We start from the raw sequence: 567,606 nt of genomic DNA on the forward strand, positions 1-567,606 counted from the left end.
TTGATGTTTGAGGCAGTGACGGTGCCTCTGACCATGTGCAGAGTAGCTGCACAACCTGGGGGAGGGGGGAACCTGTGGCCCGTCAGATGCTGTTGAATCCTTACCCTCGGCATAAACCTTGGCCCTCCAGATGTTTTGGGACTACAACTCCCATCATCCCTGACTACTGGTCCTGTTAGCTAGGGATCATGGGAGTTGTAGTCCCAAAACATCTGGAGGGCCGAGGTTGTCTATGCCTGGCATAAACCATCCCACCCACTCCCCCCAAAAAAACTATGGATCAAGGCAGAGGACTGTCAGTAGTGGTACCATTGGAACAGGAATTTGGGGGCAGCAGGAGTCCCTCCCCATTGCAGCCTGGTAACATTTTGAAATAAACTAAGCAACACACATTGCCATAAAGTGGGGAATAAGACAATCACATCTAGAGTCTCAAACATACCTACCAGGTTCCTTTAATATTCTGAGCCATGCACAGTTTGAAATCGTAGCAAAAGGAGAGGGCATCCCTGCCAGTCTGCTGAATGTTTCTCAATTTTTTTAGCTAAGTGGTCATCCATTTGGGATTTTTTTATACCTAGTTTTAAAATAACAATAACAATGAGTCACTCTTCCGGCTTCAGCAAGAGGAAAAAACCCAAGGATCCTCCAGCTTCCTACTGTGGCCAGGCTCCCAGCAGATGTGTCTGGCTTCCAGGCAAGCAGCTGTCTCTTAATGACATCAGTGGTGCTGCTGCAGGAAGTGATGTGGGGCGATGCCCATCTCAGTGTGACACCGACACCTTTGCTAGCCTGCCTGCCTGCCAGGCTCTGCCTCCACGCCAGGGCTAGAGGAACCTTTTCTCAGCCTAAGGGCCACATTCCCTTCCGGGGGCCACACGCCAGGGTCCGAGGCAGACGTGGGCAGAGCAGTGGATGTATATGTGGACGGACCTTTGCACAGTAGACTATCAGGGTTTCCCAAACTTGGGTCCCCAGCTGTTTTCGGACAACTCCCATCATCCCTTGCTAGCAAGGGGCCTTCTCGGTAGTGGCACCCACCTTGTGGAATGCCCTCTCATCAGATGCCAAGGAAATAAACAACTATCTGACTTTTAGCAGACATCTGAAGGCAGCCCTGTTTAGGGAAGTTTTTAATGTTTGAAGCTTTAGTGTATTATTAATATTTTTTGGGAGCCACCCAGAGTGGCTGGGGAAACCCAACCAGATGGGATGGGTATAAATTTTGTGTGTGTGTATACCGTATTTTTCACCCTATAGGACACACTTTTTCCCCTCCAAAAATGAAGGGGAAATGTGTGTGCATCCTATGAGGCGAATGCAGGCTTTCGCTGAAGCCTGGAGAGCGAGGGGGGGGTCAGTGCACACCGACCCCTCTCGCTCTTCAGGCTTCAGGAAGCTATCCGCAAGCCGTGGGAGACCTGCGCGACTTAGTGCAGCTCTCCCATGGCTAGTGGAGAGCTTGCCTGCACCGAGAAGCTTGGGGCGCGCTGAGCTCAGCACGCCCCAGGCTTCCGGCTTCGTGCAGCTCTCCGCTAGCCGTGGGAGAGCTGCGCAAAGTCGCACAGCTCTCCCACGGCTTGCGGATAGCAGCCTGTTCTGGGGGCTGGGGAAGCTCGGGCTTCCCTTGCCCCAGCCCCGCACCTGGGGGGGAAATAATTTTTTTTCTTTATTTCCCCCCCAAAAAACTAGGTGCATCCTATGGGCCGGTGCGTCCTATGGGGCGAAAAATACGGTGTATAGAGCTGGTTGTTGTTGTTAGACCAGTGGTCAGGGATGATGGTAAATGTAGTCCCAAAAACAGCTGCAGACCCAAGTCTGGTAAACCCTGGACTAGTACTCTCACACAGCCCTCTCTCCTCCATCAAGGCAAGGAAGAAGCAGAATCTGAGTTGAAGGCCTCATCCCCAAACCAGGGAAAAACCCTAGAAGTGAGGGGTGTGGCTTGGGGAGATAGGTATGGCCTAGGGCCTACTGCTCCCCACTGCAGCAGGACCATCCAGATCATGAGGTAAAAGAAAAGCTGAAGTGAATATGCCCCGGAGGAGCTGTGGTAAGCTGGAGCTGGGTCTGTGTGTGTCCACCTGTGTCCACATTTTATTCTTAGTGGCTCCAGTGGATTCCACAACAAGCAGCAGGCCTGGCCCATCATCAAACGCAAGAGATCTCTTTAGAGGTTGTTCAAAACCAGGATTCTCGCTCCCGCCCCAGCTTGGAATGAAACGCAGACAAGACCTGGTTCTGCGAGTCCATTTTATGCCCTGGATTCACGCCATGGTTGCAATGGGCTCAGTTGCAAAAATGCCCCATTAAAAATAAACAAAACAATATATTAACTTAGCCGTCCAAAGTTTGTACCCAGTTATATAGTGTGGGATGGGAGAGAAGCAGAGGTCTGCCCCAACCCTTGTATTTCAAGGCCTTAAAATTAAAACCAAAAACCCAGAACAATCATATATAATTAAATATTTTAAAGAGGCCGCTTTTTAGGTAACGCGGCCGAGGCACTAATAATTAATCCAGCAAACGCAACTCTGCCTAGAAAAATCTAGCAAGTAAGCTTCTTCGTGCACAGCAAGTTCCTATCCAGCTACGCCATTTTGGGATGCTTCCAAAGGACTGGGGATGGGGTGGAGGCTGGGACAGAGCTCAGCCTCTAGAGCAGCGTTTCCCAAACCCGGGTCTGCAGCTGTTTTTGGACTACAATTCCCACCATCCCTGACCACTGGTCCTGCTAGCTAGGGATGATGGGAGCTGTAGTCTGAAAACAGCTGCAGAACCAGGTTTGGGAAACCCTGCTCTAGAGAGACACAGGAAGCTGCCTTATATTCAGAGTCACACCCTTGGTCCCTCTCTAGCTCAGTACTGTCTACACTGACTGGCAGCTGTTCTCCGTGGTCTCAGGAAGGGGCTGTTGCCTACCTGGGGATGCGCTGCTAGGGACTGATCCTGGGACCTCCTGCATTCAAGGGATGTGGGTCTTCATCTCCCAAAGAGAGAAAGAGAAGAGAGCAGGTTTGTAGTGGCAGCCATGGGGATTAAGCGAGGGAGGTGGCTGAGGGAAATCCTGCTACCCCAGCCCAAGAAGTCTCTTTCAGCTGGAAAATACAGTGCCTAGTTGAGGTGTGACGCATTCCCCAGAAACAAACAGTGAGGTAGCCACGGGCAGGGCCTCAGTTATGCCTCAAGCACCATGTAGATGGAACAGAGCTGCAGCTTTTCTTTGAAATGGAAGGGGCTTCCTTGTCTCCTCTCGAGGAGACTCTGAAGAGACTTCCCTTCTGGCACAGCTGCAGGGTCAGATCAAGCGCTGCTGGGCAGCAACGCTGGGAGGTTTCTTCTAGGTTGGGGTGGGGAAACTTGGGGAGACCCCCCCAACGCTGCTCCCAGAGGCCACAGGGCTAGTGGCCAGGGATGACAGCGGCTGGAGGGCTCCCTCATCCCTTCTCCAGGAACCTGGTTGGCCACAATGGGAAGCCAGATGCTTAAATCCTAATGACTGCAGTGGCTCATCTGTCCCATAAGCCCCTTTTTCTGAGTGAGAAGAGGATGGCCTTTGGACTGGAGGCTGGCACTCCAGCCCATGGTTTTCTCCTGCTCCGGAAGATAGGACCCGAACCCCTGGCTTCAAGTTACAAGAAAGGAGATTATGACTAAACACCAGGAAGGACTTCTTGACAGTTAAGAGCTGTTTGGCAGCAGAACGTACTCCCTCGGGAGGTTGTGGACTCTCCTTCCTTGGAGGTTTTTAAGCAGAGGTTGGAGGGTCATGGATGCTTTAGCTGAGATCCCTGTATTGCAGGGGGTTGGACTGGATGACCCTCACGGTTCCCTCTTTACGATTCTGTGGTTCTATGCCCTGGACCAGAGGTGCATTTAGGGAATCACGACCAGTTCACCCGCAACAGGTGCCAAGCTGAGGAGATGCTGCAACAAGGACTTAGAACGGAAGGCAAGAGGCAGATTTCAGCGTCGCACGGGGCGCCGCTGAAATTTGAAAGCCCGATGTCCCCCACTGCCCAGAGGACTAAAAGGAATTGCACTCTGTTCCTGAACTGTCCACACACACAAACCTCTTTTTCTCTCTCTGGAAAGATTGCTCTGTGACATCCTGGCGGTGATTGAATGCTAAACCCCCCCAAAAGGTTAATTGTGAAGCGTAACGTGGTAGTGATCCTCAGGGGTCGTTTGATTATGACGGAGCCAGCTGTAAACTGCCGGATGCGAATGGCCCTCCTCTCGCTCCTGCCAGCCACAGACCCCCTCCATCGCCCCCCTGAACGTCTTTTGTGAAAGATGCAGGAGTCGGGTTCGGCAGCCGACACACGGAGGGGGGGAAGGCAAGTGCGGAGCAGAGGCAGAGGCTTCAGATGGTGATGTGGAAGGAGTCCTGGAGCCACTGATCCCGGGAGTTCTGGGGCTGGAGCAGGCGGAGCCGCTGGCCCAGCGGGTTCTCCTTGTGCCCATCGGGGCTCATCTGATCCACCTCGAAGTCCTCGTCCTCATCTGAGAAGCCGTTTTCAGCAGCCAGGCTGCCTTCCGAGTGCAGCGAGGAAGACATGTCCTGGAAGAGGCCCTTGTATTCCTGAATGGACTCGTACAGGGACCAGAGCTGGCAGAGCAGAGACATGTCCAGTTGCCGGAGCCCCACCTGAAACAAAGGAAGAGCAGAGAGGCTCAGCTGGAGAAGCGGCAACACTTCCCCGTAGTCCCAGCCGTTCAACGCTTGCTACTTATTCCATGAGACACGGGTGGCGCTGTGGGTTAAACCACAGAGCCTAGGATTTGCCGATCAGAAGGCCGGCGGTTCGAATCCCCGTGACGGGGTGAGCTCCTGTTGCTTGGTCCCTGCTCCTGCCAACCTAGCAGTTCAAAAGCACATCAAAATGCAAGTAGATAAATAGGTACCTCTCCGGGGGAAGGTAAACGGCGTTTCTGTGCGCTGCTCTGGTTTGCCAGAAGCAGCTTAGTCATGCTGGCCACATGACCCGGAAGCTGTACGCCAGCTCCCTTGGCCAGTAAAGTGAGATGAGCGCTGCAACCCCAGAGTCGGTCACGACTGGACCTAATGGTCAGGGGTCCCTTTACCTTTACTTTACTTATTCCACACCATAGAAAGAGGCTGTGCCCATGTCTCACTGCCCCTGGCAAGGTGGGTCCCACAAGCTGGCTCCCACAAGCTGGCTGTGCCTACCTCTGCTGGATCAGACCAAAACTCCATCTAGTCCTGTTCTCCCAGTGGCCAACTAAGTGGCCATATAGAGTCCTTAGGTAGGTTCTTTATTGGTAGGAGAAACTAACAGAGGCCAACCAGAGAATATTGAGAAGCAAAGCAGCTAGTAAGCATGATCTTTATTAAACAAAGTCCCCCACTCCCCCACGCAGGGATGGAGGAGAGGAACCCAGAACATTGGTGTGCAAGCTCTTATATAGACTTTTGAAATTGCCTCCCCTGTAGCTCAAGACCCCCCCCAAAAAAACATCATACATACATCACAGAAAGAGGTGGTCCCCAGCAGAAATTTGAGTGTGTTGCTTCTGTCCTGTTGCCAGGATACCTGATAATGCCTTATCTGATTGCCTTTTCTGGATAGCCTGGCCATTCCTTTGAAATGGTAAATACTTTGTTCCTGAATCTCTTATGCATTTTGATAGTTTGCCCAGCTTAACAGACACTTGCCAGACTGTATTTGCAGGGAGGTGTAAGCCCCTACAGTCCAAAGACAAATGGAAAGCTTTTCCCATTTCCTTCCTCCTTGCAGAGAAATATCTGAGGTCAATTTGGGAGAGTCAAAATGGCTTCAGGATTGCTCTCCTGTACTATTTCAGACATGTGGTTTATATACTTATGTATGTGTTTGCCTTGTACATTTATGAACGTTTATTTTATATATATAAGACCTTAGAATTCGTATAACAGTACGTAATAAAGTGAGACGGTGGAGAAAGACAGTGCGACCAAAGCTCTGTGGCAGAGCTCATAATTTGGCACCTCCAGGTACATCTGGGAAAGAGTCCTGCCCCAAATCTTGGGACCCTACCCAGACCCTGAGATAATCCTCGGAGCCCTTCTCTGTGTGCCCCCAATGCGAGGGGTCCAGACCGGGGTGGCAAGACGAGAACAGGTCTTTTCTGCAGTGGTTTCCTAAAGAGGATTTTTGACTCCGTGGGTCTTTGCCTGATGCAGCTGTTGCTACAGGGGTCTCCTCATGCTCTTGTTTTGTTTAAGCGCAGAGGAGGAGGAGGAGGAGGAGAACAAAAAGCCCTCAAGGTCACAATTTGACATCAAAGGCCAGGAAGCTTAGACTTCTTTATCAGGCCGGCTTCCGTACAAAGAAAAAGAGAGTAAGCTATAAAAAAAGGTGCCAGAAGACAATTGCTACAAACTGAAAATGGGTTTCTAGTATGGGTTTCCCTTGGTGCATTTTGAAAAGTCTGCTGTGTGTTTCTGCTGCTCCCTGCTGGAGGAGGAATGCATAGCACATGCTTTGAAGCCATGCCAAGTCGCACTTCTCCTTGACTCCCATTCGTTACATTTAGCGGTTACAGGCAACCAACCCAATTTATGTGGGGGCTGCGTTTAAGTGAAGCCGTGCATATTTGAAACACCACTGGAAAAGCCTGTGAAGAACCTCTCAACCTCTGGAAAACCTTGAAAAACCCTTTTAAACAAACCAGACTCCCTCCTAACTTCCTTGCTCAAACTCCAGCTCTCAGCAGGCCTCAAAGGCTCCTGGGATTGCACCTGCAGAGGCTTGTGGGATTGCTAGGTGCTGTTTCCATGCCTTTTTTGCCCTCCCCAGGCTCTTCTAGGGACATTTTTGCAATTTTTATATTAACTTCTGGGTTTGGCGCAATGCCCACATGCACAATTGCTCATGCGTGGGGAGTTGCCTGTGCTATTAAGTGGACTGCAGTTCCAAGGGTGGTTTGCCGTCTTTGTTGGGTTTGTTTTCACAACCACCTAATGGGGGCGGGGGGAAGGCCACTGTTTAGTCTCATTAGCAGCAGACCAGTGTTAGAAATTAGTCAGGCGCCAGGCGCGTTTTGTGACAGTCCAATTGCGACCATGTGGAGATTTGTGGATGCCAGGTTGGCGACTGGGGAAAGTAAGAGAAGGATCTGAAACATTTTCCTTGAAGCTTGGATGTGTTTTATTCTGGATAGTTTTATTTCATGTTTTAATGTTGTAAACCACTTCGATATTTCTTCTTTAAAATATAAAGCAGTATAGAAATGATGATGATGATGATATCATTGGGGGGAAAGACATTCCATTGTGGCAACCGTAACCTAGGTGCCATTTAGCAATTAGCTTCAATATCTGGGTTTCTAACACTGCAGAGGACATATCCTTATCCTGCACAAATTCCACTTTCCCAGACTTCATAGATGGAAGCTCTAGGCAGAGATGGGAGTACCTGATGTCCTCCATTGCCCAGGAGCCCCTTCAGCCAGCATGACCAATGGTCAGGAATGATGAGAGTTGTAGGCCACAGGGTCCTCACGCCCGCTCTAGCCACTGTACCATACTCTCTCTTGAATTACCATCCTTTCAGTTTTGATTCACTTACTTTTAAAACTGTCGGTCATTACAAAATGGGTCTCAAGGCAATACACTAACAACAGCTGTAGGAAAAAAAAACCCTTATGTTTTACTCTAGCCTATTTAGAATTCATTAACACGGAATGCCATCGGACACCGCTGAGCATTGCATTAATGTAGACTTTGGCTTATATCAAATGATCTTCACAGCCTGACATTTGATTGAGTGCACGTAACTACTTCTAATTTCCTGGGCACTGACTGCAAACAAAGATGTCTTGTAAGTAGCAAGTTTGTCCTGATCTGACAGCAGATAACAAACACTCTAAAGATGCATAAATCCAGGGTGACTGTTTCAAGGAGGCAAAATACTCTGATCCTAGTTGTATTTTACAGGTGATTATGTACTATGCATGGTGCTGTTTTATTGAGCCCAGTCGATGTATGCAGGTTGATCCAAAAGCATTTTAGCATATTTACCATGCGGCTAAACTGATAATTCGGGGTGGGGGGTAATGATAATACTTTTCTCCAGGAGGAAATCCAATGTGACATGCAAAAAGGTTTTTAAAGACAAACAGACCATTGGCATACAGAAAATACTTAGGTCTCTGCAATAAGGTCCAAATGGTTATCAATAAAAAAGTAAGTGTGGTGTCGTAGTTAGAGAGTAGGAACAGGGGAAAGTAAAGTTAAAACAATAGAATCGCAGAATTGGAGGGAGGCCTTGTGCAACCTCCAGGAGGCTGATGCAGGAAAATGAGAAGCAGAGCACCCCAAATCTGTGCCTGTGCATGTCAGGCTGACTGGGTGACCTTGGGCCAGCCACTCTCTCTCAACCTACCCTACCCTACAGGGTTGTTGTGAGAATAAAAGGGAGCAGAAACCATGGCTGGATCTAGACACATCAAATAAGTGTTTCAGTTAAACCACATTGCAAACTTTGTATGAGAAATCAGGTCGGCAAAAAACAGAACTCCACAGTGCCACCTGGTGTCACAGTGTTAGAATGCCTAAGCAACACATATAAAGCGCCTTTTCTTTGTCAATGTAGCTGAGTCCCACTTGTATTTAGAGGGGAGATGGGATGGAAAGCACATGCACAGCGGATCAGGGCTGCGCACACACAACACAGAGCACTAAGAAAAGCCGAATCTGGCCTCCTCAAGTCCAGAAAGTGGCAACACAGCTTTACAATAATGTACTTTAGGGTTGAGCTACCTAGCAAGGAAGGTTCAATGCCTTTCCTTGAGAGAGGGGGTGGTCCCCCCCCTTGTCTAAAGTGGCGGCGAAGACCACCCCCTTCAGAAACCCTCCCTGGGTTTGGAAAACGTAAGCAAGGAACTCCATGTCAGGCTAAGGTGATTGTTCTGTTAGGACAAGCGTTTTGGCTTGCCAGACCAAACAATTCTCCTCTCCTGCCTTTTGGCGTTGCAGGGGTTCTCTCAACCCCCCACCTCCCTGAGCCAATTCCGGGGGCTGTGGGGGGGAGGGGGAAGCCCCATTGTGCAAAAGAAGTCCTTGGGGAAGTTGACTCCCACCCTAAATAATTACTAGCTGGTCCCCAATGCCCCCTTCTTGGGCAAGATTATTGCATGAAACCAATTTTCTAGAGCCATTTCAATCGGGGTTTAGGCTTGGAGAGTTTTGATCAGCCCCATAGAGCCTTCAGTGGGGAGTGCTGCAGGGCTTGATCTTATCCCCCATGCCGCTTAACATCTACATGAAACGGCCAGCGTTTTGGAGTGCATTGTCAGCAATATGCTGATGAAATACAGCTCCATTTCTCCTTTAGACGTGGAGGCATGGCAGCAGATGTGCTAGCTAGACAGATGTCTGACCTCTGTAATGGACTGGATGAAAGCTTAATCCAGAGGGGCTGTTAGTTGATGGTTTCCTAGACCGGATGGGTGAGGTTTGGCCTGATGGGGTCACACACCCCTAAAGGAGCAGGCGTGTTGAATGGGGGTACTTCTGGGTCCACCAGCGTCACTTGAGCTGATGTCTTTCATCAGCTTCAGCCGATGGCCCAGCTTATATTTTTCTCTCTATCTGGACAGGGATAGCCTAACTTCTGTTGTCGGGTAAACCTCTAGGTTAGATCACATTACGCCTACATGGGAATGCCTTCAAAGAGAGTTCCAAAATGGTAGCTGGTTCAGCATTCAGCAACCAGATTGCGGACAGACGGCTTTCTTGGTACAACTGCATTGACTGGCAATTAGCTTCTCAGCTCAATTCTGAGTATTGGTATGACCTATAAAGTTCAGGACCCCAGTGCCTCAAGGGCTGCCTCTCCACACATGAACCATCCTAGGCCCTGCATTCATCATCTATGAGCTCCCCTCCAAGGCATAGTATTACAAAAACAGGCCTTCTCAGTGGTGGCTCCCCACTTGTGGAATGCTCTCCCAGGTGAGGCATGCCTGGCACCATCACTATGCATTTTTAGGCACCAGGCAATACCATCCTTATTTCACACAGGCCCTTAATTTTGGAAGTATGTTTGGGACCTGCGTGGGGTTTTTTTTTACTCATCATTTTAGTGGAGTGGGCTCTTGCATTTTAGCTTTGCTTTACTCTTGATCTTACATGTTTATTTTGGTACATCGCTTTGAGTCACTTTTGTGAAAAAGAATATGCGTAACTGCGCACTCATAACTGCCCTGTGTTATTTATTCAGGTTCTGCTGGGGAACAAAATTAAGCTGTGCCCTGCCTTGCGACCAGCTAGAAACCTTATTCAGTGCCTTTCTGGATTCCTGCAGACACAGTCATATCCTTGCAGTCAATTGAGGACTAAAAACCTGCAGAATTTCGTAGCCCAATGCCACTATCTATGCAGGTGGCTTGAAAGGACCTGAGAAATGCACATTCTGGTGGAACCCAAAACTTGAGTGGCCCAAGACAATTTGTTGCCCAAGGCAGAATAGTAAATTACCCCCTCCAGTGACAAGCACCCAAGGCTGGCCCAGCTATGTTGGCACCTGAGCTTGAAAATCCCACAGGTGCATCTCCCTGCTGGCACATACACAAAAGTAATACTACATCAGATAACATAACAACTTCCTCCTCTTTCATGCCACCCCAAATCGGCCTGCTCCCTCTGCCCCGTAGCAGGTCCGCCTGAGGGTCCCGACTTACCATCTCCTTGCGCAGCACCGCCAGGGCCGAGTCCAGGTTGGCGGGCTTGCTCCGGAGCAGCAGCTTCTCCGAGGTGGCCTGGGACTTGCTCAGGTCGTCCTGGATGCGCGTCTTCTTGCTGTAAACTTTCTCAATCTCGCGCCACGAGCCTCCGCTGGAGTTGAGGATCCCGCTGAGCCCCTTGGGCAGCGGGGGGAGACCCTCGATGGCGCACACGTTCCCCGCCAGGCTGTCCTGGGAGGACTGCAGGCAAGTCATGGCGAAGGAGAGGAATATGTTTGGGGGGTGAGGGAGGAGAGGAGAGAGAGGAAGCGGGGGTGGGGAGTCGAAATCAGCCCCCGCCCGCGCCCGGGGATGGAGAGAAGAGGCCGGAGGCCGAGAGGGAGCGCCCACCGGACGGCAGAGCTAGCCAGCCCCCAGCCATATACGGAGGTGAACAGAGATGGCGGGTGGGGGCGACGCTTCAAAAAGGAGAGGTTCGGGGGCTCAGGCCTACCGGTCTCCACGCCCAGTTGGCTGCAGAGAAAAAGGCACTCTGGCTATGCTCAGGGGCCCCCTCGAGACTGCTGGCTTAGGGACCTATGCAGGCTGGGAAACAGGCCCGCGCGGTCCTGCTCTCTCTCTCTCGGGCCAGCTAGCTTACCGAGGCCGGCTCGGAGGCGACCCAGCTGGCTCCCCGCATCCCGCGGCCCTGCTCCGGCTGCTCCGGACACTAGACGGCAGTGCCCTCCCGGCCGACCCGCTTGGCGCAGGAGAAGTGCCCCGGCCGCGAAGAGCGCAGCTCCGCCCGGCGCCCGTCTCCGCCTTTGTTCACGCTCTGCCCGTGGCGGCGGCGGCGGCGGCCACACCCGCAGCGCCCCTGCCTGCCTCCCCGCTCGCTTGCCTGCCGGGGCGGCGCGGCGCGCACAAGGACGCCGCTTAAAGGGGCGGCCGCCGCAGCGGGAGGCAAAAGGACGCCAGGCCTCCTTTGCCGCTTGAGCCCGTTTTCAGGGCCGGGAATGAGCTCTCGGACGTGGAGCACGTGCAGAAGTCGACGCCCTTCCCACTGACGGGGAGAGCGCAGGTGCCGCGTCTCCAGGTTGGCAAAGGGGCTTGTTGAGCGTGGGAAGGGACTGCAGGGGTGCCTGAGCTGACGCAGGGCTCCGTTTCCTTGGAATGAAGGTCAGCGGAGACTGTGGTTTCTTTGAGTTATATATCTAGAGTGCCAGCTTGAATAAAATATGGGGGGGGGGGAGGTAAGCCCCGCATAATCGATCACAAGAAGCGGCACACGCACACCATTTGAAATACTTTCTGGGATGGGGGGCGAAGGGGCCTCTGCCCCTAGGAGTTGGTTCCTATGCTATTTCAGACCCTCCAAATCCCAGATTTACAGGAATTGTCCCAGTTTCTGATTGGATCCCGGAATGTCCTGCTTTTCCTTAAGACGTCCCTATTTTCATCGGAGAAATGTTGGAGGGTATGGAGTCATGCGACTCCGGAACCAAGGAGATAAGTAATTATACAACCTTTAGAAGACAAGCTATATAGGGAAGTCTGACCTGGTATAAGCAGCTTCTTATATTCCTAAGAAGTCACTGAGGATGCACAGAGTATCCCAAACCCTCAGGCTACTTCCAGCATCGCTAAACTCTCTGCCTCTGTGTGAGGCGAGAGCTCCGATCTTCAAACGCCATCCCTGCAGGTATATCACCCTTGCCTTTCATGGAGGAAATATCAACCCATCTCCCCTGAGCAAATAATTTGCTTTATCAAGAATGGTCAGTTCAGAATTCCCCACCTGTTAACCATATTCACTATGTGCCATCTGTGACAGGCTACTTTGCCTAGCCAATGGTAGAGCCCACCCTGCTTTTGGCAATGGCTAATGAGCTAAAAACCAAGCCATGTTCCTTTTCTCCAGCACTGCTTTACTGGAGTCTGAGACCTAGTGAGAAATCCGCCAGAGGTTACCATATCCCAGTCCTTGTTGTGTCCTTCCAAATGACAAGCTAATATTTTTACCATTGTGCTTCACATATGCTGACCCTATGTAGAACGCTAAGCCTGCTGATTTTGATCTGCTTAGGTCTGCCTAACTCTGATTAGGAAAAATGCAGTTTGTGTTTATTGGTGGGGAGAGAAGCTTGGCACCTTTCCGCTATCAGACTGCAGCTCTGGAAGACTGCCACTGACTGATCGTTTCTCAGTGTATCCTTTCTCTTTCAAATGACACCCAACTTCCCAACAGGAATCATGATAGGGCAGGCTACAGTTGCCTGCTTGTGGTAACATTCTCTACTGGATTTGTTTACTTCCAGTGCAGAACACCAAGGTATTAGGCCAGACTGGGGCTTAGTGTTGCATAACTGGGGAGGACCATACCTTGGTAGCAGGACATGTTTGCATGGAGGTCACAGGCTCCATCTCTGGCATCTCAAGAGAGAAAGGATCAGGACAGTCACAGGAAATGCTGCTAGGAAGTAGCTCATAGTCAACATAGGCCAGCCTGGTGCCCTCTGTTTCTGGCCACAGACCGGGGCAGCTTTAAAACAGGATTGGCCAACTTCAAGGACAAGGCCATCAGTGGCTACTAGCCACAACAGGTATGTTCTACCTCCACTGTCAGAGGCCATACACCTTGAATGCCAGTTTCTGGGAATCACGTATGGGGAAAGTGCTGTTGCACGAGGGTTCTGCTTGCAGGTTTTTCATAGGCATCCAGTTGGGACACCATCAGAACAGAAGGCTGAATTAGATGGGCCTCTAGCCTGCTCCATCAGGGCTCTTGGGTACACAAGGCAGCTTCTCCTGTTCCTATTGCATTTGTCTGTTGTCATGAAGCATAAAAACAGATACATTCCAAATTCAGCCCCAGACTCATAATGCAAATGCAGAGAAACCTTGGTTGAATACTGTTGCACATTAGGAAACCCGTATCACTTTCCCAAGGGCTACATTATGCCAGCAACTATCTTTGGAGCAGGCAAGAACCCAGAATTCTCACAGCAAGATGTATGTTCATGTTTCTCTGCTGTGTATAAGGACCCAACTCTGTCGGTAGAAGAGGACTAGAACATGCTATCTTCAACCCCCTCATAAAACTACCTAGGCAGGGAAGATGCCAGATTTCTCCTGACTTTCTGCAGCTTCCATAAGCATAGATGAAGCTATTGGTTTAATTGATCATTCATGAAGGAGAAAGCAAGGCCTATCATAATCCACATGGATTTAGGGATGAGGAACCAGCAGCATATGAAGTCATACGTCTCATCATCCTGACCACATTGTCTTGCCTAATAGCAGTTGCTGAACAACACCTGAGAGGCCATGGGTGTCCTATCTCTGTTCTACATGAATGTTTCTATAGCTTGTGACTGCCCCCCTCTCCTAAGCTAAACCCTTGACAACCCTAATTTTAGAGTATCATGCAGGCAACAAGACCAGGACGTTTACTGAGTGGGCCCAAAGTTCTGCATGATGGTTCTATGCACCCTTGTCAGAGGGGAAGTCTAACTCATTTCCCTTCCTCATTTTGTCCCAAATGAGACCCACCAGATCAACAAACATCTCCAGGAACCTTTCCCAAACTTCAAGACAACCAGAATGAGACAAAAAGCAACACCTTTTAATTGGAAGAAAGAGCACAGTCTTGTTTGAACTGCTCAGACTCTAATCTAGCCTCTAGGGACACATTGCTTGGTGCCATAGGCATGGCTGTGCTCCTATGGCTTGCCAATGATCTTATACATCAGGGCCACCTCCCTGCAACAGTTCCTTAATTGCTTTGAGGGATTCTGTGCAGGACCGGATAAGTGAGCAGAGCTGTATGCTTGTTTCAACGCAAGTGCTCTGCTGGAGCTCATGGACAGCCCAGTTGATCTTCTGCAGTATGGCCTCCTCCGCTGCAGCCAGGGCACCAGTGGAAGGTGGGCAGGCAGGCACTGCAACAGGGGCTGGGAGTGCTGGAGCAATGGCAGAAGCTCTGAGTCCTGCTGCTGCCCCTTCACAGTGTTCTGGGCGTGGCACATGGCGAGGAGTTGGCAGAGAGGAGAGGTACTCAGGTGAAGTGGCATCATCCGAGTTAGCAGCTAGCTGTCGTTCACGCACTTGGGATAGAGCAGCTTGAGCATTCAGGGCTGCAGAGAAGAAGCACATAGGCATCACCACGGGGCCTTGTTTCTCCTGGGCCTCCTTGAGCCCCTGCCCCAGTCCTGCACACACACAAGCCTCTTGCAAGCATCCCAATGAAAAATAACAGGCAAGCACCACTGGAAGATCTAAGCAGCAACTTAACACTAACTCACTCTTGTTAAGTGAAGCAGAAAAGATTCTTTCCTGGCACACCCAGAGGCCCACTATAATAACTTTACAATAATAATATTTTATGATTTATATGCCGTCCATCTGACTGGATTGCCCCAGACACTCTGGGCAGCTCCCATAAAACATCAAACATTTAAAACTTCCCTGTACAGGGCTGCCTTCAGATGTCTTCTAAAGAATTAACAATACAAACATGAATATAGGGTTCATCCAAGTTGCCAGAGCATCAATGTGTAAGCATTAAACAAGTGCTGCAGCACCAGTTGTGGTTTATAGCAACTGCAGCATTTAAACTCCCAGAAATGGAGTCAGGTTCATTAATTATTTCCAGCTAATTAAGAAATACCTCTCCCCACCAACATAAACGGGAGGAAAGCCTTAGTTCCTAATTCCCACCCTCTGGTCCAAGACTCCTGCCCTTCCCAATCCATCCCAGTGAGGCAACCTCCCCACACTACCCCAAACATACCCGGATTGTCCTTGTCAACATCAGAATTAAGTTCTTGGCAGGCAACACAGTACAATTTCTTCTGCTTGTCTTGCAGCAAAATAGTCTGAAAGGGCAAGGTTATAGCAAGGAGAGAAAAGTGTCAGAGCCTGCAAAAGGAATGTGATGTGTGTGTGAGAGAAAGAATGGTATATGGGGGTGGGGAGGTGAGAGAAATGACACCAGCGAAATAAATAAAAACCTGGATTCTAGGCACCAAAATTCTAACTGTGAGCTAATGTTTGATAGAGAAAAGATTGTCACAAGATGTCAGGTGCTGAGGAGAGAAGCAGGAGCTTCCTCCACTTTAAAGACACAGATGCAAAATATTGGCTGCCAACCTGGGCACAATTTACCTCATTGTTTTTGCAATTACATTCAGGGACATATAAAAAAGCATTCTGCACTTGCTTAAGACCAACAGATATCCCTTCTTCAGAAAGATTCCAGCTCTCTTCAAGGAAAAGATTAGGGCAAAACTATTGTGTGCATGTGTGTGCAGTGGTGGGGATCACAAATGATATGAAGGGGCTGCTTTCTGGATCCCTCCTATCTTCTACTGACCATATGATTGCATATTGAAACCAGTGCTCTGATTACTGGAGAGAGAGGAGCTCTCTTGGCTCCTGTTTTTAGAAAACTACAGGAGAAAAAGTTTGGCTAAAATCTGGGTGAGAACTCAAAGGCTTGTTGATCTCATTATTCCCACCCCAACTTTCCCCTCAAAACAACCTCAGGCATCAGATTTTCTTCCATGGTTTGAAACTTGCCGTTTCTCATGGTTGCTGCAGACTTGCTGAGCCTATGTGTGGCCCTCTCCCACAACCTCGTAAATAAGACCCAAAAGTCTTAGTTGCCTTCTAAAAAATGGCTGGCAGAGGCTAGCTATGGAAGGGCTGAGAGCTCTGTTTCTCCGACAACAGCCTACTGCCTTTCTTTGAATGAGTGGCCTTTCCTCTCCCAATAGCCTACTTGCCTTTTATGCTAGGATCAGAGGAAGGATGGAACCTTCTGTTTCTCTTACACCAGCCTGCTCGCTAGCCTATGGCACCAGGTGAATGCTGAAATATGCTTTGCAGGCCAGTGACTGCCACAAAAACAGCATATACAAGCCATAATAATACTCAACACTGCCACAAACTATTTCAATCATTCAGAATGCTTCTCATATGTTATATCGCTGTATTCAACAGCCCTAAAAAATGGAGACTGTATTGTAGATGGGGAATGAAGTGCAGCTAGGAGACTGACTTACCAGAGGCCACTGAGGGAACTCATGGCAGTGCTAAGATTCAGACCAGTGACTCCGCAATTCAGAGCTCAACCTCAGCTCAGCCTTCAGCAACCTGCTACCCTGATGCCTTTGTGTAGGCATCAGGTTGGCAAAGGCTGTCTTTGCCAGTCACTACACCAACTCTTCATTATTATATAAAAGCACTGCACTTCAGGGAATTCTCCTGCCTTTAAGGCGCTTGAGTTTAAGAATCGTTTTTTTTAATTTATTTATTAAAAGCCCTTAAACTCCTCTCAGATGTGCTGCAGCTCCGACCTGCCCAGAAATTCTTCCTTGGCGGAGCAGGGAGAAAGGGATGGCAGAATATAGGGCACTCTGAGCGTGCTCAGAGGTCCCCTCGTTCTCCCCCTCGGGCCTCGCGCTCTGCAAAAATGACCAAGGCGCCTTTGCCTCCTCTCACCCCGCACTCCTCGCAGCAGTCGCCCAGCATGCGGTAGCCCTTGAGGAGATAGTCGCTCATCAGCTTGCTGATCTTGTCCTGCCGTTCGCGCCGGGCCTGGATCACCTTCAGCTCCGCCTCCGACGGCGGCTGCCACTCCGGTTCGTCGCCTGGGCGAGGGAGGGAGAATGGGAACAGCGGCGGTGGGGAAACAAGCCTTCTCGGTCCCCGTCCCGCTAGCCGATTACTGGGCCAGGCTCGCCTCTCGCCAGGGCCTGCAAGCCCGGTTGCCATGGTTACCCCTCCTCCCTCACTTACCTGCCGCGTTCAGCGCCATGATGTTCCCCGGACGCCACAGCTTCCGGCTTTGACCACGCCTCCTCCCTGGTCGTCCCTCGCAGAAACTCCGCCTACAAACCTCTGTCCTCCTCTCTTTCCCTCCCCCCACGAAACTGAGGCGCTAAAACGAAGGTTCCGGCGGGACATTTGCTTCCACTTTAGGTACACGCATGGAAATTGACTGGCGGACAGCGTAGTCTAATTTCAAGATTGTCGGCAATCCGTAGATTCTGGCACGCATAGGCTTCCATAAACCCACGATGTGTCTGCGGGAGAAGCAGTTTGCAGCCGTTTCAAGGGAGAGAAGGCACTCTGCACATGCTCAGTGGGAGGAAAGGTTGAGTGGTAGAGCACATGCTTTTTATGCAGAGTGCCCCAGGATTTGGCAAGGCATTTGAATGAGAAAATGGAAAGCTGCTGCCCAGTGTAATACAGAGTGCTGATCTAGGTGAATTAAGTATGGGTGAGGTCATAGTTCACATCTTTGCATGCAAAATGTTCTAGGTTCAATTCATGGCATCCTCGGTGAAATCAGTATCAGGTGGCAGTTTGAGGGGGCAATAATGGGCTAAATTGTTGCTTCTTTTCTTTCTGACTGGGGTTTCCCAGAGATATATGGCCATCTAACCAAAACACAGATATCCTGCAGTATAATTCTATGCATGTGTACTCAAATTCCACTGAATTTAATGGGACATACTTCCAGGTGTGTATAATATTACAGCTCAACACTAATAATTCATTTACCTGCAGGACTTACAAGTTTCTCTGGGATGCCCTTATGTTCTAATTAAAGTGAAAACTACTTCTGGAGATGGTGGAGAAACCCAGCAGTTTATTGTTGCAGTCAGTTGGCAGCAGGCTGGGTATGCTGATCTCTTGCCCTCAAGTAAAGGCAAAAAAGAAAGGAGTTTGTGCTATTCAAAATCATCTTATTTGGGATAAATGTGCCTGAGGGTTTTTTAAAAATTGAAATGCAAATATAGGGAACAGATTTTTATCTCCATACAGATAGACTCTGTGCACACCATACATTTAAATCACATTGCTTTCCCCAAAGAACCTCAGAAACTGTAGTTTGATGGGAGTTGTAGTTCTGTAAGGTGGAAGTTTCAGTTCCCATAACTCTTGGGGGGGGAACCATATGCTTTAAATGTAGGGCGTGTATGCAGTCCAAGTGGTGGGATAGGAGGGTGTGATGTCTATGACAACCCAACAGTGTAATCCCCCGCTATGATCCCCAATCTGCAGTTTGGGGATGAGGTCATAACCATCTTGTTTCATGATGCTGATACCAACCCAGTAGTTGGGAGAGTGAGCTTGATACTCTCTAATAAAAGACTTCATATTATTGCCTTTTTGCTCTTTATTGATGAAATGCAACAGAACAGATCAGGGTCTGCAGTGAAATATTACAGAGATCACTCACTATTAATTTCCAAATAGACAGAAACAGGATATTAAAAACATTTCAAGTGTACTCTTTTGGCTAGCTTTGTTCACATGGTTGTATCTTCGGACAGACCCAGTTCCCGGGGTTCTTTTCTTTGCGGGGGGGTGGGTGTCCTGTTAAAATGAGACAGAGAAGCAAAAACCAACCAATACCATGTCAGATGCAGCAAAAATAAAACTGCTTGGTGTTTTTCTTTCTATACCTTTCCCCCTCCGGTCACAGCAACGCCGAAACTCTTTCTTCGTAGTTTCTGATGTTCTTGCAATAGGAAACCCTCGTATCCCGCGGGCGACTAAATATGGTTTACAAACCTAAGTTTAAGCTAACGACAATTCAAGAGCGCCCACTAAAGGCGGGCTGACCCCAGAAAGGAAAATACAGGCTGGCCCAAAGCAGGAATTCTCTTTCTCGGTGCACTTTTCCCGCCCCCACTATACAGAAGCGAATGTTGGGCATAGAAATCATTGGGAAAATCCAGACTTAAGTTGTGGTTGGTCAAAGATTGCTGCAAATACGAGTAATTTTTGTCAATTCTTAATTTTTTTTATCATTTCAGAAAAATGTGAAAGCGCAACTATTCTGTGCGCGAGCGTGAGACTCCTGTATGCAACTGATTGCTGAATTAGGGCTGTCAGAGACTCAGACTGAAGCAAAGCTTCAAGCAACGTAACCACCATGCTGGCATTTGCATTGGCAGGATGTTCAAAAGCAAGCAAAGAAAACAGTATTTTTTTCACACGAAGACTCAAGTTGGAAAGAAGACGAACGAAGAGGGCTAGAGTCGCACTTACAGTAAAACCCCGGATTTTGCAACACAGTTCCAGCTCGGAATGTGGTAGCTGTTTAAAATTCGTGTGCGAGGTGCGCTTCTCCGTTTTGTCGTTCTGTGGTTACGACCAATCGCGACCAGGGAGCGCTGAATGTTAATACCTCCCCCCCCCCGCGCGCCTGTGGAAAGGACCGGAAAGAAGCTAAAGGCGATTGGCTTAGGTCTCGGAGAAAACTGGCTTCTACCAATCGACGTAAAGTATGTTAATAAGAGGGCGGAACTTCCTGCCACCGTTAAAAAGTATCGTCCGGTTCCGGCTCTGTGGCGGTTTCTGTGGCAACGGGTGACACGCGCTGCTCTTGCAGCGGCTGCGGGATACGGTGGGGATGGCCTAGCGGCGGCGCCTACCTGTGCCGCCGCCAACCTGTCTGCACGCCGGCCTCGGGCTCCCTCCAAACGAGCACACACTGGCCCGCCACGTCCAAATGCATAGCCCTAGTGCAAGAGGCTTTGCAGCGCCGCCTGCTGCAGCGCCTTCCCGGCTGCCTCTCCTCTGTTCGCCGGCCGGTGTGTTGTGGGCGCCCAGCGCAACTGCCCCCTCCTTGAAAACGCATTTGGTGTGCGACCCGCGAAAGCAACCTCATCATCATCCGCCGCCGCCACCCTCAAGAACTCCGTGTTGGCTCGCCTCTCCGACGGGGCCGAGCTCCACCAGCTGGGGGCGCAGGGCGAGGCGGGATTCTTAAAAAGGCCTACTAAACTCTGCCAAAGGGCTCGAACCTAGTTTTATGCTGGAAGAATTTCTCGCAGAGACCTATCAGACGGGGTACAAGTCTGACGCCGCAAACGGGTTGACACCTGGAGCCGCAGATACCTGTACTCCCTTTGTCCCGCAGTCGCAAAGCTTCGGGGGGGGGGGATCGGTAACGGGTCCTAACCTCTTAGGCTTCCCAAGGGAGTAGGCGTAGGAAGGGCAGGTTACAAAGGGATATGTAGTGACACCTGGGAAACTAGGCTTGATGATGTGTCTGCTTAAGTGACCTGTGATACACAATATTGACACCTGATCTGAGGTTTGCTGAAGGGTAAGTTTAAGGCGTGTGACTAATCCGTCTTTTCAATAAAGTTTGGCTAGCACAGCAGGTCAATTCATGCTAGAGGAAGCAATAGAATTCTCTTCAACACAGAAAGTACAGCAGGCCCCTCTCAAAGCTACGATTTCAGTGTTGTTTAAAAGGAAGCCGATTCAACCTAAATGAGATTAAACCTGAGGTTGGGACACAACCCAGGGATGGACACACTGCACTGAGTGAAATGGGGAACTTATAAGGTACATACTATTTTAATACTTAATTAAGGACGTCGGAGTGCTTAAGGCTACAAACCCCAGAAGGAAACAGCGATTGCATTCGTGTTCAGGAAGCTGAACTGAAAATCCTTGGTTCAGCAAGGCTTGACCACTTCGATATAGGTCTTCTGCAATACCTCTAATGCACTTTTTACACACTTAACACAGCTCACATTTTCCCTTCTGTCTGCAGAGGAATGCAGCAGACTTGTAGTGACTTGAACTACTTCCCTGAGGCAGTAGGGAAGTGTTAGATTGTTTACTAGACTTGTTTTTAAAAATGCCCCACCACACCATTTTTAATAAATGGGGGAGAAGACACAGTGCAGATGGGCAGTAAGCTCTTGAAGGATAGAAACTGAACATATACCAGGAGAAACGCACGCTGTCTTACTTCTACCACAGTAAAATCAGAGATCTCTTCCCTTTGCATCGATGCAAATCTTGACCAACCCATCAACTCTCAAGGCCCATAATTACCTTTTCCCCAAGGGGCACAGAAGGCAGATGATTGTGTAACTACAGGCAGCATAAAAACAAAGAGCGCTGCTCCTTTTAAAATTTCCATTTGTGGTCTCATTGGGAAAGTTCAATGTAGGCCTCACTAATTGAAGGGGAAAGTAATTATATGTAAGACTGTGCCCTTTGGTTTTAAGGAGCAATCCACTCTAGACTGGAATTGCAGCTCATCTGACACAAAGGGACCAAGCGAAACACTATTTAGAGCTTGTTGATGTGTTCTTGGGTGATTCTGTCTGTGTCATAGGGAAACTAAGAGGGCAGATCATGCAAGTCACAAGAAGTATTTGCCCCAAAACTCAAGAGCCTTAAAAACATGGAACAGATTCAGGCCAGGAATACAGCAAGTTTGCACATTTTAATCAGTTGCCCAGAAAGCATAATCCTATAAAAAGCAGTACAATTATTAATTAACTACCTACTTGGAAAAACACAGATAAGATTGGCTTCACTCCAAGCATTTTTGTCAAATTATTACTAGAAACTGAGCAAGTGTTCAGCCAACATTGTCAGTTGACAATGCTGCTTTTTGCTTTGTGTAGCCACGCTTACTTAAAACTCTGATTAGATTCTAATTGCTACTGCTGTTCATAAACAGTTGTAATGAAATGGAAAAATATAAAGAGGGGGGAAATGTCTCTTTGCAGTTGCACTGTGAGTTAACAGTGGCAGAAAAAGGCATTCAATAAAAAAAACAAAAAAAGTTATGCTGCAAGAGATGAAAACAGGTTTCCTGCTACAAAAGCAGCAGCACTTGGGGAGAGTACAACTACCTGCCAATAATGTTCTGGAAGATATCCAGCTGTCCTCACCCTTCAGCATTCTGGCACTATATTTTGTGCAGAGATAGCAGTAGTAGGACATGGCACAATCTAACAAATATAGTAGGCAACATCAAGCTGAACTCCACACTTGCTCCTGACAGAACCATCACTTCAGCCCTTCACAGCTTCATGAACATCTCTCTCAATTTCTCCTACATCTTGGGGTGTGGAGCCCTCACCTATCTATGGTATTCCTCTACTTGAACCCCTGTGAGAAACCTGACTTCTCCCACTATCTGAAAAACTTAACACCATGAAAGACAAATAGGACAGATATATTGGTTGAAGTGGGGAGAGAGAAGGGAGAGGTTCCCAAAAAGATTGTAAGGGAGCAGTCTTAAATATTGCAGGAATAACAAAACACTGGAGACAGAGACCTCCCAGTTCTAGGCCTGAAGGGCGTTCCAGGCCAGTAAATATCCCGTGCACCTAAAAAGGGGAGTATTTTGATAGCATTGATCACTTATCATCATCACTGTGAGATGATCACCCACCAGCAGGGATGGTCCTGAGTTCTGCTGTTTACATACACACTTGTATGTAACATGAAAGAAATAATAGCAACACACACACCCCACCAAAACCACCAGGCAGCTGGATTTCCTAAACTATCAGCCTACTTTTTATTTACAGTTAATACAAAAAATAAAATCTAAACTCACTTCTAACTTCATGTTGACTTGTGCACTCTATATTAGCAAAAATCAATGGATGCTGTTACATAAAAGCAACTGAGCTCACTTGAAAAGGATACAAACAAGCATGTTGCTTTTTTCAACAAGCACATTAAATGAGGATTTCAATGCTAGAACAGTTTCCTTTCTAACAGGTGGGACATGGCAAGAGGCAGGACCAAGGAACCAGAAGCAAACGTTCACCATGTTGCCATCTTCACCTTTGGTTTCAAAATGACTGAATATACAGCAATTTACAGCAGTCCTGAGGCCGAGCACAGAGCCCTAACATTGAAATTAAGATAGCAACCACAAGTCTCTCCTAGAAAACTGTTTATCTTGGATGGCCCCATATGGCTAGCTGAAGTAAATAACATCCTTTACTTGGTATAGGAAAGGACAACAACAAAAGAAGATACAAGAGCTACAATGACAAGCTGCTAAGGGCACTGTGACAAAGGGTGAGAAGAAATGTAGTGACTAAAAGGATATTCTGAAATCAAATGGCAAAGACTTCTCATCAAGGATGCAGCAGCCGGGGTTTATGTTAGACGTGTTACAACGGCGGGCGCCAGAACAATGACGCAGTCCCACCCCAGGAAAGACGGGGGAAATCCTTTACAGGCGGCGCTGGTAACTAGCATGCAGCTGCAGTTGTGCGTTACGCATGTAATCGCCATAGGCACCCGCATATCGGGCATAATCAGACTGTGTTTCTGGGAGACGGCGATAATCCAGTTGAGCTTTTGTTGGCGAATGGCGGTACGCGTGGGGGGAGTCTGTTAAATGGCGGAAATCTGAGAGGTCAGATAAACGGCGGTCATCTGAGAGGTCAGAACCGTACCTGGTTAAGAAAAGAGACATTAGATATTTGATAAATAATAAAAAACCCTCATGGCCGATGCCTTACATTATATGCACACTATGATTGAGATGGCCCCCCTCTACCCGCACAGAAGATGACTGCTGAGCTGTAAGCACAGAAAAGAGCCTACTAAAGGAATCCAAACAATAAGCTTTCCTCCATTGTCTGGCTGCAACTGGGGCCGTTTTACTTCTCTCAGACATGGGGAATAATCACTCAATGGTTCAGCTATTCTGTAATACTAATTATACTTCACCATTTAAGCAGAATTTTGAGCCTCCCATCAGAACAGTGATAAAGCACAGTACCATGCAGGAGGCCCAGACCTCACAAAACTACAATCAATAGTTTCTAAGATGGATACAAGAGCTAAGGCGTATCAAGGCTCAAAAAGACTTGGAGGTGTTGGAGGTGACCAAAAACGATGGATTATGCTCATCATTGCCAGGAATTAAAGCTGGTGCAACTCTTATTTGCAATCTCAGTCAAGTCTCAAAGGTCTAGTTTCCCATCTCTGTGGTGGGATCTGGTCAGGTAGCAGAGCCTTCTTGCAAACACGTACTCACAATTATCCAGAGATATGTGCAGGCGGGGGGAAATGGTAAGAGCGCAGCCCATATTTGCTCCCTTCCCCACAAACAGTAAAGCACAGAAAAGATTTGAAAGATCTGATAGAGAGAAACTAATGGCACAGCCAGTGTAGCAAAGGTTAAGCAAGCCCCACTCCCGACCCATCCTTGCTTTCGAATAAATGCCAATTTAAAGTCATAGCGGGAACTCTGCTCCCTCCCATGGGACCACAGAATGAAGTTCTCCTTTGAACCCCTCTGAAAAGTGCAGAAAAATCCTTGGGCAGAAGGTGCGATTGGCGTGAAAAGCATTACAACTGGTCTAGCTGCATACCTCTTATTCATTGCAGCTGCTTTTCTGTAGAGATCCTCACGGTTGCCACGCGGTGGAGAGAGGCGAGTCCGTTCATACGGCGGATGGAGAGCTGCAGCTTCTGACTGGGACAATGCTGTATATGAGGCTGCCTGTTGTGCAGATTGAGTCAGCCCATTGTATGATGGCTGAGCTCTGTAACCTGCAGCTAAGGGAACAGAAGTGGATTGCTGTGCAGCATAAGCTGTCTCCGCTGGGTTTGAGACTTGTGCTCTGTAGGCTGTTGACAGTGAAGCAGAGAGCTGCGTTTTATAGGAAGCAGCAGCAGCAGCTGCTGCTGCATCCTGCATACCATAAGCGGCCGCCAAGTTTGCTGCAGCCTGTGCCCCATATGCAGCTGGCAGGGCAGATGCAGCCTGGGCCCCATAAGAAGCTGCATGGCCAACAGCTGACTGGACTCCATATGAAGCTGTCTGTGTTGAGAGAGGGTGGGTACCGTACAAGGCTGCTTGGTTGGCTGCAGGTTGGGCCCCGTAAGATGCTGAGAGGGCAGCAGCAGCAGCTGCTGCCTGGGCACCGTAGGAAGCTGCTGCATATGTTGCAGCAGCCTGGGCCCCATAAGTGGCAGCGTATGTTGTTGTGGGCTGGGCCTCATAAGAAGGGACTTGAGAAGCAGCCACTTGTGCTGCTCCATAAGCAGCTGCTTGGGCACTGTAGGATGTTAGTGCTGAGGCTGCTGGCTGGGTCCCAGAAGTTGCCAGGGGAACAGAGGACTGGGCTCTATATTGATTTCCAAGCACGGCTGAGGACTGGGCTCTGTACATTGCAGCCTGCCCAGTTGTAGGCTGGGGTCTGTAAGCCATCCCAAGTGATGCTGCAGGCTGGTCTCTGTAGGCTGTCCCGAGGGAGGCAGAAGCCTGGTCTCTGTAGGATGCTTGCTGGGCTGCCATAGGAATTATGTAACCTGCTCTTGTTGGTGAGCGTCTAATAGGGCTTCTGTCCCTTCCAAAATAGGAAGGAGATACCTGCCTAGCCTGACTGTCTTGGGAATCAATTTTGGTTAAATTGTTGTTCCCCAGGCGCTGCTGATAGTCATACTCCAGTGAAGAATAAGTTGATCCTCCCGCTGGGAAAGCAAGATTACTGGATCTCAAAGCGTCATTCCTGGGCTGGAGTTTATCCAGGGTTGGTATTTTGTTCTTTTCAGCTCTGTTGCCCAGCTGGCCGGTGTGCCCAGCTGGCCCCCTTTTATGAGCCTTATTAGAAAGTTCCACATTAATTCTCTTGCCCTTGACTTCCCTTCCATTAAGATGTTCAATGGCGGCTCTGGCATCCTCATCCTTCTCCATGTGAACGAACGCATAGTCTGATAAAGCAGCAGATAGAAGGTTATCAATAAGGAACATATGACATTTAATTACTGGAACCCACTCATACTTCGATGCGCCCTAAAAAGGCTTCAGCCTGAAACACATCTGTTTGATACCAGAAGAATGCAGAATGAATCAGCTGATGTGGCTTGCTGGGCAACTCTTTAAGAGCCACAAGGAAGGAACAGGCCACTGGCACCTATTAAGGTACAAGGAACCGGCCCGTCTTAAAAGTTTGAAGGCTAAGCATCGAACTACCCATCCTATCCCACAGCTCACTCCGCCTCCTGCATGATTTGCACATAATTCACAGTGTGCCAAAGCATATCAAACTCTCTCTGTGCTGCTTGATTTCTCATCTTCAACGTATTAATCCTCAGCAGGACTTTCCCCAACTGCCCCCAGTCAAAATGCTGAGAACGCTCCTGTTGCGCATTAAAATGTTAGTTTCATTTATACCTGAACATCTTGCATATGGATATTACCCTACACAACTGTAAATATTTTCCCCACCCTCAACAGTTCTGGCATTCTGCTTCTAGAAGCAATATGAAAAACTGTATTTAGGATGGTGGCTTGAAGCTGAGCTATCAAAATTTAAGGAAAAGATTAACTCTGATAAAACCAGAGGCTGAACTTGTAAAGCCAGTGAACCATGACATTTTATATGGTTTTAAACACCAGAATTATACACTACTTTAGCAAAGGTGGATTTCAAACGACAGCACAAAATATACAAGGACAAAGGCCACAATTTTATTCTGTATGGTTTCCCTCCACCCACTGAATTCTAACAGAATGGAGAACATACTAACAGCTTTCTCAAGGTGTGTTCCCTATTGCATCTTTCCCAGCCTTACATGCCATAGCAGGCAAAGGACAAGCACCTCTGTTGCAAAGGTTGTTGCCTACTGGACTCCGATAAGAAGCCTAAAGGACTCGTGGTTACAAGAACTGCTGGAACAAACTGTCAAGACTGCTGAATACATTTAAGACTTTCTGATGTTTCAACCTAGTACTTATTATAACTCAACATGGCTGGATTCTGCTGATGCAAAAAAGCAATTTAAATCTAGGGAGCTTAAAAAAAGCACCCAGTGGAATGAATCTGAGGTTCTATTCTCTAAAGTTGCTCCTTAGCTTCAATAAGCAAGTCTGTGCCAGTTTCACAAACCACACACTTTTCTTTCACTGCAAATCCAGACAATGGAAGCAGGCTGCTATGCGCACATCCCCTCATAGATCTGAAAAAGAAAATATGAATCTGCTGGTAGATCTCTGGGTGATTTGCAAGGATTTCTGGTTCTGTGCTTAACTACAGAAGCAACAAAATTCCTCTCCCCCTAATTATGGCTGCTGAAGTGAAGAAAACCTGGGGTAACCAGGAGAGGATTTTTGTGTGGAAGGACTGAGCTGTGTTCACATACAATCAGAATTCTTTGATTCTAAGTTTGTCTTTTGCACCAGGTTCCTGGATCTCAGGAGTCTAGTAAAAAACAAACAATCTCAAAATCAAAACAGATCCTGCAAGTCTGCTCATCCCTGCCCATTCAAATAGCTAGAACAAATAAAGCTGAAATATTAGACTACTATTTCTTTAACTGTATGCTCTATGATGAGATCAGCAAAGCACTATCTAAAAGGTTTTCAGTTTGGGAAGAAAACGGGAGCGCTCATTGTTGATGAAGACTGTGATGTACTCACTGTTATAAGAATTTAAGGTCTCAAATATATAAATTAAATGTACAAGGCAAACATGTACATAAATATATAAACCACATGTCTGAAACAGTACAGGAAGACAGCCCTGAAAACCATTTTGACTCTCCCAAACTGACCAAATATTTCTCTGCAAGGAGGGAGGAAATGAAGAAACTTTCCCATTGTCTCTGTGCTCACAAATCCTGCCTTAAGGGCACATTTAAGGAGTGAACAGGGTGAGCCTGTGACCTGGATTCAGGAATTAAGTAATTATAATAACAAAAGAGTGGCCAAAACCCAGATAATGCAATCAGGTAATCTGGCAGACAGAAGATAAACAACACACACGATTCTGTTTTAGACTGCCCTGTGATGTATTTCTGCTGATGTATTTCCACCTCTTTCTGTGATGTATGAATGATGTATTGGGAGGTGGCCCTGGGCTACACCCCTTCTGTGATGTATGTATGATGTTTCTGGGGGTGGTCTTGAGTTTGAGGGTGGGCAATTTCAAAAGTCTATATAAGGGCTGGCACACCTTTGTTCTGGGTCCTCCTCCTTTCTCCTGCGTGTGTGGGAAGCACCCTGTTGCAAAAGATCAGGCTTACAAGCTATGGTACTTTGCTTCTCAATATTCTCTGGTTGACCTCTGTTATTTCCTCCTACCGATGGAGAACCTACAAAGAACTCTATATGGGCTCTTGTGTACCCAAAAGGGGAAAGGAGCAGATTTTGTTTGCAACATTACAAATAACTAGCAACAACTAGCACAAATTTCTTGACAATGCTTGTCAGTTCTATGAGTGGCATTTCAGTGTTTAAGCAGCTGCATTTTGAAAAAAATATAATAAAATGGAAGACTGCTAAACCAGCAAGCCATTCATTCTGCAGCACACAACAGATTCTGTTCTGACCCTCCCTATCAATTGGGATGGGGATGCACACAAACATAGAGGAGTATGTATCTGTTTTCCCCTGGTGAGATACATTGCTGACCTAGACCAAACACAAACTGAATTTTCATAAGTCTTCGCGTTCTCAGCCAAAGTACTTTTAAAAAAAACGGATCCAGAAGAAGAAACAGAAGGGAGGAAATGATTAACAGAGCTTACAGAGACAGAGTCAAGGAGATAGCATTAGACCAAACAAAAGAATCCATCCAACAACAGTTTAGAGAAAGAGAGAGAGGCAACCACTCCTGGGGATGTGAAACCCAAACCTCTGACCAGTCTCTGAGGAAACCCTATATATACTACCCTCCAGAGCACTCAGTTGAGTCTCCTGAGGTGCAGTCTGCTTCTATACACCCCAGCCTACACAGGAGGCTAATGGGAAAACTTCAGGATGGGTTTAGCCGTCCTGGAACAAATGAGATGTTGTATTTGATTACATGCTGCAAACAAGACCTGAAAGTGGCATTCAGAAGGATGTGTACACGTAAACTCACTGTCATATGACTTACTGGAAATACAGGAGAGGAACAAAACATGAACCTTCCTCCTGACCCACTTAAATGATAAAGTTGGGGCTGAAGCGATAGTTGCCTCTGACTGACAGCTCTGTACAGCATGATGCACCGCCGGGTCCTTTAAAATTATGGAAGATTCAGGAAAGCTCTAAGAGGAATGCTTGACACATCATAGCTCAAGTGACAGAGAAGAGGAATATGCAAACTCTTTGAAGCAAATGCCTACCCAAAAAGCACAGGACGACGCAAGTGCATTTGGGAGTAATAGTTGGGGCTATAAAGGAGAGAAAGATGGAGCCTGCAGCTTGGGGTGACAGCTTCAGATTTAAAGAAGTTACTTACCAACCTTAGGACTAAACTACTTGGTGGGGAAAACCTCTCCAACCATACCATTAAAATTTTTAAAAGCTCTGTATAGCACTTGTTACTATTAAAAATTACAAATTAATGTCGACTAAGAAATGAAGCGAGGGCTTTTAGTTGCAAACAAAGTGGCTGAAAAATGTGTTTAAGAAACAGACATTAAAGCTACACAAGCTGTGAGGAACAGTTCAAGACTCACCAGCTACAATTGTGGCAACACCTCATACCTTGGTTCAGTTATCAGTTGATACATTTGCCCATGACTGAAACGCTGGTTGGCACTCAAAGAATTTATTAGGTCGTTTTTCTTAAATATCTGTTTACTGTATCTATTTGGATTTGGAGATACAAGTAGTATCCACAGGGGACCCATCAGATTGAATTTTATCCCCAGATTTTTGTCTGGTATCACTGGAAAAATTCTCCTTATTTACAGATACTTGCATATACAGTGGTACCTCGGGTTATATACGCTTCAGGTTACATATGCTTCAGGTTACAGACTCCACTAACCCAGAAATAGTGCTTCAGGATGAGAACAAAAATCGTGTTCTGGCAGCGTGGCGGCAGGAGGCCCCATTAGCTAAAGTGGTGCTTCAGGTTAAGAACAGGTTCAGGTTAAGAACGGACCTCCGGAATGAATTAAGTACTTAACCCGAGGTACCACTGTAAATCTTAAGAAGAGAGTGGGAGGGGAAAAGACAATAGAAACCTAAACACTAGACCAGAAGAACCCTGGCTTATTAGAGGCTGCACATATGGGCATGGAGCCTCAGACCTGAGGAGTGAGGTGCGACTGCCTTAGGCACATCAGCAATAAGCATGACAGGGATGTTGACCAAAAGTCTAAGGAAAATGAAGTGAGATCTTTTCCTGCCTAGGCAGAGAATATAAATGTCACTCCTTTCTAACACAGCAACAGGAACTTTTTTTTTTTTTTAGCACTATAAAATCCTGCCAATGGATACTTGGGCAAAAGGATACCCATGACCACACCACACACAGTCCTAGCAGTATCCACCACGCAAAATTCTACCTTTGACTCTGCTCTAAGAACAGCACTTCTGGTATCCTTATAGTACAGAAGGAGTGTGTATTGTACTTATTAGGCAGTACTTCTCACAGCACGGGTGTACGGGGGGGGGGGGAGAAAATTTAGTACTAGCAACAATAACTTAGAAGCAAGTCTCAGAGAACACAGTGAGACTTACTTTTGAGTAAAGTGGCATATGCGGTGGCTGCTTATGTCAAATATAAATCTATGGTGCACCTGCATTTAGAACAATGTAAATAATTCTGGTCATCTGCTGTCTAAATGTATTCAAAATGTACAGAAAAGTATCCATTGAGAAATAAACCTCTCAATTAGTCATAACAAATGGAACTTGAAAGAAAATGTTCAGTGTCGAGTGCTGCTGTTCAGGATTCCAGTCACACCATCTCATTCCCATATACCCCCATTTTCAACCCCTCACAACAGTAAGTCAACACTGTGTGCCTACCAAACATTGAGTTGTTTGGAGGGGATTTTTTTCAGGGTGTGTGTGTGTGTGTGTAAGAACTTTCTGATGGAAAGAGCTGTTTTGACAGTGGAACGGGCTGCCTGGGAAAGTGGTGGACTCTCCTTCATTGGAAGTTTTTAAGCAGAAGTTGGATGGCCTTCTGTCACTGATGCTTTAGTAGAGGTCCCTGCATTGCAGGGAGTTGGACAGATGACCAGCAGGGTCCCTTCCAACTCCACAATTCTATGATTCTACTGGTGCCCAATCCCTGCTTCATTAAAATATTGGATTTCTCCATTGATGTTTATGGGCAGCTTTACAAAGTTTCTCAGCATGAACCAAAAGACGCCAATTCAAACAAAGAGATAGTTCTCTCTACACTTGTTATGTCTATGTCTCTTCCTTCATGCTCCTTTTTCATTAACTCCCATTAAATCTTCCCTCCCACCCAGTTTCTCCCATCAAATACACCAAGTTCTTCACAGACACAAGGCACGCTCAGTTCTTATTGGACTGTTTTGGGACTTCTCCCACTTAGGCCTTTTTCCCTTGGAAGTTTTTTTATTTGGTACTTTTGCAAGGCTTATCCAGAGTCTGCCAATACCCCCTCTTGTGCGTGTCTGTTGCCATTTTGTCTATATAAGTGGTAGCTGTCGATGAACTAAATATAAATTAGAATACAGGATATTTAAGAAGGAAACGTTCATGTTTAGAGATTTTTGGGATGCTGAATCCTAATGATAAACAGGGGGTGGCCACTTCCATGGTACTTTGCTTGTGAAGTTCCCAGGGGCCAGCTGGAGCTGGAAGAATGTTTTAAAGTAGATGGACCAATGGTCTGATCCATCACGGTAAACTATATAGTGGTTAGGAAACTTAATGGACTTGCTGACAGGCTACATGAGGGTCAATGAACTGAAGCTCAGTCCTGACAAGATTGTAGTCTAGCTACAATGATCCATGCTCTGGCAACTTCCCATTTACACTACTGCTGGATATTGTGCATGGGGCTGCCTTTAAAAGACAATCTGAAAATTGCAAGTGGTAAAATATGCAGCTGCTAGTTGAGCTACTGGATGCATTACTGGCCACATTTCTGAGTCTGTTCGACATACCAGCTTGGCTCTTTAAAATACTGCACAGCAGCTTGGGATAAACATACATTATGGAAAGCCCATGCCTCCACCATCCTGCTGTGAGAGTACTACCCTTCTTCACATTAGTCCCACCGTCAGGAATAAGGCTTCTGTCAGCGGTGTGCGCCAGTTACAGAATTGCCTTCCCAAAGCATGACGCTTTTCATTTAGGTGTCAGGAAAAGAACCCCAAGTCTACTGTCCCGGGCTTTTCAGCTACCGTTAAGCGCAGCAAGTTAGTCCTTGCAATCACTCAACAGGAAAAGGCGCACTCCGCACACGTTTACAGGCGCTCTTTACCTTCTCACTCAAACCAACTTTTTTACGCTCTCACGAGAAGAACTAGGCGATTTCTCGCGGAACAAGCCTACCGAGAAGCATTAGCAAGGAACAGAACCTCCCCAGCTGGAGGCAGTCTACCTCCAAGTACCTCCAGCTACTGAGGAGGCGGGGGCGGGGAGAGAGATACAACGGCAGCAGACGGGGGACGTTGTCGGTTTCAACACCTGGCGAGCGAGGCGGATCCGGAGCGGCGGGGGCGACTTAGGAGGGGGAGAAGCGGCCTCCTTCGCAGCCGAGAGGGGGAAAGGCACACGCCGCGGTTCGGGCGGACGGTGGGGTTTTGAGGCCGAGGCCGAGGTCGCCTCCGCCTGCCGTACCTTTGACGACGTCGCACTCGACGACGGGCCCGTACTCCTGGAAGAGGAGGCGGAGCTCGCCGCTGGTGCAGGCGGCCGGGACGTTGCCCACGAAGATCTTGACGGTGTGCGTGGGCCTGGGGCGGGAGGGCTCCACGACGACGCGGTGCCCGTGCAGGAACTGCCCGTTGAGCTTGAGGATCGCGCGCTCGGCCGACGCGTCGTCGCGCATGTGCACGAAGGCGAACTGCTTCATGAGGGCCACCCGCAGGACCTCGCCCGGCTCGGCCGCCTCGAACAGTTCGCGCAACTCCACCTGCGAGGTCTCCTCGGGCAGGTTGCCCACGAACACCTTCACGCCCGGGTGCATCGGCTCGCCCTTCTCACCGAGCGGAGCCAGGCAGGGACAGAGAGAAAGAGGGAGTGAGAGAAAAAGAGAGGAGGGGAAAAGGAGGGAGGAAGGAAGAAGACACGCAAAATGGCGGCCGCGGCGGTGACTGTGGCGGCGGCGCTGACCCACAGGAAAGGAGGGGCCCAAGTCGCCGCGCGTGCGCAGTGTGCCCCGCGCATTGGCGCTCCCCTCCCCCTCACAAACCGTAAGGTCCTGAACTCTGAGGAAAGGATGCGAGGCGCGTGCGCAGTGTTCCGCCGACGTCGCGAGGCGCGTGCGTACGAACACCTCCCTGGCGAGATACAGCAGCGTCTTTGAACGTGAGAGCGTCGAGGCTGCATCTTTACATGAAATGCGTACGCGTGTCTAAGGGCGACATGTTATATTGATGGGTCCCTGTAAAGCATGGGATTAGCCAAGGGGTGTGGGCAGCTGCCCCCCAGATCAAGTAGAACACTTAACTAACTTGACCAATCACGTCGTTTCTGTCCGTCCGTCCCCCAACAAAAATCCTGGCTATGCCTATGCTGTAAAGCACAGATTTAGGTAAAAATATAAACTACACTGTAGGTTGCACGTTTGAGTCAAATGGTGCATTTCCTATCCCCCTTACCTAAATTCCCCTTAGCTGGAAGTTAGAGCTCTAAATCGATGGTTATTTATCACATTTATATGCCACCTTTTCCTTCAAAGAGCACATAGTCCCCATGAACCCAGTCAGGTAAGTTAGGCTGATAGGCTGGCCCAAAGTCACCCAGTGCGCTTCACAGGCCAAGGCAGCATTTGAACCTTGGTTTCCCCAGGCCTAACCATTACAGCACACTGGCTTGTGATTGGCCTGCTCAAGTTTGTAGCAAAGATGGGAGATTCTGTTGTTTATAAAATGGGTTAAACTTAAAAGTGCAACGTGTCCATTTTCAAGTTAATGTCAAACTAGGAGACTGGGTAGGCTGTATGCCTGAGTCCTCTCCAATTCCTGCACCCAGCAGTAGTGGCCCCCTAAGTATGGGTCCTTAAGGTAACAGAAGGAAGTGGCTCTGAGGCAGACTTGCTGGTAGTTAGAAAGACAACAGCCAGGGTAGAAATGTGCATGTGAGCTAGAATCATAGAATTGTATACTGTACTACTTTTTCCTCTCCAGAGGAGTAGCTGTGATAACATATTGTAGTAGTGTGAGACCTTAAAGACCAACAAAGTTATTATGGCATAAGTTTTTTTGAGTCAGAGCAGAGTGGAAGCAGCTTTACCCCCCAAAATGAGAAATCCAAGAATGTAGCATACCTTTAACTGGGCAACTGCATGTCCCCCCCCCCCACTGTAAGACCATTCTTTGATGCACTGTATAATTTGCATCTTACTAGTGGGACTTGCAACAAAATGTTGCAATGCTCCCTTACCGCCTAACAGGAGTTCTGCTCAAGGTTCTAGCCATTCCTTACCACAGGATATTCCAGTCAAATTCCCAACCTCCCCTTTCCCCCAAATCAGCATGATATTCTTCAGCTACAGCGGGCACTGCCCTCAATGACATTTTGGGGTGCGGGATTCTTCTGCAAACAGGGTTCCTTAGGGCATACCAGTACCTCCATCTTGTTTGTTTCTGAGTTATTAAATGGTCTCAAACTCCTTCCCTTCCTAGCTCAAATTCAGTGTTCAGCTGAAAATCCCGCAAACTTGAGTGACTTCTATGCAAGGAAATTCCTGATAGGTAGAGTTGAAAGGGTCCCAGACCCTGCTTAGCTTTGCACATAAGGCGGACATGTTATGCTTCTGTCCCAGGCAAAGCATGAAAGAAAAAATGCAAACTTCAGGAATTCTCTGAATACACCACAAAACATTGCTCCCATGCCAGATATACACACCAATGAACATGTCAAGCCAAATAAGACTGGATAGCTACTAAAAAGAATTTTAAGTTTTAATGGTTCTATTAAGAGCATAATGGCACGGGTCTAGAGTATGCACACCTCAGAAGTCATGGATTCCCCTTCCCATCTCCCCAAAACATGCACTGTAGTACATAAGGCAGCCACAAACCCAACATGACAACTACCGTGCATTTATTTATTAATTCACAATAACGCCCCCTCCTGTGTTTCCATACTCACAATTATTAAGCTGGATTAGTTTCCCTATTCTGCTCATTAAACATGCACTGAAAGAGGGGGGGATAGACACCCATTACCTTCCCCAACTCTATGTCCCAAGGGCAAGGATGGGAAACCTGTGTGTCCCTTCAGGTGTTCTGGGACTTCAACTCTCTACAGCCCCAGCCAGCACTGGCCAATGGCCAAGGCTGATGGGAGTTGGGAGTCCAACAAGACCTGGAGTACCAATGGTTAAGTGTTGTGTTCATTTACCTTGGATTATATACAGAATCATAGTGAAGGTTTATTGCAGAAAACACCACCTCCAAAGTTCAACCAAGATCCTTAATTGGCAACAGAGAAGGTCAAGAAAGTGAGAAGCAGCCAGCGAAGTCCTACCAGAGTAGACCCATTGAAACCAAGGGCCATGATTAACTTAAGTCCACTGATTTCCATTGGATATACTTGAGAGTAGGACTCATTGGCTACAATCAAAGTGAGTGTGTCTGAAAATAAGGCACTTGAAACACCCAAAGATAAAGCTAGCAGACTTGTTTATGGGTGGCCCAAAGACACTGGAAGAGCAACAACACTTTCCAACAAACTCTTTGCTCATAAATGACTATTTTAGAATTCAGACAAGGGATAATATTCATATGACACATACCTCACAAGGACTGATGCTTTACCATGTCACTGCTGAATAGGCTACATTTCCTCCTCCAGTGCCTTTTAAGAACTTCACAATTAAGACACTCAAGGGGCTAAGCGCTTGCCATTACTACGCCACTACAAAGCAGCACCTGTTGAACTCCTGCCTAACACATTGCACTTAGGACACACAGGAAAATGAAAGCAGCTGGAACCCTTGGGATGTCCTAGCCCAAAGAGAGCCTGGGCAGAACTTCAAAGCCTAGAGATGAGGGGTGGGTTGGCCAGCAGCTTTCCGGTCTGGCCTGGCTGCAGGCCACTCCCGTTCTTCCCACAGCGTCACTCCATCGCAGGTGCATATTTTCTTGGGGTTCTGGAAGAGGCCGGCAGAGCGTGCAATGATTCCACAGGCCACTCTAGGAAGGAAAAGGAAGGCGGCTTAAGTCCTTAGCTGCAGAGAGGACCACTAGACCAGGTCTCTGCATCCCATTATTGCAGGCTTTCTCAACCTGTGGGTCTCCAGATGTTGTTGAACTACAACTCCCATCACCCCTAGCTAGCAAGGCCAGAGCTCAGGGATGGAGTTGTAGTCCAACAACATCTGGGGACCCACAGGTTGAGAACCGCTGCATTATTGACTTAAAATAGTTTTGCAGCTGCCTTCCCACAGCTCAAGCTCTGGAAAGACTTGGGTATGTTTAAAAAATGATATTAAAAAACCATCCACACACACAGAAGAAGACCCAGCAGACTAGACACAGTCAAATCCAACTCCAGAGATGCACTGCATATCGTGGTGGGTGGGGAAACGATCTGGCTGGCAAGAACAGGATCCTTATCTCCCCTATACCTCCCACCCCCGCAACAAAATTTTACAAGTGGTTGGGGACACCTACTGGATGTCAGAATGTTATCAGGTGCCCTGTTTTTGCAAAGCAGAAGTTTGAACCGGTGGGAGGCTGTGGGTGTGAAGGAGCAGTCTTATGTGTGCACCTTGCTTGACCAAAGAACAACTGGGAGCTTTAAGCTCCCGATTGCTCCTCTGAAGTCTTGCCCTTTGCCCATACCATATGGGTGGCGTGGCCTACTGAAAATGGCCTCATGGACCGAATGGGGAGGCCTGGAGGTCTACGTGCTGACGGTTCCTCACCCTGCTGTACCTGTTTAAATGGAAAACCAGTTGTGCGATCAATCACTGGCTAACCTTTTCCTCAAGGCTCTCAGGAGTCCAGGCAAGCAACACCTCCAGGTAGCAGGAAAGACTTGGGTCTGCCAAAGACCCTGTTGGTTTTCAGTGAGCCAGAGTAGGCAATGCTATGTCTGATGGACAAAGAATCTGCCCCGGTTTTAGACAGCTTCCTAGGTCAGGTGCCCCACCTTGCAGCAGACAAAGAGAACTCAATAAACTCTAATCCTTCTTACCTCTCACCCGAATTTCCAGTGACTTTTGAGAGCGGGTGGCTTCCGCGGCCCAAGTCGTCCTGCCCTGCGTCTACCACCAGTGAACGGCCAATGATGTCATGAACCTAAAATGGAGCATAGCAATGCATGTGCAACCAATCCTTGTAATGGTGGCAGCTCCCAGCAATGCTGGCCTTGCAAGGGGCACTACTGTACTTGATCCTAAACTGAAAACAGCTCTGCTCAAACTATTGGGTCATAACAAAACTGTTTGGCCACTGGATGAAGTGCTGCAACATGGTGTGTTCCTGACCACTGTCAATGCTCTGAGAGAAGCTGCCAACAACAGAAGAAAACTGACAAGCAAAGCAGGTTTCATGAGCAACACCACAGAAAGGTCATTTTGACTGGGAAGTGCGTCACACAAAGCCTTGAGGCAGGGTGGGTGTGATGTGCATTGATAGGAGGGAGCTCAGGAAAGTCTGTTTAATACAGCACAAGGTTTGGTCCTTCCATCAATCTCTAGATTTGTTATCGTGTTTAGCTTTTGTCTTTTTTTCAGCTGCCAAGCTAGCAGCTTTCCACATTTATTTGCTGATTCAAAAGATCTTTGCTTCATCTGTTTTATTTTCCATTCAATCTCCTGATTGATCAGTTTTGAGTATTCTGCTTGGTGGAATTTAATTTCTCTCAGCACCTCCTTGGACTTTGGTTTGGTTCTCAGTTTTTTTTCTCCTTGGTGTATTTTCTCCAATATTTTGTCCTTCTTTCCGTTCCAGAGTTTTTTCTTGATTGAATTCTGTTGTATCAGAAACCCTCTCATAACAGCTTTACTTGCGTCCCAGATCGTTCTTTTTTCAACTGTAGTATTCAGATTTATCTCAAAATAGTCCTTTAATGTTTTTTGGGCCTTTTTCACAATCTCTTGATCTCTTAGTAGTGTGTCATTCATTCTCCATCTGAAGGAACCGGGTTGAGTTAATCTAAGTTCTATTTTCAAGGCGTTGTGGTCGGAGCATGTTTTTGGGCAGATTTCCACCTTTTTAGTCTTGGGTGCCAGCCCCCTGGAGGTCCAGATTTGGTCGATCCTTGACCAAGACAGGTGGGCCTCAGAGAAAAAAGTTCCTTCTTTACCTAGGGGGTTCTTTGTCCTCCATATGTCGATCAAATCCAGATTGTCAGTCAGTTCGAAAAAAGTTTTGGGCAGTCTGCCATCAGATGTTAAGTTTTGGTTGTAAGACTTATCCATATGTGTAGACACCACTCCATTCATATCTCCCATCATTATGATGTTAGCATAGTCCAAATAGTCCAGCAACGTCTCATGCAGCTTCTTGAAAAATTCTGATTTCCCGTCATTTGGGGCATAAATTCCTAATATCAATATTTTTTCTCCTTGGGTTTGAATTTCAATTGCCAAAATTCTTCCTTGTTCATCCTTAAATAGAAATTTGGGTATCAGGCTCTCCTTAGCATAGATCACCACTCCTCTTTTCTTTACTTTGTCAGACGAAATAAATTCTTGACCTAATCTTTTATTTACCAAAACCTTCCTGTGGAGCCTGGTCACATGGGTTTCTTGTAGGCAAATAATGTCCAATTGTTCTTTCTTCAATATGTGAAATAACCTCCTTCTTTTCTCCGGGGAATTTCCGCCATTTATATTCCAACTGAGTAGCCGCAGAGACATCCTGAACTATTCTGCTACACCTAGAGCGGTGTATCTTCTTTCTCCTCTGGTTCCGAAGGTGCAGGTATTGCTCCACCTGGGTTGGGTATAGGCCAATTAGCTGCTGCTTCTTTTTGGAGGTCTTCTCCGTGGTCGTGCTGGAACTTTTGTAAGTCCTCTGGTGATCTTATTTTAACCTTCTTCTGTTTGTAAGTGAATGATAGCCCTTGTGGGAACTCCCACCTATAAGGAATTGTGTTGAGTCTCAGTAACTTAGCCAAATCTGAGTAGGTGGCTCTCAAGTCCAGTAACTGTTTAGGAATATCTCGATAAATTTCCACCCTTTTCTCTTGTATCACAATTGAGTTTTTGAAGTGTAGGCCTAGTATTTTGTCTCTCTCCTCCCTTGATCTCAAAGCTATTAAGCAGTCTCTGGATCTATCTTTTCTTACTAATCTTCCCAACCGAAAAGCCGATACAATTTTAAAATCAATTTCTTCTTTTAAGTCCCAGAACTTTGTAAACTCTATTGTCAAAAGTCCTTTCAAATCTTCTTGTTCAATTTCTGGGACTGCCCTTAGTCTAAGGTTGGTCTCGCGATTTTTCAATTCCACCAACGAGAGATAGGTTTGTTGGTCCCCTATCTGTTTATGAAGAGGCTTGACTTCCGCTTTAACTTCCTCGACTTCTTTTTTAGCTGATGTTGCAATTTGAACGGCTTCCCCTGCCAGTTTACGATTCTCTTCTGTTGCTCCTTGCAATTTTTCAATTGCTTGAGTATGTTGGGAAACCTGATCTGTCAATTTCTGAATCGAGGATGTTGCTTGGTCAATTTTTGTTGATTGGTTATCAATTTTTTGATTTATTGCTGACAGTTGTTCCAAAACTTGTTTCAGTACTGCCTCAGCTCCTCCTGCTGCCATATCTTCCTCTTCAGATTTTTCAGGCTTTTCGGTTTCTACTTTTTGTGTCGCAAGCACAGCTGGAACTGATAATCTACGTCCCTGAGTTAAAGTTGTTTGCAAAAGCTGTGCTTGCTTTTTTGCTTTCTCTTTCTCCTTAGCTTCCTTAGCTTTGGCTGCTCTTGTCTTTCCTGTGCCACTCATCAGTCAACGTTCAAGGTCAAGTGTTGTAATCCCATGGGAAAGGCAAGTCCAGAATTAAAAACAGTCTATTGAGAGAAGGTAAACAAAAAAAACTTTCCCAGGCCTCTGTATTCCCAATGTCCTCTAGGGGGAGTGCCACCAAAGTTTTAGTAAGAAGAAGGTAACTTTCCACAATTAAAGTCTCTTTGTTCCAACTTTAAAAACAATTTTAAAAGCAAATTAGTTCCAGCACGCTAAAAAAAAAAAAAAAGTCCTGCAGAGCCCTTTTCAACATATAACAAAGTTCCAGCAAGGTGCCTGCAATTGTATCCACTTCAGCTAGATGAGCTCAAAAGTTACAAAAGTATCTGGAAGCTTGCAACAGTTCCGCAGTTTAAACAACTTTACCCGGCCACCCGGGAATTTGGGGTTAGAGTCTTCCCTTGCCCTTGGGGTGTCCGCTCCAGGTCAATTTTATGCTGTATTTATTCTTTAAAAATAAAATTCAAATGTGCACGAAAGTCCCGATTTAAAGCTTCAAAGCTTCCCTGTTCACAGCGCTTTCCGCTCTTTAGACCGTCTGCTTTGATCTTGAAAGCAGTGTCGGAAGACGGACTTCCTCTTTCTCGTCTCCCGTTTTTAGCCAAATTTTCCGATTTAGTTTGTAAAGTCTTAGGTCCTTACTCACGGGTTTGATGTTTCAGCCCGATGTTTCTTGGAAGAAAGGTCAGCGCTCATCCGTGACAGCCGCGCGGCTTCGCCTCCGCAGAAAGAGCGATGAACCCACAGCACCGCTCCCCCTCCTTCACTCCGGAGCCCCTTACGGGGTTCCTTTTGTGATTTCGGGGTCGCTCCAGGTGCCCGCCGGGTCCCACGGCCACGGACTCACTCTGCCCGTGGTTTATCTTGATGGGTTGCCGCTGCGCCGTCGCGAGCAACCCTTTTCTGCGGTGCCCCTCTTCAGAGCTCGAAGAGGTCCGCCATCACGGTTTTGCGCCGCCTCCGGAAGAAACCAGAAGAAATTAGGAGGTGCTTCCACAGATACTTCAAAGAACTGTATGCACAGGGGCCCCAGAAAGAATCAGAGATAGATCAATTTTTAAAGATAAATGGACTATCAAAAATAACTCAAGATAAAAGATCAATCTTGAACTCTATAATAACCACACAGGAAATTGAAGGTGCCATTCAGAATATGCAACTAGGCAAATCTCCAGGCCCAGATCGACTTACCTCCAAATATTACAAGGTTCTGAAGGACTATTTGATACAACCTTTGTTGGAGGTATGTAACCAGATTATGGATGGGAAGAGGGCACCAGAAACGTGGAAAGAAGCCTTCATCACATTGATACCTAAGTCAGAATCTGAAAAGACTCAGCTTAAAAACTACCGTCCCATCTCACTCCTAAATGTGGATTACAAAATATTTGCAGACATTTTGGCAAATAGACTTAAAAAAGTCTTAAATGAAGTAATTCATAAAGACCAAGCTGGCTTTCTCCCTGGTAGACATTTATATGAGAACACTAGAAACATCATTGACATTTTAGAACTTTTGCAGACTAACAGGAACACAAGGGCGGTGTTAATCTTTATTGATGCGGAGAAAGCATTTGACAATATATCTTGGATGTTTATGAAGAAGAACTTGGAGGGGATGGGAGTGGGACGGGGGTTTGAGAATGGATTATATGCAATCTATTCAGAACAAAAAGCTAAATTAATAGTGAACAATGTGGTGACGGAGGAATTTAAAATTGAAAAAGGGACACGACAAGGGTGCCCTCTATCCCCTCTGTTATTTATTTCAGTCCTGGAGGTGCTATTGAATATGATCAGAGAGGACCGGTTGGTACAAGGGATAGAGGTCGGAGTGAAACAATATAAACTGAAAGCTTTTGCAGATGACCTAGTTTTGACACTGCAGGAGCCAGAATCCAGTACAAAAAGAGTTCTCGAACTTATATCTGAATTTGGTCGGGTGGCGGGATTTAGGTTGAATAAACAAAAAACTAAGGTTCTGACCAAAAATTTAACAATTACAGAAACAGAGGGGTTTCAGAGAGAAACAGAACTGAATGTGGTTAAAAAAGTGAAATACCTTGGGATCTATTTGTCCTCCAAGAATTTGAATTTATTTAAGGATAATTATGAGAAATGTTGGTTGGAAGTTAAAAAGGATTTAGAAATTTGGTCAAGATTGAAACTTTCCTTGTTGGGAAGAATTGCAGCTATAAAAATGAATGTGTTGCCGAAAATGTTATTTTTGTTTCAAACCTTACAGATCGTGGACAGAGTGGATTGCTTTGGAAAATGGCAGAAGGATATATCTAGATTTATCTGGCAGGGCAAAAAGCCCCGAATAAAGTTTAAAATATTAACAGATTCGAAAGAAAGAGGGGGGTTTGCCCTGCCGGACTTGAGGTTGTATTATGAAGCTGCAGCCTTCTGCTGGTTGAAAGATTGGTTTTTGTTGGAAAACACCGATGTCCTAGATCTGGAAGGTTTTAATAATGCTTTTGGATGGCACGCATACCTATGGTACGACAAGGTTAAAGCACATAAATTGTTTAAAAGCCACATTGTCAGAAAAGCAATTTTTGCAGTCTGGATGAAATATAAAGACTTACTAGAGAGTAAAACTCCGAGGTGGCTATCACCAGTGGAGGCCAAGGCCCGAAAAAGACCCAATATGGAGGCCTATTGGCCGAAATATTGGGAATTGACTGAAAAAATTGGAGACAATTGGAAGTTGCAGAGCCAGGACAAACTAAAAAATAAGGTGCGAGACTGGCTACATTATGCTCAAATTCAAGAGGTTTTCAAAATGGACAAAAAAGTTGGTTTCCAGGTGGAAAAGTCGAAACTAGAGACAGAATTGTTAGAACCAAAGACAAAGCTGTTATCTAGAATGTATAACTTGCTGCTTATGTGGAATTTACAGGATGAGACAGTTAAATCTGCTATGATTAAATGGGCACAGGATGTTGGACACAACATTATGTTTGAAGACTGGGAAAGGTTATGGAACACCGGAATGAAATTTACGGCCAGTACGGCCTTGAAGGAAAACATTATGAAAATGATATACCGGTGGTACATGACCCCAGTCAAGTTAGCTAAGATACATCACCTGTCTGACAATAAATGTTGGAAGTGTAAGGAAGCAGAGGGGACTTTCTTTCACCTCTGGTGGACATGCCCAAAGGTTAAGGCTTTCTGGGAAATGATTTACAATGAGTTGAAAAAGGTATTTAGGTATACCTTTCCCAAGAAACCAGAGGCCTTCCTGTTGGGCATGGTAGACCAGAAAGTGTTAAAGAAGGACAGAACTTTGTTTATGTATGCTAGTACAGCAGCAAGAATACTCATTGCAAAGAACTGGAAGACACAAGATTTACCCACGCTGGAGGAATGGCAGACGCAGTTGATGGACTATATGGAGATAGCTGAACTGACCGGCAGAATCCGAGATTTGGATGTAGAAACAATTGAGGTGGACTGGAAAAAGTTTAAAGACTACTTGCAAAAGTATTACAAACTGTATGAATCTTAAGACGGTGCATGATTTGAAAATGATACGCTTTAGCAATTATGATTAAGTAAATAGTAAACTAAGTGATAAAAGAGAAAAGGAGATAATATGAAATTGAACATGTTACGTTTATTTTAAAGGTATAAAAATTCTGACATAATACATTGAATATAGATACATAACATGTAAAAGTTACAATAAGGTATGACATAAGGTAACAAATTGCTGACATTGTTAATATAAAGAACGCAGAATCGGAAGGGGTGGGGAAGTCCAATTTGGGATTTTTGTTAAAAAAAAAAAAAAAAAAATGGTTTCTTGTAAACTCCTTGTTTGTAATGTATAAAATTTGGAAAGAAACGTAATAAAAAATATTATAAAAAAAAAAAAAAAATACAGCACAAGGTTTGCTCTGTGGAAAAGATACTGGAGTTTGTAGACATAACAGAGCCGACACGGGAGTTGGGATGCAAGTGAGCTGTGCAGGACCAAGCTGATTGCTAGCTTAGCAAAGGCTCTTTTTATCAGCAAGATACATTCAGGGCTTTGCCCTTTATACTTCTCCAATACCGAGCCCCCTGGGTGTTGCCTAGTTATCTATGCAACTTGCTCCACCACGCCATGTTCCCATTCCAGGGGAAAATGAGCGATACCTTTGCAAAGGAGGTAAAGGTCAGGACATGGAACACTGCTGAGGAGACAAAAGGTCAAGGAGTGGGCATGGCGGCTAGACAGCTGTGGCTTGTCTTATGCTGCGGAGGAGGGTGTGCCCTCACCCTGCGACGCCATCCCTACAGGAGTTAATGAACAATCAAACTATAAAATTTTCCTACACTGGAAGAAGGGATCTATTGATTCTGAAGAAAGGGGAAGGGAAAAGGAATCAGCTGCCCTTGTGTCCTGTCGTTTCCATCAGTTTTTTGATCACAAGCCCACTCACTGTGCTCCTCACATCCTCTAGGAAGCCTCACCTTCAGCTGGTTGTCTTCCATCCGGAAGGAAGCCCTTCCATCATCAGCTGCCAAGATATTTCCAAGATCCCCAGCATGCTGCAAACAGAGCCCCAGGAAGCACAGTTAGATTCTGGGCAGCTCAGCCCAAAACCACTATGTTCGTTCCCTTTCTCTCTCCCTCCCTCTCATACACGCAGCACAAACACATGTTCATCCCTTGCCTTCCTGCACGCCTTTCTCCCCATCACAACCATGCTCCCAGCCAGCCCATCAATTAACAGTTGGAGGAGTGCAGTTTACATGGCGAGGGACCATGTATGGGCTTAGGCAGGGATCTCCCCATGAGCTTGGCAGGGAAGCAGAAAAAGTTGTTGGTGGCAGTCAATTTGGCAGCCCGAGGGAACCTGCGAGTGCTACACCAAATTCGTCTTATTCTAAAGAGCTTTCACCAAATGTTGCCTTTCCCTGAAGAAGGCAAAAGGTGCTTGCCTCTCCTTCAACGCTCACCCTCTCCCCACTTCTTGGGTTTTTTAAAGAAATTAAAGTTCACACCACTGGATCATACCCACAAATGGATGCTTAGCCTGCCCTTAACTCCCAAAACTGGAAGTGGGTCCCAAATCAGGGCTGCAAACATTTCATTTCATTCAGTTACTTTATTATTAATTGGTGGGGAGTAAATTTAAAATCACTATGGGCAGGTTTTAATTGGAGACGAGAGTTCAGGACACGGTTCTTTATTTTTGAGGTTATTTTGGATCTGAAAAGTTATTGCAATAGGGAATGAAAGAAGGATGCCCCTTCTAACAAATGAGCAATAGCTTGTACATTATCAATATTCAATCAGTTACACGCTTGGTTACCGTAATTAATCAACTGAAAGTTCTTTAAACTGGCTCATGGTCCTGGTTAACAATTAATTTCATTTATCAGTCAGCTGGTGACTTACGAGCAGAACAAAAAGCGCAGAATTAAAGCACAGCACTCATCAATATGAAAACAAGACAACCACCTCAACACCAGGAGGAACCTGGAGGGTTCCCACCCCTGCCTGAAGGAATTTAATACCTGGCGATGCCACAAACTCACCCTATGAACATCCTGGGGGCCCCCGTGACATTCCCCATGAGGATTGAAGTGGTCTCCACAGCTGTTTGAGACACAAGAAAAGTTTTGATACCGAGAGTCAGTGAAAGAAAGGGCTCCCTAAAGCCGAGGAGACGCCTCAGAAGGTGCCCATTAATGCCTCTCACCTGTCGCAGGAATTGGTGACATCCCCAAACTCATGCACATGCAGGCCGTGCAGCCCCGGCTCCAGACCATCAATGGCGCCATCAATGAGGCAGCTTTGTGGGGACAGCTGCAAGAACCTCACCACACCCTGGACCAACCCTGGGCCAGACACCATTGCCACAGCGGCAGCACCGAGACTCCCTATAAAGGGAAGAGGTCGCACAAGTTTGCTGCTTGCTTCGAGGAGTTCCCTTGCACATGTCACTCTCAGGACCAAGAGACTTCCAGGGGAGGAAATGGTGGACTGCCTCCCTCTCTGTCTACTCTCTGCTGACAGAGGTTAATTTTGTGGTGATTGATGGTAATCAGACGAAATCACAGTGGGATAAAGAGTGATCAAGGGAGTAACCTCAAGTGCTGTGATCAAAACTGTTTTCTGCTGTCTGAACTGACACTGCATCCAAACTCCTCATAAGAACCCTTCATAGGTTCTGCATCCTCCCTTAAACGTTTTTGGGACAGGATAGCCTGTAACTTAGCGAGATTTATCAGCCGGCAGATGAAAACTCACTGTCGGAAAACTTGCAAGAGCCACTTTCTGTCTTTAATAAGAGAGAGAAAACTGGTCGTTAAAGTGTCTAAGGCACAGCAAAAAGCCCGATTTATGATTGACGATAAAGATTAAGCAACTAAGGGGAAATCTTTCTTTTTCTTCTTCTTGTGGCTGGGAAACTGAAAGTAAATTGGCCGTCACTTCCTCTGTGGGGAAAGAATATCGTGGGAAAACAATGTTGCTGTGACTGTGATCTTAGGGTGGAACCTTAAGGCAGAAATCTTAAGTTAAAGTTGGAACTTATAAAGAAACTGTGTTGTTAATAATGATGCTTTTACACATAAGCAGGGAGGGCGAGAGAATCTGCAACTCCTGCAATCACGACGAACGCTCTAGAACAGGGGTAGGCAGCCTGTGGCCCTAGGACAGGGGTGAGAAACTTCTGACCCATGGGACACCTTTAGCTTGCTAGGGGTTCCTATTTTTGCCTGCAAGGCTGTTGTGGTTAAAATACGGCTACCTGTCAATCAGATGACATCATCACAATGTTTGATGGGTACTGTCAACTCCTGTGAAAAGCCTATGGGTACTGAGCAGGGAGTTTTCCCTTGCTTGACTTTCCAGGACTTAAAGTGGCACACAGAGCTGATCCCTGCATCTCGCAGGGATGAACCTGCAGATGGGCAGAGGATTCAGTCCTGCTAAGTTCAGCTGCATATGCCAGTTCTGGTGGGGAACTGACACATGCAGCCCATCTGTGTAGAAAGCAGAATTGCAACCCTCCACCCATCAGATGGTGCACAGGGAATTCAACCCCGCTTGGTCACTATCTTCCCCATCCCCACTTATCAGTTTTGGTGGTGGTGGGCAATCATGGGTGGTATCCAACTAAGTTCTACTTAGAGTGGATTGTTAAAATTAATGGCCTTAAATTAGTCATGTTAATTAATTTCCATGAGTCTACTCTGATCCAGTGATCTAGCCTCTGCAAGTTACCCATTTAGGCCTTTGGCAAGGATGGCTTGTCGATCCCCCACACAGACTGATGGGTGGAGAAACAGAGATGGCAGACAGCCACTGACAAGTTGCCCATGAGCAAATGTCACTCTCGATGGCAGGAGGGGAGGTTGACAACTCCTGCTCTAGCCACTGTTCTTCTCTGTACCAGCACATTTTCTGATAAAAATCCTTAGCCCGCCCCTCCCCCAACCCCCTGGTTAGCTAAAATTGCCAATATTCATTTGGGAGGAGATGAAGAAGCCATGATGCTTGGCACCTATTGAAAACCAGTTTTGAAGTTTGTTGTGGAGATAATCTAGGTGGGAAGCTGGAAGGAGGTGAGGCAGAATCAGCTTACCAGGCACTGCAGCCCCCATCCCTTTCAGCACAGCACTGCGTCCGGTGCTCTCCAATAGGCTTTGGGCCTTCTCAGCACCAAGGCTAGTCTCCACCAGCACACTCTGTGATTCTAGCTGGATGTTAAGCACCTGGAGGCCTGGGGAAGAGGTAGGAGGTGGAAAGAGATAGGGAAGGAGAAGGTGAAGTGCAAAGACAGAAGTCACTGCCATGATGCAACTGTTGTATTCCACACTAGTCCATTAAACTGCCCTGTTCCCCAGGGGTTCTTCCTGTGACAAGCCACCACTTCTACTCATAACAAGAGTCTCCTCCTTTATCCTTAACACAAAATATTCAGAAGACCTTCCTGATGACATAGGTGTTACGGCTGTGGAACCAACTGCCTTGGAAGGTGGTGGACTCCCAACTTTGCTGGAGGTTTCGAAACACAATCCGGATGGCCAGTGATCAGGGATGCTGTGGTAATAAATTTCCTACACTGGCAGGGGGTTGGACTAGATAACCCCTGAGGACCATTCCAACAGTATGAGTCCTCCCACACAAACCTGCCTGTTGAGTACCACCAATCTGCTATATATTTTAGAAAGTGATTTGTCTGTCTTTCTATCTGTTCTCCATAGGTCTGGCTACCTCTTTTGCCAAATTTGGCACTAGGGTTCCCACGCTGGGGGTAGCTGTTGTTGTCAATGTTTGGGCATTGGCTGCTATTCTGAAGCAAGACAGCAGACCAAAATGTCACTTTGGCGTGACTTTGTCTGGATTTTTTGACATAGGTTCAGTGGCCTTACCCCTGCTTCTTATTCTCCTGGTGGCATCTGTATAGTCACCATTTCTTTTTTAAATGGCTAGCCATATGTTTTAGCAATGTCACAAGGTAGCTAACAATTAAAATAAAAAACAGCACAAATCAAGAAAATGATACAAACACCTGGCGGGGAGAGTGGGGAATAGTTTATCAGAGAAAAGAAGAACAAGCCCAAAAACTCAGGAATTAACCTGGCACCTGAAGCCAGGGAGTATCTAGGTTTGATGGACCTCCCTGAGTATATTGTTCCATTAAAAAGGCCCTTCTGCCAGAGGTGGTGTGGGAAGCCTTTGGCATTCCAGATGTTGCTGATTGACAGCTCCTATCAGCTCCAGCAAGCACAGCCAGAGATGATGGGAGCTGTAAGTTCAGCGATATATGGATGGCCAAAGATTCCCCACACCTATTTTGGCAGATTTAGACAGAAGCACACAGAAGGCTTTTGATGTTGTATGGTAGCTGTAGACAAGATGAAGACCTAGGTGGACAATTGTGCTGATATTGTAACACATTTTTAAAGTACTGCTGTGCTTTCTGAGGAGCGTCAATGTGAGCAGTGGGGAAAAATAAAATTGCAGTGCGCCCAAGGAACAGGAAAAATGCCCACTCCCTGGACAGGGTTTAGAATTGTCACTTCAGATGTTGTTCCAACTTCAACTACCGTCATCCTTGCTGGCTAGGGCTGATGGTAGTTGGAGTTCAACAGCATCTGGAGGGCCATAGGATCCTGACAAATGCTACAGGCCTTCATCATCTGATCACCTGGTATTCCCTGCAGAGATGACTGAATGGCCTCAACACAATTCTGACACACCATCTGGACAGCAAACTCCAGCTGTAAAAAAGCGAGAGAAGCTCGTATGAGTCCAAAGCTGCTTATTTAAAAAAGGAAAGAAAGAAAAATGTTGTTTTATGTAGAATGCAGAATATCTCTTACTGATCTGCAGCTGGAACATGATTTCAAATTACCAGACACTATTCAAGGAAAGCAGGGGGAACAGTGCTGAACCTGGTGGGCAGGTGGTCCTCCTTAGCACATTATGTTCACAGGATAAGGTTAGTACTATGTTAGGGGCAGTAGTTTGAATCCTTCACCCATTCAACAGTCTTTCTCCTTCATACCCTATCCATGGACACCCTAAACCTGCACGTTTATCATCATCATCTTTATATCCCGCCTTTCCCCCAAACCGGTAATCAAGGCAACTTAAAAGATAAAAGCATGGAAAGATATTCATTAAAAAGCAAATAAACACTAAAGCTATATCTTTATTGTGTATATGTAAGCTGTATTTCACCATGGCAGATTATGTGTCCATCTCGTTGAGTATTGTCTCTTCTGACTGGAAATGGCTTTCCAGGGCCTCAGGCAGAGGAGGGCCTTTCCATTCCTCGCTGCGCGATCCTTCCTAACTGGAGCTACCATTGGAGGAGGACTTTGCACGTCTGTTCTGCCGCTGAACGATCCCCCGCCCGTTTCTCCAACCATCCGATAAAAGGTAGCAATTCCACCCACCCTCACGGAAGGCTTCCTGCATGTTTGCCATAGCAGGCAGAAACACAACAGGGGCAGACGCGGCGAGAAAAAAAACTTCCCCTGCTGGATTTCTGCATGTCATGCCTCTGCTTTTTAAGGCGAGATAATGGCTGGGCGAAGAAATCAGTGGCCCACCCCCGGCGGGGGATTCTATCCCACCTTGCAGCTGCTGCTGCCTCCACCGCTTCCTGGAGGTGCTTCCATCGCCGCCGCCGCCGCCTCCTTCTTCCTTTTCCTTCACGGGGAAATGTTGCCCGCCGGACCCGCTTGTACAAACACAAAACAGGAACCCGGAAGACGCTGACCTGCCACTCTAGCTCATCTCTATGATCGGCGACCGACTCGTCCTGTAAAAAGAGCAGTAAACTGAGTTGACAACGTCACTTCCTGCCCCCTCCTCTTCGGAGTCCGCGCACCCTTTTCCCAGGCCCGGAACCAAACTCTCGCGCTCAGCGTCCCCCGGGGAAGCCGATTGGCGCCGAGTAGTCCGTTGTGGAGTAACCATGACGACCGCTCCATAAGCCACCCTGGGGTTGCTGTCGCTACTGCAGGTGCAGCTTCCGCCGAGCTCCCCGCCATGAATTCGTTTGTCGCGCTTCCCCGGCGCGAGGTGTACGCCCTAGACAACACGGAAAAGGCCAACCAGCAGCTGCATGACCACTACCAGCGGATCCTCGCCCCCCTGTCCCTCTTCCCGGCCACCGTCTCCAGGTTGAGGAGCTCGATCGACAAAGGGTCCTCTGCCATCTCGTCCCTGCAGAAGCCTGTGCCTGTGCCCATCTCCCTGGCCAACCTCATGCAGCTGCTAAAAGGCCGGATGGAGGTGGGGACCCAGTGGCAGCAAATACCCAGCCCACACCAGCGGGCCTTCCAGCAGGTCATCCTAACTGAGGTCAAGCACATCTTTAAGGATGTACAACGTTCCCTGTATGACCCAGCCTTCAGTCCCCAGGAAAATAGGGAACTCTACCAGCACCTGGTGACTTACATTGGCTTGGTATGCCAGCACCTTTTCCGTCGCTATCTGTCTGTCATGGAGCGCCATCGTGCACTGTCTGTCTTCACGGACTGTGCTAACCTAACTCGCTTCTCTGCTCAACTCTCTCTGGACTGTTCCAGGCTCCTCAATGTAGCAGCCGTCCGCCACCGCCTAATAATGGACACGAAGACCCTGCAACTCCGCCAGACCGAAACGTCCAGGAAACGAGTTAGTATGGCCGGTTGGAGGTCAACGCAGATGGACACATGCAATCTGCATTTCAGCATTGACTACTTCGTCAGGCTTATGAAACCTCACATACCAACGATGAGACAGAAGATAGCGAAGGATATCAAGGAATTGGAGGACTTACCTTTGTTAGACATGAACAAAATAAAGCAGTTAAATCTACCAAGACCGAGCTCTAGTAGCCACTTTAGACAAATGCAGTCTGATGTGATGACAATGGCATGCTCACGCACCAGTACTTTAGGAGATCGGCCTAAACTCCAGCGGGTTAAGCATGCCATTTCCAGCAGTCTCAAGAGGAGCCAGTCGTTGCCCAATATGAGAGTTGGACAGCTCCTAGCAGATGAACTTGGAATTCGTTTATCTGTGCGCCCTATCAGTCCTGATCTGCCTTGTCATTATGGTGAGACCACTGAAGATGATGGGCTCAAGGGAATGGCCGGGCTGGCTGAGGACCTCCGAAGACTAGCACAGAGAACAGTCCTGAAAAGCAGCCAGCAGAAAGGAGAGCAGGACGAGGATTTAGAGCTCCCTCCCCTCATTAAAGCCTTGACACGGCGCAAGACTAATGAGGTTCGCCTTGAGCAGCTTCAGAGAATACTTTGCTCTCTGCAACGAGAGGAGTCCTTTGAGGTGTCACGGAAGAACACCATGATTGCTGCCCCAGCCACACATCCTCAGGCTGCAACAGTGAACTTTAAAGTCAATGAAAGGATGGTTGTGAAGGCAGCTGATATGCAAGTGTCAGAAAGAACCTACATAGAAGCTGTGTCTATGGAGATATGTCCAGTAATTTACAACCACCTCCTTGGAGAGATAGATAATGCTACAGTGAAGTCTCTAGATGCAAATCTTTCGACTGGTGAAGAGGTCAGGGAGATGTACAAGGAACTAATGAATACTATCCCAAAAGACCACCTGAAATTCGACCTAGGGCCCATGATAGAATCCCCTGCAACCAACATTCAACTGGCTGGGTGCTTTGCTTCCTCAACATTGACTAGGGGGAAAAGTGAACAGGTCATTAATAAAGAGCTGAGTAACATCCTGCCACCTGGACCATTTGTCCCTGAGGAAGTGTCAGAGAGCCCAAATGTACCCTTCAAAAAAAATACTGGTAAAAAAACCTCTTGGCTTAAATGGTGGAAAGCAACATTCAACACTGACGATTACTTGAAATACATTGGCACCAAGGAGTCTGACTATTTGCCAGTGATATTTCATTTATACAGCGTTAAGGAAGATGAGGAGCAACAGCCTGTATTAGATGAGGTGCAAGTAAAGAAACAAGTGAAAGTGAAGAGAGATGTGATAAAGAAAGCTGCTGAACTTCAAACCAAGAAGGAAGAATTTGAGCATGGGAAGTGGAATTCCAAATGCGCCATGCTGCGGGGGTTGGAAAATGTTTTTTGCTCTGACCACACATCTGAGAATCTCAAGGTCTTTCAGAGAAGGCTGGAAAGACTGTGGACAGTTCTTCATTTCTCTGAACAGGAAAGGCTGGATATGGCAATTAAGTACAGCTCCAACCCATATTACTGGCTGCTCCCAGACATGCTCCAAGCTTGGGAGACAGCAGCACGGTCTATCCAGGACCGAGAACTCCTGCTGGCTGATTTGGAACAGTTTGAAGAAACTGCTTCCAATCCAAACCGCTTGTTCGACCTGGCCCCCCGCTCCTTCATAGCACGAATGAAGGAATCCAGAACCAGGAACCGCTTGCGCTCTGAGTTGGCCCAGTATGACTCAGAGCTCTATATCATCCTGAACAATATCAAAGAGTCTTACAATGACACAGTGACCTACAAGGGACGTCCATACCTGCAGAAGATGGCATGGGACACAGTGGAGATGCTCTATTGGCTACAGCAGGAGCGACGTGCCAATACATTGAGGAGAGTCATCCAGAAAAGGGGCCTAATTAGAAGACTTCCTCCTATCACTTAAAGACTGGTACCACTGTTTAGCTCAATGGCCAACACACCAAGATGGCAGTGGAGAAGACATCTTTTCTGCACATGCACCAAATTCATCCACATACTTTTCCAGCAGACCTCTCCTTCAGCCAAGCCAAAGGTTGAGAAACATGGAGGCAGACCCCAACAACCTAGATTCAGTTTGTAGTGCCATGGTCTATTGGTGGAATAAGGAAAAGAGCAGAGAGTGGTGGTGGGGAAAATATGGGCATGCACCAAACATCCAGAATATGTTTAGCTCATTCCAAATTTCAGAAGGGTTGTCAGTTTGTGAGATGTGCCTTATCCACAAATGAATTGGATCCTATGAAGAATTTAAGGTTCCCCGATATCCTCAAATTAAAAATGTTTCTTGTCCTCATGATTTGAAGTGCTGCCATTATCTTTGAAGTAATTGCTTACAGACCACATTACGCCTGCTATGAATTTCTTCCCTATGGCTTATCTTGCCATCTTATCCGGAATTCTATTAGACCATGATTTTGCAAAGAATCATGATGTGCCTGCCATGCACATTCTCTTCAATCCCCCAGGGCCTCTGGCACAGGTTGTGTTCAGCCTATGTCAGTGCCCCTGAGGGATGGAGGAAGTGGGATGTGGCAATTTAGTGTGTCTTCAGAGTTTTGGCTACTGTACTAAAGGTTCTACTAAACTGCAAGCATACAGTACAGGTTGCCCTTGATGGAGCTGGGGTGGTGGGGTTCTGTTCCACAGTTGAGTAATGGGGGACCTGGCTTACCCATCAATCTTACATGGCAACTGGAGGGTAGATGTAGAGCAACGATTGTTGTTGTGGAGGGTAGATGTAGAGCAACAGTGGTGGTTGTCAGCAACTAGTTTTCCTACAGTAGAAACCAAGACCACAATCCTCATTCCAGAGTGGTTTTCAAGTAGTTACGTTATCATATGAAACTATTCACACCTGTTAGTAACAAAGAGGCAGCTAAAATCCTTTGGGGGGCTGGATTGGCAGAGCTGCCAGTTGCGTATCTCTATAGTAGACACCCAACTTTCTCCCCACTCAGTCCTCTTCAGTCTTCTCTGGCTATTGCAAATGGATTCCAGGAGAGGTCTGCAGGTTGGTAACATGAGAGTGGACCTTTTCTGCAGTGGCTCCCCATTTGTGGCATGCTCTCCCCAGGGAGGCTTGCCTGGCACCTTCATTATACACCTTTAGGCACCAGGCAAAAACATCTCTTCAATCAAGCCTTTGGCCAATTAACTTTCTATGTACTTTTAAATGTGTGTGTGGGGGGTGTTGTTGTTTTGTTTTGCTTTCATTCTTGTTTGTGTCTTTATGCTGTGAACTGCCCCGAGATCTTTGGATGAAGGGTGGTATACCGATTTAAGAACAGATAAATAGCTTTGTGAGGTCTGCCTGAAAAGCAGTACAACAACTTACTGCACCCTATTGCCCTGTAGAAATTTTGGATTACAACTTCCATCAGCCTCAGCCCCCACCAGGTGATGATGGGTGTGGTGTATAAATGCCTTAAGGCTTAAATATTCAGTATTGGTGGCCAGTTTGGTGGTTGAATAAATGCCTGCTGATCCTTCTATCAACTACTGTATCAATTGTTGCAAATGAAGCAGGATGACAAAACCACAGGCCAAAGTTGCTGGTTAGAAGAAGAAAGGGTATGCCATGAGCATTTTACACTACTGCACAGATAAATTTGTGTACCAGATAGAAGTTTATCATTGACACCCAAAAGATAGCTCCGTTGGTTACAGCATAGTGCTGATAACACCAAGGTTGCGGGTTTGATCCCCATAAGGGACAGATGCATATTCCTGCATTGCAGGAGGTTGGACTAGATTATCCTTAGGGTCCCTTCCAACTCTACAGTTCTAAGATTCTATGAGAAAACAGTTGAGATGCCAGCAGAATAAAACCTCTGGTAGGTGACTCAGAACAAGCAGCTGGGGAAGCACAATAGGAAAAGGTCCAGTTTGACTTCCAGGAAAGTTGCTTTCTGGGTCCAAATGTGGCTTGTAGTATAAGCAGGACCAGCACTCCACCCTTTTTGCTTTGCTGTCCCTTGTTGCTTGGAGGTGCCTCTCAGAACACCTACATGATGTAAGCTCTCTTCTAATCCATCATCAAAAGCAAGCTACATAAAGCCTTTGGCCCCCAACTTGTGCTGTATCTCAGCAAAGACTACAAACCTAGTCCTGCTTACCTGGGAGTGAGCCCCACTGTGTTTTGAGTAGACGTGGTTAGGATTGCACTGTAACCAACCCTTAGCATGAGGCAACTGGAAAATGGGATAGTGGCGGAACATGCATGTTGTTGTTGTTGTTGTTGAGTCGTTTAGTCGTGTCCGACTCTTCGTGACCCCATGGACCAGAGCACGCCAGGCACCTCTGTCCTCCACTACCTCCCGCAGTTTGGTCAAACTCATGCTGGTGGAACATGCATGTAGAGATCACTAAATCTCACACCTTGCAGCACCTTGCGGTTGCTATTTGACATCACGGAAGGGTTTCTCTCAAGTGAACAAGTGGCAGCTAGAAAGTGAGAAGGGTGGTCCCCACGAGGGATAGGCATATCCTCCCACACACATTTGCAATTTTAGGCTAAAACAGGGGTAAGCAACTCAACACTAAGGACTGCTCTGTATTAACTCAAGAGGCTGTACCTCTATGTTAACCATCACAAAGCAACTTTTTGGCCATATGGTTAACTCAGCCTTTGTTTTATGGGCTGCAGTAATATGCACGTATGGGCTTGTGGGTGCGGGGGAGAGGGAGATGTATGGAATTACGAAATGATGCTCACTTCAGACCAACCAATTCCTGCCGGGAAGAAACAGCAGATGGGATCGATTTCCCTAGGCCTCAGATGATAGTTCTTGTGCAACTGACAAATGAAGCAATAAATAAGACATTTAGACATCCTGCTGTACAATGAAGTGAAATAGCCTAACTCAGGAGAGCAAAAAGAAATCAACCTTCAGTTTTGCAGGGGGCTGAACTTTGCAGCTGGCCTGTAGCAGAGAGAATGTTCGCTCATCAGGCGCCTAAATAGCTACACTGTCCCATTTCACTTTAACACATATCATAGGGCTTCACAACTGCTTTAAGTTATCGTTTTTTTCTTTTAGTCTATAGTACAGCAGACAAAAACTCTCAGGCATCTGTTACAAATGTTTTATTTTACTGGAGAAAAAGTTTTGTCAAACTTCAGAGAACAAAAGTCACAGGTTAATTATCAGTATAAGAAGGACTCCACAGGAGGGAATAAACTGAGGAAAATACCAAATATGACAAAACAAACAAAAAGAAAAAAAAAGGGGGGGGAGTACTGATTATTCACTTCCAAAATTAAGCCACAAATAGGGAGACAGAAACTGAGCTGGGAGGGAAGGCTGTGGCTTAAAGTAGGCTCCAGAAGGAGAAGAGCTTGCCTCCTGTTCCACCCAGGACCACCCTAAACTTAAAATCCAGGTCTAGGTGGGGGGGGGGGGTGCAATGTCAGTTATTGCCGAACTCCCCACAACTCCTCCCTCCCCCAGCCCCGCAAAAATCCTTGGGCAAGGTGTTGTATTTTTGTTTTTGTTTTTAAAGGGAAGTTAGTTGTCACTAAACTTTGAAGAGACACAAGATGTCCATTAGTGAGACCATGCTAAACACAAATTGACACATCGTGAAGCCTGGCACAGTTTTGTCGCGGATGTACCACAGGAACCCGACGTCCAGCCCTCAAATAGCCTACCTGAAAAATAAAAGACACAATTCATTTGAAGGCTCAAAGGTGGATCTCTGCCTAGAGTGCCTAGAGGGAACCCAGGACCACGTCGCACAGGATTCCAACACAAAGATCTTCACTTCTAAGGATGGTGCGTGAGTACCTACCCAAACTTCTGAATGTCAAGAAAGCTGTATGTGAGGCTGGTGGAAGGAACAGGCATCAGGGATAGAAAGAGAAAGAGAACTCAGAATTGTAACTATTTCACAAATAGCTCTGGAAAGATAATTATCAGCATATTCCTCAGCGGTTTACAAAGCATCCCACTTTGGTTGGGAGCCATAATACAGGATGAGCAGTTTAATGGGAACATTGGTCCCCGCAACCCCAATTAATGTGAAATATTTATTTTGAAAAGCAAAAGTACCTCCCTATTTATAGGAAATTCTCAGTTTGTTCATTTTAGTTACAGATTTCCTGAAATGTAAGCAACTAGTTAAAATGCACATTGGGGCAACCACTTTTGGGGCAATGCTTCATTTGTTGGCATTTGCAATCCACCCTGAAGCAGGACTAAGACTGCCTTCTCTCAGCTCAGACCAGTGACTGACACTGCCTCCTAAGCTCCCAGGCAGAGGTCCTTTTTTCACAACCAGGGATCCTTTTAACACGAGATGAAGGGTACTGAACCTGAGACCTTCTGTATGCAGAGCTCTACCAGTGAGCTACGGTCTCTTCACTGAGCAAGCTGCCTTACTCCAATTCAGATTACTTCTCAATCTAGTCTTATGTTGTCTACTCTGACTGGCAGCAGCTTTCCAGAGCTTCACTGAGAAAATGGGTTTCTCCAACACCTGTTACTTAATCCTTTGGGGGGAGACTGCGCCTGGGACCTTCTGCATTCAAAGCACAAGTTCTACCAGTGATACAGCCTATGTCAACCGTAGTTAAACCCTGGCTTGCATGTGAATTGCCCATCCATTCTGACACTGCCGAGGAGCCTCAGGCTACCCTACTGTGCACTGGGGACATAGATACCCTACAAACAGCAAATGGTGGCTTTTGCTATTATTGCAGTTGGTTGCAAGTAAAACACACCTATGGGACTCCTAGTTCCCCTGTCAACTGCACACAATTCAACCTAACTTCCAGATGAATGCATGCTGACTACCCGAATAGGGAGCTGTTGTGTATTTGTGTGTGTGTGTGTGTGTGTGTGTGCGTGTGTGTGTGCGCGCTCAATAAAAATGTTGCAGTTAGAAAAAGGGGAGGAAGAAAAATCCCTCAATATGGGGAATTATTAGGGTGAGATTGCAAACAGAATTACAAGTGTAATAATATGCATCTGTGGTATGGTAACATTTTATAATGCTGCATATTGTCCTATCCCTCAAAGGGCACCACACAGCTGGAAGAAATACAGAAAGGAAGCAATTAAGATATCAAGGGTGTGGAGTGCTTTCATTATAATATAAGGCTTTTAGTTTTTGTTTTAGAAAGAAGACAAATGGGATGAATGGAGAGAGGTTTATAAAATAATGAACCACATGGGGGAAAAGTGGAAAGAAAATTATTCACCCTCTCTCATACTACTAGGACTCAGTGTTACCTGCCAATGGGTTTAGGATAGAGAAAATCAGAGTATTCCTTCATATAATGCATGATTAACTGAAGAAATTTACTATCAGAAGATGGGGTGATGGCTACTGAATTGTGGCTTTTAAAAAGAATCAGACAAATTCATAAAGGAGGATATCTTCTCAATGGCCACCTCCATGAATTGAGCAGGACAACTCTGAATGAATGCTGGAGTAGACAAGGGAAGCTCAACTTTATGCCCAGCTTGGGACGTACCTAATTAGCCACTGCTGTAAGGAGAAGGCTGGTCTAGGCAGATCTTGGTCTGATTCAGCATGGCTAATCTTGTGTAAGGAGATGTTGAAACTGCACCTTTGACAAGCTGTCATGTATGAAAATTCACAGGCCCTCTGAGAATGACCCTCCCAGCACACAGCTCAGAGTTGAAGCTCGGGAATCTTCTGGATGCTTAAAGACTTGCTGCTTATTTCAGAGCAGTGTTGTCCAAAGGCCACTGCATCTCCTGCAAGCCAGAGTGACTGCTACACCTCAGCCCCAGCCTCTATAGTGCATACCAAGCTACATATGCAAGGGGGATGCTGGAAGCCTTGTGAGCAGATGGCAAAGGTGCAAGGTCAATGGCAACAGCGGGGAAAACAACCGAAGCACTTGGGCTGGAGAGCAAGAAATTGACAGACTGGGCCAGATTTTAAGAGCAGGAGAGTGGAGCCTATTCTTCCCACGGGAAAATACTCTCAGTCCAGCTATGGAGCAAAACCCTCAAGGAGCTCGCTTCTCCTCCCTCTATTGCCGGGCTGGTGACAGTGGTCCAAACTACACCTCCCACACCCAGCTGCATCGCTTGCTCCAGGTTGCTTCAGATATCCTAAGTGCTAGGCCTATGCTGCTGCCAGCAGCTTTGCAATCCAGAGCACAGCAGATACCAGAAGGTATCCCTCAAGACACAGCAGACCATTTTCCCAAGTCTCACCAGCCACGCTAATGTGCCATCCCCCTCCTCCAAGTGACTCAGGAAAAAAACGCTCTCACCTCCAGACTCAATACGCGGAGTATCGCAACCTGTCCGCGCCTGCATCCCGCCCGAACCGCTGGACATCGTAGAGGGATGATCGCGGAACGGGAGAAAGCTGAACACGCTCGTATCCGTACACGTCTCCGACGGTGGAAGCCGCAGCTGCCGAGCGACGCAGGGGGCTTCTATCCCGGGTGTAAAATGAGGAAGTCGCGGCCGCCGCCGCAGCAGCTACTGCTGCTGCAGTTCCCGAGGCAGGCAGCAAGGCCCTCTCGTAGGGCTCTAAGGCAGTGGAGAGGCGATTGGCCATGGCCGTGGCTTGTGAGTACTGGGCGTACTGGGAATACTGGGCCATGGTCTGCTCCGCATAAGCGTCGTATGCAGAAGCCCCATACGCCGCGGCGGACCTCGCGCGATACCGTTTATAGTAGTCCACCATTCCGTAAGGGTCATCATAATACACGGGGTCCCCATAGCCCGTAGGGTAGGGGGTGCGCACCATTCCGTATTGCTCGCTATAAGTTTCGGTCAACTCGGGCACTTGCCCCGTGCGATCTACCGGGCACTCTTTAGACCAGTGACCCTCCTTCCCACACCGGTAGCAGCCACTCTTGTCTCCCATCCCGGGTGCGGTCCTGAGACGGCTGGTGGACAACTGCACGCGCATTCGTTTGCCTTGAAGAAACAGACGCAAGAAGGGCAGCTATAAAGATTTGTTAAAAACAGTTCAAAGCAAAAGCACAGCAGGTCAGGTTTGTTTGCTTGTTTATGTCACGACAACCAGCTGGCCCAGCTAACAGTACAAGAGGCAAAATAAAAAGTGTTTCTGGGACCACTGTTTTCTGGGGAAAGTGGAATCCTGCACCTTCTGACTTGGAATAGCCCACCAATTTACCTGAGGAGCAGAGCATACAGCAGCAGAAGAGTTGTTCCAGCCTGCTTAGGAATGTGAACTATTTCATTCAATCCCCAAACATGGTTCTGGCTGCAGTAACACAAAAATATTTTGGCAGGCCTGCAGAATGTTATGGTAAAGCCCGAATGAGCCAGCAGACCCAGGAGGCTTGGGTTCAAAAACTTTGCTAGCTTACTTAGCTAGCTCACTGTATGGCTGCATTGGGAAACATACAATATCCCAATACGTGGTCCTGAACACTCCAGAAAAAACTGTTGCTGTTATTTTGTTTTAAAATAACATTTGTGACCCTTATGAGGGGATGAAATGCTTATAGGGGCATAGCAATGTATGCTAAAGGTTCTAAAAGGATATGAAGAAAGTTCCAACTCTGGTTTCACACTGAATTAATCCTTACATTCTTGATCCACTCTTCCTTGTCTCTCCATTTTCCAAAGGCAACAGCACTTCTCTCACCCTGGCACCACTAAAGCTTGCATATAATGAATCAAATGTAATCTATTCATTCTGCTCAGAGGGATCCTGCAGGATAAGACTTCCTGAGCTTTCAAGACATGCAGTTAATTGAGATCCCTGACTATGGCCCTGTCTCTATTCCTGGCCTATCACAGACAGACAGACCTTTTCATGTCCAGAGAAACCACTAGCACAGCAACTAAATGGAAGCCGGAGGTTGCAGGGCATCGGGGAGGAGGACAGTGACCCCCTACGGAAGTCATAAACTAAGACTACCCATTTCCTCAATCCAGACCAGAACCAGACATGCACCACAAATGAAAGATTTACACTTGGCACACAGCCAAACAGAGCACGGCTTAATTCTTACAAGCCAGCCAAGTCTTTTTCTTTCTGCTGCCACCTGCCTTAGACTCATAGAACTGGAAGGGGCCACGAGGGTGACCGAGTTCAATCCCCCGCAATACAGGAATCCTTCAGCCTTGTGGTCTTACCATGCACAGTGGCTGATAGCATCCAATGCAATGCAGGGCAGGTGTTGCTCACCAAACTAGCCTAGTCCACCTTTTAATTGAGGGCAACTGTTTACAGTCCATGCCCTCATATTTCAGCAGTGAAAAGGTTTAATGTTCAACCCAGCTGATTTCTGCCCCATGCATCCAAAAGGCTACTAACAATGGCTATCTGATACCTGTAGTGGCAGCCTGAATACCAGTCACGAGGAAGCACGAGTGGGAAAGGGCTCAGGTTCTACCTGAGGGCTTCCGAGAGGCATCTGGATGGTCACTATGGGAAACGGGGTGTTGGTCTGACACAGCAGGGCAATTCTTACGCATGAAGCCCCCTACAAACTTGCCCCAAGACCACTGCTCCTTTTCAGCTCTCCTTTATTCAAACACACACACACACCCCGGGAACAGGGGAATCTCAATCCCCCCCCCACGCATCTTGTTAAGATAGTGGAGACGAAAGGAACCTTCTTGCCCCTGGGGTTTTCATGCACAGTTCAGCAGCTGCTTTTGCTCCTAGACAACAACCCCTGGATAAAACCTACCTCCTGATGGAAAGAGGCCAGGTCATCCTGAGAGTAGTGTTTGAAATTTCCCAGGTGCCTTTTGCAACTGGCGTGGGTCCACCTGCGACCACGTGGAGATTTCTGGATGCCAGGTTGGCAACTGACCTCTCCATCTGGCTGGCCCCTCCAGCTATCTTTAGCAGGTAAGCAGAAGAGCTTATTTGTTGCATTTATATCCCACCTTTTTCTCCAAGGTGCACATGGTTCACCCCCATCCTCAGTTAATCCCTACAACAACCCTGTGAGGTAGGCTAAGAGGCTGTGACAGGCCCAAGGTTACCCAGTGAGCTTCACAACTAAGTGGGGGTTTGAACCCTGATCTCCCAGGTCCTAGGCCGACACTCTAGCCAGTACACCACACTGACTTCTTAGAGTGGGACAGCTATATAAATTAAGTAGGTAAATAAATATGGGAAAAGCAAAATGTCACTCAGAAAAGGATCTGAAATATTTTCCTTGAAGCCTGAATTTGTTCTATTCTGGATTGTTTTATCTGATGTTGTAATGTGTTGTAAACTGCTTTGAATGTTTTTCTTTAAAATATAAAGTGGGGTAGAAATGAAATGAGTAACCAATAAAAAATCCACTGGGGGTGGGGGTGGGGAAATGGCACCTAGACATTCTGTTGTGGCGACCGTTACCTAGGTTTAAGGTGCCATTTGGTGATTAGCTTATATATCTTAGTTTCTAACTCTGCCTGGGAGTACATGTGGCTCAGCTTCCAAAGTTATCCTTCTTGCCCACTTTTGTCCAATGGATCAGGTTGCACAGCTTGGTTACTGGGAAACAGCTTCTGTGTTCTTGATCTCACCTTTTGGGGTTTATGCTCCACTGCATGTCAACCCACAACTCCAAATAAGCAGCAGATGGGATCCTGTGCCTTAAAAGCTGCATGAACAGGGCAGGCACTGCTCACCAGACCCCACTTTTAACTGAGTAACACCACTGAAGAAGGAACTTCAGCAAAGCTTCTCTCATCTTTTCATGATCATCTGTGTTTGCAAAAATCCCTTCTGGTTCAGGCAATTTGTACCTTTTTTGCTGCTACTTAGTTATCTTCCTGGAATTCATAAACAATCACTGTTACTAGCCTCGCAGTCTTCAGGGAGTATGAGTGAAGCACCTTGGCACAGAGAAACACACTTCGCTGCCAAGTTAGCTACAGTGGCTGAATTTAATTGTATAAAGTCTTCAACACCAAATCCAAGACTATATACAACTACTGTATGGGTACTCTTTGGAGCCAAAAGGACTGCAAGTAGGAATTTCTCACCTCAAAGTGTGGCTTAATACTGCCAGATTGGGAGATGAAACAAGCAAACAAATAATGGGCATTGGTCTGCAACTCCTAAGATGCTGAAGCAACAGAGAGACTGAAAAGGTGGAGGCTTGCCTTAATAGGTAATAAATATTATGGCTTATTTCAGCATATGTTTATCCCTGTCTTAACTCTATACAGGCTTCTCCCCGCCATGAACACAGCTCAGCCAAACAATTTCAAATGAACCAGGCCTTTGCTCACATGACTTACAACCCTACCAATTCCTTGCCTTGACCACTCCCTAGAGACATCTAACTTTATACACAGAGTTACATCTTACCTATCAGCATGATATAGCTAGATTCTAACCACTTTCCAGACAAGCTAAAAGAAAAATGAAAAAAACTGTGCATTTTAATTGTACATTTTGATTGTTGTTGTTTTGTTGGAAGAAAGAGTACTTTAACATATTATCATGCAATTCTCACCTGGAAGGTATCAACCTCAGCAAAAATTGACATGGATGGTTATTTTGGATTTCTTCCCCCACCCAAAAAAAGCTCCAGATTGGAGAAATTTGTTTTGTTAACACATTTTTGCAAACACTGTACTGAAGAGTTTTAGTAACCAACTAAAGTACAACTCAGATGTTCAACATTCTCAAAATTAGGTATATATCCCCGAAAAGTGGAAGTAAAATAAAATAAAATAAAATAAAATAAAATAAAATAAATAAATTACTAGAATAGAAATAGTAGAGTACTAGAACAAGCTAAAAAAAATCAATCTTTGCTGCCTGTCCCTAGCCATCAGATTTGCTATGTTGTCTTGGATCTAACAATGACAATCTAACTGCTCGGCAGGAAGCTGTTAGCAACAGAATGTTGATAAATATTGCAGCTTCTAAGAGAGAAGTAAAAGGTCATGCAGGCCTTGGGAAGGAGAAGCCATGTGTTGTCAGCAATAAAAGGAAAGGGCGGGGGGGGGGAATCAGTTAAGAAGGCCTGGAAGTAGAAAACACAGGAAGTGCAAAAGTAAACTGGCTGAAGGAATGGGAACAGAGCAGGCAGTGGGCTGGGAAGCATGGATTTAAGTGATTGATAGCTATAGAGGCGGGAAGCGGGAAGGAGAGAGGCAGTTCTTGTTTTTAAAAAGGATCTACTTGCTGAAAGGAAAGTGACAGGTAGGTAAGGAAGCTGGGTGAGGAGGAAGGGTAGGATTGCACAAGGTCAAAAGGCTGATTAGGTGGTGGGCGGGCTCCATATCGCATGGATTTGAGCCGATCTTCAATCATCAGTGCTGAATGCTTATAGCAATTCAATCAATAACCAACTAACTAAAACTTTAAATACACACTGAACATCCACAAACACCACATAACTAGTAAGGCTAACAAGAAGCAGAGACCTGGGAACTCTGAAAGACCTGGGGGCTTTTTCATTGCTGTTCTGTACTGGATGTAAGAGAAATTTAAAGTCATTTTAAAATTTAAAGTTAGAAAACTTCTTTTGGGGTGGGAGGATACACTGAAAGTTTTTCTTCTAATACGTTGGCTGTTCAGCTAAAATCAATTTTCTTTCTGGGATTCCATTAAATTTACTTGTTTTTGAAATTGTTCTGGCTCTACAAGTGGTATATACAAATTTGGATGCAAATGTATTGAGGAGGCCTTCCTTTTCAGAAAGCAGTGAGCTTTGGTTCATTAAATTTCTCACACAGAAAATAAAGTACCCACTTTCAAATCCTCAAACAAGGCCTTTTGCCAAGAATGTACATGTATTTAAATTGAATCTATTTAAGAAAATCATTGGTTAGAAGCCAGACTAATCAAATATTAAAATCTAGCCAGCGGACAGCCCTCCTAGCTGCTGAACGTGGCTGGAATAGTTTGAAACTCTTGTCAGCCCCCATGGGAGAGGCGAACCCGTACATGGGTCTTTTTCCTTCCTGTTCCTAGCCCACCTGGCTCCCCCTTTCCCACCTTGGAATTCTGTGTTGTCAAGGCCCCTGATGGCCTCCACGGCATCCTCTGCTCTCTCCATGTGCACAAACGCGTAATCCTTAACAATGTCGCATTCAAGCACCGGCCCATACTCCTCAAACTTGGTTCGCAGCTCCAGATTGGTGCAGCCGGGGCTGATGTTGCCTACGTGCAGTTTGGTGGAAGCCTTGCTCTTGTTCTTACTGGCCTCCACGTTGATGCACACCCCGTGCAGCTTGTAATGGTGCAGGTTGCGGATGGCATCCTCGGCTGCCGTCTTGTCCTCAATGTGCACAAAGCCGTAGTTCTTGATGATGTCGCACTCCAGAACCCGTCCGTACTGCTCAAAAAGGGAGCGGATCTCCTGCTCCGTGGCCTCCCGAGGAAGATTGCCAATAAAAAGTTTCACCATGGTGGCTAATGCTGAGCGTGGGGGACAAGAAAGAGGCTGCATTTCAATGAAGGAAGACAAACAGTATTAAGACACTTACGCAAAGAAAGAAAACCAAACCGGGATTCACTAGTCAAAGAACAATTCCTCACATCAAGATCAAGAGCATCTAATGAATTTCACAAGCCCCCTTCAAGTGCTATCTTCCAAGAGATCATAATCTTGGGGGTATGGCTCTACCCCCATACAGTGGGGGGGGGGGATATCTGTGCAGAGAAGCAGACTCTAGGTAAGTAGCCTTCCCATGGTTTGCAAACCGGTGTGATCAGAGCTCTAAGTCACAGGTACTTCAAGCAGACTCTCCTCTTCAGAAGTTCTTCTCTTATGTGTGTGGATAGGAGTGCACAGGCACAACCCCCCTCTTTCTCCATGCAGCAGATGGAAGCAGAGTTTCCTGCAGCCAATCAGAAGCCACAAGTTTCTTTTCAAACATTTTGGAAGTTGAACGGACTTCCGGAACGGATTCTGTTCAACTTCCAAGGTATTACTGTATACTGCTTGATTGTAACAAAACCTATCTAACCTATCATAAGCATTGTCATTCCCACTCTCTTTTTTCAGGCCCTTTATCTGTGCCTTTAACAGCGGCTTGGCATAGAAAAATTTAGAAAGTGACTATTTTACATTCACTTCATGCAAGAAAAGCTTCCCCTACAGAATTTCTGGGCAACAGACTGCTGCTATAGCAGAAGATCAGAACATCTTTTGTGAGGTACATCCCTCTGGAATTACCTTCCACAAAGCAGCATCTCTCCTAACCTTTGGGGATTAAGGCTGGGTTGGTTTATTCAATTTCTGCTATTGAATTGGAGCTCCTTGTGTTGGTGCTGCTTTGTGGATTTGTGCCACACCCTCTTGAAGTGCTCAGCTCTCTACCGTCAAATAAATCCCTTTTCAAAAAACCAGTCTCTCCTCAGGGCCTTTGGATTACATCCCCCCACTCTCAACACTGCAATTATAACCAAGATTGACACTGTATCTCTTTTCATGCTCTTTTAAGGTGTGTGGGTTTTTTTTTAATGTATTGCTAGGACTCTTATTTCTTATATATTGCAAGCCACCAAGCACTCTATTGAGGGAGTGGAAAGATAGCATATAAACTTCTGAAATAAATAAAAAATTCAAGTACATGCATTTAATTGCTTTTGCTACCTGCTTACCTCACCGTCCTCTCATTTTCTAATTTAGATAGTAAGTTAACAATGCAGTCCTTTGCATGGCTCTATAGAAACAAGCTTTTGAGTTCAATAAGACTGAAGCCTAAATATGGCTGCATATGCACTGTGCTTTTAAAGCACATGAGCTCTCCTAAGGAATCTTGGGAACTGTAGATTGTTGGGGTACAGAGAATTGTTCAATGAGGGGTAAATTATAGTCCCCAGGATTCTTTGGGAGACCCCAATTGCTTTAAATATATGGTGTGCATGCAGCACGAGTTTAGTTTAGGGCAAAACTAGATGTGACATTGGTTTAGTATTGCATAGTTGTTTTTAATGAAATAGTCGGTGTGTGGGGTGGAAACTGAATTGTGACAGTAGTGTGGGCTGAGGGGAAGTTTTATTATTGAGATTTATACCCTGCCCTTCACCCAAAGGTTGTAGGGTATGGGTCACATCAATAGAAATAAAAAATAAAATTAAAAAATTATACAACTAAAACTAACACAAACATTTCTGATATGATAAAAATACATTTATTCTTCTGCCACTACACAAAAGAAACAAAAATGGTTTCAACCATCACTGAAACCCCTATGGCATGGTAGCCCCATGTAGAGTGCATTGCAGTACTGTAGTTGGTTTGGAAGTTACCAAATCGTGGGTTACTGTAGCCACTCTATCCCAGTCCAAGAAAGGCCATAGCTGGTGAACCAAAAGTAGCTAGTAACAGACACTCTGTGACAATGTGGCTACTAGAGTTTACATACCTGATCTTTAAATGGGAGTGCAACCTCTCCAGAATAAGGTGTGAACCCACTTCCTGAATATAGGACCAAAAAGCCACAGAATCTCCATCCTTTCAGCTCAGTGCTCGCCCCCAGCCCTCCATAACTTCCAGGCAATCAATTCACACCCAAAAACCTTCTGATTCCAATGCAAAGAAGGTATCATCAGCATATCGATGCCAACTCATCCCACATCCCCTGATGATGGTACCCAACAGCTTCACATAGATGTTAAACAGCATAGCAGACAGGATGGACCCCCTACAAAGCTGAACAGCGCAATTACTGTGGGGTCAAGCAGGAATCTCAAAAGGCTATTCTCTGAATCTGGTACCCCGAGTAGATGAACTACCATTGCACAACACTGCCTCAATTCCCAATTTACAAAAGCGGCCCAGTAGGACAACAGAGCTAAGTATATTAAAAGCTGTTAAGTCACAATCAACAGAGTCATACACACTCCCATTGCTCTCCCAATTCAAATAATCAATAAGGGCAACCAAAGCTGTCTTTGTGCCCAAACTAGGCAGTTGACTGAAATAGGCCATGATAACATGCTTCTTCCAAGCACACCTGAAGTTGAACAGCTATTACCTTCTCAATTGCCTTGCTCCCAAAAGTGGGTAGCACATTTCTCGGTCTAAGGAAGGCTTCTCCAGGAGGGATTGCACTCTCCTTCAAGGCAGCCAACACAGCACAATCCTCCCTAAATGAAGTATTCAACCAGTCAGTCCCTTTCAACTAGATTTTATAAGCCAGGATGAGCAAAGGGTCAAGACTGCAGATGGTAGGCCAAACCTCTTCAACTATCTTCTCCAGGTCATTGGGGCACAACAGCTGAAATTGATCCCATTTATCCAACCTTGACACTGCCAGAGACTTCCCCTTGACTTGCAGAAATATGCTGTCCATGTCAGACCAAATGCAAATGATTTTGTATTAAAAGTGCCTTGCAAATCGCTCACAGCAAGTGATAACCATAGTTCCCCGTCATGAGGGGTGGGAAACCTTGAACTATGTAGAACAGCTCTGCTAAACGGCTATTTGAGGATACCATGGTGGCAAAGTAATAAGCCATCACCACCACATGGTAGGTATGAACATACACTCTTACCTTTGCTTGGCCATATTCCATGAGAGACTTGTGCCACTTATGTTCAAACCAGTGGCCAGTCCATTTCACTGATCAAAGGTCCTCCCAAGAACCAGTGGGCCCCATCACATCCATGGACTGAGAGAGGATGCTCAGCAGCAAATTGGCCTAGTGTCCCCTCCATCAGAGCATTTGACAGGGAGACCAGGGCCTCAGCCTTTAACCCATTGCTCCTGTCACAGTCCCAATCAGAAGCAGACCCCCTCTACCCCATTTATTACCATGAGAGGAATGTAATACATAACATTTAATCCCAAGAATAAAAGTAGCACACATCCATTGTACTCTGCCACAAAAACCCATTGAAATTAAATTGGATTTCACTCAGAAGATGGTGCAAAAGCACAATACTTCAGTTTAGCAAGCACCTTTACGTAGCTCACTTTCAAATGAGGTAAGCTAAACAGGATAGTAGAAAGCAAATAAAGTATTTTTGTCACACAATGACTTAATTGCTTTTCTCCCCCCCCCCAACTTCACCACACTAGCTGAAATGTCATAAGTAAAATGAGAAGGGGTGATTTCAGCCCCCAAATCTATTTATTGTTTGCAAAGATCCATACCCGGCCTTGTTAATTTAATTGAAAGATAGGGTATACATTTTAATAATAAACTTCTTGGGACATGGTCCATCTGCCCTCTCTCTTTACACTTAAGACTTTGTAAATTTGCGTGTACACAGTAACACTGATGCAAAGATAATAATAAACTGCAACAACAATAATACTAACAAAACCATTATTTTGTAAGCAACCTGAAGAACTTTTTGCAGCTCAGGAGAGTGCCCTCTCAGCGATGCCCCCAAGAACTGATAACTCCTTCTCCACAGAGGTACAACAGGCACCATGTCTTTACAGCTTCCATCCGTTGCTGAAGACACACCTCTAGATCCTGGTCCTTTGAGTAATGCGCTGTGTGGAATTATTTTGGCGGGGTTATGGATGATAGAGCTGTTTTACTGTCTCATGTTTTTTAAATGCTGCAATTCTACCTGGAACTGTGGCAAGGGGTAGGCAAGAAACACAACAGCCAACAACAATAGCGCACGTAACTTAATACTTTCTTCATTATTTGCTAGAAATGAACGCTAACATTGGAATATGCTTATTGTTAAGAGTATAAACACAATGTGCTAACAATATATAGCACGTTATGGGTACTATTAAGATCTTATTAAGTTTACATTACAGTATTGAATCTAACGACGTGTCAACATCAATTAAGATAAAACTGAAAGGGTTCATACTGACCACATAATGCTTTTTAAAAAGTAACTGCTAGTATTGTATGTTATCGTATTCGCTGTTTTCGTATACGCAACCCGGAGAAGTTGGTTATCGGGTGGCATATAATTAAAAAATGCTAGATATTAAAGTATCGCTATATAACAGAAGAATAAGGCGAGGAAGAATTAATTAATGTCAATAACATAACAATTATTACCAATAATATTATCAGTATTATTTAATTCCACAAAACCCACCCAACCCCGCTTTACACTTCAGCCAACCGCCCAGAATTGCACCTCGTTACCTTGCCTTAGCAGCAGCAGCAGCGGCGGCGGCAGCCCACGGCACAAAATGGCGGCAGAGACAACGGAAAAGCTACTCACCCGCCCTCCGAACCCCCTAACCCGCGCTCCGCTGTACCCTAATTGGTCCCACGGGGAACCGCCGCGCGTGGTGAGTGGGCACGGGCGAGAGTCTATCAAGGAAGTCTAGCCAATAAGAGCCCTCTTTGAAAAGGCAGCCATGTGGGTTGGTTCCTAGCATCTGACGTCGACGACGAAGAGGAACAGGGGGGAAATTCTCGCCCCTTGGCGCGCCCACGCCCAGCTTTCTCCTCTTCCCCCCGCCTACGTCGGCTGATCCTTCGTTCTCAATGACGACTCGCGTAGTCCAAGAGCGAAGGGTCGTACCATTTTTAGGAGCGTGGGGGTGCTCAGTTGGGAGGTGGGGCCACCGAGTGTATGTTGCTAAATGGTAGGCTCGTGGATTTGGGAAGTCCCCCCCCCTCTGGGTGATACCACGAAAAGGCGGGGGTGGTGTCGGAGTGAATATGGTTTGCTCCAAGGGAAGGTGGCGGGGACTATTCCATAGGGGCTTGCAGCGAGGTGGTGGTGGATGAGAGGTACTTTTTGGGAAGGAGTCCCTGAAAATAGGGTGGGGAGAGGAGCCTCGGAGTACCTTTATTAATGTTTTTCCCATCTATCCATGATTAACGCTGTTACCCCACTTACTTTATTCTGTTCCAGGCCCCCCTCTCCGTGTTATTCTCACAACAACCCTGTGAGGTAGGTGAGGCCAAGCAAGGAGGACTGGCCCAAATTCACCCAGTGGGAGCTTCATACCGAATGGTAGAGTACATGCTATGCAATGCAAAATGTCCCAGGTTCAATTCCTAGCATTGCCTGGTAGGACTCGGTAAGACTCCTGAAAATTATCTTGAGAGCTAGTGTGGCATAATGGTTAGTGTTGGACAATAACCAGGCTTTGGGTCTCCATTCAGTCATGAAGTTCACTGTGTCACCATCTCTCAACCTAACCTACCTTCCAGGGTCACTGTGAGGATGAAATGAGAACACTGAGTAGTATCACCAAACATACCCCAGATTGTGGGGATTCTCCGTAGGGTGTCTGAAGTAGAATATAAACTTTTTTCTTTTCAGTTGTTCCCCCCACCCACCCATTCACAGCTCACAGTATGGGCAGAAATCCAGTAGGGAAAGCTTTTTTCCAGTGGGCAGATGCAGTGTGTCAAAAGGGAAGTATGCCAGATAAGGACTGTCCAAGGGGGAAATGGGGCTGTACTTTTCTTCTAATTAAGCATCACAGAGGAGATGCCTACTGAAGGCTATGGACAGTGATAGTTAAGTGGAACCTCCATGGACAGGTGCAAGCTGAATATCAGTTAGCAGACAAGACATAATTCATGCTTGTGAGTCTCCCTGGCTGTTAAGATCTTAAGAAGAGCCTGGCTGCTGGATCAGGCCAAAGGCCCACCTAGTCCAACATCCTGTTCTCTCATTGGACAACAAGATGCCTATGGGAAGCCTGCAAGGAGGACCTGAGTGCAACACTCTCCTTCCCCCACTTTTGATTCCTAGCAATTGGCATTTAGGCATGCTATCTCTTGGCAGTGGAGGTAGAGCACAACCATAATGGCTGGTGGCTATTGACAGGGATGGGCTCTGGTTTATTAGGGCTCCTTTTATGCTAAACTTTTGCCTGTGCTGTGTCTGTTAAAAAAGCACTGTCAGCCTTTTTTTAAAGGAAGCTGATGGCAGTAGCTGGAGACTATAGAAGGCTGCAGTGGGGGTGGGGGCGTCTTTGGGTTAACAATACTTATCCAATCATGTTTCCGCTTCAAATGACGGGTCTCCTCTTGGGGTGCACCAGTTAAAGTGTTGCATGCTGCAGACTCAGGGTTTTTAACAGGAGGAGCTGCCTTGCCCCAAGTCAGGCTTTTCTAGCTCAACACTGACATTGACTCTCCAGGGAAACCATTGGGCAAGATGCAGTGCATGCGTCTCCTCATCCCTGCAGCCACTCATTCTGAGCCCAATCTTCACTGTTCCCCAGAGAGAAAGGGCAGGTGAGTGAAAAGAGGTTTCCCGGTGACAAGGGTGAGAATTGCAGCAATAGGCTCTGGTGATCAGCAAAGGGGACCCTGTCAAGGTGCCTGAAAACGCCAACTCCATACACGTCCCTGCATTATCACTTTTTGCAGAGTGACTAGCAAGACAAGGCAAAGCTTTTCTCCGTGTTGGAAAGCTTCACCTGCCTATATTTTGGCTCATCAGGCAGCTCTCTCCATCTTAAAAAAGCAACTGACCAAGCAGACTTGTTTTAAAACCTTTTGCTTTTAAAATTGTTTTAACTTTGGGACACTTTTATTATATGGTGTCAGGGGCCCAGGAGCAGAAGCACAGGGGAGAGAGGAAATGGAGAGCGAAGGGGAGGAATCCGAGGAGAGCGTAGGGGAGTATGACAGTGACCTGAGAGATTCCATGAGCTTCTCCAGCGAATCAGAAGATTCCCAGAAGGGGGCGCCGATGGTGAGGGCAAGGGGGGTCCCAGGGGGGACGCACCAGAAGCAAGGGGCCAGCGGGGACTCCCAAAGCAGCAGCGGGGGATCAGGACCAGCTTCCCCACCAGAGCGTAGTGGGGGGGAAGAGTCATGTGTCAGGACCAGCGTCTCCTCCAGCGGGGAGAGAAGATGAGTCAGGGCTGACCACGCCCCCATCGGAAAGTGGGGAAACGGAGGGGAGGTCAGTTCCAGCTAGCCTCCCCGAATGGGGGAGCAGTGACAGCAGCAGTGTAACGGTCAGAAGGAAGGTGGGAGGCTGGGCGCGCGCGCCAAGTTCAAATGTACAGGCGCGCGGGACAGCAGGAAACCCGGATTGGGAACCAGGTCCTAAAGCCCGCCGGAGGGAGGGGGAAGATTCAGGGGACTCAGCGTCAGAAGAGTCTAGGAAGGGCGAGACCCCGACGGACAGGCGGACCCAGAGGAGGAAAGAACAAAGGAAGAGGTGGAGCAAGGCTAGAGTCTTAAACTGGTGTCAGGGGGGAGGAGATTCAGACGGAGCTTCGGCGGTCTAGAGTTTGAGACGTAGGGCTGCGCGCTGCGGCTGTGGAAGTGAAACTGAACTTCAATAAAGACTTTTATACTTAACAACGAAGCGGCGTTGGTCCTCTGTGAGCTGGGACCTAGGGCAGCTCTGACATATGGTTTTTATATTTTTAATGTTGTGAACCATTGCGGTATATTTTTTATCATTTGGTGGTATATAAGTATTTTAATAAATAAGTAAATAAGATCCTGCTCAGCCTACAGTATTTGCCTTTTAACACAGAGACAGCAACACGGGGAGGGGATTTCAGATTTTGCTGCCGTCGCAACAGTTGGGCAGGAATGAAACAGGCTGGCTACTCTCTACACAGATTCTTTTTATTTGTCCAAAAAGATCGGAACAGATGCCACTGCAAACACGTGAATAACGGTCTCCCACAAGCACGGATACACCACCGGGACCCTGCTTGGGAGCAGGGACCCCTGACAGGTGTGCTGGGAAGGCACAGAGTGCCTTGCTTTTAAAAGCCAGGCCCCCTCCCTCAGAAACAGAACCTTCTTCCCAAGTCACCTCCTGTAATCCAGATTGTCGGGAGGCAGGCGATGGCTGCTCTCTGGGTTTTGCGCACCCTGCTGTGGGCCCTGTGCTGAGGCAGCCTCTGCATCCTTTGTGGCAAGGGTGATGGCGCAGTGTTATCTTCACATGGCAAGGGGGTGGGGGGGTGGAAGTGTAGCAGGCAGGGCAGCATATGATTATGAAAAGGAAGGCACACACAGGTCAAAAACCAGAGCTAGAAAAACGGGAATGGAGCAAACACACAGCTGTGCGGGATGTGAAGATCAGCAGTGGAATTCCATGCCTGCGGAGATCAGGCAAGCTGGTGAGGTTTCGATGGACATCGAATCCAGGTAGACTCAACAGAGCAACCTCAGTTCCTACAACCGGGCAAAGTAATGTGATTCTTGTAATACCCAACCACCACCACCCGAATACACATGTTCCAGCCATGTAAACTGGCTCCCTTCAATATAGCCTTCAAGAACAACCTTTCCTGCTTCTTCAAACACCCTCTCCTTGCTTAGGTAGCATAACCCTAATCCAGGCCTGGGCAGAGTGTAGGCCTGAGGGATCTACTTTGTTTTCCCCCTACAACCCTGAGATCTACCACCTGGAGCCAGGTGCAACAACAGGAGCTCAACTGAGCAAATGTACTGAGGACTTAATAAGAATTAAGGATGAAAGTGTGCCCTCTGAGCACGTGCCGAGTCCAGGAAGTAGTGATAAGTATCCAGTATCAAGATCACAAATCCTTTCATACAAAAATCCACTCCTGCTTACTCCCTCCCAAAGCAGTATGATTTGAGGGAGGAGGCAGTTGCTATTGTCAGACCATTAGGAGTCAAAACCTCTTGCCGATCTACCACAAAACAGCCAGAGATCTACTAACAAGATTCCAATCTAACTTCTACCCATCCCTGATGAAAGCCAAGGACCGGGGTCCTTAATTAAAGGGGAACTCAATTCCTTGCCCATTGAGAAGGTCGCTTAGCTACTGTTTTTAGACAGCTGCTGGGGACATGATTTAGCTAAAAAAAAAAAAATTGGAGGGGAAAGACAGAGAGCAAGGTTGGGTCCAGCAGTGCACTGGAAAAGAGGCTTTTCTTCAAAACCAACCATATCTTGTTCCTTCCTGTTAGCCTTCAGGACAGGGCCCATTTCAGGAGGCTGCAAAAACGTGAAGGAGCATACCAGGTATCGCAGGGAGGAAAATGGGGTGAGGTGGTGGGACTCCTCAGGCAGTGGAAGCATTTCCTGGCTAGGGATGAGATCATAGGAGAAGATTCTCAACGACAAAACCCTGAACAGTCCATTTCGCCTCCGACAAAGTTTTGATGGCACCTGGAAACGGAAAACTTTCGCACAGAGCCCATGCCGTTGCAATCCCAGAAAGGTTGGGATCCCTCTGCTCCTATTGAATGGAAGTAGCGGGCCATCCTCCTCCCTCTCCCCATGACCTGCGCAGCACCCATCACTTGATGACCCAGATGTGCACCCCTCCCATCACACCCAGAGTTCACCAACCCCCTCCCCTCCCATCTCAAGGCAGCCTGCCCCCCACCCTCCAATGCAGCATCTCTGCCAGGGGCTTCTGCAAACGTGATTCGATAGAGGCAGCATGGCTTGTTTAGTTTTTTTTCTTTTGTTGGAGGGCGGGGAGGCAGGAGGAGAGGCATTCCTCATAAAGTTTGAAGATGCTTCATGCAATCTGCAGTACTAAAAAAAGAAAAACAACTGTGGTCTCCATCAGCTGTGTCATGCCCCGGCCCCTCCCTCCCTCCCCCCCCCAGTCCAAAGCCCCTGCCATGCCCGCTCTGATGATCAGTTCTGTACAGATTCGGCAGCTGCAGCCCCCACCCTGCCCCACTTCTCCAGGTGTGGCCCCTTATTTGTTCTTCTTGAAAAAGCTAAAGCGTTTCTCGCGATCTTTTTCCTTGGACTCTTTGCTACGCAGAGTGACAGTCCCTTCCGGGGCGCTGTTAGGCGAGACAGGAGGCATGGTCAAGGCCCGGGTCATTCCTTTGCTGATGAGCTGTGGCTGGTCCTCTGCAGGGCCTTGTGGTGTTGGGGCGCAGGCAGCTGCAGCGTTGATGACTCTCATCCAGCTGCTCATCTCAGCCTGGGATGGGGGAAGAAGTGGGAGAGGGGGCAAAGCATGAGCCGATAGTCCTTCTGAGCATGTGCAGAGTGTTTTCCCCCCAGCATGCCCCTGAGAAATGGCACCATTCCCCCTCTAAGGGGTATATAAGGGAGGGTGGGTGTTAAGGGCTTTGGAGTCAGAGGCTGGGCTGGCATGGATAGGCGGCTCCTTTCATTTTATAGACTCCAACTCCCATCAGCCTCACCCAGCACAGCCAATGGCCTGAGTTGATGGGAATCCCCCCCTCCACCCCAATCCAATCCTATTATGACCACCTTTCTTGTACATGGCTACTTAATCTTTCTTCTGGCTACTTAATCTGTGGCACTCGACTCTTAGCACTGGAGGCGTGGGTAAAAAAGAGCACAGGGTGAGGGCAAGAAACATCTAGAGCCTGTCCCAATCCTGAGATCGGGGGGGGGGGGGGGGACACACGACCCAGGTCAAAGGGTGTGGCTTTTGAGCAGCACATCCGCACTGTACATTTAAAGCACATTCGGCACACATTCAAAGCACCTGTCTCCCCGCAAAGAATCCTAGGAACAGCAGTTCATGCCCCACAGAGTTACAATTCCCAGCACCCTTATAAACTACAGTTCCTAGGATTCCTTTGGGAGAAGCCACACACCTTAAACGTATCCTTTTTCCCCATACAGACTTTCAGAAAAATTCTAGCCATTCAGATGAAAGTGGGTAGGTGCCCCATAGCCAAGTGCTGCAGAACATCCCAGGTTCAATCCCCACCATCTCAAGGTTGGGCTGGGGAAAAGGCCCATTGGATACCCCAGAGAGCCACTGCCACTTGATGTGCTAGATGGACCATCAGTCTGATTCAGCAGCTCCCAAACCAGGCTGTTCCCGATGCTATTGTAGGAGGAAAAGTTGGAGCTGAAATGAGGGTCGCAATTTGGCTTCATGGTGGTAGTGGTGGGGGTCAGAGGCCTTGGAGCCACCTGTTCTCTAGAAGCAGGATTTGCAGAATTAGACCTCTACTCACCTCATCCTTGGCCTGGAATAAAAATTCTTTGCCGTCCGCTAACCTGCAAGGAGAGAAAGAGAGAAAAGGAAGGTAAGAATCGCCCTGGTGCCTGTCTGTGGATCAAACTCCAACCCCTCCGCTAACAGGAGCTAGGAATCACAGCAGTGTGGCTAAAAAACAGTCACATTACTTTGTGCAAAACACAAAGTCCTACACATGCTTGCCTTTTCTTTTTTAAAAACATATATATTGAGAAAAAGCCAGTACACAATCGTAAGATATTACTACAAATAAACTACCAAAAACACCACCCACCCGCCTTCTTTACAGGAAACAGGACCCCCGCCCACTGCAATTCAAGGTGCAATATAAGACAATACAATACAATACAAACTTAATAAGCTGTCAAAAGCAGAGTTTGAATATTTAGATGTCATCTTCCCCCTCTGTTACCTTTTTACACATTATTAAATTTCTCACTGGAAAATACAATTGAATGAATGGCTAAAAAATAAAGATATCCCTGTATATTTCTGTATATACTGTATATACTGTTGGGACCATCCTGCAATGCTCCTCTATGTTCATTTATTCAATAAAGGGAAACCAAATGGCCCAAAATGGATCTCTTTTCTGTTGCCTCCTCATCACCTGTAGACAAGCTTACCTGACATTAACACCTTCTGAATGCATGCATGGGACTGTGCTGTTAGGACAGTACTTTTGCACTGTGGTGGGTGCTGAAAATTCTGTGAACTGATCTGCAACTGCTTTCGCTACAGTTCTGAAGATTCCTAGGGCTGAGAGCTACAACAGATTCCCCCACAGCTCACATGACCCCCAGGGCTGTGAGAGACATTCCGTTCAGTTCAAATTTAATGTTGAATTTTTCAAATTTGCACTTTCTGAAACAATATGAAAACCAAAGCACAGCCATCCTTCAAAATCTGCACTCATCCAAAATTTGCTATACAGTTCTCCCACCAAATAATGTTTACACAAGAATGCATGTATTAGAGGAAGCGTGCATAAAAGCAAATAACATACAAAGCATGCATTATATTAGGAGAAACTGCTTGCATATATGCGTGATTTGGTCAAAGCTGTGTACAGAAGAAATGCTGTACAGAAGAAATGCTCACAAAAATGCTGAAGAATCTTCACAAAGATTTTAAATAAGAATCTCTGTGGAAATGTGGATAAGCGAGTCTGAGATTGGAAAAATGAGAAATGGAGGGAACCAAAATGGACAGATCCTCTCATCCACAGCTGTGAGTCACGGCAGTTAAACTGCATGGGCAGAGAGCATCCAGTGGTACATTCAGAAACAAGGAGAACATAAAAGTAAGTGTTGTCAATGCCACTTGGCTGAAAGAACCTTGCTGACCTACCCAAGCTTAAAAACGTGCTTGCGCTTCTTGTAGTCCAGAGCGACATTGCACTGCACCCCTTGCAAGCTGATGGGCACTTCGCCATGGTAAGGGATGCCATGACTGGCACTCTTGCTGTCCTTGTAGAAGCCCAGGCTGCCTTTCCGGACAATGCAGTAGATGTTCTGCCAGGACCTGGCAAGGTGGGGAAAGAAAGGAGCTGTGAGCATCTCTCAATGACCCCCTTCACTCCCAAGCCACCCAGAGTTGCTCTTCCCCCTCCCCACAATGGCCTAGAAGCAGCAGAAGTTGTGTCTGTTTAAGTCCGGAATGATTTGCAAACTTTATTCCTGTGTATGAGTTTTTATTTTAGGGACTTAAACCACTGTGGCAACTTCTTTGAATTCAAGTCTTTTTATTTTACTTCAGCAAGTGTTTTAAGAAAGTTTTCGGACTTTATGGTTGGTTGTAACTGATTTTATGTTTATTGTATCTTTTTAACATTACTGTACACTGACTTAGAGGTTAACGTTGAAATGAATAAACAAAATGATGATATGGTGCTGTTTCACATAGGAAATCATTAGATGGGGCATAGGAAGCTGCCATCCAAGCTCTGTATTGTCTACACTGACTGGTAGCAACTCTCCAAGGTCCTTCCTAGCGTAACCTGGAGATGTCGGGGACTGAACTTGGGACCTTCTGCATGCAAGGCAGATGCTCTGCCGCTGAAATAGGCAGATAGATTGATTTTACTCAAGGTTTCAATGGCCTTATGCCCACAAACAGAATCATTCTCGAACACTAGGGTTTACTTTCAAAAAGTAAAATTCCGGACACCCGCAAAGTTGTTGAGCTTTATTTTAGAAAGACCCCAAAATTGTTGAGCTTCTCCCATCACATTGCCATACGTTTCCCTGACATATTGCCAAATCAACAAAAATGCCCCAACGCCATTTTGACACCCGAAAACCAAGACATGTACAGAATTTTCCTGACGTATGACTAGCCTATCCAGCACCCCAGGTTCACACACACAAACATGCAGAGCTCACCTGTTGGCTGCCTTTTTGCCGTGTGACTCCATTTCCTGCTTCCGACACAACATCCCTTCCATCTGCTCTGAGGCCGAGGGGTCTGGTGTGCGCGGGACCAGTGTGGCCAACTGAGTGGGATCGCTGTGGGCAGGCGGTTTGGAATGGAGCTGAGGTGATGGGGTTGGGCTGGGCTCCTTCCCCTTGGACAAGGAATCCATTCGTGACCCGTTTACCGTACCAGAGGTCTCTGAAATCTGCAAGAGACAGGAGGCGCTGAGTTATGGGGTTCTAAAAACACACACACCCTTTTTAGTTGTTGTATCCTTGCTACTGACCACTTTCCCACTAAGATACGAACAAGCTTTGTGCAGCTGCTTCAATTCTTCCTTCATGCAAGCGAAGAAACTAGAAAGCCACAGTTAACCATAGTTTCCTGTTGCATTTGAACTGGGAAACAATAGTCCAGTAAGAATATGAACCCAGAGTTTTAAGCTGGCTTCCAGATCCTGGCGAGTTAGCCACTAACCTTAGTTAGTAAACAATGCCAAGATTTCATTTTCTGAACATGCCCATTGGCCTACAAAGCAATACAGGGCTTCAGCTGTGGCTCACAAGAAGAGAGGAGTGGGAGTAAGTAAGGATATCTTTCTCCTCATCTATTTCTGCAGAGCTGTTATAGCTTTATTTGGTGCTTTGCAGAGTAATGTAAGCTTAGATATATAAATGGCAAGTCTCAGTCCCAAGGAGCTTACACTATAAATGCTGTCAGTGGGAGGAAACAATTGAGGAAGAGGAGTAAGTGGCATGGTGTCAGGGAACTGCCATCGCAGCCAGGAGTGGAGGAAGGGCTCCCAAGCGATGCCGGAGAAGGTCCCAGCAGGAAAGGAGGGGACTCAGCGACCGGGGAAGGGAATCAGCGTTACACCAGGGAGAAAGGCGGGCAGAGGCGGGCTTCGGAGAGTTGGCTCCAGGACTCTTCACCAGAGACTAGCGAGGAGAGTACGGGTCCTCCACTGCCCACACCCACCCTGCGCAGAAGACTTCCGCGCAGGGAGGCTAGGCGGAGACTATCCGTCAAGGAACTTTTATGTTGGAAGAAGTTCAGGAAACGCCCACTGACGGATTCTGCCAGTGACTGAGACAGACGCGAAATCAGGACTGTCCACCCAGGGGAAGGTTTATCCAAGCAACCTCGCCGAGAGTGGCGGCAACTTACGCACGAGCAACCCCCAATTCCCATTACACATGGGGAAAATGCAAATACCGCACAAGTTCCTTAATGGGAGAAAGGTGGGGCATGAATAGAATACATCATCATTATTATTTGCAACATTTATATTGTATGCTGACAAAAAGTTGTTTGGAAAAATCATGTAAAATTAAGAAAATTAGCCTTGTACTGGACTACCTCCCTGATCAGGAGAGGGGACCAGGAATTCCACACCAGTGAAGACAGGAAATTCCATCCATCCCTCTTCTGCCAGCCTATTGTACTTCTATAGCAGATGTGCAGGAATTGAAGCTACTTCCTGCACATCCAGCATAGAAATGGCATCAAGAGCCACAGATCGCAACATCCCACCACCACAGCTCTCCCGTGCTTCTCTGCTGAACAAACTAGGACACGAAGCCATTTAAGTTTGGTTATAGCTGGGAAAGAGTGAAGCCAGAAACTTTTCCAAAAGCTGGATTTTGAAAGGAAACACATCTGCATTGGCATAGGTGTTTGGCGGGAAGGGGGGATAGTAGTAGGTCTAAGGGGCAGCTTGGGACTTGGACAATTTATTGGTATTTATTTATCCAATTTATATCCCACCAAGCTTTATACTTTTCTCCACCTTCTCCAGTTTTATCTTCAGAACAACCCTATGAAGTAGTTTACATTGATGACTGGCCCAATTCACCCATTAAACTTCCTGACTTTGCCCCGGCATCTCTCAAGTCCTAGTCTGACTTTCTAAGCAAAGTGCCACACCACTAAGAGATCCTGTGTCCTCTTTCTCCTTCCTCTGAGCCACTGGGGGCTTCCATAACTACACAATGGCTAATGAATGGTTTAGAACCCAATGCAATTTTTTCTCTTGGGAAAAATAAGTGGAATTTTCTTTTTTAACTCAGGGTTGACTATCCATCCCTTGCCACTCTATGGTTCTAAGATTCCACCTCCGGCCTAACTCGCCAACCAGTCACCTCTGTGTCTCCCAATCCCTCCCCCAGTCGTCACTCCTTAGTATCCATGCCTCACCTGTGGAGACTCGGAATCTGGGTCAATCCCGTTCAGAGATGGTAACTCCAGCGACAAGCCTCGCTCTCCAGGGCTCCTGGGGAAGACAGGTGTGTGAGTCTGTGCTGAAGTTCAAGCACACCAGGTCACAGTACATCTGTGGAGAGACTCTCACCTCTTTATCTCTCATGTTGCATTTTGCTGCTACAACGCTATGGCTTGCTGCCAGCATTTTGCAAATGCTTATCTTTTGGGGGGCTCAGAGGGAGTGCGTGCCTCTACAGAGAAGGCACAATAGTTTGACGGTTTCATTTCTGATTCCTGCTGTATAATACTGTTATTGTCCTTTCATACTGTGTGCAATTTTATTCAAACCTATACACGCTGACCTGAATCTCTCATCACAGAATTGCAGGGGAATTGGAAGGGACCCCAAGGGTCATCAAGTCCAAGCCCCTAACGACACAGGAATCACAGCTGAAGAATTCCCAGGAAGATGGCTATCCAACCTCTGCTTAAAATCCTCCAAGGGAGGAGAGTCCACCAGATTCCAAGGCAGTCCGTTCCACTGTCAAATAGCTCTTACCAGCAGAAAGTTCTCAAGGGAGGCTGGTTAAATAAAATAAAATAAATCTTCCCCACCCACCCAATTTATCTTTCCATTAAATATACATGTGGGTAATCAACCATTTCCTTTAACAGCCTTTTCTTCTCTCTGCTATCCCCAGTTCCTGCAAATGTAATTTTCACGATAATCACATACAAATACACTTTCCTCCTAATTCTTAAAAATAGTGTTAGAACAATGGTTGTGGAGTGGATTTAATTTTGCATTCTACTTTTCTTCTGTACTGAATCAGTCACATTCTGCCTGCTTTGCCACTCCAAATGTCCTTCTTCTTCCCCTGAAACAACTCTCACCGGGCGTCACTGGGAGCATGTGGCATTTCCAGATGTTGGTTCTGTGGCATCGTGGCTGTGGGTTCTGGCACAGGTGGAGTCAGGGGCCTCTTTTTCCTCGCTTCCTCCTGCTCACGTCGGCGACGTTCATTCTCTTCCAGCTAGTGGAAAAGAAGAAAAAACTGATGGAACCTGGTTGTAAAAAATAAGCTAATGTTGGGTCTTCCCTCCCCTTTCTTTTCAGTTTAGGTAAGGAGACAGTTTTATTGATGTACTCATATTTCTTGCCCACCTTTCATCATTAAGGTCCCACGAAGGGTTACAATATAGAAAGGCAACATTAAACTCCTTTAAAACAAATTACAATCAGAAGGATAGGGCGCGTTTGAAAAATATCTCTAGTATCGAAGGCCAGGGTAAAGGCATGGAGCTACATGAGTCATGTGGGAGGTGATAAGAGCCAAAGTTAGACGGCATGCCAGTTTAAACAAGGGGGTGTGGACATGTTTTCTAATGACTTATTTAGTGAGATTTCTGCATTGCAGGGGGTTGGACTGGATGACCCTTGGGGTCCCTTCCAACTCTACAGTTCCACGATTCTCTGATTCTGTTCTATGAGATGTCTAGTTTGGCCATGACAGAAGTTTTAAGAAAACATGAAGAGAAATCATGGGCTCCATGTCAGGATCAGGCTTGGGCTGGCAGGCCCCAACACAGATGGAGGAGAAAGGAAGTGGGGGATTGTGATTTGTGAGAACACAGGCCAAAGGGGAAGTGCTCTGCCTGGTGTGCTTCAACTTCAGCCACTTTGGAAGGGGGGCTAGGATGCCAGCTCAGAGAGTTCTGGCTGAAAAAAAAGTCCTGCTTGCCATGGGGGTGCACTTTTAATACACGAAGTCAGCCGCTTGAGGCAACCACATCTCTCTGCGTAAGGGGAGGCCTGGCACAAGTCCTGGCTAGAGGCACTTTCCTTGAAGAGGAAGAGGGCCAAAGCAGAGGTTGCCTTTGGATCATGGTGTCTGTCCATAGCAGCAGACCCTACTGCAGGTCCACACATCAGGGGTGAGGAACCTTCTCTTATGGGCAACTTTTTGAGGGCTGTACACAAGGGGTCAGCAGGGACAGAGGCAAAGGTTGGGTGGAGCAATGAATGTAAATGTTACCTCTGTACAACAGTCTAGTTTCTACAAGAGGTGTTCAAGGATGTGTTCCAGCCAGGCAGAAACATTCAGGGCGTGCAGTAGGGCTGGAGAGGGAATGTGGCCTGAGAAAAGTTGTGAGAGCCAGAAAGAGGCCTGGAAGGCTGCATTTGACCCCTGGGTCTGGAGCTGAGGAATTCAGGAAGCAATTGCCTTCGCCTTATTGCCCTCATTGTGAGATGGGCCTTTGGGAGAACAAAAAGGACCGGACAAATTAATGGAGGATTGGCCTAGAAAGAGATGTTTGCTGGAAGCAGAATCTTCATGCTGAGGAAACGTACGTCTGAGAACCAGGCTGCTGTAATGTGGTGCCAAGGGGCAGTGGCTAACAGCTGATGCGGGCACTTCCCACAAGCCTCCCAAGGATTCGCCTGACCCCCCCCCCCGCCCTCCCTGATCTCACCCACTGACCATCGTGAGCTTCTCCAGTGCCAGGAAGCGCTCCTCCCAGGCAGCAACTGATTTCTGGAAGCCCTCGTGGCGCTTGATGAGGTTCTCCACTTCGTCCACGTTGCCACCCAGCTCTGCAGAACGCACAATTGGCTCTTGGCTGGAGAGCCAGGCCTCCGCCATGCTAGCATCCCGCCCAAACATCAGCACCTCCATGACTGTGGGCAGAGGGAGGGATGAAGGGAAAGAGAGAGAGAGTAGTCAGTGGTGAGGACCCCAAATCTTGAGCCTCAAGTTCTTGCTTTTAGTTCAGGGATGGTGAACCTTCTTCAGTCTGAGGGCCACGTTCCCTCGTGAGCAGTGCTATTTTTCTAGGAAAAGAGGTGCCAGAACTGACCAAGGACATCTCCCTGGTTCTCTTAGAATGGCAATGGTGCCTGAAGCAGAACCTCTCTCTTGGGACCACAGAGGCCTGAGCTTAGCCATGAAGTTCTGCTGGTGCCCTTGGTTTAAAGTAACCACCTACTCAGAAAAAGTTGTTGTGGGGATAATGTGTGCTGCATCCACACATGCCACACCTGCCCCAAAATGAACTCTAGCCCTCTGAAGCCCCACTCCCCGAGTCCTCAGGCCCCCACACCCTCACCCACTTACCAATTTGTAACCAGTCCATTTTCTCCCGCCATTTGTCATTGATCTCCTTGCGTCGGTCCTGCAGCTGGGTCAACTTCTCTGCAATCTGAGCAAAACAAAAGCAGAGAGATGCAGAGGGAGCTTAGCTGGGGGAAAATAGTAATCCAGAGTCGTCCCAATTAATCTGAAGGTTGGGGCATGTACAAGCTGTACATAGGTTTACCTGTGCAACTCTCTACCATGAGGACTAGTATCCTACTTTATTTCTAGGGGAAGGGTTAGAGCTTATTGGTTGAGCACCTGTTTTGCATGCAAAGGTTTGTTAATTTGCGGCATCTCCAGGTAGACCAGGCATAGGCAAACTTGGCCCTCCATATGTTTTGGGACTACAACTCCTATCATCCCTAGCTAACAGGACCAGTGGTCAGGGATGATGGGAGTTGTAGTCCCAAAACATCTGGAAAGCTGAGTTTGCCTATGCCTGAGGTAGACAGTGGTGGGATAGATGGACAAATAGCTTGACCTAGGCAGCTGCCAATAGAGGAAAAACATCCCTGATCTTTAATGATTGTGAGGCTGCAGAATATCTCAGGAAGAGAAAGCTTATCATCCAGCTGTGATGTAAGGCTCAGAGAATGCCAAAACTGAACCCTGGTCTCTTGCTGCACCTTCATAAGGCTCTTTTTGTTTAATTTAAAGGCAAGAGGGACTTACCTTGCCTATCTTAAACTGAAAAAACCCAACAACCATACCTGAGCTTTAAAAAGTGCATAATTCCAAAATCAGTACAGTGGTACCTCGGGATGCGTACGAGATCTGTTCCGGAGTCCCGTTCACATCCCAAACAGAACACAAGACGCGATGGCGCATCTGTGCGTGCCGCGTTTTGCCGCTTCCGCGCATGAGTGTGACGTCATTTTGAGCATCTGCGCATGCGCGAGCAGCGAAACCCAGAAGTAACGCGCTCCATTACTTCCGGGTTGCCGCGGAGCTCAACTCGGACACATTCAACTCAAGGTATGACTGTACATCTTTCCTGCAAAACAAGCAATAGCTGCATCAGTTCAGGGGAGGCCTTCTCACCTTGTCAGAGGCATAGTGTCCTTTGGCCAACAACTCGTTGCCAATGGCGATGCAGGCGTTGAAGCTGTCTGTCCGGGCCTCAACTTCGGCCTTGATCCCTTGGTGGTTCTTGATGACCAAGTCTGCTGCAGAGACGTCCCTGTGGGGGAATGTAGGAAAGGATGGCTACTAGGCTTTCCCCCTAGAAATCATGTTTAAGCAGAGCAAGAAGTGGGGAGCTGGAGAGCGGGCAGGACGAGACACCCAAAGGATCAGTCTGGTCCCAGCACATCATTCCACAAGGACACATCCAAGGATGGCCACATTCACACTACTTTAAACACTTACAGTTTCCCCCAAAGAATTCTGGGAGCTGTTCGGAGTGCTGAGAGTTGTTAGGAAGCCCCTATTCCCCTCACAGAACTACAATTCCTAGAGAAACCACTCTAACAAAGAATCTGTCTTCACAGGGATCTCTGGGACCTCTTAAAAGGAAATGGGGGTATCCTAATACCTCTCAGCACCCTTAATGGACTACACTTCCCAGAATTCTTTGGGCGGAAGCCATAACTGCTTAAAGTGGCACCATAGTGTTTTAAATGTATGATGTGAATGTGGCCTGGGTGAGTTAGGGACTAGACCTGCCACCTATGGAGACCTGCTCCTATTGACCCTTACCTGGGCTTCTCCTGGGCATCTATCTGGAGGTTGACATCATCCATCCACAGCAGGAGGTCACGCACCATGCGGAAGAAGCGGAACTTGTCAACAGTGTCAAGGAGGAGGTGCCGGCGGCCGCTGCTGCTGCTGAGCAGGTCAGACCAAGCTTCACTAACAGACTGCTCATGCCTCCGGATATCGTCTGCCTTCTCGCCGGCATAAGCCTTCTGCAGCCGCGCCGCATCGTCCTGCACCTGCTTCACCTGCCAAGCCAAGCAAGCCACAGGTGATTCAGGGTCCCTCACCATCAAGAGTGTCCCAGGTGCTCCCAACGAGGCCCTTGATCAAGGCAGGGCAAATGATGTTTGCATTTTGACCACTGGAGTTAGGAGAGACTTTTTTTTGCAGAAACAAGGTTTCTTTGTACAAATTGCTTTTTACAAATTTATCTCCAGATTTTTGGTTAAAATGTGTAATTTCCTAATTAGCAATTACTCAATAAACAATTTTGTTGTTGTTGTTCAAAAAATTTTTTTTGAGTGATATGTGATTTTTTTGTTAAATAATTTAAAGAAATAGTGGTTTACAAGTATATAGAAACAAGTTACACAAGCATTAAAACGTAAAAGCTCATTGGAGACTGCTCCACTGTTCTCCCGATGCTCCTCCGCTTGGCTTCTGCCCCCTCAGTAGGCAGAGTCTGGACCTTGCACTGATTTCATTCCCTTTCCCAGTCCCCCAAGTGCACCTGGGTACTGAGTGCCTGGATGTCGTGCTCGTATGCGCTGTGCATCCGCTGCATGGCCTCTGCCGTGTTGAGGTCCCGGCCCACTTCATCGGGCAGCTGCTTCTGCTTGTTCTGGACCTGGCTGAGGGTCTCACGGGCGTCGTGGTAGAAACGGTGCAGCTCATAGGACGCCGCCAGCATCTGGCTCCGGGTGTCAATGAGTTCCAGGAGGTCGGCCCAGGCCTCGTTCAGGCTGTCCTTCCACTCGGCGATGGTAGCGTTTTCCGAGTGACCAGCAGAGATCATCTCGTCCGCCAGCCGGTTGACGGCATCCACCCGCTCCTGACCAATAGTGCTGGTGTCACGTGAGAATTCCCGGAACTTGTCCCGCAGCATCTGTAGGGAAGAAGAGAGCACTGTGTCAGGTGTGCATGCAGGAGCCAGGCCCAGTGGCCAATAGGACTCTGCAGGACTGAGGCCTTCCTAAGTTTGTTCTGAAGAGGCAAAGTGAGGCCGATTGGTAACTCACAGCACCTGGTGGCAAGAGCCGGGAAAGGGATCCAAGGTCAGCATTTCCCCTTCGGCTCTTTGTCACAGCAACACATTCCCTGCCTTGCTGCGTTTGGTTCTTTGACTCCTTGCTTCCTGACCCTCGACCATTGGCTTCTTGACTCCCGGCTCTCTGACCCTCAGACCCTTGGCTTCCTGACTCCTGGCTTCTAGACTCCCGTTCCTGCTCCCACCCCGCCATCTTGCCGCCCGGTCCCGACGTCCCCAGCCAGGACTTTGATCGCCTGTGAACCCCAGGGGAAGAAGGCTCAGAGCCAAGGGATTGGTGGTCGGACAGTGATGAGTGGTCAGAGGGAAAAGTGGGAGACTGGGAGGAGCAGGTGTCAGAAACTGAAGAGGTAGCTGGGTTTGGTGAGCAGGAAGAGTCTGTGGCCAAGAGCAGTCCAGAATCAGAGGCAGAAGTGGAGGCTGGAGAGCAGGGGGGCCAAGAGGCAGAGATGATGCAGGCTGCCAGGGAATCTCCCCCTCTTGCTGCAACCAGCTCCACTCCCGCCTGGTCTCCCAGAACATAGAGGAGAAATGAAGAGGATGGAGCAAAGAGAGACAAGACAAGGGAACCTCAGATTGCCGGGGAAGGACCCAGGGGAGGAGCAGCCTTAGAAAGCAGTATGAAGGCAATTGCCTCACTGGGGCAAGACCTACTAGATAGAAAGAGTTGCTGCGATCACTAGGCCTGCACTGTTTTGGTTTCTTTGAATAAAGAGCTGAATTCTCTGACACAGGGTGTTTTATTGCTGACCTGCTCCTGACTCCAGCTCCTGGCACAATGGTGGGAAACAAACAAGAGTGTGAAGGGCAAAGGGGCAAAAAAGGCAGAGGGATAATAGCACAGAGGTAGAGCACCCATTTTGCACACAGAAGGTTCCTGGTTCAGTTCTAGATATGTCCAGTTAAAACAATCACAAGAAGTAGGGGCTCAGAGAGACTTTTCTCTGTCTGAGACCTTGGAGAGTTGCTATCAGAAGACATAACAGTAGATAGTTGGACAAATAATCTGACTCCACAGCAGGCAGTTCCCTATGTTCCTATTTAAATCAGCCCTTTATTCAAAACCATGATGACTGGAATCTTACTGGGAAGGGATGTATCTCAGTGGAAGAGAACCTGCTATGCATGCAAAAGGGCAAATAATGCACCATTGATATGGGCTTTCCTGGTGCAGAACTAGGATCACTTGGGTGCCCTGTTCACCCTCCAGCTACCTCAGTGAAGGAGGTATAGAGATCTGGAGGGGTACTTCCTGCCTCTGGGTATGTTAGGGATCCCTTGGGAGGGGGAGACCCACCGTGACATGTTCGTAGTCCTGTCCAAGCTCATGAGAAGCAGCCACCACCTCGCGCTCCGAGATCCACTGCTCAAGGTCGTCCACTTCCCTCTTCAGCTGGCAGAGGCGGAGCTGTTCCTGCAGCTTGGCCCGGCGCTCCTCAGCCAAGTCCTTCAGGCTGGCATAGAGCTTGTCCACTTGGCCCTGCCGGAGATTGATCCGTTCACTGCAGGAAAAGGAAAGCGAGAGGGACAGACATCATCCACGGATGCCAAGGAATTCAGGTCTCCAAAGCCCTGACCAGTGCTGGCTGGCCCACCAGGTGTCATCATTTGCATGGAACCCCAGGCTCCCTGATTGGCTTCCACCCCTACAAAAGAGTGGTGCAATAAGCTGGTAAACTGGTTCACACTATAGGTGCATGCCCTGAGACCTCTAAGAGGAATGACATCCCAACAGGACTGGGGCCAAGGAGATCAGGCCTCAAAAGCCCTGGCAAGTGCTGGCTGGCCCAACAGCTGTCATCGTTTTGCATGGAATCCCGGGATCCCTGATTAGCTTCTCCCCCCACAAAAGAGTGGTGTAATAAGCTGGTGAACTGATTCACACAACAGGTGCGTGCCCTGAGATCTCCAGGAGAAAGAGGGGTATAGTGACATCCAAAACAGGACTTGGGCCACAGCAGGGAACTTGATGGGGCATGTGGGGAGAGGCTCCCCAACTGTGGGCTTCCTTACCTCTCGGGATGCCCGTTGTTTACCATATCACGGCTCTGGATGGAGAGCTGGTGGATGGTCTGGGCATAGTCTTCCAGAGCCTGCTCCATCACCAGATGTTTTTTCACCATGGCCTGAGCAATCAGTTCATCCTGGTGAAAAGAAAGAAGTGTGTTTCTGTTTGTTTGCTCCCCCCCCACCCCTTCAGAAACAGAAGCAGGGGTAAAGAGGATGGGGTAGGCGACATTAAAATTTGAACTAGGATTGAGACCTGTTATTCCACATCAGGATTCAGTCCCAAAATGTTTATGTGAAAGAAGGGTTCATGTGGGACTGTGCAGAGTGCCTTTCTCCCCACTGCTGAACAACTGCAACCAGCCTGTGTATATCTGGGGTTGAAAGGGAACAGAACTTTCAATCACAGAGAAATGTGACTTCTGGCAAGTCCTAGAACTATTCTTACTAATCATAAAGGACAACCCCAGAGCAGATTTGTCTCTAGTGGGAGAGGAGTTAAGCACAGTTCTCAGGCTTTCCCCTCCCCCGCTCACTCGTTTTCAGCATGCAACCTTGGAAAGTGTGATGTGATAAGGAAGAGATTTGCAGAGTGCATTTTTGAATGCTACCAAATGAATTCTCACACATCTAGGATTAGCGAGAAGGGCACTGCTCTTCTGAAATGCAAGGCCCAGGAAAGAATGCTAGAGAAATTAAGTATGTTGCGAATTCCAGTATGAACCAGCATGATCTGCACTTTCCCCAGCTAATATGTGTATATTAGAATTTTGCAATGTTGTTTTTGGCTCCAAAAAAATTTTTTTTAAAGTTTCTTAGTTAAAATACATCTAGAAATGCTCCTTTAAATGAATGAGTATTTTTGGATGTTTTGGTTTGGTTTGTTTTTTTTTAATGCAGAAATAGGACAGAATGGGTTTATGAATTAACGCAGGCAAACAAATAACACAGACCTTGGCCTTCTCCTCTAATATCATGTGCAGCTCTTGTTCGCCCATCCAGGCCTCGGCCTCTGCAACATCAAAGTAGAACTGTTGGGCCATCTGCGCTTGCTCCAGGCGCCCGTGTCGCTGCTCCACCTGGCTCTGCAGCTCCTGCCACATCTCCTGCAAAGCCTCCACACGCCCCTGCAGCTCCGCTTCCAGGCCGCTACATGCCAGCCCCTGCCACCTCCCCAGGATGTCATTGATTCGTGGCTGGTGGCCCTGGATCTCCTTCTGCAGGGTCTGGAAGTGTCAGGAAGAGGGAAGAAGAAGAGTGCACGGTTAAAACTCTGGAATTCGCTCCCCCAAAGAGGTAGTGATGGCCACCGACTCGGATAGCTTTAGGAAAGGATGAGTCAATTTCCTGGAGCAGAGAAAGTCTATCAGTGGCCACTGGCCTCGATGGCTATGTTCTCCCTCTGCCGCTGGATGCAGTGTGCCCTGAATGCCAGTTATTGGGCTTGCAAGCTTCTCATGATGGGTATCTGGTTGACCACTGTGAGAACAGGAAGCTGGGCTAGATGGGTGTTCGGCGCAGGGCTCATCTTGGTGTTCTTTTGAGCAAGGGTGTGTGTGACATGACAAAGGCAGGTAAAAATAAGTATGGTGATGTGCAGAGAAAGTGGAAAGAGATGTTTGTCTCCCTTTCTTATTTTATTTATTTTATTAGATTTACATACCACGCTTTATCGTAAAATCTCGGGGAGTGGGGGGGTTTCGCAGAATAAAACACAAGATGAAAACAAGGAAATGAGTTAAACAAAACAGCAAAACAATAACCCCCACTTCCCACAGGCAGATTTAAAAGGCTGTAGAATATTCATCAGCCAAAGGCCTGGTGGAAGAGGAACATTTCTGCCTCTGGTGCCTAAAAATATACAGTGAAGGCGCCAGGCCCTGGGGAGAGCATTCCACAAAGGGGGAACCTCTACAGAGAAACCACCACACCCAACTAAGCCTTACCTGATTTTTCTTGATCAGTAGTTGGACAGTGGGAAGATCTTTGCCATGGTCAGTGGAGACTGCCATGGGCATCCGCTCCTTCACCCACAACTGCAGGACACAAGGCGAGAAAAAGGTTAAGAAATGCCAAGAGGCTCCATAGCAGAAAAACTCAGCGGGGCAAGAGTCATCTTACTGTTCATTTGAGGAAGGGCGGGGCAAGGGTTGTTATTTAAAATAAATAAATCACACACACAATATCCCACCAGTTAAATTAAAAATATATATATTCCAGGGTGGTATACAATATATGAAGATAAAGGACACAACAACATAAAATATACATATAGAACCAGAAAATTTGTTAAGCAATTCAAAGGCTATGGAGAAGTGAAAACTATTGACTGCACATGAAGATCGCACAGGTGTAAATAAATTCACCACCCTGCATTTGTGAGGAAATGCTTATAAGCAGGTTTTAAAAAAATAATTTAAAAAATGGCAATGTTTTCTGCATGTACTTATGTTGATGATTATTTTTGCTCTGTGAAATGCATATTACAGGCAACTCCCCATTTGCACTGGGGTTGCATTCCAGGTCATCATGAGAATAAACCTGCCCCATCCCTTTCCAGGACAGAAAAGGGCACATGCGCCAACCATCCTGGACAATTGAACACGCACAAAATGGTCACTGTCTGTAGGTTGAGTGTGTTTATGCATTATGCCTGGTTGGCCAAAGAGCATTAAACTATTCAGATATCCTGAAAATATACATAAAAGCAGCATAAAGTCTCTGGCGTCCTAAGACATTCCGGTGCCTGCAATGGAGCCCAAATGGGCGCCCCTCTCCCACTAGGTCCAACCCTTTAAAAAGTCTGGCTCTGCCATTCAGGTGCAGTCATCTATCAGATAGCGTTGCCTGAAACAGGTTGCTTCTCCCTACTCAGTAGTGCTCATTTCCCTGAAACCCTGGCTCCCTGCACAGCGGCTCTCCCTCTCCTCTGATCCCTCCCCTGACTCACAATTTCATCCTCCAGGTCGCGGTTGAACTGGTGCTCCTCCTTGGAGGCCAGCAGCTTCTCGCAACGCTCCCTGAGTGGTGCCCGCAGCTCTGCAAACCTGTCTTCCACTGCCTGCAGTTTGCCATCCACCTCCACGGTGTTGGAGTCCTCCGGGCTGAGGGCCAGTGCTTGTGCTTTGAGGCCCTCCACCTCCTTCTCCCGCACATCCATCTGGTTTTCCAGCATCTGGGAGTGGAGAAAGAAGGTGTCGGGAATGCAAAAGGATCGCGAGGTGTTGCAGCTCTGCAAATGCCTGCGACATCATTACCGCTTCATCCCAGCAGCCTCCCTCTGCTTCTGCTTCTGCAGATTTTGGCCCTTTCCTCCGAAGAGGCATTTGGTGCAGGTGGAAATTCATCAGAGCCACAGCCAAGCCCTTCACCCCTGCCGCACAGCACGCACTCACCTGCTGTTTCTTGAGCAAAATGTTGACGCTGGTTAAGTCCTTCCCGTAGTCGTCAGAGTGCAGCTGGGCCTGAAGGCCGCTCAGCCAGGCCTCCATGGCGGAACAGCTCTGAGTGAAGAGCTCGGCGCGGTTGGCGTCAAAGAGGCACTGAGCTTTGCTCTGGGTGCTGGATTCCAGCTCCTCCCAGAGCTTCTGCAGGCTGTCCAGCTTGGCTCTCACCACGGGCTCCAGCTCTGGCTTCTCGGCCACCAGCTGCTCTCCCTCCTGCCGAAAGGAGGACACAGATGCTGACGGAAATGTTGCAGGGGGCGGAATGGAAAAGCGTGAGTGGAGGTGGAATGGAGTATCCTGGAACAGGTCATAGTTGATTAACCGGACCCCTGAGCAGCAGGAAAACTCCACCCTGCAACATTTTGTTACACGTCCGCCATCATCATCATCTGCTATGATTCAGCCTGCTTACGTGAAGAAGGGAGTGCTCCTTTAACTTACCACCGAAGAAACCACAGCCACCCATGGGAGTAATAGAGATTGCTTCCAAGCTTTAAGGCAGGCTCAAGGCCCCAGCACCTCTCCGATAAAGAAGCCGGGGCATGAAAACAAAGGGCTCCCCTGAGCATGTGCAAAACATGCATTTCTACACAGCCACGTCTGTTATTAATTAGTGGGCTTCCAGGGCTGATAACGTCACTGCAAGGAGGTTTCAGCACCAGCTCAGGGCTTTGTAAGAAGACCCACCTTCTGGATCTTCTCCAGCCAGCCCTTGTTGGAGGCCAGCTCGGCCATGAAGGCCTGGTGCTTCTGCCACTTGGTGTGGAGGTTCCGGGCTTCATCATATGACATGTCCTGAGCTGACAGCATCTTCTCATTGATCCACAGGGTGAGCTGGAGGAAAGACAGGAAGAGAGCATCATCGGGTGAGGGTCACCTAAGGAGAACCAGCAACCCTAAGAACACCTAATGCTGAAGAACTTTCCCCTAAATAGATCTCAGTTCTCAATGTAGGTGGGCAGGAGAGCCAGCCATAAGATGATAATTGAAGACTTGCCTAGCATGGCATCCTGTTTCCCACCACTGGCCCAGTAGGTGTCCCTGGGAGGTCAACAAGAAGGAAATGAAGGCCACTAGCCCCCTCCCACTCATGTTCCCCAGCAACTGGCATTCAGGGACTTGCTGCCTCTGATCCCAGAGAAAGGATATGGCTATCCTGAGCTCTGCCTTTTTAAAATGGTGGTGGGGGAATATGACTCTCTGGCTGGGGGGACCCATGCTGACCCCAAGCTCACTATGACCACAATCACACACCATACATTTGGAGCACGATGATACCATTTTAAACTGCCGTGGCTGACATATATTATGTTTATAAATCAACGCAGAAATAAATGTAACTTGTATCAAATTCACATTGGCTGGGCATCCATAATCTGTCAAAGGCGATCCTGCTCACCTCTTGACAGTCTTGCAGAAAATGCTGCAGTTCCCGATTGTCACGGAGGCGGGCCAGAAGGTCCTGAGCTGCCTGCTGGTTTTTCCTATGCCTGGAAGAGAGAGGGAAGACAAGGTGTAAAGTAACCAGAAGGAGCTGCTTGGCAATACTGCCCACAGCTGTTTTCCTGGGAGAGGAAGCAAGGAGAGTGCCACATTTATTTTACGGATTTATATAGCCTACCCTTCAACACTAGTGTTACTAGAAAGGCCCACAAAACAGCTATAACCAAATGGAACAATGCAGAATAAAATGGAGGATTACAGAATTTAAAAAATTGAGCAGAAAGTAAATGATCAACAGGGGGACAGGGACAGAAAGGGTGATGAGCAAATGGAAGGGGGAATCCTGGAAAATGGGGTGGCTGGCAGGCTGGAACCCTGAACACTGCAATATTTTGCTGTAGGTCTCTCTCACATGCTGTTTTACTTGCAACTTTGAGGAACAGAAAGCGGTGCCAGCACTCTTCCAAGTCCCATTTTACAGCTGGTGATCACTGAGGCTCAAGCCTTAGCTTATGGATAGGACAGCAGTCTGCCAGGAATCGGAAACTCAAAGATCTTCCTCGTCGACCTTCTGCCCATTAACTGCTCCAAGTTGCTAGATCGTGCTCCCTTTTCCAAACCAGATTACCGCCACCAGCATTTCTGCACAGAGTAATCCCCCTCACCTGCTGTCAATGGAATTGACCTTCTCCTGGATCTTGTCAGAGTGGAGCCCGTCCTCCATGATAAGCTTCCGGCCAGAGTCCACCAGCCCCTTGATCTTCTCCCCGTTGGCCTCCATGGTGGTCATGAAATCCTCATGTTTTTTAATGGCAGCCTCAGCAGCTTGGAGGGAGCTGGGCATGCTTGTGTGAGTCAGCACATATTCCTGTCCAAAAAAGAAAAAAAGGGGGGTGTTGATCATCCCATAAAGCATCATCAGAGAACACCCTGGACAAGGAGAGGCGAAAAATGGAGACTGCATAAGCCCTGGAGCCGAAGTGGGGAACTTCTAGGCTGTGAGCCTAATTGTTTATTTCATTATTTCATAAAATCTATATACTGCTTGACTATAGGAAAGGGGAAACCTCAAAGTGGTTTACAAGAAGAATTTTAAAAATATCAGTAAAAAACAGTTGTTTAAAACGTTCAAAAATAATGAAAATCAACAATCAGAGATCATTTAAACATGTGTCAATATTCTACATGTCTAAATAAAAAAGGTCTTCAACAGAAATAAAAAAACTGAAGGAGCCTGCCTGATGTCAATAGGCAGGGAGTTGCAAAGTGTGGCTGCTGCCACACTAAAAGATCAATTTCTTACAAATGCAGAGCAAGTATTACACGGCACCTGGAATAGCACTGGTTCTGCCAATCAAAGTGGTTTCCAGTCAACCAAAAAAAGCCACAAAGGGTACAAAACTGGCCACTGAGGGGTGTGACCTGGGGAGAGATGAGGTGGCTTAGATAGATTCTGGAGGGCAGCATCTGGCCCCCGAGGCTGTGGGCCCCAACTGTGCCTTACCTGGTTGCTGAGCACCCCTTCCACCTGCTTGGTGTCCCTCAGGAAGATCTGGAAGCTGTAGGCTTGGGAGAGCAGCTGGTGCCGGTTCTCCCACATCTGGTCCAGCTCATTCCAGCCGGTGTCGAGGGCCTGGAGGCGCTGCTGCAGGAACATGTGCTGGGCATCGGTGTGGCCTTGCGTCACCTCCTCCCCCATGGCCCGCAAGCGCCGGTAGTCGCCCCTGTAGTGCTCCACCTCGTTCCGGATGGTCTCATGCTGGTTCAGCAAGCGCTCTGCCTCCGGCAGGGTGGCCGGCACGTCTTCCGAAGCGATGGCCGTCTGGGTGCGCAGAAGCCACGCCTGGAAGTCGTCCAAGTCCCGCAAGAAGCCCTGAAGCTTGCTGGCTTCTCCCAGGGACTCCTCGCGTCGGCGCATGGTCCCCCGTAGCTCATCCCAGGTCCCGTCGACTTCGGACAAGCGGTCCAAAATGGCAGGAGCCTGCTCCGGGTGCTGGTCCGCCAGGCGGGTGGCCTCCTCCCGCAAGTCCCGCACTTTGCCCTGGATGGCCTCCAGGTCCCGCTCCATGCCCGCCAGCTTGCGCTGCAGGGCCATGACCCCTGCCAGGTCGTTGCCCAAGCCTTGGGTGGACTCAATCACTTTGGTTTTCTCCCGCATCCAAGCCTTGGTCTCATTGCACTCCAAGTAGTAATTCTGGATGCTGAGCGCTGAGGTCAACGCGTCCTTCTTGCGGCTGGCCAAGGCTTGGAACTGCTGCCACCTGAGAGAAGGGGGAAGGAGGGGAGATCCAGTTCAACGCTGCCGTGGCTGCCACCTCCATTTTTAATGTGAAACTCATATATTGAAAGATAACATTTTCGTCTTCATTTCCCACTCAGGTCCAGGGCCTAGTGGTGGGGAACCTCTGGCTCATGTGAGGAATCCAGCCTCCTCTTTTGTCAGGTGGGCAGGTCAAAGTAAGGATCTGGCCCACAGATCTAGTCCTCATCCCCAGCCTTAGTCAAAGTGAGAGAGCAGTGGCCTTAGGGAGCTAAATACGATGTCATGAAAAGGCAGAAAATGGATAGCTACTGGTTTGGACCCTAAGTTAGCTTACAGAAGTCAATGGGAGGAAAGCTTCTCGTTCTCTCTTACCCCCTGCAGCCACTTCAACCCCAAAAAGCCTTTCGGGAGGGGGGTTGGTCAGGGACCCTCCAGAACAATGTGAGATGATAGGGCGCAGGTGGAGGAGGATAAGCTTTCCTTCGTCAAACTTCCTTAAACTTTAGGATCTAAGGCTGAGGTTGGGTGATTCCCCTTTCCCGCCAGCAGCCGCCCCAACCACATTGTTCAGGTGTCCACCCAACCCAGCAGAAAGTACAAGATACGTAATGCAAAACCACATGTCATTAGGTATATTTCATAGTCACTGTTATTTCTTTCTTATAATATTATTATTATTATTATTATTATTATTATTATTATTATTATTTTATTATCCAATTTTCTCATGCATGATAAATTGTTAATTTATATTCCCAATAGGAACTTTATGCATCTAATACTTAAAATTATAGATATATTGACAATTACTTATTGTTTTAAAAAAATAAAATGAAATAATCGAATGTCAGCTACTTTCTACACAACAATGTTGTTCTTCAGATCTCTTACCCACCTTTCAATAGGCAGGTTACAACTTTTTACAAATGAAAGAATAAGGTGGTCCTAAAAACATATCTCAGATTTTTTAAAAAAGGGGGGGGATAAAAAGGTGCAGTCAAAGGCGACTATGGGGTGGGGCACTCATCTCTCTTCAGGCTGAGGGAGCCAGCGTTTGTCCACAGCTTTCCGGGTCATGTGGCCATCATGACTAAACCGCTTCTGGCGCAACAGAACACAATGACAGAAGCGAGAGCACAAGGAAATGTCATTTACCTTCCTGCCACACTGGTACCTATTTAACTACTTGCACTGGCGTGCCTTCCAACTGCTAGGTTGGCAGAAGCTGGGACAGAGCAACAGGATCTCACCTCGTCAGGTGGATTTGAACTGCCAACCTTCCAATCAGCAAGTGCAGGAGGCTCAGTGGTTTAGACCACAGTGCAACCCACGTCCCTATAAAATCTCAGGTAAGGAGCATATGACAAGAACTATACAATGAAGGTGCCAGATACAGCTCTGCAGTAAAGGAATTCTAGTTTGGGAGCCGTCACATACACAAACCACACTTCTGAGGGCCCTCTCTGCCAATCTTAACACCTGAGAAGGTCTGTATGGAAGGAGGTGATCTTTCAGATTTCTTGGGTCAGGCTTGTCAATCACTCAAACCATTGCACCATCTTCCTGTACACGCGTGCGCGCGCACACACACACACACACACACACACACTTGTAGATTCCCCACCTGGCATTGAGCTGTTCCTGAGTGGCCTGGATGCTGTCCTTGTTCCTGTGGTCAGTTCCCAGAAGCCGGCTCGCAATCTCATTCACTGCTGCAATGCGGGAGGCCAGGTTATTCATCTCTGGCTCCAGAGTCTCAAACCTGAGACAACAAGGACCGAACGAGAAGTGGGCGAGAGATTGAATTAATTAATTTATTAATTAACTGCATTTATATTTCATCTTCTCCCCCCTCCCAGCTCCACCTAAGGAAGGTCAAGGCAGAGTACATGGCGACCACACCCATTTTATCCTGACAACAACCCTTCGAGGTGGGTTAGCCCAGGAGACACGAGCAACCTGGCGCAAGGTCACCCAATAAGATTCAGGGACAAGGAGGGCTCTGAACATGGGTCTCCACTCTCTCACGACCACACAATACGTTTAAAGCACTACTTTTAGCATTTTAACCATCATGGGGGAATCCTGGGAAACATAGTCAGTTAAGGATGCTGGGAACTCTGTGAGGTTGGCACCCTTAACAAACTACGGTCCTCAGGATTCTCAGTGTCTGCTAAAATGGTGTAACAGTGCTTAAAACGAATGGAGTCACATATGACATAATACGTAATGCTGTGGTGTCATATAGTACTGTGATGTCATGTATGATGTCAGGTGTCACACAGATGGCTGTGATTTGTGGAATGGGCCTCATGGGCCAAACGAGGACTCGTGCTGGGTCTACTTAAATCCACGGACTGGATGTTCCCTAGGCCTGCCAGAGTTTAACTGCAAACAGTATGAAGTATTTACTTTGAAGAACCCACCGACCCTCCACTCCTGGGCTAGAAGGGGGAACAAGGTAGCTGCTGGTTGAACCTACTCACCTTTGCTGAACCACTTCAAGGTCTTCCAACTTCTCAGGGACATCCATCGTTTCGATCCAGTACTCCCTCTCCCCAATCCAGAGCCCACACGCATCTGCCTCGCTGAACATCTTGTAAAGGTTGAGAGCGTCCTGCAGGGCTTGCTTGCGATGCTCGGCGAGCGCAACCAGTTCCTCGTAGCGCTGCTCCAGTGCAGGGAGCCGCCCGTCCACCTCAGGGGCATGGGCAAAGGCAGGGGGCAGGCTCCGGGCCTGCTCGTGGAGGGCGTCGAGGGCAGGGCGGTGGTTGTGGATCTCCTCCTCCACATCCTTGTGCTTCTTCACCAGGCTCTGGGTGGAGTACTCATCATGGCCCACCTCAGAGCTGGACACCAAGCGCAGCGCATCCAGCAACCAGGCCTCCATGTCGTTGGCGTCCGCCTGGAACTGGTAGAGATTGGAGGCCTGGAGAAGGCGCTGCTCCCGCTCTCGGGACAGCGCCTCCAGCTGATCCCACTGCTCCTCGATTTCCCGGATCCGTTCGGCCACCTCGGCAGCCCCAAAGTGGCCCTCGGCAACCAGCTGGCGGCCTTCGGCTATGCTCTGCTGCAGCGGGCCAGCACGGCCGCTCATCTCATCGCGGAAGGCGTTATGCTTGCTGGTCAGGCGCAACACACTCGTCAGGTCCTTGCCGAAGTCGCCCGATGACAGGATCTGGCTCTGCTCCCGGATCCAGGCCTCCTCCTCGCCCATGTCCCAGAAGAACTTCCAAAGGCGGCGCGACTCTTCCAGTTTGGCACGCCTTTGCGCTGCCAATGCCACCAGCTCCCGATAGCACCGGTCCAGTGTTGCCACGCGCTCTTGGACAAGGTGGGGGTCACAGGGCTTGTAAGCTGCAGGCAGGAAAACCGAAGTGAGGAGCCGCATTCCTGTCAACTTTCGCAAAATCAGCAGCAGAGATTGACGCTCCCTCCTTGGACTTCAACCTGCTCCCTACACCTACCATTTTACCCACAAGAAAGGAATGATAATTTGCAGTGGAGTCACACTGATCATTTTAGCAAATCCCATGTTGCACAGAGAATCCTACAACTACTGTGGAATAGCAAGACAGATAGGAAAGAGGAGAAAGTTGGGAGATAAGGTTTTGAAATGGGGAGCCAAGGGCACTCCCACTCTCTTCCCCCTCCCTCCATCCATACTTCCTTTTCAAGCTCCTGAGGCTCTCACCTTCCCCAGGGGTGGCAAAGCGCTGGGCAGCAGCACTGATGGCTTTCACCCGTTCGGCCTGGACGGAGATGTCGGCCTCCACCAGAGAGTGGATCTGCAGCAGGTCCTCCACGCCATGCAGGTGTTTCCCGAAGTCCTGAGACTGAAGGCGGCCCTGTGAGGAAAGGCAGCACAGGATGAGGGAGACCTGACGCCTGGCCTCATCTCAACCACCCTGCCTGGGGACACAATAGAAAAGACGAAGGGGGTTCCTAGGCAAAGCTGCCCTTCCCTCTCCCCACCAGGGTCTTCCAGGGCAGGTGAGTCTCTAAACATGAAGCTCCCTCACTTCTCTTTCTCGGCCAATTGAAATAAATAATAACCTGAGAATTCATACTATCAGAATTGGAAAGGACCTCAGCAGTCATTGACTCCAGGACAATTTACTACACTGCCCTGGACAGGGCCCAAATGCAACACTCCTGTTGGCTTCAGGGGTTTCTGCATCTGGTAGCAATAGGAACCCTGGAAGCTGCTTCACACCAAATCAGACCCATTGGTCCATCTAGCTATGTGTTGTATACACTGACTGGCAGCAACTCTCCAGGGTTTCAGGCAGACTTCTCTCCTAGCCCTACCTGGAGATGCTGGGGGTTGAAGCTGGGATCCTCTGTGTACAGGGCAGGTGGTCTCCCATGAAGCTATGGCCTCTTCCCCTATTCTGATGCAATCCATAGCACTGGACATGACCTTAAAGGTGGCATAGTCCAACACATACACCCCTCCAATGCAGGAAATGCACTCTCAAGCATCACCCCTCTTGCACACCACAGCCTCGCCAGCTACCTTCATCTCTTCCAGCCAATCCATGAGGTAGGCCAAGTCCTGGAACATCTTCTGCAGCTCGAAATGGAGCATCAGGCGCTCCCGGCGGGCAGCCACCAGCTCGCGCAAGTAGTCCCAGAGCCTCGCCACGTTGTTCTTGCGCGCCAACACCCGCTTGATGTCATGGTACCCCTCCGCCTCCAGCTCAGCTGCCACCGCATTCACGGCTGCCACACGCTCACTATATGCCACGATGTCCGTCTCGATGGCTTCATGTTTCCGCACTGCGGCCTCTACCGCCGAAATGTCCAAGCCAAAGTTATCCTGCAGGTTGCAGAGCAGGAGAGAAAGAATCTCATTCTTCAGGATGCTGGGGTAAAGTTGTCCGTCCCTCCCGCTCTCCCAGATCAGACAGAGAGAAAGATACACCAGGTTCAGAAAAGTGCCACCAAAATGATCAAAGGAATGGAGCGATTCTCCTCAATGCATGGCATGGAGAAAGTGAATAGAGTAAGTTTTCCCTCTGATTATTATTATTAGTAGTAAACTATAATAATATAATATAATATAATATAATATAATATAATATAATATAATATAATATAATATAATATATAATATAATATAATAAATAATATAATATAATATAATATAATATAATATAATATAATATAATATAATATAATATAATATATAATATCACACTAAAACATCAGACATTTTAAACTTCCCTATACAGGGCTGCCTTCAGATGTCTTCCAAAAGTCAGAAGATAGTTGTTTATCTCCTTAACATCTGATGGGAGGGCATTCTACAGGGCAGGTGCCTCTGCCTGGTTCCCTGTAGCTTCACTTCTCACAGTGAGGGAACTGCCAGTAGGCCCTCGGAGGCCGGGCTGAACAATGGGGGTGGAGACGCTCCTTCAGGTATGCAGAACCAAAGGGCTTTAAAGGTCAACACCAACACTTTGAATTGTGCTCAGAATCTACTGGGAGCCAATGTAAAATCCTTTAGCTGGGTCTGGGAAGCTGCTCCCAGTCACCAGTCTGGCAGCCGTATTCCGGATTAACTGTAGTTTCCAAGTCACCTTCAAAGGTCCCAATGAAGCTGAATGCAGTTCCCAAGATTCTTTGGGGGACATCATATGCTTTAAATGTGCATTGGATGTGCTTTAAATGTATGGTGTGGATCTGCCCCTAGACACAACCTAAATGCTCCTCCTCCTCCTCCTTTCACTGACCTGGGAGACGAGGCGCTGGTTCTCACTCAGCCAGGTCTCGCGCATGGCTGCCTTGCGGTCGAAGCGTGCTGCCAGCTGCTCCAGCTTCTCCTGCCGAATCAGCTCATTGCGCAGCGCCAGCTCTCTCTCATGCTCTGCTTTCTCTAGCCGCTCCCAGCCCTGTGGAGGAGGAAGGAAATCATGGAGACAAACATTTCCAAAACAAGTGTTTTAATTTCTTTAAAAGGAGAAGGGTTTCAGTTTGCTTTGAAGCTTTGGCTGCAGAATTTTCAAGGCATTCTGCACATGCTCAGAGGCAATGCCCCCCATTATTATTCTAATTATTATTGCAGTGCTCAACTGGAAATGAGTTCATGAGCTGATCCTTGATTAAAATTAAATCCAGATTCCAGGAAATTGCCCAAATGAATGGGCTTGCCTATTAATCATTAATCATTGTTAGCTGACAGCTTCTATTTGGAATCGACAAATACCAGCTGAACCTGGACATAACTATTTGTTTGCTTCATCGTATAATGTGTTTCCAGCCTGTATTTCTTTAAAATCAAGGTGGTTCTAGTAGATTCAGACACAGATGCACCAAATACAACACACATATTTAACATCTGCAGATTGGTATGCACTAGGCCTCAGCTACCCAGGAACACCAACAAAATATACTCTCAAGTGTGCTTCCTTGGGCAAACGGACAGGTCCTAAGTACACCACCCTTCCACCCCACAGTTCTGCAGAGGAAGTTCAGCGGTGGAGCCCAGTGTCAATAATTCTGGCAATATGAACAAGTTGCCGGACTCAGTCTAAGGCAGTGTGCTAAGTTCCAGTGGTGGGAGCACAACTTAGAGCACATACTATGCATGCAGAATGTCCCAGGCCCAACCCCCGACCAGTCAGCACAGGGACCCAGAAAGTTGCCTTGTACCCTAACAGCCCAGCTGGGCCATCAAGTTCAGTAGTATCAGTGGCTCTCTGACCCCCAGTGTTCCACCACCAATCCCTTGGCTCTGAGCCTTCCTCCTCTAGGGTTTCCCTTGGGGGTTCCCTGGCTGGAGCCTCCCACCTCTTCGTCCAGCCAGTCCATGGCACTCACCTTGTTGATGTCAGAGATGAGCCTCCCCTCTCGTGGCGTGTAAACCTTTTGGTTATTGGCTCTCATCTTGCTCTGGATGGTGAAAAGCAGAACTTCAAGATTCCCTTTCTCAGTGAACCTGGGAGTAGGATAATGCATGCAGAGGAGGTGGGCAGAGGGAGAAAGGAGAACAGCAAGCCAGGTTTAGGAGCAAGAATGCACATTTCAAAACTACTTTGCATGAGGCCCCTTTTTCACTGTTAAGAGCATGCAGGAAATTTCAGGAGACTTTGTAAGTCAGAGAATTCCACGGGAAATTGGAGCAGAAATTTCAACAATTTATATGGAAAACACACACAAATGGCATTTGCTATGATTGTTTTCTTAGTCTGCAAATGTTACATTACACTATTTTCTGCATTGTTTTTGACGTTTCCCTTCCCCCGAAATTAATCATGCAATCAATTATGTTAGCTTCGGCCTTAGCAAATAGTGAGATGAACAGTGTAGGTTTTAACAGAAGCCGAACTGCAACAGAACAGCAACAGCACTGATTGCGGTGAACACGTGATGGAAATCACTGCCTCCCAACATCCCTACAGAAGACGGACACACATTCTTCCAGCGCCGACAACAATAGTGCATGTTTTCCAGCACTGTGGTGGAGGGCCTATGCAGGGCAGGGCAGCTCTGGGACTTTATTTAGAGCTGAAGTGATGCCACCATCTGCTGGAGCACCACAGTAATTGATGGAACTTCCTTCTTCAGGCAAGTGCCTGGGTCTTTCAAGTTTGTTTGTGATAGTACAGAGCAACAACAGGGAACCTCCAACCCATGGTCCAATTTAGGCCCACCAGATCACCCCATCTGGCCCATGAGACAGTTCTTGGCCAGCCACACACCACCTGTCACTCACCTGATGCCATTGGGCACTTGATGAGAGACAGGTAAAGCTGGGGTTGCCCAGGAGCAACTGGGAGTTCATGGTTTAAGAGTGTGCCCTGTTCCTTTGCATTTTATTTAAATTTGGCACCAAATGTAAGGCCCGCAGCTTTAGGGTGAGATCAATTATCTCCTGTGAAATGCAAAGGATTGGCTGGCTTCTGATCTGGCCCACTGGTCCCCCACCCCTGGCATAGATAAAGGTAGAGAATGAGGAAATATAATCAAGCAGAGGCAGGATATTGTACCCCCCTTCCTTTGATGGCATTGCTATTTCAGGCTAGCAGTTGAAAAGGCGGCAACGCTTTTTTGAAAGATTGTTTGCTTTCCTAATTAGAAGCTAAAGGTAGTATTTCACCTGGCTAAAAATCTTTTGTTAATGTTCAATGATTTTTACTTATTCTGTTCTATGACTGCCAGCTAATCCTAACAAATTGGGCACTGTGCTGTAAATTGCAGCCCTTGCGGGATGGAAGCTTGTGCTTGTGTGTGTGTGTGTGTGTGTGTGTGTGTCTGCCTGCACTTTGGGCTCTTCTTGTGGGTGTGGCTAGTGTGGCTGCCATGATGAGCTCTTGCACTTCAATCATTAGCCACAGGAGCCTTTTGCAGCCCCAAGGGCCACCTTCCCTCCTTGGCAGGCTTCCAGGGCCCACATGCCAGTGGAAGGTGGGGCCATGGGTGGAGCAGCAGGTGCGACTCCTGCCTTTGTAGAGTTTGCAAAGCCACAGACGAGTCACAGGTTTCTACACACACACACACTCCTCCTTCCTCCATTAAGACAAGCAAGTAATATTACCCCAACTCAAGGACATATTGCACCCAGGCAAAATGCACTTGAGAAGGATGCAGGTCAGCAACCAAGAAGCAGTTTGTCAGAGAAGTTAACTCTTTATCCAAAGAAACAGCATTCAACTCAGCAACACTACCCAGCAAATCTTGCCCCTATACAGCAGTTGCCAGGACTGACAGCCCCCGCCTTCAACCCCCTCTAAGAATCCTCCTCTGCTGGATGTTTCCCAAGCAGTCTCAAACTGCATCTGGGAACCTGTAATCTCTGTTCTGCTGTATGCATCATCCTGCGTGTCCTTGGAGATGGGGGGAGGGAGGGGAGCTTGTTGCAGTCGGAGAGACAGACTCCTGGGATTATTCTGCAGCCCCTTGTTTCCTGCCCCTCCTCTACTTCAGCCTCTGAGTCTGAACTACACCTTGTCACAGGCTCTCCTTGCTCACTAAATCCCGTTGCCTCTTCAGCATCCAACAACTCCCCCTACTGGGGTTCTAGATTCAGGTAGGTAGACGTGTTGGTCTGACACAGTCAAAATATATTTAAAAATTGTCCAATGGCACCTTAGAGACCAACTAAGTTTGTTCTTGGTATAAGCTGTTGTGTGAGTGCACGCTTATACCAAGAACAAACTTAGTTGGTCTCTAAGGTGCTACTGGACAATTTTTTTATATTTTTATATATTCCCCCCACTAGGGTGTGACCTGGGAAGAGTTCTGAGAGCCTGGAGGACTACATCTGTCCCCCTGTGCCTGAGGCTCCCTACCTCTGATTTACCATGACCCCACTGAACATCTTCCTCCTTCCTCACCGCCAGGTCCACAAAGGCCAGAACTTACTTGGGGGGTTTCTCCACAGTGCGGTAGGTGTTGAAGGCCTGCAGCTGGTTCTGCACTCCACTCAGACAGTTGGCCAGCTTCCGGTCATTCAGTGTCAAGATGGTCTGCTCAATCCATTGCAGAAGGTCAGAGGCCAGCGTCTCGTACTTCTCTATCAGCTTGTCGGCCTCGATGGCATGGTCCAGGACCTGTTGCGGGAACCTGCATCACTCAGACACCCTGGGAAGGGGCTGATGGCCAAAAGACCCGCACCCCTTCCTCGAAGCATGTTGGTCTACACTTGCCTCACCTGCAATGGCTGCCTAATTTGCATCCTGGCCCAATCTGAAGTGCCGGCAGTTTTTGGTTACGTCACCTCTGGGTGCTACAAGCACCTTTAGGAAACAGTGACTAATGCTGCCTTCTCTTACCCAGCCTTTCTTGAGGGAGAATATGGGCAAGGGTGAACGTTCGAGCATGCCCAGACCTGGTGCTGTTTGGCTTTCCGATTTGTTTCATTCTTTTTAAATTTTATAATCCACTTTGGGAGTCTTTGGGCCAGAAAAGTGAGATTACATAATCCAATCTGATCTAAACCAGGCTCTCTTGCAGACCAGCTGCTCCAAACAGTCCCAAAATGGATAAAACAATCTAATCTTGCTATAACTCGGCTCGTTATAGCTCAGCTGTGGTCCAGTCCTGCCCTGGATAGATGGCAGAGCTGACTTTTGAGACAGAGCAAACCACATGGCAGGGTAGGGAAGGAGACCAGAGATGTGGGACTGTGTGTCCTTCTAGATATTGCTAGACTACACTTCCACCATCCCTGACCATTGGCTGCAGGTCCAACAACATCTGGAGGGACACAGAATAGACATTCCTGGTGTAAGATCTGGAGTTGTGCTTTTAAAAGCACCTAAAACATCCTTTTAATATTCTGCATTGTTTCCCACCCACTCACCCCACCCTGAGAACGAGTTTGGTGAAGACTGAGCTTTTTCTGCACTTAAGAATAATAGAATTTTAGAGTTGGAAGGGAACCTGAGGAGCATCTAGTTCCACCCCTTGCAAAGCAGGAATATGAAGCTGTACCGTATAGGTGTCAAACCTGCAACCTTGGGGTTATCAGCACCACACCCTAACCAACTGAGGTTGTCCCAGGCACACAGGTTGTCCCAGCAAAATATATCACCCATCTCCTCAAATGCCTGCCCTTCTTCCTGCAATCTCGGTGGCATTGGAATCCAAGTTCATTTCGGCTCCCAGCGCTCCCCAGCTCCCACCACAGCCCTCTTCATGGTACCTTCCCAATCCGTTTCCCTTCCACAGCTAAGGCTTTCATCTTGGAGAAGTAGTGGTAGTAAGTGGCCACATAGGTGATGATGGACTTCTCATCAGGCTGGTCCACGTTCACATCTAGGGAGAAGTGGAAGAATAAAGAGGAGCAAGAGAAACAGGACAAAGAACGGCTATTTTTCCTGATGATCACCGCCATCATTTTAGTTTGTTCAGTGTCACTGGAGGCCCAGGGAGCCTCGGAGGCTAGAGGTGCCTTTTACAATGGTTGGCTGGCATGGCAGCTGAGACTAATTCCTGGACCAGGAAAGCTTGATCGCAGTAGTGCAGCCACTGATAACTTCGATACTGGATTACTGCAATGTTCTCTCTGTGGGGCTTCCTCTGCGCTCTGCCTGAAAACTGCAGTTAGCGAAGAATGCTAGTGTGGACAGGCATGATATCCAGTCAGCATACAGTGGTGCCCCGCAAGACGAACGCCTTGCAAGACAAAAAACCCACTAGATGAAAGGGTTTTCCGTTTTGGAGGCGCTTCGCAAAACGAATTTCCCTATGGGCTTCCTTCGCAAGACGAAAGCCCATAGGGAAATCTCCGGGACAGCGGGGAAGCGCAGCGCGTCTTCCCCACTGTCCTCGGACCTCCTCCGAAGGCTGGCGGTGGGGCGGAGAGACCTCCTCCCGCCGCCAGGCTTCGGAAGGCTCCTCCGAAGGCTGGCGGTGGGGCGGAGAGACCTCCTCCCGCCGCCAGGCTTCGGAAGGCTCCTCCGAAGGCTGGCGGTGGGGCGGAGAGACCTTCTCCCCGTGCCAGCCTTCAGATGGCTGTCCTGAAGACTTGCGGTGGGAGGAGGGTTTTCCTTCCCACCGCCAACATTCAGAATGCTGTTCTGAATGTTGGCGATGGGGAGGAAAAACCCTCCTCCCACCGCAAGCCCCGGAAACAGAGGAGAAGCGCTGCGCGCCTTCCCCTCTGTTCCCGTACCTGTCCTGAAGGTTTGCGGTGGGGAGAAAAGCCCTTCTCCGCACCGCCAGCCTGGCGAGCGGTCTCCATAGGAACGCATTAATTGATTTTCAATGCATTCCTATGGGAAACCGTGCTTCGCAAGACGAAAAACTCGCAAGAAGAAAAAACTTGCGGAACGAATTAATTTCGTCTTGCGAGGCACCACTGTATAACACTCCAGCTCAGAAATCTGTACTCACTGCTGATTTTTTGCTGGTCCAAGCTCAAGGTGCAACTGTTAGTATATAAAGCCCTTCAGACCAGTTTACCTTGTATGCACCCACTCATTCACTTTCCTCTGCAAAACTAGCACTTCTACAAGTTCATTTTGCACTAGTAAGGAACCAATTTTAGACTGTGGCAGTTTCTACACTCTGGAACTCCCTGCCCATTGACATGTACAAGCTGACATGTGTTGTAAGCTATTTAAACTGCTGGTTTAAATTCCATTTTGACTGTTTTAAAATCTGCTTTTAATTTTCACTTTTACTGATAACTTTAAGGTAAATTCTTTTTTATTATTATTATTGAAAACCACTTAGGAGGTTTGATTTTTTCGTGTGATTTTTTAAAACAAACAAACATGTGGCCAAGCCAACAGAGACAAACAGGAACAGAGATCCAGGTGCCCTCCCTGCTGAGCTCACCTTCAGGGTCTAAAAGCTTGGTGAGGCCCAGTTCCTTTTCGGCAATGTTGAAGGCATTCTGGAGGTTGTAGTGTGCGTTGCATTTCTTCAGGGTGTCGATGTCTATCAGGTCTGGCCTGATGAGGACACCAAAGCAAGCATAAGAACATAAGAACAGCCTGCTACATCAGCGATATTTGCTCGCAGAATCACTACTTCATGACAAGGCCAGTGGCCCATCTAGTGCAGGACCCTGTTCTCACAGGGGCCCACAAGCAGGACCTGAGTGCAGCAGCACTCTCCTCACTTGTGATTCCCAGGGACTAGTATTCAGAGGCGTATTGCCTCCAACAACGGAGCTGGAACATACCCATTGTGGTTGGTAGCCACTGATAGCCTTACCCTCCCCCGAAGCATACAAGATGGAGCAAGCTGCTACAAAGCCATGACAGGCCCCAACCAACCTTCACTGACCTGTGTTTGTGGACAATTGCGTTGAAAGCCAGGCCATCCCTCCAGCTGGTGGTGAAGTTGTGGACATTCACATTTGGGTACCTGTAAACACACAGCGGGGGGCAGGGAATAGGCTTATTTATTTTGCTTTGTTTTGTATTCTTGAACCTAGCCCTCCCTTGAACATTCGAGACAGGTCACTACAACTGAAATGCATATTTCCGCTTCTGGCTTCTTGAAACATCCAAGTGTAGTAATATTAAACCTTGCTTGTGTCACATCTAGCTGAGCTGGATTTAGCCTCAGAGGCAGCCAGCTCCTAACCTCAAGCCCAAACAGGGAAGGGGAAACCCCTGGCTCACAGTCCCCCACTTATTCCCTTACCCAGCTGTTTTCATCTGACACCAAAGCAGCAAGGCATCCTTGGCGGATTTCTTCTCCTTGTTATCTTCTGTCTCCACACTGATATCCTGGATCTGCAAAAGAAGACAGAATAACAATATCTCAGTTCTCCTTTCACTATTGGAGACAGAATGCGTATACAGTGTTATCTCGGGTTACAAACACCTCAGGTTACAAACACTTCGGGTTACAGACTCCGCTAACCCGGAAGTAGTACCTCAGGTTAAGAACTTTACCTCAGGATGAGAACAGAAATTGCACACCGGCGGCGCAGCGAGAGGCCCCATTAGCTAAAGTGGTACCTCAGGTTAAGAATAGTTTCAGGTTAAGAACGGACCTCCGGAATGAATTAAGTTTGTAACCAGAGCTACCACTCTAAATATCAGATGCAGGGAATGGACAGCAGGAGAGAGGGGTCCTTCTTGAGGCTGACATTTCGGGGAGCCAGTCAAGGGGAAATCAAGGCAAGTTCCTTAAGGGGGAGGGAAAGGGGAAAAGGCATGGCTCAGGTTGTACCTGGAAGCGGAGAATGATGGTCCATATGAGGCCCAGGGTCAATCGGTGGTTGCCGTCAACAATATCGTGTGAGCCCATGTTCTCCAGGTGGACGCGCTGCTCCTTTAAGAACTGGAGGGCCTTGTCCACGTTCTCCAGGCAGTGTATGCGCATCCGGCCCTTAGTCGGCTTCGGCTAACAAAAGCAGGGTGAGAGGAGAAAGAGAGAAATAGGCCTTAATTTTAGCCAGTAACTCTGCCAGGGGATGAGTGTAGTACCCATGAGCTGGTGCAGAGTGCTTTTCCTCTGCCACCAAGCACACCTGCCGTTTCTAATCCCAAGGATGCAAGACCACACTCACACCAAACATTTAAAGCAGCACACCATCACTTTAAATAGTTGTGGCTTCCCCCACAGAATTCTGGTAGCTGTAGTTTGTTAAAGGTACAGAGAGTTGCCAGGAGGCCCCTATTCCCAGCACGGAGCTACAATTCCCTAAGTTCCCTGGAACGAGGGATTGATTGTTAAACCACTCTGGCAATTGTAGGTCTGTGAGGATGGGCTGCCAGAGAACTCAGGAGAGCTGCTGCCAGTCAGTGTGGACAATGCTGCGCTATAAAGATCACCAGTCAGACTCAGTATAAGGCAGCTTCCTATGTTCCTAAGGTCTTTCCCAGTGCTACCTAGAGATGCCAGGGATGGAGCCAAGGAGCTTTTGCATGCAGAGCAGGTGCTCAGCCAGTGGTGGTGTCGGAGGTTAGAGTGTTGGGCTATGGTTTAGGAGAGTAGGGAACAAATCCATGCTCAGCCACAGAACTCATTTGGTGACCTTGTGACAATCATTGCCTCTCATCCTCAACTAACTTTCAGGGTTGGTGTGGGGATGAAATGAGGAGAACCACACACATTGCCTTGAGCTCCCTGGAGCAAAAGGCGGAATATAAATGCAACGGATAAAATAAATAAGGCCAAGGCCACCCAGTCAGTCACAGAGACCTGTCTTTCTTTCATATTCATTAGCTCATGCCAGCTGGGATAGCTTGTGTCAAGGTTGCAGGTTTGATCCCTGTTTAGGACAGCTTTATATTCCTGCATTGCAGGGGGTTGGACTAAATCAGGGGGAGGCAAAGTAAGGCCCAAGGGCCGGATGTGGCCCAATTGCCTTCTCAATCCGGCCCGCGGACGATCTGGGAATCAGCATGTTTTTACATGAGTAGAATGTGTCCTTTTATTTAAAATGCATCTCTGGGTTACTTGTGGGGCATAGGAATTCGTTCATATTTTTTTCCAAAATATAGTCCGGCTCACCACATGGTCTGAGTGACGGTGGATCGGCCCACAGCTGAAAAAGGTTGCTGACCGCTGGACTAGATGATCCGCAGGGTCCCTTCCAACTCTACAGTTCTATGAGTCATTAGGCATCACATGTGAGATGTTTTAGATGCCAGTTTGTTTGTTTTTTTAACCTACTGCTTTATTAAAAAACAAGAAAAAACCAACCAGCTTTTAGTAGCTCACTTATTATTTGATCTGCCACTTTTATCTATTTGACTGTTTTCATTCTACTTTACTCTTTACCACATATTTTGCAATCCTGTAATGGAAGGTGGGGCAAAAAGGATACTTTAAAATACTTAGCTAGCGACTGTGTGTGCAAGAGAAGGTGCACCTCCCTTAGCCAGGATGCTGCTGGCATGTACCAACCCACTGCAGCCGCCTCCTCTTGGAAAGTCCTAATTGTTCCTTGCAACCCAGTCAGGTGCTTCCACCACCACCCCTCCCAGCATGCTCTGCCGCCTGCTTCTGAGTATACCTGGCGCGAAGACACCAGGGTTGCACCTGCCAGGGAGCCGGTTGGACTGGCACCGGAGCTGCCTTCCTACACGACATTCCCAGACAAGAGTTGCCCGAGGAGTCGCTGAGGTTCAAAACCCCTGAAGGAGGGGCAGAGAAAGTGCCCTACCTATGAGAAGAATGTCCTCTCCTTTAAAAAAAAAAACCTCCTGCCCTTAAACAGGCTGTTGCTTGGGCGGGTGGAGTTTGAGGGGAGAAAATGACAGCGCAGGCCTTGAGGATGGGAAGAGGAGCGGAGGTTGGGACATGAAAGGGAGGTTCTTAAGTCACCCACTGATGCCATTTAAGAACTTTGCTTTTTATCTCGCGCCCCTTCTATTTCTCCCTTCCCCAAGGGTCATTTGTGGATGTAATGCACTGCTGATTTCTTTCTGATTAGATCAGGATTATGCCTTTCATGGACTAAAATGCATTCATTGGTCTTCTACTGATGTTGAAATCTTTCCAAACACGATTGGTGCCAAGGGATGGGGAACCCACTGGGCCCTACGGAGGTTACTTACTGGACTACAACTCCCTGACCACTGGCCAAAGTGCTGACAGCTGGGGCTGATGGGAATTGGGAGTCCCAACACCTTCTCATCTCTCCTGTAGCCTCTCAGGTACCGTTAGGTCACCGTCCTCTCGCCCGCTGCAGCAAACTAAGCATTTCACTTTCAGGATACTCAGTGCCACCACTATCCATTCAGAGTGGTGTAGTGGTTAGAGCACCGGACTAGGACCTGGGAGAGACCAAGGTTCAAATTCCTACTCAGCCATGAAGCTCATTGGCTGACCTTGGGCCAGTCACAGTCTCTTAGCCTAAGCCAGCTCACAGGGTTGTTGTGAGGATAAAATGGGAAGGAAGAGAACCATGTACACCACCATGAGCTCCTTGGAGGGTCCAGTGCTGGCAGCAGACTCCCCAAGTCCTTTCTAGCCATACCTGGAGATTCACGGAACTGAACCAGGGCCTATTTGCTTAGAAAGCAGTTGCTCTACCACTGAGCTGTGGCCCTTCAAAACCTTGGTTAAACCTGCTCAGTTCCCATAATCCCTCAGATCTCCAGCATCTTCTAGCATGCTTCAGTGTCTCTCTGCTAATACTACCCAGGGAATTCAGCAGCCATAACAGAAGCACCTGCCAAGCTGCCAAGCAGAGACAGTCTAGCTGCCAGGCTGCTTGGAAACCGGAAAAACTGCCTCGCTTAGGCTGCGAACAGGCTGTTTTCCTTTTGGCTGCAAGGGAGGCAAAGCGTGGAATTCTGGGAACAGGTGCTTGGCTCTCTATTCAGGGGTGGGTGGGGGCTGAGGTTGGCCTAGCCTGGAGAGGTTTAAGGAGACGTGGCAGAAACATGGGAACCAGTCATCACTAGGCTTTGTCCCAACAGTTTGGCAAGATTTGTTCCCATACAGCAAGCCATTCAAAGGATCCCCTATTAATTCAACAAAATAATACATTTCTCTGAGACGGTGCAGCACAAATAATTTGCCACACCTGTGGGCATGCACAGTCACAACCACTGGGTGATGTCATTGTAGTTCACCACTTTGTGTGTGCGCATTGTAGACACATGGTTTAAGGTCTTCGTCAGTAATGGGTGTCTTGAGCAAAGCATTTCCATGAGTCGGCATTTAGGAAATGAAAGTTTTTGGGGGCTATGAATCTGTATAATACACCTGAACTGAGTTTTCCAATAATTAACTGTATTTGAGGAAACGCCAAGGCATTCTGCAAAATTATTTATCCAGTTGACCACAAACTTGACATAAGCCAACAGTGTGACGCGGCAGCTAAAGAAGCCAATGCAATTCTGGGCTGCATCAATAGGAGTATAGCATCTAGATCAAGGGAAGTAATAGTGCCACTGTATTCTGCTCTGGTCAGACCTCACCTGGAGTACTGTGTCCAGTTCTGGGCACCACAGTTCAAGAAGGACACTGACAAACTGGAACGTGTCCAGAGGAGGGCAACCAAAATGGTCAAAGGCCTGGAAACGATGCCTTATGAGGAACGGCTAAGGGAGCTGGGCATGTTTAGCCTGGAGAAGAGGAGGTTAAGGGGTGATATGATAGCCATGTTCAAATATATAAAAGGATGTCACATAGAGGAGGGAGAAAGGTTGTTTTCTGCTGCTCCAGAGAAGCGGACACGGAGCAATGGATCCAAACTACAAGAAAGAAGATTCCACCTAAACATTAGGAAGAACTTCCTGACAGTAAGAGCTGTTCGACAGTGGAAATTGCTGCCAAGGAGTGTGGTGGAGTCTCCTTCTTTGGAGGTCTTTAAGCAGAGGCTTGACAACCATATGTCAGGAGTGCTCTGATGGTGTTTCCTGCTTGGCAGGGGGTTGGACTCGATGGCCCTTGTGGTCTCTTCCAACTCTATGATTCTATGATTCAGTTTGTTTGATGCATACCAGCACAGCTGGAGGCTGCTATATTCATTTCTATTAAAGCATAAATCTTCTCTCAGCTAGATTTGTACACACAAACACAAAATTACAGTTGAGGCCTCAGAATAGGAGGAGCCTCTAAGTACAGTGGTACCTCGCAAGACGAAATTAATTCGTTTCGCGAGTTTTTTCTTCTTGCGAGTTTTTTGTCTTGCGAAGCACGGTTTCCCATAGGAATGCATTGAAAATCAATCAATGCGTTCCTATGGAAACCGCCTTCAGACCAGGTCCGGGGACAGTCTGTCCCCCAACCTCTTCTGAAGGCTGGGGGGGGGGGACAAGGGCTTTTCTTCCCACCGCCAGCCTTCAGAAGGCTGTTCTGAAGGCTGGCGGTGGGAAGAAAAGCCCTTCTCCCCACCTCCCGCCCCGCAAGCTCCGGGGACAGGAGGGCTTTGCTGCTGCCCGCCAGCATTTTAAGATCGCCCCGGGACAGCGGAGAAGTCTCCTCTGTCCCGGGGCGCTGTTAAAATGCTGGCGGTCAGGAGCAAAGCCGTTCGCCCCCCGCCGGCCATCAGAAGAGGTCCTGGACTCTTTGCTCCCCCCGCCTGCCTTCAAAAGCAGTCCGGGATAGCGGAGAAACGTGCTGCGCTTCTCCGCTATCCTGGGAAGGCAGGCGGGGGAGAGCAAAGACTTTTGCCCCCCGCCGGCCTTCAGAAGAGGTCCAGGACCTCTTCTTGCGAAGCAAGCCCATAGGGAAATTCGTCTGGCGAAGCACCTCGAAAAACGGAAAACTCTTTCTTCTTGCGAGTTTTCCGTCTTGCGAGGCATTCGTCTTGCGAGGTACCACTGTACAAAATGATGACCCCATGTCAAGTTTTACACAATTAAAAAAATAATGGGGAAAACAGACTCAAAAACAGACGTTCTCATACTGGTAGGAATAATAATGGTGACAATGATTTTTCATATTGTGTTGATGAATCGGTGCAGAAATAACTAATTTATATCAAAATTCCATTAGGCTGGGTGCCCATAAGATGTCAGACAGCATCAGTAGCAAGTGAGGTGTATTTTAGGAAAAGTACAGACCACACTAGCCTTCTTGCAAGATAAACATTTTAGTTAGGCCACATTCACACTATACCTTTAAAGCATTGCGATACCACTTTAAACAGCCATGGCTTCTGGGAGTTAGTTTGTTAAGGGTGCTGAGAGTTGTTAAGAAAAACCCTATTCCATCCCCTCCCATCCTTCCACAGTGGGGACATAAGTTTCCGGACAGGATTTGCTCAAGGTGAGAGTTTGCCAAACGTGCCTTCTTCTTAGCATGTTTCTCCCTTTTGTCTTGAGCATCTTCAAAGCCCATGAAACCTTTGGTAAAGGCTATTCTCCAACTGGAGCGCTCGCAGGCCTGTGTTTCCCAATTGTCAGTGTTTATACTACATTTTTTTCAGATTTGCCTTGAGGGAGTCTTTAAACCTCTTTTGTTGACCACCAAGCATTACTTTCCATTTTTAAGTTCGGAATAGAGTTGTTGCTTTGGAAGATGAAAATCAGGCATCCAAACAACATGATAATACCAGCAAAATGGCTGCTGTGAGAATGAGGAGCATCAACACTTTGCATTCTTACTGCCAACTGACACAAAAAATCACTGTCAGTAAAAGACAGGCAATCCCCTGGGGAGATGACACATTTTCGAGCCTATTGTTCTAACTTAAAACGTGCTTGAAAAAGTGTTGATATTCTCCTGGTTAAGTCATTAAATTTCATGAATGTTTCATGAAGAAGCCTTTCCTTAAAATAAAATAAAAGACCAACCCTAATTCTATTTTTTAACCAATACTGAATTTATTGCCTATCACCTTTCCTAGGAGGAAGCCAGCAAATAGATGAGTGGATAGAAAGTTTAGGAAACGAAGGGGAGGAACAGATGTAAAGTATTGGATTTGGCATGTTACTACTTTGTACTACTGCTTAATTTTTGTTCTTTGAAAATATATCAATAAGCCCTTGAGAAGCACAATCTTTAAAAAGAACCCTGCCAAATAATTTTTTTTTAATGAATACATTGACACTTAATTTTTCTTACTGCAAATTTGAGGTTTTGGTGCACTGTGTTGCTCCAGTTCTAGGAAGCTGGCCCCCAGCCCCCAGCCCCATGATGCTACTGCTCTGACCACTCACCAATTGCTCCCCTGAGAGCACCTCCAGCAGGCGCAGCAACATCCGCCCATCTCGCAAGTCGCTGTACAAATCACTGATCCGGCACGTGACCCGAGCCAGGTGAGAGTTGACCCATTTGGTGAAGGTTTTCTTCTGCACGGCCTCTCGCTCATCTGCAAGATAAAGCATGTGATGCTCAGAGTAGGAGAGACTTCACTGCAGCCTTCATGAGAACCAGCTGTCTCAGGGCTCCACACAACAGGCTGCTTCCAGAGTCTTCCTTCTCTACAATACAAACCCCTTCCCAGTAAGGAAGCTCATTACTTCTGTGGCCCGCTCAAAATCTGCCTTTTGCCTGCAAGCCCCTAGCAGCCATTGGCTGAGCTGCTTCTGATGTCACAGAACGTCTGCAAAACATTCCATCGGCCCAAGAGGAAACTCACAGCAGCAGAATATTGAAAAATGGAACCAAGAGAGCATCTTGAATGGAAGAACCAACAACCTGGGATACATGGTGGAGGATCAGTGGAATGCATGCTGCTATTTTAAATGACAATGTTGGGCTGAAACTCCCCACAGATGTACCTAATTCTATTTGCAGGAGGGGACTGTAGACTTTACATGCTGAAGGTCCCCGTTTCAATCCCTGACACCTCCAGTTAAAACAGTTGGGTTGGAGGTTTCTCAGCCTGAGACCTTGGACAGATACTGCCGGTCAGAGTAGACAATACTGGTAAAAAAAGTCAGATCTAGCAAGTGGCAGTTTCCTGTGTGCTCTGTTGGCTAATATCAGGGATGCAGACCTTGTGGCCCTTCAGATGAAGTAAACCATGGAATTCAATGCAGCTTGACTCAGATAATGTGTAATCAGAAAGACCAATAAATCCCTTAATCCCCAAGCTCTGTAAGTGGTGCACGTAACTATTGATCAAAACAAAGCTGAAATGTGCAAAACAGTTTTTTTAAAAAACAAGCATACATGAAATGAGTATCAATAAAAACACGAATAAAATCAGTAAAGCTTTTAAGAACAAATATACATAATGAAACTATATGTCTGGGTAGGCCTGCTAGAATTAAAAAAAAAAAAGTATGACAGCAATGGGGAACCTGTAGCCCTCCAGATGTTGAACTACAACTCCAATCAGCCCCTACCGACACAGGGTAATGGGAGCTATAGTACAGCAACATTTGGAGGACTGCAGGTTCCCTACCCTTGGGTTAAGTTTACCTGATTGAAGCTTTTGACATCATTTTGCACTATGCAAGGAAGAAGATCAATCCATCAACTTGTATTTATTTCTGTTTGTGTATAGGCTGCCTTTGATGGTCAAATCCTAGTAGCATGCACATCAAGCTGTGTCCTCCATTTTTAAAAAGGAGATTCCCTGCTCACTGTTGACCTCCCTTGGGCCCTGTTTGCATTGAACTGCTTGTGGTGTCATAGCAGTTTCTCTAGAGCAAGCTCCCAGGCCATGTGTGGTTCACATTTAAATAAAAGTGGGCAGGGGCCAATCAAATGTTCCCTTTCCTCCCACTTATTGACATCCCTGGGGATATGGGCATTTCAGAAAGAACCACACACTTGAGTCCACTCATTTGGTCCCTGTATTTGGATACTTACAGCAGTGACAGAATATCTGCTTTGCATCCAACCTGTGGCTAAGGATTGGGCCCCGGGGGGGTATACAAATGGAAAGCAGTGGTGGCGGGAAGGAGGAGAGGGCCCACTAAAGGAGCCCTTCAAGCCACCCCACCCCCCAATAAACCTGGAGCTGGCACTGGCAATTTCCATACTGTTTGCAGACTATCTGAACAAGGACTTATGTGATCCAGAACAAGAGATAAAAGTCCTGCAAGGATTTATTCTGCTGAACCAACCACATGTGACCATCGCTGTGTATATTTTAAAAATGCCCTGTATCTGCATGATAGCACAGAATGAACCTACATTATGGAAAGTTTTCTGTAGATAGAAAATGGGGTGTGGTGGGGGTGGGGTGGCCTGTCTCGTCAAGGAGAGAACCTGCCTTCTCCAGAGCAGGGATGGGGAACCTGGTACTTCTCGACCATTGTTGGGCTATAATTCCCATCAGCCTCATCCAGCATGGTCAACAGACAGGGATGATGGGAGCTGTAGTCCAGCAACAACTTGGGGGACACGAGGTTATCCATCCCAGCTCTGGAGGAAAGCCCCAACGTTGTAGAAAGCAGGTGATAAAAATACAAGAGCCAAGCTATCAATAACGCACAACTCGTAAGAACAAGCTCTTACATGGATTTAAAAGCTTAATTTCATTCTCTGAATTAAAAATAATCACTTTTTTGGGGGGGGAAACATGGCATTGAGGACATATTTTTTAAAGAAAAGGAATGACACACAAACATGCACACAATGAGAATTTAAGAAAAGGTTTTGAACTGCAATTCTATGCACATTATCTGGATGCAAGTTGTGATGGAAATAGAGCTTACATCTGAGTAGGCATTTATAAGATTGCACTATGAAAAACAAAGTAGAACCGCAGGCTTTTCGATTGGTTAAACCAGCAGGTTAGCTATAAAAGCTTTTCTTGATTAATGGAGGGGGCAGTTTAATTGCTACATGAATTTTAATCTGTGTGTCTGGAGAAGGGTACACTTTTTGAAGCTATTTTGGTTCTGGTACATCACAAGCCAAAGGAAAAAAGGGGGGGTTAATTGCGGTTATTTCCTTCTAGCAAAAGCCATGTACAGTGCTGCCTCGCAAGACGAAATCTGAGTCTTTTCGTCTTACGATGTTTCTCGTCTTGCGAAGCACGGTCCATCGCAACTGCACCTCTTCAAGCGGCTTTAAGAAAAAAGCGAACAAACTTGCAAGACGTTTTCGTCTTGCGAAGCAAGCCCATAGGGAAAATCGTCTTGCGAAGCAACGCAAAAACCGAAAACCCCTTTCGTCTTGCGCGTTTTTCGTCTTGCGAGGCATTCATCTTGCGAGGCACCACTGTACACATTTCTGTTGATTGTGAACTCACAGCATTTCCAGTGCTGGGTTTTTAATCTGGGTTCACATGATGTTATCCAAAATGCATATGTATCTTGTACAGAACTATAAGATATTACTGTTTGAGGAGATGTTTCTAAAACCAGCTTCACACACAGTCTGTAAACTGTTCTGTCTCTAGCCAATGTGTGAACACCTTTGCAGAAGGTAAATACATCCTCACTCCCTGATGTGTACACAAACAGAAAAGGAATTGAGGCCAGTCTGAGCTGATGTGAACAGCTGGGGAAGGAAGAAGTATGAAGTGGGGGGGGGGAATGTGTGTCTCTCACACACAACTTCTTCACTGTGCTTTATGGCAGTAATGTGAACATATTCATAGTGTGGCCATTTAGTTTGATAAACCAAGTAACTTCTTGCACAGTTCCTTCAATATCTCCATAAGGAATCTGTTGATGATTTTGTAATACACAGGTTTACTTTATCTGCCTTTTAAGCAATTCATTGATTATCAGATCAACTAGAAAAACAAGTTAATTGGTTGGCAGCCCACGTTGCTAACATCTCTTGGCCTGCAATCTTAGCATTCCCAGTAATCGTTAACTAACTTATCTGGAAGGGCTTTGGTGCTAACTTTTAGGAGCCACTAAAGGATATATTCTGCAAGTCTTTATACACCAGACAACCCCCTCCCCAATCCTCTTACTCCCCACCCCCTACTTCTTTTGAGCAAGCTAGGCCTCGTTCTGCTGTTCTACTTTGTTTTGCTGTTCAGAACTGGTTCAAATCTTGCTCCTTGCCTTAAGCTAAGAAGGGAACCTTAGGTAATATACTCTTTCTCAGCCTCTTCTCTCCCCAACCCTCAATAATATCAATTTACTTTGCTGAAGCCCTACAGATATTTTGGGCTAAACCTCCCATCATGTTTGCCCTGCTACCAAAAAACACAAGCAGCTCCTGCCTGTTTCTACTCCACCCAGTGTGTGTGCGCGCACACACACACACACACAAAAGATTAGTAGAAGTTCACAAGCAATTATACTAGTACACAGGAGAGAGATAGTTAGGAAGAGAAATTAAGTGGTAGCCCGGACACCTGGGTCCTCTATAGTATTCTGATTTTTCACAATAATAATACCAACTAAATGTACTGCCAGTGTTTTGTCAGAAGGTCCCATGGCAGGTTACAGTGATTTAAAGTTTAAGAATAAAAACAGTTAAAGCAAATAGCATTCACGTGAATGGGAGAAGAAGGGCCTCTGAAAAACACACATCTTGGGTGTCAAACGGCAGGGTAAAGAGATGTCTTCTGCATTTGTTGAAAGCTGCATAGGGGATAAGCCAGAGATACCTCTGCAGGGAGAGTTCCAAAACTTAGGGGCTACCACAGAGAAGGCCCTGTCCCGGGCCATGCCCTAATCCAGGCACCCCCAAACTCGGCCCGCCAGCTGTTTTGGGACTACAGTTCCCATCATCCCTGACTGCTGATCCCGTTAGCTAGGGATGCTGGGAGTTGTAGTCCCAAAACAGCTGGTGGGTCGAGTTTGGGGATGCCTGGCCTAAACTTATGTGGGAAAAGGAACTACCAAGAGGGTCCCCTCTGTTGATCTTGACACCTGGGAGGGTGTGTAAGGAGAGGTGCTCTTTCAGGTATTTGGGGCCTAAGTCATTTAGGGCTTTAAACACTAATGTGAGCACCTTGAAGTAGCAGCTGATGCAGACCTGTAAAGCTCAAGTCCAAGAGGGCTGTAGCAACTAGAAAAGGAGGTGCATTTTTAACCCTATAAAAGGGAGAAAGAGCTTTTGCTTCTGCCTGCACATCACCTTTCTGGACCCTAACCTTGGGCTGAGAGACGCCACCTGTCCTGCCTCCAGCTCCTCTTGCCCGTCCACCTTGTTTGCATGCAATGCAAAGCAACCCCAGCAAGTGTTTGGCTCCAGGGTAAGAAAAGTGAAGCCGAAAGGAAAGGACACAGGCAGGCCTCAGTCACTCCACCCCTCCTTGGCTTATCCTTTATTTTAGAGGGTAATTTATTTATTACATTTACATCTCTCCTTTGGCTAAAGAGCACAGGGTGGCACACACAGCTCTCCTTCTCCCCACTGTATACTCACAACAACTCTGTGAGGTCGGTTAGACTGAGTGATAGTGAGTTTCATGGCTGAGGATCTCAGTCCTACACTCTAACCACTGTACCAAACTGCTACTGGTACATTCTCTCCAGCGCTCTTCTCTCACATCCTGCAGGGCCAAAACCTCCTGGCCACTGCAGAAGGAAGTACCCTGAGTCCTGGCTCAAATTAGGGCCACACTAGCCTTTGCCAACCAGGTGCACTTTTGGCCAAGATGCATCTAGGCCAAAAAGTCCTATCAATCCCATTCAGCACAGGATGATGGGAGTTGTAGTCCCATGGCCTGCACAGTCGTCCTGCGTTTGGGGTTTGTTGCTGTTGTGGGCATGTGTGGTTGGGTTGTTTTTAACGATCTTCTCTGCAGCTGGCATTTGCCCTGCAGCCCAGGCAGGTGCTGCTCCAGTGCTTCGACCCAACAGACATTATGCATGCATGCACGGTGCATGCAGAGGCAATGGAGGGCTCAGCCTGCCCTTCTGCCTGAGTCACCGGGACGTGTCAGAGCAGGGCTTGTTTGCTAACCCTGAGCCGAACAGCATTTCAAGAAGCCTCAGCTGTCTGCAAGCTGCTGCATACTCCCCCAATCACCCCCTCACCCTAGAGACTGATAAAGTACCCCCTCCAGCTGTTAAGACAGAAGTATATTCTGTGATCTAAGCATCCTGGACAACAATCCTTGTCTCTCCCCAGTGCAAAAGGTGGGGAGCGGATGTAGGAACATTCCTTACAGAAGTCAGATCACTGGTCCATCTGGCTCTGTGATTTCTACACTGACTAGGAGTAGCAGTCAAGAATGAGAGCCAGTGAGATGTGTGGGTTAGAGCACTGGGAGACCAGGGTCACATTCCCACTCGGCCAGGAAGCTCACTGGGTGACCTTGGGGCAGTCACTTGCTCCCAGCCTACTGCACAGGATTGTTGTGGGGATTGACTGAGGAGGGGAGAAAACCACACATGCCACCTTGAGCTCCTTGGACAAAAAGGAGGGGATATAAGTGCAACAAATAAATAAATTCCAGGCTGTGATCTCCCTCCGCCTAACCTGCAGGCAAAGCTATGACCTTTCCCCAAAACGAAACAAATGCAAGACTCCAGTCATCAAAGTTCAGGAAAATGGCCAATTTAAACAGGAACATTAGAAGCTGCCTTTTAATGAGTCAGACCAGTAGTTCATCTAGTTTTGTATTTGACAGCAACTCCCCAGGATCGCAGGCAGGGAGCCTCTCCCAGCCCTACTTGAAGATGCTGGGGACTGAACCAGAGACCTTCGGCAGCCCCTTAATCTAAAACATCTTCCCACCAGCAATTCAGTTACTAGATGCTACAGCAATCCTTGACACCAGTTCTGTCCCCCATTTCCAATCAGGCAACACTATTTCAGGCTCTAATAAAACTAGCCATATACCGTCAGGGACTTGTACACCAGGTCATCCTCCAGCATGATATAAGCCACCACTTCAATATGGCCCATATTAGACACTGAAAACGGCAACATTCAGAAACCAGTGGGAGACAACTTCCCTCTCCCAGGATACTCTGCTGATGACCTCAGTCAGCCACCAGGCTTCAGCATAAAAGACTTCCAAAGGGAGGCTGCCAGGGGAAAGTGCTGAATGAGAATTGATCAGCAAATCTGATTCTATTCAATTTGGGCTTAATCAGAACTCCGGTTTTCTTTCCTACCGCAGGTGTTGAATTAGCACAGTATATAGCTGGTAACGTGGTATTACTGTCAGTAACCGCTGCTGCAAAAAGGACCCTTAAGTTTGTCTAATTTTGCGACAAAGTTCACAAGAGCACATCTTTGTACTCTGCGATAACGAAGCAGTGAGTGAAAATAACACTGACCTGTTTTGCTCACATAGAATGAAGGAGGGTGGATAACATTTCAGGGGAATCCAACACCAAAAAGAGTTTGGGCCCAGATCATGCGGTGGTAGTGGATGCTGCCTCAGAAATTTGGGGGTGAAATCTTGGCAAGGTAAATAGGCTGGGGGTGACGGGGGGGGGACTGCACAATGTGGGACAACAGCCCTACCCAGTGGGCAATAACTTTTTCAGTTATGTGGACTACTCTCCCCAGAGACACACAGCTGGCACTTACTTTGCCTACTTTTTTGGTATCGAAAGGAGGTCATTTTATGGCTCCCCCAAGGAGGATTTGTTTTACTTTTTTATTGCTGTTTTTACTGCAGTTTCACTATTTGGAGATTTTTTAAAATTACAGTTTAATGTAATGTAAGTTTTTGAATTATTCTGTTTTTTTATTATGGGTAGTCGACTTAGAACTTTTGACTGAAAGTCAGGGTGCAAACCTTTTAAAAATAAGTAAATGAAAGAAATTGTGACTCTGTGTGTTGAGGGGGAGGGAGAGTTGGGGTCAAGGTGAGCATTCCTAGAACAGTACTTCCCACCAAAGAGGGGCAGGGTGTAAAACAGAACAGTCCTTGGAGTCACAGAGGCTGTGTCTGTCGGTGTGTATTGTGGACGACTGCCTGTCAAGGCTCCTCTCCCTCTTGACAAGGTCTCCTGCCCTCAGCTTCCAGGAAAATGGGGAAGAAGGGTAGTTTTGGCAGGGGGCAGCTGGGCACAGCCCCAAAGAATCTCAACCACGTCGCTGTGTTTGCCCCAAGCAAATCCAGCGTGCGTTCAGCTAATTCCTGGCATCACTGTGCGGATTAGGGTCCCTGCCGCCACCGCTTAAGTCAGGCCAGAGAGATCTTGCAGGTTGGGGTGGTGGGGGGAAGACTCCTGGCTGAGAGCTTGCCCCCCCAAATCTCTACTGATCACCCCCCTCCCCGCAATTCTCCAGAGTGCCTACCTTGAAGCTGCTTGAACCTGCCCTCCAACACGTTGGCATACTGGACTGCGTTGATAAATGCGGCCGGGGAGAGCTCAGGAGGGGGAGAAGGACCCTGGATCACCTCCAGCAGTTCTGGATCAGGTTCATACATCCTTGTGGCTGGGGTACCTCCACTTGGACCACCACGGCAGCCCCCTGCCCACCCACCCACCCCGGAAAAAAACCAACCGCAGTTGGGCCCAGGTAGCAGGAAGGGAAGCTCCAGCACCTTGGTGTGAGTTGAGCGTTTCAAGAGAGTTTTGCTGCCCCCTTCCAGGCGAGGGCGGCAACCCTGGGAAATTTACATAAAAACAGGTTGGGTTGCTCTGAATGGTGTGTGTGTGTGTGTGTGTGTGTGTGTGTGTGTGTGTGTAGAGTACACTCACTGAGCCCAGGCAGACATGGAAAGGGGAGGGGAACGGGTTGGGCAGTCTGCCCACACACACACAATTCGATAGTCTGAAAAACTAGCAAATCTCAGCATTGGGGGTTAGCCAAAGCTCTTATTGAATAGGGCTCAGGGCTCTACCCTCAGCTCCAGACCAGGATGGGTGAAAGGGGACTGGGGCTCAGGACTACTGGATCCTTTCTCTCTTCCCCCTCCTCACCCTTCTAAGAGGGGACTAATGATTCTGGAGCTTGCCGAGGTAAGTTTATAAAAACTAAAGCTGACTCCGAACCATGCCCATTCATGTCAATGGGTCTACTAAGAGTGTGAATAACATTGGGAACAATGTTGGGGGGCTGAGGTCTCTTCTTCTCTTATTTGACTTATCCTTGACCTCCAGCCTCAGGTGTGCAGTTTCTTTTTCTTTTTAAGATATCACTACGACATATACATCCCTCTTTTCCTCCAAGGACCTCACCCTACCCCAAACATTTTATCCTCGCAACAATCCTGTGAGGTAGGTTAGGCTGAGGGACAGGAAGTAGTGACGCAAAGTTACCCTGTGAGTATGTTGGCTGAGTGGGGGGGGGATTTGAACCCTAGGCCCCCCAGGTCCTAGTCTGACATCTCTAACCACTACATCACACCGGCTCTCACGCAGTACTTTGTAAAAGAGCATAATCTCTAGTCCTGTCTTTGTCTCCTGTATTCTCCTGTTCTTGGGAGAGCTGGGTTTAAAGACGCCTAGAGCTATCCCATGGCCTTAGAGAAGCCCCTCTCCCCCTCTTTGCCTGTTCCTCTTCCCAATCTGTAAAATGGGGAGGGTTAGCTGGCCACCATAGTTTAGTCCCTAAAACTGTTTTATCTGCAGAACCCACAGGTGAAACAACAACAATGCAAAACCTTTTGAACATGTGCAAAGTACCTTCTTCTAAGACGTGAGGTAGGATTTGTGGATCTGGGACTGTGGGTTTCTGGCCTTAATAGCAAGTAGCAGGTGATCTTGTGGGCACACAAGCGGGGGAAGATAGCAAGAAGGGTAGGGAAGGAACAGGACAGCTGGTTTCCTAGCTATTCCAAAAGGGGGGGCGGGGTGCTGGACAGGGACAGATGAGCTCAGCCAGCCGCCAGGGTCAAACAATGAAGGATTTGCATCCCATTGTCTGTTTTGTGTGGCTGTCAGGCTGGGCCATGAATCCTCCAGGCCTGCCAGTACCCTTGTGGGGCCAGCAAAGTGACTCTTTGGCCCTATACCTGCCTCCCTGTTTCCCCCTCAGAAAGCTGTTTCTCCCAGTCATCCAAACAGGAACAAGCTGAAAAGGTCTAGTGTGGATTCACAGTTTTGTTGTGTAAGCTTCTGGAGTTACACAGGACTCTTCTTCAGGTCAGATGTGGAATTTCGACAGTTAGAAGGCATGGCCATCCGCTGAGCTTCACCTGTCATTAGTTGGGGCCTTATTCATCTGAACCAACCCTGCACTCCAGAATGGGCTTTTCAAATGCAAGACCCAGCTTTTGGGCCCTTCACATAATCACCAAGAAGAGAACATCTCTGAACAAATGCAGACTGTCTACTCTCCACACCCAGCAAGCACAGGAAGCTTTTACAGGGACTTAGGAGGACAGACACTCCAGGCCAGGCTACTGAGAGCAATGGGTGGTTGAAGCCTGCCAGTCCCATCCCCCCACCCCCTTGATTAGGTTCTCCACAACAACCCTGGTTCATCTGTTTTATGTTTTCTTGCATGATAGTTCCCCACCACTACTTTGAGCATCTCTGCTTGCAAAAGAGCTCTGTGGAACTCAAAGCAGTTAGAACGGCAGGCCACATTCACACTGTACATTTTAAGTGCTATGAGCCACAATTCCCAGAATCCCCTGTGAAGAGCCATTGTTGGTGAAACCACTCAGAACTTTGTAGCTCTGTGAGGGGAATAGAGATCACCTCACAACTCTCAGCACCCTTAACCCCAGAATCCTTTGTGGGGGCCCCGAAAGCCATAACAGTTTATGAAAGGGAATCATAGTGCTTTAAGTGTACAGTGTGCATGTAGTCCAGGGTTTCAATCTCTGCTCAGCCACCAGGTGACCTTGAGCCGGTCACTGCCTCTCAGCCTAACCTACCTCACCGGGTGGTTCTGAGGGAAAATGGGGGAGGGGCGGCAGCCATGTAAACCACCTTGAGCTCTTTGGAGGGGAAAGTGAGATACGGATGTAGTTAAACGATTAAGAACAAAAACAACAATAAATTCCTCCTCCGGCAACCCAAAGCAATTTGACAGAGAAACAGCTGCCTTGCCCTTGATCTTCAGCAATGACTGGAACTCCCCACACACATAAAACACACACCCAGGGTGCCCCCCACCCGCCGCTGCCACCACTGGCTTCCAGTATTTCCTGCCTGCCTGGCCGCCCCACCCTGCTTGGTATCATCCCAGACTGTCATTAAGTGACTGTTTACTGACTCTCCCAGGCCGCCTTTCCCTCGCAATCCTCCCCCAGCCGTTAACAGGGCTGGAGACGCTGAGGTAGCGGCAGAGTTTAGCAACTGCAGGAAGCTGCTGGATACGAAATCAGGCTCTTGGTCCATCACCCAGCAGCTCAAGATGTGGGCTGGCAGAGGGTCTCGGGTTGGGGGGGCGTTTCAGATGGGGAGACAGCCCCACCTGGAGATGCCATGCCGTTGGGGATTGAACCTAGGATCTTCTGCAGATGCTCCGTTACTGAACTATGGCCCTTCCCCCCGATGCTCATTTTGGGATTACTCAAGGCCACACTTGCTCGCGCTATCGGAGCCCAGGCCCAAGGCCGGCTTGCTGTGTCCTTGGCTTCTGCCTCCGTTTGGCTATCTCGTGTTTGCTGGCACTTTCCCCTTGCGGGTTGTGATAAATAATGATCCCAGTCCCTCATAAAGCCAATCTACCCTTCGCAAAAAAGGGTGGCGGGGTGGGGGAATCCCAGAGTCTAAATACAAATACACAAGGCAGCATCACGGGCAAAAGACTACAAGTTGGAGGTCTGAGAAAGGGGCAGCACCAAAGGGTGGGGGTGGGGCAAGTACCCCTACCCCAGCAAAGTATTCGGGTTGCTTTTAAAAGCTAAGGCAGAAATACGATTTTCATCAAAATCAGGCTGTAATGCTAAGCATGCTTACTTGACAGCGAATTAGGTTGAGATTTAATCCAGAGAAAATCAATTTAGGATGGGAGCATTCATTTTAAATCTTCCATTACTTCCCATTCAGAAATTTGGGGACACCTCTGCCCCAAAATGCCCTGTTTCCTCTCCACAGTCCCCCCCCCAATAGGGAACATTTTACATATTGCATCTTTGCTGTTATTATTTTGGGTGCACATAATGATTATAAACAATTTATTGTATGCGTTGGGAGCAGTTTTGTTCCATTGTTTTCCTATGTTTTGCTAGTTGAACTTCTCTTGTAATATTGGATAAAAATGCATTGTTATATTTTATGGTAATTGATTTTAACTGTTCTGCAATTGTACTTTTCATCATGAATTTTCCCCACTGAATCCAACTGTTATACCACAGGGTCACAAATGTGGCTCCCATAGAGGCCTTCTCTGGTACCCACGGGGCACAACCCCCCCCAAAAAAAAAACCTGGCTTGAAACAAGTATTCCATTGCAACCAACAGAACAGGATACACTGTGTGAATGGCAACAATTAATAGTTTGCAAATGTCCCCGTGGGCCCAAGATTTGGTAACCCCTATTTTATGTGATTTTCCATTGTATAATGTTGTTGTTTATGTGCCCTAGAAAAGTAGTATACAAATGAAAAGGCAGGCAGGCCTGTCTTACATAGTTTCTGTTCACTTCAGTAAGGCTTGTGCAAGGAGGTAGAGGACCACCCTGGGGCATACTGCCCTTAGGGAAGGGCTTTAGCTCAGTGGTAGAGCATATAGCAGAACCTTTACTCACGTACGGAATCCGTTCCGGAGGTCCGTTCATGAGTCGATCCAGGTTACTGGGAGAAGCACCGTTTTGCACATGCGCATTCAGCGGCAGCCCCGTTCTGTGCATGTGCAGATGGCAGCAGCCGCTTCTGTGCATGTTCAGTCGGCAGAAGCCGCTTCTGTGCGTGCACGAATCACAGCCACTTCTGTGCATGTTCAGTCGGCAGAAGCCGCTTCTGTGCGTGCACGAATCACAGCAAACCCAATATTTACTTCCGGGTTTGCCGCGGTCGCGAGTCGGATTGTTCATGAGTAGGGGCGGTGGTAAGTCAAGGTTGTACTGTACACCAATTCATAGAAAGGACAAAACAATATACAGTCATGCCTTGGGTTGAATATGCTTCATGTTGAGCGAATTCGAGTTGTGCTCCATGGCAAGCCGGAAGTAACGGAGCACGTTACTACCGGGTTTCGCCGCACGCGCATGCGCTCAAAATGACGTCACACGCATGTGCAGAAGCGGCGAAAAGTGATGCGCGCATGCATAGACATGCCGTTGCTAGTTACGTTTGCTTCTGGATGTGAACGGGGCTCCGGAACGGATCCCGTTCACATCCCGAGGTACCACTGTATGCAGATCAGCAAGCAAAGTATCAGAATTAATTAGACAAAACTACTACCAACAATTACAATCAATCATTTAAATCAGGGGTTTCCAAACTGTGGTCCACGGGCCATTCAGGAGGTCCACGATGTGTCTGTGGATTCGTGATTAAAGAGTCGGCACATCCATCACATTAAATGTTCATATTGCTTTTTAACTGTATTCTTATGGCTTTTGAATATTGTATACAATTTGAATATTGTACTACAATTTGCATTATATGGAATTCAAACTGTAATCCAAGATATAATAAATAATACAATTAAAAATCATCCAGCACCTAGCACAGCACATTATAATCACTACAACAGGCAGAAAAATCATTAAGTGTCCTCCAAGACCCTCAGCAAGTGGTCCATGGGGGGCGGAGTTTGGGAACCACTGATTAATAACTGGGAACCACAGATAAATAATTATAAGCAGCTAGTGCAATAATGGCAAAAACGTGATATATGAAATGGTTCCACCCCAAGTTAGTGGTTGAACACCCACACACCCACACCCAAATAGCAAAAGCAGGTGAAGAACTGGGGTAAACACACTGCAATTAGGAGTTAACAAAGGTAAGCTGTAACAAAATGCTACAGTGGGGAATGCTCCTGTTTAGCATTTCTGCCAGTGTGGGTGGTGTGGTTTTGGCCATGTAGTGGCACTCATCCCTGAACATCACCAATAATTGGAATGCCCTGCTGATATTCCTGTGGGCCAATGTCCCTGTCTTCCTTGAGGAAAGTACCCCCAAGCTGAGACTTAGACTGGATTCATGCATGTAGGAGGTGTCTCATTCTTTGGAGCTGGTCTAAGCACAGCAGCCACCCACCCACCCAGCCAGGTAAACAGAAAAGCAAGGCCGTTTGCACTGGGAGCAAAGTGCAACAGGCAACCAACAGTGACAGACAAGAGAAGGGAGAGAAGGAATACCGCTTTGGGCTCTTGGAGCCAGAAACCATCTGGATTCAACTGCTGCGTGTTTCAGTTTCCCCCAAGACAGAACAGTACAATCCTGCAGACAGAGTTCTGGGATTGGATCTGGAGAACCTCCCTTCCACGTCTCCAAAGTCTCTGCCACAGACTCTTGGTATAAAATTTGGGCAAGCCAGCCTCACTCTCCCTATCGGACAAATGGGAGGAAGAGAGACCTGACTTTCTAGTGCTAGGTGAAAGAACAGAGCCAAGTGTGCTAGAAAACTTTTTCAATTAAAAGGAAGGGAAAGCACCACTGATATAAGTGATCAAAAACATTTTTGCAGTGCCAAAGAAGCTGTGTGAAATATGAGAGCCACGATCCATTGAATGGTGCACTGGAGCATGAGCTGAGTGCCTCTCCACAATACAGTGGTACCTCGGGTTACAAATGCTTCGGGTTACAAACTCTGCTAACCCGAAAGTACCGTATTTTTCGCACGATTGGACGCACCGGACCATAGGGCGCACCTAGTTTTTTTGGGGGGAAATTAAGGAAAAAAATTTTCCCTTTATTTCCCCCCCAAAAGCAGGTCAGGGAAACCGAACCAGGTCGGGGAACAGCGGGATAGTGGCGCTGCGCCTCCCTGCTGTCCCCCGAGCTTGTGGGGCTGGCCGATGTCTGCCCGCGCGAGAGGCGCCCTCCTTCAGGGCGCCCCGCCCGCCGGGCTGCAGGCTGCTATCCGCAGCGTGGGAAACCCTGCGGGGAACTCCTGCAGGGCTCCCCACGCTGCGGATGTGTTCCCGAAGCGCCGGGCGCTCTGCTTTCAGGGCGCCCGACGCTCCGGGAAGCAGGCTGCTATCCGCAGCCTAGACATCCCTGCGGGACCTCCCGCAGGGTTGCCTAGGCTGCGGATGTGTTCCCGAAGCGCCGGGCGCTCTGCTTTCAGGGCGCCCGACGCTCCGGGAAGCAGGCTGCTATCCGCAGCCTAGACATCCCTGCGGGACCTCCCGCAGGGTTGCCTAGGCTGCGGATGTGTTCCCGAAGCGCCGGGCGCTCTGCTTTCAGGGCGCCCGACGCTCCGGGAAGCAGGCTGCTATCCGCAGCCTAGACACGGCTAGCGGAGCGCTAATCCCGAAGCTTGGGGCTGCGGAGCTCAGCGCGCCCCAAGCTTCTGGGTGCCGGCAAGGTCTAGACGGCTAGCGGAGACCTTGCCGGCACCCAGAAGCTTGGGGCGTGCTGAGCTCCGCACGCCCCAAGCTTCGGGATTAATGCAGCGCTCCGCTAGCCGTGGGAGAGCTGGGTCTCCCACGGCTAGCGGATAGCTTCCTGAAGCCTGGAGAGCGAGAGGGGTCGGTGCGCACCGACCCCTCTCACTTTCCAGGCTTCAGCGAAAGCCTGCATTCGCTCCATAGGACGCACACACATTTTCCCTTGCTTTTTAGGAGGGAAAAAGTGCGTCCTATGGTGCGAAAAATACGGTAGTTGCTCCGGGTTGCGAACTTTGCCCCAGGATGAGAATGGAAATTGCGCGGTGGTGGCGCGACGGCAGTGGGAGGCCCCATTAGCGAAAGCGCTCCTCAGGATAAGAACAGTTTTGGGTTAAGAACGGACCTCCGGAACGAATTAAGTTCGTAACCCAAAGTACCACTGTATAAGCCTAGGAAGACTCTCTACCTAAACATCAGTTTGCAAGCCCCTGCAAAGGTGGAGAATATACCCATAGCTCTGTCTAAGGCATTCCTTCCTAGGAACACGTGGCAGACTTAACATTCAAATCACCCTGTACAATGGTGTGACTCTGCCGTTCCAAAGGCTGCCTACAACTCCCATCATACTTTGGGGCACTGTGTGCTTGTTACAAGGCTTCCCCTTGCAGCTGCTGTCAAGACTATTCTGTTCCTGTGCTGCAACCACTATGACTCAATAACTTTATTTGTGTGTTTTGGAGAGAAGAGGACAGAATGGCATGAAAGTTCAAGAGCACATGGGTCGAAATTTATTTTACTCCTTGGATAATTTCCAGTAAAAGCTAGACAGAAATATCTCCCCCTCCTCTCCCCTTTTCAGTGTCCCTGACTATCAGAGATGCTAGGATTTTTCGACCTACTTTTCTAAAGTTGTCCTGCAAGTATGAAGTCTCAACTCAGTTGAAGGATTTTATATTGTGTATCTGTTTGCTACCCTGGGCAACCTGAGGAGGAAGGCTGGATATCAAATCAGTAAATAAAATCATCCTCATCCATTCTTACCCTGCTCCTACCCCAATCTACATTTCAGCCTTCAAATGAGTGAACACAGTTGAGTTGTTAGCCTGGCTTGCACTTGCAAAGTATTGAGGGGGGACTCTCAAGCAACTTTAAAAAATGGTTTCTGACTTTGCTTGATTTCCCCTCCATAAGAACCTAACAGGACCCCTGAAGCTGGATCAGACCAAAAGGGGTTCATCTAGTCCAGCATCCTGTTTCTCACAGTGGCCAAATAGGTGCCTGCAGGAAGCCTGCAAGCGGGACATAAGGGCAAGAGCACTCTCATTTTTATATATAAGTTTATTTTTCATTTTCAGCTTTTACAAATATTTTGTAAAAATTTTGTAAAAGGTCTACTTGACCTTCCCCTCAACTTCCCTCCTTTCCTTTCTGCCATTATTTATTTTATGCATTTTTCTTACTGCATCTCCAATTCAAACGTATTTACAAAAATTTCCCTTATTATCCCTTAATTGCTGCAAGAGCGCTCTCCTGATAGGGTACATCAGTGACTGGTATTAGGAGTCATGGCACCTCCGATCCTAGAAGTAATACACAGCCAGTATGACTAGCAGACTTTGACAGCCCCATCCCCCATGTATTTTGGGGAAGTACCATGTACAAATTTAATACATAAAATAAATAAGCCCACCCACTTGCCTCCATTTTATCTTCACAGCCACCCTGTGATGTAGATTACGGAAGAAAAAGTTACACTCTGCACATGCTCACATTGCTTCCCTTGTCACAAGGCCAAACTGTCGCAATGCAAACAGTGCCAGGGAAGCTCAGCCTTGGCAAAACGACAAGCTCCCTGGCACCCCTTTACCTGCCAGCGCCTTGATGCGAGAGCGCTCAAAAAGCCGGGCCGAGCTGTTCTCATTGTCCCAGTCTTCGTCAGCCACTTCCCAGCGGTTGTTGATGTCATTGTACTGCTGCTGGATCTCCAGGCTGTCATAGTCGGTAGGGGAGAGGGTGCTGCTCATGGCGATTTCGGCAACAGGGCCAACGTCTGCCTTGAAGTGAAAGAGGGAACAGTGAGAGCCTTCAGGCACAAGGCCAACTCATACCTAACCAAGTATTCTTTTACGTCCATTCTAAAAAATGTATATACAGTGGTACCTCAGGTTACATACGCTTCAGGTTACATACGCTTCAGGTTTCAGACTCCGCTAACCCAGAAATAGTGCTTCAGGTTAAGAACTTTGCTTCAGGATGAGAACAGAAATCATGCTCCAGCGGCGTGGCGGCAGCAGGAGGCCCCATTAGCTAAAGTGGTGCTTCAGGTTAAGAACAGTTTCAGGTTAAGAACGGATCTCCGGAACGAATTAAGTACTTAACCCGAGGTACCACTGTACAATGGTACCTCGGTTGTCGAACGTAATCCGTTCTTGGAAGATCATTCAGCTTCCAAAACGTTCAACAACCGAGGCGCAGCTTCCAATTGGTTGCAAGAGCTTTTTGCACTCAGAGGAAGCCATGTCAGATGTTCAAGTTCTGAGGAACCTTCGAAAACGGAAGCATTTACTTCTGGGTTTTCACTGTTCGAGAACTGAAACGTTCAACAAGGAGGCGTTTGGAAACCAAGGTACCACTGTACGTTGTTCTCTAACCGTTTAGGAGCCACAGATCCTCAGCTTTCTTAGGTGACGTACACGCTATCCTGTTAAAGTACATTCAAACCACGTTCCTTTTCTCTAAAAAAATTCTGGGCATTTTAGTTTACCCCTCACATACTTAAAATTCCCAGCAACCCTGAACAAACTAAGTGCCCAATAAGATACCTATCCACAGGTCACTGACACAAAAGCTCTGCTCACATACTATGTAAAAGAATGAAAGTTCACTGTTCCCCTTCCCTTCTTTCCATTTCCTCCCCTCTTTCTCCTCACTTCTCTTCCCCCCTCAACAAACTGAATGCCACTGACCTGTAAGGAGGACTCTGCGATTTGAAAACAGAGACACTGAATGTACTTTGGTTACTCATGAAAAATAAAATATACTAAATCACAAAGCTCAGAACTCTTGCTGGGAGTGAGGAGTACTTTGAATGTGCTTTAAAAGTGTAGAGTGTACGCAGCCTTATAGGGAGTCACCTTATACCTGGTTCCTGTAGCGCAATTACACCCACACTAATAGCAGCAGCAGCTCTGGGGAGGGGGGAGAGGGGCTTCTGACTGCAACACAGATGCTCTACCACCGAGCCAGAGCCCTTCCTTCCCTGGCATAGTATTTTCTATGCTGACTCTATCCTGAGGACAGCTCGGTTGGTAGAGACTGTTTAATCTCAGTGTTGTGGGTTTGAGCCCCACATTGGGCAAAGGATTCCTGCACTGTGTGGGGTTGGACTAGATGGCCCCCAAGGTCCCTTCCAACTCTACAATCCTATGATTCTTCAGGAGAGAAAAAGGAAAGGGAGCCTGAAAAGCTGCCTGCTAAGATTTAGGGGGGAGGCGGGGCAGGAGAGTAAAAGTCATAGCTTCACCCAAAGAATCCTGGGAAGTGTGGTTCATTAAGGGTGCTGAGAATTGTTAGGAGACCCCCATTCCCCCCAGAGAACTAGAATTCCTAGAGTGCAGGGTGCGAACTTGAATAAAATATTGGGTGGGGTTCCAGTAAGCCCCGCTCCACATAATCAGTTACATGATGTGGTGCACACACACCATTTGAATGGCAATGGCCATTATTGGTGGAGGGGGGCATTACTTCTATGGGCCAGATCCTTGAAAGGGTCCCTAAAGGCATCACATCACATAGATGTTAAGATCCATAGGAATCTTATCTGTGACCAACTGTAGGGAGAAAAAGGGCAGAGGAAGCCTGCCTTACACCACGTCAAGACTATTCGTCTGCCTTGCTCAATTCTGGCATCAGCTCTCCAGGGTCCCAGCAGAGATCCTTCCCACCACCAGATTCACTAACGGAACGGAGAACCTTCAACATGCAAAACAGGTGCTCTGCTAATGAGCTGCAGTTGCTCTCTCCAAAGGCCCTTTGTGCAGTTTTATTATTAATAGTAATTGGATTTGTTAATTGCTTGTTGCTCAAAGGTCTCCAAGCAACTTACATTTGAAAACATAAGCATAAATATGTTCGGTGGTTCTACCTGGGATAGTGTCAGTGAAGGTGCCAGGTGGATCTTACTGTTTCCAATCTCTCTCTCTCTCTCTCTCTCTCTCTCTCTCTCTCTCTCTCTGCCCCCCGCCCCGCAGTTAGGAAAAATGACTAAGGTTTCCTGAAACACCTTCCAGATGAACAGATTCATCACGTCATGCACCGCCATTCATCAGAAGCATCAGATGAAATGAACTCTATCCCACAAAAGCTTATTGTGCCATATAAAATGTTTGCTCATCTTCAAGGTACTAAGGGATTCTCAGTTGCTTTTGCTGCAGCAGAGAAACACAGCTAGTCTTCTGGAAGCCTTTTAGAATGTGCGCAGTTTTTATTAAAAAAGTTGTAAAATCAGCTTTTGGCGAAGAGAGTGAGTGAGTGAGAAAGAGAAAATAGAGCTTGCAGTGATGCGGAAAATGTTTAAATCCTGCTCACAGCAGCCACAGCCGGCACGCAAAGGGATTTTTGTGGCGCTGCCACAAGCCCCCAAAGTTAGAATATTCTCAGACGGACACAAACACAGAATACTCAGTGAAACTTTTAAAGGAAAATTCTCAAAATGCAACATAATCTCTGTGTGTGTGTTCACAAATCCAAACATGCTTCAATTTTATCTGCACTTATTACTTTACAAAATGCTTTCCATAGGCCTCAGTGCATTCCCAGTAATTCTTTAAGCCAGGGTGGAGAATCTCTGGTCCGGGGGCCAAATGTGTCCCTCCAGACCACTCTACTTAGCCCACGGTGGCCCTTCCCAGGCCACATCCCCTCCTCAACCACATCCCTCGGTCTCCAGGCTGCTCCCTTAATCAGCTATTAACCACCCCCTGGACCAATCCAACCAGTCTGCTCCTACTAATTTCATCAGCCAATATGTGCAGGAATCAAGAGGGCACGATGTTAGCCTCACTGCCAAAAACATTCTGCTCACATCCTCCAGCTGCAGCAACTGAAACTGATCCCGTAATAAATTCTTTGATGGTGCACCAGCGACCTCCAATGGACCGGGGCCAATTGTTGCATCCAATTCAGAATGAGTAAAAGTTATGTTGCCTTCAAAATGGCAAGCAAATCTGACACACAAGACTGCTTTCCTTGTCCGAACCAGCTAGTTCACTACTCTAAACAGCTCCGCTGGGCAATTCCCCAAGAATGTAGTTGACACCATGTAGCAGGACCGGCTGTGTGTTCATACCTGTTCAGTCAGACTGACTGCGCTCTAGCCAACACCAAGTCCAATTCACTGCCTGGAGTTCCTCAGAAAACCAAGCAGCATCCTGGACTCCATGTGGCTGGAGCGAGTGCTTCTGTGCAGTCCTGTCTGTCTGTCCCCAGGCCACACACCCAACCAGTCTTGCTCTGCACCATCTTCAAGTGTTTTTGCCTGGCTGGAATATGTCCTTGAATAGCCCTGGGCTACATTGCCTGAAACCAGATTAGAGTTAAAATCATGGAACTAATTTCAGAAATTTTCCATCAGGCAATGTATTGTGAATCCCCGGCCCCACTTGCTGCCAGCATCGCACAGTTCAATAAGGCTGCCCAATGCTTGCCCACTTCCTCTGTGGCCCAGCTGCAGGCCTTGGGAGTGGGGCTGGCCTGCCTGCCTGCCTGCCAGAGCCTTAGTTTCCTTCTTTGGCCGCACAAGCGTTAGCAGGCTGCTTCCTTCCTCTGTTCCTCCTCACACCGAGCAGAACAATGACTCCTGGTAGCCACCGCTTGCACAGCAACAGAACATGGGGGCAAGCTGCGGTTGGCGGGTCTGGGGAGGATGGCAGCTCTGCGGTGTAGCGCCATGTGGCACATCGGCTGATGCGCTCTGCCTGGGGCAGCGCAACCCACCCAGTCTCAACAGGAGGAGGCAGAAGCTGCACACGGCGACACTAATTGTCTCCGTGGCCAGCAACTGCCTTCTTCCTTCCCGACATCGTAATATACCACCATATCGCGAAGTTTCGCTGGCAATGCATTACGATGCTGAAAAGCAGGTATTGCCCAACCCTGCCCTTGAACTCTATTAACACCCCTTGCTCGTTTGGAGCTAGCCTGCTGTACAGATGTAAAAATCTACATTTGCCACTCTGCCCCCACTCACCATGGGCTCACGGACTCCGGAAGGTTGCCCAGCCTTAAGGGAATGCAGAGCTCAGGCTGAAAATGGCTCCTCAATCCTGCCTTGGAGGAACCTCTCCTAAACCTCACCACCTTCCCCAGCTCTGCTTTGCATCTGTGGCTCTCATCCGCTCCCTTCAGACAGGCCTCGTTTGTCACGGCTCCTCTGCTGAAACAGACAGCTTTTCTATTTACACTTTCACAGGGTGGCGGGGGGTGGGGGGACAGGACACCGTGGCCATCTGGCCTCCTGTCTGTCTGGTCTTCTTCAAAATGATGGATTGTGACGCTGCATCCCAAGTCCACCCAGAAATTCTCCAGCAGAAGGACTTTTGCTTTGCTTCTATTCAAGCTCACTAACCTGCTCGGATTTTGGCAGGGAATTTAAGATTTATCTGGGGGGCCATTTCAGCGCTCTTTGTTAAATGGATATTATCAGTTCACAGAAGTTGAATTCGGTCACTCTCGTCTTGCAAATTGTTACCATGAAATGGAAGGGCTTCATTACAAATCTTGTACAGGCAACCCCCACCGCACACCGGTTTACACATGTTCAATATGTGCGCAATTGTGAACACACGCATTGCGCCAAACCAGGAAGTGACCCAAAAATGTCACAAGAAGGAGTGGAAGGGGGTGGGGTAGGGGGCAGAACAGAGTGTTTGCAAAGCTCTTCTAAGGGGTTTTCAAATATACACCTTTTCCTTTAGTGGAACAAATCCCAAGAAAGGTTCTCTTATGATAACCTCTGGCTCGGATATCTCAGTATCTGATGGTTTGATTACATCAACCTAACGTACAATCAAAGTCATTTGTTCAATGTTGCTATCAGTGCAGAATAATTTTATACCAATCTGTATAAAACTGTTCCCCTCTGAGGTCTGCACCCTAGGTGGTTGCCTAGCTCAATATTTCCCAACCTTGGGTCTCCAGCTATTTCTGGACTACAACTCCCATCATCCCTAGCTAACAAAATCAGTGGTTAGGGATGATGGGGATTGTAGTCCGAAAACAGCTGAAGACCCAAGGTTGGGAAACACTGGCCTAGCTGGCCTAAGGATAGCACGGGCCCTGGCTGAAGTTGAATCCTGCACTGAGCAGGGTATTGGGCTTGGTGACCTCCCAGGTCCCTTTCAACTCGTAGGATTCTTCTGCCATGTTTTTTACAGATAGATGGCCCTTCTATGGAGGTGTAGTGGCTGTGGGGAGGGTGGGGAAGAGAAGCTTCAACAGCCGAATTTCTCTGCATTGCAACTCTTAAAAATTATCTGAATAGCTCAGTCAGGACAGCATGAGACTTGTAATCTCAGGGTTGTGGGTTCGAGCCCCACATTGGGCAAAAGATCCCTGCATTGCAGGGGATTGGACTATATGACCTTTGTGGTCCCTTCTACGATCCTCTGTCATAGTAACTCAAGCAAAGTGGAGGAACAGCAACGGCAGAGGCCAGCACCATGTGCACAGCAGATGGGGGAGCCTTTGGTCTTCCTGATGTGGCTGAACTACAACTCCCATGATCCCTGGCCATTGGGGATGCTTGCTGGGGCTGTTGGGAACTGTAATATGGCAACGTCTGGAGAGTCAAATGTGCCCCACTCTTAAGGTAAAATGGTCAGGAGCCACTTATGTACCTGGGCAGCTGACATAATTTGTTCCCAGGGACCGTTCCCACTAAATCAGAGGTGGGGAATCTTTTATTTACTGGGGGTTGCATTCCCCAGTAAATAAAAGAAATCACAAACTGGGGGGGAGTGCATACCAGCAGAGGGCGTGGCCAGATGCCAAAGTGGGTGGAGCCACAGGTGGAACTCTTACCTTTGAATAGTAGGCTACATTCCAACCATGGAACGTCAGAGGTATCTACACACACTTAGACAAACACAAACCATCTTCCTTCCAGAGAAGCAAGAGACATTGTCACAAAAGCACTAGCGGAAGATGTGGCCTGGGAGAGTCTTGAGAGACCTGTAGGGTGGCATTAGGCCACCTGGGCTTGAAATTCCCCACTCCTGCCTTATAGTTACCAGTTTGTTTGTTTTTTCATTTATGGAAAGACAAGGTGTGAATTTAACAAAATATACCCGGCATCAAGTCTTTGGGCTATTGTTCTGCTTGCCAAGACGCAGCCGTGGGATGGTGCTCACAAGTCTGCAACCCTGCACTAAGGAGATGTATCCATCAACGGCAGCTGTTTCCCCTAGGACAGGTAGAACCCATTAAGGCTGGCACCAGGAGCAAGTGAGCGGATCTCAGGTTGTGGTGTGTGAGTTGGCAGGTGGCCTTCAGCACCAAACACCGCTCACCCTGGGAGAAAATTACTTCTCTTCTCTGTGCTAAGTGGTTTTCCAAGGAGAGAAAAATCTAAAAGCAGTCCATCAGTTTCCCAAAGGACCAACAAGAAAGCATCGCACAAGTTTATGCAGACTGCATTCCTTACCTCCCAAAAAAGAATGAACCAAACAACTGAAGTTTTGCTTTCTTTAACAGCACCTCTGAATCTGTGGCATTTGCTCTCCAGCTCAGAGACAGGCAACCAGTCCCCCCCCCCCCCCACAAAGCAGATATTAAAGGGACTACTGTATTTTTTAATCCAAGGTGTGGCCACAATCTTGCAGTTTTATTTGCAAGCAAAGGACCAAGTTTTCCAGTACAGTACAACCTTTTAGTTCCTGAAATTCATTCCGATTGTGCAGATAAAATATCACGGATAGAATTCCAAAGGGTGTGTTGTTAGTGTGTGAAAATAGGCAAGACCCAAAGACCCCAGGCATGCACCTCCAGAGGGTGATGTTAGACGCCATCCTGCTGCCTGGGCATCTTCACTTGGTTGCAAGTGGCTGATAGCCAGGTGCAAAATGCACCTGGCGAATTTTGAAAGCTGCTGCAGAACACTGTGGTGGTTAGATACTCACCACATTTTCCGACACCTTAGGAATAAGAGAAGCTGCCTTGCCCAGAGCCACCATGGGGAGGGAGGGAAACCTTGGGGCTGGGAGGCAAATGCGGACCTCAAAGCCTTTCTCTCTGGCCCTCGGGATGCTCCCTCCTCAGCCATACTTCTTTCACTCAGAGAATATCTACAAGCATTCCAAGGCTCTACAGGTTAAACTCTCAAGTGGTCCTGTTTTGCACCTTCCTTGAGTGTTTTGACGTGGCTGGGATGCGCCCTTGGACTCTGATAAGGCTTCTTGCTTGTCTGAATGGAGGACTGAGGGGCGTACAATTCAAAGTGCTGGTTTTGACCTATAAAGCCTTAAACGGCTCAGGACCGCAATACCTCAAGGACCGCCACTTTCCATATGAACCTACCCGGACCCTGGGATCATCTTCTGAGGCCCTCCTTCGTGTGCCCCCTCCTTGAGAGGTTCAGAGGGTGTCAACACGAGAACGGGCCTTCTCTGCAGTGGCTCCTCCTCAGGGAAGTTCACCTGGCGCCTCCCTTATACACCTTTAGGCGCCAGGCAAAAAGTTCCTTTGTCATCAGGCCTTTGGTTGATCCGAATTACCTCCTATGCCCTTTTAAAATGTGTTTTTTTGAGGGGCAGGGGCTATTGGGTTGTTGTTTTTATTTTTATTAGGTATTTTGTGGTTTTATATCTTGATTTTGTGGTTTTATATCTTGATTTATAGGGCAGTATATAAATTCAAAGAAGAAGAAGAAGGAGGAGGAGGAGGAGGAGGAGGAGGAGGAGGAGAAGTGTGTGTAGAAACTAGCCAATGGAACCAAGGAAAAAATAACATTGCCTCTATCCCCTCCCACCACTGGCATGTGAGCCCCAGAAAGTTGTCCAGAAGGGAATGTAGTCTATTAAGGAATGTTGAATGATGTTGGATTGAAATTGAGTGGTTTCTAGCTGTAATGGTATAAAGGAATATGGAAAAATGATTGGATAAGAAAACAAGGTGTTATTATAAGCTGTAATGCTTTAAGTTAAGGATTTGCTGAACAAATAATTTGAAATGGAATACAAGAAGGGGAGGTATGAGGAGGTCAGAGAAATATGTTATTGAAAACTATGTATTATGAACTATATGTCTTTTTAATTTTTTTGTTTGTTTTTTGTTTGCATAAAAAATTGAAAACTTTAATAAATATCTTTTTTATAAAAAAAACAGAAGGGAATGTAGTCTACACTGCCTGGCAATGCAGATTTAGAATGGACTACTTCCCACTCCTGCCAAGAGATGGAAGGAATTGAACCAGGGAACTTCTGCATGCCAAGCAAGGCGTCTACCACCATGCTATGGCCCTTCCACTTCTTGCAAAAACCCTCTCCCCCACCAACAAAAAAACCCCACCTGGAGCCAGCACTGTTCATTTGACTCTATACTGACTGGTAGGGATTGAACCCCTCTGAATGCAAAGCAGCTCCTCCCATGAGTTTTAGGACAGAAGGGGGGAAATCTTCAACTAACCGGACAAATCCATGCATAACATGTACAGTGGTACCTCGGGTTACAAACACTTCAGGTTAAAAACTCTGCTAACCCAGAAGTAGTTGCTCCGGGTTGCGAACTTTGCCCCAGGATGAGAACGGAAATTGAGCAGCGGTGGCGGGAGGCCCCATTAGTGAAAGCGCGCCACAGGATAAGAACGGTTCCAGGTTAAGAACGGATCTCTGGAGCGAATTAAGTTCGTAACCTGAGGTACCACTGTACTCTAGCATTGTGCTATGACCCTGCCCAGCCACACACACAGCAATGATGAGTGAGCCATTCTCGCTCCTGGTCTGCCCCACCCTGCAGGGCTGTTGTAATAATTCTTTAATAAAAGGAAAGCATTGTTTCGTATCCACCTCATCCAAGTTTAAGGCACAGCTGCCAGACCCCACTTACACAGAAAGTCAGCCTGGTTCTGCCAATCTGAATGCCACGCTGTCAGAGTATTCAGCTCCCCACGGCTGCTTGTCTGTTCGAGAGCTTGTTCTTTATACAAGGACCTGTAACACACAAACACAGAGAAGAGAAATGTTTAGCCTCTATACTTGATTATTAACCCGCACCATTCTCAAGGCCCGGAGGTAGGCAACAACGCACTTTAAACACAATGTGTACAATGCCCAAATTTGTTTGCTTCACAACAGTTGTTGTCTGAAAGCCCCTTCCTTCACTCGCTGAACGGTGGATGTCACAGAACATCCACAAACATTGTAAGTCTTCATGGGGAAGATGTCAGCAAAAGAATGTTAACAAACAGTATTGCTTCTGTGTGGCCAAGTGAAAGGTCAGCTGCCCACAAAAGGATTTGTTTTGGGGCAGGAAAAGAGAAGTCAAGCCTGTCTACTCAGAAGTAAGTCCTACTGAGTTCAATAGAACTTACTCCCATGTAAGTGTGTATAGCACTGCAACCTTAGAGCTTAAGAGAATGGAGGTCAGGAAACCAAGGAGATAATGTTGCTGTGTAAGAAAGTAAATTTCATATTGGAGTACTGTGTCCAGTTCTGGTTAGCAAATCTGAAGGAGGACCACCACAAACTAGATTGTGTCCAGAGGATGATGACATGGATGGCAAGGAGTCTGAAAATATGGCCCTAATAGTTAAAATGTATTGGTACGTTTAGCCTGGGGAAGAGAAGATTAGGCCTAGGGGTAGGCGATAGCTGTCATCAAATATCTGAAGGGCTGTCACACAAATGGTAGGGCAAACAGGGCCCTTCCTGCTCTAAAATTCACCCGTCCTGAACTGATCCAACCAAATATTTAGCTGCAGATTTGCAGAATATATTGATTATAAACAGAGACAAATAGGCTGTGTAGACACTGTGAGCTTAAACGCAGCTAGGTTCCTTTTCTCAGTTTGGATCTAATCTCATTTGGGGTGGAAATGCATCAAACTGCAAGTATTCCATTAAAAAACAGCAGGATAAATATGGATTGTCGCTAACACCCTGGGTCCGCTGCTTCCCAAACCAGCAGTGGAAGCACACTGGGAGCAGAGAAAACAAAGAGTCTGTGCACACATACCAGGAAGGCAGCCGTTATATACCGGTACACAAGAGCCATGGAAGAGGAAGAGAGCCATTAAAATATTACAAGTGGATTAAGCAGCATCATATCTTGCATTGTATGAGGAGTAGCTTCCTCCCTGCAGCTGGGCAGGGCCCACAGGCGATGGTAAGCAAGGCTACAAGACTCAACAGGGCAGGGTGCCTTTTTACATAAATGATGGGAGGAGGGCTCAGCTACACTTACAGTTGCCCCATGCCTAGAAAGCGCAGTCAGAACGATTTTCTGCTTTCTAGCCAAGGGTCTGAGCAGTTTTTCCCTTTGACCTGCTGTTTCCCCCCCAGAAAACCCGCTCTTTCGTGATAAATTGGAACAAACAGCAGTCCATGGAAAACCCAGCATTAAACTGCAGGTTTCCCGGGAGAAAGTGGCTGGGCAAATGGAAGTGCAGGTGAGCCCAGAGTGTGATCTGGGTTCAGCTGTTCTGGGAAGCTGCTTCTGGGAAGCATTCACAAGACAAATAGATTCCCCTGATTCTGCTTTCGCTGTTTTAAGCATCACAGATAATCCGGCAGTTCTAATAACTGATGCTGTTGTTGCTGCTGCTTGGAGGGAGAGAGCATCCCAATAGGAAATTGCAGATGGTCTCTCCACAGAGAGGTGGCAGGACATGGCTTGATATCAGAGAAACCAACACGGCACAGTACGGTTGTACACAGCTGGCTCTGCCACGACAAATTTGATTCTGTTTGGTATCTTCTGCATTTAAAATGCCACAAAGTGCTTGTGGTCCCTTCCAGGTCTACAATTCTTTGATTCTATAAGGCAAATTGACATAAAAGTCAGTCCCAGTATGTTTCCGAGCACAATTCAAAGTGCTGGTGCTAACCTTTAAAGCCCTAAACCGGGGTAGGCAACCTAAGGCCCATAGGCCGGATGCGGCCCAATTGCCTTCTCAAACCGGCCTGCGAACAGTCTGGGGATCAGCGTGTTTTTACATGAGTAGAATGTGTGCTTTTATTTAAAATGCATCTCTTTGTTATTTGTGGGGCATAGGAATTCATTCATTTCCCCCCACCCAAAATATAGTTTGGCCCACCACATGGTCTGAGGGACGGTGGACCGGCCCACAGCTGAAAACGGTTGCTGACCCCTGCCCTAAACGGCCTCAGCCCAGTATACCTGAAGGAGTGTCTCCACCCACATCATTCAGCCCGGACACTGAGGTCCAGTGCCGAGGGTCTTCTGGCGGTTCCCTCACTGCGAGAAGTGAGGTTACAGGGAACCAGGCAGAGGGCCTTCTCAGTTATCAAGGAAATAAACAACTATCTGACTTTTAGAAGACATCTGAAGGCATCCCTGTTTAGGGAAGGTTTTAATGCTTGATATTTTATCACATTTTTAATGTTCTGTTGGGAGCCACCCAGAGTGGCTTGGGGGACCCAGTCAGATGGGCAGGGTATACCGCAAATAAATAATAATAATAATAATTATTATTATTATTATTATTATTATTATTATTATTATTATTATCAGTATTCATTTATCATTCTATTTTACAACACATATGTTCAAGACAAGATTTTTGCTGCTTCTATCCTTATTATTTCTTTTACTACAGGTTTGTATGTATGATTTTTTTAAAAAAAAATCCCAAAAAACAATAAAATGTAGTGAGGAATAAAATACCCAGAGGGCAGGGCAGGGCAGAGGGCATGGATTTATCAGATCTTTTTATTTGAGTCCCAAGATCTACCAACCACTCTTCCTTCCTTCTTATAGCTACTACAAACTGCAGACCAAGGTTTCCATCAGCCCCATAATTTTTTCCATTCTCCTGGCTGCCTCTTCCAGGTTTGGTTTCATTGCTCAACCAACCAACCAACTTGAAGATGAGTTCCAATTAATCAAAACCTTGCATACATCCTTTGCAACTGCCTAATGAAATAACCATGTTGCCTAAAAAACAAAACACCCATTGCCATCCCAACAGAGCCAGCGCCTTCCTTCCCCAGAAATATCTGACAATCGGAAGGTTTGGCTGCAAAGGGTACACTGGGGCTGCCAGTCAGCAAACCAACAAGCAGTGTCCACCCCTCCGGAAAATGGAGATCTGGGTCACAGCCCTGATGACTCAGACTCCCTGTCGCAGTTGTGGTGCCAAATCCGGGTCAAGCAGCCAAACCAGGTCACTTGGCTTGCCCTGCCTTCTTATCTTCTGGGGGCTCATGTGCCCGCCAACTCTGCTCCAGGCAAGGAAGAAATCAACACAGAACAGACGGCAGATGCAGCCTTTTGGAAAAGTGACAGGCGGCAAATGTACAGCTGAGGCCCAAAACCGCCACTGGGGAGTCCGGAGGTAAGTTTTAAGCTGCGGTGAAAATGCAGCCTTTGCACAAAGAAAATGCAGGCATGCCCACAAGTATTTACAAAACCATTTGCTATCTTCCCGTGTTGCATGTAAACAGAACACTGCCTTGTTGCAGAGAACATTTACTGAATTCATCGCAATACTAGAATTTGGGGACATCCCATGAAGCTAAATAGCGAAAGATTCGGAACAGACAACAGAAGGTAGTTCTTCACACACAGAGTTTAAACTACAGCATTCCTGCCCCTAAGACGCAGTGATGGTCAAAACTATCCTGCAGAAAGAGGATGCTAGGCCCAATGGGCCTTTGGCCTGGTCTAGCAGGGGCGCGGATGGCGCTGTGGGTTAAAGCCTCAGCGCCTAGGACTTGCTGATCGTCAGGTCGGTGGTTCGAATCCCCGCGGCGGGGTGCGCTCCCGTCGCTCGGTCCCAGCACCTGCCAACCTAGCAGTTCGAAAGCACCCTTGGGTGCAAGTAGATAAATAGGGACCGCTTACTAGCGGGAAGGTAAACGGCGTTCCGTGTGCTGCGCTGGCTCGCCAGATGCAGCTTGTCATGCTGGCCACGTGACCTGGAAGTGTCTGCAGACAGCGCTGGCTCCCGGCCTCTAGAGTGAGATGAGCGCACAACCCTAGAGTCTGTCAAGACTGGCCCGTACGGGCAGGGGTACCTTTACCTTTACCTTTAGCAGGGCTTTCACATGCTCTTGTTTAGGGTTCAAGGGTGCCTAAAAGTGAATTCTTTGTCTGCAAAATGACCCCCAGGTTCTATCCCTGTATCTCCAGGTAGGGAAGAGGAAGAAACTACCTGGGGTTGTGGCCAACTAAGTTCTACTCAGAGTAGACCCACTGAAATCAATAGGCCTAAATTAGTCAAATAGAACTATCATTGGCTACAGCCCCTTGCCTCAAGCTGTAGGGAGATGCTGGGCTAGAAAGACCCATGAGCTGACTTATTAGAAATCTTAAAACAGTGCAGCCGATGACCCAGACTCAAATACGCCACATTTTTAAAATCCATTTGTTCCAATGCCTCACCCAGGGTCCAAGTCCCTGGAGTCTTGTTATCAGTAGCTAGGCTAAATCCTGGAGTATGAATAACATATTGGGAACTATAGTGACAAAGGGCAGCTTAAATTTTTTTTAAAAAATGAATAAATAAGAAAGCTACCTCTGAGCATGTGCAGAATTCCTTTCCTCCACCCCCCTCAACCCCAAGCAGTCCCCTGCCTCAGCACACATTTTTGAGTTCAGGGCAGCCTGCTTCTGACAACACGCTTAGGCAGGCTTTTCAGTTTAAGGATTAAGTCCACGATCCATTACCTAAACACACATGCACAAATCTGATTTCCTCCTTCCCACTTCACATGTTCCAGCTAATTCACAAAGTAGATTTTTTAAAAAATAAATAAATAAATGCTTTTTTATTTTTTTATTTTTAAAAAGCGCACCGGCACATTTTTAGCATGTTTACCTTGAGATTTTATCGCTAAGGGCTTTAAAAAAGGAGGCAAGGACTTCCCTTTTCCAAACTGTTCCCACCCTCTAGACTTCGCCTCTGCAGACTTCTGACTGCAGGTCCAGTTTGGCTGCTCGCTCCCCACCCACCCCGCAAAAAAAAGAAACCTTCAGAGGGCAAGAGAGAAAGCTAGCCAATAGTCAAAGCATCCAATTTTGCATTTTACACTGAGGATTTGGAGAGGGAAATTCAGAGTGGGAGAAGAAGAGACAGGAAATCAGCAAACGTGTTCAAAAGTTTAAATACCAATTTCTTTGCTTATGTTGCCTGATCAACAATTACTCTTTCCGGAATCACCACAAAGCAAGTGGCTTGTGATGCCTTCCCTGGATTTCAGGTTTAGCTAGCTGCCTTATTGGGAGGGGGGAGGAAAACATTAATGTAACCTTCCACACCTCTGGCAATAAGAAATGAGATTTCCCGATACCAGCCGCTATTGTGCCCTGGCTATCAGAAGCATCCCAACACCAAACCTAGGAGCATCAGAGTGGCTAATCCGCAGATTACGTGGGCCAATTGACTAGTTTATTCTTAGCTTTGGACTGCCAAAGGGAGCTTATACTCTTAAGGACTCCAGCTATGGACCATAGTCCAGCTATGGACTGCCTGTGTTTTTTCAACAACAATAAAAGGGACTCCTCCCCACACACCCCGCTCCCAACAACAATGAGGACTAGAATCCTTTTGTTTGTTAAAACAAATAATAAAAAATAGGGAATTTGATTTCACAGACAGCCAGATTCTATACAGAATGGAAAACCTGTACTTAACTTAGGGCTCACAATGCACACCTGGCTTTTAAAATGTGGGGGGGGGGGGGTTTCCTCTCACAGCAACACCTGCTCCCCTCCAAAGTAGGCTTTTAAAAAAAAATCTGGGGGCAGGCTCCTGAGTGCCAGCCCAGAGCTTCTTTTTCAAGGTCTGGAACACAGCAGGGGAGAGAGTCTCCTGAACATGTGCAGAGTGTCCACCATCAACACTTAGTGAGCATTTTAGGGGGAGCAAAGTTACCAGGCCAAAGAGTATGGCTTTCAAAGGAAGGCTTAAGTTCCAGCACTCCTTTTTGCAGAAAATGTGCAAAAAGCCTCATTTGATATTTTGCATAAAAGCTACAAGCAGCACATATGTCGCCACCCCAGCAGAGCGGGATTTATTAGCTATGTCCAAACAAATACAGGGATTTCTGCCAATATTCTTCATTGCTGCCCCCCCCATCACCCTGAAAAACCCTTCTCCTTGCACTGCTAATACCATGAAGACTTAATCCAGACACTGATTGGATTGAGAGCCAACAGCAGAAGGGGCCTAAACGAGCACATGAGCCAAGAAAGCAGGACATGTTCGCACCGCAAGTGTGAACTCTGCAACCGTTTGCGCTCCCCACTCCAGCAACCTCCAAAAACAAACCCAATTTGAACGGTGCTTCTGGCGTATATAAAATGAAATCCTTCCCCACAACGTCATATATACAACTTTTAATGCAAAAGAGAACACTAAATCAAAGTGTAAACCCTTGTCAGGAGTGTCCAGCTCTCCGTTGCCAAAAATTCCCTGAATTTTTGTTGTTGTTTAGTCGTTTAGTCGTGTCCAACTCTTCGTGACCCCATGGACCAGAGCACGCCAGGCACTTCTGTCCTCCACTGCCTCCCACAGTTTGATCAAACTCATGCTGGTAGCTTCAAGAACAGCATCCAACTATCTCATCCTCTGTCGTCCCCTTCTCCTTGTGCCCTCCATCTTCCCCAACATCAGGGTCTTTTCCAGGGAGTCTTCTCTTCTCATGAGGTGGCCAAAGTATTGGAGCCTCAGCTTCACGATCTGTCCTTCCAGTGAGCACTCAGGGCTGATTTCCTTAAGAATGGATACGTTTGATCTTCTTGCAGTCCATGGGACTCTCAAGAGTCTCCTCCAGCACCATAATTCAAAAGCATCAATTCTTCGGCGATCAGCCTTCTTTATGGTCCAGTTCTCACTTCCATACATCACTACTGGGAAAACCATAGCTTTAACTATATGGACCTTTGTTGGCAAGGTGATGTCTCTGCTTTTTAAGATGCTGTCTAGGTTTGCCATTGCTTTTCTCCCAAGAAGCAGGCGTCTTTTAATTTCGTGACTGCTGTCACCATCTGCAGTGATCATGGAGCCCAAGAAAGTAAAATCTCTTACTGCCTCCATTTCTTCCCCTTCTATTTGCCAGGAGGTGATGGGACCAGTGGTCATGATCTTCGTTTTTTTGATGTTGAGCTTCAGACCATATTTTGCGCTCTCCTCTTGCACCCTCAATAAAAGGTTCTTTAATTCCTCCTCGCTTTCTGCCATCAAGGTTGTGTCATCTGCATATCTGAGGTTGTTGATATTTCTTCCGGCAATCTTAATTCCGGCTTCGAATTCATCCAGCCCAGCCTTTCGCATGATGGATTCTGCATATAAGTTAAATAAGCAGGGAGACATTATACAGCCTTGCCGTACTCCTTTCCCAATTTTGAACCAATCAGTTGTTCCATATGCAGTTCTAACTGTAGCTTCTTGTCCCACATAGAGATTTCTCAGGAGACAGATGAGGTGATCAGGCACTCCCATTTCTTTAAGAACTTGCCATAGTTTGCTGTGGTCGACACAGTCAAAGGCTTTTGCATAGTCAATGAAGCAAAGTAGAATATCACCCCCAAAAGAGGGGAAATAGCACTCAGCCTCAGAACACATGGAAAGGCAAAGATTCAAAACCTCACTTGAGGTAAGGGGAAATGGTTAACAGCCTATTTTGTGCCACGAGGACACAACACTACAAATCTAGGCCTGAAGGAATACTAAGATGGGCTCGTCGTGGCACGTGTCAGCCCATATTCCCAAAGACGACATGGCGCAAATGTCTGAACGACTGTGGCAGTTCAGAAAAGATTTTAGGGAAGAATGGCTGGCTATAGATACAAGGGGCGTTCATTAAAGATTCCCCCTGACGTACTTCCCCATGGACTGAGACAAATGAAACTGGGCACACTTATTAGTCCATCTCTACATAGCTACCAGCAAGAGTCAAACCCTTCTCCCATCGCTTTATGCAGCTGTGGAGACTTCGTCTGCAGAAGTCGGCAGGTTGCCTCAGAAGCCACAACTTGACCTCAGAAATCAGCATTTCATTGCCTGGAAAAAGCTTGCCCTTCAAAAATAACTTCATGGTTGGAAAGAGGTGGAAGTCCAATGGTGTGAGGTCAAGAGAATAAGGAAGGTGAGGAAGGATTTCATAGTCACAGGACCGTGCTTCCATCAGCGCAATGTGCGAGTTGTGAATCAAGGCATTATCCTGCAGGAGGCAGACACCTTTGGTCAGCATACCACGCCTCTTGATTTTGATGGCCTTCCACAATTTCTACAGCAGTGAAGCGTAGTATAGCCCAGTAATTGTGGTACCCTTTGCCAGGAAATCCATCACCACTACTCCACACTGGTCCCAAAAGACCGTGAGTATGACCTTGCCCGCTGACGGTTGGACACGTGCCTTCTTCGGAGGTGGCGAGGCAGAGTGCTTCCATTGTTTGGACTGGGATTTAGTCTCTGGGTCATAAAGATGGATCCATGTTTCGTCCTGAGTAATTAGTCTGGCGAAGAAGTCATCATGGTTTTCGTGACACATGCCCAAAAGAGCCTGTGAGCATGTGACTTGTTCCTGCTTCTGGAAAGGCGTCAGCAGCGAGGAACCCACCGTGCAGACACCTTTCCCATGTGCAAATGGTCATGGGTGATTTTTTCTACAGAGCCCACTCTGATCTTGACATCTGCAGCTAGTTGGCGAACGGTTACATGGCGATCCTCCAAAATGGTGGCCTCCACTTGCCAGATGGTGTCATTCATCAATGACCAACTGTGGTTGCCCAGGAATGGGAGCCATTCCACCGAAGTCTGACCACACTTGAACTGACGATGCCAGTGCTTGACTATGATGGGGCATCTTCCCCATAAGTCCCTTTCATCTCACTGAACGAATCCCGTGGTGTGCGCCCTTTCAAGTACAGGAACCTGATGACCGCTCTGCTTCAACTGGTTCCATTATCAGACGCTACTCCACATTAGCACCAGTAACAGAGAAACTGTTCAGAGTTCAGAGCTACAAATTACCATTTTACCTATGGAGAGATGTATCATTATACATGTGCAATTTCATTGTCCTACAATAACCGGAAGTGGGTCAGGAGAAATCTTTAATGAGCGACCCTCCTGAAGGTCAATATTAAGGACCTTTCTTAAAAGATCAGTTGGGGGGGGTATTTAAACTGCAGGAGTGACCCTTAATCTTGGCCTAAAGCAAAAACTGCCATTGCAGGACTGGAAAAAGCAAGCCCAGAAATCCAAAACCAGCAATGGGAGAATCGCAGCTGGTGAAATAATCCGAGGGCGAGAGAGTTGCCCAAATCTGCAGGAAGCCAGGACCTCCTCCCCATTTTTATAACCTGGGCTAATGAGACTTTCACTGAGCTTCAGCTGGAAAGCAAGGATATTGATCGCATTCCTCAGGCAAAAGGCCATTATAATTCCATTTCATTACTTCCAAGTAAAAGAAGATTTAACACAGTTCTTCACCTTACATGGGAAAACCAAATGAAATATTAAAAAAAAGTCTCTTTCAGGACTTGAGTAATGAAACCCTACAAAAAAGGCTCAAGTTCAAAAAATATATACTGTAGTGAAAAACTATGAAACGTGGATATTCAATATCATTTGTTTTTCCTTTTTAAAGCGGCAGTAATCAAAGAAGGAAGCATGCCAACTGCTCCTACTGATGATGAAAACGCTTACAGCCCTAAATCTGGGCCAGGATGAAGAGGCAGAACTGGAAATAATGACCAGAATGATCCAGAGAAAGCACAGAACCATCTATACAGCTGGCAGAAGAAACCAAAGAAAAACAAGAAAGGAAAACAGAGAAACAGCAAAAACAATGGCAACCTGAGGAAGCCATTCTGTCTGAAACCCAAGCTGAAAGGAAGCGTTTTTATGTCTTCCTCTGAACAGGAGAGTTTAAGTACTTTCTCTTGGTCAGTAAGATGTAATGCAAAAATTATGAATTAATGGTAAAGCGTCCCTGTATGTTTACAAGGGACGGAAGAATTGTGGGTACTTCTGTCATTGCTGCTGCCGCTGCCCGTATGTTCTTCATTGCAGTAGCGTGCACGCAGCAGAACCTTGCTAAATTTTGGTTAAATGTACATCTGTGTCATACTTGCTTTTATGAGGTTCTCGTCAACCTAAGAAGGCAGCCCATCCAGGAGAAGGAAAACTCTGATCCAACCTCCACTGCCTTGTGAGAAAAGCTTTGGGAGTAAACCCTGAGGAAAAATCCATACCCTCATCCAGCAATGGTACATTGCAATTGCTGCAAAAGGCAGGAAAAAATATTTAGGGGTCCCACAAGACTCTCAGTGATTTTGAAGCAGTCCATGGGGGGAAAACATTTGGGAACCACTAATCAAGATTACTATTCCCCCCCCCCACACACACACATTATCATAACATCATAACTCATACAGTCTAGCTGATCCAAAAGTCTAGCTGATGCAACTGTTATAAACCAGTAAACTCTCCAGGTCCTTTGGACCATGCTTCTGTTTTCACTACCGTACATATAATGGACTCTCCTCTAAAAACCAGAACACGGAAACTAAACCTGAATCCACTGCTTAACACATAGTCAATAAATTGAAGGAAGATTTTATTCTTTCTTAATCAATGACGCTGGAGGCCTTTCTGAATGAAGTCTTAGTGGAGGATTCAGTGAATGTAGTAAGAGAGGCCATATTATAATTTAATTTCTGAATGAAGTCTTAATGGAGGACTAAGTGAATGTGGTAAGAGAGGCAATATTAGAATTAAATATGCACATCTTAAAAGGTCAAGAGAGGCATCAAAATTTAGTCTCCAAACAGAAATAAAGAAACCTGAAGACACCCACAAACAATCAGGCAACAACAATAAAAAATATGCAGGACATTATTACAAAAGAACAGAATTGACAGGTTTAGAAATTAGGAAGATAGCATATGCAAGGCAATATAAAGGTAAAGGTAAAGGTACCCCTGCCCTTTCGGGCCAGTCTTGTCAGACTCTAGGGTTGTGCGCCCATCTCACTCAAGAGGCCGGGGGCCAGCGCTGTCCGCAGACACTTCCGGGTCACGTGGCCAGCGTGACATCGCTGCTCTGGCGAGCCAGAGCCGCACACGGAAACGCCATTTACCTTCCCGCTAGTAAGCGGTCCCTATTTATCTACTTGCACCCGGGAGTGCTTTCGAACTGCTAGGTTGGCAAGGCAATATACTAACCAAAAATTCTATGAGCACACTGATAAAAATTCTTGCTTTTCAACAAGTTCACAAGGACACGATGGAGAGCAACAATACTGAACAGAGACAGTGGGAGAAAAATTGCAAGCATTCCTTTCAGATTAGATGTTCAATCAGATATTCAGATCAGAACAGCAGATATTATGCAAACGAACAAGTATTTAAATGAAGCGAAACTAAATGCTCCAGAAAGGAATCAACGAAAGAAATGAAATAGAACCAATATTGGATGGAGATACTATGAAAGCCTTAACAAAATTAAAGCTTTATAATCCAGTTCTACAAATCCAGGTTTTATAATCCGGTTCTATAAAACATTTAAAGAGCAACTGAGGCCTAGACTAAAAATATTATTCAGTTCTATACTGCAAGGAGACCCAATCCTTACTGCATGGAAGAAACCTGGGAAATTTCCTATCCAAGAAGACTAATGCAGGCTCATAGCTCTCATAAACCAAGATGCTAAAATCTTTAGCAATATTTTAGCAGGTAGATTAGCATTATTAACACCTTTGATAATAGATAAAGACCGAATATGCCTTGTTAGACACAAATACATAGCTGACCCAATTATATGGCTGATATAGTTCATAATACCAAAAGAATGAAGAACCAATCTCTATTGCTTCATCGGATTCCACCAAGGTGTTTGACAAGTTGAGCTGGGATTTCTTGTACACCTTGCTGGGGAAAATGCATTAATGGTCTGAAAACACGTCTAGGCCAAGCTAAGGTTAGGTTAAATGGATGGGACACACCTTGGTTCCGGGGGGGGGGGGCATGAAACAGGGCTGCCCCCTTTTCACCACTGCTTTTCTTTCTCGCCATGGTAAAAAGGTAAAGGTAAAGGACCCCTGACAGTTAAGTCCAGTCGCAGAAGACTCTGGGGTTGTGGCACTCATCTCGCTTTAGTGGCCGAGGGAGCCAGCGTTTGTCCACAAACAGTTTTTCTGGGTCATGTGGTCAGCATGACTAAGTTGCTTCTGGCAAAACCAGAGCAGCGCATGGAAACGCCTTTTACCTTCCTGCCGGAGTGGTACCTATTTATCTACTTTGACATGCTTTCGAACTGCTAGGTTGGCAGGAGCTGGGACCGAGCAACACGAGCTCACCCTGTTGCGGGGATTTGAACCACCGACCTTCTGATCGGCAAGCCCTAGGCTCTGTGGTTTAGACCACAGCGCCATGGTGCCAATAGCTAATACAAAAAGATAAAATGGCTCAGTACAGGAAGTAAAGTCTGCTGCACCAGCACATAAAACAAACCTCTTTGTGGACAATGTAGCCTTGCTGGTCAATCCCAGGACCTATTTTCCAGGGACAGTCCCAGATTTACAGAAGCCGTCCTGGTTTCTCATTTGATCCTGGAACATCCTGCTTTTCCCTAGGACGTCCCTATTTTCATCAGATAAACGCTGAAGGGTATGGAATTCTAAAACCTCTTTACCAACTGCTCTTGAGGAAATTACAGAGTGTCGGGAATGGAAATCAATGATTTTTTTTTTTAAAAGGAAAATGATGTACATCAACCTCTCCCCCTCATAACAATTACATTTTATAGCATCAATCTAAAGTCAAGCTTTGTCCTAAATAAATAGGGTACCTCAGGAACACTTGAGAGTATCGAATTTAACATGGTGTCACGATGCAGCACAATAACTTCGGCCCACTATAAATAATGTTAACACTTGTTACAACCCACTTGGATTTCCTTGGAACGAGACGCTTTTAATTAAAAAAATGTGCAGCAGCACTTCTATTCCTGACACACCATCCAATTGTTCCTCCAAATATACTGAACACTTGCTAATTTATAAATCTGAACCAAAAATCTTGCACCAGCCATTTCACCAATTCTTATTCCCTTTTGTCACTGTCCCATTTGTTTTAGAACAAAATATTTGTAACTTAAACTAGGGAATAACCGTTTAAAGGTTGGAAACAGAAAGGACTAGGAACAGTCAGGAATTTATATAAAGATATGGCACCTCTCTCACAAGTATGCAACTAAAAGGAAAGCTGGGAAATGCAGACTGTACAATTTTATGCCCAAGTCTACAATTTTATCTGAAGCCACCAGGGTGAACCAGAGCGAATCCTAAATACTGTTCTCAGGAACTGCTATCAAACATACATAAGCTCCTGTGTGATTCAATGACAAGTGGCCTTAGCTCCTTAAAATCAATATGGCAAAGAGACCTGGATTGCAACACAGAAATGTAGGATTGGCAAAAAAAAAAAAAAAATCAGAGGAAATGGCTATTCAAGTCAGTGTCAGCAAACACAGGAGAACATAGCATTAATTTTTTAACAAAGATAGCATTATGGGCTGTTTGAGAGGCTGCCTACAGATGGGGTCCTACAATCCTAGCTAATGGAGTCACAAGAAAGGTTTGATTTTTTAGGAAGCTACCGTAATTATGAGCAAGTCTCATTACAGGCCAGGAAGTACCTTGTGATCCCCAAACTGCATTGTTAAACTTGTTTCTTGATTATTTAAAAGAACTCATGTTTAAAGACTTATTACTCCTCTTCGTGACAGCTAGCCAGGCAAATTCTAGCTCAGCTTTAGGAAACAGCAAATTTAACACTGGAGGCTTGGCTGGAAAAAGGTATGAACATTGCTCTCGTGGAAAAACTGTCAAAGCAGCTTAACACCCTTAAAAAAAATGCAAATGTCGAAAGATTGTTTTGAGGAAACATGGTATATGTTTATTTCATACATTAGGAAAGTTGACACAATGACAAAACCACCTGCAACTCACGGTACTCTCTGGAGCAAGATGCTAAAATGAGAACAACAATATTCAACGATCACAACCGGTCATGCTCCAATACACACTTATATAGATCTTGTATAACATGGAATCACTTGGAGGGAAAGGGGGAATTGGAGAAATGACCTTGTGTTCATTTATACTTTTGTAATTATTATGAAAACGGCAAAAATGCTGACTATGAAAAAGTGTCCCCATGCTCAAATACTGCTAGTGCAGTGTAGAGAGAGTGGTTGTGGATACAGACATGGTCTTGCTTATTCTCAAGCTCAACAGCTGTGCATCTCCCAACCATTTTCTTCCTTCTAAGATGATGCCAGGAGCAACTCTAGGATTTTTTAGGAGTTGTGGGGGGGGGAGGGGAGAGGGAGAGAGAGACAGGACGCTTGTGTTAGACCCCCTGCCACAAAGGTGTCCCCCTGTTCCTGAGGTTTGCAGGGACTCTGGGACTTACTCTGTTTCCTTTTTTCTCTCTACCCACAATGCCATGGAACACTTCAACTCTAGATCATAAGAGGGTGAGGATGAAGATGGCTTTCTAAAGCCACTCAGTGCCAGAGTGTTTTCTAGGCCCAGAACGGGCATCAGAGATGGGACACCGGGGGGGGGGGCTTTTCTTCTGCCCAAAATGCTATATGGGCAGCCTTTGCCAACAGCTGTGCTGGCTGCGACTGATGGCAGCTGTAGTCGAATACATCAGGAGGGTACCAGTAGCGAAGGCTGTTATATGGAACGCCCCACAGACAGAGATACCCCCTAACCATGGGGCTAGCTGAAGTGGCCACCTCAGATGGTGTGCTTCAGGGTGGTGGCCGCAAAGAGTGTCGCAATGGGAGACAAGCAGATCTGCTTTTTTTTTAAAATATAATTTTTACTGAGTTTCAGCACATGCACGGAATATATACAGAATAAAACCGTACCGCATTCAGAACTCAAAAACATCTGTCCCCCTTCCTTCCCAGCATCCTCTCTCTCTCCCTCCTCTCACTTCCCCAGAGAGTTTAATGCCATCAGCACATTCTAAGCAGATTCACAATACTTGGTTGCAGCACAGACTCAGGAAAGAAATCTAATGCATATACAGTGGTACCTCGGGTTACATACGCTTCAGGTTACATACGCTTCAGGTTACAGACTCCGCTAACCCAGAAATACTACCTCGGGTTCAGAACTGTGCTTCAGGATGAGAACAGAAATTGTGCTCCGGCGGCGTAGCAGCAGGAGGCCCCATTAGCTAAAGTGGTGCTTCAGGTTAAGAACAGTTTCAGGTTAAGAACGGACCTCCAGAACGAATTAAGTACTTAACCCGAGGTACCACTGTAACTAAAAGAGCCAAGTAGATTTGTATTGGGTTGGAGGAATTGGTCTATTGCTGCCTTGAGTATTCACATATTAAATCAAGCAATGAAGTTCTGACGTTGGGTGCACTTTGTGGGGAAGAGGTTCTCTCAAGCAATTCTCTTTTTTTTTTATAATATTTTTATTAAACAATTTTTATATTAATACAAACAAAACATACATAAATAAACAACAAACAATAACAGAACAAAAAACAAGTACCATTTCATATCCTAATTTCTTTAACCTTTCTTCCTCGACTTCCCCTTGCCTCCCGTTTCTGTATTCCAAATTCTTATAATTATTCAGCGAATCTTTCCCTTATTTTACTATAAATTTATGTTAATCATCCTTATTCTCTTTGTCTTAACCAATACTAATAGTAACCATTTATTTTAATCCAACATCATTTTAACTGTCATTAATTTTGTAATATTTCTTTAAATAGTCCTTGAACTTTTTCCATTCTTCTTCTGCCGCTTCTCTTCCCTGGTTTCGGATTCTGCTCGTCATTTCTGCCAAGCCCATGTAGTCCATCACCTTCATCTGCCATTCTTCCAGTGTGGGTAGATCCTGTGTCTTCCAGTACTTTGCAATAAGTATTCTAGCTGCTGTTGTAGCATACATAAAAAAAGTTGTATCTGTCTTTAACACCCCCTGGCCGACAATACCCAAGAGAAAGGCCTCTGGTTTCTTGGGGAAAGTATATTTAAATACCTTTTTCAGTTCATTGTAAATCATTTCCCAGAATGCCTTAATCTTCGGGCACGTCCACCAGAGGTGAAAGAATGTACCTTCCTTTTCTTTACATTTCCAACATTTATTGTCAGGCAAGTGGTAGATCTTTGCAAGCTTGACTGGGGTTATGTACCACCTATAAATCATTTTCATTATATTTTCTCTTAAGGCATTACACGCCGTAAACTTCAACCCGGTGGTCCACAACTTTTCCCAATCAGCAAACATGATGTTATGACCAATGTCCTGAGCCCATTTAATCATACTTGATTTTACCATTTCATCTTGTGTATTCCATTTCAGCAGCAGATCATACATTTTTGACAAATTCTTAGTACTGGATTCTAACAGTTCAGTCTCTAATTTTGATTTTTCCACCTGGAAGCCTATTTTACTGTCTAATTTAAACACTTCATTTATTTGATGATAATGTAACCAATCTCTCACCTTCCCTTTTAGTTTTTCAAAACTCTGCAATCTCAATTTGTCCCCTTCCTTTTCCAAAATTTCCCAATATCTTGGCCATTTCGACTCCATATTTAGCTTTTTAACTGCCTTAGCTTCCATTGGTGATAGCCATCTTGGAGTCTTATTTTCCAGCAAGTCCTTATATCTAACCCAGACATTTAATAGTGCTTTCCTGACAATATGATTTTTGAAACTTTTATGCGCTTTAACCTTGTCATACCACAAATATGCATGCCACCCAAAAATATTGTTAAATCCTTCCAAATCCAAAATGTCTGTGTTTTCAAGAAGCAGCCATTCTTTTAGCCAGCAGAAAGTACATAGTACAATTTAAAGTCTGGCAGGGCAAACCCCCCTCTTTCCTTTGAATCCGTTAATATCTTAAATTTTATTCTGGGCTTCTTGCCCTGCCAGACAAATTTAGATATATCTTTCTGCCACTTCTTGAAACAGTCCATTTTATCCATTATTTGTAATGCTTGAAACAAAAACAACATTCTTGGCAATACATTCATTTTTATAACTGCAATTCGACCTAACAAGGAAAGCTTCAGATTTGACCAGATCTCCAGATCTTTTTTCACTTCTGTCCAAGTTTTTTCATAATTGTCTTTAAATAGGTTCACATTCTTAGCTGTCATATTCACACCCAGATATTTCACTTTTTTGACCACAGTCAACCCCGTCTCATTCTGAAACCTTTCTTTTTCAATCTGTGTTAAATTTTTCTCCAATACCTTAGTCTTTGACTTATTCAGTTTAAATCCTGCCAATTGGCCAAACTCTTGAATTATCTCTAAAACTCTTTTCGTACTAGCTTCTGGCTCCTGTAAAGTAAGTACTAGATCATCTGCAAATGCTCTCAGTTTGTATTGTTTAACTCCGACCTGAACCCCTTTCACCGACTGGTCCTTCCTAATCATATTAAGCAAAACCTCCAGGACCGAAATAAAAAGTAATGGGGAGATAGGGCACCCCTGACGTGTCCCTTTTTCAATCTTAAACTCTTCTGTTACCACATTATTTACAATTAATTTTGCTTTCTGTTCAGAATATATTGCACCTATACCATTTTCAAACCCTTGGCCTACCCCCATCCCCCGGAGGTTCTTCAACATGAAGCTCCAAGAAATATTGTCAAAGGCTTTCTCGGCGTCCACAAATATCAAAACAGCCTTAGTGTTTATATTCACTTCCAACTTCTCCAAAATGTCAATTATATTCCTTACATTATCCGACAAATGCCTTTTCGGGAGAAAGCCCGCCTGGTCCCCATGAATCTCCTCCATCAAAACTCTTTTCAGTCTCTTTGCTAAAACATCAGCAAAGATTTTGTAATCCACATTTAGTAAGGAGATGGGTCGGTAGTTCTTAAGTTGGGTCTTTTCAGTCTCTGTCTTTGGTATAAGTGTAATATAGGCCTCTCTCCACGTATCGGGTGCCCTTCTCCCCTCCATGATCTCGTTGCAGACTTCCTTCAAAGGTTGTATAAGCCCTTCCTTCAAAACTTTGTAGTATTTGGAAGTCAATCCATCCGGTCCAGGTGATTTGCCCAACGTCATGTTTTGAATGGCATCTTCTATTTCCTGTGCTGATATCTCCTGGTTCAAAATTGTCTTACTTTCCTGAGAAATCTTTTTCAGCCCATTTTTCTCGAGGAATTGTTGTATGTCTTCTCTCAAGCAATTCTCATTCACATGACCCACAATGCACAGAGCAAGTCCATGCACTGAGGAAGGGTGACGCGTGCAGCTGCACATACTAAGATCTGCATGCACATAACAAGTGCTTCTTTCTCCATCACTCTGTCTATCTGTCTGTCTGTCTGTCTATCTGTCTCTCTCTCTCTCTCTCTCTCTCTCTCTCTCTCTCTCTCTCTCACACACACACACACACACACACACTTGAGATCCTGGAAATGCAAAGTCACCAAGAGATCAGTAGATTCACATTAGGGTCACCAATCAGCTCAGCATCACTGGGTACCTGCGGAGGTCCACAGCCCAGCAAGGGTCTCGATGTTGACTTTTGCTGCTGCTGCTGCTCCTCCTCACAGCACCCTGGAGAACCACTGCCAATCAATGGGAACAATGCTGAACTAGAAGGATCAAGTTGTCTAAGGCATCTTCCTATGTCCCAGTTTAAATCAGCCCTTTATTTAGAATCATGAGGACTAGAAACTCTCCTTTCGGCAGCTGAGCACTTGCTCTGCATACAAACTGTCCCAGACCCAATCCTTGGCATATCCTGCGTGAAACCCTGGAGAGATGCTGCCAGTGTTATAAGAAAACAGGAAGCTGCTTTATACCGATTCAGACTGTTGACCCATCTATATTGTCTAAACAAGCTGGTTTCGATCTTCTTCAAGGTTTTAGGCAGGAAGGCTTTCCCTGTCCTCCTTGCAGATACCAAGGATTGAACCAGGGACCACTGATTTTTTTTTTCCAGCTGGAGCACACGAGAGCCCAGTTACGGCACCTCTCAGGTGGGTGCCATTGCCAGCCAGCACTCCCTTTACACGCTTGCCTTTACCTACTTCTGAGAAGCCCAAAACAAACATTCCAAGCCAAAACAGAAGTTGGCCAGCATGTGCAAATCTATACTTGTTATTAGATCTGCATTGGCTCCCGATATGTTTCTGACCACAATTCAAAGTGTTGGTGCTGACTGTTAAAGCCCTAAATGGCCTCGGTCCTGTATACCTGAAGGAGCGTCTCCACCCCCATCGTTCTGCTCGGACACTGAGGTCCAGCTCTGAGGGCCTTCTGGCGGTTCCCTCACTGTGAGAAGTGAGGTTACAGGGAACCAGACAGAGGGCCTTCTCGGTAGTGGCACCCGCCCTGTGGAACGCCCTCCCATCAGATGTGAAGGAAATAAGCAGCTATGTTCTCTTTAAAACACATCTGAAGGCAGCCCTGTTTAGGAAAGTTTTTTATATTTAATGCTGTATTGTTTTTAACACTCGATTGGAAACTGCCAAGAGTGACTGGGGAAACTCAGCCAGATGGGTGGGGTATAAATAAATTATCATCATCATCATCATCTATGGCTCCACCCAGCTCCTAGCTGCTCCTAGGTACAACTGCTCAAGCTACAGGGCAGGGCCAATTTGTATTTCCTTTTCTTCAATCGGTCTCCCATGTAGCAGTGGCGGGCTTCAAACTTTCCAGCCAGGCCTTTCCTGTTGCACGTGTGCGTGTTTGTGCAAGGGCTCTTCCTAGCTACCGTAGCTGTCCGCTTGAATCTAAGAGAATGAGGGAGGCGGGGGCACATTTATTTTACCTGCACCAGAACCAGGGATGACCACCACCCCCAACCAGCTAGTGAAGCAGCTTGCTGTAGATTTTAGCACCTCTGCGGGTGCGACATCTGTTTGGGGCTGCTCTGAATCACCCAGCAACTCACTGTAAGAATTTAATGGTGGAACCCAGCATCTATTTTTCTTGGGAAAAAGCACTGCTAGGGAACTTCTGCATCCAATGCATGTGCTCAACCCCTGAGGAACGACTCTCCTAAGCTAGATGGACCAATGATTGGACTCAAGTAAGGCATCTTCCTGTTCCCCAAGAAACCCCTAAGATCTAGAGCAGGCACAGATTTGAAAGGTAAAGGACCCCTGGACAGTTAAGTCCAGTCAAAGGCGAGTATGGGGTTGCAGCACTCATCTCGCTTTCAAGCCGAGGGAGCCGGCGTTTTTCCACAGACAGCTTTCCGAGTTATGTGGCCAGCAGGACTAAACTGCTTCTGGCACAACGGAACACCGTGACGGAAACCAGAGTGCACAGAAACGCAATTACCTTCCCACCACAGCGGTACCTATTTATAATAATAATAATAATAATAATAATAATTTATTATTTATACCCCGCCCATCTGGCTGGGCCTCCCCAGCCACTCTGGGCGGCTTCCATAAAAACCAAAAATACAGTAAAATATCACACGTTAAAAACTTCCCTGAACAGGGCTGCCTTAAGATGTCTTCTGAATGTCAGGTAGTTGTTTATCTCTTTGACATCTGCTGGAAGGGCGTTCCACAGGGCGGGCGCCACTACCGAGAAGGCCCTCTGCCTGGTTCCCTGTAGCTTTGCTTCTCGCAATGAGGGAACCGCCAGAAGGCCCTCGGCACTGGACCTCAGTGTCCGGGCAGAATGATGGGGGTGGAGACGCTCCTTCAGGTATACTGGACCGAGGCCGTTTAGGGCTTTAAAGGTCAGCACCAACACTTTGAATTGTGCTCGGAAACGTACTGGGAGCCAATGTAGGTCTTTCAAGACCGGTGTTATATGGTCTCGGCGGCCGCGTGCTTTTGAACTGCTAGGTTGTCAGGAGCTGGGACCAGGTGCGGGATAGCCACTCAGGTGCCCGGAGCAGCGCGTGCACCCTGCAGCCGGGGGCGGAGCAAGCGAACATTCGATGTGCTGCCTGCCCGCAACTCCCAACCCTCCCCCAAGCTGTCAAAACGAAGGGAAGAAGGGGGAATGCTGCCGGCAAAGCAGTGCAGCTCCCCCCATACCCTGACGGCTCGGGGTAGGGTTGGGAGTCACAGGCGGGCAGCATGCCAAATGTCACCCCCCCCAGTGAGGGCACCCAGGGTCTGCCCCCCTTCCTTCACCCCTGGCTGGGACAGAGTAACGGGAGCTCGCTCCGTTATAGGGATTCGAACCACTGACCTTCCAATCGGCAAGCCCCAAAGGCTCAGTGGTTTCGACCACAGCGCCACCCGCGTTTGTATACTCTAACACACAGAGGACGGCATTCCACGCCAGTCCTCCTCAGAGTAGACCCACGGCAGTTATTGGACAGGACTCATTTCAAAGGGCAGGGCTCTGCTGAACACAACCCATAGCATCCTGGAAGGAGGGTATATAAGGGTGCATGTCTGCAGACTTACATGTGGGGCACCAATCCACATCTACACACAGAGAGACCAGTAACTGTACAGGCACAGATCTAAAGGAGCCACAGGTAAAAATCCAGATGCCCAAGAAGACACATAAACATCCTCACCCTCTCAGAGAGGAGGAGAAAGAGTTAAAAGCCCTATTCACAGAGACATCAGCTCCTACAGGTGGCTAAGTGGTTTCGCCACTGCAACCCTGATCCATTTGCCAATGGGATCCAATCCTTTCCCTTCCCCTACATTCAAGTGGGGTGGGGGTGGGGGGAGAGGAGAAAGCTTCCTTATGCCTGTATTACAAGCCACCCTTTCTCCCCTCCCCCTGCCAGGCCAGCTGGCTACAAGCGGTGGGGAAGGGGGGCAGGTGCCGAGTGGGTTGATTTTAAACAGAGCAGGCAAGCGGAGAGTTGGGCGTTTTGCAAAGGGCAAGGGACTAAGACAATAGCAAGCGTCCCAAGGTACCCCCAAGGGGTGTCCATCACAGAGAGCCAGCTGGAGCGAGACAAAGCTGGGATGGCAGAAAGCCCTCCGAAGACACACAAAGAGGAAAGGAGCCAGCAGGACAGGATTTCTCTCCTCTCAGCCCCCTCACCCCAATTGCATTGCTGGGGGGCATCCAGTCATGGATAGGGCTTTTGGAGATGCACTGTAATAACACAAGCCAAGCTGGCGGCGACTACCAAGATCCCTGCCACAGCCACAATGGAAGGCTCAGGACAAGGCATGTCTACATTAACGATCTCACTCAGTGACACATATACAAACCCTCCTACCTCCAAAGCTTCACCCAGCAAGCAGGATAGTAAAGGGACCCCTGACCATTAGGTCCAGTCCCAGACGACTCTGGGGTTGCGGCACTCATCTTGCTTTATTGGCCAAGGGAGTTAGTGTACAGCTTCCGGGTCATGTGGCCAGCATCTACTTGCACTAGTGTACTTTCGAACTGCTAGGTGGGCAGGAGCTGGGACCGAGCAACAGGAGCTCACCCCATCACGGGGATTCAAACCGCCGATCTTCTGATCAGCAAGCCCTAGGCTCTGTGGTTTAACACAAATAAATGTGAACAAGCAACTTTGTGAACGGATAAGGTGGACCTCATAGTGGAACCCCGATGCCCGTGGCTGGCCCAATTTGTTTGTTTACCTAATGCAATGGATCTCCTAATCTGTGCTAGCATATGCCATGCAATTGGACCCATATGAAAAGGTCACATTTATCAAATGGCTGCAAACTGTCACCGTGCTGGCTGGGGCTCATGGGAAGCTGTAAGCCAAAAGGAACTTGGTTGGCAAAGGCTGATCTATGGGCTGCTGATGTCACCGATGCCGACTCATTCCTTTGGCTTGGCAGTGGGTTTAGTTTTTTTAGCCAGGACGTACCGGAGCTGAGCTCCAAGGCATATGAGAAAGAAAAGTGCTTTGGAACATGTGCAAAATGCATTTTGTGGAATCTTCTCGTTTTCTCAGTTATGTACATAAGACGAGCCCTGCTGAATCAGGCCACAGGGGGCCCACCTAGTCCAACATCCTGTTCTCACATTGGCCAATCAGATGCTCCGATGAGAAGCCCCTGAGCAAAACCTGAAGAAAGCAGTAGCAGCTCTCCCTGGGATTCGCCCACCACTGTGGCATTAGCCCCTCCTCGCTTGTTTACGCACCCATTTCTCAAACAAATGCTGAAGAATTCTCATTTTGCAGTGGAATAACCCAATCCAAGCATTTAGAGTCTGCCACCACCAGAATAAAAATGTTGAGCCCCATTGTCTCTCTTGCTGCTTTTGCCACCCTTCAGCCTTTTACAAGATCCTGGAATGCCTTCCCTTCTCACTCCCCCCTTCAGAGCAAGTTCACACACAGCGATTGTAACGCCAAGTGCCATCTGCGTGTCTCAAAGAGCCATCGCAGGTCAAACACTGCAGAGTAAGCTTCTGTATCACCTCAACACACAAGGCTAGTTCTCGGCGGCCAGTCACCAAGGGAGGAGACACTCAACCGTCTATGCACAACTGTGAATCAGCTTTAAAATCCATTACAAGAATGCTGGGGCGATGAGGGAGAAGAACATGTTCTAAAGAGGTTCCCAATCACTACTACTTTCAGAAGAAGAAAGCAAAAATGAGGAAATCATTTTATTAAAAAATGAGAAAATTGTTCCGTGTTGGAGTCAATTAATTGGGGAGGGGAGAAAGCATCTTATGTACCATGTACAGTGGTAAGGTAAAGGTAAAGGTACCCCTGCCTGTACGGGCCAGTCTTGCCAGACTCTAGGGTTGTGCACCCATCTCACTCAAGAGGCCGGGAGCCAGCGCTGTCCGCAGACACTTCCGGGTCACGTGGGCAGCGTGACACAGCTGCATCTGGCAAGCCAGCGCAGCACACGGAACGCCGTTTACCTTCCCGCTAGAAAGCGGTCCCTATTTATCTACTTGCACCCAGTGGTGCTTTCGAACTACTAGGTTGGCAGGCGCTGGGACCGAACGACGGGAGCGCACCCCGCCGTGGGGATTCGAACCGCCGACCATGCGATCGGCAAGTCCTAGGCGCTGAGGTTTTACCCACAGCGCCACCCGCGTCCCTGTTATGTACAGTGGTACCTCAGGTTAAGTACTTAATTTGTTCCGGAGGTCCGTACTTAACCTGAAGCACCACTTTAGCTAATGGGGCCTCCTGCTGCTGCGCCACTGGAGCACGATTTTTGTTCTCATTCTGAAGCAAAGTTCTTAACCTGAAGCACCATTTCTGGGTTAGCGGAGTTTTTATCCTGAAGCATATGTAATCTGAAGCGTATGTAACCTGAGATACCACTGTATATGTTTACACGCCACAGAAGATTATGTATGAATGTGCATATATAATATACACACAGACTATATTTGTGCATCTCAGTAAGCCACGTTCCTGGTTTATTGTGGTTAGCCATAAGTGAACAGCATTCTCTTGCTTGCTGCCCAATTGCTCCTTCCCTGGCGCAAGCAGGAGAACCAACCAGGAAGGATTGGTTTCCTCTTACATTCAAACTGGGGGTCGTGGTTGGTTGCTCCCTAACAAGCCATGATCAGCCAACAAACCGTGAGTTCAGGTTGGGCAGCAACAACAAACCACGATTGTTGGATCAGGTGCAAGAGGAAATGGAGGCTTCCTGGTTTATTTACCATGTCTGAGCCAGCAAAGCAGCAGCAATCAGGTGGCATGCCTCACAAGCAAGTTACCATTCCACAGCAAACCAGAATAAGCTAGAAACTCATGGCTCGTGATGTGCTAAAACAGCCGTGCAGAGAGGGGAGGGGAGCAAACAGACTGACAGACACAAGATCCTTTCTTCAGATTTTTACTAGTTTAACTGACACAGAGAATCCTGGAAATGAGAGTTTGGGGAGTGGGCCAACCAGGTGGAAAAGACCGTGGGCTCCAGTTTTAATAGCTGTGCTATACCCTGCTGAAATGTCCTCTTCCACATCATCATCATCATCATCATCATTATTAATAGTCCTACACCCATAGATCTCAGGGTGGTTCACAACATAAGATTACAATTTACTATTGTACTACTAACCTATTAAATATCCAGGAGCCCCATTCCCCTTTAATTTTATTTGTATATAAATATATTTGTATATTGCTATATCATATAAAAAAAATCATAGCCGTTTACAGCAATAAAGGCATAAAACCACAATTCAAAATGCAGGCCCCGTGACCCCAACACAAGGAGCACCCTCAATCTTGCTCCTCATTGACCCATGTGGTGGGGGGGGGGCACAGACCCCTCCTCGGCTGGTGCACCAACAGCACATAAGAACAGCCCCTCGCTCAATTCCGACCCCCCACTCCTCTTGCAGTCAGCACTGAGCATGCACCCCCGACACACTGAACCAGGGTGCTACAGTTTACGCACGTTCCCATGCATTCTCCTTTGCTTGCCAGGCCATAATTCAACAGATGCTGCACTCTGCACCCACCATGGAGGCGCCTCGTGTGGACCTGCAGCCTTGTGACCATCACCCGCACCCCTTTAGTGGGAGAGGAGCCCCATTTCAAAGTGCTCTCAATCTCGGGTCTCATCTGCGCATGGGTCACGGCAGCAAGGGAGATCACATTGCCACCACTGGGACCTGCTGTGAAGCATCCTCGAACTCTGCCTCCGGACCACAACTCCCAGAAGCCCAGCAGGTTGGAGAATCAGTAGCAGCAGGGGCGAGGGAGCAGCCATCCAGGACATGTAGTTTTAGGGCTGTTTTCATTCTCTGGGCTGCTGCTTCTTGTTCCCCCAGGAACATGGATGGTTGTTTGCCCTAGGAGTGGAAGCAGGAAGCACGCAGCACACCTTGATGGAGCCCCAATGTTATAATACACCCCAGAGACTAGGGGAAGGAGACGTAATTGACCCGTAGGGACAGGGAGGCAAAGACCAGGCAAATGGCTGCATTGCAACTGGAGGCAACAAAGGGAAGATCAGGGTTCAAATCCCCACTTGGCCATGAAGCTCACAAGGTGATCTTGGGCCACTCACAGCCTCTTAACCTACCTCACAGAACTGTTGTAGGGATTAACTGAGGGCGGCAGCGGCAGCAGCAAACCATGGACTCCTTGGAGGAAAATGTGGAATATAAATGCAATGCATAAGCTCTTCTGCTTACCTGCTTTAGAAAGCTGGAGGCGCCAGTCAGATGGAGATGTCAGTCGCCAGCCTGACATTCAGAGATCTCCATATGGCTTCAACTGGCCCAAAACACACCTGGGGGATTTCTAGCACTGGCCGTCTGGCTGTTGCCAGGGACGCTGTGTGCACTACGTCACCCATTGGCATTCTGGGCCTGGTGACTGCGAGGTCCATGTGGCATCGCGGTTTGTACACATCCGACTAGTTGGCTCAGGAACACTCCCCTGTGTGTCCACAGGTGGCCCCGGTCCCCATGGGGACACCAGCCAAGGCGGCTCTGTGTTTTGGTGCAATGTCTCCCCATTCTGCTGGGCAGCTAGCATTTCCCTCCCCCCACGGCCTCCTGAGCAGCTTCTCCATGTACCATATTTATGCCAGCTTGATTTATGCCGGCATAACTTGCACCAGGTACCTGTGCTCAGGATTGTTCCCTCAAGTGCTGGTGGCATCCTATGGGAAACGGGGGCTCTGCTAAGGCCATGCCAGCAGGCCTCATGTGATTCAACTCGGTGGGACAGCGGCTACTCGTACAATTGGCTCAGGTCCCCATCCCTCCCTGACACTTTCTGGACGGCTCTGAACAAGCTATCATATCTTACCCCAATCCATTTCCAGCCTAAACTTAAACACCGACATCCCACTACGGGGGACATTTAAGCAGAGGCTAAATAATCGAGGGAACATGTACACAACAATCCTAATTGTGTTCCAAATAAAATGTTATTTACTAGCAATTTACTATACTTTTCCATGTATAAGACTATATTGTTTTATTGAAAAATCACGTGAAAAAATTGGGTCGTCTTATACATGGGTAGTGAATAGGCTGGACATTTGATTGGTTGCTGCTGCAGCTGTTAGCGGATATTGTGTGTGTTATTGGTTGCTGCGTCAATGGCTGGTGTTGATTGGCTGACGCTGCGGCAATTGGGTGGGCGATCAGCAGCAATTGCAATTTTTGGCAATCCCCCCTAAAGAAAGCTCAGCAACCGTGGGTCACCCCTCCATAAAAGCTCAACAACTCTGTGCCATCTCCCCCCATTTTCTGAAATTTGAGTTCCCCAAAATAGGGGGTGTCTTATCTGTGGGGGCATCTTATAGACGGAAAAGTACGGTAAGTGTGTTTAGCAGGGCAGCGCTGGATTCCACTATGAATTCACTATGAAAGTAAGGTCCAATGCAGCAGCTAAGCAGGTGGCAATCTAATCACCCCCTTCAAAGAGTGAAAGCATAGTTGCTCCCCATTTCTGACGTTCAGAAGCAAACGTTGCTGCTTACGCAACCAAGAGCAATATTCACACACAAGAGGGGAATATGAAGAGGCCAGAAGAGGGGACTCCAAGGTTTGCATTAAGTACCAAAAGAAATCATTATAGACACAGAATATTGATAGTTTTTGAAGGGGAATTGAATATCCTGGAAAGGGGCATGGGTGACTGGCATAAAGCACTCAACACTGCAATGTTTCGTTGCAGCCTGCATGCTAATAGCTTTTTAAAGGATTCCAGCCCGATCCTATTTATGTTGACTAAAAGTAAGCCACGTGGTTCAATGGGATTTACTCTTAAGCACATATGCATAGGCATGCAAGCACCCTTTAAAGTCTTTAATATTAGGGCCGGATCGTGCCCTAAATAAAAATTCTAAAGGGCTCAGTACCGAAAGGTTATATAGAGAATATGATTATTAATAGAATACTGATGGAAGGAACTAATTATATGTTCATTCCCTCTAAGAGCAAAATCAAGTGGTAGAGGACCTCAGTATGGAAGTGAAATGGGACCACTCAAAAACAGGGCAGTGGTCTCTGCATACTTGGGGGGCCTTCCTAGTATTTCAAACTATTTACTGTACTGGCCTGAATATAAGCCGCACCCGCAAATAAGCCACACCTTTAAAATTGATGGCGGCGGCGGGGGGGGGGGGGGAGAGAGTAAAGAAAAACAATACCCTGGCTGCTTCCTGAAGGGCAGGGGGGCTTTGCCGGTGGCGTAAGGTCTCAAGTATAAGTCGCACTTTAACTTCTCAAGGTCGGAATTTGGGAGGAAAGTGTGGCTTATATTCAGGCCAATATGGTAAGTGCAAAAATTGCAAGAATTTTTTTTAAAAACTTCCAAATACCAGCCTGACAAGGAACTTCCAGGCCAAAAAAGAAAAAACTAATAGAAAGTGTCTGGTGTTGCTTGGGAAATGAAAAATATGCTGATATTTATATTTATAGATAATAATGTAATGTGTTAGTTTCTAGGGCTGTGCACTACCACCTTGACCTGCCCCAGTGGACACCCAACCGGAATCCTGCCCCGAATCAATCTGGGAGCAAGGCTCATGTTTACTTGAAGAGTTTTTAAAACCGTGTGGTCGGAAGGGGGAAGATGATGCTGTTTCTTCCTACCATCGCCTTGATGATGTTGCTGAGAGAGGGACAGTTGTTCAGTCCTGCTAGGAGCATGCAGGGGACCAACAGGCCCGCATCCTTGCTGGGTACATGCTACAGCTCTGTGCCACTCATGCCCCAGCAGTTGTTGCTGGCGCTGCCACCACCTCCCAGCTCATGGCTGCCACTTACGGAGCTGCCACAGCACCGTAGGAAGTACCCACCTGTACCAGACCCACCTCACTCATCATCGCCCCCCCAAAAAAATCATATTCTGCTCCAGCCATCACCACGGGGGCTATAACCAACAGACCCCAGGCACTGAGCCAACACAGGGGTGGTAGACGGTTCTCCTCTTCCCCCAGCCCCCTGGTCCTGGGGTTAGGTCTCCTCCGCCCACTGTTTGACCTCTGCGGTCTCAACCTTCCTTTTTTTCAGTTCCGATGGGATCTGCTTCGATGGCACATTCCCTGAGGCTAACGTACTAGCAAAGCTTAACCCTGCTACCAGAGGGATTGCACCCTCTAATCACCAGTGGCTGAGCAAAGAGCTCGGCCCTGCTCAGTTTGACAGCACGTGTGTGTTCCCCTGCTGGGGACAAGTATGTCCCATCCTGCTCTTTGTAGAAACTGCCTCCCCTTCTTCCCACCCTGCTGAGAGCCCTTGACTGCTCCCAACCTAGATCTGCTCAAATTGGCCTGATCTGGTTCAACTTTGCCATACTAGCGTCCTGCCAAATGTGGTTAAAATCAGCTTAGAACGGTTCAGTCCTCCATCTTGATTCAAAATGGCATCCAACAGTATCCAAACATAAGAGATTATGCATCCTTAATCTCAGAAACCATCACACCAAATTTGGTGATACCTTCCTAGGTATCCAAAGCAGTGGAGTTTGGATCAGTTTGGTTGGGCTTCTGATTCAAAATGGCGTCTAACAGTACCCAACTGGATGATATCTTCCTAGGTGTCCGAATCAGTGTAGTTTGGAAGGTTCTGGTGTGCCATTCTTGATTCAAAACATGGTGTCTGGGGGTTCTAAACATAGGACAAAGCCTGCTCCTCCATCTCAGGAACCTTCATGTCAAAGGGGAGAATGATGTATTCAGAGGTTTCCAAATTGGCACAGTTTGGAACATTTCAATTCAAAATGGCGTCCCATGGTATCCAAAAATAAGACCAAAAAATGGCTGCTCCACCTCAGGAAACATCATGCCAAGTTTGGCAACAATATCTCAAGAGGCATCCAAATGCATAGAGAGCAGGCAGACAGGCAACTCAAAATGTATTTCAAAATATATAGTAGAAGAAGATGCTGAGATAGCACTTAAGGGAGGGAGGGAATAATCACCACCACTGACTGGTCTGCAAGGCCAGAAAAGGCCTACAAGGCTCATGTTTCTGGCTGGTTGAAGCTCTCAACATGAACAAGATTCTTAGGGACTGTTAAATTTTGCTGAAAGTCCCACTTGTTATCTAATAGTGCTAAATAAACAGCTGATTCTTTCTTATATGCAACAACAGAGTCCAAAATCCTCATCCTTTTTTTAAAAAAAACCAAAACAAGCCAAGAAGGACTATGAAAGACTGCCATGAAGGGATAAACACGAAAGCCCCAGGTTTAAAATTCTGATTCAGGTATATTAAGCCCCCCCTCCAACACATATTTGGCATTCCCCCATCTCTCAATGAATTTTCACTGATTGTTCCATGTTTCCAGGTGTAATCCTAAACATATTTACCAAGACATAAACCTCAATGAACACAATTAGCCTTACTTCCAAGTAAACATACATAAAGATTGGTTTTGCAAGAGAAAGGGGTTTGGGGGGGGAGAAGGGTGAATTACATAAATTGCAGCATCAAATTTTGAATAGTGATTGCATTTTAAGTTATATCACCCAAAAGCTGACTTCTTGTTATTGCTGGCATCAGTCTGTCTGGTACTGGGGGGAAACCCACCCTCCCTTCCAATAATGTTTTTATTTTTTGCAGTGGCATGAATTTATCCTTCCAAAGAATGTAAGGCATCTTGGGGGAGGGGGTGGAACTTCAAAGAGAAGGAAATAAGCCTTACAGTAAGAACACTGTTGATATCATTGCAGTGTAGCCTTCTTATGAGTTGGGGCTAGATCAGATCAGCTTAAGCAACAAATTTGGGGTACCAGCAAATGGCATCATAACGGGAAGGCACCAAACCTGAACAATGGCAAGGGTGGTGGAGATAATTTGGATTTTCTGCCTCAGGCACCAAACCCAAATTCTGTACAGTGGTACCTCGGGTTAAGCACTTAATTTGTTCTGGAGGTCCATTCTTAACCTGAAACTGTTCTTAACCTGAAGCACCACTTTAGCTAATGGGGCCTCCTGCTGCTGCCGTGCCGCCAAAGCACGATTTCTGCTCTCATCCTGAAGTAAAGTTCTTAACCTGAAGCACTATTTCTGGGTTAGCGGAGTCTGTAACCTGAAGCGTCTGTAAACTGAAGCGTATGTAACCCGAGGTACCACTGTATTTCTACAGCCTCTCCCTACTGTAACTGACAGAACAATTGCCTCCGTTCTAAAACAAACACCTACCTGGCCTCTAAGGTCAAAGCTTTGCCTTATATCTAACCCCACAATAATCCCCTGCCCACGTGGCCCCGGGGTGGGGTGAGGGAAAGAGGTTTTTTTAAACAGCTTTGTGGGCCAAAGTGGCTTCTTCTCTTTGATCCTCCTGAAAACGCAGCAGCAGCTTGGAGCAGCCCCAGCACGTTGTGAAGAGGGCATTTCTTGGCAAAACAAAAACCAAAAATTACTACATACGGGGAACACACAGGTAGGCTCAGGAATCAGCCCAGAGGTTGGAATCGAGAAATGGCAGGCACAGGGCCGAGCATATGGATGAAGAGATCCCCCCGCAACTCCTGCCAATGGGAGCAAGGGAGCCACTAAGCGGTTGCCCACCGAGCCTCGACGTCAGCCAGGCCTCCGCGCCCTCCATACACACACAAAACCACTCTTTCGAACGCCATGCCTTGGGGTGGTTTAATCTGCCACGCGACAGAAGCAGCTAGTTCTCTAAGCAAGTGCAGAGTGTCCCCACCACTGACTTTCAACTGCAGCGCATTAGGTGGTGCAGTTATATGCCAGGGATGGGAGGCTTCCAGAAGCAGAAGCCTCCATTCCCAGGGAGATCCCTTTTTTCGTTTGAAACGGCGAATCAGAGCCCAGGATCTGCTCCATGCTGCTGCTGCTGCTGCTGCTGCGGGGCGCGGGAGAGACCAAGCTACGAGAGGAGCGGTCTCGCTGCCGCCCGCTTCCCTTTCTCTGCCTAAAACAAGGGCCATCTGGCCAGGCGAGCGGGGGATGGGGCTGAGCCAGGCCGGCTGTCCGTCCATCCCGGAGCGCGCACGCCCTCAGCCCCAGGGCTTGGACGGCGGCGCCCGCACGCTGCGCTCCCTCCAGCATCGCCTTCCCTCCCCGGGCTCAGCGGCTCCAAAGCGGCCGCCGGCCTCGCCACAGGTCTCCGAGGAGAGCGGCCGCGCGCCCCGGGCGGGCCTTGGGCTCTCCAAGCGCGGCGCTTCTCGCCAGCCAGGTGCCGCACTGGAGAGCTGCGCCCCCGGATCGCGCCTCCTTTGCCGCCAGGGCCCCGCTTGGTTGCCCGGCAGGATCCCACTTGCCCTCGATGCGGAGACAATAAACAGCCCCTCCTCCTCCTCCTCCTCCTCCTCGCGATCGCGGCTCACCGACCTCCTCCACCTCCTCCGGCAGGCGCCCGGCGTCTCCGTCGGCTCAAGGCGCGCCCGGTGCGCGCATCGCCGTCTCCCGTCCGCTTCTCCAGCGTCAGCATCACAGGTGGCGCCGGGGCGAACCCAGGCGGGCGAGCAGTGGGCAGCCTCTTCCTCCTCGCCGCCACCGCCGCCTCCACCCGTCGATGGAGGAGCAGCAGCAGCACCAGCGGCCCCGGCTGCGGAATCGGCTGCCCAGCCCCGGCTTGGCTTGCCGAAAAGCCCCCGCCTTCAGCCCCGACGCTGGATCAGTCATTGGGCGCCTTCCCCGCCATTCACGCGCAGCCGCTGGGGGAGCCCGATGCGCACGAGGTCCCTGCTGTCGGGGGTGGGTGGTGAGGAAGGGGACGCGACGCTTCCAGGGAGCGGGGCCGGCTCTGAGCTCAGCCAGGGAAGGGGTGGGTCTTGTCCCAAAGGAAGACGCATTTTCCTTGTCGGGGGCAGTCCTGAAGTCGCGCAAGACCGACCAGGGCCTTCTCAAGGCGCGCGCTTTGCGCCTAACTGGGAGGGTCGTCTAGTGGATGAAGATGTGAAAGATTCTGCGCATGTGACATCGGAGATGCCAAAGTATGGTCAAAAGAGAGGTCTCCCCACCCTTGGGTAGGGGGCTGCAGTGCGAATTATACTTTGCTTCCAGCGTTGGAGGCAGGAATGCTTCATAGACTCATAGAACTGTAGAGTTGGAAGGAACCCCAAGGTTCATCTAGTCCAACCCCCTGCAAGGCAGGAATCTCAGCTAAAGCATCCATGACAGGTGGCCATCCAGCCTCTGCTTAAAAACCTCCAAGGAGAGTCCACCACCTTCTGCTAGAGACTGTTCCACTGTCAAACAGCTCTTACTGTAAGAAAGTTCTTCTTGATGTTTAGTTGGAATGTCCAGCTAAACCTCCAGAACAGGAGAAAGCAAGCTTGCTCCATCTTACATGTGACAGCCCTTGAGATACTTCAAGATGGCGATCATATCTCCTCTCACTCTCTTTTCCAGGCTAAACATACCCACTTCCTTCAACCGTTCCTCATAAGGCTTGGCTTCTGAAGACTTGCTGGAAATCACATTCCTATTTATAGGACAACATCTGGAATGCAGCAGGTTCCCCATCCCTGCTGTGGAGCCACTGCCAATCACCCCCAGAGTAGCCAATACTGAGCTAGATTTGCCAGTGACCTGACTCTATAAGACATTGGCAGTGGTGGACCTTGCTGTCTGATATTTCAGCAGTGCCCTGTGAAGCATTAAAATTCCCCCCCCCGTGCCTCTTGTGCTCTATTCCACAAAATAGTTGCAGCGTCTATGGTGGCTCCCAAGGTTCCACGTACGATCAAACTAGTCTTGCTCCCCTAAATCCTCTTCTGACACTGACCAGCTTTTTATGCTCTTATGAAGAGAAACCAAAGTGGATTAAGACCCAAAGGAAGTGGTCTTTCTATTTCAGCCTCTAACTGTTCTGCAGAACATCACATGTGACTCTTGTTTCTGCAAACATGTAAAGCATGTAGCTTCCCCACCCCCCAAATAATCATGGGAATTGTAGTTTACCCCCAGGGCTACAATTCCCATACCCTGTACAGACTACACTTCCCAGGAGTCTTGGGGGGGGGAGTCATGTGCTTTAAATGGATCGTATGTACACAGCCGCAAGTGCACATTTATGTTCTCAATGCTTCTAAGTTAAATATTGATCCTGCAACCCACCACCTCTCTTTGCCTGTACCCCACAACATCCAAAGTGCCAGGGCAACATCCTGTCCTTGCTCTAGATAGCTGGCTCCACATCAAACCACATTAGATATGCTGACCCTACATCAAACCATGATGGATGTGGAAGTATGGAAGGTTTTACTTCCTCACCAGCATCAAACAAAATCTTTTAAAAGGTGGCACTTTTCATATTGTAAAAACTCAGGGCACATCCACACTTCCATTTGCCCTGCCACTTTGCCTGTGAAAACCTGCAGTTTAGTGCTGAATAAGAACAAACAGCAACTGGGTTTTCCGTGAATTGATGTTTGTGCCAATTTAGCACTAAAGAGCAGTTTTTCCAAGGGAAAGCAGTGGAGCAAAAGCAAAACCACTCGGACTTGTCTAGGCATGGGACAAGTGGAAGTGTTGACAATCTCTCCGTGTAATTCCCTGGAATAAATAGAAAGGCAGCAGTTTACAGAAAGCAACACATAACGGATCTTTGGAACTTCTGTCCAGTGATGCTGAGAAGGCAGGTAGCAGAAACAACTTTACAAAGAATGAAAGTGGAATTTACGTTTATGTACATTTCAGTCACCCTCTGCTGCCAGAATGCTCTCCACTGCTTCAAATGTGATAAAATCCACAGACGCTTCCACTATTATAAATGGTTCTTAAGGTGCTGCAGGACTCTGTTGGTTTTGGCTTTAAACTTTCTCTTCTTCATCTGCAACATTCACACTTGGGGCAAAAGGAGGAGAAACGCACAAGCCTGCTTTTTAGTGTGAGGTGTGAAAAAACTGTCTTTGCTGAATTGATGGATGAGTGCTAGCCACAATAGTGCAATATCCATGTTCCTAGACACAGGATTACTGATTTCTAGACACTGGGGACTAACAGCAAGGGATGTCTATTGCCTTAAGTTGGTGTCTTGTTAATGAGCATCCCTGGAGCTAGCTGCTCTGGAAGACAAGATGCTGAGCCGGGTGGGGGGTGGGGCTGACCCATTCATTTTACCCAGCGGGAGGATTATACTTCCTTTCTTGGTTTTGTTTGGAATCTATCTTTCAAGGTTTCATGATATGTTAAGCTTCTATCTTAACATGTTACTTTAAATGCATGTCTTAATCCCATGCTAGTTGTTGTTACCCATCCATACTGGGACGAGTTTAACCCTCCCTCCCCTTTAAAGCTTCAGAAAGGGACTAGATTATCAGTTTTTGTCCCTTTCCTATACTGTATTGCAATTTTGTACCATGTTTTTGTTTTATTTATGGCTGGGCAAATTTACTACTTCAAAAAGCCAAAAGCAAACCCTAATAAAATGAAGTGCTCAAACTGTATACAAAATCAGGCTTTCCCCCCATTCTATAACTATCTATTCCACAAATAAGCAATTTCAGCAAAAATCTGATTAAGACGTATTTCAACATAAACAATCCTATAGAGCAAGTAAGGTCCTACTCCCCATTGGACATCTTTGCTAGGCTGTCACCCTGTGACGAAAGTGTGGATCTTTAATGAAACATGTTATGCCAATTAAAAACCCTCCATGCCCCTATATGTAATTGAGAGTTAATTCAAAAGCATCAACCTCTACCTGCTCAACTAGCCTAAGCAATCACTACACCCACAGCCCATGTCAAGAGATTCCAAAGAATGTTTGGCATTCATTTTACCTTTACCGCCTTGGCAACTTCCCAAGCAGCAAGTTTAATATACTCAATTTGTTATTTCAGGCTTAATGAAGAAAGACCCTAAAAGCACAAGACTTTAAAAAGAGAGCATCTGCAATCATTGCGGCAAAAATTGTCCTGCTGTTGCAGGGAGTTCATACATAACTTCTGTGATGGGTGTGCCCATTTTGCAAATCTTCATAATGATATCTATGGCTAGTATAAGAGAAAACGGAATATAAGCAGCTGTCAAGAATGGGAAACAGTTTGCTAGTTGGGCTTTTCTGTTACTACATCCACTTGTTGTGGGCAGAATTTCTTGCCCTAGGCTCATCACCAGGGATAGCCCACCAAGAAGACAAAGTGAGGCGATCACCTCAAGCAGCAGGATTCACAGATCCCAATGTAGATCTTTATTATTCCCTTGTTCCTTCTTCTTCCCAGCAGGAAGGGGCACCATTTGGTGGCATGCTTGGGCCACCACTGCTCACCACCATCACTTACCAGTTGGCACAGGTGCACTGCGGCATTTTGATATTTCTTTCCTTTTCACATTGTAGTGAAATCGTTTTAAGTTCTCCATAATTCAAAAGCACCAGCAATCCAGTAGTTGCAGAAAACTATGCACAATTACCAAAGTATGTTTTACTGGTGCAAGCAGGGATGCGCAAAGACGCTTGTGTCCTAGCATACAGATATTCCAAGGAAAAACCTCTTTTATATCACTGAGACATGGATAGGATTATCAGAATGGGGATAACTCACAAAAGCATGCAGGTTCTGCATTTTAGCTGCAGCACAGAAGAAAGGGGAAAGTAAATTACTTATTCAGAAAAATATATAACACAGCTGAGCCTTAATGTGTCGAAAAGTAGGCCACGCCTTGACGGGGGAAGGCCTGCATGTTGCCAACACTAGACCATTGCATTCCTCTAGTCACCTTCTGCCTAACTCTATCTTCAGGTCTTTCAAAAGGATTTTCCAGAAACATAAATTGTCTTCCTTATCCAAGAATGTCCTGCACACATCTGACCTTACCCAACTCCCAAAAAGAAGAGGCCATTCGTTTTCTTTCTTAAGATAATATTTAATGAGCCAATATTCTTCTGAGTGGGGCACTGATGTGAAGGGGAGAACAGCCTGGCTCTAGTGAGCAAGTGTGTAACTGAGGAGCTACCTGTTATTCAAAAGCCTTTTATCCTGATGGTTGTCCAAAAGAGGGTTTGAAGACCAGCCAATAGTGCTCGTGAACACATTGTGAAGGAACATTGTGGAAGGTCTCCTGGAGAGACGGATGTAGGCAAGGCCCCTCCAATTGATTTTTCTCTTTTCTGCCTCTGCCACCTTCACAAGTGATGGAAAGCAACAAAAAGAGCTTACAACCTCTTTATAGACACCAGTGGGCAACTGGTACTTTTCAGATAACTAGCAGCTGGAAGGATCCAAAAGGGTACTTGAAGTGCCATGGGCCTAGAACACAGTCAAATCCGGTCATCAGCAGCACAGCCTGTCCCAGAAAGGGAGAGTGGTGCTTCCTTCTGAGCGGAGTATCCCTCCTTGTTCTTGGAGGTGGACATCCAATCCTGACCAGCCAGCAGGCTCTAGTATTTGGTGGTGAAGGACTGGAACTCAAGGGTGCCGATCTCCCTCTCATTGGAGAACACAGCCTGGTCAATACGAGACATGGGACTTCCTACGCTGCGTAGCCAGTTCTTCCTACGGAGGAAAGGAACACAAGTTAGCAACCCACCCATGCTACCCTCCTCTCTCTTTTAGTCCCACCTGTGCTCTCTGCATGGTCATAAAAGGAACATGGCTGTTGACGGAACCAAAGGGTAATCAAATCTAGTGTGTACACACACACACACACACACACACACACACACACACACACAGAGTCTCTCTTTCTTTCTCTCGCTCGCTCTCTGCTAGAAAGAATGGGACTTTCCCATAGGCATCTAGTTGACTGCTATGAGAATTGAAGGCCTTTGGTTTGATCCTGCAGTACTTTTCTTATGTTCTTGTATTAGGTACACTAAATAAAGATTCAGGCAGAGCAAATGGCTCCAGTTGACACAAGAAACTAAGCCATGCCAGGGCAGATGAGGGATAGATTCATGACACGGTGACTAGCCAATCTGGGCAGAATATATTCATTTCCCACTCCAAATTTAGGGCTCAACCAGGCTCATATCCTGAACAGTTAGAGCAGGGACTTTTCGATAGTTGCCCCAAAACAGTGGAATTCTTTCCTCCTTGAGATTAGGCTAGTATGTTCTCTCTCTTTCCAAGGGGAATAAAGACCTTTCCAGTTTGGAGCATATTCCATAACTGTTTCCTCTTCTGTTTGCTCTTTTGCTTCCTTTAGCTGATGATAGTTCTAAATTACATTAATTAGTATTTTACATTATTTTTATTACTGTTGCACTGTTAGTTTGAAATACTTCTAAAACCATTATGGTCGAAAAGCATAATATATACCAATGTCGTAGATAAATAATAATATGCTGGACAATGTCTATGAGGTATGTGGTGCTTTGCTAAAAAGATAGGCCCCTGACCCAGTGAGCATTCAGTTTAAAGTAACTGCTTCCAGAGAGGTAGCTGCCTTAGTCTGTTGCAGTATGAAGAACACACAAATGCTTGCAGACTAAGGACTAATTCAGACTATTATTGCAAGTAGGTTGTTTGGATATCACAAACAGGTGACTGGCAACATCTTTTTTTTTTTTAAGCATCAGTTTTTTCCAGGAAAGGGTAAATCCATATTAATGGGGGTGGGGGCATTTTCATGCCAACAACATCATGTGGACTCTACAAACAAAGAAAAAACACCCCATCATTGCATGCCTTTGAAATATCTATTCCACAATAAACACCTTTCTAGAAACACTCAAAAAATCTGCTGGGAATTTTAACAGTTTTATTATGGGATAAGCTTTCCAGGCCTATGGTCATCTGACAAAGCAGACGCTAATCCACGAAGATTTATGCCAAAATAAAACTGCTAGTCTTTAAGGCACAACAAGAATCTATTTGTTTCGGTTGAAAATGTAAGCTGCCAATTGCCAATTTACCCAGCCACTAATGGGAAATAGTTGCCCACATTTAGCAAAAAAATAATAAACATGTTTGTTTGTTTGTTTGTTTGTTTGTTTAGTCAGGAAGGAAGCATCTGAAGAACCTGGAGGAAAGCTTTTTCATCTTCAAAAAGTCCAAAGAACCCATGAATGAAGCTCTCCAGTTAACGAAAAAAGAAAGCTGTTCAAACACTGCCCACGCACGATAAACTTACTCAGCTGTTCTTCCATTTCAAAAATTGAAGTGAGTGCATATGGGGGGGTACACGTGTGTGTGGGCGCTACAGATTCCCACCTGAACCCTAATTGAAAAGGGGTGGGGGCTCAATAGATGGCTGTACACTTTTGCTTTGTTATTCCCTGCCAGGATCTGAAAAAGAGAGAGCAGGAGGAGGAGAGAGTAAATGTGGGGTGGGGTGGAGTGGTGGAATACATGTTGCTATGGATTATCTCACTCCTGCTTATCTCCTGCAAGGGATGGAGTAGTATGGTTGCTATGGAAGCGGCCCCAATTTCCCCCTCCCCCCTCAAAGACATGAAGGTGGAAGAAATGGAGAAGCTGGTTGCTATGGAAACTGTCCCAGTTTCCTTGCATGTTCCCTCTCTCTATGTAACTTCAAGGTGATGGGGGGAAGACTTGTCGCTATAGAAACTGCCTCTGGTTGTCATCTCTCTGAAGGTGACAGAGCCCATTGTTAGAGAAGCTGTCTCACCATCACCACAAACCCCCAGGGTCGCCCTGGGAGCGCACCATCCCTCTCCCCACCCCCTTCTCCACTCCCTTGCTCCACCCCCACCTCCACCCGCTGCTGCTGCTCACAAATTCATAAAGCAATTTTCTCCATCTCCTCCTGGACCAACTTCCTAATTGCAAGCTGACCCGTCCCAAATTTACAGGGTGTCAATTCACTGTTGAGGGAGAGTCTGGGGAGGTGCCCTATTTAGACACTTCAGATGGAGAGGGGAGGGAGGGGTGGAGTGGGATTGAAGGCTGTACAGATTGCCAATGCCAGGCTCTCTTCAGATAAAGATAATGGAAACCATTATTACAGGCCATTTATCCCTCTTCATCCCACCAGTTTTCCTCCAGATAAGAACCAGGGGTCCCATTTTGGAAGGACAAGGGGGCAGTCACCCCCTCCCATATTTCAGATCAAAGCAGCACCAACATCCCTGGATATTAGAAAGAATATACAAGCAACCATGACAATCACTTTTAAGATGAAATGCTCCCCCCTCGTTTCATCCTTTGCAATTTAATTTTGAACATAACAAAGACCAGGCTTTTGAACTTTGCTATAAATCTTGCCCTGTCTCTTTCAGTGGGGAGGGTTAGTCACCTGAAGTGGTACATTACTTCTGTATTCAGGCAGGGCACTAGATATTTAACAACAACAAAAGAGACGGCTAAGGAGAGACTCTGGTTAAGGGAGGAGTTTGCCTGACATCTATATACTACATGCCCAATGCCTTGTGCCTCACTCTGCTGAGTAACATTAAGTGTCAGTGTTGAAACATAGATGTATGGGGCCAGTTGTGGTGGATTCAGGGTACTGTGTCTATGATCAAGTCCAACAACAGCCATGTTGGACTTCTTGGATATTATGGGGAGCTCGTGTTCCAAGGTTTGTCTCCAATTTCAATCTTGTTAATGCCATGAACAAAGCAGATTCCGCATGATGCATGAAGTTGTGCCCCTCTCCCCCTCTCCTTCACCCTGACCTTTTCTAGTCAGTTAAGCAAATTAAGTGGTTCCCCTTTAACCCTTTATACTCTGCTTAGCTGGCACCACCCCTCACTCAATCCCCAAAATACAGGCCCTGAAGCTGCAAGTCAAAGTGCATAGTATCCAAGGCTGGCCAAGTTATTTTAGCACCCAATACAGAAAATCCCACAGGCACCTCTCCCAGGCAGTAAAAAAATATATAGCAACAATATATTAAATAACTAATAATTGGCAGCCCTTTCATAACAAACCGAATTAGCTGCCTAATTGTAAGGTCAGCCCTTCCCTCAGCCACTGCTGAAGGAGCCCAGTTCACATACTTACATGATCTCCACTTTCTCCTTGGGCCCTTGCACTTGCCCGGTCACTGTCCCGTGGGCAGTGTTCTTCACCCAGCCAACCACTCCCAACTTCCTCCCCTGCTCTTCTGTGTACTGGTGAAAAAAGCCAGAAAAATAGTGGTCAGGGAAGCTTTCAAGGCTGATTCTCAATGGCACATACATTGCTCAGTCTCTTCATTTGATGACTGGTGGCTAAATCAGTGAGCAGCCTTCACTGAGTTTTGTGATTATGCCAGGTGACATGGAAGCTCAGTCAGTGGTATATGCTCTGTGAGGTCTCTTTTCAGATGGACAAATGTTTTCATTCCTGGAAATGTTGATAGCGCAAAGTGAACAAAGAAGTATAATTAGGGTTCTGCTTCATTTCCCCATAGCATATGTGCATAGTACCTGTGGAATTATTATTGTTCTTTTGTGCACTGTGACTTGCCGTTGTTTTATTGATTATAGTTTAGAAATTAATTATAATTGTTAAGAGTGGATTTCTGTTTAATTTTTATATGTTGATAGTTAATATTATTCTATACTATTCCAATGGATTGTTGAATATTACTTTATTTGATATAAGTTGCTTATTTTAAAGTTATGTTTTATTATCACATTTTCGTATTGGATTAGATTGTTATAAGGTGTACATTCTTTGTTTCTTCAGCTTGTAAACCACCTTGGGTATTGTAAAATAGAAAGACGGTATACAAATTAAAAGTGAAATAAAAAAAATGAAAAGAAATAATATCTCTGCCTGTTTGTACCCTGGTGGGAACAAAACCAACAGTACTACTATGGCAAAACCAAGCAGCCCACAACATCAACAGCAATGAAATATTTCTCTTTTCCTACAGAGATTTCTAAGGCCCTAATTGCCTCCCAGTCTTGACATCTCATTGGCTGGAAGAGGTATATAAACCTCCTAGGTTCACACTGACATGGATGCTTGCTACTAGCAAGTCAGGAGTCAGACTGCTTTGTTCTTTACAGTTTAGTTTGCTTGAGTTTGCTTCCAAATGCCATACTCTCCTCTCTGTTCCTACGGGCAGCTTCTCTGGGTATCCATTACCCTACACTAGACTTGGACCTGTATAAGTAGGAGTACAAGCTTGGGAAGCTGGCTTGAGAAGTGCTCTCTCCAGCTATTCCAGTAAAGTACCGTCCAAGTAGAAAGATCAGCCTTTGCAGTCTTAGTTTGCTAAGTGCTACAATTTGGCTATCTACTGTAGAATGCCTCACCACATCTCACATGCAGATATATCCTACCTTTCTAAAGAAGACACCTAGAAGATGAAAGAAAGAGAAGTCAGTCAGCGATCACATTCATAACAAGTATCAACAATCAAAGTCCTATAGCTACATATTTAGTGTTTCTATAGTCCAGTCTTCTGTTTCCTCCAGTAGTGATTGTGTCCCATCTAGTCCAGCATCCTGTTCTCACAGTGGGCAGCCAGATATCTAGCAGGACAGCAGCACTCCTCATGGCACACCTCCTTAATGAACAGGCTGTGTTACATTGTCTTTTTTTTTATAATGATATTTATTAAAAGTTTAAAGATTACAGAAAAAAGGGGGGAAAAGAACAACAATAAAGAAGTTAACAAAACATACATTACAATACATAAAAAGAAAAACATAAAAACCAATACAACAATACTGCAAAAAGAAACCTCCCTTTTTTGTATTCTAATTCAATTTAGCTATTTCAGCAAATCCTTTCCATCTTACTCAATTTTTGTTCTATAATTTACTTTAACCCAATCTGACCTTAAATTTTACACTTTGACCCATTAACACTCCGTTTTTACTTAATCCTTTATAACATTTCTGCTAACGCCATGTGACTTCATTCCAGCATCCTTCTAACATTCATTAATTTTGCTATATTTTTGTAAATATGCTTTAAATTTTTTCCAATCTTCTTCCATCGACTCTTCTCCCTGGTCTCGGCTGTGTTACATTGTCTCTCTCTTCCCAATCAAGCCATGTGGCTTCAACTACCAACAATGTGTTGAAAGTTTAGGGATTTTGGAAAGGGAACTCCTAGGGCACACACAAGTATTTATCACACCTGCAAGTATACAATTGCTAACTGGCCTATGCTTCCATATGATCTAGTGACACACCTGTGAGGGACTGGTCCCTCACTCTGAAGGAAAGCAGATTTTGTAATTAGCATAATCTTAATATATATTGCCTTAATATAGATTTTGGAATTCTTCTCTTCTTCTTTAACCCCCCCACCATTCTAATAAATTGGTGTTTGTTTGTTTGTTTGTTTGTTTGTTTGTTTTAAATGCTTGATTATTTGATAACATTTGAATGGTCGGTTGCCCACAATTTTTTTGACCGGTCAAATACTGACTTTCATTCTGGACTTAATACTTTCTCATTAGTGGTGATTATGCTTTTGCCTTCAGCAAGCTGTGTTCCAATCTTTATGCCTGATTTCCCCAGCTTTCCTCCTGATATTTATGTATTAGTTTATTCCCTATTACACTTCTATCCCACTTTTCTTCCAGGATGCTCAAGGCAGCACACGTCCTTCGCCACCTATTTGCCCTCACAGCCCTCGAAAGGTTAAGAGAGTGCCTAGCCCGAGGTCATTCAATGAGCTTCATGACTGAGTAGGGTTTGAACATGGGCCTCCCTGATTCTTCCCCAACATGCTAACTCTAGCTCTCAAAACGTATATGTTTTATTTGTTTTAGTGGTAAGTTGTCATTTTTTATTACTGAAAAGGATATCTTGTTGTGTCAATCCAGCACATACTAATCTGCACCTTCTTGTCCCTAACTGTTGTATCTGCCACCTGAATCTCCCTGTCCTATCATTTACTCATGAAATGACCCACTTGGCAGTTAATGGAGTGCCTTCAATCTGAAACTTTGCTCATATCACCTCTGTAGCCTTAGTTCCTCCTTAGTTCCCTGACCCACCCCCAGCACCTTTGTTTGCCTACGTCCTTTCTCTCAACAGCACACATCTCTTTTTGGTGTGTCCCACGTGAAGTTAATTCCATTCAAAATCATCTTCCCTTATTGAAGCTGCATTCTTTTTTAGCATACTGTACATGTTCAATTTGAGCAGTTAGATCCTGCAAGGATATTGTTGAACATTCCATTAAATCACAGTAACTCAGCTGATAGCTAGGGCCTAGAGGTAACATGATTTTTTTGCCCATTGTATGACCGATAATGTGAAAGTAGCTCTAGCCTGCACTTCAAAGGGCTGACAGTCTAAAAGGCAAACCTACCACATCCTGTCACTAAGACCTAAGTGACAAAGGATGCAACACAAGAACCCAAATTTCTTCCTTTTTGCCACAGAAACAGCTATTTCGAGTTCTCAATTCTGTACTATGGTGGCTTAGGCTATGCTGCATCCTGAATGTTACAGATCACGTTACAAAATTGCTATTTTTTAAATAGAGTGGGGTGGGGGAGTGGATTAAATCAAGTAAATGAGGTTGAATCAAGGATGCTCAGCCTCCCTCCCTGTAATGGCCCAGATCTCCACACCGCAAAGATACAGCACCTTCCTACTGTGCTCTAGGATATGCAGATCCAACACCCAGTTGCATTAATGTTCCCAATTAGTCTCCTCCATATACACCCCGTGTGTATTAGCTTCAATTAAGTTCCTCTGGAGTCCTTGCGGACTGTCATTCTAGCTGCACAGCAGCTCCAGCCAACCTAGCTGCAGTTAGAGCTGAATAAAGATTCTGCAGTTGGAGGAGAGGGCTCTGCTGCTAGCATCTTATTTCAAGGGCTATACTATTTGCAGCAAGAGCTGCAGGGGAACTGAGCAACCATCTCCATAGCCCATGCACAAAAATCCCACAGAGCAGCACAATAGCAGTACAAGGGGTGGGGGAAACTAAACGGACTCACCCTGGACTTCCCCATAAACCTCATAGTCGATTGCCCAGAGAACAGAAGCAGCCATGGTTCAGTGCAGGCCACGGGCAGTTGTTAGGAGCTTCCACAGAGACGGAGAGGGGTGTGCTATTCGATCTGCTTCACACTGCAGTCAGTTTGGCCAGCCTGTGTTACTAAATTCAGCCGCAGAGAACCAGGGGATGTGGCCTACCTGGAAAAAAGAAACAGGGAAGAGAGTCTCTCTCATCTTTCAGCCAGACAGGTACATAGAATCCTCAAGTCCATAGCAAAAGGGTTGTGGGGGGAGAGAGAGGGTTAAAATCTGAAGCATAAATCAGGTCCTCAACTCTCCTCTCCTAGGTGTGATCTAATGTGAAGGAACCTGATCTCGTGTTACAATTGGATGCTGTACCTACAAGTGACATTTTTTTTTTTTTTTATAATATTTTTATTGAACAGTTTTTTATATAACAGAAACAAAACATACATAAACAAACATCAAACAATTGTAAAACATAAAACAAGTACCATTTCATAACCCAATTTCTAAACCTTACTTCCACGACCTCCTCTTACTTCCCGTTTCTGTATTCCAGATTCTTACAGTTATTCAGCGAAATCTTGCCTTATTTTGTTATAAATTTATACTAATCACCCTTATTCTCTTTGTCATGACCATTACTAATAGTAACCATTTATTTTAATCCAGCATCATTCTAACTGTCATTAATTTTATAATATTTCTTTAAATAGTCCTTGAACTTTTTCCATTCTTCTTCCGCCGCTTCTCTTCCCTGGTCTCGGATTCTGCTCGTCATCTCTGCCAAGCTCATATAGTCCATCACCTTCATCTGCCATTCTTCCAGTGTGGGTAGATCCTGTGTCTTCCAGTACTTTGCAATGAGTATTCTAGCTGCTGTTGTGGCGTACATAAAAAAGGTTGTATCTTTCTTTAACACCCCCTGGCCGACAATACCCAAGAGAAAGGCCTCTGGTTTCTTGGTGAAAGTATATTTAAATACCTTTTTCAGTTCATTATAGATCATTTCCCAGAATGCCTTAATCTTCGGGCACGTCCACCAGAGGTGAAAAAATGTACCTTCCTTTTCTTTACATTTCCAACATTTATTATCAGGCAAATGGTAGATTTTTGCAAGCTTGACTGGGGTTATGTACCACCTATAAATCATTTTCATTATATTTTCTCTTAAGGCGTTACACGCCGTAAACTTCAACCCGGTGGTCCACAACTTTTCCCAGTCAGCAAACATGATGTTATGACCAATGTCCTGAGCCCATTTAATCATAGTTGATTTAACCGTTTCATCTTGTGTGACACACACAAGTGACATTTACTGTGCAAGCAGAGTTAGGAATACCTCCGGTGCCTAACGTTTTATTCAAACACCTAGGATTTTGACATTTTTTTCAACCCTGCCTGCAAGGTTGCCTTGCTCCAGTGCATACCGGTAATCCATAGGACAAAAATAAAAACATTAGGGAGGTAGAAGGACAACAATTTAGCCTGCTTCCGACTAGTAGTGTAGTATTCTGCAGTAGATGCATTTTTTAAAAATGCTAATGAAAATTAATAAGCAAATTTCTCTTTACATATTTTTATATGCGATTTTGTCTGATTTACACATGTTTCAAGCAATTTTCCCTAACACAATGCATTTTATATACTATTTTCACTACTATATGCATTTTTGTACACATTTTCCCCTGATGTATGCATTTGACGCGTATTATTTTATTGTAGAACTGCATCACAAGATTTGGAGAAGTGTGGATTTTGAAGGATAGCTGTGTTTTGGTTTGCATGTTGTTTTGGAAAGTGCAAATTAGGTAGGTTTGCAATAAAATAAAACTGAACCAGATTAGTACCCATCCATAACTGTAGCCCATGGTACGTTAACAAAAAAAACAGAACACACAGAAAAACAGAACATGCCATGCCAAACTGAACCCCCATGGAAATGTATGACTCTTTCACGAAAGGTTGCCACATCAAAATGCAACCCTTTCTTATGAAAGAAGCAGTGTCCTTTCTGCTTTATGAAGTAGTGACAGTCTGCAAGAAAGGACATAGTTTTAAAAGGGGGGGGAATGCCAGGCTTCTTTAGGCCACATTTGCACCGTCTTCTTTTCCTGCTGCTTTGACATAGCAGGAAGGGTAAATAACCCATTTGAGGTGCTTTATAGTTTACTGTATACCATAAGATGTAATGATGAGACACAGCAAAACCCCAGGGGGCAACACTGCTTCTGAAACTCAGAGACCTTGGAGGGCTGCTGTCAAAGTAAACATTACTGCTCTCAACAGACAATTAACCTGACCTGGTATAAGGCATTTTATTATATTCCTATTTAGGATTCACATAGCACATATTACCGGTATGTGTTCAGGGCTTATTTTCTGTAATGTTTTGGCATTATGTATGATCCAGCCCATTGTTTATTCCTTTTTATTCCTGTTTCTAGCCCTCTGGAAGAATGCTGCAATTAACAGGGTCAACCCAATACATTTTAATCTTCTATCTCAGGCACCTGCACCTGCACAACCCAAACGCCTTCTTCCCAGATTCCTTGCATTGTTACAGGGAACAATGGGTGCAGCACCTGGTTGGCATGTGTGATCATGTGGTACAGATGACACTAACAGCTTCACAGGTGATTTGTGTGCCCTTGGAAGTCAGATATTACCCTTTTTTCTTGTTCCTTTTAAAATTAGGAATCCCAAATGCCATAGTTACAGACAGAAGCCATCTGCCTGCCCTAAACTAATGCATTTGAGATTCCCTCTCCATGATGCAGTGGTTAATCTTGAAGTGTAGGAGCTCATCATGACAGCCCCCATACCAAACCTCCAAGGAGTGCTCCAAAATGCAGACAGCTGTGTTGATCCCAAATGCATGCATACACAGACATCAAGGAGCAGAAGTACATGCTCAATGAATATCTAATGCATGAAGATCAGCATGACTGCAATCCTATCCATAGTTTATTGGAAGTAAATATCACTGACCTCAGTGGTGCTTACTTCAGACTGCATAGGCTCAGCTTGTAAAGCACACAGAGATCTTCAGCCAGCTGAATTGCAGCCTTTAGCTTTTACTTAGAAATGCAAATAACCTTGCAAAGAATTGTTGCCATTTAAACTACTAGTATGAATTAGGAACCCCATCTAAGAAAAGGAAAGACGTATCCAACCTCTGCTTGATCATTTCCCTCATTCTCTGACTTCCTTAGTTTCAAACAAACTTGAAAGATGCATTCACTTTCCAGGTGCTTCAGCATACAACTCCATTACTTTTGACCTGAAAAAAAAAAGTCCTGGAGTTCTGCCACCCTTCCTTCCAGCACACCACTATCAATGACCCTCACTGCCCCATTTTGTTTCCTCCACAAGGCTTGGGAAAAAATACCCACTTTCCCCTTCAATGCCAGGAACCCTATGTTTCAACCAAAACAAGTTTGACCTCAAACTCCTTACCTTGCCATTTGAAGGGGCGTGAGTGGGCACCATAATGTGCTAGCTTTGGGGGTGGAAAAAAGGAGATCAAAGAAGGTTGGCAAGGAAACCAATGTCTGTACACCCAGTAATTTGAATAATGGGAATGTGGTAGGAGTGGGTAGGTGTGTTTAGCTGGGGTGCCCAAACTTTTTTCAAAGAGGGCCAGATTTGATGAAGTGAACATGCATGAGGGCCGACCAAAGTTGTTGAGCTTTTTTTATGATTTTACCCCAAATTAGGCCCCCAAAACGGACTTTGGGGGAAACTGAAATGTGAGTTTGGAGATGAGGTTAAAAGTGGCTGTGTAGTAAGAGAGACAGAGGACTGCTTTGATGAGCACAGACCCAGCAATCTGGAAATTGTATATAGGAAGACAGCCCGCTGGTGCAGAGGTTAAAATGTTGGGCTAGGTTAGAATGCTGGACTTGGACCCAAGAAAGACTGCAGTTCAAATCCCCACTTGGCCATGAAGCTCACAGGGTGACCTTGGTCCAGTCGCTCAGTCTCAGCCTAACCTACCTCAAAGGGCTGTTGTGGGAATTAATTGAGGGGAACCTTGGAGAGAAAGGTGGGATATAAATGCAATCAATCAATCAATCAATCAATCTGGAGTGGGTGTTACTGAGATTGCTGGATCTGATGAGCTCCTGGGTGGGGGTGTCAGTCAATTCTTTTGAGGACAAAGCGTCTTTAAAGATATGGGGGAGGGGGGATATCTGTTGAAGTCCCTTTTAACCAGGGTTTTGATTGATTGGATTGACATCCTACGTCCTTTTAAAATGTGGGGTGTTTTTTTGGTGGTGGTGGTGGTGCGTTATTGGGTTGTTGTTTTTATTTTGATTATATATTTTATGGTTTTTACCAGCATGAGTTTGACCAAACTGCGGGAGGCAGTGGAAGACAGAAGTGCCTAGCGTGCTCTGGTCCATGGGGTCACGAAGAGTCAGACACGAGTAAATGACTAAACAACAACAACATTTTGATTTTGTTCTGTGAACCGCCCTGAGACCTCTGGGTATAGGGCAGTATATAAATTCAATAAATAATAATATAAGGCTAGAGGTGGAACTCAAAGTGTGTTGCTGGAGTGGGGGGCGGGGGGAAATGTTCCTGAGAGAGACATAAAATGGAGATACTGTAATTATAACCGGGGAGCGTCACCTAAACTTAGCAATATCGAAGGACTGATCGATATAGTTACAGAAATAGTGAGGGTTGAAAGCGAGTGGACGTGAAGGGTCAGTAAAGACTAATCATCATTACTATCATCATCGTTATTGTACCTGGAGGAGGAGGATGGGGGGTGTGAGGGAGAAAGGGGGTTTGAAGAGGGAGAAGGAACGGGTCTGGCTCTTGACTGAAAGAGGGAGGAGCCGGGGACGCGCTTGGCGAGGGCGCGCTTTCCTGTGCCCGAGTGGGGGGGGGAGGGATTGTGTCCAATTTTGCGCGGGAAAACAGACGGCCGCGCGCCTAGCCATGGGGGACGTGGCGCTGGCAACTCGCACGGTGAGCGCGCCCCCCCCTGGGATGGGGCGGGAAGGCGTTTCATGTGGTTGAAATGTGTGATGGATTCAAGTGAAAAAGGAAGGGGGGGTTGACAGTAGTGAGCTATGAGGGGACTAATTTTAACACACACATACTCTCCCTGCCTTGCTAATTAACCCCCTCGTAGCTCACAACTATAAAAAGTATCACAAACACAGCCTCAAGATGTGTGAGGATGAGGATGGGGAGGTTGTTGAGGGTGCTGGGAACCAAGGAGGAGCAGGTGGGCTTGTAGCTGTGAGGGGGGTGTTGGGATGGCGGGTGGGGAATGGGAGGCCTGGCCTGAGGTACAACGAAAAGGTGGCAAGCTGATAACATTGGGAGCAACAAGTTGACCTAAAATTTTGAGGTCAACTTGTGGCAGCTTGTGTGAGGGAAGGCAGAGGAAAGAACTGTGGAAGAAGGGGGCAGAAGTTTGGGGTCAGGGGTTTTCCTTGTTTGTTGAAATGTACATAACAGGCTTTCCCCACAGATCTGTGAGGTAGAAAAAGAAAAGCAAACATCACATCGTTTCAGGGATATACTGCATGGATAGGCACCAGGACTAAATAACAATGGAAACTATCCAGTTCCCTAAATTTCTGGCTGAAATCCACACCATACATTTAAAGCTTATCTGGTGCACATTTAAAGCACGTGACTTTTTCCAAAGAAGGGCTTGGATTTAACTTTAACTTCATTTAATTTCTCAATTTCCCTTTCTGTAAAGTCTGGGTAGTATAATCTACATGGCCAAAGTGTTCTAGTGCTGAAGACCAAAACAGATAATCTGAACAGCATCTTTTAGTGGGGGAGACTACAATAATTGCATCTGAATACAATTTCTTTTTATCTGACCTGTGAAGCAACATGCCCCAGAGTCAGCATTACTGTATATTATAGCCTCTATGCTTAATTGATGTACATGCTCTTATTCTACCCTCTAGTGGCCACTGAGAACACATGTATATTGCTCAGGGCCTTGTGGCTTTCAGGTTGAGGGAACCTTCTGTTGAGCAAAATCTTCAATGGTCAAAATAAAGCTAGGGTTTTTGTATATCATGTAGAGAAACATTAGGGGCTAAAACAAAGGCATTCAGTTGATGCGAGGCATTTTGGAAACCTCCCACCTGAGGGAAAAACTCTGTGAAGATATAATGATGCTGGCAGTGGTGCTGCCTGATACATTCTAATCCACTTTTTACCTTGCTGCCAGGGATTACAGAATCTAGGGCTGCTGGAGGAGAAAGGCTTTGCTATTCAGTATACTTTGCCAGTGTTTTTCCCAAACATTTTCTTCGCCTAGGACAGACAACATTTGTTGTTGCAAGCTGTTTTCTTCCAAAGGACTTTCTCCCTCCAGGTTTGCTGTGATTCCCCAGCCAAGATTTCAGAATTTACTCCTGGATTAAGAGCGCCTGATCCATTCAGCAGTTTCAGGAAGCAAAAGTGGAAAAAAACCCAGTAGCAGATATTTATTTCCAAGACAGATAACCTTTATATAGAACTGGTCTGGATGAGACCTCTATCCTAAAATAAAACCTCCTTATATTGATTTCTGATTTTCAAACCTTTTAGAGAAAGAACCCTGCTTGGAAATTCAAAATAGACACAGTAAAAAAATCATACCACAATCCTTGGGACAAAATAAAAGCTTTGAGTAACATTGGCATTCTAGAATTGTGTGGTAGCAGTAAGAGAAACTGAATGCCGCCTTGGACCCAGAATTGCCTGTAATCCCATTGAAGCTTTTAGGGCATGACACCAGACTATCCCATTTCCAAGGCCAGGTGGTGGTTTCAATCCTGCCAGTGCTCAAATTAGTAGAACAGGATAGTGTGTGTCCACACTCCTCTTTCAGGACAGAATTTGTGTATATTATTACATACTTTATTGCATGTTTCACAAGGCTCTTTACAATTTCAGATTCTAGAATATCTATTTGTTCGCCTTCAGTATGCAAAGGAAGATCAGTCAGAAGGATTTTCTACATTAGAACGGATACTTGTAGTTTCGGTGGACATTGAAGATTCTTTCCAGCGTGTGCATCATTTCCATTGTACTACTACTAGTGAGTATACGGTACTTTAAATTGTGCCTTCAGAAGGACTCTTACAATGTCTATATTTTAAAAAGGTAAAGGTACCCCTGCCCGAAGGCCAGTTGTGTCCGACTCTAGGGTTGTGCGCTCATCTCACTCTAGAGGCCAGGAGCCGGCGCCGTCCGAGGACACTTCCGGGTCACGTGGCCAGCATGACGAAGCTGCTTTGGCAAGCCTGCACCAGCGCAGCACACGGAAACGCCGTTTACCTTCCCGCTATAAAGCGGTACCTATTTATCTACTTGCACTTAAGGGTGCTTTCGAACTGCAAGGTGGGCAGGAGCTGGGACCGAACAACGGGAGCTCATACCGCCGCGGGGATTCGAACCGCCGACCATACGATCGGCAAGTCCTAGGCACTGCGGTTTTACCCACAGCGCCACCCGTGTCCCCTATATTTTACAGAGGGGTAAAAAAAGAAAGCAGGTGGAATTTGATAATGCCCTCATATTTACCAACTAGGAATAACGCCCCCCCTGGGCAACCATTTTCAGGCCCACTTGCCCTCTGCATGACTACCAATAGTTTGGATGTCTGTTTGCAGCTTTCCCATTGTACTATCATTTTACTCAGCAAGGTTAAACTGATTTGTGTTTTCATCACAGTGCCAGCCCAATACATTTTGCTGCTTGGAGCAAAGGACAAAATGTCACTCCCTCTTATTTCATACAAAAAAGCTTACTTGACTGGTTGTTAAATCTTACTAGAACACTGGCTACAGGTCTGCATTGTTCACTGTACTACATGTAGGCAGGAAGCTAGCTTAAGAGGTGCAAGGCAGGCCACTTGGCACACATAGTCCTGTCCTCCCACCACTTGCCACTTGCGGTACTCACTCTCCCTCATGCTACAAGAGTCTTGAATCTCCTATTACTGCTGTCGTGAAGCAGATTTTACATACATTTCTGCTGTAATTGAGTTGTCACAGACCTTACTTTTTGCATTCCGCTGCCATTTAACTCTGACTTTTGCCTTTTCCTCGACACCTGATCACACTCCATGCATCAGATGAAGAGAGCTCTCATCCACAAAAGGTTATATGGCATAATAAAAACAAGTTAGCCACAAGACTATTTGGTGGTTTTGGTGCAATAGACTGCATGTCTGGAAGCTGTATTTTGATGTGTCATTATTCATAGAACTTAACAGAAATCTGAAATAAAATACAGTAAATAAAAGTTGTCCCTTGTTTGTTCCTTGCAGTTTCAGCAAAAGGTGACTTCTGCTACAAACTTCTCAGTGATCAGATGTGTAGAGGTAAATAGATTTTCAGTTACCAATGTCTGAAGGTTCCAGATTGTGGCTATAGATTTCCAGATCTTGGAGACAGCTCAGGCTTAAGGCTTGCATCCCATAATAATGTCCTAAGTTACAGGTAGCTTTAGAAGGCCCAGGCAGTGCTTGAATTTATGGCAGGGGGAGGCATGGGGCAATCTCTTACTTTTTTTGACACATCTACTGTTTTTAGAAGACTACAGTGGGGCATGATTTGTCTGAAACGGGGTGACGGGAATCACGAGTTGAGCCTTGTGGAATCAGTTCAGGCCTGTCCTAACTTACTCCACATAATATAACCACGGCCTTAGGTAGGAAATTGTTCACATGCTATGCTAACATCAGTGTGGGAGAGTTTTAATGCCTAGTTGCTTTTCTTCCCATAATGAAGTTAGTTGGTGCCAGGTAATTTTACAGTTTCTGCGCAGCAAGAACAGCAGTGTTCCCCTGAGATTTATCTGTGTCTCCTCCTTCAGACTAATAAAACATGGTAAAGCTGTCCTAAATATAAACCTTGCTAGTTTCATTTTAGAGCCAGAGTTGGAAGAGACTAAAAAAGGCCACTTCGTTCAGTCCTCATATGCCCAAAGACAGGACCACCCACCTCCCCTCCCTTGACCCATACAATCCTGACCACCACCCACAGAACAGTAACTTGGGATGCTACAGGCAAGTGAGCAAAGCCACAGATTGCTATAAGCGATCAGTCAGACATAGGGATACCCTCCTGAGTCCTAATATTGCAAATTCACTCAGCGCTTACTGGTCCAGACATAATACTGGCTTCCTTTTAAGCATAATTAAGAAGCCAACTGTGTGAATGTGTGCTCCATCCTCCCACCCATTCCCTTCACAAGACTGAATTTCCCCAGCCTATCTTTTTTGGGTGGCTATGTGTTCTACTTTGTAAGCCAGATAGTCTTCTGTAAAGGGCAGACCTTGGTTTGAAAGATTACCTAGTCAAAGTCTTGTTTAAAGATAAAGAGCGATAAGAAGGGAGAGGGGCTTTGAAATTACCCATCACCAGTTAGCTCCTGGACAGCAGATTGACCACTGGTCACTAAATCTTCCCAAATATACTGTAGTGGTCATCTCCCTATGCCTTAAGCACCATTAAGGGAAAAGCCAGTACCAGTCTTATTCACTGTTAATGCTGGGTTCCTGTTAGCCAGCACCTGGAACCAACATTAAAAAGGTCTGCACCATCCCCGAGTCATTGTAAGGAAGATGTATTGTGGACAGCTACATACAAACCTCCGTTCCATGTCTTCTAACCATAGTTTCATCCAGAGAACAGGATTTATTTGCTGGTCTTACAATGTTTGTCTTACATTAGTAATTTTCCCTCCTGCAGAAATGAAAGATTTGCTGCCTTTATGCCAGAGCAAAGCCTTGAGTGGAAGGGGGTGTCCCCATGAATGTATAGACATCATGCCTTTTCAACTCTCCTTTGAGGTTAGACTCTTGTGTGGACTTGGCCCTTAATTCTCAAACCTGGTGCAAATTATCCTGCAGAGCCTGGATGATACCTTAGGTTGTGCACATATTACCACTTTAAAACACAGCTAGGTTGTTCTTTTTCTCAATTTGGATCAAAACAGGATTTATTTAATGCAGTATTTCTTTAGAAACTGCAGGAAAGATATGGATTGTGGCTAATGACTTGTGTTCACTTCTTCCCAAATTAGCAGTTGGAACACACTAGATGCAGTGTAAATGGGAATGTGTACACAATGTGGACAACCCATGCAATGGCATTGGACATATCGATGCCAGCCTTGTGAACAATTATGAGGACATATTGGCCTGTCTGCAGTTTTGCTAGCTATAAATCTCTCTAAAATCCCTGCTGCTGCTTTTCCTCAAACACTGATGCCCTATAAGATCTGGCCTGCAATATTTCAATTAGATTTCCTGTGAGGCTTCTGGTTAGAAATGTACTGCAACTGCATCTAACAGCAAGGTATTATATCTTTCCATGTAACAATGGAAGCTTCATAGCTCTTTGCTGTAAGATCAAGCCCCCGGAGGGTTTGCTAGTTCTTTTTGGGGGGGGGGTTCCTTTTTTTCGCAACTGCCTGAACTTAAAAGTTGTCTCCAGTTTTATTACTAATAGTTGCTTGCAAATAAATATGTTACCTCTGTTCCTGCAGAGGACTGAGGGCCAAACTAGAGGTGATGTTAACTGTTTTGTTTTGTTTTTTTAACAACCATAGTCTAAGTCCATGTTTTCATTTCTAAGAGTGTTGGGCCTCTGAACTCATATCTCCAAAAGCCTCTGGCTTTTATGGTGCCAGTCTTCACAACTGTGAGAGGGTGGCAATCTGCAGCTGTCCCTTTTTCATGTACTGTATCTTGGCCTCTTGCCTTCTCTTCAGAGAGATGTTTAGGTGGGACAGCTTTGTAGACCAGCCCTACTTATCTACCCTACAAAACTGAAACCTGCTCCAAAACTGCCGTTGCTGTCACAGTGTTTTCTAGAGCATATGTACAGTAACATATAGATGCCTAAAATCCACAGAAAACTGCTGGGAGGCAGGGAGTTATTCCTGCACCCCCACCATAAATGAAAAGCACATTAGTTCTTCTGGTACAACTATCCCTAAAGTTAAAGTCAGTGGCCTGATTCTTCTTTACAGCATAATGACAGGTTCAAGGGCCTAGATTCCAATTTGAACTAGTGAGTGAAGAAAATCCCCTTGCACGGTCTCTCTTATGTAAGGGAGTGGGTTGTGCCATGTGCAAACAGATGTATTAAAAATTTATTGGTTCCCACATTTCACAAAACAGACAGTAAGAGGAAACAGGAGTCTTGTTTGTTTGAAATATAAAGTGCTGCACTTCACAGGTCCTGGTTGGCTTAAAGTGCTTTACAGTAACAAAGAAAGAATTGCATGCCCTCTCCTTTCCCTCACCAGTGTTTTCAGTCTCTAAATTGAAACTGAGGATTTGATGGCCGCGCAAAGCGGTGACGTGAAATAAATTGAGATCTTTGGTAGCTTACGGAATAAAATACTGCTTTAAGGCAAAGTTTTTGGAAAGGGGCTCTTAACATGGTGCATCTTGTGGCTTTTCAGCTTGATGAGAAATCTGGAGCTATTGAGGAGGACTGTTTGGCATTGAAGCAATTCATCCACCGGATCAGCCTTACACACACAACAGTAAGATTCCACTTCTGCGTTTGGTTTTGTAGAATATCATTCCATCTGAAGCCTCCTCAGGACTAGTTTGTTGAAAACAGGGGTGCTAAGTTGGGGGGTTAGGAAGATGTTCAAGGAGCTGAATAAGAGGATAGTTCTCATTCTGGACCTTTGAAGCAGTCCAGGTGCTAGACCAGGGGTCAGCAAACTTTTTTAGCAGGGAGCCGGTCCACTGTCCCTCAGACCTTGTGGGGGGCCAGACTATATTTTTGGGGGGAAATGAACGAATTCCTATGCCCCACATATAACCCAGAGATGCATTTTAAATAAAAGAGCACATTCTATTCATGTGAAAACACACATTGATTTCCAGACTGTCCGCAGGCCGGATTTAGAAGGCAATTGGGCCGGATCTGGCCCCCAGGCCTTAGTTTGCCTACCCGTGTGCTAGGACCCCCCCCCGATGTTGTTTGACTTGATTTTATTCATTTTATTTTCATACAAGGGAGGAAATGCATATTTTGCAGTTCTTATACAATATGAAGAATGCCGACATGGGGCTTGGTGTGTACACACATTGTGTCTAAAGGTATTTAAAAGGGAATGAGATTAAATGGGTTTAGTGCCTGCCATATCTGCCATGCTTCATTGGTTGCTGGCAGAGCTAGTGCGTGAAGTGGACAGAACTAGGCATGCACACAGCCATTGTCTGCATGTAAACCTATTGTTTACTCTGGGTTTCATGCAAAGTTTACTCTGCATTTCTTGAGGAGTGATTGCTTAATGATAGCATGACAATAAGCACAGGTGCAAAGTTAATTGGAATATATGAGGGCTGTAGGTTGATTGACAAAAGAACAGGCAGGAAGGGGAGAGACATAGCTAGTACTTCAGTATTACTCCCAGCCCCCAGTCAACACACCACCTAGACACTGAAAACAAATGTGCACTAGCCAAAGTGTGTTTTGTAAAAGTAGAGATTGTTGGGGATGAGAACCTCATGGAAGCCATATCTCCAACTCAGAAGCCATGCCTCCCAATGTCAGGACTGAGGACTAACATAGCACTTTCTGAGAGGTATTTTCCCTTCAGCCCACCCACTATGCAGGAAAGGCGGGGGGGGGGGATTAAACTCTTGGACGTAGGTCATACTGCAGGATGTAAAATTGCTTTGTGTTTCGTATGGCTCACCTGTACTTAGTTATAGCTATAAATATATTGATTACTGTGGGGATCCCATCTCTTCTTACCCAGTCTTACAGGCAAAGGCTGTAGCTCAGTATACTATGCATGCAAAAGTTCCCAGGTTCAGTCCCTGCCATCTTCTGGTGGGGCTGGGAAAGGCTCCTGTCTGAGACCTTGGAGAGCTACTGACAGTGTAGATGAGGGATGGTTAACATTTTCCAGGGATTGACAGGTGGCAAACCCTCTGAGGCCACATGTCGAAGTGTCCGTGGCTGAAGTGCAAAAGTGGGTGGGTGAAGTGCAAAGGTTGGGCATGGTAGAAGCCAGTATTTCTTGCCGTTACAAATAATTTTTATTATTTTTCACTACTTATTCATTTCCCCTTGTTTCTTATGAACTTCCATCACAGCCCCCATATTCCTTATTAATTTTCACTCCTTTACTAAAACATTGTGCTTTTTGCCTGGCTTACCATGGGCCCTGCAGTCTCTCAGCACTTCTCCATCCTAGCACAGATCAGGATGCAGATCTTCCCTGCCCATCTCGCACCCCCCAGATGACACAAGAGGCAAAACTGAGCTTAGATGGACCTATTGTCTGTCTTGATAGAAAGCCACTTCCTATGTTTCTTTGCTGTTTTGAGTCTAACTTGAATTCTCTACTGCTCTGCTCTGTAGGTAAAATTTCATTATTGTGTAAAAGTGAATGGCTCAATCTCTGCTGAGACTTATAAGTGAGTAAATGTTTCCACCACGAAGTAATATTGATAGCTGTAAAAGGATTATAAGGTTCAGTTGTTCTGCCAGTTGACATGAAACAGTAGTTATCACGCCTGCTGAAAAGGGGGGGAAAGAACCCAGCCCTTGGCCTGGCAACAAGAGAGCTGAGGCATGCCTTTTCTCGATAGGTGTGGCAGATGCCTGAAACACCTGCTATCCATGACTGAGTTAACCATGACCCAGTATAGCATAATCATTGTATGATACTACAAGGGACCTGAACTTCCACCTCCCCCAAAATAAAAACAATATTGCCGTGCATCCTTAACCTGCTAGCAGGGCAGATCCTGCTCAGGGTTGCAACCCAAACATGTATCCTGAGGTACTTGGGGCTTTCTTTCATCTGCATAAATCCAAACTGCTAAACCTAGATGTCTTTATTGTCTTTTGTTGTCACTTCAAAAGCCAACAGGCACACTTCAATCTCAAATGTATATATGGTTTCTAAACTAAACATTTTAGGGCCAACGTACTTACAGGTTTTCCTTGAGAACAGGAGAGATTGTGAGAGTCTCTATCAATCTCATTTGGTCTGCAGAATTGCCTGTGTTGAATTCTGCAGGCAGGTCTGTCCTGGTGGCTTTGCTGTCAGTTCCTACTCAGTGTGTGCCAAGAACAAAGGATGTCCTGTTCTCCTTTCAATGGCTTCAGAAGAGTCTGAAATTTAACTGCCCTGAATAAGTTGCCAATGATTTGGCACTTGGCAGTGTGGCCTGTGTTAGGCTGAACAGGCTCTTATTTAACATTAAGGCTGTGTGCGCACTCCTGTTTACTCTGCATCCAATGTGCACCTGCTGCTGGTTTGTGAAGTGTGCACACAGTGTTAGCCACAATCCGTAACTATCCTGTCATTTCTTAAGAATACTGCATTTTTATGTGTTCTCCTCCACACCAGCTTTGATCTGAATTGAGAAAAAGAATGACCTAGCAACATTTTAAGGCAACAATATGTACATAGCCAGTCTTGCAGCTCTAAAGCCCAATCTCATTTTTCGGGTAAAAAGTGGGGCAGGGGGGGAAGATGGATAGTACTGCCCAGACTTCCTTTATCTTAAATTGTTTGTGTTAGCATTTTTGTTCCTAATCTCAAAACATAATCTTCATCTCCCTTTTATCAATACCTTTAAAATCTCATACACCATTTTGTTGAATATAAAGGACAAAGGAAGAGTTGTTTTGATTCTCTAAAAGGTAAAGGTACCCCTGCCCGTATGGCTCGCTGTCCGGAGACACTTCCGGGTCACGTGGCCAGCGTGACAAAGCTGCATCTGGCGAGCCAGCGCACAACACGGAAACGCCGTTTACCTTCCCGCCAGTAAGAGGTCCCTATTTATCTACTTGCATCCGAGGGTGCTTTCGAACTGCTAGGTTGGCAGGCGCTGGGACCGAGCAACGGAAGCGCACCCCGCCGCGGGGATTCGAACCGCCGACCTTTCGATCGGCAAGCCCTAGGCGTTGAGGCTTTTACCAACAGCACCACCCGCGTCCCCACTTTTGATTCTCTATTTTAGCTTAAAAAGAAAAGGTCCATAAGAAAAAACTGCAGAATCCGCATTTTACAGATACTTCTGGATTTTTCTATGTCTTGCCTGCAGGTCAGAGTGTTTTCAGTAGTACATGTAGTTAGCTCCTTTTCAGGGAGTTGTTGTTATTCACTTTTGGCAAGTGGCTATCAGCAGTGAAGTTGTATGCATTTACACCCCAGTGTAATTTGTATGTTAAAGGTCCTGAAACTGTCAGAGGAGTCTGAACAGCGTTAGTAAATTATCTTGCGCTCTCTATAACTGAAAGCTAATGAACTTCCCAATCCTGGGAGAATCTGAAAAGCAAAGCAAAATCCAAAGCAAACCCGCTGCTGCTGTTTCACTTCTCTTCAGTGCCCTAAATAAAAAGGTAAAGGTACCCTTGCCCGTACGGGCCAGTCTTGACAGACTCTAGGGTTGTGCGCCCATCTCACTCAAGAGGCCGGGGGCCAGCGCTGTCCGGAGACACTTCCGGGTCACGTGGCTAGCGTGACATCGCTGCTCTGGCGAGCCAGAGCCGCACACAGAAACGCCGTTTACCTTCCCGCTAGTAAGCGGTCCCTATTTATCTACTTGTACCCAGAGGGGCTTTCGAACTGCTAGGTTGGCAGGCGCTGGGACCGAGCAACGGGAGCGCACCCCGCCGTGGGGATTCGAACCGCCGACCTTTCGATCGGCAAGCTCTAGGCACTGAGGCTTTTACCCACAGCGCCACCCGCGTCCCAGTGCCCTAAATGGTAGCACTCTATTCTGTGACATGTTGTTGTAGGTCCCACTTATTTATATTATTTATCTCCATTTGTCTCTCTCTTTCTCCTTCAAAAGATGGATATGGTGTCCAGGTCCAAGCTATTATCCCTAAAGTTCAAGTGCCTTAAAGTTCTTGAAAATTGACTGGCCCAGTCATATAACTTGGTCATGCTGCAGCATATTCTGTGTTGCTCCTTTTAGAATGGTGTGCAGTGCTAATTGAAAATTGTGAGCATTGGTTGCTAAGGAAAGGGTGTAGAAGGGGGTCTTGTTTATTTTTTTTTATTGGTGTTCTGTTTCATGATAAAACAAAACAAAACAAATGCAGTAATTGTTCAAAATATATATTCCTTCTGCTGTCTAGCACAGAGAGGGGAGCTGCCACATGTTTGTCAAGTGGGATAAGACTACTGAGTGAAGGGAGTCATTTTGTGAGGTGAGGAGTTGGAGGAAGGGGTCTGTACTGCAGGCACTAAGTTAGCAGTTACTGTTGAGCACTAATAATGGAGATGGGATTCAGGGACACTAGTGGAATGTTTGGGATTGTACGAGGCATGATGAAAAGATTAAAAGGGGACAGATTTGTTATTCTTCCTGTTTTACAAAACTGGAGCCAAAAGAGTTTGGGCACAATGGACTGGAAGTTCTTTTGTACAAGCCGTGTGTCAGTTTACGGGAACTCTGCTAGAGCACTGTTGTAGGTGACCTTAGTAAGTTTCCATTGCTGGCCGAATTTGAATTTAGGATGAATGCCAGACATTGAGAGGGTTAAGCAATGCTGCTGCAGGGTGAAGGAGTCTGGGCGCCAGAATATTTCCTTCATCTCCTTAATCTTCTGGTCACAAAGCCCTGCTTTAGGCACCTCAGTTATTTGCTTGCAAAAATACTGGCTGATATTTTTTTTAAAAAAAGAAGTAGAAGAGAACACCTTATCTCATAAGCAGTCTGTGTTGCCATCTGGTGGACATGGGAGCGGAGAGCTTTTCTAACAAGCACCTTAGAAAAACCAAAGCTAGCCGCCAAGTGGGACCTGTCATAGGCACCTACGAGACAGTGCCACATACCCACAACTCCCTAAATAAGTATGAAGATGGAATGTCTTCAGATGCCCTCCAGGTGGCCATGGAAAATTAAGGGACTTTGAGTGGATAATTGTGGGGGAGGGCACCATGGCAGGCTGGATGGCTTGAAACCCTAAACAGAAGGATTCCCATTAGAAAACAAGGATACACTGCAACATTTTGTTGCAGGCTACACTTCTCTTACTGACTGTAAGAGATTTTCACCATGCTATGCTACACAAAGTGGTGTGTGTATACAACTTAGCCTGTGGCAAAAAGAAGGTGCTATGCAATCCCATGTATGTTTGCTCAAAAACACATTAGTATTCTAATGAAATTTATGTGAGTCTGTGTAACTCGAGCAAATTATAACCAGTCACAAAATGTGGGTTTTTTCCCCCTGATTGCATAATTTGAATTTGTTTAGCTCACAGATGTGACAAACCTAATAGAGTGCTGATTGATACAAAAGTATCTGAACTGTCAACGCAGTACAGGTCTGTTAGCTGCAGGTGGATGTCTGATGTGGCCTGAAAACACTATGGTTTAGCCCTGCCTTCTTCAAGCTGGTGCCCTCCATGCTGGCTGGGGCTGATGGGAGTTGCAGTCCAAAACACCTGAGGGACACTAGGTTGGAGAAAGCTGGTTTAGCCCATGGCCAGTCTTGCCTTCCTCCTGCTATTTCCTTGTTTTCTTCCTAAACCCCTTTATCCCTTTCTTTTGTGTGTATGACCAGGTCAGCAGCCAGGGATGTGCCTTCATCTTGTGACAAAATCCACCCCATGACTGGTGAGCCAATTTGCCTCTTAATTCCAGACGAGGTAGCTGAAAGAGGCTTCAGTGGAGAGCTAAGGCTCATGCCTGTTGTCTCCCTGTGTCCCTGCCAGAAACCATACCCTAACAAGCCAGCACAAATAGCTGCTGTCTCTGTATCCTTTGCTGTGATCAGCGAGTGGAAGGTCAAAGTGAATCTATATGGAGTAAGGTTCACTGTTTGCAGGTCTACTGTAACATAGGTGTAGCTGCCCCCCCCATCAAGTAAAACAATAGAAATACTTAACTAACTGACCAATCATGTTGGTTCTGCCCTCCCCGCCCCCCTGCAACAAAAGTCCTGCCCGCCCTAACCAAGTCCTGCCTCCCCCAACAAAAATCCTGGCTACGCCCATGTACTGGGATATCAATACACCATTCATTTGCTGATTTTTTTCCTTAACTAGTAATATATCTTTCTTTATGACCCAGCAGGTCTGCCTGTATTGTTCTCCACAAAGGAAGCATCATGTTCTTTTTTTAAAGATCCTTCATGTCTAATAGCATGGGAGAAATATGGCTATCAGGCAACACTGAATTCAGATCCCCATGGGGAAGAAGGTAAAGGTGATATATTTGTCACTTGCACAACTACTTGTGCCCAGTGTGAACATGAAAAATATATGCTATCCATGTAAATTCTTGGGGGAGTTTCATGAACCCCTGGGACTGAAAGCAGAAATATTTTGTATATTGTATTTTCAGTGCAAATAACAACTTTCCTAATTATCCTCTCAAGAACTCCATAACTTAGGGTTGCCAGCAACGCATGCATAGAAGTAACAAGTAAGAAAAGAAAAATGTTTTGGTGGTATCTGGTGAACAGAAATAGCCAATGCAAGTTGTTGTTTTTAATGAAATGCAAGAGAGAAGGAAAGATTATTTGGCTAGAATGAAAGAAATTAAGCAGAAGGTTGATGGGATATCATCACTGGTTTAGGAAGAACATATGGATATTTGCACGGAAAAGCGTGATTGGACAGTATTTGGGAATAATAGAATTGTAGAGCTGGAATGGACCCTGAGGGATAATCACACATGACTGAACAAGCATTCATGCTTGGTGAAAACTCATGCAACAACACATTTGGTGGTGGGGAAACCAGGGACCATGCAAGGAAGCATGCGACCAATATAACATGTAGTTAGGTCTCTAGGTATAGGTGAGAGAAATGAGTGGCTCACCTAAGGCCATCCACTGAGCTTCACAGCTTGAGGTTGGAATCTGTGTCTTCTGCATTCAAACTTAACACACTGCTTCTTGGTCAGTGGAGGAGTGGAACACAGAGGCAAGGGTTAAGTCCTCCTGGAGGCAGAGTAAAAAAAATTCAGTGGCCAGCTGGAGCAGGAAGTAACTTTCCACTGACTTTTGGTTTGTGATACAGCTTGACCATAAGAGGCTACCAACTTTCTTTAAACTGCAAACAACTTGAAACATATAACAGAACAGGTTAGAGAAATAGAGGGAGAGGAGGGTGGTCTCCCTCCTGCAGATAGCATTAAAAAAACCTGCCTTGATGATTCACTTGGGCTTTGGCTATACAGTATGACATCCCTTCTCACTGACTATTCCAGGATGAGGCGGGACTTGAGGGCTTGTCAAATGGCCCTGAGCTCCAGCCTCCTTTTAAAAAGAGATGCTGGCCCTACTTGATTTTTTTTATAGCTTTGCAATACAAATCTAAATAATTTTTTTAAAAATCCTTGCACAATCATTATATGCAGGTGGACATAAGTACAAAGATGGAATGTCTTCATTTGCCCTCAAAGTGCCTTCAAATCTGCCATCTTGCACAGCAGGGGTGTTAAACTAAAGAGTTTCAAAACAAAAAGATAGGTATTTTAAAAACTGGGGGTGAAGCACATACTGGGGAATTAGTTTACCTGACACCATCCAATTTCTTTGATACAGTCATTCATCCTTGGTGCTATCTGTAAATGCCATGTGATGTGTTCTGTCTCTTAGATACTGCAAAACCTGATATCAGATACAAGCTTCATGCCAGCCACCAACAGGACTCAGATGCTCAGGAACAAACGCTCCTGCTCTTCCTCTTTCTCAGCTACTCAGATCAGTTTAATGACAAGACAGTCTATAATTTCTGTACATGCTGCTATTTATTTATATTTCTACCTTATTCTGGGGAGTGTAATAGAATAATGTACCATATGAGTTTTGGAATGATCTGCCATCTGAAGACTGGCCAGAGATGATGAATTATTTAAACTGAGATTTAGGGTCATGTTTACCCCACACTAAAAATACAAATTCTGTGTGGATGTGGTTTTTAGAACATTTAGTGGGGCCTCACAGCTATTGTCTTTAGAAACAAAGCAAATAATAATAATTACTATTATTATTTATATACTGCCCTTCTTTCTGAAAAGCCCAGGGCGGCAGACAAAATGCAAATTGCCAGGGCGGGGGAAAGTGGTTTAGAGACCATTTCCCTCAAATAACTGCCCAGTTAAAGAACAATTTGCAACATTGGCTGTGAGCAGAAGGGCATGCACACAGATTCAGAATCCAGGGCATTGGAGAAGCAGACCCAAAACAAGTGTATGCACTCTTTTAGCTTTTCACTGCTTTTGGCCCTTTACGTGCTCGGATCCTAGAACAGATACTCGTCAATTGTTCTGGATTCCTTACTATGCATCATTATACAATTCTCAACATGTAATCCCCTACTTGTTTTTTCATGGTTTAAAAAAGCAGTCTTTCATATTTGAAGAGGAGGATATTGTCTTTGCCATGAGAGTTTCTGCTTTGGGGGATTTGCTGAGAGGAACAGCTCCAGCTAGGTAAAGCTGCCTAGTACAGCTTCTTCTGACTTATTTTTATCAAGCACAGCACTTAACAGTTATATTTTTAATAAACACAAGGAACCTGCATGTTTCCCCTGAGGATGGAGGCAGATCTGAGCAGTGCTTTTTTCCCCCTAAAAAAGTTTTAGGGGTACTCTCATTTTCCTACTCATATTGAAATACTGCCCCTCAATGAGGCCAAACTTAGATTCACAAAATGCTTAGGTGTATGCATACCCCTGTGTCCCCCCAGAAAAATAGCACTGGATCCGAGTAATAGCTGCCCACCCAGAGATGGGGAATCACGTTTTTGTTTCTCCTCAGAGGTGCCTTGGTGCAACCTGAAACCTGCAGAACTTTGTTTGCTGCCTCCTCCTCCATTACAACCTAAGGCTCTTAAAAGATGCAGACTCATGGCCAACCCCTCTCCCCCAACACTCTGATGAAGAGTTCTGGCGAACTCAGAAGCTTGCACACTATTTTGTGACATTTTAGTTGGCCTAACAAAGACATTGCCCTTATAGGTATTTTGGAAGTCCAACCTTTTCATTTGCTAAGTATTCCTACATTCAAACAGTATAAAGCTCATGAGTAAAAGGTTGGTCCCTATCTGACATCCTGTTTCCTGGTTCTTCTCTAGAGGGCCAGTCAGGTCAATTTGTCTCTATAATATCAAAAAGTGTATTTGTTTCTTTAAAACATACCTTACTGTGATCTCTGAGGTTTTGGTACATTCCTCTTTTACTAATTTTTGCATATAATATTTGCAGCTTGACCACTTGGCATCCACTGCCCTTTACCTAGATTTAATCCTTAATTTAATCCTTTGTCATTTTCACTCTTTGTGTGATGCAGGGGACCGGCAAGTGATCCTATCACATCTCTCTCCTATCCTGTTGTGCAGCAAACAAGCTGTGAAAGGCTGCATCCAAGGAGTGGTCAGTAGGATCCTGGAGCAGCATTACAAAGTGTCCCGGGTGAGAGTTCACTGCAGAAGACAAGGACCATTGAGGCTAAGAGTTGTGGTGAGGGGCATGGGGCAGAGAGTAGGGGATCTTCAAACTCTTGTCACAGATCTGTCTCTGGAGAAGTGGTATGATTTCCAGTGCTGGCAGTGAGTCGGGACTGAGGACAGGGAAATCTTGCTCTGATTTTTATAGGCTGTAAGACACCCAAATGCCATGCAATGCTCTTGGGTCTTCACAGGAACAGCAGAAACTGGCACAGTCTTTGCCCTTCATGGCAGATGCCATTTCAAGTATAGTTTCAAGCAGCACTGACAGTGAGTTCAGAAGGAAATGCCTCCAGTCTTTGCAGGTATGGCCAGAGTTACAGGTACTGTTACAACGCACCTCTTCCACCAAGCTTTTTTTTGGGGGGGGGGAGTGGTCTGGTTGAATTTTATGAGCTTCCCCTTGTGGAACTGTTGTTTTATTATGTTTTTGTATCATCTGTAATGTTAGTTTGGTATATAGCTTATTAAGTTTTGTTTCCACACACTGTCCTGTAACTCAGGTGAAGGCCAGTATATTCATATAAAATAAATGTCACTGAGCTGTTGGAATTGGTGGTGTAACAACTGTGCAAATAAGCATAGAATAAGGAAGTGAGATTTTCAAGGTTTATGCCTTGAACTTACTTTAGAAAGGCATATGTGGAAGAAGAGGGAAGTGAACTGATGAATTGAACAAACACATGTTCACGCTATACTGCTCAGAGTTAAAATACAAACTTGAGAGGAGAGGAAGAAGTGGTTAGCATGTCAAAGGCAATGAGAAGCTGGTTGGTGTAGTGGTTACAGTGTTGTTCATTGACTGGGGAGACCTGGATACAAATCCCCATTGTGCCTAGTCACTCTCTCTATCAGCCTCACCTCCTTCCCAGGGTTGTTAATATAAGATGGTTCGGTGGGGGAGGGGCGTGCTGTAGAGGAAATCATGTATACTGTACTGCCTTGAGCTCCTGGGAGAAAAGGTAGGAAATAAATGTAATGAATAAATGAATAAAGTTAAGTTAAGCATGCTTCCAGATCACTCCATTTAAGTGAGTCCATTTTACCTTGTGAACCGCCCTGAGATCTTTTGATAAAGGGCAGTATATACGGTAAATCTAATGAATAATAATAAAGTGACATGCTCACTTCCTCCCTCGTGGAGAGTAAAAGCTACAACTGTTTCTCTCTTTCCCTGTGTTTATATTTATTTATCTGTAGGTTGCAGATACCCAGAAGTTCCAAGTGACCATCAAAGATACCTTCAACAAAGTCATTCTTAACCAGTGGAAACATAGCAGTGCATGTGACGCCAGAAGGGCAAGTTTCTCTGCTTAAGTGTGTTTGCTGGCCATCCTTAGATCCTTGTGCTATCTCCATCCATCTTCTGTTCAGAACAGTTGCACCTATTAGCAACAAAGAGTTAATCTTCCACCGAAATATCTATTCTAGAATCCAGCTCAGATCTCTGTCTAGCCCATTTTGTGGAGAAATATCTTTTAACAATGACTGCTGGCAGGTGCACCACGTTGCCCCCAACGACAGAGGGTGCCTGGGGTGTGCTTATTGAAAATTTGTGAGTGCCTGGGCCCCCATGGCCCTGCATAGATGGCGCCTACGTCTGCTGATGGGCTTGGGCTCTCAGTTCATCCCTGGACTCACAGTGGGCTTGGCAAATCAATAATCTGAGCCTCATTTGTTCTTCCTATAAAAGGGGTATAATAATAGTGACTTATTTCATAAAGATATGTGTGACTAGATGAAATGTCTTATCAGGTCAGGCCTGCAGAGTGAATTTGCTGAGAGAGTTCTAGTACTGTTGATCTAACACCTCCCTTACATTATTGACTCTCCTTCCTTGGAGGTTTTTAAGCAGAGGTTGAATGGCCACCTGTCATGTATGCTTTAGCTGAGATTCCTGCATTGCAGGGGGTTGGACTAGATGACCCTTGGGTCCCTTCCAACTCTTAAGACTCTATGATCTATTGTGTGTCCCTTTCTTCTTTTGCAGCCATTGCCTAAAAACGATGAGGCAGGAGTAGGGCTGCTTAGTGCAGACCTTCCTTTACCCACCATTCACCAGAAGTTATTGGGCTCGAACTTCAGTTCTGCACAGCTGGAGCAAGGAGAAAAAGGTACATCAGAAAAGTGTGTGCATGAAGTCAAGACAGAGATCCAGTTTGTTGTACATTGTTGGAACACTTGTTTTATCAGATGTACTTAATGTAATTAAGAGAGAGAAAGAAAGGCAGGGCAGAGATCCTGGAGTTTAGATGATGAGAGACACTGCCCCTCCCAATGCTGCTGCAGGTTTCCCTATAGGCCTTGGACACACACAAAAAATCAGTAGTGGCTCCTTAACAATCTGCAGCTCATTTAGTGAGTTATTTTCAGCAGTAATTACATTATATAATGCTCAAAACACAGTCCTAGCACCAGCTGGTTCTTGTGATGTTGAGAATGAAATGTCTTCAGGTCCTTTTGAAGTAGGATTTTGAAGGGATCAAAGGTCTGGAATATTAACCTTTAGTCTCCTTGTCTGTCTGAACTATATGGAGCTCTGTTATACGTGGTATCTGGACTCCTGATTAAACTTATGAGAAACATCCCATCACCTAGTCACCTGCCTTACTTTGGCTCCCAAGGCATCCAGATGAGACAACTGCAAGCCAGGGTTGAAGCTGATTATCTTAGGAGCAGACTTGGTGGAGACCAGGGTGTATTTATAATTTGGGTGTACTTGGGGTGGCTGAGGTGGATTGTACAGTCATTTCTTCACCTTTCAGTAGATGAAGCTATTGGGTTACAATGTAAATAAGAAATTATCCAGTTGAAGAAAGGGCATTGGTGGGTGGCCCCCGTTTATTAATAAAATTTTAAGTCAACTTTTGACTTGCCAGGAACCTTCGAAGCAGCGATACAGCCATCACAAGATAATTCAAAAGCAGCATAGAAATAGTAAGAATATTTAAAGTAACACTAGCAAGTCTGTAGAAAAATCAACAGAGAACAATTCCATCTAAGGCAAAGGGAATGTGAAGGCTGCAAAGGCAAATCTGGGTTTAGAAGGCAAAGAAATCAGAACAGACCCTCACCAGATCCTCTAAGTGAATTTTGCATGTGTGTCACATGAGATTAATTAAAGAATGAGAGAAGCATAATGGTAGTTCTGTTTGGTTGATCTGAGCTTTTGTGTTGTTTCAGCATTGTTAATTGCACCTGTACATATTTGTGGTTCACAAATTGTACTTGAGTGTGTGGCTTCATGAACACCAAGGGTATCCTGCCCTGGTTTTATGTTCTGCAGGATTTCTGTTTGTCAATTCAGACTGTGGTGGAATGAGCCAAAAAGGAAGCAGGAAGATCCATGTGGAGGATTCAGGAGACCCACATATCACTGGGGTGGCTAAAAGCAAGGAAAAGAACCTGTTAGCAGAATCAGGCACCTCTTCAAGCTCTTTCTTCTCATATCCAACTAAAATTGGGTGTGGTGCTCTCCAAGATAAAAGCCAGGTGGTGTCTGCAGGTCCTTCAGTGAAGAAAATCCGAAGCCATGAAAATCTATGGCAGGTTTGTCAAGAAATATTGCACCATGAAACCAAAGCAGAATGAAAAGGCCCATCCCAGTTCCAGTTAATAACCAAAAGAAACCAGTGTAGGGAGTAGGTACCACTAGTCATATGGTTAATTGCCAAAGATCCCCAATACGTTGTCAGAGGAGCACAAGTGAGTTCTATCAACCCATCTGCAAAACAAGGCCAAGAGTGGAGAAGCAGTATTCACAGCTGGTTTGCAAGGCATTTTGAGAGGCCCTTTCCACTTTTCAAAACTGGGTAAACACAGATCTTCAATGGAATCAGTTTCAACAACTCTTAGTTGTCAAAACCTGTTTTTAACATGTAATATAAGAAATGTACAAAATATTCTGGAAAGGCTGGGAAAATAAGAACGATTTCAATGGGGAATCAAAGGGCGTGCTATCTAGCACCAAGCAAGACTCTCTGGTCCTGCAAAATAGCTCCCTGGCCACCACCCACCTAACTTCAGAGTGTGGGAACTCAGAGGGACTCCAAATATGAACATAACATTAGGACAGGCTTCTGTGTAAATCTGAAAATAGTCTTCTCTCTGATGTCCTTATTTGATTTCACTTTTGTATTACAGGATGATCACTTTTGGAAACAAGAGGTCTCAAACTTGGCCAAGTGGACATCCTGAAGTGGTTGCAGCCTGAGGACCTTGTATTTCTGCATTCTGGAATTTCTGTGCAGGCCAATAAAAGGGGGGAAATCATTGATGGTCTCACTTCCCTTCTATTACAAAGATGAATTGGAGAGCAAATATGTAACCTTGGCAAATAAATATCCAACACTACTGCTGGACCCAAGAAAAGTGAAATCTCCCACCTGCCTAATTTTGGAGAGACACCAATTCACTGGAGTGCAGAATCCTGAAAAAATATTGGCAGGCATGTCCTGAGGAAAAGCATTGTCAAAGAGCATGCACACAAGAGCATACAACCACCAGAAGTGCAGGGCAGGAATGTAGTTTGTAAAGGCAGGTTCCATATTTGCCAAAGGAAAAGGGGTGGGTTGGAGAAATTTGCAATGATATCCTGGGCAGGAAAGCTCTGAGAGAGGGGGAGACACAGAGCAAAACAGCTTGGGGACTTTTGCCCTTACCAAAGAGGCATGAGTTTAGGAGGAAAGTTTCAAAAGAAATACACAGAAAATTATGGGGAGATTTTTTGTTCTTCTTCAAAAAGTGAGGAGAGCTCCTGCTTTTCGTAGCTGGATGACAGACAGAAATTCAGTAGGTGAAGCTCTCCTCACAACTGTGCATCTGCTGATTGTCTTGCAATTAGTAAAAAGAAATGATGGCTCCCCTCTTCCTAGGAAGAGAAGTTGGGCGAATGAATACAGTACTGGAAAACGAAACCATTCCGCTTATCGACTTGGGGCATGAAGTGTGTGTGTGGGGGGGGGGAAGGGGTACCAGTCTGTTCGCAGCGGGGAACTGGGGGGTGGGGAGGGAGAGAGCGAGCGGTGCAAGCGCTGCAATGTGGGGAGGGGGTGGAGCTTGCCGTGGGAAACGCTTGCAAGCCGCGAAGTGGGCGGTGGGTGGAGCCCCCTCCCCGGCTCCCCCGCCTTGCCCCGGCTGGGGGTCTTACCGTCGCACTTGCTTGGCGGGCTGGGCCCGCTCCCCTGCCCTTGGCTGCGCCGCCCGCTCAGCTGGCTTCCTCTTCCGCGGCCTGGAGGCGGAGGCTCCTCCACGCGGCCCAGCCTGCCTTGCCTGGGCAGCCGGGCTGTTCTGATCTCCTATGTCGGAGGAGACGACAGCGGGCGCGGAGCCGGGGGGCTCCGGCTCGGGGCTCTGCTGGGCCTCGCTCTTCTCCTGCCTCAGCCTGGCCTGCTGCTATGTGGGCAGCCTCTACGTGTGGAAGAGCCACTTGCCCAGGTGAGTGGAGGAGAGCCGAGATGCGCCCCCGTGGGGGAAAAAAAAGCCCCGCTCGGCTCCCCGCCGGGCCAGGCGCGCTGCGTCTTTCGCTCGCTCCGACCCCATCACCCACCCGCGAAGTCTTTGCTCGCAGGCTCCCTTGAAGCGTCTCGGCTCCCTCGAGGAGGGGGGAACCTTTCCCGCTCTTTGGGGGCTGGACGGGGAGGGGGTTGCACGAAAACGCCACGGCCCGAACAGACGGGAGGCGAGTGCTCCAGGTGAGGCAGAAGTTGCTCTGAGAGTCAGTTGCAACATTTAATGCACCGGGCAAGATTGTAAAATGAGTGCCCCCCCCCCCGCCCCCAGATCCGACGCTGCACTCCAAACGTGGGCGCTTAAGGTGGCCGAGCTTCTTTGAAGTCCGCGCTCAGCTATGAACGCCCGTCTGCAATGGATAGCAAGAACTTCTGGGAGTCAGTAGTATCCAGGAGCCTTTGCTGGCGTAGCCGGGCCCCCCTACCGCACTATATAACTTTGCTTATATAATTGCTTTCTTCCTGGATTGAGACATGGGTCAGGCAAGAGTCTGTGGGTTTCTTTGCAAACTCTTCAAACGGGCAGGAAGCTCTGCGTTGAATGGGGAAGCTGTTTGGGTTCCTATCCCAGGTTAAAAAAATTATGGAAGAAATAAACCCTGTGAATACTGTAGCTGTTCTCCTGCTGCAGTCTTGCCTTGGGGGGATTTGCATCTTTGCGGGTGGGCAGCCTCAGCCAGGGCCTCTAGAGGTCCAGCTCCTGCAGCTTCTCCTGCTGGGCCTTTCTCCTTCCAGGGACCACCCAGCTGTCATCAAACGGAGGTTCACCAGCGTCCTCATTGTCTCCAGCCTCTCGCCCATCTTCATCTGGGCCTGGAAAGAGGTGACAGGCATTAAGGTGAGATCATGGCCGGGTCTGGAAAATGCCTGGCCAAAATAAGCAGGAGATTTCTGTCACTTCAAGCTTCTTTAATTAATAAGGTCATTTATATGCCACCTTTTAAAATCCTAAAATCAAAACAATAAAACATACGAAACAGTCAGCATTTAAAAGCCAGAGAATTTAAGACGCTGAAGGCACTAAAAGGTTTTTAAATATCTGGGTATTTTTTGAAAAACCAAAACTTACCTGGTGCCTAAACGACTTGGGCGTGGGTTGCAGCACAGTAGATGCAAAGTAGAGCATCTACTTTGCATGCAGAAGGTTTTAGCTTCAATCCCTGGTATCTCCTGTTACTGAGCTAGATGTGGGCTGGTACTCTTTATGTGCAGTCAGGTTGGTACAGGAGGAGGCTGTTGGGTCCTACTTGGGTCCTAAGCTGTTTAGGACTTCAGTGGGTGAGCACCAGCCTTTGAAATGGGCCTGGAAACAAATAGGCAGCCAGTGACATTCTTTCGAAACTGTTTTGGTGATCGGCATGATCAGTGCCATCCAAAACTCTGGCTGCTGCCTTCTCCCCTCGTTCCTGTTCCGATGCCTCTGCTGTGCCCCTGTACATTTTAGAACGATCATTTGTATAGTATTATGGGGTGCCTCCATCACCACCACTTCTCAGGCATCTGAGCCTGTGAAGACTACGTAGGATGTTATTGGAATGGTGTGACATTGTTTACAGTAAGGCTTTTTATACCGCTTGTGTGATGGAAACCATCTACTGTTGCCCTAATGGAAAAGAAAATTGTCCTGGGGGACAGATTGTCAGTTATGTAAGAGTGTCTGGATGTGTATGGTGTCTGCTTTTAGCACAATGTTTGAACTTTGCATTCAGGAAGGCACCATGCTATTTAGATCAGCCCTTTATTCAGAACCATGAGGGCTGGAACCTTAATTTATTTTTAAGGGAAGAACCATAGCTCTCTGGTAGATCACCTGCTTTGCATGCAGAAAGCCACGAGTTCAGTCCCCTGATATTTCCATGCAGAAAGACCCGTTCTGAAACCCTGAGGAGCTGCTGCCAGTCACTGCAGGTGGCAGTGATCTGGATGAACCCAGTGGTCTGACTTGATACCCAGTGGCTTCCTGTATTCCTATGCCTCCAGTTGTGGCTTGGCTCACTTGTGCAAGCCGTCATTTATTTCATAAAATTTATACACTGATTGATTGTACAAACAAGCAAACCTTAAAGCGGTTTACAAAAAGATAATAGAATCAAGGAAAAAATACAATACGTTAAAGCATACACGGAAGTTAAAATACTAAACCGAGTTAAAATTCACACTGGCATTTCTAAGAGCCTGGATAGGCTTGCCTGAACAATCATGTTTTTAGGTGGCGCCGAAAAGCTGTCATGAGCTATTTGTTATATAAGCACTAGGACAGTGCCCCAGTGGGGAGCCCATATTTCTTAGCGTGTATAAAGGATCCAAGTTCAGTTTTTAGTATCTCCAGTTAAAGGAGCTCCAGTAGCCCTGGGCAGTCAGGGAAGACAGTCCTCAGCTGGGTAGACCTGTGGCGTGAATTGATGTCCGGTTGTGCTTTGTAACTATATGCATTGCACCATTGCAAGCTATGGCAGATTATGGGGGGTGGGCGGTTTGTGCTTCCCCAGGGCTAATGAAGGCGTTTCCTCTTCTGCTCAGCCAGATGCATCCCTTCTTGCCCTGATGGGCTTCCGGCTTGAGGGCATTATACCAGCAACCGTGCTGCCTTTGCTGTTAACAATGGTAAGTGCAGCTCTTGATCAGCCAGTGCTCTGCTAGGATTCAGCAGGGCTCATTTACTCCCACATATTTAAGCCATTCTCCCTTCTGTGCTGGGTGAGGCCAGCGTAGGGAGCAATTAATATACATTTTACCTTTGTACAGCCTTACCCTTTACCCTAAGGTCCCACCGCAGGTTATGACATTAGGACGCATTATTAAAAGCAGTTTAAAGCAACTTAAAGGTAAAGGTAAAGGTACCCCTGCCCGTACGGCCAGTCTTGACAGACTCTGGGGTTGTGCGCCCATCTCACTTAAGAGGCCAGGGGCCAGCGCTGTCCGGAGACACTTCCGGGTCACGTGGCCAGCGTGACAAAGCTGCATCTGGCGAGCCAGCGCAGCACACGGAAACGCCGTTTACCTTCCCGCCAGTAAGCGGTCCCTATTTATCTACTTGCACCCGGGGGTGCTTTCGAACTGCTAGGTTGGCAGGCGTTAAAGCAACTTACAACCCCCCAAATAAGGTGGGTCCTAAAGATATACACCTCAAGTTTCAAAAGCCAGAGTAAAGAGGTTTAAAGGATAGCTCTGTCGGTTAGAACATGAGACTCTTAATCTCAGGGTCATGGGTTTGAGCCCCGTGTTGGGCAAAAGATTCCTGTGCTTCAGGGGGTTGGACTGGATGACCCTCATGGTCCCTTCCAACTCTACAAAAATAGGACAGAGAACTTTTTTGAGGGAGGGCAGTCTCCATTCAATGCACTTCATTTCAAGAAAGATGAAGCGGAAAGGCTGAAGAATAGTTATGGAGATTGGGATGGAATAGATTCTTGTTTATTCTGGAACAGGTGTACTAATCAAAATGTTTTGCCAGGAAAATGGTTCTGATCTTTTATACTTTTAGTTTATACCCTTTTTATTATGCAAAATTTTGAATACTGATGTTGATTTATAGCAATTTACACTAGTTTAAAACTTTTCAATAAAAAGCTTTTTAAAAAGGAGGAGGGGGGAAAAGACAACCCTCAATACCACACTGACCGATGTGGCTCTTCCATATTTACACACCAGGTGCAGAAAATGCAAGGGCTGATTTTTACATTTGCTTGTGAACGTGTTCTTTGCTCCTTCTCTCTCGCCCCACAGGTCCTATTCCTTGGTCCTCTCATCCAGCTCTCGATGGACTGCCCTTGGGACCTGGTAGAAGGTTTGAAAGTTGCGTTTGGTAAGACCACGTAGATTGGCATGTGATGGCGGGGCTTGGAGAGCAACTGCGAGAGACTCTAGGGGTGGGGCTGGGGAACTTTTACAGGCCAGGGGCCACATTCCCTTCTGGATAAGCTTCCAGGGGCCGCATGCCAGGGTGGGCGGAGCCAGAGGCAAAAAGGGGCTGGAGTAACGAATGTGAGCGTTACCCTTGTACAGGAGGCTAGTTTTTACATGAGCTTACCCACCCACCTGCCTGCCTCTGTCTGCTGTCCTGGCAATCAAGAAGCATTACCAGAGTTCATAGACATATTCCAGCCAGGCAAAAACACTGAATGGGTGGGGGACGTGAAGCGGGTCTGGTAAGGGTTGCACCCTGAGGATCAGATAGACAGTAAAGGCCTGGAAGGCTGCATTTGGGCCTTGCTGTAGGGCAAAAAGCGAGTGTCTCCTTGTTTTCCCTTATGACACTCTACTCCGAGTATGCAATGCACTCCTTTCAGGAAGCAAGCTTTTCATTCTAGCTGGAGTGATGGGAGTTGTAGTCCAAAGCAGCTGGAAGGCTCACAGGTCGGCAAAGGCTGGTTGATGGGATGTCATCCCAGTGCCTGTTTTTCCATGCCTCTGTGGAATGTGCGCTTTAAGGCCCTGGCCAAGTGGTTATAATTGCCCTCCTTCTTGGACACCTATTGACAAAACACCCCCTTTTTTTTGCTACTGCTGTACCTTCTCAAGAGGAGGGGTGGGGTGTAAGTAACACTACTCCTCCTCCTCGCCCCCCCAGACCCCAGCTTTTGGGTTCTCTGTCTGACTGACATGCGCTGGCTCCGCAACCAGGTCATTGCGCCCTTCACGGAGGAGCTGGTCTTCCGGGCCTGCATGCTGCCCATGCTGGTCCCTTGCACGGGATTGGGGCCTGCTGTCTTCACCTGCCCACTGTTCTTCGGAGTCGGTGAGTGCCGTATTTCTCCCCGGCAAGAGGAGACGGTTTCTTGAGGCGGCCCCAACCTTCACCTAATTGCCTGGACTTTCTACTTCCTTCTTAGCACAAGGCTGAAACCAAGGATGGTGAACTTTTGTGGGCCTGAAACCAAGGATGGTGAACTTTTCAAGCTGTTTGGAGGTTTCCAGACTCCATCTCCCATCACCACTTGCTGGCTGGGGCTGATGGGAGTTGTAGTCCAGGGAGGCCTGCAAAGCCACAGATTTCTCAGGGCTGAAACTGGAGCGTTTGTTTGTACTACAGAAAGTTTTGGGGCACTTCCTATTCTTTCTGTAGTTTCTTAAATTTATTTTTTTATCATTCCCTGCATATTCTAAATTAACTTCACTTATTCTTTTATTTACTCTTATGAAACTGCAGGTTATTACAACAATCCTGCCAATGTCCTTATCTGTTTGCAACTCCCCTCTGAAGAAAGGTTGCAGTGTTTGTGCCTTTTTAGTTTAGAGAAAAGGCAAGTAAGAGGCAACATGATAGGAATTTATAAAATTACGTATGGCATATTGAGAGCAGACAGAGAAAAACATCCCACTTTCATGACACTAGAACTCACGGGCACCCTCTGAATCTGAATGTTGGGAGATTCAGGGCAGACAAAAGAAAGTATTTCATGCAGCTCATATTTAAACTATGGAACTCAATCCCACAGGAGGCAGTGGTGGCCACAAGTTGGATGGCTTTAAAAGAAGATTAGATGAATTCACAGAGGAGAAGTAGCTATCTATGGCTAAAACTTAGCCACAATGGCTGTGCTCCGCCTCCACTGTGAATCCAAATCGCTGGGAATCACAGGACGGGGAGTGCTCTTGGGCTCAGGTCTTGCTTTGGGGATTTGCACAGGCATTGGTCAGCCACTGTGAGAACAGGATGCTGGACTGATGCAACGCGCTCTTCTAACATCGCAGGAAGAACCTTGGCATTTTGCAGGGAGATGATGTGGGGAGGGAGAAGGCCATTCAGAAGGCTGTTCTGCCACATGTGCTGAGTTGCGTCTTTGTTTTCTAGCTCACTTTCACCATGTCATTGAGCAGCTACGGTTTCGCCAAGGAAGCACAGCCAGCATCTTCCTCTCCGCAGGTATGTATGGCTTGGGCGGTCCCTGTTTTCCCCACCATCAGAAGCCAAGAGGGTGGCGGGATATTGGCCACAGGGCCTTTTGATATATACATACCGTATTTTTCGCACCATAGGGCGCACCGGACCATAGGGCGCACCCAGTTTTTTGGGGGGGAAATAAAGGGGAAAAAAATATTTTCCCCCCAGGCGCGGGGCTGGGGCGGGGGAAGCTCGAGCTTCCCCCGACCCCAGCCCCCAAACAGGCAGCTCTCTGCAAGCCGTGGGAGTGCTCCCACTGCTTGCTGAGAGGTCCGCAAAGCCTGGACGCGCTGAGCTCAGCGCGCGCAGGCTTCAGCATGCAGGCAAGTCTCCACAAGCAGCGGGAGCGCTCCCGCTGCTTGCGGAGAGGTCCGCGAAGCCTGGACACGCTGAGCTCAGCGCGTGCAGGCTTCAGCATGCAGGCAACTCTCCGCAAGCAGCGGGAGCCCAGTGCTGGGCTCCCGCTGCTTGCAGAGAGGTGTGCGAAGCCTGGAGAGCGTGAGGGGTCGGTGCGCACCGACCCCTCTCACTCTCCAGGCTTCAGCGAAAGCCTGCATTCGCACCATAGGACGCACACACATTTCCCCTTCATTTTTGGAGGGGGAAAAGTGCGTCCTATGGTGCGAAAAATACGGTACATATATGGCTGTGTTACCATTTCGGGAGGAGATGTAAGCTGAGTGGTAGAGCGCACACTTTGACCCAGTGGTTCAATCCACAGCTCTGATTCCTGGCACATTCCTTTGGAGGAATCAGGCCGGCCCGTCTCTGCTGGAGGGCCAGGGGAGCTTCCTCTCAGAGTACAGTCGTACCTTGGAAGTCGAATGGAATCCATTCCGGAAGTCCATCCGACTTCCAAAACGTTTGAAAACCAAAGTGATTTGAAGCTCCTGAAGCCAGTCAGAAGCCACGGAAGCACCGTCAGACGTTCGGCTTCCAAAAATAGTTCGCAAACCGGAACACTCACTTCCGGGTTTGCAGCATTCGCGAGCCAAAACGTTCAACAACTAAGCTGTTTGAAAACCAAGGTACGACTGTACAGGGCTAGCTGGACAAAGGGGTCTGACCTGGGCTGAGGAATTTGATTGTTCATTCTGCACAAATGTATAGATTGGCATTTAGCTCAGACTGAAAGGTGTAGATGGCGTTGGCCAAGCAAAGTGGTTTGTAAGCCAATTTCATTATGTGGTGTATCACTGTGTGGGCAACTTGCTCATCCAGAAGATGCTGCCTGAAAAAAGGATGCTCTCCCCAGCCCCCTACCACCCTCTTCTCAACCCTCCGCCAGCTTCTGATGGACTGTTTCCTTTGCAGTGTTCCAGTTTTCATACACAGCTGTTTTCGGAACATACACGGCCTTCATCTTCATCCGGACAGGTAGGTGGGGAAAGTGAATAAGGGAATTGCACCAGTTGGGGTGGGGTTTAGGAATGAGAAGGTGCTGCCTATGTTAATGGGGATCCCCCTGTCCCTCTCCTGCTCAGTTGCTCCCCAAGGTAGCAGCTGGCAATCACATTATGCATGTGAGAGAGTTTGAGTATCTCGGATACCAAAACCAAATGGTTAACGGCACCAAAACTGGGCCACGGAGAATCAAGGGGTGGGAGGTATTGGCATGTATTGGGTGAGTTCCGTTGGGTGCAGCAGTACTGAAAGAGAGAAGGCTTAAAAAACAGCCCAATGGGGACTGAAATTTTTCAGTGCAGTTTACAGGGGCTGCACAATGCTGAGTGTCAGCCAGAGGAGGAAAGCCCAAAGAGGTGGAGGCACAAGAGAATGTGAAATGATGCCTGTTGTGATGCAGGCCCTTCCCTTAGGGCACCCCTGATGTGGTGCAGGAATGAATGTCAGAGAGGCACTCCCATTGGCCGCGAATCTTTCAGTGACTGCTGTCTTTCACCCTAACCTGCCTTTACCAGGTTGTCCTAAGGAGAGGTGGTGTGGAAGCAGAGGGCAGGATTAATAAATAGCCTAAAATCAGTGTGTGCTGCTGCTTCTTTTTACTTTAGAACATTGTATTTCCCCTGATAGGCAGATTTAAGCAGATATTACGAGCAATTCAGATTTCTTAGGGCAATAGCATTAAGGTACCATATAGGTTAATTGAATATTCAGTCTGTGTGTGTGTGGTGAAAGGAATTAGGATGTCTTCAGAGAGAACTCTTAGCCTAAGCCATTTCTATTGCAACTCCACATGAGTTGTCTCTTCAGCCCATAAGGACTAGGGACTTAGGATTTTAAATAGTCTCTGCTGGAGGCATCCTGCTCAGCCCCTCCTCCTCCCTCTCCCCACAGGGCACCTCATTGGGCCTGTGCTCTGCCACTCCTTCTGCAACTACGTCGGGTTCCCTGCTGTTGGCGCAGCCCTGGACCACCCGCAGCGCTGCCTTGTCGTCTTCTTCTACCTGCTGGGAGTGATCCTCTTCCTCCTCCTCCTGCACCCCATGACGGATCCCACTTTCTTCGGCCACCTGCCCATCTGCTCCCTCTCCAGACTGACTTCGCACACCAGCAGCCTCGGCAGCTTCTCCCTCTGCTCTTGACACCTGCCTGGGACCTTCTCCCAATCTCCCCACACCCCATTCACCCTTGCGTCCACAGTGGCACACAGCACTGACGCTGTACACTTGCGCCGGTTTCGAGGTGGCTTTCTCCTCATGGCCCCCACCCCTACCCTCCTCGTCCTCTTCTGCAGTTGTCATGGGGAGAGTGGGAAAAGCCATTCCCTGAAACCCGTTTGCGGTGGAAACGTAGCTGTGCCTGCGTAATTGCACACATCTCCGCCTGAGCCAGCCAGCCCTTTTTATAGACCCCTGGGGGGGGGGCCTTCTTTTCCTCCGGGCCCCAAAGAGCTCTATTTTTTATTATTAAAGGACTTTAACGAGGCCCTGTTGGTGTTTTAATTGTGGCTGAGGTTTGAAGGTGGCCTGTCCTTCCGCTGTGTCGTTTGGTTTTATTCAGGGCTGGGAGTGGTGGGTGCTTGGTGAAGGGGCAGAGCTTGCTGAGTCTCTGTTGGTTCCGGCAGAGGGTGGGCCACAAGTACTTGCGACCAGGCAACAACTTCATTGAGGTCATGCGGAGGCCGACCTTCCAGGTGTTGGGAGATTCCATCTCCCGTCATCCCTAAGCCTTGGCCACATTGACTGGGACTGGGAGTTTGACGACAGCTGTTCTCCCATCAAGCTCTATCCCAGATGCAGTTCTCTGCTGAAAACAAAGAGCGGAGTGTTTTGCTTCCGGAAAGTAGGTGCTTTTGCCCCAGTCTGCCCAGAAGGTAGCTGGAGCAGATGAGATGCAAGTTTTTAGCAGAGCCCTGCTCTGCCACACAAGTTGGAAGGAGCACAGTACGATAAAATGTTTCTTCCAGGAACCTTTGGACATGCAATATGATCATGGCAGTGACCTCACATGCCTCCACCAGTGGCCTTGCACGTGACAGTATCCTGTTGTACGCTATTGCAGGCTCATCTGGCCCAAGTTCAGAGTGAGGAAGCTTCACGTTGCTGCTAAGGCTGGTGTGGGGGGAGCCTGTGGCCTCCAGGTGTTTGTGGGACTACAAGCCCAAAGCTGCCATTTGCACCAGAGGATGAAAAAAAAATTCCAAAAGTGCTGAGCTCCCACCCTCCCCTCCCCAAGCTGCTATAAGAACCAGGGGCGATTTTACAGAACTGTGTGTATACTTTTTCTGTCTCTGGATGTGGTTAAACACGATCCACGGTGTGTTGAGGGTGGGGGATAGCTAGAGAATGAACTGTATATAAAGCAGCAATGGGACACCCTGAACTTCACACTCTGTGGCTCCTAGAAGCTGTCAGCATGCAGCAGTGGCCTCCCCCTGAGAAACTGCTTTGGCCGGCCGACTATACCTGGTGAAGATAGCCGATGAGTCTTAAACCCTCAATGAGTTAGGGACTTCCCCTGCATGCAAAGACAGGCTCTGGTGGATTGAGCAGATGAGACCAATGGTGGATCCAACAGTCAAGAAGGTGGTTTCTGCATGTGCTGTAGAGGGAAGTGAGGGGCAGATTGGGCTAATCAATTTGGGAAGGTAGCCCATCTAGGAGAAGATAAACTGATCCTAAACCTCCACTGTCTTGTGGGATAGCTTGGGGAGAATAAAAGGCTAAAGAGTAAACTCCACACAAATCCAGGGTGGAGTCCCAAAGACAGTTGGATGGCACCTTGTATGCCTCCTTCCTGCAACTCCTGCAGCCAAGTTGGAGCCAGATGTATTGCTCTGCCTTCCTTTGGACCACATCAGCAAGGCCAAGAGGGGGGGGACTTGTATGGGTAGCCAGGACCTCCATACGCACTGTCCAGGCTTGCGCTCCAGGGAGGTTACTTTGGTGCTGTTAACGCAGCCATTTGACTTCATTCATGGAGGCCACTCCGTTATCTCTTGAGACAATAGACCAATTGTCCTCCAGATGCTTATTTGAATTTGTTTTTGCTTAACAGCTTCCATCATCGCTGGCTATGTGGCTGGGGCTGATGGAAGATGCTGCCCAACAACATCTGCAGGGCTACAGGTTCCCCATCCTTGGCTCCCCATCTATTCCTACACAAAGGTCTAGCCTTCCCCTCTCCTGTACATGCCATTTCATATACTTGTCCAAATGCAACAGGGTGGGGGGAAAAAAGACTTCCATGCTGGGTGGGCCTCCAGTGGGCACAGTTTATTGGTACAGCATTCCTTCCAAGCCAGCCCTCCCCTGCCTCCTCTGGTACCCGCCTCCTTCCCAGTCCCAGCATAAATCCCAGGAGATGCACTTGGCGGTGGCCCGTCTGGTCAAACGGTGGCCCCTCCCTCTAGGTCAGCAACAACATGCCTCTCCTGTGGGGGTGGGCCAAGGGAAAGAGGGGGGTTCTGGGGAAGAGGGAAGGGAATGCGTGGGACAGAGGGGGAATGTGTGCAACTAGCTCAGCAGCAAAGAACAGACACGACAGCTTCTACAAAGGGGGAGGGGGAACCTTGAGAGACTGTTTCCTCACCAAAACCACCCTGGATCCACCAGCTGCAGCATGTGGGTGGAAGTGGGGGGAATCTCAGCCTCTTGCCCAGCAGCGGGGGATGATATTTGGTGGTGGTGGTGGGGCTGGTAGTGGTAGTGCCCTCCCCTCTTCCATGGTGGGCACAAGGCTCTCGATGGCACCAGTTCCCCACAAGCGAGTGTGTGGGGAGTCGCTCTGCTCCCACGTGCTTTTTTTTGTTTCTGGTGAGATGGGGGTAGGTGGGCAGGGTGGGACGGGGAGCAGAGAGATCACAGGTCGCTCTCTCCGTACAGGGCGCTGGAGAAGGAAACATAGTCCAAAGCGCCGGACACAGCGTCAGCTCCTGTGTACTTCGTCATCCTGCTGATGCAGTATTCGGCCTGCTCTGGTGGCAGCTCCCGACGTAGCTCTTCTATCGTGATGTAGTTCTGCAGCAGGGAGGAGGATCAAACAAGGAGGAACAGCATGTTACTCAAAAGACCAAGGGTGAGGCATCTCAGGCTTGGGGGCCAGATGTGGCCCTCTGAAGTTCCCTATCTGTCCCCCCAGACTACACATCCTTACCCATATTTTATTTCCCTTGACTGCATGCTGTGGTGGCATACTTTGCACCCTCCACCAGCATTTTTGCCTGCCAGGAACATGCCCTCAAACTCAGATAATGTCTCTTCTGAGGCTGGATGGAGGGTAGAGATGAGCTAATAGAAACTAGCCTTCTGTAGCATGGCAATTTTTTTATTTTTTTTTTACTTTGGTTGCTCTGTCCACTTTTGCCTCTGGTGCTACCCAACACAGAAGATGGCTCAGAATGGAATATGGTTGACGCATTGCACACTGTGCAGGCCTGTTCTAGGTTGCAATATTCCACTAACAGAGTCCAGGAACCCTTTTTCTGTTAGGGCAGCTGTGATGGAACCTTGGGTTCTCCAGCTGTTGTCAAACTACACCTCCCATCATTCCTGGCTGTTGGTGGGTTGTGGTCCCAGCAACACCTGGAGCACCAAAGGTTCCCCACACTTGCCTTAGGGGCAGTTTGTCAAGGGCTACATGCCAGGGGCAAACAAGGCCTGAGCCTAAAATGGGTAGGATAGCCTTTTCTTCTCGGCCACCTGAGTGGAAAGAAGCCATCCCCCACTTCCCCCCACAAAAACACTTTCTAGGCCTGCCAGGAAAGGCTTGAAATGTGCCCGGCGGGAGGAGAAGAGACATAAAGAAGAAAGGAAACAGATTATTGGAAGGCTTTGAATTCTGCTTCAATGCCTAGATCTTAATTTCACTCAACCTTAGCATAATGTTGCTGGGTCCTATGAATAAACAAGAGACACAAATTTTGCTTCTGTGGACAAGCGATAGCTCCACCACTTCTCCTGTTCTTTTGCTGCAATGCTTACCTTGTCTGAAGCCAGGATCTTGAAGGAAGCCACGACTTGCTCGGCAGTGTCTGTCTCAGCCGTCTCACGAGTCATGAAGTCAATGAAGGCCTGGAAGGTCACCACGCCTGTGTTGTTTGGATCCACCAGGGTCATGATGCGTGCAAACTCCACCTCGCCCTATCAGGAGGGAAGAGCAATGGGGATGTGGGTCAAACAGGGAGGGGTGCTCCCCGCCAAGGGACATTCAGCATCCCTGATCAGTTCTCCCACCCAGAGCCACCCTTGGATCATGGAATGGGGCTGAAAACTGCCTCAGGGCAGACCCTACCCATTTCCACTCAGGTTTTGCTATCTAGGGATGGCCAAGGCTTTGGTTCAGTCACCATTTTCAAGCCGACCAGGAGATCCTTGTGATATTAAACTACCCAGAATTTGCCCTCCAACGGATGTTGTAAGGAAAGCTATCCTTCTGGGCCCCCAAAAGGGGCAGCTTCCTACCAAGTCATATCCCATGGAGATCAAGCAGGCCCGGAAGTCGTCGGGATCCATCATTCCGTTTCTCTTCTGCAAAGAGCAAAGAAAGAAGCTGTTGATTTGGAAGGAGACACCCCCAGCCCCAAATTCCACATTCCTGAAGGGAAACACTCCTTAAACTGGTGGCACTGGGCGCCCCTCATAGGAACACAGGAAGTGGCCTTACACCAAGACAGACCATCCGGTCCACCTCACCTGCTATTGTCTACACTGACTGGTAACAGTTTACCCAGGTTTTGGGCAGGAGACTCTCCCAGCACTAGCTGGAGATTGAACCCGGGTCCTTTTGCAAGCAAATCAGATGCTCTGCATGTGAGCTATAGCCCTTCCGCAGTCTGTGAACAAGCCCTGCGCTCAGCCAAGTCCTCCTTTCTCGTGGCTCGTTTGGAGGTTGCACCCATTGCCTCTCCCACTTTTTTTGCCTCTCATGCTACCTGCCACTGGGTTGCCCATGAGGGAATGTGGCCCTTGGGCTGAAAAAGAGTCCCTCACCCTTGGTCTAGGACAAGAGACCAGAGACTCCATCCTTTGATCAGCTCTAGATTGGCCTCCAGGGACGCGGGTGGCGCTGTGGGTAAAAGCCTCAGCGCCTAGGGCTTGCCGATCGAAAGGTCGGCGGTTCGAATCCCCGCGGCGGGGTGCGCTCCCGTTGCTCGGTCCCAGCGCCTGCCAACCTAGCAGTTCGAAAGCACCCCCAGGTGCAAGTAGATAAATAGGGACCGCTTACTGGCGGGAAGGTAAACGGCGTTTCCGTGTTGTGCGCTGGCTCGCCAGGCAAGAATTTGGCAGGAGGCTTGCAGTAGGATTAAGCTCAGGAGAAGTGTGCAAGCAAGAAGCGGCGGTGAGTGTGCGAGTGGTCAGGGCTGGGTTTGCAAGAGGCCACCTTACCCGGTCGAAATGGTTGAAGGAGGCCCGGAACTCGTTCATCTGTTCCTGGCTGATTCCCTTGGCATCGCGGGTCAGAATCTGGTTCTCGACTTCATTGATAGTGCGGGCAATGGTGGTCAGCAGCTGTTCCCAGCCCACCCGGATGTGCTGCATGCAGTCAAAGACAGTGGGGTTTGCAGAATGAGATCCAGAAGCACTGGGGAAGGAGGTGGGGGGCAATCACACCCACCCAATCCTTCACCTACTTGCTGGAGATCCATTCTGGGGGGGGGGGGTTCAGCCAGGAATTATCCCCCCCTTTTTTAGATATTCACTTATTGAAAATCAAAATAGTATGAACAAATCAGCAAAAATGCTGTCAATAAATTCAGCCTGGTACAATCCCACACTTTGTACACTTTTGCCTTTTAAGAGCTAAAAGAAAGATAAAATAATTAAAGGAAAGGAAACAACCCCAACAAATAAGACTACAAATAAGACTACCAACACACTAAATAGGTTCCAGTTTGAATTTCAAATTGTCATGGAATAAATATCTGCCTCAATTTCCCATTTTCCTCATGGTGTTCCTTGTAGATTACTACTACTACTATATGTATTATTTATATGCTTCCCGTTTGACTGGGTTGCCCCAGCCACTCTGAGTGGTTTCCAACAAATATAAAACCACAGTAAATAATAATAATTCTCATATAGTTCTGTAATCTTGCATGCTTCAAAATGCTTATATTTATGTGCACAAAGGCGAGATGCTACTTGGAAGACTAAGTAACTAGTCTTTGGCTGGTTTTCACAAACATATGAAATTTATAATTTTTACACCCATGCACCGTGGAGTTTGACTTTTATGTATCTTAACAGCCCACCCGGGAATTATTTCTGAAAATGCCCCCACCCCTGCAATGCACACGCAGACCCCCACCTCCATAGTGTAGCTGGTGTGCTTGTTGTCAAAGATGAGGGCCTCTTGGATGAGTTGGTGGTCTCCCTCCAGCTTGTCGATGTTGGCCTTGTAGTTGATGATGTTCTGCTCATGCTGCTTCAGGTGGTTCATCTGGTCCTCAAGAGACCCGCTGATGTCCACAGAGATGTGGCCAATCTCCTGCCAGGGGAGGGCAGAAGGGAAGCCTCCTGTTAGCTTAAGACCCTAGAGCCTAGCTCTGATCTCATGGGGCACCCTTCCTCTACAGCAGCATTGGGAGAACCTGTAGCCCCCCAGGTGTGGCTGGGTACCAATTCTTAGTGGCCTCAGAGAACCTGTAGCACCCCAGGTGTGGCTGGGTACCAATTCTTAGTGGCCTCAGAGAACACGGCCAGTAGTCAGGCTGGTGGAAGTTGCTGTACAAAAGCACCTGGGGGGGACGGGAAGCACAGGTTCGCTATCTCTGCCCTACAAGTGATGGTTTGTCACTGGCAAAGACAGATTCACTATACATTAGCTTTACAGAGCTGCCGCATTTGGTCAGCACTTCTTGGCTAACGAGAGGAGCCATAACCTGTTGCCTAGAGGGCCATTTCACCCTTTCTCCTCCTATGGGGGGCGTCCAGAGGGTTGTAAGGTGGAAGGGTCAAGAAATAGCAGTAAGATTCAGGATTAGGGAAGCAGTCCAAGCATCCTGGAGTCTCAAGCCTGCTCTGATGGTCCAATGCCCATCCTGCTTCTAACCCACTAGACAGCCCCCTCACCAGACAGAGCTAGTAATCTCTCCCAGGGGATGTAGGTGGATAGGGGCGTAGGTAAGGAGTTGCCATATAAGGAATCAAATATTTGGTGCATTGTATGCTGATCAGCAGCAGTTCTCAAGGGCCAGAGTGTCACCCAGTCCTATCAGTAGATGCCATTGAGGACTGAACTTAGAACCTTCTTCATGCAAAGCTCTACCACTCAGCTGAGGACCTTGAGGGCATTTTGCCCTGGCACATGGGGCAGGAGAGGACCTTACCTCCATCTTTGTCTGGATCCAGGGTCCAATGATGTTAGCCTGGGCGGCAAACTGGCGTCGGAGGCGTTCATTGGCTTGCTGTCTTGCCAGCTCTTCTTGCAGGGTTTGATCACGGTGTGGGACCAGCTGCTTCACCTGGAGGAGCAAGAAAAAAGAGACTCTGTACATAAGAATTGGGGTTTAGAGGCCCTACTGGAGGGAGATCTGGGTTGGTGTGGTGTTGGGTGTAGTCCTGTGAGGACAGGAGGTACTCTGCCCCCTCAGAGCCTTTCCTGCCTAGGATGAAAGCAGGACTTCCAAAGCACATGCATCAAGGCAGCTGGAGAACCTCCAGATGTTCCTCTTCTTGGCAATTGTTTAGGGTAGGGGACCTGAAAGCCATCCAGATGTGGTTGCACTACAGTTCCCATCATCACTGGCCATGCTGACTATGGCTGATAGGAGTTGGAGTCCAATGACTGCTGGAGGGCCTGACAGGGTCCCCACATCTGGTTTAGAGGCTCAATGAATAAATCAGCTACTCCAGGAAAGAGGAGCTATTGACTTATTGTCACTTATTGAATCAGGGATTAAGGACCGCAGCATTGTTTAGCTTCTGCATCAGCCAAGGCCCCAGAGATTTGGAAAACACCCTCCTGAAACTAGACTGGCAGCTACAATTCTGATATTTCATCCCTTGCTGAAAACATGGATTGCTTGCTAAGCTTTGTTGGAGAATTAATTTTCTGCACTGTTGGGCACTTGTTCTTCATTTTATTATTCTTTAATGATTTTAACATATCTTTTTAATGAGTTGGCATTTTGTAAATCATTTTATAAACAAACGGGGGATGGGTCTGTGCCTTGGCAGTGGACTTTCCATTCCTCTCTAGAAAACAATCTGGAGCTGGCAGAGGGGAGGGTGTCTGCTCAGGTCCCCCATAAGAACACCAGGTAAGACCTGCAAACTAAAAAGGCCCCATCTAGTCCAGCATCCTAGATGCCCCCATGGGAAGCAGGCAAGCAGGAAGTTTTTAGTGTTTGATGTTGTATTGTGTTTTTACTATTTTTTGTTGGGAGCCGCCCAGAGTGGCTATCCCTCTCCTGCCACCATTCCCCAGCAACTGGTATTCAGAGTTGCATTACTTTTGATCCTGGAGGAGGTATATAGTTTTCGTGTCCCATAGCCACACACCCCATCTGGACGTCTCCTGTGTCTTTTGAGAGGGGGAGCACAAGCAAGGGAGCAAAGACAGTATCCCAAGGAGTCGGGGAGGAGCACAGCACCTTGGGGGTGACCCGAACCAGCAAAAGCCTTTGCCCAAGACCCTCACACAGCTCCCGAAGAAACACCATGGGGCTGGTTTCTTAAAAGGATGCTCTCACCCTGTCCCACTTGTTGGCGATGTCGAGATGCGAGAGGTTGGTGTAAGGGTTCAAGCCCGACAGCTTGATGCCGTAGGTCTGTGCAATCTTCTGGATCTCGTTCTGGATGCCCAGGATGGCCATGCGCTCCTTGTCAGCCTCAGGCAGGGTGGCTTTGAACTGCTCGTGGGCTGTAATCAGGCTCTGCTCCAGGAGGAAGGGGTGAAAGTTAGTTGCTGTCCAGGTGAGTACGGCAGGCAGAAGGAAATGAGCTCTCTCTACTTCCTTTTGCTTTGCATAAATCTATTGCTCTTTGTAAGAACATGAGGCGAGCCTCCTGGATCAGGCTCACAGCCCACCTGGTCCAGCTTCCTGTTGTCCCAGTGGCCAACCAGGTGCCTCCAGAAAACTTGTTGGCCATCTGGACACACATGCATTGGCACCCTGCTCAACTGTGATTCCCAACAACAGGTATTCAGTGGCGGTAAAATACAGCCATCCATCAATAACTTTCTCCTCCATTAATTTGTCTAATCCTCTTTTAAAGCCATCCATGTTGGATAGCTCTCACTCTCAGCATGATTCATACTGTTATAAACCTGTATCATGTTCCTCCTCCATCATAGCTAAGAAGCCTTTTTTTCCCCCAACATGAAGTTGCTTCCAGCATCCCTTGTTGACCTGTGCTGTACCTTCTCCAGCTCTAATTTCAGGCCCAATGTAATTGCTTGGAGTTCTCAAGAAGCATTTGGCTCTGCTGATGCGCCTCACCTGGATCTCTTCAATGCTGTGCACAATGAACATGTCCTGAAGGTCCTCAATGGCCCCATCCATCCAGTTGTTGAAGGGGGCAGCTCTCTTGGCGAACTCCAGGTACAGCTGGTCAATGGTCTCCAGCAGCTTCTCCACACGCTGGGTGGCGAGGAGAGGAAAGAAGGTGAGGATCGGAGAATAAAGTCACCTCCCTCATACCAAAGAAGAAGGGACCAAATCCTGCCAGCGCCCTTTTCCTCACCTCCAGGGCATCTCTCCTCTTCTGAGTGAGTGTCCCCAGGGTGTCCCACTGGTCACAGATGGCCTGGCAGCGGGAGTTCACAGAGGCTGCATCGTGGTAGTCCAGCTCACTGTAGTGATGGGCCACAAGGATTAGGGGTGCATAGCTGAGGCTATGGGCTTCCCCACCCGCAGGAGAGCATCACAATGGACACCTTTCCTTTCCTTTCCCATCACCCACCCGCAAGAGGAGGCTGACTTCACCCCAGCTAAGGGACCGCGACAAATGGGAAATCAGCCACCCAAAGGCCATGCAGCAGGAAAACTATGTGACCACTTTAAGCGTAGGACCCATTATTGCTAACTCCAAGGTTGTCTTTCAATGGAGCACAATAGTGAAATTTAAAAAGGTCAAGAAGGCATACACATTTATGGGGCTGGCAAGACAAGCATTCTGCAACCTGAGAATCTCGGCAGTCGTTTAAGAGAAGGATGAGGGACCTGTGGAGGCCCTCCAAAAGCTCTCTTTTTAAATTCTTGCAGCTCTTCCCAAAATTCACCAAAAAAGGATTGGTATGAGAAGTTGAAAAGAGGAGACCCCTGCTGAAGTTAAAACTCCACAAAGAGTCAACCTTTCTTAACAGATCCTCACAATCCCAGGAGTTTTTGTTGATGGCATTTCAAATACTGGTTGCTGGTAGGGCTGTCATTTGGGTCAGGGGGCTGAGGGCCCCTCCCCATTTTCAAGGAGGGGGCTGGGCTCCCACAATATTCTGTGATTTGCAGTGGGCTCCATCGGGCCTCCCCACAGCTACGACAGGCCCTGCCAGGTCTACCTGCGGCTGCAACGGGTCTCCTTCCACTGTATTGACGTCACACATGCTTGCCAGGGTCCCCCAAAGTTGGGTGGAACCCAGCGCATTTGGTTGCTGGGTATAACCAGGACTTTTTTTCAGCTGCAATTCTCCAGAACTCAGTTCTGGTACCTCTAAGGTGGACACCACTGCCATTATAAGAGAACAAGGGAGGTGTTCATGTTGAGTTCCAGCACCTCTTTTTCTAGAAAAATAGTCCTGGGTACAAGAAGTGGAGAGAGCTTCTGCTGTGCTCATGCAGGCTTCCTCAAAGAGACATCTGATTGGCCTCTGTGAGAACCAGATGCTGGGACAGATTCTTAGGTGAGTCAAGATTTGGAGTTTTCCTCTCCTTTCCCTTCCACCCCAATGAAATCAGACACCCCTGGGATTCTGACAGACATGCAATAGATGTATTGCTAGCCCAGTCCCACATGAGAACTGAGCCATGAACCTCCAGCCTTCAGGAAGTGAGAGGTTGGGGGTGGTGGCCAAGGGTTGAAGTGGGAGCAGCCAGGACCCCTCGACTAGCACCCAACTTTCATCTCAAGGGGGAAAGGGCAATGTTCTCTCTCCTCGGCACCCACTTGAGTTCCTGCGCGATGGCTGCGATCTGCTCCACACGGTCCTGGTGGGCGGCCAAGTCGCTTTCAAAGGCCTCATGCTTGCGCATCAGGGCTCTGATCTCATACAGAGATGCCGATTCGTAGTCCTTCTGTGAGAGCATCTCCTCCTTCCCTGTGGTGGGAGGAAGCAGAGCTAGGGTGAGAGGCTGGGCCGTGAGCAGAGCAATGAAGAGTGGAATATGAAGAGTGGGATGGACACAGGAGGAGAGGGGATCTCCGCCTTTGGATCTGTTCTGTGACCTCCCCTCTTAGGCCACAACCCTCCCCTACAGACCCCCAGACCCCCCAAAAGGAGTGAAAGAGAACCTTTCACTATTGGGAAGAGGAAGGTGAATCCTGCCACTACTCACTAAGTACCGTAATTTAATTCACTGGAATTGTAAATACTTTTATGCATTACCATGTGTTTAAATTTGATTGGTTGGTAACTGGATTCTAGAGCGCTCTAGTATTCTTCATGTGATTGGCTAACACTGATCACATGGGAGGTATCTAGTGAAGGAGAGGCTCTGTTTTACGTGAAGTGAGATGACTGTGTTTTAGAATTCACTGTGAACACTGCTAAGTTGAATAGAGGGTTGGAGCGCTTCTTCTCTGCTTGAAAGAAAAGGGAGCAAAGCTGCAGGAGAAGGCAAAAAGTTGAAATCTCTCATAGGAGCTGCAAGGTGTGGCCTAACTGAAAACATTATGTTTTAATTTATCTGTATAATTTTCTGCAAGGGAAGCTTTTGAATGTTAAAGTCTGGGCATTGGTTTAATTTCCAAAGAAGGGAGTCAGTTATATATACGATTCGAGCTTCTTAGCTGTGTTTTCGCTACTCTTACTTCAACACTACTGTCCTGAAAATCTACTCATAATTAGGCTTAAAAAACACGTGAAAGAGAATGTATGGGGGAGGATAGTGGATTGGGAGGCAGAAAGAAAATGGGTGGCCCACTGCTAGCTCTGGCCCCGCCAACTTTTGGCCCCACCCACCCCTGGCATGTAGTTCCAAAAAGTTTACCCCTAAGGGAACGGAACCCTTGATATAAAAGCAGTTCCCTGCCCCTGGAATAGAGGGAGGGGCTCAATTGCGGGCAGGTTACCTCTGGTCCAGGTCTCGTGCAGGGTGGCTTTCTGCTTAAATTTCTCAGCCAGGTGGTCCAGGCGCTCCAGGCGCCTGATCTCAGTCAGCAGCCATTCCTCATAGCCTTTCTCAACCTGCTCCAGCCCCTTCCAGGCATTTGCAATATCCTGCAGGCAAACACAGGGCAGCTTCAGCCTAGCTCAGTTGGTAGAGCATGAGGCTCCTTAATCTCAGGGTCGTGGGTTTGAGGCCCGCATTGCAGGAGGTTGGACTAGATGAACCCTCACGGTCCCTTCCAACTCTACAGTTATTCGAATCTCCCCTCAAAGTGGCAGGACCTGCAGCTGTGCTCATCAGGAGCTGGTGCCCAGGCAGAAACCTGGGAAAGAGATCCTTCCTGGCACTTAGGCTCATAGCCTACAGCCACATCTGTGCCCACTCATGACACCCCCTGGCTCAATGGACACCTGGTTGGGGACCAGGAGCGTGTGCACTCACCCCAATTTTTAGCCTCTGTTAAACAGAAACGTTTCAAAACTTTACAATACCTGTTTGTGAAGAGCAGGGTAGGGAACTGGATCGGGCCCCTGGGCCTGATTCTTAACTTCCCCTTCCCTCGTGAGCCAAGTTTTTGCCTGCTTTGTTGGGAATCAATGGAATGACCCCTCCACCTCAAACCACTTTCCATTCCCTTGGACACAGTTTACTGTCTCCATTGGGACCCCAAAGCTTAATTAAGATCCAATTGACCAGCTATCACTTGGAACAGCCTCCCATGGGAAGACTGGCCCTGTCACTGCTTTTGCTTTTTTAGACTGGCAAGAAGGATGGTTTTATTTCAGCCATCTTCTGGGGAGCTTTGTTTCTCATCCCCCCCACCTGCCCTATGCCCACCTGCCGCCCTGTGACTTACAGAGACCATCTTCCCCTCGGAGGGCATGAAGGCTGGGCGGTTGCTGAGGCGCAGTTTTGTCTGCAAAGTGTTGAAGTTGATCTCCAGCTGGCATTTCTCCTGCACGCGGGGGGGCTTGTGCACACGCCGGTAGTCCCGGAAGTCCTCCAGCTTGCGCTGCATGGCGCTCATGCTCTTCTCTGGCACACGGTTCTCCAGCCATGGGATGGTGCGCCGGATCCATTCCAGGAGCTGACCGGGAAGAAACAGAAGGTGGCTTTAGTTGGCTGTTTGGGGCTGCGGAATCAAGACATGCTGTCCTGTATGCTGTCAACCTCTTGAGACCTAGAAGCCCACCTTTAGCCCAAACAACCATTTTGGGGGCCCACGTCTTAATCTTTTACCATATTTTTGGGCTGCTGCCATGACCCAACTTGGATGCAACAGCAGTGCAAGTGTGGATCTGTGATTCCCCTCCCACCGACCCACGAAAGCTTCAAGGGAAGTAAGCAAACAAGCGTTAAATGCTGGGACAGATTGGGCCCTGTGAACTGAACCCAGGAATTCTGCTTCTGAGTTCAGTGCTCTGTTTCCTGGTAGGAAGGAATTGGCGGGGAGATGTGAAAGGGGCATTGCTTTTGGGGACTTCCAAAAGTAGTTTCAAGATACCTCGCTGGCCAGCTTCTCGTACTCCTGCATCAGCTTTTCATTCTCTTGATTGACAGCAAGCACCTTGCAGATCCTGTTGGCTGCCGTCTCAGCCTGGAAGAGAAATGGACTTGCTGGTTAGAAATGGGAACAGTAAATAACAACACCAAAGAGCTGTGGGCAGGGAGGAAGCATAAAGAGATCATCTAGATTAGACCGGGAGTTGGTGGGCATCAAGTGAAAGACATGCCAGGGCATTCAGAGCTTTAAAAACTTCCCATGGTGCGAAAATTTGCCTCCTATGTGATTATAGAAATATGGAATCGTTAAACAAAACAAGATAGAGAGTTATACCAGTGACTGACTGACTGAGAGAGGAGGATGGTCAATATCAGGAGTGGAAAACTTGGAAGTAATAAAGAAGAAAGCAGAAAATAAATGATGGACATTAGCTCTTGAAATCCAGAACATGGGACGTCCCCTTGAAATTATTTAATTCGGACTCTATAATTTGAATGTTTTTGAATGTGGTAAGATTTCGCTTGATTTGTTATTAATATGAATGTTTTTTTAAATTGGAAAATGAATAAAAATTATTTACAGAAGAAAAAAAATAAAATAAAAAACAACTTCCCATGATGCAACCTCAAATTCCAGAACAAACTATGTACATTTATCAAATCTACTTGCCTAGGGCTCAGCATCCGTGCCTCATTCTGGCTGCACAATGGGATTAGTGGGGAAGTAGCTTTAATGCAGAGCTTTCAAAACTGTGTGTCGTGACATATTAGTGTGTCGGCTGCAGTGTGTCGGTGTGTTGCACGAACACTCCCCATACTCCTCCTGGGGCTGGAAAGGGGTTAGTTTAACCTCCAGTTTGCTAGTAAAACTGAATTACTATGTCACAAAATGATGCATGACTAAAAAGTGTATCACCAACTTGAAAAGTTTGGAAAGCTCTGCTTTAAAGGGTTTTTTTGTGGGGGGGCAGGGGGGGTTGCAGAAAGTTGCAAAAAACCCCAGACAGAAATTGAGGGACATTTATGTAGAATAAACTAAGTTTTACTTAGAATAGACCAACTGAAATTAATAACCATGACCATGTCAGGTCCATTGTTTTCCATGTGTCTACTCTTAATAAAACATAGTTGAATACCATCCATGTATTTGGATGTATCAAGTTTGTATAGGGCCCTGTGTCCTACAACCCAGCCAAACACTTGCAAGTGAAATAGCTTCATGCTTCCTCAACCAGCAACCACACATTTCCTCCTGCTTCCCCTTCCTCCACAGCTAATTCCCCCTGCAGCAAATTTGAAGAGTGAAACCCCTCAAAGCACAAACCTCTCCTCTTGTACTCTGTAAAGTGCTATACACCTTGACGGCACTACAGTCATCGCTGCTGTAGCCACCAACACTAGGGAGCAATTGTCAAAGGGAAGATGAGCCCTGACTCAAAATTATCTGCTATTTTAAAACTATTTTTGATGGTGAATTTTGCTATAGTCTTGTTTTAAAAGTCACAATCTATTGTGCATGTATATAAATATGTTGTGGCTAGAACACAGGAAGATGCCATATACTGTGTTCACCTAGCTCAGTATTACCTACACTGACTGGCAGCAGCTCTCCAGGGTTTCAGGCAGGAGACTCTCCCAGCCACACATGGAGATGCCGGGGATTAAACTCAGGACCTTCTGCATGCCAAGCAGATGCTCTTTCAAAGAGCCCTAACCTTTCCCCAAGCTGTCTTGATAATCAAATATTTTGTCTCATGTTTGTGGTCTGTAGATCAAACTGCTACCACCACCATTAAATCCATCAATACCATCATCTTTGGCTCCAGAAGGCAAGACTGGAGCCAATGGGTAAAAATTCCAGCGAAGCAGATTTCAAGCAAACTTCGATATAAATTTCCTAAGAGTAATAGCTGTCCAACCACTAATGCAGGTTGCCTTGAGAGAGGGTGAGCTCTCCTTTGCTGGAGGCAGTTATGCTGTGTCTTGATGGCAGCCTGTTAGGGATGCTTTAGCTGCATCCTGCACTGAGCAGTGGGTTGTCATAGAAGACCCCCAATTCAATGATTCTAAAAGGAAGAAGGAACTGGGCTAGCATAGTTCTCTGCTGCAGATATGTAGACCCAGGGGGAAATGCTGCTACCGCTTCTTTTTGCTTACCTGCTCTGCACCTGCAAAGGCGTGGTAGAAGCAGGAGACGTAGGTCATGATGGCTTTCTCGTCCGGTTTGGGGGTGTTGACAATATCTGTGGGAAGAGGACAAAAGCTGAAGGAGGAGAGCAGCGAGGCACTCAGTAGAGAGGGCTACTCGCTAATGCTGCTGAATTATATTGATGGCGCAAATGGAGATACATTGCCAAGAGAATTGGTCTTATATACAACCCTGGCAGTTCAAAATGGTAATTACAATTCAAAGGAAAACAGCCCAAAATCTTACACTGAACTCTAGGTACCACTCGCTCTGGAATATAGCTACAATGGAGAAAAATCACTCTTAATTTGATATTTCGACAAGAGCAAGAGAGCTCAGTTGGTAGAGCTGAGACTTTTAAGCTCAGGGTTGTGGGTTTGAGACCCACGTTGGGCGAAAGATTCCTGCATTACAGAGGGTTGGACTAGATGACTCTCGTGGTACCTTCCAACTCTACAATTCTATGATTCTATGCTCACTTTCAGACACGTTTTATATGATTTGGCATCATTTTAAAGACAACCCCAATCAAAAGCCTGACAAATCTGGGACGATACTTGACAATCAAATGGCACTAATATAAAACAGCACTTTACGAGAATACAACTTTAATTCTCACTTTTTTCTATCATGACTCGGGCTTGGTTACTTAACCCATGCGTAGCAGCACTTATTCTATGTGCTTATTTTATTGTCTTGTTTCTCAACTTTTAATTTTCATCTGCTGCTATAACTGAACTGCTCTCTCTGCTTTATATATATTATAAAATAAAAAATCTTTACCCCCCCCCCAAATAGAGCGGGCACTTCAGAAGAAGGCTACCCAGCATGTGACTTGCAAGCAGGTCCAGCAGAAACCAGAGATGGGTTTGGCATAGCAGATGGGTCTGGGGAAGGTAAGTCTTAATTTGCTCTTCGGCCCTTTGGGAGTCTGATTTGCCTCCCTTACAAAAGACAGGTGCTTATCCCACTCCAGACCCATTTCATCGCCCTTTATCCCTAAACCTCTCCCTTTCTGTTGGTTAGAGCATGGTGCTGATAACACCAAGGCTGCAGGTTTGATTCCCATATGGGACATATTCCTGCGTATTCCTGCATTGCAGGGGGTTGGATTAGAGCAGGGTTTCCCAAACTTGGGTATCCAGCTGCTTTTGGACTACAGTTCCCATAATCCCCGACCATTGGTCCTGCTAGGTAAGGATGATAGGAGTTGTAGTCTAAAAAACAGCTGGAGACTCAGGTTTTGGAAACCGTGGACTAGAGGATCCTCAGGGTCTCTTCCAACTCTCTCACTTGAACACAAACACACACATGGTGCCTGGCTCCTCACCTTCTGCATCCAGCATCTTAGGGATATCCAGATACTTCTCAGCCACCTCAAAGGCTGTGTTGAGATTCCCAATGGGGTCATCCTGTGGACAGACAGACACAGTTGCTCAGAGCGAGTCGCTACACCATGGCAGGGAGTAGCTGGCAGGGTTACAGGTGAGGATGAGTCGGAAGGGGGACAGCTCCTAACTGAGACACTACTTATTGCTGCTTATGCTGAACTTGCTACAGGTATGAAAAGCTGCTTTGTGCTGCCGAGACTCTATCTATCAAGACCAGTCTGCATCTCCTCTGACAGGTGGCAGCTCTCCAGGGTCTTGAGCAGAGAAGGGTCTTCCCTGTTTCTAACTGGCGACACCAGGAACTGAACCTACAACCTTCTCCATGCAAAGCAGACTCTCAACCACTGAGCTACACCCCTTAGCAAAATGCCCACCATAATGGTGGACAGGGAGGGATCAGTGCACCTTTGGACCCAGACACACAGGGGTCGGATTGCTGGCAATGAGAGCCACAAGGAGAGTCCTATTTGCTCTAGCTGTGTGATTGGCGGGGCAGAGGGGGGTGGGTGCTGGAAATCACAGGTTGACTCAAAGGACAAAGATGCCAGCAGACATGGCAGAGATTGCAAGCGGAGAGCCTGAAAGGAATGGGCGCAGCCAGGAAGACACAAGAGGAAGACAGCACCTTTCTGAGCTTGGCGTAGTCAATGAGGTCAGGGCGGTGCCTGTGGATCAGGGCGCAGAGTGCCAGGCCATCCTTCCAGCTGGTGGGCAGCACGCAGGCATGGAGAGAGAAGAAGGAAAGAGTGAATGAGTGAGTCCTGGGTCTCTTCAGCTGGGTCTGGGTGGCCTCCAGCTTTGCTCCAACGTCCTTTGTCAGAGAAATGGTGGCTGCCCCATCCAGGCATGGAAAGGCACAGGGTGCAAATGAAGAGGAAAAGGGAGGAACAGAAGCAGACATTGCGGAAGGAGCAAATCTAGTCCATAGAGGGGAGGGGAACCTCAGGCTCAGGGAATGGATGCGGCCCTCCAGGCCTCTCTATGCAGCCCTGGGAACTCTCCCTAAGCTACGTCCCTCATCAGGCCTGCTTTGCACCTTCCTTGGATGCTTTTGCCTGGCTGAAATGTGTCCCTACATATCTTTAGGCATCAGGCGAAAACTTTCCTCTTCTCCCAGGCCTTTGGCTAATTAAGCAATGGTCTTTTTTAAGCTGTAGGAAGAGGGCATTGTTTTTATTTGCCACTATGTTATGCATTTTTTTAATATATTGTAAACTGCCCTCAGATGAAGGGTGGCATAGAAATTTAATTAATTAATTAATTAATTAATTAATTAATAATAATAATATTCATCCAATGCTCCAGCCACATTTGCCTCTGGCTCTGCCCAACATGGGCGTGTGGCCCTCAGAAGGTTGCCCTGAAAGGAATGTGGCCCTCGGGCTGAGTAAGGGGGTCCCCTGGCCAGAACTGGCTTCCTTCTTCCTGCAGGAACATTGGCCCTGTTGCCCTCTGGGCAGAGGAGGCTGGTTGCAGGAAATTAGCCTAGGAGCTAAGTCCCTTTTGGCACCCAGCTCTAGTGTTGTTCCTCCATGCCATGCATCAGTTTCAAGCCAACAGTCAGGCAAACAAATGCTGAATCCAGCTGGTAGGTGTGCTATTTATTTATGTTTAAATGTCCCAATTGCAGAGTTGGGGTTCTGCAAAAGCTCTTTTGCCTCAAAGCAGGCAGAACTGGGAACTGGGGGAGGCTCCTCACACTGAACGGAACCAGGGACAAAGCCCTGACTGCCCCCCACCCCAATCCCACCCCGTTTTCCTTTAGGGAATTCTGTCTTCGGCAGACAGAAAGTTTACTTATTAATTTTGTTGCATTTTTATCCTGCCTTTTTCATCCGAGGAGCTCAGGGTAGTGCAGATGGTTTGCCTCCTCATTTAATCCCTGCAACACCTCCCTCCCATTAACCTGGCAAGTGCCATATAATCATAGAATTGTAGAGCTGGAAGGGACCACGAGGGTCATCTAGTCCAACCCCCTGCAATGCAGGAATCTTTTTGCCCAATGTGGGGTTTGAACCCTCAGCCCTGAGATTAAGAGTCCCATGGCTCTGCTGCCTTAGCTCTGTTTTTATATATGGAAGGGTTTTTAAAATATTGGGGTTTGTTAATACACAGAATTGCTTTTCATTTGAACTATTTTACATGTTTTCTTGTTCTGCCATTGTAACTATTGCATTTGTTTCATAGTTAGGCGTTTTATTGCTGTAAGCCGCCCTGGGAAGGGTGGGCTAGAAATCCAATTCAACAAACTAACAAAAATCATTTGCCATTATTTTATTTGTCAAATATAAGCACCTGCCATTGATGCTTTGGCTGAGATTCCCGCATCAAAGGGGGTTAGACCAAATGACCCTTGGTGTACCTTCCAACTCTACAATCCTATGATTCAATTCTTCTTATTCCTCCTCCTCTTCTTGTATCCTGGCTGCATAGAAATCTTGTCCCTCTTTCACTATGCACAGCCTGTGCACTTGTAAGCGTGTAGCAAACAATGAATGCAGCTGACCCCAAATTGTGTGTGACCCCCCCCCGCCCCATACCTGATGTGGAAGTTTTGCACGTTGACATTCCGGTAGGGAGCAGTCTTCCTCTGGCACCACAGCAGCAGCCCCTCCTTGGCTGAGGTTTCTGGAAAGAAAGGAAGGAAGGAAGGCTCAGGCAATGGACCCTCTGTGCTGGCTAAGACCCAGGAGTTACTTCGATACCCGGCAGGGACACTGGCTCTTGCCTACTCTTGTCCGCTCAGAGTAGATGTCATTTTCTACTATTGACTGACAGCAACTCTCCAAAGTCTCAGCCAAAGTCTCAGCCAGTGTGGTGTAGTGGTTAAGAGCGATGGACTCGTAATCTGGTGAACCGGGTTCGCTTCCCCGCTCCTCCACATGCGGCTGCTGGGTGACCTTGGGCTAGTCACACTTATCTGAAGTCTCTCAGCCCCACTCACCTCACAGAGTGTTTGTTGTGGGGGAGAAAGGGAAAGGAGATAGTTAGCCGCTTTGAGACTCCTTCGGGTAGTGATAAAGCAGGATATCAAATCCAAACTCTTCTTCTTCTTTCCCATCATTACACCTTCCTGCAATGCGCTTGCTCCAGCACCACTAAGCCATGCCAGCCTGCCCACCTATTGCAGGGCAGCCCATTCCCATTGCCAGTGGCTTTTCAGGATTCCCAGCAGAGGACACCCTTTCCCATTACTTGACAGCTGGCAGTTTTAACTGGTGGTGCTGGGAGTTGAGCCTGGGGCCTTCTGCAATTGAGGGGGGCAGGGAGACCAGCACCAGAGACTGTCATTGTTGATCAGCTGCCTGGGGCGGGGCACACCAGAGCAGGAGGCTCCCCATTCTGGCCTGGTTGCTGATCTGCCTGGGCGTTGCTCTCTTTTCTGAGCAGAGGCCAGAGTGAGAGATGAAGCAGCCGCTGCCTCTACCTTCCCTGCCTGCTCCCTCTGGGCAGCAGCGCATATTGTGGTCAGAAAGAAGAGGACAAGGGAAAGGGCAGTGAGGACCATGGCAAAAAGGACGAGGGCATCTTATCTATGGGACTCTAAGCTGGTCCTGTTCCCTTTTCCACTTGGGTCCTAGGAGCATAGGAAGCTGCATTGTACTGAGTATTGTCTACACTGACTGGCAGATGCCACTGGGGACTGAACCCAGGATGTTCTGCATGCAAAGCAAGTGAGCCAACAGCTCTTCCCTTAAAAAGCAGACTGGGATGCCGCGAGGGGCTTGTGTGCCCTTGTGCTCACCTTCCACCGAGATGTCCTGGATGGCAAATCGAAGGATGATTGTCCAGATCATGCCCAGAGTCATCTTCAGGTTCCCATCCACGATTTCTGGAAAAGCAGGAGGGGATGGAGGGAGCTTAGAGAACCACAGTGTTTGGGGTCAGACCTGCATCGTTTCAGTTGTCTCAACAAAACCGCACAAATGAGACATGGATTTTCACCAAAGGGATTCCAAACATGTTTGGAGATATAATCTCCTTCTGTGGGGGCACAACCTGGGGAAGGATGTCTGTCCAAAACATCTGGCGAGCAAGTCTGGATTCAGTAATTCTTGGGCTTATTTATGTACCACTTTTGGGCCCAAAGACCCAACAGCTAAAGCAAATTCAGGAGGAGGCCTATCTGTGGCTCTGTTAGCAGCAATGATAGCTAAACTGAGCCTCCAAGTTCAGATAAAGTGTATCTCTGAATATCAGTTGCTGGAAGCAAGCAACATGCAGGCGTTATACAGCCAGTTCAGACCCCGTGCATGTAAATATTATGTCGGGATTTCATTGCTCCAATGCATTTTATTTACCGATCCTAATTTTGTTTTGGCTGCCTTCTTGTGGTCCATTTGCCTGCATCCTTCAGGAGCTCTTGGCAGCCTGCCTGAATTTTGCCAGGCTGAATAATTTGGTACTATCTACTCCTTACCCATTTCGCTGCTCACCCTGACTCCAGATTGCTTATGAATAAGCTAAATCGTACCAGTTCCAGTACAGATCTTTGAAGGGGACCTTGCAATTTACCTATAAAGGTAGTGCTGTTGAGTGGGACATCCATCTGCTCAGAGGGCTGTACTGGTTGCCAATATGCATTTAAAGCCCTCAAAAGCTTAACCTGAGGAACGACCTCATCCCCATGCACACCTGTTCTTCAGCATCCATGATCATTGGCTGTGCTGGCTGGGGATGATGGGAGTTGGAAAACAACATCTGGATAGCACCATGTTGGCTACTCCTGGCTCGTAGAGCACCGCATGCCCCAGAGATGTGCTTAGCATGCACTACAAACCGGGCTTTTGGTGTTACATCTCCAGCCCTCTGGAATGAGTTACCAAACAAAACACTCACCCTCAGCACCAATAGATACCAGCTTGACCCCCTTGCTGGCGATGAAGTCTAATGCCTTGTTGACATTGGCGATCTTGTGGAAGCGCATCTTCCCTTTATCTGGCTTTGGCAACCTTTCACCTTTGGGGAGAAGAGGAAGAGGAGGGAAGATGGAGGACGAGGGAGAGTCAAATATAAAGTATTCGTTCAAAGCAACACCATCAACAGGAAACTAATATATTATCTTAAAGATTTCAAAATGAAACATCACAAAGGAGGTTGCAACAGACCTACTGCTAACTCCAATTAAATGTAGCAGATCCTGCCACTTGGTGATTTGGAGTCTTAGGCAGAAGTTGAACTAATTATAAAAGTTTTATTGTATCTGTGGCTTGCAAATTTTGCCTCAACTTCCCCGCTCCACATTTCTTGCCCCTGGGCAGCTCCACAGATATCACCCTCCCCAAAGCTTGCTTTTTTTTTTTTTAATAATACCTGAAATCACCTCCAGCAGAAGCATGAGCTTCAGGCCATTCCGGAAATCTTCCTCAATGTTCTCAATCTGCGTTCCTGCCTTCCTCAAGTGAGAGTTACACCAGGCTGTGAATGTCTGCGGGGAACACAGTGGCAATGGTCAATTGAGTCACCAAATACCCATACACATCGTATCTCTGTTTTTATGATGACTGCATTGAAATGCTAATGATTAAGCAGCATAAAGATGCCTTAAACCAGGGGTCAAAAAACTTTTTCCGCAGGGGGCCGGTCCACTGTCCCTCAGAACTTGTGGGGGGCCAGACTATATTTTGAAGGGGGAAAAATGAACGGATTCTTGTGCCCCACAAATAACCCAGAGATGCATTTTAAATAAAAGGACACATTCTACTCATGTACAAACATGCTGATTTCCGGACCGTCCGTGGGCTGGATTTAGAAGGTGATTGGGCCGGACCTGGCCCCTGGGCCTTAGTTTGCCTACCCATGGCTTGAAAAAAAAACACGCACACCATCATTACTGAGGATTGTAGTCAACTAAAGAGCGACTCAGCCTCTTCATATCAGTTTCTGGGGATCTCCTATGCAAGGAGAACACTGTTGCACACAGGCCATGCTTGTGGACTTCCCTGGGGGAATCTGGTTGGTCGTTGTGAGGTCGAGATGCTGGACCAAATGGGTCTTCTTAATGTTGTCCTTTTCCAGCTTCGCTAAAGCTGCCAATCTATTGTCCTTTACATACATACAGAATCCTTACTTAACTTAGAATGGGGTGGAAATGCGGGAAGGAATACCTGCCCCTTGTCCAGAATATCTCCCCCCTTCTAGAAGCAGTATCTAGCTATTTCCTGGTGAAGATACTGAAACACTCCATTTAGACTTTGCAGGTGGGCACTAAACCGACACTGCCATGAGACCAGCACAGCTTGGGTGTTGGAGTGCTTTGTTTCTAAAGGGTTGCCATATTCCCCAAAGTGAAAATCTGGACAAAGTTGTTGAGCTTTTTTATTTTTGGCCTTTTTTCAAATTTTCAAATTTTTTTTATATATATATATATATATATATACACACCCCTTTCGTGTGTCTGGGTTTTTCAGACATTTTGTCAATTTGCTGAAAATCCACCGTTTTTCAGACATTTTGTCAATTTGCTGAAAATCTGCCATTTTCCTGCACAATTTCTGGACAAGTCTGGGAAAACCTGGACATATGGCAGCCCTAGGTAAAAAAATAAATATATCTAGATATCAGACCCTCCAAGTGTCTCTATTTTCTAGGGACAGTGCTGGATTTACAGAAGCCATCCCAGTTGATCCTGGCATGCCCCACTTTTCCTTAGGATGTTCCTATTTTCATCAGATAAATGTTGGAAGGTATGAGCCAGCAAAATGAGTAACTATACAAACATTAGAAGACATCTGAAGGAAGCCCTGAGCCCTGTACAGTTGTACCTTGGGTTACATACGCTTCAGGTTATATACGCTTCAGGTTACAGACTCCGCTAACCCAGAAATAGTGCTTCAGGTTAAGAACTTTGCTTCAGGATAAGAACAGAAATCCTGCTCTGGCGGCGTGGCAGCAGCAGGAGGCCCCATTAGCTAAAGTGGTGCTTCAGGTTAAGAGCAGTTTCAGGTTAAGAACGGACCTCCGGAACGAATTAAGTACTTAACCTGAGGTACCACTGTATCAGGAAGATTTTTTAAATGTTTAATGTTTTATTGTTTTTTATATATGTTGGAAGCTGCCCAGAGTGGCTGGGGCAACCCAGTCACATGGGCAGGGTATAAATCATAAAATGATATGGTGATGATGATGGAATAGGACATCTCTATTTTCATCATAGAAATGTTGGAGGGCATGCGATCATTCAAATAAAGATACTGTACACAACATTTATACTTGGCAGGCGGGTGTTAAACCGACACTGCTATGAGACTTGCACATCCTGGGTGATTGGTTTCTAAATCATGGTAAAAAATAAATACATCGAGCTATTCGGGGAAGCAGGTGACTGGCTGAGAGTTCCTTGTTTTTGGAGAAGAAGTGCGTATGTTCCTCTCTGTGTGTGAAATATGACTAAACAGGTCCAATTGGAGCATATGGGATCATACATTGCCTTCAGTTCATTCCGCAGCATCCTGATCTCAGCTCCCCTGCCTCCCACCCCGGTGCCTGGCCAAATTTAGACCTGGCCCTCAAGGTGCCTGCAATGAAGCAAGTTTCATGCAATGCCCTGAGTCTGCAGAATATATTTATGGCCAGCCACCTGGCGCCAACAGAATGGGAAGGATGGGGGAAGAGCAGTGTTTCCTGACCATCCCAGGGCACTTGTGTACAGCAGAGAGCGTACAGTGCAGGACGTGGCGATGGCAGGCACATGGCAGGCTGTCACAACAAGCAGCTCCAGCTGGCAATTGGATCAATTGTTGCTGCATTTTGTTTTGTTGTGTCATTTTACATTTCTGTATCGTAAGCCATCTTGAGTGGGCCTTTTGCCTAAAAAGGTGAATACACTGAACAATCTGGTTTTTTTTAAATTAAATATTTATTGGTATTTTCAAGAAACACACAGCCAACAAAAGCAAAAAATAAACAAAATAAAAACAACACAAAAATACATATTCAAAATTAAACAGAAAAATAAAAAAAAACCACATAAAGTTTCTGATACTTATTTTCCTCAACCTTATTTCTCAGACCTCCTCACACCTCCCCTTCTTGTATTCCAATTTAAATTGTCAATTCAGCAAGTCCTTAACTTATTTCTTCACCTTAACTTAAACATTTATTCTAACATACTATTATTTTACTTTACTTCTTTTTTCCATTTCCTCAATTTATTTTTAACAGCCTTATTTTCAATTAATTTAAAAAAGAAAAAACCAATTTCACCTTATTTAAAATTACACATCAATACTTATACCTCATTAATTATTCTTACACCTTTTTCCTAAGGTCGACCAAAGTTTCCCTTCCACGGTTTACCCAATTTCCTTACCACTAACAAAATATAAAACAAACAAAGCAAAGCAAATTATCCTTATGTACCCTTTGGATTCCCAACCTCCACCCACCCTTCTCCCGGTTCCAGTCCCCAACCAATATCCATCAGTCTTTATATTATTTATTTAGCCTGGAGATCTCACGTCCGAGGCCCTTATATCTCTCTCAGTTCCTTTCTGCCGGTCTCTTTGATAGGCCTTGATGTTAAGCCCCAGGTCTCGGAGGGGCTCCGGCCCAACAAAATCCATGTTGCTTCTAGCCAGTCCTCCGTACTTAAACGCAGAGCCTATGGGGTAATCCAACTCTTGTTTCAAATTTCTTTCAAATCCAAATGTCCCCACAGCTCCAGCTTCCACCTTCATCAAATTTGTAATCCTCAGGTCTTCAGATCTCCTCCAAAGGGGATCTCTCCATTTTCCAGACTCCCAATCAGACCAGGCTTTCCGCATCCAATTTTTATTGTCCTTTTTTATCATCATGTCAGGCCTCATATTGTAGCTCTCCTTTGACTCCTGCAAACCTCCAGCTCCTCCTTCATTTTCTTCGAAAACAACATATTGCTCCATCGTATCTGCGCTTTCAGTTTCATTTATTTGTTCAGTTGAATAGGCTTCCTGTTTCAAATCCTTATCAGACTCCAAACTGTTGTTTACTGTCCAATGTAGTAGCGATACCTCCGTAGACAAAGCATCGTATTCATCTTGTAAGTTTCCCAAGAGAACAAGTGCTCTGTCCAATTCTGCTTGGAATTTACCCACTCCAGCCATTTTTGTAATGTAGTATCCTTGTTACCCCTCTAGGGGGGGATTTTAATTCCTTGATATTCCTTTCAGCTCAAAACCAAAAGTCCTGTTATTTTGTATCAACCCTCCTTATTTTCAACAAGTTATACCGAATAAACCAGCAAAACAGCAGAAACAATGTTCTCTTTTTCCAGCTGACAGCTAGCTGACTAGCAGCTCACTTGACAGCTGTCAAAGTCTTCCATGCAACAGGCTTTCTCATAGGACGTTCCCGGGTCTAGGGGGGGGTGTAGTTTCAGCTCCCAAAATTCTTTTTATCCTCCAGAATATCTTCTTATAATGTCGAAACCGTGAGGTCAGAGTCTTTTGTTACAAAAAACAGATTCTCTCGACCTTAGCTGCTCAGTCCTTTGCTTTAAATTGTTTACAAAGGGGGGGGTGGACTTCCTTTTTAGCCCCTTCCCGCTCGTTCCAAATCCAAAATAAGAAATTTTTTAAAGTTCCAATCTCCGTATTACTCACGGGTTGATGTTTTAAAATCCAATCGATCTTAGAAGAAGTTGGCGCTCTCTGTCAATGGCTTGCGGCTTCACTCCGTAGGCGAGGGAGTACTCTCAGCACCGCGCCTCACCCTGCCTCCGTTCCGAAGCCTTTAAAAAGGCTCCGTCGCGGATTGGGGGGGCGCAAATGGTGCCCGCCGAGTCTCTGTGTTCACAGGCATCCGCGCCTGTGATTTTAAGGGTCTCCGCTTCGCCGCAGCGGCCAGACCCAGACGCTACGGAGCCGATTCCCTCCGGAGCTCGGAGGGAATCCGCCATTAAACAATGGCGCCAACCCGGAAGTCTACACACTGAACAATCTGAACAAACACACACCTGGAAGCGAGAGGGCAGCCACATTTGTTGCTTTGTGTGACTGCCTGGTTCTGGGTTCAGTTTCAGATTAAAATGGGTGTTCAGGTGAGGACACTGAACCCCTTTCTCCGCATTACCTTGTGTGCACTCCCTTGAAACTCTTACCTAGGGACTGACTACACTTCAAGGATTTAACAGAGGTTTCCTCAGTCCAAGGATATTGTGGGGCCCACAGTGGTAATAATGGGGTTAGGGGAAACTCCCTCCCCCCAATTCAACAATTCCCAGAATCCTTACGGAGAAGCCATGGCGATTAACGTGGCATATAGCCGATACTGTATACACATTTGTGTGTGCATGTAACTCAGGCAGGCCTCTAGAATTACACGTCCAACGACCAGACAAAACAGAATCTGGAAAATCTGAACTGAGCAGCAGTTTGAGATGGGAACCCTTGGGGTCAGGGGCCAAATGCAGCCCTCCCAACTTCTCCCCTATTTATTGTTATTTTATTAATTGCGTTTACATTCCAGCATTTCCTCCAAGGAACTCAAAGTGCTGCACGTGGTTCTCTCCCTCCACAATTAATCTCCACAACAACCCTGTAAGGCAGTAACCCAAGAAACTTGCCTCAGACCGCACCCCTTCTCCCCCAACCCATGCACCCCAGCAGCCCTGCTTTGCACCCTCGGTGAGTGTTTATGCCTGGCTGGAATGTGTCCTTCAGCTCTGACAATGCTCTTTGTTTGCCTAGATGAGGGAGAGGGAGGGGGAAAGTGTGTTGATAGAAACTACCCTGCTGTACACATGTGAAATGTACATTTGCTCCACCCATTTTTGCTTATGACCCTATGCACCACTGATAAATGGCCCCTCTGGAAAAATATATATCTCTCCATCTGTTCTAGGAACTGGGGGTCAGCACAACATTTCCAACAGATTTAGGGTTTGGGGGGTCTGCTGGCACACAGCTGGTGCTCAGCACCTGTTTCTGATATTTGAATCGCTATGAATTGGTCTTGAATTGCATTCATTGTTTGTTGAATTGGTTTGGCTTTTTGTTCTATGCGGTACTGTGTTTTTTTGATTAGGTATAAAATGCCCTTTAATGTGTCAGCTTTTGTTGTGTTCTTTCATAACATGCATTTTCCAAAACAGGTCGGGGGGGGGGGGGGCGGAAATATGGGAGGACAACTCATAAAGCACCAGAATCAGGATATTGTCTGGATTCTACAAAAAATGCACATGAACAAAGGACGGCAGTTCTGGAGGAACGGGCAAATGTGTGGAAACCACATTAGAATGATCCTTACAACCTGCTGTTGTGTTTTTTCTTTAAAAATGAGCAGCTAAACACCAGAAGATGGCTATGAAGCGCTAGATAGTAAAAATGGGTTCAGCCTCAAATCCTTCCTGCCCCCCCCCCAATACAATGGAATTTGGGATTCGTTTTACAGACATTTCAGTTTGGGGGCAACTTATTTATTGGAAACAGCAACATGAAGGCTAGAAACCAGGAAGCTGCCTTATCCCGTCAGATCATTAGTCTGTTTAGGTTGGCAGTGCCTACAGTGACTTGGCAGTGACCCTCCTAGGGTCACAGCCCTGCTTGGAGATGCCAGCTGTTACATGCCACCCCAATATCCAAGCAACAACAAGACATTCCAGGGGTGCCTGCACTTACCCAGTGTTCAGTTTCCTTGGAATGAGGATCAGTGGAGACTGTGGTGTCTTTAGGAGACATGGTTTCATTTATATTTATATAAAAACTGAGCATGGGACGCGGGTGGCGCTGTGGGTTAAATCACAGAGCCTAGGGCTTGCCGATCGGAAGGTCAGTGGTTCGAATCCCCGCGACGGGGTGAGCTCCCGTTGCTTGGTCCCTGCTCCTGCCAACCTAGCAGTTCGAAAGCACACAGTGCAAGTAGATAAATAGGTACCACTCCAGCGGGAAAGTAAACAGCATTTCCATGCACTGCTCTGGTTCGCCAGAAGCGGCTTAGTCATGCTGGCCACATGACCCGGAAGCTGTCTGCGGACAAACACCGGCTCCCTCGGCCAGTAAAGCAAGATGAGTGCCACAACCCCAGAGTCATCCGCGACTGGACCTAATGGTCAGGGGTCCCTTTACTTTTACCTTTACAAACTGAGCATAGGATGGAGGGTCTCACATCAACACTCCCATCTTGCTCTCCTCTTTAGGTTTCCAGGGGGAGCTCCAAGTCCACAGAGTAAGGCATGTTTCTTCCAGCTTCCAGCTCTCTCACTCAGAACTCTGGGTTGCATCTACCAGCTAGGTGAGAGGTGGCTACCTGTGATTTACCTTGTATTTTATTCTATGAACTGCCCTGAGATCTTTTGATGAAGGGTGGTATATAAACCTTAATAATGATAATGATTTGCTCTATGGCCCAGAGCAACTTCTTTGGATATGCTAAATCGCAATGCTTATCAAGGAGCCAAAGTCATTACCTCGAGGAAGGAACTGGTTTGGCAATCTTTCTCTTGCACTTTCTTCTACCCCCATAGATACAGGATTGCACATTTGGAAAGGGAGACTTACAGCACCCAGCACCCTCTGCTGTCAACTCAAAATGCCAGGAATTAAACCAGCGGCATTTTGCATGCAAAGCAGGTGCTCTGAGCTACAGTCCTTGCTCTGTTAAGATTTGTGGGAATGGGATGGAGTAAGAGCTGAGCATGGAAAGGGGCAATTGGCCTGTTTAAAGTAGTCACACAGCATGCCCAAGAGCTCAGTCCTGCTTTTCTAGATGTATTAGTCTAATCTGCTCCCTGAGGTTCTGGTGGGGAAGAGCAACATTCACTCCACACACCCACACCCACACCCCTGTCTCAAAATAACAACACCATAGCACTTTGTCCTCTCCACAGATCTTTACTGAATCCCCTGATTCCTTCTCCCTCCCAGTCCCCTTTCCTTTTGAGTCGTACCTGGCTAAAGGAAGCGACAACATTATTATTATTTTCCCCAAAAAGTGCAGACATGCATTTTAAGCATCAAACAGAATAGAAGGCGCTCCTAAAAATAGGCAGTTTTACAGAGGCATGGGTTCGTCTATTAAAAAAAATAAAAATACAGTTGAGCTGCGTCTGCGCTTTAGTCTATTTCTAGAGACTCCTCGGAGGCAAGAATTTCGAGACAGGAATGTTGCAGGAAGCTTCCCAGCAACCACTGTGTAACCTGAATTAGCTGGCTTTTGAACCCAAAATAAATTAAGCTCCAAGGCGAGCACTTCTGCTGAGCTTCCAGTTGAACCAATAATGAATTTAATCCTGTTTTATTTTTAAACCCAAGTCTAAACCTTTTTTTTAAAAAAAGTGTTAAACTGTCAGCCTTCTGTGGAATCGTGTGTAACTAGAAATGGCTGCCCTAAATATTTGTAATTGTGCTTTGGGACATCTGTGGCACACAGCCTCCCCCAAAGAATCGTGGGAACTGTGGCTTGTTAAGGGTGTTGAGAATTGTAGTTCTGTTGAGGCTAAACTACAGTTCCCAGGATTCATTTTGGGGGGCACCATGTGCTCTAAATGTGTTTTAAATGTATGGTGTAATCCCTTATATCTCAATAACTCCAGCAGGAGAGAGAGATAAATACATACTTAACACCGTCTTCCCATTGAAACCAATCAGAATTTAAAATATTTCACTTTGGCTAGGATTCTGCTCTATGTGGGGGCAATATGGCCCAGTGGCTAGCCTTAGACTGGAGAGAGACGGGTTCAAATCCCCACTCAGCTAAGAAGCTCACCCGCTCCTTGGGATCAGAGACCTAGGTCACAGGGTTATCGTGAGGATAAAATGAGGGCAGGAAGAGAACCATGTACACTGCTTTGAGCTCCTTGGAAGAAAGGTATGATTACAAATAATAACACAAGATTCATATTTACGGCTGCATATTCAGGCTTCAACAGATTTAATCCTAGCAGGCTGGGATCTCTTGTACCTCCTTGCAGGGAGCCTCTCTCACTGTTCAAGACAGGGGGCTGGAGAAACCACAGGCCTTGGGTTGGGGGCCAGATACGGACCCCCAGGCCTCTCTGTTTGGCTCTCAGGCTCTCATTCCTCAGTGGTCCTGCTTGGGGTACTCCTGGGGTGCCTTTGCATACCTGGAAGCTCCCTTGAGCTAGGATGACAACCCATCCTTGCTAGCCTGGATGGATGTGCAGATGTGTAGAGGAGGCACCTCTGATTTATGTGGGGCTGGAATGTGGGGCCGGTTTAAAGTGATTCAGACACTGTTGGATTTGGGGGTGTTAACTATGAGCCCCAGGTTGATTTATTAATTACTTGTTTTGAGGGGTGCTGCAAAAACACAGGGTTTTCACTGCAAAATGACTGCTGAACTTTGGCACAACAGGATGGTTGGGAGGGAGGAGGAGAGACAGCTTAAAATGCTCACCAGGCTACCAAGGTCACAGGGTGACCTTAGGCTAGTTGTTCTCTCTCTCTCTCTCTCTCTCTCTCTCTCTCTCTCTCTCTGTCTAAGCTACTCTGCAGGGTTGTGAGGCTAAAGTAGCGAGGAATCTTTTTCACCCCCTTCCAGCTTCTTAGAGGATATAAATCTAAATGCCTGCCTGCTTTCTGTAGCCCAAGAATGGAAAACCTGTGTGGCCCTTCAAAGGTTGGACTCCAACTCCCATCAGCGCCAACTGGCATGACCAATGTTCATGGGTTGGAGTCCAACAACATCTCAAGGGCTGCTGGTCTCCCATCCCCGCCATAGTCCCTGAGTGGTTCCCACGGGAATACAAAAAAGTCCCACGACAATTTAAGCTGCAGTCCTAACCTGACTTACCTGGGAGTAATCCCCACTGAATTCAACAGGCGTTGCTTCTGAGTAGACATGCTTAGGTCTAGCAGCACTGCACAGCCCTGCTTCCTATTTTCTCAGTTCTTCACTAGACTGAATCTCTGTGGGTGCAGAACAGGACTGCCAGTTCCTTCCCACCCGCCCACAAGTGTGGTGCACGCCACATGCTTGATCATGGCCACAATCCAGAGAGCCATGCATGTGTACAGCCATGCTGTTATAATGAACAGCAGGAGGCTACATTACAAAACCAGCCCCGGGCCTCTCAACTGATCCCTTGTCCCCTTGTCTCTGTCATAGAGTGTGCTCAGAAACCTGCTCTTATGGGACAGTTCTGGAAGTCTGTTTGGAAGAGAAGGTGGAGGGCTGCTTCACAGAAGTTCAGAGGAGGCCTACATGCTTGCTTTAAGCCTGCTTTCAAGAGTTACAGATTTATCCAGGTTCCAGATCTACTACCAGATACTGTAGGATGCAACGGAGCATGCCCGTGAGGAACTGTGAACGTTATCTTGATCAGAACCTTGGGTTAAGAATTTAATTCGTTCTGGAGGTCCGTTCTTAACCTGAAACTGTTCTTAAGCTGAGGTACCACTTTAGCCAATGGGGGCCTCCCGCTGCTGCCACGCAATTTCTGTTCTCATCCTGAAGCAAAGTTCTTAACCCGAGGTACTATTTCTGGGTTAGTGGAGTCTGTAACCCGAAGCGTCTGTAACCTGAGGTACCACTGTACTGTACTTGGAACTTTGAAATCTCTTGAAATGTTAGATCATCACATTGTTTTTCTTTTCACAGAATTGTAGAGCAGGAAGGGACCCTGAGGGTCATCTGGTCCAACCCCCTGCAATGCAGGAATCTCAGCTACAGCATCCATTTCATCATTGTTTCTCCAGTGAAGACTGCTGAAGACGCCTTGCCACTCTGCCTGAGCAATATTCAGTAAGTTGCAATTTTCTATATATACGGTATACATCCATGCATCTATTTAGCTTTTAAATGATTCTATGGTTTGTTGTTATATGCTGGTGGATATGTCATTGCAACCATAGAGGGGAGGTCAGACTGAACGATTGATGAATAGTGATTTGGTTTGCCATATTTTTAATATGATGTGTCTGCCAGACAACATGGGCAGGCAGGGGGGAAATTAGGTATGCATAACAGCTTTTGCTGCACAGGTGATTCCCATCCGGCCAAGCCTGATTTTTCTCCAGCAAAGTTCTGAGGATGAGCCTAGGCAAAGTGTCACCCTTGCCTGAAACGTCCAGTACATGTGAACCGTGGGAGTGTGATAGATCAGTGGAAGGGTATACCCATCTTAAAAGTCTGGAAAAAATCCCAGGCACTTGGTTACCCTGGCACCTAGAAACCTGAAGCCGGCACATAAATGTGCCACAATTCTCCTGCACCTATACTGCTGCACACAAAGGCTGTGGCATGTAAAACATTGATTCTGGCACTTAGGCAGCTCTGCAAAGTTTTGCTGAGAAATTTGATGCGGTATAAGCTTATGAAATCAACAGACCACATCAGGGGTGGGGAACCTTGGGCCCAGTGGCAAAATGTGGCCCTCCAGCACTCTCTGTTTGACTCTCAGGAGTCTCTCCAGGCCACACACACCCCTGCCCTGTTCCATGAATGCTTTGGCCTGTGAGAATGCCTTGATGGAGGATGCAAAGAGGTGTGTGGTGTCGTGTGTATGTGTATAGAAACCTCTGACTTTTGTCTGGCTGGAATCTAGCAAAGGTCAGATTTGCATCTGTTGTTCTAGCCCTGCCATGTGGCTCCCAAAACGTTGGCCATGAGGGAATCTGGCCCTCAAACTGGAAAAGGGTTCCTCATTCTGCTGGCCTAAGACAGTGCACATTACAATCCTTTCTGCATGCCTACTCATAAGTAAATCCCATTTAATTCAATGGCACATACTCGCAGATAAGCAGGTAGAGGTTTCCACTATTAGGGGGAGATAGAAAAAAAACTCACACTCTGCCCTTCAGTCATGGGCTCAGCCCTGCTTCTCCTGTCTTCTCAGTTGTATTGACCATAGTACACACCAGCAAATCAAATACTGGTTCATCTACTGCCCTATGTTTTGTTTTTGTTTTTCCTGGTTTATTTACATCCACAATCCATTTATTCATTGCCTTAATACATATATAACTTTTCTTTTCAGGTACAGAACTGTGGCAGGATGCAGGAGGTGGGTTCTTGGTGAGAACATGCATATTAGCCAGTCCATGCTGTACCCCTGATCATTTTTATTGTGCGTCGATTTCTGTTCATTATACTATCAGGGCAGTCACACATGGTCCCATTTTCGATACTCTTTGTGCCTGCATATGTTTTGGGCAGGCATCTTGCTTCATTTCTTATTAGTGTATATTCCATTACTTCCTAGTGAAATCTTGTAACTTTCTAATACCACAAATGTTCTGGTTAATTTTTTCCCCACTTTTGTTACCCTATAGCAGGGGTCAGCAAACTTTTTCAGCATGGGGCATGTCCCTCAGACCTTGTGGTGGGCCAGACTGTATTTTGAAGGGGGGGGGGGAATGAACGAATTCCTATGCCCCACAAATAACCCAGAGATGCATTTTAAATAAAAGCACACATTCTACTCATGTAAAAACACGCTGATTCCCGGACCGTCTGTGGGCCGGATTTAGAAGGCAATTGGGCCGGATCCAGCCCCCGGCCTTAGCTTGCCTACCCATGCCCTATAGCCCCTCAGGATGGCAATAATGTGGCAGCATCAGGGAAGCGTCGCAGAACAAACTAAAGCAGACTCAATCCACCACTAATTATTGTGCCAAGAACATGTTGTGGAATAAACCTGCAATAAAAGACTTGTCTGGAGGGGGTCCCCAGTCTGATTTTCCTGCAGTTATTTGGAAGATTCAGACAAAAAAAAATCCTTCTTCACACAGCACATAGTTTAGCTATGGAACTCCTTCCCACATGAGGCAGGGACGGCCATCAACTTGAATGGCTTTAAAATTCATAGCCACAATGGCTATGCTCCATCTCCATGTTCAGAGGCAGCCATGTTTCTGAATACCAGTTGCTGGAAATGCCAGGAGAGGGGAGGGCTCCTGTGCTCAGGTCCCGCTTGTGAGTTTCTCTCAGGCATCTAGTTGGCCGGTGGCTACTGTGAGAGAACACACTGCTGCATACCCTCCAACTTTTTCAGACCAAACAGCAGGGATGTGCTCCTGGGCAAATCACGTGACCCACACAGTGATCTTGCCCCCCAAAAGCACTATTTTTTGGGGGGGTGATTGCAATGCAAGAACGTGGCACCTGAATGGCTGCCAGGATCTTGCACGAAAAAAATGGGGTGTCCTGTTTTTCTTCCGGGACAGTTGACAGGTATACTGCTGGATTGGCCTGATCAAACAGGCTCATCTTATAGTCTTATGTACAACCCTGTAGAGTAATGTGGGGTTTTTGAGCTCGACTCTGGAAAGGAAGAGTGCATAGGACTTGAGCACTCCTAACTTGGAGTTCTTGCTCTAAAATGGCTGCGCATGTACCTACACAGGAGACTGAGCAATCTGCAAAAGACAGTGTTTGTGAAGGTTCCAGCAGATAGGGCTTGAAAGATGTTTCAAATGCCAGGGCACATCTAGAAGGCTGGTAGGATCGTAGAATGCAATAACTGATTGGCCTGCAGGAAAAGACCAATCAGGCTCCATGAGGGAAGCAGAATCAGCCAATCAGACGGGACTCATTGTGTAAATAATGCATATAAAAGCCTGAGGTTTGGGGGGGGCAATTCAATCACTGTTTTACAAGCTGCAGTAAAAAGCATGAAATCACTACAGGACTCCAAGTATATTTCACAGAGCAAACAGGCCTTAGATGTTTCTGACGGTGCCACAAGACAAGAATAAGTTTTCATCCACACTTAGGGATTTCTGAACTGGCATGGATACGGACCCAGCCATGCACAACAGGTAATGATTGCCTCAATGAGACTTGGGCTTGTAGGGTCAGGCTGCAGGCTATCACTTGCTGGATCCCGCCGGTCCCCATTCCCCAAGCAGAGACAGTGGTGCAGAATTCCAGGCCCAAATGCAGCCTACTAGGCCTCTCTCTCTGGTCCTCTGGCATTTCCCAGGCTACACCAGTCACTGGCCCTGCCAGGTGTGCCAACTCTAGGGGGCTGGTGTGTCTCCGACCCCCTCAATTTTTGTTGGAAAGGGACCGGGCCCCCTCAATGTTGAGGGGGCCCGGTGTGTGTTGCGCATGCGCAAGATCATGGCATCACATGTCGCACTTCTGTCCAGCTCCTCCAAAGCGCTCGGCCTTCTGCAGTTGATGTGCATGCTCACCATTTGCACGATGTCACACATGCGCACTTGTATGTCAGGTGCCCCCAATCTGGGGGGGCAACCTGGTGCTCTGGGCCCTGCTTTATAATCTCCTTGAAATTATTGGCTGGAAGATGTCCTTGAACTCCAACAATGGTTGCCAGGATGGAGGCTAGGGAATGTGTAGAAGCTAGCCTCAGCAGCGGGCCTACATTTTTAGGGCTCTGGAACTTGAAATGTTATGGGCGCCCCTTCACAACCAGCAACAAGGTCTGGGTAACCACTGTTATCTTATTGAGTGGGGTTGTTCCACAAAACAACACCACATAACAACAACAACAACAACAACGATATCTCTGTTTTTACTTAAAATTGCTGTCCTGGATTATCTTTCATGTCAACATCACCTTTACAGCATCTGTGGTACTGACTCTCAAACTTTGGGGTTGTGGAAATATATACTAGACCTGATTTTTTTCCCCAAGCAATGTGAACTAAAGTCATTTGTGGGGCCCTTCATGGCCCTGAAGCTGAACCTTTGTCAGTTTCATAGTAGATTCACCCCTTACTGCGCAAAATTTAAATCCTCATTCATTGCTCTGGTTGCTTTTGTCTCTGGCCCTGCCCACTGTTGGCCTGTGGCCCCCAGAACGTTACCTAGAAGCAAATGTGGCCCTTGAGCTAAAAAAGCTTTCCCACCCCTGACGCAGAAAAATATTGAAACATGTAGACAGTATGGAAACACATGGGACAGGCACCTCCTGGAAGCCTATGCAGAGATATCACAAAGAGCACCTGCTTTCTCGTTTCCTACACTAGTTCGGTGTGGTTTGTTAGAGTTCTAGACTACATCTGAGAAAACCCAGGTTCAAATCCCTCCTTGGCTCTGAAGCTCATTCGCTTTCTTCAGGTCAGTCACAAAACTGATTTAGGTCACGTACATTTAAAGCACATAGCTTTCTCCAAAGAATCTTGGGTGCTGTAGTTTGTTAAGGGGGTGGGAAATGGTTGCTCTGTGAGGGGTAAACTTAAGGTCCCAGGACTCTTTGGGGGAAGCCATGTTCTTTAAACATATGGCGTGATCTGAGTGCAACAGCGATTGCCAGCAACTGCAGACCCTGCAAGTGTCCCTATTTGCCACGGACAGTTCTGGATTTACAGTAGCCATCCCAGTTTCTGATTTGATCCTGGAATGTCCCACTTTTCCTTAGGACATCCCTATTTTCATCAGAGAAATTCTGGAGTTTTGTGATACTGAGCCATCTAAAGGCAGCCCTGTATAGGGAAGGTGTTTAATGTTTATTATGTTTTTATCTATGTTTGGAAGCTGCCCAGAGTGGCTGGGGCAACACAGTCAGATGGGTGGGGTATAAATATAATAATAATAATAATAATAATAATAATAATAATAATAATAATGGAATGGGACGTCCCTGTTTGCACCAGAGGAATGTTGGAGGGTATGCAACTGGCATTGAGGGATGTTCTCTTTTTTCTTGGATACACACATACACACACACACACACAGATTTTTCAAAAATGATCTGTGTTTTATGTAAACTGCTTAGGGAGTTCACATATTAAGCGTGTTGTTGTTGTTGTAACTCAGCAAGACGCCATGTGGTTTGTCTTTCTGCTCTCAAAAAGTTTGGTAAAATGGTTGGGATGCTTAGTGTTTATCACATCCTTTGTCTGACTATTGTTCTGGCGTTGGCCCAGCTTGTAGGTTTGCCAAATGGTACTCCACCCAGTATGATGTGTGTCTGGCACTCACAATGGGAAGCTATTTGCAGCCTCACGAGAGGGCATCTCCTCACAGGTGCTTTTGTCAACATAGGTCCGGAATGGCCCTGCCAGATTCACCACCCCTGTTTACTAGGATTAACAGAGCTGGCAGGAGCCCACATGACAAACCCATTCAGTGCGCACTGCTTGCGGAAGCCAAGAGATGATGAAATTGAAAGCAGAGGGTTCGGGGCCCTGAGGAGAGGGGCAGAGGCGGACTCTGCTTCCCTTCAGTGCTCAAAAGTGTCTGTGTGGAATGGATTCACTAGGCAGTTTTGTACATTGCGAGCGCACCACCACTTAGAGATGCTTGAGGATTCCTATACAAAGTTTCCTCATCCACACCTGTCAGGACTAATGTGTGGATCAATACTAAGCTGTTGTGCAGAATTACAGATGTGTTTTATGATAAAATATACATTTAAAAATGCATGTTTGCATGTTTCAGTTACATTCTGATCCGCACACTGGTTCAGAAGGTTCCGTTTGCATCAGGAGTTGGAAAGATCGGATCTCTCAAGCATCCCAGTGGATGTCACATGTATGTAGATGTTCCACAGAAGAAGCCCACATGTTTTCCTGTTTCTTTTTTGAAAGGAGAGCTGAAAAGTCATGGCAGGAATCCAAAGTAATTCTGGGGGAGAGGGCAGGCCCTCACAGTGCTTTCCCACCTTCCTCTTCATCCCCCCCCGTGGGTTCCTCCACTGCCCTCCTCCTCTTTTCCTCTTTTCCAGCCCAGGTGTGGGGTGCACCCTTCTGCAGGCCACAAGGAAAAGGAGGCACCTGCCATTGCCACCCCAGCCCCGAAGGCCCGCCCCAGACGCAACTTGTCTTCCTGCAGCTCCAGCCTCCATGAGGGAGCCTGTCATGGGACACCTGGTTGCGCCCTCTCAGAAATTTGCTCCCGGGGCCCCGGGCCCCCAACTCCACGCTACGCCACTGGGACTAGTCAACCTCCCAACAAATTGAACCACTCCATCCAGCCAATGAATCATAGCCCCAAGCCACGGAAGCCTCTTTAAATAGCTACTTTGTTCTTGAGGAGGCCTGGCCTTGCCATCCGCCTGCCCATCCATCTCTCATGGAGGGTGGGGGCAGAGGAAGACCCTTCTCGTACCCTAAATAAGTTCTGCCCTCTTCCAAAATACTGCCATTAGCTCATCCCCTTGCCTCCTTGCAGGGAGCACAGGCACAGGGCAGTTTTTAGAAACAGCCTTATAAGGGCAAGGCATCTGGAACAGCAGCAGCTACCCGATACCCCGTTGCTGCGAAACCACCCCCACAGATCTCTCGCATCAGCAGGAAAGGGTGTCCCTGGCTCCCTGCAGGAGCAGAGGAACAATCCCATATCAGTATAGCTAAACAGAGAGGAAGAAACTCCCAGGGACAGGAGGAGGAGAAAGTTGATTTTCTCAGGGGTGATCGTTTGCAGGGGGGTGGAAATGGCCTCTCTGTGTTCTTGTTCACACCAGGTCCTCCTTGCCACTTCAAATCTGAACAACTCAACAGGTGTGGAGTTACTGCCTTCCTTAATTGGCAGGCGGCAGCTATGTCTCATTCGTCCGTATTAAAGCACATTCAGCATGGCCAGGGAGGGACATTGTTGCAGGAGATCCATATTCCCCAAATCCCTGTTTGGACATGGAGCTGCGTTCAGTCCTTTCCTCTCTGCCTTACTATGACTCATTGTTGGATAGTTGTTCATGCAACTGGGGTATAAAAGTGGACGACACCCCACCATGGGGTGGGGAAAACATAGTCTGACGGGGTCTATTTTGTTTTTCACTAGGATTCTGTCACTCAGCAAGGCAGAAGGAAGGTGCTTCCGAGTGCATGTGCTCGGTCAAAGGATTTGCTTTCGGGAGCTGTTTTTCCAAAAGCTTTCTTGATTTCAACAGGAGTGAAGAAAAGGCTTTTTGCTGGTGCTGCTCTTAAAGCAAGTGCAGCCAACATGATGCCCACCGCATGTTGTGGACAACAACATCACCCTCAACCAGCATGATAGGAGTTGTTGTCCGGGAAATCTGGGGGGGCACCATGTTGCCTGTCCCTGAGTTAAACCACTGAGTTTGCCAATCTTCTGCAGTTGATTTGGAAATCTACCAATAGATCCCGGTCTGAAGTGAAAAGCTGCTTGAAACAGGAGTATGTGCAAGAGAGTGGGAGCATTTAATGATGTGAGATAGGTTGGTTAGTTCAGCAAAGGAACACAGGAAGCTGCTGTTATCTCAGTATTGTCCACAGAGACTGGCAGGAGCTCTCCAAGGTTTCAGGCAGGCTACTCTTCCAGCTCTACCTGGAAATGCCAAGGATTTAACCCGAGGCCTTCTGCATGCAGCGCAGGGGCTCTTTCCCAAAAGCATCACCCATTATTTGGGAACAAGCGCTGCAGGAAATGCTGCAAAAAATAGAACAGGGTTCTCACCCAGCCAAGAATAGGACAGCAGCTTAGTCTTGGCCCAAAACCTTCATCTATCTGGAAACCTCAGTGATTCCCCACCCCCCATGCAAAGTTTGCCATAATCTCATTAACTGCATGTGTTTACCTAGCATACACATGGCTTTGTGAAAGAGGGGCAAAGCTGAAGATGCAAAATTTTCCAGTTTGGGGAAGGAGACCAGCCTGTAGGAACTTCACATGAACCTGCTGAAACCAGTGAGAACACCAGAAGAGTCTGGCTCAATGCCCATGTCATCCAGCAACCTTTTCTCACACTGACCAACCAGATGCCAATGCGAGGACCTGAGTGCAACAGCTAATCTTCCCACTTGTGATTCCCAGTGAATGGTATTCAGAGGCACGCTGCCTCCAATGGTGGAGATGGACATGGGACCAAGCAGCCCATCCCCAGAAATGTGTGGTCCCTCTTATCTCATGCGATGCTCAAAACCCATTGGGGATCCTGTTCCGCTCTAAGTGGCGGCTGGTGTTCAAGGATGGTGTGCAACTTTGCCATGAGGTCTTCCACTCTCTTCTGCCTCTCCCCGACACTGCAGTGGCTGCAGGATCAGCCATGTCGCAGGCCCAAAGGAACAGGTGTGGAAATACTGTCAGCAATGAGATAAGTGGGAACGGTGCCCAGGCCTCAAAAGTGCAGGGTTAGGCAGCCCAGCAGAAACCCCTGGGAAAGGCCAGTCTGAGTCATTTAGGGAGGCCATAGCTCACGTTTTAAGCAGGGGAGATGTTCAAACTGGCATTTGCCTGCTGGTAAATTAAAGAGACCCTCGCAGACTTAACGTGGCCTTGGGGATGAATTGGATCTGATAGTTCCCCCCTCAAAGCCAGAAGCCATGGAAAAGGACCTCTCAGCCTGGAGGAACCGTAATGTGAAACTTGACTCGTTCCTAAGGCTAATTCAGCCTTAGCAATGAGCAACATGGTCATAAATCTAGTGGGAGCAGGAGATCTCAATCCACTTAGGTTTAAGTCCCCCAACATAGCAGGAGAGGCTCTGTCCTTAACTCTTAACATGAAAATGCCAGTCAATTACTGTGTAAAAAATCCTCACTGTCTCTGTCATTACAGGGATATAGAAAATCAGACCTTTGGTCCATCTTGCTCAGTATTAACAAGAGTTTTCACCTGGACACACCAAGAATGAAACCAGGGGCTGTTTGCATCCACAGCAGATGCTCTACCAATGAACTACTACAGCACAGGTAGGCAAACTATGGTCCGGGGGCCGGATCCAGCCCATTCACCTTCTAAATCCGGCCCACGGACAGTCCGGGAATCAGCGTGTTTTTACATGAGTAGAATGTGTACTTTTAATTAAAATGCATCTTTGGGTTATTTGTAGGGCATAGGAGTTCATTCATCCCCCCCCCAAAAATATAGTCCAGCCCCCCACAAGGTCTGAGGGACAGTGGACCGGCCCCCTGCTGAAAAAGTTTGCTGACCCCTGAACTACAGCCTTCCCCATAAATTTGAACCAAACTAGACCATTACCCTTTTGCTTGTTGATGTTGCAAAAGTTATTTGGCACAGAACATGACCTGAGGGGCAGGGATATCCTTGGGGTACCACAGCCCCAATTTAATTGCTAAGTGCTCATGCAGTGGTGCTAATGACGGAAAGACTTTGGAGTACCCACACATCCACCGATGGTCCAGAAAAATGTACAGGATGGACACAGCAGAGCTGGATTATTGCATATTGAAGTAAGTTACTACTTTATTAAGACAGGGACAACCCCCCTCTCATAAAACAATTAAGTCCAGAATCTGAAATGACTTGTGCATAGATAAGCATTGTTCACTCTCTAAATCCTACCTAGGTGCAGAAATCACAACGCAATATTCCCCCACCAAGGGTTCCTTCAAAGTAGATAGATAGATAGATAGATAGATGATGATAAGGGAAAATGTTATAATCTTGGCCAATTGCATGCCATTTTTTCCTCCACATAGCCATTTCTGCATTATGCATTTAACATGCAGCGAGGCTTGGTTCACTTGTGCAACAACAGTTCTGTGAGGCAGACTGCTCTTTCCTCTATTTTAACAATTGGGGAATTGAGGCTGAGAGCCAGAACGAGATGTCTGATGGCCGCTGCCACCTCAGTCCATGAGGAAACAAAGCAAGAATTTAACCCAGAGCTCAAATCTATCACTTTATTCTCTGAATTAGACTCACGTGCTTTGGGCCTACCAATCAATGACAGTGAGTGCCTTCTTTGTGTCTGTTTAGGGTGCAGAACACAGTAAGAATACGTTATGTGGAATCTGTGAGAATTTAAGTGAGCACACCTGGAGGACAGTGAGGGAGCCTGTGAAGAGATTGTTTGGTGTTAATGTTTTTTCTGGATGAGACAGACGGGGCGGGTGGGGGGGCGGTCACTTGGCACATGACTAAAGCAGTGGATTGATACTTATGATTAGCCTTTCTCTGTGTCAAGGGGGAGGAGGTTAAGGGGGGAAATCTATGGGCACTTCCAGATGACCTACTTATTGAACTGTCGTCCTAATTTCCTTGCCGCAAGCTTACATGGAGGTTATGCAATGCCTGCTTTTTATTGATCATTTGTTCTTAATTGTTTGCCTTAAGATTATACTTCTTCCTGATCGTCGATCATTATTGCATTATTTTAAAGTGGACCAGTGGTGCAATGGGTCAGTGCGTCTGGCTGTCAACCAGAAGGCTGGTGGTTCGAGCCCATTCAGGGATGACCGTAGGCAGGATTCCTGCATCACAGGGGATTGGGCCAGATGGCCCTGAGGGTCCCTTCCAACTCTACAATTCTACAGTTATGATTTCCCTGTCACTTTCCTAACTGCAAGCAGTTCAGCTTGATTTTAGAAACATGGATTTGTTGACCTGTGGTGTTTTAATTGCAGAATGTGCTTGAATCCCTCCCGCAAAACTGTGACAGCTTTGAGCATGGTGGTCACAGGACCTGGGCAGGTGATGGCCTCCCTGGTAGCTCACATGGGCTTGCAGAGTGGTTCTTGTATGTTTAAGAGTTGCAGAGAAGGCAGAACCAAAAGGTGAAGGTCTGGCCCTTTAGCTACTGTTATTAGAAGATGGGGCTTGCGAATTTCCTTCTTCCCAGCCCTGAGCAGCATTGTCACATGTGGATTTTTCAGTTGCGGTAGCGTCGGTATGGGAAGAGATAAGTCCCAGCGAAACGTCGGCCTTTGATGCAAGTCTTAGAGCAGTTTTCTCTGTGTAGGGCCCTGAAAGACTTACGCAGACGCTTTCCATTTGACAATGTGGTGAACAAGTCTAATCTCTTTGCACCTGTAGACCTGGCGCTTTTTCCGCACTCCAAATTCAAGGCGCCAAGAGGTACAGCAGTGGAATGCAGCCCTGAATCCCAGCCAAGGTGGAGAAAGGGCCTGGGACTGTTCTGCCTCTGAACATTTGCGATTAGGACACCCCCCATCTGTGGTATTATTTCAAAGCTTAGCTTAGGACATGTTCCCCACTGCCACGCACGGATATATTTAGCCGATTCCTTCCCCTCTCCCTTGGGTCTCCATCATTCCAGGCATAGCTGAGACGCAGCCCGGGCCCTCGATAGATGCCACTGCACTGACATATGCTCTCCTTCCCCCTTTCTTTCTGGACCCACCCCTGGCCCTGGTGCGAGTCTCTTCTGACGTACTCTGCCCAAAATGTCACTTGTGGTTCCATATAGGATAAGGATCTGGGTGATGGCAAGGGACAGCTGCAGCCAACAGCACCTGATGCTCCAGGCTGGCAGCTGGCTCCAAGGGGCTGCCCCCTCCCCTGCCTGCAATGTAAGTTGAAAGGCCCGCAGGGTTCTCGAGAACCTCAACATGGTGCAGAATCGGGTGGTGAACATGGAAGAAAACACAGTATTTGGGGGCAACGATTCATTCCAGAGAAGCAAAAACCTCCTCAGACACTTGGAGTAAATTTCTCAACTGCAGCCTTCCAGCTGTTTAGGGCTACCACTTCCATCAGCTCCAGCCTGCTCGAGGAGGTCATAGTTCTTCCATCACCACAGAAACCTCTTAAATTTGGGAAGCACCACTGCCCATCTTCCATCATTTCCATTGAGGCACATCCAAGGCCTTTTGCCGCACCACAAGGGATAGGGGCACCCCGGAACCTCTTGCAATCTTTTACTGGTGTCTCCGGAAATAAAACAACCGTGCAGGGTTATCCTATTCAGAATGACATCTGTGGAGAGCTGCCCTCTGTATTTTTAGCAGCTTTATGGGATTATTATTTTTTAAACACTCTCTAGCCACACAATAACTTATTTAAATATATGTGGATGCAACATTGCCACCTTTTTAAAAAAACAAAAAGCACGGGAACCAAGCAGAAACGAAGAACCAGCAAAGCATAAAAAGTTGGTTGCGTGACCATCCTTGACGCCTCTCCCGGTGACAGAAAGTCCGCTACGGCCTGGTCCTTGGTCCAAGCCTGCCCACCCCGTCCCTTTGTCCCTTGTCCCCCTACCTTTCGCTGTTGCTTCTCCCAGGCTGGGTCGAGCAGCAGGTCGCGGTCCCAGTCTTCTTCCTGTGCCATGTAGTCCTCCGTCATCATGTACGAGTGGTTGTACTGGACGTGGGTCTCTATGTGTGTGGTTGACATGTTGCCTTCTTCCTTCTTGCGCCCCCTTTCCCCCCTTTTCTCTCTCCTCCCTTGCTCTCCCTCACGCTCTGCAGCAGCCCCCTTCCTTCCCTTTTGCTCCCCTCAGCTCCTGTCGGAGGACAAGGTTCCCCCCAAGACTGTTCAGGCTGTGCGGTGGTTGTCTGCCTGCTTTGCAGCTGCACCTGTCAAAACCAGCCCACGTGACCAGTCCTCAATAAGTATTATCAGCCCTGGGAAGGGGGATCAGGTTCCATCTTAAAAAGGCCAAGGGGAGGGGACAGCACACATGTCCCTACCAACCAGATGGGGGTGAAGACAGCTGCTGGCAAGCCAAGGACCCCCCTTTAAAGCACAGCCGGTGGGCTCTTAAAGGAGAAATCACCCCACCGAGGTGTGGGGGACCCCACGTCCGACACCAGCCTCGCTGGACGCGGAGGAAGGATTGAGGGAAAGGGGGAAACGGTTCCTGTTTGGGCCAAATGTGTCTGAGGTTCATGGGGGTGGGGTGGGGTTATTTCGATCAGTTCCTACTGAGATACCAGGAAAGATTCCTTGGATGCCATCTGCTTCAAGAATAAATATATGGCCTATGAAGAAAAGGTTTTGTGAGACTCCCTTTTGGGAAGGAAGCAAGGTCAAAACGCTTGGGGTTGTGTTTGGACTAGGACCTGGGGGACCAGGGTTCAAATCCCCACTAAGCCGAGAAGCTTCCTGGGTGACCTTGGGTGTCTCTCTCTCTCTCTCTCTCTCTCTCTCTCTCTCTCTCTCTCTCTCTCTCTCCCCCCCCCCTCTCTCTGCCTAGGCTGCTTCACAGAGTTGCTACTGGTGTAAAAGAAAAATGAGCAAAATGTTCCTAGATGGACTCCTGTGACCTTGGGTTGTTCCTTGGTTTCCCAAGCACACAACGAAAATTGCACAGTAAAGTTGTTTTCCAGAAGAAAAGGCAATGGGCTCAAGGCTGGAGCCTTTGAGTTTTTCAGTGGTGGAAGAAAGGCACTCTGTGCATAGAATAGAATTGTAGAGTTGGAAGGGACCCTGCAATGCAGGAATATGCAACTGTCCCATATGAGGATCGAACCTGCAACCTTGGCGCTATCAGCGCTATGCTGTGACCAATGGTGCTATCCAGGCAGAAATGTTCAGATCCAATATCCTTTTCACTGCTGCTTTGCATGTTCCTGGACCGGAGTCCTGGTACTGAAAAGAAGTTATGCTGAACATTTGGGATATGAAAAGTGGTCCTGAAAGGCCATTGCATCACCCTTCTTATTTATATAACTATTAATTAATTAGTTCAGTTTCTAAACCACCCTTCATCAGTTGCAATCCCAGTGCAGTTTATGCTCCAAAATCAATACATTAAAGCAATACCATTCCAGTAATAGCAACTGTTAACAATTTAAAACTTATATTAAAATACAAGCAAAATTAACAACACAGTCATGGGCATCAGTGGCGTAGCGTGGGTTGTCAGCACCCGGGGCAAGGCAAGTAATTTGCGCCCCCTAACCCGTGGATTTGCGCCCCCTAACCTGTGGATTTGCCCTAACCCCAGATGTTGCGCCCGGTGCGGCCGGCCCCCCCTGCACCCCCCACGCTACACCACTGGTGGGCATTATTTCACGTTTGGTTTTCTCTACATTAATAAACCATGTGACGTTAATGTAGCTCAGTCAGTAAGAGCATGAGATTCTTAATCTCAGGGTTGTGGGTTTGAGACCCATGTTGGGCAAAAAGATTCCTGCTTTGCAGGGGGTTGGACTAAATGACCCTCGGGGTCCTTTCCAGCTCTAGGATTCCATGTATTTATTTTACCTTATTTTGTGGCCATTTCTGGTCTAGAAATCTCTCAATAAATAAATAAAACAAATCCCCTCCAAAAAAAAAGTGAAGCAACCAAATAATTGTTGCGTGCCACCCCAATCTCTGAGTGGTGCAAGATCCCCGGGGTTTCAGGTGCTTACCCAGATTTCATGTTTCCTTTTGGAATGAGACACAGCAGAGGCTGTGGCGTCTTTATGATACATGATTTATTCACACACATATGATGGAGGGGTTCACAGCATTAACACCATAAAAGTGTCTTATTTCGCCTATAGCTGCAGCCTTGGATTCAAACTGAAAATTTTAACATTGCTCTCAAACTCTCTCTCCAGCTTGCTGCTTTAATTCACTCTGCTCCAAATTCTGGCTTTGTCTTCTGACCAACCGCAAGCTAGTCTCACCTTTTCCTTTGTTTCCCTTAATGGCCCATCTCCCAGGCTATCACCTCAACACAGGAAGCTAACCTGTCTTATATTCCAACCCTTGCTGGGTCCAGGGATAGAAAGTTCTTGCATACAGCCTACTTCCTCTCCCCCAAACTCATAGCATAATGAAGAAGCCAATTGTACTACCAAGGAAAGGGAGTTTCATAGGCCAGGTGCCACCACAGAGAAGGCTCTAGCAGGCTTTATCCAACAAGCTCCTCCTCTGCCAAGCTCAACAAGCTGGGATAAGTAGAGTCCCTTCTTCCAGTATTTGGGTCCTACATCATTTAGGGCCTTGCAAGTTAATGTTGACACCTCCGGTAGCGTATAAGCAATCTCCTTCTGACAGAAGGGCGATAATCCTTTCCACCGTGCTGAAACCAGAACGAATAAGCCCCTCCCTCAAAATGTAAAAGCGTCACCTCTCCACGTTCATCTGCAAGCAATAAGCTCCAATCGCATTAGCGTGGACGAAATGATTATGTGTCTCTCACTGAGCTAAAAACCAGCCCTAATAGCACAGGGCAATGGGAGAACCAGCCTGGGTGACATTTCTAGGGGGCAGGAAAACGGCCCTGCAAAAGACTCATTCGTCCTCTCCTGTCTGGGCTAGGCGATGAACCCACATTTGGGACAGATTCCAAAGAGGTTTAACCTCTTTATACTCTGCTAGCATTTGCATAACCTGGTGAAGCCTCTGTGCTTCAGCAGGGGGCTTGCTCCTCCTGTTACACTGCGGCTATTCTTAGGAGCAGTGGGAAAGTGCTTGAGAGAAGGACAAGAGGCCCAGAGAACATCTCAGGTTTTGGTGCCTGAAAGCAAAGTGACTTCGACCTGTGCCTTGAAAACCCATATCCTGTCCCAGGAAATTTCATTTATCACCTTTCCTTCCAAGGCGCTCATCAGTGCCATACAGAATGCTCCAACTCCCATGTTATCCTCACAACGACCCTGCAAGGTAGGTTAGGCTGAGGGAGAGTGACCGGCCCAACATTTAGTCTTCACGATAGCTGTCACTCAACTAACTGAACTACAGGACTAAGTGGGGATTTGAGCTCCGTTATATCCTCTAAAACAGGGTTTTCCAAAGGTGGGTTTCCAGCAGTTTTTGGACTACAACTCCCATCATCCCACACCACTGGCCTTGCTAGCTAGGGATGATGGGAGTTGTAGTCCAAAAACAGCTGGAGAACCACGTTTGTGAAACCCTGTCTAAAACAACCCTGGGCTGGGACAGAGTGGCTGGCTATGGTAAGATTTCAACCTCATTCTCATGCAACAAGACTCTAACCCTGGGGTTCCCAGCGTGGTGCCTGTGGGCGCAGGAATGCTCACATGGAACTCTCATGGTGCCCAGAAGGCTCTTGATGAGAATTACCATATTGAGTCTAATGCACCATCGATTCTAATATGCATGCTAATTTTCGAAACGTAATTTGGCAAAAAAGGTGCACATTATACTTGAGTAAATACGGTAGAGGTTTTAAACATGTTACTTACTTCTGGTTCCTGGGAAGTTGGACTGGCAGGTGCATTTCTCTCCCTTGGAACTACATTTCCCAGCATGCACTTGGCTCTCAGCTGTTCAGAATGCGCTCAGGCATTTTCCTTAGGGGCCAAATGAGTTTATAGTGCATTTAGAGTGGTTCTAAGCTAATCAGGGAGGAGACCAGAGAACCCTCTTGTGGCAAAGAGCAGCCATGACGGTTTGTGTGGTTTTTAAGTGAGGGAGGGAAGGAATTGAGTGGCTTGCTTCTAGTCTACCCTTTTGAGAGCAGCCAGAGAAGAAGAAAGACGAAAGAAAGAATAATAAGAAGTGGGGGAGAACAAGAGAGGAATAGGAAGGAAAGGGGGAGCAGGGAAGGAAGAAAATAATATCAGAACCGGAAATATCCACCCAGTTCTGGGATGTGTTTTTTTTAGAAATAACAAAAGTACTAGGGAAAACCTGTTAAAAAAAAATCAATATATCCAGTGGAGATAACAAAGACTAATTGCATAAACATTTATTTATTTGCTTACTTATTGGTGGCAATAATATTCTTGCTAGAAATTGGAAAGAAGCAAACGGTTTAAACATACAAAAATGGTATAATATAATTTGGGAACTAGCATTTTCTGAAAAACTGATGCAAAAACTTTGTTTCCAGAGTACACGAACAAAGACTAATTTTACCTTCTGCATTCCAGAATACCTTTTCCTTCATATTGATAGCAGCAACTTTCCGTCTCCCTCGAGTTCTGTGTTCGCATGAACTTTACTATTATAGTTTACATTTGAACGATGCCTTTGAGTTGGGAAAAGCGGGGCAGGGCTGGGGCAGGTTGGAATGTTTGATTGGTAATCTTTTACTTCTAGTTAGGAAAGAAAGAAGTGGAAATATCTAGCAGCAGTCCAGACAAGCCTTTTTGACGACCAGGAGCTGAGCATCACGCCGGGCTGCATCCCTATGTTAGAAAGCCTTCCTGTTGCTAGTCTGGCCTTGCAATGGGGGTCACTTGCTGCTCTTGTTCCTCCCAGCCACCTCCAGAAGGCAGCCCCAATTGCAGGAACTGTTGGCTGACCCTGGCCTCAGTTTCCCTTCCTATGTTGACTCCATCACATCCGTTTTTCGATCAGGGATCATAGGGATCAGCCTCCTGGGCCAGATTTGAGAGTTGGGCAGTCTGCGGCTTGAGGTCATTGTGGCATCTGATGCCAATATCCCTTGCAGCATTCCTGCTGAAGCTGCAAGAAGCACCAGAAAGAGCTTCTTTACGGCTCTTTGGACAGCAGGGGGCTCTTGCGGTGGGGTGGAATAAAGCTCCTTTCTCTCCTTCACTTTGTCCTCCCCCCACCCCAGGCAGTGAAGGAAGGAAGCCAGAATGTGTTGCTACAGTGAACAGCCTTTGACATCACTGCCCTGAGGTTTATTCTTATTTTTATTTTACTAATTGAATTTATATATTGCCCTATACCCGGAGGTCTCAGGGCGGTTCACCAAAATATATAAAATCCAAACAATAACAATAACCTAATAACACCCCTCCCCCAAGTGGCTTTATTTTAAAAGGGTATAGGACGTCAATCAAGTCAACCAAAGGCCTGGTTAAAAAGGAACGTTTTTGCCTGGTGCCTCAAGGTGTATAATGAATGCACCAGGCGAACTTCCCTGGGGAGAGCATTCCACAGACATGGAGCCACTGCAGAGAAGGCCCCGTTCTTGTGTCGCCACCCTCCAGACATCTCAAGGAGGCGGCACACGAAGGAGGGCCTCAGAAGATGATCAGGGTCCGGGTAGGTTCATATGGAAAGAGGCGGTTCTTGAGGTATTGCAATCCTGAGTCTTTTGTGCCTGATCTCTCTCCTAGCTCAGGGACACTCGCCAACGCTTTTGCCAGTCTTTGCAAGGATCTCTCCCACTTTAATCTCTGCTTCTCTGCTGAGACTAGGGGCTGCACAAACCGTGCAGGATTAAACCCTGTTCTCCTGCCCATCAGCTGACATCATCAGTAGGTTTAGGGTTAGGATTCAGCTTACAGCTCTGGACCACAATACCTCAAGGACCGCCTCTCCCCATATAAACCCACCCAGACTCTGCATTCAGCATCCGAGGCCTTTCTTCATGTGCCTCTTCCACGCGAGGTCCAGAGGGTGGCAACTCGAGAACAGCCCTTCTCTGTAGTGGCTCCCTGTTTCTGGAATGCTCTCCCCAAAGAGACTCGCCTGGTGCCTTCATTATGTATCTTTAGGCATCATGCAAAATCGTTCCTCTTCAACCCGATTAATATTCTACAGCCTTTTAAATGTGCTCCTGTGAGGGAGCAGGGGTGATTATTGTTTTGTGTTTTTGCACTTTTATCTTGTGCTTGTATCTTGTGAACCGCCGTAAGATCTTCTGATGAAGGGCAGTGCAATTAATTATAAATGAATAAATGTGTCAGGATTAGTTCTGGGGTTAAGGTTAGGGTTACAGCTAGGTTTGAGGTTACAGCTGGGGTTAGGGTTAAGATTAGGGGTGGGGTTATGGTTAGCATTAGAGATAAATTTGGGATTTGGGTTCAGGTTCACATTAGGGTTAACATTAATATTGGTGTTGTGGGTGGTGACCGTGCCATTGTTGATTTGGGGTTTAGGGTTAAGGCTGGGGTTGCATGCACCTCCAAATAGCACTGTGCTGTGTGTCACGAGTTAACCACAAAGTCTAACTTTTACCTCCACGGTTAGAGGCAGTAATGTTCCTGAATACCAGTTGCTGGAAACTGCAGGAAAACTCAGGCCCTGTTTGCGGGCTTTCCACAGGATGCTGGACTAGATGGGCCATTAGCCTCATCCAGCTGGCCAATTTTATAGATTGTATTTATATCCCACCTTTTTCTCCAAGGAGCCCAAAGTGGAATACATGGCTCTCCCTCATTTAATCCACCACAACAACCCTGCGAGGTAGGTTCGGCTGAGAGTAAGTGACTTGCCCAAGGTAGCTCTGTGAGCTTCAGAGAGGTCTCTCCCAGGTCCTAGTCTGCCACTCTGACCACTACAACACACCTCAGAGTGGTTAACAAAAACATTTATGAGAGCCAGTGTGGTGTAGTGGTTAAGAGTGGTAGTCTCGTAATCTGGTGAACCGGGTTCGCGTCTCCGCTCCTCCACATGCAGCTGCTGGGTGACCTTGGGCTAGTCACACTTCTCTGAAGTCTCTCAGCCCCACTCACCTCACAGAGTGTTTGTTGTGGAGAAGGAAGGGAAAGGAGAATGTTAGCCGCTCTGAGACTCCTTAAAGGGAATGAAAGGCGGGATATCAAATCCAAACTCTTCTTCTTCTTCTTCTTCTTCTTCTTGAGTGCACATGTGTGTTTTAATCAACAGAAACATATAGACAAGTTGTAGATTAAAATAAAACCATCTCCTTTTATTTTACATTTCTCTACAAGAATTCAAGTGGGACCCAGATCCTTAAAACTCTGCTATAAGAATTTCAACTAGAATTCTCCTTGTTTGCCAGCCTACAACTGAGAACAACACTAGAGAGCTTTTTTTTTTTGTGCCAATCTGGTCAGATCCCTCATCTGTCTCTGTCTTCCAGTCCCTAGCCCTTCTGGGCTCCTTTGGTTTGTTGCTCTTTCCAGGTTCTTCTCATTTTGCGGCATTAGTGCTCAAATGTCTTCATGGGAGGGAAGTAACCCCTGCAGAAAGGAAGAATAACAGGCTCAGTTTCAGCACAGAGTAGACAGCTGGCGCCTGAAGGTGATGCCAAACATTTAAAGCACATTTAGCGCATACTGCTTGTCTGTAAAGAATCTCGGGAACTGTAGTTTCCCTCCCCTTGCACAGAACTGCAATTCCCAGCACTCTTAACAAACAAACAAGCCCATTAGCATTGGTAAGGTGGAAGGCAGGGAGGCCAACAGTAGGTGGCGCCACAGCGAATGCCAAGCAGAGCCAACTAATTGGAGGAGGAGGAAGAAGAAGCTGATAGGCAGTGCCAACCACTGCACTGGCTGTAAGTCAGAAGGCAGACTGGTGCAGGCTGCCTGAGTTTGGTGGGGCAGTGAGTGCCCCATTTGCTCTTATGGACCCATCTCCACTGGTTGGACTCTATGACCTCCAAATCCCCTCTAGGACCCTATGCTCTTGCCCAGTTTTGTTCCAATTTGACAGGGCTGGATATGCTCCCAGGGCATTGGCTTCAGAGCAGTAGCAGGGACCCTCTCAGGGTTAGGAAACTCACAGCCATCTCTCAAACCCCAACAGAGAACCAGGTGATGAGGCACTTCCTTTCACCTCCGTGCCAAAACACTCACCGCTGTTGTACTTGCACTGCTTCAGGGCCTCGTTGAAGCCCTCGCACAACGTTAGGTCGCTCTGGTTGGTAGCGCAGTCGAGGAACTGCTTTATCTCATAGTGGCAGGGGCCGAACTGGGATCCCTGATAGGCTGGCTGCGGCCTGGACTCCTGTAGACAAGGAAAAGAGAGGAGTAAATAACCGCAGGTGAACCTTTCCGAGAAGGGACTTCACCTAGGGGGAAATGGTTTTGCAGACGTAACGTCTCCCGATTAACCAAGGACAGCTCTACCAAGCTAATCTTCCAGGCAGGCTTTGCCTTTAATTAAACCCATAGCCAAACGGCTTAGCATCAAAGTGTCTACTTTTAGCTGGCAAGAGTCATCCCACGGAGGTCAAGAGGATGCCAGACTCTCTCCATCTCCAATGATGGCCACCACCCCGGTCCCACCTTGCATAAAATAGGTTTATATGCATGCACAGACATTTCTCCCCCATGGCTGCTAGAGAAGTCTTTCTGCTGAGTGTGTGGAATGCAACAATGCTGGGAGGGCAGGTGGGTGTGGCTTGGCTGGAATGGTCTCCTGGGCCAAATGGAGAGGCCTAGCAGACAGAAGGGATGCGGGTGGCGCTGTGGGTTAAACCACAGAGCCTAGGACTTGCCGATCAGAAGGTCAGCGGTTCGAATCCCCGCGACGGGGTGAGCTCCCGTTGCTTGGTCCCTGCTCCTGCCAACCTAGCAGTTCGAAAGCATGTCAAAGTGCAAGTAGATAAATAGGTACCGCTCCGGTGGGAAGGTAAACGGCGTTTCTGTGCGCTGCTCTGGTTCGCCAGAAGCGGCTTAGTCATGCTGGCCACATGACTTGTAAGCTGTACGCTGGCTCCCTCGGCCAATAAAGCGAGATGAGAGCACCAACCCCAGAGTCGGCCACGACCTAATAGTCAGGGGTCCCTTTAACTTTACCTAGCAGACAGAATTAGGCCCATGGCTGGTGGTTCGAACCCACCCAGAGATGTCTGTGAGCAGGATTCTTGCATGGCAGGGGGTTGTTATTGTTGCTGCTGCTGCTGTAATTATTATAATTTACCACCCTTCATCTAAAGATCTCAGGGCATTTCACAAAATAAAATGACCCTTGGGGTACCATCTAACTCTTAGATTCTAGGAACACTCTCCTGAGTCAGATTTTAGATTGTAATCTCCTCAGGGCAGAGATTTATCTTCTTGTATGCTGCATTACAGTGCATAACCATAAGGCATATCAGCGGTTCTCAAAGGGTGTGGTGCACTACACTGGTATGTCAGGAGAGGATGTGAAGTGTGGCAGGAAGATTCAAGAACAATAAAAGAAAATGTAAACATTTCAGGATAGGATAGGATAGGATCAAGACTATTTTGGGGGGATATACAACCAGTAACAGCATCCACAACTCTCTTCAAGAGCATTGGCTATTCTTCTACAGTTCTCCACGGCATGTTGTTGTGAACAGGGATTTTCAACTCTGTCAAATATGAAAGATCAGAAGAGAGAAAGGCTTCTCTGTGTTGAGGAGGAGGCGAGTTTGTTCATCTCAAATCAGACCCAATATAAATGAGAAAAAGCAAGCTCATGCCTCTCATCGAGTTTGTACACATACTCAAAGTACATATGTAAGAAGCTTGTTTATAATTATATTCTGGGAATGATTCTTGTTCTTGTGTAGCTGCATTGTTTTGTACTTTCCAGATGCCCCATGATCAGATCTTAAAGTGGTTGTGTTTGATTATTTCTTGTCGGTAAAAAAATTGGTGCAGCACAAACCATTTTTTTATCCTGAAAGTGTGGGCGCAGAGGAAAGCTTGAGAACCACCGATATAGATGAAGAAGAACGAACCCACAGAAAATTGCACTGTTGTGCATTTAGAAGGCTAGCAGTCATTCCTGCACCCTTAGCAACACACACACACACACACACACACGGAGCAACTTGGAAATTACAGCCTCACCTGGACAGCACCGCTGGCTGGCTTGGCCGGCTCAGAGCTGCTGCCTCCGCTGAAGGCCCCGGTGAGTGCGCCGCCAACCACATGACCCACCGCAGAGCCGACAGCCACACCTGCCGCAGTCGTAGCCATCTGGGCCATTAAGCCAGGCTGTTGGGGCTGAGCTGGAGCAGCCACTGCCGAATGAGGAGGGTGAGCTGGGGGGTGGGAATGAGATGGCGCTGGGCTGCTGAGAGAAACAGAGGAGGAAAGAAAAGAACCAATGGAAACTTGGTTCAGGGTTTGCAAACAGAGCGGTCTTCTCCAACCTGATGGACTACGACCCCCACGAACCCATGCAATGCATCATGTTATAAATTTCTATCAGGTCTATCAAGCGGGGCCATTACAGTAAACTTTCAGATGCATCACAGCCCGCTGGGGAGTGGCAAGAAGAAGAAGAAGAAGAGGAGGAGGAGGAGGAGGAGTTTGGATTTTATATCCTGCTTTATCACTACCCGAAGGAGTCTCAAAGCGGCTGACATTCTCCTTTCCCTTCCTCCCCCACAACAAACACTCTGTGAGGTGAGTGGGGCTGAGAGACTTCAGAGAAGTGTGACTGGCCCAAGGTCACCCAGCAGCTGCATGTGGAGGAGCGGGGAAGTGAACCCGGTTCCCCAGATTACGAATCTACCGCTCTTAACCACTACACCACACTGGCTCTCCAATGGGTTACAACGCAATGGGAGGAATTAGATGTCACACTAAGGAGATCGCTCCACCAACGCAAACGTGACACAACCATCTCTCCGCCCCCCCCAATGCCATTCTGTGGGTGTTCTCAACCAGGGTTCAAAATTTGCCAGGCGCATTTTGCACCCATCTGCCGGCCACTTGCGACCAAGTCAACATGCCCGGGCACCAGGGTGACTGACACTTGGCGTCTCCACCATCTGGAGGTGCATGCCTGGAGATCCTTGGATCTGGACTGTGTTCACACACTAGTGACACATCTTGTGGAATTCGACCCATCACATTTTACCTGCACAATCAGAATGAATTTCAGGAACCAAAAAGTCGTATTGAAAAATGGCAACTAGGCATTCCGTTTTGGCGACTGTAACCCTGGTCTAAGAGGCCATTTGGCACCTAGCTTATATATCTGAGTTTCTAATACTGTTCTCAAGGGCCCCCTGAGTCAATTTTGTGGGGCAGACAGGAGGAAGGGGGAAGCCCCTGTGTGCTGGCAAAAGCCCTTGTGTTCAAATCCTCGTGGGTTCCTGCTGTCACAACTGGCTAGCTGAATTTGGCACAACTTTTGGTTTACTTCTGACCCACCAGGGAGCAGAGTTCACTTTCTTTCAAAACACGAGACTTAACGTTAACACAACCAGCAATTCCAAAAGGTCACCTTGGGGTGCTTGGCGATCTTTGCCATCAAGTGAAACAGCAGGTAAATACAACTCATATATTAGATTTGTATCCAGAACTTTCTAGTCCTCCCTCTTCCTCATCCCAAATCCTTGTATGGTGTTTATGTATTTACAGTATCTCTGGCCCGCTCTCTAGTGAATATTTTTAGTCTGCAAACTTGGAGAGCTGCTGCCAGCCAGTGTAGGCAATACTGAGCAAGATGGACCAATTGTCTGACTCTGCATTAGTCAGCTTCCTGTGTTCCAATATCCTGACCTCAAGGAATCTTGACACTTCCACGAGGCAACAAGTTCAATGCTGGAAATTGATGGGGGAAATCTAAAACGGCGGGGGGGATGTTTCCCAGGAAACCATTGAACTGATTGCTGCTGCCTTTACCAGGGAAGAGAGAGGTTATAGAAACACAGCCTTAGAATGTTCCAGAAAAGAGCACCCTGCAAAAACACACACCATAAAACCGAAACAGCCACATTTTTTTAGAAAGGAAGAAATACAGCACTCTCACTACCAATATGATTTTGCAGTTTAAGACTTCCATACAGCCTTTTCTCATTCTAAAAAGTGGAATCTCATTATTTTAACCAGGCCTGATCTCACTGATAGCCTTCAGATCTACGAGCAAACAAACAACCTTCAGCTACCCACACTCTAAATCAGTGACGCACGACAGAACCTTCTAGGTTTTTGTTCCTAATTTGTGGAATACCCTCCCTGTTGAGATGCATGTTACCATCCTTATTATCTCTCTGGAAAACATTCCTGTTTTCCTAGGCATTTGATGGCTGGAAGATACTGTTCCTAAGTGACCTTGAAATTATTACTATTTTTTACCAACCCTTCACCCTAAGGTCCTGGGACTGGTTACAACCCAGCTAAAAACTCAAATCGGTAGCGCATGAGACTCTTAATCTCAGGGTCCTGGGTTCGAGACCCACATAGGACAAAAGAGGGTTGGACTAGATGACCCTCATGGTCCCTTCCAACTCTACGATTCTATGAACTTACAATCACGGGAATAAAGTGTGTCCTTTTATAAAGTGGGGGTCCTGCTCAGTGGTAAGTGTGACAGTTTTGTGTTTCTATTTTAGTTTTCACTGCTACCCTTTGGTGTCTGCTGCCTTGGGCATCTCTGGGAGGAAGGGCGGAAGAGACATTAAAATCAACAACCTTCTCCCCAATGATATTTTTTTTGAAAATGTGAATCGGGAGCCACCCCAAACTTCCCCACCTATTTCCAGTGTCAGAACTCGGTGTTTCTGACCAACAAAACACAGTCTGGTGTAGTGGTTAGAGAGTCAGTCTGAGGTTAGGGAAAACAGACACGAAGCTCATTGCATGACCATGGCTGGGCCAGCTGTTCTCTCTTAACCTTGCCTACCTAACAGGGTTGTTGTGACACAAAAACTGAAGGGAGTGAAGAGAGGTCACCTTGAGGTCCTTTGAGAAGCGACAGGATATAAACGCAATAACCTAAATGCATAAAGAAATGTGCGTGTACAGATAGGTTTTTCTTTCCTCCTGGTATGAGGCAGGGGTTGATAGGGTTTTTTCCCAGGACAGAGGGAGGGCGTAACCTCAATAAACCTCGGGTCCTTGCAACTGCTCCTTTGAAAACTAAGCCCTTTCTTACTTAAAGGTGACTTTGCCAACCTCGCTGCTTAGACACTGCCCTCATACCTGGCCACAGTCGACCGGGATCCCACGCTCCTGCTGCCCCTGGGCATGTTGATCCTGGGTCTCTTGCACTAGCGCTGCTCCCGACTGCCGGCCGTCCTCCTCCTCCCGCTGCTGCTGGAAGACACTCCGAGTCTCCTTGAACTCGATCGTTGCGCAGCTAGTTTCAAGAATGGAACCCACGTGGTTCAGCATCAATCATTAGAATTAGAACTTTCGCTCTGAGCAGGCGCAAAGCCGCGCAGCCAATGGAGTCTCTGCCCTCTTCTGGCCGACGCTAGTTTGGAGACACTTCTCCCCGCCCATTCACAGACACCTTTCCTCCCCCTCCTCATAGAGCTATAAATTGCAGAGGCGCAGCAACGCCGTCTATTGACGGAGCTTCCTGGTTCCTTTTGACGATTAGGTAGATATATTGTAAATTTGTTTTGAACCTGGAGGTTCTCTTTATCTGTCATATCTAACAAATGCTGGCGACGCTCTGTCAGTGTCTAGCCCACTTTTAAAAGCCATCCAAGCCAAGGCAATGAAGCCCACAATACAACTCCCATAATCCCTGGCCATTAGCTATGCTGGCGAGGCTTGATGGGTGTTGGAGTTTAATAGCCTCTCCATACGTGCATTATCTGGATCACCTCACCCTAATAGCTGCGCAGTTTAATTGTCTTCCAATGATTAGAGGGAGGGGGTGAAATATCTGCTTGCTTTCTCTGTATCATGCATAATTCGAGTGTCTTTGACTTAAGAAAACCATACAATAGAGCACAGTGGTTTTCCCGTTACTGGGAGCAGGGTGGGTGGGAAGACACAAAAGACAGAGCGACTTGTGTTCAGGTGATTGTCACGTTGTCCTGACTACTCTAGCTGAACGATGGAGATACTGCATAATAGCAAAAACAAAACAAACAGATGGCACTCCTCGCTCTGTGTGTGTGTTTGTATGGTACCAAGGTTGCTGGTAACCGTTATGCAACTGGCAAGTGACTCAGAGAAGGTAGCCTTCATTTTCCTCCACAGGGCTTGCGTGGGTGTGTATTTCAGTGAAAAATAATACCAAAGTCCACCTGCCTTGGAACATCTTTCCTGAGTTTTCCTTTGCATCCAACTTCCCCTTGTACAGCTGAATCTTAACACACACAGGTGGGACCTGCAACATGATGTTGCAGCATAAAACACTATTGGGTGTTTCAGCCTCTCAGCCATTTCTGTTTCCAAAATGTTGTAGCTCCATTCCCAGGGCTAAGGATGAGCAAATATGTAAACTTTTGTTCATGTGTTTCTAATTTTTACAATTTTAAGTTCAGCTCTCCACATTTCCATATCAGTTTGTGATTTTTAAAAAAGCCCTCATGAAAATTGTTTAGCATTTTACTGTATCTCCTAATATACTCATTTATTTTCCCCAATATAAGCCATTTTTGTGTGCTATTGTCCCTAATGACTGCCAGTGATGCGTGGATGGATTTATCTATATCAATCTAAAGACATTCTCCAACAGTGGCTGGAAATATGCCTATGAAGCTGGGAACAGAAGATGTCTGCAGCCTCTTCTCCACATCTGGTTGTACTGAGGTAAGCTGCCATTGCAAATGGAGGCTCCATTAAACTAGCAGAGCCTAAGGCTGGATCTACACTGATCTGTAAAACGCGGTTAAAAAAAAAAGTTACATTGCTCTCAAATGCAATTTCCCATTGACATGTCACTGCTCTACACCGCCCTCTAGTGTCACATTTTTATAATGCATTTTTGCAGATATAAAAAGCAAAGGACCACCTTCAATTCTAAGCTTTTAATTCAAAGAACGAGAACAAAGCATAAACCACAATCCCTTGTCAACAGAGGGCTATAAACGCAAGTGACAATGTATGTGTGCAGCATTCAAAGATCTCCTAAGAACATCAAAAGGCCTTGTTACACATTGGTTTAAGTGACACATTTTTGGGGGGTGGGGTGCGGGGGGCAGAGGAGAAACATTTCCAACATTAGATACCAGTATATTGGCAAAATGAGACCGAAGGCAGTGGGGTGAACCTCATCAAAAACACATCATGGACAAAAGAAAGCAGAAATTTCTAAAACCGACTGCTGACGAGGACACTGGGATCCTGTGGAGATACCAAGAGAAACTAAAGATAGCCAGGATATAAGCAGAGGACCAAAGCCCAGGGAGAGGCACCTTCCAGCATCTTAAGCACAAATGATGGAGCTGCCGCAGGGTTGGCACTGCCAAGCAATGGCTAAGGCCCACATTTTAGTCCCCGACTCTGCTGCTGGTCTTTCTGCTCGCTGTCAGCACTTGTCCTGAGCGAGAGAGCAGCGACAGGATCAAAAAGAAAACTTCCAACATGCAAATAAAAAAGGCTCCCATTTGTGGTTTAGTGCAACCATTTTTGGTTTTAAGCAGAAAAATGGCGTTTGTGGTTTTGTTTCCCGAGAAAAACTGGACAGCCAGCAATTCCTGCTTAATGTTATCCCGCTCCCTTTGAAATCCCGGTTTCATAGCTTGCAAGGAATTCAGGGCTAAGTAACTCAACAGTCCCAGGAAAGACCTCCTTGGAACAGGGCTGGGCTGAGCTTATGAATATTTGAAAGCCTAGAGTGATTTGTTTTTTGGGGGGGATACACTGCCCCTATGCATTTCAAGGTGGTGTAGGGAAATTTCAACAGCAGGGTGGAAAACTCATAAGCAGCTCCATGCTGCTGACCACAGTGTTTAAACCCCCAGAATTTATCCTATAAGGTGATGGAGCTCTGTATTGAGGGATGTGAGAATCTATATAGGTTGGCAGCAAAGAGGATTCTAGAGGAGTGCGAGTTCTGTGCATCCCTCCACCCCAAAAAATGTCACCACGCCGCTCCAAAAATAGCCAAAATGCCACACACACAAACAAACTTTTGCGGAGGACCACAAACGAGAGATGTTTTGCCACAGTTCCTTTGTTGTTGTAACAAATTCATTTACTGCACTTCCACAAGAAACAGTCTAGTATGGTCAATCATCTTTCAGAATCAGCAGAATCTATCTATCCCTGTTTGAGTTTCAGGAGCAGCTTGGAGGGGGGGCGTCACTTATTAGTCTTCAATCCAGTTTACTTAACACTACAGGAAATGGGAGTTCTAAAGACAGCCTCCTTCCATTTTGTACCCCTCTTGGAATACAACTCGTATCAGCCCCAGCCAGGTTAGCCTATGGTCAGGGATGATGGGAGTTGTAGAGGGCTGAAGATCTCCGTTCTAGGAGAAGAAATCAGAGCAGGGGGAGGGGGGCTGGAAGAGGAGGTGTTTTATTTCCCAGACAGCTGATTGTAGAGCAACGGCACATAGTTGTCCCACTCGGCCTGGTAGCATGTTCCTGCCACGGGGGGCCCCAGCTTATACTTCTTGCGGAAACTTTCCACTTTGAAATTGCCCCGTTTATCCCCGGACCGGTTGCTGAGGATGGGCTCGTTGCATTCCAGCTCCTGGGCTTGCTCGTAGACCAGCCACACGTAGCGATGGAGCCCTGCAGCATGCGAGAGAGAAAACAAGGGTTGCGCACCTGCGTCAGGAGGAAGCGATCGCGAACCTCCCCTCCATCACACTCAAGTCACAACCATCCAGTAACACAGTGGATCCCAAAGTGGGTGGTGCCATCCTTGAGGGGGCCGAGGGATTACCTGGGGGGGTGCTTAGAGGCAAGGAGAGGCAGGAGGGTGCTGGGAGGTGTAATAGTTATCAAATTTTGAAAAGCTGGTATCACTGGATCAAGGCTATTAATTTTGCAGAATAAAACTAAATCGTTTGGATTTCAATGAAAAGTGCAACTCATTGTTACTGTTTTGAATTTTATTATTTTCCTTAGTGGGTGATGCAAACCACTATTCTGAATAATGCTTTTTAATAGGGTAAGGGGCACTGTGGATGAGTGTATCAAACCAAGGGGCGTGGTGGCCCAACCTTTCGGGGGAGGGGGGGAAACATGGCAGTAACATATGCACAGGATTCTGATTTTATTTTATTATTTTGCAAATAATTTTTGTTGCTTTATTGTAACAAAATACAGTCGTACCTTGGTTCTTGAACAGAATGCATTCTGGGAGTCCATTCCACAAGGCAGGCACCACTACTGAAGGCCCTCTGCCTGGTTCCCTGTATCTTTGCTTCTTGCAGTGAGGGAACAGCAAGAAGGCCTTCAGAGCTGGACCTCAGTGTCTCAGGCTGATTGATGGGGGTGACAGGGCAGAGGCCGTTTAGGGCTTTAAAGGTCAGCACCAACACTTTACGGAAAAGTACTAGCAGCTTGTGTCCTTTTGCTCTTATTTCAGCCATGCAAATTCCTGAAGCCGAACTGTTTAGCTTTGCAGCTTTTCTTCTGCTGTTTCCAACCTGCCCTGATCCAACGGGTCTGCTAGCCCCCCCCTCAAAGTGCAAGCTGAGTCGGGACTTCCGGTCAGCGCCAGCGCTTAATGGCGGATTTCTCCCGGAGCTCCGGGAGAGATCTGCTTCGTAGGTTCGGGTCCACCAGCCACGGCGGAGCGGGGACCCTCAAAAAATCACAGGCGCGTAGCCTGTGAACTGGAGACTCGGCGGGCACCTTTGCGCCCCCCCGACGTTGTGAAATAGCCTTTTTAAAGGCTACGGAACAGCGGAGGGTGTGTGGAGCGGTGCTGAGAGTCGCTTTTACCCAGCCTGCGAAGTGAAGCCGCGTCGCCATTAGCGGAGAGCGCTGATTTCTTCCGGTGAATTTGGACTAAAAAGAACAACTTTCCGTGAGTAGGATTGAACTTTAAGATATAATTGGACGTTAAATTTAATGAAATTGGGCACCGAGACGGACAAGCACTAAAAAGGAAGTCTGCTTTCCGTTCTGTAGCAAGATCAAAGCGAAAGGCATTCAAGCTGTAACTTTTTGAAAGGAGAGTTGTGGGAACTAAGAAATCCACCACCAAGCAAAGAACTCCCTCCCCGAAGGCAGGAGGGGGGGGAAGAAGATTTTAGAGTGTTTTCCTGCCTGTTTAAAAGAAATTGAACTGTTTACCGCTGCTCTTAAACCTGGGGATCGGACTGCCGGAGAAAAGGAACCGGCTAAGGACTGTCGTTACAAGAAGGTTAAAAAGTAACTGTAATATTGACTTTGGCTACTCTCAACTTAGAAATACTTTACTTTGTTGCACAGCAAAGTTATATGCAGGACACTATTGATTTGGATCTTTTAAAAAGAAAAAAGAATAATTGAAAGGGACTTGGAGGGCTTTTGTTTGTTTTTTGTGGAAAGTGTGGGACTAACTTGAAGGCAAAGAACTGGTTTTACGCCCTCTAGAGGACTTGCGAATAGTTTCAGCAACAAGTGGAATTTAAAACCTGAGAACTTTTGTCTGACAGCCTAAGAGTGTGGGAATGACCTTGAGTGAAAGATTTTGTTATGGCAGATGGTAAAGAGAAAGAGGACTCACAAGAAACAACCTTGAGATCTGGCAGACAATACAAAGTTGATCTTTCTATGCAAAGAAGGGCTTCTGTATCAGGAGCCTCTGGAACTGCAGCTGTTTCAAAGGCAAAAGTGAAAATAATGTCTTCAGAAGAAGCATTTGCTAAGGTATTGGGGAAAATAAATGACTCTTTGGAGGAATTAAAAAAGCAAGGCGCAGAAACTAGAGTACAAGTTGCTGAAACAAATAAGAAAATTGAAGAAATCTCTGGGAAAATTGATTTAAATAGAAAAAGCATAACTGACCTTGGGAACAAAGTGAACTCTAACGCAGAAGCAATTGGGAAATTATTGGAAGATTCAGCTACAACACGAAAGATAGCTGAGGAAGCTAAAGAAATTGCAACTGCTGCTGAGGAAAAGTTTCCACCGGTGTACAGGAAACTAGATGAGTATGAGCTGGCACTCTCTATGCAGGGTATGCAACGCAAGGAGAGGAACCTAAGGATCAGACTTGTGCCGGAAAAGGAAGGAGACAACCTGGTGGATTACCTGACAAAAGAATTTTCTGATTTTTGGAAGCAGGAGCTGGATAAAGAAGAATTTAAGATAGAGAGTGCATTTAGACTGGGAACAAGGCAGAGGAAGAACAGACCCAGAGATTGCTTAATAACTTTAAGATCAAAGGAGGAGAGAGACAAAATACTGAACCTGCATTACCAAACAACCCTTCAAATTGAAGATTTTCATATTGAGATCTTTAAAGATATTCCTAAAAGTATTTTGGATGCAAGAGGTTTTTACAAGGACTTGGTGACACTGCTGAAAAGGAACTACATACCATTCAGGTGGGAGTTTCCCCAAGGCTTGTCTTTTAAATACAAGGGGAAGAAAAGAAGAATAAAGACAGTGAGTGATAAAGACAAGTTTTTGGGAGAACACGAAGAAGACCTACAGAAAGAGACGTTTCCAGGACAAGGGCATCCTTCAAGCAAGGGACCATTAGACACGGATACGGAATCACCGACAAAAGAGGAACAACAATTGGGAGCTGTAGGAGGAGAGAGTAAATAGCCCCATCATGGCTCTGCAACTTTTAACTTGGAATTGTAACGGTTTGAATATTCCCAGAAAAAGAAAAAATATATTTCACGCTTTAAAGAAAGACCAATTGGACTTGATTTGCTTACAAGAGACCCATGTGACAAGAGCACATAGAAAATTATTAATAAATAAAAGATTGGGACAAGAATTTATATCTTCAGATAGAGTAAAAAAGAGAGGAGTGGTGATCTACGCAAAGGAAAGTTTGCAACCGAAACAAATTTTTAAAGATGATCAAGGAAGATATTTGGCAATTGAAATTCAATCTCAAGGAGAAAAGTTTTTGATAGTGGGAATCTATGCACCAAATGAAGGGAAAGCTGAATTCTTTAAGAAGTTGCATGAGACATTGATGGACTATATGGATTACAATTTAATTATGATGGGAGACATGAATGGAGTAGTTTCAACAAATATGGACAAAGCACAAAGACAGGTAGTTATAAAAGACGGAAGACTACCAAAAACTTTTTTTGAAATGACAGACAATATGGACTTGATTGACATTTGGAGAACAAAACACCCATTAGAAAGAGAGGGAACCTTCTTTTCTGAAGCCAAAATGACATGGACACGGATTGACCAAATTTGGGTGACTAGCAGTATGGCGCCGAACATAAAGAAAGTGGAAATCTGCCCAAAAACCTTCTCCGACCATAACGCAGTAAAGATGGTGATGAAGCAAACAACAACTGGCTCCTTCAGATGGAGAATGAATGACACCTTGCTTAGAGACGAGGAGATCTGTAAGAAGGCCCAAAAAACTTTGAAAGATTATTTTGAAATTAACTTAAGGACTAAAGTAGAAAAAAGAATAGTATGGGACGCAAGTAAAGCCGTGATGAGAGGGTTTTTGATACAACAAAATACACTAAAGAAAAGAAAGCAAAATGAGAGGAAAGAGAAAATCTTGGAAAAGATAAAAGAAGGGGAAAGGAAACTAAGATTGAAGCCAAAATCGCAAGAGATTTTAAGAGAAATTAAATTATATCAAACACAATATATGGAACTGATGAATCAAGAAATAGAATGGAAAATTAAACAAATGAGACAAAAGACTTTTGAATCTGCAGATAAATGTGGCAAGTTATTGGCTTGGCAAATAAAGAAGAGACAAAAACTCAACACGGTAACAAACATAGAAGTGGAAGGAAAGAACATATGTAACCCAGTGGAAATTAGGAAATGTTTTCAGAGCTACTTTAGACAATTGTACACACAAGGGCCGCAGAAAGATATGGATGTACAACTATTCCTCGAGAAAAATGGGCTGAAAAAGATTTCGCAGGAAAGTAAGACAATTTTGAACCAGGAGATATCAGCACAAGAAATAGAAGGTGCCATCCAAAACATGACGTTGGGCAAATCTCCAGGACCGGACGGATTGACTTCCAAATATTACAAAGTCTTGAAGGAAGGGTTGATACAACCTTTGAAGGAAGTCTGTAATGAGATTATGCAGGGGAGAAGGGCACCCGACACGTGGAGGGAGGCCTACATCACACTTATACCAAAGACAGAGACTGAAAAGACCCAACTTAAGAACTACCGACCCATCTCGCGACTAAATGTGGATTACAAAATCTTTGCTGATATATTAGCAAAGAGATTGAAAAGAGTTTTGATGGAGGAGATTCACGGAGACCAAGCGGGCTTTCTCCCGAAAAGGCATTTGTCGGATAACGTAAGGAATATAATTGACATTTTGGAGAAGTTGGAAGTGAATATAAACACTAAGGCTGTTTTGATATTTGTGGACGCCGAGAAAGCCTTTGACAATATATCTTGGAGTTTTATGTTGAAGAACCTCCGGGGGATGGGGGTAGGCCAAGGGTTTGAAAATGGTATAGGTGCAATATACTCTGAACAGAAAGCAAAATTAATTGTAAATAATGTGGTTACAGAAGAGTTCAAGATTGAAAAAGGGACACGTCAGGGGTGCCCTATCTCCCCACTACTTTTTATATCGGTCCTGGAGGTTTTGCTTAATATGATCAGGAGGGACCAGTTGGTTAAAAGGATTCAGGTCGGAGCAAAACAATATAAACTGAGAGCATTTGCAGATGACCTAGTACTTACATTACAAGAGCCAGAAGCTAGCACGAAAAGAGTTTTGGAAATAATTCAAGAGTTTGGTCAAATGGCAGGATTTAAATTGAATAAGTTAAAGACTAAGGTATTGGAGAAAAATTTAACACAGGTTGAAAAAGAAAGGTTTCAGAATGAGACAGGGTTGACTGTGGTTAAAAAAGTGAAATATTTGGGTATAAATATGACAGCTAAGAATGTGAATCTATTTAAAGATAATTATGAAAAAACTTGGACAGAAGTGAAAAAAGATTTGGAGATTTGGTCAAACTTGAAGCTTTCCTTGTTAGGTCGAATAGCAGTTATAAAAATGAATGTATTGCCAAGAATGTTGTTTTTGTTCCAAGCATTACAAATAATGGATAAAATGGACTGTTTCAAGAAGTGGCAAAAAGATATATCTAAATTTGTCTGGCAGGGCAAGAAGCCCAGAATTAAGTTTAAGATATTAACGGATTCAAAGGAAAGAGGGGGATTTGCCCTGCCAGACTTTAAACTGTATTATGAAGCGGCAGCTTTCTGCTGGCTAAGGGATTGGCTGCTTCTTGAAAATACTGACATTTTGGATTTGGAAGGTTTTAACAATATTTTTGGGTGGCATGCATATTTGTGGTATGACAAGGTTAAAGCACATAAAAGTTTTAAAAACCATATTGTCAGATAAGCATTATTAAATGTCTGGATCAGATATAAAGATTTGCTGGAAAATAAAACTCCAAGGTGGCTGTCGCCAATGGAAGCTAAGGCAGTTAAAAAGTTAAATATGGAGTCGAAGTGGCCAAGATATTGGGAAATCTTGGAAAAGGAAGGGGACAAACTGAGATTGCAGAGTTTTGAGAAATTAAAAGGGAAGGTGAGAGATTGGTTGCATTACCACCAAATAAATGAAGTGTTTAAATTGGACAGTAAAATTGGCTTCCAGGTGGAAAAATCAAAATTGGAGACTGAATTGTTAGAATCCAGTACTAAGAATTTGTCAAAAATGTACAATTTGCTGTTGAAATGGAATATACAAGATGAAACGGTTAAATCAAGTATGATTAAATGGGCTCAGGACATTGGTCATAACATTTTGTTTGCTGATTGGGAAAAGTTGTGGACCACCGGGATGAAATTTACGGCATGTAATGCCTTAAGAGAAAATATTATGAAAATGATCTATAGGTGGTACATAACCCCAGTCAAGCTTGCAAAGATTTACCATTTGCCTGATAATAAATGTTGGAAATGTAAGGAAAAGGAAGGTTCATTCTTTCACCTCTGGTGGACGTGCCCGAAGATTAAGGCATTCTGGGAAATGATCTATAATGAACTGAAAAAGGTATTTAAATATACCTTCTCTAAGAAACCAGAGGCCTTTCTCTTGGGTATTGTCGGCCAAGGGGTGCTAAAGAGGGATATAACCTTTTTTATGTACGCTACAACAGCAGCAAGAATACTTATTGCAAAGTACTGGAAGACACAAGATCTACCCACTCTGGAAGAATGGCAGATGAAGGTGATTGACTACATGGGCCTGGCAGAGATGACGAGCAGAATCCGAGACCAGGGAAGAGAAGCAGCGGAAGAAGAATGGAAAAAGTTCAAGGACTATCTAAAGAAATATTACAAAATTAATGAAAGTTAGAATGATGTTGGACTGGAAAGTAAATGGTTACTATTAGTAATGGTTAAGACAAGGAGAATAAGGAAGATTAGCTTAAACTTAATTTAAAATAAGGGAAGATTTGCTGAGTAATTGATTAGAATCTGGAATACAGAAAAGGGAGGCATGAGGAAGTCGGGGAAGAAAGGTATAAGAAATTAAGATATGAAATGGTATTTGTTTTTTGTTTTCTTTTTGTTTTTGTTTGTTTATGTATTTGTTGTGTTTATGTTATGTTTTTATGTGGTTATAAAAACTTCTTAATAAAAAATATTTTTAAAAAAACAACAAAGTGCAAGCTGAGTCAAGACACGCAACAGACCTTGCCTTAAAGCAATAGGGCCAGCATTACTGCTTGCTTACCTGTTCCTTTAGGTGGTCCAGATCCCACGTAGTCTGACAAGACGGTGCCGCTGCTGATGTCATTGCCTTTCATATTGACCACTAGGAAGTGGTGCCACTCCCTAGAGAGAGAGAGAGCGCATCTGCCTCAGTTTCCCCAAAGTAAATCTTGCAGGAACACTAAAAAATTAGACCCTCAAAGCAGTTTAGTAAAAACGTAAAATAAAACCAAGAGGGGAAAAAATCACAAACATACTTTAGTATTTTTACTTTTGTATGTTTTAAAGAGATTAAAATTAGCTCAACTTTCTAAGCATCCAGGTGGACTTGTCTCAAAAAGAAGGTTTTTAGCAGGAGCCAAAAAGAAAACAGTGAAGGTTGCCTCCTTAATGTCAATAGTCAGGGAGTTCCGATTCTTATACCTAGTCTTATACAGGTGCTGCCAGATGCTGATGAGGTTCTTTCTGACGGCAAGCAATCAAGGCTTTACTGCCATCTGCCCAGTCCTGTGGAACTCTCTGCCAAGAGATACAGCAGGAACCTTCTGTTTCCACTTTTAGATGCCTGCAGGAAACTTTTCTATTACAGCAGGCTTATGCAGGCCATCAAGCAGACATCTAACAGTTAACCAATTTCCAATTTTAGTTTTTTAAAATAGTATTTATTGTATAATGGATGTATGTCGTTGATTTTTTTATGAATAGCGGCATTGTTTTTATAAACAAAATATAAATAAAAGACCTTTGTCAGGCATCGGAACGGATGGTTCAAATTTTGCAGCGCAGCCACAGACATCTCTGCATACAGGAACAAGTGCTGGGATTTGTCTGCTATAGAGGTGAGGTCTGCTTTTCCCTTACCTCCAAGGGAATACCCCCTGCAACCTCCAGATCACCTATCAATTGCCTCATTTGACCTTGAAAGGTAAGAAATCTTTATATATTATTAAAAACAACAACACACTTCTTTTCTGCAAATCCTGGCTTGCCTTCTGGATCAAATCTGGCATGGACATTCTGGATCTCACAGCCTGCCCCTCTCACCTGAACTTTGGGTTTTTCCTGCTCGGTGCATCAGGGTCAGTAAGGACCAAAGTGTAGAGCTTTTCTGCACTGCAATTCTCCCAATCAATCTTTGTTGGGCGATTCTTCACCTGCCAGAAACAAAACGGCAAGACCTTTAGAACATATTCAAAAATATAAAAACGAAGACAACACATTCACCATCATCCAGCCAATCAAACCATGCCTTAACCAAAGTCACATTCACACAATACCTTTTAAAGCACTATGACGCCAGCAGCAATGGCTCCCCCACCAAAAAAATCGGGGAACTGTATTTGTTAGGGGTGCCGAGAAATTCAAGGAGGCCCCTATTTGACCCCAAAATGACTCCTGAATTTTTTTGATATTGATGCTGCATTTTATGCTGTTTTAAAGTCACATTTTAATCAACGTTTTATATTTGCTTTTAGCCGCCCTGAGCCCAGTTTTTAAACCAGGAAGGGTGGGGTATTATTATTTTTAATAATAATAATTCTGCTCCCAGAGCTACAGTTCCCAGTGGTTTAACCATCAAATGCTCTTCACAGGGAACTTTGAAAACTGGCTGGGGCCTCCTAACAACTCTCAGCACCTTTAACAAACTACAGCTCCCAGAAGTCCACACGGGACAGTTATATACAGTTTTCCTGCAGGGGCACCAAGCACAGGCCTGCAGCTGGGATTCACTTAGTTTAGGGATGAGGATCCTGCAGCCCTCCAGAAGTTGTTAAGATCCTGTCATTGGACTGACAGGAGTCAGAAGATCATGTGTTCCCAACTGGGAAAGAGGGAGAGGTAAGGCTGGATTTTATCTAGGGGAACTCAGGGACAGCCCACCTGCCATTGAATATGTGGTCATTCAAAAGTGCACCACTGGGACTGGTGCTTTCTGACAGCAAACATAGGAAGCTGCCTTCCTTATTCTTCTTCTTCAGCTTCCTATGTTTGCTGTCAGAAAATACCAGTCCTGGTGGGATACTTACAGAGTATACCTAAAAGAACACTGTAAAAATTTAAATTCTTTGGCAGGTTTGGAGTGACCCCTGCACGACAGTAGGAAATTTTACAAAACCAATACAATTGAGACAATTTAGGAGAGATAATGGAATGTGCGCAGTTGAAAATGCAACTTAGGAACCACAATGGGGCAATCGGAAGTCATAATGGAATCTGTTATGTATGAATCTAAATTTTCTTTTTGGTAATATGTATCGATTTTGGATTGTTTTTGTTGATTTTTTTCTTTTTGTAAAATTAACCAAGCATTAATTTTTTTTTAAAAAAAATCATAGGAAGGTGCCTTTTACAGAGTCTGGCCATGGGCCCATCTTTTTCAAGCTTGCGTGCACTGACCGGCAGCTGTTCTCTAGGGTTGCAGGCAGGGTGCTCTCCCAGCCCCACCAGAAGATAGGAGGGATTTGAACTTGCGCCCTTCTCCAGGGCCGCAGTCAACTTAGCCGCAAGCAGCAGCAGCAGCTCCGCACCGCTCCCGTTGCCGGTGACGCCTCTCCCGGAGGGTGCAAAGGGCGGCGGGCGCCCGCGCGCTCCTCCCCCTTTGCTGCACGCCAGTCCCGGCACGCGCTCCAAGGGCTCCGGCAGCAGCCTGGCATCGGAGGAGGCGGGGCAGGCCAGACCTGGGCAGGCCGCTTGCAAGTCCCAGCCTCCCTCCTCGTCCTATTTCAGGCAGATGCCATATTCTCAACGGTTGCATTTTTGGCACAACCCCTCCGCCCCTTTGGAAAAAAACCAACCCCAAATCTTATCGTCCTGTCTATTCTAAAGGAATCTCTCTCTGAAGCAGCGAACAGATGGATGGCAAATTAAAAAAACCTCACTGTCTTAAAATAAATTGCAGAACTGACGCACAGACCCTTCCAATTAGGATTCCTTTGCCCTCATCCTCAAGTGCACATATTTCTCCGTGGAGGCAAAAAGCGCTCTGCGCCTTTTCGAAAGCATGGCGCTTTTAATTTTTATCTGCTTGCAGCAGATCACCGGTGCTAAACGAGGGAGGCCATGCACCACGCGCGGGCCTTGCTTCCTCGCGTGGTTGCAAACGCAGGATATATTTTATTTTCTGCAAAAGGGAGAGGTCTCACTGCGCACCTAGCAGACGTTTTCTTGGGTGATCTCGACCCAAGGAGAGACGGACGCATGCAAAAAGCAAAACAGGCGCCGCTTTTCGCGTTGAAGGGGGAAGGCAGGGCAATTGTAGCCATTGTGCAAAAGGTTGGGGAAGCGCCTTGCATCTTGAGGGGGTGTGTGTGCAATTTCTTTGCACGGGAAGGGATTGTGGCGGGAGTGGATTACCTGGGTGGGAGTGAGGACTTTGCCCAGCTCGTCGATCTCCACCGACCCGTAGTTGACCGAAAGAGGAACCGCCGGCTTCTCATCCACCTCCAAGAGTTCTAGGGATACGTCCCAGTCAGAAAGAACTACCGCCATCTTCGCAAAAAGAAAACACCCAGAAAGCCGCTTGATATCTCCCGGGCAAAGATCGCTCGCGCAAGCCCCCTACCTCCCCGTCCGAGCAAGAGAATCTGGTGCTAGATGAGTGACAGCGACCTCCTGTAATCCTAGAGGAGGCGGGACATATCTGTCTCATGCCTATTGGCTCTTGGTAGAAGGAGGGGTGTGCCGGTGGGGGGGTGTTCTTTGGAGAGGAGGGGTCGAAGCCTCTGGAAATGTCATAAAGCAAAGATGGGGGGGGTCCTGGCACCCCCAGCCTAATGTGGCCCCCCAAGCTCCCCATCCGGCCCTCGAGACCTGTGCCGCCTATGGACTTGAAAGTGCCTGCATTAAAAATAGATATTAAAATTTAAAAGGAGCCACATAATTAAGGGCCACCTTTTCTAATCAATCAAAATATTATAATCACCTAAGACGCCCTGTTTGCTCAGAAGTGACTGCCCATGTCTTAAGGGGTGCAGTTAAGGGCTCAGTGGGGCTTACTTTTGAGTAAATAGAAATAGGATTGCTTTCTAAGGACTGCAATTATTATTTTTAAATATTTTTATTAAACACTTTCAACATACCAAATTATCAGTCCAAATAATCAATTAATTACATTATTTCCCCCCTCCCCTCCCTCTCCCCCCCACCAAAGACTTCCCTCAGCTCCCCTCTCTGATTTCTTTGCACATATTGTTCTCTGCATGTTCTCAAATTGTACATATTTCTTGCCTTATCTGTCATGTGTTCAACTAATAACATTTGTGGATGTTTATTCAAAACCTGCCAAGGAGTCCAATTCATTTTGCTGTCTTTTTAGATAGTTGGCGAAAAGTTCCCATTCTTCCTTGAAGTCAGGGTTGTCCTTGTCACGCAGTTTATATGTCAATTTAGCCAGTTCCGCATAGCTCATCAGTCTTTCTTGCCACTGTTCTTCCATTGGGATTTCCTCATTCTTCCATCCTTGTGCACTAAGGACTGCAAGTAGAGGGGTCAGGTGAAAAAGAGAGGGTGGGGCTTCTGCACCTTTAACAGTTGGTTAGAAGAGAGAATTCAGTTTCCTATGCAGCAATTAAAAGTGCAGGAGCCCCAAACTATTTTTCATTTGGTCACCCTGGCTTCAATCCAGAACCCACTTACCTGGGAGCAGATCCCACTGAACACAATGAGGCTAACTTCTGAGCTACAATTTCCAGAGATGTAGTCTTTAAGGTGTCACAAGTCTCTTCGCCGTTTCTACTTCTGAGCAGACAATGATGCAGAGGATAGTTTGGCCACTCGGTGAAGTCTGGGATTCCTACCAAAAAAAGAATATCAACATTATTGATGTACCTGTTGCATTGATGTCCTGCATTTCCACAAAAGAGCTTACATGGTCCTCTTCCTTCCCACTTTATGTTATTCTCACAACAACCCGGTGAGGTGGGCTAGGAGAAGAGTTGATTGACCCTAGGGCACCCAGTGAGCTTATGGGCTGAGCAGGGATTCAAATCAAGACTTCTGCAGCCCTAGTCTGATGCAGTTGCCATCACTCCAGGCGCCATCAGTCTTTTGCAAAACAAAATACACAACAAAACCTTAAATATCTACAGTGCAATCCTAATCATGTCTGCTCAGAAGTAAGTCCTACTGAATTCAGTTAAGCTTATTCCCAGGTAAGTAGGGTTATTAATACATTTATTTTCTTAAGGCACACCATCTATGGGGGAGCCTGGCGGGGAGAGCGCCCCAATTTTCAATGATCCTCCATATTCTGCAGCTGGGTGGGCCCTGTTGGGCTTTTCGGAGGGTGTGACGGGCCCTGTTGGACGGGTGCCAGGCCTCCCTGATGTTTGATGGAACCCGGTGCACCTTGTTTTGTTGTTCTCCCTTCACCACAAGGTGGCAGGAAAGGACACGGGAATTCCAAAGCACAGTATAGTGGCACCTTGGGTTACATACGTTTCAGGTTACAGACTCCGCTAACCCAGAAATAGTACCTCGAGTTAAGAACTTTGCTTCAGGATGAGAACAGAAATCGTGCTCCCGTGGCAGCAGGAGGCCCCATTAGCTAAAGTGGTGCTTCAGGTTAAGAACGGTTTCAGGTTAAGAACAGACCTCCGAAACCAATTAAGTACTTAACCCGAGGTACCACTGTAATGAAATCAGATAAATAATTTTCAACTTGGATTGCCAGACTGAGTTATTTTCTGGACCACCGCATTACGTTTTGAAGTAATTTAGTATTTGATGTGTTATTGTAATGATGCATTGATTTGCATTTTTGTGGTTCTGTTGTCAGCCACTTTGAGCTTGTTTTGTGGCATATACGGTACACGTAAATAAGAAAAAGAGAGAACATTTTGCTGCTGTTAGTTCACTTCTGAGCCTGCCGGTTGTTCTCACCCCTTCCCTCCCTGTTCCTATTACACCTACTACACCTTCCTCCTGGAAGGAGCTTGACCTCACTGTTTCTATATCCTGTTTCCTTGTGTATCTGGTGGAGGCTGGTCCATTAGGGCAAATGAGGCCCTGTCCTACCAATCTATGTCTGCCTCCTGCCAGCTTTCATCTGCCTGCCTTCTTTACTGACAACCAGCCCAGTGGGTGGCCCTGCCTGTCAGCTTCCTCCTCCTCAGTCTTAGGGCTGCCCCTGCAGAACTCAACAGGAAGGAGGATGGGGACAAAACCAGAATATGTTGGTTCCACCAATCATTTGATCTGGCGCCACCTACTGTGGGGCTCCCTGCCTTCCACCCTACCAGTCCCAAAGGGCACCAGCCACAACAACTCTGCCTAAGAATGTGGAGTACCACTGGGCTACGTGGCTTGGGGCGGATTCCTATGAGGGTGGCGCTGTGGTCTAAACCACTGAGCCTCCTGGGCTTGCTAATCAGAAGGTCGGTGGTTCAAATCCCTGGAACGTGGTGAGCTCCCATTGCTCTGTTCCAGCTCCTGCCAACCTAGCAGTTCGAAAGCATACCAGTGCAAGTAGATAAATAGGTACTGCTGCGGCAGAAGATAAATGGTGTTTCCGTGCACTCTGGACCTTGTCAATGGTGTCCCATTGCGCCAAAAGTGGTTTCGTCCTGCTGGCCACATGACTTGGAAAAGCTGTCTGTGGACAAATGCTGGCTCTCTTGGCCTGAAAAGCGAGATGAGCACTGCACCCCATAGTCACCTTTGACTGGACTTCAGCATCCAGGTCCTTTACCTTTACCTATGTGGCCTCTGAAGAGGAGAGACCATGCCTAATAATTTGTCTGGGACACCTTAATCCAAGGATGGAGAGCCAAGGGCCTACCAGGTATTTATTGGACTCCAATTCCCATCAGCCCCAGCCAGCATGACTAATATTAAGGAATTATGGGGGCTGCTACAGGTGCGGGGCTTGGGGCAAACTTTGAGGGGATAGGCGATGGAGTGGGTGAGATGTAAAAGGAAGGGGTTTGGCCAAGTGTGGGGGAAGGCAGTTTGGCAGATGGTGAGCAGAGCGGGCAGGAGTGATGGCCCTTAGAATATGTTCTAGGACCCTCCTTATGATTCCAAACGGTTTAAGCAGGTTTTCATATTGGATTTTTCTGCCCTGGGATTTTATGGTGAAAGGTGGTAATCAATAATAATAATAATAATAATAATAGGCAAGGACAGTAAATGGGAGGTACATGCAGGCCTCCACATACATGCTGCTTTTAGGAAGCAAGTGATGCCAATTTGTATGTTCCCTCACACCCTCAAAAATAGATGGGCAAAGGGAGATCCTGGAAACTGAGTGTATTTGCACACTCACGCACACACACAATCCTATATTGCTCCATCCTCACACATGTTGAAAAATGGTTCCAAAAACGAGTCTTTTGCCCCAGAGTGTTTGCACAACTGGGATGTGGGTGAGCAGGAGCCCCTTGTTCTCCATTCCCCCAACTTAACTTTAAACACAGCAGCTATTGACTCCACCTGGAAGATGGCAAAAAACAAAACCCCTATTAAACACAGGATCTCAAAAACAGGTGTCAAGTCTTTATACCTTTTGAGCTCAGAATGTTTCCTGGATGTCGTCTTCCTTGGTCCGGATTTCATCTGGCGGCCTTTTCCTCCTTCCTAGTCTTTCTTGAGTCATTTCTCCCTGCTGACCCCTCACTTTCTTCTGACTTTCCTTGCTTGATACATCGATCATCCTCAAGAGGTTGATCTCTGTGGCATCGTCTAGGTGATGGCTTTTTCTCCTGCATTTCTTCCTTCCCTTCTTTGGCTTCTCTCTCCTTTTCCTCTTCTTCCTTTTCTGGTAATCTGTTACCTTTCTGCCAACTGCTGCGACAAGAAGCTCCTGGAAGTTTCAAGCATGGAGAACTGCACACAATCGGCTGCATTCCTTATTCGTCCAGCTCCTCTTAGTTGTAAACACCCTGCACCGCTCTTTGTTTATTGCTGCTCAAAATGGTAGGTTTCTCCTGGTTATCTTGCATCTTGTAGGTTGCCAAGCTCCTCCTCTGGCACCTCTGGGTTGGCCTGTCTTCCCAGTGGACCTGTGGGCGAGGATGTTTGCAGAGGATGGTGCTACTACAACTTTCCCTCTCTGTGGGTGTGTTATGGGTATGTACAGTTGTTGCTGATATATTTGCTTAATGGCATCTGTTCTGTTTTCAGTTTCTGGGTAGCATAATCCTTCCTCTGTGATGGGGAGGAAACTCCCTTTACGAAGCCTTTCCAAATGCACTCCCATAGAAAGTGGGGAAATACTATATGTTCAGTGGATTATAATTAACTTGTGCAACAAAAGGTTGGTTGCTTGGTACGTGGGGAGGAGCAGCTGTGACAGGTGGCGCTGCCAGGTGTGGAAACAAAGTCCTACAGGGATGGAGGAGAAACGAGATTTAAAGTCAAAACCTATCTGATCCACATTTTCCAAAACACGATAAAGACTCAGCCATTTTTCAAAATTTGCACCGAATTTTGCAAGGCAGATCTTCAGCCAAGTAACATATACAAAAATGCATATGCTAATGTAAGGTTTCCACAGAACTGCATCTATTAGTGAAAACAACACACATCTATTAGTGAAAAAACACACAATTGCATTATACTTGGGGAAGTTGCTTTGCAATCATGTGGCTATTAGGCAAAACTGCAAACAAAACTGTGCAATTTAGGGAAAATTTGCATTCACACGCTGATGAATTTTCTTTTTTTTTATATATAATTTTTTATTAAAGAATTTTTTATAACAACAGAAACATAACAATACAATACAATAAACACAACAAACAAACAAACAAAAACAAAAACAAGTACAATTTCAGATCTTATTTTCTTATACCTTACTTCTCCGACTTCCTCATGCCTCCCTTTTCTGTATTCCAATTTCTAATCTTCCCTTATTTTAATTTTAGTTTAATCTTCCTTATTCTCCTTATCTTATCCATTACTAATAATAACCATTTATTTTCTAGTCCAACATCATTTTAGCTTTCATTAATTTTATAATATTTCTTTAAATAGTCCTTAAATTTTTTCCATTCTTCTTCCGCTGCTTCTCTTCCCTGGTTTCGGATTCTGCTCGTCATTTCTGCCAGACCCATATAGTCAATCACCTTCATCTGCCATTCTTCCAGAGTGGGTAGATCTTGTGTCTTCCAGTACTTCGCAATAAGTATTCTTGCTGCTGTTGTAGCATACATAAAAAAAGTTATATCCGTCTTTAACACCCCTTGGCCGACAATACCCAAGAGAAAGGCCTCTGGTTTCTTAGAGAAGGTATATTTAAATACCTTTTTCAGTTCATTATAGATCATTTCCCAGAATGCTGATGAATTTTCATAGGGACATCTTTTTTTAAAAAAAATCACAAAATGATGTTGGAATGAAGAGAACTGAAGACTGGAAAAATGTGAATCCTAGGAATTGTGGAGTTGGAAGGGACACCAAGGGTCATCTAGTCCAACCCCCTGCAATGCTGAAAGAAACTGAAATCGACAGATTCACGCCTCTTACAAGGCAGCCACAAACTCATCATTCTTAGATGAACCATCACCCCTCCACTTCTCTTTCTCTCTTATATGCACTTGAATTTTGGACCTGCCTTTTGTAAAAAATTATCAAGGTATTTTATTTACTTAAAATTTACCTATTTACTTGAAACCTATTTGCTGTTGTAATGATTACCAGAATAAGTGTTAGTGCAGACGGCTGCAGCATGATAGCTGCCAGGAGTGAGATCAGAGGGCTGTGCCGGTTCACAATCTGCTACCGAGCCAAGTTCAGCTTGTTACTCTTAGCGTAAAAAGCCCTTCAAAACTTGGGACCAGTGTACCTACGAGATCGCCTTAATCTACATATGCCCACTTGACCACTTTGATCTGCAGAAGTGGCCCTGCTACAGGTGCCACATACGGAAGCACCCCTTCTGTATTTGTAAGAACTCAATCATTTGGTGTGGCAGCCCCTACACTTTGGAACTCCCTGCCTCTTGACATCAAGCAGGCGCCTTCGCTGCAGCTCTTTTCCACGCCTGCTAAAAAACATTCCTGTTTAGGCAAGTCTACCCAGATGCTTACAGAGTTGGGGTAATTTTAATCCTTTTTACTATTTTCACTTTTCTATGTTTTAAAAGCAGGGTCGTGTTTCTTAATTGTACTGTTTTATCTTTTGTAAATAGTTTTGAGGTTGTTGTTTTTTCCAATTAAGCGGTGCATAAATTTTATGAGATATAAATAAAAACAAAAGCGTAGCAGTATGTGCACAGGAGCCACCAGCTCCTTCGTCCCTTCCAATAAAATATTTGAGGGGTCCCCCCAGTTGATGGGCATTCTTATTCAAATGCTGTGTGTGTTCCCCATATTGTGATCGATTATGCACGGCGGGGCTGACCCGGGCACCCCAATATTTTATTCAAGTCCGTGCCAGATTACTAAATAGGCAGAATAAACACTGGCCTATGGGCCCCATGACTTTTGGGGGGCCCGTGACAACGGATCAAAATAATATTGATTTGATCTTGAAACTGGTTTATTAAAATTGTTGGTTGGTAAAACCAAAAACGTATTAAGAGATCATTTGCGAGCCCCCCCCCCCAGATTTCGACTGCCTAGGGCCTCCAAGGGGTTTAATCCGGCACTGATTCGAGTTGCCCCCACCCCCTGCGTGTGTGTATTTATGATTTATTTTTTCATCTAATAAATTGCACGGGGTTGGACTAGATGACCCTCAGGTCCCTTCCAGCTCTACGATGCTGGGATCTAATAAACTGCATGCCGCCCTTCACCCGAAGATCGAAGGGGGTTCACGGCATAAAAGCGTCAGGTGAAGCGCACATCGGAGTTCCCCAGGAGCTCCGTCCTTCTCCAGAGCCGACGCTAGGCGGAGAAACGGAGCCGAGCATCGCAGCCTCTAGCAAAGGGGGTCAAGGCCCGGATCCGCCCACGACGGGGCGGGGAAGCCGCCGAAGGTCTCCCCCGCCTCCCTTCTCCGTCCCTCCCCATCGCAGCCTCCGGGGCACCGCCGGGTCGCTTCGGCTGCTGCAGCCGAGGCTGCCATGGCGTGTGGATTGGCCGCCAGACTCCTCTCCTCCTTCTCGTTGCTCCTCTGCTTGGGTCGAGGCATCGCTGCAGGTCGGTATGCGAGGTCCGGGCTTGGGCGCACGTGGGGACGGGGCGATCCGTGTCCCGCCGCGGGGCTTGTTTTGCGCGTTTGCTGGGCGCGCCCGGGGAATGGGAGAGGTGGCTGAAACAAACAGCCCGAGACACCTTCCCTACTTCCGAAGTTACTAGTGGGGTCAGGCGGATAAGTAGGTTCCCCCCTATTAGTAGCCTAATATCCCAGGGCGCTGGTTGCAAAAATGTTAAATACAGCATTAAAACAACTGACATCGCCCCCCCACACTTCAGCTGGTAGCAGATTTAAGGGCAGTGGCCCTTTATTTTTTAAAAATAAAGAAAACTTCCCTCATCTCCCACCCCCACCCCCTAATTTGCAGTTGTAACAGAAGCTAAGAGGAAAAAGAAACAAGAAGATTTATTATGGCAGTCTTTCTGGCAATAGGGCACAAGCTCTGTTCTGGCCCTGCCAACGACCTGGAACGACTTTATAGTTACTTATAACTATATAATAAACCCCGCTTCCTTCTGAAGTGTTCCAAGTGTGATATGCAATCATACAATACATAATTTGATATTGTTGTGTATGCTGATGATTTGTCATCTAGATTGCCCAGGTGGCATGCAGTCAGTTAAAAACAATGATTTGTAAATAAAACAAACAGTGGTACAAATTCACCTAATGCTCAACGCTGGACTGTAGGAACTATCCTTAAACAAAGTAATTGCTTTTTAATCATCATCATCATCATCATCATCATCATCATCATCATCTATCTCAGTCATGCTCCCCTCACCTAGATTCCACCTTCTTTAGTTCATTGCAACCACCAAGTATGTAAGAACATATACAGTCCTGTACTTAAAAGTACTTGCCATTGGATCTAGCAGGACTTCTGCCTCTGAGTAGACTTGGGATTGTGCTGTTTTTTCCTAACCACACTGCCTGCCAAAAATGAAGATAAATAACTGAACAAATTTTATCATATCTCCAGTAGCCTCTGTGTGTGTGTGAGAGGGGGGGGGGAGAGAGTTTAATATCTATATTCTCCATTTCTGCCAAATAATGATCAAGGTAGTTTACAGTAAAAAGGAAAATGCGGTAGGTAAAAATTAAAATTAAAAACCAAAGTTATAACCAACAAACTGACCCAGATCTCTGCAGTAAGGCCAAATTTCTGCCCACGGCACCCCGCATTGATTGACTGTCAAAACACTGGCAATAACTGGCTCCTGTTAATTGGAATCTGTTGGAATTGTTATTGGTCTGTTGTTTTTAACTTTGGGGCTGCTGCTGCTGCTGTTTTTTTTTTTTTTTAAATATTAATAAACAGCAGTGGTTGGAGAGAAAGCCAGATCAGATTTAGGGGGGGACGGGGTAGGATAGGGGGTGAAGCGCTATTGTGCATTAAAACACAATATGAACAACAGTTTAAAAGCACCTTTACAATCACAGAAATACGGTGGGTTCCCCAAATGTACTTCTCTAGTGTCAAAGGGAGGGCTAAAAGGTTGCATCTCCATCATCTTCTGACAGCTGCATAATGAAGGTTCCAGTTGCATCTCTGTGGGGAAGGAGTTCCACAACTCGGGGGACGCCACCAAGAAGGCCCTTATTTAGGCACCAACCCACTCCAAGATTTTGAGGGCGGTCGAACTACCAAGCACCCCCCTCTGCTGATCTTAGCACCGAGAGGGTTTCATAGGTCTTGAAAGACCTACATTGGCTCCCAGTACGTTTCCGAGCACAATTCAAAGTGTTGGTGCTGACCTTTAAAGCCCTAAAAGGCCTCGGTCCAGTATACCTGAAGGAGCGTCTCCACCCCCATCATTCTGCCCGGATGCTGAGGTCCAGTGCCGAGGGCCTTCTGGCGGTTCCCTCATTGCGAGAAGCAAAGCTACAGGGAACCAGGCAGAGGGCCTTCTCGGTAGTGGCGCCCGCCCTGTGGAACGCCCTTCCAGCAGATGTCAAAGCGATAAACAACTACCTGACATTCAGAAGACATCTTAAGGCAGCCCTGTTCAGGGAAGTTTTTAACGTGTGATATTTTACTGTATTTTTGGTTTTTATGGAAGCCGCCCAGAGTGGCTGGGGAGGCCCAGCCAGATGGGCGGGGTATAAATAATAAATTATTATTATTATTATTATTATTATTGTAGGGAAGGGGGTGGTCTTTCAGGTATTTGGGGTCTGAGTCGTGTAGGGCTTTAGGCACTAACATGTGCACCTTGAATTAGGCCTGGGAATGAACTGGCAACCTGCTTTAAAACAGGGGTTATGTGAGATCTCGAAGGAACCCCAGCCAGCAATCTGGCTGCTGTGTTTTGGACCTGCTTAGCTTTACTTTGGAGATGAGTCATCGTCCGCCTGGTCCGCCGCAGCCTTTGAATTCACGTACGCAGCAGGGTGGACGCTTTATAAATGTGAAATGATGGTTTGGCAGTCGTAGGGCAGCAGTCCAAGGAACAGTAATGGGTCTGCTGTGTTGAAAGACGGTGCCAGACAGAAATCGAACAGCAGGATAAATGAATGCCCTGAGATGATTGTGCTGAGGAAGAGAATGGGTGGATGCAAAGTCACGTTTCAGTGGAAACCTTCTCCACCCATAAGAAGTGTCTTGATGGAGAAGACCCAGGAACCATTTTGGCCTGTATCCTGTTCCTCACACTGGCCAAGAAGTCTACAATCTGTGTCTCCTTTGTTGTTTGCCCTCAACACCTTTGTTTGCTTGTTTATTTAGAGCATTTACATCCCACCCTTTAGAGTACATGAAATGACTCCCAGTGTGGCTTACAAAAAACAGTTCCAAGATGGTCCTTGTCTTCAAATTCAGGATCTTCAAGAAAATAAAATAGACACATGGCGCACAAGGGAAAAAGGAAGGGGAGGAAGGAGGATGAAGCCAGCTCAAGCACAAGTTCTTCAAGTTATAGTTCTATAATAATAATAATAATAATAAGAAGAAGAAGAAGAAGAAGAAGAAGAAGAAGTCACCACTCTGGGTGACTTCCAACAAAATATTAAAAATACAATAAAACCTCAAACATTAAAAACTTCCCTAAACAGGGCTGCCTTCAGATGTCTTCTCAAAGTCAGACAGTTGTTTATTTCCTTGACATCTGGTGGGAGGGCACCACCACCGAGAAGGCCCTCTGCTTGGTTTCCTGTAACTTCGCTTCTCACAGTGAGCAAACCGCCAGAAGGCCCTCCGAGCTGGACCTCAGTGTCCAGGCTGAACGATGGAGGTGGAGATGCTCCTTCAGGTATACTGACAGATATAAAGACACCGCTGGACTCCATCCCTCCTCAGCCTCAGCCAGCATGGCCAATGGTCAGGGATGATGTGAGCTGGAGCCCTACAAATCTCTGGAGAGGGCCACAGTCTCCCCTCCCCTCTGGTGTTGCAGCTAACCCTGTCTTGCAAGATGGTAGAGCTGGTTTCTACCTTTTCCTGCTGCTTGAGCTCCTCAGAGGAAACGGTGGCATACAAATGTTGGAAATAAATACGTCACTGCTTTGCATGAATGAATGTAGTGATTTTTCTTTCCCCCTTGGCCACCCACAGGGACGGAGGAGGTGGTGATTGGGGAGGTGGAAGGAAACGTCACCCTTGTGTGCCGGAATGTGTCTCCCCGAGCGGTCAAGGTGGAATGGTTTCATGGGGACCCGGGAAAGATCCCCATCCTCTTCTCGTCGGATGGCAGCCTCCCTTCCGACGCTCGCTTCTCCCTGGTGAGGAACAGCTCCTTCCACATCTCAGGCTTGCGGCTGCAGGACGAAGGCAACTATACCTGCAGAGAGGTCCTGAACGAGACAGACCACAGACACAGGATTCAGTTGCTCGTTGCCAGTAAGTTGATGTCTTCCTTCTTTGCTTGGCTTTTTCTCTTTATTATTTTATAATATTTTTTATTTGATTAAAAAAAAGTAAAAAGTAAATGTACAACAAAATCAATTGCAAATCCGTATACTGTAAAGAGATTGCTCTGAATCTCAATACGTCTTCCCATCCCTTCCATGAGTCCTAATATCAACATTTACAACCGCATATCAATCCGTTATCCACTTTTTTTATCCATCTGAGTTAAAGTTCTTGTCTTCTTGGTTCCTGAGCTTTCCAGTTAATTTTGCCATTTTGGCATAGTCCATCAACTTGGTTTGCCATTCTTCCCTGGTCAGGATTGTTTCTTCGATCAGTCTCTGGGCTAATAACATACATGTGGCTGCTGTCACATACATAAACATACTTTTCTGATCCTTTGGTATCTCAGTAGCTATAATTCCTAATAAAAAAGCTTCAGGTTTTTCAACAAATGCTATTTTAAACATTTTTTTTCATTTCATTATATATCATCTCCCAGAAAGTTTTTACTACATCGCACGACCACCACATATGGTAAAAGGTACCTTCTTTTCTTTACATTTCCAGCAGATGTTTGTGCTTGTTCTGTACGTTTTTGCTAACTTAAAGGTAAAGGTACCCCTGAACGTTAGGTCCAGTCACAGACAACTCTGGGGTTGCACGCTCATCTTCCTCTATAGGCCGAGGGAGCCAGCGTTTGTCCGCAGACAGCTTCCGGGTCATGTGGCCAGTATGACTAAGCCACTTCTGATGAACCAGAGCAGCACACGGAAACACTATTTACCTTCCTGCCGTCTACTTGCACTTAACGTGCTTTCAAACTGCTAGGTGGGCAGGAGCTGGGACTGAACAATGGGAGCTCATCCTGTCGTGGGGATTCGAACTGCCGACCTTCCGATCGGCAAGCCCTAGGCTCTGTGGTTTAACCCACAGCGCCACCCATATGAGTCAAATACCACCTGTACATCATTTTCTTATAATTTTCTTTCAGCGTACAACATGCCGTGAATTTCAAATATGTTTTCCAATTTGCTTGGCGTTTCTTGCTCTTCAGCCAGCTCAGGGGTAGATTGCATGGTGTTCTCCATTTGTTTTTGGATTACAAGTCCCATAATTCCCAACTTGGTTGCGTTAGATCGGGGTGTTGTAGCACAACAAAATCAGGAGGCCGTTGTGTTGACTTACTGAGGCTACATTTCTTCAGGCAGCACTGATTGATTGATTACATTTCTATGCCTCTTTTCATTCAAATGAATGAAAGTGGCTTACAAACAATAAATAACAATAACAAGATGGAACATAACAGGACATCACAACGACAGCATAAATGGAGTGGAATAATTAACAAATCACCAGCAAAACAGTTAACAAAGCGACTAAAAAAACCAAGCTACACATCACAGTTGAAGTAAAATGATATTAACAACATTAATAAATTAGCAACTAAAGAATAAACTAAGCACTGTCAAGTTCATACACACACTCGCCACACGCCCATGACTCATAAACTTTCACTCCATTTATTAAAATACACAGGATGCCTGTGGCAGCAACTCCCTTCTGAATGCTCCTCAGGCTGGAGGTGGGGCAGCCCAAATGAAACCAACCACCCCCTGATGGCAAACACGAGTCTCTCTTCCCTCAGGGTTCTTCCTCTGGGAATAGCTCCTTTTTGAAGGCTCCTGGGGTTGAAGGGTAGGGCAAGGCAGGTGGGGAAAGCCATTACCTGCTAGACAACATGGTTTCTCACCCCTCGGGAGGGGAGAGGGCTCTTGTGCTTGGGTCCTGCTTGAGGTTTTCCTACTGGCATCTGGGGGGGGGGCACCATGAGAAGAGGTTGCTAGATGGACCATTGGCCTGGTCTCACAGGCTCTTCTTGTATTCTTCAAGCAGCTTGCTTGGTTGACCAAATGGTCTTTGTAGTAATATAGGAAGATAGATCAGATGATTTGTTTTTATCAGATTATGTTCGTACAGTGGTACCTCTGGTTGCAAACGGGATCTGTTCTGGAGCAGAACGCAACCCGCGTCTGCGCGTACCACAATTTGCCACTTCTGCGCATGCGCGTGATGTCATTTTGAGCATATGCGCGAGCGGCGAAACCCGGAAGTAACCCTTTCCAGTACTTCCAGGTCGCCGCAACCTGAAAACGCTCAACCTGAAGCGAACGCAACACGAGGTATGACTGTATACACGTTGGAAACCACCCAGAATGGCTGGGGCAACCCAGTCAGATGTGCAGGATACAAACAACAACAACAGCAACAATTTTAATAATTATTATTACTATTACTATTATGATTCCAATGGCCAGCAGCCTCTTTTGCCCAGGAGATGACTAGATTGCTCCAGGAAGGTCTGGTACCCAACCCTTGCAGAACAGATACCCATTACAACTGCACAATGACCTCTCCTCCTCCTCCTTCCTCAGTCCCCCTAGCTGCCACCCCCCTCATGGGAGCTCTGGTATTTTCTTACTAACTGGTTCACCGCCTCCTTACTTCCTGGCTTCCTTCCTTGCACAGCACCCTGTTTGCTTTCGAGGTGTGCTTTGTTGGTCATCCTGAAGCATGAGCGAGCTGAACAGAGGGTGGCACCTTTTTCGTTGCAGGACGTTACAGCTCCGAAAGGCTGCGACCTTGAGGCTGGGGGCCAGCAAGGGGAAGCGTGTCAGTGCAGGCTGGACCGAAGTCCAGATATCTGCCATGCAGGGAGGGACAGGGAGAGGGCTGCTTGCCTTGTTTCCAAAGGCCCTGATGAACCACTGCAGCAAAACTGGAAATTGCTGAACCTTCAGGAATCTTTGCAGATGGAAGCTGGCATCCCCTTTTAGGGCAGAGCGGCTCTTTTGCATGTGGGGTGTTTGTGTGTATCGACCCTCTCCCCACCCCACATATTTCCTTTTTTTCCCCTTCAATTTTTTTATTAGTTTTCACAATATTATAAACAAACAAACAAACACACACACACACACAAGACAAGCAAACGTAAACCATAGCCTTATTGGAAATTACACTTATTAACTTTGTTAAGTGACTTCCTCGCTTCCCCTTGGTTGAATTTCATTGCATGCCCTTTTAACAGTTTTCCAAATCCCAATTCTTATGAAATTTAACTTAAACATTAACATCCTTAAATCTTCACCTTATGGAATTAAACATATTAATTCATCACTTAACATAAATAAAATCCTAAGCCAATTAAGTATCTGCAAGCTATTTTCAGTTAATTTAACTTAACAAATTTAACTAGATAATCATTAAGTTTATTCCACTCTTCCTGATACTCCTCCTCCTTCTGGTCGCGGACTCTTCCGGTTAGGTCGGCTAGCTCCACCCCACATATTTCCAGCTAAAAGGAGCAGGAGTTGGGAGACAGCTGCTTCCTATATTCCTTTGTCTCTAGCCTGCGTGTGGGGCAAACCCCTCCTCCCCGCCTCTCAGCAGCAAAACTCACTGGGGGAGATCAGTGGTGGAACAGCTGCTTGGGATGCCAGCACAGCCAGTTCTGAGGTTGACGGACCAGTGGGTTGACTCTCTGTAAGGCAGCCCCCTATGCTCCTGTTTAATCCTAATTGGAGCCATGAGGACTAGAATCCTGCTTTATTTCTAGGGAAAGCAGAGTGCAAGAGTATCTGCTTGGTCACTGGCATCTGCAGGCAGGGCCCTGGGGAAAGACTTCTGACTGAAACCCTGGACAGCTGCTCCCAGGCGGTGCAGCCAATACTAAGCTTTAAAGGATTAAATCGTGGACGGGAAGGCTATCAATGGCTGCTAGCCACAGTGGCTATGCTCTACCTCCACTGCCTGAGTTGTGGGTTCGAGTCCCGCATTGGGCAAAATATTCCCGCATTGCAGGGGGTTGGACAAGATGACACTCAGGGTCCCTTCCAATTCTATGATTCTATGATTAATTAAGGTATTTGCATTTGTAGCCCGGTGGAGGGAGAGCAAGGTCTGGGTTCAGGACCACGGACAGTGCCCTTTACAGCCAAGGTCAAACATCCAAGGTTTCTCAGAAAAGTCCTGGAGCATCTGGCTGAGTTTTACAAAATTTATTTGCAGATGGTAATATGGACTTGAGAGATAATCCCCTGATAGGATACTTATTGGCAGCTGTAGGTATCTCTTGATAAAGTTCATTCCAGAATAAAGCACTCTGCATTTCCACCAGAAATAGGAAGCTGCCCCCATTGTTCCCACAACCTCTCCAACAATTTGGTGATTTGTTGGAAGCAATATGAGATAGTTAAACAGCTTTTAACAGTATAGTCGTACCTCGGATCCCAAACGCCTTGTGAGTCAAATGTTTTGGCTCCCAAACGCCGCAAACCTGGAAGTGAGTGTTCTGGTTTGCAAACGTTCTTTGTAACCCGAACGTCCAGCGCAGCTTCTGATTGGCTGCAGGAGCTTTCTGAAGCCAATCGGAAGCTGCGCCTTGGTTTCCAAACATTTTGGAAGTCAAACAGACTTCCGGAATGGATTCCATTTGACTTCTGATGTACTGATGTATATCCTTTTTCTTTTTTTAAAATACCTGTCTCTTTCACCTGCTTTCCAGGTGGCCCCACCAAGGTGAATGTCAACATTGGTCCTGCCACGGCGCTACCAAACGGCACCCTCTACGCCCAGAGACACGGGACCCTCAACTTCTCCTGTACCAGCGACTCCCGCCCAACCTCTGCGACCAAATGGGATTTCTCCCAGTCTGGCTCCGGGCAGGAGCCCTTCACGGAAGTCAACAGCTCCCTGAGCTACTTTACCCTCTACAACTTGTCGCCCAGCTTGCAAGGAAATTACTCGTGCTCGGCAACTAACCTGCTCAGCCACCGGCAGCAGACCGTCACCCGTGAACTCCTGATCTACTGTATGTATACTAATAGGAAACGGTTGCATAGGGTCATTGCAGAGTTTTGCCTTAAAAGCACTCAGTACTGTGGCCTGCATCCCATAGAACATGATGGCCCAGCTAAACATTGTGATACATCAATATATCACGATGTCTGAAATAAGGATGGAACTATGTGGAGGCGAACAGAAGGGCCGGGCAATATCTGGTTTTCAGCATTGTGATATATCACCAGGTAAATGTTGTGATATTCTGATACATCACAATGTCTGAAATAAAGATGGAGCTATGTGGAGGCATGGGCTGGCTTGATGGTTTCCCCTACATTGTGATTTTTTGCACAGCGCACACCCACCCACACCATGATTTGTGATCAATGCTTTTTTTTCTGGAAAAACGATGGGAAAACTCACAACAAAGTCAGCTTGTTTGTTGATTTGTTGCAGGCCCCGTCACAGTGTTCCCTGCCCCCCCCTGCAGTGGCTAAATGTAATATGTGATGAATAAATTGAAGCAGAAAATGATCTGGGTTCGAAATGGCTACAACTTTATTGATTACAGATATAGGGTGGATTTCTGGCTCAGGCATTGGGTGTATATCCATTCCAGCTTCCACTCCCCCCCCCCCCCCGGACAAAAAATAATTATTTGATTTTTAAAAGGTTAGGGAACTCAGTTTCCTCCGAGTTCCTGCTCAAAACCCCCTGTTTGCGATACATTGCCAGGTCAAAAACTATGAAACCGATATTACGATATGGACTTGAAACCAGTTTTGGAGGCTATATCGATATATCACCCAGCCCTAGCTGGGAATTGCCCTTTCTTGGAAGCCTGGAGGGTTGCTGCCAGTCTGTACGGGCAATAGGGAAGTCTCCTAGGACAGGAGAAGTGTTTCAATGGCAGGACATCTGCTTTGCATGCAGAAGGTCTTGTGTTCCTCTCCAGGCAGGGCTGGGAGAGAGGCCCTGCCTGATTAGCTACATAAGAACGAATTGCATGTCGATGCAAAATAAGAATGGATAAATATGAAGAATCTGGAACGAATATTTAAGCGATAAGATGGATAGTGGTAGGAAGTAGAGGGAGGAGAGAGAGGTGGGAAAATATTGTTTTAAAAGGTGTAGTCATAGGTATATCAGTGTATCCAAATCTGAATTGTCAAATTATGTTATTACTGTTGTTACGGTTTTTGTTGTACAATGGTAAAGGTAGAGGGACCCCTGACCATTAGGTCCAGTCGTGGCCGACTCTGGGGTTGCAGCGCTCATCTCTCTTTATTGGCCGAGGGAGCCAGAGTACAGCTTCTGGGTCATGTGGCCAGCATGACTAAGCCGCTTCTGGTGAACCAGAGCAGCGCACGGAAACGCCATTTACCTTCCCGCCGGAGCAGTACCTGTTTATCTACTTGCACTTTGATGTGCTTTCAAACTGCTAGGTTGTCAGGAGCAGGGATCGAGCAACGGGAGCTCACCCCATCGCGGGGATTCGAACTGCCAACCTTCTGATCAGCAAGTCCTAGGCTCTGTGGTTTAACCCACAGTGCCACTCGCGTCCCTTTGTACAGTGGTACCTCAGGTTAAAGACGCTTCAGGTTACAGATGATTCAGGTTACAGACACTGCTAACCCAGAAATAGTACCTTGGGTTAAGAACTTTGCTTCAGGATGAGAACAGAGATTGTGCTCTGGCAGCGCAGCGGCAGCAGGAGGCCCCATTAGCTAAAGTGGTACCTCAGGTTAAGATCAGTCTTCCAGAACAAATTAAGTCCTTAACCTGAGGTACCACTGTATGTGTTTTTTGCGGTTGATGTTTGTATCAAAAAATTGATTAAATAAATTAAAAGAGAGGGGGGGGGGCCCTGCCTGGAAAGCTGCTGCCGGTGTCGATGGTACTGAGCTTAGATGAAGCAACGGTCTCGGCATAAGGCAGCTTCCTCTACGCCAGGAAAGAAAGCAGATACTGGACCACTGAGCTCGCCAAGTAAGCTGAGGGCAGCTTCCTATGCACACCCCAGGCCTTCAGTTTAACCACAACACCACCCACCTAACCTCTGAAGGCAGGGTGGCTGCCGTGGGCCCCCCAGTGATGATCTCCGTGGGCTGTCAAGCTCAGCGCCAAAGATGGCATTTTCTCGTATATCCTGATCCTAAACTGCTTAGGCCTTGAAACGGTATTATGAGGGTCCTGAGGGAATGCAGCCCTTGAGGGAACTCTGTTATGAAACAAAAGCATAGGGTGGATGAAAGCAGAGTGAAAAGAGGGTGGGCTTCTGCTTATCTCTCTTTCCATCTCTCTCCCCAACACCCCCTTCTCTCTCTCTCTCTCTCTCTCTCTCTCTCTCTCTCTCTCCTTGACGCCCCTCCTCTCTCATTCTCTCTCTCCCCAACACCCCCTTTTCTCTCTCACTGTTGCTCCCCACCCAGTGCCAGGAAAGGGACAGATTGCTCTTGCTGGAGGTCTTGATGTGGGAAAAACCCCACCTAAAGTCTGTTGCAACCGGGTGCCTTAGTCACCAACAACGTTGAGTGACGCCCGAGGATTCTCTAAAAGCAAAATTTTATTTCTTGCACGAAAGGTTACTGCAAGCGATCAGGGAAGCGACCGGAGACAGAACCCAGATCTCTGTTTACACACAGTTTTGATAGTCGTATAGATTAGACCTGCCAGACACCCAGTGATAAGAGTCTTAACCGCAAAGGCTGATGTTTCCACACTTCATCTAGCTAGGCATTTTTCCTGTTTATACCCCTGTTTTAAAGGTCATGGCCTTAAAATTTTCCTTTACACACACCCCTTGTGGTTTGCACTTTCTCTGTCCCTCAAGCTTGCATGATTTCAGCACGAATACAAGGAGAATATAGTGGAACCTCGGGTTAAGAACTTAATTCATTCTGGAGGTCTGTTCTTAACCTGAAACTGTTCTTAACCTGAGGTACCACTTTAGCTAATGGGGCCTCCCGCTGCTGCTGCACTGCTGCCGTGCGATTTCTGTTCTCATCCTGAAGCAAAGTTCTTAACCCGAGATACTATTTCTGGGTTAGCGGAGTCTGTAACCTGAAGCGTATGTAACCCGAGGTACCAATGTACATGATGATGGTGCCAGCCTGCAACAAGATGGTGTTAGTCCTGCTTCAGCTACAACAAAGATGGAGGTGGTCTTGCTTCAATTACAACAGTCTGAACTGTTCGCTTGCTGAGGGCCATGTGAAATTGGTGGGGTATGGATTGCTCATGCCTGCTTCAGGCCTGAACACCCCAGCTCCCCATGGCCAGCCATGTCTTTACCTGCCCTGCTCCAAAAACATATATAACCTCTAGGGTAGTTGGACATGGCTTGGCCCAAACATTCTGCTGGGCCAAATGGGAAGGCCTAGCGGGCCTAATCAAGCCTGTGGGTTGTAGGTTCCTAACCTCTGCTTCAAGGGACACACTGGTGAAAATTAGGCTTGGGAGAACAGAGAATGAAATGGGGAGGGGACCTTCGTATGTGAACACTAGATTGTTTTGTACATGCACAATGGCCCACAAATAAAAAATCCTCTCAGGCTTATATATAGCTGTACCTTGGTTGCCGAACACCTTGGAACTTGTACGTTTTGGCTCCCGGACGATTGAAAACTGGAAGTGAGTGTTCTGGTTTTTGAACGATTTCTGGAAGCCAAACATCTGGCGTGACTTCCACGGCTTCCGATTGGCTGCAGGATAATAATAATAATAATAATAATAATAATAATAATAATAATAAATTTTTTATTTATATCCCGTCCTCCCTAGCCGAAGCTGGGCTCAGGGCGGCTAACAACAATAAAATAACACAACATTCTAAAATCATTTCATTATAAAATTAATTCAAATTAATCCGCATCTTGGTTTTTGAACAGTTCCGGGAGTCGGACGGACTCTGTTTGAGAACCAAGGTATGACTGTATAGATATAATTTGCGGAAGAGAAGGTGAATGTTTGGTCTCCTTGGCTCTGCCCTTTACCCAGCTTCACCTAGAGAGCCTGCCCTGCCCATCCCTTATTACAATAATGCACACAGGAATCTTATTTGTTTTGCCTGTGGAGCTTTCGTGTTGAAAAACAGGTTCTGGGGCTAAGCCCAGGGAGGAGGCAGCTCAGTTCAGCTCTTTCATTCTGCAGTCTGCCTTATTTCTCAAATGACCTGTCCAACGCCTCTGAAAGTCATTCTGGGTTACTAACATTTTTTAATGGGTTGCAAGAATTAAGAAAAACAATCCTGAACTTTTGCAGGCATCCAGACCTTTTGGGTGGCTCGAGGTTAAATCACATCCTATGCTTCAGACAGATGTGTTTTCATGCTGGATTTTCACTGCATATCTTGGGATTTCAGCTGGGTGCATGCATGTGCTATTTTGTTTTGGAGGTTATTACAAAAACAAAACAAGAAATCGTACCCCAAGTTTTAACAGGCAGTGTTAAGGAGAGAGCTGAATATCTTCAGTTCTGATTTCATGTCAAAATTCTGAGGAAGGTTGCAGAAACAGCAGTGCAGAAAAAATTGAATGGGGGGGGGGACACCAATTGTAAAAAAGCATATTAAACCATTGAATCGTTGTTGTTTTTTTAAAAAATAAAAAATCCACACAGTGTGCTATGGATCATATGTTCTGCTTAAAAAGGTAAAGGTAAAGGGACCCCTGACCATTAGGTCCAGTCGTGACTGACTCTGGGGTTAGGGCGCTCATCTCGCTTTATTTGCCAAGGGAGCCGGCGTACAGCTTCCGGGTCATGTGGCCAACATGACTAAGCCGCTGCTGGCGAACCAGAGCAGGGCACGGAAACGCCATTTACCTTCCCGCTGGAGCGGTACCTATTTATTTACTTGCACTTTGACGTGCTTTTGAACTGCTAGGTTGGCAGGAGCAGGGACCAAGCAACGGGAGCTCACCCTGTTGTGGGGATTCGAACCGCCGACCTTCTGATTGGCAAGTCCTGGGCTCTGTGGTTTAACCCACAGTGCCACCCGCGTCCCTTAGCTGCTTTCCAATGGCCCATCCAGCTCAGTATTGCCTACACTGACTGGCAGCAGCTCTCCAGGGTTTCAGGCAGGGAATCTTTCCCCCCAGCCCTACCTGGAGATGCCACCGGGGATTAAAGCTGTCCTGCAAAGCAGATGCTCTACCGCTGAGCTGCGACCTGTAAGGTTTTAAAGATTGCAGAACACCTCCACCTGTTAATCTTGTGAATTTCTATGCCTTCCTCAGATCCTCCGCCATCACTGCCTCGATGCTGGGCTCAAACCTCCGCGGAAGGCTCTGGAGGGGTGCAGCTCCATTGCAGCTGGACCGGGGGTTACCCACACCCCACGCTTCAATGGACCAATCTGGGGAACCTGAGCCGGGACAGTAACGTGACGGACATTGCAGACACCAATGTGGCCGCTTTGAATGGCTCGCCTCTGCTCTCTGGGAAGGAGTTTGTGTGCCGCGGGATCCACCTATTGCAGCAGACCAGCCAGGCCTGCACCGTGAAGCTGGGTGAGTCAACAGACTGATAAAACCCTATTTTAAAGCCATCCCAAGTTGACCATCACTGCCTCCTGTATTTGCCTTCCTTGCTTTCTCGATACGCTTGTTTCAATCACTCTTTCCCCCCCTGCCTTGTGTTTCCTCTGGTTTAGAGGCCCCTTCGCTTGTGTCCGACCCCATGAGGAGCTGCTTCGTAGGGGGAGCCACCAGGATGACGTGTCAGGCCAGCGCCGGAAACCCCCCTGCCAATATTTCCTGGCTGCGCAACGTCTCCCGGACCCAGACGGAGATCCGTTCCGGCGGGAGGTTTCTGGTCAGCCAAAAGGGGAACGTCTCCACTCTGGTCATCCAGAACTGTTCTCACGGCGCGGACAGCGGTTTGTACATTTGCAAGGTTGAGAACCCCCTGGGGCTGAAGGAGGCGTATGTTTACCTCACTGTGATCGGTAAGCAGATAACCTTTAAAATGGCAGTCCGCTGGTATGCTAAGGAACGAGGCGGGGTGAAGGTTGCGCCAGTAAAGGGGTGGGTGGGAAATGCTTTATTTATTCATTCTTTCTTTTAGAGCATTTGTACCCTGCGCTTTGGACCAGAAGGAGCACAGAGTGTCTTAGGAACAATCAACTAAAACAGTGTTTCCCAAACCTGGATCTCCAGGTGTTTTTGGACTACAACTCCCATCATCCCTAGCTAGCAAGACCAGTGGCCAGGGATGATGGGAGCTGTAGTCCAAAAGCAGCTGGAGACCCAAGTTTGGGAAACCCTGAACTGAAAACAAGGCAGGGCCTCCACAACCACCCATAATACTAGAACTGTGGGCTGTCCAGGGAAGCTCAACATCCAGGGCAGATGAAAGAAACACAGCACATAGTTAAACGGGATATTTGCTCCCACAATGTAGAATGATGGCCTCCAACTTGGATGGTTTTTAATTAGGCACATTCACGATGGAGAAGGCTGCCAATGGCCATGTTCTGCCTCCACGGTTGGAGGCAGGCAGTTTGCCCCTGGATACCAGCTGCCGGGAATCACAAGTGGGGAAGAATGTTATTTCTCTCAGGTCCTGTTTGTGGGTTGGCCATTGTGAGAACAGGACGGTGCACTAGGTGGGCCTTGGGCCTAATCCAGCAGGTCACTTCTTAAGAAGTCTTCTTGGCGGTTTTTGTTTCTTAAAAAAGTCTAGAACCTGAGAAGTAATACGAGTTCTGAGGAAAGGCAACGTGGTACTACTGAATGTTGGAAAGGGATAAGATAAAGGGAGACAATAATAATAAATAATAATAATTTTATTACTTATACCCTGTCCATCTGGCTTGGTTGCCCCAGGAGAGAATAAACTCTGCCCCATTTGGGTAAATAAACTCTGCCTCATTGGCCCATGAGGTTGAAATCAGAGGTGAAAGGAGCAGCATTTTGGAAGCTGCTTTGTGCTGCTCCTTTCAATTATTATTATTATTATTGACAAGGATTGATTGATTATATTGGTATTAATAATGTTATCAATAATAATTACCGCCTGTTTATTTCTCCAGAGTTTTCTATTTTTTTAAAAAAAAAATCTTAACACTCCTGTGGTATTTGCCGTTGGGTTGCTGTGTAAGCATCCCAGAGACATTTAATTGACAGTGAGTTATTTATTTTAAATGAAGATGTTAAATAGGCCAGAACTGCTATTTCACTGCTTTTCTTCCCACCCTCCCCAAACCATTCCTCCTGCCACAGAGCCAGTGAACATCGCAGGCATAGTGGGTGCAATTGTGGTCCTTTTGCTGCTGGGTGTTCTAGTCCTCTCTGGAGTCCTCTTATATGCTGGACCCCGTTGGTGCCCAAAAGGTAAGAAACAGATAGCTCTAATAACCCTTCCAGGTGACAAAAAATTTAAAAAAAACCCAAACTATGAAAATTGCAACTCCCATAATCCCTGACCATTGGCCATGCTGGCAGGGGCTGATGGGAATTGTAACTCAACAACATCTGGAGGGTCACAGGTGCCCCCCCTCCTGGGCTAAAACTTGCTACAGGGGTATTTGAACAGTATGCAGGCACCTTTTAGTGGTGAAGTGGAGAGCAGTCAAAGATGTGGCCTTTTCAGTGATGGCACCCCAGTTTATGAAACTCCACTTAAGGCAGGATTGAAATCTGCGCAATGAATCTCTTCATTCCAGTACCAAAATCTGGGCTCTCTATTTAATTTTATATGATACCCAGTCGGCGGCTTTCAGCACACATGTGCATATACAAGAAAAAGATTTAACAAAAGCCACCGTATCTCCTGTGATTTGGGTTTTCTCAGATTGGGCCAGAATTGTAGAAACACCACAAGTTTAATGTAGCGAAACACAAGCTCTATGCCCTTCGACATACATCAGATGCATATTGTACATTCTGAGCAAGTGCATGTTTACCCATTGATCTCAAACTGTCTCCTCTTCTTTCTTTTCTCTCTCTCTCTTTTCCAGCCAACATGCTCAGGTGAGTGTCTCCTTAAGTGGACAAGTCCTAACCAGTGTCGCTTGTTTTGTATGCAGAAAATCCCAAGTTCAGTCCCTGGCTTCTCTTAATTAGAACAGTGATGGGGAACTATTTTTTCACAGTGGGGCACATTCCCTTCTTGGCAACCACCTAGGGGCTGCATACCAGCAGTGGGCAAGGTCAGAGGCAAATTGGGCAGAGTATGTGAAGCTGCCCAGATGGTTGGCACATCCGGCCCTGCACTGTCTGCACCAGGGATGGGGAACCACGTTGGGAGGGGCAAGGGACAAAAGTGGACGGAACAGGAAACATACATTTTGCCTCTCTATAGTAAGCTAGTGCAGTCGTACCTTGGATCCCGAACGCCTTGGTACTCGTACGTTTTAGCTCCTGAGCACTGCAAACCCTGAAGTGAGTGTTCCAGTTTGCGAACGTTCTTTGGAACCAGAATGTCCGACGGGGCTTCCGATTGGCTGCAGGAGCTTCCTGCAGCCAATCGGAAGCCGTGCTTTGGTTTCCGAATGTTTTGGAAGTCGAATGGACTTCCGGAATGGATTCTGTTTGACTTCTGAGGTACCACTGTATCTGCATCCAAAACCACCTCTCTATCCTCCACCCAGCAAGCAAGAGGTACTGTGGGAGATTAAGCCCACATTCAAGCCAGGCAGAAGCCCTTGAAGCTGTGAGCCAGGGATGTAGCTGGGGAAAGTCCCGAGGGCCAATTGAGAGGCCTGGGAGGCTGCATTCAGCCCCAGGGTCTGAGGTTCACCAGCACTGAGTTAAAATAGTTGGGTAGCAGGCTGTGGCAAGGACCTTTCACTGCTTGAGCGCCAGGAGAGCTGCTGCTAGTTGGAGTCACAAATGGACAAGTGAGCAGCTGACATGCCTGGAGTGTTTTTTGGTGGCCAGGTCTACCCATTGAATCATGTGGGGGTTCTCCCAACTCTCTCCCAGAACAGATTCAGAGGAGACTTGGGGAAGGGGAGAAATCTCCATTGCGCTAGCCAGAGTCCTTGCAATGGCTTCTGCTAACACATGGACTTTTTTCAGTGGTCTGGTCTACCTGGTGAAATGCTTTATTCAACAGAGGCATCTGTGCTGATGGGGAAAAAACCTCTACCAAGATCCCCACCCCCAAGTTGTAATATAGCTGCATATCAACCCCAGCAGAGGCAGATTTAGGGGCATGCAACTGGTTTGGTCACACTGGGTGCAGAGCCTCGGGGTGGCATAGGGGCCACTGCAGCTATCACGCAGAATGGAGGGTGAGAGGCAGGGGTGCTGAATTTTGGCATTCGCATAGGCACCGTTGAAATCTGAAACCCCAAGGTCTGCCACCGACCCCAGTCCATTTCCTTCTGCTGCGAGGGATAAACCCTGTTCACAGATGCAGTTGAGAGGGCAGACGGCGTAAAATTCCTTGCCTGTTGAAGAGGAGGAGGCGGCAGGGAAAGTCCCGCTGACTGTTCTTTAAACTTTCCGTCCTTCTGACCACTGTAGGAATCGAGATGCAAGTGATATCCTTGTGCTGATGGATTCGGAGGAAGAGGATCCGCTGTCGGAAGCAGCCGGGGAGCCCACTTCAGATCAGGGGGTTGCCCTGGCTAATGGAGGGTCTGCCACACCTCACCAAAGTAAGCTGTGAACCTTTGCTTAATTTCTTTATTAGCAGACCATTACAGAATTTTATGGCGATTGACAATTATGCCCAGTAGATAACATTAATAAAAATGCACAGTAATGCAGCTAAAAACCACAGAATTAGAATTCTAGACAATAAGCAATTAATAATAATAATAATAATAATAATAATAATAATAATAATAATAATTTATACCCCGCCCATCTGGCTGAGTTTCCCCAGCCACTCTGGGCGGCTTCCAATCAAGTGTTAAAAACAATACAGCATTAAATATTAAAAACTTCCCTAAACAGGGCTGCCTTCAGATGCTGTCTGTCTCTGGGCATCTGTCTGCCTTGAGAGTCAAAGGGGTGGCCCTCGGGGGGTGAAGTCGAACCGCTGTGTTAGCAGCACCAAAGTGACCACCCCGGGGCGCAAGAAGGTCTTGGTCTCGCTGATGCAATCCAAAGGAAAGCAGAGCAATGCGTTTGGCACCAGCTTGGCTGCAGGAGTTGCCGGAAGGAGGCGTACAAGGTGCCACCCAACCATCTTAGGGACTCTGCTCCAGATTTGTGTAGGGTTTACTCTTTAGCCTTTTCTTCTCCCAAAGGAGTCCCGCAAGGCAGCGGAGGTTTAGAATCAGTGTCTTCCTTCTCCTAGATGGGCTCGCTTCCCAAGTTGACGAGCCCCGTCTGCCCCTCACTTTCCACTACGTGCAGAAACCACCTTCTGGACCATTGGACCCACTATTGGTCTCTCACGCTCAATCTGCCAGAGCCTGTCTTCCCATACAGGGAAGCACATGCATGTGTGTATGTGTATATGTGTGTATGCGCACGCACACATACAGTATATATTGTCCAAATTCACCAACTGCTTAAAAGAGATGGCAGGCTTTCATTTACCTTCTTCGGGATTAAAATACCAAACAGGTATAATGCAAAAAAATTGAGTGGCAGGTCACACAGGTGGTGTTCAGCCAGGCAGGTTAAACTAACAAGATATTTATAGTAACTGGGAGGGGGATCTGGCAACCAGCCAGCCCAATCACGTGTTCCTAATTAAAAGGCCCAGTTGACAACACCTGCCTCTGCTGAGAAATCAATTCAACACACACACACACGGCAATCATAAGAGGTCTAATAAGCACAGCTATAACCAAAAACTTTGCCACTTGCTCTGTGTCAAGCTTGTTGGAATCCTGTAGCAAAATGATCATTAGGGTCTCAGAGGTGCAGCCGGGGTGGGGCTGTGTAATGGGATATATAAATGGTTTTAAACCAGGGTGGAAAAAATCAATGATCTTTTTTTTAATCAGATTTTTAAAATTGAAATTGGATTATTTTGATTTAAATCGGAATTTTTTTATTTAAATCAGATTTGTAAAATAAAATGCTTTTGGTGGAAAAATCTTTCCAAATATAATTTTCGGTTTAAGTTACATTATAGTCCAAAGGCTATTCATCAGGAAATAAGGATTTGTTTTAAGTTTTTCATATGTGCTAACACTCAGTCTGTATTTTTTTTAAAAAACCACAACAACTTTTAACTACCGTATTTTTCGTCCTATAGGGCGCACCGGCCCATAGGATGCACCTCCTTTTTTTGGGGGGGGGAATGAATACAAAAAATTTATTTCCCCCCCCCCCAGCCGCGGCTGCTGCCTCAAGCCTTGCGCACACCTGCCCGAAGAACGGGGCGCCCTCCGGAGGGCTCCTCGGGCTGCAGGCTGCCGCCCCAAGCCTTGCGCTGACTTAAATCCAGTCTTACTGACTAGTAAAAATGTGTGGAGTATAAATAGTAAATTTGTCATTATGGGATGGGATGTGTCTATTTTCACTGGAGAAATGTTGGAGGGTATGAGAGAAAGTCTTTCTATATATTTAGGAATAGTTAACCACTCCCAGAATAGCATTACAAGGGAGGCATGGTCACCCCAGTGCATGATGGGTAGATAATTCCAGTGCAGTCCCCTGAAGCTCTTGGAAATCTGTAACCAAAAGCATCTGTTTATTAACAATCTCTTCAGATCCATGGTTCACAATTATGAGGGTGGTAGACCTGCTGAGGTAACTGTGAACCTTCACAGCCTGAGTCATGCCTTTAGTGGGCTGCTATGTGCTGTTTTTGCCATCGCTGCCTCTAGTAGTATTCCGCATCATAGTTAAAACATGCAGTAAAACTTACAGCGATGGCGTGACTCTGGAAAAGGATTGAGAAATAGCAATCAACCTTATTGCGGTTGCAAAGAGCATGATAGCTAAAAATTGGAGGGAGAAAAGTTTATCTCCTACTGTACGTAAATGGTTTTGGGGGGGAAAAGGTCTATAGTAACAAAGATTGTTGTTGTCGTCGTTGTTTAGTCGTTTAGTCGTGTCCGACTCTTTGTGACCCCATGGACCAGAGCACGCCAGGCACTCCTGTCTTTCACTGCCTCCCGCAGTTTGGTCAAACTCATGCTGGTAGCTTTGAGAACACTGTCTAACCACCTCATTCTCTGTCGTCCCCTTCTCCTTGTGCCCTTAATCTTTCCCAACATCAGGGTCTTTTCCAGGGAGTTTTCTTTTCTCATGAGGTGGCCAAAGTATTGGAGCCTCAGCTTCAGGATCTGTCCTTTCAGTGAGCACCCAGGGCTGATTTTTTAAAGAATGGATAGGTTTGATCTTCTTGCAGTCCATGGGACTCTCAAGAGTCTCCTCCAGCACCCATAATTCAAAAGCATCAATTCTTCGGCGATCAGCCTTCTTTATGGTCCAGCTCTCACTTCCATACATCACTACCGGGAAAACCATAGCTTTAACTATATGGACCTTTGTTGGCAAGGTGATGTCTCTGCTTTTTAAGATGCTGTCTAGGTTTGTCATTGCTTTTCTCCCAAGAAGCAGGCGTCTTTTAATTTCGTGACTGCTGTCACCTTCTGCAGTGATCATGGAGCCAAAGAAAGTAAAATCTCTCACTGCCTCATTTCTTCCCCTTCTATTTGCCAGGAGGTGATGGGCCCAGTGGCCATGATCTTAGTTTTTTTAAAATTAAGTTTAGCTTAATTAAGTTAATTAAGATTAAGTTAACTTAATTATAAATGAATACATATAACCCAGAGATATTCAACCTTTTTGATTCCATGGCTCCCTTGACAAACTGCATTCTTTCTGTGACACCCCTGTGGGGCTCAGGAGCCCAGTTATGTCACCCCTTGCCTGCAGAGCTGGCAGCCTCTCACCCTTTTCCGAACACCCTCCCTTGTGGAGCGTTCCCTCAGCCTCCTCTCCTCTCCCCTCTCCTTGGGAGTCCTCTGGGCAGCTCTTGCTGCCACCCCTGGTCTCTGAGCTTCCTCCCCCTGCCCCAAAGAGAGGTGCCTCCTCACACTGCCCCACAGGGGTCTGGGAAGAGGATGCCCCCAGCCTTAATGGTCCAATGGAGACAGATCAAAGGTGAACATGAGGCCAGCAGCTTACCTTGGAAGGCAGCAGTGGCAACAGTGGGTGCTGCCAGCCAGCATGGTGGAAAGGCTCTCCTTCAGTATCGGGTACTCAGCTCCCAGGCAGGCCCTGCACACAGCAATCACAAGGAAGTCTAGAACAGTCCCTGCCTGGCCTCCCACTTGTCTGTTCATTCCCAACAACAAGGGCTGGTGGACTGGCTGGCTGGGCTTCCTCACCCATTTGCTTGCTTATTCTGAGGCCGCCTCAGATCCTGGCAACCAGCACCTCCAACCAGCCCCAGAAGCACCATTCGCCTGTGGAGCTTGTAGCCAGGGCTGCTGCAACAAACAGCTGTGCAAGCCTTTGGGAGGCAGAGATGTGAGAGGGCATCAGAGGAGGGAGCGAAGGAAAGAGGGACAGAGACCAGTGTTGCCCATGGCACCCATGGCCATCATTCAAGGCACCCAGGGTGCCATGGCACCCTGGTTGAAAACCACTGATATAACCTAATAGGTTTTGGGGGGGAAATGGGCATTTTTTGTAATGTTTTGTAGTACAGTAAGTCTAACGATGTTTGTGCTGCTTTCAACTTGTTTTAATGGGGTGATTATTTCTTTAATGGTGTTTTGGTTTATTTTATGGAATCTAAATTAAATTTACTTATTTTAAAAAAAGCCAGCATGAAGTAAACTGATCCTATGAAAACAACCCAGCCATTAAAACAGGAAGCTTGGGGCAAGAGCTGAAGGTGATGTGCTGGTGCAATTTTGACTCCCTTGTGCTTTGTTTCAGGCCCCCAGGCAGACGTGCCTAGTGAAAGTTCCCTGGAGGACACCAACAGTGAAACCAGGTCCAAAATGTAGAGGGAGCTCTCTTCATCGTTGCCTTTCCGTGTGTGCTAGGAACCAAAGCTTCACCGCAGTGTAACTCTGCTCTGATCCTGACCGGGGAGAAGGAAGGAGTTCACTCGGTAGCCAGATCATTCTCAGAGGCCTTCTTCATCCTGTCTTGATCATGCCCTTCCACATTTTTCATAATTCTCCCGCCTGCTCTTTCTTCCCCCCTCTGCCGTCCCTTAAAGAAAAAAAGACTGAGCTTGAAACTTCATGGCAGCGATACAGGAAATGTGCAGGGAGGGGGCAGGAGCAGGGCAGTTTCCTTCCTTAGGAGCAAGAGGGAAAGATCCAGGCTGTGTTAGGAAGGAGCTTCGCTGGGCAAGAGATCCTCCAGGGCAGCTTGAAGGGCTGGAGGGAAGGGGTTGTCTTGAACCCAGTTCCGTTTGCCCAGCTTGGCATGAAAATGAATTGGGTTCTTCTGATCCTTGTCCATGACTATGGGCAGGATTCTTGCCCAAGAGATGAGCCTAGAGGTCCCTTTGAGCTCTACAATTCTGTGATTCATTGGCTTGCGTATTTCCAGCAAAGTGGAGGCAGCTGGCACAATGATGCTTCCTCTGTGGCCTTAAGCAAGCTGAATGTACCCCTCTTAACCCCTTCTGTTCTGGGATTCTCTTTTGGGAAGGGCTTGTAGCTCAGGGACTAGAGGATCTGCCTTGCATGCAGGAGGTCCCTGGTTCGTCCCTGGCATCTCCAGTTGGGACTGGAATAAGACTCCCTGTCTGGAGAGCTGCCAGTCAGTGTAGGCAATACTGAGGTCGATGGACAAATGGCTGTTTTTCTGTGTCTTTTAGAGAAAGAGCTGTAGCTCAGTGGAAGAGCATGCAGCAGGCCCCTGGCTCAATCACAAACGGCATCTCCATGTAGCTAAGAGAGACTAAATCCTGGAGAGCCACTGCTGGTCTGTTTAGGCATGATTCTGCATAAGGCTGCCTCCTGTGTGGGGTTGTCAGCAGTAAATGAATTTCAAGTTTAGGGGCAATGTAAACCTGAAAAGGTACCAGGCTGCTGTGAGCTGCTGAGTGGTACAATAAAGCAAGCCCTATGAAGAAAGAATGAAGTCTGTAGGCTTCTCAGATCTCCTTTGTAGAATCCTAAGATCCTAAAGCATTCGATGCCCTGGTCTAAAAACACTAGATGGGAATCTTATTTATGTCTTTCAGACAAAATCGGGGGATGTCGTGAATCTGGGTTATGCCAGTGGAGGCCTTACCCCATAAAACACTGAATGTAGTTAATATGAAATAAATATTGTGCCCTATTGCTGCATAAGCCCATTCTGCAGATGGGTTAAAAACCCCCAATGATGTCGCCAGTTCATGGTAGCTGCAGTCCTCCAGGACGGTTTCCTGAGTAAGCACAACTGAAGCAAATGGGAGCCATCTAGGAGTACAGATCAGCTCACACTCATTTCGGTGGGGCCTGTTTGAGTAGACTGTGCCCCCTTCCAAAATCAATTTTCCAGCCCATCCAGTTACTTGTGTGTTTGTGTGTGCCACAGGCTGGCTTGGGCTGTGGGGTTTGGTAAGCTGCTCGCTTAAGAAAGAATTGTTACCTGGAGGCAACAGCTGGTCTCAAACTCAATTCCAAAGAGTTGTAGAAACAGATTTTTCTTCTGGAAAACCTAACTGTGGAGGTGATCTTTTGCTTATGGAATAAAAATGTGTATTTTGCATCCGATGTGTTTGTATATTTTTTAACTTAAGTAAGGGAGGTCTGGATATCCGTTCCCAGATTTTGGATAGCCAGGGCAGTTTATTCCTGGTTTGCTATCTAATGACGTAAGAACGTAAACATTGGTGTTATCTGCCCCTGCAAAAGTTCTGGGATGGTCATATTTGCTTTGCAATCAATGCAGACTCTGCAACTTCCAGCTGTAACTTTTCCCACTGCAAGCATTCTGGGTTTTTCTGTGTCCCCATTTTGTGGCACTATAGTGTAAAAGTGCCCCTCCAGGCAGCAAGAATTTGGGAACATGTGAGGAAGCATAGCAGAAGAACTAATGAAGCTGAATGATACGTGGACAGTCCTGTACCATACATGCATAATTTTATTTGCATGCTGCTTTTCCACAGTTCAAACCATGCTCAAGGCAGCTTACAACGTGGGAAAAATACATAACTACTACAGGACAAAAGTAGTCATAAACAATAAATTAAACATTTAAAAAATCTGAAACCAAACTGGTTAATTTCCACGTAAATCACAACAAAATCTAAAAGGAAGATAGAAAAAACCAACAGCCACAACCCTCCTCCAACAACACCCCACCCCAACAATATCCCGGCTCAATCAACCTCTAATGCACCATTACTGCCTCAATGATATGTTGAACACCATACACAAAACCAGTGTGTAGGGACCCCAAAATGGCTTTCTTGAGTGCCTGATTGAATGTGGCTTCCTTCATATCATTTTGTGGTGCAGCAGTTAGAATGTCAGACTAGGACTCCCTAGGTGATCTTGGGTCAGTGACTGCCTCTCAGCCTAACATGCCTCACAGGGTTGGGGGGGGATTTGCAGGAGCAGGGAGGAGAGACACCTGCACCACCTTGAGCTCAGTCATTAAGCCTTCAGCCAGTTGTCATGTGACTTTTCTTCTCTTGGATCTGCATAAGGGTGACGGCAAAACCCCACAAAATTTCTAGTGATAAGGGCCTCAGTGATGCCCTTTTGCGTTTTGAAGCGTCCGATTCTTAATTTACTCTGGCAATTGTATCTGCCTAGTTGTTTTTACAAATATTTGGTTTTTTTCCTGCTCACTGATGACAAAAGCAACATGTTTTCTCCGGGTGTCTCCACAACTGTTCATTGCATTTATGTGCCATCTTTTCCTCCAAGAAGTCCCAAGTGGCTCCCCTCCTCACGTCTGTCTGTGTATATATGTGTCCCAGGGCGGGTTACAGCAATTAAAACACAATAATAAAAGAGTCACCGACCGTCCAGGCGCGCCTCGCCTTTCAGTGGTTGGTGCGCCCAGGGCGCAAAGAAGAAAGGCGCAGCGGCGGCGGCGTGGGGGCAATCGAGGACCAAAAGGGTGACCCCTCCCACGCGCTTGGATAGGAATGTCTCCCCCGCGCGCCCCTCCCCCTCCCCCACAGAGCCGTGTTGTCACGTGACTGGTGACGGCCGTCGGAACTGGAAGAGGAAACCTCCACCTTGTCGCCGGGATCGGCCGCTTCCGATGCGGTCCGGATGGAGGCGCCTCCGGGGGAGCCTGGACAGCAGCGGCTGCTGCGGGAGCCACCGCCGGCGGAGAGAGAAGCGGCGGAGGGTGAGCGGGCTCGGCGGGCGATCGCACGCGTGTTATGCCGCCTTTGTGAAAGCCCCAACCCCCGGGGGGGGGTTGGCTTTGGTGGGTGGGTGGGAAAGGGAGAGACAGAAAGTGAGAGGAAAAAGCAGCCGCGGCTCCCTCCTCGCCCCGTCCAACATTTCGCCGCCGAGAAATGGGGACCTGGTGGCATCTCCGTTCTCACGCCCAGGGATAACTGCCCACTGCCGCCGGTGTATTACCCGGGAGTCAGTCCTGTTCATTTAACTCAGTGGGGCTTACTTCTGAGTAGGCATGTCCAGATTCGCGCTGTGCAAAAAGCACCCAATGAGCGCGTCTCAAGAGGAGCCGTCCAAAGCCGTCCACAGCTGGGCAGTGTTCAGACCTGCGCAACTAACGCAAACTGGTATAGTGTAATGGAGCGCCGGACTTGGGACCTGGGAGGCCAGGGTTCAAATCCCCACAGATCCAGGAAGCGCCCTGGGTGATCTTGAGCATGCCACCCGTTTCTCAGCTTGACCCACCTCACAGGGCTGCTGGGAGGATGGGATGGTTAGGGGAGAACTCTGAACACCACCTTGAGTAACTGGGAGGATATAAATGTAATTCAAGTGAATTGTTTATTGAGTCAAACATTTCAGCTGCGAAAGGTGCATTTTGAACTTCTGAAAGGACAGTTGCTCCATAGGAACCTGCCTTACACAGAGTGAGACCAGTGCCCCCATCAAGCTCAGTGTTGTCTACACTGACTGGCAGCACCTCAGCCTCTCCAGGATTTGGGAGGTCTTGAAATGGACAGCGAATAGCCAACATTTATGATTAACAGCAGAATTTATAAACTGCTCTTCTGTTTTCAATCCCAGAGCAGGTAACAAAGGTATAAAAATAAACAGAGGAAAAGCACCCAGTGTGGTGTAGTGTGGTTAGACTAGGACCTGGAAGAAGTGGGTTCAAATCCCCTCTCAGCTTAATCTACTTCACAGGGTTGCTGTGAGGATTAAATGAGGAGGGGGAGAACCATGTGTAACCACTTTTTTGGATCCTTGAAGAAAAAGTTGAGATAGCCCAACAAAGGAAGAACGGATACAAAAACTTGTGGAATATGCAGAAATGGCAAAATGTACTGGAAGAATAAGAAATCAAGATAACAAACTTTTTATAAAAGAATGGAAATTTACAGATAAATTGCAAACAGATGAAAACATTAGCAGAGTATATATCTAAAGTAGATAATTAAATGAGCAAATTAAATTTGGATATGCTGAAAGAGGGGGAAGGAAGTCAGAATTTGAAATGTTAATTTGATTGTAAAACTAATGAAATGTATAAACTTGAAAAGTATAAATAAAAACTTAAAAAAAGAAAAAAGTTGAGACAGAAATGCGATAAATATGCAAAAATCACATAAACACGTCCAATAAATAACATAATAATTCTGTCATCAGGGAAGCAAAAATTAATATTTCCAATTTAGCCAAATCCCTAGGTTAAAAACAAGCAGGGCATTCAAACAGATGCAGCAACCAGTGATTTTAATGACAGTTCTCACCCCTTGTTTCATATTTATTTATTTATTTATTTTGGCAGCCCACTCAGTGGCGTAGCGTGGGGGGTGCAGGGGGGGGCCGGCCACACCGGCCACAACATCTGGGGTTAGGGCAAATCCACGGGTTAGGGGGCGCAAATCCACGGGTTAGGGGGCGCAAATCCACGGGTTACGGGGCGCAAATTACTTGCCTTGCCCCGGGTGCTGACAACCCACGCTACGCCACTGAGCCCACTTCCTCTCTGTCTCTCACACAAAGAGGGCCCCACTCTGTGCCAACTTACTTTGTGGCCCCCGAGTAACTCAGCATCTTTCTCCCCTCCCTCTCCATTCCACCCAGCTCTCACCCTGGGGTGGTGGTATGAGTTGTTGCCTACAAGCATCCGCAGCAAGGACCCTCCACCCCTTTCCCACAGCAGCAACAGAGCAAAAACCATACCCCCCACAAAAAAAGAGTGGGAGGGAGGGCAATAATCCGCAGGTGGCGTTTCTCTCCCCTTCCCAGTCCTGAGGCCTTAGGAACTGCCAGCTAGAGACGTTCAGATGGATTTGCTGCCCCCCCCATCTCTCTCCTCCTTACCACCCAGCACACACACGCAGCGTTCAGGGTCCAGCAGGTAATGATGGAAGCTCTCTCTCCCCCTCCCCTTCTGTCTTATGCCTTAGGAGAGCCCATCCTCTTGGCCGAGCTGAAGCCAGGGCAGCCTCAGCAATACGACTGGAAATCCAGCTGCGAGACCTGGAGCGTGGCCTTTTCCCCGGACGGCACATGGTTTGCCTGGTCTCAGGGCCACTGTATTGTCAAGCTGCTCCCATGGCCTTTGGAGGGAACCCAGCAGTGAGTAGCCACCTTGACGGGGGTGGGGTGGGGTGTCTGGAGCTACTTTTGGCTCTCCAGCTGTTGTTTCTTTGCTAGGTGAAGCCCCTATCTACATTATACATTTAAAGCAGCGTTGTTTCACTTTAAACAATCATGCCCCTCCCCATGCCCCCCAGATCCTGGAAGTATAGTCTGTTAAGGTTGCCTATTCATGTCAAGGCCCAGTTTCAGGTGCTTAAAGCCATAAACGACTCGTCACTAAGAAAGGCAGAGAGGGACTTTAGGTTGTTCCACCCCACCCCCCGAAGCTCATGGGGCTGGCAACCCCGGGAGAGGGCCTTCTCTGTGGCAGCCCCTAAGTTGTGAAACTGCTTCCTCACAGAGGTGCGTCTCACACCCTTCATTATATAGTCTTTGGTGAATGCTGGAGGCAAGCCTCTTTGTACTGGCTTCTTTTATTTTTAGGACCCAATTGATTTCTGTGGGTGTCGGTTGTTTTTTAAACTGTTCTTAATATTGTGCTTTAATTGTTCTAACCCGCCCTGGGACCTTAGGGTGGGTTATGTTATTGAGAGTTGTTAGGAGACCCTATTCTCCTCACACAGCTACAGTTCCCACAGGGGTGGAATTGGTAATATGGTGCCCTGAGCGAGGACAAAATTTAGCAACACCGCCCTCCCCCCAATTTTTACTTTATTTTCACAATATTTCCTTTTAGTACAGTTGCTCTTTTATGGATCTTCTCCGTAGGTACCTATATAAATATAGGTGGTATTATTATTATTATTATTATTATTATTATTATTATTATTTATTATTATTATTTAGTGCCCCCTGAGTTTGGTGCCCTGGGCAATTTCCATGCACCGCCCTAAATCTGGCACTGTTCCCAGAATTCCTTGGGAAGAGGGACCACTCATTAAACCACTTTGGAAATTGTAGCTCTGGGAGGTGAATGCGGGTCTCCTAAGAACTCTCATCCCCTCTTAATGGACTACACTTCCCAGGATTCTTTGGGGGAAGCCATGACTGTTTAAAGTGCAGTTCTAAGTGCATTGTGCAGGCGGGGCCTATGCTGGACTTGTAAGCTCCTTGGGAACAGAGACCAATACTGCCTTAGGTGACCTGCCTGACTGCACCCCACAGGAACTGCAAAGCTTCGGAGTGCACGAAAGCCGAGGCCAGGGGCCGTGGCAGGGCCAAGGAGAAGACGCTGGAGTGTGGGCAGATCGTCTGGGGCTTGGCCTTCAGCTCCTGGCTGCCTTCCCGTTCGAGGAAACACATCCTGTGGGCGCCGAGTCCTGCGTGTTTGGTCCTCGCCACTGGCCTGAATGACGGGCAGATCAAAGTCTGGGAGGTGCAGACAGGTAACCTGGCTCTGTTCTTCTCTGCTGGAAAAAATGAAGGTGGTCTTTGCATCGAGGGGGTTGGACTAGATGACCCTTGGTGTCCCTTCCAAGTGTGCAATTGTAGGAGTCTACGATCACTCCCCTTTAGCCCACAATGTCTGCTGAAGCTGCCACCCATTCTTACCAGGGTGAGATCTGAATGTGAACGTGAGGGAGTGAAGGAAATTGGTCCATGTGTGTCTCTTCCCCTGGCACAGGCTCATCTCCTCTCCCCGGTGTTATTTAACATACCTGAAAGCACTGGGAATGGTCATTAGGAGTTTTGGAGCAAGGTGTACACCAGTATGCTGATGATGGAGAGCTCTTTCTCCATAACTTCTGAAGCAGGAGAAGCTGAATCAGCTCTGGATAAATCGTATGTTTGCTGTAAACTGCTTTGATAAACGAGAGCATCAGGGGTGGTGGAACCTATGTCCCTCCTTGTATTTCTAGACTCCAGTTCCCATCAGTCCCTGCCAGCTTGGCCAAGGGTGGGGATGATGGGAGTTGTATTCCAGCAGCATCTGGAGAGCTGCAGGTTCCCCACCCCTGAATTACATCCTCTTTAGGCCCATCAAGAGCAATTGACCCATCTTCTTTAGAACAATGGGACACGGGTGGTGCTGTGGTCTAAACCACAGAGCCTAGGGCTTGCCGATCAGAAGGTCGGCAGTTCAAATCCCCGCGACGGGGTGAGCTCCCGTTGTTCGGTCCCAGCTCCTGCCAACCTAGCAGTTCGAAAGCACATCAAGTGCAAGTAGATAAATAGGTACTACTCCGGTGGGAAGGTAAACGGCGTTTCCGTGCGCCAGTAAAGCAAGATGAGCGCCGCAACCCCAGAGTCGGTCACGACTGGACCTAATGGTCAGGGGTCCCTTTACCTTACCTTTAGAACAATATGGTTCTGGGGTGGCGGTAATCATGCCTTGCCGCCTGCTGCTCCTTCCAGGGCGCTTGCTGTTCAACCTCTCGGGACATCAGGACGTGGTGAGAGACTTGAGCTTTGCGCCCGGTGACAGCCGTTCAATCCTCATCTCTGCCTCGCGTGACAAAACCCTGCGCGTCTGGGACCTGGGTCAAAACGGTAAGAGTGAGCGATGTGGTCTTTTGTCTGGGTCTGGGAAATGGGCATACAGCGTAAAGCGCATTTAAACCACATTGGTTTGCCCTGAGGAATCCTGGGAACTGTCATTCACCCTTCTCAGCCCCCTTAAACTACAATTCCCACAATTCTTTGGGCAGGGCAGTGGAATGTGCTTTCATTGTATGCTGTGTACGCAGCCCAGGGCAGTTTGGCAGGAGACTTAGTGGCATGGCAGTTGAGCATATAGATCACATTTTCAGAGGTGCCTTCTGGGTTGTTGGTTTTTTTTGGTTTTTTTGTAAGCTAAACGCCTTTGCATTTTCCTGCTTCTCTTCAGGCTGGCTCAGAAAAATTGGGAAAAGCAGATTACGCTAGGAGTGCCAAACGTGGCCCTTGAGGCCCCTCTGTCTGGCCCCTGGAACTCTCCCTAGGCCATGCCCCCTGTCTCCAGACCACTCCGGATCATAGCTGTTTTTTCTACGTTGGCTTGTGGGAGTCAATGTGATTTGCCTTCTGCATATAGATGCAATCTCTGTGATTTATGACTCTAACGTGCTAATGTTTTTCTCAATTTTCCCAGGGAAACAATTGAAGGTGCTGTCTGGACACATGCGGTGGGTCTACTGCTGCTGCACCTCCCCTGATGGTCGGATGCTGTGCTCTGCAGCTGGAGAGAAATCGGTGGGTCTTGCCTGAGTGGTGGTGAAGACAGTGAGTGGCCCCTCTGACCCCATAGCAGCAGCAGTCAACCTCTACCTGGGGTGTGTTCTTACCAGGCCATTTTTAAAAGAAACAGGCTTTTCAACAAATTCCCCATCAGATGCCCCGTACTAAGCAAACAACAGCAAAATATCTAAGTTCAAGGTCAGGGGTGAGGGTCCTTTTCCGGCCTGAGGACCGCATTCCCTTCTAGACCACATTCTGGGGGCCACACTGGGCAGTAGGTGAAGGCTGTTTTATTCCGGCAGGCCTTTGAGAACAGTCTGGTTTGTTTGTTTTTAAAGTGATTTTAGTTGTGCTATGCTGTTTTTATTATCTGTATTTTAATAGATTTGGTTTTTTAAATAAGTGTTTAAAATTTCATTAGGGTTTAAGTTCCTTTTCACCAAGTGTGTTTTTAGATTTTTGTCGTCTCCATGTGATGTTTTAATGTGTCGAAGCCGCTTGCAAGTCCCAGTCTGAAGGAAAAGGCAGGAACGCTCTCCCCAGAGAGGCTCGCCTGGTGCCTTCGTTACATATATATTTAGGAGCTATCCCTAGCTAACAGGACCATTGGTCAGGGATGATAGGAGTTGTAGTCCCAAAACATCTGGAGGGCCGAGTTTGCCTATGCCTGGTCTAATCTTATGGTCCTGTTATTCATATATTTATCCATTACCTATTATATTCCGTATAAACTCGTTCCAAATAGCATTATGCTTATCTACAGAAAGTCTGCATCTATAAGTGATCAGTTCCTATGTCACTAATAGTGTCATGTTGTCAACCCAATGATTTAGGGGAATTGTATCTTTGTTCTTGCAGTTCATCAGTATCAGTCTCTTAGTCACCATTAGGGCATGTAGAACCTATTTTTGCTATCCCGTCGTCCCTTTCCATACAGGAGGTATAAAGTTCAGAAGAATATGCACCTCTGAAAATCTTAAACTCCTCCGTAACATATTTTTAATATGTAACACTTTCTTCCCAAACAGAGGCCCTCAAAGTGTTTCACCCTGCTTGGGCTGTGCCACTCATCTGACAATGCCTCTTGCTTGTGCGGATGGAGGACTGTTTGTGTGCTCTTTGCCCTGCCTGCTCCTGGCATGTGACCCCCAGAAGGTTGCAACAGCAGGGAATGTGGCCCTCTTGATACCCAGCTCTGTGGTTGCGTCCTGACTTTTGCCTCCCTTGCAGGCCCTGCTATGGAGTATGGATTCCTACAGCCTCCTCAGGAAACTGGAGGGGCACCAGGGCTGCGTCGTGTCCTGCGCCTTCTCCCCAGACTCTGCGCTTCTTGCGACTGCCTCATACGACACCTATGTGATCCTCTGGGATCCTTGCACAGGGGAGCAGCTGAAATCCCTCTGGTAAGGGACTCAGCTATCGGAAGGGGTGCAGGCCTCTGTTTTGAGAAGAAAACACTGCTCTGCTCCAGGGGAATGCCGGTTTTGACTGACTGAAGGGTAATGCTGAGGCTGATGTTTGGTGTGCAAGGAGAAGTGAAGTGGTCTGGGGTTGTGGTGGGTGTGTCAAAACACCCTCGACTGTTTCTGCAACAGTCCCTGTGCCCTGCATCCTTGAACTGCCCAGCCAGAATGAAAGAGGAGCTTTTTAGCCACTGAGAAGAAATCTTAGGATCTTGGGAATTGTAGACTTGCAAAGGACCACAAGGGTCTTCTAGTCCAGCCCCCTGCAATGCAAGAACCTTTTGCCTTGGGCAATTCATTGTATTTGAAAGCTTAAGTGTGCGCAAAATGAGCCTTCCCAGCAGCGCTAACTGGCGATAACACAACCATCTTGGTATTGCTGAGTAAACTGTAGCAGCACAGGAAACCATGGTTTCTATTCAGACTTGAATAGACCTTTTTGATAAACTGCAGTTCAGCCGCTTCATGCTGGATCTTCCCTTCTAAGTTTCTTTCTTCTGGGATAGCCACCTTCAAAGATGGGTAATAGAATTCACCCTTTAGGTTGAAAGTATCTCTCCTGACTTCTGGAGGGAAACAGACCAACCTTTCCTTTCTTCTGCAGCCATGTTCCGCTGCAGCCAGCCCTGGACCATGGCGCCGACTTCCATGCCAGCTCCCTGCGATCGGCCTGCTTCTCACCTGAAGGCCTCTACCTGGCGACGGTGGCAGATGACAGGTGAGTTTCTATTGCCTTCCTGTTCATGGTGCGCTCTTCATGCAAAATGATGGCCATTGGTGATGGCCAGGTACTTTTGCCTGGCATGGGGGGCCTTCAAGTCAGGACCAAGATGCTTGGGTTAGGGTTGAGAGAAGGGAGAGGCACTATACCTTGTTAAAATGTGTCTTGGTGGTAGTGCACATAGTGTTTGAAATTATCCAGGCGCATTTTGCACCTGGCTATTGGCCATTTGTAACCAAGTGAAGACACCTGGGCTCCAGGATGGCTTCTGATATCTCCACCATCTGGAATTGCATGCCTGGGGATCAACGGATTTTGCCTGTTTTCACACACTAATACCCCACCCTATAGAATTCTATCCGTTATATTTTACCTGCACAATCAGGATGAATTTCAGGAACCAAAATGCTTTTTCTGTGCAGCCTGAGCAGGAGCATTGAACAACCTGTTGACTGCTCACAGTTGTGAAGAACATTCTTACGTTATGAATGGTCCATTTTACCATTAAAAAAGAGAGAGGTCGGAATAGGCCGATAGATATGTGGACTGTCCCTGGATGAAGTGACTTTGCTTTTTTCAGTTCCCAAAGTTCTTAACTTAGCTCAAGGTTGTCATCTGAACTAGCCAGATGTTTAACTGAGAATCCATCACCACCAGTCCATCCTTTGAAAAATAAGACTTTTGAACCGTCTTGCCCCAAAATGGCAACTAAACGTTCAGTTATGGTGACTCTAACCTTGGTTTAAGGAGCCGTTTGGTGCCTAGCTTATATACCTGAGTTTCTAACGCTGAGTGGAAATGGCTTGCGTGGAGGATAAAGTGGTCAGTGGCCACAGTGCTAGAATGGCTACAGCCCACAGGGGCCAACTTTTACCTTCCATTGTTGAAGGCAGTGCATTCCTCTGAATAACAGTTGCTGGAAACTGCAAGTGGGTAGAGATGCAGCACTTGGGTCCTGCTTGGGGGCTTCCCACGGGCCTCTGGCTGGCCGCTGTGAGAGGAGGATGCTTGCTTGGGCTTGCTTGGCCTTTGGCCTGATCCAAACAGCCAGGATTTTCTGACGCTCTCTACAGCTAGCAAGTTGCCTCTGGGAAGTCCACAAGGATGCCTTGAAAGCCATAGTCTGCCCTGTAGCCTGCCCCCAGTTATCTGTCATTCCCCACCCCTGACGCAGATAACAATAACAATAACAATAATTTATTATTTATACCCCGCCCATCTGGCTGGGTTTCTCTAGCCACTCTTAGCAGCTCCCAACCGAATATTAAAAACATGAAACAGCATTAAACATTAAAAACTTCCTTAAACAGGGCTGCCTTCAGATGTCTTCTAAAAGTAAGATAGTTGCTTATTTCCTTGACATCTGATGGGAGGGGGTTCCACAGGGTGGGCGCCACTACTGAAAAGGCCCTCTGCCTGGTTCCCTGTAACCTCACTTCTCGCAATGCGGGAACCGCCAGAAGGCCCTCGGAGCTAGACCTCAGTGTCTGGGCTGAATGGTGAGGGTGGAGACGCTACTTCAGGAATACAGAGCTGAGGCTGTTTAGGGCTTTAAACATCAGCACCAACACTTTGAATTGTGCTCAGAAACGTACTTGGAGCCAATGTAGGCCTTTCAGGACCTGTGTTATATGGTCTTGGTGGCCACTCTGTCACCAGTCTAGCTGCCGCATTCTGGATTAGTTGCAGTTTCCGTGTCACCTTCAAAGGTAACCCCACGTAGAGCTCATTGCAGTAGTCCAAGCGGGAGATTATTAGAGCATGCACCACTCTGGTGAGACAGTCTACGGGCAGGTAGGGTCTCAGCCGGCATACCAGATGGAGCTGGTAGACAGCTGCCCTGGACGCAGAATTGACCTGTGCCTCCATGGACAGCTGTGAGTCCAAAATGACTCCCAGGCTGTGCACCTGGTCCTTCAGGGCACAGTTACCCCATTCAGGACCTGGGAGTCCTCCACACCAGCCCGCCCCCTGTCCCCCAAGAATAGTACTTCTGTCTTGTCAGGATCCAGCCTCAATCTGTTAGCTGCCATCTATCCTCCAGCCGACTCCAAACACTCACAAAGGACCTTCACTGCCCTCGCTGGTTCTGATAAGAGACGTAGAGCTGGGTATCATCCGCATATTGATGAACACCCAGTCCAAACCCCCTGATGATATCTCCCAGCGGCTTCATGTAGGTGTTAAAAAGCATGGGGGAGAAGACAGAACCCTGAGGCACCCCACAAGTGAGAGCCCATGGGTCTGAACGCTCATCCCCCAACACCACTTTCTGGACATGGCCAGGAGGAAGGAGCGGAACCACTGTCTAACAGTGCCCCCAGCTCCTCTAGACGGCCCAGAAGGATGTCATGGCTGATGGTATCAAAGGCCAGCCTTATCCAGCGGGCCTCTTCTGATGTTCTTTGGACTAGTTTTCCAGATAAGGGTACCTCTCTCTTCTCTTCTAGGCTCCTGAGGATCTGGGCCTTGGAGCTGGGGAGCCCAGTTGCCTTTGCCCCAGTGAAGAATGGGCTCTGCTGTACCTATTTCCCCCACGGGGGGATCATTGCTACAGGGTAAGTTCTTCGGCAGGAAGCCAAAGGGCAGCTTCCTTTTTCCAAAGTGTAGAATTGTAGAGTTGGAAGGGACCTTGAGGGTCATGTAGGCTGACCCCCTGCAATGCAGAAATACACAGGTGGGGGGATCAAACCCACAACATTGGCATTAATCAGCACCACACTCTAGCCAACTGGGGCATGGATCCAGAAAACTGGCATCGACTGACCTGGGAAGACAGAGCTTCCACTTTGAAAGAAGTCATGCTTCTAGCTCTCATGGTTAGAGTGAAGTGAGTGGCAGTTGCCTGTTAAAGCACATTTTCGAGGAGGGCCATAGCTCAGTAGTATAGCATCTGCCTATCTTTGTCCCAGGTTAAATCCCCGGCTTCTCCAGACAGGACTGGAAATGTCCGCTGCTTGAAACTCTGCAGAGTTGCTGCCAGTCAGTGTTGGCAGTACTGAGTGAGATGCGCCAATGGTCTGACTCAGTAGAAGGCACCTTCCTGTGTTCCAGACTTCTCGAGTCACCTCTGCACTATTGCACCACTTCAACAGCCATTGTGTCCCTAAAAGAATCCTGGGTACTGTAGTTCGCCCCCACAGGACTCCCACTCCCAGAACAAACTACAGTTCCCAGGATGCATTGAGAGGGAGCCATGTGTTCCAAATGTGTGGCGTAGATGTGAATTGGCCCTCACGCTTGGAGAGTGAAGGGCAGGATGGCCTTTGCCCAGTAGCAGAACATCACCTTTGCTTGGAGGATGATTTAGGTTCAATCCCTGGCATTTCCAGGCACCGCTAGGAGAGAACCTTCCCTGAAACTTCAGAAAGCAGCTGCCAGCTAGTGTAAATCAGTGGTCTCCAAATTGGCGCTGCACCTCCTGGGGAGAGTTGGGGTTGCCTAGTGGGGGTGCTAAGAGGCAAGGGGGAGGCGGCAGGGGGATGCAAGTGGCTGGCAGACTTTGAAGAGCTGGTGTCAATGGATCAAGATAATCTGTTTTGTTGAATTAATTAAACAAAATGGTTTTAACTGGATTTTTAACAAACGTGCAATTCATTGTGAATGACTTGAATATTCTCGTGTCAGTGGGTCTCGCAAACTGCTATTCCAAATAATACTTTTTATAGGGTAGGGGGCCGCACTGGGGATGAGTTTATGCAGCCGAGGAGAAGGTGGCGGCCCCCCAAATTTTGAGAATCCACAGATGCAGATGTTACTGAGCTAGATGGATGCCAATTCCCCCATATATAGCAACTTCTTACATTCCAAAAACAAACAGCGGAAGACTGGCTTTTGGTAGCCATGGGAAAGGGGGCTTTCCCCAGATCCCATCCATCGTTTTGTTAATGTTTCCTAGCTCTACAGATCAATTTATATTGCACAGTGTTAGCTTGTTGATGTTTGCCACCCTGGGCTCCTTTGGGAGGAAGGGCAGGTTAGACAATGAACTGATTAGGAAAAAATGGGTGATCGTGATAATTTGCATCCTTAGCAGCAACCTGCTATCACCTGGCCTGATGTTTGCACCACCTCTTTGCTCAGTGAACAGTTTCTGCAGCCTCCTTTCACCTCCCCAATCCCTTCCTCTCCTTGTAGAACAAGAGATGGCCACGCTCAGTTTTGGACAGTTCCCCAGGCTCTCTCCTCCCTCAAGCACTTATGCCGCAAGGTCCTCCGCAGCTGCTTCACGACGTACCAGGTGCTGAAGCTACCCATCCCAAAGAAGATGAAGGACTTCCTCACCTACAGGACTTTGTAAGGCTTTGACGTGGCTTGACGGAGCAGTGCCTGCGGTCCGCTGGACGGAGGGGGCGGCTGGCGTCGCCGATCGCTCGTGCGATAAGCTTTGGTGTTTTGCGGCGCAGGGAGGCCCAAACGGTCTGGTTCCCCCCTGCTCCTTTTGTGTGGGTTTACTTGGTTAAAGTGACTTTTTATATCTGGACAAGCACAGATGGGCTATAGGAAAAATCTCTTTGTGTGTCAGCCCTACAGAGATTTGACTGCTGCAGTCCTGTAGGATGTACATGTCCCTGGGACTTTCGTATTTAAATGCAGCTGCTCCCTTTTGGGCACCGGGAGCTGAAACCTTACACAGGACCCACCAGGGAAGAACTGTTGCCTGCAGGTGTTAGTCTGCAAATCATGGAATTGTAAGGGACCACGGGGGGTCATCTAGTTCAACCCCCTGCAATGCAGGAATCTTTTGCCCAACATGGTGCTTGAACCCATGACCCTTAAGACTAAGAGTCTCATGCGCTACCGACTAAGCTTTCTCAGGCCTGGATCTGGCTGCTGTTCTTTGGATCTGGACCACAGCCTTCAACATTAATGATGAAGCCAGGAGGCAGGGGGTCTTGCTATACCCTGGAGGGAGAAGATTAACCTTTTTGTCCTGTTATGGACAAAAAGTGATGCTTTGAACGTCTCTTGGTTTAGGATGGGGAGGAACAGGTTTGGAAGAATGTCCTCAACGCAGGTGCTATGGCTGTAGAGGACTACAGTGGTACCTCGGGTTACAAACACTTTGGGTTACAAACGCTTCAGGTTACAGACTCTGCTAACCTGGAAGTAGTACCTCGGTGTGATGGGATGATGAGCTGCTTGTGCGTAAAATCCTAATCCCTCAGAGTTTGGCTAAGTCCCCAAACCTCTGTCTGTGATGGAGCTCCTTAAACATGACTCCATCAATCGCTCGTTGAATCGGACAGTGGACGTTTACGGAACTTCTTCCAGCATAAAAGCTCCTTAACGGAAACGCGTCTTCTGGACTCTCGGCGTGACAGTTTCCGCCGAGGAGTGGGTGTCCCTACAGGAGGTCCTGAAATCTCCCCGCTGCTCCCGCTTGAAGTGTCTCTGAGCCCTCCCTCCGACTCACTTTCCCTTGGAACTCCACTTCTCCCCCTGCTGGTCCCCTCCTCCGCTGAATGGTCTCTCTCACCCTCCATGAGCCCTTTCACCTCCTTAGCCTCAGATGGCAGTTCCCTGACATCCACCTCCCCTCCAGGGCCCCCTTCACCCCCTTCCCTCCCCTCCTCTGCGGGAGGCGAGGGAGCAAAACCCCTGAAGGAACCTCCCTCATCTTCCGAAGTTTCGAACACTTCCCTCCACCTTTTGCTGTCTCCGGTTTCCAAGTACTCCTCCTCATCGGAGTCTGTTCCTCCTTCCAACTCCGATTCCCTGAATCCCTCCAGTTCCTCCTCATCGTCGGTGGTGCCAAAGTACTCCCTCCGAAACCTCGCTACTGGCTGCGGTTTCCTGGGGAACCTTTGGTGGAACGTTTCGATCAAGATCTCGTCACGGACCTCCTCTGCCTTCACCCAGGTGTTTTCCGACTCCGGTTCCCCTTCCCACGCGACCAAATACTCCACCTGATTACCCTTCCACCTGGAGTCGATGATTTCCGCCACATGGTTGCGGCTTTCCCTTTCTTCTATGGCTGGCCCCCGTGTGGATACCCCTTCACCTTCCCCCCTGTATGGTGACAGTAATGACCTGTGGAATACTGGGTGCAGTTTCATGTGGTTCGGTAACCGGAGTCTGAACGCCACTGGGTTGACCTGTTGGATGACTTCAAATGGTCCCAATCTTTTGGGTCTCAATTTCTTGCAACCCCCCTTGAACGGCAACCCTTGGGTTGATAGCCAGACCCGACTCCCCACCCTAATTGTTTCACCTTCCCTTCTGCTCTTGTCTGCCTGCCTCTTATATTCTTCTTTGGCCCTTTCTAAGTTGAGTTGGAGTTGACGATGGATCGCTTCCATTTCTTCTACAAAAAGTTCCGCGGCCGGAACACTCCATCTTTCCCCTCCTTCCCCTGGAAACGCCCTGGGGTGGCACCCATAATTAGCCAAAAAGGGGCTCATCCCGGTGGACACATTCTCAGCATTATTGTAAGCAAATTCCGCTAGTGCCAACTTTTCGACCCAATCGTTCTCTCTGTCATTGACATAACACCTCAGGTATTGTTGGAGAATACCGTTTGCTCTCTCCGCCTGCCCATTGGTCTCAGGGTGCCTGGCAGTCGAAAAGTTGACCTCTACGTGCAATAAGCTCATAAGTTTCCTCCAGAATCTGGACGTGAACTGTTTCCCTCTGTCGGAAACCACCCTCAAGGGGGCGCCATGCAGTCTGAAAATATGTTCTACAAACAATTTCGCTGTTTCTTCCGCCGTGACTGCATGTGAGCAAGCTACAAAGTGACCCATCTTAGTTAACAGGTCTACTACGACTAGTATGGCGGTTTTCCCCTGGGATTTGGGCAGATCAGTCATAAAATCTATCGACACCGCCTCCCACGGTCGTTCTGGTGTGGGTAACGGTTCTAATAACCCCGCTGGTGCCCGCCTTTCTCCTTTGGCTCTCTGGCATTGGTCACACCTTCTCACATACTCCCGTACATCCTCCCTCACCTTGGGCCACCAAAACTCCCTGGTCACCAACCACATGGTCTTGTGTTGCCCAAAATGCCCCGCTGTGGGGTTGTCGTGCAGCTGTTTGAGTACTCTCCCCCTCAATTCCCCTTCGGGTATATATAGCGCCCCTCTGTAATACAATGCCCCGTTTCTTTCTTCAAAACCCCCGGGGTCTTCTCCCTCTCTCCTTAGACCTCTGAGCTTGTCCTGGGCGTACTCATCATTTACCGTTCCCTCTACCAGTTCTCTTTGCCCCACCCAGGCCGCACCACACACCCAGTGGTCCTCTGGGATAATATGTCTCTCTTCCGGCGCTCCCTCCCCCTCCAAATATTCAGGTTTGCGAGAGAGAGCGTCCGCTCTGATGTTTTCTGGACCTGGCACATAGCAAATTTCAAAATGGAATTTGGAGAACTCCTGGGCCCATCTCACTTGTCGTTGGTTGAGCACCCGTGCCGTTCTCCAATACTCCAAATTCTTGTGGTCCGTACACACTTGCACCTTATGTTGTGCGCCAATTAGTAAGTGTCTCCATCTCCGGAACGCTTCGTGAATGGCGAGTAGTTCTCGGTCATATACCGTGTAGTTCCTCTCGGATTTGTTCAGCTTACGCGAAAAGAAGGCACACAGTCTCCATTCCGACTTATTGCTCCCTGGCTGAAGCAGCACCGCCCCCACCGCCCGGTCTGAGGCATCAGTTTCCACTCTCATGGGTTTTTGTAAATCCACATGCAGGAGCTGTTCTTCCGAAGCGAATGCCCTTTTCAATTCCTCAAAAGCATGCTCCGCCTCCGCCGTCCAAACGAATTTCTTCTTGCTGCTTAGACAGTCCGTGATGGGAGCCGTTAAGTGGGCAAAGTTCTTGATGAATTTACGGTAAAAGTTCCCAAACCCTAAGAACCTTTGCACATCTTTTTTCGTTTTCGGTGTCTTCCATTCTAGCACCGCCTGGACCTTGCCTGGATCCATGGCTAATCCCTTGTCTGATAAGCGGTACCCCAGGAATTCCACCTCCTTGGTGTGGAACTGACACTTCTCCAATTTCACCCACAACTGGTTTGCTTGCAGCTGGCTCAGCACTTCCCTGACATCCTTTACATGCTGCTCCTCATTCTCTGAATATATCAGCACGTCATCGAGGAAGGCCACGCAATTCTTGTAGAGCAAAGGTCCCAGTACGTGGTTCATGAGCGATTGAAAACAGGCGGAGCCTGATTGTAATCCGAATGGCATAACGAGATATTCAAACGCCCCCAAAGGGGTGAACATGGTGGTTTTCCATTCATCCCCCTTCTTTATTCGTATCAGGTTGTATGCTCCTCTCAGGTCCAGTTTCGTGAATATCTTTCCCTTCCTCACCCTGGTCAAAATGTCATCAATCCTGGGCATGGGGAAAGTCACTGGTTCTGACACGGCATTTAGGGCCCGGTAGTCCACAACCAATCTCGGTTTATCCGTGTTTTTTTTGTCCACAAAAAACACTGGGCTCCCCCCCACCGCTCTGGACTCTCTGATGAAGCCCCTCTTCAGGTTTTTATCAATAAACTCCCTTAATTCCTGCATTTCCCTGTCTGACATGGCGTACAGCTTGCCCACGGGGAGCTGGGCCCCAGGGACCAGATTAATTTGGCAGTCAAAGTCTCTGTGCGGTGGTAATTTATCTGCTTCCCTTTCACTGAAGACCTTGCTCAGGTCAGCGTATTGTTTGGGCACCTTCCCTTTGTCCGCCACTTCCGTCCCTGCTAGAGAGGCTTTTGCCCCTTCTGGCACCTTTCCCTCTCTGCAGTGTTCCAGACAATGTGCTGACCCAAAGGAGACCACTCTCTGATGCCAGCCCACTAGCGGGTCATGCAACGCTAGCCAGCTCATTCCCAAAATGACTGGAGCCCCTCCCAGGGTGGCTACATTGAACGCTATCCTCTCAGTGTGCCTGGCCACCCTCATAACCATTGGGACGGTTTGTAGGCTGACTTCTCCTCCCAGCAGCTCCCTCCCATCGATCGTGGTGACCTGCAGGGGGTTGCTTAAAGGGAGTGTCTGTATCTGGTGTTCAGCTGCAAACTCCTTGCTCATAAAATTACAGGAGCTGCCTGAGTCCAGCAGCGCCTTAGTCTTTAGTGGGTATCCGTTTGCCAGCTCTAGCAACACCTCTATTACTAGGGCTGGTCTTGGAGGTTCCGGAGTGGGCACTTTTACTGCTCCTTGGCCTGTCTGCAGTGCCCTGACAGAGGCAGACAGGCGTTGGCTTTTACTGGCTCCTGGACTTCCTCCTCCTTCCCCCCAACAGCTCCCGCCATCCCTTGCCATTCCTTTCTTTGCGGGCAGACTCTGGCAAAGTGACCTGGCTGCTGGCAGAGATAACATTTCTTGGCGCTCTTTCCCTCCTTCTTCCTCCCTTCACTGGGATTTGAAACTGCGCGCGCGCGCGCTGTTCCAACTTCCATCGGCTCTCCTGGCGGGAAACTTGGTTCTGGAATCTCTGGAATGCGAAAATCCCTCCAACGCTCTCCTTTCCCCTCCCGCTTCTCCAAGGCTCTTGCCTCCTGGCGTGCTCCAATGGTCAGCGCTGATTTGGTCAGCTGGTCCATAGACTCCGCCCTGGGCGCCCGGGAAAGTTCATCTTTCACCGCTGAAGAAAGCCCCTCTTCAAAGAGCATTTGAATGGGTTCCGCCGAAAGGTCCCACCCCAATCTATGTATCAACATTGTAAACTCAGTCCAGTACTCACGAACCGATCGGCTCCCCTGTTTGCACGCCATCAATTGTCTGCGCACCAGCCCCTGTTCAATCTCGCTGGAAAACATCAAATCCATGGCGCGAAAAAACTTCCTCGCGTCCTTCAGCATGTCACTATTCCCTGCCATCAGGGGTCTGACCCAATCTCTCGCCCCTCCTTCGAGATGGCCAATCACAAACGCCACTCTCGATGCCTCGTCGGGAAAGTCATTAAACTGCAGTTCAAGAGCATACTGCATCTCTGTCCTAAAGGCTTGGTAGTTCCTGGGGTCCCCCCCAAACTTCTGCACCATTCCTGGCATCTTTCTTGCTAGTGTAGCGCCTTTTGCCTTTTCTGCATCCTGCGCCCTCCTTTCTTCTAGCCTTGCCGTTTGCATTGCTAGCTGGAGTTCCAACACTCTGTACCTTTCTTCCAGGCTTGGACCCTCTCCAGCTCCTGCTGCTCCTCCGGCTCCGGCTGGGTTACTCATGATGCCTCTCTGCACAAGCTGCTTTCAGGGACTGTCCGATTGCTGTGATGGGATGATGAGCTGCTTGTGCGTAAAATCCTAATCCCTCAGAGTTTGGCTAAGTCCCCAAACCTCTGTCTGTGATGGAGCTCCTTAAACATGACTCCATCAATCGCTCGTTGAATCGGACAGTGGACGTTTACGGAACTTCTTCCAGCATAAAAGCTCCTTAACGGAAACGCGTCTTCTGGACTCTCGGCGTGACAGTTTCCGCCGAGGAGTGGGTGTCCCTACAGGAGGTCCTGAAATCTCCCCGCTGCTCCCGCTTGAAGTGTCTCTGAGCCCTCCCTCCGACTCACTTTCCCTTGGAACTCCACTTCTCCCCCTGCTGGTCCCCTCCTCCGCTGAATGGTCTCTCTCACCCTCCATGAGCCCTTTCACCTCCTTAGCCTCAGATGGCAGTTCCCTGACACTCGGGTTAAGAACTTTACCTCAGGATGAGAACAGAAATCGCGTGGCAGCAGCGGGAGGCATCATTAGCTAAAGTGGTACCTCAGGTTAAGAACAGTTTCAGGTTAAGAACGGACCTCCGGAACGAATTAATTTTTTTACCAGAGGTACCACTGTATTTCAAAGCTAATAGTTCATTTTGGAGCAGATTCCCCCCCCCCTAAAGAATTGAGGTTGAGATGTGGCAGGAGGTTCCCTTATGTTAGTTTCAACAGAATCATGCAGGAAGCTGAAGTAATAATTTGAGTGAATTCAGTGTGTGGAAGAGGGAGAAATAGCAGAGGGGTGAGGAACATCTGACTCAGCAGCTGTTGTTGACTTCAGGTCTTGTGAGCTCCAGTCAGCATGGATAATGGTCAAAGTTTATGGGAGATCAAGGCTTAGGGCACAGACTTTGCATCCCAGGTTCAACCTATCCAGTTGAAGAGATTTTGCATAAATCAGGTCAGGGGAAACTGTGGCCCTCCAGAGGTGGCTTGGCCTACAACTCCCATCATTCCCTGGCTGTTCTGTGAGAAGATCCTGAACTACAGAACAAATTATTTCAGCCTGAGTTGGGAAGAAGGGATTGGATTCAAATCTCTGCTCAGTCGTGAAACATATTTGAACCATGGAGGCAGTGATGGCCAGCAACTCAGATGGCTTTGAAAGAGGATTAGACAAATTCACGAAGGTGGCTTATCAATGGCTTCTAGCCATGATGGCCTCCACAAGCATCTGCTTAGGCATTGTGAGAACAGGATGCTGGACGAGAAGGGCCAATGGCCTGATCCAGCCATCTCTTCCTGTGTTCTCAAGCTTACTGGCTGACCCTGCTCTAATCACCCATCTCTCAGCCCAGGGTACCTCACAAGGCGGCTGTGAGGATAAAAGGGAGAGGCAGAACTGTTTATACTAGCTTGAGCTCCTTGGAAGAACGGTGGGACTTAAAAATGTAATAATTAAAAATAAATAAAAATGCTGGCTAGGGCTGATGGAGAGATGGAGCTTCTGAGGGCCACAGGTTTATTGTTGCTATTATACAATTTGTGCCAGCTGCTCCTAGCCCTGGATAAAATTATTTTGAAAGGGCAAGAGGCCCAACAGGGTGGCAGGTCCCCCTAAAGATGCAGTGGTGTTAAAAGCTTCAGTTTGAGACGCTATAATGGTGCAAGACGTTTTAAGGCATTGGTATGGGTTTTCTCCTCTTCTAGGCTCTTTATGTATGTGATGTGTTAGGCAGAGTGCTTCTCAAAGAGATCAGAGTTCTGGACACTGGTTGGAAGTATGTGGCTGGCTTAGGAGCTGAAGACGAAAGCAGATCTCAATTAATCTGGAAGCCACGTTCCTTATGCAGCCACCTTCCAAGGCTAGTCTCATAAAAATGTCTCTCCCCACTCCTGTACACTACATAAATGTTGGACTGAAAGAGTTAATTTATCAAGATTTCTAGTGAACATATTGTCGCGGGGAGAATAAATGAAGCCAATTGGTTTCCACGCCTAACTACAGTACAGAAAGTGTGGCTAGAGGCTGATGACCAGTCTAGAAATCAGGTCCTATAAGGAAGTGGTTGGAAGAGTGGAGCATGTTTAGCACAGAGATGACATTGTTAAATATCTGGAGGGCTGACATGGTGGAGCGGATCCTGCTCCCGGAACACACAAGAAGCCAGTGGGTGGCAAGGTGACTTTGGCTCCCAGCACCTGGATTGCATCTCTCCTGCTGCTCAAGCCTCTCTGCAGCTTCTATTGATGTATGTTAAAGCATGCCTGCTATTTGCAATTCACACAACTAGCAGCATGTTTGGCCTTGCATCGCCAGGCAGAAAAACTAGGTGAGGTTACTTATCACCCTGGATGTAGAACTGTATTGAACCAAGACACTTTGGCTAGGTGCTAATAAAATCGGGCTTTATTACAATACACACACACACAAAAAAAAACCACTACTATTGCATTTCAATAGGAGGAAGGCAATACTTCAAGAATCTCCTTTCAAGAGATGCTTTCAAGCAACTTAGGGGAACCTGTGGCCCTCTATATGGTACTGGACCCAGATTTCCCTTATTTCTGATTGTTTGCTGGGGCTGATGGCAGTTAGGCGGTCTGGAAGCTTCCAGGGAGCTACTCGCTCCTGACACAGGCAGGTGTTTTCCTTTTTCCCGCACTCTGGAAGCCAAGCGTGCTCACCCTCTGTTCCTGCATGGCCCCTTGCTGCACCCATCTAGACCTGGAGACCATGTTGAATAATCACCCTCCTCTGCCCCAAAGCACATTTCTGTTTTATGAACTGTGGCAGGTGGGTGAGGCTACCCACCTGTCAATGGCCTGATGTCATTGTGACATCATATGATTGACTGGTGGGGTTGTCCTGCCTACTTGGCGAAAGTTTTCACTGGAAACCAGCTGCTAAAAGGTGTGGGGGGGGGAGGTGGGAGTCAGCCTTGCTCCAGGTAAGAAGAAACTGAAGCTCACTTCAAGCTCCTGACTGCTCCTTTGTAGCCGCTTGGGTGCCTGTCTCACATTTGATGGCAGGTGAGGGGCAGGTGGGCATGGCTTCAAGGAATGGTGTTGCAAGGCTAAACCTGGCCTGCAGGGTAGGGTCTCCCCACCCCTGCCTTAAGGTGACCCTAAATTCTGAGGGAGCTCAGTAAAGAGCTACCATAAACGCCGATGCACAGCCAAACAGGAGTTCTGTCTTTTGGAACTGCAGAAGTGGAAGCTGTAGACTGGACAGCAGGTGAGAAGCTGGAGAGAAAGGGGCTTTTCTAAGCCTCTGCTGTGATCAGGTCTCTGGTGACCTGGAAGGCACCAACAAGGGCCCCCAGCTGAATCTTCTCGCTTGTCCCTGCAGCCAGGCGGTGCCTGAAAAGGAGAGGATGGAGGATGAGTCTTCCTACCAGTCAGTTGTATTTTTAAAGCAGCAGACAGATGTACAAGACAATAGCAAGATGCTAAAGCAGCTTTTGGTTGGAGGGGGCGCTGGTTAAGGACAAGCCTGTTAATAGCAGCTCACCCAGGACCTTGCCCGTTCGGACCCCATATGAGCCTTCCACCCAGCAGTCCAGGCAATCTTGGCTTTCATTACAGTGAGGAAGAGAGCATGCAGGGGTCTAGCCCTCATGGGGCAGAGAAAATATTTAACAAATGCAATTTTATCCCTGTCTTCCAGAAACTGCCCACAGCTAACATTGCATGTTTATATATACACCCCTTAAGTTTACAACTGGAAAACAGTTAATTGGTGCTTTAAGTTTAAGCGAGCTATGCCTATTTTACCCTGAAACACTTTATTAAAAGGAAAGGGTGGGGGGAGGGAGTTCTGTGCTCGGGGAAAATGAGTTTAGGGCTTTGAACACTAAGGGGAATGTATGCAATATTCTGGGTCACTGCTCAAGAGCAGCTATCCCCACCCCCGCCTGCCAGAGACAATGGTTTTATAGTCCAGTGACACTCACTCAACATCCGCCATCTTGATCAGCAACTGGATTCGTACAGATGATGGGAAGTCAACTGTAGGGCAAAAGAAAAGGCCATCACTGACATTTTCCAAAAGGCAACAATCCCTGTTATTCTACCACAATGGTCACGGAAGACATGCTTGTTGATTACAACCTTGCAAAGAAGCTTGCAAAAGTCACTAGCCTGCAAAGTTCTCTAGCCTGCTGAGAGCCAGCAGAAGATGGTGTATTTCTGTGCTGGACTTGGAAGAATGGTAGTGGGGGGCTCCCCCCTCTAGGTGGCCTCTTGTTTTCTATGCTGGGTGTATCCACCATCCCATTTACTTGCCTGCAAACTATTCTTTGTCACCTATAGCTACTAGGATAGTGGTTAAACACAAGACTGATTTATTGATGATCATAATTTAAATCTCGCACAGGAGAATGCAGGCCTGTGAACATAGCTTTTGTTTTGATTTCTTTCTCACTTTTTATATACCGCTTTTTTCTCCAAGGAGCTCAAGGTGGGTGTACATGCTTCTTCCCCACTTTGTATTTTACCCTCACAACAGCCCTGCGAGGTAGGCTAGGTTGAGAGGCAGTGACTGGCCCAAGGTCACTAAGTGAGCTTCAATGCCTCAGTGGGAATTCGAACCCTGGTCTCCCAGCTCCTAGTCAAACACACTAACCCAGAGTTTTCCCAACTTTTCATGTTGGTGACATGCTTTTTAGACATGCATCATTTCGTGACACAGTAATTCAGTTTTACTAGTAAACCAGAGGTTAAACCAACCCCTTTCCAGCCCTGGGAGAAGTGCAGGGAGCGTTCACACAACACACTGCAACTGACACACTAATGTGTTGTGACAGTTTGGAAAACTCTGTGAGCTTTGCACCACAAGGGTTCCAAGTTCTCATTTAGGACCACTTTGCTGGGAAAAGGTGCTATCTTCTTAAGGTCCCTCTCTGCCAAATGCAGGACCTGCACACACGTGCAGACACACAGTCACAGGCAGAGATGTCCCGCTTTTATCATGCTCTACAGTGGCAATACCACAACAGCTACTGGGCATGCTCAGCCGTCATGGTTTCAGAACTCTGAACCACTCGGCTTTCTTGGATCAGCCTCTCTGATCTGTCTCAGAACACAGAGAAAGCCTCCAACCCCCAAGCAGTTTTTTTTTACCTCGGTGGACAAACAAGTGGATTTCTGTCAGGATGTCCTGAAGAGCTAAACCCTTCAACGTTTTCAGCTCCATGATATCTGGGCAGAGTGTCAAGGTGAGGTACTGTCAGGGTAGGAGTCATCAACAAAGCAGTAGCTCACCTGAAGCAGGTGAAGTTAACCCTTTATTCAAGGAAACAACACAGATAAGGTCTAGAGGTCTCAGCAACTCTTTCTAGGTCTTCCACCGATGAAGCATTTGCGAGGATTGAAGGTCCTTGCTTTCCCAGTGTCCACTAAGACTCCTCCTCTCCAGGGTCTTTCCCACGGTCTCGGGCAGCGTTTGCACACAACTAACTTCTGCTCTGCCAGTTTCATTTCTCAGAGTTATTTGAGACCAGAGGGGAGACGAGCTGCTTGCAGCAGGAGAGGGAGGCCCCATGGCTTCTTCAGCAACCTGCCTCCACGCCACCCTACACCTCAGAGTCTGAACTGCTCTCTGCCTCAGCTTCTCCCTGTTCACTAAACCCTGTTGTCTCTTCAGCTTCTAACATCTCCTCCTCCCAGTCTGCTGCTGCTTCTCCCTCTGATCTCTCATCGTCCCAATCCCCTGGCCCTCAGCCTTCTTCCCTAGGGGTTCCCCGGCTGGTGCCTCTCACCACTCCTCTGCATCCAGCCAGTCCACGATGGGTACATTCTATAGAACGGATGCAATTCCCTACCTGAATCCTTGCTTATTGAACTGGAGTGCCCACGGAAAACCTAGATCTGAAAGCCCCCGGGGGGGGGGACCAGTGCAGCTGGAGGAGGAAAGGGCAGACAAACACAACAGCCGATGTCAGGAATATTTATGCCCAGTGCTTTGCAGGTGGATTTACGCTCAGCATGGGGTTCAAAGGATACTGTGATAGGCGGTGGTGAAATCTTGGTTCAGCATCCAATCGAGGATGTTGGCAATGTCAGACTTGAGCGGCTGCCCCGTGCAGGTGTAGACTGTCTCCTCGGTCACCTTTCCAAAGGCCATGGATGTGCTCTGGCAGGGAAAGAGAAGAGAAACCGTTGTGCAGCAAAGGAACAAAGGCATTGACACCAGCAACCAAAGCTGATTCAGCCTCCGTTTTAAGACCAGGGCAGGGGAAGCTGTGGCCCTCCAGAGGCTTCTGCACTCCAGTTCCCACCATTCCTGAACACTGACGGCTAAGGAGAAAATGCTGGATCAGGCCAATGACCCATCTAGTCCAGCATCCTGTTCTCATGGTGGCCAACCAGATGCCTGACAAGCAAACTGGCAAACACAAGAGGCTGCTCCCCTCCTGGGGCTTCCAGCAACTGTTCAGTTACTGTCTCCAACTATGGAGGTGTGTTTGCCACACACTCTTAGGTAGGCTAGTAAATCTGTGTCAATACAAAATGCTGTTAAGAATTAGGAGGAATCTGGCAACTCCAGTTGAGAGAGAGGGAAGGAGGGAGCTAGATGCTACTTGGGAGGGTGGGGAGAGGCACCAACCGGCTGCTGCATCCAAGGGGTGAAGGAGGAAGCAGGCGGCTGCAGATGAAGTCATGGCTTTAAAAAGAAACGATGAGCCTCTACTACAGGCTGCTGCAAAACAGAAGAGGCTGCTGCAAAGATGCAGGGGGGTTGCAGGGCAGGCACTGAGCTGCAAACCCTCAGGCCCATTTTCACCTTTCGCTGACTCCTCTTCACATACTGTCACAGGGCAGTGTGTATTTTGAATTCAGAGAGCCATATGCTATTTCCAGAGAGAATACAATGCATTTGCTGTTGTGAATGGACATGGACACACACACACACACACACACACACACACACACACACACACTAATGAACGGGACTGCCAGTTTCAGAAGCTACCGTATACTGAGAAAAATCACTGGTCTATCTAGTTCACTTTTGTCTACACTGACTGGCAGTGGTTCTCCATGGTTTCAGAAAGGACTTTCTCCCAGCCCAAGATGACCTGCTACTGAGCTATCACCGTTTCCGTAAAAGAAAACAAATAAACCAAAGTTTCTAGTCCTCGTGGTTCCAAATAAAGGGTTGAATTAAGTAGAAACATAGAAAACTCTTATAACCAGCCATAACATTGCTCCATCGAGCTCAGTATCATCTCCATTGACTGTCAGTCGCTCTGCAGGGTTTTCAGACATGGAGTCTTTCCCAGTCTAAACCTGGAGAGGCCACACACTGAACCTGGAACCTTTTACACGGAAAGCAGGTGCTCTACCAATAAGCAAAGGTCCTCCACCTCCAAATTCCATTGCTGGGGACAAACAGCATAGCCATTGTCTTCACATCCTCCTTTAGTCTGGCCACTGGGTGAAAACACACCAGGAGTTGGCAAACCTTTGGCTTGATCCAGCAAGACTCGTTCTTGTGAGAGCAGGGAACTGATCTGATGGCTGGCTCTTTACAGAAAGCTGAAGCCATACGTACCTGTAAGATGTTCAGAGACCTACGCATATCGCCATTGGAAAGCGTCACCAGGGCTTTCATCCCATCATCGCTTACATCAACTCTGAAAGACAAAAAAAGGACAGAATAAATCAGGGGGAAGGGAACCTTTTCCACCCTGAGGGCGACAATGCTTTCTGGGCAACCTTCTGAGGGCCACATGCTGTTGTGGGCAGGGCCAAAGGCAAAGGCAGAAGGAGCAAGCAATGTAGTGGGAGAGCTGAAAAAAATGCCAAGGTATTTCACTTCTGGCAACCAAGGCACCCCTTCGGTTTCAGACAGTAGATGAGTCTAAAAAGCATGGGACAGAAATTTTCACTGCCCTCTAGTGACTATTACTCATTTACCATAAGTAATGTATTTAGCGTTAACTCCTAGGAGGCTTAGCTAAGAGGCTTAGTTTGGTCACAATCGACTATACATCTCCAGAGTTAATGCTAAATACATTACTTCTGGTAAATGAGCCACCATGGTGGCCAGAGGGTCATGAAAATTTGTGTCACAGGCTTTTTAGACTCATCTACCCATGAAGGGATGTGGGTGGCGCTGTGGGTTAAATCACAGAGTCTAGGACTTGCCGATCAGAAGGTTGGTGGTTTGAATCCCCGCGACGGGGTGAACTCCCATTGCTCGGTCCCAGCTCCTGCCCACCTAGTAGTTTGAAAGCACGTCAAAGTGCAAGTAGATAAATAGGTACCACTCCGGCGGGAAGGTAAACGGTGTTTCCGTGTGCTGCTCTGGTTTGCCAGAAGCGGCTTAGTCATGCTGGCCACATGACCTGGAAGCTGTACGCCGGCTCCCTCGGCCAATAAAGCGAGATGAGCGCCGCAACCCCAGCGTCGGCCACAACTGGACCTAACGGTCAGGGGTCCCTTTACCTTTACCCATGTGGTATCTGGAACCAAAGTGGCACATTGGTTGCCAGATGTACTTTCCCCCCAGCCCGCTAATGTGTATTCTACCATTGTACAGAAGGCTAGTTTCTACAAACACACCATCTGGGCAAGCAAGAGGCATTATCAAGAGTTCCAGACAGGCAAAAACTCTCAAGGAGGGTGTGGAGCAGGGCTGGGAAGGGGCATGGCTGTAGAGGCAGGTATGGTTGGCGGTATGTGTGTGTGTGTGTGGTCTCAAGGGTCAGAGAAGGAAAGGACTCTGGTCCCCTCCAACCTTGCAGTTCCTCAAAACTCAATCAATACACAGGAGATAAAGGAGCTGTAATCAAGTACTCTAGGGCTTATGTTCCCAATGCTAGATTGACGGTTCCAACATTTGCACAAATCGGAGGAAGACGGTTGCCTTGCGCAGTCAAAGGGGAAGAGCCACGATGCCCCCCAGCTGTGCTTTTTTACTCACCCCTCCTCCTCGATGACGTGCTGCAGCCGAGGAACCATGAGCTCAGGAGTCAGGGGCCCAAAGCGGAATCTGGTGCACCTGGACTGCAGGGCTGGGATGATCTTGGAGAGGTAGTTGCAGATTAGGCAAAACCTGGTGTTCTCGGTGAACTTCTCTATCACTGGAGAGGTGGTGCAAAGGATTGGGAAGAGAGATGAGCCCATGTGAGGCTGAAGCAGGGACAGAGGCCTACTGAATGCAGTTAAGACTGAGAACATAGGAAGCTGCCTTACACCAAAGTCAGACCACTGGTCCATCTAGCTCAGTACTGTCTACACGGACTGGCAGTGGCTCTCCAGGGTTCGAGATGGGATGTTTCCAGCCCTACCTGGAGATGCCATTGGGGACTGAACCTGGGACCTTCTGCATGCAAAGGATGTTCTACCCCTGCACTATTGCCCTTCGCCTTTGCTGCTTAGTTGCGATTCCCATCATTCTTGACTCCTGGTTGTGGCAACTGGGGCAGACAGGAGTTGGCATACAACTTCTGGAGGGCTGCAGGTTCCTCATCCCTGCCCTGCAACCGGCTTGTTCGCATGTTACACTGAAGACAGGTGCTCCACATTTAGGAGAACCCTACACTGACTGGCAGAGGCTCTTCAGGGGGCCAAGCAGGAGCCTCTCAGTGCAACCTTGAGATGCTGCAGATACAGCCTTAGGAACTGCTACCCTCGTGAGCTCGCTGTACCTGCAACACTATTACTCCCCCCAGCACAAGGTAAACCTACCACGCCTGAGGGCATTCTGGGCATCCTGTGTCATGGCATCTGCTTCATCCAGAATCACCAGCTTAAAGCCTTTCCTAGCAGGAGGGAAGGAGAAGATGACTGACGTTTGACACAGAACTTCAAGCAAACCACAAAGACACAGATGCAACCCACCCACCCATCCTCAAGAAACAAAGGCGGAGTCAAGCCTGGCAAAGAGGGTTTTCTACTGATACAATTCAGCTTTCAAGCAACATCTTTTGAACAGCCCTGGCTAAACCTTCAACAGGCGACTGGGACAATTACTCTGGGCTACAGTTGAAAGTGATGAGCTTAGGTGACAATGTGGCAAGGTTAAGTTAAAAAACCCTGCACAGGGTAGGCAAAATGTCACCTTTCAGAATCTTTCTGCGACAGACCTGGAGACCAAAGACTCAGGTTGGGGTGTAAGACAGGAGGGGCCAACATGGTGCTTCACAGATCTTTGTGGACTACAAATCCCATCATCCCTGGCCACGGACCAAGATGACTAAGACTGATGGGTGTTGTAGTCCAGCAAGCTCTGCAGAGCATCACATTGGCTTCCCTGGCCTTGAAGATTAGCCCAGGAGTAGCCAGTCTGGTTCCCTCTAGATGTTGCTTAACTTCAGTTCCCATCAGCCTGTCAGCATAGCTAATGCTCTAAGATGACCATACTGGAAACATCTGGAGGGCACCACGTTGGTGACCACTGGATTAACTTATTCGAGACTTTTCAGGGCAAGGAATGGGTTTTTCTACTTTGCTGTTATAATTGATGAATTAGAGCCCTTTTAAGAATTATTCTCTGTATTGGGTTATACAACCATGCTTCAACGTTCTTCTTTGTAAAAGTTCACATTAATGTTATTTCTATCAACTGTGCAAGTAATTTTACGCAGTATTAGGGAGGGAGGGGCTCATTATGAAGCCTGGTCTGTCCCAGTTTTAAGATGGGATAGGGCTAAGCTTTTGAATGGAAAATCCTTAAAAACCAGTCTGAAAGCACCCAGTTAAAAGCATTACTTGCAAAGTGGTCTGAGTATGTTTTTCTGTTCAATTCCACCAGGAAGCATCAGAACGCCAACCCACATCACTCCCAGGGGCACCTATTCTATGTTCAATTGAGGCACATGGTGGCAAGGAGCCCTATATGCTGGCTGTTAAGGCTGTGGGTGGATCAACCACACTATTTCAAAAGGGTCTTTTTTGGGGGGGGGGAGAACTTTCAGGAGGGGCTCGGAGGGTCCTGGGCACTTACTTAAAGATGCTCCTTGTGCTGGCAAAGTTCAGGATAGGCCCTCGGACAATGTCAATTCCCCTGTCGTCTGAAGCATTGAGCTGAAAAGCAAGGAAAGTGGGATTTAACAAACTAGAATTAAGCATACAGGGAGGAGGAGGCGGGCAGGAGGAGGCTGTTTTATTATCATATCAAAACAATTAAATAGATGTGAGCACCATATAGACGCCATTGAAACCAACTGCTAAACAGCAGGGCTCTCGTCCAATTAACGAAATCTTTGCGGATTTAAAATCATATGAGCGTTAGTCAACTGGTTTGTAGGCAAGAAAAAAACAACAGTGGTTCTAAAGCAAAAAACAACAACCCATCATTTGTTTTCAGATGATGCAGGTATGCAGCAATTCTTTCATGGAGGGTGGGTGGCATTTCTGTTTTTGCATTTTAGTTCAGGGTATCCCAATGTGGTCTGTATTGACCGCCTCACCCCCAACCCAGGATTAATGGGAAGGTGTAGGTGGGTGAATAAAGACCGGGGGTGGTGGTGTGTCAAAAAGGGCCTGGGGACAGAGAGGAGTTTGTAAGGTACAGTGTGAGAAATATAATTAGGAGCTATGATTCTCAGAAATAAAGGGCATGTCCCTCCCTTGCCACCAAGAAACTTCCATATCTAATAATTCCACAATTCAATAGTATTCTCAGAACATGCTGTTTTATTGTTTTTCCTCCTTCTTTTTCACATTTTGTGATTCTCAGTAATGATGACTGATGATTAATAAATGTTTTTAATATATATAGATATATATTTCTTGACTTTATTGCATTTACATTCCTAAGAATTTTGGCTGGGGTCAATGACAACTTTATAAACTCATCAAAGGGTCAATGAACTCAGAAGTTTGGGAAACCCCGTTTCAGTTAAGGAAAGTGCTATTTTAAAATCAGTTAATTAGTGCAGCTCTGCTATAAAGGACTTCCTCTTGCCAGAAAAGATGGAGAGATTTGACCCGTTTCTTCTCTTACACTCTCCTATCCTGTAGTTCAGATACAAGTATTTTTAAAATTTGCTTCAACAATGTAAATACCACTTAACACAGTATGTTGTCAGCACTCCTATTTCCTTTTTACCAAAATGTACAGTGGTACCTTGGTTGTCGAATGGTTTGACTCCAGAACAAATCGGCTCCCGAACGCCGCAAACCTGGAAGTGAATGTTCTGGTTCACGAATGTTTTTCGGAAGCAGAATGTCCGACGCGGCTTCTAACTGAATGCAGAAAGCTCCTGCAGCCAATCGGAAGCTGTGCCTTGGTTTTCGAATGGTTCCAGGAGCTGAACGGATTCTCAGAATGGATTAAGTTTGACAACCAAGGTACCACTGTATATTCTCCCTGCCTATAAAATATTGCACAAGCTACTTATAAATTTCTGAGAGGCATCTGCTTGGCCACTGTGGGATGTATGATATTGGATTTGATGAACTGATCCAGCAGGGCTTATCCTATGATCACATATCTGCAGAAGCTTGCTAAAATAAAACTCTGTAAAGCCAACACTCATTTTTAAAGAAAAGAAGACTCTTGCTCCCAGGTCACACAGAGCTTTAAGTCAAAACCAGCACTATGCATAGAGCTCAGAGACAAACAGGCACCTAGTGAAGCTGGTCCAAGAGCTTAAGTTATTCCACCACCTCTCCCGTATAGGTTTCTCATTATAAACTCTGACTTTCCATCCCATTTTCTATGACAGGAATGTCAGCAGCATACCTTACAGCAGTGCTTTTTTCCTGGGGGGGGGGTGCAGGGGTACGCATACCCCTAAACATTTTGTGAATCTAGGTTTGGCTTCATTGAGCGGCAGTATTTCAATATGAGTAGGGAAATGAGAGTACCCCTAAAGATTTTTTAAAAGAAAAAAGCACTGCCTTACAGGCTTGTTGGAAGATGAGCAACAAAGAAAAGTATTGTCACTCCTGAGTGGTGGGACAGGGCAGGCTAACAAAATATAAATCATGCAGAGTGATTTCTTCACTTCCTCTGCACAGAGAATGGGCACAAGAGTCTAGAGAAGATGATGAGCTCTTTCGGTTACCTTACCTCAAGGACCATTGAGCCAAACGCTTTGTCTTTGTAAAGCTGTTTAGCACAGGCCAAAATGGTGGAAGTCTTGCCAGTCCCTGGAGGTCCATAGAGAAGGAGATGAGGCAGTCGATCTTCACTGATGAACTTCTGAACTGGTAGGAGAGGTGAAAGGACATTTCTGACGCTCAAGGTAACAATTTAAGAATTTAATTTTTACAAGTTGTTAGGCATGACACAAAAGGCAAAAGGGATGGAGGGAAGAAATAAGCAGGTTCCAACCTTTAAACCAAGTTAAAATTACCAAACGACCAGGTGGTGAAAGGCCAAACAGCTGTTGGTCCAAGTCACTCCACTCTCCCTCCTTTTGGCTGTGAGAGCAAAAGCTTCTGCTTGTTTTATTTTATTAATGAAGCTTGTTGCAATCTAAACTGTGGTTGGACTTTAACTGCAGCTTGTTTGAAATAAACGAAGTTCAAACCATGTGTTATCAAGCTGACTTGTTCAAACGATTAATCTCTGAGATTAATCAAATATGATTAATCTGAAATGGGTAAGTCTGATCTCTTGGTGGTCAATAAACGAAGTTCAAACCATGTGTTATCAAGCTGACTTCTTCAAACAATTAATCTCTGAGATTAATCAAATATGATTAATCTGAAATGGGTAAGTCTGATCTCTTGGTGGCCATGCCAAAGGATGAGACGCTTGCAAAGGCTCATTCCTGTCACAATAAACTGTGGTTTGTTGTGATGTCCAAAGGCAACAACTGCATTTGTCAATGCACTGCAAATAAGGAATACAGATATTACATGCTTTTTCACAGCTTATGACCCTTCATCTATGCCATATAGTCCTCTTCCTTTCTTGTCATCACACTTGTTATCACAAGGTGTATCACAAGCTAAACAGCCCTTCCTTACTTTGTTACTTTTTGAGACAGCTTGACTTGGGGAGGCTCACTATCAGGGAAACCTGCTTTAAGAAGAAACTATGTGTTTCCCAAAGGCTTTGAGGTGATAAATAAAAGTACTGGAAGTATGTGATACTTACTGGTACTCAGAATGTCCTGATGAGAAATCAGATCACTCAGCGTCTGAGGTCGGTATTTTTCTACCCTGTCAGTAAAAGACAGAATGCAGATGAAACCCTGTCTACATGTGGTGTAGGCTTGATCTACACATACAGGAGAACATGAGAAGGGATTTGCTGGATCAGACCAAAGGCTTATCTAGTTCAGCATCCTGTTCTCACAGTGGCCAGATAGAGGTGCTCATGGGAAGCCCCCAAGGGCAACAACTCTCCCTACAACTAGTGATTCTCAGCAAATGGAATTCAGGGGCTTCCTGCCTCTAACAGTGGCCTTGCCAGAATGAAGGGGCCACAGACTGACAGAATCCAGGACTGCTCAACTTCAGATTTCAAGTTAAGTTTGGAGGTGAGGGTTGTCTACATTGGGTGGGTGGGGATAGAAATCTTATAAGACGCACACACACAGAACAGACATGGGAAACCTCTGGGCTTCCAGGTGTGGCTGGACTCTCATCAGTCCCAGGCTGCATGGACAATCGTCAGGAATGATGGGAGTTCTAGTCCAATCACATCCAGAGGGCCAAAGGTACCCCATACCTGACGACGAGAATTGCCTAAGAGCTCAAAGGCTGCCTTGCTTGCTTACCACTTTCTACTCACCCCAGCAGAGAATGGCCCTGCACAGACCTCCCAAACAAGAATCCCCACCCCAGACGCTTACCGCCATATCAAAATGGGTCATTTTATCCCTTGAGGCTGGCACTTACCCCCTCATTCTTTGGCACTGCGCATATGCCTTTACTACCTTTCGACAGAAGATCCCAAGTGTGGGACCGAAACGAATCCTACAATATATGGCTGCAGTTATTATGTATTCACACAACACAGGAATACACTTTTTTATTCTTGTTATTATGACCACCACCATCACCAGGAAGAGGGGGTGGTGGAAAGAGAGCACCCTGCATTACTGTCAACTTTTCCCTTTTCTTGCGAGGAATCCTATTCGGAATAAGGGAATTTCCCTTTAAAAAAAAGGGAAACGTTGACAGCTATGGCACCGTGCTCATTGCTTCCCTGAGCTCCGTGGATGAAGATGCAGCGGAACGAATGAAGAGAACAGCAAGGTGAGCGAGAACACTCTGCACATGCTCTGGGACACTCTCGGCATGATTTACACAGAAAACCCCCAAGGGAAAAATCCTAGCTTGGGAAACAGGTTCCGGAGCGGAGTCCTGGCGCAGAATATAAGCCCCCTGCCCTCCGGAAAAGAAACTGTGGGAGTGGGGGGGGGACTAATGGCCCCCATCACGCAGCCTCCTAGCAACAACAGCACACTCCCCGCCCGCCCTTCATCGATTGATAGCGCTATACCAGGGCAAGTTCGCGTTCCTCCCGGCCACCGTCCTCCCCGCAGGCGCCGCCGCCGCCGCGCGCTCCATGCCGAACCTTCGCGCCGCTTCACTTCCCCGGCGCCAAAGCGGCCCAACCTCGCCTCTCGCGAGATCTGTAATTTAAAACGAACAGCAGCAGCAGTAGGCGAGACTTCCGCGCCGAGGCATCTGCGGCTACGGCTGCCGGGCCGCCTCCCTCCCTCCCTCCCTCCGTGTTGCTAAGGCGCCTCTGCTGCTTCTGGTAACTAAGGGGCGGGGCCTTGTTGCAACCTCGCGGGGAGAGAGAGAGCGCAGGCGCCTCCCAGCGAAAACTCCTCTCCCATCTCTGTGGCTCTTCTTAGGCTGCTTCACGGATGGGCACCTTGCCCATCTCCACCCCCTCCCCGCCATTCACACGCGCACGTGTCATCCCCCCCCCAAGCATTTATAATTCCTGGTTAATACATCTGCTTTTTGTCCAGTTTTTGTGTGTTTGGCACCATTAAGAGTGGATGCAGCTATATTTATTTTGAAAAACCTGGCAAGCTAGCCAAAAACGACAACCCACTCTTCTAAACATCATCTCTTGCTTCGTTTTGTTTTTGAGTGTTTGGCACAATAAGTATAGTTAAGGACATTTTATTGGTAATTACTTACTTTTTTAAAAAATGGTGGGGGTGGGGAGTAGCTACCACAAATGCTGTGAAAAGTCACCTGCTTTGTTCTGGTTTTGTGCTTCGCGGCGAATTTAATGGTAAATAATTTATCTCGAGAGCTGGGTCTTTGGGAATCGTGCTTTAATTTTCCCCTCCCTTTTCCTATTACTGAAGATTAATAACACCCAGCCACACGCCAATGTTTGTTTGTTTTAACATATAGGGACCATAATTTTATTCAGGAATATGTTTTGTTTGGTGCTTGATTGTTGTTATAACTCTTGAGACCTGGATAATATTTTAATTCTACCCCCTGCCCCCAGTTATTCAACATTGATAAAACACAAACACCAATGATTTCCCCCTTTTAATATAGGAACATCACCTTTACTTAATAACAAAAAAGGTACTATCTTTTAATCATCCTATTTTACCTATTTTCACCCCATTTCTCTCTCTCCCTCCCCCCCCCCATGTAAAGAAGCTACTACAAATGCTATTAACATTTCCCGATTTGTTTTGATTTTGCATTTTGACAATATGATGATAAATATATCTCTTAAGATCTGGGGTTTGGAACAATGCTTTAATTCCCCCCCCCCCCATTACTCAAGAATAATAAAACACATACCCTCTCATTATTTTTTAAATATATGAATGTTTCCAGGCAACCTGTTTATCTGAATTTTCATTCTTTTACCTATTTTATCTCATTCATCCTTTTTTATTGTTTAAAGGTACTATTAAAATGATCTGCTGTTTTCTGTTTTTCTGTCACACAACTTAATGGTAAACATATCTCTTAGGTCTGGGTTTTGGCAGAATGCTTTAATTTTTGCCTTCTCCCTAATACTCAAGATTAAATTGTAAGGCATATACATACCCCAATTATTTTTTACAATATAGAAAAGTTACTTTTATTTCAGGATGTAAGGGGGCTTCCTGGTGACTTGGTTACTAAGTATTCTTCGTGATTTTTTTGAAGTTAGATTAGACGACACTGGCTAATTAGTGAGCCTTGATTCTGATTTGTTTGTGGGGAGGTTATATGACGTTTTGCTTATCGCAAAAAGTTTTATCTTTAGTGGAGAGGATTTGTTGCCCAAGAACTCCCAAACAATTATAATTGCAGAACTGGAATTTACTTGTACAGAATGTGATTGAATCCCATCCAAAAATAGGTTCAGAAAAGGGCAACCAAGATGATCAAAGGGATGGAGCAACTCCCTTATGAGGAAAGGTTGCAGTGTTTGGCACTTCCTAGTTTAGAGAGAAATAACGAGTAGCAGGTGACATGATGGAAGTTTATCTATGGAGAAAGTGGATAGTGAAAACTTTCTCTCTTTCATAACACTAGAACTGACAGGCATTCCAAAGAAACTGAATGTTGGAGGATACAAGAAAGTACTTCTTCATGCAGCACATAGTTAAACTATGGAAATTGTTCCCACAGGAGGCAGGGAAGGCCAACAGCCTACATGGCTTTAAAAGAGAATCAGACAAATTCATTGAGAGGGTTATCAATGGCTACTGTAGCAGTATGTTTCCGAATAACAGTTGCTGGAAACCACAGGAGGGGCACAGCTCTGTGAGGGGTAAACTACAGTTCCCAGGATTCTTTAATGCGGGTGGCGCTGTGGTCTAAATCACTGAGCCATTTGGGCTTGCTGATCAGAAGGTTGGCGGTTCGAATCCCTGCGATGGGTTCAGCTCCCGTTGCTCTATCCCAGCTCCTGACAACCTAGCAGTTCAAAAGCATGCCAATGCAAGTACCGTAGATAAATAGATACTGCTGTGGTGGGAAGGTAAATGGCGTTTCCGTCCGCTCTGGTTTCTATCACGGTGTTCCATTGCGCCAGAAGCAGTTTTGTCATGCTGACCACATGACCCGGAAAAGCTGTCTGTGGATGAACACCAGCTTCCTTGGCCTGAGCACCACACCCCATAGTCACCTTTGACTGGACTTAACCGTCCAGGGTCCATTACCTCCTCCTCCTTTTTTTACCTTTATGTGGCATTGTTTGTTGTTTAGTCATGTCCGACTCTTTGTGACCCCATGGACCAGAGCACGCCAGGCACTCCTATCTTCCACTGCCTCCCGCAGTTTGGTCAAACTCATGCTGGTAGCTTCGAGAACACTGTCCAACCATCTTGTCCTCTGTCATCCCCTTCTCCTTGTGCCCTCCATCTTTCCCAACATCAGGGTCTTTTCCAGGGAGTCTTCTCTTCTCATGAGGTGGCCAAAGTATTGGAGCCTCAGCTTCAGGATCTGTCCTTCCAGTGAGCACTCAGGGCTGATTTCCTTAAGAATGGATAGGTTTATCTTCTTGCAGTCCATGGGACTCTCAAGAGTCTCCTCCAGCACCATAATTCAAAAGCATCAATTCTTTGGCCATCAGCCTTCTTTATGGTCCAGCTCTCACTTCCATACATCACTACTGGGAAAACCATGGCTTTAAGTATATGGACCTTTGTTGGCAGGGTGACGTCTCTGCTTTTTAAGATGCTGTCTAGGTTTGTCATATAACACAGTAATTTCTTTAGGGCTTTCCGCAAACATAGCTTGACAGTTTGACTCCGGCATGTTATGATTCTTTCCTTATGACCTAAGTTTCTCTGCTGATGAGAAATGTGCCACGAGGGAACAAGACATGCTAGCAGCTCTCTTAAATGTACCAGGTGGTTTCAGGGCTCCCCAGCCCTGCCATAGATAAGAGATGTGTCAGGGTGAGGGCAAGAGTATCACCTTTCTTGGCTGCAAGTGGCCTGTTTTGCTTGCTACCTAATTTGCGGGCGGGGGAGGGGGGGCAACGACAAAACCTTCTTTGATATGCAGTGATGCAGGACTTTGGAGGCAGAAGTCTGCAGTCCCACATAGGTTTGGTGTCTTTAAGTGAAGCCCGCTTGGGAAGTGCTTTGCTCAGCAAGTGATAACACTTATATCTGTGCATGAATTTCTGCAGATCAAAATGCTGATTTTTGCAGATCAAAATGATCTCCAAAGTGCAGAAGCAAAGTGGACTGCTTTTATTGGTCTGCATCAGATTCCCTCCACCCACAGTATTATTGTGCAGCTTTCTCATGCACATATAATCACAATCAGATCAATGGGTTCATTGGGGTTAAACTAAGGAAAAAAAAGTGTGTATTGTACCTGGACAGTTTGATCCCGCATTCAGTTATATCTAAGGACCCCAGGTCAGGAGCATCCCAGGCCTGACAAGTACAGAGCCCAAAGCTGAGAGCTAGGGGTAGTCCCTGGTGATGTCACAGTGGCGGGCCCTGGTGATTCTCCCTTTGTGCTCCCTCCCACTACTGAGTCCTGGAGACGGAGGTTAATTGGGAGTGGGGGGAGGGAGGAACTGAGGAGGGCAGACCCCACACTCTGAGAGTCTAGGCAATAATTTGCAGTTAGCTTCTACCAGAAGTGTTGGGGCTTAAAATCTTCCTGGACACTATATTGTTTGGCCAGGAAGACCTTTGCCAAATAGTCTGAAGATCTGTGCATCTGAAAGCATACATTCTGCAAAGCTGGTTTCTACAGGATCAGGCCATTGGTCCATCTTGCTCGGTATTGTCTGTAGCAGGAGTGGGGAGGTTTCCATACATCAAAAACTTTTTTTAGAGCTGGACAAGGTTCGGGAAAGAGCAATCCAAAGGATCAAGGGGATGGAGCAACTCCAGGAAAGGTTGCAGCATTTGGGACTTTTTAGTTTAGAAAAAGGGCGATGCATGGCATGGAGAAAGTGGATGGAGGAAACTTTTCCTCCATCACTCATAACACTAGAACTCATGGACATCCCAATTAAAGTGAATGCTGGAAGACTAGGTCAGAAAACCGGAAGCACTTCTTCCTGCTGTGCAGAGTTAAATGATGGAGCTCACTCAAGAAGGAGGCAGAGCCAACTCGTTCTGGGTTTGTTCCCGCCCTCCCGCTCACTGCTGTGTTCTAGGACTCAGCTGTACAGCTGCAAATAAAACGTTTTAAATGTGTTGTAAAGTGCAATGTACAAATGTGACACAGATGGTGACAGTGAGCTATGCCAAATTTGATGTATTTTTCAAAACTATATATATATATATATATATATATATATATATATATATATATCGTATTTTTCGCTCTATAACACGCACCCGACCATAACACGCACGTAATTTTTAGAGGAGGAAAATCCGTAGGCATGCCACCCGTAGGCATTCCCTCCATAACACGCACAGACATTTCCCCTTACTTTTTAGGAGGAAAAAAGTGAGTGTTATGGTGCAAAAAATACGGTGTGTGTGTGTGTATATATATATATATATATATATATATATATATATATATATATATATGAGAAGAGCATTTTCACAGCCTTTTTTCATGTGTGTGTAGATTCCACCATAGCATACGGCAATGCTGATACTAAGGAGATGCAGACACACCTCCTTGACAACTTGCAAGCAAGAAGGCAGGCATATGAGGGCTGGGTGAGGGCAGGATGAAGTTGGTGGAATGGTGCTCCATTTGGTGCAATGGAAACCACCTCCACTGAGTCACTAGGTCACTACATTTTCTGGGTTTCAGATGGACTTCCCTCTTTTCAGTACCTGGAGATGGCAGAACGCCTGAGACATTCTGCATGCAAAGCAGGTGCTTAACCACCTGAGCTACAGCCTCTCCCATAAATCACATGCAGCTTATGCCATCCTACCATTAAGCAGGGTGAGGCAATCCACTCAGGCAGCTGATGTTGGATGTCATGAGGAGGCAGCAAATTATTAGTTATTTCATTTATTGTTGGTGGCTTTTTCGCTTCCAGGAACAGATGCGTGTGTGGGATCTTCTGCCTTCGGTGCCAGAACAAGCTGGCTGTCCTTGGCACTGTGCACCTTGGCACTTCATTGTTTTGCCTAAGACATCCAAATGCCAAGGACTGGCAAAGCTCAGCCAGAGATCACCTGCTTTGAATGCAATGCAGAATGTCCAGTTTTGATCCCTGGCATCCCCAAGTAGGGCTTTCATTGCAAGCTGCATTCTACTGAGTCAGACCATCGGTCCATCTACCACAATATTGCCTGCACTGGCTGGCAGTGGCTTTCCAAGCTGTCAGGCAGGGTTCTTTCCTAGTCCCACCTGGAGATGCTTCTTGAGGATTGGACCTGGGAACTTGCGCATGCAAAGCAGATGCTCTCCCGCTGAGCTACGGCCCTTCCCCAAAGTAGCATTGCCCTTTTAAAGCAAGTGATGTTGAGACAGAGAACATAGAGAGATGCCTTGTACCAAGTAAGAACATAAGAAGAGCCCTGATGGATCAAGCTAATAGCCCATATAGTTCAGCATCCTGTTCTCACAGTAGCCAACCAGATGTCCCACTGGGGAATCCCGCAAGCAGAACCTGAGCGCAACAGCACTCTGCCCACCTGTGAGTTCCAGTATGCCCACATGCATCAAAAAGGCATGATTTAGAAACACTTTTCTGCATGGAAATGCTCCCCCCCCCTTTTAATTGCTTTTTATTGATTTTCCAAAACAAAAATAAATAAAGCATATACTCTTACATTGAACAATTTTGTGTCTACTTATTTACCATGCGCATTATCGCACCCGGACTTCCCTCCCTACATCGGCTTTCACAATTAACATCCTCTCTTACAGATTCTTATTTACACTCTATCCACGTCACAAGATTTATATTAACCCTGCTACAGTGTTTAAGCTTCTACAATTATTCCGTATGTACTCAACAAATTTACTCCACTCCACTCCTCTTCGAACTTTGTTACTTTTTGGTTCTGAATCTTATAGGTCATTTTCGCCAATTCTATGTATTCAAACATTTTCGTATGCCACTCCATTAAAGTTGGGATTTCCTGGGTTTTCCATTTTTGAGCCACTAGAATCTTAGCGGCGGTCATGGCGTACATAATTTATGGTCCTTTTTTCTTAATTCATCCCCTATTATCCCTAGCAAAAAAGCCTCTGGTTTCTTTGGGAAAGTGTATTTAAAAAGTTTTTTCATTTTGTTATAAATCATGTCCCAGATTTTTTTTCATTTTTTCACATGTCTTTTCCCAATGGGAGAGAACTTCCATGCATTACAGCTGAAAACCCCCTAATGCAGCGGAGGCAGGTCCATTTGAGCACATGGGACACCACCCCGGCCTGCCCTCAGCCAGCTCTTACCTGCCTGCCTTCTTGCTTACAGCCAGTCCAGGCGGGCAGCCCTGCCTGTCAGCTTGCTTCTCCTCCTCCTCAGTCTCCATGTTGCCCTTGTAGAACTCAGCAGTGAGGAAGAAGGGGACAAAACTAGCATCAGTTGGCTCCACCAGTCACTGGATCTGCCTGCTGTTGACTTCCCTGCTTTCTTCTGTAAAGTCGTAATGGGTACCAGTCACAGCTGCTTCTGTTTTCAGCAGATGCTGACCACATATTCCCTCACCTGTAAAAACAAAAAGTTTAAAAGACAGACTTGGTTTGATAAGGAATGTCAGAATAGCAAAAAATGCCTAGCTAGGGAACTTAGAAAACTGAAGTTAAAACAGGATAAGCACAATCTTGCTCTACAAGCTGAGGTAGCCCAATTACGATACAATTATAAATTATTACTTAAAAGCAAGAAACAAATATATTATGAACAACAGTGGAAAGCATTGGGAGACGCAGCACTTCAAAAGGACTCACGGAAATTTTGGTATCTGGTTGCCCAAGGTACAAATGGGCTGGGCTACTCGTTAGAAGCATCTGTCCAAGGAAAGGTTTGGGTGACATATTTTACAGGAATATATGGCCCCTGTCCTGACTCACCCCCACAAGTTTACTCAGTTATTAGAAATGCCAGAATGGCCAGATGCCACGCCCAATCAGATTAAGAGGCTAATCGCAAGCCAACTAGCTAATAAAGCTCCAGGAGAAGACATGATCCCAATGGAGATCTATAAGATAAGACCTGATTTCTGGTCACCCATTTTTGCAAAATTGTTTCATATTTCCTCACCTGCAATCCCCAATGACTGGTATTCAGAGGCAGAATGCTTCTGGCTGTGGAGGCATAGAATGGCAGCGGCTTTCAGGATTGAAGTCAGGTGTCTCTCCCAGCACAACCCAGAGAGCCTGGGGATTGGACCTGGGACAGTCTATGTGCATAGCAGGTGCTCCAACATCCTACAGACCTCCGCCAACCCAATATAAGAAGAGAGAAATGGGGGGAGGGCACGAAGGTTCTACACACCAGGTCTACACCATTGGGAAGCGGCTCCCCAGAGTTTCAGATAATGATCTTTCCCAACTTTTGCTGGAGATGCTGGGGAATTGGATCTAGGACCTCCTAGAGATGAAGTTTGTGCTCTACCCCTGAGCTGTGGTTGGTTCCACTTTTGTATTTCTTCCCAGATGTGCCAACTAGCTGGACTGGCCAGGTGGAAAAGTGGGACAAGGGAAGGCAAACAACCCCAATTGCAGGTTCAATCCCCAACACCTGGGGTTTTTGTTGTTGTTTTTTTAAAGAGATACAGAGATACCTTGGCTTTTCCATCCATATCAACGGATAAAACTTCCTTTCACAAAGGCAGACCTTTGGTCCACGTCTCCTTAGAAACCGCCCTCCCGCCTACAAAACAATAACCAATGTGACAGTGTGGTGTAGTGGTTAGAGCGCCAGACTGGGAGACCAGGGTTCAAATCCCCACGCGACCATGAAGCTCGCGGGCTGCCCTTGAGCCAGTCACGGCCTCTCTCGGCCTAACCTGCCTCTCAGGGTTGTTGGATGAAAGTGTGTGTGTGTGGGGGGGAAGAATCACACGCGCCGCCTTGAGCTCCATGGAGATAAAATATGAGCTATAGGTGCAGGGGAAAAACACACACACCTAAGTAACTGAAACACTGCGGCCCTCTGCACATGTTCAGAGAAACTCCCCCCACCCCTTGATGACTCCAGTCAGGACTAACCATGCTGATGTAGGAAAATGAGTATGGAGGGTTTATATATTTTAAAACTCCCCTCCTCCCCTCTACCTCCTCGCGGGAGTCCAGCCGTCTCGGGGACAAGCGTCTCCTGGGCTGGGGGGGCCGTCCAAGCGAGGCGTGCGCCGCAACCGTTCCTCGCGTGTCGCGGCCGCGCGGATTGACAAGGCAGGACGCCTGCGTGTGTGCGCGCGTGTGTGGATGCGGGAGCCGGGCGGAGCGAACGCTGCGGGCCGGGCGAAGAGCAGCCCCCAACCCCGATCCAGGCTGCCAGCGAGCGCCGGGCGAAGGAAACCGCGCGTCGCCCGTGGAGCTGCCGTGTGAACGCCCCGAGGGGCTCCCCCGGGGCTCCGGCGCGCCCCGCCCCGACCCCTCCCCGGGAGGAGGCGCCGCCGCCGCCGCTGCCGGAGAGATCGCCCAGGCTCGCATGGAGGAGGCTTGACAGCCGGGCGGGCGGGCGATCGCGAGCGAGGCAGCGAGCGAGCGCGCGGGCGAGGCGGCACCGGGGAAGGTCTGGCGCGGTGGGGGCGGCGAGGAGGGGGCGGCCGCGGCGCCGCCGCCGCCGCCGCTGCCGCCGCTTGGGGGGATCGGGCCGGCGGCCGCATCCCCCTGATCCAGGAGGAGGAGGAGGAGGAGGAAGAGGCGGCCGAGGGGCAAGCCATGGAGGAGGCCGCCGTGCCGGCCCCCGGCCACCCCCCGCCGCCGCCGCTGCTGCTGCCCCCCCCTCCGCCGCCGCCCCCGCCGCCCCCTCCGCCGCCGCTGAGCCTGCAGAAAGCGCTGCAGCAGTGCGAGCTCGTCCAGAACATGATCGACATCAGCATCTCCAACCTGGAGGGGCTGCGCACCAAATGCGCCACGTCCAACGACCTCACGCAGAAGGAGATCCGCACCTTGGAGGTGAGGCGCGGCCCGGAGAGGCAGGCAGGCTGGCTGGCAAGAGGGTGGGGGGCTGAGAGTGAGGGGTCGTCCAGGGATGGACGGACGGACGCGGGGATGGGGGAGCTCAGGAGGGAAGGGGGCGCTTCTCTTGTCCCCCCCTCCGCCCCGTCCATCCCCAGTCCGGGCCCTCGAAGGCTTTGCCACCGAGGGGCGCGCGGGGAGACGCGGAAGGGGGGGGGGTTCCTGGTCGTAGCTGTGAGTGTGTTTGTGTGTACGAGAGAGAGGGAGAGAGAAAGCGCGCGCCACGGAGGCTGCGCGTCCTGCAGGTGCCTAAAGGTGTCGCTGGCTTTCTTTCTTTTTTAGTAGGGGGGAGGGAAGAGAAGGGGATCTCCCCCATCCTTGCCCTCATTAGGGCAATTTTCTTTCCTGCTTTTCTCCTTGCTCAGCCACAGAACGATAGATCCCTCTGCCTCTCCCCCCTCCCCCCCCCCCGAGAAGGAGGCCGTCCGTGGATACAGCCTCCCTCTTGTCGTGGCTGCCTTTGCAGGGATAGTTAAAAATAAAACCGTCTCTGTGGACTCTTAGGAAGGTGGGGAGAGGCACCAGAGAGAGAGACCCTAAATGTGCCTCCTGGAGCAGCTGATTGGAAGGGTCCCCCCTACCCCAGCCCAGTCCTGTTGGGAGCCCAGAAGGCGAGGCTTTGGTGGGGGGTGGGCCTCTTTTTGCCACGCGTGGTTGAAATGTGGGGTGCGGGGGGGGGGAGGGAGAGAGAACCAGATCCACGTGTTCGGCACGCATGAGACAGGCGCCATGCGGCGCTTTGACATGGGAGCATCAGCAGGGGCTATTGGGTCAGGCCGAAGGGGGCCCATCTCGGCCAGCACCCTGTTCTCACAGTGGCTGGCCGGAGATGCCTTATTGTGGGAAGTCTGCAAGTCCACAACTCTCCCTGCTTGCCGTTCCCAGCAGCTAGTATGCAGAGGCAGATATGCCTGGACAGCAGAGGGAGGTCAGGGCCATTGTGGCTGGTAGTAGCCGCTGAGAGTAGCCTCATTTCCCCTTAGTTTATCTTCTGAATTGTCACCCAATTGTCAAAGGCCTGTGTTTCTTCCTGCCCCCCCCCCAATTTATTCATTTGCAACTGTGCCTGGCTTTGCTTACCTGTTCTCTGAGCAGCTTTGCAAAGTTTACATAAGCACTAGTGCACCTTGACCCAGGACCCCAGCCTTTTGCAGCCTCTGCTGGCAGCATGTCTGCCACCTGTCTCAGGTCTAGATGCATGGAGGGTGTGTTATTATTACTACTATTTTCCTTGTTGCATTCATACCCCACCTTTCCCTCCAAGGACATGCCTGTTTCTTCCCCTCCTTATTTAATTCCCACAACAGCTGTGTGAAGTAGGCAAGTCTGAGATGTAGAGACTGGTCTCCAAGGTCACCCAGTGAACTTCATGGCCAATGAGCAGAGATTTGAACCTTGGTCATCCAGGTCCTAGTCCAACTCTCTAACCACTGCACCACACTGTTCTGCAGGCTCTTTCAGACTGGTGTAGTGGGGAGCAGCTGGACAGGTGGATACTGTCATTGGTGGGCCCTCTCCCCAAGTGGACTTGTCCCCTTTTCGTTGGTGTCCCCTTGCTTTTCTCTCCCCTCTAGGCCCGATCCATGCAAACCTTATGGTGGTGCAGCTGGCACATTTGCAAAGCTAAGCAGGATCTGGTATGGTTTCAAACTGGATGGGAGACTGTATGTTGAGATTCCTGCATGGGAGAGGGTTGGACTAGGATGATTCTATAATTCCCCTCTAGGCCCAATCCATGCAAACCATGCTGTTGATTGGGTCCTTAAAGAGGGCTGGTGGAGGAGAGCTTGTAGGAGCAAGCAAGAGGGGTGGAATCAGGCCCCCAGACCCCTGTGGGTCAAAAGTGGAGCTATGTAAGCACCGTACCTTGGCACACCCCTTGAACGTAGTTCCTGACCCCTGATACCTGCCCTGCTGCCTTGGTTTGACCTGTTCTTGTAAGTCCCCTTTGCAGTTCCTGGACTCTGCGTCTTGAAGAGCTGTGCAGAATGGGGCATTATCAACTGTGGCACAAGTGGGAAACCTCCAGCCCACAGGCCAAATGCGCTGCTCCAGGGCTTTCTGTCTGGCCCCTGAAACCTTCTCCAGTTCCACCCTTATTTCCAGGACACACCATTCACAAGCCAGGCTTCACACCACAAGAGTTTTGGGCTGGCTGGAATGTGTCCCTGAATCCTGATCATGTCTCTTGATTGCCTGGATGGGAATGGAGGAGAGTTGTGTGTGTGTGTGAGAGAGAGAGAGAGAAAAGTGCCCTGTAGAAATCAGCCTACTGCACAGAAGTAGAATCGACTTCTGTTGCTCCACCCACTTCTGCCCCTGGACCCGCCCATCATTAGCATGTGGCCCCCGGAATGTTGCACAGGAAGGATTGTGGCCCTCAGACTGAAAAAGTCTCTTCTCCCCTGACCTGTGGGCCTTCCTTAAAGCTACAAGGGTAAAATCGTGGTTCAGTTTGCCAGAAATTAGTAAAACGTGCATCCCTGAACACTTGTCCAGTTGTGGGTTCTCCTGTGGCAAATGCTCATTTAGTGGCTTGTATCCTCCCCTCCCTGCTGTAGGTTTCTTGTAGCACAATAACTTTTTCCAAGGAGGGCCAGATTTGATGAAGTGAACATGTGAACTGCCCCAGGGGCCACATTAAACCAGCAGATGGGCCGGATTAGGTCCCCAGGCCTGACTTTAAACTTACCTGTTGTAGCAGAACGTTCATGTCAGGACTGGCTGCCATGTAAAGGACGAAGCATCTACTGGGGGTTTGACGATAGCCTTGATAGCTTTTATTCTTTTCTTTTCTCAAGCAGCTCTTGGTTATGGCAGCTTAGTGATACCTCCAGTTTCAGACGCAGTCTACCATGGAACTGAGAAACACATATGTAGGAGGTCCCAGGCACTGCTCAGATCCTGACTTGCTAAAGTTTAGCAAAGTTATTTCCTTTAGATCAGGCATTTGTCTGCAGATCTGTTGCTCAGCAGTAGAACATGTACTTGGCTAGTTTGATGTCTGGCATCCCCGGGAAAAAGGGATCACGGGCGTTGGGAACTGGAAAAACTCTTCTGCCTGGGGCTGGCTTTACACATTGCACGGCAGCAAATTCCGTGCTTGCGGAGAACTGCAGGTGATTCCGTCCTTCTCACTAACTTTTCTGTCTGACCTGCATTTGTGACGACTTCTTTGTTGCGTTCACACATTACATTTTCACATGTGTGCTTAAAACGTCTTTGGTGGATGCCTGGAAAACTGCAGGCGATTCTCGAATTGACTTTGCTGCCAGACAGACAACTTTGCAGACACTTCTCTGTTGCATTCACACATGTACATTTGCGTATGCCTGAAAAATGTCATGTTTGACATAGTCCTTAAACCTGGGAGAAGTGCTGGTGGTTGAGGTTATTGGACTGACCATTCAGTCTGGATGAAGAGAAGGACGCTTAGGTCAGAAGCTTCCTGCTGAAGGTTGACCCAAGTCTTGTCCTGTTGAGGGGCCACATGCAAAAGTGCCCACATCTCACTGATCCAAACGAATGGCTGAGGAAGCACCCAAAGTGACAGCAGAGTTGAAAGTTTTGGATGAACATGAATGATAGTTAAAAATGTGATCATATAATTATCAGGTTCACTGTACATCACTAACAAAAGAAGAGTCCTGTTGGGTCAGGCAACTGGCCTATCTCATCTTTGAAGGCCATCCAAGACCTTCTTCATGCAGTGCCTAATTAAACTGTGGAACTCACGGCCTAGGACCCTCGTACCTACGGGACCGCCTCTCCCGGTATGCCCCACGGAGGACCTTAAGGTCCATAAATAGTAACACTCTAGAGGTCCCAGGCCCTAAGGGAGTCAGATTAGCCTCAACCAGAGCCAGGGCCTTTTCAACACTGGCTCCGGCCTGGTGGAACGCTCTGTCTCATGAGACCAGGGCCCTGGATCTGATTTCTTTCCGCAGGGCCTATAAGACAGAGTTGTTCTGCCTGGCCTTTGGCTTGGAATCAAATTGATCCCCTTCCCCTCTTCCTTTCTCCTTTCTCCTTCCGTGATGGAACTGCTATTTGGGGACTTTCCTGGCTTTTTTCTGGCCCACGTAGGACCAGTCCGGATAGTTGGCCTTGGTGAAGACTTGACGTTTTCATCCCCCAAAAAGTTTTTGATTTGAGTTCTTGCTGAAATGAGGCTGCATTTTAATGTTGCATTTTAGTCTTGTTTTTGAGTTGTGTTTCAATCAATTGTTTTTGTGCTGGTGTTGGCTGCCCTGAGCCTGGTCTTGGCTGGGGAGAGCGGTGTATAAATAAAATTTAATAATAATAATAATAATAATAATAATAATAATAACAACTCACTCCCACAGGAGGCAGTGATGTTCACCAAGTTGAATGGAGTTAAAATAGGATTGGACAAGGCTACTGGTAGCTACTAGCTATGACAGCTCTGCTGTGCCTCCGTGGATGGAAGCAGTCAGTGCTTCTGAATCCATTTGCTGGAAACCACAGGAGAGGAGAGGGCTCTTGCGTTCGAATCCTGCTTGCTGGTTTCCCACAGGCATCTGGTTGGCTGCTGTGAGAACAGGATGCTGGACTAGAAAGGCCATTGTGCTGGTCCAGCAGGCTCTTTTTATGTTCTTTACGAGAGTGGTCACACAACCATCGGTCCACTTGCTCTTGCTCTTGTCGGGGATTGAACACGGGACCTTCTGCATGCAAGGCTCTACCAGAGAGCAATGGACTTGCCCATGCAAACATCACATGGCTTGGCAGGCTTATTGGAACAAATAAGTTTTGCAGCAGGTGCCAAACGCAGTACAGTGAAAGAGCCTGAAATCAATGAGCAGGGAGTTCCAAAGTGCACACACTGTCATAGTAAAGGGCCGATTTCTTGCAAGTGCAGAATGAATCTCATTTGTAAAAGTGCCATTTCCACATTTCGGTGATCTAGAAAGAAATGCACATTGGCAGAGGAGGGATCCCACCAGAGGACCTTTTAGACTTCAACCAGCCTCTGCCAAAAGCCACGAGGACTCAGTTGAAGATTACGTGTAGAAATGTCTCAGTGTTTAGAGCACCATAAGCAAGACATGCTCAGGAGCGACTACCAAAGTGCCGTAGGCTAGTTGTTCTGAAAGCTTCCTCCATTCCATTTTTTTTTAAAAAAATAATAATCTAGCAAGGCCACCTGAAGGTTTGGGTTTAACAGATGGGCTAAGCAGCCTTGACTTTTTGGAAGTGAAAAAAAGAGATATTATAAGGTTATGTCATTGGCCTTATCAAGGAAAAGCATCAACCCAGCCTTGCAAAAAGCTTCCCCTTGCTGCTTGTTTAGTTACTGGTACACAGAAATTGCTGACACAGAACCTGCACTAGTCTTTTGTGTCTGAAAGGGGGGGAAACAAACAAAAAACACCACCACATTTTGTAAAAGTTCCCTTCTGGGATGCTAATGGGCCATGATGGTTTAAAACAAACAAACAAACAAACAAACAAACAAACAAACAAACAAACCCTCAAAACTGGGCAAGGGGCAGTTCATATGGCAGCTCAGTGGCAGAGCAACTGCTTTGCATGAAGAAGTTCGCAGGTTCAACCCTTGACCTCTCCAGGTCCCCTCAAGTCTGTACTCAGATCAGCTATCCTAGTAGCTGATGGGCCACAAGGCAGGGAGCCTGACAGCAGGTGGCGCCGATGACAGGCGAAGCCAGCTGATGCTAGTTTGGTCCCCATCCTCCCCCATGCTGAGTATTATAAGGGTGGCACTGAGGAGGAAGGTGACAGGCAAGGCTACCCATTGGACTGCTTGTAAGTAAGAAGGCAGGAAGCCAATAGCTCACCGAAGGACCCAGGCTCTCTCTATCCTTGTTGCAATTATGGTCTCTCTTCTTCAGCGGCTACATAGGAGCCTGCCTCAACCCACGTAGCCCAGTACTGGTTGGCTGTGGCTCTCCACAGCGTTGAGCAATGTGGCAGCTGCTCACTGGAACTGGTAGGGCAGAAGGCAGGGAGCCCAACAGTAGGTGGCGCCAGAACCAATGACAGGTTGAGTCAATGAATTCTAGTCTTGTCACCACCCTCCTTTGAGTTCCACAAGGGCAACACTGAGGCTAAGGAAGAGGAGGAGGAAGGTGACTGGCAGGACCACCCTCTGGACTGGTTGTTAGTAAGGGGGCTGGCTGAGGGCAGGCTGAGCTGGGTAGAGCATTGCCCCATTTCCCCAAATGGGCCAGCCTCTACTGCTGTTGCCATGTTCTCCACTGCCTCCGTTCCCCTCTTTCCTCACCCCTTCTGTGTCAGTTTTGAAGCTACAAGATCCTCTGGGCTGAGACTTCTGTTCTTTAAGCTATAAGCTTCACACAGATTGATGGAGCTGTCTAATTAATAAGAAGGACCGGCAGGAATCTCTTAATTAGACGCCTGGTACAAATGATGCTATAGAATGTGTTCCCATTCCTTCCATTTCCAGTGTTGAAGCACTGAGTGATGATGCTTAGGTAGGCGTGGGCGAGGGAGGCTGCCCCAGGATGGCTTTGGGATGGGAGTTTTCTGTTTGTCTGTTTGTTTTGGAGTATGTATTCCGCAGCATGTCAATAGTGCAATCATAGTGGAGTTATACTGGACCGTCCACACATCATTCTGCATTCCCAGTTGTTCAGCAATGCCAGCGCATTATTGCCATGCTGAAGAGCACCATTATTATTATTATTATTATTATTATTATTATTATTATTATTATTATTATTTCGTTGTCCCTGAGAGGGGGCAATGACAATAAAGATATTATTATTATTATTATTATTATTATTATTATTATTATTATTATTACAGTGGTACCTCGGGTTGAGTACTTAATTCGTTCCGGAGGTCCGTACTTAACCTGAAACTGTTCTTAACCTGAAGCACCACTTTAGCTAATGGGGCCTCCTGTTGCTGCCGCACCGCCGGAGCACAATTTCTGTTCTCATCCTGAAGCAAAGTTCTTAACCCGAGGTAATATTTCTGGGTTAGTGGAGTCTTTAACCTGAAGCATATGTAACCTGAAGCGTATGTAACCCGAGGTACCACTGTATTATTATTATCCTACCCCATCTTTTTCCCTGACAGGAACTCAAGGTGACTTACAGATAAAATAATAATACTTAAAAACATGGAGAAAAAAATAATTTAAAAAACAACTAAACATTAATATAATTAAAACACAAACAAACATATATAAATCTACTAAAAACATACTGACGATTACCATAAAAACAGCACAGCGCAAACCCTTTCATTAAAAGCAGTCAGTTTCCAAAAACCGGTTGGAATAAGAAGGCCTTCATCTGCCGGGGGAAAGACAAGAAGGTGGGAGCTAGTCCAGTTCTTCTAGGGAGGGAGTTCCAAAGTCTGGGAGCAGCCACCAAGAAGGCCCTCTACAAGCTGAAGGTGACGTGTGGTCCTCACATCAACTCTGTGAGGTAGGATAGGCTGAAAGTAGGCGACTAGTCCAATATCACCCCAGTGAGCTTCATGGTCCTTGGTCTCGGACCTTGGTCTCTCAGGTCCTAGCCCAACACACTAATCACTGCCCCACCACTGACTTTAAGTAACAGGACATGCACAGATTGTAAATGAAGCAGTGTGTCCCCCACAAAAAATAACCTGTTGAAAGTAGGATTTCATAAAACTGCCCTGATTCCACCGTGAGCTGAAATCAACATGAGTGCACAATAAAAAAGGACATCTGGTGTGGGGAACCTTTGGCCCTGTCATATGTTCCTGAACTACAACTCCCACCTCCTGGGCTATTGGCCACGCTTGCTGGGGCTGATGGGAGTTGTAGTTCAGCAACCTCTGCAGGGCCAAATGTTCCATGTACCTGCCTTAGAGTGTGCTTCCGACTATTTTATTTGCAGCTGTGGCTTCGCATACCAGCTGGGTCTGTTTAGGAGGAACTGGGGGGTGGGGGAAGAGACACTCTTAAGCTTCTCCCAGTTCTTTCTTTGAAGTATCACCTGGCATCATATCATGCCAGGAGATTGACAGCCGGGTGACCCTGCCCACCTGGCAATGTGGCCGAGTACTGGATCCGGCCTGCTAACTGAATCCATAGCCACACCTGTGGTTTATATGGTGATGACACATGGCAGAATTGTGTGTTTTTTTTTGGGGGGGGTGATAGCATTTTGTTCACACCACACTGAGCGACTGGAGGTGATGACATTTTGTTTTCATTTTCTCTGCTGGCTGCCTGTGTGCTGTGGGTGTTTGAACATATCCCCGTTTCCAGAGATGGCTCCAGTTTATTATTATTTTTTGGAATCTGCCGGAGGCAATTTTTTTTTTAGACGTCCTCCCGTCCCATACCTGTCTGAGACAGCAGCATGGTGAAGGAGGTCACTAGCACTGACCTAAGACAAGGGGGAGAGGGCATGTGAAATGGATATATTGCTGAGCAGCAGGGATTGGCAAATTGTTGATTTCAGTTTCTCATTTTTCTAAACTTAAATTCAGCTCCCCACATTTGCACACCATCTTGCAACAGATTTGTCTTCAGTTGGGTTAGGGATCAATGAATTGGTCTGTTTTGGTTTTTCTGAGGTTTCATACACGCCAGACATTTAAAGCACACCAACTTCCCTCAAAGAATCATGGGAACTGTAGTTTGGTGCTGCAAAGTATAGCTCTCTCTGTGTGGGGGTAAACTACAGTTCCTAAGGACTCTTTGGGTGAAACCATGTGCCTTATATTTGCTTTAAATACAGCCTCTGTGTCTCGTTTCCTCCCATTCTTAAGCTCAGCTCTTCATATTTCCACATCACTTTGTGCTATATTTATTTTTAAAAGTCTTCATGAAAATCAATCCAAATTTTACTACAGATGTCTACTCATGTACATATGTATGTGTGCATTTTTGCTTAAGATACACATTTTTGCAAAGCAGTGTTCCCTAATATAATTCATTTTGGTATGTTATTTCTGCTAGCATATGCATTTTCCAGGCACACTTTCTCTGAAGTATATACATATTTTTTTTGTGCACAACTTACTTGGCTAGGAAACTGCATTGCAAAATTCAGAGGAGTGGCGAGGTTCAAAGGAGGCCCGGGTTTCGGTTTGTGGATTGTTTCAGAATGTGCAAATGAGGTAGATTTCACCTCTAGCTGGGAGCTGAATCAAATCTCTCCCCATCCCTATTGAACAGGATCTTTTCTAATAGCAGAGGAGGGGGATTGCATGCACGGAGTTGAGGTCTGAGGCCCGAGATAACTCTGAAAGTCCCCAGCATATTGCACTGATCCAGATTCTAACTACAGAGATGCAGATCTTAGTGCCACCTGCCCAGCAAAAGCGACACACAGACGAGGCTGTGCCTCTCCAATTTACGGTGAGAAATGCAAATATTGCAAAGCTTGCAAACGTAATGAATGTCATTTGCTTTGCAAATGGATGACAAATGTTCTTTGGCCCACAACTCATTTAGTTTGAGGATATATAGCTTCCCTGGTAGAGCTCTGCATGCAGGAAGTCTCAGGTTAAACAATATCCAGTTGCTTAAATAGGACTGAGAAAAAGTTCCTGCTTAGGCAGGAGTGAGGAGTTTAAAAGTTGGCACAAAATGCACCTGCTGAATCTCTGACAGAGAGTTCCACAGGATGACAGCAAAGGTTCAGCTCCTCAGTGTTGTCATAGTTTTATTTATTCTTGCTGTAAACTGCTCAGATTTTTTTAAAAAACGAATTAATGGTATATAACAGTGCGGTGGTGCTGTGGTCTAAACCACTGAGCATCTTGGGCTTGCCAATCAGAAGGTCGGCGGTTCAAATCCCCACGACGGGGTGAGCTCCCGTTGCTCGGTCCCTGCTCCTGCCAACCTTGCAGTTTGAAAGCACGTCAAAGTGCAAGTAGATAAATAGGTACCGCTCCAGTGGGAAGGTAAACGGTGTTTCTATACGCTGCTCTGGTTCGCCAGAAGTGGCTTAGTCATGCTGGACACATGACCTGGAAGCTGTACGCTGGCTCCCTCGGCCAATAAAGCGAGATGGGCACCACAACCCCAGAGTCGGCCATGACTGGACCTAATGGTCAGGGGTCCCTTTACCTTTTCTTAACTATCTTTTATAATAAATAACTATCAAGCGTAATCAGCAAAGAGCTGTTAGGTAGGGCAATAGAGATTACCTTCTTTAGTAATGACTGAAGCCCACAGGGGATCCGGTACTGAGGGTCGGACCTCAGTGATAACAGTGGAAAAACTGTGGGTTAGCTGTAGAGAGCCTCCAGTCTCCCAGCATTTTGTGGCAGGGATATGAGCGCCTAGCAATAGTTTAGATTTGTAGAATTAAGGTGCTGTGTCACCCCATCATGACAAATCTACTTTGGAACTCTTTGCATATTGACACCAGACAGGCCCCTTTGCTATATCCTTAAAAAACCAAACTAATTAAAAAACATTTTTGTTTGCCTCCTCCCTTGTGTTCTTTGTTGTAATGTCAGAACCTGGGACAGCACCTGGTGAAAGCTAGAGATGCAGATTAGGCCAAAAATCACATAGGGGTTTTGTCTGAAAATATAAATATAAGTATACAACACTAGCAGGAAGTGCCCGGTGCTGCTTGTACATTTGAAAAAACTAAAATACATTGTGAATTTTATATGGAAAGGGTAATTTATGAGTTTTAGGGCTGCATGCACTCCCAACCCCACGAATCCTGCACTCTGAACTGACCTGGGCAGCTCCTGCTCCAGTCCTGAATCCATTTTTATTTTTGTGCATAGGTGAGCTAAAGTTTAATTAGGGTTGAATCAGAAATGGCACCCAGTGTCCAAACATAGACAGAAGCTACTGCCTCCACTGGGATGCGGGTGGTGCTGTGGGTTAAACCACAGAGCCTAGGACTTGCCGATCAGAAGGTCGGCGGTTTGAATCCCCGTGACGGGGTGAGCTCCCGTTGCTCGGTCCCAGCTCCTGCCAACCTAGCAGTTCGAAAGCATGTTAAAGTGCAAGTAGATAAATAGGTACCACTCCGGCGGGAAGGTAAATGGCGTTTCTGTGTGCTACTCTGGTTAGCCAGAAGTGGCTTAGTCATGCTGGCCACATGACCCGGAAGCTGTATGTCGGCTCCCTCGGCCAATAAAGCAAGATTAGCGCCACAACCTCAGAGTCATCCGCGACTGGACCTAATGGTCAGGGGTCCCTTTACCTTTACTGCCTCCACTATGAGAACCTTCATCCCGTGTCTGGCTACGATATCTCAAGAGCTTCCAAGTTGGTGCAGGTTGGAACCATCCTGCCAAATGTTGGCTGTGATTTTTCGGAGCCCTCCAAATTATGCAGGTTAGACCTGTCACAACAGATTTGGCAGAGACCCACCCACCAAAGGGGTTGACAATATAGTTGGAGGTGCGCAAATTAGCGTAGTTTGGACCCCATAGTTTGCTCCCCCCGATAAGTCACACCAAAGTCATGTTTTGGTCCACCATCTTGATTCAAAATGGTGCCTGGTGCCCAAATATTGCTGAAGACCCCCACTTCAGGAACCCTTGTGCTGATATTAGCAATGATATCTGGAGAGTTTACAGAGTCTACAGAGAATGGACGGACAGAGAGGCAGACAAACCACTCCCTAAAACAGGCACCCCCAAACTTGGCCCTCCAGCTGTTTTGGGACCACAACTCCCATCATCCCTAGCTAACAGGACCAGTGGTCAGGGATGATGGGAAATGTAGTCCCCAAAAAACATTTGGAGGGCTGAGTTTGGAGATGCCTGCCCTAAAATATACATGTTGCTGGCATCCGTCTGTCTCTGTAGACAATGGAAGAGTGTGCCTTTGGGGGTAAAGTCAAACCATTAAAGAGTTACAGCCCCTGGTGTGGCTGTAGAGGGAGAGACACGTTTTGTTGCAGCTGGGGCAGATGAAGGCATCCAGTTTTGCTGCTACAGGTGCACCATGGCTTATCTTCTTTCTGCTCTCCTCGCAGTAGTCATTCCTCCTCTTGTCACCACTGTGGATACAAAACCCGACTGTCTCCAGATTATCTGCAAGGGATTCCCATACAGAAGAGTTAATATCCCCCGCCTTCATGTCACGCTTTCAGACATCTTTGTAACACAGAGTTGGTCTGCCAACAGGCCTAGTGCCTGAAGCCAGCTCCCTGCAGAGCACATCCTTGGGGATCCTGCCATTTTCCATCCTTTGAGCATGACCAGGCCAGTGTAGACGTCGCTGAGACAGGAGTGCAAACAGGCTGGGGATTTGGGCTTGGGAGAGCACATCTTTGTTTGAGATTCTGTCTCGCCATTTGATGCCCCAAATCTCCATGACGCAGGCTCGTGGAAGGCGTTAAGGTGTTGTTCCTGGCGGGTGTAAGTTGCCCATGACTCATTTCCATATAGCAGCGGGCTCAACACACAAGCCTGGTAGACCTTCATCTTGGTATAATAATAATAATAATAATAATAATAATAATAATAATAATTTATTTATACCCCGCAGATCTGGCTGGATTTCCCCAGCCACTCTGGATGGCTTCCAACAAAACACTAAAATACAATAACCTATTAAACATTAAAAGCTTCCCTAAACAGGGCTGCCTTCAGATGTCTTCTAAAAGTTTGGTAGTTATTTTTCTCTTTGACATCTGGTGGGAGGGCGTTCCACAGGGTGGGTGCCACTACTGAGAAGGCCCTCTGCCTGGTTCCCTGAAACTTGGCTTCTTGCAGCGAGGGAACCGCCAGAAGGCCCTCGGCGCTGGACCTCAGTGTCCAGGCAGAACGATGGAGGTGGAGACGCTCCTTCAGGTATACTGGACTGTGGCCGTTTAGGGCTTGAAAGGTCAAGCAGCAACACTTTGAATTGTGCTCGGAAACGTACTGGGAGCCAGTGTAGGCCGTTAGCACCACATTGCCCCATATCTTTTTGGAGAGGTGAGCCATTGCCATAGCTGCCTTGCCAATACGTTTGTCCAGCTCAGCATTAATGGGGAGGTTGCTATGTTCATTGGAACACAAAACACCTTGCTTTCATTCGAGATGCTTAGCGCTTGCTTTGCATGCAGAAGTCCCCAGATTCAACCCCTCCATCTGGGACTGCCTGAAACGCTGTAGAGCTGCTGCCAGTCAGTGTAAGGTAAAGGTAAAGGGACCCCTGACCATTAGGTCCAGTCGTGACCGACGCTGGGGTTGCGGCGCTCATCTCGCTTTATTGGCCGAGGGAGCTGGTGTCCAGCTTCCAGGTCATGTGGCCAGCATGACTAAACTGCTTCTGGTGAACCAGAGCAGTGCACAGAAACACCATTTACCTTCCTGCTGGAGCCCTACTTCCTGCTGGACCCCTATTTATCTACTTGCACTTAGGGGTGCTTTCAAACTGCTAGGTTGGCAGGAGCAGGGACCGAGCAACGGGAGCTCACCCCGTCGCAGGGATTCGAACTGCCGACCTTCTGATCAGCAAGCCCTAGGCTCTGTGGTTTAACCCACAGCTCCACCCACGTCCCGCCAGTCAGTGTAGACGGTACTAAACCAGATGGACCTTGGGCCTGACTCGATACAAGGCAGCTTTCTCTGTTTGTGTGCCGTAAGGGAAGGGCTGCAGTGCAGTGGTTAGAGCATCTAGCTCAGTTGGTTAGAGCGTGGCGCTGATAATGCCAAGCTTGCAGGTTTGATCCCCGTGTGGGACAGCTGCCTATTCCTGCATTGCAGGCGGTTGGACTAGATGATCCTCAGAGTCCCTTCTATGATCTGAAAGTCCCAGGTTTGATCTCTAGCATTTCCAGCTAGCATTGGCAGACGACCCTCTCTGAAACCCTGGAGAGCTGCTGCCAGTCAGTGTAGACAGCACTAGCTTAGATAGGCCTGTGCTCTGACTCGACAGCTTCCTATGATCCAGAAGAAGGGTTCTGACTACAGTGGTACCTCGGGTTAAGTACTTAATTCGTTCCGGAGGTCCGTTCTTAACCTGAAACTGTTCTTAACCTGAAGCACCACTTTAGCTAGTGGGGCCTCCTGCTGCCGCCGCGCTGCCGGAGCCCGATTTCTGTTCTCATCCTGAAGCAAAGTTCTTAACCCAAGGTACTATTTCTGGGTTAGCGGAGTCTGTAACCTGAAGCGTATGTAACCTGAGGTACCACTGTACTTGGGCGAAACAAGTTTGACCGTCTTCCTTCCCTCCGAAAGAGAGACCTTGCTCCTGTTAAAACAGCATCTCCCTTTTGTCTGCCCTCCGACACACAACCAGCTGTCCTTTTGGGAGCCTGGCACAGTCCTGGGGATCATCTGTCACTATAGTCGGGCTCTCACCTAATGTTGGAAATATGCGTTCATTAAACTTTCAAGCGCAGCCTCCCTTTGCCAAGGGAGCTCTCCAAGGTGGGTTGTATTTCTGCTCCTCCTCTGACGGAATCGCTGGTTGACCTGCCGGTGGGGGACGGGCGGGCGATTGTACTCCACCTCGAGCGGCTGGCTCCGTGCCTTTAATTTATCACTATTATTATTATTTTTCTCTCCACCTGCGTTTCTCCTTTGTTTTAGCGAGATCTTAATCTCCCAGCAGGGCAGGCCGAGGGAGCAGTTTCCAGCCTCGGCTGACGTCAGTTGCAACTCTGTCGATTAGCTGGCGCTAGGCACTGGGAGAGAGGTGCAGCTGTCGTCCCTCTCCCTGGCGACCAGGTTTAATGCCATCCTTACCACCTCTTGCTTCAGCGAGTTGACACAATGTGGTCCTCTGAAGCTCAGCAGGGCATGTTTACTCATTTATTTCGTTGCCAAGTAGTTCTGCACAACAACCCTGTGAGGGAGGTTAGGCTGCAGCTGGCCCCCACGGTCATCCAGTGAGATTTATGACCGAGTGGGGATTCGAACCCTGGCCTCCCGGGTCTTAGTCTGACACTGTTACCACTACACCGCACCGGCTCTCCTGTGCCTGGGGCTTGCTATCCACACAGGCTAGCACGGAAACAGGGGTGGTGCATGAGTACATGTTAGTTTTTCCAGCAGTTGTAGGCAATGGAGGTAAAGGGGCAGTGACCCAATAATTGTTTACTTTTCCGGCTGATTCACCAGCTATGACCCCTCTTGGACAGAGGTGACTTGGCCACTGTCCTCCGTGCTTCATGCTGAGTTCTGGATTGGATGACTGTAATGCGTGCTACATGGGGCTGCTCTTGGATACTTCAGTTGGTCCAAAACACAGCATCCGGATTACTGGGTGGTAATCCATTTACAGTAGATCTCATGTAACCCCTGCTTACTAACAGCTGCGCTGGTTGCCAGTTTGTTTCTGGGCACAATTCAAGGTGCTCACGTTGCCCCTATTTTCCAGAGGCAATCCTGGCTTTACAGAAGCTGTCCCACTTTCATGATTTGATCCCAGAACGTCCTGTGTTTCCTTAGCGCATCCCTATTTTCATCAGAGAAATGTTGGAGGGTCTGGTAAAGGTAAAGGTAAAGGGACCCCTGACCATTAGGTCCAGTCGTGACCGACTCTGGGGTTGCGGCGCTCATCTCGCTTTATTGGCCGAGGGAGCCGGCGTACAGCTTTCGGGTCATGTGGCCAGCATGACTAAGCCACTTCTGGCAAACCAGAGCAGTGCACGGAAACGCCGTTTACCTTCTCGCTGGGAAGGTTTACCTATTTATCGACTTGCACTTTGACGTGCTTTCGAACTGCTAGGTTGGCAGGAGCAGGGACCGAGCAACGGGAGCGCCTCACCCCATTGCGGGGATTCGAACCGCCGACCTTCTGATCAGCAAGTCCTAGGCTCTGTGGTTTAACCCACAGTGCCACCCACGTAGGACATCCCTATTTTCATCAGATAAATATTGGAGGATATGGAGTTATGTGGCCCCCGAGCCAAGGAGATATGTAACTATACAATCTTTAGAAGTCATCTGAAGGGAGTCCTATATAGGGAAGTTTTCAAAAATGGTTTGTTATGTTTTTATCCATGTTGGAAGCCTCCCAGAGTGACTGGGGCAACCCAGTCAGGTGGGCAGTGTATAAATAGCATTATTATTATTATTGAATAGGACATCCCTTTTTTCATCAGAGAAATAGTGGAGGCTACGACGTTGGTGTTTAAAGACCTAAATAACTCGGACCCCAAATACCTGAAAGACTTCCTAAGTAGGGTTTTGGTTTGATCTAACAGGGCTTATAGGTTATTATGTTTAGGAAGATGAACCTTACACTCCGTGGCTACTGCTGTAGAATAAATGCAGTGAAGGATGACAGAGGGATAGAAAGAAGATAACAATGCAATAGAAAATGTGTCTTAATTTAGGTTTAGGGTTGGACAAATCTACTGATTTCATTTTCTCTGAGTTTATACACATACTGTACATTTAAAAGCATGTTACTTTTCATCATAGAATCCAGGGAATGATAGTTTGTTGGGTGCTGGGAGTTGTAGCTATGTGAGAGGTAAACTACAGTTCTTTGGGGGGGGGGGAGCCATGCACTTTAAATGTACGGCATGTGTATGGAGCCTCAGTTTCTCATCTCCCCAGCCTAAGCTTGAGTTCAATTCCCCATATTCCCACAGCAGCTTGCGGTATATTTATTTTAAAAGTTCCTCATGAAAATTCCTCGGCGTTTTAGTGAAACTGTTTCTATGACACTTTGCCTAATATGCACTTTTTTTTTTTGAAGAGCAGTTTTCCTACTAAAATGCTGATAAATTTTCATGAGGAATTTTTTTTGTTTAAAAAATAACAATAATGCAAACGGATGTGGAAAACTGCACTTAAACTGGAGAAACTGAGAGAAACCAAAATGGATCGATTTACACATCTCCAGCCCACCTTTCCCATGAAGGCGAAGGTGCAACTGCTTCGTCCTCCTCTCCTATGGTGAGACTCCATCTGCACTATACTTTTCAAGCAGTATTACCCCACTTTGAAACAGTCACGACTTCCTGCAAAGAATCCTGGGAATTGTAGTTGCCCAGGGTGCAGAGAGCTGTTAGGCAAAACCCCTATCCCCTTCCCAGAACTACAATTTCCAGAGTTCCTTGGGAAGAGGCATTGACTGTTAAACCACTCCAGGAACTGTAATTCTCTGGGGAGAACAGGGGCACCCTAACCAGAGATGGAGCTAGCTGCTCCAGCCCCCCCGGGGGGGCATGGGGGTGAGGCGATTGTCCCAGAGGGGCACCGCGGCAAGCGTCCCAGGGGGCAAAACGCCCAGGGGGGTGGAATGAGCAGTCCATGGCAGGCCGCACTGCTTTGCCAGCAGCCTTCCTCCCTTCCCTCTTCCCTTTGACAGCTTGGGGGAGGATCCCCCCCAGGAAGCAGCCCGGGAGCGGGGGGGGGCAATGGCGTGCTGCCCGCCTGCGACTCTCAAACCTCCCCTGCGCTGTCGAAATGGTCAGGGAAGGGGGGAAGGTCGCCGGCAAGGCAGCGCAGCTCTGCCCCTTCCCCTGACGGCTTGGTGTAGGATTGGGAGTTGCGAGCGGGTGGCGTGCTGAATGTCACCCCTCTCAGTGATGACACCCGGGGCGCATGACCCCCACCGCCCCTTCCACCACCCCTGATCCTAACAACTATCAGCATCCATGACAAACTACACTTCCCAGGATCCTTTGCGAACTGCTATGTTGGCAGGAGCTGGGACAAAGCAATGGGAGCTCACCCCATTGCAGGGATTTGAACCTCCGACCTTCTGATTGTCACTCCTAAGATGCTCAGTGGTTTCTACCACAGCGCCACCTGTGCCCCCATATCTATCTATCATCTATCTATCTATCTATCTATCTATCTATCTATCTATCTATCTATCATCTATCTATCTATCTATCATCTATCTATCTATCATCTATCTATCTATCTATCTTCTTCTTCTTCTTCTTCTTCTTCTTCTTCTTCTTCTTCTTCTTCTTCTTCTTCTTCTATCTAAAAATATATAAGGCACAGCCCCCATTGGAGAGTTTGTAGTGCCATATCGCATTTAAACCACAGCAGAGGTGAGGGAGAGGGGCTGCTTAAAATGGCGGCCGCTCGAGCGCTGTTGCTGCTGGCCCCAACAAAGCCCAGGCCCCTTCCTCCTCTAGGCAGGGCGGGGAGAAGCCAGGAGGAGGGAGGAGGGGCCGCTGAAGATTTGGGGCAGATAAATGAAAGGGCTCCACACGGCGGAGAGTTAATCTATGAGAAATTGCTGTCCTGATTCACAGGCCCAGAGGAGGGCTCAAGGGATTGGCTGGGTACAGGGATACCAAAGAAGGATGTCCAAAAACCTCAGAGGGATCAGTTCTAGTGCTTGATTAAAGAAAGGTGTAGACTTACAGCAAACCAGCCTGCCAGGTCTCCTAGTCTTTACTGACATGGGTCAGACACCGCAGCAAGGAGACAGCTTGTCCACACCCAAGCAAACACCCATGCATTCTTTATACACAAAGAAGAAAACACCAGTTTGGCTAGGACTACCCATCTGTCCAGGGGAGGGCACAGGTGGCAGATACCCAAATCTTACAGATAGTTCCCCCTTCTAGGCTCAGAGCCCAGCAACCCCGAGCCCACAGATAAGGAGAGCATCAAAGGGAGCCAATTAGCCTATATCAAAGCAAACGAAGAGAAACATCTATGAGCTCATGGCGAACCAATTAATTGTGGAGTTATCTTGACTGCCAAGATGGCGTTTGCAGAGGACCTGGAACGGTTCAACACACTTTCTTCCGCAGGGGGCAGTGGTGGCCATGAACTTGGAGGGCTTTAAAAGAGGATTAGATGAATTCGTGGAGGAGAGGGCTATTGAAGGCTACCAGCCAGGATTGTTATGTTCTCCCTCCACAGTTGGAGGCAGTAATGCTTCTGAATACCAGTTGCTGGAAACCACAGGAAGGGAGAGTGATCTCACGCCCAGGTCCTGATTGTGGGTTTCCCCTTGGGGCATCTGGTCTGCCACTGTGAGAACAGGATGCCGTAACAGATGGGCCATTGCTCTTCTTGTGTTCTTACCATCTTATTGGAGGTATCTGATATTATGGGAGCAGAACTCTTCTCAGTCAACCTACTTGGATCCAGCTTCTTACTCTTTGTCTCCCCTTCAGGTTCTGATACTTCCCGGGGCCCCAGTTTCACCCCCCACAACCCACTGGGACTTTCCCTGGGGTCATCAAGTGCCAACTCCCCAAACTCCTCCCATTGCTGCCAAGGATTGGACCATTCCTTCCATGACATCTCCAAGGGATTCAGGGCCTTGGCCCAGTATAGCTGAAGGAGCATTTGCACCGCCACTGTTCAGCCCAGACACTGAGGTCCAGCTCCGAGGGCCTTCTGGCGGTTCCCTCACTGCGAGAAGTGAGGTTACAGGGAACCAGGCAGAGGGCCTTCTTGGTGGTGGTGCCCGCCCTGTGGAACACCCTCCCATCAGATGTCAAGGAAATACAGTGGTACTTCGGGTTAAGAACTTAATTAGTTCTGGAGGTCCGTTCTTAACCTGAAACTGTTCTTAACCTGAGGTACCACTTTAGCTAATGGGGCCTCCTGCTGCCTCTGCGCCTGTGCCGCGTGATTTCTGTTCTCATCCTGAAGCAAAGTTCTTAACCTGAGGTACTATTTTTGGGTTAGTGGAGTCTGTAACCTGAAGCGTCTGTAACCTGAAGCATTTGTAACCCGAGGTACTACTGTAAACCAACTATCTGACTTTTAGAAGACATCTGAAGGCAGCCCTGTTTAGGGAAGTTTTTAATGTTTGATGTTCTATCGTGGTTTTAATATTCTGCTGGGAGCTGCCCAGAGTGACTGGGAAAGCCCAGCTAGATGGGCGGGGTATAAATAATAAATGATGATCATGATGATGACGACAGTAGCAATGGTTGGCAAGGCTCCCCCCTTTCCTATTTGTGAAGAAGGGAGAAACTTTCAATGGAGTCTGATCCATTAGCGTGGATGGGGCGCTGCCCTCAGCCAGCCCCTACCAGCCTGCCTGGTTTCCTCATAACCAGCCCAGGGGATGGTACTGGTTGTCAGCTCAGGGGATGGTCCTGGTTGTCAGCTTCTTCTTCCTCAGTCTCACAGAATGGAGAATGGGGGCAAAAATAGAATTAGCTGCCTCTGCCTGCCACTGGCTCTGGCTCCCCCTGCTGTTCGGCTCCCTGCCTTCCGCCCTACCATTCCAGGGGGCACCAGCTACCCCTGGGTGCGTTGACCCATTTTTTTGAAGGAAACCTGTTGTGGAGTCCTGAGGCAGTTGAGCAGCTACTGACTCTCCCCTGTCATCACACCGCTCCCCCTTCTCCCCCTTGCCTGCCATCTCCATGGAGAATAAGCTGTTTGAGGGACACAGAGAGGGGGCTGAGGATAAATATTTTCTCTTATCGCCTCGTAGCCACAATCTCTATTCAGGTATCAGTTTGCAGGTTGCTCTTTTGAAATGAGGAGAGCCTGGGCTTGTCCTGGGCAAAAGAGATGGAGAAATGAGCACCACTATTATTCTGCATGAAGAGCTGCAGAGCTTTTGTCTGCTTTTACTTACACTTAATATTTGCATACCCTCCTTTTCTGTTTCTTCCTTGCTGTACTATACTGTATTGTTTTAATCAGTGTTTTTATGGAGCAGTCAAGTAATTTCGTTGTCCCCGAGAGGGGGCAATGACAATAAAGATATTATTATTATTATTATTATTATTATTATTATTATTATTAAACCCATAACAAGGGATGGACAGAGAACCTGTCTATTTCTGTTTCTCATTTTTCCAATCCTAAATTCTCCACATTTCCACACCAGTTTTCAATTTTTTAAAAAACGAAGTCCTCTTGAAAATTCATAAGCATTTTAAGTATGAATTTCTCCCAACTATACACATTGTTTGCATGCAATTTCCCCCGATATACACACTTTTGCAAAGCGATTTTCCTAACGCAATGCATCTTTCCATGTTATCATCATCATTATTACTAAAGTTCACTCGTGTGCAGACTTTAGTATATGTATATTTGCACACATTACTTGGTTAGAGAACTGCCTTGCAAAATTCAGAAGAGAGTGAATTTCAGAGGACGGCTGTGTGTTTCAGTTTGCATATTGTTTTACAAATTGCAAATTAAGTATGGTTGCCTTAAAATGTGAACTGAGTTGAATTTCTCTCCCATCCGAACTCATAACCAAAGCGACTTGCAAAGCCAGGAGAACAGGATACAATGAAGAAATAAAACACTGAATGGATAGATCTCTGAGAACAACGTTTTTTATTTATCTATTCATTCATTTTATTCATTCATTTATTTAATAACTTTATATCCCAATTTTCCTCCAAGGAGCTCACAGTGGTTCTCCTCCCTCCTCCTCATTTTATCCTCACAACAGCCCTGTGAGCTAGGGTAGGCTGAGAGGCAGTGACTGGCCCAAGGCCACTTCAATGAGCTTCATGGCTGAGTGGGGATTTGAACCCTGGTCCTTCCAGGTTCAACACTCTGTGCCACACTGGATGTCTGTCCCGCCCCTTCCTCCCTAAAGGGTTAGCTCCCTTACACAGAAGGCAGAAGGGAACAGGACCCTGGACAGCTGCAAGAGAGCCCTGCAGGCTGGCACCCCACTGCCAGAGATGTTGTCTAAGCAAGGAGCTGAAGGTAACCAAAACTCCATGTAGCCTGAAGGCCAGGAGTGTTGTCTGCTCCATATCTCTGGATTGCAACAGAGGCACCTCCTGATTTTGCAGCCTGTGGCTTCAGCAAGGTTTGGGAAATGAAAATACTGCTGTAGACGTATCCTCTGAGGATGGGGGCGTGGCAGGACTTTGCCCTCTGATGGAGCAGTGCTTAATAATAATAATAATAATAATAATAATAATAATATACCCTGCCCCCTCTGGGCGGCTTCCAAGAGGATATTAAAAATACAATAAAAGATCAAACATTAAAAACTTCCCTAAACAGGGCTGCCTTCAGATGTCTTCTAAAAGTCAGATAGTTGTTTATATCTGATGGGAGGCCATTCCACAGGGTGGGCACCACCACTGAGAAGGCCCTCTGCCTGGTTCCCTGTAACCTCACTTCTTGAAGTGAGGGAACCGCCAGAAGGCCCTCGGAGCTGGACCTCACTGTCCAGGCTGAATGATGGGGGTGGAAACGCTCCTTCAGGTATCCTGGGCTGAGGCCCAAGTGCTGGGGCAATTTCCCACAAGTAAATAGCTCAGACGAGGGGTAGCAACCTAAGGCCCGGGGGCCGGATGTGGCCCAATCGCCTTCTCAATCTGGCCTGCAGATGGTCCGGGAATCAGCGTGTTTTTACATGAGTAGAATGTTTCTTTTCATTTAAAATGCATCTCTGGGTGATTTGTGGGGCATAGGAATTCATTCATTTTTTCCCCTTCAAAATATAGTCTGGCCCCCCACAAGGTCTGAGGGACAGTGGACTGGCCCATGGCTGGAAAAGTTTGCTGACCCCTGATTTAAGAGAACACTGTAAACAACTAAAAACTTTGGTAGGATTTGAGTAATGCTTGTAATGTATGAAAAACTATGGTAAAAATGAATTATTTTTTGTTAAATAAAGAGAGAGAAAGTAATGGTGGGGAAAAATTGATAATGGTAACCCTGGAAGGGCGGAGGGGAGTCGAAGGATTCAGGGAATCCTAAACAATGAGGTGGATGTTTTGTTTGAATTTAATTTTTTTATGTAAAACTCAATAAAAATACAGTGGTACCTCAGTTACATGCGCTTCAGGTTACATACGCTTCAGGTTACAGACTCCGCTAACGCAGAAATAGTACCTCAGGTTAAGAACTTTGCTTCAGGATGAGAACAGAAATCATGCTCTGGCAGCAGCAGGAGGCCCCATTAGCTAAAGTGGTGCTTCAGGTTAAGAACAGTTTCAGGTTAAGAATGGACCTCCGGAATGAATTAAGTATTTAACCCGAGGTACCACTGTATATAAAAAAGAAAAGAAAAAGAGATTGGCAGAGCAGTGCTCCGTTTGCCTGGCAGACCAATGGACACAACCTTTTACCTTTTGTACATTCAAGCAGCACAGAAACCAGAGGTTTCTATAGATAATTTACCTCACAAAGGAAAACCTATCTCCCTCCTCCATCCAGGGAAGCAAGAGGCGTTATCACAGTTCAAGGGGCACATTTCAGTCAGGCAAAGACTCTGAGCAGCACCAGTGAAAGTTGAGGCCGGGGAAGAGTCCTGAGGTCCGAGCAGAGAGTACTGGAGGGCCACATTCACATCCCCCCCACCCCACCCCAGGCCTGAAGTTCCTCATCCCTGTGTCAGCAACTGCCAACACACCTGGTGAAGTCATATCCGGCCCACAACCTGACAGTTATTCTTTTGGGGTGCACACGTCCTCCTGTCTTGTACAGTGGTACCTCGGGTTACATACGCTTCAGGTTACATACACTTCAGGTTACAGACTCCACTAACTCAGAAATAGTACCTCGGGTTAAGAACTTTGCTTCAGGATGAGAACAGAAATTGTGCGCCAGTGGCACGGCGGCAGCGGGAGGCCCCATTAGCTAAAGTGGTGCTTCAGGTTAAAAACAGTTTCAGGTTAAGAATGGACCTCCAGAACGAATTAAGTACTTAACCCGAGGTACTACTGTACTCTCTACAAAGACCTGAGGAACGATATCATCACCTCACTTGTACTAACCATCCCAGGTCACTCAACCACTGCCACAATGTCCTTTCTTCTATCAGATAAAAATGAGCAGATAACAACAAAGGTTGCTAGGTTCATAGCAGGGGCAATCAGAATAAGGGCCACTAACTGACGGCTAATTCAGGACTTTAAATTGTGCTCTTATATCAAATTTCCTTTTCTGCGTATACTGTAATGTTTTACTGTTGCTATGGCCATTGGCTAATGCAAATAAAGTTTTATCTATCTTTTGGGGCGCTGCTATGTGACACCCTTTGGTGTCTCTGCAGCGGAAGAACCAGCAAGGCTACGAAAAAGGATGAAGAGGCAGACACCCCTGGATATATAACGCAGTGCCACCTTGTGTCAGGAATGGTGAGCTGCAACTTAGCAGGGACGCCGTTGACGGGTTCATGATGCCCAGCATGGAGAGAAGCTTTTCTCCAATTCTCATAGCACTTGGACCGTCGACAAGCTGAATGCTGGAGGTTTAAGGGCAGATAAAAGAAAGGACTTATCCATGCGTGCGGCACGTTGTTAAACTGTGGAACTCGCTGCCGCAGGACACACTGATGGCCACCAATTTGGATCGCTTTAAATGAGGGATTGGACTAATAATAATAATAATAATAATAAATTATTATTTATACCCCACCCATCTGGCTGGGCTTCCCCAGTCACTCTGGGCGGCTTCCAACACAATATTAAAATACAGTAATGCATCAAACATTAAAAGCTTCCCTAAACAGGGCTGCCTTCAGGTGTCTTCTAAAAGTCTGGTAGTTGTTGTTCTCTTTGACATCTGGTGGGAGGGCGTTCCACAGGGCGGGTGCCACTACCGAGAAGGCCCTCTGCCTGGTTCCCTGTAACTTGGCTTCTTGCAGTGAGGGAACCGCCAGAAGACCCTCGGCGCTGGACCTCAGTGTCCAGGCAGAACGATGGGGGTGGAGACGCTCCTTCAGGTATACTGGGCTGAGTCTGTTTAGGGCTTTGAAGGTCAGCACCAACACTTTGAATTGTGCTCAGAAATGTACTGGGAGCCAATGTAGGTTGTTCAGGACTGGTGTTATGTGGTCTTGGTGGCCACTCCCAGTCACCAGTCTAGCTGCCTGGAGGAAAAGGCTATGCTTGATACCTCCACTGTCAGAGGCAACAAAGCCTCTGAATATCCGTAGGGGGAAACCGCAGGAGGGAAGAGTGTTCTTGGGTTTGGGTCCTGTTTGCAGGGTTTCCTATTGGGGCATCTGGTTGGCCAATGGGAGAACAGGATGCTGGACTATACGGGCCATTGGCTGGATCCAGCAGGCTCCTCTTACAAACTTATGTAAGTTTTGGTCAACTCTGTGAGTCTGTGTGCCAGCGATGGCCTTGGCCAGAGGCAAAAGGAGTTAAAGCGATGAGGGCAATTTTTTGCTTTTGTGCAATAGGCTGGCTTAACAACAACAAAACGAAATACCCTTTTCAGTCTGCTTTGAAAATGACAGTGACCAGGAAGTGGGTTTTTTTGTTTGTTGCTTAAATCCTTTAATAATAATAATAATAATAATAATAATAATAATAATAATATCATTATTGCATTATGAAAGGGGATCTCTGAGATTTGAAATAACTGGAACACAAGGTTTGTAACTCTGTTGTGCCTGGATCTTATTTGCGTTTACCTGTTGGGCTTTCTGAGTTCTTTTTGATTTTGGATTTTTAAAAAAAAATCTTTGTAAAAGAAAAGGAGAGAAAGAAGCCTATGAAGAAAGTGGTGTGGTAAACTTGAGCAAAATTACCAAGAATGAAATATATGCTTCCGTTTCCATGGGAAATAAAATAAGTGTGTGGTGTATGATTGACTCTTAATTTCAGGGTCACGGGTTTGAGTCTCACCTTGGGCAAAAGATTCCGGAATTGCAGGGATTTGGACTAGTCCTTCCAGCCCTACAATTCTATAGTTCTATGACTCTCCTCGTAACCACTTTGGGGTCTGCCCCCACTCCTTACTAGCCATGGTGGCTAGATTCTGCCCCCACTGTCAGTTGCAATATACCCCTGTGTACCACTTTTATTTATTTATGGAAAACATTTGAAATAAATAAATAAATGGCGGCGACACCCGCAGGTGTGATTCATTGGGGGCCAGGCCGCGAACTGCTAGAGGGTGCGGAAGGGAGCATGGTGGAGAGAGGAGGGGGTAACATGCCTAGGGAGTGGGCGGGATCTCCTGACAGACAGCTGCCTTGACTCCGCCTACCTCCTGTCTCTTCCCAACCCTTTCTGTTTTCCAGAGCAAACTGGTGAAGTACTTCAGCCGCCAGCTCTCATGCAAGAGGAAAGTGGCTCTCCAGGAACGCAATGCCAAGCTCGAGGGCTTCCCGCAGCTCCTACACTGGTTCCGCATTGTCAACGTCCGCAAGGAGGTCATGGAGGTGAGCTGCGCACGGGGTCTCAGAGGGGTTGGCCCCTGCCTCTTCCCAGAGCTCCCTCCTCCAGCTTCTTGTCCCTCCAGCCCCCCTCCTCCCCTTCCTCTGTTCTGTGTGCCTTTGATGGTGCTCTATGAATTTTGGAGCAAGCACAATAAGACAGGGACCAAACTGGGGTCGCTAAGAAGCACAGTGGAAGAATCATGTGCTGTGATCTCACAGTGCTGAGGTGTTTTAATTAGTTTAGTTAGTTAATTAGGTGATGTAAAGCAGAGGCGGGGGACGTGGGTGGCGCTGTGGGTTAAACCACAGAGCCTAGGACTTGCTGATCAGAAGGTCAGTGGTTCGAATCCCCGCGATGGGGTGAGCTCCTGTTGCTTGGTCCCTGCTCCTGCCAACCTAGCAGTTTGAAAGCATGTCAAAGTGCAAGTAGATAAATAGGTACTGCTCTGGCGGGAAGGTAAACAGCATTTCCGTGCGCTGCTCTGGTTTGCCAGAAGCAGCTTAGTCATGTTGGCCACATGACCCAGAAGCTGTACGCCGGCTCCCTCGGCCAATAAAGTGAGATGAGCGCCGTAACCCCAGAGTCGGTCACGACTGGACCTAATGGTCAGGGGTTCATTTACCTTTACCTAAAGCAGAGGCAGTTGAAAGCACACTGAGAAACTGAGGTTCTCTGCAAACCTTCACTTCACTTATGTTTCTTGTTTTTAAAAAAAGTTTCTACAGTGGTACCTCGGTTGTCGAACATCTCGGAAGCCGAACCTTTTGGTTTTCAAACGCCGAAAACCCAGAAGTAAATGCTTCTGTTTTCAAATGCGCCTCGGAAGTCGAACCCTTTGCGCCTCGGTTTTCGAACATTACAGAAGTCGAACGGTCTTCCAGAACAGATTACATTCGACAACCAAGGCACCACTGCATTAAATATTGTATTGCATTACAAAACAGCCAAATAAACAAGGGAAAATACATCTAGCGTCTCCCCTTTCGATTCATAGAGTCTTTTCCGCAGTTGCTTTATGAGACGCTATTGTCAATAGACATCATGTGGTTGGAGGGGAAAGAGAGGGAGATGCGGGGGGTAAACAATGGGTGCACATGGAGATAGATAAAATCAGAAACATCTTCACAACCTGTTGCTCCAAAACAAACTAAGGAAAATTCCCACAACACTAAACAGGTCCACACAGTCCATGCTTAAAGCATGGAAGGAAGAAGTAGGAACACGGACCCCAACCGCATCCCATCACCCTTATTCTATCATTCAGCCCAAAGCATCCATATAAAAAGGCCTGGCAGGCTAAAAGTCTATCATATTGCTGAGTCATTGTATATTCATATCTCAAAAACTGCAGTTTTTGAGATATGAATATACAATGACTCAGCAGAACCCACCTATGGCAGCATCATCATCTACCAGTGTGGTGTAGTGGTTAAGAGCGCTAGTCTCGTAATCTGGTGAACCAGGTTCGATTCCCCGCTCCTCCACATGCAGCTGCTGGGTGACCTTGGGCAGTCACACTTCTCTGAAGTCTCTCAGCCTCACTCACCTCACAGAGTGTTTGTTGTGGGGGAGGAAGGGAAAGGAGAATGTTAGCTACTTTGAGAACCCTTCGGGTAGTGATAAAGCAGGATATCAAATCCAAACTCTTCTTCTTCTTCTTCTACTCAGCCAGTCACCTTTCTTCTCTCTGTCCCCTTATGGTTTGAAGCTTGCTTGACAGATGACAACCGGCCATTGATTACTGGTGCTTTAGTGTTCTAGTACTGTATCCACTTTATCAAAATGATTGTCGGTTTTATTGCTTTTATATATTCTCTGATCAAATCCCTTTTTTAAGGTAAGAGACAAATAAAAGGAAGCACTCCCAAATATAAGCCGCACTCTCCTTCCAATTTCAGACCCTGAAAAGTTAAAAGTGCGGCCGCACTTCTTTGATGCACTGTCTCCACAGGTCCACAAGAGGGCAGCATTGCTCAACTCTGTGAGTCTTTTTCCACAAGGAAAAACAGCTTTGGCTTCCTAAATAAAGCTCAACAACTCCGACAATGGGTAGATCACTGCCAGTTTTTTTAATACAGACTCTTGGAAGTTGGACGCCCCTGATCTAGCTCATATGCATAGGCTTAGCTGGCAGCTCCTGACTAAAACACCTCCTTTTTTGTTTAGCATTAAAGGGAGCAAAATGAGAAATAGAATTGGATTTTTCTTTTTATGTTGGGTCACTTTCTCAGTGTAAAATCTGAAAAGCGACATAGGACCACAAGAAGCTGCCTTAGCTAGGCCCTTGGTCCATCTAGCTCAATACAGGCAACTTTGACCGGCAGCAGCTGTTCTCCAGGGTTTGGGGCAAGGGACATTCCTAGCCCTAACAGAAGATGCTGAGAGTTGAATGGGACCTTCTGTGAGCAAGGCAGATGCTCTACCCTTGAAAGTATCCAGCAATATCAAGTTATAGGAAAACTGGTGCTATTTACAGTAATCCTTCTAGTTGGTTAATTGGTTTGGCAACTTCCATGCACATGACATGTGATGCTAATTATTTCCCCCAAGAGTTAAATGATAACTAATCAGAGGCAGCTACAGGAGAGCTATGAGATTCAGGGGAGGGTCAGATGCCTTGTCAATCCCAGCAGGTACAGTGGTACCTTGGGTTAAGTACTTAATTCATTCTGGAGGTCCGTTCTTAACCTGAAACTGTTCTTAACCTGAAGCACCACTTTAGCTAATGGGGCCTCCCGCTGCCGTCGCACCGCCAGAGCACGATTTCTGTTCTTATCCTGAAGCAAAGTTTTTAACCTGAAGCACTATTTCTGGGTTAGCGGAGTCTGTAACCTGAAGCGTATGTAGCCTGAAGCGCATGTAACCCGAGGTACCACTGTATATAAGAGGATGACCCAGCCTGCCTAGTCTTTTACCTGTGTAAGCAAATCTTGAAACTATAAACTGCTTCTGATAATACCCAGGAAACACATAGAGCCACAGCTCAGCAGAAGACCATCTGTTTGCATGCAGAAGTTCCCAGGTTCAGTCCCTGAAGGCATCTCCTGCCAGGGCTGACAGAGAGACCCTTGTCTGTAACTTTGCTGCCAGTCTGTGCAGACAGTCCTGAGCTCGATGGATCAACGGTGGCCCTCCAGGCATTTTCATCTGGCCGTTGGGACTCTGCCCAGTTCCTGCCCCTCTTTAGCCCTGCTTTGTCTTGTCTTCTAGGGTCGGGCTGTCCAACCTCTCTGACCAAGCAGGCTGCAAGAGTCCTTTGACACAGATAGTATTGTTTCTTTTTTTCAATCTCACTCACTTCTTTCTTTCTTTCCCCCCACACTCTATCTTTTTATAGATGAAATTTTCTTAATAAAATATTATTAATCGTAAAAACAACAACACACAGACCCCAGGGGCTGCACACTGAATTTTAATTTCTGTATCGTAAATCAAAGCTGTTCGCAGTATACTTAATATTATTTAATATGCATGGTTAATGGCTCAAATGTGTCCTTGAACTGCAATGGGGCCTCTTAGAATCATAGAATTGTAGAGTTGGAAGGGATCCCAAGGGTCATCTAGCTCAACCCCTATAATTCAGGAATCTCAACTAGACCATACGTTACAGGTGGCCATCCGACCTCTGCTGCAGGGATACTGGAGTAGCTTGCTGGTTCCTGCTCCAGGTGGATCACGTTTGGTCAAAACTCTTCACTATGACCTGTCCATCTTGGGTGTCCCTGCACGGCATCACTCATAGCTTCTCTGAGTTATTCAAGCCCCTTCGTCACGACAAGGCAGTGATCCATGAAGGGGCAACCTCTGCTTAAACCCCCCCAAATAAGGAGAGTCTACCACCTCCTGAGCGAGACCTTTCCACTGTCGAACAGATCTTACTGTCAGAAAGTTCTTCCTGATGTTTAGTCGGAATCTCTTTTGCGTTTAGTTGGAATCTTTGCATTGTTCTGTATAATTGCGGTTTCAACGAAAGATCTTTTGTTCAGTTCAAATCTCTCTCTCTCTCTTTAAAAAACATTTATTCAAAAGTTACAATGCAGTACATTTTCAATCAATATCTGCAGTTCAAATATCTGAAACCACCATTCTGCCTGAGCCCCACAGGAGCCCCATAGGGCGAGGTTACACTTATTTCGCAGGAGAGCTGTTTGCGATGTCACCAGGTAATCTTTGCTACCCAGAGAAAACTCCCAGTTGCCCTTGGCAACAGTACAAGTGACTGAACGGCTCGATGTCACATTCAGAAATGCAACTCGTTAATACCTTCTTGGCTTCTTGCTTTTTTGCAAAAGTCTCTCGGAGAGCCCAGTACCTGGGAGCGATCTTGCCCACCCCCGCAGCGCCTTAAATTGCCCCGAGGTGCCGAGGCGCACCGACCATTTCCATGGGATTGCTGGCCCTTGGCTATTTCTAGGAATAGAAACTTCATAAATATTGAATCTGTTACTTGCCTTGGCTCCATCTGCAGCGCACGTTTAAAGCGGCGCTGTACCCCTGAAAGCAGCCCTGGGTTCCCTCAGAGAATCCGGGGAGCTGTAGTTTGTTACAGGTGCTAAGTGTTGTTAGGAGACTCCCCACACCCTGTTCCCTTCACGGAGCTACAGTTCCCAGAATGGTTTAACAATCTCTCCCTCTTCCAGGGAGCTCTGGGAATTGTAGCTCTTGCGAGGGGAACAGAGATCTCCTAGCAACTCTCAGCACCCTTAGCAAACTACAGTTCCCAGAATCCTTGGGAGGAAGCCAAGACTATTTAAAATGGTACGACACTGCTTTAAATGTGTAGCGCAGATGACAACATTTTAAGATCCATAGAGAAAAGCAGCGTGTTTATACTCTCCAACATTTCTCCAATAAAAACAGTGACATCCTATTTAATAATAATAATAATAATAATAATAATAATAATATAGTCAAACCTTGGATCACAAATGCCTTTGTTTTCGAGTGTTTCGGCTCCCGAATGCCAAAAAATCTGAAAGTAAATGCTTCAGTTTCTGAACGTTTTTTGGAAGCTGAACGTCTGACACGGCTTCCGCTTGAGTGCAGGAAGCTCCTGCAACCGATCGGAAGCCGTGCCTCAGTTGTTGAACATTTCAGAAGCTGAACGGACTTCCAGAATGGATTATGTTCGACAACTGAGGTTTGACTGTAATAATAATAATAGTAATAATTTTATTATTTATACCCTGCCCAGCTAACTGGGTTGCCCCAGCCACTCTGGGCAGCTTCCAACATATATAAAAACATAATAAAACATTTAAAAACTTCCCTGAAGAGGGCTGCCTTCAGATGTCTTCTAAAGGTTGTTATCTCTTTAGCTTGCGGGTCTCATAACTCCATACCCTCCAACATTTCTCTGATGAAAATAAGGATGTTCTAAGGAAAAGTGGGACATTCTGGGGTCAAATCAGAAGCTGGGATGGCTTCTGTAATTCTGGGACTGTCCCTGAAAAACAGGGGCACTCAGAGGGTCTGTTATACTCACTAAAGAAGATTTAATGACAAAACGTAAGAATTTACTTTTTCGTTTACTTTGTATTTGAGGTGGCGGGTGATATAAATGTATGATTTTCTTTTGTTTGTTTTTTTGTTGATGTGTAAAGTAAAGCATAAACTCAAAAAAGAAGAAAAAAGAAAGAACCAGCAGCAAGGCTCTTCCCTGTTATTTGTTTATTTATTTGCAAAGATGTCTAGACTGCTAGCGTTAAGAGAGAGAGAGAAAAAAAACAGTGGTGAACATCTTAAAAATCAATAATACAATTGCATTCATAAGCACGTCTTAAATCAAATCAATAGACCAATATATATAACTGGTTCACCCCTTAAGGAAAGCCTTGTGTTAGTAGTAGCATTCATTGGGAGCAGGTGCCTCTTGGAGCTGGTAGGGTGCTAGGCATCGAGACCAACAATAAAAGTAAAGGTAAAGGGACCCCTGACCATTAGGTCCAGTTGCGGCTGACTCTGGGGTTGCGGCGCTCACCTCATTTTATTGGCCGAGGGAGCCGGAGTACAGATTCCGGGTCATGTGGCCAGCATGACTAAGCCGCTTCTGGCGAACCAGAGCAGCGCATGGAAACACTGCATGCTTTCAAACTACTAGGTTGGCAGGAGCTGCGACCGAGCAACGGGAGCTCACCCCGTCGCGGGGATTCAAACCAACGACCTTCTGATCGGCAAGTCCTAGGTGTTATGTACTGAAGTTCTCACCCTGGGCCAGCAGGGGGATACTGTAGATAGTTATGCAAATAAGGGATCGAAAGTGACGTTCAGTGATTGGATAGTTTTAGAAAGTTGTTACAGTAACGTTGTACTGGAGCTCTATATAAGCAGGCTGACTGAACCCTTCAGTTCAGTTCTGTCCTGGCCTGTGAATAAACAAGAGATGTTTGAAGAATTGCTGTGTCATCTGATATGTTCACCCACAACTTAACACTAGGCTCTGTGGTTTAGACCACAGCGCCACCCGCGTCCCTTAAACCAACAGTAGGTGGCACTAAAGACAAAGGCCAATTTAATTCCAGTTTTGATCCCATCCTCCCTGCTGGGGTAGCACTGAGATGGGGTGGGGAGTGGGGAGGAAGCTGCCAGGCAAGGTCCCTGCCCTGGATGTTCTGTAAAGAAGAAGTCAGGCAGGCAGGCAGGTAGGGACTGGCTAAGGGCAGGCCGAACTTGATGGGGCAGTGCCCCGTTTGCCCTGGGTTGTATCCAATATTACCATTTAATTTTTGCCTGGTTTTGTGCCTACAAAACAAAAAAGAAAAGATTAAAAAAATGTAAACCATAAAGCGACACAGCCTGGAAGGACAGTAGTCCAAAAATACAGTGTGGGTCCAAAGGGATAATAAAGGGATAATAAAGTGTTAACTCATTCAAAGGTTCCCTTTCCCTATGTAAAAATGAGAGTTTTCTCCACCTGTGAGTTCCACAGGATCGATAATAGAGGTTCTATAAAGCCTTAGAAGAGCCAGACATTTGCTTATGCCGGTGACACAAAGCACCTGTCTGCCTCAATATTCATATAAGAAATTGCACCCAAAATTTGTCCTCCTCTCAACAAACCCATTGGAATGAAGGAACCTGATTCAAACAGGACCATTAATCCCAGCAGGTCTTTATTGAGTAGGATTTATTTGGCTGCAACCCTTTACATTTCAGGAGGATGCGATTGAGTTGTTGATCTCTGGCAGATTCGCTTGGCCTGATGAGACTCTCTTCCTCCTTCTTATGACATTTGCCTTCCCCCTGCCTCCCTCTAGGAAATAACTCCTGGCCAGTTGAACCTGGAGGACCTTCTGGAGATGACGGACGAGCAGGTCTGCATGACGGTGAAGAAGTTTGGGGCCAACCAGGAAGAATGCGCAAGGCTCAACGCCTCCCTCTCCTGCCTCCGGAGCGTTCATAAATCAGGTGCGAAGGTGTGCTCTCCCTCCCTCCCTCCCTCGCTGATGACTGGGTGTCTAACTTTCAGTGGAGAACCTTGGGGCCCTCCCAGTTAGGTTAAATAATAATAATAATACATTTATAATTTATACCTTGCCCATCTGGCTGGGTTTCCCCAGCCACTCTGAGCGGCTTCCAACTGAATATTAAAAACAATACAGCATCAGACATTAAAAACTTCCCTAAACAGGGCCGCCTTCAGTTGTCTTTTAAATGTAAAATAGTTGTTTATTGCTTTGACATCTGCCGTGAGGGCGTTCCACAGGGCAGGTGCCACTACCGAGAAGGCCCTCTGCCTGGTTCTCTGTAACCTCACTTCTCGCAGCGAGGGAACCGCCAGAAGGCCCTCAGCGCTGGACCTCAGTGTCCCGGCTGGATGATGGGGGTGGAGATGCTCCTTCAGGTATACAGTATATATATATATTCTAACCCCAGGCTTCAGGACCTTATCTCCAATGGCAGATCTAGTCCAGCGTCCTGTTCTCACAATTACCACACTGACCTGAGCGCAACAGTGCTCTCCCCTCCAGCAGCTGGTATTTAGAAGCAATGCCTTCAGTCATGGCTACTACCCGCCCCCCGGTAGCCTCCTCTTCTTCCCTGAATTTTCCTAACCCTCTTTTAAAACCATCTAAGTTGGTGGCCATCACTGCCTCCTGTGGGAGGTAGGTTTGTAGTTTAGCTAGGTGTCCACCACTGATGTGTGGCTCTGGTTGCCCAGATGAGAATAAAAGCCTAGGAACATAAGACGAGCCTGCTAGATCAAGCCAATAGCCCACCTAGCCCAGCAACCCTCCTCTTAAAATGAGCAACCAGATGTCTCCATGGAAAGCCCACAAGCAGGACCTGAGCACAAGAGCCCTCTCTCCACCTGTGATTCGCGGCAACTGGCATTCAGAGACATTACTGCCTCTGATCGTGGAGGAAGAGCATAACCATCGCAGCTAGTAGCCAGCTATAGCACTGTCCTTCGGCACTGCTTCCTGAGGGAGTGAGTTCCACAGTTTGACTATGCATTGCATGAAGAAACCCTCTCTCGTTTATCTGTCCTGAATCGTCTAACAATGAACCTTGAGCGTCATTGGCTGTCTGTGAGTTCTAGTGTTATGGGAGAGGGAAGGAAACACTTCCCATTAACCACTTTCTCTAGGTGTAATTTTTATACACCTCTGGCAATCTCCTTTTACTCGCCTTTTCTCAGAAAAGGTGAAACTGGAGTAGAAAGTAGGGTGGGAAAAGCTTCTTGGCTTCCCTGATCTGCTTATAGCTTCTAGTATATCCTAGAATGGCTGACAGGACCCTCCTGTTAGGGGTGCCTGGAAATATTGCACCTTGTTGATGTTCCTTTACGAATTCTCATCCGCCTCTCTGCTTAACAGTTTCTTCAACAGCCGTAAAAAGAGTGTGCAGCAAACTTTGATCGCAACTGCACTCTTGCAAACCTCTCTGTCATTTTGGAAGTGTGTATGTGTGTGTTGGGGGCAGGGGGAGGGACCTAATTTGATGGCTTCTCAATGCATAGGGAATGGCTGTTGCTCAGCAGCTGAGCAACTCCTTTGCGTACAGAAGGTACCAGGTTCAACTCTTGTTGTTTCCAGGCTGGGCTGGATGAGAGCCTGGTCTGATATCTTAGAGAGCCACCACCAGTCAGTATTGACAGTACAGTGGTACCTCAGGTTACAGACGCTTCAGGTTACAGAAGCTTCAGGTTGCAGACTCTGCTAACCCAGAAATAGTACCTCGGGTTAAGAACTTTGCTTCAGGATGAGAACAGAAATTGTGCGGCGGCGGCAGCAGCGGGAGGCCCCATTAGCTAAAGTGGTGCTTCAGGTTAAGAACAGCTTCAGGTTAAGAACAAACCTCCAGAACAATTAAGTTCTTAACCAGAGGTACCACTGTACTGAGCTGGATGGATTAATGGTCACAAGTTGATAAGACAACTTCCTGAGTATGTGTTTTTAACAGTTACTGCAACCCGCCCTGGGACTTAGGGTGAATGGAGGGTAAATAGTCATCGTCATTACCATCATAAAAGGTAAAGGGACCCCTGACCATTAGGTCCAGTCGTAGCCGACTCTGGGGTTGCGGTGCTCATATCGCTTTATTGGCCAAGGGAGCCGGTGTACAGCTTCTGGGTCATGTGGCCAGCATGACTAAGCCGCTTCTGGCGAACCAGAGCAGCACACGGAAACGCCGTTTACCTTCCCGCTGGAGCGGTACCTATTTATCTACTTGCACTTTGAGGTGCTTTTGAACTGCTAGGTTGGCAGGAGCTGGGACCGAGCAACGGGAGCTCACCCCGTCGCGGGGATTCGAACTGCCAACCTTCTGATCAGCAAGTCCTAGACTCTGTGGTTTAACCCACAGCGCCACCCACGTCCCTTCACCATCATAATCATCTGTAAAAAAATTAATAAAGTCTGCCTGCTTGGCCTCTTGCAAACAGCAGAGGGTGCTGTGGGATAACAGAAGCCACGCTGAGCTCAGTGTGGCGGTTGGATGTGGCCAAAATTCGCTGCTCTGGCTATAGGCAACCAGCTGTCTTAATGGCATCATAGAAGTGGAGAGATGGAAGGGACACCAAGAGTCATCTAGACCAACCCCCTTCAGTTCAGGGATGACAGATAAGGAATCCTTGGCAGGTGGCCAGCCAACCTCTCTTTAAAAACCTCCCATGAAGGAGAGCTCGCAACTTTTCGAGATATTGCCTGTAAGCTCCCATCAGTTGGGGGACCTGCACCCATGCTGAGATTTGGCTGCCCACCACCTGGCCGTGTGATCAGCAACTCTGTGGTTGAGGAGGTCTCGGCTATGGGCCACCATGGCTGTGCTCCACCTCTCCCGTCAGAGCAGCATTCTTCTGAATGACAGCTGCTGTGAAGGACAGGTGAGCAGAGCGCTGGTGGTCTCAGGACCTGCTTGCGGACATCTGGCTGGCCACTGTGAGAACGGGATGCTGGACTTGATGGGCCAACCTGGAACGGTGTTGCGTTCAACCACCTCCAGCCCGTCATGATAATCATAATGAACGCACAGTGAGAAGGACCATGTGCGGAGGAGGGCAACCAAGATGATCAAGTGTCTCGAAACAAAGCCTTATGAGGAACGGTTGAAGGAGCTGGGTATGTTTAGACCAGAAAAGAGGAGATATGATAGCCATCTTCAAATATTTCAAGGGCTGCCACATGGAAGAGGGAACAAGCTTGTTTTCTCCTGCTCTGGAGGGTAGGACTCGAACCAATGGCTTCATGTTACAAGAAAGGAGATTCTGACTAAACATACAGAAAAATCTTTCAGACCGTAGGAGCTGTTTGACTGTGGAACATTCTCCCTTGAGAGTTTGTCGACTCTCCTTCCTTGGAGGTTTCTAAGCAGAGGCTGGATGGCCATCTGTCATGGATGCTTTAGCTGAGATTCCTGCATTGCAGGGGGTTGGACTAGAGGACCCTTTGGGTCCCTTCCAACACTACGATTCTCTTATTATATGACCTTGGCATGACCCTAAATCAACTCCCGACGCCTTCCCCTCCTTTGCTTTAAGGCAGAGGAATCTGTCATGGGGGAACGAGGAAGAGCTGGAAGGCTGCCCAGGAAAGTGCTGATTTCACCCTTCAGAGGTGTGGCTGGTTGTTGCGTCCTGGGACAAGCCCATCACAGTTTTCCATCTTCCCCGGCCAGGGACAAAGCTGGCTTCTGGAGTCTTGATGTTAGAGGAGGAGGAGAAATCCCACCCCCCCACCCCAATGTAATTACACCCTCACATGCATTTGCCTCTCCCTCCACTGGTTTTTCTTCCTGGCTTCCTCCAGGCATGATATTAAATTTGCCACTCTTAACACACACGCATAAAGGCGACACTGGATCCTGTTCTGCCTTTCTGCCAATGACACACTCCCTTGGAATCTAGCTACTGCCAGGTCACAGGATTGTTTCCAGAGGCGGGGAACCTTTTCCTGTCCGAGGGCCACACTTCCTTCTGGGTAGCCTTCTGAGGGCCAAATGCATTCCTTGGAGGCCAGATCTGCTGCCTCTGTGGATCCTGCCGCATGAGGCAGTCCCCTCACTTTGCCTCATGGGTGGGCCAACTCTGGGCTCCATGAAATCAGGGATGGGTGGGTGGGGGACTCAGCCTTTTTTTGCATCCAACTTGTCCCCAGGTGTCTTTTTCGGGGGAGAAAGGTACAGTCGTACCTCGGGTTACAGACGCTTCAGGTTATAGACTCTATTAACCCAGAAATAGTACCTCGGGTTAAGAACTTTGCTTCAGGATGGAATGGCTGGAAGGGGGAGAATTCAGGCTGAATTGGACAGAGTCTTTGTTCTCTTGGGAAAGTTACAAGGCCAAATTGATGTTTTGGCTATAAATGTTACAACTCTGGACTCAACTGTAAACAATATCATTGAATCTGATAAGGATTTGAATCAGGAAGTTTATTCAACTGAACAGAAAGAGAAACTTGACAACTTTGAGAATTTGGAGAAGGAGACATATGTTGTCCCTGAAGAAAAGGAAGGAGGAGCTGTAATTCTGCAGATGGTGAAGGAGGACTTGAGGTCTGACATGATGGTAATGAAGGAAAATAAGAACTTGATGTGGAAAATCTGGCCTGAATTGGAGATTGAAAAAAGGAGAGATCTCCTTATGTGGAGATCTGAAGACCTAAGGATTACAAATTTGCTTAAGGTGGAGGTTGGAGCCTCGGGGACATTTGGACTTGAAAGGAGTAAGAAACAAGATTTGGGCTCCACTTTTAAGTATGGAGGACTGGTTGGAAGAAACATGGATCCTGAAGGGCCAGAGCTTCTCCAAGATTTGGTGTTTAATTTTAAGGACAACCAAAAAAACCGGCAGAGAGGAATTGAGAGAGAATTAAGAGCCTCGGATGTGAGATCTCCAGGCTAATACTAGATTAAGACTGATGGACATTTGTTGGGGACTGAAACCGGGAAAGGGGGTGGGGTTTGGGAATCCAAAGGGTACATAATTATAATGTGTTTTGTTTTTATTTTGTTTTTGTAATGTGTATGAAAATTGGGAAATTCGTGGAAGGGAATTTGGGTCGACTTTAGAAAGAATGTTTTAAGAATGTGTATTGATGTATAAGTATTGATGTTTAAGTTTGGATAAGGTAAAATTGGTTTTTTAAAATGAACTAAATTAAATGAAAATAAGGTTAGCAAAAATAAATTGAGGAAATGGATGAAAGAGAAAAAGTAAAATAATAATATGTTAAATTAAGTATAGAAATAGGTTAAAAATTATGGATAAGGATTTGCTGAATTAACAATTTGAACTGGAATACAAGAAAGGGAGGTATGAGGAGGTCAGGGAAATATGTTATTGAAAAATAGGTATTGTGAACTTTATGTGTTTTTAATCTTTTTTGCTTTTTCCTTTTTGATTCTTTTTTATTGTATTAAATTTGAAAATCTTAATAAATATATTTTTTTAAAAAAAGAACTTTGCTTCAGGATGAGAACAGAAATCACGTGGCCGCAGTGGGAGGCCCCATTAGCTAAAGTGGTACCTCAGGTTAAGAACAGTTTCAGGTTAAGAACGGACCTCCAGAATGAATTAAGTTCTTAATCCGAGGTACCGCTGTACAGTGGTACCTCTGGTTACATACACTTCAGGTTACAGATGCTTCAGGTTACATACGCTTCAGGTTACAGACTCCGCTAACCCAGAAATATTACCTTGGGTTAAGAACTTTGCTTCAGGATGAGAACAGAAATTTTGCTCCTGCGGCGCGGCAGCAGCAGGAGGCCCCATAACTAAAGTGGTGCTTCAGGTTAAGAACAGTTTCAGGTTAAGAACGGACCTCCGGAACGAATTAAGTATGTAACCAGAGGTACCACTGTACTTTCTGCTCAGGCTCCAGAGTCTGCCACATTCTGAGGCAGTCGAACAGCTCCAACTCTCAGAAATGCTTCGCCTGCGCTTTCAGTTGCTGCACCACAATGTTTTTCATGGCTAAGGCCTCTTCGCTGTGCTCTGCACCAAGAAACGACGGGCAAGCAGTTTGTCTCGCGCTGCATGGAGTGTCATGATGCCCTATATTTCCGTCCCCCCTTCCCCCGCTCTCTGCTCGCACGTTACTCCTGTAGAGATATGTCCTAGGAAATTGGACCGCTCTAATGAATGACTCATTAACCGACATTGACATTGTACCTTATCCTAATTTATTAATATCAATCTCGACCCTTCCATCTCGTCTGCTGCTGACTCAAAGGTGCTTTAAAGGGACAGAAGCTGTTTCTTTAGACTGCGCTCGGAGAGCAGAGAAGGTTTCCCAGAACTTTCCACTGACTTCCAGGAGCGCCGTGCCTTCCAGGTGACGGCCAGCTGCTTCCCTGAGGCCTAGAAATCTGGTCGTTGAAAAGAACCTGACAGTTCTAACAGAGCTTGGCTGCAGGGCCTATGCCTGGAGGTGGGAGGTCCCCCATTCAATGTACACAAAAGAACCTTCCTGCTGAATCAGACCATGGGCCCTCTAGCCTGGACATCCTGTTCTCACAGTGGCTGAACAGCTTCTTATGGCAAGCCTGCAAGGAGGACTTGAGTACAACAACACTCTTCACACTTGTAATTCCCAGAAAATTTGGGGGCATCTTCTTCTTCTTTGGCGATCCCTCGTAGCCGAGTAAGATTGTCTTCCACAAACACAGTTTTAACAGTGAGTCCATAAGTGACTGTGGAGGCCAATTCTGGATCCACACGTCCTTCCACAGTGGGGACATAGATTTCGGGGCAGGAGTTGATCATGGTGAGGGTTTGCCAAGCATGCCTTCCTCTTAGCACATTTCTCCCTTTCGTCCTGAGTTCGAGTGTCTTCAAAGCCTTTGGTAAAGGCTGTTCTCCAATTGGAGCGCTCCCAAGCCAGTGTTTCCCAGTTGTTGGTGTTTATACTACATTTTTTTAGATTTGCCTTGAGAGAGTCTTCAAACCTCTTTTGTTGACCACCAGCATTATGCTTTCCATTTTTAAGTTCGGAATAGAGCAGTTGTTTTGGAAGACGAGAATCAGGCATCTGCCCAACATGACCAGTCCAACGAAGCTGATGTTGAAGAATCATTGCTTTGACACTGCTGATCTTTGCTTCTTCCAGTTCACTGGCATTAGTTCGCCTGTATATATACTACCTCTGACAGTGGAGGCAGGACATGGTTGCTGATAGCCTTATTCTCCATCAGTAAAAGAATAATAACATAAGAACAGCCTTGCAGGATCAGGCCAATGGCCCATCGGGTCCAGCGTCCTGTTCTCATGGAAGCCAACAAGATGCCCATGGAAAATTTGCAAGCAGGACTCGAGCACAAAATCTTTCTCCCCTCCTGTGGTTTCCAGCAAGTGATATCCAGGATTATTGCCTCTGACTGACCATTGAGGCAGAGCACAGCAATCATGGCTAGTTTTGGACTAGCTGGGTGTTTTCAACCTCTCCCTTATTAACTGGCTTCAATTAAGTATGTTTACTGTGATTCTATTGTTTGATCTCGTACGTTGCCCCAAGAGAGAGCTCTTGCCCTTAAAGGCAGACTATAAAATATTTTAAATAAAAATAAAACAAAAGCTTCTTTTTTAAAGGGAAGGCAGGGACATGAAAGCCAAAAAACCCCTATTGAGAAATTCCAGTTTGGCTCTTGAATTTTCCCCAGCCACAAAATAACTGCAGCTTGAACGCCAATAAAACCAGCACCTTTCTGCAGCGGGAAGTTTAGCAGGCATCTGTGTAACTTTGGCATTTCTTGTGTAGAGAAAACCCGATCTTCTGGAAAGGTCCTTGGAAGTGCAGAAGGGCCATTAATGCAGAGGATTTTTTTGTGTATTTTATTTGTTTTAAAAGGAAAAAAAAAAGGGTGGGGGGAAGGGGGCGGGTTGCTCAGGGTTCTCTTTGGCTAATTAAATAAACCTCGCCTGCGATGATGGACAGGTGAGACGAAGAGATGGACAGCCGGCTGGGAGATAAATGAAGAGGGAGGCTGTATTGACTCTGCATCACGACCAGAGCCTCCGCGGTTCCGTGTCGCAGATAAAAGGTCACCCGTGTCGCCACGCCGTCACTTCTTCAGAACGGGCGTCTGACGGATGTGCTTTCCACGCCTGCCCTGGTGACGGATGTCTGGGGGCTCAGAGAGAGGATGGCTGTCAGCTGATTTCCCTCTGCCTCTTTCCCTTACGGTCTCATCTAACTTCTGCTGCTGCCCCCCTCCAGGGGTGTGTGCAGATTTCTGCAGCCGAAAAGGGCTCTGTCCTGCCCTCGGTCCGTTGGCGTGTGTCTGTGTGTGTTTTTATCCTGCTCTGCTGCCATTATCTGCACTCGGTCAATCACTTCGATCCGAGAGGCTGTTGCTACTGAAGCCTGCAGCATGCTGAACTGCTGACAGAGCGGGTAACGTTTGGGGTGGCATTGCAACTAGGGTAACCTTTCAGGTTGCATCGCCATGGGGGCACCAGGTGCCTCGTAAGCATTGTTATCGATGGTGAATATTAATCACAGGGGAGCCATATTGCAATAAGCGCACCGGGCCATTAATCAGCTGCTGGCTCGTGAATGCAGTTGCCAGAGTCCCAGCAATGGGGGTGAGAAGAGGAACGATCCATTAACGCTCCAGACGAAGGAGGTGGGGGTGAGGAAGGAGATGGATGGGCTTCCATTTGTCATTTTTGTGTGATGGCTAATGCCTCTTCATTAAGATGTATAGGACCGCCCTCCTAAAGCATTGTATAATGGAGAATGGGCTGAAGGCTAATCCTGATCTGCAGGGCACTGGCACTCCACCTGTCTTCCCTTTTGAATATATTCACTAGCTCTGACTTTGCAGTCTAGATTGGGACCACCACCTTGCACAGGCACCCACAAGATTCCAAAATGCCTTTTCTCCCCCCAACAATAAAGCTCAGCGCTTGAATACATTGAAGCATTCCATACACACCATCTTCCTGCTTTTACAACAACCTTGTGAGGTAGGCTGGGCTGGGAGAGTGGCTTGCTTTGAGGCAGCAGTGAGGAACTTGTGGCCCTCCATATGCTATTGGGACTACAACTCCCATCAGCCCTGATCACTGGGCTCTCCTGACTGGGTCTGATGGGAGATGGAGTTCAGCAGCTTCAGAATGCTCACCTAGTGAACTCATGGCACCAGTGTGGTTTGAACCTGGAGCTTAGTGCAATCTCTCAGCTAGTGGGCTGCATCGGTGCTCTTGCAACACAACTGCGGCACGTTGTCAAAGAATCAGGGTCCAAGGGATCTGTGTAGGCCAGCAAAAGGAAGCAGAGCCTCTACGTCCAATGTCAGTCCAATGCTTTCCCTCTAAGAGGGTTTGGCAACTTTCAGTAGCCTGGGTCCCTTCAGAGCCGCAGGTTTGGCTCTGGGTTTTAGAGGAGAGAGGGAGAGTCAGATCTTTGGTTCTTCTAGCTAGTATTTTCAGACAGGGGGTCCCTCCCTGGACGACCTGAAGATGCACCTGGGACCTTCTGCATTTGAAACAGAGGCTCTTTCATTGAGCTGCAGCCCTTCCCCACTCAAAGCAGTTGGCCATTTAAATCAGCGGCTTATAGTCTAATGCAGGGGTGCCCAAACGTCTTTCAAAGAGGGCCAGTTTTGATGAAGTGAATGTGCGTGAGGGCCGGAGTTGTTGAGCTTTAAATCATTGACTGGAGGGCCCCCAAAATGGACTTTGGACATGCCTGGTCTAATGAGACATGATGGAAATGGAAGTGGAATGGGAAGGAGGGAGGATGAAAACAGGCTGGTACCAAGGCTTCATTTTGTTCCTAATGGCCAGACAGAACAGCTGTGAGTGGAGGTAATTCTCAGACCAGGCAACTAGCATGAGCCAAGCTGGTGGATGGTGCCTTGAAACATCTCCTTCTCCACCCAGGCTGATCTATGCCACATTAACACCACACATTGAAAGAGCACCATACCATTTTAGACAGTTTTCCCTTCCCCCAAAGGATTCTGGGAGCTGTAGTTTGGTGAGGGTGCTGAGAGGGTGCTGTTAGGAAACAGTCCCCTGCCCACCTGGAGGTGCTGGGGAGTGAACCCGGGGCCTTCCTGCCTGCCAGGCAGATGCTCTACTCACCTGAACTGCGACTCCTCTGCACCTTTCACTTGCGTTTGGATGCAGTGCGCCCGTCGCGATGAGCAGCAGCCCTTCGTGACATTTTCTGCTTTTCCGTGGCTTAAAATTCCTGGTTGCCGTAGTAACTTTTGCTTTTTCTTGTGGGGGAGGAAAGCTAGAACACACTTGAGGAGCAGTTGCCGTCTCGGAGAAAGCAAAAACGAGGGTTGCTTTCTCACCTCGGAAGACCTAGTGGCGGTCAGCCGAGGGATCTGGGTAAGCCTGCGCGAGGGCCCCAGCGAAACGCAGGGCGAGGGACTTGCGGTCCTGGGTGGTGTGTTTTTTGAGGGATGCCTACCTTGACGTGGTCCCGTTGGGTGCTCCGATACTGCTATGGGTCTCTTTTTGAAGCATTGTTAGGGCCGTTGCAGAAGACTAGGTAGTATGCGGCATGTTATATTCAAAAGAGTCCCTTGGGAAGAACTGGTGAAGCTTGGGAGGAGGCCTGGCAGAAGATCAGCACCACGGACAGCTCACTGGGTGTTTTGGACAGAGCACGCAAGGCAGGATGTTGCTCTAGCTAGGACCTGTGGCTCACTGAGGTCTTGAATCAAGGGTGGGGAAGCTCAGGCCAGGGGCCACATGCGGCCCACCAAGCTCCCCCATCTGGCCCTCGGGACTCTCCTGGGGCCACACATCTTCTCACCAGGCAGCATCCCTTCACTGGCCCTCCTTGAGGAACATAGGAAGCTGCCTTATGTTGATTCAGACCCACTAGTCCATCTAGCTCAAAATGCCTTGAGCTCAGCTGGTACAACATGAGACTCTTAATCTCAGGGTTCTGAGCTCGAGCCCCACAGAAGACTCTTGCATTGCAGGGGGTTGGACTAGTTGTCCTTTGTGGTCCCTTTCAACATTGCAATTCTATGATTCTATGAAAGGGAGTGGGTCTTGAGGGTTTCAGGCAGGGAGTCTCCCCCAGCCCTACCTGGAGATTGCCAGGGATTGAACCAGAGACCTTCTAGCTGCTAGGCAGATGCTCTGCCACTGAGCTATGACCCTTCTGTGATCTTTTGCTCCCTCCTTGAGTGCTTTTGCCTGGCTGGTATGTGTCCTTGAGCTGTGATAACGCCTGTTGCTTACCTGGATGGAGGGTTGTGTGTGTGGCTGGAACATAGCCTGCTGTAGAAAGGGGAGATTTGTATCCATTGCCCGCCATTGGCATGCAGCCTTTGGAAAGTTGCCTATTATTGAATATGGTCCTTGAGCTGAAAAAGGATCACCACCGCTGGAGTAGAGGAAATAAAAAGCAAGAGAGCAGAAACAAAGGGATGGGGAGGTAACAAATCTGAGGGCTTTTAAATGTCTGCAAATGATGTGGGTAGGTGAAGAAGGGGCTCATCACAGAGAAGTCACAGCCACTAACTGATAGGTCTGCCCATGAGAGCCAGTGTGGTGTAGTGGTTAGTGTGTTGGACTAGGACCTGGGAGAGCAGAGTTCAAATCCCTATTTGGGCCATGGAGCTCACCTTGGGCCACTCAGGGCATCTCAGCTTAACCTCTACCTCACAGGGTTGCTTTAGGAATTAGTTCACCCCCCAAAAAAATATAGTCTGCCCCCCCCAGGTCTGAGGGACAGTGGACCGCCCCCCTGCTGAAAAAGTTTGCTGACCCCCATGCCACCTTGAGCTCCTTGGTGGAAAAGGTGGGATATAAATGCAATAAATATACATATAACATGAAAAAGGGTGCTGCAAAAAATAGTAGTTTGAGGGGTTAATTCTGCAATGAAGTTTAATTGGCAAGAGAAGGATTTTGCCCAGGAAGCATCATAGCCACGTGTAGGAATGTAGCTGTGACCAAGTTATGCAAGGCAGTTTGAAATTTTTTGTGCTGGGTGCTTGGGGAAAAAAATATATAGAGCTGACACTTGTGTGCTGTGGGGTTTGATCCAGGTGATTCCTTTTTTGTTTAAAGAGAGAAATGTGTTTTTTGTGGAACGTTGGGAGCAGATTCCTGGATACTTGCCGCTATCATGACAGCGACCGGATGAAATTAACTAGACCAGAACCTGCTTGATGTGGTTTAGTCAATTGCAACTTTCCACTGGTTTGTATAGAGCCATAACCCAGTTCTGACATTCAGAGATCATGTTGGTGGTGCAATAAAGCACGTCTCGGAAAGGGGCATGTGGATTCCAGTAGCCATAGTGTGATACTTAGTAGGGGCAGGGCAGGCTGAGGGAACAAGCTGATTTATGCTGTTTTCCTGACTCCTCACTGTAGGTGTCTCTCCTAAGCCTTATTCAGGTGTTTGCCTTAAACAGAAGATCAGGGCTGTGCATTCCCACAGGCTGCAGCCTCATAGCTTCCTGAGTCGGGCAAAAGATCTGGGTTCCCAATAGTGGGGACGTTTCTAAGCCAAATGCACTAAAAGTTTGTATTCAAGCGCCCCATTCAGCATGGGAAGGTTGGTGGTTAGGTCCCCCCATGCCTCATACATGCTTTATCCCCCCTCCCCCAGTTCATTGAAGGCCTGAATAGGTCACTGGTTTTGTATGAATCAAAGAGAGAATAATAGTTTGTCATGTAAAATATTGGCTATGGTGCATCCACATTAATCTACAGTGCACCGGTCACAGAATAATAGAATGGCAGAGTCGGAAGGTCCCCCAAGGGTCATCTAGTCCAACCCTGCAATGTAGGAATCACAGTTTAATAATAATAATAATAATAATAATAATAATAATAATAATAATAATAATAATTATTTATTTATACCCCGCCCATCTGGCTGAGTTTCCCCAGCTACTCTGGGTGGCGCCCAGTCGAGTGTTAAAAACAGTACAGCATTAAATATTAAAAACTTCCCTAAACAAGGCTGCCTTCAGATGTCTTTTAAAAATAGGATAGCTGCTTATTTCCTTGACATCTGGTGGGAGGGCGTTCCACAGGGCGGGTGCCATTACCGAGAAGGTCCTCTGCCTGGTTCCTTGTAACCTCACTTCTCGCAGTGAGGGAACCACCAGAAGGCCCTCAGAGCTGGACCTCAGTGTCCGGGCTGAACGACGGGGGTGGAGACGCTCCTTCAGGTATACTGGACCCGAGGCCGTTTAGGGCTTTAAAGGTCAGCATCAACACTTTGAATTGTGCTCGGAAACGTACTGGGAGCCAATGTAGATCTCTCAGGACCGGTGTTATATGGTCCCGGCGGCCACTCCCACTCACCAGTCTAGCTGCCGCATTCTGGATTAATTGCAGTTTCTGAGTCACCTTCAAAGGTAGAGTGCATAGCAGTAGTCCAAGAGGGAGATTGCTAGAGCATGCACCACTCTGGTGAGACAGTCTGTGGGCAGGTAGGGTCTCAGCCTACGTACCAGATGGAGCTGGTAGACAGCTGCCCTGGACACAGAATTGACCTGCGCCTCCATGGACAGCTGTGAGTCCAAAATGACTCCTAGGCTGCGCACCTGGTCCTTCAGGGGCACAGTTGCCCCATTCAGGACCAGGGAGTCCCCCACACCCGCCCGCCCCCTGTCCCCCCAAAACAGTACTTCTGTCTTGTCAGGATTCAACCTCAATCTGTTAGCCACCACCCCAGAATCCCTGATAGATGGCCATCCAACCTCTGTTTAATAGCCTTCAATGAAGGAGAGGCCACCACCTTCCCAGGTGGTCTGTTCCACTGTCCAACAGCCCTTACCATATGAAAGTTCTTCCTAATATTCAGTTGGAATCTTCTTTCTTGTCATTTGAGTCCATTGGTTTGGCTCCTGCCCCCTGGAGCAGGAGAAAACCTGCTTGCTCCATCTTCCATGTGACAGCCCTTCGCAGATATTTGAAGGTGGTTCCCATATCAACTCTCAGGGCTTCTTCACACTTTGGACCTGTGCTTTCCAGGCTTTAAATCTTCATGTCCAAGTATTCTTTTTTGTTGCTGCTCCAGAGCTTCCCCTGCAAAAAAACAAAACCCCTAACCCCAGTCTTTAAAGCTGATGTGAAACAAATGGCAATTCACAGATCGCTGTTTACTCCAATTCAGCGGTAAAGATGGTTTGCACAGGGATAGCAAAAACAAGAGTGCTTGGACTCAGAGCTTTAATGCTGGAAAGCACAGAGGAAAAGTAAGTATGGACAAGTTCTTAGCCTTCTCTTCTCCAGGCTGAACATACCTAACTCATTCAACCCTTTAGCAGAGGGTTTGTTCCACCACCTTCGCACCAAGCTATGCACATTTTCTTTGAGCTGAGATAGACATGTATTCTACGTGCTTGTTTTGGCGTTTCCAAGGGCACAGCACACACACAAATGTTATGAAAATCCACCAAGGAGGTTTGACAGCCGACGGTGGCAGGATGCAAAAATCTGAACACACCGATTCCGGGTCTGTGACGGCTCAACAATGCCAAAAACCGAGTCTCTGAAAAGCATCCTGTATGCTTTTGTGTGAGCAGGTATTAGCTGAGAATGGGCTCCCCAAACTCTACTTCGATATTTTTAGGCATGACGCACTGGGAGAAGCATCAAGTTATTTTTACGAGGGTGCTCATCAATCATGTAATGACACAGCCATCAAAATAAAAGAGCAGATAAATGAATGCAGGGAAAGGCAAGGACATGCCTGGAGCCTGGGCTGTGGGGTTTAATGACCCCAGATTGGGCTCTGATATGAAGAGCCTTTCTTCGTTGGATGTTGGGCTACCCTTCTCTCAGTCGCTCCACACCTCTGCTTAGCAACCATCCATCATAATTAATTAGCAATGTGGTAATTAATCTTGCCGAAGAAGGTGTTCTCCCTGGATAATCATCTCCTACTGACCAAGAACTGCAAGAGTTTGTCCCTGTTAGGGATGGGCCCTCCAATTATTGCATCACAATCGGCTGCTATTTTGCAGGGTGGGGAAGTCTACTCACCTCAGTCGGATTGATTGGGGTTGGAAGGCTCTGTGCAAAATGGGAAATGGTTGCCTTCAACACGTCCCTAAACTGCTTGACGTCTTGGCTGGAGAGTGAGGAGAGGCTGTGGCGCGATGGGTCAGTGTGTCTGGTGGTTAACCAGAAGGTTGGTGGTTCAAGCCCACCCAGGGATGGCTGTGGGCAGAATTCCTGCATTGCAGAGGCTTGGACTAGATGACCCTTGCTCCTCTTATGACTTGACAATTCTAGGGCCACCCTCCCCCCTTCAAATACGGTGTAGTTCAGAAGCGGTCCTAGGTATTGCAATGTTGAATCATAGAGCTGGAGGGAGCTTTGCAGGCCAGCAGTGGGAAACCTCTGCCCCATGGGCCTTATTAGACTCTCCAGGCTCCCCCATTTGGCCCATGCAGCCATGTTGGATGAGCAACACTCACCTGTTCTATACCTTACATCATATTAATCATGTCCGCTGTGGGACAGGCAAAGGCACGGCTTCCCTGCCAAAAGCAGGGGCTTCCAGGATCCACCAAGCAGCTGATCATCAGCACTTGCAAAGAAATGATGGGGTTTAGCAAGTGTCACTGATCAGCTGATTTGGCAAGGCTGGTCAACTGATTGTCGGCACCTGCAAGGCGATGGGAATACAGGATGTCTGTTGACTGGAGAGGAACATAGCATAACATATTTCTGCCTTGCTTGCCTTCTTCTGAGCTGCGTCTCTGCAGAAGCAGCCTAGAGCAACCTTTGCCAAGCTGGTGCTCCCCATGGCGGGAGTGGCAGTCCAAAACATCTGGAGGGGGCACCCACAAGACTGCCAAGACTGGTGGGGGTGTTAGTGGGGCAACACATTTCTCTTTTTCATTTGAGTTGCCAGCCAACTCCTCAGAGATTAGGATGCTAGTTTGTCGGCTGTCCGATCACCCAGGTGGGCAGAGAGTGCTAAGGACATTCCAGCATCCAAACAGGCTGATTCAGATTCCTTTGGGATCAGAAGCAGTCCTCCTTTTGCAAGGAGGCAGTTCTCCTTGATGCTTAACTCTGTCAGCTGCCCAAATTCACTTCCAAGTCTTTCTGCAGCTTCTTTCTCCAGACGCCCATTAATTTTCCTTTGGAGGACTCACTTGTCTGATCTGCTAATGCTTTCCACTCCCAATCAGTCCAGCCCCTCAAACTCCACCAGATCTCTCCCTCTCTCTCCGTCTCGGCACCAGACCCCTTTCAGCCTCTCTCGAAACATCGTACTGCATTAGCAGCCGAGACAAAGAGCCCTGCACAGGCACCACTTCTCCTTTCATTCCCTCTTCCCGTTGACTGATTTTCTTTTTATTAACCAGCTTTGGAAGGAACAATCCCAAAGACATCCCCCCCCGCCTTGTCACACTTTTTAAAAACTAAAAAAACCCTCCTTTTAATCAACCCTTCCTTTTTTGTCCTGCAGCTCATTGCCTGTCCTTCCCTCTCCCTTCTCAAGAGCTTGAAATAAATTGATTTCCTTGAAAAGGATGCGGAGATAACAGGGCTATCAATTAATAATCCTGAGTGGCGTAATAATAATAATAATAAAGAGTCGGGGTCGCTATGGACTTCTTTTTTAGAATGCAAATATCACCTTTTTATTCATGAGTTCTTAAGAGACGTTGGATGAAAACTGGTGGGAGTGGAGAGCCTGGGTTCACTGGGGGGAGAGAGAGATGGAGTCTATTATTTTGTCCAATAGTACTTTTGGGTAATAAAGTGCTTCTTAGGATTCCTTCCTGAATGGATTCAGGAAATGGTGGTGTGTGGGGTGCTTGAGAAAGATGGAGGGGGGAGTGGGATTAAAGGCGTTCATGGAGCTTAGTTATGCTGGCTACTGGGCCAGCTTCACTCTTCTCACCAACTCCAGCTACCCTTTTAAATGACCAAATCTCCCTCCCTTCACACCTCAGTTACCCTGCCCCCTCACAGCTCCCCCCCAAGCCTTTCCCTTCTCCCCCAAGCCCCACCCCCTTTTAAATGGGTGGGGAGGTGCTTCACAGAACGCCTTGCTAAACTGCTATTGGGGAAAGTGCAAAAAAACACACAAATGTATGCATTGTGAAAAGGACGTACCAAAATGCATTGTTGGCTTGCAACAATGTGCGTATTTGTCAAAATTACATACAGAAATGTGTATATCGGAATAAATCCTATGCCTATGTTCATGAAACGAATACGCATAACTGCATTATATATCGGGAAACAGCCTGCAGAAATGTGTGCTGTAGTCAAAACTGCACACACAAAAAGTTAAATTTGCATTAAATTGCCGATTAATCTTGAAGAGTTTTTTTGTATTTTTTAAATTGCAAATTGGAGAATTTTAAATTGCAAACTGGAGAATTTGGGCCTGGGGAAAAAAATGAGACCCTGAAGGAAAAGGGTTTCCTGGGATGTTCCCTCTGGGTGCATTGACAGTTTAAATAAGTTCTCAATGTATTTAAATGTGTAGCATAAATTTCCTCTTGTTAAATCACCACTGCTTTTCATGTGTGCATGACAATGATCCCCCCTTTCCTGTTTGTACAGGTGGTAGCCTTTCCAAGCAAGACTGGACGATCCAGTGGCCGGCAACGACTGAGACGGGCAAGGAGAACAACCCCGTGTGCCAATCGGAATCCATGCAGTGGATTCGAACCCACCTCTCTCCGAGCCCCAAAGCTCAGTCCAAATGCATCCAGCACCACTGCCACTCGACCTTGCCGCATGGACCGGTGTATGCCCATGTGGACAGGCTGACCGTGGAAGGCTTCCCAGGGCTGTGCCCGCCACTGGAGTCTGGCCACCGCTCCTTGCCCCCTTCCCCGCGGCAGCGGCATGCTGCGCATACCCCGCCACGCACCCCTAACATCGTCACCACCATGACGCCACCAGGCACACCGCCGGTCAGGAGGAGGAACAAGGTGAAGCCCCCGGGAACGCCACCCCCATCCTCCCGGAAACTCATCCACCTTTTCCCAGGCTTCACCACCTTGCACCGCAGCAAGTCCCATGAATTCCAGCTGGGCAATCGAGTGGATGAGGCTCACACACCCAAGTAAGTGGACTGAGGAGGGAATATGTGCATGGACAACACGGGTGGAGAAGGGGGAGGTGGACTTGTCCCCCAGGGAGTGTGTGGGGGTGCTAGGTTGATGATCAGAACGTTGGCAGTTTGAATCCCCATGATGGAGTGAGCTCCCATTGCTTTGTCCCAGCTCCTGCCCACCTAGCTGTTCGAAGACACACCAGTGCAAGTAGATAAATAGGTACCACTGCAGCGGGAGGGTAAACAGCGTGCACTCTGGTTTCCGTCATGGTGTCCCATTGTGCCAGAAGCGGTTTAGTCCTGGCCACATGAACCAGAAAGCTGTCTGTGGACAAACGCTGGCTCCCTTGGCTTTAAAGTGAGATGAGTTCTGCAACCCCATAGTTGCCTTTGACTGGACTTAACCATCCAGGGGTCCTTTACCGTTACTTCTTTTTATAATCCCTGTATCCGCAATGGATCTATTGATGGCAATAATACATTGATGTAGCACTTTCCAGCATTAAAATACCGCTACTTCTACTAGCACCACCGCCGCCGCAATTTATATATACTGTATATATGTTTCTTTCTTTCGTAAATGAGAGCTTTAGTTTCGGGGAACAACAGCCTGGGGGAGAGTAAGCCTGCTGGTCACGTACCCACCTCTACGTGATGAGGTGGGGGAGACAGGGTGCTTGGTATTGCACAGTTCTTTTTGTAGGTGTTTCAACTGGTTCAAGTGCTCTTATAGGCTGGATGTGTACTTAGGAACAATCCAAAGAAGGTGCAAAGTTTGGAAGGAGGAGGATACATAGGTGAAAACCCCACCCGCCGGTCAGAGCTGCATGCCGGGAGCTTCTCTGTGGCTGCTTCCACCTGCGCCCCTTGGCCGTCATTGAAAGATGGGATGTAAAGATAACGAACCCTTTTGCCTTCCATTTCGTGAATTGGTTTCTTTCAAACGAGCAGGAGGCAGGCCATTTAGCCACCAGAGCTTGGCAGTGCCACATACTCTGGGACGCTGATGGGGTTGCCAGCTCATTAGGTCCGAATGTGGCCTCCCCAGAGGAGAAGGGCTCTCGGTTCTTTCTAATGAACTGTTCCACATCAACAGGGGTGGCGTTGTGGGTTGGGGGGAGCACCTCCCATCCACTCTGTCCCTTCTCTCAGCCATTATAGATATTTTCCATCTCTTGCTCTCGCTGCACTTCAAAAAGTTGTCAAGCAATGTAGTCTCTCTCTCTCTCTCTCTCTCTCTCTCTCTCTCTCTCTCTCTCTCTCTGTGATGAATTTTCTTTCGTGTCTTTGTCGGCAACAACATTTGTTATTTTGTGCAGGGACAGGGGTGAGGAACTGCCAGCCCAGGGGCCAAATACAGCACTTCAGGCCTCTCTGCCTAGACCTCGGTGCTCTCTCCAGGCTGCACCCTCTCCTCAACCACACCCTGCCACTCCTGCCTCGCAAGGGCCCTTGGGGATGACCGCATAGTAGTCTGCATGTTGTAGGCATAGCCTGCTGCAGACAACGAGTCCCATAGCTGGTGAAGCTTGGAAATCAGGACCATGGACAGGAAATCAGGACCATGGACAGCTCCCTGTGCATTCAGGCCACATACAAGCGCACACAGGCTATGATGTTGCTCCAGCTAGGTTCTGTGTCTCTGAGGTCTTAAGTCAAGGGTGGGGAGCCTCAAGGGTGGGGGCCAAATGCGGCCCCCAAGCCTCCCCATCTGGCCCTCATGACTCTCCCCAGGCACACCGCCTCTCTACCTCTGCTTCACACACGGCTCAAGTGTTTTAGCCTGGCTGGAAATAAACTTGCCACTTGTCTGGATGGAGGATAGAGAAGGGTGTGCAAGTCTCTGTAGAGAAGCTAGGCTACTGTACAAAGGTGACATTCCTATCTGTTGCTCTTCCCACTTTTGCTTCTGCCTCCGCCTACAGCTCACATGTGCCCCCCCCCTGAAGGGAATGCAACGCTTGGGCTGAGAAAAGTTATCCAGCCCTGATACAGGAGGTGTAAACTGCCTCTTAAGGAGCAGATGTCCCACTGACTACCACTGAAGATGGTTTTGTCTTCTTGGTGTGTTTCTCAGAAGTTTCTGGTCAGCTCTATGAGATGCCGGACTCGGTACTGGTTAGACCTTTGGTCTGATGCAGCAGTGCTTCCCCCTAGGTTCTTATGCTTGGTCAATCTAGATAGTTCATTAAGTTCCAAATCTGGATTAACTATTAAGTATACTTGGTGGTGGGATGCGGGTGGCGCTGTCGTCTAAACCACAGAGCCTAGGGCTTGCCAATCAGAAAGTCAGCGGTTCGAATCCCCGCAACGGGGTGAGCTCCTGCTGCTCGGTCCCTGCTCCTGCCAACCTAGCAGTTCAAAAACACGTCAAAGTGCAAGTAGATAAATAGGTACCGTTCCAGCAGGAAGGTAAACGGCGTTTCCGTGCGCTGCTCTGGTTCACCAGAAGCGGCTTAGTCATGCGGGCCACATGACCCAAAAGCTGTACACTGGCTCCCTCGGCTAGTAAAGCGAGATGAGCGCCGCAACCTCAGAGTCGTCTGCGACTAGACCTAATGGTCAGGGGTCCCTTTACCTTTACCTATACTTGGTGGTGCAGGGCCCAGTGAACCAGGGATTTCTTTCTTCATTATGAGAGCCACATTTCCTTTTGGGGAACCTTCCAAGGGCCACATGCCAATGGGGGCAGCAGAGGCAAAAGCAGGTGGGCCAATGAACTTACATTCAGTCTTTGTACAGTAGGCTAGATTCTAAACACACATACACACATTTCTCTCTCTCTCTCTCTCTCTCTCTCTCTCTCTCTCTCTCTCTCTCTCCCCCTCCCTCCCTCCCTCCCTCCCTCCATTTCCAGGCAAGAAAAAAGCACAACCAGGGTGCAAAGCCACGGCACACAGCAAGCCTTAGCTCCTGACCTTCTGCTTGCTCTCCTGCCCATCTTTAGGGAAGGGGTTATCATGAGTCTGGTTCACAGAGATCTGATCTTGAAGCCTAAACTCCTGGCTGCTAGATTAGAAACTTCCTGTTCTTGGAAGGATCTCTGCTGATTCTTGCTGTGTAAAAGGGTCTGGCCATTGGCTCTAAATGAGACATGAACATGGGTTGCTGGCAGAGAAATGAGCAGAGACAAGTTCTCTGAGACGGGAGTTCAGTTCATCATGTATGTTACTAACAAAGATAAGGCACCCCATCTCTCCCTTTGGTTTGACTCAACAGTTTCAGCCAGACTTGCCATTTCAGAATGCAAACTATTTTGCCCCATTCTCTATCCATCATTATTCAACCCACTTCCCCACCTTGTGCTTGTGCTCTGTGTCACTACGATGATTTTGTATCACCTTGAGCTTATGCAAAAATCGTTCAACAAAAACCTTTTTTTAAAAAAACAAACAAACAAAAAACAAAGACATATTCTATTCAGGCACAAACACCCAAGGAGGTTGCGAAGCAGGGTGTGGCCTGGGCGAAATTCCAGGGGCCAGGTAGCGATGCCTGGGGTCCACTTTGAGTCTGATGAAGACTCTCCTCCTGAATCCGGTCTGAAGTCTTTCTCCCATCTCTTGTGGCTCATTCTGGATGTCTGAAGCATTGCCACCATTTAATTAGATTGCTCTCTCTGTGTGTGCTGGTGTGGGAGTCTGAGGCCTCCTTTCCCCTCTGTAATTAAATGTTTCAGGTGAGCTCGAGTGAGGCTCTGGGCGCGACAACCAGGATGGGAGGTAATCAAGCATTTCCAGTTGTTAATTGCGCAAGGGGACCCTGGAGCCCCCCCCCGCCAGCTCTGTTCCAGCCGGCTAGACCCCCCCTACCCACTTCTCCCTTTCGGCGGGACTCTGGCGCTCGAGGTCAGGCTACCTTAATTTACAATTAGCGAGATGCAGCCCCTCCGCAAGCCCCGGTTCCAAGAGGAGAATCCCCCGTAGGCAGCGGAGTTTATTAAGCTAAATTAATCGAGGGGAGAGAAAACAAATATCAAAGTGTGTTCTGGTACCCCGGCATCCAACCAAGGGCTCATTGCTTCTATGCAGGGAGGAGAGATGTCTGGAAAGGACCCAGAAGCTCCTCGGTGGAAGAGTGGAGGTTAATTTACTCTAATGGGTCTTAATGATTTTCAGGAGGCAGCCACCGAATCTTGCCTTCTAATCCCATTAGTGTTTTCGGGATGATAATTAGCGTCTCTCCCCCCCCCACTTCTATCCTGCAGAATCACACAGATGCTCCTGCTGCAGTTTACAATGCTTTCCGTTGCGAACTTTGGTTTTGAGTACAGGGAAGGATGGGCTTTGCTGCAAGGGCTGAAGGATGCAAGAAGAACTCTGCTAGATCAGAATAATGGCCCATCTGGCACAATGTCCTGTTCTCACAGTGGCCAACCAAGATGCCTATGGGAACCCACAAACAGGATCTGAGCATGAGAGCGCACACCCCTCCTGTGGCTTCCAGCTACCAGGATGAGCAGAGCATAGCCATTATGCCTAGCAGTCATTGATAGTTCTCTCCAAGAATTTGTCCAAATGCTCTTTTAAATTCATCCAAGTTGGTGGCCATCAGTGCCTCTTGTGGCAGGGAGTTCCATAGTCCAACTATGCTCCATGAAGAAGTCGTGTCTTTTACAGGTCTCAAATCTTCCAACATTGGAAGTCTACGAGTTTCAGTGTTAGGAGAGAGGGAGTTTTCCCCCCTTTCCCTTTCTCCATGAAAAGACTAAAATACTGCAGCTTTTCCTCATAGGGAATCACTTCATCATCTTGGTTGCCCTTTCATGAACCTTTCCCAACTCTTCAATATCCTTTGTCTGGTGAGGTGACCAGAACTTTGGACAGTATTCCTGAAACGAGGGAGATTCTGGTTGTACAGAGGCTTCTGCAATGCAGTCTTCTATGTCAAAGAGACACCCTTAAGCTGGGGTGGGGTGGGAATGGGACTTGTGGGAATTAGACTTTAGTTCCCATTTAAAGATTATGTGGAAGACAGCCCTAGGTCATTTGACCAGTTAGTTCTCTTTCCCCTCCTGTAAAAACTCTATGCAAGACACTTGTTTAAAGTTTAAAGAACACATATCGTACTTTTCCATGTATAACACGCTCCTGTGTATAAGATGCCCATTATTTTTGGGGACAAAAATTAAAGAAAATGGGGGGAGATGGCCCAAAGTTGTTGAGCTTTTTTGGGGAGAATTGACCCCCACCATTTTTTACTTTCTTTAGGAGTAAAAAAACCCCTCGTCTAATACACGGAAAAGTATGGTAACTTTTACTTAGTGTATTTGCAGTTGCAGATTGAATACCATGTTTTCCTGTGTATAAGATGATGTTCTTTGCTAAAAAAAAATAGTTAGAAATTGGGGGTCGTCTTATACACGGATGGTGAATGTACAGGGGTTTTGGCTTGGACTTTGGCGTGGGTTGCCTGGGCTCGTGTTTGGGCACGGGTGGGTTGGTGGTGGACGAGGTGGGGGGCGGACGATCGCCAAAAGAAAGCTCAACAACCTTTTTTTGTGCTATCGATCTGAAAAAGCTGTCCGGATGTTTACCACTTGAAATATGGCAGCTCTAACTTTGGGGGACCTTTGCAAAAAAAAGCTCAATTTCTCTGACCATCGCTTATGTTTAAATATGCAGTACTAAATATCCCAATGCTTTGAATATTTAAGAAAATATTGAACTTGTTCTGTTTGATGTTTAAAATATTGATTTATTAATTTTGGGTTCAAAATCCCACAGCACTGAGACCCTGGACTGGTTTTGTGTTTCTGAGGCTGGCCCTGAAGGTGATTCCCATTCTGATTCAGAGTCCTCATTCGCATCCCCAGAAGAAAGGGGACCAGACTTATGGGGCCATCATGGCCTACGTGGGCCTGCCCTTGAAGGTTGTCCAGAGACCTCAACTTGTCCCAATATCACCAGCCGGTTGTCTCCTAACCACTCTCAGCCCCCTTAACAATCTACAACTCCCAGGATTCTTTGAGGGAAGCCACAACTGTTCACAAAATGGCAAATACTGCTTGCAGGGCCGGCCCATGCACAAGGCAAGGTGAGGCAACTGCTTCAGGGGGCAGGATCTACAAAGGGCAGCACATCTGGCCTCCAAGTAAGGCAGGGGTCAGCAAACTTTTTCAGCAGGGGGCCGGTCCACTCTCTCTCAGACCTTGTGGGGGACTGGACTATATTTTGAAAAAAATATATGAATGAATTCCTATGCCCCACAAATAACCCAGAGCTGCATTTTAAATAAAAGCACACATTCTACTCATGTAAAAACACCAGGCAGGCCCCACAAATAACCCAGAGATGCATTTTAAATAAAAGGGCACATTCTACTCATGTAAATGCACGCTGATTCCCAGACTGTCCATGGGCCAGATTTAGAAGGTGATTGGGCAGGATCTGGCCCCCAGGTCTTAGTTTGCCTACCCATGAAGTAAGGCATCACTTGTTGCTGCCACAGTGGCAGTGATGCCTGTGGACTGATCTGCTGCCTCCTCAGGAGATATGCCCCCCATGGTGCCCCACAGGACTCATGATGGGACCCTGTGCCTATGACTTTGCCACTATGCAGCTGTGTACAGGTCTTTTGCACACCATAGCCAGCAACTTGTTATTTTGCTCGGTAAATGCCAATTGCAGACGTTGATTGATAGGGATCAGCAGAATGCAGCAGGGGCTTCTGTGCGCTCCCTGTATGGTTTTATTGTTCCCTTCCTCTGATTTCTCTCTCTTTTTTTATAAGATATTTATTGAAATTTTCCACTTTAATACATTAAAAAATCAAAAAAGAAAAAACAAAAAAGTTAAAAACACATAAAGTTTACAATCCTTATTTTCGCGGGTCGGGGGGGTGAAAATGGTGCCCGCCGAGTCACCAAGTTCACAGGCTTCACCGCCTGTGATTTCTGAGGGTCCCCACGACGCCGCGGCGGCAAGACCCAACTCCTGCGGAGCCGATTCCCTCCGGAGCTCGGAGGGAACCCGCCATTAGCCGATGGCGCTAACCCGGAAGTCCCCTTCCTCTGATTTCTCAATCAACGGAGATGGTTATTTTATTACAAATTTATTGGGAATTGAAGGCCTTTTGGTTTAATGTCTAAATGACCCAGCGCTGGTTCTCTGGAGCACCAGAATATTCTAATTAGCCTTTGCGTTTCTGGCTTGATGGTGATTGGCAATCACGAAATGCTTAAAAAAGACCCAAGGAAGTCATAAGGTGCTTTTCCTATATTACCGGCGCTTCCTCTCAGCCTCATCTGTTTTCCAGGCCACCGCTCTGTTGATGATTACGGGCGGGGGGATTTCTGAAAGCCCAAGGAACCTTTCCAGGACTAATGTTCCAGGCCTTGGCATTATGGTCAACAGCCGTAATTTGGGCAATGCAATTCATTATTGTAAGCAGTAACCCACTGGCTTCATTTAGTAGAAGAGGGTCCTTAAGTCTAAAACAGTTAGAACAGGGGTCAGCAAACTTTTTCATCAGGGGGCCGGTCCACTGGCCCTCAGACCTTGTGGGGGGGCCGGACTATGTTTTTGAAAAAAGAAGAAGAACAAATTCCTATGTCCCACAAATAACCCAGAGATGCATTTTAAATAAAAGAACACATTCTACTCATGTAAAACCACACTGATTCCTGGACTGTCCGCGGGCCGGATTGAGAAAGCGATTGGGCCGGATCCGTCCCCCGGGTCTTAGTTTGCCTACCCATGAGTTAGAAGCTACACATCAGGCCACTTCAGAAATTAATTGAAAAGTCTGGTTAGTCCAAATTAGTTGGGGTTAAAGTGTAGTTTATGAATCTGACGTGTGTGTGTGTGTGTGTGTGTGTGTGTCTCTGTCTGTTTGTCTAAGAGTTTCCAAAGTCTGGACAGAACTTGGGACGGTAATTCATTTAAAACCAGGAGTGGATACTTCTGATCTCTTACCGTGGTTCATGAATGAGGCAGTCTAGGAAGGGGAAATGTCAGGGACTGGACTGAGGAGGTATGGTGGAGACCCCCCCCCCTTCTCCTGCACTTCCCAGAGAAGAGGGAGACAGTATAGATTTAGAACAGTGGTTTGCAGAAGGTCTTGGTTAAGAGGCTGCAGAGGGGAGAAGCTGGGAAATATTGGGAGGGGAGCAGGAAGAAGAGGAAGAAGCACCAGGGGAGAGACAGCTGACAGACTCAGTGTCTTTCGAAAGCATCCCAGACCCCCCTTCTCCCAGAACCCGGCAGGCAAGGTGAACAGAGAGCTCAGAGGCAGAAAGCACAGATCTGCCAATGTAGGGATGACGTATAATAAGAGAGATGGAGGGGGTGGGGCTTTACTCGGAGCAACGCCATTACTGCAAGAGAGGCACTTTTCAAAGTCTCTCTCTGTGAATATTGAATAAAAGACTTGGTAAGAACTCTTCTTGCCTAGTTACAGGGAACCAGGCGGAGGGCCTTCTCGGTAGTGGCGCCCACCCTGTGGAACGCCCTCCCACCAGGTGTCAAAGAGAACAACAACTACCAGACTTTTAGAAGACATCTGAAGGCAGCCCTGTTTAAGGAAGCTTTTAATGTTTGATGCTTTATGGTATTTTAATATTTTATTGGAAGCAGCCCAGAGTGGCTGGGGAAGCCTGGCCAGATGGGCAGAGTATAAATAATAAATTATCATCATCATCATCATCATCATCATCATCATCATCATCATCTAATTCTTGGCTCCCCACCATGGGAGGAATCAGTTTCCCTGAACCCTGACAGAAACAGAGGGTGGTGATGGTAGACCTAAGATCTCTCCCCCTCTCCTGCAGCCACCATTAAAACTGCAGTCCTCAAGGGCAGCAGCCGCTTGCAAATGTGCTGGTGAATCGAGGGCAGCCATTCCCAGCTCCCCTGAGGTGTATGTTTGGGAGGGGCAAAGGGTACCCAGCTTCAGCGGGAGTAACTGATGAGAAGGGATGCGTGGCGCTGTCCATTTCAGTTTTTCTTGCTTTTATTCATTTCCCCCCAGTCTTAAATGCATTTGCCATAATTTCACACCTGTTTGTAGATATATATATATATATATATATATATATATATATATATATATATATATATATTTAAAAAGAGTTATCTCCAACTTGAATGGCTTTAAAAGAGGATTGGACCAATTCACGGAGGAAGCTAAGTCTGCTGCTGGCTACTAGCTATGATGGGATGCGGGTGGCGCTGTGGGTTAAACCACAGAGCCTAGGACTTGCTGATCAGAAGGTTGGAGGTTCGAATCCTGCAACGGGGTGAGCTCCCGTTGCTTGGTCCCTGCTCCTGCCAACCTAGCAGTTTGAAAGCACGTCAAAGTGCAAGTAGATAAATAGGTACTGCTCCAGTGGGAAGGCAAACGGCATTTTCGTGCGCTGCTCTGGTTTGCCAGAAGCGGTTTAGTCATGCTGGCCACACGACCCGGAAGCTGCACACCGGCTCCCTCGGCCAGTAAAGCGAGATGAGCGCCACAACCCCATAGTCAGCCACGACTGGACCTAATGGTCAGGGGTCCCTTTACCTATTTTACTAGCTATGATGGCTTGGCTCTGCTTCCATGGCTGGAGGCAGTCATGCTTCTCAAACACCAGTTGCGATAAACTACAGGAGGGGAGAGTTGCTCTTGAGCTCAGGTCCTTCTGCAGGTTTCCCGTAGGCCTTTGGTTGGCCACCGTGAGAACACGATGCTCTTATTACATTTTCAAAATTTGTTGCCTACCATTTTAGCGTGCATTTCTCTTAATTTTGCACTTCTTTTGCAAGCAGCATTCTCCGTAGGTTACTTTCCCAAATATAATTATTATTTCATATTAGTTGCTTGTTACCTAGAGGTCCCCAAGTGACTCACAACACAACTAAACCATTAGCACAGATACATTATACCGTAAAAACCCCCAACTCTTTAAAAATACAAATATTTGCATATTTTGTGTGCCTACATTTCTGGGGACTTGGAGAACTGCATTGTAAAAATCAGAGAAGTGGGGATATCGAAGGATGGTTGTATTACAGTGTACATATTGTTTCTGGGAAAGATGAGTTCAGTGGGTTCTCATGAAAATGCAAGCAGAACCCTATTTCTCCCCCATCTTTACCAACTGAAGAGGAAAAAAGGGGATTTTTGCACAAGCCCTGCCCAGTCTCCCTCCCTCCCTCCCCTGCTGCCCACTTAGTCGATATGACGGTGCCGTTGCTGCAATTACCCACACTCTCTGGCCTCTGGCGCACTGCAGGTATGCAATCCCAGTTAATTATCGCTGTGTGGCATCTCTGTCGAGAGGAGCAGAGGTGGTTTTTATTTTATTTCTTTTTCTGATAAAAAAACACAACCCACATGTTTGTGAAGAGGCACTTCTGCGGCCTCCCCCAGCGAGAAGTCTTACCTTCTCTCGCCACTTCTTCAACAGTGAAGCCATGATTGCGAATTTGGATGAGGGTTTTACGTCTCCATGGTGACCCCAGCTGGAATCCAGAGATGCCTGTGTGCAACTGGGATGACGCTGGGGTGGCCGGCGGTGGGAGCAACAGGCAATGTCAGGGGTCAGACGTTTAGCAGATGGTGCAGTCATCACCACAGTTTATTTACATCACTTAGCCTTTGTCAACTGTGCACCATTGATTTAAAGCATGCTTAAACCACTTTAAACAGTCATGGCTTTCCCCCCTTGCAAAGCATCCTGGGAACTGCAGTTCCTCAAGGGTGCTAGGAATTTTTAAGGACACCACTCACAGAGCTACAATTCCCAGAGTCCCCCGCAAAGAGGAATTGTAGCTCCAGGAGGGAACTCAGGCTCTAATTATTTTATTTATTTTTACATTTATATCTTACCTTTCCTCCAAGGAGCTCAATGTGGCACGCATGGCTCCTCCCTTCCCTGTTTTATCCTCAAAACAACCCTGTGAGGTAGGTCAGGCTAAGAGACAGTGACTGACCCAAGGTCACCCAGTGAGCTTCATGGTTCACTGGGGATTCAAACTCTGGCCTAGTGATGGAGATCTTGTAGTGAGCAGCAATAATGGGAAAATTTGGAGAGGAGGCAAAAGGTTTAAGGGCTGACAGAGGAAAAATCCTAATGTTTTTAATGTTTTCATGATGTTGGAATGGATTTGAACACTAGGAGATTATATATTGTTATTAACCTTCCTTGATCACATTAGTGAGATCAACAGAGTACCATCCTTTGCAGCTTAAACTTGGAAGATAATATTGATTTAACCTTCTAGAAACAATAATCTAGGATGCTTTCAGGCAGACTGGGTTTTCCTGGTATTACCCATTTTCTCCCCCTTAAAACTAACAACGACACACACATTGTTTTGTGAAGAAATAAAAGCAGTATTTACTTACATACTCTAGGTCTTGAAGCAGTACTTACAGTAGCAAAATGAAGGCAGGTTTAGAAGTACTATACAAGTTACAAAAGCACAAAATGTAAGTTCAAAAATGGTGTCTGAGCTGAAGAGCTCAGACATGCACGTGTGGTCAGCTTGGAAGCACAGTGAAAAAAGAGGTGGTTGCCCAGGAAGGAAGGAAGGAAGGATATAGCGTTACAGCTTCCTGCCAAGGGAGACAAAGGAAGTGATCTCACAGAGTTCCCTCTAGCCAATTTTACAGGAAAGCTCCGAGAGCCTCAGCCCCTTCATGTGCCCACCTGGCAAAGCATGAATTATTGGTTTGACTGCAATAATGTCCCACACAGGGATGGGGGATGATTTGGCAAAAAATGGAGGGGGACAGAGAAGCTTGGGGATTTCATTATGAGCCTCTTACCTTTATCCTCCAATAATTCAGGCACTGACAAACCTAGACAGCATCTTAAAAAGCAGAGACATCACCTTGCCGACAAAGGTCTGTACTGGTTTTCCAGGTAGTGATGTATGGAAGTGAGAGCTGGACCATAAAGAAGGCTGATCACCGAAGAATTGATGCTTTTGAATTCTGGTGCTGGAGGAGACTCTTGAGAGTCCCATGGACTGCAAGAAGATCAAACCTATCCATTCTGAGGGAAATCAGCCCTGAGTGCTCACTGGAAGGACAGATCCTGAAGCTGAGACTCCAATACTTTGGTCACCTCATGAGAAGAGAAGACTCTCTGGAAAAGACCCTGATGCTGGGAAAGATGGAGGGCACAAGGAGAAGGGGACAGCAGAGGATGAGATGGTTGGACAGTGTTCTCGAAGCTACAAACATGAGTTTGACCAAACTGCGGGAGGCAGTGGGAGACAGGAGTGCCTGGTGTGCTCTGGTCCATGGGGTCACAAAGAGTCGGACACGACTAAACGACTAAACAACAACAACAATTCAGGCACTGAAGTAAACCCAGCATGTACCCCCTTCTCTGCTTTCAGCCTCATGTCAACCCTGCGAGGTGGATCAAGCTGTGAGAAATGTGTCTACCTCCAGGCGAAAGAGGGAGCACAATTGCTGGATGGGAATTTCAACCCTAGTCTTCCTCATCCTAGTACAAGATACATAAGGCAGAGGGTGGGAGACCCTTTCAGATGTCGCTGGACTGTATCATCGCTGACCATTGGCCATGCTGACTGGGGTTTATGGAAGCCGGAGGCCAGGGGCATTCATAGGAACACAGTTTAGTCCCTCCTGCTTTGAACCAGCCTTCTGCACTGCCGCCTAAATGTTTATGATCATGCCGTGAAGATTCTGGCAATTCCCTGCAGCACAAAAGGCTCATTTCAGATGCTGATCACTGATTCCTCTTTGGCACGCCTTTCTCATTTGCTTCTTGCATCTCGTCTGGCTTCCTCCAATTCTAACTTTAGTTTCCAGAAGTCACTGAGATTCTGGAGTTTGGAGCTATGTCCGCCTTGTCTGTTTGAGAGGAAGGAACAAGGAGAAAAGTTCTGGTTGGGTTTGTTAACACTCCCTTCAAAGAATCCCCGTTTTTTTATAATCTGTGGCATATTAAGAAGTTACACTTTGTGCAACAGAAAAGGGAATAATAGATCAGTGAGACTTCCACCTTGAAATTCAGCCATCCTGGGGGGGAGCCAGGACAAGCAAAGGGATCAATAATTAACTGGCAAGCCTTTGATATGAAGAGCTTCCTTTTTCTAAGGAAATTTCCCCGCTTTCGGTCTTGCCCCTCAGAAGAACAAGAACTTATCTCTCCCCCAAGTTCTTTTTGCTCAAAGCGCAGCAAGGCAGTTTAAATCAGCTGCCCGGAGAGTTTCTGAGCTGCGGGGGAGAGTGCCTCTTCTGCCTGGGTCCTGCTTAAGGGTGAAAAAGGCAAATTCCGTGCTAGGGATCCCTAGGGAAAGAACTGAAAATAAAACTGCTGGTATCATAATGCTGTTATGCGCATCTGTGGCTATTGGACCGAGCCAGCAGGCTCTTCCTATGTTCCTATTATTTTATCCATTGAGAATGAGGCTATCAATGGCTACTAAATCAAAGACTCAAAGCAGATGGCTGCAGGGTGGCAGTGCTTGGGGGCTTCTCATCTGGCTGGCCACTGTGAGAACTGGGTGCTGGACTAGATGGGCCATTGGCCTGATCCTGCTGGCTCTTTGGATGTCCTTATGTCACACAACATCTCCACCTGCAGAGCTAGGAGTGCCCCACATGCCGTTCTTGCCTTAAGTCAGGGCTCAGCAAACTTGTTCAGCAGGGGGCCGGTTCACTGTCTCTCAGACCTTGTGGGGGGCCAGACTATATTTTGGAAAAAAAGAACGAATTCCTATGCCCCACAAATAACCCAGAGATGCATTTTAAACAACAGCACACATTCTACTCATGTAAAAACACCAGGCAGGCCCCACAAATAACCCAGAGATGCATTTTAAATAAAAGGGCACATTCTACTCATGTAAAAATACGCTGATTCCTAGATCGTTCGCGGGCGGGATTTAGAAGGCGATTGGGCTGGATCCGGCCCCCGGGCCTTAGTTTGCCTACCCATGCCTTAAGTGCTGATTGCCAGCGTTCTTTTCACTTCCTTTCACAACATTTATATACCACGTGGTTCATCTTCATCAAACTTTATTACAGTTGCAGACCAGCATCAGATAAAAACATATGAATAAAGTAAAGCACATGACAAAGAGGAAAGGGATAAAAGATACCGCTTGATTATTAGACTGCTTCATACCCTCCGACATTCCTTAGGCAAAAATAGTGACATTTCTCACTCCCCCCAACTGACCCTCCTTGTCCCCCCCATCTTTAGTCGTCCCCCCTCCCCCACAGAGCATTTCTTATCAGAAGAAGGGCGAGTGCCATCACCAGGACACAACACAAACACCCCCCACCGTCCTGAGGAAAACCTTAATTCCGATTTGGTTTGATTTTATTCTTTGGTAGATTTACAAAAAGAAATCAAATGGGAAGCTGGGGTGGCTTTTGTAATTCCAGAATAGTCCCTGGAAAATTGGGACGCTTAGAGGGTACGCTGCTTTGAGGGTTTTCACAAAGAGTCCCCACCTCAAATCTTGTTCCCCTGTTGGGTGACCTAGAACGTTGCTGGCATGGTTGATGTCCTTTGTAAAGAGGCCTGCTGGGTCTTTGATAGCCAGTGAGGGCAACCTCAGGCCCAGAGCCTCTGTGTGGCCCCACAGGTCTCTTGAAAGGGCCCCTGGAGCTCTGAAGAACCAAGACCCCTTTGATTTCCTGGGCTTGCTTTGCGGAGGAGAAACGGCAAGAGTACGAGCTGAGCTCTCCCTCCTGCCTCCCTCTTTCCCTCCCCCAGGAAAGCCTTTTTTGTTGAATCCACTGTGCATCGGAAGGTAACACAGCACTGAATTAAACATAGTGGAAACCAGTCAACCTTGCCAGTAACTCTCCTCCCCCATCCATTAAATTGCATCTTTTTATTATTATTTCGCCCCCACCACAGCATAAAATTAATTTGGGAACAACATGCCTGAAGGGCAAACGGCTCTTTGCTTCGCTGCTTCAATCTTTTATTGAACAAAGAGGCTCGAGCGAACGCCTGCCTCCTGTGTATTGCGGGAAGCCAAGAGGGTGTGAAAGAGGAATGGGCCCAGGGCAGAGTGGGAGGAGAGACTCAGGTGCAATCCATAGCTTGGGTGGCTTGCTGGAAGCTGCATTTGGGGTATGGTAGCTAACTGACCCCTCAAAAGACTATCCCAACCTGGGAGGTTCCTGTGATTATTATTATTGGTGGTAGTACTGAGAACTGCTTTTAATATTGTGTTGTAATAGTCTGTTTCTAATTTTGCAACCCACTATATGGGACCTATAGGGAAGCGGGTAGCGCTGTGGCTTAAACCACAGAACCTAGGACTTGCCGATCAGAAGGTCGGCGGTTCAAATCCCCTTGACGGGGTGAGCTCCCATTGCTCGGCCCCTGCTCCTGCCAACCTAGCAGTTTGAAAGCACATCAAAGTGCAAGTAGATAAATAGGTACCGCTCCAGTGGGAAGGTAAACAGCGTTTCCGTGCGCTGCTCTGGTTCACCAGAAGCAGCTTAGTCATGCTGGCCACATGACCTGGAAGCTGTCTGCGAACAAACGCCGACTCCGTCGGCTAGTAAAGTGAGATGAGCGCCGCAACCCCAGAGTCGGTCGCGACTGGACTTAATGGTCAGGGGTCCCTTTACCTTTACTATATGGGACCTTAGGGAGGAGTGGGCAATTAATGATAATAATAAGAATGGCAACAAATTTATTATTATTATTATTATTATTATTATTATTATTATTATTATTTCAATTTATTCACATGGTCCAATATCATCACCTTCTTCTTCTTCTTCATCATCATCTTCCAATCCAATAAAAACACAAAAAATACAATAAATTAGAAAGCATTCCATCAGGAGGGGATACATCACTTATCTTGCCATAGCAGAATGCCCCTCCGGCCCTGAGTCTTTAGTCTACAGTGAAAGGGAGAAGGGAATGGGATTTAAATGTGCACCATGAGGCCTGCAGTACCCAAGATTGTGGGCACTGCTATGGGAAAGGGCTTGGGTTTTAGCTCCTTCCACTGCACAGGATCATGTATTGCTCTGTGAGAAGTGGAAAGAGGAAAAGAAGCAAAAGATCCATCAAGATTTGCTCCAGCTAGATTATCCTGCCCCCAACCAGGCTCTATATATCTGTTGTAAAGGTAAAGGACCCCTGGATGGTTAAGTCAGCCAAAGGTGACTATGGGGTTGTGTTGCTTTCAGGCCGAGGGAGCCGGCATTTGTCCACAGACAGCTTTCCAGGTCACATGGCCAGCATAACTAAACTGCTTCTGGTGCATTGGAATACCGTGACGGAAACCAGAGTGCACAGAAACACCGTTTACCTTCCCACCACAGCAGTACCTATTTATCTACTTGCGCTGGTGTGTTTTCAAACTGCTAGGTTGGCAATAGCTGGAACAGAGCAATTGGGGCACACCCTGTCATGGGGATTCGAACCCCCGACTTTCTGATCGGCAAGCCCACGAGGCTCAGTGGTTTAGACTACAGTGCCCCCCATGCCCCTATATCTGTCTGCTGTCTGTTTGTCTATCTAAAAATATATAAGGCACAGCCCCCATTGGAGAGTTTGTAGTGCCTTATCACAATCCTGAATTTGCATAAGGTGGGTGAGGAACAAAAGAGAAGCCAGGCTTTTTAATGGCAGCTTTAAACCACAGCAGAGGTTTGAACAAAGCAGGGATGGAGAGACATGGAGGAGCTGTGTGGGGATGGGGGCCTGAAAGAGCTGTCAGGGGCTGGGAGGTTTGGGGGAAGTGTCAAGGGAGAGGGTCGCAGGTTGGCAAGGGCATGTGGGGCTAGACAGGGGCTGAGCAATGCGAACAGGGGCAGCAGCCCCTAATAGTTGATATGACTTGTCAGTGGCCTTGAAAAGATTTGTATTTTGGAAGGCAGGATCTGAATAATTGCAAGAAACAAACATTGCTAATCTGCTCAAGGTAGAAAGCTTAACCTTTTAAGGTGAAGCGCAGCCTGTTATTATGACCTTAATTAGCAGGCTGGCTTGGAAACAAGTGGGTGGTCCTTCAAATATCCTGGATCCAGGCTGTTTAGTGCTTTAAAGGCCATAAGCAGCATCTCTAAATGTTGCTGCAGAGGTGAAAGGAAGCACACTCTTTTTAAAAAAATATTTTTTTATTCAATTTTACAATGTACATTTGAATTCAAACAGTGATCAAAATCATAAATATTTATGATTCCCTGAACCCTTAGACTCCCCTCCACCTTTCATTATCAAGCTTTTTCTACTGCATCGTATAATTTCTCCAGCTTTCTTTAAAAAACCTATTTTTTACCTTAGTCTTTAATACATTATAAGTGTTGCTATAATCCTGCCAAAGTTTTTTGTTGTTTACAGTGTTCTCTTAGGTGACTTAAATCCCCCCACCATTCCTTATTAAAGTTTCTATCTTCTTGGTTTCTGATTTTCCCGGTCATTTTCGCCATTTCGGCGTGGTCCATCATCATCTTTATCAACCATTCGTGTCTGGTCGGGACTTTATCGTCTTTCCATCTCTGGGCCAGTAGCACCCACACTGCTGTCGTTGCATACAGTGGTACCTCGGGTTAAGAACTTAATTCGTTCCGGAGGTCCGTTCTTAGCCTGAAACTGTTCTTAACCTGAGGTACCACTTTAGCTAATGGGGCCTCCTGCTGCTACTGTGCCACCGGCGCGTGATTTCTGTTCTCATCCTGAGGTAAAGTTCTTAAGGCACTACTTCTGGGTCAGCGGAGTCTGTAACCTGAAGTGTTTGTAACCCGAGGTACCACTGTACATAAATAGTCTTTTCTGCTCCTTTGGTATTTCTGCATCTAGGATTCCTATTAAAAAAAAGCTTCTGGTTTTTCCACAAACATTATTTTAAACATTTTTTTCAACTCATTATATATCATTTCCCAGGATGCTTTTGTTATTTTGCACGTCCACCACATTTAGTAGAACGTGCCTTCCTTCTCCTTACATTTCCAACATACATTTGAAGCCAGAAAGGAAGCACATTCTGGGGTGGGGATGTGTATAGTTGCTGGGAGAGGATATCTTTATTAGATATTATCCTTCCTCACGTTTATGAGTTCAGCAGAGTGCATCCCTTTGCAGCTTAAAAGGAAGCTTAGGCAGGCTAGTTTTAGCCTTTTCATTTAAGTAATCTAGGATGCTTTAAGGCAGACTGGATTCTCCTGGTATTCCCCTCTTTTCTCCCTTTAAAACAATCACGCAAACAGTCTCAGGTAAGGTAAAAGTGTTGTGGAAAGGGTGGTGGTGGTTATTGGGGATTGCCTTTGTTTTTGTTTTTATGATGTGTTCTGTGTTTTTTATATTGTGATTTTATGTTGTGAACTGCCCTGAGACCTATGGGGATAGGGCGGTATACAAATTTAGTAAATAAAATAAGAACATAGGTTTGTAGCCACCAATAACCTTACCTTCCATGATAAATAGTCTGACCTGACCTGGTATACAGTAAACGAAGTTTCCCAAGTTCCTTGCAAGGTGTGATGAACAGCTTTATGCCTTATGGGGACAGGAAGAGTAATCCATCACACCCAGGCAGTTTCAAACATTTGCTGCTCAGTGAAGGCAAACGTGCGGAATAGTCCCCAGAGAGTTGTGTGTTGGGGGACAGTAATGAATGAGCATCCCTGAGGAATCTCTACAAACTGATGGTCCTGTCTCTGCCTTGCTTACATCCTCTCTTCCATGCTAGTGCTAAAGAAAAAAAGCCTGTTGACTGGTTGTAACTTCCTGCCACCTGAAGTGATCCTTGATCTTGTGAGGAGCAGTGATTCCTTTTATCTGCTTAGCAAGAGGGAGAGGGGGATTATAGCATCGCAGTCAAAGCAGAAGTTTGTCAGGGCTGCCATCGATATCCACGGACGGAAGCTGCAAGAAACAAGCTCCTTTTCTTTAGGAAAGGCAAGGAACGGTTAGGGATGGAGGGAGAAATTCAGGTTCATTTTTGCACTGAAACGTCCTTAATTTGCACTTCGGTTGTGAGCCGAAGTGCAGCCATCACCGCAAATTTGTAACTCCTCTGGATTTCACAGTGCTGTTCTGCAGCCAAGCCACGAGTACCAAAAGGCACCCGATAGGGTAAAATGTATGCACTAAAATGTATGCATTGGTAAAAACAATGTGTGGAAATGTATTGCACTAGGGAAAATTGCTTTGCAAAAAAAGAGCGTAGATTAGGGAAATTACATTAAAAATGTGTGCATTAGGAAAAATTTGCACAGAAATGCTGATGAGCTTTCACGAGGACTTGTTTTCCATAACCCTAACCATGCCCATTGCTCATTTAAATGTCTTTCTGCCCCTCTTTTAAAGTTTGGCACCCAGAACTGGACACAGTATTCCTCCTGATCAGATTTGACTAGTAAATATAAGGACAGCCTGCTGGATCAGGCCAATATCCCATCGAGTGCAGCATCCTTTTTTCTGACAGTGGAGGCAGAGCATAGTCATTATGGCTGGTTGTCATCAGTAATCTTTTCCTCCATGAATTTGTCTAAAATCCTTTTAAAGCTTTCCAATTTGGTGGCCATCATGGGAATGAGCTCCCTCGTTTCACAATGTGCTGCATGAAGAACTTTCTTCCATCTGTCCCCAGTCTCCAGCTTCACCAGATTTCTACAAGTTCCAATGTTATGGCAGAGGGAGAATAACTCTCTCCATGCCATGCATAACTGTATAAAATCCTAAGAACTTGCCTCCTAATTGCCTTTTATCTAAACTAAAAAGCTCAAAATGCTACAGGGTTGCAGCTATCCCTATCCTGGGGTCCCTCGCTGCTAATATTCTGCACAGCAGCAGGAAGTCCTCTGCCTCTTGCCTCTCTTCACGTGGCTGTTGCCCATCAATCATCCCCCATCATCACTTCTCTGGCAGATGCTTCCAGAACCTGGCTTGACATCCGCTCATCATTTCTCGCATCCAAGACAAGAGAATGCCATTGATCGGTGGCATTTCACAGCTCCCCGCCACCAGTCTCTGATCTTGCATGAAGAATCATTTAGCCCTGGCCGTCATGGACCATTTTTATGGCATGTTAAGCAGCATCTCCTACCATCTCCCCCCCTTCCACCATACTGGTCTCAGGGACAATGGTTGGGGAAGATGGCAGAAACAACAGCAATTCCAGCTGGATCTGGGATCCAGCATAGCCCAGGAATAGCCAAGCAAGACCCATATACACGACTGAAGCTCCATTAGAAAGTTGGAGAGCCCAGGGATGTTTCCTGGCTGTATGAGCCAGCCAGTATGATCCTATATGAGCCTGCCTGGGCTTTGAGTTGTCCAGAGGAGACCTTTTTCTCAGTCCCACCCACCTCTGCAATCCCATTTGGTGAGGACATGAGAGAGGGCCTTCTTGGTGGCTTCCCCTGGATTGTGGGACTCCTGTCCATGAGAGGCTAAGCTGGCCCCTTCTCTGCTTTCCTTCTGCTGGCAAGCAGAAACTTTTGTTTGTTTGTTCAGTATTCAGTTCCATTTCTGATGAGCATTTAAACTCCAAACGCCAACGCTAACTTTGTGCAAGTAAACCAGGACGGATGTTCATTAGGTGGGTTGTCTGAAAGTGACTTTCGTGAAGGAGTACTTCCTTGGTCTGTCTTGAATTGCTTTCATGACAGCTTGATGGGATAACCTCTTGTATTTCAAGGCAAAAACTTCTCTTACGACCAAGAGAGTGGAGTGACTCCCCTAGGCGGGAAGGTGGAATCATTCAGGTCTTTTCAGTTTAGAGGAAAGGCAAGAAAGCAGTAACAGGATATAAGTTCATAAAATTATGCATTGCATGAAGAGGGCGGAGAGGGAAAACATTTTCTCCATCTCCCATAACCCTAGAACAGGCTTCCTCAACCTTGGCCCTCCAGCTGTTTTTGGCTTCCATGATCCCTAGCTAGCAGGACCAGTGGTCAGGAATGATGGGAATTGTAGTCTCAAAACATCTGGAGGGTCAAGGTTGAGGAAGCCTGCCCTAGAAGTGGATTAGACAAATGGACGGAGGAAGAGGATTTTGATGGCCTCTAACCACAATGGCTGTGCTCTGCTTCCCTGGTTGGAGGCAGCAATGCTTCTGAATCCCAGATTCTGGAAACCGCAGGAGGGGAGAGAACTCTTGTGCTCAGGTCCTGCTTGGGGATTCCCACAGGCATCTGGTTGGCCACTGGGAGAACAGGATGCTGGACGAGGTGAGCCATTTGGCCTGATCCAGCAGCCTCTTCCTGTGTTCTCTGTGCTCTTGCCCCCTCCCATGTAATGTGAACCATAATAATAATAATAATAATAATAATAATAATAATAATATATTTATATCCCGCCCTCCCCAGCTGAAGCCTGGCTCAGAGTGGCTAACAACAGTAAAAGTAATGCAGTTTACATAAAATCCCAATCAATTAAAAGAAATACATTCTAAAATCAATTCATTCTAAAATCAATTCAGAATCAAATTAATGGCAACCATTGGGTAGAGTTCTATGAAGATTACCAAAGGAGGGGGTCAGACTGTGCCTTGGCCAAAGGCCTGGTGGAACAGCTCTGTCTTGCAGGCCCTGTGGAAAGATGTCGTCCCACAGGGCCCTAGTCTCTTGTGACAGAGCGTTCCACCAGATCGGGGCCACAGCTGAAAAAGCCCTGGCTCTGGTTGAGGCCAGCCTAACCTCCTTGTAGCCTGGGACCTCCAAGATGTTTTGTTTGAAGACCGTAAGGTCCTCCGTGGGACATACCAGGAGAGGCGGTCCCGTAGGTACGAGGGTCCTAGGCAGCATAGGGCTTTAAAGGTTAAAACCAGCACCTTAAACCTGATCCTGTACACCACTGGGAGCCAGTGCAGCTGGTATAGCACTGGGTGAATGTGATCCCGTGGCAAGGACCCCATAAGGAGTCTCGACACGGCATTCTGCACCCGCTGGAGTTTCTGGGTCAGTCTCAAGGGCAGCCCCCTTCGTCTCGCCCCCCTGCAAAGCCCCACACATTGAAGTCTCCCCCCATATGAAAGGATCTCTGAGCTCTTGCTCTTTTATTCTCCATCATCTGTTCGACACAAGGCAGCTGCAGTTTCATTCTGGCTTTATGGGAACTGGGAAGGAGAGATTGTGCCCAGGTGCGACACTTGCAATGGGGGGGGGGAAAGGATCCTTAATAGGAGTTTTCCACGTCAGTAAGTCTTAAGTCGCTGAACCCAATGATCTCCAAAGCCTCCTTTGGGGAGAAAAAGCCTGTTATTTATCTCTTCTCAAGAAGTCCCAGTTTGCTCAGGAGCCATCTGCTAGACAACGAGTCAGGTATCAGTACACAACGATCCCGCTTTATTGCAACACTAAGCACACACCTGCACTCAACACCGTTTAGGGGACTGGCAAATGTCCAAGTCCCAGGCTAAGTGGGGAAAAAAAATCCCTTTAGCTTTGTAATTTCCAGGAAAGAAATCATAGGGGTGTTCGATAAATGTGCTCTCAGCAGGAACGCACCTGCTGGACATGCCACTCTCATGCCAGGGTGCCCGCTGGCCATTGTCTGTACTCTCTGGCAGGGGCTATCCAGGCTTCCAGGCAGGATCGTCTTCCAGCTTAACCTGGAGCTGCTGGGATTGAACCCGGGACCTTCTACATGAAAAGCAAGTGTCCTACCTGCTGACCAAACATCAGGAAAAACGTACCGTCGCATGTTGGACAGTGGAATGTCTCTGGAGAGTAGGACTCGAACCAATGGCTTCAAGTTACAACGAAGATTATGACTAAACATACGGAAAAACTTTCAGACAGTAGGGTAATAATAATAGTAGTAATAGTAGTAGTAGTAGTAATAATAATAATAATTTATTCATACCCCCCCTCTGGCTGGGTTTCCCCACCTACTCTGGGCAGCTCCCAACAGAATATTAAAAACACAATAAAACATCAAACATTGAAAGCTTCCCTAAACAGGCTTGCCTTCAGATGCCTTCTAAAAGTCAGATAGTTGTTTATTTCTTTGACATCTGATGGGAGGGCGTTCCACAGGGCGGGTGCCACTACCAAGAAGGCCCTCTGTCTGGTTCCCTGTAGCTTCACTTCTCGCAGGGAGGGAACCGCCAGAAGGCCCTCAGAGCTGGACCTCAGTGTCTGGACTAAACGATGGGGGTGGAGATGCTCCTTCAGGTATACTGGGCTGAGGCCGTTTAGGGCTTTGAAGATCAGCACCAACACTTTGAACTGTGCTCAGAAATGTACTGGGAGCCAATGTAGGTTGTTCAGGATTGGTGTTATATGGTCTCGGTGGCTGTTCAACTGTGGAATGGTCTCCCTCGGGAGGTTGTGGACTCTCCTTCCTTGGAGGTTTTTAAGCAGAGGTTGGATGTCATGGATGCTTTAGCTGAGATTCCTGCATAGCAGGGGGTTGGACTAGATGACCCTTGATGTCCCTTCCAGCTCTACAATTTTATGATTACATGATTCTGCCTCTCTCCTAACACCAGAACTCATGGACACCCTGTGAAGCTGAGTGCTGGAAGATTCAGGACAGGTAAATAAACGACAGCGCTCCCTTCCACAGGAGGCGGCGATAGCCACCAACTTGGATGACTTTAAAAAGAGGATCGGACAAATTCACAGAGGACAGGGCTATCAATGGCTGTGTGATGGCCTGGGATTCGGACTCGGAGGCTGAACCTGAGGAATCCCAGCCTGCACAGGAGCCCCCGCCTCCAGAACCAGCTGAGCCGGGGCTGGGGCTTGAGCATGAAGGGTCCTCACCTGTGCTGGATCCTCAGGTGCAGGCACCAGCTGAGTCTGCTCTGGCTCCTGAGGGGATGGAGGACCCATTGCCTGCAGGTGCTCCACTCTCAGCCCCGTCAGGGGAAGAGGAGGTTGCCTCTGGGTCCAGTAACCCTCCAGCGTCTCCTGAGCTGCAGAGGCTCAGGGCAGAGAGGCGGAGGGAACTAAGTTCCTGCAGGAGGAGTGCTCGCCTCCAGGTCAAGAGAGGTGAGTCACCTGTGGACCGGGGCCGCCCTATGCCTCAGGGCAGATAAAAGCCAGCCAGCCTCAGTCCCAGGTTGCAGGAGCAACATTGTTGGTAGCCTGTTCCTGCTTGCACTCTGTCCTGCTCTTCTGCCAGAGTTCCTGACCTCACCTGACTCCCTGCCTTGGACCCAGCTTCAGCTTTGACGGACAGCCTCCATACCGCACCCTCGACCTTGGACTGGGCTCGGACCTCGCTGCACGGTTAACCCTCGGGACCAGCATAGGCTGCTACCTATGATGGCAAAGATCTGCCTCCATGGTTGGAGGCAGCAGTCCTTCCGAATACCGGTTGCTGGGAATTGCAGGAGGGGAGAGCGCTCTTGTGTTCAGGTCTTGCTTGTGGGTTTCCCTTTGGGACATCCGGACAGCTGCTGTGAGGGCAGAAAGCTGGGCTAGATGTCCTATGGGCCTTCTTGCGTTCTTGTCACTGACCAAGTCACGGGTGCCCTTAATTGATTGGGTGGGGCAGCAGGGATGGGAGAAAAGTGCAGGCAAGATTAATTGACTCGCCTTAGCAAGGTACAGAAGTTCAAAGGTTGGCTTTCATTTGGGTGCTCGGTAGGGGATGAGCGCTAAGTCCCTCAAACCAATCACTGGAAGTGCTAATAAGCCTTGATGAGTCCTGGCATCAAAGGCCTGGCATCAAAGTGGGGGCACCACCCTGTGGTCGGGGTGGAGGCCAAACCCCTGCTGCTGCTGCTGCTGCCAGTAGAAGGAGGAGGATCAGATTTGGATGAAAGCGCCATGAATATGTTTAGCTGGGCTGCGGGGCAGGATGTGGTCCTGACTGCCCTGCAGTTACCTCCTAGATATTTTTGGTAACTAGGCAAGCTGTCACCTTGCCAACAAAGGTTCGTATAGTTAAAGCTATGGTTTTCCCAGTAGTGATGTATGGAAGTGAGAGCTGGACCATAAAGAAGGCTGATCGCCGAAGAATTGATGCTTTTGGATTATGGTGCTGGAGGAGACTCTTGAGGGTCCCATGGACTGCAAGAAGATCAAATCTATCTGTTCTGAAGGAAATCAGCCCTGAGTGCTCACTGGAAGGACAGATCCTGAAGCTGAGGCTTTAATACTTTGGCCACCTCATGAGAAGAGAAGACTCCCTGGAAAAGACCCTGATGTTGGGAAAGATGGAGGGCACAAGGAGAAGGGGATGAGAGAGGACAAGATGGTTGGACAGTGTTCTCAAAGCTACCAGCATGAGTTTGACCAAACTGCGGGAGGCAGTGGAAGACAGGAGTGCCTGGCACTCTTTGGTCCATGGGGTCACGAAGAGTCGGACATGACTAAACGACTAAACCACAACAAGGCTCACTTGGGTTGTGTTCAAACTCCAGTTTACGGTGCACTTACTGTGTTTGCAGCACCAGGTCTTTCATCCATGTTTGCACAATGTTTTCCAAAACGCACATCTACCCTGCACTTGTAGGGACGCGGGTGGCGCTGTGGGTTAAACCACAGAGCCTAGGACTTGCCAATCAGAATCGTCAGCAGTTTGAATCCCCGCGGCAGGGTGAGCTCCTGTTGCTCTGTCCCTGCTCCTGCCAACCTAGCAGTTTGAAAGCACATCAAAGTGCAAGTAGATAAATAGGTACCGCTCTGACGGGAAGGTAAACAGTGTTTCCGTGCGCTGCTCTGGTTCACCAGAAGTGGCTTAGTCATGCTGGCCACATGACTAGGAAGCTGAACGCCAGCTCCCTTGGCCAATAAAGCGAGATGAGCGCTGCAACCCCAGAGTCGGCCACGACTGGACCTAATGGTGAGGGGTCCCTTTACCTTTTGCCCTGCACTTGGATCTGCCAGCCCTGAGCCGCTTTGCGCAGCTGTGATGATCTATGGGCCATGCAGCTGGCCAGGCATCCCCCTTTGCGGTTGGGCAGGTGGCACAGCTCAGCACAACGTCACGTGACTCCTGGTGAGGTCTTGCCCTGGTGGTGGCAGCAGCAGCAGCGTGGGCTGGGCTTTTGTGGCAGCCTCCATCCACCCTCTGTGCCCTGTCCCCTAGTGTTCGTGCACATGCACCCGTCCTGGGCACCAGCAAACCACGCTACACCACTGCCCTCCCTTCCCCCGTGAAACAATTTCTGGCCTCATTCCTAAGCACTCCCCATGGCTGTGAAGTCAAACTACTGGTTTTAGTCCCTTTGGATGCATAAGAGACTTAAGGCATTTGTGTAACATTTGCCTTACAGATATACGAGAAGGGCATAGCGTAGACAAATGCACTCCTGTAAGTAAATAGCACAGGAACTGCTCCATCACCAGATCCCTGAAGAGAGAGCCTCTGCCTTCCACGCCGAAGCACCTCCAAGTCAACTCACAGCTAGGGAGGCCGGTGAAGCCAGCATTTAAAGGCAAATCTGCCTGGTTCGCAATGTCCAAAACAGCATGCAAAGCAAAACACAGGCCTCCTTTGAAATTCGCTCTTGTCCGAATCTTGCAATGCAGCTCTCCAGAGAAGGAAGGCTGAAATGGGCACAAACATGGATCACATTAGTGGAAGTGGTGTGCAAAAAGGCATTATTGTTAGGAGACACTGCCTTGCAGAACTGTGTATATGAGGGAAAATTTGCACTAAAATGCGGGTGAATTTTCATCAGCTCCCCCACTCCCTTTTAAGTGCAAACTGATGTGGAGAACTGAACTCCAGTGGGGGGAAATGAAAAACTGAGAGAAATAGAAATTGACAGAATTGGTCACCTCTATTCACAGCCAGCAATGTCTCTCTCTTTTATTCTGTCTTGGTTCGGATTGTTTATCTCTCCTCCTGGCTGCCTCCTTCTAGCTAGGGAGGGAAAAATCTGTCTATTTCCAGCGAGCTATTACTTTTGCATCCCACTTCTGTAAAAGAAAAGTGGGCGAGGGGAACCTCACTTGAAAATGTGCCTTGCAGTATGTATTTACATTTTTTAAATGTATTTTTTCCTCAAGATATGCATGCATTTGAGCCACAAATTCCTTTTAAAAAAATAATATTTATTATTTTCAGTAGATAAACATAGTAAAAAAAAGATTAACAATAATAAAAACAAACAAAGAATAAAAGAAAAAGAGAAAAAAGAAAAAAGATACATACAGCATATTACCACTTAATTAATTAAAATTAAGTACTATCCATCTTCATAAACATAGTATTTGACTTCCTCGAATCTCTTCCATTCGAATTTCTTAGTAATTTCATATCAGTGTTTCAAAAGACCATATCACAGTCCTAATCATATTACATAACTTTCCTTATCGTACATTTTCTTATTTATAAATTTAATTCCAGTTTAATCCTAGGCCTAATTGTTTCTTTCAAGTGGTTACATATCTTTAATATTACAATATTTATTCAAATAGTCTTTAAATTTCTTCCAAATTCCTTCAGGACACTCAGCAAACGCAACAGTTGGCACGTAACTCAGTTCTTATTTATTTTATTTATTTTTACATTTATATCTCACCTTCCCTCCAAGGAACTCAAGGTGGTGTATGTAGCTCTCCTCTTCGTTTTATTCTCACAACAGCCCTGTGAGGTAGGTTAGGCCAAGAGACAGAGACTGGCCCAAGGTCACCCAGTGAACGTCATGGCTGAATGGGGATTTGAATTCTAGTGTCCCAGGTCATAGTCTTTACATATGATCTATTATAAACAGATTCATGCAATAATGTGCACCTGTGCCTAAAAATACATATGTGCTCAGTACCAATGATCCTTCTGAAGTATACATAGCAGGAGATGGGAAGTTTATTTATACATTTATTTCATAAAATTTAAAGAGCGCTTGATTGTAAAAAAAATCCCCCCAAAACCCTCAAAAGGGTTTATAAAGATGATAAAACAATAACAATAATTATCAGTAAAAACAGTTAAAAACAACTATTTAAAACCCCGGGGCGGTGGGGGGAACCTGTGAACGCAACCATAAGCTAAAAAACAGATTAAAATACCTGTCAACTTTCTACAACATTCTGGAGTGGCTGGTCTAAACAACTAATCTGCAGCTAAGCCAGAAATGCGGCAGCTAGACTGGTGACTGGGAGTGGCCACCGAGACCACATAACACCGGTTCTGAAAGACCTACATTGGCTCCTAGTACGTTTCTGAGTACAATTCAAAGTGTTGGTATTGACCTTTAAAGCCCTAAATAGCCTCAGCCCAGTATACCCAAAGGAGCATCTCCACCCGCATCATTCAGCCTGGACACTGAGGTCCAGCTCCGAGGGCCTTCTGGCGGTTCCCTCATTGCTAGAAGTGAGGTTGCAGGGAACCAGGCACAGGGCCTTCTTGGTAGTGGCGCCTGCCCTGTGGAATGCCCTCCCATCAGATGTCAAGGAAATAAACAACTATCTGACTTTTAGAAGACATCTGAAGGCAGCCCTGTTTAGGGAGGTTTTTAACGTTTGATGTTTTGTCGTGTTTTTAATATTCTGTTGGGAGCCGCCCAGAGTGCCTGAGGAAACCCAGCCAAATGGGTGGTGTATAAATAATAAATTCTTATTATTATACTTATTAATTATTATTATAAACAAGTTTTAAGCAGGTGCTGAAAAGAGTACGGTGAAGGCACCTGCCTGTTGTCAATCGGCAGGGAGTTCCAAAGTTTGGGTGCTGCCCCATTGAAAGATGGATTTCTTGTGAATGAGGAAAGTCTTCTGTGTGCAGTTTATAACAGAGCAAGGTCCACAGATGGAAGTGGTCGAGTAGACATCTGTGGGGCAAGGTGATCTCTTAGCTAAACTGCAACCCTATATCTGGAGGGGGGCAGGGGTCTGCTCTTAAGTAGCTACGCCTTCCCCGGCCCACTCCATTGCATACCCAAGGCTACAGCTGGCCTTTCGTTGGCCTTCACAGCAATAGAGGCAGATGAATGATGTCAGGCATTGATCATCACTCATCTCCCCTCCTCCTCTTTTAAATTTATTTTCCGGAGAAGGGTGGGGGGAGGAGGGGGTTATGGGGAAAATCTCTGCTGAGAATCACTCATCCTTCCTAATAATGAGAGCTGTCACTGGCGCTGCTCCCTAGGAAATGATTTTCTCGGTAAATATTTAGCCTGTAACTGATTTATGGGTGGAGAGAGGGAGAAAAAAGAGGAACCCTCCAGAAACTTTGTTGGGCTAGGAGCAGGGCTCCAGGGAGCGGGGCTGAGTACAACATTGTGGGGATGTGTTTGTGTGTGTGCTGGGGGTGTAGCCCCACTTAGCTGTCCTTAACAGGCCTGGTTTGGAGGCTCCAGCTGGTGCAAAGTGCCGTGGCTAGAGTGTTGGTGGGGAAAATCCATTGCTAGGACGTAACCCTGGAGCTCTGGGGTTGTGATTCCCGCATTGCAGGATGTTGGGCTAATGACCCACGGGTTCCCCTCTGACTCTATGTGTTATGTACTGAAGTTCTCACCCTGGGCCAGCAGAGGGATACTATAGATAGTTATGCAAATAAGGGATCGAAATTGACGTTCAGTGATTGGATAGTTTTAGAAAATTGTTACAGTTACGTTGTACTGGAGCTCTATATAAGCTGGCTGACTGAACCTTTCAGTTCAGTTCAGTTCTGGCCTCTGAATAAACAAGAGCTGTTTGAAGAATCACTGTGTCGTCTGATATGTTCACCCACAACTTAACACTATGATTCCAGATCTATGATTCCATGCCCCAGTGGGAAACCCACAAACAGGGTCCTCTACACCTGCAATTGCCAACAACTTGTATTCAGAGGCATACTGCCTCCAACATCGGAGGCACAACAGAGCCATTCATGGGTAGCAGCCATTGATGAAGCCTCCAACTCCATCAATAAAATAATAAGTGCACCAGAAGAGCCCTGTTGGGTCTGGGCAAGGGCCCATCTAGCCCAGAATCCACTGCTCACCATGGCCAACCAGATGCCACAATCGGAAAGCTACAAGCAGGACCTGAATGCAACAGCACTCTCCCCACTGTTGGTTTGCAGAGGCTATCCATAGGCATTGTGTCTCCTGAAGCAGAAGTAGAACATACTCATCATGGCAAGCAGGACGTGAGTGCAATGGAGCTGTCCCCACTTGTGATTCCCCCAGTGACTGAGACTCAGAGGCACGTTGCCTCCCAACAGCAGGAGCTATTATTTTTCATCTCCCTGTCTCTTTGGGACACAAGAGTGTTTGTGGCTTTGAGGACCGCTGCCGTCTGCTCCGACTCTCGGATCTCAGGCCCGGAGCGTCTCCCTTTCCTCTCACTCTCGCATGGAATCGCAGCTGCTTGTAGAGATGAACACAAAGGAGTCTCTTGACATGACAGTCCTTCTCACAACTTGTCACTGGCAAAGCACTTCCAGCCCGCCTGGTTTTCAGTGTTTGTCATTGAGATCTGAGGTGCTGGATGTGCTGAAAGTCTCTTTCTCTGTGTGTGTGTGTGTGTGTGTGCCTCTTCTGTGGGATGTGTGAGACTGATGGCATCGTTGGTGCTAATGACCCAAAACTGAGTGATAAATGGGAAGGTTTTGGGAGAAGAATATGAGCTTCTGCAGAGTCATGTTCGTAGAATAAATGCTGCAGAAAGGCGTTGAGTTGAAAGTGGAGACTCAAGAAGGAGGCGTTGGCCTGCCCAGTAGGGAATGAGAAGTGTCTGTGCTTTTTGTGGTGGCTTTCAATGACTACTAGTCACACTGCCTATATTTTCCCTCCAGTATGCCTTTGACTTCCAGGGACTGGGAATTGCAGGTGGGGAGTGGGGCTTGTTATGAAGACCCCTGAATGTAGCAGTGCTCTGGAGATCAACTGCAGGGGCACCAGAGCCCACCTGTATAGCAGACCTCCAACAATATACCGTATTTTTTGCTCTATAAGACTTACTTTTTCCCTCCTAAAAAGTAAGGGGAAATGTGTTTGCGTCTTATGAAGCGAATGCAGGCTGCGCAGCTATCCCAGAAGCCAGAACAGCAAGAGGGATTGCTGCTTTCACTGTGCAGCAATCCCTCTTGCTGTTCTGGCTTCTGAGATTCAGAATATATTTTTTCTTGTTTTCCTCCTCCAAAAACTAGGTGTGTCTTGTGGTCTGGTGCGTCTTATAGAGCGAAAAATACAGTAATTATGTTGTCTGATTTTTACTCCTTTTATGTTGTTGTTGTTGTTGTTGTTGTTGTTGTTGTTGTTGTTGTTGTTACTCCAGTTGTTAGGTTTTCTTTGCTGCAATTTGTACTTGTTAGTCACATCAAGCTCAATTTTATTATAACGACATAAGGATGTAAGATGCTCAAAGAGATCACTGAAACAATGCTGAGAAGTACCAGGTGAAAGATGCTCAATAAAACTGGCAGCTGAATTCCGAACTAGTCCAAATTCCCAAACATCCTTCATAGCCTGGTCTGCGTTGATACCCCAACCCGCTTTTGGAGTAATCTCACCTGGGTGTTACAGAAACATGGAGAAAAGTGACAGAATTCGGTTCTCTCGGGGAAGGCTGTGGCAGCATGACAGGTTTCAGGGGGTCCTAAGCAAAGTGCCAGCCATGACCCCTCAATCTGGATGCAACCCACATGTAGAGTTGGGGGCTCAAGGGGCACCAGGTGGGGAGCCAGGTCAGGTCCAGGGCTCAGAGCTGACAGATGGACATTAGGAGATCCCTGGACCTGAGGCTATCAGGCAGGAGAAGCCAGAATTACTTTGCAGACCACAAGGCCCTGTAAGGCCACAGTCAGGACCCCTTACAGGCACCTTTTCCTGATGCACTAGATGCCCCCACGGCCCCTCACTAGACCAGGGGCACCTAGCATGTGGGAGCCTATGGAATTAAGAAGGAGCTCCCATCTTCAGGCCAGAGTCCCTGAAGTTCTCCACAAGCATATGGAGCCTGGAGGTGATAGCTTGGAGGCAGGAGCTTGTAAGATCTCATTCTGTGGTCCACCTCTCTTGGGGAGTCTTGAGTCATTTACTTGGAGCCATCCATGGCATTGTTTCAGACCAAAATATGGCAGCACTCTTGCTCTCTCTCCTTCTGTGGTTTCTAGCAACTGGGGCCCAGAAGCATGCTGCCTTCAACCATAAAGGTAGAACATTGCCATCAGGACTAGTAGCCATTGATAGACTTCTCCTCCATGAATTTGTCCAATCATCTTTTAAAGCCATCCAAATTGGTGGCCAACTTTGGTCTCCTATGAGAGCGAGTTCCATTAACTATGTATGTTCTGCATGGAAGTCCTTTATTTTATCTGTCCTGGTTCTTCCAACATTCAGCTCCATGGTATGCCCACCAGTTTGAGGGTTATCAGAGAGGGAGAAACATGTTTCTGTGTCTTCTTACTCGATATCATGCATCATTTTTTCCACCTATATCATGCTGCCTCTTACTCTCTTTAAACTAAAACCCCGAGCCTGCTGGATCAGGCCAATGGCCCATCTAGTCCAGCATATGGTTCTCACACTGGCCAGCCATATTCCCCAACTGGAAACCTGGAAGCAGGACCCAAGGACGAGAGAGAAAGAGATCCCTCCAATCCACTTTCTCCAGGCCAGACATAATGTTCTAATTTTATAGCATGCAGCTTCTTCCTCACCTTTTCTCGCAACTAAAAAGCCCCAGACGCTGTAGCCTTTTCATAGGAGAGCGGCTCCATCCCCATCGATCATTTTGGTTGCCCTTGTTCTGAACCTTACCCAGGAGGTCCCAGGAAGGTGGTGGCTGGGCCTTGGCCATAGCGTGGCTATTGTTAGGACAGCGTGAATGATCCTGTTCCAGCTGGCAGGGGTCATAGGAGGAGTAATGCCGGCCACCGAGCCTGGAGGTTGCACAACCTCCCTTTGATTCAATTGTCCTTTGGGCTAATGAAAGCAATTGGCTGCAGTGGGTCCCCTATCCAGCACAAGATGTGGAAATGAGCGTCACATTTTCCTGTGCTAGGAAACAATTAGCACATTAGGGAGAGGTTGTATAATTGTTTTTCTTTCTCTCCCCCCTCACCTCCCTCTTTTGCAAGCTACTTTGGCCGGCTCTGGAGGTTCTGCAATGCAGTCATTTCCTACGGAGGGCTTCTCCAGATGCCCAGGGATCTGATGGGCATGTGCTGCCAACAGGCACACAGGAAGGATGTCTGCTGTAGGCTGGGAGGGCAAGCACCTGGCACCATCACCTTCCCTTTGCGTGACCTTTTAGGGCCCCTTTCTCTTCTCCGCACTTAGAAAACATAATGAGTTGGGATCCTAAATCTGGAACCTGAATATAGATTTATTTCTAATGCAGCTTTTCATCCATGCGCAGAACGACAACATTCGCGTAGTGCCATTGGTGCATCACGCGACAATGGGGCAGTTCGTTGTGGAAAAGCCAACAAGAGATCCTGGTGCACTTTAATCATCACCAGCAGTTTCATGCTGAAGTCTCCCTTGGAAACTTTTTGTTGGTCAAGACACTGAGGTCCAGCTCTGAGGGCCTCTTGGTGGTTCCCTCACCTTGAGAAGTGCAGTTACAGGGAACCAGGCAGAGGGCCTTCTCGGTAGTGGCGCCCACCCTGTGGAACACCCTCCCACCAGATGTCAAGGAGATAAACAATTATCTGACTTTTGGAAGACATCTGAAGGCAGCCCTGTTCAGAGATGTTTTTAAGGTTTAATGTTTTATTATGTTTTTATATATGCTGGCAGCCGCCCAAAGTGGCTGGGGCAACCCAGTCAAGATGGGTGGGGTACAAATAATAATATATAGCAACAATAATAATTTTTTATTTATACCCTGCCCATCTGGCTGGGTTTCCTCAGCCACTCTGGGCGGCTCCCAACAGAATCATCATCATCATCATCATCATCATCATCATCATCATCATCAAGCAACAAAACATCAATCATTAAAAACTTCCCTAAACAGGGCTGCCTTCAGATGTCTTCAAAAAGGCAAATAGTTTTTTATTCCCTTTACATCTGATGGGAGGGCGTTCCACAGGGCAGGCGCCACCACCAAGAACGCCCTCTGCCTGGTTCCCTGTAACCTCACTTCTCGCAGTGAGGGAACTGCCAGAAGGCCCTCGGAGGTGGACCTCAGTGTCCGGGCTGAACGATGGGGGTGGGGACGCTCCTTCGGATATACTGGGCCAAGGCCGTTTAGGGCTTTAAAGGTCAGCACCAACACTTTGAATTGTGCTCAGAAATGCACTGGGAGCCAATGTTGGTCTTTCAGGACTGGTGTTATATGGTCTCGGCGGCCACTCCCAGTCACCAGTCTAGCTCCTGCATTTTGGATTTGTTGTAGTTAATAAAAGTAATAGTAATCATCATCATCATCATCATCATCATCATCAACAACAGCAAACTGCAATACAACTGGTATTCAGTATGACCTGGTATGAGGCATCTTCTGCAGTTTCTATGAGACCATCAACCTTTGTGAATCATTCACACTTGCTACAGCTCCCCCCATGATGATGGCTACCTACTGTAGAATCTCCAGCTTCTGATTATATAATGTTTTTTGTTGGGGAGGGATGGGGGGCCAAGAGGGTGTCTGCCAACCATCCTTCACTTTTAGAGATCCTATTTCAGCGAAGCATTTAATACTGTGCTCCATCATAGCCGGCTTACAGGAGTGTGCTCCCCGATCTAGGAAGTTAACAAGGTTTTTGCTTAGAGCTCAGCGTCGCTGCTTGGCTGAACTTGCACGGTTCGAAGGAGGGGGGCAGGGAGAGCTCTCCACAAAGAGGGAAATTGCCTAGGAGACAGAGATGGATTGAGGCGGCTATTCCTAAAACACCTGTCACTTGGGTGTAGGGGGCAGGAGGAGGCGCAAGATGTATCATCCCAGTCTTGACATAAATCAGGGTGTTTGCAGCCTAGGCAAGATAAATTGGGAAGAGTTAATGGAGAAATAGCTGAGCAGAAATGGCCCCAGTTGACTTTGTCGGGGCTGAGTTCCAGCGGCCCGTTCCCTTTCCCGCCACAAGAGGGTGGAATGATCCGTCCTGCTTCCTGGTGAAGAGGCCCCCTATTCCTGCATAGGCAACTGAGATGCAGAAAGAATTCTGCTCCCAGAAATTCTCCTTTGCCAACGCCAGGGTTATCTCTGAGTGAATGTCTCTCAGACAAGTGGGACCCGCTGCACAATATAACAGTGTTGAGTGCTAAATTTTAAATTAGCAATAATCATGCCTCAGATTAACCTCATTGGCTTTTGTTTCAGCCAGGCTCTCTCCCAGCACACTCCGTTCCATCCACCCTCACTCCCATTTTTTTTTAAAAAAACCATTTATTTTTGTTCCACCTTTATCTCCCAAGGATACCCCAAGGATATCAAGGTGGTGTACATGGTTCTCCTCCCCCTCCCCATTTCATTTCATCTTCACAACAACCCTGGGAGGTTGGCTTGGCTAAGAGACGGTGACTGGTCCAAGGTCATCTGGTGAGCTTCATGGCTGGGTTGGGTTTTCAAACTCTGCTCTCGAAGCTTCTGTAAATCTGGGACTGTCCCTGGGAAATAGGGACACTTGGAGGGTCTGAGATCTGCACCGTTCTATCCCATTAAAAGCCCGAGCAAACAACTAGAACACCTTCTGTCTGAAACCTGCAAGAGAGATCCCTAGAAACTTTTGGTGGCTGACCACTGTCAGAGGCAGGATGCTAAGCTAGGTGGGTCTTTGGACTGCTCTGTTGGAGCTTCATGTCTGTTTCTTCTGACCTGGCCTCTCCTTTACTTACATGTTGTTGTTTTCCAAGCCATGCAAACTACCGTGCTTTTCCGTCCCCATGTATAAGACTCCCCCTATTTGGGGGGACTCACATTTAAGAAAATGGGGGGAGATGGCACAGAGTTGTTGAGCTTTTTTTGGGGGGGATTGCCAAGAATCACTCACCCACACGAGGCACAAAATCTGCCTCCCGTCTGTCCTATCGCCAATCGCCCGCCCAACTGCCGGAGCGTCAGCCAATCAATACCACCCATTGATGCAGCAACCAATAACATGCACAATAGCCGCTGACAGCAACCAATCTAACTTCCACCCTATGCACTATCCATGTATAAGATGACCCCCACTTTTTAGCATGATTTTTAATGAAACAAACATAATATTATATAGTGGCACCTTGGTTTACAACCATAATCTGTTCCGGAGATCCGTTTGTAAACCAAAACAGGTTGTAACCCAAGGTGCGCTTTGGCCAATGGGGCCTCCCCCAAAAAATTGTTCATAATCAAATAAAAATAAGGTTGGAATCCAAAAAAAAAGGTTGCAAATCGGGACGTGCACTTCCGGGTTTGACATGTTTGTAATCCAAAATGTATGCAAACCAAGACTTATGCAAACCAAGATACCACTGTACACAGAAAAGTACGGTATGAATTATCTTCCTTCTGCTGTGGTTCTTCCTCATGTCTTACCTTCTCCTTTTCCCGCAGAGTGAAGAAAAAGAACAAGCCGTTGAACCTCAAGATCCACAACAGCGTCGGGAGCTGTGAGAATATCCCTGCCCAGCGCTCCCCGCTTCTCTCAGAACGCTCCCTACGGTCTTTCTTCGTTGGACACCCGCCTTTCCTCCCTTCCACCCCTCCTGTCCACACGGATGGCACCTTCTCCACTAGTAAGTCAGCCCTGATGTGGGGCTACAGTGGGAGAGGAGGAAGGGGAGCGGGTTGGTAATCATGCCAGAGCACTGAGCATGTATTGCAGGGGGTGGGGCCCAGATAACCCTCTGGGGTCCTTTCCGATCCTACAATTCCGTCGAATTCCATGAGGGTGCCTGGGGGCTGGCGAGAGTCTTTCCAAACAGGCCTTGCTTCCAGAACTGGCTTTCACTACACAGGGTGGAATGAAAGTAGCCACGTTTCTAGATAAGAAAGCCGAACCCTATTTTTTGCAATGGTTTGTGTGTTGGTTTAGAGAGTGCCCCAAAAGATCGCTGATCAGTCCCTCTAATTCCAGTCCCCGGGCGATAAAGTCTCATTTGTTACGTAGCCAATAAATTTGCTTACTTATTTATTTCATAACATTTCATGCACGGCGAGACCATAACCAAAACGCGCCCCCCAAAGGAAACCTCCAAGCTATTTGCAAATTATATATATATATATATATATATATATATATATATATATATATATATATATATATATGATGAGAGCAAGAGTTGAAAACAACTGTTTGAAAGAGTAACACATAAAAATAAGATCGACGATAGCCTAAAAATCGTATTGAAACTAGAATTCAGCATTCTGAATGTCCTGATAGGCTTGCTTCAACAAAAATATTTCCAGCAGGGGCTGAAAAGGGCACATCAAAGGAGCCTGCCCAATGTCAATAGGCAGGGAGTTCCAAAGGTTGGGTGCAGTTGGGTGCAGTTTTCATACAAATTCATACAAATTCCACCCATTCATGAGAGACTCAGGAGTGTAGTGGCAGACTGAGACAGATGAGGAAGGGGAACAGGAGCATGACATAGAGCAGTGATTCTCAATCTGTGGGTCCCCAGATGTTGTTGGACTACAACTCCCATCATCCCTGAGCTCTGGCCTTGCTAGCTAGGGGTGATGGGAGTTGTAGTTCAACAGCATCTGGGGACCCACAGGTTGAGAAAGGCTGACCTAGAGGGTGAACAGAGGCTGGAGAAGGCCACTACCTCCCCTTCCCTCGATCTGGCTGCCCCAGCTGGGGAATTGAAACTCCCATCGCCACTCTTCCCCTTCCAAGGAAAGGAGCAGAGTAGTGGAAGCTGGGAAGGGCATCCGTCCATCGCTAGGGGTAGGGGAGGGCACAGTGCAGCATGGTCACCCAGGATGCAAAGAGACACATCGTGGCCCAGTGTCTGCAAGCTTAGTGGTCTCATAAGGCACTAGAGCAGGGGTCTGCAAGATTTACCTAACTCCAGCGGAGATCTGTCCATGGGCCAGATTGCGCTCTCTCTTTGTGATTTCTGGCATCTGTGTCTGTGCAGATGCAATTTCCGGCATCTGCGCATGCACAGACACGATTTCCGGCATCACGGAAGCGAGTCCCCGCGCCATGCTGTGCCGGTTTAGTACAGCACGCGGGGACTCACTGAGCGGGTGGCTTGGTTCGGGGGTGGCTCATGGACCGGTTAAATGACCCCCGTGGGCTGCTTGTGGCCCATGGGCCTTAGGTTGCCTACCCCTGTACTAGAGTCTCATGAGCAAGCATGCCTTACCATCTTTGTAAGCTTGGTGAGCAGGTGTGGCAACTTATTGGGACGACTTTGTTGCTTCTATGCCATTCTGACCTCCTTGCCATTCTTGGTCTCTTTTGACTTGGACTGCTGCATTGATTCCTGCATTGTTGGGGTTTGGACTAGATGACCTTTGGGTTACCTTCAAGCTACAATCTTAGCCCAACTAGCTTTGCCTTTCCTGTCATCAAGCCTGAGTGTAATGGCTGCTGTGACTCATTACCTGTTTCTAAGGGTGGGGGACTTGGGTGGCGCTGTGGTCTAAACCACTGAGCCTCTTGGGCTTGCCAATCGGAAGGTCAGCGGTTCAAATCCCCACGACAGCGTGAGCTCCTGTTGCTCTGTCCCAGCTCCTGCCAACCTAGCAGTTCGAAAGCACACCAGTGCAAATAGAGAAATAGGTACTGCTGTGGCGGGAAGGTAAATGGCGTTTCTGTGTGCTCTGGAACTCATCACAGTGTCCCATTGCACCAGAAGCAGTTTAGTCATACTGGCCACATGACCCAGAAAGCTTTCTGTGGACAAATGTTGGGTCGCTCGGCCTGAAGTGAGATTAGTGCCGCAACCCATAGTCACCTTTGACTGGAATTAACCATCCAGGGGTCCTTGACCTTTACCTTCTAAGGGTGGATCTATGCATAGGAAAATAACCACTATAAATACGTCAGAAATTAGATCGTTATAACAAAAGGGAAAAAAACCTATGGAAAACCACGTAGAAAAATTTTCTGCTCTCTGGTGCCATCTGGTGTTGCATATTCATAATACATTCAAATCGTTGTTCCTGTACTAATGTAGCTGAGTTCCCAGTCTATATATCTTATCTTTACCTCAATAAAGATTTCTTCCTCAAGGAAGAACCTCTGCTGTTGTGGAGTAGACAGGCAGACACTAGTAGGCTTGGGAAGAACACTGCAGTTTGCAAAAGCACAAAACGTATTTTTAAACACACAAACCCTGGGGAAAAATTACCCCCAAACAGTCTGTTGCCTGACTGTCGGAGGGGGCAAGTTGGAAAACTAGGTGCATGGGAGTAATACAATGGAGTGTTCTGGGAAAGGGCAAAGATGGCCAGTTGGAACAGCAAACAGGAGCACTTGGTGCTGCAACACTCTGTTGTTGGATCCACTTCTTTATTTAAAATATAAATGATCCTGCCGCATCAGGCCAATGGCCCATCTAGTCCAGCATCCTGTTCTCCCAGTGACCAACCAGATGCCTGTTGGAAACCTCTAAGCAGGACCTGAGCACAAGAGCCCTTTCCTCTCCTGCGGTTCCAAACAACTGGTATTCAGAAGCATTACTGCCTCTGGTGGTTCAAGTAGAACATAACCATTGTGGTGAGTAGTGGGAAGCCTTCTCCTCCATGAATTGGTCTAACACAGGGGTCGGCAACCTAAGGCCCAGGGGCCGGATGCAGCCCAATCGCCTTTTAAATCTGGCCTGCGGACGGTCCAGAGTTAGAGCCAGTGTGGTGTAGTGGTTAAGAGCAGTAGACTCGTAATCTGGTGAACCAGGTTCGCTTCCCCGCTCCTCCACATGCAGCTGCTGGGTGACCTTGGGCCAGTCACACTTCTCTGAAGTCTCTCAGCCTCACTCACCTCACAGAGTGTTTGTTGTGGGGGAGGAAGGGAAAGGAGAATGTTAGTCGCTTTGAGACTCCTTCGGGTAGTGATAAAGCGGGATATCAAATCCAAACTCCTCCTCCTCCTCTTCTTCTTCATCATCATCTTCTTCTTCCAGGAATCAGCGTGTTTTTACATGAGTAGAATGTGTCCTTTTATTTAAAATGCATCTCCAGGTTATTTGTGGGGCATAGGAAATTGTTCATTTCCCCCCCCAAAATATAGTCTGCCCCCCCACATGGTCTGAGGGACGGTGGACCGGTCCATGGCTGAAAAAGGTTGCTGACCCCTGGTCTAACCCTCTCTTAAAACCATCTAAGTTAGCGACCATCACTGCCTCCTGTAGGAGCAAGTTCCATAGTTTAACTATGTGCTTTCTTTTATCTGCTCAGAATCTCTCAACTACATCTGTATAGCAGACCTCCAACAATATAATTCTGTCATCCTTTTTTTTTAAACTTCTTTTTAAATTACTTTTGTTAGGTTTTCTCGGCTGTGATTTATATCTTTATTTGTTAGCTGTCTTGAGTCTTATCTTATTGTAACAAGGGAGGATATAAATGCTCAGAGAAAGGAAACAAAACAATTCCAAGTAGTACTGGGTGAAAGATGACTGAACCGGTAGGTCCCTATTCATAAAACTGGCAGCCATATTCTGGACTAATCCAAACTCCCAAACACTCTTCCTAGCCGGCTCTACATGAATGATGCATTTAAAAAACCACCAAATTAATCTACTGTAACTTGGACATTACAAAAGCATGGAGAACGGTGGCAAGATCAGGCATAAGAACATGGGCTGATGACCCATTTTGTCTATCACCACCACCGCCATCACTTTTAATTTGTACACCGTCTTTCTATCTTACAATACCCAAGGCAGTTTACAAGCTGAAGAGACAAAGAATGCACACCTTATAACAATTGAATGCAATACAAAAATCTGATAATAAAACATAACTTTAAAATCTGCAAGCTACATCAAATAAAGTAACATTCAACATTCATTAGACTAGTATAGAATAATATTAAATATCAGCATATAAAAATTAAACAGAAATCCACTCTTAACAATTACAATTAATCATTTCTAAACTACAATCAATAAAACAACGGCAAGCCACAGTGCATAAAATAATACAATACAAATTGAGAAGCAGAGACTGGAGGGTGGGGCAAGGAAGGTGGAAGGAGGCCTTGCCCGACCCCTCAGCATCTTCATGTCACTGTTTTGTTGTTGTTGTTTAGTCATTTGGTCGTTTAGTCGTGTCCGACTCTTCGTGACCCCATGGACCAGAGCACGCCAGGCACTCCACCTGCCCACCCGCAAAGGGGGATGCCTGGCCAGCTGCATGGCCCATAGATCATCACAGCTGCGCAAAGCGGCTCAGGGCTGGCAGATCCAAGTGCAGGGCAAAAGGTAAAGGGACCCCTCACCATTAGGTCCAGTCGTGGCCGACTCTGGGGTTGCAGCGCTCATCTCGCTTTATTGGCCGAGGGAGCCGGCGTTCGGCTTCCTGGTCATGTGGCCAGCATGAATAAGCCACTTCTGGCGAACCAGAGCAGCGCACGGAAACATTGTTTACCTTCCCGTCAGAGCGGTACCTATTTATCTACTTGCACTTTGATGTGCTTTCGAACTTCTAGGTTGGCAGGAGCAGGGACAGAGCAACAGGAGCTCACCCTGCCGCGGGGATTCAAACTGCTGACGATTCTGATTGGCAAGTCCTAGGCTCTGTGGTTTAACCCACAGCGCCACCCGCGTCCCTACAAGTGCAGGGTAGATGTGCGTTTTGGAAAACATTGTGCAAACATGGATGAAAGACCTGGTGCTGCAAACACAGTAAGTGCACCGTAAACTGGAGTTTGAACACAACCCAAGCTTGCCTTGTTGTTGTTTAGTCATTTAGTCGTGTCCGACTCTTCGTGACCCCATGGACCAAAGAGTGCCAGGCACTCCTGTCTTCCACTGCCTCCCGCAGTTTGGTCAAACTCATGCTGGTAGCTTTGAGAACACTGTCCAACCATCTTGTCCTCTGTCATCCCCTTCTCCTTGTGCCCTCCATCTTTCCCAACATCAGGGTCTTTTCCAGGGAGTCTTCTCTTCTCATGAGGTGGCCAAAGTATTAAAGCCTCAGCTTCAGGATCTGTCCTTCCAGTGAGCGCTCAGGGCTGATTTCCTTCAGAACAGATAGATTTGATCTTCTTGCAGTCCATGGGACCCTCAAGAGTCTCCTCCAGCACCATAATCCAAAAGCATCAATTCTTCGGCGATCAGCCTTCTTTATGGTCCAGCTCTCACTTCCATACATCACTACTGGGAAAACCATGGCTTTAACTATATGGACCTTTGTTGGCAAGGTGATGTTTCTGCTTTTTAAGATGCTGATGCTGTGTTAAGATGCTGTCACATGGCACTGTGGCCAACATCAAACAGGAGCACTTGGCGCTGCAACATTCTGTTGTTGAATCCACTTCTTTATTTGAAATATAAATGATCCTGCTGCATCCGGCCAGTGGCCCATCTAGTCCAGCATCCTATTCGCACAGTGGCCAACCAGATGTCTGTTGGAAACCTTCAAGCAGGACTGAGCACAAAAGCCTCTCCCCTCCTGTGGTTTCCAGCAGCTGGTATTCAGAAGCATTGCTGCCTCTGACCACGGAGGCAAAGCATAGCCATTGTGGCTAGTGGCCATTTCTTTCATATGTCAGCGAGAGAAGGGAGGGGGGAAGAAACCCCATCCATGCAGCAAATGTCGTCAAAACAGGAGAAGACGTCCAGATGGAAGGGGTCAGGCCATCAGCGTTGCTGCCTGCCATCGGTGTTGCTGAGGTTTCCCTTCTGGCAGTTTTTGCTGACGTCGCCGGTGACATGGCATGCCCCAGATCGCCAAGCCAAGCTCCTGCTTATCTCCCGGGGGGGACGTGATTTCCTTCACAAGTTAAATAGCAGCTCCAAAGGCATTTCTGTGGGCTGTGTGTGTGCCTTCTGGCTCTTGACATCAATTGGCTGTTGAGATCTTTCTAGAAGCAGCCAGGCCTTTCTTAGCATCATACAGTGGTACCTCTGGTTACATTTGCTTCAGGTTACATACGCTTCAGGTTGCAGACTCCGCTAACCCAGAAATAGTACCTTGGGTTAAGAACTTTGCTTCAGGATGAGAACAGAAATTGTGCTCTGGTGGCACGGCAGCAGCGGGAGGCCCCATTAGCTAAAGTGGTACCTCAGGTTAAGAACAGTTTCAGGTTAAGTACGGACCTCTGGAACGAATTAAGTACTTAACCTGAGGTACCACTGTGTGTGTGTATATATATGTGTGCACATGTGTGTGTGTATCTGTTTTTTAACATATCATTTTCAACAATTATTAAACATACTTTTATATCTTATACAATTTTTTTGACTTCCATCAATCACATCTGAAAATTTTCCAATCTTATCCACTTAATTTACATTTCTTACTTTCACTATTACATTTAAGTATCATAACTAATATCTCTCTTCTTTCTCTTCTTTGCAATATTTCATATATTCCTCCTTATAAAACTTCTTGTAGTTCTACTTGCGTAATTACAGTTGCTCTTCAAATAATTCGTATATTTCTTCCAATCTTCTGTGAATCCCTGGTCCCGCAGGTTTCGAATCCTTCCTGTCATTTTGTCCAATTCTGTGTATTCCATTAATTTCATCTGCCATTCTTCTTTCATCAATATTTCTTCTTGCTTCTATTTCTGGGCCAACAATATTTTCTTAGCATCTTCTTATCTCCCATCCTCAGAGCTGCAGGGAGAAGGCGGATACTTCGGGAGCTGTTGCCGTATTTTGCCTGGATGAGGAAAGTGGTTGAGTGTTGTGTCTCAATGCTGGGGGGGGAGGGTCTGCCTTGCATGCAGATGCTCCCAGCTTCAATCTTCGGCATCTCCAAGCAGGACTGGGGATGCCCCCCCCCGTCCATCTGAAACCCTGGAGGGCACAGACTACTGATGGACCAATGGTCTGACTCTGTATAAAGCAGCTTCCTTCGCCCATGTTTAAATCAGTGCTTTCCCCCAGTACCATGAGGACTAGAATCTTGCTGTTATTTTTAAAGGAACCTCCACAGCTTAATGGTAGAGCATTGGCTTTGCCTGCAGAACGTCCCAGGTTTAATCCCCAGCATCTCCAACTAGGACTGAGCATGTCCCCTGCTTGAAAACCTGGAAAGCCAGTAGAGACAGTGCTGAGGTAGGATTGACAGATGGGTCTGATTCTGTATCAGGCAGCTTTCTATGTTCCTACATTGGATTGAGCTGCTGTTTCCCCAGCTCTTTCCCTACAGTGCCCAAGATTATTGAATTCACTGTTTAAGCCCAGTAGAAAACAGGTTCCCGTGCCAGCAGAATCACTGGCTACCTGAAACATGGCCTTCTCGGTGGTGGCCCCAAGCTTTCCAAGTAAGTCTCGTTCTACCTAGGAATAGATGAATGTGTCAATTTTAGTTTCTCTCGATTTCTCATTTTTCCAATCTTTAGTTCAACACATCAGTTTGCATTTTTTTTTTAAAGTCCACATGAAGTTTTGTGCAATTTTTTGTGGACATTTCACCTAATAGACATCATTTTGTATGCATTTTTGCCCGATGCCTGCATTTCCCAGCCTGTTTCTCCTATAACAGAATGTACCTTCATACATTCTTTTTTTTGCTGGTAGAAGAAAATCCCCCTTTGATTGTTGTTGTTTTTTTGGACGGAGAGCTACATCTCACAGTTTGGAGAAGTGCAAATATTGAAGAAGAACTGTATTTTGGTCCCTGTGTGTTGTTTTCGGGAAGTATGAATTAGTCAACAAACTCCCCCCCCCCTTAGCTCTGCCCCCTCTTTGACAGTGGGCAAAGGTGGTGCTCATTTTCTGACAGCCCTGGCAGTTTCCCTCCTGGTGCTGCATCTAATTAGCTGTTTCCTACTGTGTCGTGCTATTTGTTCAGTTCTGTATAGTTATAAAAACCATCACTGGTTTTGATTGTTACATACTTTTGCATTATGCAATGAGGCACTCCAAAGTGTCTAGCTTTTCAGCAGTGACCACACCTTGGAAATGATATCGAAGTTGCTGCTTCACAGCAACTCTTTGGTAGGTCGTGTCCCTACGAGCATAGCTGTCAACTTTTCCCGTTTTTCAAGGGAAAGTCCCTTATTCCAAATAGGATTCCTCGCAGGAAAAGGGGAAAGTTGACAGCTATGCCTATGAGGCAGTTGCAGGGACTGAAGGTCCATGCCTTCCCCCAGCAGCCTAAGTCTCCTCCTCTCCTGGGTCTTTCCCAGGCAGCCTGAGACTATGCTGGTGTGTCCACCATTGCTTCTTCTGCTTCATACCTCTCCTGTCTGGGAGACCAGGGTTGCCAGTGTGTGTGTGTGGGAGCTTGTTGCAGCAGGAGGGGGAGACACCCTGGCTTCTTCACCAATCTGATTTATCTCTGCCTCTTGGCTTCCCTCTTCCCTCTTCTCCTGCTTCCACTTCCGCTTCTGGGCTGCTCTCTGCCCCAGCCTCTCCCTGCTCACTAAACCCTGTTGCCTCTTCAGCTTTCAACACCACCTCCTCCCAGTCTTCTTCCTCTGACCACTCACCAGCGGGGGCAGATTCTTACTGCTGCCCAGCCGATTTAATTATTCTCATCTTTCCTAGGTCTCTCCCCTCTGCCACCCGCTCTCCAAAAATCCTCAGTGACATCCCCCCAACCTGCCCGATTTCCTCCATTAGTACTCTCTACAGAATTGCGACTTTCCTATTATTAAATTGTCAGTTTGCTTTAAAGGGCTTGACTCGGAGATAATGTAGAAGTGTGTATTTTGCTGGGCGACTTCACCTCTTTTGACCCCCTTTGCTTGCCACCCGCAAGGAGACGCAACAAGGTGTTTAGGACATGCTGTTTGGCTGCATTCGGGAACGGCAGATCAGCAGGTTAAGAGCTGGGTGTGTTTGAAACATCAGAGCGCTTAATGGCTAAAAGCACTTTCTTCTCGTGGAAGCCTCACTTTTCTTCTTAGATTCCCAACGGGATGGGGCGATGTTGGGTTCCTCCCTGCTTTCATTCCCTTGTCTGAGTGGCTTCCCATGTTACTGGAAGTGTGAGGTTCAGCTTTCCTGACAATATAGATGGATATTTCATAGAAACATAAAATCTTAGAGTGGGAAGGCACACCAAGGGTCATCTAGTCCAACCCTCCGCAATACAGGAATCTCAGCTAAAGCATCCATGGCAGATGGCCATCCAACCTCTGCTTCAGAACCTCCAAGGAAGGAGAGCCCACCACCACTTGTGGGAGTCTGTTCCTCTGCTGAACAGCTCTTACTGTCAGAAAGTTTTTCCGAATGTTTAGTCGGAATCTCCTTTCTTGCAATTTGAAGCCATTGGTGCGAGTCCTACCATCCAGAGCAGGAGAAAACAAGCATGCTTCTTCCTCCATTTGACAGCCCTTAAGATATTTGAAGGGACATGGGTTTCGCTGTGGGTTAAACCACAGCGCCTAGGACTTGCTGATCAGAAGGTCATGGTTCGAATCCCCACAATGGAGTGAGCTCCTGCCAACCTAGCAGTTCGAAAGCACGTCAAGTGCAAGTAGATAAATAGGTATTGCTCCAGCGGGAAGGTAAACGGTGTTTCCGTGCGCTGCTCTGGTTCGCCAGAAGCGGCTTAGTCATGCTGGCCACATGACCCAGAAGCTGTACGCCGGCTCCCTTGGCCAATAAAGTGAGATGAGCGCCGCAACCCCAGAGTCCGCCACGACTGGACCTAATGGTCAGCGGTCCCTTTACCTTTACCAAGATATTTGAAGATGGCTATCATATCTCCTCTTAGTCTCCTCTTTTCCAGGCTAAACCTACCCAGTTCCTTCAAGCACTCCTCATAAGATTTAGTTTCCAGATCCTTGATCATCTTAATTGCCCTTCTCTGCACATGTTCCAGTTTGTCGGCATCCTTCTTAAATTGTGGTGCCCAGAAGTGTGGTCTGACTAAGGCAGAATAGAGTGGTACTATAACTTCCCTTGATCTGGACACTATACTTCTGCTGATGCAGCCTAGAATAGCATTAGCTTATTTTGCTGCTGCATTACACTGTTGACTCATGTTAAGCTTGTGGTCCACCAAGACCCCTAGATCCTTTTCACGTGTACTTCTAGTAAGCCAGGTGTTCCCCATCCTATATTTGTGCATCTGGTTCTTCTAAGTGCAGAACCTTACATTTGTCCCTATTGAAATTCATTTTGTTAACTTGCGCCAAGTTCTCCAATCTGTTAAGGACATTTTTGATTCTGATTCGCTTACAAACAAACATAAACACGACTAAGCAGTTTGCATTGCCATTAAAAATTATGCAATATAAAACTTTGAGGGCGTAATCTAAACCCTTAGTTTAATGGTGGCAGGCAGAGACTGAGTTGCCCTATGGATAGCTCAGTTGGTTAGAGCGTGGCGCTGATAACGCCAAGGCTGTGGGTTCAATCCCCCTTTGGGATACCTGCATCATCCTGCAATGCAGGATTATGCAGAAATACCTATTAAAATACAGGCAGTAAAAACAGCACAGCACTGTTTAAAAGCCATTTCCTTAAAAGCAGTCAGCTCCCCAAAGCCTGGTGGAACAAGAAAGTCTTCACCATGGTGGATAGCTCAGTCAGTAGAGCATGAGACTTTTAATCACAGGGTCATGGGTTAGAGCCCCGTGTTGGGCAAAAGATTCCTGCAATGCATGGGGTTGGGCTAGATGACCTTGGGGTCTCGTCCTACTCTATTAGCCTATGATTCTATGTGCATATTTATCAGGGAAGCTGACAACATCTGCGGAAGGGCCATAGCTCAGTGGCAGAGCATCTGCTTTGCATTCAGAAGACCTTGGGATCAATCCCCAGCATCTTCAAGGATGGCTGGGGAAGACTCCATGCTGGAAACCCCGGAGAGCTGCTGCAAGCCAGTGTCGGCAATATGAGCAGGATGGAGCAATGGTCTAACTTAGTAGACTGCGGCTTTCCGTGTTTCTTTGTATTTAGGGAGGGGCTGCAGCTCAGGAATACTGAGCGTGCCAAAAGCTCCAGCTTCAATCCCCTATGGCATCTTCCAGGTAGGGCTACACGGAACCTTCCCTAGAACCCTGGAGAGCTGCTGCCAGTCAGTGTAGACAATACTGAGCTAGGTGGAGGAATGGCTCGGCATAAGGCATCGGTCAGCTTCTCCTGGATGGCGTCTCGGCACAGTTGAGACCAAAGGAGGAAAGCTCAGTGCTCCACGGCGCAGTGGATGCGTCGTCGCAGCCGGGCTGTTTATTTGAGCGGCTCGGGTCACCTGCTTGGCCCCTCTCGCTTTCCAGGCGGGCGAGTGCAGTCCAGGTCTTGGGCCTTGTTGTCACACCTGCCTGTCAATGGGAGACAGCCGTGGCCTGCGGGGGCCCTTCTGCCATGTCTTCTGTCAGCGCGGGAGCGGGAGAGGTGTGACCTTCCCTTTGTCACCCTCTCCGTTCTGCCAGGCTGCTAATTTCCCCCCCGCCGTGGCTTCTGTCAAGGCGAGACGGCTGTTGCCAAGAGAGGACTATCACACGCAGCCCTCCCTCAACTTCGCCTTGGCCTGGTGAGTCCTTCGGCCTCGCTGCCAGGATTCTTAAACTTCTGATGCTATCGAAGCACAGGGTTTGCAGTTTCCAAAGCGGGAGGTGATGAATCGACCTCTCACCACCCTGAGAAGCCACAGGGACTTCTGTGACTTCTGGGAGACCTCCTTCTGAATCCCAGGTTCATTTCTAAAGCCTTTCAATTGAATGGAAGATGCTCTCTGCACATGCTCAAGAGCAAGTCCACCCCTTTCTGGATGCAAATTTGAGGAGCGATTCAGCTAAATCCTTGCATGAGCAGGACTCTTCTGTAGCAGGACTCATCCTCCCTCTCTTCCCCTCTCCATGGGCCTTGTGCTGTCCCCAAATCTTCTGGTTGTTTTTATTTTGGGGGGAAACTAATTTTGGGGATTGAAACCCAAGGCAGATCATAATCATCATCATCAACAACAACCTTAAGTCTTCTCATGCTCACTTGGCACTGCCAAGCCCCCAAAGTTCATTTGTGTCCCAGAGCCAAGCTAGCTTTGGTGACATCTGATATTGGAATCCTCTCTGCAACTTCATTGCTTAGAGCTTGGTTTTCCAACCTTGGGTCTCCAGCTGTTTTTGGACTACAATTCCCATCATCCCTGACCACTGGTCCTGCTAGCTAGGGATGATGGGAGTTGTAGTACAAAAACAGCTGGAGACCCAAGGTTTGAAAACCCTGGCTTAGAGGTTCAAGGAGTGTGTAAAATGGCTTCCATGTTCTTTTAGAGGAAATCGCTGCCAGTCCATCTTTTGAGGATTAAAAACAAAATGAGCTTAAAAACAGCTCTCCCCCCGAAACCCATCAAGGCTCTTCCAGTTCAACATTTCTGTCTTCTCCCTCCCTTGATGCTCCACACAGACACAGTGTGCATGTGTCTGTGTGCGGGGTATTGTTAATATCTCAGATCCTCCATCCATCATCCCTGTAATGAAAATAATTACCTGCGAATCACGGAGGGTCTCGCTGCTTTGTTCAGAGGTTATGATTCCTGATACACTTTAATAATAATTTTTTGACAATGAGCATGTTATGGAAAGTAATTAAATCCCCTCAGCCACTTCCCCACCCTGCCCCCATCTCTTTTAAAACAGCGTGATTTAATTGAGGCCAGCTGAAAGTTAGCAGAAATAAATTGTGGGTGATAAAGCAAAGGTTTTAATTTAACTTCAGGTAAGTAACTTTAATTGTCCGCTTGTTTGCTTCACAAAGGATGGCGGGGGCAGAGGAGGGGGGGCACATTTGTATAATGTGATTTAGTGATGAGCAAACAGCATTTCAGAATATAAAAGGTCCTTTTGTACTTCTACGGACCAGATCCTTGCATGGTGTAAACTAGCTTTCTTTTGGGACTGTCAGCAGGTAATCTTTATTTAACGCCTAGCTCCCAAGGTATTAATTCCCCAACAGAGAAAGGAGCAAATCTTGTTGACATCATCTTCAAATGGGGGGAGCAGATACTGGATGAGCAGAACCACAAAACAGCTGATATGTATCTTGTCCAGGACATCACAGACAGGCCTGAGGACCAGGCTGTCTTGAGGACTTTGTTATTTGCTGTTTGGATCAGAACATAGTTGTTCTTTTTCACTTCTCTGATTTTTTCCCCATGTAGTTGCTAACTCAAGGGGAAAAAAATCAAAATAAAAGGTAACATATTCATTCATTGCTCCACCCACTTTTGCCTTTGACCCCCACCTATCATTGGGTAATACCTGAAGGAAACTTATTGGTTGCTGTTGGATATGTGTTTGGTGACTAATATTATAATCAGTGCTTTTTTCTGGGGGGAGGCAGGGGTACTCATACCCCTAAACATTTTGTGAATCTAAGTTTGGCCTCATTGAGGGGCAGTATTTCAATATGAGTAGGAAAATGAGAGTACCCCTAAACATTTTGATTAAGAAAAAAGCATTGTTATTATATTTATTATTAATTATTATTATTATAATATGCTGCCTGTTCTATAGACCGGGGCTCAAGGTGCCTTACACAAATCAAAAGAACACAGATCAACTACAAAGATCTCAAAACACATGAAAGAGGTTTATTAAAAAGTAAAGGTAAAGGTAAAGGGACCTCTGACCATTAGGTCCAGTCGTGGCCAATTCTAGGGTTGCGGCACGCATCTCGCTTTATTGGCCGAGGGAGCCGGTGTACAGCTTCTGAGTCATGTGGCCAGCATGACTAAGCCACTTCTGGCGAACCAGAGCAGCACACGGAAACGCTGTTTACCTTCCCGCCGGAGCGGTACCTATTTATATATTTGCACTTTGACGTGCTTTCGAACTGCTAGGTTGGCAGGAGCAGGGACCGAGCAACGGGAGCTCACCCCATTGCGGGGATTCGAACCACAGACCTTCTGTTCGGCAAGTCCTAGGCTCTGTGGTTTAACCCACAGCGCCACCTGTGTCCTTTATTAAAAAGTAGTTAAGCTGTAATCAAATTAAAACAATATAAAAAAACAAATGTATTAAAACACAAACAATAAAGGCAGCAAAGTAGTATTAAAAGCTCTTTCCTTAAAAAAGTAAGTTCCAAAAAACCACCAAAAAACAAAACAAAAACCCTGTCAGTTTGTCATGGAAAACTGGTGTCAAGGCTGGTTGGGAGCCGACCAGCAGTAACTCCCACGGCTTCAGTGTAGCTATCTCCTTAGACCTTCTGATCGCCAAGCCCTAGGCTCAGTGGTTTAGACCACAGTGCCACCTGCGTCCCTTGAAAACCAAGGTATCACTGTATTATTATTATTATTATTATTATTATTATTATTATTATTATTACCAGCATCCATGACGGATAGCCAGCCAACTTCTGCTTAAAAGTATCCAGTGTAGGAGAGCCCAGCACCATTAAAGTATCAGTGTGCTTTAAATATATAGTCTGAATGTGGCAGTTCTTGGGTCTTTGCATAGCGGTCGCCTCCCCTCCCTGCATTTTGTTGAGATGCACATTGATGCGGTGGAGTTATTCCTGAGCAGCAGAGGGAGCACTGCTCTCCTCACAGGAAGCCACATGCAAATGTAACCTTCTGAAATGGCGCATAATTAAGAACGCCTCAACCTGCAATATTAAAATGGGATATGAAAGCAAACAGAGGCATTCATATCCTGTGTTAAAAAAACACCCTGGGAGCGTGTTTGCTGAAGGATTGACAGGTATGCATAGGAAACCCAGGGGTCACTGCTGGAGTCTGCCTGGCCGTTTCAGCTGGTCAGATGTCCGTGGGCCCGGCTTGCATCCCTAATGGATGGCATTTGGGTCTCCGAGAATCATATTTGATTTTCACTTCGGTACCCAAGAGCCTCTGCTGTTAAAATAAAGCCAATGCTTGTAACTGTGCCCAAATGCTCTTTCTATAAATCATTCTCTCTAGGGTAAACAATGCATTTATTTTCATTATTATTACAAGTGGAAACCTATAGTATACCCTCCAACATTTCTCTGATGAAAATAGGGGCGTCCTATTCAATAATAATAATAATAATAATAATAATAATAATAATAATAATAATACCCCACCCATCTGACTGGGTTGTACCAGCCACTCTGGGCGGCTTCCAACATATATAAAAACATAATTAAACATTTTAAAATTTCCCTATACAGGGCTGCCTTCAGATGTCTTCTAAAGGTTGTATAGTTACTTATCTCCTTGGCTGTTTGCATAACTCCATACCCTCCAACAGTTCTCTGATGAAAACAGGGACATCCTAAGGAAAAGCGGGATATTCAAATCAGAAACTGGGAACAGCTTCTGTAAATCCGGGACTGTCCCTGGAAAATAGGGACACTTGGAGGGTCTGCTACAGAATTTCATATTATTTCAACTGGGTCAGAAGCAGAGAGGGCAGGAAGAAATCAGAAGCGTCTGGGTATCAAATGGTTTTGTTGTGATGAAAATAAAAATAATTGAATCAAGCCCTGTAGTTTTCACACTCTGAAAAACCAGCAACGGGGGTTAAATTGTGGTGGAACTGCCAGGACACTTTGGGGTGTCCTGGTTTTTACTTTTTGAAATATGGCAACCCTAGAATGTTATGAAGAGTCCTTTTTACTCATATTTTTATTGTTTTATTCTCTTTGTAAACTGCTTTGAGCTTTTCTTTCTTAAAAAACACACACAATCAAGTGGTGTATAAATGCTTTGAAATAAATAACAAACTAATTAGCATGTAGGTTTTCTCGCCTCCGTGCACTTTCCCTGAATTAATTAATTAATATCATTCCTGTATTAAAACTGTTTGCTGGAAAACATTCCCCGAGGGGTGTACGAGTCCCATTAAATATATAAAACATGGTTCAAAGAAACAAACGAATTCAAAAACAATGTATATTCAAGGCGTATATACAACCATCTCTAAAGCTAAAGATCGAATTAATAAAGCATTTAAAGGAAAAGTAACCGAATCGTCTGTTCTGGGTAGGCTTGCTGAAACAGAAAAATTTTCAGCAGGCATCCAAACCAGTATTGTGAAGGCACCTGCCTAATGCCAATAGGCAATAATTCATTACTTTGGGCAGTATCTAGTTTTCTCTGTCCATTAGCGCAATTGGGACTCAGGGTTTAATGTTGCGCAACAGAGCAATCCCAACACAGCAACTCATCACGTAACAGATTGTTCCACCTACTGGGCAGCAGAATTAGCAGCAATCTGCTTATGCATTCTCTTGCGCGGCCACGTTCCTTTGGTGCAAAACGTTTTGCCAGGGGAACAAGTGTCCCACCAAGTCTTCTTGGTAAAGGCCATAGCCCAGTGGTAGAGCACCTGCCTTCCTTGCATGCCTGAAACCCTCACGTAAGAGGAAGTGCCAGCAAACCTAAGGGAGGTTTGGAGAAATAACTAAAAAGCCGTACCTGCTCCAGGCCAGCCCATGGACAATGCCGGATTTACGTGTAAGCTAAACAAGCTATAGCTTAGGGCTCCACTCTCTTGGGGCCCCCCAAAAAATTTAAAGGAAAACTGGATATACATTTCCAAAATATAAGATAAAAACCAAATAAAACAAAACCTACATACAGCAACAGTGTTTTGTGTTGTGTAGGCTCCTATGATGTAAGTAATGGGCCCCGCCTGCTAGCCTGCTCCCTAAAATATCACTGGTTTGCTCATTTGTATAACAACTACTTTGATAAAATACCTATTTTGTTATGTGCAAATTGCTTCAGATACCTATTAGGTCCATAAATTATCAAATAGCATATAGGTAAAGGTAAAGGGACCCCTGACCATTAGGTCCAGTTGTGGCCGACTCTGGGGTTGCGGCGCTCATCTCGCTTTATTGGCCGAGGGAGCCGGCGTACAGCTTCTGGGACATGTGGCCAGCATGACTAAGCCGCTTCTGGTGAACCAGAGCAGCGCACAGAAACGCCGTTTATCTTCCCGCCGGAGCGGTACCTATTTATCTACATGCACTTTGAGGTGCTTTCGAACTGCTAGGTTTGCAGGAGCAGGGACCAAGCAACGGGAGCTCACCCCATCGTGGGGATTCGAACCGCCGACCTTCTGATCAGCAAGTCCTAGGCTCTGTGGTTTAACCCACAGCGCCACCCCATATAGCATATATTCAACACAAAATTTGTTTTTGACAAAGGACAGCTGAACATATAAAGGGCCCCATTACCTTCCGTAGCTTAGGGCCTCATCAGACCTAAATCCAACCCTGCCCTGATGAGGCAAAGTGAGGCGACTGCCTCAGGAAGCAGGATCCAGAGGGGCAGCAGCACCAGCCTCCAAGGAATGCATCGCTCACTACTTCTGCTGCAGGATGGTTAACAGCTGCAGCGCACTCCTTGGAGGCTGGATCTGTCCCCTCAATGCCGCCTCTTCAATGGTGTCTTGGTGCATAGGAGGTGCTGCTTGTCTCCTCGCACCCCTTGTTCTTCATTCACTCCGTCTTCCCTGGCAGGGAGGAGGTTCGCCTCAGGTGCCAAAATGTATTGGGATGGCCTTGCAAACAGCATACTTAGTGGCCATGGAATCCTGGAGTGCGGAATGAGAGATTGGGGATGAAGAGAGATGGAATGGAGTACCCAGAAAAGGGCATTCCTGGCTATACTCCACACTGTACGACAACAACACAGTATCCCACATGTCATGCCAAGATGCTGAGATTTGTTTAGAAGGCTATTTTTGTTTTTGTTTTTCAGAATTCATAATGGGATCCCTGATATGTAATAAGCCAGATTATTGTGACAGAAATAATTTTGAATCTGACCGCCTGGGATCAACTCTTTCCCCCTCTAATTTCTATCTTTCAGATACACTCTCAGTACCTCGCTGGTCCCCGCAAATTCCTCGACGGGATCTTGGAAACTCAATCAAACACAGGTATGAGGTGATTGAAAAAACTCAGATACATCTTTTTCTTTCTTTCTTTTTTTTTAAATGTTATGATTGAGAAACAGTTTACCTCAGGAGTGATATGGTTTCAGGAAAGGGAGACTTGCCTACTCTGTTGAGGGTCCAGTGCCAATGGTTACCAGTAAGTAAGGAATGAGCAACCATCACAGTTTCTCAGGATTCTTTGGGGGAAGTCATGACTGTTTAAAGTGGTATCACAGTGATTTAAATGTACCTTGGGTTACAGACGCTTCAGGTTACAGACTCCGCTAACCCGGAAGTAGTACTTCAGGTTAAGAACTTTACCTCAGGATGAGAACTGAAACTGCGCACCGGCAGCACAGCAGCAGCAGGAGGCCCCATTAGCTAAAGTGGTACCTCATGTTAAGAACAGTTTCAGGTTAAGAATGGACCTCCGGAACGATTTAAGTTTGTAACCAGAGGTACCACTGTATGTACAAATGTGACCCAAGGCAGCTTCCTATATTCCTTCCTATGTTCCTATCACCATAGAATTCTGGGGGGAGGGAAATGTGTGGTTGCATTTCTGTGCTGCCATTTTAATTTCCCACAATGCCCTTGGCATGGCATCACTCCAGGGCAAATGAAAGGGCGCTGTGCCGAGGACCCCCTCAAGCCCATCCCAATACCTGCTTCCCTGTGGTGCCTGGTGACTATTTGGACAGGGAGTCCGACAGTAGGTGGTGCAAATTTTAGTTTTGGAACTTTTGAGGCTCTATGGTAGCATCTGACCTCCAGTCAGTAGGTGGCACTGACAGGCCCTTGTAACCCCATTAAACTCAACTGGAAATATGGAGGAGAAGATGTCGTCTGTGTCTTCTGTCTGGATGGGAATGCAGTCCCAAGACCTGGTGAGGAGGGATCAAGCTGTACTGTCCCCCCCTTCATAGGAATCTGGCTTCTTCTGGCTGAGAGCAAAATGGCAGGACTAGCTAGCAGTGGTCTCTCGAGAGCCAAGAGCTGCTGGCTCCTGCTGTGAGGGGAGTTGGACCCCCCAAAGTGTAATGCCATTTCTCTCCCCGCCACAGAAATATTGTATTCCTCTTAAATCCATTATAATTATGAAGCATCCTTGATTGCTGAAAATGGACTCTGCTGGATACCTCATTTGAAAAACACAGAGATTCCTCTGAGACCGTCTCTCGCCCATTTACTGCTCACTGGTGAGGCATCAGCTGACCAGGCCAGACTGTTTACATACCAACTGTAAACTCTCAAATGAAGGAACGGATAAGCAATGGCTGCAGCACCACTGGGCAAGCCCCCTCCCTAAGAAACCAAAAAATGCATTGTGGTTATGAAATATACTCAGAGTCGCAAAGTGATTTCATGCTCTTTATTCAGCTCATAGTGGTGAGGAGGAATGAATGAATGTCCCCTCAAAGTATCTGCTTTATATACATTATTTACACAATGGGCTGCACATGATTGGCTAATTCCGGAATTCTACTGTAAGCCAATCAGGTTGTGGATTCACTTCTATCTGGAGCATGATTGGGTAGTTCCTGCCAACCAATCATACTGCTGCATTGTTCTAGGACCAATCAGACTGCTGCATTCTGAATCCTATTGTTCTAGGACCAATCAGACTGCTGCCTTTTGGGTCCTATTGTTCTAGGACCAATCAGACTGCTGCCTTTTGGGTCCTATTGTTCTAGGACCAATCAGACTGCTGCAGTTTGGATCCTATTCAACTCAGTACATAACAGGTTATTTCTCCCAGTTACTGGCTTTGGCAACATGACAGCCTTCTTCAGCTGAATCACTTTAAACCCAGGTCAGGGCAGGTAACTCCCCAACTCCTCACCCTCCTGTCAAGGGCTGCATTTTGTTGGGCTGGGTTGTCTGTTGGGGGGCAGCATGCCAGCTTTGGGTGGGGCAGAGACCAGCAGTGGGCAGGACCAGAGTCAAAAGCAGATGAGGACATCCCTCTTCTCTCACTTTCTGACTCCCGCTTCTCTCTGATATCTCTTCTTTCCTTCCTCGCTCCCTCTCTTTCCAACACTCCTTTTTCTTTCTGACACCTCTCTCTCTCTGACACCCCTTTTTTTCTCCCCCTCTTTTTGACACCTACTGCTATTTTTCTAGAAAAAGAGGTGCTGGAACTCAGGATGAATGCCTGAGAGGAGCTGGAACAGAGTTCCGGAGAGTTCCGTCGGAAAAAAGGCCCACTGATACCACCATCTTTCTCCTTCTCCCTTTTTGTCTCTGCCCAGCAGAGTCAGATCACTCTTACCAGAGGTCTAAACTGATCTCAATAGGGTGCTTTGGAAATTACACCAAGGCTGCCTTGAGCCCCGAAGTTTGCCCAACCCTTACCCACAGTTTTGCCCACCTCATCCTATCTGAGGGACAGAGCCACTCAACAGCATGAGTAGTCTGAAGAAAAACCTTTCTCTGGAGTCTGCTTGGGCTGTTTAATTTGCTGCATTATAATCTTGGAAGCAGAGTGCTGATAAGCAAAAGGCCGGTGCTGGTGTATGTGTGTGTCAATGCCCAGTCTCAATAAAGCCCCTTCTAAGCACTATTTCAATTTCTGATATCACTTAGATAAGGCTCCAGCTTCCATCGATAAAACCACTGTGCTTTATCTATGACCTCCTGACCTTGAGTAAATGCTATGCCAGTAGCCACCCCCCCACCCCCTACTCTATTGGAAGAAATGGGAATAAGATGGACCAGTAACAGGCAGGAAGGAAAGGAACACAGTGGGATGCGGGTTCAACCACCTGAACAGCTTCACTAGACATGTCCTGGAGCAGTGAAGGCATTTTTAAGGTGTTTCCCCGCTCGTAGGGCATGCTGAGGTCCTGATTCGTTTCCAATAAAATCATGCGTCCATGCTCTCTTTTTTTAAGATCACCAGTTTTGTTTTACCTCCCTGGGTTGCTAATGAGCAAATACGGACCCTGATTAGCTGACTGAAATTAACAATTGTGATGTGTTTCCTCACATTCTAAACTCCCACTCACGGATAGAGCGGCACATGCTGCAAGCAGAATTGATTCGCATCGGCTTCCTAAACCAGAATCAATAAGCAATTCTGGTGCTGCTGGTCTTGGTGACTAGGGAGAGCAGAGCACAATCAGGTTTATTAAAAATAACACATTTCACTGTTCTGAGAAGGAGCTTTTGCTTAAGACTTAACAAAGGTCAACCTTTCTCTTTCTCTTTCTCTCTCTCTGCACAGGTTTTCCACCAAGTACTGGATGTCTCAGACATGCACTGTCTGTGGGAAAGGAATGTTGTTTGGACTGAAATGTAAAAACTGCAAGTACGTCTATCTTCCTCCCTCTCCCTCCATCTTTCAAATATAAGTAATTATTATTGTTTTTCATGGCGGGCAAAATACACAACTGTGAGAACATAGAAAAGAGCCCACCCCAGCTCCCTTCCCCTCCGTAACATGTCCAAGTGATCCAAGAAGCGAGGAAAAGAACTGCAGCAATGAAACAAAAGATCCCAGTCATCTAAATAATAGTTCAAAAGTACAAATAAAGATGAGACATTAAATAGCTATTATGAATTCCAAATTGAAGCCTATTGAGCCGGAGGATTAACATATTCCTTGATGCATACATGTGTAATAAAAGCAAAGTAGTTCTTAATGAGTTTGCTTGGTTAAGAAATGCCATGACAGACCCTGAGTTTGTGTGCAAGATTTTCCATGTAGGCTACATGCCAGCCTTCTTGATATCAACAGGGGACTGACTGAAGGAAATCTGCCTCTTTTTTATTGCAGCATTTTGTATCCCACTTTCCCTCCAAGATACGTGGTTTCCTGCCTCCACACTTCATCCTCGCAGCAACCCTACATTAGCATGGCTATCAGGTTGCTCTCACACATACAGTCTGAGTAGACAAAGGGCCACTGCAGTTCCAAATGATAGCTCAAGGTTGTGTGCATGGTTCTTCCCCTCCATTTTACCTTCACCACAACCCTGAGAGGTAGGTTAGGTAGAGAGTTAGCAATTGGGCCAAGGTCCCCCGAGTGGGGATTTCAAACCCGACAGTCTAACTACTATACCATACAGTGGTACCTCAGGTTACATACGCTTCAGGTTACAGACTCCGCTAACCCAGAAATAGTGCTTCAGGTTAAGAACTTTGCTTCAGGATGAGAACAGAAATCGTGCTCCAGTGGTGCAGCGGGAGGCCCCATTAGCTAAGATGGTGCTTCAGATTAAGAACAGTTTCAGGTTAAGTACAGACCTCCAGAACAAATTAAGTACTTAACCTGAGGTACCACTGTACTGGCTAATAAGAACAATGATGATGCAATGGGCGCCTATTTATTATATACTGTATATATAATATCTTTATTGCCCCAAAGGTCCAAGCACTGCTCGGGGAATAAGTAGCTGATTACTGGCTTCCTTCCAGCTTTCAAATAGTTAAAGAGACAGAGAGAAAAATAATTTAGGCAGAGTCAGCCGACCCTTTGGTCAGGTGGGGCATGGAGGTACTTATGCAGAATAGTTACAGCTGTTTTTGAGACACCATAGAAAAGACTGAGGAGGCTGCATCATACTGAGTCAGAACTATTGGTCCAAATCACTGTTGTCTACACTGATTGATAACAGCTCTCCGGGTTTTAGACAGGGGACATTCCCAGCCCGGACACTGAGGTCCAGTTCTGAGGTCCCTCTGGCGGTTCCCTCACTGTGAGAAGTGAAATTACAGGGAACCAGGCAGAGGGCCTTGTTGGTAGTGGTGCCTGCCCTGTGGAGCGCCCTCCCATCAGATGTCAAATAGTTAAAGAGTTAAACAATGATATGACTTTCCATAGACATCTGAAGACAGCCCTGTACTGGGAAGTTTTTTATGTCCGATGTTTTGTTGTGTGTTTTTTAAATTCTATTGGAAGCCGCCCAGAGTGGCTGGGGCAACCCATCAGATTTATTAATAAAAACATAATAAAACATCAAACATTAAAAACTTACAGATATGGGGCTGCCTTCAGATGTCTTCTAAAAGTTGCGTAGTTCTTTATTTCTTTGACATCTGAAGGGAGGGAGTTCCACAGGGCGGGTGCTACTACTGAGAAGGCCCTCTGCCTGGTTCCCTGTAACTTCACTTCTTGCAATGAGGGAATTGCCAGAAGGCCCTCGGAGCTCTACCTCAGTGTCCGGGCTGACGATGGTGGTGGAGACGCTCCTTCAGGTATTATTATTATTATTATTATTCTACCTGGTGATGCCAGCCGGGATTGAACCTGGGACCTTCTGTGTGCAAAACAGATACTCTGACCACTGAGCTACAGCCCTTCCTAGTCCGAACTGTGGTTCTCAAAGTGCTCTTGTCTCTCCTGTCTCTTAGGCTAAAGTGCCACAACAAATGTACCAAAGAGGCCCCGCCATGTCACCTGCTGATCATCCACCGTGGAGGTAAGGGCAGCTACCGCCGTGTCTCTGAGATCTTCCGCCTGATTTGTAGCCCAGGACAGAGCAAGACAGTTGCCTTTCGTAGCTCTTTCTTTCTTTCTTCTTCAAACGCCGAGCCAGGTACATATCTCCTCTGGGCACTCCCAGGCCTGCTCTTCCCCTTTGCTTCGCTCCTTCCTCTTTTCTTGCCTGCAGTGATGATGGCAGGGGGACACGATGAGGGTCCTGAGTCCGGGCCCTGGATCTTTTAACCCTTTCCTTCCCATTTTCTTTCTTTCTTTCTTTCTTTCTTTCTTTCTTTCTTTCTTTCTTTCTTTCTTTCTTAACTGTTATTTCATTTGCTCATGGAGGGATGTAGGAAGCCGCCTAATACTGGGTCCATCTAGCCGAGTATTTTCTACACAGACCACAGGCAGCAGATTTCCTAAGATTTCAAGCAGAGGTGTTTCCTAGCCCTACCTGGAGACACTGGGGATTGAACCTAGTGCAAAGCAGATGGTCCACCACTGAGCCACTGCCCTTCTTTATACTGAGTCAGGCCACTGGGCCATCTAACTTAGTATGGTCACCACTACAGACCTTCCAAGTGTCCCTGTTTTCTAGGGACAGTCTTGGATTTACAGAAGCCATCCCGGTTTCTGATTTGATCCCAGAATGCCCCACTTTTCCTTAGGACGTCCCTGTTTTAATTGGAGAAATGTTGCAGGCCATGCAGTTATGCAATCCCCGAGCCAAGGAGATCAGAAACTATACAACCTTTAGAAGACATATGCAGGCAGCCCTGTACAGTCGTACCTCAAAAGTCGAACGGAATCTGTTCCGGAAGTCCGTTTGACTTCCAAAACGTCCGGAAACCAAAGTGCAGCTTCTGATTGGCAGCAGGAAGCTCCTGCAGCCAATCAGAAGCCGCGGAACCCCCGTCGGACATTCGGGTTCCAAAGAACGTTCGCAAACTGGAACACTCACTTCCGGGTTTGCGTTGTTCAGGAGCCAAAACGTCCGAGTACCAAGGCATTCGGGATCCATGGTACGACTGTATTAGGAAGTTTTTTTTAAAAAAATGCTAATGTTTTATTATGCTTTATATATGTTGGAAGTCACCCAGAGTGGCTGGGGCAACCTAGTCAGATGGCTGGGGAATAATAATAATAATAATAATAATAATAATAATGGAATAGGACATCCCTATTTTCATCAGAGAAATGTTGGAGTGTATGCACTAACTGGCAGTGGCTTTCCAGGGTCTCAAGCAAGAACCTTTCCCATCCCTACTGGGAGATACCAGGATCTGAACCAGCAACCTTTGGCATTCAAAGCAGACCCCCCTGCCCCTGAGCTATGACCTTTAGTGCATTGTTCTGGGGATTGTGAACCAGATTGGTTTGGACCATCCCTGCCTCCCACCACACGGAGGAGCAGTGCAGGCGGATGGAGGCTGACATGAGCATGGCTTCATGCAAAAAGCTCCCTTAGCTGTAGGAGACCACTTCATGCATATGAAGAGGAGGCCTCCCAGGCCCCAGGAGGAAGCCTTTCTTGCCGGAAGATGGCTTTGCCTTTTCATTAAAGCGTTCCCCATGCCAAAGTGATTACCTGGAGGGGGACCATTTGGAAATCCAGAATCAGAAATGTGCATTTCATTTAGCTCTAATGAGGCTCCTGCTGCTTGATGCTTGCTAAATACACCTGCACTGGGAGAATACTTGATTTTTTCTGCTAAATGCTTTTAATGAGTTACTTATTTGTGCCTAATTGTAAGGCTTCTGCATCGGGAAACGAAAAGGCAGAGAAGAATCAGGTGAACTCTTTGGTGTAGACGTCCAGGAAAAGGAAAGGCGTTGGCTATAATCATTTAGGTTATCAATGGCAAATTAATTATTTGCAATAGTCAGAATCTGGGGTTCACAATAGCTCCCTAAATCGCACCGTAAGTCACAGAAAGGATAGAAGAAAGCATCATTTTCCATCCTGACCCATAGTTGCTGCATGCAGCACTATTTCCATTTTGTTACCATTTGACCCAACGAAAATGACGTTATTTGTCTCACTGTCTGCTGGATCTGTTTTTAAAATAAAAAATGTAATTATATTATTCCGCACTGTTCATTTTGATGCAAAGGAAGCACAGTGCAGTGGGGTGTGACTCATAAAGATCCTACGATGGTTAGATGAGGTCTTCGTAATGCCATCACTGGGGGCTACCCAGTCGGCAATAATAATAATAATAATAATAATAATAATAATAATAATTTATTTATATCCTGCCCATCTAGCTGGGTTTCCTCAGCCACTCTGGGCAGCTCCCAACAGAATATTAAAAACATGATAAAACATCAAACATTAAAAACTTCCCTAAACAGGGCTGCCTTCAGATGTCTTCTAAAAGTCAGATACTTGTTTATTTCCTTGACATCTGATGGGAGGGTGTTCCACACGGAGGGTGCCACTACTGAGAAGGCCCTCTGCCTGCTTCCTTGTAACCTCACTTCTCACAGTGAGGGAACTGCCAGAAGGCCCTCAGAGCTGGACCTCAGTGTCTGGGCTGAATGATGGCGGTGGAGACGCTCCTTCAGGTATACTGGGCTGAGGCAATTTAGGGCTTTAAAGGTCAGCATCAACACTTTGAATTGTGCTCGGAAACGTACTGGGAGCCGATGTAGGTCTTTCAGGACCGCTGTTATATGACAGAGTCTTTTCAGTGGTGGTTCCCCAGTTGTGGAATGCCCTCCCTATTGAGTTGTGCCTGTTTCATTGTTACTAACTTTCAGGTGGAATTTGAGAATGTTCCTGTTTACCCAGACATTTGTTGGCGGAAGAATACTGTTCCTGGCATCCATAAGATCATTGGATGGAATAATTTTTCTTTAAAAAAGATTAAACTGATAACTGTAACTGATTTTAGATGTTCTTAATTGTAATTGTTTTTAGAATGTTTTGATCTGTCTAGGAATGTTTTTGCATTCTTCTTTGTTTTAAATCGTACATTTGCTTGCCACCCTGGGCTCTTTGGGGAGGGAGGGTGGGATATAAATTCAATCCATCAATCAATAAAATAATTACATATCATTAGCAGACTGAAAGTAACAACAGTGTATACTAATCATATCCACTGGATAAATTTCTGTTCAGACATGGGACAAACAAAAAACTAAAAAATGAGCATCATCCATTTCTCTTATACTGTATTGTTCCTGTAGGAATTCTCAGACATCTCTAGCCATGGAGCACTGAATGAATACTCTAGTTGTTCAGACAAAGGCCCTCTTTGAACAGGAAGTGATTATACTACTTCCTTGTTGGGTGAGGGAACCACTGCTTAGGTGGGAATATCTTTGCTGGAACAGGAATCAGAGCAAAGGAACATAAAAGGATGAGGGGCTACGGGTGATAAGGAACCTGTGGCACTGTGGGTGTTTGACCGGTGTTTGGCACTGTGGGTGTTTGACAAGTCCACAGAGCCTAGGACTTGCCGATCAGAAGGTTGGTGGTTCAAATCCCCACAATAGGGTGAGCTCCCGTTGCTCGGTCCCTGCTCCTGCCCACCCAGCAGTTTGAAAGCACGTCAAAGTGCAAGTAGATAAATAGGTACCGCTCTGGCGGGAAAGTAAACAGCTTTTCCGTGCACTGCTCTAGTTCTCCAGAAGCGGCTTAGTCATGCTGGCCACATGACCCGGAAGCTGTACGCCGGCTTCCTCAGCCAATAAAGCGAGATGAGCGCCGCAACTAGACCTAATGGTCAGGGGTCCCTTTACCGTAACCTTACAGTGGTAGCTTGGGTTACAGACGGTTCAGGTGACAGACTCCACTAACCCAGAAATAGTACCTCCGGTTAAGAACTTTGCTTCAGGATGAGAACAGAAATTGCGCAGTGGCGGCGCGGTGGCAGTGGGAGGCCCCATTAGCTAAAGTGGTACCTCAGGTTAAGAACAGTTTCAGGTTAAGAACGGACCTCTGGAACGAATCAAATTCTTAACCAGAGGTACCACTGTATTGTGACACTCAAGGGATGGGTAGAATGAATGAGACATTTGGAAGTAATTACAATAAGCTTAAAGCGATAGTGGGAAGAGATTTAGCCAGGCTTGAGCATTGCTTACAAATAGCCCCCGTATAACCAGCAGTGCAAGGGATAAGAAACCAGGTCCCAGCAGGGATCTGTGACTGGCTGGAAAGATGGAGAAAAAATATTTGGCACTCAGCGGTCAAACTTCACAATGGAGGCTGCAGTGCTCCAGCAGCCCGTATTGGGTAACTTGAGCATTTGACATATTAATTAACCATCTGGAAAGGGCAGCCCATTGAGCCGGTGGCGCAGAAATTGATTTGTGATGGCGAAGGTCATAACAGCTTGTAAAATGTTGCAAAGAAAGGAAATCGCGTGTCTCAGTGTGTGGCAACCAAATGGTGGAGGGAATTTGGTTCCATGTTGGTAAAGGGCAACAGAAACACAGACCGGGAGGAAATGCTCTAGAGTGTACATGTACAATGGATATGATCCAGAGTGCTTCTCTTTCTCTGAAAGAGGATTGTTCTTGTGAGTTAAGGATGCGGACCGATGTGCAAAGTGAAACCGGCTGGCAAGGGAGAGGGTCAAGCAAAGCCAGCTGACCCGACTGTAAGCACAAGTTAGGCAGGAAGGGGAGTGCAGAAGTGAAGGGCAAGGGAGGCACAAAATGCAGCCATCCAGAGCAACAGCTTGATTGTTGGCTGTGAGCGAGACAGGAGCAATAGCTCAGTCAGTAGACCATGAGGCTCTTAACTTCAGGGTTGCGGGTTCGAGCCCCACGTTGGGCAAAGGATTCCTGCATTGCAGGGGGTTGGGCAAGATGACCCATGTGGTCCCTTCAGACTCTAAAATTCTCTGCAGTTCCAACTCATACAATCGTGATTCCATGATTCTATGATGGATAAAAAGGAATGCAAGTACAGGAGGGAATCTTATTCAGACAAGGCTAAAGAACAGAGAAGAAGCTAGAGGGATCAGAAGAAAGTTAAGCTACACAAAGGGGAGGAGGGCAGGGCAATGAATGCTGGCTATAACTTGCAGCTCCTTCAAGAGTTAAAAATATATATCCTGTGATAAGGGCCCTGCCCTTCCTTGGAGCTATGGATCTACCAGGAGCCCCACAAAGTAAACGAGTGCTGTGGGCCTCTGAGGTTTCTCATGATAAGGGGAAAATGCTTCAGAGTAGTTTAGCAATCACTTTTTCCAGGGAACTCTGGGAATTGTAGCTCTGGGAGGTGCCCTAACAACACTCAGCACCCTTAACAAGCAACAGCCCTCGGGATTCTTCGGGGGGGGGGGGAGCCACAGCTGTTTAAAGTAGCAACATAGTGCTTTAGATGTATGCTGTGAATGTGGCCTAAGTCAAAAGAAGGGGATGGGTAATCTGTGGGATCCCAGCTCTCCTCAGCCCCAGCCAGCATGGCTAATGGAATGATGGGAGTTGGAGTCCAACCACACCTGGAGGGCTGGAGCTTTCTCTACCCCTCTTATGAGTAGTTAGGCACAGGGGAAGTTTAGCTTCTCATTTGGGTTTGAACTCATAAGCTCTAGGAGCTTCAAAGGAAGCTGCTCTTTAGATATGTGGACTAAGTGCAAAATTAAAACCTTGATCTTTCTCTTTCTCTATTTTTCTCTACATCCCCTCCACCCCACCCTATCTCTCCGTCTCTCCCCCCTCTCTCCTCTCTCTCTTCTCTCTCTCTCTTTTTGATCCAGCAAGGTTAGTCCGGACAGAATCTGTGCCATGTGATATTAACAACCCATTGAGGAAGCCCCCCAGATACTCGGACCTGCATGTCAGTCAGACGCTTCCCAAAACCAACAAAATCAACAAGGTGAGATGTTGCAGAGTTGCTTTGGTGGGACTGGAGTGACTGCAAGCCAGTCACACTGGAAGCCCCAGGGAGTCAATAGCTCCATGGTAGAGCACAGAGCTTCGTATGCTGAAGGTCAGAAGTAGCTGGTGCCCATTGGGATTGGTGGGGCAGAAAACTGGGACACTGACAGTAGGTGGCTCCAGAGCCAATGACATGCAGAGCCAGAGCCACTGCCAGTCAGTGTAGACAATGCTAAACTAGGTGGACCCAATGGTCAGTCTCAGTACAAAACTATGTTCCTATGTTTCCATCAGTAGAACTGCTGGAGAATTGGGGGCGGGGAGAGAGACCCTTCCTTGCTTGCCATGGAAACAAGTGCTCTGTAATGAAAATGAATTGTGGTGGGGAGGGGAGGAAATTGGCACAGGGTTTTTTCTGCTTTCAAAAATAGCATCCCCCAGTTTACTTGCTGGTCTGTTCAGCCATCTGCTGGGCCAGAACTTTGCAGATGGCTCCTTGGGTTTCCAGGCATATCTGCCAATTCAAATCTCAAAGGGGCTGGTATACATTTCAGCAAATCTGGTCAAGGCTAAGTAGAAACCTGTTTTGGAAGGGGGTGGGTGAGGTTGGGACAGGCGTTTGTAAGCAGCAAGCTGGTTCAACAGCAGCAGAATAATAATAATAATAAATTTTATTTATATCCCGCCCTCCCCAGCCGAAGCTGGGCTCAGGGCGGCTAACAACAATAAACAATACAAAAGTACAACACAAACAACACTCTAAAATCATTCATTATAAAATTAATTAAATTCAAGCCACTGGCCACTATTGGGCCAGAGCTCCGCGAAGATTGCCGAGGGAGGGAGTCAGGCTGTGCCCTGGCCAAAGGCCTGGCGGAACAGCTCTGTCTTGCAGGCCCTGCGGAAAGATGTCAAGTCCCGCAGGGCCCTAGTCTCTTGTGACAGAGTGTTCCACCAGGTCGGAGCCACAGCCGAAAAAGCCCTGGCTCTAGTTGAGGCCAGCCTAACTTCTCTGTGGCCTGGGACCTTCAAGATATTTTTATTTGAAGACCGTAAGTTTCTCTGTGGGGCATACCAGGAGAGGCGGTCCCGTAGGTACGAGGGTCCAAGGCCGTATAGGGCTTTAAAGGTTAAAACCAGCACCTTAAACCTGATCCTGTACTCCACCGGGAGCCAGTGCAGTTGATATAGCACCGGATGAATGTGATCTCGCAGCGAAGACCCCGTAAGGAGTCTCGCTGCAGCATTCTGCACCCGCTGGAGTTTCTGGGTCAGTCTTAAGGGCAGCCCCACGTAGAGCGAGTTACAATAATCCAGTCTGGAGGTGACCGTCGCGTGGATCACAGTGGCTAGGTCAGGGCGAGAGAGGTAAGGAGCCAACTGCTTAGCTTGGCGGAGATGGAAAAATGCCGCCTTTGTTATAGCTGCAATCTGCGCCTCCATGGAAAGGGAGGTGTCGAAGATTACACCCAAACTCTTAACGGACGGTGCTGGCACTAACTGCGCCCCCGCAAGAGATGGGAGTTGCCCCCCCAATCCCATATCGTCCCGTCCCAGCCACAGGACCTCTGTCTTCGAAGGATTTAGCTTCAACCGGCTCCCACGTAACCATCCAGCCACAGCTTCCAGACATCTGGTCAGTGTGTCTGGGGCCGAGTCAGGATGGCCATCCATCAACAGATAGAGTTGGGTGTCATCGGCATACTGATGGCAACCCAGCCCAAAACTCCGGACAAGCTGGGCGAGGGGGCGCATAAAGATGTTGAAAAGCATTGGGGAGAGTATCGCACCCTGAGGTACTCCACACACCAAGGAGTGGCGCGATGACAATTCCCCCCCAAGCGCCACCCTCTGTCCCCGACCAGAGAGAAACGAGCGCAGCCATTGAAGGACTGTGCCCTGGATCCCCACGTCGGCAAGGCGGTGGTCCAGAAGTTCATGATCGACCATGTCGAAAGCTGCTGACAGATCTAGAAGAATCAGCAGCCCCGACCCGCCTCGATCCAGCTGTCTACGAAGATCATCTGTTAGGGCAACCAGAGCTGTCTCGGTCCCATGACCAGCGCGGAAGCCAGACTGGAATGGATCCAGAGCCGATGTTTCATCCAGAAACCCACCAAGCTGTTCAGCAACCGCTCTCTCAATCACCTTACCCAGGAACGGAAGATTCGAAACCGGGCGGTAATTGGATAGATCTAAAGGATCTAATGATGTTTTCTTTAAGAGCGGGCGCACCACTGCCTCCTTCAGTTCCCCTGGGAATGTCCCCGTGCCAAGGGACAAATTGATGATATCCCCCAGGAGGGCCCGCACCTCGTCTGGACACGCTCTAATCAGCCAAGACGGGCACGGGTCGAGAGGACAGGTGGTGGGCTTTCCAGCTCGGAGGAGTCTGTCCACATCGGCTGGGGATATCCGGTCAAAGTGGTCCAATACTGGACCCGAGGACAGTCGAGGGGCCTCCAGTTCCTTTATTGTATCCAAATTGGCAGGGAGGTCATGGCGGAGCAACAAGACCTTCTCCGCAAAAAAGCTCGCAAATGCCTCACAGCCGAGTGTCAAATTGTTATTTAAATTTGGCTGTCCTTCAAGGGACGTTAAAGACCTGATTATACTAAATAATTGCGCCGGGCGAGAGCTAGCGGATGCAATGGAGGCCGAGAAGTAAGACTTCTTAGCAGCCTTCACCGCCATCTCGTAGGTTTTCATAAAAGCCCTATAAGATGTTCTTGAGGCTCCGTCACGGGCACCCCGCCATACTCGCTCTAGCCGTCTGAGGTCCCGCTTCATTTTCCGGAGCTCCTCGGTAAACCAGGGAGCCCGGTTTCTGCGGGGTCGCAGAGGGCGCTTCGGTGCGATCTCATCGATGGCTGCCAGGAGCTGGATATTCCAGCCCTCAACAAGCTCAGTCAATGAGTCGCCAGGGGGAGCAAGGTCCCGCAAGGCTTGGCGGAATCTATCAGGGTCCATCAGCCTCTGCGGGCGAGCCCAAATCGGCTCGGCACCTAAGCAGGGTGGGGGTGGAAAGTCAATCCTGGCTTTCAGAGCGTAGTGATCAGACCATGGCACCTTCATCGAAGGAGACATGATCACATCTATACCTACACCAAAGATCAAATCCAGCGTGTGGCCTGCTTGATGTGTGGGGCCCGAAACAAACTGGGAGAGCCCTAGTGTCGCCATGGAAGACACCAGGTCCAGAGCCTGTGAGGAGGGAGTGGCATCAGCATGGATGTTGAAGTCCCCCAATACCAATAGGTTAGGGAACTCCAAGGCCCAGCCGGCCACCGCCTCCAATAGGCCTGACAGGGTGGCTGCTGGTGCGCTAGGTGGCCGGTACACCAGCCAGACAGCCAAGCTCTCCTCGGAGCCCCACACTAGGCCAACACATTCAATGCCGGGGATCGATGGTGATGGTAGAGCCCTGAAAGAACAATCTTCCTGTCAAGTCGAGAGATGAACGAATAATGTTGCATTGCAGTGGGCACTCCTAAGACCTTGGAGAGCTGCTGCCAGCCAGGGGAGGCAGACTGGGCTTCATGAACAAATAGTCTGACTGGGTAGGTGACATCCCGCCCCAGCTTTAACAGATAGCCAGAAATGTAGTGGTACATGGGAGCTGAAGACCTGTCCTGTTTCTGCAGCAAGGTCCCTGTCTCCTCCAACCTAGAGCTGCACACTCAGCATTTCAAACCATTCAGATGAAGACTTCTCACCCGTTGTGCTGATTTGAGCCAATCAGGTTGAAAGGTGGCTAGTCAGCCACTGAGGGTTGGCTCCTAGGGTCCTTCCAGGGAAGAACACAGAGGAATTGCTCTCTCTTCTTCAAAGCTAAGCATTGTGGAACACCCAAAGCATAAGGTGCTTTAGCTTCAAAAGAATGGTGTGCAAGTTTTGTTATGTACAGTGGAACTTCAAGGGTGACACAGCTTAGGTAGGTCATTTGGAAAGAAGATTTTGGAGCACTCCAAATCCTTTGCCAATTTACTTGCACAGAAAATAGCAGACCCAACTGAAAGGCAACACATGGAGATCTGCGCTGATCGTTGCAAGGCACCCCTAATTCCCCCCCTGCAGAATTATCAGATTATTGCATAATCTTATAAGGGGGTGTGGCTGAGAGAGGGTGTGGCTGTGATTTTGCCACTACACTACTCCACGTCACCCCATCATCAAACTTGCTGATGTTCTCCAAAAATTCTAAATCAGAGAAGGGAAACCTGTGACCCTCCAGATGTAGCTAGATTCCAGTCACTATAGCATCTTTGACCCAGACTGGCTGGGTATATTGGAAGTTTTAGCCCAGCAATATTTGGACTAGTGTAGACAACTGAGTGGGCAACACGGACAGAGCTCTGGTATAAACACAACTTCCTACATTTCTGTGTTAACTATTGAAGGAAGAGGGAAGCCTTTGGGCGAGCTCAAGAGCTTAATTTCTCTGAATCAAAGTTTTCACTCTGCTTTAAGGTAGGATGGTCAGACAGAAGAGACAAAACTTTGCCATGAGCATGATTTTTCATGTCAGTGCAATGGATATATTTTGGTCCTATTATTGAGTTGTAAACCCCAGATAAATGACTATTTATTTGTATAGAAACAAGAGCAAATTGAAGACAGCTGGCTACGACTAGAGGAGTGGAATTTTGTACTATAGTGTGGACTCCAATATCTGTGTGTTTTTGTGTGTGGATATGTCAATACCAATAGCAGCACTTTAAATATGGTCACTCCAGCGCTTTAAATTGCCCCTGGACACTAACTAGGGAGTCAATGCAACTGTTACAGTATAGAATCCAAACAACATGTATTCTGAAAGGTGTGAGGAGGGAAGCAGTCATTTATGACATAGCCTAAATTGATATGTTTATGACATAACCTAAGGTGATTTGGTGAGGACCTGGTGTCATTATCATTAATTTGCATATATTTGCATTCTGCCAGTGTGCTTTTATCCCACCTCCCTACCCAACTTTTTGGCTAAATTCCGAATTCTCCCTTTAATTTCTAAAATGCATTAAAGATTTAGAAATGAATATATCTGAAAATTTAAACCAGCAATCATATGCAAACGTTTGCCCCACTCAGAGCACAGCTATTGAAATGAATGGAGATGACTAATTTGAGATCCATTAATTTCAACAGGTGCAATCCTGTTTTGTTTGGCATTTTCTGTGGATGTCCTCCCACAAGGTCCTTTGCTTTTCAGAACTCGATGAAGAGCAAAGTTCAACATATGAGAGGCAAAATTTAGTATCTTTTAGACGCCATCCAAATCTAGGTTCATGACATTAGCATTTTCATTACAAGTTGAGTACAAGAAAGTACATTTTTCATTGCCTGCTGTGCCCTCCCTGCTCCCTCCCCCAGGCCCAGCAGAAAAGAGCGAGCAAGAGGGATGGTGTGAAAGCGATTGTACGGCCGCAGATTAGTAACTTGATTTCACTAGTGTGGGTTAGCAATAGAGGAAAAGCCAATTTATTCAGGTGTCATTTGAGCTGCCATTTCAGATACTGTATGCATACATGTATGTATGTATGGGACGCGGGTGGCGCTGTGGTCTAAACCACTGAGCCTAGGGCTTGCCGATCGGAAGGTTGGCGGTTCGAATCCCCGTGACGGGGTGAGCTCATGTTGCTCAGTCCCGGCTCCTGCCAATCTAGCAGTTCGAAAGCACGCCAGTGCAAGTAGATAAATAGGTACTGCTCTGGCAGGAAGGTAAATTACATTTCCATGCACTGCTCTGGTTCTCCAGAAGCAGCTTAGTCATTCTGGCCACATGACCTCGAAAATCTGTCTGCAGACAAACGTCAGCTCCCTCGGCCAGTAAAGCGAGATGAGCGCCGCAACCCCAGAGTCGTTCGCAACTGGACTTAACTGTCAGGGGTCCTTTACCTTTACCTTTTTATGCATACTTCAGGAATGACTGGTGTCCTTTGGTAGGGCAGAAGGCAGGAGAGGCCAACAGTAGGTGGCGCTAGAGCAAATGATAAGCAGAGCTGCAATCTATGACGGCCATCTAATTCTAGTTTCGTCCCAATTCTCCTCCCTACTGAGTTGCACAAGGGGCAACACTCATTCTTAAGGAGGAAGAAGCTTGTGGCCAGGGCTACCCCCTGGACTGGTTGTAATTAAGAAGGCAGGTGGGATTGGAAGAATCAGGACCGAGGTTGGTGGGGCAGTGCCCCATTCACCCTAATGGACCAGCTTCCGCTGTGGATGACATGTCTTCTGAATCAGAAGTAGCCCATGTTTTGTCAAGTATGTGCTATAAGCCCAGTGCTGGCTGCTGCGGCTCACAGATAGAAACTGCTTGAACGTCTCCTCTGCTCAGAACGGAAGGGAGGGAGGGTGTTCAATCCAGGCATCCGATGAAACGCAGGCATGTTTAAGGAGGTGAGTTCAGTGAGTCAGTACTGAGCTGAGCACAAACAGCAAACAGTCTTTGGTGCATTGCCAATTTTCAAGGGGGTGTTTACTGAGACCTCTGGCAGTGGATGCCAGTGGGCACATTGGCACCCATGGGCGCCTTGTTGCCAACCCTTGCTCTACCTGTTCCCTGTGTCTTCCTTTCCCTGTGTTACATGGAGCTGCTCTCCATTGACAGCCTCAAGCTTATTTGGGGGGGGGGCTGCAGTCCCTGCAGAGCCGCAATAAGAATGTGCAGCATTGTACAAAAATCCCATCTGTCTGCTTACCCTGAAGTGCCCTCTGTTGTCTCTGTAAAGTTAAATGGCCCATGAGGAATAATCAATGGAGAGTAACTTGAGCTGACTTGTGATTTCTCTGCGGGGAACAGGAGGCTGTTTCTTCCCCCCGGCCACTCCTCCTCACCCCCAATGTTTGATGCTTACTCGGCTGCCTATGGGAGGGGATCGTTCCCAAGCTCAAGCTGGTGCTTTGCTGCACTGCTGAGAATCTTTTCCCGCTCAGTGTCCAAGGTGGTCTGAGATCTCGCCAGCTTCAAGTCACTTCACTTATTGGTCCAGGATCCCATCTTGTGTGGCAAGAGCTCACATGCATGGACACTCACCAGTTGCACTCTCACTGGTCTGTTCTTCCTCTTCCCACAGGACCACATTCCGGTGCCCTACCAGCCTGATTCCAGCAGCAACCCCTCCTCGACGACGTCATCCACGCCCTCCTCACCAGCTCCGCCTCTGCCGCCCAGTGCCACACCGCCCTCTCCCCTACATCCCTCCCCGCAGTGCACGCGGCAGCAGAAGCAGTTCAACTTGCCAGGTATGTCCTGAGCTTTTGCTCTGAACCGCAGGAGCTGCCTGAAAGCGAGGTTCTTAATTTGCCCCTGCACATTGACCAAACAAGACCCCAGGAGGCTACGGATCTGTTTGGGAAGGTTTCATTTTTAAATACATGAGCAGAGGACACCAGTGGATGCATTTCAGTTTACAAGAGATATGTAAGCATTGTAGGATCACAGGGAAATCAACAGCACATCATGCCATAGCTCAGGGTTAGAACGTCCGCCTTGCAAGCAGAAGTCCCTAGCACCTCCATGTAGGATTGCGTAGAGACTCTTGCCTGAAATTTTAGAGAGCTGCTGCCAGTCAGTGTAGACACTACTGAGCTAGATGGATTAGTGGTCTGACTTGGTATAAGTTTCCTATGTTCCTATCTGTTGCATAGGGGACACACACAGATTTCCTCCATCCTTAGACAATACTGACTTAGATCAGAGATGAGGAACCTGAGGCCTAGGGACCAAAAGTGGCCCTACAGGCCTCTCTAGCTGGCCTACAGAATTATTCCCAGGCCACACCTCTTCTCCACAGGCCACACCCACCAGCAGCCTTGCTTCACACCTGTCTTGAGTGTTTTTTTGGAATGTGTCCTTGAACTCTAATCATCTTTCTTGCTTTCCTGCATGGAGGATAGAAAGGGGTATATGGGTGTGCATAGGAATTAGCCTACTGTACAAAGGTAATATTTGCATTTATTGCCCTCCCCTTTGCTCCTGGCCTTGCCCACCAGTGAGGTCCTTGGGATGAAAAGTGTTCCCCATCCCTGGTGTAGATAATGCTGAGCTAGATGGACCAATGGTTCAGCTTGCAACAAGGCAGCTCTCTACATTTCCTTCAAAACATTTCCTCTCTGATCACTACACAGAGGTAGATCATTGACAGTGCAAACCTGTTGGTGCCTGCCATTCATCTTGGCCCATCATGGTTCTTTCTCCTTCCTCCACACTGATGAGAGCAGTTCCTTCCATCACTCTTGTTTCAAGAGGTCCCTCTACAGTCAGACAACATGGCAAAATGCATGCATGGCCCTTAAGAAAAATGATTGTGGGAAGTAAGGCAACCATTTTTCATCAGCTAGAGAAGGAACTCAAGGAACAGCACACTATCAAACCCATTTGGGTGTCCTCGAAAGACCCCAGACAGCCATTCATTTTCAGACAGGGCTGGCTGCGTCTGAAGGCGAGACTTAGAGAGACAGATTGAATTACCTGCATTTACATTTACACCCGAGATTCTCAGCTCAGAGGAGTGGGGGATTGTTGACCGGCTGGGGCCAATTCATTTGACTACAACTGATGATGGGCAAACTCACTCCAGTCTGATTAGAATTGAATTGATATTTATGAGCTTCTTCAAGAAATACTTGATTTGTAATATAGCTGAGCATCATATTGAGAAATTCAAAACCAAATGGGCCAATTCAGAATTGGATTGGCATTTACAGGCTTCTTCTGTCCCAGGCAGCTCCTGACCAGATGTGTGTGTTTTAGCCCAAGTGGGGGCAACATCCAGCTACAGATTTGCAGAATGATAAATCGCATTCCACCTTTCACAGTTCAGGATCCAGCAAGTGACATTGGATCTAGCAGGGGTTAGGTTCCAATGGATGTCAGATTCCAGTGAACATGGTCAAGCAAAGCAAAATTCTTGTGGGATCAGTCAAGACAGAGGATAGGTGCAGGTCAGCAAAGTAGGGCAAAGTAGAGGTTGAGTTCCAAAAAAGGCAGACAAAGCAGTCAGCACCCTGGACAGTTCCAGTTGAGCCACAGATCCAGACAGACTTGTATTGAATGTCACACTAAACCATTGCTCAGTGCAAACATGGGGACTTCCAGGGAGATTGCAGCTTTGCCATTTTGCTGTTGTGCTGTGCTGATCACCATGGTTTGTCTTAGCTTGTCATCTGAACCTGGACTTGTGGTTCAGCTCTCTCCAGATTAGCCCCAAAGTGTAACCAACAGACGACAGGTGAAGTTGAGAAGGCAGAGAAAGAATAGAAAATTAGAAAGCCCTCTGCTGCCTCATCTAAATGAGTGACAAGCCGCCATCCCCAAGCGAAAATTAATCACTCTTGGCCAACTCCAGGGGGGCATTTTCATGCCTCCACTGAAAGTGATGAGAAAGTCTGGGCCAAAGCATTCAGCCGAGGACTCATTAAAACACAGAGTAGTGGAACGAAACCAAATCAGCTCAACAGGCCAAACGCCTGCTTAAACAGAAACGGGTTTCACTTGGCAGCTGATGTTGAGATCGGCCGACAACTTGTGGCCCTGTGCGCACTTACTTATCAGCAGAAATGTTCAGGGGATTGGGCAGCTGGTTAGGATGAGTTGTTGATGCAGAGGAGAACAGGGAAGCTTGGCGAGATTAGCTTGATCTCATGGGAAGAGGAGCAATAGAAAGTGAATGGAATTCAGTTGTGCAGAGAGAGTGGTGATTTTCTGGGTGCTGGTGTCATTTGTGCTGTTGGCTCGTGACTCCCTAACCCGGGGGTGGGGAATCTGTGGCCCTCCAGATATTGATGGACTCAGCCAGCATGGCCAGTGGTGAGGGAGGATGGGAGCTGGGGTCCAATAACATCTGTCAGATGGCATATTCCCCATCCTTGCCCTACCCAAATGCATAAACTTTTGAGTGCTATATATGGACAGGCTTTTAGACTCCTGGCTTCCCCTGGCCTGGCAGGGGCATGGTCCCATGCCCAGTGTTCAGTTCTGGACAAGGTTATGCCTTGCAGATGTTTGTATAAGCTCTTCTGTTTAGCCCTAGTGCTTGGTTTCTTTGCAGGGCCATCCAATGTCCCAGTATATTTAGTGGGAATTACTTTGAGCTATGGTGTGCTCAGGATAGTAGCCTTCTCCTCTGTGTATTTGCCCAATTCCCTCTCAAAGCCATCCTTTGTGCAAATGCTTCTTTTGACGCATTGTGCCTCTGTCCTCCAAAGACGTTCTGTGGTACTAATGAGACCCCAACCCATTTTTACAGTAGAGTCCCTGGATCTCGGCTACCCAGCTGGAATTTTCACAGCCTGGGGCGACTAAAAATTTGAATGGATCCATTTTACAGATGGAATTAGAATTTTTAAAAGCAAAGCCCTGGATTCTGCTAAAGGTGGAGTTTTGTTAAAGAGGCTATATTTATTTGTCCATTTGATGGCATTTATTTACTTTGAGTAGTATTCAAGATGCCTCCAAAGTGACTTCCTGGAGCTGAACCATTTTGGTTTGTATCCCTAGCATGGCTGGGCATTTCCCTCCTTGTTTTCAGTGCATGATCAATCTTTATTGCTTAGTAGCCATAGGCCATTGCAAATAATACAATAAAATGTCTATTAAGACAGACACAAAACATGAGCAAATGCACTTCCCATTTAAAATAAGGGCAAAGTTAAAGCAAATCCTCTAAATGTCCTGGAATTACTCTTAAATTTAGCTTAAACCAATGAATCACCTTTACAACCCACTGATATTTGATTCAAAGTACTCACTCCGATTTCATTTGCCTACCATTGCAAAAATGCAGCTTGGTCATACGTGTGTGTGTGTGTGTACTCTCTCATCAGATAAAAGGGAAAAATATTATGTCCTGTCTTGACAGCCCACAGCACTGAGACAAAACAGTTTTGTTCTAGAACAGAAATATAGTGGACAGAAGCAGTAAATAACTAACTAAACCTCCATACAACCATTTCCTTGGTGGGCAGAATAAACCTAGAGACCCACCCCAGGCCTTTGCAAAATGTAGAAAATGCAGCAGCAATGGTGACAACACAAAGGTACACAAAAGCAATGATGTGTTGCAAAACAGAAGCGAACTGTTTACACCTGAAGGGAAGCCCAGGAACTGGAGCATGGAATCTTCCTCTTTATCAACACTCTCCCCAGGGACGTCTTTAGTCGGCCTCCCAGGAAGCAGCTTCTCCTCCTCTGTCCCTGAGCTGCTTTTATATCTCAGCCCACAGACAGCAGAAAAAGGTCCACTTTTGCCTTAATCCACTCGACTAGACTGCCTACAAGCCACACTTTACACCCTCATTTTGACGCCTCCTGATCTTCTTACCTGCCAGACCTGGGTTTGCTTCAGGAACCCAGGTTCACCCCGTGATTTCCAAAACAAATGATATCCAAGATTTCTTTTTCAAAAAAAACCAGTCCAGTTCCTTCACACCGTCTACTCTGTAGAGGGCTGGTCCATTGGGGCAAAGGGGGCACTGCCCCACCAAAAGATTCCTTTCTGTGTCTCCTTAAACATTCAGCCCAGAGAAGATCAGCCATCTAGGTTGATGGCCATCTCTGCATCCTCTGGGAGCACAAATACAAAGCAAGCAATTATTTTGGGGGGAGGTTGTTGGGTGATGTTTCACAAGCCTCATTCCTGTCTGATTTCTGGTGCTCTCTGACTACTTACCTTTCCTAAGCTTTCCTTGTTCTCCTTTACAGCTTCTCATTACTACAAATACAAGCAGCAATTCATCTTCCCAGGTAAGTTTCTCGAGAACGGCTGCAGCCTCCCAGGGGCATCTCCTGCGCAAAAACCCATCTTATCTGACATGTGGCCAGTTTTCCCCACACATTCAATTTCATACCCTGTAGAGATGGGAAACTCAACTCAGTTCATGTTTAAAGACAATTCCATCTGTGTGTTTTTTAAAAATTTGTATACCGCTGTTCATTAAAACAACAACACCAAAGCACTGCACAACAACTGTACATAAAACCATGCAATAAAAACGACATGAAAAGATAAAACCAGTCATCCATTAACTTAATTGCCTGCATAGAAAAGCTTTCAGCAGGTATTTAAAAGTTGGAACAGCATCTCGATCAGAGCAGCTTTGGGGATTGGGGGTTATCCTGGTCAAAGGCACACATTTGTGTACATCAGTTATTAGTCAAATTTTAAATTCTAAAACTAAAACAACGGACAAGGAATTTTACATTTGCATTAAGAACATAAGAAGAGCCCCCTCACTTGGAACTCAGCCAGCCTTTGAAATCCGATTTTCTCCAAATTTCTGAGGTTGTCTCAACGCACCCTGACCAATCCTTCTGAATATTCCCAATTCGGCTTTAGACTCAGCCAAATCTGCTGCACACTCATAGTGATGATTTTATTCTCCTCTACCTCAAAACTGCAACCTATTTTTTTTACATTTATATCACACCTTTTACCTCAAGGAGCTCAAGGCAGAGTACTTGGTTCTCCCTTCCTTGTTTTATCCTCACAACAACCCTGTGGTGTAGGTTTTGCTAAAAGATAGTCACTGGCTCAAGGTCACCCAAAGTGAGCTTCATGACTGCATGAGAATTCGAACCATGGTCTCCTAGGTCTTAGTCTGGCACTTTTTTAAACCCTTTTTGGTCTGGCACTCTACCCACTACACCACACTGGCCCTCTTGTCACATATGCCAGCAGGATGCTTGCTATGCCAACATGTTGTGGGCACTGCTAAGTATGTGAATTGCACGTGTGATCTTTCCCTGTTCTGAACCAGGTTCCTGTTTTGCTTTCAGATGTGCCCGAGACGCCCACCCGAGCACCCCAAGTCATCCTCCATCCAGTGAATTCTAACCCAATGTGAGTAGTCCTCATGAATTTCTGCTCTTATTCTGAAGCCCACCTCCATTGAGACCTCTCCTCAGAAGAACCTGCCTCTCCCTAGTAGGTATTGTAGTAGATCTGGAATCTGGATCTGGAATGCCCTCTTAGGAGAGTCAGATTTACGTTGGGGAGGGGAAGATGAAGAAATCGTACAGGAAAGCCAGGGAGGTGGGTGCACACGAATGTCTTTTTAATATGGTGAAGTAATTTCATAAAATCATAGGATTGTAGAGTTTGAAGGAATTTCCCCCCCCCCAATGTGGAGCTTGAACCCACGATCTTGAGATTAAGAGTCTGATGTTCTTGCCAACTGAGCTGTGTACCAATGGGCTGTTTCCCATAGTGTGCTGATGGAAGGCTCGTTGGAGCAGCAGAGACTTCCTCTAGCCCCCCCACCATGCCTCAGGTCTGCCCCAGAGGAGAGAGTCTGTGGTACCATGGGTCTGGCTGCTAATCAGAATGGTGGTGGTTCAAGCCCACCCAGGGACAGCTGTGGGCAGGATTCTTGCATTGAAGGGGTCTATGAGTCTATGAGAAAGTTGAGAGACCCTTTGGGAGGTAGCCCAGGGGGCTCTAGGGGAATTGCAAATATTGCCCCCTTTCCCCTTCCGCTGATGTAAGTCTCAGCTGGACCGAAGAGCTTTTTGCCAGTGCAAGAGAGACCACAGGATACAATCCTATCATATAAGACAGTTTTCCCAACATGTTTTGATGTTGACTCTCAAAGGAGATCTCCCATGTATTAACTGCTGTGACCTGGAGTGGCTAACTTTTTTTGGCCCGGGGGCCATATGCATCCTTGACCAAACCTCCTCAGGCCAGTATGGCCAGAAGTGGGTGCAGCCACCGCTCACTTGCACACCCAGTCATGTGTACAAAGACCCTCTTTCTCAGCGGATTGGCGCAGGTCCGCTGAGGAGCAAGCTATCACCTGCTCTCTGCTCCTCAGTTGATCAACCTGACAACCACAGAGGGGGAAACTTGCATCCCCATCAGGGTGCTAGGCTCTGCCCATACCTATTTTTATTTATTTGTTTTTATCTTTACCTGTGCTACCACAATCACTGGTGCTTCAGAGAGCCATTAAAAAAAATTGCTTGGAGGATCAGTTCAGGCTCCATCCCTGACTTAGACACATCAGTGTTACCTTACAGTTGCTCTTTGGAAAGACAAGCTATGTCTCGAAGTTATGGTGGACAATAGCTATATCTCTGTGCTTAGAAAGTGGAGGTTTTTTAAAATCTGTTTTAGCATTTTAATGTTTTAAAGTATGGTTGTGATTTCTTCTCGATTTTACGGTTTTATCTTTTGTAAACCACTTTGAGGGTGTGTGTGTCTGTGGTTTTTTATTTTTTTTTACAATGAAGGAATGAAATAAAGAAGTAAATATGTTAATCTGGGCAAGAGCTACCGTATTTACTTGAGTCTAATGTGCCATTGAAACTAATGAGCACCTCAATTTTCAGAACCATGAAACAAACAAACAAAAGAGCATGTGCTGGCGAGTGTAAATGTGCCATCGAATCTAATGCACACCTTAATTTTCGCAACGTAATTTGGCCCCAAAATGGTGAGCATTTGATTTGGGTAAATATGGTATATATCTAAGTTGTGCTGGGCAAGAGGTGCTTCACTCAGTTGCGCTGCCTGGGAAAGAGCTGTGCTTCTACATTGTGCTGTGCAAATTTCACTTCCTGGTAAAACAGAGGCTGCTGACTTCACCTTTGTGCTTGCTTATGGTGAATGTGAAGGGCTGTAGAAATAAAGTAAACAGAGCTGTCACTTGTTAAAGAAGGCTCACCACTGAAAGGACAAAAGACAGGAGAACAATAGGAAAAGGGAGACGGGTTTCGAACTAATAAGGTGCACAGCCGTACAAGATTCTCACTCATCAGAACTGTGAAGGGGAAGCTGCAGGTGGACAGAACGGAGCTGGGAGAAAATGAGCCGGGAGCAGAGAGAGTTTCAAAACAGGGGCAGGCAGACTTCTTGTCAGATCTAGTTTGTTTTTTTCACTAGAACCCCATGATCTACCAGCCACAGTCAGGTGCCAGAGACATCCAGGCAGAATGAAAGAATAGGTGCCTCTGATCGCATCCTGAGCTCAGAGATTTGTTTCTAGTGACTAGGAGTGGTAGGATCTGTCAATCTTGGTTCTTATTTTCCGAATCTTAACTTCACTTCTCCACATTTCTGCAGCAATTTGCCTTTTAAAAAACCCAAAACAACAACCTTTCAACAATTCAGTGTGCATTTCTCCTAACAGACACATTTTTGCAAGGAGTTTTGGCTGAGGCTCATACACTTTTGCAAACATTTTCTCCTGATATAATGCCTGTTTCGTATGTTATTTTCTCTAATATATTCATTTTTATACACATATCTGCTTCATATGTGCATTTCTGTAAACTTTGGCTGGTTGGAAAACTGTGCCATGAAATTTGGGTAAGCCTGAATTTCAAAGGAGGCTGTGTTTCAGTTCCTGTATTATTTTGAAAAGAGAAAATTTGATAGCTACTGTGCTTTAAATTCAAACCGAATCAGATTTGTTCCCCATCCCTACATAATTTAACTGGCCTGGCAGTCCTTTCACACAAAAAGAACACGCCTGTTTAGCTTTTTTCATATTAGCCCCCTAAATTAGGCGGGAAGAGTTACTATGTTCTTGTTGCTCTCAAAAACTTCAGAGTCAGAAACCATTTGCTGTTCTATTGCAAATGACACCAAGATCTCCATCTCCTGTCTGTTCACCCTCTGGCTAGGGGTGGCTTGTTCCCATGGGGGCTGACTGGAAGGGCAGAAGGCAAGGAGGCCAACAGTAGGTGGCGACAGAGCCCATGGCAGGCAGAGCCACCCAGTCTTCCTCCCTGCTAAGTTCTACAAAAACAAAACTCAGACCAACAAAGAGGAAGCTGACAGCCAGGGCCGCCCAAAGTCAAAAGGAGGACGGCAGGCAGGCTGACTGACTGAGGCATAGAGAAAGGGAAAAGTTTTTCGCCCCTCTCTCGCAACACCAGAACTTGTCAACATTCAATGACACCAAATGTTGCAAGATTCAGGGCAGAGAAAAGAAAGTACTTCTTCACACATCACATAGTTAAACTGTGGAACTCCCTCCCACAGGAGGCAGTGATGGCTACCAACTTGGATGGCTTAATAATAATAATAATAATAATAATAATAATAATAATAATAATTTATTATTTATACCCCACCCATCTGGCTGGGTTTCCACAGCCGCTCTGGGTGGCTTCCAACAGAATATTAAAATACAATAGTCTATTAAACATTATAAGCGTCCCTAAACAGGGCTGCCTTCAGATATCTTCTAAAAGCCTGGTAGTTGTTTTCCTCTTTGACATCTGGTGGGAGGGCATTCCACAGGGCAGGTGCCACTACTGAGAAGGCCCTCTGCCTGGTTCCTTGTAACTTGGCTTCTCGCAGTGAGGGAACTGCCAGAAGGCCCTTGGCACTGGACCTCAGTGTCCGGGCAGAACGATGGGGGTGGAGACGCTCCTTTAAAAGAGGATTGGACAAAATCATGAAAGAGAGGGCTATTGATGGATGCTAGCCATGAAGACTATGCTCTGCCCCCAGGTGCTGGAAACTGCAGGAGAGGAGATTGTTGTTCTTTTGCTCGAATTGCTCAATTGTTTCCCACAATGGGCATCTGCTTATTCACTGTGAGAGCAGGAGGCTGGACTACATGGACCGTTGGCCTGACCCAGCAGACACTTCCTATGCCCTTATGGCAAGGCAGTGTCCACGTGCCCCCCCAATAGCCCCTGTTTTAAAACATTAGTAATTATTTGGTCTGGGACGTGGGTGGCGCTGTGGGTTAAACCACAGAGCCTAGGACTTGCCAATCAGAAGGTCAGTGGTTCGAATCCCCGCGACGGGGTGAGCTCCCGTTTCTTGGTCCCTGCTCCTGCCATCCTAGCAGTTCAAAAGCACGTCAAAGTGCAAGTAGATAAATAGGTACCACTTCGGCGGGAAGGTAACTGGTGTTTCCGTGCGCTGCTCTGGTTCTCCAGAAGCGGCTTAGTCATGCTGCCCACATGACCTGGAAGCTGTACGCTGGCTCCCTCGGCCAGTACAGCGAGATGAGCGCCGCAACCCCAGAGTCGGCCACGACTGGACCTAATGGTCAGGGGTCCCTTTACCTTTACAAATTATTTGGTAGGAAGAGCCTATAGGTCCATCACAGCCGATTGAAGTTGGGGTGCAGCAGTTTGTGAACGTGTGCTGTTTTCTTAACAGGAGAAGCTAGAAAGATTCACCTGGTACAAAGCAGCTTCCTATACAGTGGTACCTTGGGTTAAGTACTTATTTCGTTCCTGAGGTCCATTCTTAACCTGAAACTGTTCTTAACCTGAAGCACCACTTTAGCTAATGGGGCCTCCTGCTGCCGCCACGCCGCCAGAGCACAATTTCTGTTCTCACCCTGAAGCAAAGTTCTTAACCCGAGGTACTATTTCTGGGTTAGCAGAGTCTGTAACCTGAAGCGTCTGTAACCTGAAGCGTCTGTAATCCAAGGTACCACTTATTCCAGTTGCAAATCTGGACACACATTTCTGCTTTCCTCCGCATTATATGCTCATGGATGGATGAATCAGTCCTAAGAAGAGCTTTGCCGGATCAGGCCAGAGTGGGGCCCATTTAGCCCAGTTCTCACCACCAGATGCCCCAATGGGAAGCCCGAAGGCAGAAGCCCGAACAGCGCCCTCCCCCTCTTGAAATTTACAGCAAGTGGTTCCTGCCACTTTCGTCTTTGTTTACTCATGCATCCATCTGGCTCCATTCCTATGTTAATCTGCAGGCTTTTTTAAAAAAAATAAAGAAAAGTACAGAAATTGGCACTAAAGTACACATTTAAAATGCATTTTAAGCTTACAGCAATTTGGGGGCAGGGGAAGAACTCACGCGATTAAAACGTTTTCATATGCAAAAACAAATTCAGATCCAATACAGATGCAGACAACTCAAAGCGTTGTTGAAAAGCGAAGGCAAAGAAAAAGACAGGAGAGGAGGTGCCTGTCTGATGTATAAGGGGAGGGAGTTCCAAAGGCCCAGTTGTTCTGTTGCACAGAATGGATTTCCTGATGAGATGCTACCCACAGGAGACCCTCTCCTGCACAACTTGGTGACCGGCTGGGTATATAAAGGGAGAGACAATATTTTATATATTCTCCATCCACTGCCGAAGGCATTCTGCCTCTGAGTGCTGTGGCGCTTATGTCCCACTTGCAGGCTTTCCACAGGCATCTGAATGGCCACTGTGAGAAGAGGATGCTGGAATAGATGGACCATTGGGCTGATCCATCAGGCTTTTGTTATGTTCTTATAACCTGGTCCCAAGCTGTGTGGGGCTTCGAACCTCAGAACCAATGCCTCAAACATCCACAATGCTATTAAAAGTGAAGAAGTTAGATTTATACACTGCCCTTCATCATAAGATCTCAGGGTGGTTCACCGAATAAAATACAAGACAGAAAGGATAATGAATATGCACAATAAAACAATCAACATTGAAATATAAGTCTCCCTAATTAAAATATGCAATGGAACAGATCTCCTGTGTCAGTTCTCTGTGCCTTTGGGTCCCACACGGGGATGTACGGACTCCATCCTTTGCTTAAATACAGTAATGATAAAGGGCTGAGAAACAGATCCATGGAGCCCCTGGCTTTGGCCGCTGCTCATAACTTGATAAGCTTGTGTTGGATTGCAAAGGTCAAAGCGAAGGGAACGCAGAGCAGGGGACAGCGCTCGTGATGCGGGAAGCGACCGGCCTGCCAGTCCCACTGGGAAGGCTTCTTCTCCCAGGCTTTTAGGCAGGAGTAATTGACTTCTCTGCGAGGCTCGAGATCTCAGAGTGGCAGCTGTTTGTGCGCAGCAGATTAAAGAATCCTCCGCTGCTCTAACTCGGGGCTTACAGACGAATTGCCAAAGTCGGCTCCCGCTTTTAAAAATTAATGTCTCTCCTCTCCCGCCTCCCCCCCCGCTCTGCCCCACAAACTTACTGAAGGCAATTCAGTCTTTGCAGGTGTTTGTGTAAAGTTGCAGGCAAATGACTCCCAGAAGGCTTTGCTCCCGCTCGCTCTCCCTGCTGAGAAACCCTTGATGGAAAAGGGACCTGTTTGTGATGGCTGCCGCACCTGAGCTGAAAACAACGGCATTTCTCCTTACAGGGAGGCTCAGCCTCAGCTTAATTTTTGAAATTTCAACCAAGTCTCAACTAGGGACGGGCAAATCGGTCAATTTTGGTTCTTTTCGTTTTCCAGTCGCCAGTTCTCCACATTTCCATTCCTGTTTGAGATTCCTTTCTTTTCCATTCCTGTTTTCTTTTCTAAATCCCCATGAATATTCATTAGCATTCTAGTAGGAATTTGTCTTAACGTACCCAATTTTGTATGCAGTTTTGCCTAATACTGCATATTTTTGCAAAGCAATTTCCCTTACTTTTATACGTTGCCTTCACTATCGCATTATAATTATTATTTACCAGCCCTTCACCCTACCATCCCAGGGGAGGTTACAACACTAAAGCACAATATTAAAAACAGTTTGAAACAACTTACAACCACAAAAATAAGGTGGGTCTTAGAAACCTAAAGCTCAAGGATCAAATGTCAGGGTTAAGAGTTGCATCTTCAGCATTCTCCAGAAGCTGTATAGTGAAGCTCTCACAGTGAGGGAACTGCCAGAAGGCCCTTGGAGCTGGACCTCAGTGTCTGGGCTGAACAACAGGGGTGGACACACTCCTGAACTGGGAGCTATGGGGTAACTCTTGCTCTGAGGTGACTCTGTAGATCGATGTTATCTAACCAGCCCTGCAAACAAATCAGGATGAATGCTTAGTGAATAGTTTCTCCCTGGAACCTCTCACCATCAGTCTTTATTGGTCTAAGTAGACAATCTCTGGGCTCTAAATTCACTCCTTGCTGTTGCTTCATTAAAAGGTGCCCTCTCTGTTCATCTGAAATACGAAACGGAGAGAGTTGGACTGGGAGGAGAAATAATGTTAGGTGAGGAGCTTTGTGCTGCCAGCGCCTCGGCTATTACTGCAATCTCTGGCTCCAGGCCTGGGGGAGATTAGCTGGCAATCAATGAAAACACAGGTGAAAAATGGAATCGGCAACTAGGTGTATTCCCTAGCAGTGAAGCCAAGTGGCTCATACCACTTGTTTGCAATAATTTGAATATCCCTCCGAACTAAACAGGACTCCGGAGACATGACTGAGGAGTCAACATTAGAAATGGCCTCAGCGTGATTCTTAGGGGGCTCAAGAGGGATGTTCAATCTTCTTCCCTCCAAGCCAGTGTCAATTTTGTGGCTAACTTTGCCTGTTTCTTAGTACGTCGCATTTTGCTTGCATTCGGAGACGCTTGCAAAATTCTCCTTGTCTGCATTTCGGCATTCCTAAATCGCCTGATTTTGTCTCTGGAGTGAAAGTGCACTGTCAGGAATGCACCATGGCCCCCTGCTTTTGAAAACAGCAGCAATGACACCATTTAAAATATAAATAAAAATGCATTTGCTGTTCGCAGGACTGTTTCAGTTACTTTAGTTTATTTTCTCCCCCTCCACATTGATTGCCATGACACCGAAGGAAGGGTACGGAGGTAAGATGCTAGTTTTAGGACACATCAAGGGCAAACAATCTTCAGTTAGGGGAAGTTCAACTCAGCCTTCCCTCTAATGGCAAATGTGGGTGGTTAAGTGCCAATCAGTTTGAAAGCAAAATGGGCTTTCAAAAACAAGGCAGTGGTTTCAATATGAGGTTCCCAAAAGTAATAGGGGTGTATAAAATTATGCATGGGGTAGAGAAAGTGGATAGGGAAAAGATGGTCTTCCTCTCTCTTAATACTATCTCTCAGGGACATCTAATGAAAATGGACATAGAAAGATTCAGGATAGACAAAATAAAGCTCTTCTTTATGCAGTTCATACTTAAACTATGGAACTCCCTCCCACAAGACAGGACCTGGCCTATATTACATCCTTGGACAAAGGTGATAATGTGTCTCAGGCCACATTCTGCATTGAAAGCACTAGGTTACCTCTTTAAACACTCCTGGTTTCCTCCAAAGAATCCTGGGAGCTATAGTTTTGTGATGGGTGCTGAGAGTTGTTAGGGGGCCTCCAAACAACTTTTGGCACCCTTAACAAACTGCAACTCCCAGAATCCTTTGGGGGAAGCCACAACTGTTTAAAAGTGGCATCATAGTGCTTTGAATGTATGGTGCGAATGTGGCTTCTGTGCATACAGAGACGCGTTTCATTCTGCCGGAAGTCCTTGAGATAAAAATGTCCTTCGTCCACAGACACCCCATCTGTCATTACGGCAAACAATTTGCTTGTCAATCAATCAACCATACCTATATAAATTGTTGCATATCTTCCAATTGTTTCACCAGTCATCAGTATGGCTGGCTGGGTCAAACAATCATTTCATTTCAGATGAAAACCCTCATCACGGACATGTCATATTTCAGAAAACTAGTGGCCTTTCTGTTAGTGGGGGTGGGGAGCGTGCAGAGGGAAGAGAAATTATGAGATAAGCCCCAACCTCATATTGGGTCTGGCCTCCCATCAAACTGATTCACAAGAAATGACTCTTTGGCCTGCAGATCTATTTATATTTTCACTGAGCTTCAAACGTATTGTTGCTGTTCGGCAAAATTAACTGTGCTTCGTTGATGACATGCATTATAACACAGGGATAATTTCGTCTATAAGGTTGTTTGGTTGGTGTTTCCTCCCTTCTTCGTATTATAAGCCTTTGAGCAGTGACCCATTCGATTGTTTGAAGGGCATAAGAAGAGAACAGCATCCCATAATTCTTTTTACGTGACTCGCTGTAGAAACTGCAGCCCTTTGTTCATTTGCAAAGGGAGGCAATCTCCCACGACTCTTCTCAAGCCCCCCATTCAAGAAAATTCTGGGGGAGCTTAATGACTCTTGCCATGGAGACCAAGGTCCCATCTGCATTGTACATTTAAAGCAGGATCATCTCCTCACAACTCTCAGCACCCTTAATAAATTATAGCTCCCAGGATTCTCTGGGAGAAGGCATGACTGTTTAAACTTGTATGATACTGCATTCAATGTATGGTGGTGCAGATGCAACCTCAGTTAGACATCCTTCAGTCCTGTTGACATCAGCAGGGCAAGTTAGTTACTCCTGACAAGTTTGGTCCCATTGATTTTCAAGTGGGAATAATTCAGCCCTTAGAGCATCTGTTTTGCATGCAGAATGTCCAAAGCTCAACCCCCTGGCATCTTCAAGTTGGACTGGGGATGTCCCCTGCTTGGAGACCCACTGATGGTCAGTGTTGACAATGCTGAGCTGGATGGACCTTCTGTAGAAGGTAGCTTTCCCTGTGCTCCTGGCGCTTCTAACTTTCAAGTCTTAATAATTTGCAACATTTGGTTTTCTCTGCAGCCTGGAAGGAAACCCATTACTTCAAATTGAAGTGGAACCAACCTCTGAGGTAAGAAGCACACAAGAATTGGTGACCACCCCATCCATCCCATGGCCTCAATTCAGGAGTCCTGAATCAGGGTGACCCACCCCACCTTGAATTTGATCCCAAAGTAGCTTGAGGGCAAGGCATTTTATTATTATTTACCTAATTAAACATACAGCATCCCCTCTCCCACCTCCGCTTCTGACCAAGAGCAGGGGGCTTAATTCTGCAGGTGTGCCTTTGCAAAGGAGAGCCTTGCAGCAGGCAGAATCGGCGTCTGTGCTGAACAGCTGTTCAGCAGAGGTGCTGATGCTGCTCCTTTGCAAGCATCTTCTCTGCAAGGAAACCTCTTCCGAAGGAAAGCCTTGCAGCAGGCAGAATCGGTACCTGTGTTCAGCACAGGCACCGATCCTGCTCCTTTGCAAGTGGCTTCTCTCCCAAGAAATCGCTTGTGAAGGAGCACCCTGCACCACACAGGAAGGAGAATCATGTGGTGGGCTCCCCCCTATTCCTGGGAGTCAGAGGTCTTTTGTGGGTTTTCCCCACCGAATGCCTGCCTCTCCTTCCAGCTTGATGTCCTGTCCACTGACAATCACAAAATGCTCTGGGCCATCTAACCTGACCTGTAGTGATCTGTGGTTGTCTCGCATGAACACATTTGACACCCAAGCCCATCTTAAAAGAGTAGAATCATAGAGTTGAAAGGGACCCCATGGATCATCTAGTCCAAACCCCTGCAATGCAGGAATTTGCACCCATATGGGGATCAAACCCATGACCTTGTGTTACATGCCTGCTTTTTCAGGGCTTGTCAGGTATCCATAGCTTGAGGGCTAGCTGATGCTGTGTTGGAGCGTTTGATATCCTAGATAAAATAGATTCTAAAACAGGTGTGGGAAACCCTTTGGCCCTCCAGATGTTGCTTATCTGCATCTCTCGTCAGCCCCACAGATCATGAGCAATGGCCATGGATGATGGGAGTTCAACAACAGCTGGCAGTCCAAAGGTTCCTCATATCTGCTTTAAAACATGATTGGGTGGCCTCCAGCTTGTGGGCCTAATCAGGCCCACCAGAGCTGCACATTTGGCCCATGTGGCTGTTTTGGTCAAGCCATGCCCATATTTCCTACAACTGATGTTGTATGGGACATCTGGCGCAGGGCAGGTAAAAACAAGGCTGGTCCAAAAAGGAGGTTTCAGGCACCACCAGTCCACTGATTAGTGCCACCTGTAAAGCCCTGTGCACAGTTTTTTCCCAAGCCCTACAATCAGCTGATTGCCAGGGTTTCAAAGTGATGCACACACACAGGATGAAAGTGGGACACCTGACATCATTGTGCCATCAGGTGATTGAGAAGTGAATGGTGTCCCCATGCAGGGACGATGGATATCACCTCCACTTGCATTAAAACAAATCTCTCTTGTTTTCCCCACCCCCAGAATGAACAGGGAAACGACGAAGAATCGGAGGACGATTTCGAGGAGATGAACCTCTCGCTCCTCTCTGCCCGCAACTTCCCCCGCAAGGCCAGCCAGACCAGCATCTTCCTCCAGGAGTGGGACATCCCCTTTGAGCAGCTGGAGATTGGCGAGTTGATTGGAAAGGGCCGCTTCGGGCAGGTCTTTCACGGCCGCTGGCACGGCGAGGTGGCCATCCGCCTGATCGACATTGAGCGCGATAACGAGGACCAGCTGAAAGCCTTCAAGAGGGAAGTGATGGCATACAGGCAGACGCGGCACGAGAACGTGGTGCTGTTCATGGGGGCTTGCATGAGCCCTCCCCACCTGGCTATCATCACCAGGTAAGCCGTATCACTTAAGTACCACCTTAGGGATAGGAGGAAGCAGCAATTCCCACCCCGTCCCGCATTCCTTGCAATCAGCGTTGTTTCCATTCCGCTGCAGTTTGGCTTCTGCTAAAACCTGCACTGTTCTTCTTGCTGTCTGCCATGACTGATTATTAAATACATGATTAATTTTGATGCATTCCAGTGAAAGGGAAATGTCAAAGAGTGGCTGGGGAAACCCAGCCAGATGGGCTGGGTAAAAATAATAAAATTATTAAAAATTATTATTATTATTATTAAAAACAATGCAGTAAATCATATAATAATTTGGATAACATTTGTGGGCTAAAAATAACAGCCATAGCAAATGCCAGTTGCATTCACTGTTGTTGTGCAGCAGATTGTACAACAAGGATCAGCTGTTGCGCTAGAGAATGGAAAAATCGGCCGTGCGAGAGAAAACATAAAAATTGTTGCGCAACATACTTCACAACCAGAATCAGCTGTTGCACAACTAGCTCTCCCTCACAGCACTGGATTCCTTTGTCGTGCAATCTTTAAACTCTTGTGCTAGTGGACAGGGAATGCTGGCTACAGCCCCAAATGTGGAAATTTCAGGGAAGCAGACTTTGGCTAAGCGTCAGGAGCCACTTCCTGGTAGGATACTGGCAACGTCACTTGGAGAAGCTAACCTGTGGAATTCACTGCCACAAGATACAGTGACATCCTTGGATGGCTTTAAAAGAGGATTTGACAAATTCACGGAGGATAAGGCTATCAGTGTTTACTCGCCACAGTGGTGAGTAGTAATGCTTCTGAATGCCAGTTACTGGAAATCACAGGAGGGGAGAGGACTTTTGTGCTTGGGTCCTGCTTGTGAGATCCATTGGGGTTTCTGGTAGGCCATGGTGGGAACAGGATGCTGGACTAGATGGGGCATTGGCCTGATCCAGCAGGCCTCTTCTTGCAATCTCATCCATAGGACTATGATGGATTTTAAAGGGATGAATGCAACAAATTCAATGATGATAAAATGATCAATTGTTACTGCTCATGATGGCTATATGTCACCTCTGCATCCAGAAGCAGCATATAACAGGGGACCAGGGAGCGTGCCAGCCATTGGATCAACATCTGAGCTTGCTAGCCATTGCCATCTGTGCTGGTAACCCATGCCTTGCTTGTGTACTGTACTGATTTTAATGTTAATGTTTCAAGCAGAAAACAAAATCCTGGTCCAAGTACTGCAGCCAGTATGGGCCAGGACATTGCACCCCCTAACCCCCCAAATGCCCCCACAACACCTGGGCTCTCCCTCCCTGAACATGGTTCACCTGTCACAGGGAGGGGCACTTTGCATGCCCTTAGATAAACAGATGGTTCCAGGTAACCTGGAAGACTGCAGGATGTGCCTCTCCAAAGGAAGCCGTCTGTGCAAAGGTTGCCCCGACTTCCCACCTGTTCAACACCGGAGAGTGTAAAACTGCATTTAAAACACCCCCCTTTGGTGTGTTCGCACCGAATTGCCAGTTCTCTCGGCTAAGAGGCACTGCTTTTCCTCGTGGAAATCCGCAAAGCACATCCAAGGTCTTATTCTTGACAGCTTGATGAGCTAGCTACACTACGACTGTGTGCTTGATGCCTTAATCTTGGTCTGCAGGGTTTCCTGCTCGGCTCTCTGTCAGTTCCCAGCCTCCTTTCTAAGGTCAAAGGGCAACATGACTGGATTGCCCTCAGTCTAATTGCGACATTCTCAGGCCACAATCACTGAGTGTTTATCTTCTTCAGCTGGGAGCTGGTCTTCCTCCCGAGGCTTCTAGCTCAGCTCATTAAATCGATACGTGAAACGTTTTTATTTGTGCCTGCTGTTTTCATGAGCTGTGGTGTGAGGTGCACAGGACATCCTGTATGTGTTTTGCATTGCTATGGACACCGTGACTTCGTTGAACAGACCCCCTGATGGTGCCTGGTTGTTGTGGCAAGCTGTGAGTCATGAAGCAGACTGGAATTCTCTTCCCTTTCAGTATTGTTACACTCCACCCCAATCTCTGAGTGATGAGAGGTTCCATTGGTTCCGAGGATTTACCCAGGGTTCGGTTTCCTAGGAATGAAGGTCAGAGGAGACTGTGGTGTCTTTGGATGTGTGCTTTTCTTTACACATATATACAGCCTGAGCATAGGATGGAGGGGCTCACAGCATTAACACCCCAACAGATCTTGCTTCCCCATTTGGTTTTCAAGGGAACCCCAAAGTCCAGCTTATCTTCGGCAGAGAGCAAGACATGCTTCATAGTCTTCAGCTTCCAGCAGCACACAGTTCTCACCTACCCAGCATCCCTGGCCTATTGTTCTTCACTTAGGAAAAGGCTCACCCATTTGTTTCTATGGCAGTGGAACAACTTCTTTGGATATGCTAAATTGTGGTCCTTAGTTAGCCAGTCTTACCTTGACAAAGGAATTGGTTGGGCTGGTTTCCTCTTATACATTCCACCCTTACAGATGCACGATCACTGCTTTGGAAGGGACCCAAGGTTCCATCAAGACTGAATCCCCCCAAACTCTTAACGGACCTCCAGAATGAATTAAATTCTTATCCCAAGGTACCACTGCATTTACTAAAATATTTATATACCACTGTATCATAGAAGTATCTCACAACAGTTTACAGCAATATAAAAACATGAAACCATGCAGTAAAATCATTTTAACAAATTTTTAAAAAGTTGAAAGCAAAAGAATTAAAACAAATCTCAGCAGGTCATTGTGGGGGATGTATTCTTCATTGCCTGCCTAGGCCCGGCAGAATACAAAAGTTTTCAGAAGGTGTTTAAAAGCTAGCACAGAAGGCGTCTGCTGGATCTCTGGTGGCAGAGCATTCCACAGGACTGGGCCGATGACACTAAAGACTCATTTTCTTCTTGTTGCAAAACACCGACTTGGGGGAATGACCAGCAATGCTCCTGCAGATGATCTTACTGATTGAGCTGGGATACGAGGGTTCAAGTGGTCCCTAAGGTACAATGTACCTAAGTTGTTCAGGGTTTTGAAATTGGCTCGGTAGTAGCAGTCTGTGCAGCTGCTTTAACAATGGCATCACATTTAAATAGACGGCAGACAAACCAGGTTTTTTAGCTAGTGTTACTTAAATTGGGTCAAATCTGTATTCCAGAGGTGCTGGAAGAACTGGGAAGCCTCTCAGAGGCAGTCTTCAGAGGCGGAGGACAGAGGAGCCTCAAGCTGTGGAGGTAGCAGCAGTCCTTGTCCCAGGGGCTTGCTCCTCTCTGCTGCCTCTGGCAGAGCAGTGTCCCCTGAGGTTCATTCCGCAAAGATCCTTAACACAGGACCAGTTTTCCGATAGCAATGCAAAGTTTCTGTCCATTTTACAGAAGTTGCAAACAAGTTGATGTAGGGATTCCTTGGGGGGTGGGTGGGAAGGGAATCAGTAGAATGGTTGGTAGGTTTCCTCCCCAAGGGAATAACAGTGTGCATGCTTGGCATTCATTTTAATTAGTTTTCAGCAAGAACAGATGCAGACGCAAGTGTGGCTTGGTGTTCCGAGATGTTAAAAAAAAAAAAGTTCTTCTCTGACTTTCCCTCTAGCCTGCTATTATTTGGCTGTGACTAGTGGGAAGGTCAGGTAAGAGCTGGGCTTTAACTGCATCGGCTGGTGGGTGGAACTTTCTCCAGCCTTCACTATTTCCTTGTTCCTGGAGCTCAGAAACATTAGGTAGCTGGAGAAAGGATGGGGAGATGTAAGGAAAGGAAGGGCAAGAGGCAGTGGATCCTGAAAGGGAAACAGGGTGGTGATGGTGATGGGTCTAGGATAAGGTAAGGGTTGCAGACCAGACTACAGAAGGACTCAGTGCCTCTCCCCTGCTCCTGTGGAAGCCTACGAGACTGGGTGGGTTGACCATGTGCCTTGGAAAGAATGGGTCACACCCCTTTTTAGTCCTACTCAGAGTAGACCCATTGAAATTAATGGCACGACTAACCTGGGTTCGCCCATCATGCACTTGGCATGTTTTTAAATAAACAGATGGTTCCTGGTGTCGTGTCAGTCTCCAGCATTCTCAGTCTCCAAAGGAAAGCATCTCTGCCAAGAGTTCCCGGCCTGTCAAGGACTGCAGAGTGCAAAACATTCCCGTTTGGCCTGTTTGCACCAAATTGCGAATCCTCTTTTGGCTAAGAGGCACCGCTTGTCCTTGCGGAGCCCTGCAAAGTACATCCAAGGTCTCCTTCTTGACAGCTTGATGAGCCAGCTAGGCTAAGGCGGTGTGCTTGATGCCTTAATCTTGGTCTGCAGGGTTTCCTGCTCGGCTTTTCCATCAGTTCCCAGCCTCCTTTCCAAAGTCGAAAGTGTAAAATTATTGCATCGTCCCCAATTTAACAGGGACGTTCTTGGGTTGTGATCACCGAGTGCTTCCCCTCTTGTTTAATTACAGTTATTTATTTATCGGTTTAGTAAATTTCTATACACCCTTCATCTGAGGATCACAGGGTGGTTTATGACAGAAAATACAAAAATAGGAAAGGAAACGTGGTAAGAAACAATAACAATGCCCTCCTCCCAGTTTAAAGGGACATAAATTGTTTAGTTAGCCAAAGCCTGGGAGAAGAGGAATGTTTTTGCCTAGCGCCTAAATATATCTAGTGATGACTCCAAGCAAGCCTCGCTGAGAGAGCATTCCACAAATGGGGAGCCACCACAGAAAAGGCCCGTTCTCATGCTGCCACTCTCTAGATCTCTTGTGGAGGGGACATACAAAGAAGGGCCTCCAATGATGATTGCAGGGGGCTCTGGCTTGGTTTATATGGGGAGAGGCGGGCCTTGAGGTATGGGGTCCTGAGCCATTTAAAACCAGCCCTTTGAATTGTACCCAGAAAATGATTGGCAGTCTCCTCTGAGTAGGACTAGCATTGGATACAACCCAAAGCATGGGAAATACCCATCAGTTAGCTGATGTGTAATAGCTGGCATACACATTCAGGGTTAATAATAATAATAATAATAATAATAATAATAATAATAATAATTTATACCCTGCTCATCTCGGCGGCTTCCAACTAAAGATTAAAAATGCATTAAATCCCCATCTCTTCTTCAGTATCTTCCAAGATTGCTTGTGACTTAATTCATGTTTTCTGCATCTGGGAGGTCTGCTTGACAGGCATCTTGTTTATAATAATACAAGGTGATCCAAAAGCTTTTAAACATTATTATTTATTCTGCTCCTCAACTTCCACTTTCTTAAAGGTATACGGCTCTCCAAGGACAGGAAGTGCAGCTCATGGCCCATGTTCAGAGTTGGACCGGAAATGCCACTAGCAGGGAAAGGGCCGGGGCCTGTTTCAGGCGGCTCATCCTCGTCCACCAGGAAGTCCAGCACCAGCAGGGTGGAGACACCTGTTGGTGGATTCCTTGCCCTCCCCCAGCATCCAGTTCAGTACCTTCACCCCATCCCTCCTCTCCCCCTGACCAGCCCTGCCAAGAAGTCTCCACGCAGAGGGCAGAGCGACCGATTTGGTCACACTGGGTGCAGAGTCTCGGGGGTGCCACAGGGGGCTCTGCAATTATTATGCAGAATGGAAGGCAAGAGGATTGGGGGGGAGGGTGCCGAATTTTGGTGTTGAACTGTTCACTGCTGAAACTTGGGACCCTAAGGTCCGCCACTGCTCTGCAGAAACTGGTGGAAGCTCTCCAACATTTTGGGCAAGGGGCTCTCCCATTGCTACCTGGAGATGCCATTGGGGGGTGGTGTAGTGGTTAAGAGCGGTAGATTCGTAATCTGGGGAACCGGGTTCGCTTCCCCGCTCCTCCACACGCAGCTGCTGGGTGACCTTGGGCCAGTCACACTTCTCTGAAGTCTCTCAGCCCCACTCACCTCACAGAGTGTTTGTTGTGGGGGAGGAAGGGAAAGGAGAATGTTAGACGCTTTGAGACTCCTTCGGGTAGTGATAAAGCGGGATATCAAATCCAAATCCAAACCTAGGACCTGCTGCATGCAAAGCACCTTCTCTTCCCCTGAACCACAACCCTTCCCCATAAAAGAAGCCTCCCATGTTTCTGCAATGGGGCGGCCGAGACCCGCGACCTGCGTTTCCAGTCTAACTTTGAAAAGTCAGGCTCCTTTTCCAGAGAGCTCCCTCATGGGAGCTTATGTCCGTCTTCAAAACCGTATTGGATCTCGCGCGAAAGTGTAAACAGCTTCCCAGCTCTAAGGTCCTGCTGTCGCGTTGATTAAACAATCATAAAAGGAAACGCAGTGTTTAAACATGGAAGCCTTTGATGAAATATTAAAGGCAGCCCTCTCCCCTGGGCTTGCTAAAGGGGCCCTCTGGCAATATGGAAGCTTCGATACATGGTTCTCCTCCCGCCCTCCATCCCATTCATGTCACTAATGATGCTCGCTTTTGGAGAAGGTGGTTCGCCTCCAGCAGCTGGTCTCGGGAAAGCCAGGCTTAATTAGGCGCCGCTAGGTCTCTTGCACATCTTACTATCTCCCATTTAATTATGGCTCTGCCGGAGAAATAACTGGGTGAGACACCAGCCTGATCCTTCTAGGGGAAAACTTCTCTACATGAAACAGGTCCTTTGCTGTGTCTCTTTTTTCTCCCTCTCTCTATGTCCCCCTCAAGGCAAAGAAAACATGTTTTAACGACATGGAAATCATTTTATTAGATGTGCTGCACATTATCGGTTGAACATCGAGAGAACTTGTGTGATGGCAGATCTCGGGGTGTGGGTGTTTGTGGCTCCTGAGAAGTATTGCTATAATACTGTAGCACCAACTTTCTTACATGATCGGCAGCCACACAAACTGTGGCATGACAGCCTTACATTTAATGAACTTTAGATAGATGATAGATAGATGATAGATAGATAGATAGATAGATAGATAGATAGATGATAGATAGATAGATAGATAGATAGATAGATAGATGCTTTTGAATTATGGTGCTGGAGGAGACTCTTGAGAGTCCCATGGACTGCAAGAAGATCAAATCTATCCATTCTGAAGGAAATCAGCCCTGAGTGCTCACTGGAAGGACAGATCGTGAAGCTGAGGCTCCAATACTTTGGCCACCTCATGAGAAGAGAAGACTCCCTGGAAAAGACCCTGATGTTGGGAAAGATTGAGGGCACAAGAAGAAGGGGACGACAGAGGATGAGATGGTTGGACAGTGTTCTCGAAGCTACAAACATGAGTCTGACCAAACTGTGGGAGGCAGTGGAAGACAGGAGTGCCTGGCGTGCTCTGGCCCATGGGGTCACGAAGAGTCGGACACGACTAAACGACTAAACAACAACAACAAGATAGGTAGATATAGATAGATAGATAGATAGATATAGATAAATAGATAGATAGATATAGATAGATAGATGATAGATGATAGATAGATAGATAGATAGATAGATAGATAGATAGATATGGATCCACCCTATTCTCTTGATTGTAGTTTGCTTCAACGTATTTTAATAATGCATTTTTAAATCGTTGTAATCTGCATCGTGGGAACTCATTGATTTACTGAGTGATTTATTGCATTGGTATTCCACCCTTCCTCCAAGAAGCCCACAGTGGTGTACATAGTTTTCTCTGGCTCCTCATTTAATCCCCACAACAGCCCTGTGAGCTGTCAATGTTTTCCTTTTTTTAAGGGAAATTCCCTTATTCCGAATAGGATTCCTCGCAAGAAAAGGGAAAAGTTGACAGCTATGCCCAGTGAGCTTCATGGCTGAGTGGCAATTTGAACCCTAGTCTCCTGTGTCCTAGTGAAACACCCTAACCCCTACGTCACATTAGCTCATCACCCCATGGCGATCTACTAAATGATTTGCGATCATAAAAGGTAAAGGGACCCCTGACCATTAGGTCCAGTCGTGGCCAACTCTGGGGTTGTGGTGCTCATCTCGCTTTATTGGCCGAGGGAGCTGGTGTACAGCTTCCGGGTCATGTGGCCAGCATGACTAAGCCGCTTCTGGCGAACCAGAGCAGTGCACGGAAACGCCGTTTACCTTCCCGCCAGAGCGGTACCTATTTATCTACTTGCACTTTGACGTGCTTTCAAACTGCTTTCAAACTGCTAGGTTGGCAGGAGCAAGAACCGAGCAATGGGAGCTCACCCCGTCGCGGGGATTGGAACCGCCGACCTTCTGACAGCGCCACCCACGTCCCCTTTGCTATCATACTGCAGTATTTAAGGCCAAATTAGTGCAAATCAGGGGAACTCGCCACAGTGCAAAGGATTCTAGAACATAGGGTTGGGGTTGTTTTTTTTTTTTTTTGCTGGTGCGCAAGTCCTGCCGGAACAGTAGCAATGTGCAAGACTCAGTACTGTGCCTGCAAATAAGTATTTTATTGGAGGACATGTCTCCTAATGTCTTGTTATGAGCCATGCTGTGCTATTATTCAAGGCCTCCCTTTAGCTTGATTTGACTTTGCTGCTGAGAATGAATCCCAATTAATAGACAATCCAGGCTGGCTTGTCTCGCCCTGCTTTGCACAGGCAATTCTGCACCCACTTGCAGAGCCACAGTGGGGGTGGAGGGGAGCTGTGTGTGCAGTATATCCTGCCAGGGATATACTACCAGGCCCCTGTTCTGAATTTCTATCTTGCTTTTTCTTAAGAGGTGAGAGTAAGTCTCGTTTTAGTCGCGCAGACCTAATGAAAAGCATGCAGGCAATATCCATGCCAACTGCTCACTTAAGAAGCAACTCTGCAAAGATTTTCCACCTCATTAAGTCGCCGCACTCCAATATGTCTGGCTGCAGGCCTGGTGGGAAGAGGCCCTTAAACGGACTTGCCAAATCTGGCTGCAAGGGAGTGGGTGAAGAGATCCCAGAACAGAGGCACTTTTAAATGTGGCTGCAGATTGGGGGAAAAAGCAGATTGAAATTCCTGGTGTCTCTGGAGCTAGAGGTGTAAGTGTTGCTACTTTGGAATTACTAACGCTTTGAGAGATGTGCTGACTGTGTGTGCATTTTTGCTTTCTACCTGCTCAAGCTGTTTAAGTCTCTTTTCCTCCTGAAGGCAATGACTCTGGGTTGTGTTTGCTCATGAAAACAGGGATGGGGGAACTTCCAAGGGCCTTCCAAGGGCAAGGAAGCAAGGAGAAGACATCTATGTAAGCCTAAAGAGCTCTGCTCCTGTCATAGATGCTAGAGTCGGAAGGGACCCCAAGAGTCATCTAGTCCAACCCCCTGCAAGGCATCCCTGACCGATGAAGGGGAGACCATTGGAGGTTTTTAAGCAGAGGTTGGGATGGCCATCTGTTTGCATCCATGGGTTCAGAGCACACTTTAAAAAGAGCAGCGTGCACTCCCTGGACGAAAGAGAGATCCATGGAAAAGCTTCCTGGCGGGATTTGAGGGCAGCCACAAGGAGATCTTTAAACATAGGGACATAGAAACTTACCTTATACTGAGCCTGACTATAGCTCATTATGGTCTACACGGACTGAAGGTGGCTTTCCAGAACTTCAGGCCCTTCTTCATCACACAACCCCCCACCATGGAGCTACAGCCCTTCCTTTAAAACATAGGAACATAGGAAGGTGCCTTACGTCAAACCAGACCATTGGTCCATCTAGCTCAGTATTGCCTGCACTGATTGGCAACAGCTCTCTGAGGTTTCAGCCAAGGAGTCCCCCCAGCCCTACCTGGAGATGCTGGGGTTTGAAGGTGGAACCTTCTGCGTACAAAACAGGTGCCCTGCCAATGAGCCACAGCTCTTCCCCACAAACGAAAGGCATTGGTGAACCTACATTTGCAGGGCTGTGAAGCTTAAACTGCTATGGGGGCCCCTTCGCAACCAGCAACGAGGTCTGAGTAACCACTGTTATCTTCTTCAATGGGGTTGTTCCACAACAGATCACCACAGATATTTTTTAAAAATTAACTGCTGCATCTCAGAATTTGATTAAAATTGCTTTACTGGGTTATCTCATATTACACAAAGCATCTTTTACAAAATACTCATTTTTTTCTGCTTTTTCTAGCAACCTGTTCACATACAGTTTCATTATATGAGAGTTTCCTTGCAATGTCATTTTCTAGAGATAATACGCGTAAAGAAATTGAGTACTCTTCAGCAGAACAGCCAACTTACTGTGACACCTTCCCTTTGCAACGCCTGTGCTGCTGACTCTCAAACTCTGGGGTTGTTGAAATATACAAAACAAAACAAAACAAAACAAGATTGATTTGAGATGTGCAACTCAAACTGAGTCTAATAGACCCAAAAAATTGTAAGCAATGTGGGTTAAAGTTGCTTCTGAGGCCCCTCTAGGGTTAGGTAACCCTGAAGCTGAAGTTTCATTCATTTCATAGTACAGTGGTACCTCAGGTTAAGAACTTAATTCATTAGCTAATCACTTTAGCTAATGGGGCTTCCCACTGCCACCAAGCTGCTGCAGCGCAATTTCCGTTCTCATCCTGAAGCAAAGTTCTTAACCCGAGGTACTATTTCTGGGTTAGTGGAGTCTGTCACCTGAAGCGTCTGTAACCTGAAGTGTCTGTAACCTGAGGTACCACTGTAGATCCGTCCCTGTCTAAAGGATAATGAGGGGACTTGCTCCACAGGGGTGCAGTTGGGGCAGGACTTGGGACCAACACACTAGAGCCCCTCTCTACAGAATGGGCAGTAAGGCTGGCTCACTGCATTTTGAATCCAGCGAAGTGATGCTGCATGTTGCAGTCGGCTCCTGAGAACAGTAAGCACGGTGGTCAAAATTGCATAATTTTGCTGCTGTTTGCCAGACCAAAAGGTGACCTGCTGTGGACAATGAGCTGTTGAGCACCTTGCTCACACCCCCCCCCCCACCTCAGGCAGTCCGCCCCCCCATCCTCCTTGTTCACGTTGGTTTCTCTACGCAGGTCTCCCCCAAGTCTCCCCTCGCCTTCTGGCTTTGAGCTTGGACATCTCCCGCTCTGCTTCCCGTCTTACAGTCTTCTGCCATGTTCCCCCTTTAATAGCGTTTAAAGTAATGAAGCCCATATATCATATAATAAATAGCTATTGACTCCCGTCCATGGTCTGGATCAGGATTGATTGACCTGTGGGAATACTCTTTTCCTCAGTCAATAAGGGGCCGTGAAGGGGGAATAAATCTTGATGGAGACTGACAACCGGGAGGGGGGGGAGAGAAAGTCAATATACTTATTAATACATACATTAAATGGGCACACATCCTCCTCTGGGGAGACGCCATTTCCTTCTGACAGCTGGCGAGTGTGGTGGGAGGCAAGCGGTGGGGGAAATGAGGGAAATGATAGGGCTGGAGACACCTGAAATTTCTGCTGTGCAGCTTGCAGAACTTCCATCCTGTGGCCAAGGCTGGAAAGGGTGAATTTGCATGGCGGGGGGGGGCATAGAACCATAGAATTCTAGAGTTGGAAGGGACCCCAAAGATCACCTGGTCCAACCCCCTGCAATGCAGTAACTGCTGCTAAAGTATCCCAGGCAGATGGACAGCCAACCTCAGTTTTAAAAGCCTCCAATGAAGGAGAGTCCACATGGGAAGCTGCCTTATCTCAAATCGGACCATCTGCCCATCTAGTGTGGTAGTGTCTAAAAAAGGTGGCGCTGTGGTCTAAACCACTGAGCCTCTTGGGCTTGTTGATCAGAAGGTCGGTGGTTCGAATCCCCGCGATGGGGTGAGCTCCCGTTGCTCGGTCCCTGCTCCTGCCAACCTAGTAGCTCAAAAGCACGCCAGTGCAAGTAGATAAATAGGTACCACTGCAGCAGGAAGGTAAACGGTGTTTCCTTGCACTCTGGTTTCCGTCACGGTGTTCCATTGCACCAGAAGTGGTTAAGCCATGCTGGCCACATGACCCAGAAAGCTGTCTGTGGACAAACACCGGCTTCTTCAGCCTGAAAGCGAGATGAGCGCCGCAACCACATAGTCGCCTTTGACTGGACTTAACGGTCCAGGGGTCCTTTACGTTTTTACCTTTTTAGTAGTGTCTGCAGTGACTGGCAGCAGCTCTCCAGGATTTCAGAGGCCTACCTGGATATCCTGGGGATTGAACCTGGGACCTAAGGCAGGCAAGAAAGACTCTCTCTCACTGAGCTATGGATTTTCCCCATAAGGAAATATGAATTTCATTCTCTGGGTGCTGGTCCATGTGTAGTCCAAAGCTACGCACTCTGCTCTTGTGCCTTTCCAGTCTTCCAGAGAGGGATCTCCCCCTGCCCTACCTGGAGATGCTGGGGATTAAACCTGGAGCTTTCTGGATGCAAAGCAGGTGCACTGCATCCAGAGAAAAAGCTAAGTCAAAGGTGGCATGATAACAAATTTATAAGGTTTCGCATGGCATGGAGAGAGTGAACAGAGAATTTATTTTCCTCCCTCTCTGATAACATTAGAACTTTTGTAGACATCCAAGGAATCTGAATATTGACAGACTCAGGGCGGATAAAAAAAAGCACTTCAGCACTTCAGGTCCACAATTAAACTATGGAACTCACTCCCACTGGAGGCAGTGAGGGCCACCAACGTGGATGGCTTTAAAAGAGGGTTGAACTAATTCATGGAGGATGATGCTATTGAGGGCTATTAGCCCTGATGGCTCGGCTTTACCTCCACCATTGGAGGCATCAGTGCTTTTGAACACCAATTGCTGGAAACCACAGGAGGGGAGAGGGCTCTTGTGCCTGAATCCTGCTTGCTGGTTTCCTAAAGGCAACTGGTTAGTCGCTGTGAGAGCAGGATGCTGGACTAGATGGGCCATTGGCCTGATCCAGGAGGCTCTTCTTATGTTCTCTAAGCACTGAGCTACAACCGTCTCCAGATATTGTTGAATTTTCTACTCTCAACTTCCCATGATATGTGGCTCTATTTGGGCATTCTATGGTTTAGAAATAACTATGCCTCTGTATCACTTTTTGAGGGGTTAATACGATGCATCTGTGCCAGTGAATAAATGTGGACCTATCATGCTGTTTCAACTCCCTCCCTCCCTCCCTCCCTCCCTCCCTTTAGCCAGAGGACAGATTTGAACTAAGCAAGGTTTTCTAATCAAAAGGTTCATCTCTAAAGGCAAGGTCCCTGCCTTCCTTCCCCAATACCTTCCTCCTCCTAATATTCCAAAGGCTGCTAATAACGTAGAATATATTAGGAGCCTTCAAAGGGAAAGGAAGGAGTCAAATATGCTTTCCATGTTACTAGACCTCGCCGAGCCAATTATAAGCACATCCCCCCACCAAAAGATGCAAAGCAAAGGAGCTGACTAGTTTCCCATGGTGTGCAGGGAGCAGATAAGCTAAGGTGACCCTCACCTCTTCTGTGAGTGAGTCATGGGAGCATCTTTGCGCCCCCCCCCCCCCGAACGGGAGAGGTTCCTTCCACTAAGGACGCACTGTGTCTCTAAATGGCTTGCTCCTAGCCTGCTCTTCAGCTTGGGAAACGTTAACCCGACTTTATCTTGTGTACCAGGTGCCAAGGGCTGCCGTCAAAAACATGCTGCTGTTTAAATAATGTCCATCATGCCTGTGTTTAGTAGCGAGCAGAGCTAGGCAAGCGTGTGTGCCGATAGAGAAGATGGGGGAGAGGAAAAGTCTTATTCCCAGACTCTCATTTTCCCTGCAAAGGCACCTCCACGGAAAGTCAGAAGGCACGTGACAGCAGATGTCTTTCCTACACTCCTTGGCTAGGAGAGACTTTTCTCCTTCCTGCCATTAGAAGTACTTCCATTGAACTTTAATCTAGTTCGTGCTTGTTTTTGCTTATAGTTCCTGGGGTGGGGGGAAGAGTGGGTAGGAATGTTGTTGTTCTGCGCAGGCTTCTTTTAGGGCAGGGATAGCCAACCTGGCACCCTTCTGATGCTGTTGGACTATGGTTCGCATTGTTTCTACCCATTGACCTTGCTGGCTGGGGCTGTAGGAGTTGGAATCCAGTAACATCTGCAGGGCACCATGTTGGGCACCCTTGCTCCAGGCTATTGCAGATGCAACAATTCTATGATTCTGACATCCAACTTGTTTGCTGGTCAGTTTGCTTTGCGTCAAGGAGAGAGCTGTCCGTGGTCCTGACCACCACCAGCTTATCCTGGATGCCTGCTGTGCTTGGCCAGCACACTGCTATGGGCTCTAGCTTGAAATCAGACATAAGGTGGGGTTAGCTGTGTTTAGTCATGCCTCGTCTTCTTTTCCTTTACTAGAATCCCCATGGTCCACAGAGGTTTGCTTAAGCCACAGTACAAGGGTGCAGAGGTTCACACACCCTTCTCCAACTCTAGGATCAAGAAGAAACTTTATAAATGTGAATGTATTTTTTTAAGGGATAGTTGTACATGCATTTGGAACAGAGGTGGGCAACACAGTCCCCTCCCAATGTTGCTGGACTACAACTCCCATCACCCTTGACCTTCCTGGGTGGGGCCAGAGGCCAGCAGCATCAGGATTACACCCCATGCTGGCTTACCCCTGAGTGAGAATCTCTGGATTTATAGTCACTGCAGTGTAGATTTGTATTTGCAAATCACATCCTGAGGTAGCTTTGTATGGGGCTATGCTTTATACACCAACACTCTGAACTTTGCTCAGTAGCTAATTTGCAGCTGGTTGGTCTCTGTTTGTTTCCAAAAGTCCACCTTTGACTTTTGCAAGCCTTCCCTTGCGTGAATCAGATTTAGCTATCATATGCCAGAGACAGCAAAGAGCTCTGACTTCCTGCTCTCTTGAGAAGTGCTGCATTGGGCTCCCTTTCCACCCAATTGGAAAATGCCAGAGGGCCGTCACTCCGGCCCCCTGCCCTTGTTCCTTCGCAGGTTGCGATGGACTTGTTAGCTCCCTTCATATTTTTCTCCCTGCCACCTCCAGCTCACGCAGATAAACAGAGGAGCCTTTCCTGCAAAGCAATTTGGGATTGGGCTTGCTTGGCTGAGCAATCTTCACACTCACCGCAAATTCCTCCAGCCTTTGAAATGGCCCGTTTCCCTGGGAGGGTGGGGGGATGTTGACAGTGGCGGAGGACTGCTATAAACATCTCTAAAATGAGATGCTTTCCCCATGCATACTTAAAAGCCATTCATATTACCCCAAGCCCTCTGAGAGCAGGAACGCTGTTAGAAAAGTAATGTTGCTTGCTTTGAAAGCTTAACTTTCCTCAGGCCAGTGGTTCATGGTGCAGTGGACTGGGCTGGAGTTGGAGAGCTCAGGCCCAGAACTTTGGCTGGAGGCGAAGGCGAGTAAATGACCAAGTTAGGCTAACCTGCTGTCCCATGCCCACAGGACCGTCTTTAGCATATGCACCGCTGGGGTGCAAAGATCCGTCCAGAGCCCCCAAATTTAGTTAAGCCGCCCCCAAATGAACTTTTAGTGAGCTTTTTTGGGGAGGGGCAAACGCACAGTTGTTGAGCTTTTGTTTCCTGACTTATCGGGAATATTTGACGCTACAGAGTAACAGGGCGATGGAGGAGGGGGGTGGGGACTTTTTCTCCATTGCTTTTCACTGCCACCAATCGAGAGGGACCGGTATACAGTAGGTATACATTTGCCACCCCCCAGAATTTGGCGCCTGGGTGCCCAGCACCCCTTGCATCCCCAGGTAAAGACTGCCCTGCATGCCCACCACCCCTGGCACTTGGCTCAACACCTGGCTTCACCAGGAGTTGTCCAGAGGAGCCAAGGATCAGGTTGGCGTGGGAGCACAGCAAGATGGTGTGGCACCTCTACTGCTGGAGGCAGTATATTCCTCTGAATATCAGTTACTGGAATCGCAAGTGGGGAGACTTGCATTTGGGTACTGCTTGTGGGGTGGTCACTGTTAGAAGAGGATACTGGACCAGATAGGATCCAGCAGTTAGGATTTTGTTGTTGTTTTTAATAGGATTAGATATATTCATGAAGGCTATCCATGGCTACTGTGTGAGGGCTGCCATACTGGGACGTGGGTGGCACTGTGGTCTAAATCACTGAGCCTCTTGGGCTTGCCAATCAGAAGGTCGGCAGTTCGAATCCCCATGAAAGGTTAAGCTGCCGTTGCTCTGTCCCAGCTCCTGCCAACCTAGCAGTTTGAAAGCACGCCAGTGCAAGTAGATAAACTGCTGCGGTGGGAAGGTAAACGGTGTTTCCATGCACTCTAGTTTCCATCACGGTGTTCCATTGTGCCAGAAGCTGTTTAGTCCTGCTGGCCACATGACTCAGAAAGTTGTCTGTGAACAAACACCGGCTCCATCCGCCTGAAAGCGAAATGAGCGCCGCAACCCTAGCATGTGGCTGGACTTAACCATCCAGTGGTCTATTACTTTTACCTTTTTTATGTCCAGATTTTCCCAGACACTACTTTTACTGGGATCGCAAAGGCAGAATTGATGTCCTGGGGGGAAGTTCTGAACTTTGGGGTTTGTTTAAAAAAAGCTCAAGAACTTCCAGGGTGTCCTGGTTTTTTTTACTTTTTGAAAGATTGCAACCCTATGCCCCCGCACACCAGTTGCTCAGAATCACAAGTGGGGAGAGTGTTGTTCTGCTCAGGTCCTCCTTGTGGACTTCCTTTAGGCATCTCATTGGCCACTGTGATAAGAAGAGGAAGCTGGACTCTTAGGTTTTTATGAGAGCGGGAGGGGAAATAAAGTGCCACATTCAATGAATCAGGGGGCAAAAAAGCTTCTCTGGCATATTAGCACTCCTTGCGGGTAGAGGATCACCCGTATACAAAGGAGCGCATCTGCCCAGGTGCTTCTAATTGGCAGATTAAACGGTGCCGGGAACCTTGTGTGCGGTGCTTGTCTAAGCCACAGCATAGTTCGCGCAGGTTGCCGAAGCTGGCTTCGCGGTTAACAGATGCAAATTTCCATTTATAAAGCGGAGCGTGCCTGGGTAAACGACCTGATTTATGAAGGGCCTACTTCAAGAGCAAATCATGCAGCACATCTCACAAAAAAGAAGCCTGTGTTTCTTTTCTTTCTTTCTTTTTTTACTTGCTACGCCTCTTAAACATGAGTCTCGATGGAGCCCCGGGTCAATAGGAACCTCGGGAAAAAACATCGTATTCCCACCCCCACTCCCCCCACCCCCTGGATGGGCAAAGCAGAGGCGTTGCTATAATCCTTGCCTCCTTTGAGGTCTTTTCTTTGCCTCTTACAGCGCTAAAGAAACTGTAAGAAAATAACCCGGCGAGGATTTGAAAAGATCTTGCAGGTGGCTTCTGCTCAATAGCAACAGGTGCTGTTCCTTAGCAGAAAAAGAAGAGGCAGAGGAGTTATGTATGAGAGGCTCCCCCTTCTCCAGCAAGGAGTTTCCATACCTCCCAAGATTTGCCACCAAAGTTTCTCAACAGGTTACTCATCCGCTGATGGAAAGCACTTGCGAGAGTGACTCAGCAATCGCCTCGCCTCGCTTTGTCTCCAGATCCAACAAACTTTAGTTTTTATTGTTTTCGTAATGGTATTGATTATCCAGCAGTGGTTGGTGAGACGAGTAAGGCAGAAGGAGGTTCAACTGCAGGTGGCGCAAGAATCGACGATGGGCAAGCCAAGTAATGGCACATCTGAATCTTGGGTTTCTACTCAGATGGGATGAGAGGACCTTGCTGTTCCACCCTTCGATGTAAAACAAGAAAGAAAGAAAAAGGCAGCTGTTCTGCAAGATAAAAGAATGAATCCAGGGATGGTGCAAGATAGCCTGCCCTCCCAGGCAGAGCTGTTGTTGCCACCAATGGTGGTTGGTGCCCAAGGGAACTGGTAGGGCAGAAGTTGGAGGAGTGAGCCTTTACAGTAGCTGGAGATAGAGACTGGCGATTCCAGGTTTGTCCCCATCCTCTTCCCTGCTGAGATCGACAAGAGTGACCCTGAGACTAAGGAGGTGGGGGCTGGCATCCCTGGATTGGATCATAGAATTGTAGAGTTGGAAGGGACCATGATGACCATCTAGTCTAACCCCCTGCAATGCAGGAATCTTTTGGATGTGGACCAAATCCAGAGTGTAGTCCCTAAGACGGTTGGATGGCGCCCTGTGCGCCTCCTTCAAGCAACTCTTGCAGCCAAGCTAGTGCCAAACGTATTGCTCTGCTTTCCTTTGGACCACATCAGCGAGGCTGAGAGTGGGGTCTTGTCATCTGGGCTGTCCAGGACCCACAGATACATTGCCCAGGTTTGTGTCCTGGAGAAGTCACTTCAGTGCTGCTAATACAGTGGAGGTGCACTCCATTGTCTCTCAAGACGGACGGATGCTGACAAGTGCCACAAGACTCCCCCCCCGCCCCATAGAAGGCTAGCACTCCTCTGGAAACTTCAGAAAATGGTGCCTCTTGTTTCATAAGGAAAACACAGGTGGAGGGTTTCCCTCCTCCTCCCTGTTTGCATTGGTGCCATTTTTTTATTACAGACCATCTGCTCAATGATCTGAACCTCCTCACGGAAGGCCAGGCCAGACGGACTAATTCCATTCCTTGACTCATTAATTTCCGCCGTGCCTTCCTTTGGAGTTGATGTGCATGCCCTTCTGAAGCCTCGTTGTGGACCTGATTTGCAGACGCTCTCAGAGGGGTGGGCTGGGACAGCCTCACAGTTGGGTTTGCAGTTGCCCCATTGCCCGTGAGATGGGCCGTGACGATGAGGAATGCAGAGGAGGCCTTGCAGGGTGGGGCAGGAAAGAGCTCGTTTGCCAAGTGGACCTTGTGCTAGAGTGTGGTGTGGAAACATGAGCAGGGAAAGTGTCCCTGGAGAAAGCTCTGCCCTATCTCATTCACATTTTGCATTCCCTTATGCGCCCAGTGGAATATTGGGTCCTGTTTTGCTTGTCAGAAAGGAAACCAGAGATGATCCCAAACTGGATATTGGGTGCATTCACACTGCCATTTATCGCAGTTTCCTGACATTTCCCTAACTGCTAATTTCTGCATTATATCCAGTGTTTTTTTTTCTGGGGGTACTCAAGGGAATGCAGTACACACATCTTTTTCTTTCTTTCTAGAAGAAAAGCACTGGTTATTTCTCAGCTTTCGCATGATGCAAAAGCCGCTTCCAGAAATATAGAGAGATATAGCGCAAGTTTAGGGCTCATTTCTGAGTTATTTGCTTCCAGGGAAAAATCCGTTCCCTGGGGAGAAATTATTAGATAACAGGCAATCCTCATTTTGTGTGGGGGTTTTCTGGACCCCTGCACATGTTGATGGGGCCCACATAAAGCGTCCTTCCCTGTTCTGCCCTTTTAGTGACGTTTTAGGGTCACTTCTGGGTTCAGTGCCATGCTTGTGTGCACGGTCACTTGTCAATTGGATACATGTAGCTTGATCATTGCCTGTGCTCTGAAAATTGTAGCTCTGCATGGCGAATGGAACCTCCAGACAACTCTCAGTGCCCTTAACAAACTACACTTCCCAAGATTCTTTGAAGGAACTCGCGGCTGTTGAAAGTGGCAAGAGACTGCTTAAATTCAGATGGGACCTGAGTCGGGCCAGTGGTTCATCTAGCTCATTATTGTCTACACTGACTGGCAGCAGCTTCCTGGGGTTTCAGGCAGGGCTCCTTCCTGTCTCTAACTGGAGGTGCCAGGGATTGCATACCCTCCAACATTTATCTGTTGAAAATAGGGACATTCTATTCCATAATAATGATTGTGATAATTTTATTATTTATATCCTGCCCATCTGATTGGGTTGCCCCAGGCACTCTGGGCGGCTTCCAACATATATAAAAAACATAATAACACATTAAAGAACTTCCCTAGACGGAGCTGCCTTGGCTTCAGGTGTCCTCTAAAGGTTGTATAGCTACTAATCTCATGGGCTCAGGGGCTGCATAACTCCATACCTTCCAACATTTCTCCGATGAAAATAGGGACGTCCTAAGAAAAAGTGGGACATTTCTGGGGTCAAACAAGAAACTGGCTTCTGTGAATCCAGGACTGTCCCTGGAAAATAGGGACACTTGGAAGGTCTGTCGTGGTGACCATGCTAAGCTAGGTGGCCCAGTGGTCTGACTCGGTATAATGAAGGGCTATGGCTCTGTGGTGGACCACTGGGATTGATCCCGGGACTTCTGCATGCGAGGCAGATGTTCTGCCACTGAGCCCCGGCCTCCCCCCCCCTGCACACCGTCCTCCTACGGCTTCTGGAGAGCGGCAGGTCCTGCCTCTGGTGTCGCGAGGAGGGGGAGGCAGGAGCAGAAGCTGCGAGATGTCTGCAGGGGCGGGAGAAGAAGAACAATTAAAAGCTGCGGCGCTCCTGTCATTAGCGAGAGAACCAGATGAAATTAACACCTGCGATCCACTCGGAGCTGCTTTTATTTCTGGGGGGGGGGGGTGGCTTATTATCTGAGCCCAGGTATTGCCTTTGCCCTCTCTCGCTTCGCCTGCAATGTGTGTAGGTGGGCAGGATTGCCTGGAGTGGGGAGGCAGCCTCTCTGGTGGGGAGAAAGTTGCGGCAGAATCCGCCCACAGGCTCCATTACAGGATTCAAATGTCAATACAGGCTTTAATTGGTTTCAGTGTCCCCTCCTTTCCCTCCCCACCCCCCACTCTCCGACAGCTGCATTTGGTAATTAAGACTCCACAAATAGATTTCTCGGCAACAGGTACGGAAAAAGGGGGAAGTTTGGCGGTTCGTGTCTGGCGAACGGAGGACACTTTCCTTCCTTCAGCAAGAAGTCTTGTTCCAGGCCACGTTCATACCATACCTTTAAAGCACTGTGGTACCACTTTAAACAGTCGTGGCTCCCTCCCAAAGGATTCTGGGGGCTGTCGTTCGTTTAGGGTGCTGAGACTTGTTAGGAGATCCCTATTTCCCCTCCCAGAGTTACAGTTCCCCGGGATGAGGAACACTCTGGGAATTGTAGCTCTGTGAAGGGAATTCCTCCAGGAGCCCAGTTCTTGCAGTTTTCCTTTTTCTTTCTAACAAAGAAAATGTCCATCTGGTTCAGTGTCCTTTTCTCACAGTGGCCAACCTGATGCCCCAATGAGCAGCCTGCAAGCGGGATCCGAGTGCGACACATCTCTCCACTTATGATTCCCAGCGACAGGCATACAGAGGCATGCTGTCTCTGACAGAGGAAGCAGAAGACAGCCATTGTGGAGCTAAGAAAAGCATAAAGCTAGGGTCCAGACATCCCAAACTGGATTCATCTCCTTCTCCCTGCATCCTGGGGTGTACAAGTCCCAGACCATTTTGATTACCTGGATGAGAAATTGCAATCCTTCTATCCGTTTAAGTGCTTTTGCGTTTCCTCTATGTCCCGATCTTACAGCAATTTCCGTGGGTTTCGTTAATTCCGATTTCCCCATATTCCTTTCCAGCTTGTGCAAAGGACGGACGCTCTACTCGGTGGTGAGAGATGCCAAGATCGTCCTGGATGTCAACAAAACAAGGCAGATTGCTCAAGAGATCGTCAAGGTATGAGCAATGGGGAATAAAAACTCAGAGGACACACACTCAAACACTCTTGAGACAGGTGTCTGGTGCCTGGGACCCACTCTTGGTGTGGATGCTTTGACAGATGTGATGCAAATGGTATGAAAAGACTGGTTCAGAGGGAAAGCAGACATCTTTCCCACCCAGCCAACTTCTACACACACATTCATAGCAGGAAGCCAAGTAGTCATGTCATGCGGACATCTGGTGCTATGTGGTGTGTGGGGTGGGGTGAAGCCCTATTTTACTTCATCTGTGTCCGGGTGAATCTTGAAATAGGCTGAAGGAGCCTGGGAGTAGTCAGTGGGAATCGCTTCATGACGTTTCTGAGATGAAAGGAGCAGTAGTGGAGTGTCAGATTCAGGGTCCTTTCATGATAGTCACAGCCATGCCTCTTCTTCATCACAAGCCATGCCCCTCCTAAGATTACAGAATCACAGATTTGCAGAGTTAGAAGGGTCATACAGTCTAAGCCCCTGCAATGCAGGAATCTCAGCTAAAGCATCCCTGACAGGTGGCCATGCAATCTCTGCTTAAAAACCTCCAAGGAAGGAGAGGCCACCACATTCCAAACTCTTATTGTCAGAAAGCTCTTCCTAAGATTATACAAATGTCTATGATTATATACAAGGGACATGGGTGGTGCTGTGGTCTCAACCACAGAGCCTAGGGCTTGCCGATCAGAAGGTTGGCGGTTTGAATCCCAGTGACGGAGTGAGCTCCCGTTGCTTGGTCCCTGCTCCTGCCAACCTAGCAGTTTGAAAGCACGTCAAGTGCAAGTAGTTAAATAGGTGGGAAGGTAAACGGTGTTTCCGTGTGCTGCTCTGGTTTGCCAGAAGCGGCTTAGTCATGCTGGCCACATGACCCAGAAGCTGTACACTGGCTCCCTCGGCCAATAAAGCGAGATGAGTGCTGCAACCCCAGAGTCGTTCACGACTGGACCTAATGGTCAGGGGTCCCTTTACCTTTACCTTTATGATTATATACAATAACCTTACAATTAAATAACAATAATAACAACAGTAATGATGGATGGATGCATTGCAGTGATCAATGGATGTGTTGCCTTCCAGCTAGATCTACTATTTTCTGTGCATGTGCAAATGATTTGCAGTGCTCCAGTGTCTTCCCTTAGAGTGGTTCAAGTTCTGTTTTCCATGGCGTTCCATTGGACATAACAGAACTTGCCCACCATTCCCTTGAAACTAAAGGGGTGGATGGAGATGTCAAATTTGGTTCTCTCTGTTTCACAGTTTCCCCGTCTAAAATTCCGCTCTTCACATTTCTGCAGCACCTTGCAATGTTTTCAAATCCTCATGAAAACCCTTCTGCAGCTTGGTCTGCGGTTCTGAGTAACGTACACAAGCCTGCAACCGATTTCCCCATATCCAATACATTTCTGTATGTTATTTCCACAAGCATCTTGATTTCCCCACTGGTGTTCCCCTAGCATATGCATTTTTGTGAACATCTCGGTTGGAAGGACTGCATTGCAAAATTTGGATATGTGCCAATTCCGCGGGATGACTGTGTTTTGGTTCTCTTATTGTTGCGGAAAGCGGGTATTAGTTAAATGCAGAGTTAAATGCAAACTAAATCAGGTTTCTTTCCTATCCCTAGCTCACAGACGCCATGTTGGGGGCCCCTGTGTGCAGTCCACAATCCTGCATGGAGTCTGGGACACTTTATCCCCCCCCAGACCACACTTGGGAATGCTGGGCTTTCATTCATCCTCCTCCACATCCTTCCATGTCACATTGAAAGGTGGATTATCATACCAGGGCTATTTCTGTCCTATTAAACTCAAACCCAAAGCCATTTTCATTTCATTGGCTTTCATTAATTCTCTCCCCCCATCCGCTGCCTAATGAGCAGATATGAGTTCCTATCTACGCCAACGCGGCCCATGTTTCTTAATAGAGCTTGGCCAGAATCTCTCTCTCTCTCTTTCTCTCCCTATCTCTTCCCCCTCTTCAGTCAAACTTTCCCAAGCAATGTATATGCCAAGGCTCCAAGACTTCTCTAAAAAAAATTGCTACATGGGGTGTGTGTACCTGTCTGGCAGTTAATGCTCGTTAAATGATAAAATACTGTTGCCCAGTGCTATTTGTCTAGAAAAAGAGGTGCCGGAACTCACCAGGAATGCCTCCCTTGTTCTCTTATAATGGCAATGGTGCCCACCTGGGAGGTGCTGGAACCGAGTTCCGGTGAGTTCCGGCTGAAAAATCCCCGTGCTGTTTCCCACCCAGAAGAAAGAGCATGCCAGATCCTTCCTTGCTCTCGGTTGTGTCCAATGTTAGTCAGTTGCAGTTAACTGCAATGGCTAACTTAGGTTCATTTATTTCACTGAGTCTACTTGGATCAGAACTTGGTTGGATGCAGCCCTCTGCTTGTTGAGGTGCCTCACTCCGAGAGCTGATTTTGCCACTGAGCCAAAATAGGGGGCAGAGTGCATGCTTTGCCTTAAAAAGGTCCCAGCTTCAGCTCTGATATCTCCAGTTAAAGGAGTGGTGGGGAGCCTGTGACCATCCTGGGCTTTGTTGGACTACAACTCCCATCAGCCCCTGCAAGCATGGCCAATGCTCAGGGATGATGGGAACTGTAGCCCAACAACATTGGTAGGGCATCAGGTACCCCACCACTGGGTTAAAAGTACTCAATAAGCAGTCTGAGTTGGGGGGAATCTCTTTCACCCATGCGGTTGCCCTCTGCCCACACCCAGTATCTGAAACCCCCCTGATCCCATTCCCCCACTGCTTTCTAGACTTATTTCTGGTCCCAGATTGCCAGGTAGGGAGGGATGTAGGTGTAAATACGCACCCTCTCATCATCTCTCATGAACAGTAGTCCCTGATGGTTCTTGGACCTGTTAGGGTGGAAGGCATGGAGCCCAGCAGTAGGTGGCGCCAGAGCCAACTTGTTCTGGTTTTGCCTTCATCCTCCTCCCTGCTATGTTCTGCTGCAACTACGGAGGAAGAAGCTAACAAACAGGACCACTCCCTAGGCTAGCAGTAAGGCAGGGAGGGACATGTGGACTGGCTGCTGGTGGACTGACATAATGGACCAGCTTCTGCCCCCCAATGCTTTCACTCATTAGCACTAATAGGCAATTGTGGGTTGTGAACCTTACATCTGCCTTGTCCCGGTGTATAGTTCTAGCCATACTAGTATATTCAACAGGAACTGAAAGTCTGATAGGAGCAGAATATTTGGTGGAAGACTCACAGCTACCGCCCCCTGTTGTATTTGTCTTGACTTTAAAAAGGTCCTTGCGAACTTTCTGGGAACAGGGCAAAGGTGTGGAACCACCCTGACATAAGGACAGGTTGGCATTTTAGAAAACCTGCGAGCCAGTAGGGGGTGCTAGCTACCCATCTAGCGTGCAGAGAAACCTGAAGACAATTCAAGGCTGTCTACTGGAGAGAGCCTCTTGTTTCAAAGAAAATGGCATGCTCAGATAGATGGAGGTCAAGCTGGGATAGGGAGTTCCAAGGAAGAGAAGCTTTAGCTTTCTAGGGCTCCATTCACACAGCACTTTATTCCATCTCCCCGACATTTCGTAAATGTCAATTTTGGTATAGCATTTGAGCCTCCACGCAATGTAAATGCCACTTCCTGAAAACAAGTGGAACATTGCACATACCCAGGGCTTGTTTCTTTGTTATTTGCTTCCAGAAAAAAAAATCCATTTGCAACCCCCTTTATCCAGAAAACTGTGGGAATAAAGTGACAAGATCTGGGACGGCAGACCAGCATACAGTTCTTTCTTGTCTTTTCCATGGGGGAATCACAGGGGAACAGAAGCAGGCATTTGCAGAAAGGGTGGGGGAGTAGCAGCGTGGTCCAACAGTGTTTGTTGTTGTGCCAAATGCTTGCAATTCAGCCAGTATAATGGTCAAGAAAGCCACTGTTTCATAGTACAACAGGTACTGTAGTAAGAAAGCAACACCAGAAAATGAGATAGAAGCGTTAGCATTATAATCAGGAAAGCGAACACAATACTCCTCATGTCTGAATGCACCCTAGGCCTTAAGGCACACGTCAGGTGTGGAAGGAGCTATGGTCCCCAGCCAGAGACCCAAGCATATTTTTTAAAATATGCAAATTCTCAAACAGCAATTTTTTTAAAAGCAAAACATCTTAATGCAAACCTACCTAGAAACAATAAGCAAACAGAGACACGGCTGTCCTTTGAAATTCACACATCTCTGGGTTCCACAATGGATTTCTCAAACCAACACAGGTATACATAATGACATAGAATTGTAGGACTGTCATCTCTAGTCTCGCCCTCTGCAATGCAGGGATCCCAGCTGAAGAATCCCTGGCATACAGCCATCCAGCGTCTGTTGGAGAGAGAGAGAGAGAGAGAGAGAGTCCACCACCTTCTGAGGTAGTCCTTTCCACTGTCAAACAGCTCTTACCCTTGGAAAGTTGTTCCTAATGTTTGGTGGGAATCTCCTTTCTTGTCATCTGAATCCATTGGTTCTGGTGCTACCCTCTGGAGCAGCGGAAAACAAGCTTGCTCCATCTTCCATGTGACAGCTGCTCAGATATTTGAAGGCATCTTCTTGAACAGCAGTAGACATTACGAAAGCCAGTTATGGTGTCTGGGGAAGATTTGTCATATAAAGTAAATACAGTTTCTTAAAAGGGCAAACAAATCAGGACACATGCTCAGCAACAGGTCATCTGGAGGCGACCAGTCTTGAAGGCATTTACAAAACTCTTTACACCGTTTCCAATAGCATCCCATGGAAACTGCGTAAAGAGTTTTGTAAACGCCTTCAAGACTTTTAAGAAACTGGATTTACTTTATATGACAAATCTTTCCCAGATATTTGAAGGCGGTTATTGTATCACCTCTGTCTTCTCATCTCCTGTTGGCTAAACATACCCAACTCCCTCAACACGTTCCACCTTGTCAATATCCTTCTTAAACTATGGTGCCCCAAACTGCACACAGTACCCCAGGTGGGGTCTGACCCAAGGTTTACAGTAGTGGAACGCATGCAAATGTCAGGGAAAAGCAACATGCACAAATGCCTTAGGGGAAATTGCTTGCCCAAAGGTGTATATTGTGAGGAATGATGCAAAGGTTGATGAATTTCCATAAGGACTTAAAAAAAACACCACCTGATGTGGAAATATAGGGAGCTAAAAGTTGGGCAAATGATTGTGCTGGAGAATGAAATTGGACTGAAAACTGGTTGGACAGGAAAAAACCTGAGACAAACTGAACCTGACAGATTTGTGCATCCTTTGCACTAAGGAAGCCTAGATGTTCCTACAGCAGGGAGACAGATACCTGCCACCAATTACTCTTTTTCATGTTGATGCAAGGCACCTTGTAGCTTTTTTGATGGAAAAGCTGAGCGAGTGATACAAATACCGTAGGTCAAACCAAAAACATAAATAACATCAGCGCCCAGGCAGATAGATTCCTTCTCCAGCGAAGGCTGGCTGACTGTGGTGGTTTTAATGAGCGTGGAGACCAGCGCTTTGTGGAGACAGCAAGGTGAACGACAGCTTGCCCTGCCTCCTACACCTTTCTCGCTTCTAGACCATTAGCGCCAGGCCTGTAAGCAAGTTGTGGGAGGGTGTCAGGGAATAACGGGGGGGGGGGGGGTTTGGTGAGCAGTGAAAGCTGTTTGCATCTGGGCAGTGGGTGCTTTTTCTATTCTTTTCTTGAACGATGAGGTCTCAGCTCATCAAACTCAAAGAAATCCCTACGGTTACAATTCGCTTTGCCTTGATCTCCTCAGCGAGGCAAGCACTTTTGCAGTAAGCTGCTAGTGTTTTATCCTTGTTCTTCTTTAACCAGTTGATGGATCAGAGGGCCGAGAGGTACTGCAAGTGTTCAGTGATCTCATAGTTCAAAGCTGCACAGATGGGCTTCAAAGGGTGTGGGGGGGGGAAGGGATTCTTGAGGAATCAAACCTTTTACAGATGTCAATATGCACCAAACCAACATGAAATTCCTGGACTGATGCATGGTTTGGAGGAGGGCTGTCTGTCAGATTTTTATTTTGTTTTGTGCTACCCTGAACGTCACAGCACTTGGCTTACATATATGCATTTCTTCCTATATACACAGAAAGGCAAGGTGTCACGCTCTGCAGTTCACCTGGCTGCTCATTGGCAGCCATGGCAATTGCAGCAGGAGGTACAGCAGACAGGAAAGAGGGGTAAGGTGGTGAGGCGATTCACATAGCAGTTTAGCAAGCCATTCTATGAAGTGGCTTTTTAAAGGGAGTGGAGAGGGAGGAGCTTGGAGTGAGCTGTGATGGGACAGCCAAGGACGTAGTGAGGTGTAAAGGGAGGGGGCTGGTCAAGGGTAATGGCACGATGCTTGGCGACAGCCCCTAGTATTTAAAGAAGTTTTGAAATGTGTGTTTTAGGAGAAAATACCTTTACAATGGCGGGGTGCGCTCCCGTCGCTCGGTCCCAGCGCCTGCCAACCTAGCAGTTCGAAAGCACCCCCGGGTGCAAGTAGATAAATAGGGACCGCTTACCAGCGGGAAGGTAAACGGCGTTTCCGTGTGCTGCGCTGGCTCGCCAGATGCAGCTTGTCATGCTGGCCACGTGACCCGGAAGTGTCTGCGGACAACGCTGGCTCCCGGCCTCTAGAGTGAGATGAGCGCACAACCCTAGAGTCTGGCACGACTGGCCCCTACGGGCAGGGGTACCTTTACCTTTACCTTTTTACCTTTACAAATACATATTTAAAAGTGAGTTTTAGTACAGTCTAGAATAAGAACACAAGAAGAGCTGGATCAGGCCAATGGCCCTTCTAATCCTGCATCCTGTTCTCACAATGGCCAGCTAGAAGCTTGTGGGAAACTCTCAGTTGTGATCCGAGCACAAGAGCCCTCTCCCCTCCTGTGGTTTCCAGGAACTGGTATTCAGAAGCATTGCTTCCTCCGACTGCGGAGGCATAGCCATCAAGGTCTATGCTTTCAAGTGCATCAGAGGAATTATGGGGTGGGTGGGTAGGCATACCACCTTAGAGTAGGCAAGAGGGGAGGTGTCTTCTTTACAAAGAAATCCAAAAGGTCAAGAAGTGTAAGAGTTGGCATGTCCCAGTATTATGGAGAAACACGAAGGAGTGCAGAATCCAGTCAAACCATGAAGGATGCATTTGGTGGGAATCTGACGCAGGGCTGTCTTTAGCAGATGTGGCGCCGGGTGCAAAAATCCGCCCAGCACCCCCAAATTACCACGGATAGTGGGGGGGGGGAAGCTGTGCACTACCAGCCATGCCCCCCCCGCAACTCTCACCCATGCCGCTGCGGGAGAGAAATCCCCATGGAGGCTTGGGAAGGAAGCTGCATGCCCACCAGCCATATAGTTGACGGGACGCAGCTGGCGGGCATGCAGGGAAAGGGGAGGCCGCTGGCAAAGCCAAGCAGCTCCCCCACTCGCTGGGGCGCCCCGAGAGGCCGGCGCCCTGGTGCAACGCACCAGTAAGCCCTATGGGAAAGACGGCTCTGATCTGACTCACTCCTCCTTTCAACCACTGTTGATGAATACATCCCAAAGAAGAAGAAGAGTTTGGATTTGATATCCCGCCTTTCACTCCCTTTAAGGAGTCTCAAAGCGGCTAACATTCTACTTTCCCTTCCTCCCCCACAACAAACACTCTGTGGGGCTGAGAGACTTCAGAGAAGTGTGACTGGCCCAAGGTCACCCAGCAGCTGCATGTGGAGGAGCGGAGACGCGAACCCGGTTCCCCAGATTACGAGACTACCGCTCTTAACCACTACACCACACTGGCTCTCTATGGGTCTCTAAAGGGGTCACTATGTTAGGCCCCATCTGCACTGTGCATTTAAAGCACTATTGTACCCCTTTAAACAGTAATGGTCCCCCCCAAGAATCATGGGAAGTGTAGTTTGTTATGGGTGATGAGTATGGGGGGGGGGCTATTCTCCCTCCCAGAGCTACAATTCGAAGAGTGGTTTAACCACCAGTCCCTCTTCCCAGAAACTCTGTGAACTGTCACACTGTGAGGGAAATAGAGGCCACCTAACAACTCTCAGCACCTTTGACAGTTCCCAGGATTCCTTGGGGGAAGCCATGACTGTTTAAAGTGGTATGATCCTGCTAAATGTGTATATTGCAGATGGGCCCTTAGTTTGTTCCAGCAAAAGCAAACGGAGCTGATATACGACCTGCATTTTGATCATGTCACAAAATAAGACCCTTCTGGGCCAAAGGACACAGAGAAATAGAGTATATGGCAGGATATGTGCTACCAGGAAATCCATTAATTGTCCTACTGGAGTATGTAAAGGAAGATGTTCTGTTAGAAGACATGGAGATGGTAAAACACTTTCTGACAGCATCCCGGAAGGCAATTATGCCTTAAGTGCAGGGATAAAGCCTGGGCCAGATTATGAAAATAGGGACAGTGTCCAAATGATAAAATTAAGTAAGAGGGTGAGGGAATGGAGAGATATTGATGATCAGGGTACTGAAAAATGGGCCTCATTTGCTATGTGTGGGTGTCATAAAACTCAGGAAAAATGCTGAACCGAACATTTTATTGGGTGCGTTGTAAAACATGAGGTTTCCATTGCCATAAAAAGATGAGAGGCGCTTGTAAGGGTGTTCACAAATTGCCTTGTAAAAGGATATCCTGCTTTTTCTTGTGTTTGTTACACTATTGGTTGCTTAATTTTACCATATTATTTGCTACCTCTCAGTAAAACAGCAACAGCCGAGTCCCTGCCACAACAACTCTCCTCTTACGCAAAAGGGCAAGTTAGTGTAAAGGAGGATGGAAGGAGACAAAACCAGAATGAGTTGGCTCTGCCTTTCATTGCCTCTGGCGCCACCTACTGTTGGGCTCCATGCCTTCTGCCCTACCAGTCCCAGAGAGCGCCTGCCACCACTGGGTAACCTTATCTTCCATGAAGCTGTATAACAAAGGCCACTTTCACACCATACGTTTAAAGCACTACAATGCCATTTTAAACCAACATAGCTTCCCCCAAAGAATTTTGGGAGCTGATAGTTTGCAACAGGTGCTGAGAGTTGCTAGGAGGCATCTAGTCCCGTCCCAGCCAATCCCATAGTTCCTGAGAAGAGGGAATGCTTGTGAAACCACTCTGGGAATTATAGTTCTGAGAGGGAAATTGGGAATCACCTAACAGCTCTCAGCCTCCTTAACAAACCACAGTTCCCAGCATCCTTTGGGAGAGGAAGCTATTACTGTTTAAAGTCATATCACAAAACTTTACATGTATGGTGTGAATGTGGCCAAAAGTCAATAAAGAGGAAAAATAAAATACAGTCAACTCAAGCTGGTGTGAGAGAGAGGTTCAGATTTCTCTTGACAGAACTCTGATTTGTAGAGGGCTTTCCACTCCTCCTCCTGCTGCTGTCACTCAATTCATTTCAACTCTGCCCTGTCTTTTCCCATGACACCCTTTCAATGCCTTTTCTCTCTCTTGGCTTCTTTTGCAGGGAATGGGCTATCTCCACGCCAAAGGCATCCTCCACAAGGACCTCAAGTCTAAAAACGTTTTCTATGACAACGGGAAGGTGGTGATCACAGACTTTGGCCTCTTCAGCATCTCAGGGGTTCTGCAGGCAGGCAGGTTAGTGACCGGCTCTGTGGACCCATCGCTCTGCCTCTTAAATGTTCTCTTTTATCGGTAACAAACTGTTCGTTTTCAGGACAGAACTGGGCAGGGTGCAAGAGTTGTGAGAACATTCAACAACAACTGATAAGCAGCATCAGGCAATCAGGTGGCAGAGCCAAAAGGGGGGAGGGTTTCTTGGCACAGGATGCGTCCCTCTGGGCTTCTCTGGCCCTAAAGAATCTCCCAAGCCACACCTTTCTCCAGGTGACATCTCTCACCGGTCCAGGTTCACACTCCCCTTGAGCTTGTTTGTCTGCCTGGGATTGTGCTTTTCACCTCTGTTAGTGCTTCTGCCTGAACAGAAGATGGAGAGGGGCATGTGAGCCCTTTCAGGAATTAGCCAAGGGTACAAAGTCGAAATTTGCATTCAGTGCTCCGTCCACTTTTTCTTCTGGCCCTGCCCACTGCTGGCAAGCGGCCCCCATGAGATTGACCCGAAGGGAATGCAGCCCTCAGGCAGAATAAGTCTCCGCTCTCCTCTTCTAAATGCTCATCCCTCTCCAGAAACTCCTGCAATCTGTTCTGAGATTTCCAGGTGAAGCTTCGCCTGCTGGCGACTCCTGATTTAGATGCAACTTACTGCGCTCTCAGCTATTGTGAAGTTTTTCCTCGCTGTTAATTTTTGCTCTATTGCAAAGCCGCCTGTGAGATAAATTGCATATTTTAATCTGTCTGTAATTATGGGGTGTCAGACGTGCCGGATTAGAGGAGGAGATAATGGGTTGCCCATGTCTCTCTCTCCTTCTGCAGCGGTGTAACGGTGTATTCGTTGTCAGATTGAAGTGGTAAACTGTGCTGTGGGTGGGTTTAACTTACGTATTCCCCTCAAGATGCTTGTCTATTTATACTCTCCCCCCCCTTCCCCCCATCATGTTCTCTCGGTCTATTTCTTGGACTTTGCATTTTTTTATTCTGCCAATTTGATATCGGGGGAAATTGAATGTTTTCCTGCGATCCACCTGCACTATGCATTTAAAGCTGCATCCTGCCACTTTAAATAGTCAGGGCTTCCCCCAAAGAAGCATGGGAAGTGTAGTTTGTTAAGGTTGATGAGAGTTTTTAGGTGGCCTCTATTCCCTTAAGGGCTGCGGGTGGCGCTGTAGTTTAAACCAAGAGCCTAGGACTTGCCGATCAGAAGATCGGCGGTTCAAATCCCCGTGACGGGGTGAGCTCCCGTTGCTCAGTCCCAGCTCCTGCCAACCTAGCAGTTTGAAAGCACATCAAAGTGCAAATAGATAAATAGGTACTGCTCCGGCGGGAAGGTAAACGCCATTTCCGTGCGCTGCTCTGGTTCGCCAGAAGCGGCTTAGTCATGCTGGCCACATGACACAGAAGCGTACACCGGCTCCCTTGGCCAGTAAAGTGAGATGAGCGCCGCAACCCCAGAGTTGGTCACGACTGGACCTAATGGTCAGGGGTCCCTTTACCTTTACCTATTCCCTTCCCAGAGCAATGATTCACAGAGTGATTTAACCAACAATCCCTCTTCTCAGGGAACTCTGGAAATTGTAGTTCTGGGAGGGGAATAGAGGTTTCCGAACAGCTCTCACTACTCTTAACCATTCTCATAGTTCTTTTTGGGGGGTAATTTTTATTGCATTTATATCCCCTCCTTTTTTGCCAAATTGTTTTTATTGATTTTCCAAATTTTAACAAAGCAACCACAAATTAGAGCAAATCTAATACTATTATTCCAAAATTTGGTTGGCCGCACTCCACTCTCAACACTCTCAATAGCTTCCTCTTGTTGCTTCATTGTTTTTCCAGTCATTTCTAATTCACATTCCGTTCCTTAAAATTAGCCTTATATTACAATAGTTTTTTGTTGTTTTCAACTAATTATCCTTAACGGTGCCTTTTTCTGGAGGTACACAGAGGTACGCATACCCCGAAGCATTTTGTGAATCTTTGTACTTTTGTCCACTTACTGTATTTATTTTTCCTGATTTGAACTATAAAATGGTGATTTACTTGAGTCAAAATACCCCTAAACATTTTTTTTTAGGAAAAAAAGCCCTGATATTTTTAACCATCAGCTATCCACTTGCCAATTCCTGCAAGTACGATATGTTGACATTTCCAATATCCAGTTCTCAGAGTTCTTGCGGGGAAGCAATCACTGTTTAAAGTAGTATAATACTGTTTTGTGTGTGAAATGTAGATGGGAACTCAATCTGCAAAAATGACCAGTGCTGACATATAAGCTGAAGTTTGATCATGTCCTTTTGGACCCCTATGAGAGCTGCTATATTCCACTACGTTTCAGGAAGAAGGAATAATATTACATTGGGTGAAAGCTCAGATATGAAGAAATTAACAGGGAGGGGAAATAGAAGAAACTCCAGTGTGAATGCATGTGAATTTTGATTCAGTTCACATTAAAAGGTACAGTAAATATACCTTATTCTCAGTTCCCAAAGCGATACACAAACTGAAGCACAACCGTTCTTCCTAAATTCGCACTTCTCCAAATTTTGCAGTGCACATCTCCAGACAAGCAACGTGCATAGAAATGCATGTGTTTGTGAAAACAGCATAATGAAATGTCATTGCATACCATGGTGTGTTTGTGTGTGTTGCATATTAGGAGAAATTCACACTAAGCTGCTGATGAGGACTCTTTTATATATTTTTTTTAAAATGCAAACGGATGTGGAAATCGGGCTTTTTAGTTTAGATGAAAGCTGAGCAAGAGGTGACATGATACATGTTGATAAAATTAGGCATGGCATGGAGAACAGAGTGAACAGAGAAAAGTTTTTCTCCCTGGAACTTGGGACCATTCAATGAAGCTGAATGCTGGAAGATACAGGACGGTTGAAAGAAAGCACTTCTTCATGCATCATACAGATAACCTGTGGAACTCCCCTCCACAGGAGGCAGTGATGGATATGCTCTGCCTCCACCGTTGGAGGCAGATGCTTCTGAATATCAGTTGCTGAAAACCTCAGGAGGGGGGAGGGCCTTTGTGCTCAGGCTCTGCTTGTGGGTTTCGCTTTGGGGCATCTGGTCGGCCACTGTGAGAACAGGATTCTGGATTAGATGGGCCATTGGCCTGATCCAGCAGGCTCTTCTTATATATAAATATAAATGTATAATATAGTGGTACCTTGGTTCTCAAACACCTTGGTTCTCAAACAACTTGGAACCCAAACCCTGCAAACCTGGAAATAAGTGTTCTGGTTTGCGAACTTTATTCGGAAGCTGAACATGCTCAGTTTTGAGTGTTACACTTCTTATTTTGAGTGCCATACTTCCGTTTTGAGTGTTATGCTGAGATCTGTCTGTTTTTGCTATTTTGCTATTTATTTTGCGTGGGGTTTTTTTTTTTTTTGCTGCTCTTTTGTTTTTGTTTTTCTCACTGTGTGGAACCCAGTTCAGCTACTGATTGATTGACTGTGTAACTGCAGTACATTGTTTATTGCTTCCATTTTATGGTTCACTGGTTTCGTTAGTAAAATTCATGTTGAATTGCTGTTTTAGGGGTTGTTTTTAAAAGTCTGGAACGGATTAATCCATTTTGCATTACTTTCTATGGGAAAGCGTGCCTTGGTTTTGGAACGCTTTGGTTTTGGAACGGACTTCCGGAGCGGATTAAGTTTGAGAACCAAGGTACCACTGTACTGAAAATGAGAAACCGAGAAACCAAAAGAAGCCACAGTTGACAGATCAGCCTCTCCTGATTCCCCCCTGCTCTCCACCAACCTCAGCCCCAACCCCAGCTTAGCCTGGATTGTGACTCAGTGAAGGCGGTTCACAAACATAGGCAAACAAATCTGAAAACATCTGTCCCAGCGACAGCTCACCCTACGCCGGTGTGATTCAAGCCTAGCGGAGGCTACTGTAGCAGGGAGTCTTGGGTTAGCTGTGGGCCCTCTCTGTTGTTGGAGCCCTTTGTTGGAGTCCTGCTAACGCACCACTCACAACCACGTCTTCCCATTTATTTGTTGTTACTCTGCGGAGGAAATTGCAGGGTTCCTCTCCCTGAAGAGCAAGAAGCGCTAATTAGTTGCGATACGTGAGATCCTGGAAGGAGGCTGGAAGGAGAGCTTGAGAAACTTGGAAGATAAGGAGGCATCTTCTAGGGTTGGTGACAGCTCCCGGCATCACCAGGCAGCTGCCTGTGTCCTAAAGCAGGGATGGAGAATTGTCTCCATCCTGAGAGACATATTTCCTTCCATGCAGGCTTCTGGAGGCCATGTGCCACTGGTGGGTGAGGCCAGGAGCAAAAGCAAGGGGGGGGCAAACGTGAGGTTCTTCACACACCTGCTCACGCCCCTCTCTAACCTCCATCCAGGCATTGCCAGAGTTCAAGAAGACTTTCCAGTGAGGCAAAGACCATCAGTGAGCGTGACAAGTAGGTCTTGTGAGGGATGTGGCCTGGGCAAAGTCCCTAGGACCAGACAGAGAAGCCTGGAGGGCACAAATTGGCCCCTCGGCTTGAAAGCCTCCAGCCCTGCACATGTATGAACATTCATGTGTGGCCCATCATCCCACGACTCTGCAAGGCTCCTTTAAAGGTAAAGGGACCCCTGACTGTTAGGTCCAGTCGTGGCCGACTCTGGGGTTGCGGTGCTCATCTCGCTTTATTGGCCGAGGGAGCCAGCGTACAGCTTCCAGGTCATGTGGCCAGCATGACTAAGCCGCTTCTGGTGAACCAGAGCAGCGCACGGGAACGCCCTTTACCTTCCCGCTGGAGTGGTACCTATTTATCTACTTGCACTTTGACGTGTTTTCGAACTGCTAGGTTGGCAGGAGCAGGGACCGAGCAACAGGCGCTCACCCCGTTGCGGGGATTCAAACCACTGACCTTCTGATCGGCAAGCCCTAGGCTCTGTGGTTTAACCCACAGTGCCACCCGCGTCCCTGCAAGGCTCCTTTATGAACTGTTAATAACAGGCTGTGAGGCCTTTTGATTTTGTATATTTCAACCTTAAGAGCAGTTTTCCCCTGGCTTTCCAAATGAACTGCTGAAGAGTAAACGAATAAAGCATTTGGAGTGGAGCTTTCAGCCAAATATATAAAATTGGAGGCGGGGGGATACTCCAAAGCAGTGACTCTTGAAATTAGCATAGGAGTTTTTACGAGTCCCCATTTTCATCTGTGGTTTCGTGGGTGTGGTGGATGGAATGTAAGTTACTGGAACAAATTGTTAAGAAGCGAACAGAGCGATCCAAGCTATAGGAAGCTGGCGTCACTTTCTTCAGTGGCTTCACGTAAGGTGCTGTAATATACCCCTGTTCCAAACTCTGTTCAGGAGTGGGGCTCCTTCGGGCTAAGCCAACCTGAGCCTGGCAGAGAGAAAACAAGTCTTTAAACCAGAGTTTGACTTATATCACACTTTTTTGTCAGTGTACGTTCTGCTGGGTTTGCCAGGCCATGCGGTTCAGCTGAAAGAGGATTGAAAGAGGTGTACATCTCTCCTCCCCCGTCCCCGTCCAGCCATGCCCCTGGAACACCCATTTTTTTTGGAGGGGGGAATTATACCAGCTTAACTTTTGCCAGCTAAGCCCTGACTGAGCCAGCCTAGTCCCGGCTCGGCAGGGTATTTAATTATTTATTATTTAAGAATACGGAGAAACTACCCGAGGAAATGCTGGGTTGAGGGAGCTACACCGGGGTACCTCTGGCTGAGCCAGGATGAGGGAGTTATGCCGGCGTAGCCCTGGCTCAGTTAAGACCACCTGAGACCCCACCTCCTCCGTGCTCATCCTGGTGGACCTTGCCTTTGGATTGCCCTGAAAGCTAACAATCAGAGCTCATTTGAGGTGCTGGAATTCTTAGCTGGATAACTCCATAACAAGCACAGGAGCCAACTCCCAGTGGCCAAGATCCATTCACCCCTCCGATAGAATATTAGAGGAGGCTATGGCCCCCCAGTGTTAATGGGCATTGCCATTCTAATTGTGTGTCTGCACCACATCATGTGATTGATTATGCTTGGTGGGGCTTACCTGCCCCCCACCCAATATTTTATTCAGGTTGGCACCCCAGATAACAGGCATTTTTGTGGTTTTTCTGCTTTGCTGAGAAACGCCATTTCTCCACGTTGTCGGCATAAGACAGGTGTCAGGATTCAAACTCGCAGCAGATCCCAAACTGGTGACCTGAGTAGCATGAGGAGGGACTCCAGTTCTTTACCCAGCTTTGGGCAAAGAACAGAACCCCAAAGGAGGTCAACCACTACTGCCAAGGAGGCATCCTTCTCCTGAGGAGCCAGAGAAGGTTGACTCATGACCCCTACAGAACCTTTGACCCTTTGGGTGTTGATGGACTCCAGTTCCCATCTGCCGCAGCTAGCATGGGCAATGGCCAAGGGTCATAGGAGTTGCAGTCCATCAACATCTAGAGAACTGAAGGTTCAGTAGGGCAGAAGGCAAGGAGCCCAACAGTAGGGGGTCAGAGCTAATGACAGGCAGAGCTAACTCGTTTTGTTCCCATCCTCACTACTGAGTTCTGTTGTTGTTCTTGTTTAGTCGTTTAGTCGTGTCCGACTCTTCGTGACCCCATGGACCAGAGCACGCCAGGCACTCCTGTCTTCCACTGCCTCCCGCTGTTTGGTCAAACTCATGCTGGTAGCTTTGAGAACACTGTCCAACCATCTTGTCCTCTGTCGTCCCCTTCTCCTTGTGCACTCCATCTTTCCCAACATCAGGGTCTTTTCCAGGGAGTCGTCTCTTCGTATGAGGTGGCCAAAGTATTGGAACCTCAGCTTCACGATCTGTCCTTCCAGTGAGCACTCAGGGCTGATTTCCTTCAGAATGGAGAGGTTTGATCTTCTTGCAGTCCATGGGACTCTCAAGAGTCTCCTCCAGCACCATAATTCAAAAGCATCAATTCTTCGGCGATCAGACTTCTTTATGGTCCAGCTCTCACAAGGGTGTAAAACCTGAGACCGAGGAGGAGGTCAAACCTGACAGCTCCAAGGAGGAGGAAGCTGTGGATGGTGCGGTTTTGACTGCAGTAGGATCTGTAGTCAGGGAATGGGAATATGAAGATCAGTGGTGGCTGCTGCTGTCCACTGGGACAGGGAGGGTGTAAGGCAGGAGGCCAGCAGTAGGTGGAGCCAGAGACAATGGCAGGTGGAGCCAATTCCAGTTTTGTCCCTTGCTTCCTCACTGGTGAGATCTATAAACATGGCACTAAGACTACGGAGGAGGAAGCTGACCAACAGTGGCACCTGCTGGACTGGTTATAAGAAGATAGGCAAGGGGATGGGGGCTTGCTGAGGGTATACTGCAGTTGGTGAGGCACTGCCCCATCTGCCCTAATGGACCAATGTCTTCTGCATAGGAAGTCCGCTTGGCAACAAGACAATGAAACCACAATGTGATACTGAGCATGGAGTATAATATAGCTGCAACAGTGAGAGGGGGAAAGTTGGCATCCTCTTACCTTACACGTTCTGGCACCATCGTTTTCCTTTGTGTCCCGCCGCCCGCCCAAGTTCTTAAAATGTATCCCGTCTCTTTTTAAATTAATTCCTAAGCCTCGGAGGTCTTGAACAAATCCAATTACAGAAGCACTTTCTCATTGGCTCTTTCAGTTTTTTAAACCAGAAAGCGAGCAGGGTGACCCCAAATATATATATATATTTTCTTCTGTGCTTCGTTGCACCAGTCCGGAACATTGTGTATTAGAGAAGAAGGCAGCTTACTGTTTCTTAAAGGTTTTATTTGGCTTTAAAGCAACGCTTACAAGATTAGCGTTATCTTTTTCTGAGAGACCTGCAGATGCATTCTTCATAATCCTAGGGAAAGTTACTTATCTAGTCATTCATTTGCAGTATTTTTCAGTATTTTTAATACTGAAGTTAATACTAATTTAATACTAATTTAATACCAATTTCATACTAATTTCTGTATTTTTCAGTAGTGATACTTTTATTTAGTTACTTTAATAATATTAATTTTTAATCAATAAATAAATACATTTAAATACTTAATTTAAATCAGGCTTCCTCAACCTCGGCCCGCCAGATCTTTTGAGACTACAATTCCCATCATCCCTGACCACTAGCTAGGGATCATGGGAGTTGTAGGCCAAAAGCATCTGGAGGGCCGAGTTTGAGGAAGCCTTATTTAAATGATGGTTGTGGAGCCCCAGACTTCTCTGTTTAGCCTCTGGAACTTTCTCAGACCACACCCTCTATCCTCAGGCCACACCCCTTGTTGGTGCTGCTTCACAGCCTCCAGGAGTGCTTATTACTTAGCCAGAATATGTACTTACTTATTTTATTCCGGCATACGTAGGATATAAACAGAAACAAGAACAATGAATGTAACATACCCTCCAACACGTCTCCAATGAAATTAGGGATGTCCCATTCCGTAATGATTACTATTTATACCCCACATATTTTACTGGGTTGCCCCAGCCACTCTGGGAGGCTTCCAATATATATAAAAACGTAATAAAACATTAAACATTAAAAAAAACCTCCCAATACAGAATTGCCTTCAGATGGCTCGGGGGTCAGATAACTTTATACCCTCCAACATTTCTCCAAGGAAAATAGGGATGTCCTAAGGAAAAGCGGGACATTTTGGGATCAAATCAGAAACCAGGATGGCTTCTCTAAATCAGGGACGTCTCTGAAAAATAGGGAAACTTGGAGGGTCAGATGTAATAATATAACAATGCCAGACATGTCAAAAGACAGGGTAAAGAGGTGCGTCTTCAGCATTCACCAAAAGCTGTACGATGAAGGTGCCAGATGGACCTCTGTGGGGAGGGAGTTCCACTGCTTTGGAGCCAACACAGAAAAGGCCCTGTTCTGGGCCACAACCCCCTCAGCCTCTATTGGTAGTGGAACAACCGAGAGGACCCCCTCTGCTGATCTTAGGAGCCAGAAATGTTTGTGGACAAGGAGGCAGACTTTTGGGTATGAGAAACTAAGAGAAACTGACAGATTCACCAACCTGCTACTTGTTACCTTACCTGGAAACAAAGAACTATGACAATCTCCATAGCAATATGCCATTGCATTATGTTATAATCGTAACATAAACTGCTGTGTGAGGTCATTTGGAAAAATGGCATATATACACTGTGAATAATTAAATTCATAGCAACCAGCAACAGGCTCCCTGACTGGATGTTTCTCTCTGTCTCTCTCTGTAGGAGAGAAAACAAACTGCGGATCCAGAACGGCTGGTTATGCCATTTAGCTCCGGAGATCATCCACCAGCTCTCACCTGACACAGAAGAAGACAAGCTTCCTTTCTCCAAGCACTCGGATGTCTTTGCCCTTGGGTAGGTGCCTTTGTTGCATGGGGGTGAGTTAAGGGGTGGCAGTGGAATAAAGTGGGTCAATGTGTTTGCTTTCTGGTACCAGGCTCATGCGCCCACCAAAGAGATGAGCAAACTTGGGTCCCATCTGCACTGTACATTTAAAGCAGTTACCATCCCACTTTGAACAGGCATGGCTTCCTCCAAAGTAACCTGGGAGCTGTAGTTTGCGAAGGGTGCTGAGAGTTGTTAGGAGGCCCTTGTTCCCTTCACAGAGCTACAATTCTCAGGGTTCCCTGGGAAAAGGGACTGGTTGTTAAACCACTCTTCTCTTGCCCTTGGGGTGTTCACCAGCCAGTGTGGTGTAGTGGTTAAGAGCAGTGGACTCGTAATCTGGTGAACCAGGTTCGATTCCCCGCTCCTCCACATGCAGCTGCTGGGTGACCTTGGGCCAGTCACACTTCTCTGAAGTCTCTCAGCCCCACTCATCTCACAGAGTGTTTGTTGTGGGGGAGGAGGGGAAAGGAGAATGTTAGCCACTTTGAGACTCCTTAGGGTAGTGATAAAGTGGGATATCAAATCCAAACTCTTCTTCCTCCACCTTTGCACTGTCCTGAGATGTTTTTGGCTAGCTGGAATGTGTCCTTGATCTCTGATCTAGATCTTGCTTGGGTGCATGGAGGATAGAGAGGGGTGGGACTAGCCCATGGTATTACACATATGCCTACAAATGCACATACTTGTGAAAATGATGTGTGGAAGTTCCTTATAATAGGTAAAATTGCTTGGAAACCATTCCTCAAAACCTCATGTGTTTGTTAGGGGAAATTCACACGAAACTGCTGGTGAATTTTCACGAGGCACTAAAAACAGATAAAAGTGAATCGCAGGTTGCTGAAGAAATGTGGAGAACTGAATTTCGACAGTAGAACAGATTCCGTAGGGAAGTGGTGGACTCTCTTTGTAAGCAGAGGTTGGGTGGCCGTCGGTCAGGCATGCTTTAATTAAAAATGCCTGCATTGCAGGGGGTTGGACTAGATGATCCTTGGGACCCCTTCCAACTTTACAGTTCTATGATTCTATTATTCCATCCCTGCTGCAAATAAACGTTAGCATGCATCCCCAGATGTTGGGGCAAGACAAGTAGGGGGTGGGATAGTTGAGTCTTGTGCATGGATAGACGCTTCTTGGGGGAATGTCCTGAACAGAAAAAGTTTAGGAGCTACAGTGCAAAACTGTGGGCATTGTGTCTCCCCTAATGTACTTTTCATTTGTGTGATTAATTGCCCTGCTCTGTAGCAAAGGGAGGTGGAGACATCCTTTTTGTAAGCAGTCCCATTGCCCTCTGATGATATCTTTGTTCAGGCACAGAGAAGACTATAGTTTTTTATTCGATGGATTAATTTTCCCCTACTCCACTGTGATAGACACCTTAAAGAGCGCAGCATTGAAGCGATTAGCTTATACTGAGTTCTTATCTGATAGCGCAGTTTCATCCAAAAAATACAGCAATTAAACCCAGTATATGCTTTCAGTATAACTTTAACCAAAAATACAGTGGGGGAAAGTAATTATAGGATTTTTTTTTAATCAGACTAAGCTCCTAGCAAACTTTTTCAATTTGAAAGTTTGCATAGAAAAAACACCAGGCTTTTTTTTTTTTAAACCAAAGTAACAGGCGCTTGGTTCAAAATGGCTGCTATTTTTCAGCGAACTTTGTATGATTCCACAAAGGGCGAACCACAGGGGTTGTCAAGCCTTTGGGGGCTTCTGACACAGGTTGCAATCTGAGAAAGCATCATGAGAACCAGTTGCACGAGGGCTGCTGTGAAGGGGAAGGCATGGCAAGTCACAAAATGGCTGCTGTGGGGACATGGCATATAACAAAATGGCTGCCACATCTAAACGAAAAAGTGACAGAACCACAAAATTCCCCCTCACAAGTCCATACCGCTCCACCCCAATATGTATCACAGGAATGAGAATACAGTGGTACTTTGGTTCTCAAACTTAATCCGTTCTGGAAGTCTGTTCCAAAACCAAAATGTTCCAAAACCAAGGCATGCTTTCCCATAGAAAGTAATGCAAAATGGATTAATCCATTCCAGACTTGTAAAAATAAGCCCTAAAACAGCAATTTAACATGAATTTTACTATCTAACGAGAGCATTGATCCATAAAATGAAAGCAAGAAACAATTTACTGCAGTCACACAATCAATCAATCAATCAATCAATCAATCAGTAACTGAACTGTGTCACAAAAACAACAAAAAAGCCACAAAAACAAAAACACAAAATAAATAGCAAAAACAGACAGACTCTCAAATTGGAAGTGTGGCACTCAAATCGGAACTGTAACACTCAAAACGGAGCACATTCAGCTTCTGAAAAAAGTTCGCAAATAGGAACACTTACTTCTGGGTTTGCTGTGTTTGGGTTCCAAGTTGTTTGAGTAACCAAGGTACCACTGTACAGATCAAGCAGGATGTTGATACAAATCCATGGAAAAGCAGTCATTCAGAAAACAGACAATTTTACCCAACCCACGCTTCAGATGTAGACTGGATATGGAAACTGAAACAAAGTTGTCCCTTGAAATCTGCACTTTTGTGGGTTTTCATGCTGCAGTACTCTAGCCAAGTAATGCATAAATTATTAGTGAAACTTTTGCATACAAAAATGTGGATACTAGAATAAATGTACAGTAAAATGTGGACAAATTTTCACAAGGACTTACAGGAAAAAAATAATTCTTGCAAACTGATGAGGGGCAGCAGTGAGAATCTTTTCTGCATCAAGATGGAGAAGGGGGTCAGCAAAATTCCTTCCGTCGGCTAATAATAATAATAATAATAATAATAATAATAATAAAAGTGATTGACATTTTCCAACGTTACACCATTGAGTTGGATTTGTGGAGCTGCAATTTTACACATCACTTGGGAAGACAGGCAAAGTAATACCAGTGTACTGGAAGAAGCAAACATCACCAGTGTTGAAGCAATGATTCTTCAACATCAACTTTGTTGGGCTGGTCATGTTGTGCAGATGCCTGATTATCGTCTTCCAAAGCAACTACTCTATTCCTAACTTAAAAATGGAAAGCGTAATGCTGGTGGTCAACAAAAGAGGTTTAAAGACTGTCTCAAGGCAAATCTTAAAAAATGTAGTATAACACCAGCAATTGGGAAACACTTGCCTGCGAGCACTCCAATTGGAGAACAGCCTTTACCAAAGGTGTCATGGGCTTTGAAGACACTCGAACTCAGGACACAAGGGAGAAACGTGCTAAGAGGAAGGAATGCTTGGCAAATCCACACCATGATCAACTCCCACCCCGAAACCAATGTCCCCACTATGGGGGGGAGGATCCAGAATTGGATCTGTGGATCCAGAATTGGCCTCCACAGTCACTTACAGACTCATTGTTAAAACCGTGTTTATGGAAGACAATCTTACTCGGCTATGAGTGATCGTCAAAGAAGAAGAAGAAGAAGAAGAAGAAGAAGAAGAAGAAGAAGAAGAAGAAGAAGAAGACACTGCCCTTCACCCGCAAATCTCAATGCAGTTCACAACACAAAATTACAACAGAAAAAACACAAAAGACATAATAAAGATAAGAACAAAATAAACCAATAACCCCCCCTCCCACAACACAATTAAAAGGCAATAGATTTAATTAGCCAAAGGCCTAGTTGAACATTTTTGCCTGGCTCCTAAAGTCATAAGCTAAAATTAAAGAATGCTTGGATGGTTAAGTCCAGTCGAATTCGACTTTGGGGTGCGGCGCTCATCTCCACTTTCAGGCCAAGGGAGCCAGCGTTTGTCTGCAGACAGCTTTCCAGGTCATGTGGCCAGTATAACTAAACCGTTTTGCAGCGCTGGTGTGGGGTCATGCTTGGGAGGGTGTGCGTGTGCCCTGGGGAGAGTCCCAAGGGGCCATCTTTGGCCCAAGAGACCTGAAGGTCCCCATCCCTTGACAGGGATGATGGCGCAACCCCACACCTGAGCTCTGGGAGTCTCTGCAGATGTCACAGAGAAGTGTAAGGTTTGTGCATTACTAACATGCTGCTTTCTCTCCCAACAGCACCATCTGGTATGAACTGCATGCTCGGGAATGGCCATTCAAGACACAGCCTGCCGAGGCCATAATTTGGCAAGTTGGCCGAGGGATGAAGCCGAATCTCAGCCAGATTGGCATGGGCAAGGAGATCTCAGTAGGTGGCTTGGGGCTCTTTGAAAGGGGGAGGGAAGGCACAGAGACTTGGAAAGATGTTGATGTTTGCTCATCTTGGTGACTCACAGATTGGGGGAAGGGAGAGAAATTCAATTCAGTTCTTGTTTAGAGGCGAATCGATCCATTTTGCACTTTCTGATACAACACGAGGGCAGAAATACGGCCATCTTTCAAGAGTCACACTCACTCAGATTTGGGGATGCCGTGCTCAAACCAGCCAGGCTTTTCAAAAATGCATATTTTAGGGTATAGCATGCATGAAAACAAAGGTATTCACAAAAATAAGAGATCAAGATGAACCCTGTTAAGAAAAACCTGATTGCAAAAATGTTTGCACTACTTAAAACAGCATACAAAATATGTGTTCATTAGGGAGAAACTATCACCAAAATGTTGATAGATTTTTATGATCAAGCTTTAACTTTTGTGCAAGGTGCCCCATGGGAGTCAGATTTTCTGGAAAGGAGATTTAAGGAAACCCCAGGGATTGGTAGCCGCTGGGTAGAAGACACCATACTTTACATTTTACATTGTGTTATGATTTTTGGGGAGGGGGAAAGACGGGTGTGTGCAGAGACCTTTCTAAAACCTGGATCCAGCAAGTGTTAAAACTAGCTTCCTGATGAGGTGATCACCTGGGTAATGGGCCATTAGGCGAACGAAGGAAGTTGACCATGTGAGACAGCAAATGGTTGGAGGGACCCCTTCCCTCAACTGGCTGGTAGTTAGAAAAAGGCAAAGGCAAGTGTTGAGAGCTGGAAATAATGTGTGCTAGAAGCAAAGCAGCAAGCTGGGTACTGAGAGAGACAGAACAACGCTTGATTTCTGCTTGAGTCCAAGGCTGCGGCTATGGGAGAAAAAGAGAGAGACCCTTTTGGGGTGGTAATGCTGTGAGCCCCTCCATCGTTGGCTCAGTTTGCATATATGTGTCAATAAACCGCACGTGGACATGTGCCCATGCGCTCTCCTTCTTTGCACATCCTTTCCTTCCCATTGCCTTGCAGGACATCCTTCTCTTTTGCTGGGCCTTTGAGCAAGAGGAACGGCCAACCTTCACCAAGCTGATGGAGATGCTGGAGAAATTGCCAAAGCGGAACCGTCGCCTTTCTCACCCCGGACACTTCTGGAAGTCAGCAGAGTAAGACCGACATCCTCGGAGTAGAGGAAGCTCCTGGGCTGATCATTTGTCTCTTCAATTTGGCATTGTCTACACTGATCGGCAGGGTCGCGGGTGGTGCTGTGGGTTAAACCACAGAGCCTAGGACTTACTGATCAGAAGGTCGGCGGTTCGAATCCCTGTGACGGGGTGAGCTCCCGTTGCTCGGTCCCTGCTCCTGCCAACCTAGCAGTTCGAAAGCATGTCAAAGTGCAAGTAGATAAATAGGTACCGCTCCAGCAGGAAGGTAAAGGGCGTTTTCATGCGCTGCTCTGGTTCTCCAGAAGCGGCTTAGTCATGCTGGCCACATGACCCGGAAGCTGTACGCCAGCTCCCTCGGCCAATAAAGCGAGATGAGCGCCGCAACCCCAGAGTCGGTCACGACTGGACCTAACAGTCAGGGGTTCCTTTATCTTTACCTTTACACTGACCGGCAGCTGCTCTCTAGGATTTCAGACAGGGAGTCTCTCCCAGCCAGATCTGGCAATGCCAGGGATCAAACTTGGCAGCTTCTGCGTGCAAATCAGATGCTATGCCACTGAGTTACAGGGTTTACATATGCACTATACAGTGGAACCTTGGTTCCTGAACTTAACCCGTTCCAGAAGTCCATTCAACTCCCGAAACCGTTCGAAAACCAAGGTGCAGCTTCCGATTGGCTGCAGAAGCTTCCTGCACTCAAGTGGAAGCTGCGTCAGACGTCCAGCTTCTGAAAAACGTTCAAAAACTGGAACACCTACTTCCGGGTTTTTCTGCATCCGGGAGCCAATTTGTTCATTAACTAAGCCATTCAAGAACCAAGGTTCCACTGTACATTTAAAGCACTAGGAGGTGAGATTGCAGGAGGTTGGGCTACCCTTTGGTAGATATTACAGCTGTCTCCTGATGGCTCAAGAACAGAAGGGCTACAGTGATAAACAGATGTGTTTAGGGAGGAAGTTCCTTGACTGGAATGCCTCAACGGACAGAAGTACACTCTGCAGGCACTCACTTGCTCTTTCCTCGATAAATCCTCATGTCGCTGAGCTGGGTATTTTGATCAGGTTCCAAGGCAGTTCCAACTGGGGTCCAGTTAAGCCATCAGCTTGCACAGACATTTATGTCAAGGGCTTATCAGCAGCCCAGCAATGATAAAATAGCTGGCTATAGGAATTCTAGCCGAGGCCGCCTGGTGCTTGCCTCCAGCGCCACTCACTGCGCTAACAGATCTCCCTCGGGTATAAATTTGGGGCTGTCCCCAAAACACACTCACATCCGTTGCTAAGCCAACTGCCTGCTCACAGCTTGAAGTGAGCATTGCAAGATGTTTCTTCTCCTTCCCGGGCTCAGAGCTTGGGGAGGGCTTTCAATAGGGGAAGAGAGAGACAGGCCTTTGAGCAGGAACTGTGCCTGTTGCAAAAATTCTTTCCACCCCAGACTTTCTGCTAAGCAAATAACTAAGAGCCAATGTGGTGTAGTGATTAGAGGGTTGGGCTTGGGCTTGGGCTTGGGAAACCAGGGTTCGAATCTCCACCCCACCCTGCCCTGCCCTTGGGCCAGTCACTGCCTCTTAGCATAACCTATCTCAAAGGGTTGTTATGAGGATAAAATTATGGGGGAGGGGATCACGTATACCACTTGAGCTCCTTGGAGAAAAAATTGGGACAGAAATGAAATTAGATAGGTAGGTCAGTAGGTAGAGCTTTTTGGAAGACCGGGCCAATGGTCCACACACACACACACACACACACACACACACACACACACACACATTAAAAAATCTCTTTTTTAGTTTATTTATTTCATAAAATTTATATAACATGTGATTATATATATTTTTTAATCCCTCAAATGATTGTCATAAATTTTAAAAAAGAAAGTCAGTGAAAACAGATGAAAGCAACTATTTAAAATTTAAAACATTTAAATATAATTAAAATCAATGATAAGCTAAAAACCACATCAAAATACCTGTCTGGATAGGCTTGCCAAAACAAAAAAAAAAGTTTTTATCAGACACCAAAAAGAGATCAATGAATCCAGCTGCCTGATGTCAATAAGCAGGGAGTTCCAAAGTGTGATTGGAAGCTCGATAATAATAATAATAATTGGAGTTCTTTCCGATTATTAGGACCAGTGGTTTTGGGATTGGCATTATTGAGCAAAAAGATTGGCACCATGGTCAACGAAATAAATACCCCACAAACACACAGTGAGGTTGGTGCATTAAGGCAAGTGGGGCAACGCCCCACCAACCTTAGTTGGCCCCCACCAACCTGCCTTCTTGTTTACCACCAAATCAGGGGGATAGCACCGCTTGTCTGCTTCCTCCTCCTCCTCCTTAGTCTCAGCATTGCCCCTTGTAGAACTCACAAATCTAGCATCAGTTGGCTCAGCCTGCCACTGGCTCTGGCGCCACCTAGTGTTGGGCTCCCTGCTTTCTACCCTACCCAGGATGCAGTGAGATGAGCCTCCAAAGGGATTGCATTGCCTCATTTGCTCCATCCTGTTTCACCTTCCTTCTCTCTGCTTCCTTCCAGGCTGTGATGGATGGCTCAAAATGACGGTGCCTTTCGTACGCTTTTCTTCCTCTCCTCCACCACCACCACCACCTCCTCCTCCTCTTCTCCTTGTTCTGCGAGAAGGCCGGAGCAGGGAAGCGAAGCTTGGGAGTGCTCCCGAGGACAAGGAGACATGGCCTCGCTCTGGTCTCTGGAAGGGGGAGCGCCTCCTGGCTAGCCGGAGGAGCACCACGCTCTGCCAGGGGGTCAAGAAGGATCCCATGAGCGGGTGAAAATCAGGTTCGATGCCAGATAGCCCCTGCCAGGCAAGTGGCAGAGGGGGATGCCCTCTGCTCGCCCTCAGGGTGCGAAAGACGTTGGAGGGCCAGTTGGCGGCAGGTGGTCTTTGAAACCCTCCCCAGCGTTGATTCTTGCTTAAGTGGGGGCAACAAACTTCATCAGACAGTCAAAGGTTCTTAGGACCTCGCCAGCACCCTCTGAAACCAACGGAGGAGAGGGATAGAAAGACTGTGTGTAATATTTTGTTTTTGTTTCGTTTTATCCTGTTTCATTGCACCTAGTGGTGGAAGTGAGGTTTTCAGCTGTTTCCCAACATAGGGGTGTGTGGTGTGTGTGTGGTTTATTTGAGGAAGGAGGCCTTGACTCTAGAACCTTTCAAGAACTCCTAAAGCCTCAGGCCCCTGGAGATCTAATGTGGCCCTCTGAGCCTCTCTCCTTGGCCCTTGGAACTCTGCCCAGACCATGCCTCCAAGGCCACACCCCTCTCTGCCCCCTGCTGTGCCCCCATTGGTTAATTTTCCCTGGCTGGAATGTGTCCTTGAACGGTGATAATATCTCTCCCTTGCCTGGATGGAAAGTTGGGGGTGCACATGGACTTTTGGTCACACCTACCACTGGTATGTGGCCCTCAGAAGGTTGTGCACAGGGGAATGTGGCCCTCAAGCTGAGAAAGGTTCCGTCCATGCCATCAGTGATGGTATATTTATTATTTCAGCCCCACTTCACTGTCTCTGTTGCTTCATCTCTCTCTCTCTCTCTCTCGGTTACACATGCCAGATGTCAGGGTGTGAGAACAGGATGCTAGACTAAATTCACCCATGGATTGGCCTGATCCAGCGAGGCCATTATTATGAAGTCTCCTCCAACTGTATGATTCCTTAATTCCCAAATTTGCCAAGAAGCTATTTCACCAGGAATAATTCATTCTCCTTAAGTGCCGGAGAGCTGGCTAGCTTCCTGTTGGCGGGCTGGGAACAACAAACCCTCTTCCTGCTATCTTAGCACCTCGACTCCCCCAAGGAACATGCTGGTCTCCACAGTCATTTCTTAGCCCTTGTCGGCTGGCAGATATTCAGCATGGTGAGAAGCGAGCAAGGCGATCAGGATGGCCCAACAGAGAGGCAGTGCAGGATCTTCAGGAACAGCAAATTGGTGCAGAGACGTGGCCACTGTCGGTAGCACACCCACATGGGAGCAGGTATGCGTCTCTCTCTCTCTCTCTCTCTCTCTCTCTCTCTCTCTCTCTCTCTTGTGCAAAAGCAAATCATTCCGCTATAGGTGGCATAGAGCCACTTCTTTGGTTATGCTGATGGTGGTACTTCACTAGCTAGCTGAAGTCATTACCTTAATAAAGGGACTGGCCTGGCAAGCTTGCTGTTATGCATTCCTCCCCCACAGATACAGGACCCCAAGGATTAGAAGAGACTCGGGGCATCATGCAGACTGACCCCCCCCCCAGCAAACTCATAATAGTGTGCATAAACAATGGTCATATCTTATGTGAATTAATCTGCATGTGCCTTGTGTTCAGACCAGGGTTTCCCCAACTTGGGTCTCCAGCTGATTTTGGACTACAACTCCCATCATCCCTGACCGATGGTCCCACTAGCTAGGGATGATGGGAGTTGTAGTCCCCCAAAACAGCTGGAGACCCAAGTTGGGGAAACCCTGGTTTAGACCCACAGCATGTGGTGGCAGAAACCCTAGAAGCTGACATTGTCGAAAGATGCGGAGAAGCCTCTCTGTGAAGGCTGGTTAGGAGAAGCCCAGCCCAACTGCCTGAAATCGAGAGGGGGCGGGTGGGGAGGGGAAAAGTTCTGCAGCTCGTCGAGGCAAATCTGTAAATAAACCCACGTCTCTATGGAGCCTGCACATAAATCTGAGCTACCGGATGACCTGTGCCCCTCCCTCGGATCTCCTATTAGATGGCATTGTGGTGATTTCCCTTATATTCTGAAGAGGGGGCTATTTTTACACTGGATAAATATCAGTCGATAAAAGCTGGGGTTAAAGAGGGCTGGTGGGGGGAGGGGCTACATAGCAAAGATCAGGGAAGGGTGTAGAGAGGAAAAAATAAAAGATTTCTTATGATTAATGAAGACTTTCAAAAATAAGAATGCCCGGTGCAAATGATAGACTGGCATCCTATCAATTCATGGAAATTCATGCCGGGTGCTAGACAGCTCCCTCCCCTTCTGCACCATTGTGTAGCAGATGGTCTCCTCTTGAACTCCTGGTTCTACCCACCAGCACATCCAAAATCACCGGCAGATTTTGCTGCTCCCAACCTCCCCACAGGTTCTGGATCTAGGGAGTGAGAACTGAGAAGAGGCACGAGAACCTAAAAGCAGCCCTGCTGGCTCAGCATGTTGGCCCGTCTGCCTCCATATCCTGTTCTCACACATTGGCCAAGTAATCACCTTTACGAAGCCTGCAGTCAGGACCTGAGCTCAACAGCACTCTCCCTTGCTTTTTGCATTTCCCGGCCACTAGTATTGCTGCCTTCAACAGTGGATGCAGAATATAGCCCTCCTGGCTAGTAGCCACTGGTAGCCTTTTCCTCCTCCACGAACTTGTCGAATCCTCTTTTGGTGGCTGTCGGTGCTTCTTGTGGAAGGGGGTTCCATGGGCTTCATTGGGTGACTGTCTGACAATAGCCTAAGCAGAGCTTTCCCAGATCAGGCCATCTAGTCCAACATCCTTTTAGCACAGTAGCCAGCCGGATGCCCCAATGGGAAAGCCCACAAGCAAGGTCCTCAGCGCAGCAGCAGCGACAGTGGGTAGGCTTTGCACTGGGAGTCCCGAGTTCAACTCCTGACATCTCCCCCTGGAAGAGCGTGCAAAGCAGACATTCCTTGTATGTTTAAAGCTGCAAATGAATTTTTGTTTGGTCTTATGCAAGAGGTGTGTGGTTTCCAGGAGCTGGAGTCTAGTGTAGACGGGCACTCGGAGCTAAAACACGGTGTCAGTGAAGTGAACTCATTATTCGAGAAACCAAAATGCTGGTCGCCTAGTGATCCCAGTAGGTCTTGCTCCAACAAGACAGTTGGAGGACTGAAGGTCCCTGCCTTCCCAATGCATCCTCAAGCTCCTCCTCTCCAAGGTCTTTCCCAAGTGACCTGCACACAGCCCCCCTCTGCTGTGCCCTCTCAATTTCTCTGCGTGGTTTAGGAGAGCAGGGAAGGGGGGAGCTGGTCGCAGCAGGAGGGGGAGACTCCCTGGCTTCTTCAGCAGCCGGCCTCTCTCTCCCCTGACCCCACTCCCCTCCTGCCTCCATTTCTGCCTCTGATTCTGGGCTGGTGTCTGCCACAGTCTCTTCCTGCTCACTAAACCCTGTTGCCCCTTTAGTTTCTGACACCTCCTCCTCCCATCTGCTCCCTCTTCTCCCTCTGACCAATTATCGTCCTCCCACCACCAACCCCCCTGGCTCTGAGCCTCCTTCCCATGGGGGTGTCTCCCACCACTCTGCAGCCAGCCAGTCCATGACAGCGGTCAATCATTTGTTGTGAAGGGTCCAGAAGTTTCCTTCCAGTTGTTTGTTTTGTTTGTTTGTTTGTTACATTCATATCCTACCTTTTTCTCCAAGGAGCTCAAGCTGATGTGCATGGTTCTCATTGTTTGATCGTCACAACAACCCTGTGTCAGGTCCTAGTCTGACAGTCTAAATGCCACCTTGAGCTCCTTGGAGGAGAGGGGCGGGGCTATAAACGTAATAGGGTTTTTTTGTTGTTGAAAGGAAAGTGAGAATACGCTGCAACATTTTGCTGCAGCTCCCATTAGCTCAGTCCAGTAGCAGCTCGTGAAGTTCCTGACATTCCGGATCTCAAACTCTATACAAGAGACTGGTGTGCAGATGTTAATCTGGGAGGGCTTGAGGGTGACCAGGACATTTGAAACCTCTGCAAAACTCCAGGGATCCCATGCACCCTTGTTCTCAACATCACCTTGGAAACATGGTGCACATTGTGTGCGTGGGGTGAGGGTGGGGTGGGGTTATGACCTTATGAAAACACTGAGCATTGGGGAAACTTTGTTGGCCATTTCGACTCCATTATCTGTAAAATACACAGTTTCCACCTTCTGTACATATGAATATAGACTCACAACCTGTATGTATGTATATGGCAACATGCATACGTATTTGCCAAATCTCAGACACTGTACAGGTTCTTTTTCTTCTTCTTCTTCTTAATTAATGGCTGGTTTTTGTTTTCTCTGTGTTGGTTCTGACTTGACAGAGTGAGCTGTGGTACATCATTGCAGGCACAATCAAAAGTGGAAGTTCTCCTGTGCGAACCCCAGTAAAACAGAGCTGAGAATGAGCAATCCTTTGTGGCAGAGCTCTTATGCAGCTCCCATCCATACAGTCACAGAATCATAGTCACTCTGGCCAGTGACCAAAATAAATCCATTCATTCATTCGCAGAATCGTAGAGTTGGAAAGGTGCCTCCAAAGGTCATCTAGCCCAACCTGCTGCGATGCAGGAATTGAAGCCTTCATTATTATTCAATCGCAGAATCCTTCCCCCCCCGCCACCCCAAAAGCATTTGCAACAGGATACGCATAGCAGAGCATTCCCCTGAGAATTGTGTCTCCCTCCCCCTTTCATTTAGAGATTTCTTTCTTTCTTTTTTTAAAAGAACATTATAAATAACTGTATATGGAATATAAATATATCTATTTTGTGGTGGTTGTTGCCGAATTCTCGTCACTGGAAAACAAACAAACCAACATTGACTCTAGTGCAAAGGGGGGGGGGGAATCACGTAGAGGGGGGAAACAAAACAAAACCCCCACCCCAAACTCTGAACTGGAATGAAAATATAAGGCACGAGGGTTCTTCTTTGAGGATTGTAAATTTTGTACAGGACCATTTCTAAAAGTTTTCTACACTCGAAGGAAAAGTATTTATTATTTCTGCCGTCTGACTGGGGTGTGAGTTGCCGTGGACTGTAAAGAATAAAAATAATAAGAAAAATGGGTTGCTCTCTTCTTCTTTTTTCTCTTGTGCTTTTGTGTGGTGTTCGGTGAGGTTAATTCTGTATGACTTACTTATGCCAATAAAGACTTTGAAAATGATGCCATTCCATTCCATTCCTTTCTTTCTTTCGTTCCTCTAACTCCCCACCTTCTGTATTTTTAAAGAATAGTATATTTTTTGAATTCGTTTTCAATGATGCCAACAAAATATAAGCAGACAGCTTGCTTGCTTGCTTGCTTGCTTGCTTATTTATATCCCAACTTTTTCTCCAAAGAGCTGAGGGCAGGGTAAACAGTTCTACCCCTCCTCATTTAATCCCTACAACAACATCCCTGCAAGGTAGGTTAGGCTACAGATCTTTGAAGGTGACCCAGAAACTACAACTAATCCAGAATGCGGCAGCTAGACTGGTGACTGGGAGTGGCTGCCGAGACAATATAACACCGGTCCTGAAAGACCTACATTGGCTCCTAGTATGTTTCCGAGCACAATTCAAACTGTTGGTGCTGACCTTTAAAGCCCTAAACCATGGGTAGGCATCTAAGGCCCGGGGGCCGGATCCAGCCCAATCGTCTTCTCAATCCGGTCCACGGATAGTCAGGGAATCTGTGTGTTTTTACATGAGTAGAATGTGTCCTTTTATTTAAAATGCATCTCTGGGTTATTTGTGGGGCCTGCCTGATGTTTTTACATGAGTAGAATGTGTGCTTTTATTTAAAATGCATCTCTGGGTTATTTGTGGGGCATAGGAATCTGTTCATTATTATT

General features: G+C 47.1%; 17 protein-coding genes, 1 long non-coding RNA gene and 1 other non-coding gene across 45 annotated transcripts; 7 read left to right on the forward strand and 12 right to left on the reverse strand.

Annotated features, from left to right (window-relative positions):
- Positions 1–4,289: 4,289 nt before the first annotated feature.
- Positions 4,290–11,027, reverse strand: FAM89B (family with sequence similarity 89 member B). Its single transcript, XM_053368892.1, has 2 exons — positions 10,690–11,027; positions 4,290–4,651 (listed from the first exon to the last, which is right to left on the reverse strand). The coding sequence occupies exons 1-2, from the start codon at positions 10,945–10,947 to the stop codon at positions 4,367–4,369; spliced, it is 543 nt and encodes a 180-aa protein (XP_053224867.1). The 5' UTR covers positions 10,948–11,027; the 3' UTR covers positions 4,290–4,366.
- A 3,254-nt stretch (positions 11,028–14,281) lies between these two features.
- Positions 14,282–17,595, reverse strand: ZNRD2 (zinc ribbon domain containing 2). Its single transcript, XM_053369874.1, has 4 exons — positions 17,473–17,595; positions 17,176–17,324; positions 15,464–15,548; positions 14,282–14,807 (listed from the first exon to the last, which is right to left on the reverse strand). The coding sequence occupies exons 1-4, from the start codon at positions 17,489–17,491 to the stop codon at positions 14,413–14,415; spliced, it is 648 nt and encodes a 215-aa protein (XP_053225849.1). The 5' UTR covers positions 17,492–17,595; the 3' UTR covers positions 14,282–14,412.
- A 5,805-nt stretch (positions 17,596–23,400) lies between these two features.
- On the reverse strand, positions 23,401–33,455 carry LOC128404351 (RNA-binding protein 14-like). Of its 3 annotated transcripts, XM_053369876.1 has the most exons (3): positions 33,026–33,455; positions 24,849–26,193; positions 23,401–23,924 (listed from the first exon to the last, which is right to left on the reverse strand). In XM_053369876.1, exons 1-3 carry the CDS (start codon positions 33,372–33,374, stop codon positions 23,699–23,701), a joined length of 1,920 nt encoding a protein of 639 aa, XP_053225851.1. In that variant the 5' UTR covers positions 33,375–33,455; the 3' UTR covers positions 23,401–23,698. The 3 variants fall into 3 exon arrangements, with proteins under 3 accessions (XP_053225851.1, XP_053225853.1, XP_053225850.1); XM_053369878.1 differs by lacking the exon at positions 24,849–26,193 and having other exon boundaries at positions 23,753–23,924; XM_053369875.1 differs by lacking the exon at positions 23,401–23,924 and having other exon boundaries at positions 23,942–26,193.
- Positions 33,456–35,292: 1,837 nt separating this feature from the next.
- On the reverse strand, positions 35,293–50,581 carry CCS (copper chaperone for superoxide dismutase). 2 transcript variants are annotated; one of them, XM_053369880.1, is made up of 8 exons: positions 50,426–50,581; positions 49,492–49,564; positions 47,923–48,060; positions 46,033–46,213; positions 45,869–45,929; positions 44,798–44,875; positions 37,556–37,659; positions 35,293–36,549 (listed from the first exon to the last, which is right to left on the reverse strand). In XM_053369880.1, the coding sequence occupies exons 1-8, from the start codon at positions 50,468–50,470 to the stop codon at positions 36,396–36,398; spliced, it is 834 nt and encodes a 277-aa protein (XP_053225855.1). In that variant the 5' UTR covers positions 50,471–50,581; the 3' UTR covers positions 35,293–36,395. The 2 variants fall into 2 exon arrangements, with proteins under 2 accessions (XP_053225855.1, XP_053225856.1); XM_053369881.1 differs by lacking the exon at positions 50,426–50,581 and adding an exon at positions 50,028–50,397.
- A 97-nt stretch (positions 50,582–50,678) lies between these two features.
- On the forward strand, positions 50,679–53,834 carry CCDC87 (coiled-coil domain containing 87). The gene has a single exon (XM_053369879.1). It carries the CDS (start codon positions 50,844–50,846, stop codon positions 53,439–53,441), a length of 2,598 nt encoding a protein of 865 aa, XP_053225854.1. The 5' UTR covers positions 50,679–50,843; the 3' UTR covers positions 53,442–53,834.
- Positions 53,835–56,609: 2,775 nt separating this feature from the next.
- On the reverse strand, positions 56,610–70,640 carry LOC128404157 (RNA-binding protein 4B-like). Of its 3 annotated transcripts, none has more exons than XM_053369565.1 (4): positions 70,544–70,640; positions 65,462–65,884; positions 59,790–60,447; positions 57,086–57,188 (listed from the first exon to the last, which is right to left on the reverse strand). In XM_053369565.1, the coding sequence occupies exons 2-3, from the start codon at positions 65,871–65,873 to the stop codon at positions 59,798–59,800; spliced, it is 1,062 nt and encodes a 353-aa protein (XP_053225540.1). In that variant the 5' UTR covers positions 65,874–65,884; positions 70,544–70,640; the 3' UTR covers positions 57,086–57,188; positions 59,790–59,797. The 3 variants fall into 3 exon arrangements, with proteins under 3 accessions (XP_053225542.1, XP_053225540.1, XP_053225541.1); XM_053369566.1 differs by having other exon boundaries at positions 70,549–70,638; XM_053369567.1 differs by lacking the exon at positions 59,790–60,447 and having other exon boundaries at positions 56,610–57,188.
- A 5,122-nt stretch (positions 70,641–75,762) lies between these two features.
- Positions 75,763–175,757, reverse strand: SPTBN2 (spectrin beta, non-erythrocytic 2). 4 transcript variants are annotated; one of them, XM_053369563.1, is made up of 39 exons: positions 175,652–175,757; positions 143,338–143,441; positions 134,105–134,291; positions 128,109–128,119; positions 125,131–125,224; positions 117,216–117,367; positions 110,821–110,994; positions 110,287–110,378; positions 109,924–110,004; positions 109,471–109,586; positions 107,831–107,943; positions 106,549–106,736; positions 104,005–104,122; positions 102,918–103,076; positions 101,699–102,001; positions 100,874–101,027; positions 99,666–100,536; positions 98,804–98,941; positions 96,421–97,177; positions 95,582–95,784; positions 94,873–94,963; positions 94,161–94,307; positions 93,423–93,686; positions 92,978–93,202; positions 91,974–92,063; positions 90,981–91,253; positions 90,034–90,164; positions 89,318–89,522; positions 87,484–87,858; positions 86,754–86,998; positions 86,097–86,235; positions 85,035–85,119; positions 84,402–84,598; positions 82,813–82,952; positions 81,913–81,988; positions 79,686–79,921; positions 78,652–78,825; positions 77,279–77,321; positions 75,763–76,260 (listed from the first exon to the last, which is right to left on the reverse strand). In XM_053369563.1, exons 3-39 carry the CDS (start codon positions 134,259–134,261, stop codon positions 76,027–76,029), a joined length of 7,251 nt encoding a protein of 2,416 aa, XP_053225538.1. In that variant the 5' UTR covers positions 134,262–134,291; positions 143,338–143,441; positions 175,652–175,757; the 3' UTR covers positions 75,763–76,026. The 4 variants fall into 4 exon arrangements, with proteins under 4 accessions (XP_053225538.1, XP_053225535.1, XP_053225536.1 ...); XM_053369560.1 differs by lacking the exons at positions 125,131–125,224; positions 128,109–128,119; XM_053369561.1 differs by lacking the exons at positions 125,131–125,224; positions 128,109–128,119; positions 143,338–143,441 and having other exon boundaries at positions 175,652–175,741.
- A 4,659-nt stretch (positions 175,758–180,416) lies between these two features.
- Positions 180,417–214,802, reverse strand: LOC128403460 (acylphosphatase-2-like). Of its 7 annotated transcripts, none has more exons than XM_053368235.1 (6): positions 214,697–214,802; positions 206,916–207,036; positions 188,075–188,273; positions 185,448–185,464; positions 184,177–184,286; positions 180,417–180,762 (listed from the first exon to the last, which is right to left on the reverse strand). In XM_053368235.1, exons 3-6 carry the CDS (start codon positions 188,127–188,129, stop codon positions 180,648–180,650), a joined length of 297 nt encoding a protein of 98 aa, XP_053224210.1. In that variant the 5' UTR covers positions 188,130–188,273; positions 206,916–207,036; positions 214,697–214,802; the 3' UTR covers positions 180,417–180,647. The 7 variants fall into 7 exon arrangements, with proteins under 7 accessions (XP_053224210.1, XP_053224211.1, XP_053224215.1 ...); XM_053368236.1 differs by lacking the exons at positions 206,916–207,036; positions 214,697–214,802 and adding exons at positions 191,559–191,601; positions 192,863–192,966; XM_053368240.1 differs by lacking the exon at positions 206,916–207,036 and having other exon boundaries at positions 214,697–214,780.
- C16H11orf80 (chromosome 16 C11orf80 homolog) lies at positions 192,988–213,819 on the forward strand. 4 transcript variants are annotated; one of them, XM_053368228.1, is made up of 16 exons: positions 192,988–193,085; positions 195,030–195,174; positions 196,408–196,461; positions 197,834–197,934; positions 199,557–199,640; positions 201,482–201,537; positions 204,221–204,292; positions 205,654–205,845; positions 206,143–206,297; positions 207,697–207,834; positions 209,391–209,512; positions 209,742–209,852; positions 210,748–210,846; positions 211,538–211,661; positions 212,834–213,096; positions 213,691–213,819. In XM_053368228.1, the coding sequence occupies exons 1-16, from the start codon at positions 193,056–193,058 to the stop codon at positions 213,742–213,744; spliced, it is 1,800 nt and encodes a 599-aa protein (XP_053224203.1). In that variant the 5' UTR covers positions 192,988–193,055; the 3' UTR covers positions 213,745–213,819. The 4 variants fall into 4 exon arrangements, with proteins under 4 accessions (XP_053224203.1, XP_053224205.1, XP_053224204.1 ...); XM_053368229.1 differs by lacking the exon at positions 192,988–193,085 and adding an exon at positions 193,146–193,347 and having other exon boundaries at positions 205,654–205,706; positions 206,163–206,297; XM_053368230.1 differs by lacking the exons at positions 195,030–195,174; positions 197,834–197,934 and having other exon boundaries at positions 193,005–193,085.
- Positions 214,803–214,834: 32 nt separating the features above from the next.
- On the forward strand, positions 214,835–223,827 carry RCE1 (Ras converting CAAX endopeptidase 1). 3 transcript variants are annotated; one of them, XM_053368232.1, is made up of 8 exons: positions 214,835–214,983; positions 215,793–215,895; positions 217,578–217,661; positions 218,784–218,862; positions 219,628–219,795; positions 220,852–220,923; positions 222,256–222,318; positions 223,237–223,827. In XM_053368232.1, exons 1-8 carry the CDS (start codon positions 214,847–214,849, stop codon positions 223,482–223,484), a joined length of 954 nt encoding a protein of 317 aa, XP_053224207.1. In that variant the 5' UTR covers positions 214,835–214,846; the 3' UTR covers positions 223,485–223,827. The 3 variants fall into 3 exon arrangements, with proteins under 3 accessions (XP_053224207.1, XP_053224208.1, XP_053224209.1); XM_053368233.1 differs by lacking the exon at positions 219,628–219,795; XM_053368234.1 differs by lacking the exon at positions 214,835–214,983 and having other exon boundaries at positions 215,789–215,895; positions 217,582–217,661.
- Positions 223,828–225,592: 1,765 nt separating this feature from the next.
- On the reverse strand, positions 225,593–268,789 carry ACTN3 (actinin alpha 3). Its single transcript, XM_053368647.1, has 21 exons — positions 268,469–268,789; positions 246,008–246,122; positions 245,534–245,653; positions 244,440–244,526; positions 243,235–243,322; positions 241,320–241,398; positions 240,634–240,715; positions 239,273–239,358; positions 237,117–237,209; positions 236,469–236,699; positions 235,575–235,722; positions 234,450–234,600; positions 233,031–233,139; positions 232,787–232,927; positions 232,037–232,219; positions 230,672–230,806; positions 229,651–229,830; positions 228,729–228,875; positions 227,805–227,870; positions 227,325–227,483; positions 225,593–226,361 (listed from the first exon to the last, which is right to left on the reverse strand). Exons 1-21 carry the CDS (start codon positions 268,601–268,603, stop codon positions 226,203–226,205), a joined length of 2,694 nt encoding a protein of 897 aa, XP_053224622.1. The 5' UTR covers positions 268,604–268,789; the 3' UTR covers positions 225,593–226,202.
- A 6,931-nt stretch (positions 268,790–275,720) lies between these two features.
- On the reverse strand, positions 275,721–281,930 carry CHCHD10 (coiled-coil-helix-coiled-coil-helix domain containing 10). Of its 3 annotated transcripts, none has more exons than XM_053369010.1 (4): positions 281,689–281,905; positions 278,602–278,824; positions 276,634–276,784; positions 275,721–276,015 (listed from the first exon to the last, which is right to left on the reverse strand). In XM_053369010.1, exons 1-4 carry the CDS (start codon positions 281,733–281,735, stop codon positions 275,996–275,998), a joined length of 441 nt encoding a protein of 146 aa, XP_053224985.1. In that variant the 5' UTR covers positions 281,736–281,905; the 3' UTR covers positions 275,721–275,995. The 3 variants fall into 3 exon arrangements, with proteins under 3 accessions (XP_053224985.1, XP_053224984.1, XP_053224986.1); XM_053369009.1 differs by having other exon boundaries at positions 278,602–278,827; XM_053369011.1 differs by lacking the exon at positions 278,602–278,824 and having other exon boundaries at positions 281,689–281,930.
- A 2,856-nt stretch (positions 281,931–284,786) lies between these two features.
- On the reverse strand, positions 284,787–295,865 carry LOC128403780 (phosphatidylethanolamine-binding protein 1-like). Its single transcript, XM_053368853.1, has 4 exons — positions 295,626–295,865; positions 293,316–293,425; positions 292,294–292,394; positions 284,787–285,188 (listed from the first exon to the last, which is right to left on the reverse strand). The coding sequence occupies exons 1-4, from the start codon at positions 295,758–295,760 to the stop codon at positions 284,971–284,973; spliced, it is 564 nt and encodes a 187-aa protein (XP_053224828.1). The 5' UTR covers positions 295,761–295,865; the 3' UTR covers positions 284,787–284,970.
- Positions 295,866–296,544: 679 nt separating this feature from the next.
- On the reverse strand, positions 296,545–300,481 carry LOC128403789 (uncharacterized). The gene is made up of 3 exons (XR_008328005.1): positions 299,773–300,481; positions 296,907–297,063; positions 296,545–296,744 (listed from the first exon to the last, which is right to left on the reverse strand). It is a non-coding gene; the product is annotated as an uncharacterized LOC128403789 (long non-coding RNA).
- A 2,789-nt stretch (positions 300,482–303,270) lies between these two features.
- On the forward strand, positions 303,271–326,399 carry VSIG10 (V-set and immunoglobulin domain containing 10). Of its 3 annotated transcripts, none has more exons than XM_053368842.1 (9): positions 303,271–303,346; positions 306,898–307,188; positions 311,762–312,067; positions 317,277–317,549; positions 317,693–317,986; positions 319,263–319,373; positions 320,000–320,012; positions 321,513–321,646; positions 325,848–326,399. In XM_053368842.1, exons 1-9 carry the CDS (start codon positions 303,277–303,279, stop codon positions 325,916–325,918), a joined length of 1,563 nt encoding a protein of 520 aa, XP_053224817.1. In that variant the 5' UTR covers positions 303,271–303,276; the 3' UTR covers positions 325,919–326,399. The 3 variants fall into 3 exon arrangements, with proteins under 3 accessions (XP_053224817.1, XP_053224818.1, XP_053224816.1); XM_053368841.1 differs by having other exon boundaries at positions 303,277–303,352; positions 306,904–307,188; XM_053368843.1 differs by lacking the exons at positions 320,000–320,012; positions 325,848–326,399 and having other exon boundaries at positions 321,513–321,641.
- Positions 326,400–329,066: 2,667 nt separating this feature from the next.
- WSB2 (WD repeat and SOCS box containing 2) lies at positions 329,067–341,859 on the forward strand. 2 transcript variants are annotated; one of them, XM_053368018.1, is made up of 9 exons: positions 329,067–329,225; positions 331,435–331,606; positions 332,735–332,955; positions 333,926–334,060; positions 334,641–334,741; positions 335,957–336,129; positions 336,794–336,907; positions 339,361–339,468; positions 341,001–341,859. In XM_053368018.1, the coding sequence occupies exons 1-9, from the start codon at positions 329,147–329,149 to the stop codon at positions 341,155–341,157; spliced, it is 1,260 nt and encodes a 419-aa protein (XP_053223993.1). In that variant the 5' UTR covers positions 329,067–329,146; the 3' UTR covers positions 341,158–341,859. The 2 variants fall into 2 exon arrangements, with proteins under 2 accessions (XP_053223993.1, XP_053223992.1); XM_053368017.1 differs by having other exon boundaries at positions 329,069–329,225; positions 341,048–341,859.
- Positions 341,860–349,429: 7,570 nt separating this feature from the next.
- RFC5 (replication factor C subunit 5) lies at positions 349,430–362,586 on the reverse strand. 2 transcript variants are annotated; one of them, XM_053368019.1, is made up of 11 exons: positions 362,460–362,586; positions 361,107–361,171; positions 360,072–360,208; positions 357,999–358,078; positions 356,741–356,814; positions 355,974–356,133; positions 354,600–354,681; positions 353,048–353,177; positions 352,166–352,243; positions 350,998–351,052; positions 349,430–350,404 (listed from the first exon to the last, which is right to left on the reverse strand). In XM_053368019.1, the coding sequence occupies exons 1-11, from the start codon at positions 362,525–362,527 to the stop codon at positions 350,308–350,310; spliced, it is 1,026 nt and encodes a 341-aa protein (XP_053223994.1). In that variant the 5' UTR covers positions 362,528–362,586; the 3' UTR covers positions 349,430–350,307. The 2 variants fall into 2 exon arrangements, with proteins under 2 accessions (XP_053223994.1, XP_053223995.1); XM_053368020.1 differs by having other exon boundaries at positions 360,072–360,203; positions 362,460–362,479.
- Positions 362,587–371,801: 9,215 nt separating this feature from the next.
- Positions 371,802–562,783, forward strand: KSR2 (kinase suppressor of ras 2). Of its 2 annotated transcripts, XM_053368015.1 has the most exons (20): positions 371,802–371,956; positions 397,839–397,979; positions 405,234–405,384; positions 422,950–423,457; positions 459,719–459,900; positions 477,998–478,067; positions 481,291–481,374; positions 483,420–483,487; positions 489,207–489,325; positions 496,401–496,569; positions 501,029–501,070; positions 502,103–502,166; positions 511,640–511,688; positions 513,105–513,466; positions 534,686–534,782; positions 544,272–544,405; positions 553,574–553,705; positions 557,771–557,900; positions 558,925–559,058; positions 561,596–562,783. In XM_053368015.1, exons 1-20 carry the CDS (start codon positions 371,864–371,866, stop codon positions 561,600–561,602), a joined length of 2,736 nt encoding a protein of 911 aa, XP_053223990.1. In that variant the 5' UTR covers positions 371,802–371,863; the 3' UTR covers positions 561,603–562,783. The 2 variants fall into 2 exon arrangements, with proteins under 2 accessions (XP_053223990.1, XP_053223991.1); XM_053368016.1 differs by lacking the exons at positions 371,802–371,956; positions 397,839–397,979; positions 405,234–405,384 and adding an exon at positions 415,669–415,762.
- TRNAI-GAU (transfer RNA isoleucine (anticodon GAU)) lies at positions 470,544–470,620 on the forward strand. The gene has a single exon. It is a non-coding gene; the product is annotated as a tRNA-Ile (tRNA).
- Positions 562,784–567,606: the final 4,823 nt, after the last annotated feature.

Source organism: Podarcis raffonei, chromosome 16 (genome assembly GCF_027172205.1).
Source record: "Podarcis raffonei isolate rPodRaf1 chromosome 16, rPodRaf1.pri, whole genome shotgun sequence".
Lineage (NCBI taxonomy): Eukaryota > Metazoa > Chordata > Lepidosauria > Squamata > Lacertidae > Podarcis > Podarcis raffonei.

What these genes read in the sequence shown, in the direction of transcription:
- VSIG10 (XM_053368842.1), top strand. Translation starts at nt 303,277, where the DNA reads ATGGCGTGTGGATTGGCCGCCAGACTCCTCTCCTCCTTCTCGTTGCTC. An exon ending in CCGTGAACTCCTGATCTACT is followed by an intron (nt 312,068 to 317,276) that starts GTATGTATACTA and finishes TGCCTTCCTCAG; the next exon opens with ATCCTCCGCCATCACTGCCT. An exon ending in GGCCTGCACCGTGAAGCTGG is followed by an intron (nt 317,550 to 317,692) that starts GTGAGTCAACAG and finishes CCTCTGGTTTAG; the next exon opens with AGGCCCCTTCGCTTGTGTCC.
- KSR2 (XM_053368015.1), top strand. Translation starts at nt 371,864, where the DNA reads ATGATCGACATCAGCATCTCCAACCTGGAGGGGCTGCGCACCAAATGC. An exon ending in GGAAACTCAATCAAACACAG is followed by an intron (nt 478,068 to 481,290) that starts GTATGAGGTGAT and finishes CTCTCTGCACAG; the next exon opens with GTTTTCCACCAAGTACTGGA. An exon ending in AAACCAACAAAATCAACAAG is followed by an intron (nt 489,326 to 496,400) that starts GTGAGATGTTGC and finishes CTCTTCCCACAG; the next exon opens with GACCACATTCCGGTGCCCTA.
- ZNRD2 (XM_053369874.1), bottom strand. An exon ending in ACTGCTGCGAGGAGTGCGGG is followed by an intron (nt 15,549 to 17,175) that starts GTGAGAGGAGGC and finishes TTGCCCTTTCAG; the next exon opens with ACTATTTTGCTGCAAGACAA. An exon ending in TGTTGACAAGGACAATCCGG is followed by an intron (nt 14,808 to 15,463) that starts GTATGTTTGGGG and finishes TCTTCTCTGCAG; the next exon opens with CCCTGAATGCTCAAGCTGCT.
- CCS (XM_053369880.1), bottom strand. Translation starts at nt 50,470, where the DNA reads ATGGAAGCACCTCCAGGAAGCGGTGGAGGCAGCAGCAGCTGCAAG. An exon ending in GAGGCAGCAGCAGCTGCAAG is followed by an intron (nt 49,565 to 50,425) that starts GTGGGATAGAAT and finishes GCTTTTTTACAG; the next exon opens with CTGGAGTTTGCTGTCCAGAT. An exon ending in TGGAAGACAACCAGCTGAAG is followed by an intron (nt 37,660 to 44,797) that starts GTGAGGCTTCCT and finishes GCTCCATTTTAG; the next exon opens with GTTCATGACATCATTGGCCG.
- LOC128403460 (XM_053368235.1), bottom strand. Translation starts at nt 188,129, where the DNA reads ATGGCTGCTTCTGTTCTCTGGGCAATCGACTATGAGGTTTATGGGGAA. An exon ending in AAGGAGAAAGTGGAGATCAT is followed by an intron (nt 180,763 to 184,176) that starts GTAAGTATGTGA and finishes TTTCCTCCGTAG; the next exon opens with GAAGAACTGGCTACGCAGCG.
- LOC128403780 (XM_053368853.1), bottom strand. Translation starts at nt 295,760, where the DNA reads ATGGCGGTAGTTCTTTCTGACTGGGACGTATCCCTAGAACTCTTGGAG. An exon ending in AAGTCCTCACTCCCACCCAG is followed by an intron (nt 293,426 to 295,625) that starts GTAATCCACTCC and finishes TGTTTCTGGCAG; the next exon opens with GTGAAGAATCGCCCAACAAA. An exon ending in AGGAAAAACCCAAAGTTCAG is followed by an intron (nt 292,395 to 293,315) that starts GTGAGAGGGGCA and finishes CTCTCTCTCTAG; the next exon opens with GGAGTGGCACCACTTCCTAG.
- RCE1 (XM_053368232.1), top strand. Translation starts at nt 214,847, where the DNA reads ATGTCGGAGGAGACGACAGCGGGCGCGGAGCCGGGGGGCTCCGGCTCG. An exon ending in AAGAGGTGACAGGCATTAAG is followed by an intron (nt 215,896 to 217,577) that starts GTGAGATCATGG and finishes TCTTCTGCTCAG; the next exon opens with CCAGATGCATCCCTTCTTGC. An exon ending in CTTCATCTTCATCCGGACAG is followed by an intron (nt 222,319 to 223,236) that starts GTAGGTGGGGAA and finishes CTCTCCCCACAG; the next exon opens with GGCACCTCATTGGGCCTGTG.
- WSB2 (XM_053368017.1), top strand. Translation starts at nt 329,147, where the DNA reads ATGGAGGCGCCTCCGGGGGAGCCTGGACAGCAGCGGCTGCTGCGGGAG. An exon ending in AGTCTGGGAGGTGCAGACAG is followed by an intron (nt 332,956 to 333,925) that starts GTAACCTGGCTC and finishes TGCTCCTTCCAG; the next exon opens with GGCGCTTGCTGTTCAACCTC. An exon ending in CTGGGACCTGGGTCAAAACG is followed by an intron (nt 334,061 to 334,640) that starts GTAAGAGTGAGC and finishes CAATTTTCCCAG; the next exon opens with GGAAACAATTGAAGGTGCTG.
- LOC128404351 (XM_053369875.1), bottom strand. Translation starts at nt 33,374, where the DNA reads ATGCACCCGGGCGTGAAGGTGTTCGTGGGCAACCTGCCCGAGGAGACC. An exon ending in CGAGTGCGACGTCGTCAAAG is followed by an intron (nt 26,194 to 33,025) that starts GTACGGCAGGCG and finishes CTGCTTTATCAG; the next exon opens with ACTATGCGTTCGTTCACATG.
- FAM89B (XM_053368892.1), bottom strand. Translation starts at nt 10,947, where the DNA reads ATGACTTGCCTGCAGTCCTCCCAGGACAGCCTGGCGGGGAACGTGTGC. An exon ending in CGGTGCTGCGCAAGGAGATG is followed by an intron (nt 4,652 to 10,689) that starts GTAAGTCGGGAC and finishes CCTTTGTTTCAG; the next exon opens with GTGGGGCTCCGGCAACTGGA.
- CHCHD10 (XM_053369009.1), bottom strand. Translation starts at nt 281,735, where the DNA reads ATGCCCAGGGGCAGCAGGAGCGTGGGATCCCGGTCGACTGTGGCCAG. An exon ending in TCCCGGTCGACTGTGGCCAG is followed by an intron (nt 278,828 to 281,688) that starts GTATGAGGGCAG and finishes TGTTTCTCTCAG; the next exon opens with CAGCCCAGCGCCATCTCATT. An exon ending in CAGCCAGCGGTGCTGTCCAG is followed by an intron (nt 276,785 to 278,601) that starts GTGAGGCTGTAA and finishes CCTTGTCTACAG; the next exon opens with GAGTCCAGGCCGCAGCCAGC.
- SPTBN2 (XM_053369563.1), bottom strand. Translation starts at nt 134,261, where the DNA reads ATGAGCAGCACCCTCTCCCCTACCGACTATGACAGCCTGGAGATCCAG. An exon ending in TTTTGCTCAAGAAACAGCAG is followed by an intron (nt 93,203 to 93,422) that starts GTGAGTGCGTGC and finishes CTCCACTCCCAG; the next exon opens with ATGCTGGAAAACCAGATGGA. An exon ending in CACTGGAGAAGCTCACGATG is followed by an intron (nt 82,953 to 84,401) that starts GTCAGTGGGTGA and finishes CTTTTCCACTAG; the next exon opens with CTGGAAGAGAATGAACGTCG.
- LOC128404157 (XM_053369565.1), bottom strand. Translation starts at nt 65,873, where the DNA reads ATGGTGAAACTTTTTATTGGCAATCTTCCTCGGGAGGCCACGGAGCAG. An exon ending in TGACAACACAGAATTCCAAG is followed by an intron (nt 60,448 to 65,461) that starts GTGGGAAAGGGG and finishes TGTTTCTTCAAG; the next exon opens with GCAAACGAATGCGCGTGCAG.
- ACTN3 (XM_053368647.1), bottom strand. Translation starts at nt 268,603, where the DNA reads ATGTCAACCACACACATAGAGACCCACGTCCAGTACAACCACTCGTAC. An exon ending in GGGAGAAGCAACAGCGAAAG is followed by an intron (nt 246,123 to 268,468) that starts GTAGGGGGACAA and finishes TGTTCCCCGCAG; the next exon opens with ACATTCACAGCCTGGTGTAA. An exon ending in GCCATCGCGCAGGAACTCAA is followed by an intron (nt 233,140 to 234,449) that starts GTGGGTGCCGAG and finishes CCATCACTACAG; the next exon opens with TGAGCTGGACTACCACGATG.
- CCDC87 (XM_053369879.1), top strand. Translation starts at nt 50,844, where the DNA reads ATGAATTCGTTTGTCGCGCTTCCCCGGCGCGAGGTGTACGCCCTAGAC.
- C16H11orf80 (XM_053368228.1), top strand. Translation starts at nt 193,056, where the DNA reads ATGGGGGACGTGGCGCTGGCAACTCGCACG. An exon ending in TGGCGCTGGCAACTCGCACG is followed by an intron (nt 193,086 to 195,029) that starts GTGAGCGCGCCC and finishes TTACAATTTCAG; the next exon opens with ATTCTAGAATATCTATTTGT. An exon ending in GTGCATGTGACGCCAGAAGG is followed by an intron (nt 210,847 to 211,537) that starts GCAAGTTTCTCT and finishes CTTCTTTTGCAG; the next exon opens with CCATTGCCTAAAAACGATGA.
- RFC5 (XM_053368019.1), bottom strand. Translation starts at nt 362,527, where the DNA reads ATGGAGCGCGCGGCGGCGGCGGCGCCTGCGGGGAGGACGGTGGCCGGG. An exon ending in TCAGGACATTCTGAGTACCA is followed by an intron (nt 360,209 to 361,106) that starts GTAAGTATCACA and finishes CTCTCCTACCAG; the next exon opens with TTCAGAAGTTCATCAGTGAA. An exon ending in CCACTTGTTTGTCCACCGAG is followed by an intron (nt 351,053 to 352,165) that starts GTAAAAAAAAAC and finishes TTTGCCCTACAG; the next exon opens with TTGACTTCCCATCATCTGTA.